Here is a 576716-nt window from a genome sequence, read left to right as displayed (position 1 = left end):
TGTTCCCATTGATTATAAGTTAAAACATTTCTAGGGTTTGCAGATTTATGCAAGTAATGATGGCCAAAATGATTAAAACAATACCTTTCTTCATAATTTGCTGAACCTTCTAAGTATTCATGTTTTGTACATTTTGCTGATATTTCATCATGTTATTAACAGTCTCAAAGTCCCAATCATCAGAAAATGTGCTTGGTGAGACGAAATCACTCAAGGAAACCTTAAATTGATGAGGAATGTTTAGCAGCTCAACAGGGCAATAAATCTCCTATTCAATTGTATCCCATGCTATTCCACCATATAGTGGGACTGCTGTGATGTTCACCGATGACAGGTCTCATTGTTCACGATGAGATGGTTTGTGTGGCTTCAGGAGCAAGTTGATGTTCTTGCTTGCTGTGTCCATTTTAATGTGTTTTCCATCTATCAGCTTTCCCAAACTTAACACAAGAATGAGCCATAGCAGGAGACAAAGTACACCTAAGACAATCCAAAGTCCAACCCAAGATGAAAACAGATATGTATTTGTAAGCTCTTGACCAAGTTCCTTTACTTTTTCCTTGAAAGATTTCTTTGCTGGAGTAGTTTCGGGTTCACTGGGATCCTCAGAAAAGTTATTGAAATTGATAAAATAGCCAGAAGCAGTTCTGTCAATTGTTGGTATTGCATCCGGATTCTTTGAAATCGCTGGAGTTGCTTATTCCCTTGACATGTTTGTATAGTCATATGCTACATCATTGTAGACGGAAGTTTCTTGACGAACTGTTATTTGGGTTTCAAGCGGCACAAGTTCCATAGCTTTGTTGCATAGTCCTTCTTTTCTCACTGCAGGTTTATCAAAGGTGATAAGTCTTTCAGTTTGAACCTCTTGGATTGTAGCAAGATTTGGTCGTCTGCTACATCTTGGGAGTCCACTGGGCTTACTACTTATTATTGGTCACATGGTGTGGTTTTACCAGGTCAATTGACACAGACCGATGAACTTTTTTCTAGCAAGGGGCGGCAGTAGTACTGTTCTTGATCCGTGGGTTGCTAGTACAGGTACTGGTTTTCTGTAAGAAGGCCCAAAGTCCTTCTTGTCCGCTATTTTCTCCCTGACCAGATCCCCAATCTTTGGAATCCAGACAGGTCTTGTTGGGACAGGTGGTTTTTCTTCAGTGGTCATTTGTTTTTCGCAGTTATTGCTTAGACTTCTTCTTGTTTCATTTAAGTCCTGTAAAACAGCCAAACAATCTTTGATATCAAAGGGGTTTTGTTCCACCACTGAAGTGTGACGATCGAGATCTTCAACCATCATTCTAGTACCAAAAATGATTTCATATGGAGTGATTCCACCCAGAGAATTTCTTGGCAGGTTATTAAGACTACGTTGAACATTTATTAGATGTTTGACCCACCCATCACCCAAAACTAATACCCTAGCTGTTATAGATTGCTTTATGTCACGGTTTTTTCTCTCCACAACCGAATTTCCCTCAGGATGGAATGGACTCAAAAATCGCAATGCAATGCCCAAGCTGGCCATGGCCTCATTGTAAGCCCCAGAGTTAAACGCAGGACCCTGGTCAGAATGTAGCGTGCCGATTGCGTGTGTGCCGATAAACACTCGCAAATCTTTTATAACAGTTCGAGCTTCAGCTGAGCGCTGAGGCCTCATCCAAATGAATCTTGTCCTAGTAGTTGTGGGACTGCATGCGTCCATGGTGATGTCTGCGTGTAGAAAGCCTAATGCTGTCTAACAATGGTGTCTGTACAGGGCCGGCTACACTGTAGTCAGGTATCTGGTGGTGTTCAAAGCTATGATCTCTGTAGCAGACATCACAATTAATTCCAAATTCACAAATGTGGAGACTCATCCCTGGCCACCAGTACATCTTTGCTAGTTCTACTAGCGATTTTGAGATCCCTTGATGTGTCAGACCCTCTCCCATATGTGCTTCAAAAATGAGAGCACCTATCCTATCCCCCACTCCAGGGATTCAAGCAAAAGGAACAGAGTTTGCATCAATTAGGTATGCATACTCGAGTGGATAATTTAGAGGTAATGGGGTCTTGCTGCCTTTGCTCGTGGCAATGACAGCGAGCATGGTTTCACTGACTGTTGTTTTCGAACGATTGATTGTAGCTACGGAAGCCATTTGCACAGCTGCCTTCACGGCTTCATCAGCCAATGAATTCCCTTTAACGTGAACGCCATCACGCTGATGGCTCAGTGTATGAATCACGTGAGTCTTTTTTAGTTCTTTCTATAAAAGACCTACTTGTTGCCAAAGCATTTTATGCTTGATTGTGCCACCTTTTGCATCTTTAAAACCATTTTGAATCCAGGTCTGCAGATATTCATTGTAATTCCGGACGCAGTTATACGAATCTCCCACTATGAGTGTGGGGAATTCACGATCGGTATTTTCAAGCGCCATCTTGAATGCCAGTAGTTCAGCTATACAGTCTCCGAGAGATTGAGTTTTTGTGACCATAGGTCTGAATTTACAATTGTGCCATCGACCTTTAACAATCGCGCACGCAGCACTGTAGTCTTCTTTACCCCCAATTGCGGGATGTGCTGATCCGTCTGTCGGGATCTAGCCCCATGCGCCTGCCCGAACAACAACACCATCCGTCTGTAATTGGCGCGGAACTACGTTACCCAGAATTCCCGGCGGGAATTCCGGGATATCCTTTGGCCAGCCAGGAAGTCCGGTGTCAGTAATTCTTCCTGGATCCGGAGGCGGCGGCTGCTCCTCGGATCGGCGCTTCACCAGAGGCTTCTGGTGTTCCTGTTTATCTGGTATTTGCGGAGCCATTTTGTTTTGCTTCTCGCTAGCGTGCTGCTGGCATGTTAAAAACTTGTTGTGACCTTGTGTGATTTCCGATCCCGAAATCACGGAGACGGCTATTCTTTGGAGTCTCGCCTCGCGGCTGCGAGGTAATTTTTGGGGATCATGAGCGCTGAGCTCTATTGAATCTAAGGCTACTGGATTGTGAGTAATTGGTGGGAATCAGAACTGCAAGTGGCGGAGTGCAGGGGGGGATTGTTGGACCTCCGCACTGCCGTCACAAACCGATGGTACAAGGTTCATTCATAGGGAGAGTTGTGACAAGACAATTACCAAAGCGGAGTGTGGTAGTAAAGGAACTACGCACTGCCGTGTTTGGATTAATTTCAAGGGTACATTTAACTGTGAACGTTAACACTTGTGGAACATTTACCAGAGCGGAGTGTGGTAGTGAAGGAACTACACACTGCCGTGTTTGGGTATTCTTGAAAGTGCAATGAACATAAGAACTGCGAGAAGTTTCATTTATCATATAGGCACAGGAAGTGCCTTTCATTATACTTTTTTGGAATCATTTATAAAATCCTTTGTTACCTCAGTGGGGTAGGTGTAAGTCAGCTTATAGGCTTTTTACACTTCTCAATCAGGCTTGTTGGTAATACCTTTCTTTCTTTTGATCAGGAAGGAAGACGGGAGACACAGCAAAAGGGTGGTGTAGAGTCAATCGTTTACAGGTGAATGCATGTGCGAATGGTATTAGTCAGAGCTAATGAGAGTAGGATTGAGCAGTGTGTTAACCTGTGTATTTTTGTCTTCCAGTTTCTTTATCCCTGCTGCCCCTTCCTTCTTCTCTTTATTCTTTCTGGGTTTTTTCCCCTTTGGGGGTTTTTCCCTCGCCGTATCGTCTGAGCACCCTGTGTTTATACTTCAGGGTGTTTGGTTGGTCCGGAGGTGGAGCATTGTTGCTGCTCGTGGATCCTGCGGAGTGCTATACCTGACAGAATTACTGACCCAAGAAATACACTCTGCCTGGTTCACGTGTAGTAGCAATGGCGTCCATGGAGGATGTGTTACAAGCTTTGGTTCTGGTGCAGCAGGAGCTGGCCTCCTCCAAGGCTGAGACAGCAGCCTTGCGGGAGAAGGTGGAGCGATTGAGTGGTAACCCGTTCAATGCTTCCGCTTCGACTTCTAATGTTCAGGTTACGGTACCCCCTCCCATTCCTTTGGCTACTCCTGAACGGTTTTCAGGGGATCCTCGTAAGGTGCATGTGTTTATGACCCAGGTTCTCATGCATTTTTCTTGTAAACCATCATCATTTCCAACAAACCATTCAAGAGTAGCCTTTTTGATTTCATATTTGATAGGGGATGCAGCTGACTGGGTGGTACCCTTGGTAAAACGGGATGATGCTATTCTGTCCAATTGGTCAGAGTTTAAGAAAGAATTTGAGAGTGTCTTTGACCGGAGAGCAACTACTTTTAGTGCTGATCGAGAACTGTTGACATTGAGGCAAGGCAGGGGCGAATTAACAACATACCTGACTGCCTTCAATAGGCTTGCGGCCGAAGCAGCATGGCCAGAGGAGAAAAAATTGTCTTTATTCTATCAGGGGCTACACGATGATTTAAAGGATGTAGTAGCACAGGTGGATCCACAGCCTACTTCCTTTGTGGACATGGTAAACCTGGTGTTGAGGTTGGATAGTAGGCTTACGGATAGAGGTAGTAACAGGCGACGGTGGGAAAGAGGAGCGTATTTCGGAGAAAGAAACCCAAGGAAAGTCTCCGGGAGTACGGACAACACGTCTGAACCAATGGAGATAGGGGCTCTCAGAGCACCTTTGACTAGAGAAGAGAGAGAAGCCAGAAGGGTACAGGGCTTGTGCATGTACTGTGGGAAGAAGGGGCATTACGTCCGAGAATGTCCTTCTAAACCCAAGTCATCAGGAACTTTTGGTAGGTTTAAGAAGGTTGCTGTATCTAAAACCGTATCAGAAAGCGAGCAGAAGGAAGACCACACAGCGGGGGTAGATGGGGAACAGACATGGAAACTTACCTCCCTGTCCTCTTTGGGTGATGAGGAAACAGAGCCTCACTTGGTGGTGGTGATGACGTTAGAATACGAGTTAGAAAGAAGTCCGGTAATGGTGATGGTGGATTCCGGGGCGACCGGTAACTTTGTAGACGAAGGTTTGGTAAGACGTCTAGAATTGCCTCGTGTTTCTAGGGAGACGCCGGAGGAAGTGTTGGCCGTTGATGGGCAGCCATTAACCTCTGGTCGGATAACGGAGAAGACTGGTGATTTGGGGTTATCGATGGTGGTACAAGGGTGTGTGCATTCTGAGGTGTTATCATTAAATATCATAGATGCTCCTCAGTACGAAATAATTTTGGGCATGCCTTGGTTGCATAAACATAACCCTGTGGTGGATTGGCAATCAAAGACTATTCAGTTTGAACCAGAGACATGTAATGACCACTTAACTCCTTGTATGTCTGCTAATGTCACTGTGTTAGCCACCCCGTTTTTGGCTGCTACGGCTGCGGAAAAAGACGTCAAACTACCGGTGGTATACGCTTCTTACAGTGATGTATTCAGTGAGGTAAAAGCAGAAGCTCTGCCCCCTCACCGGGAATATGACTGTCGAATCGATTTAGTGGAGGGGGCGTCGTTACCATCCTGTCGAGTGTATGCTTTGTCTGTGCCAGAGACCTCCCATCTAAAGGAGTACATTGAACATTATTCTCGCTTGGGGTTTATTCCACCCTCTCGCTCTCCCGCAGCTTCCCCTCTTTTTTTTATATCAAAAGCCAATGAGGACTTAAGAGCCTGTGTGGACTACAGGGTGTTGAATAAGAACACCATTCGTAATCGATACCCTCTTCCACTCATTTCGGTTTTGCTCGATCAGGTGAGAGAGGCCAGGATTTACACCCAGTTAGATTTACGTGGGGCATATCACCTGGTCAGAGTAAGAGAAGGGGATGAGTGGAAGACGGCATTCAAGACATGGTTTGGTCTGTATGAATACCTAGTGATGCCCTTTGGGCTGTGTAATGCCCCTGCAGCATTTCAGTTTTTTATAAACGATGTGCTAAAGGAATATGTGGATCAATTCGTGGTGATGTATATAGATGATATTCTGATATACTCTCAGGACATTTCATGCCACACGAATCATGTCTGTAAGGTTTTGGATAAACTGAGAGAACATCATCTATATGTTAAGCTGAGTAAATGTGAGTTCGGGGTGCGAGAGGTGGAGTTTTTGGGTGTGAATCTTAGTCCTAAAGGACTACAGATGTCCGAGAGGAAGGTACAGGCAGTGAAGGATTGGCCAGCCCCTAAGAACGTGAAGGAGGTACAGAGCTTCTTGGGGTTTGCCAACTATTATCGCAGGTTCATCATGCAATTCTCCCAAACCGCTGTCCCTATCACCAGGTTGTTACGGAAAGGGAGGTCATTTGAGTGGACAGCGGAAGCTGATCAGGCTTTTCAGGCATTGAAAAAGGCATTTACTACCGCTCCTGTATTGGCCCATCCCGTTTTGGAACACCCGTTTATAGTTGAGGCAGACGCTTCGGATGAAGCAATTGGGGCAATCCTGTCTCAGAGGGATGTACACACTGGTCAGCTTCATCCTGTGGCCTACCTTTCAAAAAAACTGAGTTCGGCTGAGGCTAACTATTCGATTGCAGAAAAGGAACTCTTGGCGATAAAAAAGGCTTTCCAGGAGTGGAGGCCGTATCTGTGGGGGGCAAGTCAGGCAGTAACAGTATATACTGATCACAGGAATCTCCAGTATATGTCCTCCGCTAGGCACCTTACACAAAGGCAGATGCGGTGGATGCTGTTTTTTTCCGAATACAATTTTGTAGTAACATTTCGTCCTGGTTCGGAGAACAGGAAAGCGGATGCCCTTTCTAGACAGGGGATTTCCATCAAACAAAGTGCAGAGGAACAGTCAATACTCCCTTCCACGAAGGTGGTTTGTGTGATCAGAGCCGAGAAGTTTCTGGAGGACATCAAGGACTCTAGGTCTCAGGAATGTTGGGTCCGTTGGGCTTCTGCCAAATCAGATAGGAATATTAGGCAGGGTTTACCCTTCTGCGGAGAGCGTTTGTTTCTGCCTATTGCAGAGATTAGAAAGAAGGCATTCAGTTGGTGTCATGAAGCTCCTGCGTCTGGACATCCAGGGATCACAAAGACTGTGGAATTGCTTAGGAGGCATTTCTGGTGGGAAACGCTGGTGAAAGACACTACTCAATGGGTGGGTAGATGTGAAGTATGTGCTAGAAGCAAGGGGGAAACAACTAAAAAGAAAGGTTTGTTAATGCCCATGCCCACGCCTGATCGCCCATGGTCGAACATTAGCTTGGACTTCATCACGGGCCTCCCGAAAGATCAGGGAAACACCGCAGCACTGGTGGTCGTGGACAACTTAACGAAAATGGGTCATTTTGTACCTTGTGTAAACCTCCCTACAGCTAGTCAAACAGCGCAGATAATGGCTTCACAAATCTTTCGATTGCATGGCATTCCGAAAGTTATAGTGTCCGATAGGGGGCCTCAGTTCATTGCTAGGTTCTGGAAAGTGTGGTGCCGTGCATTGGGCATTGAATCAGCTTTGTCTACTAGCTTCCATCCGCAAACGGATGGACAGACAGAACGCCTGAATCAGACACTAAAGAAGTATTTGCGTTGTTACGCGAAGGAGGCTCATGGATCGTGGGTGGAACTATTGTGGATGGCGGAGATGGCGTACAACAACGCTTGGCATAGCTCCATAGGTATGTCTCCGTTCAAAGCAAACTACGGGTATAATGTACGGACTCTGCCGATACATATTCCGGAGGAACTAGATGACCAACCCACGGTGAAGGAGAGGGTACTAACATTAAGAAACATACACAGAGCAGTGCAAGAACATCTGATGAAGGCCAAGGAAACGTACAAACGATGGGAGGACAGACATAGGGTACCTGGTCCTCGGTTCGAGGTAGGAGACAAGGTGTGGCTGTCAACCAAATATATCCGTTTCAAACTCCGGAGCATATTTCATCCGCGGTACATAGGGCCATATCCTGTGGTGCGTCGCATCAATCCTGTGGCGTACAAGTTGAAGTTGCCTAACACGTTAAGAATCCACCCGGTGTTTCATGTACAGTTGCTGAAGAAGGCTCTTACCACACGCAGAACAGCGCCTCCTGTGCTGGCCAAGGATGGGAACCTGGAGTATGAGGTGAGGTCCATCGAAGACTCCAAGTTCCACAGGGGTGTGTTGTGGTATCTGGTCTCATGGAAGGGCTATGGGGCAGAGGAAGATTCATGGGAGCCAGTGCACAATATCCATGCTCCCAGGGTTGTGCGATCATTCCATGTCAGGTTTCCCGCAAAGCCTGGGCCTAGGAGGCGCTTGGGGGGAGGACGTACTGTCGGGATCTAGCCCCATGCGCCTGCCCGAACAACAACACCATCCGTCTGTAATTGGCGCGGAACTACATTACCCAGAATTCCCGGCGGGAATTCCGGGATATCCTTTGACCAGCCAGGAAGTCCGGTGTCAGTAATTCTTCCTGGATCCGGAGGCGGCGGCTGCTCCTCGGATCGGCGCTTCACCAGAGGCTTCTGGTGTTCCTGTTTATCTGGTATTTGCGGAGCCGTTTTGTTTTGCTTCTCGCTAGCGTGCTGCTGGCATGTTAAAAACTTGTTGTGACCTTGTGTGATTTCCGATCCCGAAATCACGGAGACGGCTATTCTTTGGAGTCTCGCCTCGCGGCTGCGAGGTAATTTTTGGGGATCATGAGCGCTGAGCTCTATTGAATCTAAGGCTACTGGATTGTGAGTAATTGGTGGGAATCAGAACTGCAAGTGGCGGAGTGCAGGGGGGATTGTTGGACCTCCGCACTGCCGTCACGAACCGATGGTACAAGGTTCATTCATAGGGAGAGTTGTGACAAGACAATTACCAAAGCGGAGTGTGGTAGTAAAGGAACTACGCACTGCCGTGTTTGGATTAATTTCAAGGGTGCATTTAACTGTGAACGTTAACACTTGTGGAACATTTACCAGAGCGGAGTGTGGTAGTGAAGGAACTACACACTGCCGTGTTTGGGTATTCTTGAAAGTGCAATGAACATAAGAACTGCGAGAAGTTTCATTTATCATATAGGCACAGGAAGTGCCTTTCATTATACTTTTTTGGAATCATTTATAAAATCCTTTGTTACCTCAGTGGGGTAGGTGTAAGTCAGCTTATAGGCTTTTTACACTTCTCAATCAGGCTTGTTGGTAATACCTTTCTTTCTTTTGATCAGGAAGGAAGACGGGAGACACAGCAAAAGGGTGGTGTAGAGTCAATCGTTTACAGGTGAATGCATGTGCGAATGGTATTAGTCAGAGCTAATGAGAGTAGGATTGAGCAGTGTATTAACCTGTGTATTTTTGTCTTCCAGTTTCTTTATCCCTGCTGCCCCTTCCTTCTTCTCTTTATTCTTTCTGTTTTTTTTCCCCTTTGGGGGTTTTTCCCTCGCCGTATCGTCTGAGCACCCTGTGTTTATACTTCAGGGTGTTTGGTCGGTCCGGAGGTGGAGCATTGTTGCTGCTCGTGGATCCTGCGGAGTGCTATACCTGACACCGTCTGTATATATTATAAAGCCGTAATGTTCTAGAGGTAGAATTTCAGTAGGCAGAGGACGTTCTTGTTCGTATTGGAGAAATTCTTGTGTCTTCAAGTAAGGGTCACAAACGTATTCAACGTCTGTTGTAGCAAGATAATTAACCCATTGTATCCATCTTGGATGTAGAGATTTTGCATTTGGAATGCTTGCCTTCATCACTGCCTCTAAGGCAGGTACAGGTGTAACAACTTTAATGCGTTTACCCTGTGCTAGGGCTCTCTCTTTTGCTACAGCAGTCTGGACCGCTGTCAAACTTTTTTCTGTTGAAGTCAATTTAATTTCAGCTCGTGTGTACAAGTGTGATTTGTAAGCTATTGGTACCTTTTCACCTTCTTTAAAGGTTAGGTATGTGAATCTGCATCTCTCTGGGATGATTCGGATGACAAGGTTGCGTACATTGTCGCATGTTTGTAACTGTGTTGTTGCCAACATGTCTGTTTGTACTGAATGCAAAATTTCTGTGTGTTTTTGAGTCTAATTAGTTGGTTTCAAATCAGGTTTGATTAGTTCGTAGAGAGGTTTAACCCTTTCTGCGTAATTCAGAATGTAAGTTCTTTCTAGAATTGACTGTAAGTTTTTCAGCGTTTTTGGTGTTTGGAGCAGCGCATATATTTCTAAAAATTTTGCTGCCACGCGTTTGCCTTCACTTGAAAGTTTGTATCTCAAGAATAGGATGTTGAGCTGGGCAATTCTGGACTTTTTAAAGTTGAATCTATATCCTTCTGAGGCGAACCCAAGTATTGTGGTGTTCATCTTGTTCAAGTGCCTGTCCAAATCGTTATCTGTAAGGTAGATGTCATTGACATAGGATAATGCCTCATCATCATACATTTGTAGTAACACTGCTATTCTGGCTGAAAATAATCCAGGACTGCTCTTAAATCCCTGGGGGAGATGACAGAAGTGTTCTGGTGCAATGTTTTGATAGAAGAAACCATTTGAAATATCTAAAGTAGTTTTATATTTCTTCCGAACTATATTATTCATCAGTGCTGCACTGTGTGAATTTTGTACTGCAAAAGTTTTGCAACAAGAGTTTAAATGTCTGTACTCCAAAACTAAACGATATGTTTCATCTGGTTTGGAGACAGGAAACAAAGGATTGTTCATTGATGAGGTGCTTGTTTCAATCACCCCTTGGTATTCAAGTTGATCTACCACTCGCTGGCTTGTTTTTTATTTGATCCATTTCACAGGGAAGCAACTGTTGCTTTTTTGGCTTTGCAATACGATTTTGTTCAAATAAAGTGGATTTATGATTTTGTAATGGAGCATGTGGAAGTCTGGGAATGCGTATATTCTTAGGCAAAAAGCCCTGACTGAATGAGCACTCCCCGAGACTCGACAGATGGTTAGAAATGAGCCTTCCAGTATGAAATAATGCAGCAGTGAGATGCTCTCTTTAACTACCTGAGAACTTTAAAAAGGCCTCAGTGTGTAAAGTACTTAGCCTTGCTGTTTTTAATTTTCGTGTAGAATCACAGCCACCACATTAGTACAACACCCTAAACAGTAAAAAGAATTGTGCCGTACCTTTGCACTGGGGCAGTGCGCAAACTGGAATATGCATGCAGTTGAGGTGCGGATTACCACCATGTGTAGGACTTGGCAGACGTTTACCTACCACCATGCCTCTACAGTTGGCTAAGCAGCCATGTGACTACATTGGGAAGGATTTGGACAGGGTCCTAGATAAACGGACCCAAGCTATCCCATGGTCAACAAGTCTCTGAGGGGCTGCACTGCTTTCATTTCATGTTTGACATGGGCACTATGAGCTAGCGTTAAGCTCTAGGCCCAAGTCAGCGCGGGTTTTTAATTCTGCCTTGAAGCATTGGTTCTGCTAAAGCCCATCGTCGATGATAATGAGCTTTTTGTGGTGCTCTGCTAGTCCTAGGAGCAGACAACCTTGTGTTCTCAATGGTGTCCAGGGGTGCCTGCATATACGCAGGCACTTCAGACAGCTTGCACCCTGCTGTCCACTTTCACAATTCGTTGCGTGAGCGCAGTGAGCGGCAAGAGGTGTCTCTGCTGTCCTACGGTACTCCAGGAGTGGAGAGCGGTCTCTGCTCTGTAAGACAGGCGAGAGTGCCCTGATCTGTGTCTATGGTGGCGCGGGAGTGGCGTGATATGTATGCTGTAGCAAGGTAGTCTGGTAGGAAGCATTGAGTCCTTTCTGTGGAGGCAGCAGGAAGTGTCTCTGCAGGCATGGAAAAGTGCGCACCTACTGTTGTGTGGGGGCTGGCAGTGTCTCTAATGGAGCAGGCAGGTAGGGAGTTCCCACTGGTTGAGACAGCAGGAAGTGGCAGAGTTTTCTCCGCAGGGATGAAGTAGTGTGCACCTACTGTTGTGTGACGGCTGGAGGTGTCTCTGTGATGGAGAAGGCAGGTAGTGAGTGCCTACTGCTGAGATGGCAGGAAGTGGCAGAGGGGTGTCTCTTCAGGCATGGCGTTGTGCGCACCTACTGTTGTGTGAGGGCAGGAGGTGTCTCTGTGATGGAGTAGGCAGGTAGTGAGTGCCTACTGTTGAGACAGCAGGAAGTGGCAGAGGGGTGTCTCCGCAGGGATGGAGTAGTGCACACCTACTGTTGTGTGAACTCTGGAGGTGTCTCTGATGGAGTAGGCAGGTAGTGAGTGCCTACTGTTGAGACGGCAGGAAGTGGCAGAGTTTTCTCTGCAGGGATGGAGTAGTGCGCACTGCACCTACTGTTGTGTAAACTCAGGAGGTGTCTCTGATGGAGTAGGCAGGTAGTGAAAGCCTACTGTTCAGGCGGCAGGAAGTGGCAGAGTTTTCTCTGCAGGGATGTAGTAGTGCGCACCTACTGTTGTGTAAACTCGGGAGGTGTCTCTGATGGAGTAGACAGGTAGTGAGTGCCTACTGTTGACAGCTGGGAAGGTTGGTACAGGGCCAGGGAGAGCCGTCGGGTCAGGCATTGCATCTAGTTTCCCTGTCCCCACCCTTCTGGCACAAGCTGCCCTTGCCCGTGTCCTCAGGGTGCCGCAGCTGCCACGGTGTGCTCTGCTAACCTCTTCCTTTCCGCATTGTCACTTCCTGGACTGACCAGATTTCTGCAGTCTGAGGCTCATCGTTCAGCGAAGTGCCCTGGCCTTGGGGTGGGGGTGGGCGGGGGCGCAGCAGCCCCTGAAGGTGTCAGTCCGGCCATGCGCCCATCGCCGTGGGCTGGGGGGGGCCGTTGGCCTGATCGAGTTCTAGAAGAGGGCACCCCAAGGTACAACAGCGCCTGATTAATCAGATGGCGAGATAGCTTGGTTGGGTGCTTGCTGCTGACATCTATAGAGTCTGCAGCTGGGGTGGAGGGCGCACCTTTTTTCCTCCGGAGGTCGTTTATTTATTTTATTAATTTATTTAATGCATTTTTATAAAGCGCAGACTTTACCCGAAGGTGTCAGAGCACTGTACAATAGTACCAGTTACATTACATGAGAGAACGGTTACAGGAATGGAACAAAACAAAAGTAGCAGGCCATTGAATCAAAATGACGCAGGCAAAAGGAACACAATCTCAAACACAGCAAGAACAGAATGTACGAACAAAATATGAATATACATGACAAATTTACAATGACTAAAGAGCTTCCTGGCGAAAAATAGCAGGCCATAGAATCAAAACAATGCAGGCAAAAGGACACAATATCAAACGCAGCTAGCACAGAACGTACAAACCTAAATATAAATATATATGACAAATTTACATTGACTACAGAACTTCCTGGTGGGGTCAAAGAAGGAGGGAATTAGTTCTGAAAGTGTCTTTGGAATAGAAGAGATTTGAGGTCCGCTTTGAAGATCTGGATGGAGGTGATGGCACGGAGCGAAGGAGGAAGAGAGTTCCAGATTCTCACTGCATTACCTGAGAACGATTGTGCCATCAATTTTCCCCTTTTGAAGGAGGGGGGCTCAAGAAGGAACTTTTCCGCATTCCGAGAAGGTCTTGAGCCTCCGGACAATTTCAGTTTATTTGCCAGATAGCGAGGGGAGGAAGAGTGCAAAGCTTTGTGGGTGATGCACGCCGATTTGTAGATAGCTCTAGCATCGATGGGAAGCCATCGTAGAGAAGACAGGATAGGAGTGATGTGGTCACTTTGTTTGGACCCTGAAATGAAGCGAGCTGCTGAATGGAGGACGGATTTGAGGGGGGAGAGGTGAGATTTGGGAAGGCCAGTCAGACGAGAATTACAATAATCCAGTCTAGAGAGAACTAGCGATTGGACCAAGGTTTTAGGTCATTCTAGGGGAAGAACCGACGAATCGCCCATAGAAGGAGCAGCTGATAATGTGCGCTCTTGGCAATGGAATTGATGTGTGAGATTAGGTTGAGTCTTTTGTCAAGAATGACACCTAAGGATTTAGCGCAGTCCACAATGATGGGTTTACTGTTGGGTAAATTCAACCGATCCATCCAGGATTAAACAGGATGCGGGGAGAGAGAGCTAGATAAGAGGAGGAATTCCGTTTTGAAGGGATTGAGAATGAGTTGGTGAACTAACATCCAGTTGCGAATAGAGTTGAGAGTAGAGTTGAGTAGTTAGAGATCATGAGGGGAAGACACCTTGAGGTAGATTTGGGTGTCATGCGCATAGAGATGGTAGAGGATTCCAGATTTGCTTGGGAGGTTCCCTAATGGTTCCAGATAGAGATTAAACAGAGTGGGAGCAAGGATAGAACCTTGAAAGACGCCTTGACCAACCACCAGTGGAGACAAAAGACTGTTGCAATCTTGATCATTTGTGATCTGTCCGAGAGGAAAGAGGCAAACCATTTGAGTACAGTGCCTTCCTCGCCCATTCTCTGTTGAGGAATGTTAAGGAGGGTGTTCCGATTAACAGTGTAAAAATCTGCAGAGAGGTCAAGAAGAATCAGAAGGCACGATTCCCCCAAATCGAGAATATGCAGCGCATCACTGATGACTCGCAGCAGGGCTGTTTCAGTGCTGCAATTTTGAATAAAGCCCGACTGGAACATGTCGAGGAGATTATTGTCCATAATGTGTTGGGAACGTTGTTTTGCAATGCATTTTTCTGTGATCTTTGAAAGAAAAGGAAGATTGGTGATGGGGAGAAAGTTATTGAGGTCACTTGCATCTGCAGAGGATTTTTTACAGAAGGGGGTAACCTGTCCTGTTTTGAGGACAACTGGGAGGGATCCTTGACTGAGGAAGAGATTGACTATCCTGGTCCAGTAGGAGAGGGTGTTAGTATAGAAATAAATGGCAATGCCACTGGGTAGGGGGTCAGAAGAATGGTTGGAGGGTTTGGTTTCGCGGACGCATTTGAGGGGATCATCCTCCGAGATGGCGGCAAAGTTCTGCCAAGTGACTAAGGATTTTCGCTCCTCAATTTGGGTGGGGTGGGTGACCTGTTCCACAGAGATTTTACCTTTTGATCATAGAATAAAGCGAACTCAGTTGCTTTTAGTAGAGTTCAGACATTCATAGCACCGCTCAATGCTCTTCCAGACCCTGCCTTCTATGTTCCTGCCTCTGAGGCTTGTCTAGTCTCTGACCTTCTCTTGGCCTATCTGGCCAGCATCTGCGCGGCGACCATTGATGTATGCTTTGGGGGGGTTGGTGTTTCACTCTTGCTCGCAGCCTGGCAGTCACGTGGGAAGACAGTTTCCTGGAATGGGTTGTGCTTCCAGCCTTGTGGTTAGCCTTTGAAGTGATGACATGGCTGCCTCGAGATGCCCAACTCCAGGGCTGTGCTCTTCCCCCTTAGCATCTGTTCTCCCCTCTAGCTAGCCCCGCAGAGCAGCGTGTTTGGATATATGGCAGTGGAGTCAAACATAAGTCCCGACTCCCCTCGCCTAACCAAGATGTTGCTGCGTTGTGGGAAAAGCTGGTCGCCTTCCAGATCGGGAACAAAAGGAGCGTGACAGTTAACACTAACATCTTGGGTGTGACCCTCAGATATGTGGCAGTTACTGAGCACGAGTCGTGTGGGTGTGTTTGTCAGCTTTCTGGAGTGTTTTCGGAATGTACCCGGTTTACTGCTGTGTCGGTAAATAAATCAGGGTATGTCTGAGACAGGGGACAAAACGCAAGGTGGAGCTGGAAGTAATGGGGTTAAAAGGGCTCTTTTCTCACAGCAGGATTCTGTATATAGAAGTCTACTTTTATTTCCAACATCAACACATTGACTGCCTTGCTAATGTACCAGTAGTAACATTGAGCCTCTGTGCACTTCATTTACCACACACAAAGATGATGGAACGGAATGTTGAACATTGTGAAACATTCAACACCTGTCGCAGATCTGGGTTTAATCCAACGTTATTTTGCTCGCCACGCCATTCCAGTTTGAACCCAGCCATATGCAAATAAGCCTTGACCCTGTTCCTCATGGGAACAGTCCAGCCCGAACTGCCAGGCCAGGTCCTCCCTGGACAGGAAAACAAGCATCCGGAACCGGTCTTGGAGCCCCATCCAGGGTGGGTTCTTCAGACAGCCCAATGGGGCTATTCCCTCCTCTTTGGGGCTATTCCCTCCCCTTTGAGACTACCCCCTCCCTCCATGCCTCCAACCTATGACCTGCTAAAGGAAGATCACCTGACTTTGTCTCAGGAGGAAGTCATGACTCTAGTGGCTAAGGAAGCCATAGAGAGGGTTCCGGCGCCAGAAGTAGGCTGTGGTTCCGGGTACTTTATGGTCCTGGAAAAAGGCCTGTGACCTAGTCTGGATCTCCGAGCTCTCGACTACTTCCTTAACAAGCATTTGCAATGCAATAGGTCTCGCATTTATGCAAGTTTGAGCTATTGACATTGCAAGTAACAATGCCTTTTATATTTGTTTTCGTCATTGAAACATAAATAAAAGGCATTGTCATTTACAATGCCAATAGCTCAAACTTGCGTGAATGCGAGACATATTGCATTGCAAATGCTTATTCTAATTTTACTTCTAGCCATGCTGCATAGCCATTCTGATCTACAACATGGATAAAAGACATTGGCATAGGTGAAACCAATTTGTTTTACTCACAGAAGGGTCAAGTTCAAAAGGCTTAAAGACCACCGACTTAATGTCACTGCTTGTGAAGCAAAGCTGTGCTTTCCTGCCCAATATGACAGTAATTGGTATTTATTGTGTACAGACAGCTACTCATCGCAATATTTACTTTTTTTTTACATAATTGACAAAATTCAGACAATGGTGTCTGCATTCCTATTTTTGTCCAAACATGAGCGATCACCTCTTCCACTAGAAAAGAACTGCCTCAACGTGAATGGCACGAAGAATGACAAGCAGGCCATTATGAACCCAAGATCCCATGCATGGAATACACCACATTGCAGTGCGGCAAAAGACACACTTATTGACGTAATAAAAATAAAGGAGGCAAGTATTAGATTAGGGAGGTTAGAATGCAATACAGGGCTGTGTTAAGAACTAGGCCTCTACTACTAGAGATCTAAAGGTAATCTGGCAGACAATGAGCCAAGATGGTGGGAACTTGGTCAAACCCTTGGAGGCGTCTATACAGCACAGTGAGTTGGTAGCTGCTTTTGAAAAACTGTATTACCTTTCATTACAGCTCGTTCAAGAACAAACCCCCAATCAATATATAGCTGTCCAAATTTTAGAGTCGCCAGCATCCCCAGTTTCCCCTACCCTTGCTGCTTCAGCAGCAGTGGTCTCTTCGCAGAAGCAGGATAAGGCTCTTGGGCTCAGCAAGATTCCATCTGATCTTTTTAGATCTCATCCATATATATGGCTGCCCAATTTTAATATTGTTTCCAACACAATCGCAGCTGATGCCGCGATGTGGGTAACATGAAAGGAAGCTGGGATTGTTCCAGTCTTCAAAAAAGGAAGACCCAATTGTCCAAGTAACTATCGCCCTACTAGTCTGCTAGACAACTTGAAAAAGATTTTCCGCAAGTAGGTCTTAGGGAAGCTATTGAAGTGGATTCATGAGAACAAGATTCTCATCAGCTTGCATGCTCAATTCAGACTTAAAAACAATGCGTAGATCAGGTCTTTCACTTCTTGACTGTGGGTGGAAGACAGTCGGCACTGGGGGATGGGGGCTTGGGGGGGTTAATTTCTGTTGCTTATATTGATTTTCGAGCAGCTTTTGATTTTGTCCCAAGAGGGGAATTATGGGAGGTACTTTCTGGTTTGGGAATTCCTAGTAGTCTGGTCAATATTATTATGCCCTGCCATCAGAGGCATTATGAACAGTCTTGCTGAGGTCACGGTAAATTGACTGAGAAAATTGCTATTGAAAAAGGAGTGCACCAGGGTTGTGCTTTGGCCCCAACTCTTTTTCTTTCATACATTAATATTTCTGTAGAGGTTTTGACGTACTGTGCACATGATCCCTCAATTTTAGCTAGCCAAAGGGTTCCGGTCTTTTTTTTGTAGATGATACTCTCCTTTCCAAGACACAGTTTAGTCTACAAGCCCTTGTTTATAGATATATAACCTGTTCTGTGAGCCATACAGACTCAATATTGACGCCCTTAAGGCAAGAAGATGATCTATCACAAGGGGAGAAAGGTCAGAGAAGCTATCAGTCTGGGATGGGATGTTCTGGAGAAGGTTAAGGAATTTGAGTACTTAGGGATTTACTTGTCGGATTCCGAATCATGGACCCTCAGATTTCCTTGACCTCTTTTTTGATTAACCATCGGGCTTTGGGCATCCTTAGATTTGCTACGGGCCCCTTGGTATCCAATCCTTCCAGCGATCAAAATATATAAGGCACAATTTGGGAATGATGCTTTGTATGGATCAGAGTTATGGGCCCATTGACCTATGTCTCCCCTAGGGATTGGTGAGAATAATAAGTGCCCTTTTGTGTATGGGGAGCTGCACCCCTTTAGTTCCTCTGAGGCTAGATCTCAAGACCATCCCAGAGATGGCTAGATGAAGGCCAATACTCTATTGGCTACATATATGGTGGTTTGAGGAGCTATGACCATATAGAGATGGGCTTATAGATACCTTGAGCTTCATAGCACTCAGAAGATCCAGTGGCAGGTCTATGTCAAAGAGTTTATATTTTGTACTTGTCAATTAACTATTATGTTCAATCAGTTGAATAAAGAAAGAATAGCATGAACATATTGACAAATTAGAAGTGCTCGAATAAATTGAAAGCAAAGTATTGGAGATGAGGAAAATCTTAATGTTATATTAATATAAAGGTTGATATATGATAGCGGTCCTAATATGGCTGATATAGTAGAGATAAACTCATGGCTTCACCCAGTGTTGTTAACTTTGGATATAAGTTACAAGGTTTTTACTCCCAGCGTCTGGCATGAATGCATCTTATGATCCTGAACACATTACTTCAGTTCCATAAACATCCTTTGACACTTCGCTAAAAGGGACAGTCAGTAGAAGCAAGGTGTTAATAGAGGCATGCAAAAAAATGGTGTGAGCATATACTGAGGAAGAAGGGCATTCTGAGTTTGTTCTGTCTGTCCTGCTTAGGCAGCAGTGCTTTCCTTCTTGCAGGGTTGGGGTTACCAGTTAGCTATGGAACAGGCCAAAAAAACAACAGTGGGGGTGGAAGGGAATTTACAACATGAACAACAGACGGGTTGGAGGGAGGATTTGCCATCACAGACAATGGAGTTCTGAAGGGTTGAAAGTAACACAGAGAACGGGGGCTGGGAAGGAGTTAACGCATCATAGATAACAGGACAAGAGAGGAGGTCAAAGCAGCTCAGAGAACATAGATGGGAGAGGAGTAAAAGCAACATGGACAATGAGGGTGGAGGTTCAATAAAGGCAACACGTCCGTAGGGAGTGGGTAAAAGCAACACAGACAACGGGGTGGGAGGGTGTACAAAGCAACAGATGTAACAGGGGTGGGAGCGGCAAAGAGCAACACCAACAACAGGCAAGCAATGGTGGGAGAAGAAAACAAGCATTTGCAATGCAATATGTCTTGCATTACTAAAAGTTTGAGCTATTGGCGTTGCTAACAATAATGTAACAACAATAGCTCAAACATTTAGTAATGTGAGACCTATGCAAATGCTCTTTTTCTCTCGCAGTTTTATATAGCGAAGGTATGAGAAAGCGCTACGGAGCAAGCCGGCAGTAAACGACAGAGACCAGTTAAACCTAAAAAAATGTAAAACCACCTTCTTTAAAAAAAAAAATTAAATAAAATCCCAATAACCTAGGAAGGAAAAAGGGAGCAACGGATGAAAGGGTGGATGAGTGAAGTCTGGTAGAGTGAGGAGCAATGAGGAGTGGGCACAGGAGTAACAGAGAAGAAAGAAATGTTAATATACTCAAAAGAAGTATATAGCGCAAACTCGACCTGAAGGTATCAGAGCACTACGGAGCGGACCTGCAGTAAACGGCAGCCACCAGGTAAACCTTACAAAATTGTAAAACAAGCTTTTTAGGTTGCAGCACGGGTACGAGGCTTGATTTGTGTAGACTGACTGACTGACTGAAGGTACTTATAGAGCGCACTTATGCCGAGGCGTCTTTGTCACTGGGTAAAGGATCAAGGCACACAGCTAACTCTAGCCTTTCAGGAAAAGCCTGGTCTTAATAGCTTTCCTAAAAATGGTCCAAGACGGCTGGAGTCGAAGCGAGACAGGAAGAGAGTTCCATAGCTTAGCTGCTAAGAAGGAGAAACGTTTTCCACCCCATGTAGTTCGCTTTATCAGTGGAGGAAGAACCAACCCAGAATCCAGTGATTTTAGGCAGCGTGAAGGGACATACCGGGGAAGAGTCGTTGTGTGTCTTTCGCCCCGCCTCCATAGAGTGCTTTGTGCACCAGGCATAATGTAGGAGCTTGTGGTCTTCCTCTGTGTTTTGTTAAAGATATGGTCACTGTTTCCCCAGGCATGTTCACACCGGTTGAAGGGGGCCTTCAAGGACTCACAGCTCAGACACGGGAGGCACTGAACCACAGTGACTAAAATCCCAGTGTGGGTTCGAGATGTATGCTGTGGACCTGTGGTGTAATTGACCTTCTGCTTGTTGTGTGTGTATCCTCACTTGCATCAGACTTGTTCGCAGTCTTTAGTTAGCTAGCCTGGGAATCCATCCTTAACCTCTTAAGCGCTGCTGACGGCCAACGGTCGTCACGAGCGCTACCTCCCCAGTGCTGCGCACGACCATTGGACGTCCATTCAGCACTAGTTCCAATGGAAAGCGCAGCACTGGGGAGGGATATTTGCGAAGCAGCTAAGGTGTTAAAGCTCGGCTACTTAGAGGCTGCTTTGGTTGGTGACACTACAGACGAAGTCCTGAGGTGCAGATGTCACATTTGTTTGTGTAAAAACAAGGTTTCAATGTTGTTTTTGTTTGATGTGGGAACCTAAATTTGGTTCCCGATTGTCGAGTCACTTCTCGTGCTGGAAGAGGAGCATCTGTGCCCCTTCTTCTCCTCCCCTTCTTGCCCAAAACAATTGGAATGCTCCAGGTAAGATGCTCCTCTCCCAATAGGAAGGCTTCTGATTCTCACTCCTCCCTGACAGGTAGGCTATCTGATTTGCTTGTGTTGCATGCCTAGCCCTGGTGATGCGGATGGAGTCTGCGGTTGCTGGCAGCCGCCAGCCAAGACGCTGTTGTGCCCTCCTCACCTCTCGTGAGCCACAGACCCAGGTAGGAAGGGAGGGTGAATGCGCCATTTGTTGATGATGCCATATAAAAACATGTTCCAGTCTGAACATGTGTGAACTGTGCATGAGTTTTTTAGTGTACGTATGTATGTATGTATGAAAGGTTCTGGTCTCCAAAGCTCATATTCTTCACTGTCTTAGCATTTTTTGGTCACCAGATAGAGGATCTTAGCAGACAGCTCAAACCTTCTCTATGATTAGGGTTTAAAAGTGAAATAAAGCATGGCGCCTGTGTTCATAAACATTAAATGCATGGCAACCCGTGAAGAGGCCGACCTGGTAATAAAAAAGTAATAATAATGACAGCGGGTGCCATGTTACAACATGAAGCATGGTGCCTCTGCATATTTAGCTTATACGCATGGCGACATATAAAGCATGTGCCATGGTTTTTGCAAAAATAAATGAATGGAGGAGTCTCAAAACGAAAGAGATACAGACCTACAGCGTAAGTAAACTGTCATTGGTCGTTGCCGGTTGCCATAAAACTGAAATGGTGTATCTGAGCGCCAGCCAATAATGAGCCTGGAAAACAAAGCAACACCGGAGTGAACCAATGACAAGCGGCAGGAGAGATTACACTCCGGGTACTGTTTACTACAGGTCTTGAAGGCAGCGCATGCGTGCAGCCCATGCTCGACCTAAAGAAATAAAAGTATCACAATCCTAATGCAAGCAGCAGCAGAAAAACACCAATCAAAGGTGCTACCCAATTAGAATATATTAAGGGGATTGATTCAGTTCAGGAACTCAGAGGCTAGAATCTATAACACTAGTTTGACCACAACAATACCTCTGACACCATAGATAGCACTTTTTCTTTTTGCCACAGTGGTCCTTTTTATTGACTCTGGGCTGTTACACATTTGATTTTTTCATTCTTTATATTTCTTTTATATATTGGTATCCACATTCATTTCAATGAACTTTTTCATCTACTCTCCTTTTTGCAAATCATATATTCCTGTACAAAATACATTTAACATCTATATACACAATACATTGACTATACACCATACACATGTACAACGTAAATACAACTAATTAGATTGTTATGCACATTGTCATTTGTTGATTAAATCATCATTCATTGATTAAATCGAAGGAGCGTTAATTTCCTCCACTCAGTCCTACTTATACTGTCAAAGTTAACAGACTGGGGTCCTAGCCTTCTTTGGCCCTCAGTTGGGTGATTATTAGTGGATTGGAGAACTTTATGCCCTTAGATTACCCTTTATGAGAACTACTGGATAGCAGAATTAAATTCCCAGTAGAGCATAATTGCACAAAGTAACAATCTCCGACACTATTTAGGACTCGAAACATAGACCCAACTGAGGGCCAAAGAGGGTTAGGACCCCAGTCAGTTAACTTTGACAGTATAAGTAGGACTGAGTGGAGGAAATTAACGCTCCTTGGATTTAATCAATCCTAGCAAATAAGTCAAACATGAACCCGTGAGTGATCACGCATGTTTTTTTATTACCTTCTTTATCACCCAGGTAAAAAGTAAAGACTCACGACAACAGGTACGCTAATGATTTTCGTCTGAGAAATTTAACCGACATGTTATTGTTGTCGAGCCATAAGAAATCATGAGTAAATACCGATTACATAGGTTTTACATTACAGCGCATACGCCGATCGACTTTAACGGAGTAGCGGTAAGACCAGAAAACAATGGCAATTGATACCCCCTAGGCATAGTAGCAGGAACACATAAATTTAATTTATACATACATTTATTACAGATCTCAGACGCTGACCGAGCAATCTTATGAGGTATGAGTCAACATTAGCACATTCTAACCACAAGAGCACCCATGTGCGTTTATGATTAGAACTTTGGTTTTTATTATCTTTTTCTTCTTTTTTAGTGATAGCCCCTGAGGAAGGCACACTAGTGCCGAAATGCATTGGGCATGCGATCAAGATGTGTATTGGACTAGAAATGTGGTTGTGGATTATTCACAGTAAATGTGATCAACTTAGAAAATATGTAAAATTATTATGATGAAAAAATGTTTGTTGAACAACATGTGACGTACAACATGAATTACATTGAAAAAAAGAAAAAATAAACCAATGAAAAGGATTTGATATATTTGTTGTTTACATTGATAAAAATATTAGGTGTGGTATATCACCAAAAGAACAGGGCGAGACTGGACTGACACCACTGTTGGTCTATACTTCCATGATTCAAAGGAGTGACGCCCCTTATCAGTCTCAGCACCATTAGAATAGGAGGAACTGTAGGTTCATATTCTACTGTTGGCACACATTCACAAATTCTGGAATTACAAGCCAAAAAGGGTAGGAACACTTTACTGATCAATCATTACAATAACACATTTGATCCTACCAGCACCCTGGTTGTGGACGAACTGGAAGCCTTCTTAAATAAAATCTGTAATAAATCCCACACATCTTACGACATCATATGGGGAGGGGACTTCAACATCAGAACGTGCCCGCACTCTCAAACCCCAATTTGTGGGTTTGATGGGGATTCGGGGGAGTATTTAGCACATTTTCAACACTCCCCATATGGGACTTCCCTTAATGGTCTTCTGTTAAAATTTGATTTAGTTATTCACCAACCAGCTCTTGATAATATGGGCAATATTGTTCCAACGTTCAAAGGGAGGGATACTGAGTCGGTTATTGACCATTTGTTGATTTCAACCCTTTTGGTGCCATTCTGTACAGTGCCAATAATTAAGGACTATTGTCTGAGCGATCATAATGCCCTAACTATGTCTATTCTTATCTGGGGCCCCAGAATTACGCCTACAGGCAGGGTTGTTGACAATATTGTTCCAAGTAGGCCTAATGGAACCCGGATAAAGTGGTGTACAGAAAAATCAGAAAAACTACATAGTACAGCTGTGGTAGGTGGTTCCAGACAGATATTTCGCTGTCTGGAAGTCAATGCCCTCCCTATGGGTATTATAGCGGATTTTGAGGATCTAGGCACTATTATTAATAGAATTTTTACTAACAATAAGATCAATTCTAGACGGGATAAGGTTGGCTGGTTCGACCAAGCCTGTACAACAGCGCTAAAAACCCTTAAGCAAGCACTGTCCAATCTCCCAAGAGACAGGGAAGTGATTAAAACCATGCGGTCCAATTATAACATAGTACTTAAACGCAGGAAAAACGAACTCCGGGAACAAGCCTGGGACAATCTGGATTGTGCTGCAGCTCTCCGGGACTGTAAATTGTTTTGGAGTACTATTAATGCCCCATTCCTCCAGAAAGAAGATTTCCCAGTACTTACCGCATTAGTAAGCGAAGATAGCTGGGTCCAATATTTTTCAGGAATTTTTGACCCACCTGATGAGTCTTATGATAAAATCTGTATGAATCCCCAGCTGACCCCGCAGCCTTTGGGAATCACCATCCGAGAAGTAGTCACGGCAATTAATTCTAGTAAAGGAGGTAAAGCCCCGGGACCTGACGGGGTCCCGATTGATCTATACAAACATGATCTGGCCCTTTGGAGCCCCCTATTGACCCAGGTCTTTAATGCTGCCACTGATTTCTCCACCCCGGCAACCTGGAGTGAATCCGTTATTATCCCGATTTATAAGAAGGGAGATAGAGGGGAGGCCAAAAACTACCGTCCCATCTCCCTTTTAGACTCCTCCCTTAAAATCATGAGCCGGGTACTACTACTACGCCTGGAGGAGTGGGCGACCGATAACAATATCCTGGCACAATCCCAATATGGCTTTAGAAAGGGTTTGGGGAAAATTGACCAGTGCATCAACCTCAACCTTTTAATAGGTAAATATACTAAGGTCAAATCAGGCTCCTTATTTCTTTGTTTTGCGGACCTCTCTAGTGCCTTCGACCTGGTGAATCATTCCCTGCTGTGGACAACCCTTCTTGATATGGGAGCACCCTCAGCTATTATCCATTTCTTAGCTAGGTTATATTCCAACCTTACCACACAGATTCGATATGGACCAGCAGGAGAGTGTACGAGAAAGATTATGGTAAAATCAGGCATTAGGCAGGGGTGCGTATTGGCCCCCTTGCTTTTTTCCCTTTTTATTAATTCTATGGAACAAGAATTAAAACAGGTCCAAGCAGATGCACCACTAGCAGGTGGCCTACCAATTCCAGTGTTGTTACATGCGGACGACACTGTTTTATTATCTAGAACCCCAATCGGCCTCCAGCGGCTAATGAACTGTTTTTATGATTTTATTCAGGGCAAGAAACTCAAAATTAACAACTCTAAAACATTCATAATGGTCTGTGGCAAAAAGGTGAATCACCCTAAGTCTTTCTATTTTAAAGATAACAGAATTGAGGTTGTAGATAACTTCTGTTATCTGGGCATTACTTTTAACAGTCGGGGCTCATGGACACCTGAACAAACTAACATAAAAGCCAGGATGGGGAAGGCTACACTAGGTGTCTTCCGATTTGCCAATAAACTGGGCAGCCGACGGATTCCAGCAATGTTAAATATTTATAGACACATATGTTCATCAATAGCACTTTATGGTTCAGGGGTATGGGGGTACGGGTCTAACAAAGACTTGCAAATTCTGGAAAATTTGTTTCTGAAACGGCTACTTTGTTTACCCTCATCGGCATCTAACTACCTGGTCCACGAGGAACTAAGGTTGGACCATATAGCCGATTTAATCGAATTGAGACCTCTCCTGGTATGGAGGTCTATTTGGCTGAAGGACGAAACAAGTTTCACAAAGAGCATTATCAAAGATTGTTTGTTTTTGGATAATTTCAAGAATATACCATGGATAAAGTATGTGACCACTACTTTTAAAGAACTCTTTGATTTGGATGTACGCCAAGATCCCGAGATTGTAACTACTTTATCCAAAAAGGTGGTGAAAGAAGAATTTATGAGGGTAAAATTTGTTAAACGGAAAGCAGATACAAGTAACTACTCAACCCATGCTTTCTATTCCTCCAATGCAAACCAGGGTCCTGGTTTGCCTACCTATCTTAAAATAATTTACAGGCAATCTCACCAATTCGTCCTATCCAGATTTAGACTTGGTATTGTCCACAACCTTGTGGCCTTTCCAAAAATGAAAAATTATCCAACATCTGCTTGTCCATGTGATGGACTAACCAAACAAAGTACCCTTCATTTTATGTTAATTTGCCCCCTTTATAAAGCCCTACGTATTGTCTATCTGAAACCGTTATTTAAAAAATATTCTGTGTCTTCTACTTCAAACACCATGAAATTGTTATTTTCGCTTGCTAGCCCGGATCTGTGTTTTTTTATCGCAACCTTTATCCTGAAATCTGTTGCTGCAAGAAAAAGTATGGTTTTTTAGCTATTTTTCTGTTTTTTTATTGCTTGACTTCTGTATGCCCTGAAAACAACCCATGATGATATGTACTTTCCCTGTGTAATGTTACATGTACGATTTTATCTGTGTACTTTTATGACGTTTTTTTAAACTGTCGAATAAAGTTTATAAACTGAAACTGAATAGGAGGATTAACATAAGACAAACAGGAGTGCTCCCCGCGAACCCCTCATATTCTTTAGGAACTGGACATTTCCTCAGGTCTCTGGCCTCCTCCCTTTGCAATACCATGCTCACGCTGCCTGAAAATTTCACAATGATTAAGCAGCATTCTCTAACGGGTGGCCCCATTTTAGCCACCAAGTTCGCACTTTGGTGTGGGCCCCTATGCCTAGGATACATGCCTCTCTAGTTGTGTAGCACTCCCTCCTAGTCTTGTTCTCATTGTGTGACTAGACTGCCCGGCAGAATGGCTCTACGAAAGGGCATTTCCACAACATCTGTAGAAAAGCAGTATTGTCTGCTTCACAGTGTGCTATGCCACTCAGATATAATTTACTCATGGTGCTTGGGGTCATGTAGGCCTGTGCAACTGTTTATATTAAATGTACTGCAGTAGATCGTTTCTAGATTATCTTGTGGGATATTCTAATGTTTGGTCCCACTCTTTGTCTTGTAGTAGTCTATCAAGATCTTTTTCCCATTTGTCTTTCATCCTACTCAGGATGGCTCCTCTAAGGTCTAGCAATGCCCTGTATATATAGGTAACAAGTATCTATCCACCGCCCATGAGAAATAGTACTTGCAAATACCTATAAGTCTGTGGTTCTGTGGTTCTGTGGTTCTGTATCTGTAATGTCCGATAGCTTGCTCGAAGCTGCCGCTATAGGACTATATCGCTGGGGAGCCCCAATGCATCAGCTAGAGCATCAAATGGCATTAGTGTCCTATTTGTAGTGCTCATTTTTTCAACTCCTTGTCATTCCAGAACTCGGCACGGCCAACAATGTACTTAATGGGATGTTGGGCACATAGGGCCCTGGCCCTGGGCCCTGGAGGCACTATATTGCGCACCAGTGGCAACTTTGAGGCACAAATGGAGACATGGTAGAGGTGTGTGTGGCCTGGAAGGAAGCCCAAGATACTCACTTGGAGTTACCATTTGGCTGCTCCACTGCTTACAACCTGGTAAGGTTTCTCCTTGCTAGCCATCTGGCAGTCCACTGTGCTCAAGCCTCAGGGTAGTGCAGCTCAAAGTCAAGGTCCCCCATGCCTCTGCATATAGCCTTTCCTTTTTAGGTTTTGCCTGTCGAAAGCTGCGCAGCAGCGTTTTGCGCAGGCGAAATTTTTTGTTTTACAGTATGTGGGCTTTGTCCCGCCTCTGTCTTCCATTGGCTAGCTCCATAAATGGAGGCTAGCCATTGAAAGAGAGAGGCGTCCGTCATTCTGCGAGGCGACTCGTGGGCGTTCCGGCAATTTTTTCTCATCCAGACCTTTTTAGCACGTCATTGCGGCGGTGGGCGGATTTCTTTTTTTTTTTACCGTGCTGTTTTCGTCTTTTTGGAAGTGCCTTTAGCTGGAGTGGTCGGCGAGATTTAAGTTGCCAGGAAGTACTTTGTATTTGCTATCAGGTAAGCAAATTTTCTTTTAGCCCCGTCTTGTAATTTTCTTTTAACCCCGTCTTATGTTTTCTCCATGTTTGATTTACGGCTCGTAATTTTGTTTTAACCCCGTCTCATGTCCTCTCCATCTCCATGTTTGTTTTATGTCTGTCCGTCTCTTGTTGCTGTTGTCTCTGTTTTCCGTCAATGGAATGCATCCAGCGGCATGTTTATTGGTTAAGTCTTTGCGTGTGTTAAGCAGAGGGCGGGGTCATTGCTTCCCCTCTAATGCACCCCTGAGTGTGCGGAGGAGCGAGGCAGGGTCCGGCTTTGTTTACAGTGAACCCGGGCCCTGCTCTGATAACAGGATTACTCATTGCTTTCTTTTTGGGTGTTGGGGGGGGGGGGGGGGGGGTGAATGATGCAGTCGGCCCGGGACAACCCCCTGACGTCCTTCCCCGGGCCGCGATGTGATTGGCTGCCGGCCTGGGACACCCCCGTGACGTCATTCCCCGGGCCACGCTGTGATTGGCTGCCGGCCCGGGACCTGACTTGTATACATATGCTATCTCCGACTTAAACCCGACCCTCAATGCTGACGGTGCATTGTAAAGTGTAAACTATGTAGCCAGGGATCCAGGAGGCTCAGGCATATACCGTTAGTAAGCTCTATCCCCAACACTGCTGATGCATTGTAAACTGTAAACAATAGATTTGGGGATCCCGAAGACTTTGGTTATGTGATATGTAAAGGCTGCCCACCGCGCCACCAGCACATTCGAAAGTGTTAACAGCCCAGCGTGTGAGCTGGAGGGTTCAAGTATATGCTGTTAGTATAGTGTATATAATGTTAATGTTAATGTTATGGGTGTCTTATTTAGCGCTCGGCTACTCCAAGGAGTGTCCCGGCGCTTTTTAACCCACAGCAGACTACAGAGGGGAGGCAGAAAAAAAGAGAAGAAACAAGCAGATATCGTAGTGACGTTATCAGCACACCTTTTGTTAACAATCCACCAGATGCACACAAGGCAGGGGTGTATGGAGCTGAACCAGTCCAGTGGCTGACTGAGCTGTAGGAGTGAAAGCATAGGGTCTCCCTACGCCTAAGAAGGAGGAACAAGCTATCATTGTACATGAGCTCTCGGAGGCAATCCTATGGCGTCTGTCCATGTTACTGAGTGGAGTGAGATGGGCCAAAGGCTGCTGTCGGTCGGATACCTATCAGCCGCCGTGTAGCCCTCGCCCTAGGAGCATTACTTGAGGCTGAGACGGCAAACACTAACAAGTTTGATGGAAAACCGCAAAACCCTGTTGAGTTTCCAACGTCCACCACATACGCGGTCCAATGCACATATTTGCGTTTAGCTGGAATTACATTGCTTTGTTTCTTTCCTACACAACATCCATCATTCCCACAAGAACCACAGGTTTTACACAACGACTTAAGTCCTCGTGTAAATTTGAACTTTTCAGAGATTTCATTTTCACCATCCGTTTGCGAGCGTAAATGAACTCGCGCACCTTTACCTTGGGACCGTCCAGTTCCTGTGAATGTTGTGGGGAGCGTTGCTGAGGCAGCAAATATCTGCTTTCACAACCCCCACAGGATATTTCTGCTCAAACCTCCATGACGTTGAGAGAAAGCGACGCACAGGGCCTAAGAAAGACATCAAATCAGGCATGCTGGCAAGAGCCCAATAGGAGTCATATATAAGAGATTATCCGTCAGTAATAAACATGACACTGAAGCCTATTTTACATAAAATAAGGCCCTGCTGCAAGTTTGTGCTCGCCATTAGGAAGTGGTAGTCTCACCCCCAGAGTCTACAAACATTTAGAATGGATATTTTGATGGAAGCAAGGGCTGCTCTATTTCTGTTCGATGACACCGGGTTTTACACTTGCTGCGGCTACAACCCTGGGGTGCCAGTGGTATTACCGTGAAAGTCACGCAAAACAGGTTAGGCTTTGAAAACAGTCACTGTGACAGCCTCAAATGTCAAACCCCAGGCGGGACAAGGTGTGGAACCACACCCCCACAGAGATGCTGGTGCCACACCTCTATAGCAGGACTGCCTTCTTTCCGTCATTAGGGGCATCGTATCCAGTCCTCATCCTTTATGTCATCACCTAATGCATTATGGGTTTTGTAGTCTTGCTTCCATTTAACTAATTAGACTAAAACACCTGAAAACCATGACTGCTCCAGTGTGTGTGTGTGTGTATGTGACTGCTCCAGAGTGTGTGTGTTTGTGTGTGACTGCTCATGTGTGTGTGTGTGACTGCTCCAGAGTGTATGTGGGACTGACCCAATGTGTGTGTGTGTGTGTGTGTATGTGACTGCTCCAGTGTGTGTGTGTGTATGACTGCTCCAGTGTGTGTGTGTGTGTGTGTGACTGCTCCAGAGAGTGTGTGTGTGTGTGTGACTGCTCCAGTGTGTGTGTCTGTGTGACTGCTCCAGTGTGTGTGTGTGTGTGTGTGTATGTGACTGCTCCAGAATGTGTGCATGTGTGACTGCTCCAGTGTGTGTGTGTGTATGTGACTGATCCCGAGAGTGTGTGTGTGACTGCTCCAGTGTGTGTGTATGTGACTGCTCCAGAGTGTGTGCATGTGTGAATGCTCCAGTGTGGGTGTGCATGTGATTGCTCCAGAGTGTGTGTGTGTGTGTGTGACTGACTGCTCCAGGGTGTGTGTGTATGTGACTTCTCCAGGGTGTGTGTGTATGTGACTGCTCCAGAGTGTTTGTGTATGTGACTGCTCCAGAGTGTGTGTGTGTGTGTATGTGACTGCTCCAGTGTGTGTGTGTGTATGTGACTGCTCCAGAATGTGTTTGTGTGTGTGACTGCTCCAGTGTGTGTGTGTGTGACTGCTCCAGTGGGTGTGTGCATGTGACTGCTCTGGGTGTGTGTGTGTGTGGGGCTCTGGGTGTGTGTGTGTGGCTCTGGGTGTGTGTGGCTGGCTCTGGGTGTGTGTGGCTGGCTCTGGGTGTGTGTGGCTGGCTCTGGGTGTGTGTGTGTGGCTCTGGGTGTGTGTGTGTGTGGTAGTAATTGCTGTCTGCTGAGCTCGTCCGTAGGGTACAATAGGTCTCACATTTGCGAGAGATTAAGCTATTGGCAATGTAAATGACAATGCCATTTATTTATCTGTTTTCAAAACCAACACATAAATACAAATGTTGTCATTTACAATGCCAATAGCTCTAACTTTTCCAAAGGCGAAACCGTTGCATTGTAAATGCTTGTTTTGGTTCCCAGTGCCATTCTGCAATGTTTCCGATCCCGGTATTAAGTCCAGCAGGAGACTATCAAAATCCCGGAAATGTCATCTAAAAATGACTATATGTATGTTTACAAAGAAGTACAGGAAGAGGTGTAGGTAATCATGTTGTGATGGTATGTTACGGAGTCCTCCAGCAGGCTACCTGGGGCTTACAGAGCTAATAGAAGCGGGTAGAGGATAATGTTGTATTGGTAAGTGACAGAGTCCTCCAGGAGTATACCCGGGGCTTACGGACCAAATTGAATGCCCCACATTGCCTTCCAAAATGTTGGTTTCATTGCAATATAATATATCTGTTCTGCAAGGTATTTAAAGGTAGTGTTCTCCCACCATATGATTTCTCCTGATCCACTCACAGTTTTCGGCATGGCCTCACAGCCAAGTGGGAAGAAACAAGATTTCCTCCATTTGGATTTCAACCCAGACAATCTCTCAAAGTCATCTAGAGCTTTTGTGATGGATTGGAGATCAGCTCCCACATTTCGTATACACAGCAGGAAATCACCTGAATAAAAGAAGACAGTATTGTGTGTCTCACACTCCAGGATCCCCCATTCCTCTCTATTGACCTTGAGTTGTGCTGCAAAGGGGTGCATGGTCAGTGAGATGAGGAGGGAGGAGATGGGGTAACTCTGCTTTGTTCCCTGTTTGATAGGAAATTGTGGCAATGTTTTGATGTGTAGAGTGTACTTATCCATTCCAAACCTTATGTCCTAATGTCCTAGTCCACCTTTGGAAGCACCATGTGCAGAAATGATCAACTTGGTGAGTCCAACTCCTTTTTCATGTCAGTTGCCAATACCCCTGCTCAGTCCATTCATTGGAGGGCAACTCCATACTATTAAATAGGTGCTGGATGTTCTGCAACGTAATATGACCAGGGATGAAACCGTTTTGGTCACTGGTCACAAATATTGCCTCTGTGGGATGATGTTGGGACCCTCAGTTGTCCTTTATACTGATCAGCCATTGTTCTTTTTACTTTATTGGTGGGTTCAGGGAGGGGGGCAGTGCCAGGCATAGAGGGGGAGGAACTCATGGTGGTGGTGAGCAAGCAGGTGACTCAACTGCTTCCCCTCCTCTTTATTTGAGGTTGCTGGGACTACCGAGATGTTGGAGAAGTGTGGCTCAGGGGTTAGAGGCGGCAGACCCGGAAGCTGAGATCGGCCCTGGACCAGGGTTCAATTCCCCGCCTCGGCGGGTCTTGGGCTAAAAATTCCACGGACTCGATAATTCTCGCTCCGGTGCCTTCTCGACTCACGGGTTCACACTCTGCGACTCTGGGCAATAGCTTGCTTAATCTCCACAACGGCCCCTCGCGGCGGGATGCCTGGCTTTCACCTTGTGGATACCCTGCCGGGGTCATCTCACAGGGGAATACCAGGACGGGTTCCCTAAGCAAGCGCCGGGAAACCCACTGCGGGTAGCTGTGCGCTATATAAGCTCAAATACATTTACATTTACATGTTGTTACCTGGGGCAGAGGTGGGGGCCTGAAGTCCATCGGTGCAGTCCCACCACCACTCTTTCCCCCGGTGGTGCCCTCCAACAGTTGGCCTGGACTAAAGGAGACACCACCACCTTGGACTGCTGTGCACGCTCCAGGCCTCACTGCTCGTCGTTGTGAGGCATGCTGTGGGGGTCTTATGCAGCTCTGTCTGGTCTCCTGCAGTCAGTGATGGGGGTCTTTACTCTGGAAGGGCAGAGTATTGCTATGAATGCTGATGTCGCCTGGGCTGAAGGTGGAACTCATGTAGCAGCAGCTGCCATGTTGTGCGGCCAGGCTATGCCACCCCTCTGAATGAAGCCTTTCATATCCTTTGCTTCAGTCAGTATCCATAACTGATACGATAGTAGTTACGGTAGGACAGGGAACCAGCTTCTGCATGCAGAGGGCATGCTTAGATGCTGGAAGAAGTCAAGTTTGGGCAATACAGGGCATGTTCAATGCCATTTCCTCATAACATATGGAGAGTCCTGTTTTACCATTATGTTTAGCCAGCCTTTTTTCGACCAGTGATTCAAGAGGACCAAGAGGGGGAAGGCAATACGAGACAGAAATCCCATGGAAGAAGCCAGCAGAGCACCAAATGGCTAGAAGAGCTGAGTCTCTTATTAGGGGGCATGGCCAGGACAACCAAGACCAATACTTTGCCCAATAGAAACTAAGAAAGGAAAAAGATATGGAACCTTAGGAAATGTCTGTCAATGGAAAACAATGGTGGTCTGCCTGAGAGAGGTGCTTCAATTCACAGAGCTATAAAAACCTTAGTCTTCCTCTCAATAAGGAAGAAGGCTGAAATAACGGAGATTCAGTTAAATTCATTTGCTGTCGTTAGATTCAACTGACTAGCTACGGCAGTTGGAGACGAACATTCCAACCAGGACGGGAGAGGGAAAGAATAGAAAGAGGTGTGTTTGTAAGGGCAACCCATTGTGGGAAAGGAAAGGAAAGAAAAAAGGATATAACTTGAATTGGCAAAATACAACAAAGGCCATGATTTCCAGCAGATGGTCTGAAATGCTGATTTTTCCTTTTCTCAGGCAAATGAGAAACAGGGTTGAGAGTGGAGGTGAAAGGGTTCTCTGGGGAGTGGGATAGGTTGACAGGCGCAGAGAAGGCCATTTCTAATGGGTGCTCCAATTGCTGCCCTTCTCCTTCCTGTGGAACTCTATGTTAATCAGCGGTGTGTCATAAATGAGCACCACATAGGGCCTGGGTACACTTGCTGATCTTTACAGAGGTGGAGATTTCGATGCTGGAAAACAGAGCTCACCAGGGGCTCTGGAGGAAGTCCTGGTGCTGGAGGATCAGTTGGAACATTCTCAGCAGTCTCTGATCTATCTATCGCTGCATTACCAGCATGTTGTACACTGCTCTGACTTTGCTCTGCATTCAAACAGGTGAAGGTAAAGATATCAGAGGCACATTTTCTGAAACATTATACAACCTTCTTAACTAGATTCTTACTCCATTTGAGAAAGAATTACTTGTAGAGCTGCATGTATCAGATTGTTGGGCCTGATGCTATGATGCAGGACTTCTGATTGCCATTATAACATAATGGGGTAACTCAAGGAAATGTCCACGTACCTGGGTATTGATTGTATAGAAAACAGTTGGTCCTAGACTAATTTACCATACAATTAGAATGTCCTATATTCTTAATTCTAAAAACTCATTAAAGATCTGATTAGCTGCCCCAGAGGCATTAAGGCCCCCTTTCACGCTACACTTAGAGTGAAAGGAGAGCATGCAATGGGTGTTGCGGTGGGTGTTCTGCTGTAACACCCATTGATTTTGATGCTGCCCCCTATTTACAAGGGTGGCGTAAATAGGAGGCAGTGCTAAAATTGAGACCAGGGAAAACCTGGTCTTAACATTGCGAAACGAAGAGAAATGCTTGATTTCTCTTTGTTTTTGCTGTTTCTATGTGTGCGGCATTGTGCAGCAGACATAGAAACAGCAAATCGCTATGAATGATTGTTCATGTGCACATAAACAATCATTTAAATAATGACGATTTGCAACTTCTATGTGTGCTGCACAATGCAGCACACATACAGCGCATACCTGTATTTTAAGAATGGCGGAGCTTGGTGTTAGCAACTTTTGCTTCCCGCCACGCTATGCCGTTCTATTGTAAACATGTCCCAAACTTTCTTAGGATATGCTGCTTCTCATGTAACCTTATGTGACCTTTGCTCTCTATTCATACTGTTAAATACTGTTCTGGTTTTGGTGTTTCTGAAGGTGACTGCATTGTCCTTGATATCAGTATTTTGGATATCTGGTTAAGCATTGCCTTATAGTTGATGTATGTATACTTTTACTCTCTATTTCTTTTTCCCCTTTTAAAGAACTGTGCACTTCTCTTAGTTTATAAGCTCTTTGTTTTCCTGCAGTTTATTTATTGGCTTCTATTTTCTGATGTATTTTTCAGTAACATTAAAGGGAGTCAATAAACATTTTTTATGTCATGAGACATTTTGCCCTACTGATATTTTGAGCATTGGTCCTGCAGGGATACTGATTAGCTCTGGTGTTAGGAACCCGTTCACTGCAGGTTAAGTTGTAAGCAGTTTCATTTATTTCATGTGATCATTACAACAGGTAAAGAGCGGTGCCATCTTGCTCCTAGAATTACAACTGCTCCCAGCCAACTGTTGCACTGAGAATACCCCCAACGTTCTAGTTCTCTCTTCACATTCTTCCCCAATTTGACATTCTATTCCCAAACAACCACACACCTTCCCCACAAATAACATTAACAAAAAATAATAACAAAGGTAAAATGAAATGCAGATGAATGCTCATTGGTCAGCTAAATAGAATTTTGAGAATTTTGAGAAATGTGACATTGAATTTTAGAATGAAATTGAAAAAGATTCAGAGTGATTTATGTGAGAAAAATATTATTGAACCCATCCGGTAGTAATTTCACTCAAGTCCAATGGGCATTTGAGACTAGGGAGATTATTTACCAGCCCCTTGCGCCACTGGTACATCACTTTTTCCCAAATTAAAAGTGACGCAAGGGGCTCGTAAATAAGATCCTATGTGTGGACCTAGGATGTCCTAATGAAGCCATTTATGTGGATGCATTTCCATTACCTGATCTACAGTAATTTGTGTAATCCTTTGGACAGGCTACAGTGTTTACAACATTTGATCTGGCCAGTGCGTACCACCAAATTGAATTGGATAATGACTCAAGGCATTGTTATGTGCTCACATTAGGCCCAGGCAAGAACACCATTTTTTATGCTCATGTTTGAAGTTGACATTTTTCTTGAATGTTGACACTTGATAAACATTTGTTGGCGTGCCAGTATGGGATAATGGGAGAGGAGTATTTTGCTGACACTATTGATGTCGCTCCAGGTCAGAATTCCAGCATAGCTGGATCCGGTTTACCTTCGGAGAAGAATGGTTCCCAGCTCTACACCAAGACAGGCTTCCAGATGAAACATACCCATATATAACTAGGGTGTTAGATCACTCTAAGGTATTCTGGCAGATTCACCCACCCCAGGCACACTCGGATAGTGAGCACTAGTTAGCAGACTAACTACAACTATTCTCATATGCAAGCATATAATCTATGTAACAGCACAATGGCTGAACTGTTCATTTTCCTTACCATTCTTTTGATGAAGATCACTCTGTTTTGTTTCCTTCTATTGATAATTACAATGCACGTATTTTACACAATAATCTTATTGCGTCAATAAACATTTTAAATGCCAATTCAAGTATTCCTTGTGTCTTGCTTTGAGCATACATGAGTTACCCAACAAAAGGTGGTTAGATTTGTTTCCGCAACTTGGTTGGGGACTCAGGGTTGTCATGGTCTGAGGATGCAAATACCAACTGTTACCTTGCTAGTTTAGGGGTACATTCATTGAACTGTGAGCTAGCCAGGACTAAAGCCAACATATCCCGATTGTTTGAGAGGAATCAGTCTCGTACAGTTTGGACGTTTATTTAATCCAAAAACGCACAGTTTTACTGAGAAAGTATGAACCGTACAACAGCATTGCACTGCATTCCTAACACCAGAGGAAATGTTTCAGTATGAGTGGATGCTGCATAGTCTTGTAAGAGCTTGTTCTGTCTTCCAGAGTGAAATGTCTAGGAGTTTGCAGGACGCAGCAGGAGCAAATGTATTTCAGGATGAGATTTAAATATTTAGGATGGACAAAAGTGAGCATGATGGGAACCTGAGAAAATAATTATCTGCTCCTATGCGAAATGGCTCAACAGTGAAAGAGGTACATTTTAATTTTGGAAAACATCAGGTAGAATACCTGGGTCATGTTAAATTGGAAAAAGGTATCCATCGAAACATTATCCATGTAGAGGCCATTGTCAATGCTCTGGTGCCGAAATGTAAAAAACAATTGATGTTATTCCTAGACATGACAGAATTTATATTCTCGTTTTCTGGATAATTATGCTATCAAGGTGGAGAACGTATCGTCATTATTGAAAACAAATGTTAAATTTTGATTGGTGTGATGTGGAACAGGCTGAAAATGTTATTGTAATCAAGAACAGAATATTACATGCACCAAGTTTGCAATAGTTTGTGATGGGGTAGATTGTATATTATGAGTAGATGCTAGTGGATATGATACTGGTGCAGTTTTTACTCCGAGGAAGAATGGCACTGAATGGATTGTTGTGTATAAGAGAGTTTATTGACACAAGGGTAAAGGAATTACCCACTGATTGAAAAGGAGGTACTGGTGGACACAATGGCTGTGGAACAGTTCATACTGTATGTATGGGGAATAAAATTGACATTTTGTACTGACCACAAACGTTTGGAAAATATCTTGAACCTGGGGCGTGGGGGAACCTCACTCTACGGTTAGCATGTTTAGCTTCAAAATTACAAATATACCGTTATGATAATCTATACATTCTGGGCAAGGATAGTTGTGTTGCGGATGGTTTATCATGTCTACCATTAAAAGCAGACAATAGTTGTGTAATCGATGAGAGTGAATGTGATGTGGCTTTCACTTATGATGATGTTCTGTGTGACACAGGCCTGAAGGCGGAATGTGGTCTGGAGTTAATAGGAGATGGAGAAGGATTGGGTATTGTTGGCTATCAAAAAATATATTTTGGAAGGATGGCCCTCTGAGCGTGGGTTGCAAGGTGAGTGCAGTTCGTTATGGAAGGTCAATGATGAATTATCTGTCTGTAATTCTATTATTTTGAGCGGAGATACAAGTGTTCCTCCAAATGGGGTATAGGAAAGTATTATCTAACTGGGCCATGAAGGACATGAGGGATGTCAATCACTAGAAAAGAAATATTTGTTTGCCAGGGCTGGATTCTATGGTGGATCGATGAGTGAGGGGTTGAAGTGCTTGTCGCTCAAGTGACAAAGTGGTTAAATATGTAGTCGTAACTTTACAAACTGTAGAAATGTCAGATGGAGCGTGGCGGAAATTAGCTATTGATTTCGTGGGACCTTTTGACACATTGCCGTCCAAGGAAGTGCATGCTATTGTGCTCCTCATTGATTGCTATTCCTAATGGTAGGCAGTACAAATGGTTGGTAAAGTCACCACTGAATTGGTCATTGATTTCCAGGAAGAGGTTTTTTCTAGAGAAGGTACTCTTGGAACATTAGTTTCGGATAACGATGTACAGCTCACATCAAATACGATGCAGTCATTTTTTAAGGCAAGTGGCATCAACCATGAGAGGATGTCTTTGTATCATCCCGAAGGTGATGGCTAGGTTGAGTGCTTCAATTGAGTCATTAAGGAGGCTATTCAATTGGCAGTAAAGTCTGGATTACCCTGGACGAAGGATCTTCAAAGTCTGTTGCCATCCTGTAGGGTTAGTCCTCATTTGGTGACTGTCAGGATACCATTTGAGTTGTTCGGGGAAGGAATTGAATCTTCTTGGTTTCATTTTCATCAATAATTGTTCTCTCAACACTTGACCATACAACATATGCTCAAATGCACACGTCACAGCCAGCCCTTTCAAAGCTGCTATGACCTGATCTATTATTTCTTCTTCCTTGTGTACTCTAGAATAACATTTGAAACGTTCTATTACCACATTTATCTTCCTACCATATCTTTCATGCAGTAACTTAACAGCACATTAGTAGACAATCGCATCTCCACCATTCTCTAAGGGAAGTAAATTCTTGGACTCCCTTAATTCTATGGTGCCTAACCTGTGCTTGAGCAAAGACAATAATTACTCTGCAGTCCACTCTACATCCTCCAGAACATCAAAATATGCTTCAAGGGGGGCGTGGCCAGGCAAGATGCCGACCGGACCTAATCCGTCTCGGCTCCCGGTCCGCGTGCGCCTTGAGCTCTATTCTCAGCGGCTACAGACATCTGGCACCGCCGTGAGTGAAGGCTTCAGCGTGGGAAGGTGTGGGGCACCCACGGATGCTGCTTATATGCCATGAGTGGCGTTAGGGGTGCCCGGATTGCTCTGCCGCTGCGGGGAAGAGTCGGGTGCCGAGCAAAATGGTGGCGCGGCCTGCGATAGAGAGAGTGCTGCCCTATTGCCTGGTGGCGTGTGAAAGAAGTCGCCCCATCAAGGAAATCCGCCATCACTCAGGTAGCGTCTGCCATGGGGCCTTAATAAGGGCAGAAGCGCTGTCCACGGGGCGATCACACGCTGTAACTTCCCCCTCTGCCTGACCCTAAGATGGTGGCCGCATTTCCCCAGAGGGCGGTCAATTTGGTCTTCCCTGCTTCCAGCCCTGGCGCAATTCGATATCTCCATGTCGATTGGCTCCTCTAACACTTGACTATCCCTGCATACCCTGTCACCTCGCTCAGGAGCTTATGGACGACGTCTCTGCTTCATCGCTGCCACCCGTGCCAGCTGCAGTGCCCGCTGATCCCAGTTGCACGCATTGGGGGTGAGCCCACCCAGCTAACGGTCGGCAGTCATTAGGGGGCCCTGCGCTCCCCCTTGTGGATCCATTCTTACCTGAGGGCGCTTTGGATGGGTGAGCGGCCCTGCTGGGCTTCTTCTATGTGCAAGACAGTATTGGTTTATGGGACCTCTCACTGCAGAGATCCTCGTCACCCATATCTGGACAACAGGGATATTCAAACCGGTGGTGGACTCTATTCCGGCTTCGGAGCGCGATTCTCCCTCGATGAATGCAGCAGCTTCCTCATGACGGCCGGCAGAGGCCGTATTGCTCGCGCCACTCTTGAAGTATCCACTCAGCTTTGGGAGTTCCAGCCTTATGCCGTCTAAGAAATCAACGAGCAAGCCAGCGAATAATCTCTCAATTTTTTTCTGCACCGCAGACAAACGTCCGGCCCTCCGGGATGCCGCCAATGCATCGACAATGGCTCTCACAAAGACTGACCTCTTGACTATGCTCAAGGACTTCAAATCTGAATTCTGTAATGATATTAGCCAGAATATCAAATCTTCTACAGACCAGTTACGGTCGACCCTGTCAGATTGCTTGGCCTCTCTTCAACAAGACGTTGACTCCGTGGCTACGAGAATCGTCGACCTCGAAACACAACATCAGGAGCAGGCTCAACGCTCTACTGAGTTTCGAGAGCATGTACGCTCTCTCAAGGACCAGTTAGTGCAAGTGCAATTCAAGGCAGAGGATCTCGAGAACAGGGCACAGAGAGAGAACCTACGCATAAGGGACCTGGAGGAAGGCGCAGAGGGACCAGACCTGGAGGCCTTCCTGGTAGGTTTGTTTTCGGAGATCCTAGCCCCACAGGCTCTTAAAATAAAGTTGGACAGGGCCCACCGAGTGGGAACGCTACAACATGGAGAGAAGAAAAAAACCACAGGATGTCCTCGCAAAGTTTAATTCCTTTGAAGTCAAAGAAGCGGTTATGCAGGCGGCGAAGGCAAAAGACTCTGTATCGTTTCAGGGCCATTCCTGCGCCATGTTTCCGGATGTGTCACCATCCACATTGCACGATGACAACTGCTCAGGCCGGTCACCACTAAACTGCGCAAAGAAAAAATTAGGTATAGATGGATTTATCCATTTGGGCTGTTCTTTGAATACCAGAATAAAAGGCGGCATATCTCTGCTTTGCAGGAAGGCATAGCATTCCCGGGGCTCCCCTCCGACGAGGACACTTCTCTGCCAGATAAAAATGGAGACTCTTCCCGAAGCCCTACAAAGGCGTCAGCATGAAGCGCTGGATCATGCAGAGGGTGGCGATGAACACTGGGGATCTGACCTGAGTTGGATGTTTTTCAGAACTTCTTTGTAATGGCCATGGTGCATGTTGTCTTTGGTAGCAGGTGGGAACACGCGCCAGACTCTGGATTGCTTTTGCCTTGGGCCTGCTCCGGAATTGACTATTAACTCAGAGGACTTCATGTGTAAGGCCACTGTTGCTCTCTATTTTCTGGTAGTGGGTCCTTCCTGCTGTGAGAGTCTAATACAGGCTTAAGGTATATTGCGGGCCTCCTGAGCTGAGTTTAGAATTTCTTCATCCATGCTCTATTTTATTTGTTGTACCTATTTTGAGGTCGCCTTTTGGCCGGAGTGGCCTCTCGGGGCCTTTCAAGTTGCCGCACAGAGCTGCTTTGGACTTAGCTTTCGCACTGGGGCGGGCGTGGACCAGGCCCTTGGTCCTGTTGTCCCCCCCCCCCCCCCCCCCCGGTTCCTGTAGGGTCTCTTAACCCTGCGATGGGACTGATAGTAATGTCTTGTATTGGTTACCTGGTTGTGTTTGTTCATCTTTTTTTTAGGGGTTGAGGGGTGGGTGTGAGAGGGTTATGGTAGCAGCGTTTTAACAAATGTGTACGTGAACATGTATGACTATTTGGATGATGCAACTGGAGGGAGAGGCTGTTCTCTATTGTTGGGGGAGGTGGGGAGGGGCTGGGAATATCATGGTGGCAGCTCTTTCATGTTTAGGGCACCCCAATTAGTGAGTTGTGCAACCCCTTCTCACTCCACTGAGGGAGGCAGGACGAATCCGTTGGGTCTCGTACGCACAGACGGCCTGCTGGATCGGATGCGGCTCCTATTGCACTGTTACATTCCTCCACTACTATAATGATACTTACCATAGGAACTTGGAATGTCAAAGGGCTTAACGCCCCTCAGAAAGGCCAGAAGATCTGGAAATACATCACTGATCATCACCTCGATGTAGTAGCCCTCCAAGAAACTCACCACGCTAGATCCAAGGACACACAGCTTCGTCACAAACAGTACCCCTTGAACTATAAGTCTTCCGCCTTAACGAAACACAGGGGGGTTGCACTGTTGTTCCACCCCTCCTCTAAATTCCAACCCCTAGATGTGCAACAGGATAGGAATGGATACTGGGTGATGGTCAAGTGTCAGCTGCGGGGGAGGCTCAGTACTTTCGTAGCGGTCTATGCCCCCAACATGGGACTGGCGACTTTCTTAGGCACTTTTCTGGGGAAACTATTGGATTTTGCCGAAGGGCAAATGATTCTCTTGGGAGACTTTAACTTAATATGGAGTAAAGACTTAAACACCACCCATTCGCAATGCGCATGCACTGGTTCCTTCACAACAGCCACGCAACAGTGCTCTCACGACATGGGCCTCCTTGATTCTTGGCGCACCCTGTACCCCTCTTTTTGTGACTTTACATTTTATTCTCATGTGCACCGAACTTACTCACGATTGGATTACATTTTTATCAGCCACTCACTTCTGGGCTACATATAAAGGGGTCCCAGTTGCGAAATATATTTGCATTAAGGAAATTAGCAAAATTAAACCAATAGAGCTCTAATCTTTAGAGGGATGTTGTTTATTCACATCATCAAACCTACATAAATTATGCATACATGTATACAAATTTTCAAATATTTACATGCCCAAAGAAAGGCAAAGGTGAGGGGGGTACAGGGAGGGGTAATTATGTGCTTGGTGAGGGTGAGGGTAGTGTAAAAAGATTAAGTCACATGACCTATTTAAAGGCAGCAGCAGCGCGTCACCAGTACGTGAGGCAGCCTTACGCGCTGGTGACGTGCTGCGGCTGCGATTTGCTAGCTGTGATTTGAAAACTCGGCAGCTATGCAGCATTTGTGTTTGCAAGGTCTTTTTTTCTCTTTTTCGGATCCAGGTGAAAAGGCAGAAGAAGCAGCAGCAGCAGGGCAGGTGAGGGGTGAAGGGGTGTAAATAAGCCCGCCACCGCGTCTGCCTGCTGTGAGGACCCCTCCTATTGGCTCCATGGCGAGAGCCACCGGGTCAATAGAAGGGTTCAGATTTCGCAGGCAGTTTTGTAAAATTCGCTGCATTTTTAGAAAACTGCAGATTTTGCGATTTTTTTGCAAATCGCGAAATCCTGGAGGGTCTTTCTATGCTATAAAAGAAATGATCTCTAAATAATTCTTCCTCTCCTTTCTCATTGTCGGATAGGCTGACATTATGCATTATCCTTTAATAAGCAACTCACACAGCCGCACTACATCATAAAGGATAAGTTCTAGAATAAACAGTGTACAAAGGATGTAACTAGGATATGATCTGCCTCTTTTAAAAGCGGCTCGCCAGCAGATAAGTCACTACTTCTTATCTCTCCTTACTTTAGATTGATTTGATTTATATTTCTGTACATTTATACTTCCTGAGCGTTTCTTAATATTATTATGCTGTTTGCTATGCCTTTTTACCCATTTCTTTGTCCTGTGACGCCTTAATTCTTATTTTTCTACTGCTGATATTGCTTTATGCGTCTTTGCCTTGACCCCGATGTTCCCTCATACCTATTTCCAATGCCCGATGTTCCCTCGTGGGTGGTGCTGGTTCGATCCCACTCCAACCCCCCTCCCTTGGACTTCCAATTTTCGGTTGTCCTTACCTTTCTAATCTCCCTGCGCGACCGCGCTCCGTCTTCCTAAACGTCCCTCTCTTTCAGCGCTTTCCAAAACGCGCTTCGCTTCAATTACGCTTTGACTCAATCGCTTCACAAATGTGCTTTACTTCGATGCCCTTACAAATGCGCTTCGCTTTATTTTGAAGGAAAGGCCATTAGCAACGCTCGCATTGCGTGCCCCCTTCCCTAAGCCACTTTCCTCTTCTCCGACGGCTGAGCTCGAGCGCTCCTCGTATCCTGACAGTTGCTCTGCTTCAGCCGTCGGAGACACCCTGCTACGCTACGCTCATTAACTGTTCTTGCTAATTAATTAGACAAACTAACTATCGATATTACTAAGATATTTTGAATTCTATTATTAATTCCCTACTGGTCCTATTATTACTAAAAACTCACCCCAGGCTCCCTATATCCTATTATTACTAAAAAATCACCCCAGACTCCCTATAATCTACCTACCCTACCCCATATAAAAAAAAAAAAACCTACCCTTTACATTTTGAACTTATCAAAAAAAAAAAAAAAGGAGGAGAAAGAGAGTTGGACTATTAACAGAGGAAAGGTCTTATTACTTACCTCATTAATACCATTTAGTTTCCCCTTATTTCTTCTACACCATGTCTGACATGGATTCTGAGGATGCCATGGCAAGCTCACCTGCACCTATTGCTAATTCTTTAAAAAAATTCCTTCAACAGGAGATTAAATCCTGTATGATGTCCTCTCTCAAAGAAGTCATGCTCTCTAAAAGACCGTGTGATTCCCAAGACCCCCCCCTTATTCACGGCAAGAGACCCAGAAAGACTAAAAATTGTGAAAGCACTACCGGCCCAAGCGCCTCTCTTTGTATGGGAGGTCCTAGCACCTCAACTTGGATGGGGGGCCACCGCGCCCCACTTGAACCTGATGTCCCTCGGGACACTCCCTTGACAGGTGCCCATGGCGGCACAAATGTGTACGGTGTCCCTCGCGACACACCTTGGAATAGTGCTAATCCAAAAAAGAACTCTGGTTTTGACTCCTCCTCCTCCTCCTTTGACGACAACTCCTCAAAAGACCCCTCCGACGAATTTGTCTTTGACCTGGACGAAGTCCAGCAAGACTTCAATTCTCAACCTGATCCCGAACCAAGTTCTAAAAATACTATTTTGAACCCTATTGGAGAAGAAATGTTCTCTCCCTTAAACATCTCTCACCCTAATAGCTCAAAATGGTTCCCCCAAGAACATGTCTCCCAATTTGTCACACGTTGGTTGAGAAACCTATTGGATAGAAACACTAGAAATACAATGAGGTCTGAATCCCCCAGACCTACCATTGAGGAGAGGGTCTGTCAAACCCCGAACCTAGATCCAGACCTTATCAAATTCCTCTTTAAATTGGGGCGAGACCCTAGAAAAGGACTGAAGAGAGCCCTTAAAGGCTGCCAAGACCGTCTTTTAGATGTCCTAGGACCACTGGTTAGAATTTTAGATATGGCCGAACAATCCCATCTCTCCTCTACCCCCTTGAACGTCGACCTCGTTCGAGGATGGAGCCAAAGAGCCATTGTTCTCCTTGGCAATGCTAACGCCAGTTTAAATATTGAAAGAAGAAGGTCCATTTTAAACAAAATCAACCCTAAACTAGGGGACATGGCAGAAAAAGAACCCTCCCAAAACCCTAAAGGCCTTCTTTTCGGAGAAGATATAATTAAAGAGATCGGTAAATACGTCTCTACCTTTACTGCTCTCGACAGGGCTCAAAACAACCTGAGACGAGTCTTTAACACAAACCTTTTTGGTCAGGCCGGCAGAAGGGGTCGCTCTTCCGGCCGAGGAAATCAACGACCCTATTCATCTTTCAGGGGATCTGGAAGAGGCTTCTATCCCCCTAGACAACCCTTCTTTCCCCAAAGAGGAAGGGGTCCAAGAAACCGTGGTTCCAGAGGTCGCGGTGCTCCCAACACCTCAAACTCTACCAGTAAGTACTACTCCTCTTTCTTCTTTCCCTCCCATTGTAGGGGGCAGACTAAAACAATTTTATCATGTTTGGAATTCAATCACCCAAGATCCATGGGTTCTAGAAACTGTCTTGGGTTTCAAGATAGACTTTTTACAGATCCCCTTCCAATCACACTTACCCCAACCCTTTTTCCTTTCACAAGATCAGGAAAAGATCGTGGAGGAAGAAATTATTTCTATGCTCAAAAAGGGCGCTATAGTGGAGGTTCCCTGGTCCGATGCAAGATTCATAAGCACTCTTTTTCTTGTTCAGAAAAAGGACAAAGGGTGGAGACCGGTAATAAATCTTCGAGAAGTCAACAAATTTCTGGTCTATCGTCACTTCAAAATGGAAGGTATCCACCTTCTAAGAGATCTCCTTCTCGAAGGAGATTGGTTGGTCAAGTTAGACCTGAAGGATGCCTACTTCACCATCCCAATGTACAAAAAACATCAAGCTTTCCTTCAATTCGCTTGGAAAGAACGTCTTTACCAATTCCAAGCTCTTCCCTTCGGCCTCTCTTCTGCCCCTTGGTGTTTTACCAAGATCATGAAGTGTATCGTTACAATTCTAAGAGAAAGGGGTATCCGTCTCATCATCTACCTCGACGATATCCTTATCTTGTCCCAATCCCATTCAGACCTCCTAAGAGATCTGAATACTTCAATGAACTTAATAGAGAGTCTAGGATTCATCATCAACAAAGAGAAATCCATTCTCTCTCCCTGTAAGACCATAGATTTCCTTGGCTTCACTCTGGACACTGTCAAATGTCTTCTCCTTCTTCCTACCAAGAAGATTGCCAAGTTCCGGAAAGAGATCAGATCCGTCTTGAAACAAGAGTCTTTGACACTCCGCGAACTAGCCAGACTCCTCGGACTTCTTTCTTCTTCCATCCAGGCCATTTTTCCTGGTCCTCTGAATTACCGCGCGCTTCAGCGAATAAAGAGAAAAGCCCTCAATTCAGGTCTATGGTATGGAGATCTTATCTCTCTAGACCCAGATGCCAGAGCAGAGCTCTTTTGGTGGCTCGAAAACTTAGACGCCTGGAATGGCAAAGCTATCTTTGGCTCTTCCCCAGATTTTGTCCTAGAATCAGACGCCAGTCTTCATGGCTGGGGTGCACGCTTGGAAGACCAGAACACCGGTGGGGTTTGGACCCTGACGGAATCTTCTCAACACATAAACTTTCTGGAATTGACAGCTGGCTTATACGCTCTTATGAGCTTCAAACACTCCATCCAAGGGAGGTCTGTTGTTCTGAAAATGGACAACATTTCTGCTGTTGCCTATATCAATCGCCTTTGAGGAACGAAATCTGCAGATCTCTCCAATCTTGCCAGGAAACTTTGGATGTTCTGTCTAGAACACAAAATTTCCCTCAGGGCGGAATATCTTCCAGGGAAGTCAAACATTTCTGCAGACTGGAATTCAAGATTCCTTGTAGATTTTTCAGACTGGAAACTCGATGTGAACGTCTTCAATTCCCTTTTCCACTTTTGGGGTCCTATAGACGTGACATTCATATACTAGGAGTACAGAGGGATTTACAGGACCAGGTCGCCCTCCACTCAAGCAATCAAAAAGACAAAGTGACCTAGTCCACAAGGCAATCGTTTAATGTATATCTGTGGGTATGCGTGGATATGTCTAAAGATCCTTCCACTACACCTTTAAGTTTAACAATAGGTGTATTGCTCCAGATACTTGCCAGTAAGAAATAAAAGTAGCCAATCTCTGATACATCTAACTTTAGACAACACAGGACATACATTCACAAGAGAGACGACACTTGAAAAAATGTGTGAGTCGCTAGAAGACACCTCACGGGCGCACCACCATTGGGGCCCCTGGTTGGTACTCACCAGGGTGGCCCTGTTCTCATCATTGGTGTCAACTAGCTTAACGGAAACGTGACCGACTCCCAAAAGGAAAAAACAGTGAATGGTGCAGTGAACACAAACTTATATGTGACAAGGACTGACAACGTTCAACATATAACAAAACACATACTGAGCGCACACGAGTAAGGACCTCTTTATTTGTATTCTCCTGTCCGCTAACAGTAAACACATATATAAAACAAAGAGAGAAGCGAATACTCCCTATCGATTCGCTTACAACTCGCTGCCGACATGTTTCATTGCCATGGTCAATATTCAGGCAATTTCTTCAGGGCAAAGATGTTTTTTTTTAAAAAACACTGCCAGCAAAGTACTGTGGTTTATGTGCTGTAAATCAAAGAAAGAAAGCACGTGTAAGAAGCTGACTGTGTTTGCACTGTGTGCTTTATATCATTGTCAACCATCCACACTGCGGGGATATAAATTACCTGGCTATAGCATCGACTTTCATACCATTACAATCATCAAATTTCAATTTTGAAAAAGTCGCGGACCCACTCCCACTCGGTAAGTGCAGTCTGTCCTCCCGTAAAAATGTATCTATTCAAAACAAAAGGAAACAGCCCGCGCAGGCGGACATTAAGAAAAGCTAGTTTAGTCTCACCGGCTGCTCCGTTTCCAAAGGTTTCAAGTGTTGCAAAAGTAAAGTAAATACCACTGGCAAAGGACTCATCGGCGTCTCCTCATCACCGGATCGCCGAGTGTTTGGGGCGTGTCATATTTATTTTCAGTCACCCAGTTCTCATTCGCTCTCCGTGTCACGTGATTAGGCTCAGACCCGGCTAAATCTAAAGCGAGCGCCTGATTGGTTATGGCGCTCGCTTGCCGTGGTATCACAGTTCTGATTGGCTATAGCCGTTAAAGGGTTCCGTGTGGATTAGAAAGTGCAAATAAACACGGACATAATATTGTTTAAGATAGCATGATTTTAAATGGCATGGTTTAGAAGGGGGGCGTGCCGGTGTTGTAGAACAGCTCAGTTCAAAACTAACTAATGGATTAGTTAGTACAAATAAACACGGACATAATATTATTTTAGATAGCATGATTTAAAGGGGGCGCGCCGATGTTGTGGTGCAGGGGCTAGATAGAACTGCTCATATCCTAATATTATATCCCATGTTTATACCAAGAACTCTATGCAGTTAATAAAAAGTTTAATGGAGGTTAATGGTCATTGCCCAAAATTGGGCAAGTACTCATTTAGGATGCTCCATTCAAATTATTATATCTCATGTAATCAATTAATGCAAATGAATAAAGACCAATGGTCATGGCCCTTAGTGAGGTGGTATGTATAATTCTCTTATTTATATTATCGTGGTGGGTGACAATTACTATCAATAAAGATGTGGTTTTATTTACAACAGCTCAACCCCCCTGTGATGGAATAGGTGTATCTAACTTACAAGATGATTTTCATTTTATCCACATGTTTGACCATAGAAAACTGTGCCAAGGAACACCTATAACTGTGTATCAGGGGTTCTGCTCAACGCAGTTTGTTCCATTCCAACAATTCATTTAGCCCCTGTTGTTCACTCCGCTCTTGATATATCCAGCGTGCCTCTTTTGTCAACAGGCGTTTTTCCATGGTTTGCGCTTCACCTACCACTCTTTCCAACACCACCCAGGAAAATGCATGCTTGTTGCGATGGCAATGCTGCACTAGTTTAGTAGTCAATTTACCTTGTCGTATGGTACTGAGGTGTTCCTGAATACGGAGCTTAATCTTACGTGTTGTAAGTCCAATGTATTCCAGGCCGCATTCACAGCTCAATCTGTACACAACATTTACAGTGTTACAGTTACTGAAATGATTTAATGACCATATCTTCCCAGATTTAAGGCGATCCGGTGATGAGGAGACGCCGATGAGTCCTTTGCCAGTGGTATTTACTTTACTTTTGCAACACTTGAAACCTTTGGAAACGGAGCAGCCGGTGAGACTAAACTAGCTTTTCTTAATGTCCGCCTGCGCGGGCTGTTTCCTTTTGTTTTGAATAGATACATTTTTACGGGATGACAGACTGCACTTACCGAGTGGGAGTGGGTCCGCGACTTTTTCAAAATTGAAATTTGATGATTGTAATGGTATGAAAGTCGATGCTATAGCCAGGTAATTTATATCCCCGCAGTGTGGATGGTTGACAATGATATAAAGCACACAGTGCAAACACAGTCAGCTTCTTACACGTGCTTTCTTTCTTTGATTTACAGCACATAAACCACAGTACTTTGCTGGCAGTGTTTTTTTAAAAAAAACATCTTTGCCCTGAAGAAATTGCCTGAATATTGACCATGGCAATGAAACATGTCGGCAGCGAGTTGTAAGCGAATCGATAGGGAGTATTCGCTTCTCTCTTTGTTTTATATATGTGTTTACTGTTAGCGGACAGGAGAATACAAATAAAGAGGTCCTTACTCGTGTGCGCTCAGTATGTGTTTTGTTATATGTTGAACGTTGTCAGTCCTTGTCACATATAAGTTTGTGTTCACTGCACCATTCACTGTTTTTTCCTTTTGGGAGTCGGTCACGTTTCCGTTAAGCTAGTTGACACCAATGATGAGAACAGGGCCACCCTGGTGAGTACCAACCAGGGGCCCCAATGGTGGTGCGCCCGTGAGGTGTCTTCTAGCGACTCACACATTTTTTCAAGTGTCGTCTCTCTTGTGAATGTATGTCCTGTGTTGTCTAAAGTTAGATGTATCAGAGATTGGCTACTTTTATTTCTTACTGGCAAGTATCTGGAGCAATACACCTATTGTTAAACTTAAAGGTGTAGTGGAAGGATCTTTAGACATATCCACGCATACCCACAGATATACATTAAACGATTGCCTTGTGGACTAGGTCACTTTGTCTTTTTGATTGCTTGAGTGGAGGGCGACCTGGTCCTGTAAATCCCTCTGTACTCCTAGTATATGAATGTGACGTGTACGGCATATTAGCCGTGAGAGTTTCCAACGTAGCCGGTTATATACACTCTGATTTTTATCTTTATTTGTGCTGTTATTTCACTGATATTTGCTGTGTATTGCACCCCACTTTCCTGTGGAATGGATAAAAATTGCCTGGCTTTCACAGATGCGCAAATTGCAGCGATTCTAGCAGGTCCTTCCCTCTTTAGCGATAACCCACTAAAAGGGACTAATAAAGTAAGAGAGGAATGGGAGAAACTCAGTAATCTAAAAAAGAAACATATAAGGATTGCTTTACATGGAGCTCTTATGTCAGAGTACTACCAGGCAGGTGCTTCCCCCGCTAGCTTAATAGTCAGAATTGAGCCTCGCATCTTTTTGGATGATAAAAAATTCCGCTGTGATTGGAGTTACATCGCCAACAAGTGTACAAGGGACTGGTTAATCCTCATAATTAGTACAGCTCAGCGACTAAGTGAGGAGGTATTAAAAGAAATAGCTGAATTAGAGGAAACCATTAGCCGGGACAGTAGTTTTACTGATGCCAAGGAACATCTAGAGAAGATCAATATAGAGTTGGATGAGTATAAGGAATACATGGTGACGCAGAAAACAAGAGGTTTACAACGTAACCTCCAACGGCACACACACGAGTGGGCTTTCCCCTATACCACCGATACATACTATCAATCCAATCAAGAACAACAGCCACAGACTAGTGGTAACAGAAGCGGTAAGACAACCCGTTTCCAACAACGCAAAAGAACACCTGCCAACTGGTCTTTTGCTAACACTTCAAGCGAAGAGGACCCGGAACCAGGCCCTAGCACCAGTAGAGTGAGATTCAATCAACCTGAACCAACCAACACTGACTTAAGCACCTTATTGAGGAATTTTTTAGAACAGGGCCAAGCATCCAACAAAGGACCGGGCTTCCCACAACAACAAGGAAGAGGGAGAGGACGCGGGAATCGCCAACAACCACAATGGCAAACCTCGTCACCACGACTGACGCGGAGCAAGGGGAAGAAACCGGTGTAAATAGCATTGTAATAAATCTTTCCAACCACCAACTGACGGCTGGAGAAGAGAAGGTGTTAAATAAAGGCCTTGGCTTTGTGCCTACACCAAACCATGATGCTTTCAGATGTCGAACTGAGTTCCATGAAACAATGCGCAAAATAAAACTTAAAAAGTTTTTTGCGAAACAAATATCAGAAGAAAGTAAGGGTTACAATTCAAACTTAAGAAAACCCTCATCATTCTGCCCTCCAACTGCATCCATTGGCCCCGAAACAGCAGTTTTTGAAGCTAAAGTTCTGGAAGAGATCACAGCCATAGAGGATAAAAACAAGTCTATGGGCTTCAAGAATATGACGAGAGAAGACTGGGATTCCATCAAGTCCCTTCAGAACAACGAGAAAATAATCATCAAAAGCGCCGACAAGGGCGGCGCAATTGTAATCCTAAATATAGATGATTATGAAGCCGAAGTACGAAGATTGTTGGATGTGAGAGCTAACTACCAACCCCTAGCCAGAGATCCAACACCTGAATTAAGAGATACCATCACTCAACTAGTCGCCAACGCGAAGGAGAAGAAATGGATAAATGCTAAAGAGGCTGAGTTTCTCATTAACACCAACCCAAGGACCCCTGCTTTTTACATTCTCCCCAAGATACATAAGCCTGCCAGGCCTCCCCCTGGCAGGCCTATTGTATCAGGTATCCAATCTATATTGGAACCTTTGTCCCAGTTTGCAGACTATTACCTCCGCGAATCAGTCATAACTCAAAATTCATATGTAAAGGACACGACCGACATCTTGAATACCCTGGACCTCATGTCATTCAACCCATCCACTGAATACATCGTGACCATAGACATTGAGTCTTTATACTCATGTATCCCTCAAGAAGCAGCCTTGGTAGCAGTAGCGAAAGCATTGAACAAACAAGAATGGTTCTACGATGCCCCTCAGAGCTTCATCCTGCAATGCGTCGAGCTGGCGCTTACACGGAACTACTTCTGTTATAAAAACGATCTCTTTTTACAAGTGACGGGAACATCTATGGGAGCGACAATGGCACCCAGTGTAGCATGTATCTACGTAGGTCAGTTTGAGGAGCACGTCATTGAATCAGATAACAACCCTTTCAAACACCATCTACGTTTATGGAAACGTTATATTGATGACGTGCTCCTCATCTGGTCTGGTGAAGAAGACTTACTTGTCGAATTTCTTGATTGGCTAAACACTCAGGATAGGAGCCTCAGGTTTACTTGGAAGTACCATCATACAAGTGCAGTCTATCTCGATCTAGACATTGAAGCTAAAGATGGAAAAATTACCACCAGCGTACATCAAAAACCAACCGACCGGAATTCGCTACTAGCCTACCATTCATACCACCCAAGGGCCTTGAGGGACAACCTTCCGGTGGGCCAGTTTATGCGGTACAGAAGAAATTGTTCATCCACGGAAGTATACAAAGAACAAGCCAAAGACCTTAGCAGTAGACTAAAAGCACGAAATTATCCAAACAAAGTTATCCATCAAGCAAATAAGAGGGCCTTGAATACACCACGTACAGCCCTTTTGGAATCACAAACAAAAGAAAAATCAGAATGTCTACCCGTGGTCATGACCTATGACCCGTTGGCCTCCAAAATTCGGCAAGCCATTAGAAAACACTGGCATATTCTGTCCACACAAGAGCATAAAATGCCATTACCACGGTTTGCGTTCCGTAGAGCCCAGAATCTCAAGGACAAATTAGTCCATACAAGAATGGTAGAGAGAACACCAACTGAAAGAACCACTGTACCGAATGGCCACTACCCTTGTGGGGGTTGCTCAGTCTGCCATCTTACCGAAAAATGCACCACTGTCACCCTTAAATCTGGGAAGATATGGTCATTAAATCATTTCAGTAACTGTAACACTGTAAATGTTGTGTACAGATTGAGCTGTGAATGCGGCCTGGAATACATTGGACTTACAACACGTAAGATTAAGCTCCGTATTCAGGAACACCTCAGTACCATACGACAAGGTAAATTGACTACTAAACTAGTGCAGCATTGCCATCGCAACAAGCATGCATTTTCCTGGGTGGTGTTGGAAAGAGTGGTAGGTGAAGCGCAAACCATGGAAAAACGCCTGTTGACAAAAGAGGCACGCTGGATATATCAAGAGCGGAGTGAACAACAGGGGCTAAATGAATTGTTGGAATGGAACAAACTGCGTTGAGCAGAACCCCTGATACACAGTTATAGGTGTTCCTTGGCACAGTTTTCTATGGTCAAACATGTGGATAAAATGAAAATCATCTTGTAAGTTAGATACACCTATTCCATCACAGGGGGGTTGAGCTGTTGTAAATAAAACCACATCTTTATTGATAGTAATTGTCACCCACCACGATAATATAAATAAGAGAATTATACATACCACCTCACTAAGGGCCATGACCATTGGTCTTTATTCATTTGCATTAATTGATTACATGAGATATAATAATTTGAATGGAGCATCCTAAATGAGTACTTGCCCAATTTTGGGCAATGACCATTAACCTCCATTAAACTTTTTATTAACTGCATAGAGTTCTTGGTATAAACATGGGATATAATATTAGGATATGAGCAGTTCTATCTAGCCCCTGCACCACAACATCGGCGCGCCCCCTTTAAATCATGCTATCTAAAATAATATTATGTCCGTGTTTATTTGTACTAACTAATCCATTAGTTAGTTTTGAACTGAGCTGTTCTACAACACCGGCACGCCCCCCTTCTAAACCATGCCATTTAAAATCATGCTATCTAAAACAATATTATGTCCGTGTTTATTTGCACTTTCTAATCCACACGGAACCCTTTAACGGCTATAGCCAATCAGAACTGTGATACCACGGCAAGCGAGCGCCATAACCAATCAGGCGCTCGCTTTAGATTTAGCCGGGTCTGAGCCTAATCACGTGACACGGAGAGCGAATGAGAACTGGGTGACTGAAAATAAATATGACACGCCCCAAACACTCGGCGATCCGGTGATGAGGAGACGCCGATGAGTCCTTTGCCAGTGGTATTTACTTTACTTTTGCAACACTTGAAACCTTTGGAAACGGAGCAGCCGGTGAGACTAAACTAGCTTTTCTTAATGTCCGCCTGCGCGGGCTGTTTCCTTTTGTTTTGAATAGATACATTTTTACGGGAGGACAGACTGCACTTACCGAGTGGGAGTGGGTCCGCGACTTTTTCAAAATTGAAATTTGATGATTGTAATGGTATGAAAGTCGATGCTATAGCCAGGTAATTTATATCCCCGCAGTGTGGATGGTTGACAATGATATAAAGCACACAGTGCAAACACAGTCAGCTTCTTACACGTGCTTTCTTTCTTTGATTTACAGCACATAAACCACAGTACTTTGCTGGCAGTGTTTTTTTAAAAAAAACATCTTTGCCCTGAAGAAATTGCCTGAATATTGACCATGGCAATGAAACATGTCGGCAGCGAGTTGTAAGCGAATCGATAGGGAGTATTCGCTTCTCTCTTTGTTTTATATATGTGTTTACTGTTAGCGGACAGGAGAATACAAATAAAGAGGTCCTTACTCGTGTGCGCTCAGTATGTGTTTTGTTATATGTTGAACGTTGTCAGTCCTTGTCACATATAAGTTTGTGTTCACTGCACCATTCACTGTTTTTTCCTTTTGGGAGTCGGTCACGTTTCCGTTAAGCTAGTTGACACCAATGATGAGAACAGGGCCACCCTGGTGAGTACCAACCAGGGGCCCCAATGGTGGTGCGCCCGTGAGGTGTCTTCTAGCGACTCACACATTTTTTCAAGTGTCGTCTCTCTTGTGAATGTATGTCCTGTGTTGTCTAAAGTTAGATGTATCAGAGATTGGCTACTTTTATTTCTTACTGGCAAGTATCTGGAGCAATACACCTATTGTTAAACTTAAAGGTGTAGTGGAAGGATCTTTAGACATATCCACGCATACCCACAGATATACATTAAACGATTGCCTTGTGGACTAGGTCACTTTGTCTTTTTGGTCCTATAGACGTGGACTTATTTGCCAGCAGGCTTACCTTCCAACTTCCCAACTATTTCAGTTGGATGCCGGACCCGGGCGCACTCGCTGTGAACGCCTTTCTCCAACCATGGTCTCACTTCCTGGGTTATGCCTTTCCCCCTTTCGCCATGATTCAGAGGGTCCTCCAGAAAGTCAGATTAGAACAATGCCTTCTGATCCTAATTACTCCCTTTTGGCCGTCCCAAGCTTGGTTCCCGACAGCCCTGGAACTAGCATGCGACATTCCCTTTCTGATCCCAGCCTCTCCAGGCCTGGTCTCAAACGCAGACGGGGAAGATCATCGTCTTATTCTTGAGGGGAATTTGAACCTTCTTGCTTGGAAAGTGTCAGGCAATCTAACGAATTGTATGGACTTTCGTCAACAGCTCTCTCTCTTCTCGGAGAATCTTGGGCACCAGGAACACACCTCAGGTATAACAACATTTGGAAGAAATGGTTTCATTGGTGCCTGGAAAGGAATCTCGATCCCGTGGAGACTCCTGTCGTCAATATCGTGAATTTTCTGGTCGAACAATTTGATAGAGGTCTTTCTTATCGCTCTATTAATTGCTTTAGATCCGCAATCTCCGCGGGCCATTCCCCCATCAACGGTAAATCGGTAGGTAAAAATCCTATTATTTGTAGAGTCCTCAAGGGTATAAGATTGAGGAGACCTCCTAAACCTAAGTATCAGACCCTTTGGGATGTTAAATGTATTTTAGACCTTTTTTGTGCTTGGCCTGATAACTCTTCCCTTAATAGAAAATTTCTCTCCTTCAAACTCGCCACTCTTTTTGCCTAGTTTCCTGTAGAAGAGTTTCTGACATCAAAAGCTTAGACATTTCTAATAGATGTTATGATATATCTGGTGTCAAATTTGAGTTAATCAGAAGGACGAAAACCATGTCAGATTTTATCTTTTATCCTCGTTTTGACACCTTCCCTAAACTTTGTGTTGTTGCTTGTATGAAAGAGTATGATTCTAGAATGTCTCTCCTACGTCCTAACGATGCAAATCAACTTTTAGTTTCTTTTGTGAAACCTTTTAAACCTGTCTCTTCCACTTCTATAGCTAGATGGGTTAAGTCTACCATGAGTCTTGCTGGTATTGACCTCTCTAAATTCCAAGCACACTCTATCAGAGGAGCTATGGCCAGTAAATTCTTCTGGTCAGGTGGTAAGTTGGATGATATTTTGAAAGCTGCTGACTGGTCAAATGCTAACACCTTTGCTCGTCATTACTGCAAGCCTATCGAGCATATGTCTGATGTGATGTTGTCCTTCGGGGCTACGAACATGCATAATGTAGCCTCCGGTCTTGTAATGAAATTGCGATTCTCCTATTAACATGACCAGAGAATCTGGATTTCATTAAAGACACGGAGGCTGACATTATCCCTCCCTCCTCTCTTTTACAACTTTGATATGTCTTTATGAAATTATCTACTGCTTCAATTGCTGTTAATCTCTTATTATACCCATGTTATAATTGTTTTTGAGATTTTATAGCTCTATAGGCTCTTGATTCTTAATCATCTCTTTCTTTCAGGCAATTCTATTTGACTGGATTTCCATTGAGGAGCTTTCCATTAAGATATTGGAGATACTGGAGTTCCTTCCTCGATGTTTCTTCTTGATTCTCTCCGTTTGTGAAGTCCTTCCTGCTGCTGCGATTCTTTTAAAAGAGGCAGATCATATCCTAGTTACATCCTTTGTACACTGTTTGTTCTAGAACTTATCCTTTATGATGTAGTGCGGCTGTGTGAGTTGCTTATTAAAGTATAATGCATAATGTCAGCCTCCGTGTCTTTAATGAAATCCAGATTCTCTGGTCATGTTAATAGGAGAATCGCAATTTCCATATGTGTTGCCCAATTGTACTTTTATTTACACACTATTGATGTCAGGTTGAATGAGTGGTATGGTATGAGTATGTTGTGTTTTATGCATGAGTGTGCTGGGGTATAGTAGTTATATTGTATTGATTTGTCTTAATATTTGCATTTTGTATTTTTGTGTCAAAAACTTTTTTGAATTAAAACTTCATTTTATAATTTTGTGATTTGTGAATCTAATATGTTTACAAATGAATTTCTTGCTTTTTTTAAAAATGAAAAATAATGAATAACAAAATAAATATAAAAAAATAAATAATAATGTTTATCTAAATATCACTGCTACTTCTAAGTTATTTCACTATTGAAAGGAAAAGCTTTCCTCTTGTGGGGCGGACATAAGCCATAGGCTATTCTCAAAAGAAATATAGGTCAGCTAGAGGTTTTCATACAGTTTTTGCCTGTTACATTCCCCCTCCTCTTGGACCTGAAATTAAACTAGCGGGGACCTTTTTTGTCTTGATCGATTCGTGTAAGGTAGAACCAGAGCAAAGTTCTACAGTGTTTTCTTGATACTGTACTGTGTAGTTCTGGTGATCAACAGGCTAGTTGTCTACTACTTCTTTCATTTTATTTATTAAAATGACTTATTTATTCAGAGCCATTCAAATTTTTGTGTATTTATTCACATTGTTGTTTTGAGTTGCATGTAATTCGAATATGGCTAGCATACAACCTTCCCAGTGTTTTCTTGCTGAAACTGGTGAACCTACAAACAGTGGCTTGATATGTTTGAAGCATATTTTTGTCAAACTTATTTTTATTTGAGATTTTGGCAGAGAACAACAGAATACGGTACCATCGCATTTTCCACACAAATACTATTGAACATTGGGTACAGAAATTGATGATGTGATGTGGCAAGCAAATCTCTGGAGACATACCCTGGCTCAACCAAATTGGAATGCACAATGAAAGGTAACAGCTTCTTAAAGAATAGGCACATGGGTTCCTGCATAGAGTGGTACATAAGTGTAAAAAAGTCCCATCCAACGTTATGGTAGCTATCTCTGAGAACTTCCTGCGTTGAGGGAATTATACAGAAGGTACCAAAGCGGAGTACAATGGCTCCTAACCAAGGAGCACTAGGTCCAGTAGTAAACAACCAACCCTACCCCCCCCTCCCAGAACATGGTGGCGGCCAAAAAATTAAAAAAAGGAAAAGAAAAAAGTACATGTTATAGACTGCTTGACAGAGTGCAGATCACAACTGGAAAAGATGAAGCACCCTAATGGAGGATGGGCAGACGGCTGATGGGAGACCTTGGCAGAGGAATGTGACCAGCGGTCCTCACTTGAATTCAAAGTTTTTAAAATCGTCCCTAAAAATGTTTGACATCCTCTCCAGACTAAGGAGCTTCCATGATCTGGAGTGCCAGAGGGAAATTGCTGGGGCTTCCTTTCGTTTCCACGCCGCTGCCAATGTAATCTTCGCAGCCCCTATACATAGCCACATGATCTTTTTGTCCGCCCTTGTCTGGTGTTCTAAGGAAGGGTCCCGAAGCCCCAACAGAACCTCGGTCATATTAATGGGGATAGGATAACCAAGCATGTCTTTAATGTGAGCAAGCATTTCTTCCCAGAAGAGCCGTATGTGTGGGCAGTCCCACCAGATATGCTGGAAATTTCCCAGGAGACCACACCCACTCCAACACCTGTCAGAGGACCCAGGAAAGATGCGACAGAGTTTGGAAGGGTAAAGGTACCAGTCCATCATAGTCTTGAGGTGCGCTTCCCTGAGTTCGACAGAGTGGTTGAACTTCATAATGTCAGACCATAGATGGGACCATTCCTCATCCGTAATATCCCGCTGAAGCAGATCCTCCCACATTGAGAGGTAACATGGACGAGGAGCGAGTGTGGTGGTAAGGAGAAATTTATATGTAAAGGAGATCATGCCCTTCATGGAGTTTGCCTTGGTAAGAAAGGCTTCGAATTTTGTTAAAGGGCGCGTAGCCGCATTCCGAATGTGTGGCGTGAGGGCCCAATGTAAGAGCTGAGAGTGATGGTACCTCTCTGAGTTCTGTAGGTTATACTCCCTCTTACAGGCATCAAAAGTAAGGGGGTCGTAGTTGTGAAAGAGGTGTGTGAGGGCCAGGCAACCCTCCTCCCGCCAGGCATCAAATGACCCTGACTGTAGTCCCGGAGGGAATGCAGGATTAAATTGCAAAGGTGTAAATGGGGAAGGAAAAGAAGTCCATCTCTTATCGCCCATCACAGAGTCCCAAACCCTGAGTGTTGTGCGAGTAGGAGTGCTAATATAAGTGTTCTTAGGCCTATCACACTTGGGGCGCCACACTAAGTCCCAAATGGTTCAACCGGTCACACTACGATCCATATGCAGCCAATGTTTATCGGACTCATAATTTCTCAATTCAGTAAGCACTTGCAAATAGGCCGCCTTATAGTCCAAGTGAATGTCTGGGAGTCCGACTCCCCCCTCTTCTCTGGGACGGCGAAGTATCGTAAAAGAGAAGCGTGCCCGTCTCCCCTGCCATATGAATTTCAAGATCAAGGCCTTAACACGTTGGAAGAAGTCTCTCTCCATTTTGATAGGTAAGGCCTGAAAAAGGTCGAGGAGTTTAGGCAGGAGGGCCATTTTTATAGCATGGATACGACCCAACCATGACAAGAAGAGGGGCTTCCACTTGTGGAGCTCCGTTTGGATATGACCCAGTATAGGAGGAAAATTGGCAACGTAGAGACCTCCCACTTTGGCCTGATCTGAATGCCCAGGTATTGAATGGAAGAAGTGGTCTACTGGAGGGCCGTAAGGGGTCGAAGGGCCTGCATTTCTGCAGAAGAGAGCGTGAGATTGAAGATAAAAGATTTACCTAAGTTTACTTTGAAGCGTGCTACTGCTTCAAATTTAGCCAGTTCTGTTTGTAAAGGGGGAGCGAAGTCGCCGGGTCCGTAAGGGATAACAAAACATCGTCAGCAAATGGGGACATTTTATTTTGCTCCCCAGTGAAAGGAATCCCCTGAATTGCAGGGTTTGCTCTGATCACCACAGCTAGGAGTTCAATGCTAAGGGCAAAAACTAAGGGAGAGAGGGGGCAACCCTGTCCGGTGCCCCTGGAGTGGGAGAATGTGGCTGATTGAGTTCCATTGACCAGGACCCGAGATCGAGGTAGAAGATAGTTTGCCCGAATCATAGTGAGGAACCTAGGGGCAAAGCCAAACACCGACAAGGTATGGAACAGGAACTCCCAGTCCACCCTGTCGAAAGCCTTCTCCACGTCTAACCCCACCAGGACCGCTGGGATCCGGAACTTGTGGGCCTTCTCGACAAGGTGGACAATCCAGTGAGTGTTATCGTGAGTTTGGCGCCCCTTGATTAAACCGGATTGATCCAGATGTATGAAGTCGGGCATGAGGTCATTTAACCGCTTGGCAAGGATGGAAGAGTATAGCTTCGCATCGAGGTTGAGGAGTGCGATCGGCCTGTAAGAGGAGCCAGCCTCAGGGTCCTTCCCCGGTTTGGGAATGACAGGAATGACTGCTTACCAGAAGGAACTAGAAGTGGAACCCTCCTCCGCCATCTTGTTGAAGTGTCGCGTAAGATGAGGGATAATATCTGGGGCAAAGGTCTTATAAAACAGGGCTGTAAACCCATCAGGGCCAGGAGCTTTATGTAGCTTAAGTGCCTTGATTGCCATATTAACATCGTCACACGTGATGGGCGCTGTAAGAAGCTCATTCCACTCCGGGGAGACCTGTGGGACCAGAAAGATTGTAAATATGCTCTTTGGGCCTCAGAATCTAAAAGGTCACCAGAGTATAACGTTTTATAAAATGATCCAAAGAGTTCCGCTTTAGTCTCATCTTTATGGGTAAGGTCACCCTGTGGCCCCCGGATCCCCCAAATGTATTCCCACACCAGTTTATCCTTGAGTTGCCGAGCGAGGTGTTTGTCAAACTTGTTGCCCTGGGGATAAAACAAGTGGCGCAATTGCAATAGTGTGCGATCCGCTCTATTATTATTAATGGCTCGGAGTTTACCCCTTAGTGCAGTAAGATTGCCTAGGGTCTGTCTCGTGGGATTTAATTTATGGGCTTGTTCCACGGAAGCCAATTCCAACTCTAGACTGTCTCTCTCCTTAGCACGTTGTGAATTTAATGCAGAATTAAGAGAGATGCACTTCCCCCGGCATCCCAGGTGGTAAATTCCGAGGTGTCATCTGGATTATTGATATCAAAGAATTCGGTGATGGCCTCCCTTAGTTTAGTGCAGGAGTCCTTATCACGGGCAAGAGCAGATGGAAAGTACCACCTGGGAGAGGTAGAGTTGTTGACCCTCCAGGACAGGGAGATCGCTAGGAGGCTATGGTCAGAAATATAGAGGGGAAATATTTTGGCTATCCAGTCCTTGCTTTCATGTAGTGTTTAGATTTGCACGCGTTCTTCGCACCACATGTCTTTCAGTTTCACTTTTATCTAGTCCACCCCGCCCACCCAGTCACTCTCCAGGTCCCTGGCATCAGGATGGGCTGCAGCTGCTCTTGGGCTTCCGCCCTGCAGAGACTGTGGACGTTGGCGGTCGTTGAGCAAGAACCTTAAGCCCACAGGTAAATTTTGTTTAGTCGCCTGTGTTTCCTCGTAGCCACTGCATGTGCTTTCCAGCAGGCACATTATCCCTCTGCGCTACTTTATGAGCAGACAGAACTGACACTACCCACAATTCCGATCTCTCACCAGTAGTAACAATCAGCTGAGTTGTGTTGACATTGTTGAACACATCGCCCCCACCAAAGCCAGCACCAGGTGCAGCTGCACCAGTCGCATGTCCCTAAAGCCGATTCTGGGTTTAAGCACATACTGTACACTCTGCGCACAGCGACCCTCGCAGCACCAGGTACTAAACCCCTTGCTGCTTCCAAACAAAGGGGCATCACTAGTAGTCATATCTCGTAGAAGTGGGCGAGCCTCTGAAGCCTGAGCCAGGCTCGAGCTTAAAGCCCGGCTCTGGCTCAGCTCGAGGGCCTCTTAAAACCTCGAGCCCATAACGAGCCGAGCTTTATTGCGGCTGTTGTCTCCATCCCTGTACCTGGGATGTGGTGTTACAGCCCGATCTGCGGTTTTAGGAACTCGGGAACCAGGTTCCAATCTCAGTTTTGGCTCAAACTCTTGTGATTCTGGGCAAATTCCCTAATTTCCTGATGCCTTGAACAATGCACGTGACCTTGTGCGATGTCCTGTACCAGCCCCCCCGTCCTGTCCCCCCCCCATCCTGTCCCAGGCCCCGCCCGTCCTGTCCCAGCAGCTTGAGCTACAGCAGCAATTGCAGGCCCTTGTTCTGATTATAAATACCTTGTTTTATTTAGTTGGATTCCGCTCCAAGCAGGCCGAGGTTCTGTTTTTCCCCACATGAAAGTTGTTCTCAAGTGAAAATGCAATAAAATCTTTAGCTGTGGGTGATGGTGTTTCTCACTGAAAGTATATTCATCTCATATGCTTCAGTCTCAAAAAAGCCACACTTCTTTTATATTGGTTTCTTCTCAAATAAACACCATGTTCCTCTATACTATATATATTTCAAGAACATTAGACAACAATGTGATAATGTTTGTATAAAATTGCCTTTGTCAATGTAATATGAAGTGAGAACCATACATAATTGAAAGTTTACTTAAAGCCATGCAAATTGCTATTAAAATCTGGCAAGTTTTGTAGTGAATTGCACACATTGTTGGTTATATTAAATCTATGTTACTGTTCTGTGAACAAGTTAAAAGGGTTGTTTCGTTACAGCAAAACTGTTGTATGTTTTCACTTGAGCTACTCTGACATTACAAGGTGATTCAAGACTGTAAATTAACTAAATATACATAGCTTCATGTTGTTAAATAACTCAAAAACAAAGATATCTGTGTTTGTTGTAGGAAAAGCTGCCAAATAAAATGCCGCAAAATTGCAGCTAAATTTCCATATTTGTGCCACTAAATTTCCATATTTGTGCCGCTAAATTTGCTAATTCATGCCACTATATCCTGGGGGGTCTATGATAAATTACTGCAGTGTATGAAAATCACTATCATTTCATTGGTGCTTGCGAACATCACAACTATTTATTTTCCTATATGTTTCACTGCGCGGATTCCCAAGGGAGAATGGTCTACCTTACACGAATTTCATCCAGTGTTTGTGCAGTCAGTATGCACCCCTTCAAGTTATAATTGGGCACCACACCAAATGATACGGCAGAACCCCGATTGCCCTATTCCCCCGGCACTAATTAAGTTTAGGAACTGAATGTCATATGCCCACTGTGGAAATATATCCAAAGGACTCTAACTCACAGGAGGAACCGTTGACGCTCAGTTGCTTAGCGATACACATGAAGCTGACAGATGTATGTGTGTTGCTGAGTAATAACACACAACAGCCAGGAAGTGTCATTAATACTCAGTTGCCAAGCGACGGTGGGTGGTTCAGATGCCTAGTGACGGTGGCGATTGAGGTCTAGTCCGCTGCGTTACAAGCCTTCAGGCCGCAAACTCCTCCTCAGCTGCGCAAGACACTGAGTTTCCTAGCGACCATGGGTTGGGTGGGTGCCGGGCTGTAGTGTCACAAATCTCCAGGCATCAATCTCCTCCTCCACTGTGCAACAGCAACATTGGGCTGCTCACAGCACTGGACCGCTACGACACAGGACTCCAGGCCCGCAAAACTCCTCCATCACGCCACTTCTGCCACTGCAATTCACCAAGATCACTGCAGGATGGCGAAGAACTTCAGCTGCACTAGTGCAATACAGGATGCTCACACTCAATCGAATCCAGTCTAATCAGTCATAGATCTTCTACCTCTGCCGACACTACTCTTCCTCCCAGCCTCGCCACCAGAGTTAAGAACGGGTTCCCAGCAAATAAGCTGTAAGCCGTTTCCTTTATTTTACGAGATAATAACAACAGGTAAAGAGCGGTGCCTGCTTGCTCCTAGTAATACAACTGTTGCACTGAGAATCCCACAAATATCCTAAGTCTCTCTCCACATTCTCCCCCACACTGGACATTGTATTCCCAACTTACCACGACTGTTCTGGTCTTTTCTCCTTTTACAATTCTCTATGGCTACCATAAAATTGGATTTAAGGTCCTTCCTCTTTGTGTGAATATCTCTTTACTGCAGCTTTCCAGTGCTGGACATATTTGTTGTTTCTCTGACTGGGTACACCGGCCCTCTCCACACCTTCCCCAGTATAGATCAGCTAATGATGTTTATACAGCCTTTTCCTCTGTCCACCCATGCTTCGAGCCAGGGGATTGTTTCATTCTCTCTTTCGGTACTCACCATGACCCCTTGACAGTTGAATTTACATGGAGATTATGGGACCTTGACCTATACTCAGAATGCAAAATGAAAAATGCACTTTTTTAAGAGAAGGATCATTCAGAAAAAGGAAATCCAGCAAAAAGAATGTAAGATTGGAATCCCAATGAATATGCAGAAGAGGCTGATAGATAATTAATAAAATGTGTTCGTCATAAAGATAAGACAATTGTCTCCATAAAAGAATGAAAACGCTCAAAGATGCACTACATAAGAGGTTAATGCACCACATGTACTATATGAGGAAAAAAGAAGTACGTACATTTATACTTTTATATTTTAATTGTAATTGTTTTTGGCCCTGTGGAGGACTGTTGAATAAGAAGTAAAGCCGAAACTTTGGTAAGAATGTCGACATCTTGAATGCCCATGTAACAAATATGAAGATATGTGGTTACATTGATGAATATCATCATGTAAAGCGGTATTATTTAAATTATATACAATTGACAAAACGTGTGATTTTCATCAACAAGGCAAAGGCTTCAGAGAGTATGACTGTAGCTCATTTATTGTTTGCCTATGAAGAATACACTGAATACTGTGTGTGTTTCTTCTTTAGAAATGTCTAGTTTACAATGTAGAGGCAGCCTCTATGAAATAACAAAGAGGACAGTATATTAAAGAAATCTCTATTCAAATCACTATATATATATGTGTGACTTTTGTAAACTAAAGTGTCAGACTGATAGTTTTAATTAAAGACGGAAAGTTCATTTTTGATCATAAATGGATAGCTAAATCTACTGAAAAGATGAAATATAAGGGAAGGTCTATCAATACGCAGTCAGACATTGTCCAAAAAGATCAACCTGGAACAAAAAAAATAATTTATTTGCCAACATACGTATTAGCTCAAACTTGAAGTATAGCTCTTATTTTATTTATGCATTTTGAATAAAAACTTCACAGAAAGGACTTGATGACCAGCTAGTAAAGTACACATGTTCCCGCCTTCATAACTCCAAATGTCAGGTTTGGCACTGCAACCAAAAAGAACAAAAGAAAAATAGTTTAGCAATCGTACTCAATAAATACATCCACCGGCAATGTGCGGAGCGAAAAGAGCTCGGAAACGGGCACGTGAAGCTGCATTGTTGCTTTGATGTCATAATGATACGGCTGAGTTGTTTTCAGTGTGCTCTGTAAATCATTCCTCTCTGGGGCACTCTGCCCACGCACCCGAGGTGCACAATCTCACACCAGGCGTCACGTGATGAAATTACAGCTTCGCCTTTCTGCTACCCCTAATCCCTATATCACTGGCACGCGCCCCTCTGGGATAAGCACCGCTCACGTTCCTCCCTTCATGTTCCTTTTTTTCCCTGTTTGGAAAAGGTCAAGAGTGATGACTGAGGTCTCAAACTGCTAAAAGGCTCCCTAGACTTATCTCAACGTCACGGAGGAGGGATTACCGTAATTCTCCGGATAAAAGCCTTTGTTATCCCGTTCTTGGTAAACTGCATTTAGCACAGAATGTACCTATTATAAAGAAGCAAAGCTAAGGCGTGCATCAAGTCCCACTGCCCTAGCTGTGCAGTACAATACAGGCTGTGCTGCGCGCGCTGTACACTAAGTACCTTCTTCATATGTCGAGCCGCTGCGCGCTTTTTTTTATTATTTCGAGATTTCAGTTTACATCCTTCGTTTCGATTTCTACTGAGTTTTGGATTAAAAAAAGATAAAACGATGAACCTAATGATAAGAAAGCAAAATGTACTTCTTGACAATTACTTGATCGTCGTTTGTTTTACCACATTGACCGGGTTGTTTCAAAGCAATCACTTTTGCTGGAGGCACTGTTTTTGCTGAAATCCAATCCCAGAAGTGTGTTTCTGTTGAAGCCCTGGGTATTGGCCTTTGGCTGAGAAGGCAAAGTTGATTAAAAAACACCCACTCCCCGTGACTTGTGCCACTGCAATGCATGTAATGTGTACGGCAGACTCTTAGCAGAGGCACCAATCAGGGCACCTGAGACTATCACCATATAGAGAAAAGGGGACGAAACGTCCCTTCTTTCCTATCCTTAATATGCCAAGACAAATTTCCAACCACTGACTAGGGCGAGAAGTCGCACTGCTTAGCGTTATGTCCAATAACGCCCACCAGTGCCTGAAAGGGTTGTATGATAGAAGCATACATGGTTGAACAACGTGTGCCTCTACCACGCAGCCCAAACCACGAATACGTCTTAACCACTTGGCTGCTAGGCGTTTCCCCCCCCTGTGCTGGAAAATGCCATTTTAGTGGCACCATGACGAGCTCAGCTCGTCATCAGCACACGACACCCGTGGGTGATGACGAGCTGAGCTCGTCATCAGCATCGAAGGGGTTAACCACGCATTCCTTTACCATGCATGTCTTTACCACGCATGCCTATACAATGCAGTTTTGTGGTATAGGCATGAATGGTACAGGGGTATGTGTGGCTAGGGTCACCACTTCCATGACCCCCCACCATCTGACAGCCCCCCACCCCACGCTGTTCCTAAAACCCTGCCCCTTTATTAACACTACCCCAACCCCCTGACTCCTGCTCTGACTCTACCCATTCCCCTCCCCCTGCCCTAAGGCCTAAAACCCTGCCCCTTTTACTTTCACTACCCCCCACCCCTGTGCAATCTCTTAAAGTACCCCAACACCTTCCACTGCTCTGAAACCTACCCCAACTCCCTAGCATTAAAAACTACCCCGACTACCCATTCCCCTCCCACAGCCCAAGGCCTAAAACCCTCCCCTTTACTTAAACTATCCTAACTCCCATGCTGTCCCGTAAACTACCCCAACCCCTTCTACTGCCCTGAAACCCACCCAACCCCCAGCCCTAAAAACTAACCCGACTACCCATTCCCATTTCCCTTTGACTGCCCTAAGGCCTAAAACATGTCCCCTTTACTTATACTACCCGCCTACCCCACCCTGTCCCTTAAACTACTCCAACTCCTTCCACTGCCCTGAAACCTACCCCAACCCCCAGCCCTAAAAACGACCCCAACTACCTATTCCCCTCCCACTGCCCTAAGGCCTAAAACCCTGCCCCTTGACTTACACTACCTTGCCCCCCACCCCTGTGCTGTCCCTTAAACTACCCCAACCCCTTCCACTGCCCTAAAACCTACCCCGACTCCCCACCCCTCTCACCTCACCGCGGTGGCCTCCTGCTTCCGTCTTCACCATCTTCCGTCTAGCCAGCAGCTAGACCGCACACTGCCTTAACCATGCATATACATGGTTTAGGCATATGCGTGGTTAACCTCTTATGTGCTGCGTCGGGGCGTTGGCCGACGGCAGCACTACCTCCCCAGTGCTGCGCACGTCCATTGGACGTCCATTCAGCACTAGTTCCAATGGACAGCGCAGCACTGGGGAGGGATATTTGCGCCGCATCTAAGGTGTTAAGGCAAGCGTGGTTGTGCTTGCGTAGTCGGAACACGCATGGTTAAGACCGCAATGTTCAGACGGTTCCCCCTGCTCCCTGAATAAATCTTAGAATAAGGATGCGCACATTGCCAGGTATGGAGCCTGATTTTCAAGGTATGTTCAAGGAGCCACCCATTTTTGCATATACAAGGCATGCGAATATCAAAGAAATCTTAACTAAGGAACCAATTGAAGAAATGGAAGCTAAAGGCACCTGAGCATGCCTGAACTGCAGCAACTGCAATAATGTTATCAAAGGTAATGTGGTCACACATCCTATGAAAGGTTGTGATATTAAGTTAAAAGTGAATGCTACTTGTGTCTCAGCCAACCTAATCTACTTGGTGAAATGCCCATGTGGAAAGATTTATATTGGTAAAACCGAAAGAAAAATAAAAGTTCGTATCAACGAACACAAATCCAACATAAGAACGAGTAACGAAAAATCGAACATTGCTTTACACTTCATGGAACACAAACATAACATCTCTCAATTGAAATTCATGGTAATTGAGATTATTAAAAAAAAGTGAAGGCAGAGACAATAACAAATACCTGTTGCAACGCGAGATCGCATGGACTTACAAATTGCAGTCAATGAAGCCCTTCGGGCTTAATGATCGGATGGAATTCAGTTGCTTTATTTAAACTCTCCTCGAGTGGTCCACTGATACTGTACCTCTTTATATTGTGGCTTAGATTGAACATTATGCATACATTTACCCTCTCATGTTTACTTGTTAGACACTGTTTACACATTTAATCATGGCCGCTATGCCTGTTTCACCACTTGTAGTCCGCCTTTTATGTTTACACTTTATGTTCCCCTCACGTGACCCGAGTAGGCGGTGCCACTTTTTCGTTTCACCTTTTTACCGGTTACTAACTAATGCGGCTCATTCGAAGCATTTGACACCACTGGCGCGGACGCCCGAGATTAAGCATGCTTATATCCTGAATCGAAGTAAGTCTGTTTTTTTCACCGTTAGTAACACTTTTGTACCGCTCGTGATATTTTTAGCATCTCTCTATGAACTCCATGGTCCCCTCACATGACCCGTGTAGGCGGTGCCACCTTTTTTTTTCACTCTTTTACTGGTTTACTATCTAATGCGGCTCATTCGAAGCACTTGTCACCATTGGCGCGGACGCCTGAGATCACCCATGTACACATCCTGAATTGAAGTAAATCCGGTTTGTTCACCGTTCGTGACACTTTTTTATCGCTTGTGATAGATTTAGCGTCTCCCTATCTCGACGACATTCGAGACCAACCAGGCTGCATGTCACCTTCACTAACCACACTTGATTATTCACGTAAAACGCTACCCCCGTTTTTTCCTTCTGATTAATTTGAGTGATTGCTCTCACGATTGTTCCCCACACGCTGGTTACCAGCACAATATTGCATGGATTAAGTACTAAACATTGGGTTTGATGTCATAATGTATTTTATTATGATTTTATTATGATCATATGACTAGCATGATTTTTGACTGCTATATCCTTATGTTTCAGCGCTCCTTGATAAAGGGCAAGGTTGCCCGAAATGCATTGGAGTATTCAGAAATGCGTATCATGAAATAATGATTTCTAATGATGAACTATGTTCAAAGCATATAAAGATTGATATGAATTGGAATATCATGAAGAATACAAATACAATTCTGGAATAATAAAACACATAAAACTTAAAGAAACCTTTTGAAGAGTCTTCTTATAGAGAACCCATGGCGTGCCCTTCTTAGGGATGCTCTCACATTTTGTGTTTGCACATCTTACTACATTCACAGTCCAGCCAGCAATGACAACAACAAATACAGCTCAAGTTCAAAACACAACACTAAAATTACACCACAAACGTTACACTCAGTAATGGGTAAAATGCCCGGAAAATGTGAACAAATGCCATCCTGGGTAGCTCAGAAAATAACACAGCTAGAAGCAGTATTTCCAAATACTAGCCTCTACGAAAAACACAGAATACTAACAATCTGCTTTTGTCCTTGGGTATCACACCACAGTTAGAGGATTGTACCTTGTGGGGTACAGTTTTCGCTGCCATATATACCAGAACTCATGGCATCCTGTCTTTAACAGTGGTCCCAGAAGTTTTAAGACAAATACAAAATGAGTACGGAGAAGAACCTGCTCTAAACTTAGGGATGAAGTTACTAGGTAACTATGCCCATGTATCAGCAATACAGCAATACTACTAGCAAATATTAAAGGGGAAGCAGCATCAGTGGACATCCACCAACACCTAAGGGAGTTCAGTCCTTTACAACAGGAGTAGGAACTACCCAAAATAATTGAAACTGCGTATGCAGAATTAGGCAGAAACAGTTTGGGTGGAAAAATGCTAAAACCACAACTCATGGGTAGTCCTGAGAAAGAGACTTTGAAGCATATACCTACCGCTTCTAAAAAGAAGTGGGACAAAAATAAAAAACAAAATATTAAAGAAAACTGATCTCAATCCAGAGGTGGATCTCCTTCACAGGAGCCCTCTGAAAGGAGGTAGAACCTTAGAAATAGGGATAACATTAGGATACTGATACACGTTCCTCTCGTTCCTTTCAGGGTTCAACGAAAAACTCAGAGAGGGAAGGACGGTCAGACAGACAAGAAGAGCGTACAAAGTTCAGAGACAAGCAGAACGCTCAAGACTATACCTCCAAAAAGAAGATAAAGCCAAACCAAAACCACAGTTCAAAAAGAAGAAGGTTGCAGGTCTAAAGATCAGATATGCCCAGAATTCTGAAGAGACGACTACTGAATGGGGAATGGGCTCTGACGATGCTAGACAGTACAGCAGAAGAAACAATGGCTCGCCAGAACCTGATGGAATTTCTGGTGCCAGTGTACTGGAATGATTATATTGAAAAGAGGAAGGTTGCAGGTCTAAAGATCAGATATGCCCAGAATTCTGAAGAGACAACTACTGAACGGGGAATGGGCTCTGACAATGCTAGACAGTACGGCAGAAGTAACAATGGCTCGCCAGAACCTGATGGAATTTCTGGTGACAGTGGACTTGAATGATTATATCACAGTGGACACACCTGATACTAGGGTAAGTGTCCCACATAAATTGTATGAAATAACATTCCAAATGGAGGGGGACAAATGTAGGACAGTTAGTGGTCTCTTTTGGGAGAACATGGCGTTTGGCTGAGACATTTTGTTAGCTGAACAAGATTGGCCATTAGCATTCGTCATGGATTGCCCTAGGGGAGAAACGGTTATTCTACCAGCATTTTCTGACCACGTTCCAAAAAACCTAAGTGCCCAAACTCCTGCATTATACAAAAAAACATGTAGGTTGGGATAAGGATTCAACTTAGCACATTATTCCACTAAAAACACTTCAACTGCACAAAGGCAGTACCCTATAAAGCAAGAAGCTAAAAAACTGGTCAGGGAGATCTTAGAACAACTTCAATATCACGGGGTGATTGAAGCTTGCTCCTCTCAAATGAATAACTCATATCGTTTAGTCTTAGATGACAGATGTTAGACCTGACACCCTTGGCGTGGTTTTTCCCCCATCTTTTTGCCTCTGCCTCCTGTATTTTTGATGCTGTGCTGGATTTCGTTTTTGCTGGTTTAGATGCTTTGGACACTCTGCTACTGCTGTTCAGTGCCAGAGTGTAAGTGCTCCCTATGTAAATTGTCATATTGATTGGGTATACCTGATTGGCATATTTGTTTCACCATGAAGTCCCTGGTAAAGTGCACTGTGTGTGCCAGGGCTGGTGATGACAGATGCTACTAGTGGGCCTGCAGCGCAGATTGCGCCACCCACATAAGTAGCCCTAAAATGGAGTCTCAGGCCTGCCAGCGCAGTGCCTGTGTGCAGTCAGTGGACTGCCATGTCCACCTGGCCAGTGTCCCCACTGGCTGGGCCTAACCCTTCCCTGTCTGTGCACATCAGTCACCCCTATGGAAGACTCAAGGTACCCCCCTGGGCAGGGTGCAGTGTATGGGTAAGGTAGAGCATGTACTAGTGCAGGTAACATGCTCTGGTAGTGAGCAGCAGCCATTTTGTGTGCTCACTGCTGCAAGGTTATCTTGCTCCATAGATTAACATGGGGGAGGCTGGTCCCAATGGATACCAGCCTATATTCCCATAGGAACAAGATGGGACATAAGTGATTGATATCCCTGAACTCAGAATGTAATAACACATCTTTTAGGAAAGGTTGTTTTTAAATTCTGTGTTTGAGAATAGTACTTTTAGAAAGTGGTTGTTCTCTTGTCTAACCTTTCTGTGTGCCTGGGACTGTTTGTGGATTGACTGTCTGGTTTGAGGGTGACAGGGGCTGCAGAGCCCCCAGGAGGTTGTCTGAGTCAGCCCGTGGATGAAAGGCAGCATCTGCTGCCAAGGAAGTGGGAGGAGATAGCACCTGGGAGTGACTAGGGATGTGCCTGCCTGACCACAATGCTGGCTCCACCTCCCGCTGGGCGACTGTCACCTCTGTCCCTGATACTGAAAGAAAGAAGGAAGCCAGGAAACCCCCAGTGCCCCAGCAACACCCAGAACTGTTTTAGACCGGGCTCAGGGCCCACTTGCACAAAGACTTCAAAGAACTTCAAAGACTTTTTGTGGTATAAGAGAAGGACCCCTGACAACAGAAAATCAGATTCTACAATCAAGAGGAACCTCTGCTGGAAGAAGGACTGCTGAAGAACTGAAGGAAGATTGCCTTGCTGTGTGCTCAAAGGGCTGACCTGTTCTGCTGACCAACTGAAGCTGAGGAGAAGAGGGACTTTGCTGTGTGCTGTGCCCCTGCTTACTTGAACTTAAAAGACTTTGCTGTGTGCTGTGTCTTCAACTGAATCTCCAAGGGCCTGAGAAGAGCTGGACTCCTGTTCATGGAACCCAGGGTTAAAAGGTTCCTAAAGAATCCCCAAGACGCTGTGCAGATCATGCTGTTTTGACCTGGAGCATGCTTGGTGATCAACTGCTGAGCGTGAGTAGGGATCGGTGTGCTCATCGGCACATTCCCAGCGAGGGTCGGAGGTCCGTGGTACCTCCCCTCGTGAATTCTGCTCTAGAGCGGTTGTGTGGCCGAGAGGGCGGTCTTGCTGTGACCTGCGCCCCCAAGAATCATCTGCAGGCTGTTCACCGCCGCTGCCCGGGGCCAGAAAACCCCTTTTAAGATTGCTGTCCTGATCGGAGCTGCGGGCCGAAGATCGAAGCCGCCGCCCTCCCATTGGTCGAAGGAGCCGAGCCCCCTCACTGATGCCGCGACGGGATTGGCCCGTGCGCCGCAGCGTCATAGCTGTTGCCGAGTTGTGATTGGCTGTCCCGAAGCGCGTCATTACAGGACTGTCCCGGGAGCCGCACTGCCATTGCCTGACTCCCAGGCGTGTGTGGAGGCTCGCCTGAAGTGCCGCGACAGGATTGGCTGGCGGGACCGGGACCTGTGAGAAGACCGACCCGACCTCGCTGAGGGATTCCCGTGGGAGTGATCTCTGCCCCCTGGCCTGTGTCCCTGCGCCGGAGCGCCGAGTCAGCTCCCCGCCGCTCCCCGAGGACCGGAGAGCGGGCGGCGGGCTTCCGGGGCCGGCCGGGGCAGAAAGGAAGTCGGAAGTGCTGGCGCAAAGGCACTAAATCAACAGCGAGGCGGTGCCGATCAGCACTGAAGTGTCCCTGGACCACGCGGTGAGGCGCGCTTGCAGCGCTTGGGGCCCATAGAATTGAAGGGCTAATTCTTTTAGTGAATCACTTGCGGGCATTACTTGGGCAGTCATTTAAAGAGCTGATGACGCAATGAGTCAGTATTACTAGTTTTTAATACAGATTTACAAGAGACTTGAGACTATTTTTATTAAGAGACTTCCTACATTACATGCGACCATTAAGATTAAGTGCAACATTTGCCTGAAGAAGTAATTAACGTATGTTGTTGATTTTTACTGCTACAAACTAGATAAAGATATATTTTTATAAATATACTTAACTGTGTGGTCTCAGTTTGTGGTGGATGGGGGATCATTGTTCGTGTTGAGTGCAACTATTATACACATTGCCTTGGGGATAAGCCTGCCTGCTCGCGCCAAGCTACCTAGAGGGAGAGCAGGGGTTATCTACTGTGTGTATTCCTTCACCCTGACTAGAAGCAAGGGTCCCTACTTGGTCTAAGGTACTTACCTCTGCCAATTAGAGACCCCCAGATCTAGCAACAGACATTTAAACATTTGCACGTTTTCAGTTCAAAATGCACACAGCGCCGCATTAATGGATAACATTGTGTAGAAAAAATACAAAACAACAATAGATATCTCAAATGGATTCTTTTGCCAAAATATAGCACATGAGTGCAGATATTTGGCAGCATTTTCAGCGCTAGGGTCACAGCGGCAATTTTGTTGACTCCCCCAGGGGTATGAGACCAGCCCAGTGTTGTTTTCAGCCATAGTAACTGAATTACTTCAAAATCTGGATGAAGAGGCATTGTCATATCTGGATGATATGTATTTAACGGACGATGACCTGGAGGAACTCTTGAACAGAGTAAACACCATAATTTTGGGATTCACCTCTGAGGGTTGCAAATTCAACTTTAGCCTCTTCCGTGCTCATGACGGCCAAAGGCCATCCTAAGTCACGGTGGGTGTGTGCGCACAAGGGCCGGGGGCCGTCCAAGGCACGCCCAAGATTGGAATGTCCCAGCACAGCGGCAGAATTTACGCTGCAGCGAAGAGGTTAAGAAATAAAAAATAGCCCACCTTAAAGTCCTTTTTCTAGGATATGAGCTTTCAAGTTAAGGGAAAAACCTGGCAGCTAACTTTTTAGAAAAGTGTTCGCTGCTCCAACCTCCAAAATCATAAAAAAAAACGTACAATCAATCCTGGGATTCCTTAATTTTGGCAGAACATACATTTTGCATTACGCAGAAAGAGTAAAACCTTTCTACAATTTAATAAAACCTGACTTCTCAGTTAGCCAATGGACACAGGAACACACAGATACACTTCATTCCTTACAAGCTGACATGATAGCTTCAAAACACTTACAGACACGCGTAAATGTACGCATCCTGGTGATCCAGATAGTTGTGGGTCAAACAGGGTACACCTATCGAACAAGTATAATGAAGGTGAAACAGTACCAATTGCATATAAATATCATTTGTACACAAATGCTGAGATGCGTTTCACATCTACAGAAAAAAATCTAACAGCAATACAGAATGCTGTAGTTAGAGAAAGAGCTCTGGCTCAAGGGAAACGTATAATAGTCATGACCCCAGTTCCAGCTTTAGAGGCTGCAACAAAGGCAAGCATTCCCAACGCTAAAGCCTTACATCCAAGATGGATACAATGGGCTAATTCTCTCACTGCAACAGATGTAGACTACAGGTACGATCCAAATTAAAAAACACAAGCATTTCTGCAATACGAACAAGAATATCCCCTACCAAATAAAATAATGCCTCTAGATCAGTACGAATACATTATTTATACTGACGGTTCTGCGCAACCAGCCAAAGGGAGTAAACAGCAATACAGAGCCGCGTGTGTTATCGTTAAAGGACGTATGCAGGATTGGAAAGTTTCATCCGAATTGCACAAAAACACAGTCTATTAAAGTCTGCATGGCGCAGCTGGTAGAACTAAAAGCACTAATACTGGCTCTGGTAAATATGGATCGAGAATTCCCCACACTAATCATGTGCGATATTTACATCACTGGGGACAGAATGGAATTAAAGATGCAAAAGGTGGCACAATTAAGTTCAAAATACCTTGGGAACAGGTAGTGGAGTTGAAAAACGAACTACCAAGCGCTCACGTGATACAAACATTAAGTCATCAATGGGAAGGGAATTCATTGGCCGAGGAGGCAGCGAAGGTGGTTGTACGCACAGCTTCCATAGCTGCAATCACTCATTTAAAAATGAGAATAGATGGGGAAATATTGGTTGCAATTACTGCCGCACACAATAATTCAGCAGTACAGAAAAAGTTTCTATTCAAGTACTCCTACAAGTTAGATGCAAACAATGTTCCATTTGCTCAGATTCCTGGAGTGGGGGATTGAGTAATACTATACATGGATCGAAGGTTAGGATTAATTCTAGCAGCACACGAGGGTATAGGTTCTGCACATGCAGGAGTTTCTGCTATGGTTTCTCTGTTAAAACAACGCTACTGGTGGCTAGGACTAAGAAAGCAGAATAAAGACTACGTCTTGAAATGCAATATTAGTCAGCAGATGAAAGGCTCCACCGTTACACGTCCAGTGCAGACACCATTACTAATATCAGACAAACCACTCCAATGTGTTTTTTGGACCACTGCAACCCCTTACACTCTGATGGGGCTTACAACTATATCATGGTTGCAGTGGATTTCTGCCCCAGCGCTCGGCTGACGCTCAAACTGTTATAAAAGATTTGGGAGTCTTTATAGGGACATACGCAATCAGCACACTTCATTCTGACCATGGCCCCACATTTAGCTCTAGGGCTTACAAGGGAGCATTGTGGTGCTCCTCTCTGTACCATCCAGAGGGAAATTTGGTTGTGGAGAGGAAAAATTGGGATTTAAAGCAGTCTTTAATAGCTAGGGTATTAGGCTCGGGTGGCAATTGAGTAAAACATTCGTATGGAGTCCAAAGGGTGGTAAATAATCAGCCAAGAAGCTCTCTAGGGGGGCACTCCTTATGAGGTCCTATTTGTGATGAGTATGTGGGTACATACTCTTGATTGTGAAGGGACAGTGGCGGATAATAAACCTTTTGACATCCATAAACATTTGGCTGTTTTATAGAACCTGAATGAAACCAGGGAACAACAGAGTAATGTCAATATAAAGAAGAAAGCCACTGGGGAAGCAAAAAGTGTCACGGCAAGACCTGTCTGGATCTCTAAAGTTGGGGATCTGGTCAGAGAGAAAATAGCAGACATAAAATAATTTGGGCCATCATACAGAAAACCTGTACCTGTCCTGGCAGTTGAAGAAACAAGAACTGTACTTCTGCCACCTCTTGCCGGTAAAAAGAAGAAAATATTTGTCTCAATTGACCTAATCAAACCACACTATGTGGCCGATACTGATTAGTAGGCCACGTGGACTTCGAAGTAACAGACACCCTCCATTCACAACTATACAAGAAGTTCAAACAGAAAGACTCATCTTGTTTGAAGGATCACCTACACAGAACGAAGGACTAAGCAACAATTCAATGGAACTTGTTCCCTTGAAACCGAAGTACAAAAGAAGAACTCAACTGAGACACAAATTTCAATTCGACCAAACACGGATATCTACGTCAACATGCCCCAACAAAAGCAAGCTACAGTTTCCACAAAACCTGGGGAACTACTGAGAATTGATCGAACTGCATCTGGCTATTTCATTAACTTTGACACCTTCTCATTAGATCCAAGGGAAAGTGAAACGACGCCAGCCCAAAAAACCTGTCTACAGAGATTTAAAGACTTTCTGATCTTTCTTAAAAGGACTTACCTGGTATCACCTTAGGTGGAACTTCGGGTATCTACAGGAATACTTTTCTTTCTTTTCTGGATAGGCTTAGTAATTGTTTTAAGTCTGCTTATTAATGGAACTTATCTTCAAGAAAGTTCTGCGGCACAAAAAGGGAATGTGACCCTGAAACCACAACTGTAATCACATCATGAAAGAAGAGACATGTTATCAGTTAACATTACAGCAGTTCCTATACCTGATGGTATAGTATGGGACAAGGTTGATTTCGATATATTTGGCCCGACTAAACTTTTAAAAATACCACATTTATTTAAATATCATTGAGTGTTATTATTCCCTCCAGTACATTTTCCGATGATTGGGATTACGAAACATTAAATAATATGTTACCTGATTGAGAGAAATCTGCTGCTTTTCCAATAATGAAATGTTAGAAGACACATCAGACTTTGAGAAAATGTATTGCTATCAACATTATGGTCATCACGTTCTGCATAAATCTACTAACCCTAGGAATGTTTTCACATATCACCAATGGGAACATTGCCCGACACTACCTCATATTAATATAAGGTTTCACCTACACCGGCACAGAAAAATATGTTGACAAACACCTAACAAATCTCTTCTGCTTCTTTTATTACACAGTTGTCTGAACAAGAGTTCGACCTATGGAAAGACACTATCAGGCGCATGCATCAAGAAATGCTTTTGCGAGTCCTTAATTGCAATTATTAAGGAATCGCAATTAAGGACTCTCAAAAGCCTACAGGAATCGCTATTGGAATAGCGATCCCTAAACATTCCTTAATTGCGACTTGCAAATTGTGAGTCGCAAAAAAAGGAATGCCTTAACATTCATTCCTATGAGGCATACAGGCCCATAGGGATGAATGGGAGATTGCATACGCAGTTTGCGAGCACCAATAGGTACTCACAATTTGCGCATGCAATTTCAAGGGTGCAAGGGTGTCCAAAGGACACTGTTGCACCCCTGAAATTGCTCTGTGCACACATGTTGCGCACACACATGCCCCAAGGGCTTGTGTGTGTGTAAACAACAACTTTGAAAGTACACTATAGAGCGTTTTTCTAAGTTTGTGCAAATTTCTATTAAGTTCAACTTCATGGTAATTTGCATCCCCTAGTAGCGAAATCGCTATTTTAAAGTGGTTCTTGCATTGCATTTAAGGAATTACAAATTGGGATTCCTTAAATGCAATCGCGATTTGAGAAATCGCAATTAATTGTGAATTCTCAAATTGCGAGTGGCTTGAACCTTGATGCATGGCAAATGCCCTTTTTGCAGGCGCAAACTGCCAAATATTGTGAATCTCACTGTTTGCGCTCGCAAAAATGCTTGATGCACGTGCCTGTCTAGACTTAAAATCTGTCTGGGGTACAAGAGACTGGCAGGTCCAGGGAACAGAGGCACTATTTAGAGCATGTCGTATTCCTCAACAAATAATGTTCTTGAATGGAACAGTGCAACAAACAACTTGTCTTGGGTTGGCCAAGAATAAAGATCTGAATACACCTCGGGTGCCAGCACCATCACACACTGAGGATAATGTAAAATCATAAGCAGTATTACACTAGATGACATCCTGCAAAGCAATAGGTAAGATCCCTATTGAAGGAATGGTTGGTTAGGCCCATAGACACCAATAACAGTCAAGAAAGATTTTTTATCAGGTCCTAGGATACCACGACATAAACGTTTCATATATGCTGTCTATAATGAAATATGGAAAATTTCTCAACAAGAGGCAGCGGAGGCTGTGGCTAGCGAGCCATGTGAACGGACGGGCGCCGCTAGAGCTCCGGCGCTGATCGGGGCAAAGTACCCTCGGAGCCCCCCGGGGGGGACAGCACGGATTACAGGAAAGCTGCTGACACCTCCTGGCACCCTCGGACCCGGCCGATTGGTACGGCGGAATTCCAAAACTGCTTACCACGGTGAGGCCTACTGCGAGAGAGCGAGGGCAGCAGCCGGGGACCACAGTGGAAGGCTGGGTCGGCCGCCCTGTGGCTGGCGGTGCCGGAAGTGCCCTGAAGATCAATCCCGGAATGGTTGTGTGCCGTCGGAAGACACGGCTCGAGCCGGAGACTTGCGGTGGTGGAATCGCTGCTGCTGCACACGGACGGCGAGAACAGCGGGAGCTGACGAAATCTCCGAGGGAGGAGGAACATCGTAGACGTGTGGAGGGACCTGATCGCGATCGGGGCGGCCCAGAGGCACCGAACGTGACACGCGGACGAGACCCGAATGGAGACCTGAGGCGGTGCCACGAATAACGCTGAAATCAGAGAAGCTCTATCCTGCTCATCCTAGGAGCCTGAGACGGTTGAAGATCCTGCCGCGGTGGGCCTTGGCACTCCGAAGAGGGACGACCGCCAGAAGAGACTGGCACTGGTACCGAGTGGGCAGAGGGAGATGCCAGGAGAGCTCCCAAAAGTATACGAACCGGGAGGCCTCCTGCGACATATACGCGGCAGTAAACAAGAGGCCCGGTACGCCACCCTTCCTTCCTGGATTTACTAGCCCGCTGGGAGCCGAGCATCTCGCCTATACCTGCACTCTGGACTGACGAGTGAGAACCTTCCCGCAGGAATTACCCGAAGGAGGGCTCAGGGGGTTACGGGACAGCTGCTGACAGCTCCTGGCACCCTCGGACCGGCCGCTTGGTGCGTTGATGCCCAAAACTACTATACAGCCGGGACCCACGGTGGAAGGCTGGGCCGGCCGCCCTGTAGCTGGCGGCACCGGAAATGCCCGGAAGATCAATCCCGGAACGGTGGGGTGCCACCGGTAGTCACAGATCAAGCCGGACATTTGCGAAGGTAGGATCGCTGCCGCTGCACACGGACGGTGAGAGCAGCGGGAGCTGAAGAAGTCTCCAACGGGGACGACACAACGTAGGCTGCGTGGAGGGACCTGATCACGATTGGAGCGGCCAGGAGGCACCGATCGTGACACGCGAACGAGACCCGAATGGAGACCTGAGAGAGTGCCACGGATAACGCTGAAATCAAAGAAGTGCTATCCCCCACACCCTCGGGTCGGGGCCTGAGGCGAAATCACCGGAAGCCCTTCATGGGGCGCGTGGGAGCCTGAGACGGCTGAGGATCCTGAAGCGGTGAGCCTTGGCACTCCAGTGTGGGACGACCACCGGAAGGAACTAGACATTGGTACCGAGTGGGCAGAGGGAGACGCCGGGAGAGCTCTCACAAGTGCGGGACCTGGGAGACCTCCTGCAACGCATCGAACCCCGTGGGCAATATAAACGCGACATTAGACAAGAGGCCTGATACGCCATCCTTCCTACCTGGATTGACTAGTCCGCCGGGAACCAAGCACCCCACCTATACCTGAACTCTGGACTGACAAGTGAGAACCTTCCCATAGGAACTACCCGACGGAGGGCCCAGGGGGTAGGTCGTGAAGCCGAGGAGCATTAGAAACCATGGTCCGCAAAGGCGCGAAGATGGCAGATGGCTTAGGGGTCCCAACAACCACAGCACGTATTATATCACCCACGGATGAGGAGGAAACGCTGACGTTGCCTCCCATACTGGGACAAACAGATGGACAACACATAGATAAACTGGACATTATATTGCAGGAAATAAGGGATCCTAGGGTGGTGCTAGAACAGCAGATGGGCACCCTGACGACGAACCTGTCTCTACTAAATGCGGACCACAGCAAGTTAGCGGACAGAGTAAAAGACCAAGGACTGACCATTGGCGAGATCACACCAACCGTGGCGGAGCACACTGTCTCCATCCAACAACTTCGGACACAGGTTACCTCTCTCATGGACCGGGTAGAGGATGCGGAAGGGCGTAATCGCCGTAATAACATCCGCGTGATAGGCCTTCCAGAACGCTGTGAGGGGGCCCGGGCTGCGGATTTCATGGAGCAATGGTTCAGAGACCATGTCGCTGAGGATGGCCTATCTCCACATTTCTGCGTGGAAAGAGCGCACAGGATCCCGACGGGCAGACCCAGTCCTGGCCGGCCCCCACGCCCTCTCATAGTGAGAATCCTAAACTATTGCGACAGAGATGTCCTACTGCAGAAAGCACGGGAGAAGTCCCTTATTCAGTATGACAACCACAAAATCTCCCTCTATCCGGATTACACCAACATGGTCCAAAAACAGCGCTCATCTTATCTGGATGTGAAGAAAAGATTGCAAAAAGCCAACCTCAAATATGCATTGCTTTTTCCAGCACATCTGAAAATCATACATGACAAGAAAACACACTTCTTCGAAAGTCCCTCGGATGTCGAGGAATGGCTGGAAGTAATGGACTTAGAGGGAAGTCAAAAGGCCTCACAGGAGCCGAATCAAACACTACACAGATCAGACGGACCGGGGAGTCCCTCAGACCGCGACGTGGTGGGCGACGACGAGGCCCTTCACGGGAACAACAAAAGGAGACACAGATGGACGCTCCGGCGGTAGTGGGCACCTTCACAGAAGACCCCAGGAAAATAACAACGGACTCAGAAGACAGTACGATCCATTCTGACTCGGACAATAGCGTGGTGCTGTTCCCTACTGTCACGCCCCCCACTGCAGATGATGTGATGGACAACTGCGTGAAGCGAGATCTGCCCGGAAGTCGCTGATTCGCCTGCAAACCGTATTGTATCTCTTATTTCTTGATTCCACTGCATAGTAGTATTGATGTTGGGCCGGGAGGAGGAGGAAGGTGGGTGCTTCCCCAGCGGACACTGACAATTCCTAGATTTGTATACCTTGGTCAACACAGTCACATTTGGTGCGGCAATCTCCCCCTCCGACATGTACATGGGGATTGCGTGCATTGCAGTAGTTTTCCTTTACGCATTGGTGACATTGCCCCTATGGACAGCTTGCCGTAGAGCCAGCGAGGCCCGATTAAAGGAACAACAAGAACTGGCATGGTGCTCAGCCACCCCCCTGATGGCGAATGCACTGGACTTACCACTATTGTGAGACTTGTTTTATTGTTGGGCACAGTTCTGTTTTTCTGCTGCGCCGTAACTGTTTTCTTCTATGAAGGGAGTTGGGGGGATGTCTCCTGGAGGCTAGTACAAAGGGACCAGGTCTGCGGGCTCTGGCAGCTGCAAAATACATATATACCCGATTATGGCTGACACGGTAGGAACATATAGATTTACAACATGGAATGTGCGGGGTCTAGGGGCTTTACATAAAAGACATAGAATACACTCTTTCCTCATACGACACCACACACAGATCGCCTTTCTCCAAGAGTCACACCTTACGGCATCAGAAGCCACGAAAATGACGAAAAAATGGAGAGGCACGATTTACTCTACTTCTTACTCCGCCTTCTCCAGGGGAGCGACAATCTGGATTAGACATGGTACACCTTTCTCGGGGGAGGCGCAGCGGGTAGATGAGCAGGGCCGTTATATATTAGTGAAGGGCACATTAGATGGTACACCAGTGGTGCTTGGCTGTATCTATGCACCGAACTTTGACCAGGATAGGTTCTTACAGAGAGTGGGTCTGGCACTGGCAGACTGGGCGGGCGTACCCTGGATATTAGGAGGGGACTGGAACATGATCCCAGATCTGAACCGGGACAGATCACATCCCCGCTGCAAATAGCAGGAGAGTCTCGTCTCACAGAAAACTTTGAAACATGGGTGGCGGAACTTGAGCGACATTTGGCGTGCACTTCACCCCAAGGCCAAGGAGTACTCTCATTACTCACATATGCATATGCTCCACACTAGGCTTGACAGGTTCTTGTGCACCGACTCGCTAGTCCCGAGGGTAGAAAATCCAGAATATTTAGCAAAAACCTTCTCTGATCATAGACCCCTCACGTTTACCCTACGGTGGGGCAGGGTCCCGACTCCGGGTTCTACTTGGCGACTAAACCCGACTCTGTTAGAGGACGGCCCATTTAAAGCCTCCCTGTCTGAGACGTTGGATAAATACTTTGTAGAGAATTGGGATACTGCTTCCACGAATCTGGTGGTGTTGGACGCCATGAAGGTAGTGGTGCGCGGCGCAGCAATTGGACAACTGGTGGGAACCCGACAGGAAATACACCAGAAACTCCGAGATATAGAGGGCAGGTTGAAAACGCTGGAACAAGAGGTGAGTGTTGATCCTGCAAAGAAGAAAGATCTACGGAAAGAGAATATAGAACATGCTGATACCCTCGAGACGCTGCGAGTCATAGACTACAAAGAATACCTCCGTCGGCAACACGTGGACGCAGACAGGTCGGGTGCACTACTGGCCCGCCTGATACGGGAGCACCCAGAGGTTCCGATGATCACTAGCATACTGATGCGCGAGGGGCACATAGTCCATACACAAGCTGAGATCAACAGGGCATTTTGTGACCACCTGACTGCTTTGTACGCCCAACCTGCGCGGGTGGATCCAGATCACATTGCTGGTTTTTTGGCCGACCTCCCATTCCCAACACTGATCGCTGATGCCCAGAGGGACTTAGAAGGCCCCATCACACAACACGAAATACGGGTAGCTATCAAGTCCCTGAATCGCAACAAAATGCCTGGGATGGACGGGCTCCAGGTGGAGTTTTACGCGGCTTACCCTGACATCCTGGTGCCTATACTGGAAAAAGTGTATCGGATGGCGCTAGAGGAGGGCCATCTGTCTGACTCCACGATGCAAGCACTGGTAGTCTCGCTACCAAATCCCGGTAGAGATCGCATGGATATGTCCGACTATAGACCCCTATCAATGCTTTCTACAGAATATAAAATACTGAGCAAGGCGATAGCCCTGAGACTACAGACATATCTGCCTACCCTTATACATAGGGACCAATGCGGCTTCCTCCCGGGCAGAAGTACCTCTATGAATATACGGAGACTACACGCCCTCATGGCAATCACCCCACAGGACCTACCTAGTATAGCCTTGGATCTGAGACAAGCGTTTGATTCACTGTCCTGGCACTTTATGTTCCTAACCCTGGAGAGGTTTGGGCTACCCGCCTCCCTCATAGCGTGGATTAGATTGTTATATACTGCACCCACGGCAAGGGCGCGCACGGAGCGGCATGTGTCCGATAGATACACTGTACACCGTGGCACTAGGCAGGGCTGTCCCTTGTCCCCATTGCTTTTTGTACTTGCCCTAGAACCCCTAGCCATAGCCCTACGAACTAAAGTGGAACTGAGGCGAATTCCAAGTAATGGCATACACCACCTGATTTCGATCTATGTGGACATTTCATTGTAACCTCCGGAATCTGGAAGCAGACCATACGTCTATTTATGAGATCTTTGACTGCTTCACAGATATCTCAAGCCTGGCCATAAACCCCACTAAGTCGATTAAATTATTCTACTTCCGCGATATCCCAAGCCCGGGTCCCATACCCTTTGGAGCCCACCTTATTCCGGTGGAACCCGCTACATTCAAATACTTGGGGATCCAAGTATATAGACAGCAGGAGGATCAGATAGAAGGAAACGTTAAACGAGCTATCACATGACTCTGCGCGTCTGTAGGGTTTTGGTCGACGCTACCCCTATCTGTTATGGGCAGGATTGCGATCTCCAAAATGGTAATGCTTCCTCGCCTGTTATACTTCTTTGTTAACCTCCCTGTAATATTAACGCAATCAATCTTCGACACGCTTAACTCACTCCTAATCACCTTAATATGGGGAGTTGGGAGGAGACGGATAGGACTCCGTAAGCTGCAGCTGAGAACCAAGGATGGTGGGCTGGGAGCCCCGGATTTTAAAGGATACTATTATGCCAGCCAACTTCAGTGGCTCTCTTACTGGACGACAGGACGGAACCTACACGAAAAAGACTACACGACGGAGAGACTAGGGAGAGGAGAATTGCATTCCTTGCTCCTCCCGCAGAGTCGCATTCCCGTGAATAGCCACCCCCTCCTTCATACGGCTCTAACGTGTTGGCGGAGAGCCTTAGCATACACAAAATTGACCGGACCATACGCGGCGAATATACCCTTGTTAGATATTACGACACCCCAAGGTAGACTTACGACCAGAGTGTTGAGCCCCTGGCAGGAGGTCGGGGTGGTGGTGGTAGTAGGAGACTTTTTTGGAGGAGACAATCTCCTTGATCACAAGGCTTTCATGCAGGCAACTGGCGCCCCTCCCCGACTGTACTTATTACATGCCACCGTTACGCACTACATCCAGCGCAACTGGGCACCACAACGCCTTCAACCCCCCCAAGATGAATTAGTCCACTTGCTATACTATATGGAAGAGGGAGGGCATCTGGTGAGATGGCTGTACACAGGGGTCAGAGCACACGCGGCGATTCCACTCACTGCGCTTATGCACACCTGGGCTCAGGATGTGCCTAGGGACTTCACGGAGAAGGAATGGCGCACAGTACTAGAACACCCTGGGCGAGTATCGCACAATGTCAAGTTTAGATTTATTCAAATGATGGTTTAACACAGGGCATACCTGACTCCAAGGCGACTACATAGGATGTTCCCAGACTCCCCCCACAGATGTCCACGTTGTGGTGAGGATGAAGCCGAATTCCTCCACATGATCTGGTCGTGTGCGCGACTTCGAGAGTATTGGTCGGGAGTGTGCCGGACATTACGGACGGTAACGCACCTGCCGGTGCCGGAGGAGGCTTTGCCTTGCCTGCTGGGGTTGTGCAGATGACCTAAGACAACAAAAGTCCAATTAAAACTACTGGACTTAGCGCTCTTATTAGCACTTAGAGCAATAACGATGAGGTGGAAATCCCCCAGATCACTGGAAACACACCTGTGGCAGGCGGAGGTGCTTAAGTGGGGGAGGGCGGAAGGGGCGGCACTCAGGAGAGAAGAAGCGAGGGGCCACCGAAAATTCCCAATTGCTCAAGACTGGGAGTCGATGCTCATAGAACTGGAGGACATTGACCTTGCCCCGGTGCCGGGACACGGATCGCAGAGCTGAGGGGGAGGACAGGGAATGTCTTGATGGAACAGGGAGATTCTAGTTGCCCTAACCCCACAAAAGGACCCAGCAAACACTGGAAACCACAGGAGCCAAGAGGGAACAAATGCAGATGTATGAGAATGTCAGTCTGCCAGGAGACACGGGGTAGAGGGAGGGGCTCGCATGAGGGAGGGAGGAAGTGGGAGGGAGGGATAAAGGTTGTTCGATTATATTGTTATCTTCCACACAGCGAACGATTACAAAGACAATTAGTAGGAACGGAGTACGAAATTCCTGTCAATTATAAAGGGGGCATAACTATGGGAAGAGAAGATATCATGACAAGGTAGAATAGATAAAATGCCAGCTGATGTACCGGGAAGACAACTGTACTGTAATGTTTGGTCAAAGAGGCTGCGAATAAAGTTTGTTAAAAAAAAAACAAGAGGCAGCGGAAAGATTACGAGAAATCGATCATCTAAATCTAGAGGAAGCTCTATCAGTGGTCGATAATGCGTTCACAACCTTAACATCCAGGATATATTTACTCAGCAACATTGTATCTTCTGCTATCGATGTCCTAGAACAAGACTTGTCCATACTACAACAAGGGCAATCGCAATTGCGTTCTATTATGTTATTAAGCCGGACGCTGCAATCTGTGCGAGCAGGCTATGTGCCATGGCGCTTTTAAAAACAGCATATCTCTGTTTTCCTCGTACAATCTGACAGAGTACATGGTTTCCACGGTCCTGAGGGATGAAGGTTGTCATGTTCTGAGGTTGCCAGAAACTATCCTTTCCTTGGTAAGAGGAGATTATAGTGGCACTGTGAGCTAGCTGAAACAGAAAGGCTAACATACCCGGTGGGAGTGATCATCTGACACCAATCCTACGGTGTATGTTGTGTAAACGAGCAGATCTTGTATATTTTCTATACGAACTACACTACACCATGAGGTACAGAGTCAAGACTGATTTGCATATGTCTGGGTCTGAACTGGGGTGGCGAAGTGAGCTAAAGAACAGTGATGGATTCAACCCAGATCTGTGACTGGGGGTGATTGTCTGAAATGTTTCAGTGCTCCATCCATCATCTCCTTGTGTTTGCTTGTTCGCCCTTAGTTGGCAGGGTATTCCCAGACTTGGGTCCTTTGCTCACTTTGCCAATGTAATCAAGCTCGACCGGGCTGATGAGGGGTTTTACCCCAAACCCAGTCACAGGATGCTTGTTTCCAGTCTGGGGAGAACCTGGCCTGACCGTTCGGGCTGGACTGTTCCCATGAGTAACAGGGTCAAGAATGATATGCATATGGCTGGGTCTAAACCGGGGTGGCAAAGTGAGCTAAAGACCGATGATGGATTCACCCCAGATCGGTGACTGAGGTTGAGTGTCTCAAAAGTTTCAGTGTTCCGTCCATCATCTCCTTGTGTTTGCTTTGTTTGCCCTTAATTGGCAGTGTATGCCCAGACGTGGGTCCCTTTCTCACTTTGCCACTTGTTTGAAGCTAGCATGGCTGATGAGGGATGTTACCCCAAAACCGATCCCAGGATGCTTGTTTCTGGTCCAGGGAGGATCTGTCTGGCAGTGCGAGCTGGACTGTTCCCATGATATCCAAAAAACGGTCCTAGGATTCTTGATTCCGGTCCAGGGAGGACATGGCTTGGAAGTTCAGTCTGGACTGTTACCATGAGGCACTGGGTCAAGTCTGTTTTGCATATGGTCATGTCTGAACTGGGGTGGCATGGTGAGCAAAATAACGATGGATTAAACCCATATCTGTGACTGGGGGTGAATGTTTTGCCAATGTGCAACATTCCGTCTATCATCTTGTGCGCTTTGCTGTTCGCCCTATGTGGGAAGGGTATGCTAGACGTGGGTCCCATGCTCACTACGCCACTGGAGTCAAGTTTTCCTGGCTGATGACGGCTGATGACCAGAAACCGGTCCTAGGATGCTTGATTCCCGTCCAGGGAGGACATGTCTTGGCAGTCGGGCTGAACTGTTCCCATGAGGCACAGGGTCAAATCTGATTTGCATATGGCCATGTCTGAACTGGGGTGGCGTGGTGAGAAAAATAACGATGGATTAAACCCAGATCTGTGACTGGGGGTGAATGTTTTGCCAATGTGCAACATTCCGTCCTTCATATTGTGTGTTTTGCTGTTCGCCCTATGTGGGAAGGGTATGCCCAGACAAGGGTCCCGTGCTCACTACGCCACTGGAGTCAAGCTACCCTGGCTGATGACGGCTGATAGCCAGACACCGTTCCTAGGATGCTTGATTCCGGTCCAGGGAGGACATAGCTTGGCAGTTCGGGCTGGACTGTTGCCATGTCTGAACTGGGGTAGCGTGGTGAGCAAAATATTAAAGGATTAAACCCAGATCTGTGTCTGGGGTGAATGTTTTGCCAATGTGCAACATTCCGTCCATCATCTTGTGTGTTTTGCTGTTCGCCCTATGTGGGAAGGGTATGCCCAGACGTGGGTCCCATGCTCTCTACGCCACTGGAGTCAAGCTACCCTGGCTGATGATGGCTGATAGCCAGAAACCAGTCTTAGGATGCTTGATTCCGGTCCAGGGAGAACATGGCTTGGCAGTTCGGGCTGGACTGTTAACATGAGGCACGGGGTCAAGTCTGATTTGCATATGGCCATGTCTGAACTGGGGTGGCGTGGTGAGCAAAATAACAATGGATTTATTTATTTATTTATTTTGAAAGTTTTATATAGCGCGAACAAGATCTTCGCAGATATCAGAGCGCGGCAGCCAATTCAGGGATTTGAAGTCAGGGGAAATGTGTGAGTGTTTTTTTGATCCAGTGATAAGTCTCGCTGTGGCGTTTAGAGAGGCTCTGATGGGTGCCGTAGTGGCATCTTCCCATCACTAGTGAATCCCCCCTCCTACTTCCAGCATATCTTGTTTTATATAGAGCAAAGTCTTGGGGCAATTTACATGAGCACCAGTTACGTTACATCAGGACATGCCTGACGGGGATGATCTAAAGCCCGGTGGCAGAGGGCTGAGGGCTTCGCGCTGAGCGTGGGGATTTCATTTCTGCTTTTTAAAAAAGACTATTTTACTCGTGCTGCTGACTGCTAGCAGCCTCGCTTCACTGCTCTTGCTATCACCGGCCCGCTGATTACAAGCGGGGACCGGCTACCTGTGTATTTTTAAAATTCTTACGTCGTCTACCCCGCCCTCCTGACCCCTCCCCCTACCTGTGCTCGTCCATTTAGCCTGCGTTCTCCCCCTCGCGCGCTGTCTAAAGCCCGGTGGCAGAGGGCTGAGGGCTTCGCGCTGAGCGTGGGGATTTCATTTCTGCTTTTAAAAAAAGACTATTTTACTCGTGCTGCTGACTGCTAGCAGCCTCGCTTCACTGCTCTTGCTATCACCGGCCCGCTGATTACAAGCGGGGACCGGCTACCTGTGTATTTTTAAAATTCTTACGTCGTCTACCCCGCCCTCCTGACCCCTCCCCCTACGTGCCACCACCTACATAGCCGTCCACTATGTGTCAGCGCAACGGACGAGCGCAGCGGGCGCGACGTAGACGCGCCGGAGTTGCGCCAGAGGTAAGCCCGTCTGCGCCCGTCCGCGGCAGACCGGGGCTAGGGGCCACTACCTCTGGCTCTCGCTTCCAGTATTCGGCCGCGACATTGCTCCGACTGCGGGGTCATTGGTCCCTTGATCCCTGCACAATTCAGCAGATTGCTTTGCGGGGCTGTAACTCTCGCTGTCACGCCTGTCCATCTGGCTGCCCGCCCCCTCATGTGTCATCGCCCTCTCCCGCCCCACTCATTTCCGGTGATTCTTATCCCTCCTCATTATCCATCATACTACTCAACACTAGATCTGCGGTCAAACATCACATTGAGCTTTTCACTCTTTTAGATACGGTTAAACCTGACCTTCTACTGCTTACAGAAACATGGTTTACTGAAGCCTCCCTCCCTTCCCTTTTGGCTACCCTTCCTTCGACTTATTATGCCATCCGCGCCGATCGCCCTGGCGGGAAAACGGGTGGAGGCGTTGCTCTTATTGCCCGCTCAGATCTCCTGTTTCATGGTCTTCCTCCCCCCCCCCTGGCCGGAATCGACTATTTGGTGGTCCGCTCTTCCTCCCTTTCCCCCCACCTAGCTATAGTGCTTGTTTATCGCCCTCCTCAATTGACTCCCTCTTTTCTCCCGGCCTTTCAAGACTTACTTGGCACCCTGTCGGTCAACTATGCCTCGGTATTAGTCCTTGGGGATTTTAATTATTGGCCTTCGGACCCTAAGGAGTGTGTGTCATCCAAGGAATTTTCAGAAACCCTTCTTTCCCTTAACTTTGTTTCTTTTGTCCACTCTCCTACTCACATTCACGGGCACATCCTCGACCAGGTCTGGTCTCTTAACTGCACCCTCTCCTCGCTGGTTGTTGCCCCCTGTACCTGGTCCGATCACTTCATCATTTCATTCTCCTTTAATCTTTTAGTAACTAAGTCCCCTGTGCACATTAAAAACTCTTGGGCCCGCAACTGGGGCAAGGTCGACCTGCCCGAGCTTTCGGCCACACTCCTGGCCTCTCTTCCCCCCATATCGGGACTCGATTCCGCAGCCCAAGCCTCAGCCATTGACTCGTGGCTCACGGAGGGAAGCGATCGTCTAGCTCCCCTCCGGCGTACCTCGATTAGGCGCCCTAAAGACGCCAATCGGTGGTTTAACACCGAGCTGAAGGAATTGAAGCTCACCGTCCGAAGGGCTGAACGCAAGTGGAGACTGGATTATTCCTCGAATACCAGGACCCACTACGTTCACCTCCTGGGGACCTATAAACAAAAAATCATTGAGGCCAAGAAAGCGTACTTCTCGGCGAAAATCTTAGCGGCCGAGAACCAACCTAAGGAGATTTTTACCATCACTCATGATTTGGCGTTCTCGGACCGGACCACACTTAAGCCCCCCCCCTCCCAGAAACTCTGCGATTCATTGAATCGGTATTTTGTCGACAAAATCGCGACAATTAAATCTAATATCCCTCCCCCTTCTCCCTCTTATGTTGATCCCACTCTTCACCCGTCCCCAGCCACTTTCAATTCCTTTCCTCCACTCTCCGAGGAACTTTTCCTGTCCCTCCTCCCGAAAATCAAGTCCGGCTCCCCATCTGACATATGTCCGGCTCATATTCTACGGCAGATTTACACGGTCTGCCCGTCGCCTCCCCTGGGCTTCCTTAACGATTCGCTAGCCCGTGGGGTTGTTACTCCATCGTTAAAAGCCGCTTCCATTGTTCCCATCCTGAAGAAGCCGGGAGCTGACCCCTCTGTGATGGCTAACTATCGCCCCATCTCCCTTCTCCCTTTCTTGGCGAAGGTGCAGGAGCGGCATGTGACATCTGCACTCAGCGCCTTCGCCGAGGAGAATGGGAGGCTGGCCCCTTGCCAGGCGGGTTTTCGGCCAAGGCACTCGACTGAGTCAGTGGTGGTGTCAGTATCAGACACCCTCAGAGAGGGCATGGACTCCGGTAGACCTCAGGCGCTGGTCCTTCTTGACTTGTCCGCCGCCTTTGACACGGTGGACCATTCCATCCTGCTCTCCCGTGTCAGGGCGGCGGGCATAGGAGGATCAGCCCTCATCTGGCTCTCGTCCTTTCTGAGGGACCGGACCCAGGCAGTCCATCTTGGGGAGTTTTCAGCTACCCCCTGCCAGGTCCAGTGCGGTGTTCCCCAGGGTTCCTTGCTCTCTCCTTTACTTTTTAATCTTTACATTGCTCCGCTTATCTTTTCTTTACAGCACCTGGAGGTCTCGGTATTTAATTATGCCGATGACCTCCAGCTTATCTTTAATCTCTCTTCCACACCTGATTCTATCTCTAATTTCCAATCTACTCTATCTTTCATCAGGGACTGGATGAACCTCAACCACCTGAAACTCAATCCCGATAAAACGGAACTTGTGGTGACGGGTGGTTGTTCCAGTCCCTGGAATTCACTTTTCTGGCCCCCCTCGTTTGGTCCTTCTCCTACCCCGGTTTCCTCTGTTAAGACCCTTGGTATTAAGCTCAATAATCAACTCACTATGCACTCCCAGATTGGTTCTGTGGTTTCTTCCTGCTTTCTCACTCTTCGCACTATTCGTTCTATCTCTCGCTTCTTCTCCTTTCCGGCACTCAAGTTAATTATGTCCGCACTGGTCCTGTCCCGCCTGGACTACGGGAACATTCTGTACAATGGCATCCCTCAGTACAGCCTCCGTAAATTGCAATTAGTGCAAAACCAGGCTGCTCGTCTTGCCTTTGGTCTCCCTAAATTCCATCACTCCTCCCCCCTCCTAAGAACTCTTCACTGGCTTCCGGTGCGGGAACGTGCCTTGTTTAAACTAGGCTGCATGGTGTTCCAGGCCAGGACTGGCCTGGCCCCCCCTGTTCATATCATCGGCCATCAAGGCTTATGTCCCTGGCAGAGACCTCCGTTCCTCCACCCAACTTCTCCTAGCGGTGCCCCGCTATCGGAGAAAGAAACAGGGTGGCTCTAAATTTTCCACTCTTGCCCCCTTGTTTTGGAACTCGCTCCCTTTTTACCTTAGGTCCCTCACTGATTATTCCGCCTTCCGTAAAGCTTTGAAGACCTTTTTATTTCCTCAGGCTCTTCCCTAGGTTATTGTTTAGCTTTCAACCACTGCTTCAGTGACTGTCCCCGCTCAGTGGGTTGTTCCCCTACGCTAGCGCCAAGAAACCGTCTAGGTGTATGTTGCGCTTAATAAATATTTTAAACTTAAACTTAAACTTAAACTTAAACATGTTCATTAAACCCAGATCTGTGACTAGGGGTGAATGTCTTGGCAATGTGCAACTTTCCGTCCATCATCTTGTGTGTTTAGCTGTTCGCCCTATGTGGGAAAGGTATGCCCAGACGTGGTTCCCGTGCTAACTACGCCGCTGGAGTCAAGCTATCCTGGCTGAAGACGGCTGGTATCCAGAAACCTGTCCTAGGATGCTTGATTCCGGTCCAGGGAGGACATGGCTTGGCAGTTCGGGCTGGACTGTTCCCATGAGGCACAGTGTCAAGTCTGATTTGCATATGTCCATGTCTGAACTGGGGTGGCGAGGTGAGCAAAATAACGATGGATTAAACCCAGATCTGTGAATGGGGTGAATGTTTTGCCAATGTGCAACATTCCGTCGATCATCTTGTGTTTTTTGCGGGACTGTTCCCATGAGGCACAGGGTCAAGACTGATTTGCATATGGCTGGGGCTGAATTGGGGTGGCAAAGTGAGCTAAAGAACGATGATGGATTAAACCCAGATCTGTGACTGGGGTGAGTGTCTGAAAAGTTTCAGTGCTCCGTCCATCATCTTGTACTTGCCAAGTGCAACCACTTGTTAGGCCCAATCCTTCCATTTCCTTACATGTAAGGCACCCCTTAGGTATTCCCAAGGTACTCCCATGGGCAGGGTGCAGTGATTGTGAAAGGTAGGACAAGTACTAATGTGTGTGACATGTTCTGATAGTAAAATATGGTATATTTCATTCTGTCTGTCCCTTAGGCTTATCATTGAGGTTGCACTGTACCATTTTTACTTAGGGTAACTTGCAATAGGGACAAGATAGAAAAATGGAGTATGAACTCTTTGAACTCAGAATTTATTAACGCACCTTTTGGTGAAGGTGGTTTTTAAATCCTATGTTTTGAAATACCACTTTTAGAAAGTGGGCATTTTCTTACTTTACCATTCTGTGTGCTCCTGGCTATTTGTGTATTCAGAGTCTGGCATGTGAGTGATAGGAGCTGAGTTGTACATTCACTCGAGGGGGTTGAGGTATACCCTGCCTTGCCTGGGTGACTCATCGCAGGCCTGAATAGACCTGGTCTGCATTTGGAGTGGTGGGAGGAGTTGTGATTACACCTGAATAGGCTGTGTCTCCTATTGCACAATTCTCTCTCCATCCCCTGTCCCCCCATGCTCCAGGGAGTACATTGCCGGTTTGGACTGGGTTCAGAGACTCTTGCCGCAAAGAGAACAAAGACATTTTGGGGTATAAGTATTACACCTAAAACCCCAGGACTTTTGTTTGCTTCAAGGAACAAGTGGACCCTGCCAAGAAGAAGAGATGAAGAGGTGTGAGGAGGAGTATCACCCCTTTGCTGTGTGCTGTGTGGGGTTGGCCGGCAGTTGCTGCTGCAGTGTATGGTGGGGGAAAAGGACTTACTCTTTTTGCCTTGATGTGGTATCCTGCTTGTGAAGAATCTCCAAGGGCTTGTGTGTGCTGACCTCCTGTTTTGGAAGCTTCAGGGATATCAGAACATCCCCATGCATTCTGCCACTATCACTAGTTTAACCCCTTGGGCGCGGCCGCGATTCTGCGCCTGTGTGGCGTTTTTCAAAGTGGGCGGGTTCATGACGGCCCTCAGCCGTCATCAGCACACGCCCACCGTATTGCATGATGGCTGGGGGAACTTCATCAGCATCGAAGGGGTTAAGAAGAATGTTGTAATGACAAATGAGTAGTCCCCAAAGAGTAAATTCTCAGTCCTGTTGTGATATTACCATCTCTCCTGATCTGACTGGATCCCTTAACCATGAACCTTCCCTTCTCTATGCTACCAGCAACCCTCTAAAATGCACAATAATCTATGGTGCACTACATAACACCGTTACCATTGAAAATAGAGAAATTTTGATGATGGAAGGCACATTTAAATCCACCCTCTATTCATTCACACAAATTTACATTATTCATTCTAGCATAAATATCCCACTGTCCCATGAAATTACAGTTTACTACCTATCAATTTCTACTCACCTTAATATTCAGGTTCTGCAGGAGTGAAAAGGATCAGTCCAATCATCTGTTGGTTAAGCCTTACGACGTGGATAGTACTAAATGAGTGCTGGAGATTAACCCCCAGGAGAAAGGGGGCTGTGGGATAGAGAGAGATAGAAAGATTAGATGCCTTGATTGTTTGACCTAAGACTCTAGACAGCGATGCTGGGGGCTCTTCTCTAAATCCGTCGGATTCACAGACTATCAGATAGCTCGCTGTCTACCTTCGCTCAGGATTAATACCACTGGATAAAACTACAAAGTATGATGAGAAACAATTTGATTTGATTTTTGCATTTATGTAGCACACGAATGCTTTGCAGAGTCTAGGTGCTTATACCAGCAAGTTCAGTAAGGTGCCGATGGAACTTTAGATGAACATGTTAATTGGCAAAGAGCCAGATTTTTAGCGATTTCCTTAAAGGTAACAGTGTAAGGCTGTTCTTTATGCAAGCTGGAAGCGAGTTCCATGTTTTGTCCGTCCCTAACACAAAGCTTCTTCCACCCCATTGAGTTCTCTTGATCCGGGGAGTTTGTAGGAGTTTGCTATGAGCAGATCTTAGACTTCTGGAAGGTGTGTACCGGTTCAGGTGTTTCTGCAGGAATTGAGGACCGGTGCCGTGCAATGCCTTAAAAGCTAGGCATTGGGATTTAAACTTAATCCTCTTTTCCACTGGGAGCCAATGCAGAGTTCTGAAACAGTGGAGAACTGGCTGCGACCTAAGGATATCCAGCAGTAGTCTATCTGCCGCACTTTTTGAGGTGCTGTAGCATCTGCAGAAACTGTGATTGGATGCCCTTGTACAAAGCATTACTTTAGTCTAATCTGGACAGGGCTAATGCTGTTACAAGTGTTTTCAGGGAGTTGGGCGGGATACAGGGGTGGACTCTCCGGATCATTTTTAAGATAAAAAAATAGTTGAGGTGAGTGTATTGATCTGATTCAGTTTGTCATCGAAAATTAAACCTACGTTTTTCACCTTCTGCACTGGAACAGGAAAGTCTCCCAAACTGGAGGGCCACCAGAGAGGTGACCTGAAGGAGGTTTCAATACCTAACAGAAAGACCTACTTTTTCCCGCCGGTAATTTTAGGCAATTGGACATCATCCACTGGTTTAACTGTGTCATGCGGCTGTTAAAACAATCTGCTGTCTCTTCGACATTGTTTGACACTGACACCACTAACTGGATGTCGTCAGCATATGATACCACTGAGAAGCCGTGCCATCTGATGATTGTAGCTAGCGGGGTCACATAAATATTAAAAAGTGTAAGGCTCAAGGACAAACCGTGTGGCACCCCGCAGGGAATTTTAAATTGCTCAGATGAGAAGGCTCTAGACTCTTCTGATTGAATCTTGTCAGAGAGAAATTATGTCAACAGCTTGAGGGCTGTGCCTCTAATTCCCAGCTCAGATAGCCTGTTGGATAATATTTCATGGTTCACTGTGCCAAAGGCCGCCAATAGATTTAACAAAATCAAGGCAGTCTTACCCCCAGCGTCCAATATAGCTCTTTATTATTTTGCTGCAATGACCAGAGCTGTCTCAGTGCTGTGCCCCTCCCAGAACCCGTATTGTGAGGCACCTAGAAGGTCTGTGGAGGAGTTAAATGCTGTGACCTGTGCACTTAGTACTTTTGCTAGCAATTTGGCCGGGAATGGTAGTCTAGAGATAGGTCTGTAGCTGCTAGGATTGGCTGGATCGAGGTTGTTTTTTTTTTAGGAGTGGCAGAATGGATATTGTTTTCCAAGCATCAATGAAAGTACCTAAGCAGATTATCTCCTTGTATACAATGGCTAGTTGTTCAGTGATAACATCAGGTCCCAGGTGCAGTAATTAAGGAGAACGGGGGTCAGATTGAGCCCCTGATTTGGACGTTTTTACCATCTGGATAATCTGCTCTATGGGAGGGGGGAGAAGGACGTAAACAGATTGGGTGGGAAAGGCGATGTAACTGGTAGAGATTTCCCAAAGGGCACTCTCTACCTTGCACAGTGGGGCAGATTTGCAAGCCCCTTGTGTCATTTTTGCGCCGCCTTTGCGTCACCTTTTGTGACGCAGCAACAGCGTAAAATGCGGCCTATTTACAACGTGACATATCTAGGGAGATGCTTCAGGTTGTAAAGCCATGCGACACATTATACCTGCGTCAGGTGTAAATATATGCAGGGTAGGCATTCCAACGCAAAAAAAAGTCTTGTAGAAGTGTCGCAGTGAAATCTACAAGATTTCACTGCGCCACTATTAGGACGCTACTGCGTCAAATTCTTATTGCCCGCTTGGTGCAGGCATAAGGAGTGATGCAGCACAATGAGGATAGGCCTCCCCCTGCATTGCTGGAGTTGCATTGTGCTTTCTACACAACTCCAGCAATGCGTGACGTTTGCGTCAGCAGATGCATCAGCATTTCTGAAGCATCTGTCAATCCTTGCTCCATGGTGCGCTGTATTGTAAATACGGCGTATCCATAGTGGCTCAAGGGTTTCTCAGGGTGGGGTAGGGAAAGTCATGCATCTTTACAGATGCGTCACATTCTTGTAAATCTGCCCCGCAATCTTTAGTCTATAGCACTAACCCTTAAAGTGAATACGAAGACTCTATCGGAGCATAGAGACAGTAATAAGGACTCCTTTGCTAGTGTCCCACTAGATACTTTCTCCTGCGAATAAGCAATTCATTCTTTGTTTTAATAATGTCCTTAACTAGGTATAGTGCACTGACCTTACTTCTTCTCGTTGTTCAAAAAAGGTATAGTAATCTTTTTTTCTGTTTTCACTATTCTTCTTTTGCAGGTGATGGCAGTGGGAGCCGGCCAAGTCACTGAGGTTCAAGGAGCATTGAGTCAAGATCTGTAGAAACAGACTCCAAGTCAAATTTAGCTGGTAAGTGTTTGCAGGAACCATGAAACTGGGTACATGGTCCTCTCTCAAAAGATCGTGAAAGCCAAGAAATGGCTTGCGGAAGTGGGCACGGTATTATATGCCTCTCCCTAAGATGGCCACCAAATCTCTTGAGCATGCGAGATCTCTTAAGGTCTTGAGACTCGCTTTTAAAATGTGGAGTAAAGGTGGCCATGAGGTTGTGGGCAGGAAGGAGGCCACATTTGAGTCATACTTTCCCATCAGGCAACACTCGGATTAAAGAGAACTCCTTGTGTGTGGATATGCACCTTGTGAAAGAGCAAAATGCAGTCACTGTTAACCTGAGGCTTAAGTAGGCTGACCCACTGCACCCAATGCTGTATGTTGTAATGAGAAGAAGAGAAATGGAAATTACACACCAACAGATCAGAAGATGAAGAGAGGTGGCTGTAAGTCCTTTTAGATAAATATAACATACATATTATTTAGTAAAATCAAAAGGTCTTGCCGAACTCCAGACCTAAAAATTACAATTACGCTCAGTGAAATGAATAAAAAACTGAAATGATAATATGTTATTATAAATTGTTTATTAATTTCATTAAAAAAAGTAAGTCTTTTTTGTATTTAGAATTTTCAAATATTTTTATTTTATTGCAAATATTTTTAGACATAACATGTATGTCTGTATAACACTTAAAGTAAATATGTGTCATTGATTAATGTGCAAGTAGAAATTATTTATAATTCATTTAATTTTTTTATTTGTTATTTCAAATTCATTTTTATTCTTTAAATTTAATGTAATAATATTTTTTTAATTATAAATTACTATAAAAGAATTTCAAGTAATACATGAGTATTAATACACTGCCCTACCTGTTATACCTAGATCTCCTACATCCTACTCCTAAAACCTTCAATTGCAAATTTTAAAATAATATGAATTCATTATTAAATGATTATAAGATCGGTTTAAATTAGATTAAATATGTATTATTCAGGTATTTTAATTAATACCTGAGTAGTGCTACACCTAGACACCCTTTACCACTATAACCCTAATATGCCGCTCCTAAAACTTTCAAATGCATATTTTAAAATATTATGCATTAATATTTACAAATTATAAAAGCTTTTTAAATTAGAATATTTCATACTTAAGTATTTTATTAAATACCTGAGCATTCATAAACTTCCCCACCCATTGTCCCTTTATCCCTATAATCCCACTCCTGAAAATCTTTAATTGTATATTTTAAAATAATATAAATTAATAATTTAATAATGATAAAATCAATTCAAATTAGATCATATATTTAATACTCAGGCATGTTATTTGATACCTAAATATCAATACACTTCCGCCATAGTAAATTAAACAGTTAAATGTTGTAATAAATTAAATACATTTTAATTACTTTTTTTAAATTACCAAACACTTACCTATTTTTGCCATTATGCATGGTAAAGACATATGTGGTAAAGGCATGCATGGCAAAGGCATGCATGGTACAGACTGTGTGATAAAGGCAAGTCATATTAAAGACTGGGTAGTAAAGGCTATTTCTAGGCCTGGGTTTTGCTCAGTAGAATTCAGCAGCGTGACAAAAAACTCTGTGAGATTCCGGGAAACTCTGCTGCAAGCAGGCAGAAGTGCTCGTCCGCTGTTCACGCTGCTTTTTTACTTGTGAGTAGGATGATTTGCGATTCCGCACTAAAAAATCTGCACGAATGGCACCAAGGGGCCTGCATGGGCTAGGCCATTTTGTTTTACCTTCTTTTCTGTTCCTGTGCTGGGCCTGATTTTCTATTCAACTAAAATCTTTACAATCTTCCCCCAACCCTCTCATCCACCCCTCATTACCTTTATTTTATTTGTGTGTATCCCTATGTTTGCGTATTTAAAATGTTGTCTTTTTGATACCTTTTTTAATTTTTCATTTTGCTTCCTTAGTTCTTCCTTTCTTCTATGAATTTCTTCCTTTTCCTATTTTTTTCTTTTTTTTCCTCCCAGTGCCATGGCAGAGCAGGGTGAGACAGGGAGCGGCAGCGCCACGGTGCCTGCTAGCTGCCCCTCTTGCAGTTGCCGGTCGCACCAAGGGGTGCCGCCTGTGCCATTTTTTCAAAGGCGGAGGAGGGCACACTTGTTTTTTATGTGCAGCACCCCCCCTTGAAGCTGGCAGCGGGCCAGGGAACGGGTATGCCCCGCAGGAGCGTCGGCTGTTCTGAGGGAGGGTGCGTTGGTGTGTGCACCAGAACAGCAGGGTCCAGTGCTCCCAACAGCAGTTGATGCACTATATCCTCGACAGGGAGCAGGACCTGCTCAACCTGTTGGGCATCGAGGTTGTGGGTGTCCGGATCTGCTCCACGGAATTCGGTTGTTGCTCACAAGGGTCCACCTCCAAATGTCACAAAACCTCTTGTATAAACACACAGAGGCTTTGAGCCATTAGGCGAGGGATAAAAAAGAACCGGGAAGGGTAAGGGAAGGGTCAGCTGGGAAAGGGATATACCTGCAACGACAAGAACATATATATCTATTAATACTCAAACAGCAACAGTCTACTCTCATTAGGTCTCACTAGCATGAACCATAGGTACCTTATGGTATGGAAGAAACCAGCCTTGGCAAAACACCGCAAACACCTCTTGACACTCAATGTACCTACAGGAACACAAACATAGGTCAAAGAGCAGTTACACCCGCAGAACACTTATACCACCTGATTCATCCCCCTTGCACCTAACATACCATGACAAAATGCCAGAGGGATGTAAACTGGAATCTGGTAGGTAAGGCAACACATATACTGAATAGAACAAGAACCAAAGTTCCCTTGGTATGCAGGCATTTTATATTGGCATTTAATCCACTCAGCTCCTTATTTGTAGAAACGGTAGTGCGTGGGAAGCAAGAACCACATCACTCCGCTCTACTCGTCATAAGGATAATAACAAATGGCAAAAGTCCCCAGCATTTAGTTACCATAGTCAGCGTCACTGCTGTGAAAGAAGCAAGAAAACCTCCTTGCATAAACAGTCCGAAAACAAGGAAAAAAGCAGGTTCCTTTGTTGAGCGCACAATAGCGTGTGGTTAATATTCACCACTGCGCTCCGCGAACCAACAGTCCTCTAAGCAAATAAACAGATCTCCCCGTAGTTAACAGCACTATGATCGAGGAGATAAACGGCAACGTGTGGCTGTTAACCACCGCGCTCCGCTTCTCTAGAAAGTGAGCAAATACGGCAAGGCAGACGGCCCGCTCGTGTCTGCTGAGTCTCAAAAGCACACGTCCCGATCCTACCTGGACCGCTTGTCTCTAGGAATCCATCACGGCAAGGAAAACGCCAACCCACGAACTGCAGGCCCAGCGTCTCAGGGCGGCGTCTGGAACAACCGGAACCAACCAAGAATTACACGCAACAGGATGCGTGTGGGAGTCGTACAAGTACTCCCCTTTACCGGGAATTCTGGGAAATGTAGTCCGGGCTCCCGTTTCCGGCTACGAAGATCGCGGATCAAACGCTGGCACCTCGAGTGTCCAGCAATGCAGGCGCAACCTGTAAGGTCCTGACAGTGGGGCTCAGTGAGTAATTTATGTGTTGTGTTCTCAAATGCTCATGTTTTTATTCAAATAGCATGCTGCTCGCACTCATATTGAAGTATGTCATTTTTATGTTACGAATATTATGTGGTCCAGTTTGAGCTAGACAGGTGCTCAGGGCTACCTAATTGTACTCGTCGGCGCTCACTCAGGCTGATTATTTAAGAAGGCATGCAGACTCCTCTGTCCTGTCACTAAGATAGTGAGAGCAGTAATATTAGTGAGTAGGGGTTCTTTTTGCCTTACTTTATGTAACTCGTACAATCCCAAGGAATCTCCCAGTGATGTGTAATATGAATCTTTGCATTGAAAAAAGGGAGACTGAGTTCGCCCATCAAAGAGGGTTGATAACGAGATGAGAAGCAAAGATCATTTGTTGCAGTGCATTAGTAGTTCCAAATGTAGTTTAGGTTTAGGAAATTTGAAATAGAGCTTAGGTTTAGGAAATTAGGAATAGGTCAACTCAATACTAGTACTAGTACTAAAGGCGATCTGATTGAGAAAAGTAAATGTTACCACCTTTGCATTTGCCTGTCTAAATATTTTTGCTGAGATTAACTGTACCACTAATTTATTTTTTTAATTTTTATTTCTGACATCAGCATCCAAGGACATGAAGAGGGCTTTGGAGGTGGGTCATGGAGCTGTGGGTGCCACCAGCAGTACCGGGGCAGGTGGAAGTACCACCACCAGCAACATGGCCACGGTTGACAAATCTGATTGCTTCAGTAAGTCCCGCTGTTAATATTATTATTATTTCCTTAACTTTTACCTCTCCCCATTTTTAATAATTTTTCCTTTTTTTATTATGCCTGTTTCCTTTCTTTTAACTCTTCTTCGTTCTAACTAACGTTTATTAAATTCTTATCCCTGCATTATCCTAGTTTTTTTCTATATTTCATGTTCCTGTAGCTGTCTTCCTCCTGTCTGTACTAGTCTGTAGCTTTTTTCTGCTTTGCTTGTAATCGTTCCCTTTCCCCTTATATATAAATTGTGGACTGTTACTGTAAGACTAAAAGAAAAGATTTTAGGACAGGTAGTCTACTGTGAAAATTGCATGTCAAAGTAAGCTATTCTAATCATGTTTGTTAAGAAGGCTTTCTTTTTCCTCTTCAGGCTCAAATAGTAAAACAAGAGAGTGGCCATGGTTGTCCCCCCCACCCCCCAATGTTATGTTCTTTGCATTAACATTCATTTATACAGTAGTTTCCCAGCAGATTTGTTGACCGTGCAGCATGGCTGGAAAGTAGCATAAGGACGGTTTCATTGCATTTGATAACCAAGACCATATGTCATTCATTGACCAATTATTCCACCCCTTCATTTCTTCCACTTCAATGACTCAGAGTCATCATAGCTGTAACCCTCCATTACGAAAATTGTTTGGTTGGCTTGACTATCTGGCTTTACTAACATTGTGAACCAGAAAATGCCCAAGAAATATTTTTGATAGAAGGAACTGCTAACCCAACTGTAGTGAATGTATTGCGATTGTATTTTGTTAAAAAATATAATATGGGGAGGCATCTAAAATTAGTATATTTTTTCTAGCCACACAGACCACAAGTGCTGGGGCCAGCAGCAGCACCAGTGCAGCAGACTTGGCGGCGGTTTGGAGGAGGAGTCCCAGCGGCAGCAGGGATGAGCAATGGTACATCACATTGCTTGCTTATTGACAATTACTAGTATACTCACTGCAAGGGCGTTGTGAACCCCCTGCTTTAGCACATACAGGGGGGATTGAGTTCTTGATACCTTCCTCTATCTGCAACTTAGCATAAAAATGCTCATAATGAATGCTAAAAATAATGGGTTGATGGAAAAAGGAAAGAAGGATGGAAGATTAAAAGAAAGGATAGGTGAAATGGTATATGAGTGAAAGGATGAGTAGGTGAAAGGATGTGTGCATTGGCGCTAGGATACATGGGTGGGTGAAAGGATGGATGAGTGATAGGATGCTCAGGTGGGTTAAAGGATAGGTGGGTGGGTAAATTTATGGATTGGTGAAAGCAAAGGATGGTTAGAAGGGTGGATAGGTGTATGGATGGATGGATGGTTGGATGGATGGAAGGGTGGATGGTTAGATGTATGGATATATGGATGGATGGATGTGTGGATGGATTGGAATGGGCAAAGACTGAATGAGAGAATATAAAGCTTAAATGGTGGTTATCAAAGGGTGAAGAGAACAATAAAAGGGTGATTGGATAACTGCTTGGAACATGGGAGCTCTGCTGGAGAAGGGCATGCTCACCTACTTCACATGCTTGGGTTTATCAGAACTGTGATTCAAAATGGGGGGTATTTCAATTTTCTGTCTATTCCCTTAACTCACTGTATGTGTTAAGCAAGGCAGATATGTATCCCATCAATCATCATTCATCACCTCCCTGTCCATGGCATTTTGTCACTCATGAGCTCCCAGAGGATGAGAACAGCAGCAGAGAGATGGGGAGGTCTGTAGATATGCAGGTTCTGAAGGCAAGTGATTTGTATTACAAATCGCATGACTTATATGTAGGCCGTATAGGAGGTCTTCCGTGCAGGCAGTCAAAGGGATAGGTCGGCACCAGTCGCATTTTCAGATTTCTTCCAATGGTTGAATTGCTGGCTGACATTCCGCCTATAGTGCGTTTCAAAATCGCCGGTGGTCCTCGAGTAAGCATGTTCCATTAGCAATGGAAGTTTACCACATTGGTTGTCACCATAGGCGGACACAATCAGTGAGCCGCACTGTCACCATAAAAAGTCAAAGCCTTTGTCTGGGTCCGCCTTAGTTCAGGACCGTCTACAGCGACCGTTGAATTACGGTTCGGTCGGTGAAAATATACTTGCCAATGTTGTAGTTTTGGACTCCACCATGGCTGGATGCAAAATATTGTGTGTTGAAGAAGCATCACAATGATTCCCCAACACTCCCAAAACAAAGTCATCTTGAGATGAGCCTTATATACTCATTGGCAGACTAAACGAGCATAAAAGCACAACTGTCAGTAAGCAGCCCATGTCCATTGACAGGTAAAAATACACCACAGAACATTGTTGAAAGCCACTATCACCCAATGTGCAATCTGCATGATGTTCAGGTGTGGAGGGGGGTGTTTAATTTACATAATGCAACATTCACTTAGGGCTGAAACACTCAAATTTCAAGCACCTGAATTCAGGATCCATCAGACTGCCCATCACCTTCCGCCTTCCAGCAGTAGTGGGGGAACTATTCAAAGTGAACCCCAGGGTGCTAGGTGCATGTCACTCACTTACATCCTACCTAGGAAGGCTGCCTGTCGGTGGGGGCTCCTAGCAGGTTCTCAACACATGCCTCTCACCTAAGGCTCAGCCCCTCTTTTGCTCCCCGTGTTCCCTGCGAAAGAAAGCTGAGATATATGTATTTAATTCTCTGCTCCGGTGTGTGGTGGTGTTTTCCTTATCTTTGCTTCTAGGCAAAACCAGAGCTCGACTCAGCAGCCTCCGTGACTCAACAAGCCTCTGTGACTCAGCCACCCCATGACTCAGCAGCCTCCATGCCTCAACAAGCCTCCATGACTCAGCAACCTCCATGACTCATCAGCCTGGCAAAAGTATTTGTTGAGCTTCACCACAACACTGCTGAGATTGTTTCCTTTAGTTGCTGCAAACCCCCAACTCCCCCTCAAGCAAAACCAAGTACCAAGTCTATTAACTCTTGAGTACCTGAATTTATCCGCGAGGGAAAAAGGGAAGCGGAAGTGGAATGAGAAACAAAGAGAGAAACACAGGAGCTCTTCTGATCCCACGTTGTTTCTCAGAAAGTGTGCCGGGCCTTCATAAACTGTGGTGTGAAATATGACATTGATCAAAACACTTGGTTGTCCCTTAATCTTTGCCTTAATCAAGAATTATTCATTAAGCATACCTTATTATTTCCAGCCCTGGCTTACACTTCAACAACAATTATAAACTCTTCCTGTCTTGAAAAGCCTTTAAAACAAATGAACATTCATGACACTTTGTTCCTAAAATCTGTTATGCAAGCCTTAATGAGTTAGTACATTAGTAATAACTTTCAACTGTTGTCAACTCAGCAAACCTGAATTGTTGTTGTTATTTTCTGAATTGGGGTTCTGATCTGGAAAATAAATGAAACACAACAAGAAAAATGCACTGCACCCTTAAGATATCAAACTGCTTGAATTATCTTGCTTTTGACAATGCTTATTGTTGTTAATGCACAACATTGATTATTATCGAGCTATAATTACATTCCTTCAAGTTCTTAACGCTTAATGTCTTTACAGTAATCTAAAATCGACTTTCAAGAAATGTGTCCAAGTCCTCGATCGTTTTTTCAAAAGCCTCAAATGTCTAGCTTACTTTCTCAACAAGAAATAACCTCTTTCAAGGAAAGCAGTACTGAAACGAATGTGCTCCTGTATTTTCTCACAGGAGCTGAGGGGTTAAGTCAACCTTACTTGGGTTCCGAGACGGAGGTGACGCACTGAATTGTAGAGAGGAAATCGGCAGGCGGAAATGGAGTGCTCGGAGAGCAGGGACTGCCTTCGGAGAACCACCGGGAAAGGCAGGAGCCGAAAACGCCATCTGGAGTCTTCGGGGAGTCAGGCAAGCTGCCGGGAAGGGAGCGGGAAGCAGAGAACTGTTCCGAGAGGGAGGCAGAGTTCAGGATACCAGCTGCGATCAAGACGCCAATTTGCAGGACCTTCCAAGACGCTCGCAGTGAAGCTCTGGTGAAGCGAAGCGTCTTCTCGAATACCGAGCAACCCTTTATACCAGTTGGTATGCAAAGGAGCACCTGCTGCACCTGCTGCACGTGCAGAGCCCCTGACTGTTTACACGTGTTAGAAACCAACGTGTCCCTTGAACTTTCCAATGGTTTCTTTAAGCAGCATCAAAAAGCATTGGTAAAAGCAAACACAAATACAATAGGAATCTCTGAATTTCAAGTTATTTATAAAACGATGCACATTTACTAGTTCTACGTTCTTATTCCAATTATAGTCTTGATCAACTCAGACTCTCTAATGAATAACTTGGACCCCTATTAAATGTTAACCTTTAACAGTTCTCCCCCCCAAAGGTCGCCTAATTGGTCTGGGTTTTTCTGGATTCAAAGCATGGAATCTTCTAATCAAACGTGCAGCATGAATATTAGCTTCTGGTTCCCAAGATCTTTCACTTGAATCATAACCCTGCCAATCAATCAAGTAGTATAATTTCCCCTTGATTCTTTTAGCATCCAGTATTTTGTGTACTTCATATTCCAAATGGTCTCCTATCACGATTGGTGGAGGGGGTTTATCCACTCTAGTGGAAGGGTTAAAGGGTTTTAAAAGAGAAACGTGAAACACTGGGTGTATAGTATATTCATCTGGAAGCTGTAATTTTACAGAAACAGGATTTAATACTTTTTCTGCGGGGAAAGGCCCAATGAACCGGGGTTTCAACTTTCTGGGTCCCTCTAATTGGATATTTTTTGTCGAGAGCCAAACTTGATCTCCCTGCTTATAGGCCGGGCTAGGAAATCTATGTTTATCAGCGTTCTCTTTCATTTTACACTTGCTTCTAGCCAAATTTTTCTTAACTTGTTCCTGAATACGTTGTAACTTAGCTAACCTTTCAGCTACTGCTGGCATGTCTTGTTCTATGTTAGGGATTATTTCTGGCAAAGAACGCGGATGTTGACCTGTCATGAAGAAGAAAGGTGAACAGCCTAAAGCAGTGTGCAGAGTGTTATTATAAGAGAATTCTGCTAAAGGTAAAGTTTCATCCCAATTTGATGATACAGTATTAATCAAAAATCGCAGACTCTGTTCTATATGCTGATTGACTCGTTCTGTTTGTCCATCCGTTTGAGGATGGAAGGCTGACGAAAGACCTAGTTCTATTCCTAAATAGTTACTGAGTTTTTTCCAAAATTTAGATACAAATTGAGGTCCCCTGTCTGAAATTATTTTATCTGGTAAACCATGAAGTTTCACTATTTGTTGTAAAAATATCTGACTAAATTCTTCTGCAGAAGGGAGTTTACGTGATGGAATAAAATGTCCCATTTTTGATAACAGATCCACAACTACCAAGATTGCAGTAAAACCATTAGAGTTAGGCAAGTCTGTGATAAAATCAAGACTAATAGTATGCCAGGGATATGGTGGTATGGTCATTGGTTGAAGATATCCCCTCGGAGCAGTGTGTGAAGATTTTTGACGAGAACAGACTGGACATGTATCAACGTATTGTTGCACATCAAGTGACATATTTTTCCACCAAAAATGTCTCTGACAAAGTTCCAGGGTTTTATTAATTCCTGGATGTGCAGCAATTCCTAAATCATGATTCCATTTAATTATTAATTTACGTAATTCCTTATCTGGAAGAAACAATTTTTTCTTATGAAAGAATAAATCATTGTCTATGGAATTGTGTTTTTGAGATAACCATTCTTTTTGATCGAGTAATCGTACTTTATCCTTTAAAAGTTTCCAAAAAGGTATCAGATGAAATTTCTGCACAGACTTTATCCATAGGAATTATGCTCTGTGAATTTTTGACTGAATCTTTTTGTTTATCACATACTAGTCTGGAAAGAGTATCTGAAAGCAATTGCTTTTCCCCAGGACGATAAGTGATTATAAAATCAAATTTACTGAAGAATTGTAACCATCTCATCTGCCTTGGAGTGAAAGCCTTCACTGTGGAATAGAATTGCAAGTTTTTGTGATCTGAATAAATTGTCACAGTGTGTTTTGCTCCTAAAAGATAGTGTCTCCATTCTTGTAAGACTGCCTTAACAGCTAGCAACTCTCTTTCAGCAATAGTATAGTTTTGCACAGCTGGCAGTAGTTTTCTCGAATAAAAGGCAATTGGATGTAAATGGCCTGTCTGGTTATCTTTTTGCATTAAAACTCCCCTGATTGCTGTTTGAGAAGCATCAGCTTCAACAAGGAAGGGTTTGTCAGGATCTGGATGAGCCAAGATGGGAGCTGAGGTAAAAGTTATTTTTAAAATTAGAAAGGCTTCTTCAGCTTCTGGAGTCCAAGAGAAGAGTTTTCCTTTTTTTAACAGAGAAGTGATTGGTACCACTATTTCAGAAAATTTTGCAATAAATCATCTGTAGAAATTTGCAAATCCTAAGATGCGTTGAACATCCTTAACCGATTTTGGTGATGGCCAATTAAGAATTGCTTCTACCTTTTTTGGGTCCATTGTGATACCCTCTGGAGATAACCAGTATCCCAGAAATTCCACCTCAGAGGAATTAAACACACACTTCTCCAGTTTAACACCTTGGCTGCTATGGCTTTTCCCCTCCTGTGCTGATATTGCTTGAATACTATGGTTTCATGACGAGCTCAGCTCGTCATAAGCACAGCTCAACTGTGCCTCATGACGAGCTGAGCTCGTCATGAGCATCGAAGGGGTTAACATACAGAGCGTTGTCTCTGAGTTTTTTCAACACTAGTCGTACATGTTCTGTATGTTCTTCTTGATTTTTTGAGTAAATTAAGATGTCGTCAATATGTACAATGACGGAGATGTATAATAGTTCATGCAACACTTCGTTAATGAAATACTGAAACGCTGCAGGAGCGTTACATAAACCAAAGGTCATTACTGTATACTCAAAAAGCCCGAACTTGGTGCGAAAAGCGGTTTTCCACTCGTCGCCCTCTTTTACGCGAATAAGGTGATAAGCACCGCATAAATCAATTTAGTGTATATACTTGAACCTTTCACTTGGTTTAGAAGTACCGGGATCAATGGCAGAGGGTATCGATTTTTGATGGTTGCTTTATTAATTGCGCGATAATCGATGCACGCGCGCAAATCACCAGTCTTCTTCGCAACGAAGAAAAGAGGCGACGAGACTGGGGAAGTAGAATGTCTTATGAAGCCTAGTTCCAATAACTCATCCAGGTATTTCCACAAATACTGGTTCTCTGGTTCTGTTAATGCATATATTCTGCTGCATGGTAGTTTTGCCCCTGGGACCAGATCAATCCTACAGTCATAAATTCTATGAGGCGGAAGTGTTGTTGCCTTTACTGGATCAAATACATCATTAAAATCCTGATACTCAACTGGTAATTTAGGATTTGAGGTCGTTAAAGCAGCACAACATAATGGCCTGATAGGGTCTTGAGTATCTTGAAAACAGTGTAATCTACAGTGAGCAGAATCTAAAGTCACTGTTCGTTTTATCCAATCTATTTTAGGATTATGGAATTCCAACCATGGAATGCCAAGGATTACTCCAAAGGATGGAGTATCAATCAAGTCGAACACGACATACTCGGAGTGACCATTTTCAGCAACAAATAATAATGGTGTAGTGTTAAACCTAATCAGTCCTGAAGACAAGGCCGACCCATCTACTTCCCTTACTTGTTCTGGTTCTTTTTTGGGTATCTGAGGTAACTGCAGAGATCTAGCTAAGGTTATGTCAAAGAAATTCCCTGTAGCCCCTGAATCAATTAACACCGGAATACTGTGTCTTTGTTGAGTGGTCAAGATAAGTAGTAATCTTACAGTAAAATGTTTAGGAACTCTAGTTGTTGCACAAGGTGCATATTGTGGGACCTGATGTAATAGTGTTCTCAAAGAATCGGCCTCAACATTCTTTGAGATGGTTAGTTTTCCGATTCACAATCTGTCTCAACCACTAAAACCTGCTTTTTAACTGGTTTAATCGGACAGTCCTTTGCAAAGTGACCTGCTTTACCACAATATAAACAAAGATTTCCTTTCCTACGCCTTTCTTTTTCCTCATTTGACAAAGGGCCTTTAATTCCACCAATTTGCATAGGCTCTACGGGAGAGGATGTATTATCTATTTCCTTTCTTTCTGATTTGAAATGAAGATTCTTGATATCGTGCTTAGATCTTTCTCCTTTACGCTCTCCTAATCTGTGATCCAATTTAACTACAAACTCCTGAAAATCGTTAAAATCATTTGACAACTCAACTATATGGGCAAGTGAATCTTTAATCTCATCTTTCAAACCTCTGTAAAAAAGTGAAATTCTTTTGTCAACAGGCCAGTGAGTCTCGGCAAGTAACCTATTAAAGGTTGTGATATAAGTCACTAAATCTTTTGATCCCTGACGGGGATTTAGTAACTCATTATCTGACGCTTGAAGAAAAACATGCTTAGCAAACAAATTAGTCATAGCTGCTTTAAAATTGTTCAAGTTATGCAGAAGAGGATCATTATTATCCACGAGAGGCATGGCCCAATCTGCAGCCACACCACCCAGATAGGAAATAATAAAGGAAACCTTAGCTGTATCATTAACAAAAACCTGTGGTTTACACAAGAAATGAAGCTGACATTGGCTCATAAAGGTTGCAAATCTGTGTGAGTCTCCAGTGAATCGTTCAGGATTTGCCAAGGGAACTGGGGTGGGAGTTACCACTGTTAATTGTACTGGCTGATCAGTATCTGAAGATGATTGCATTCGGGATGTCTGAGAACCAAACATTGTTGCGCCGAACTTAGGTGCTGCTAAAACAAGGCGACGCCCCTCATCTGAAGAATCTCTCCAAGTAGTAAAAACAGATTTTGTTTTATCTAAGTCTAGACGTAACAGTTGGTTCTCAGAACGCAATTCCTGCTTTTCGGAATTCAACCTCTGCACTAACTGGGTCAATTGTTCTACATCCATGTCTGAAATCCTTCTTGGTTTGCAACAATCAAAGGAAACAGTTTGGGGCTTCGCTTTCTGTTGAGCTTCACCACAACACTGCTGAGATTGTTTCCTTTAGTTGCTGCAAACCCCCAACTCCCCCTCGAACAAAACCAAGTACCAAGGATATTAACTCTTGAGTACCTGAATTTATCCGCGAGGGAAAAAGGGAAAGGGGAAGTGGAATGAGAAACAAAGAGAGAAACACAGGAGCTCTTCTGATCCCGCGTTGTTTCTCAGAAAGTGTGCCGGGCCTTCATAAACTGTGGTGTGAAATATGACATTGATCAAAACACTTGGTTGTCCCTTAATCTTTGCCTTAATCAAGAATTATTCATTAAACATACCTTATTATTTCCAGCCCTGGCTTACACTTCAACAACAATTATAAACTCTTCCTGTCTTGAAAAGCCTTTAAAACAAATGAACATTCATGACACTGTGTTCCTAAAATCTGTTATGCAAGCCTTAATGAGTTAGTACATTAGTAATAACTTTCAACTGTTGTCAACTCGGCATACCTGAATTTTTGTTGTTATTTTCTGAATTGGGGTTCTGATCTGGAAAATAAATGAAACACAACAAGAAAAATGCACTGCACCCTTAAGATATCAAACTGCTTGAATTATCTTGCTTTTGACAATGCTTATTGTTGTTAATGCACAACATTGATTATTATCGAGCAATAATTACATTCCTTCAAGTTCTTAACGCTTAATGTCTTTACAGTAATCTAAAATCGACTTTCAAGAAATGTGTCCTAGTCCTCGTTCGTTTTTTCAAAAGCCCCAAATGTCTAGCTTACTTTCTCACCAAGAAATAACCTCTTTCAATGAAAGCAGTACTGAAACGAATGTGTTCCTGTATTTTCTCACAGGAGCTGAGGGGTTAAGTCAACCTTACTTGGGTTCCGAGGCGGAGGTGACGCACTGAATTGTAGAGAGGAAATCGGCAGGTGGAAATGGAGTGCTCGGAGAGCAGGGACTACCTTCGGAGAACCACCGGGAAAGGCAGGAGCCGAAAACGCCGTCCGGAGTCTTCGGTGAGTCAGGTAAGCTGCCGGGAAGGGAGCGGGAAGCAGAGAACTGTTCCGAGAGGGAGGCAGAGTTCAGGATACCAGCTGCGATCAAGACGCCAATTTGCAGGACCTTCCAAGACGCTCGCGGTGAAGCTCTGGTAAAGCGAAGCGTCTTCTCGAATACCGAGCAACCCTTTATACCAGTTGGTATGCAAAGGAGCACCTGCTGCACGCGCAGAGCCCCTGACTGTTTACACGTGTTAGAAACCAACGTGTCCCTTGAACTTTCCAATGGTTTCTTTAAGCAGCATCAAAAAGCATTGGTAAAAGCAAACACAAATACAATAGGAATCTCTGCATTTCAAGTTATTTATAAAACGATGCATATTTACTAGTTCCACGTTCTTATTCCAATTATAGTCTTGATCAACTCAGACTCTCTAATGAATAACTTGGACCCCTATTAAATGTTAACCTTTAACAGTATTTAACTCTCACCCAGCGTCATCTTCAGTGCTTCGCATTGAGTTTCCTGTTGAAGATCCTGCAGCATGACGGCTCTTCTCTACAGGTGCTGTTCGGACGAGTCCTGTTCCATCCTTGCTGCTGCTACTGGCACATATGTCTAACTCCTTTTTGGGCTACATTTAACTCCTGTGATCAGTGGAATTCCATTGTTTTGACTCCCGGTTCATTTCTTGTTATCCGGGAGATCTTGGGTAACTGCGCACAAGACTCTTCGCAGAAGGAGACTTCCTGTCTTTGTTTCCTATATCACAGTTCCCTCTTGTTCCCACTGAGCTTAATTTACACTACTTTCCTGGATTTTGGTCATTTCCTCCTCATATCATTTATGTAATTTCTGCATAGTTCATGCTGATAGAAGTGTATATTATTATTGCAGTGTTTATTGTTATCCTGTTATGTCTCTGTTTTTTCTCACTGAAAGAAGGTCTTGGTAACGCTCTCAAGCCTTGGTCATACTTCAACTGAAGGATACAGATTATGTCTTATCTCATTGAAATAAGAATGTATGGTGTGCCTATGTGTAATATTTTTTGGCTCAATATTGTGTGAGTGTGTATTTATCTTTGGCGCCATATGGTGTGAGTGCAGTTCTGATTTATTCTAATCATTCTAAAAAACCTCTTTTATTCTGACCCAATCCAGAAGTTTATGCATGATATATGTCATTGATTATTTGTGTTCCTATTGATGTCTTTTAATACTGCTGCAGGAGCTGGTCTCCATACTCATTCCTAGCTTTAGGACAGATGTCCCAGATTGTTCTGTGACCCAGAGTTTGCTTCTCCACCGGCACAAACGTGCACCAGTTGTTTCTTTCTTTATTTTAGCTTTTTGTTTTAACTATTTATTTTAGTTTATTGTTTGTTCCCAAATCCCCTTTCCTTGAGATTATTGGGTGAACACTGGTGTCTCTGGTTCAGTGTTCGTCGGATGATTTCTGGGGATTGTTGGGGTCAAGGTGCCCCTGCGAGTCCAGCAGAGAGAAGAACGTGTTCCAACGTTGATCTTCCCAGATTGGTTTTTGATAGAATGCAAAGCCCCTAAAATATATATATATATATATATATATATGAACAGAAACAATCTTCAAAAACACCACACTTCTGTGGAACGAAGACACGGACCCAAGGTTGCAATCAAGGAGATTTTATTTCAAACCTCTCCGGTTATATATATATATATATATATATATATATATATATATATCTGCAATACCTCGCAGACTTTCACCGTTCCTAGGCGAAAAAACAAGGCAAGGACCACTTCTTGTAGTTTTCTGCAGTGTTTATTTACCCCAACAGCTAGTCATGACGCGTTTCGGCCGTCCCTGCGGCCTTGGTCACATATATATATATATATGCATATATATATATATATGCCACGAACTTCGCCAAATCCCCCAAGTCAGACTCCAAAGGAAATAACGAAACCGGACCCAAGTATATATATATATATATATATATATATATATATATATATATATATATATATATATATATATATATATATATCAAGTATCTCCGAATCCCTTTGCAGCGCCCAGCCGGAACACAGCCAAAGAAACGAATACAGACTCCAATTTTGCGTGGATCTAGCAGGTCTTTATTTCAATTTCAAGTTGTCAGACACGTTTCGAATACCTCCGTATTCTTTCTCAATTGACAAACAAATAGTCTGCTTTTTATTTTTATACTTTTTAGAAGTGATGCTTTCACCTATTCCCAGTGCAAGAAAATAGAAGAAATACTACATGCAAGTGCATGCTGGGTATTGTAGTTTCAACACCCCCAACTTTACCAATTCAATTGTATAGTATGTTTTTTGAAAAAAAACCATTATAACTGCATGAATGCCAGTTCATTGGTAAAGGAGTACAATGCCATGCGCAATTATGTTCATATTTTAGTCCGGTGCATATATGCTATATAATTTAGGTCACATTTGTATATACTTTCAACGATTTTCATGAAAATACCATAATATACAAAAATATATATCTCTCATTATAAAAATATATATATAAATAAATATGTATATTATATACAATATAAAAATAGAAATATGCTCTAAAATTATTGGTACTTCAACAATCGGTTATACAAGTCTGTCGGAATAAATTCCAAAATTTTCTACGGACCTGAGCTCATTTATGCAATGGAACAGTGCAACATTGGTACTATGTGCAAAAAATGCAAGTTGGGTGCCGATGGTGCATTTATAGCAGCATGTAAGTATATCTTCAAATAAAGTGCTCAAAGGGATATTTTCCTTATACCATAATATTCGTACTCTTTTGTATAAGGAAGAAAACTTCATATTTAATTGGGTTTTATATATTTTTTTAAACAATTATAAGATAAAAATAATTTATACTTATAATGTGAAAGACTAAAACCAAAATTTGAATTGAGATAAATGGAAAAGACACTGGGGTCACAGTATAGTTTTCGGAATTTAAACACAGGAAACAAAGGTTTGAAAATACTATGTCGGGAACATCCTAACCCAATGAAGGGCTTCTTTAGAGGAAATGGTGAAGGTCCTCCGTATTGTTCAGACCGTTAGGCTGTCTACTATCTAATTCAATAATGAATTTCGATTCCAGCTGTCTAAGGCGCTTTTCTCTATTGCCACCACGCGGATTGTCAGTCACCGCTCCGATGACAAAATACATTAAATCCGCTAGGTTGTTTTGGTGGACTGCCTTAAAGTGTCTTGAGACAGGATACGTGCTATCGTTGTTTACGATAGCACGTAAGTGTTGCAGAATTCTGACGTGTACTTGCTGCTTGGTACTGCCCACATTACGGAGCCCACAAGTACACGTCAGAATGTAGACTGCATATTCAGTTTTGCAGTCATGACATCCCTGAATATTGAATTCCCTCGGGCTGTATGGCTGAGATACCCGCCACCCCCTCTCAACACAATCCCCCAAGGATGGGAAGACGGAAACGGTTCTGAACTTGTGGAAGGCGGGAGGGAGTTACCCTCCCGGCCGTATTTATTAAAAATATGAAACAAGGGGGGGCGTGGCCAAGATGGCGGGGAGAGCGGACGCTTCCTCCCGTAGCTCCTCCGGCCCAGCTCAGCTCGAGCCCCGATTCCTGCGCTTCTCTCCCCCCGCGGCTGCACTGCGGGCGAGAGACCTGTGCCGGAGCTCTTGGGGCACATTTTGATACCACTTTGCCTTCTGTCGCCCCGGGGGAAGTCCCCGAAAAGTTTGTTCAACGCTCGATTCGAGGATTGGAGCCTGGATCGCCCCGAAGAGAAGGGCCTGGAGGCGGAGCGTAGTGCGGCGCTGTCCGCGCGCCTCGGCTGGGCCGAGTGCTGAAAGCTGGGGATCACGAGGGAACGGACTCGACGGACTCCGTGGAGCGCGGAGGCTTCCTGGCCGGCGGCCTGGTGGCCGGAGTCATCGCTGGACGACAGACCCCAGACCCGCGTCGGCGATCTACCCCCCTGCCATGGGTGTCGGTGTGTGACGCCTTGCGGACCCCGAGCCTGAAGCGAGGGACGTTGGAGTTTGTGCGGTGCCGAGCCGGGCGTACTAGCTGGTGAAGCTGAGGGACACTGGTTTCGCACTTTCCCGACCCGTGGCTGTTTGAGGGTCGCCCATAGACTTGCTGGCCTGGGCTGCCCCCCTAGGTTCCGCCCTCCCGCCATCTTGTCGTTGAGGAGCTGGTACTGGTGACCCTCGCCCGCGCCCTTGTCATACGGGCGCTCGGTTCATCTTGGTGCCTATGCATCTGCCGCCCTCCCTGGAAGCATGCGGCTGAGGGCCTCCGACCTGAACCTTGATTATCGCCCTGACTGGCTCGATAGTCGTCTCGCCCCGGCCCGTGCCGCCATTTTGTCGCCTGTGACGCACTCCCCTTGTCCTCGGCGAGGTCTTCACATCTGGTGCCCACGCGCGGCTGAGTACATTTGCAGCGGCCAGCTCTAGGCTTCACCCACCGCGGAGGCCAGGATGGCTGGGAGACGAGGCGCGGCACGGGGAGATCGCACTCTGCCGGATATGCTCGGCAGGGCCCAGCAACTGCGAGACAGGGCGCAGCCGTCCCCGGGGTCCTCCAGGGCCTCAACAGACACCGCCGGAGGCGAACCACCGGTCACGAGGTCCTTCATGGAGGACTTATTCAGCTCCCTCAAGGAGGAATTCCAGACTCTCAAGACCGAGGTGGCCGGAGAGGTCCGTGAAGTGCGTAGGGAAATCGAAGGCCTGGGTGAGCGGGTCGACACTGTTGTGGCTGGACGTCCACTTGACTGGTTTCTACAGACTCGCCCACTTGGGCTAGACTGAGACAATGGGGTGTTTTTTCTTGTTTTTGGTTTTGGCTGGTTGCCATGGGTTGGTTTTGGGGGGGTTCAAGAGCTGGTTTGGTGTTGGGGGGGTCCCGTCCGAAATTGTCCGCACACATGCGAAGCCGATTCTGGCCTTCCCTGCGCCCCTGCCCCGCGCGCCCCCTCCGCTGATCCCTCGCTTGCTGCATAGCGCTTTACTTCCCTGGGAGCGATGCCGTCCCTGAAAGTAGTGACCCTTAACGTTAAGGGTCTGAATAATCCTGTGAAGCGTAGGGCGATCCTCTCCCTGCTAGAAGGGTCGCAGGCGGATATCTGCCTCCTGCAGGAAACCCATTTACTCTCTAAAGATTGCCATAGGTTGCGCTCTGCCAAGTTCCCCACGCAACTCTTTTCCTCGGCTGCGACTAAGACTGCGGGGGTAGCCATTCTTCTAGCCAGCTCCTTTAGGGGTGAGGTGTTGTATAAACATGCCGAGCAGAAGGGGAGGCTTCTGGTGTATCGCATGCGTCTGGGGGGTGTTGCCTTCACGGTTGGCTCCGTGTACAGCCCAAATGACCACCAGGATCGCTTCCTGGAATCTGTGTTGGTAGACGTTACTGCCTCGCCCGATCGCCATGTCATTCTGGGGGGAGACCTGAACATGGTCTTCGACTCCACTTTGGATAGGTCTGCCCAGCGCTTTCCGCAGACGGGGGAGCTTTCTAGAGCGGTTCAGGACCAGATTGCAGAGATGGATCTGCATGACCTCTGGCGCACCATGCACCCCGCCGATAGGGACTACTCATATTTCTCCCACGCACACCGCACTTATTCGCGGTTGGACTACCTCTTGGTGAGCGGACCGCTTTGCTCGGCCGCCACGGCGGCTGACATCGGGGTTTTGTCCCTGTCCGACCATGCGCCGGTTTCCGGAATATTCGCTTGGCCGGCGGCCCCCCCCTCTAGAGGGATGTGGCGGCTTCGGGACACGCTTCTCCATAAGAAATCGGTGGTGAAGCGAGTGGAGGAGGTCATTCAGGAGTACCTGACCCACAATAGCAACTCCGACACGTCCCTAGCAACGCAGTGGGCGGCTTTGAAAGCGGTCGTCAGAGGGGAGTTTATCTCCATTTCCTCGGCGGAGAACAAGGAGCGGCAACGTAAGAGGGAGGAACTGACGGCGCAGGTCAGGGAACTTGAACAGGTTCACCGCCGGACGGGCGCTCCTCGAGTTTGGAGGCAGCTGAAGGCGGCACGGAAACTCCTCTCTGCGTTGGACCTGGACCGGGCGGAGTATGCGGCGTTGCGCTTGAAACATGCCTTTTACACCGGCGGGGACAGATGCGGTAAGCTCCTGGCCCACCGGCTCAGGGCTGCGCGGCAGCGCAACTTGGTAAAGGAGCTAGTGGGAGCGGACGGGGTCCCGATTTCCGGTGACGCAGAGGTGGCGGATTCCTTCCGTGCCTTCTACGAGGCGCTGTACGCTGCAGAGCCCTCCCCATCGGGAGAGGCTGAGGCCTATCTGGAATCAGTATCCCTCCCAGTCCTGGATCCCGCCCAGGCGGACCACCTAGAGAGGAGCATTCATGTGGAGGAGGTCATCTCCGCTATTGCACGGTTGAAGCACGGCAAGGCCCCGGGCCCGGATGGCTATACGGCCTTGTTTTACAAGACCTTCTGTTCCACTGTCGCGCCTCTCCTGGCTCGCTTATTCAATTCCTTCTCTGAACCGGGAGCCATCCCACCGGACCTCCTCTCGGCGACTGTGTCGGTTATTCCGAAACCGGGGAAGGACCGGGCTCTGTGCGGCTCGTATCGGACCATCTCACTTCTAAACGTGGACCTCAAGCTTTACACGGGGATCTTGGCGGCCAGATTGGGTCTGCACCTACCAGGTCTGGTGGAGGCGGACCAGGCCGGTTTTGTGCCCGGTAGGCAAATGGTCGACAACACCAAGAGGGTGACGCACGTGCTTGAAAAGGCCTCACGCGTCCCGGGGGAGCGGATGCTGCTATCGGTCGACGCGGAGAAGGCCTTTGATAGGGTTCATTGGCCGTACCTCGAGCTGGTTCTCGGGAAACTGGGGATCGGCGAGAAGTTCCGCACTATGGTCTTTAATTGTTATAGGAGGCCGTCGGCATCGGTGCGTGTCAACGGACACAGCTCCTGCAGCTTTGCCATTGAGCGCGGCACGAGACAGGGCTGCCCCCTCTCGCCGCTCCTGTTTGCCCTCTATATGGAGCCGTTTGCCCAGAGGATTCGCGATAACCCGGATGCCATTGGGGTGAAGATGGGGCAATACACCCATACTGTCAGCTTATATGCGGACGATGTCTTGCTGACCCTGGATGACCCCAAGCGGTCGCTCCCTGCCTGCGTCCAGGAACTGAACTCCTTTGCCCGCGTGGCGGGCTTCAAAATGAACATGTCGAAATCGGCTGCCCTGGATGTTTCACTCTCTGTCGACACTAGGCGGGACCTTCAGCGCCTTTTTCCTCTGCAATGGTCCTCCTCCACGGTGCCTTACCTGGGGATTTTGCTTGCACCCTCCCTACCTGTAATGGTCACTGCCAACTATTCCTCCCTGGGCAAAAAGATCAAGGAGTAACTCAGCCGATGTAACAAAGGCCTGCTCTCGTGGCTGGGCCGTATCGCAGCGGTGAAGATGACAATACTGCCTCAGATCCTGTATCTTTTTCGCGCTCTACCTTTACAGCCCCCTGTGGGTTGGATACGGCAGGCGCAGGCTGACATCTCCCGCTTTGTGTGGCAAGGCCGTAAGCCTCGGATGAAACGGGTCCTCTCCATGCTTGCCCCGGAGGCGGGGGGTCTCGGTGTCCCGGACCTCCGGAAGTACTTTCAGGCGGCGCAACTTCGATATTTGGTGGAGTGGAGCCGGTGGGAGTCGGACAAGCACTGGCTCTTTCAGGACCAGGCAGTTGCGGGCCGTACCCTCCAGGAGGTCCCGTTCCTGCGGCGCACTCACCGCCCGCCTAATCTCTACGCCTCCTTTATCACCCGGGTTCCGCTGCGAGTGTGGGACGCGGTGTGTGAGCTTCGTGAGCTCACCACTTTTCCATCACCGTTTACTCCCATCGCTGGCAATCCAGACTTCACTCCGGGTCTGGAACCGGGAGCCTTTTCCCACTGGGTGAGCGCGGGTTGTAGGGCGCTTTTCCAGATCTACGGGCCGGAGGGTGTGCTCCCCTTCCAACAGCTCCGTCAGGAGTTTGGCCTAACGGAGGGGGACAGACTGCGTTATATGCAAGTCCGCCACTGGGCTCTTCAACCCCCAGTGCGCGATGTCGCTGCCCGTTCGATTACGCCCTATGAGCGGTGGCTGGTAACCCGGACCTCGGATGCCAAGCTTATCACCGACTTGTATAAGTTTCTCCAACCCCCGCCGTTTCATTACCATAACCCTGGGAGGGAGCGCTGGCACAGGGAATTGGGCAGGACCTTGAGCCACAAGGAATGGGACAGGATCGCGTATCGGGCGAGGCACTCGGCGTACCACACTGGGCTGACGGAGACCTTTACTAAGGTGTCCACCTATTGGTATTACACCCCGGAGAGGCTCTACGAGATGCGCAAAATCGGGGATAAAGGTTGCTGGCGCGGCTGCGGACAGGAAGGCACCCTCACGCACATTCTCTGGGAGTGCCCGGTGCTGTCGGCCTATTGGAAGGAGGTCTTGGATGAGGTGGATAGGCATTTTGAGATCGAGCTCCCGCGCTTCCCTGCGTATGTCTTGCTAGGCCTCCCCAATGACCTGATGTACCTGCTGAAGTCCCGCAGGGGTAGACAGATTGCGATTGCGCTAGGCTCAGCGGTTCAAAACATCCTTGTACTCTGGCGTACCCCTACTGCCCCCTCTATCACTGGCTGGCTGCACCGGCTCTGGCAGGTACTGGGTATGGAGAAGATGTCGCTAACAGTAGCTGGGAATGTAGACCAGTTTGAAGAGCTCTGGCACCCCTTTTTAGCACTGCTGTCCACGGAATTTCGCGAGCTCACGTGTCCACGGTACCTGCGACTCCTTAGGCTGACGCCACCTGCGGCTCCGACGGAGTAAATGTGGCGGGATCGGGGGTTTGGGCTGGGGTGGGGGGCGGGGTTATATGCTTCTAAATGCTGACTTTCGGACGGGGATGTTGGGGTATTGTTTTCTTCCTTTTTCTCCTTGCTTTTCTTTCTTATACTTTTCCGGGGACGGAGGGTTGGAGGGATGGTGTGTTTTTTCACTGTGTTGCGGAACGCTACTCCAGCTCGGCCTTGCTCGGGGAATGGGGGTCTACTGGAGGGTCATTCGCACTGCCTTATTGCCTTATGACTTATGCCCTGTTACCCTCCGGGGCTGCCTGCCTCCCTACTTTCCTTCTGGAGCGCTGCAACGTTTCGCGTTTTGTACTGTATGTTCGCTTGACCTCCTATTCCCTTCCCCATGTTTTTTGTACCTTAATAAAATACTTTAAACCTAAAAATATGAAACAAAATTAAAACGTTAAAATAACAGTTTCATATCATGTACAATTTCATTTACACATTACGATGTTCTTGGCTGACCTTAACACATCTCTAATACAAAGGTTCTCCTAGCCAAAACTAAACATCCTGCAAATGCATTACTCAAACTTTGAAATTGTACATCCTAACATTACGGGCCAACGGCAAGGTCGTAACCGGTGTCAGATCCCCAATACCAGAACTCCCCCCTCACTTGTGAGGGGCGGTCGCACAGTGGACTGTACCTCTGTGCCAACTTCCAATTTCCCTTGTCTTAGCGGGGGCCCCCTGTTAGCTTGACGCCATCTTTAGTGGTCGTCCGAGGACTCGTGTGAGGTGTCTAGAAGGTAGCGTAGACCCCCCTCCCACCCCACACAACTTACCACATCTGCCGTCGCAGATGTCCTGGCCCCGGGAAATTCCCAGGAGGCGCCCTAGCCCCTCCTCCCCAGGGAGGGGCCTATGGCCGCCTTCCCTTTCGGCGTCCCCATCCTTAGAGGGGACCGCCTCCCCGTTTGAGGGGCCAATGGCCGCCTCCCCCCGGGCGCTCCCATCCATAATGGGTGACGCCCTACCTCTAGGGATCTTCTAATTCCTGCTCACCGATCATGACCTTACCGCCCGACCAAAATAAATACGACAATCTAAGACTAAAAGTGGAGAAAACCAATATATACTTAAGCAAATCAAAGTATAATCTCTACCAGGTATCCAGCGCAACTACTCTGCTGAATAGAACATGCTGAAAATGAAAAAATTATCAACTTTATTACACACCAAATTACCAACTTTATTCAAAACAACCTGCAAGAAAACAATATCACGACACTCGACTTTATTCCAACAAATCGCTGTCATCAAGGGCTGGTGGGTGGGTCAAAAATGGCTCTTCGTTCCGTCTCGAGCTCACGTGCAACGGGGAGGTGCAGCTTCAGAGCACAGGAACAAGAGGATGCTTCCTTGGCTTGTCGCTCCTTTTATCCTTCTTCGGGCGGGCGTGAACCCACCTCCAATCCGCCTCCAGGGCGTGGCTAGTGGTGTTGGTGTCTAGGACAACCCCCTCTTGGGCGGGAAAAGGCGCGCCCCGGCTACGCCGCTTCGGGCATACCAGCCGAGACTCGCCTCCCGCCCAAAATGGCTTCCCGGGGGGATCGGGGTACTCCACCATACGTTCGGGGGGACCGAGTGGTCACCCCTTTCCATATGGCTGAGATACCCGCCACCCCCTCTCAACACAATCCCCCAAGGATGGGAAGACGGAAACAGTTCTGAACTTGTGGAAGGCGGGAGGGAGTTACCCTCCCGGCCGTATTTATTAAAAATATGAAACAAAATTAAAACGTTAAAATAACAGTTTCATATCATGTACAATTTCATTTACACATTACGATGTTCTTGGCTGACCTTAACACATCTCTAATACAAAGGTTCTCCTAGCCGATACTAAACATCCTGCAAATGCATTACTCAAACTTTGAAATTGTACATCCTAACATTACGGGCCAACGGCAAGGTCGTAACCGGTGTCAGATCCCCAATACCAGAACTCCCCCCTCACTTGTGAGGGGTGGTCGCACAGTGGACTGTACCTCTGTGCCAACTTCCAATTTCCCTTGTCTTAGCGGGGGCCCCCTCTTAGCTCGACGCCATCTTTAGTGGTCGTCCGAGGACTCGTGTGAGGTGTCTAGAAGGTAGCGTAGACCCCTCTCCCACCCCACACAACTTACCACATCTGCCGTCGCAGATGTCCTGGCCCCGGGAAATTCCCAGGAGGGGCCCTAGCCCCTCCTCCCCAGGGAGGGGCCTATGGCCGCCTTCCCTTTCGGCGTCCCCATCCTTAGAGGGGACCGCCTCCCCGTTTGAGGGGCCAATGGCCGCCTCCCCCCGGGCGCTCCCATCCATAATGGGTGACGCCCTACCTCTAGGGATCTTCTAATTCCTGCTCACCGATCATGACCTTACCGCCACAGGCCGGATAGTTGACCAGCTATCCGGACCCCCCACAAAAACTCCTACTTAAAGGTCATGGCTGCAAACTCTTTAACCAAGCTACGAAGTCTCCTATGAGTAAAGAATTCCCCACCCGGGACAAATGAACTCCATCCTCTAGATACATATAGTCCCCCCTGATACACCCATGCGGAATAGAATGCAATGTACTTGTACGGAACAATCTACCAAGTTTGTTATTCACCTTCTTCACTGAATGATTTACAGCAGCCACAGAAATAGCCCCCCGCCACACCTTTCGTGGAATCATATGGGACCATGCAATCGTGCACCCTGGAACCCTTCTCGCCAACCAACTCACTGTGGATAGTATCAACTCGAGAAGTACTCGTCTACCAGTGGTCACCAAATCATTGCCCCCAAGATGCACTATGATTACAGCTGGCGGTGACCTTGTCCGCCCTAACAAACCCTCCATAAAACTTTGAAACTGGTCAATACAGAGCCCGCCCCTTCCGTAGAAGGTCACCCTGTACCCGTATTCCCCAGCCATGTGAATCATGTCACCTGCTTTGAATACGTCTGCGGCACGCCTCACGTATGAGTGGCCCACGACCCACACCACTCTTTCCTCAGCCGGTGATCTTTGACCGCTGGTTCCTAGGTGTCGGGTCGACTGCACAGTCCGCCCAGCCTCGTAAGCTCGCGACACTGTAAACCAAACAAAAACAAGAAGCGTGAGTGCAAGACAAAGGCTTCACAACATGTGCAACCGCACATACCTTTTATAACAATTCGAGGACCAACGCCCCAACTGCTTCACTTTTTCCACACTCAGACCCCTGGCTGTAGCCTCTGTAGCAGCCCCTATCCGGAAGGAATGGGTCCCAAACTCGCACGGGTTCAAGCCCGCCGCTGCGATTGCCATCGTTAGCACCCGCTGGAACTGAAACCTAGTCAGTGGGGTGGCGTCGGCGTGCCTCAGCAAGCTTCCCCCCCATGATGCCGCCCTCTGCGCCAAATATTCCTCAACGCATGCAACCGGGCACATGGGAGAACCTGGAATCCGCTGAACCCCTACACTGTCCCCGATCGCTTTCTGATCGGTCTTGGACCTGGCAAATGAGACTATCATTGTCTCCCCCTTAATTTGAATGTGCTCACGGCACAGACCTCCCCCCGTATCCTGCTTGTTCCTTGCCACCAGCTCGCTCACCCGCATAGCCCCATGAAATGCTAATGCAAAAGTGGCCCGGAATAGCACTGTCTCTGATTGAGATGAACATGTCGCAGGGAGTACGGACAGTAACAGGGCCAACCTTTTAAGACCTATCGGGTGTCTTTCATCCACTCTGCAACCCTCACGGCGTTGCCACCCACGCAGCGCCTTCTGCACCAAGAAAGACGCCGTGGGATCCTGTATGCCATGGGCCCGTGCCATGAAAGAAATGGCGGCCCGGTGCCTATTGGCCGTAGCCACTGACTTGCCTGCCTGATGTAATGATAACAAGAAGTTCAGGACATACTCTTCTTGGCCCCAAAGCTCTCCCCTAGCTGAACCCAAAAAGGACAAATAAGAACGGAACGCCCCTTCATAAGCCTTCCTTGTCCTGTGTGCTAGACTCTCTCCCACGAGGTCTTGTAGTCCGGGGCACCGAGAGACCAGAGAACTTCGGGAAATGGTGCTGCCACCGGGTCCGCTGAGGGCAGAAAACCCCAGAAGGCCTGCATACGGGAACGAGAAAGCGCATATGCTGCCTGATTTAACACCCCTGGCACATGTCTTGCCCTAAAGTGGACGTTTAGTCTCATACACAGCAGGACAATTTCCTTCAACAGTCTCAAGATCCATTTGCAGCGTGCTGCCTGACTATTGATACACTCAACCACGGTCATATTGTCAGACCAGAACACCACAGAGCGATCACGAAACTCCTCAGGCCATGTTTTCAAGGCCACCAGAATAGGGAACAGTTCGAGAAACCCAATGTTACCTGTCAGCCCACTCTCGTGCCACCATGTCGGCCAGGTTTGTGCTGACCAATGATTACCCAAGATGGCACCAAAACCCACACTCCCTGCCGAGTCAGTCCACAACCCCAGCTCCACGGAGGAGACCGCTGGTTAGGTCCACACGACACGACCGTTGAAATCCGCCAGGAATGCCAACCATATCCGCATGTCCTGCCGGACCTCTACCGAGAGCCTTGTGCGGTGGTGCCCTTCTTTAAGGCCGACCATGGCTTGAGCAATAGAGCGGGAAAAGGGGCGAGCCATCGGTATTACTCTAAGGGCAAAATTCAGCTGACCCACAGCCTGCTGCAACTGATGCAAATTTACCTTCGTCTCACTAACACATGTTTCAAGCGATGCCTCAAACTTCGTTACCTTTTCTTTAGGCAAACGGAAGCACCCTTCTTCGGAGTCGAGCTCTATTCCAAGAAACTCGAGCGAAGTAGCCGGGCCCACTGTCTTACCTGGTGCCAATGGCACACCAAAGCGAGCCATGAGATCACAAAATACATTCAAAGCCTGTACACATTCTATGCCCCCGGCTGCCCCCAGAAATAGAAAATCATCAAGATAATGCATAACATGTGTAAACCCTGTTGTTCTTGTGAACGCCCATTGCAAAAAGCTACAGAACTTTTCAAAATACGCACAAGAGATGGAGCAACCCATTGGCATACATTTATCCATGTAGTAGCGTCCTTGAAACATGAAACCAAGGAGACGCTGATCGTTGGGGTGTACCGGGAGCAACCGGAACGCCGACTCAATGTCCGATTTGGCCATCAGCGCTCCGGGCCCCAGGCGATTCAACATGGCGACAGCCTCATCAAAAGATGCGTACCGCACCGAACAAACTCCCGGGTCAATCGCATCGTTCACCGAAAGACCCTTGGAGCTGACAAATTATGTATCAACCTGAATTCCCCAGGGTCCTTTTTGGGGACCACTCCCAGAGGCGAACAACAAAAATTAGCAACAGGCGGCATGTCATATGGGCCGGCAACCCGACCTCGGGTCACCTCCTTCCCAATCTTTGCTTGTACCGCTGCCGTATTCTGCAGAACCGACAGTTGGTTCCTACATTGCGCTTTACCCTGAAAATCCCCCGCCGGGATGCGGAAACCATATGAAAAACCATCTCGCAACACCCCAGCGGAGATATGATCCGGATATTCGTTCAGCCAAGGAATCATTGCCATAATATCAATCGGGGTAGGGAGAGGCGCCCCTCGGACTATTTCAGACCTGTTTGGCGCCCCCCCTACTTCCCGGATCACCATTTTTGGCTCTGCACATGGTCTCGGGGTGCGAGGACTGCCCGCACCCAGCACATTCATGCCTAAACCTGCAAGCTCCCTGCGGCCTAGTACATTTGCCTCTGTTAAAGCTCCAGCAGACCCCTTTTTTACCTGAGTTGCCATTATTCCTTGTGTGCTGATCATTGCTTGATCCTGCCCGAAAGGGCGCCCCAGAGGAATGGCGAGAAGACTCGACCATATTCCCCCCTAAAGATGGCGACTTCGCCGTGCCTGACTTCTCCATTCTCTGGCAGGAAATGGAGTCGAAACAATCCCACGTCAGGGATGAGTCGTGCTCCTTGGACTTACGAAATATGCTATCGTAATAAAACCATTGATTGCCACCATATGTTCCATAAAATTCCATGATACGTGTCTGACACACGGCTAATCCCACCAACAAATCGGGCCTACGTTCCCCCATAATTGCAATGAACATTCCAAACGCTCTGCCCCAATTGTCGATCGATTCCTCAACTCTAAAAGTGGCCATCTTGGCGCGCCATACACTAGGATGCAGAAACTCCTTTTGATTTTTAACATGTTCAATCTCATAGTGATCGGTCAACAAGGAAAACATGTTCACGTATTTATCAGCCCATATCCTTTCTTTTACCTCAATCGGGATATGCTGAACAACTTTTTCCCTCCTTGAAGGTACCGATCCCTCCCCCGCAATCGGCAATGGCTGCTTACCTGAACCGGCCACTGTGACCGTAGTTCCTGCCAAACCAACGCCCGATACTGGTTGTTCCACGGGAGCCTGCGGGGAAACAAAAGGAGACGGTGCCTTCGCAGCATCTTTCGATTGCCGCAACTGCTTCATTATTGCCCTGGCTTCCCCAGCCGTGGCCCCCTCGTTCTCTTTGCCTAACCATGCCGCCAACTGGGCAGCCAGCTCAGGAGGCATATCCTCCCCGTTCACTGGAGTGACTACCACAGGGATCGGTTGGCCCACATCTGGGACCGGAGTCGGGGCCTCGATCGGGGTGACCGGGGGCGCGGGGGGTGCTTGGGGAACCGGGGCCTCCCCCCCGACGCTCCCTTCTTGGCCCTTCTACCTCTCCCGCTAGGGACCACTCCCGGCAATGCTGGGCCGATGACTCTCTTAGGCCCCCCCACACCATTCATTACCGCCATCTGCTTCTTCATATCCGCCATGTCTTTCATCAGCATACGAAGCATCTGATCGGTCCCGATCCTCTTTCCGACCTTCTTGCTAGGCATCGTCCGCTTATACTCCTCAAAAGATCCTAGGCAGGAAGCTCCGAACTCACTGAAAGAAGAAACACGCGGTTAAATTCTCAAAAATGGCTCTTCGTTCCGTCTCGAGCTCACGTGCAACGGGAAGGTGCAGCTTCAGAGCACAGGAACAAGAGGATGCTTCCTTGGCTTGTCGCTCCTTTTATCCTTCTTCGGGCGGGCGTGAACCCACCTCCAATCCGCCTCCAGGGCGTGGCTAGTGGTGTTGGTGTCTAGGACAACCCGCTCTTGGGCGGGAAAAGGCGCGCCCCGGCTACGCCGCTTCGGGCATACCAGCCGAGACTCGCCTCCCGCCCAAAATGGCTTCCCGGGGGGATCGGGGTACTCCACCATACCTTCGGGGGGACCGAGTGGTCGCCCCTTTCCAAAAGGAGTGGTATATTTTTTGGTGGTTACACCAAATTTGCATGCCCGACAGGATGAGCACTTGAAAAAACCTTGTTTTTCTGGTAGCCAATGAGTGCTCTTCTTTTTGATATTGAGATCAGGGACGCTTTTGGCTATTTTATTTCTCATTGAAATGCCTCTCCGAAAGGTTAGTGTAGGCTTTTGAGGCAATTCAGGTGTTATGACTGCGTCTGTCTGCACTATCGCCCAATTTCGGTTAATTATTGATCGAATTTGGCGATGCTGGTTGTTATAGGTAAGAATCAGCCTGGGTGTATTTGGGGTGTCCTCACTTTCCTGCAAGATTTTTTCCTCTGTTGTTGGTAGTAGTGATTCCCTGGGTCTACTATTGGCTTTGTCCAAAGCCCTTTGTAGAATTTTAGCCGTGTAGCCTCTCCTACGGAATCTTTCCACTGCCTCTCGCATGCATATGGTTTGTTGTTTCTCATCACTACATAGGCGTTTTATTCTGAGAAGCTCACCATAGGGAATGCTATCAATTAGGTGTTTAGGATGGGCACTGGAGGCATGTAACGTGGAGTTACCGGCTGTTGTTTTTCTATGTAGTGTTGTTTTTAGTTCACCATTTTCTACATAGACCTTAGTGTCCAAAAATTCAACCTCATTAACACTTATGGTTGAAGTGAAGTTTAGATTCATTTTTTTCACATTGATGTCATGTAAAAAGGTATTTGCACTTTCATCATCCCCTTTCCACAACACAAAGACGTTGTCTATAAAACGTAACCAAATTATAATGTTGTTACCATATTTTGACAACAAATCTACTTTGACATGTAGCACTGAGATATCCATTCACTCACCAATACACTCATGCACAGTCAACCGCCCATACAGCTGTTTCCACATGCACTTTTGAACCCATACATATAGTGAATCAACTACTCACACATCTATGTACAGAGTCACACACCTCCCAGCCACCCATACACACACACTCAGTTTCCCATACAAATACTTGGACAACCAATCAATAGCCCATACAGTTACTCATATAGCTACTGATCAACACATGCAGCAGTTTGTAGAACAACAGATATAATGATGCACAAATTAAGACAGTTTAGTCACTAACCCATGCACTCAGTAAGACACATTTAATCATTCTCTCATACAGTCAGTCATGCACCTACTAAATCCTTCTTCCAGACACTTATACATCCACTCATTCTTCAATATGTAAGACATATTTTAACTTTACAGAAACATACAGTCACTGGATGTTGTCATCAGTGATGTCATCAGTGATGTCATTTGAGATGTCATCAGTGATGTCATCAGTGATGTCATTTGAGATGTCATCAGTGATGTCATTTGAGATGTCATCAGTGATGTCATCAGTGATGTCACTAACCATGTCATGAATGATGTAATATGTGACATCATCAGCAGTGGATTGCGGGTGCGCGATATATAGTTAGTGCAACTAACTATATATGAAATTTCAATGGTTTTGTGTGAGTAAAATAAGGTTTTGAAAAGGCTAATCCCTAACTATATATGGTCTATAACCAATGGTTTTTTCAGTGAATATATATATATATATATATATATATATATATATATATACATATATATATATATAATTGTTGTTTCCTGTCCCATCCAGACAGCATGGCGTCCTGTTCTTTTGACATTTCTGCTCTTAATGACACCTTGAGTGATCTCCCAACGACGGGTAGTGTTGGCGCGATTGGAGAACCAAACCTTGCGGTCACATGTAATAGGGATGTCCCAAAGGTTTGATTGAGTACAGAATAGGGGAGCTGACTCTGGATCTCAAACTTATACCTCTCACTTACAGGCTTGTCAACAAATAGCGGTTCCTTTGGCACCCTCTGAGCGCTATCAAGGGGATCCTCAGAAATGACAGTTTTCTTACACAATGTAAATGACATTTTTTATGTTGACCGGCTGTGTTTCCAACACCCAAGTCTAGAGTAGCCTTCATTCTCTCATATCTATCTGGGGATGCGGCAGCCTGGTCCACAACCCTTGTGGACAATGATGACCCTGTGTTATATTCCTTTGAGTGCTTTGAGCAGGATCTCAGGCACATTTTCGACCGACGAACCTCCACACAGACAGTAGACAACGAACTACTGGATCTACACCATGGGAATAGAGATATCCTTGCTTACGTCGCACAATTTAACAGACTGGTGGTAGAGGCCTACTGGCCGGAACACAAAAAAGGAGCATAATTCTCTGGAGGATTGAGTGATGAACTCAAAGATATGCTGGCTCAGGTGGTCGACCGCCCTGGAGACTGCGATGTGCTCATAAACCTGGTTCTTCAATTAGACCATCAGTTGGCGGAACGAAGAGGGGTGAAGAAACGTGCCGAGAACAGAGTACCCTCACCTTTGCCCCGTACTGACTCCTGAATATTCCACAAAGCGATAATGGATAGCAGAGAACCCATGCAGATCGGGTCAGTTGGACCTCCCGTTTCCAAGACTGAAAAGGGGAAAAGACGGCGCAACAACCTTTGTCTGTATTGTGGCCTAAGTGGTCACTTTGTGAAAGACTGCACCAAGAAACCTAAGAAAGATTGGAGAACACAAAACTTCTGAAAGGGTAATGTGGCCAACACCAACGAGATTGCCACCAGCCATGTCAATTTGAATGTATGCTTATCTGGTCCCAATTCCAGTGGGTGCTACTCATGATCTATTCAGGGGCCACAGGAAACTTCTGTGATTGGGGATTTGCTCGCACTCACCGAATGCCTTTTACAAGAAAAAACATCATCGAACAAGTCTGTGCTGTTGACGGTTTCCCGTTATCCACTGGGCCTCTTTCTCAGGGCACTATCTCCCTGGTCATGGAAACACTCACAGGGCATAAAGAACAGTGCCAATTGGATTTAATAGACGCCCCTCAGTATGGTGTTATATTAGGCATCAAACAATGTTATCCCGAGCACTCTTTAAAGTATATTCATCTGGTTTTAGAAATATATACAGGTAGGTGCCCTCGTCGTCGCACGTAGCCTGAACGTGCCTTTGCTAAACAATCAAGTGTTGAGGTTAGAATCACTAGCCTCTAGACTGGGCGCCAAATTCACAACGAAAACAACGTTTTCTCTTTGAAGATCATGAGTATTTATTCAGTTCATCAGTATTTTGAATGACTTCATCTCTGCAACATTATATTGTCTTGCTTGCCAACATAATCATCTTCTTATGTCGCACTGTAATTAGTACAATAATCCACTTAATGATAACACCCAATGCATTTCGGGTCGAACAAAACCATGACCCTTCGTCAGGGGTCTGTGAATGGAAATCAAACAGGACCAAATTAGTCACCCTCAATCATAAACAGCTGTTCAATGCTCTATGTCATAATCTCACAGGCAACGGCTCGGAAAAGGAAGAAGAAAAGAAAGAAAGAAAGAAGTCGTGCTGATTAGAAAGTTTCCAAAACACCAACAGCAAAAAGTATCACGACGCGCTATTAGGTTGAAAATAAATTAATGAGCAGAAGAGTGCTCCACCGTCATGGTAAGTGAACCCGGTATAACGCTAACTTCCCACCCAAATGTATTGCTAGCCAATATCACCCGAGCCGACAAGAAAACAACTTACGAGCATTCGCGCGCATTCGCGCTTCCGTGGATTCCGAAGTTTTCAACATGCTAGCTACAACAGTTCTAATAGGAAGAAAGCTAAGTCACATGACCGCGACCTCAACCAATGGTGTTGTGGTACCACGGTCATGTGAGACGGGTACTGTGGCTTCAAAACACGTTACGCATGGGAATCAAATCTCACGTAATAACAAAACAATAACAATGCAAAAAACCTAATTTTGGCGGCACATTACGGGATGCATGTAAAGGCAGATAATACAAGAGCATTGATACACAATATGCAATAATAAAAATAAATGTAAAAAGAACACGACATGTCGTTATTTTACCAAAGTTACTAGGGAACAGGATTTGCAAAAGTCAATGCGGTGGATAAGCTTATTATAAAACCCACGCATGTTCAATACGATCATTCAAACCCACGGGATGGGTAGAATTGAGTTTTTTGATCCAATAGAACTCCGCTTTCAGTCTTTGTTTTATAGGATCCACGTCAGGACGCTGATGGATTGCCTCGATCACCATAAACTTTAACTGTGATATTTGATGGTTCATCTCTTTCCAATGGCACGCCACTGATGACTTTAGATTGTTGAGTCTAATGTTACTTTTGTGCTCCGTGATACGGACTTTCAATTTGCGTTCAGTTTGCCCAATGTATATCTTGCCACAAGGGCACTTAATTAAGTAAACACAATTCGCAGTGTCACAATTGCTTAAATGTTGTAGTTCAATAGAAAAACCTTTGGTGGGATGCATCAATGTTTTGCTACAAATGACGTTATTACAATGGGTGCAGTTAAAACATTTAGACATTCCTTTCCATACTTTCTTCTCCTTGATAGGAGTGTTGAGCAATTCTTTAAGATTTTTCGATCTTTGGTAGGCAAACGTGATGTGTTCATTGTATAAATCTTTCAAGTCAGGTTCCAATTGTACCAAATGCCAATGCTTGTTAATTGTCCTTTTGATCTTTTCTGAATCCGATGAGTATTTTAATACGCCTACAGTTTTTTGTGCAGTTTGTTTGATTTTGGGTGACAATAAATCAATCCTCTTAGTTTTATCTGCTTTCATCATGGCTTGTTGAAGAATATCATCCGGATATCCCCTCTGTTTATACTTGACAGTTTGTTGCGAAATAGATTTTTTGGCTTGCTCTTCATCTGATGTAATTCTCTTGAGTCGTATATATTGTGATACAGGCAAATGTTTTTTCAGTGGCTCAGGGTGAAAACTCTGAAAAAGAAGACACGAGTTTCTATCAGTCGGCTTCTGAAACACTTTCGTGCTTATTTCATGGTTGCATATGGTGATTTGCACATCAAGAAATGATATGGTGTCTTTGGAAATAGTATGTGTGAATTTGATCCTTTCATTTTGACAGTTGAGCATCTTGATATTGTCTTCCAATTTTTCTCTCGATCCACACCAGATCAGAAAAATGTCATCAATGAATCGCTTAAACATGGTGAGACCTTCTACCCATGTTTGATTCTCCAGGATGTGGTCCATTTCGAATTTTTGCATAAAAATATTAGCATATGAGGGGGCCCCCCAAAAGCCCATCGATGTGCCATTGGATTGATTAAAAAATTGTCCGTTCCATTCGAAATAGCTGTGATACAATGCATACTGCATTAATTCCAATATCAAAATTCTTTGATGTTCCTCAAGGCCACTATGCAATAAGCTCCATTCGAGTGCTTCAATACCTTCCCTATACGGGATGGAAGTATACAATGCAACAACGTCAATGGTGCATAACCAATACGTCTCTAACGAGAGGTTGTAGGAATTTATCTACAAATATACCTACTGGTTCCGAGATAGATCCATTCAGACCCATCGTCTCGGCCTGTGGATCTATCTCGGAACCAGTAGGTAAATTTGTAGATAAATTCCTACAACCTCTCGTCCAAAAAAGCGAGACATACATCAAGGACACGACTGCTTTTTTGAACATGTTAGACAAGGTAAATTTGTTGCAAGGAGAGACGTATTGGAAAATGGCACATTTTGTTTCTGAGCAGCCCTTGAAAATTTGGGGGGGTTTCGTCAAGGGGGGGCCGAGAAAAAAGGGGGGTCCCAAAACGCGTTTTTCCCATGTTAATTTCCATAGGGCGGTTGGCCTCACTTTTAGCTCGAACGGCTGAATGGATTTGCACGAAACTTGGCAAAATTGTAGGGACTGTTAGCCCGATGTGCCTTTGCTAGGTCTCAATATATGTGCTTCAGTGGATTTTGAGAAATTAACGTTCAAAAAAAGATATATATCTGTAACAGCGCTCCGGGCTGCGCTCCGGTTCGCGTACTTTTCGCGAAACTGAACTTTGCGATGCGAAGCTGATTGGCTTTCCGGTGTCTGTCAACATTCTAAACAGTCCGGAGCGGCCGCCATCTTATCTCTCGGTAGGATCGAGAGAGAAGAAGAGGTGAAAAACGAAGGGGGAATTTAATGAAAGGGGGCAAGGTAGACCCCTCTTGACCCCCTAGGAATGATGTTGGGGTTATTAAAGGGTCCCGTGGGGAAAATAAAAAAAAAATGATTTTTCACGGTAGAAGCGCTTCCCGGGCCGCGAACTGGGCCGCAAACTGGTAGCGAAACGGGAATTCGCCATTTTGTGTTTCGTTTTAATTAAATTACTAGGTATAAGGGGGTGCGGGAGACGTATCCTGATCCCTTATGTTTTCTGAGGGTGGCTGAGGAGGCTCATATATGTTGATACATGTCTTCCAGCGGCAGTGCGTGAGCGTTTTTTTTTTTTTGCTGCGTGACGTCTGTTAACGTTCGATTCGATGGAAATCAGGAAGTGTTGACCGCCAATTTGTCACTGCGATAAAATATTTTGTTATAAATGAATCCTTATTGATAAACATTGTCTGCGCCATCTTGCCTTTTTTCCAATGCCACAATTTTGTCGTGCACGGCAGCCATTTTAGATGCCTTGACCAGACCCACTCTCTGCACGCCGTCGATTCTCAGCACGGCTCCCCACCCTCGCAAGCATCTCCCCCACGCACTGGTCACCCCCGCTCTCTCTCTCATGCATGGGCCATAAACTTCCCCCCATCTGCGCTGCTCTTCCCTGAGACTCACACCCTGTGCCCGCCCGACACCTCCCTTTCACCCTATTCACTACCGCACCCTCTGACACTCCTCTTCCTCTGTGTCCGATTGTCCAGTCCGGTCCCAGGCTATCACCTAGCCCTGCGGATGTAGTTTATGGCCCCAGCTGTAGAGAGTCCAGACATGCCAACCCTCCCGATTCAGGCGTGAGACTACCGATTTCAGTGCTAGTCTCCCGCCTCCCGATTCCTGCAAGCAAAAACCCGATTCCTCGGGGGTTTCAGCTGACAGGGCTTGGTATTGTGTTACGTGCTAATTCTTCCAGGAAACGTCAGAGGGCCGATGCAGGGGCTCTAGAAGGGGTGATAAACCATTTAAGCCTTATTAACAAGCGCATGGTCTTTTAAAGATCTGTGAAGTAGTCGGGGCGGCGGTGTGTGTGTGCCCTCTTTCAGGAGCGGGTGGGGGGGGGGGCACTGCCAGCAACTTGCCAGGCCAGGCAGTGTTCAACACTTGCATCACCCTTTCTCTGCCTGCTATTGCGCTCCATGCTTCGGAAAGGTAAGAAAAAGAACGTGCATTTGAGTTTGAAATGTCCGATCCTGTAGCAGCACACTTCCAAAGCCCACACACGACAATAACCCGATTCAAGGCCCCATTCACCCGATTTTTTAAAAATATATAGCACTCCAACAAAGTAGTAGGATTATAAAACTTTATTAACTTATAAATATATAGAACGCAACAAAAACTGTAAATACATTTAAACATTTTTGGGAAAAAAGAAGCAACAATGGTCAGTAGCTGTCTTTTGTGCGAATAGTCCCAAGGCAGCACAACGTGCTGAGTTCTGGACGGCACCCAGGTGATGTTACCTGGGTGCCGCACTGGTTTTTGGTATCCTACAATGCAGCTCAGAAAAACAGCGTGGGGCGCCCCGGGGGGTGCGCGGGGAGGCCTCGTCAGTAGCGGTCTGTTGTGCGAATAGTCCCAAGGCAGCAGAACGCGCTGAGATGTGGATGGCACCCAGGTGATGTCCAGTAAACTGCCGCACTGGTTTTGGTATTCTACAATGCTGCTCCGAAAAACGGCGTGGGGCGCCCCGGGGGGGGGGGGGGGGGGGGCGTGGGGGAGGCGGCGTGAACGGGCCTCCCCAGGTGGAGGCTCGTCTGCTGTACTGGGGCGCCCCTTTACCGTTTCAGTTGCCATTCCGCCCGCTTTTGCTACACTGTGCCTCATTCTCCATTCAGCTGTTTATCGCCCGCTCTTGCGGCTACAGCGTCTCGCTCACCATGTAGTTGAGTTGCGCCCACTCTTGCAGTGCAGCGATAGGCGGCTGCCACAGGACTCTTAAAATGGCGGACGGCTCTTCGGATTTGGGCCTGGTCCACTAAAATGGCCCTGGGACACCTTGGAACTCGGACGCTTGCCTGCTAGGGCTTGGGCTCCATTCTCGAAAGCGTCCCCTCAGCCGTGAAGATTCTACAAAAGTCTTGGGGGCCCTCGACTCCTGCAGGCTTCCGGTGGGGAGCGGCTGCCATGATTGCTCGCGGAATGACCACGAAGGCAGCCACGAGATGGTGGTGCTTTCATGCTGACGCCAGCTTCAGTCTGAAACATCCAGAAACAAGGTGGGGCTTTCATCGTTTGGGGAAAAAAAATGTTCTAAACCAATGAAAAGTGTTATTTTTAGGTCATATGACCAAGCCTTCCATCATTAGGAAACCAAAAGTAAAATGAACCAATGAAAAGTTTTATAAACAAGTCACATGACCTGTTATGCGGCATAGGGCTACAAAAAGCGTAGAAAATCCGTTGGCACGTGAGGCGGCGTCAGTAGCGGACCGATGTGCGAATAGGCCGAAGGCAGCACAACGCGCCGAGATCCGGATGGCACCGAGTTGGTGTCCAGCAAGTTGCTGCACTGGTGTGGCTATCCTACAATGCTGCGCCGAAAGTCGGCGTGGGGCGCCCCGTTGGCCTGTGAGGTCGCGTCAGTCAGTGGGGGCTGTGCGTCTCCCCCAAGATGGAGGCTCCTCGGCTGCAGTGGGGCGCCCCTTAGCGTTTCACTTGCCATCCAACTGAGTTGCGTCCGCACTTGCGGCTACAGTAGGCCGAAGGCAGCACAGCGCGCCGAGATCCGGATGGCACCGAGGTGGTGTCCAGCAAGTTGCCGCACTGGTGTGGCCATCCTCCAATGCTGCGCCGAAAGACGGCGTGTCCAGCTGAGTTCCGGTCACTCTTGCGGTACAGTGACTCGAACGCGCCGAGATCCGGATGGCACCAAGGTTGTGTCCAGCAAGTTGCCGCACTGGTGTGGCCATCCTACAATGCTGCGCCGAAAGTCGGCGTGGGGTGCCCCGTTGGCTTATGAGGTGATGTCAGTAGTGGACCGATGTGTGAATAGGTCGGAACCAGCACAAGGCGCCAAGATCCGGATGGCAAGTCCTGGATGTTGAGTGCCATAGTTGAGAGTTCTGAGCAGTGTTTGTAACACTGTCTGAAGCTTATTTGCACCTGCTGCAGCTTCACTATTGCCCTGGTGTGGCCAAAGATCGCCCATGACATAGGCGGCCGGCTCCCGAGGTCCGGCGGAATTTTTTTCCTTTTCCTTTCTGCATCTTGTCCCACAATCCGTTTGACCTGAAGACACAACCAGGTCCCTGAATGTGTGCAGGGGGACGTTATTGATTGAATCAAAATGGCGGCTTCACACAAAGCTGACTCAAGCGTTGCTGTTGATGCTATACAGACAAAAATTAGTTTTCAGTTTGTACATTCTTCAGGATTTTTTTTTCCATCCAAGGCTGATTGAGAGTTTGTAGAACAATGGCTTCAGATTTTCAACATACTACTCTTCAACATTCTTCCTAAATGTAACAATGTGAGACTCACTAGGAGAACGGCTGTTTATCTTTCCTTTCAAAATGCTGCCAACAATATTTTCTGAATGGAAGACACCATCTTGTAGCATAAAGGGCCGAAAGGGGTTCTGGTCTGGCCGATGGTTGGTGGAGACATTTTGACTATATCTTGGACCTGCCCGGCCTCGCCCAAAATGGCGCCGGTATAAATGGGACTCGTAACTCCTTGTTTTGTACTGATTGAACAACCTTGATATTACGAGATATGAATGCAGTTTTGATGCTCATGGCGGGCGGGGACGAGAATTGATTGAATATTTTGACATCCCTATTGATATTAAGTTCTGATGTGTTATTGATTACTGTACTATTGAAAGTTCGAATTAACGTCACCCATGGTACTTGCCCGCAAATGTATATCTAGATAATTTTTTTGTAAGTGGCCCTGTCGTATTTTAATGACAAAATGTACGTCCACCGATTCCGCAACTGTTAGACACCTTAGTTCTTGCAACCTAATGGCCCGCTCGTTACGTTCCTCTACAATGTAAATGTCTCCTCATCATATACGAGTTCAGTTTGCTCCGTGGCCGGCCCACGTGGTTATAGGCCCGTATTTGTATACTGACATTTTCTCAATAAAGGTTTTTAAAACAAAACATGGTAGTAGTATTTACATTGGTAAAGTTTTTACTTTTAGTCACTGTTTTCGAATCAGTAAAAGGCAAGTGAAATAAAGCAGTCCAATTACATGACGGATAAAAGGTATAATACGTAGGAACGCAGTAAAGATAAATGGTCAAGGGCAGTTGTGTTTTCCACTCCTGCAACATAAAGTGATCGATAAGAATCTGATAATCAGGCGTATCGGCGACTAAGACAGCAGGCCGAGCCTCTTTTACTCAACGGCTCCGTCATGGGACGAAGAAACGCCCTTTTTCTCGAAAAAGGAATATATTTTACTTGCAGGACAGTTGTAAATTTTCCGGGAAAGTACATTAGCCTGGAACATTATAACATATATGTTTTAAAAAAAATAATGTTCGAAACCAATAAAAAGCGTAATTTTTAGGTCATATGACCAAGCTTTTCATCATTAAAATAACAAAAGTAAAATGAACCAATGAAAAGTTTTATTAACAAGTCACATGACCTGTTATGCTTACGTTACGCGCTGCGCGCCGCGCCCCGGATCGCTTCCGGGAAGCTCCGCTTCGCGCATCGGAGCACTTCCGGGTGCGCTAACGCGGCGTGTCATATAACGCATTACGCGACAACGTAGGTCAAGAATATAGTCAAAATGTCTCCACCAACCAGCGTTCGGAACACAACCCCTTTCAGCAGTCCAAAAAGTCCTGTTAAATGACAACAGAGGGGACAGGCAACAAGAACCATCAGTTAAAGAGGGGAGGGCAAGTTCTTCTCTACCGGGTCATGCTGGGGCGCTACCGGAACTGATCGAAGTGGTAGTCTACAGTGTTTCTGGATGTTTCAGACTGAAGCTGGCGTCAGCATGAGAGCACCACCATCTCGTAGCTCCGTCGTGGCCATTCCACGAGCAATCATGGCAGCCGCTCCCCACCAGAAGCCTGCGGGAGTCGGGGGCCCCCAAGACTTTTGTAGAATCTTCACGGCTAAGGGGACGCTTTCGAGAATGGGACCCAAGCCCTATCAGGCAAGCGTCCGAGTTCCAAGGTGTCCCAGGGCCATTTTAGTGGACCACGCCCAAATCTGAAGAGCCGGCCGCCATTTTGAGAGTCCTGTGGCAGCCGCCTATCGTTGCATCGCAAGAGCGGGAGCAACTCAACTACATGGTGAGCGAGACGCTGTAGTCGCAAGAGCGGGCGGTAAACAGCTGAATGGCGGAAGAGGCACAGTGTAGCAAAAGCGGGCGGAATGGCAACTAAAACGGTAAAGGGGCGCCCCACTACAGCGTGTCTTCAGGTCAAACGGATTGTGGGACAAGGTCCAGAATAGAAGAGTCATCAAAAGGCAAAAAGTTCCGCCGGACCCCGGGAGCCGGCCGCCTATGTCGGGGGCGATCTCAGGCTACACCAGTGCATAAGACTTGGGGAGGGGGTCGGAGCTACGCGTCTTCTCCGAGTCCGTGCCATCACACCGCCCCTCGGGGGCCTCCGTCAAGCGGTTTAGGGAGGTACCACATCACATTGTTTTCCAATGCAGTAAGGTCCACAAACAGCCCCCACTTACTTTGAGAATAGTGAAGCTGCAGCAGGTGCAAATAAGCTTCAGACAGTGTTACAAGCGCTGCTCAGAACTCTGAAGCAACTCAGGGACCAAAACCATGAACGTACTTTCACGTATGAAAATCTTACTTGGGGAGGGGGCAGGAGCCAAGCGCCCCCTCCCAGTCCGCACCACCACACTGTATGTTTTTAAATCTGAAGCCATCGTTCTACAAACTCAACCAACCTTGGATGAAAAAAACTAGAAGAATGTACAAACTGAAAACCAGTTTTGGTCTGCATAGCATCAGCAACAACGCTTGCTATCAGAGTGCATGAGTTTCATGCTCGATCGATTGAGCTAGCCGGATCGGGCAACAAAAAGTATAAAATAGTTATGTAAATAGTTATTTAATAAAATGTTTTACCCTGTTACTTTGCTGGTGTGTTGTATATATTTTTATTATTTGCATAGGGTTTGTCGTTATTTTGGGCGGGGTGGGTGACGGAGCCGAGCTGTCTTGCAGTCCTCATGGTGTGGAGCTCAGTTCATCTCACTATTTTCGTATTTCTCATGAAGGGTTGTTCCTAATGTTTCTATTTTAGCGAGGTCAAAAAGAGATCCAATTAGTGGCCTACTGATTTTGCTCGATTACTTTTATTTTTTTACATGATTTTTCACGATTTTTCACTATCTGCAAAGACTAAACAGAGTATTGCGACTTTGTGCTTGTTTGTAAATAGAGAATGAACCAAAGAGAATCAATTGTAAAACAGTAAATGCTTGGATAACAATCAATCAAATGGAGAGACAAGCAGGCACGACAGATTACAACGGGGGTAAAGGCCTGCGTTAACTACCCTTCACTATCTGCAAAGAGAGAGTACTACTAAGAGAAAAGAGGGGAGGGGGGGGCAGCGTTCAAAGCACATCAGCGTGCATAAACACGAAAAAGTTTTTACCTATCACGTACTTGACATTTGACAGCTTTTGATATTTGCTATTAAAAAACCATTGAAATTCACAGAAAAAACCATAGGTTTTAGGCCATATATAGTTAGGAATTTGCATTTACAAAACCTTATTTTACTCACACAAAACCATTGAAATTTCATATATAGTTAGTTGCACTAACTATATATCGCGCACCCGCAATCCACTGCTGATGATGTCACATATTACATCATTCATGACATGGTTAGTGACATCACTGATGACATCACTGATGACATCTCAAATGACATCACTGATGACATCTCAAATGACATCACTGATGACATCACTGATGACATCTCAAATGACATCACTGATAAAATCACTGATAACATCTCATTTGACATTACTGATCACATCACTGATGATATCATTCATGTGATATTACCATGAACCTCTTCAGACTCTAATATAACCTTAGATACAATCAGTGTAAACAGACAGTCACAGACTGTCACTCATCCATGGAGTTACTCACACACCTAGTCAGTTATGCAAAAAATCAATCACACCTCCATTTTCTCAACTATACAGTTATACACACCTTACTTATTCAAACATATACTAACACATATTTACTCTCTTATACAATCCCTGATACATGTTCACAATGATCCATACAGCCACTCACACATTCACTGGCTCTTATGCACAGTTATTTATATATGTCAACTCTCACATGTACTGTGTTTTACATATGTACTTACTTTGACATGTAGCACTGAGATATCCATTCACTCACCAATACACTCATGCACAGTCAACCGCCCATACAGCTGTTTCCACATGCACTTTTGAACCCATACATATAGTGAATCAACTACTCACACATCTATGTACAGAGTCACACACCTCCCAGCCACCCATACACACACACTCAGTTTCCCATACAAATACTTGGACAACCAATCAATAACCCATACAGTTACTCATATAGCTACTGATCAACACATGCAGCAGTTTGTAGAACAACAGATATAATGATGCACAAATTAAGACAGTTTAGTCACTAACCCATGCACTCAGTAAGACACATTTAATCATTCTCTCATACAGTCAGTCATGCACCTACTAAATCCTTCTTCCAGACACTTATACATCCACTCATTCTTCAATATGTAAGACATATTTTAACTTTACAGAAACATACAGTCACTGGATGTTGTCATCAGTGATGTCATTTGAGATGTCATCAGTGATGTCATCAGTGATGTCATTTGAGATGTCATCAGTGATGTCATTTGAGATGTCATCAGTGATGTCATCAGTGATGTCACTAACCATGTCATGAATGATGTAATATGTGACATCATCAGCAGTGGATTGCGGGTGCGCGATATATAGTTAGTGCAACTAACTATATATGAAATTTCAATGGTTTTGTGTGAGTAAAATAAGGTTTTGAAAAGGCTAATCCCTAACTATATATGGTCTATAACCAATGGTTTTTTCAGTGAATATATATATATATATACATATGTATATATATATATATATATATATATATATATATATATATATATATATATATATATACATATATATATATATAATTGTTGTTTCCTGTCCCATCCAGACAGCATGGCGTCCTGTTCTTTTGACATTTCTGCTCTTAATGACACCTTGAGTGATCTCCCAATGACGGGTAGTGTTGGCGCGATTGGAGAACCAAACCTTGCGGTCAAATGTAATAGGGATGTCCCAAAGGTTTGATTGAGTACAGAATAGGGGAGCTGACTCTGGATCTCAAACTTATACCTCTCACTTACAGGCTTGTCAACAAATAGCGGTTCCTTTGGCACCCTCTGAGCGCTATCAAGGGGATCCTCAGAAATGACAGTTTTCTTACACAATGTAAATGACATTTTTTATGTTGACCGGCTGTGTTTCCAACACCCAAGTCTAGAGTAGCCTTCATTCTCTCATATCTATCTGGGGATGCGGCCGCCTGGTCCACAACCCTTGTGGACAATGATGACCCTGTGTTATATTCCTTTGAGCGCTTTGAGCAGGATCTCAGGCACATTTTCGACCGACGAACCTCCACACAGACAGTAGACAACGAACTACTGGATCTACACCATGGGAATAGAGATATCCTTGCTTACCTCGCACAATTTAACAGACTGGTGGTAGAGGCCTACTGGCCGGAACACAAAAAAGGAGCATAATTCTCTAGAGGATTGAGTGATGAACTCAAAGATATGCTGGCTCAGGTGGTCGACCGCCCTGGAGACTGCGATGTGCTCATAAACCTGGTTCTTCAATTAGACCATCAGTTGGCGGAACGAAGAGGGGTGAAGAAACGTGCCGAGAACAGAGTACCCCCACCTTTGCCCCGTACTGACTCCTGACTATTCCACAAAGCGATAATGGATAGCAGAGAACCCATGCAGATCGGGTCAGTTGGACCTCCCGTTTCCAAGACCGAAAAGGGGAAAAGACGGCGCAACAACCTTTGTCTGTATTGTGGCCTAAGTGGTCACTTTGTGAAAGACTGCACCAAGAAACCTAAGAAAGATTGGAGAACACAAAACGTCTGAAAGGGTAATGTGGCCAACACCAACGAGATTGCCACCAGCCATGTCAATTTGAATGTATGCTTATCTGGTCCCAATTCCAGTGGGTGCTACTCATGATCTATTCAGGGGCCACAGGAAACTTCTGTGATTGGGGATTTGCTCGCACTCACCGAATGCCTTTTACAAGAAAAAACATCATCGAACAAGTCTGTGCTGTTGACGGTTTCCCGTTATCCACTGGGCCTCTTTCTCAGGGCACTATCTCCCTGGTCATGGAAACACTCACAGGGCATAAAGAACAGTGCCAATTGGATTTAATAGACGCCCCTCAGTATGGTGTTATATTAGGCATCAAACAATGTTATCCCGAGCACTCTTTAAAGTATATTCATCTGGTTTTAGAAATATATATAGGTAGGTGCCCTCGTCGTCGCACGTAGCCTGAACGTGCCTTTGCTAAACAATCAAGTGTTGAGGTTAGAATCACTAGCCTCTAGACTGGGCGCCAAATTCACAACGAAAACAACGTTTTCTCTTTGAAGATCATGAGTATTTACTCAGTTCATCAGTATTTTGAATCACTTCATCTCTGCAACATTATATTGTCTTGCTTGCCAACATAATCATCTTCTTATGTCGCACTGTAATTAGTACAATAATCCACTTAATGATAACATCCAATGCATTTCGGGTCGAACAAAACCATGACCCTTCGTCAGGGGTCTGTGAATGGAAATCAAACAGGACCAAATTAGTCACCCTCAATCTTAAACAGCTGTTCAATGCTCTAGGTCATAATCTCACAGGCAACGGCTCGGAAAAGGAAGAAGAAAAGAAAGAAAGAAAGAAGTCGTGCTGATTAGAAAGTTTCCAAAACACCAACAGCAAAAAGTATCACGACGCGCCATTAGGTTGAATTAAATTAATGAGCAGAAGAGTGCTCCACCGTCATGGTAAGTGAACCCGGTATAACGCTAACTTCCCACCCAAATGTATTGCTAGCCAATATCACACGAGCCGACAAGAAAACACCTTACGAGCATTCGCACGCATTCGCGCTTCCGTGGATTCTGAAGTTTTCAACATGCTAGCTACAACAGTTTTAATAGGAAGAAAGCTAAGTCACATGACCGCGACCGCAACCAATGGTGTTGTGGTACCACGGTCATGTGAGACGGGTACTGTGGCTTCAAAACACGTTACGCATGGGAATCAAATCTCACGTAATAACAAAACAATAACAATGCAAAAAACCTAATTTTGGCGGCACATTACGGGATGCATGTAAAGGCAGATAATACAAGAGCATTGATACACAATATGCAATAATAAAAATAAATGTAAAAAGAACACGACATGTCGTTATTTTACCAAAGTTACTAGGGAACAGGATTTGCAAAAGTCAATGCGGTGGATAAGCTTATTATAAAACCCACGCATGTTCAATACGATCATTCAAACCCACGGGATGGGTAGAATTGAGTTTTTTGATCCAATAGAACTCCGCTTTCAGTCTTTGTTTTATAGGATCCACGTCAGGACGCTGATGGATTGCCTCGATCACCATAAACTTTAACTGTGATATTTGATGGTTCATCTCTTTCCAATGGCACGCCACTGATGACTTTAGATTGTTGAGTCTAATGTTACTTTTGTGCTCCGTGATACGAACTTTCAATTTGCGTTCAGTTTGCCCAATGTATATCTTGCCACAAGGGCACTTAATTAAGTAAACACAATTCGCAGTGTCACAATTGCTTAAATGTTGTAGTTCAATAGAAAAACCTTTGGTGGGATGCATCAATGTTTTGCTACAAATGACGTTATTACAATGGGTGCAGTTAAAACATTTAGACATTCCTTTCCATACTTTCTTCTCCTTGATAGGAGTGTTGAGCAATTCTTTAAGATTTTTCGATCTTTGGTAGGCAAACGTGAAGCGTTCATTGTATAAATCTTTCAAGTCAGGTTCCGATTGTACCAAATGCCAATGCTTGTTAATTGTTCTTTTGATCTTTTCTGAATCCGATGAGTATTTTAATACGCATACAGTTTTTTGTGCAGTTTGTTTGATTTTGGGTGACAATAAATCAATCCTCTTAGTTTTATCTGCTTTCATCATGGCTTGTTGAAGAATATCATCCGGATATCCCCTCTGTTTATACTTGACAGTTTGTTGCGAAATAGATTTTTTGGCTTGCTCTTCATCTGATGTAATTCTCTTGAGTCGTATGTATTGTGATACAGGCAAATGTTTTTTCAGTGGCTCAGGGTGAAAACTCTGAAAAAGAAGACACGAGTTTCTATCAGTCGGCTTCTGAAACACTTTTGTGCTTATTTCATGGTTGCATATGGTGATTTGCACATCAAGAAATGATATGGTGTCTTTGGAGATAGTATGTGTGAATTTGATCCTTTCATTTTGACAGTTGAGCATCTTGATATTGTCTTCCAATTTTCTCTCGATCCACACCAGATCACAAAAATGTCATCAATGAACCGCTTAAACATGGTGAGACCTTCTACCCATGTTTGATTCTCCAGGATGTGGTCCATTTCGAATTTTTGCATAAAAATATTAGCATATGAGGGGGCCCCCCCAAAGCCCATCGATGTGCCATTGGATTGATTAAAAAATTGTCCGTTCCATTCGAAATAGCTGTGATACAATGCATACTGCATTAATTCCAATATCAAAATTCTTTGATGTTCCTCAAGGCCACTATGCAATAAGCTCCATTCGAGTGCTTCAATACCTTCCCTATGCGGGATGGAAGACTACAATGCAACAACGTCAATGGTGCATAACCAATACGTCTCTAACGAGAGGTTGTAGGAATTTATCTACAAATTTACCTACTGGTTCCGAGATAGATCCATTCAGACCCATCGTCTCGGCCTGTGGATCTATCTCGGAACCAGTAGGTAAATTTGTAGATAAATTCCTACAACCTCTCGTCCAAAAAAGCGAGACATACATCAAGGACACGACTGCTTTTTTGAACATGTTAGACAAGGTAAATTTGTTGCAAGGAGAGACGTATTGGTTATGCACCATTGACGTCGTTGCATTGTATACTTCCATCCCGCATAGGGAAGGTATTGAAGCACTCGAATGGAGCTTATTGCATAGTGACCTTGAGGAACATCAAAGAATTTTGATATTGCAATTAATGCAGTATGCATTGTATCACAGCTATTTCGAATGGAACGGACAATTTTTTAATCAATCCAATGGCACATCGATGGGCTTTGGGGGGGCCCCCTCATATGCTAATATTTTTATGCAAAAATTCGAAATGGACCACATCCTGGAGAATCAAACATGGGTAGAAGGTCTCACCATGTTTAAGCGGTTCATTGATGACATTTTTGTGATCTGGTGTGGATCGAGAGAAAAATTGGAAGACAATATCAAGATGCTCAACTGTCAAAATGAAAGGATCAAATTCACACATACTATCTCCAAAGACACCACATCATTTCTTGATGTGCAAATCACCATATGCAACCATGAAATAAGCACGAAAGTGTTTCAGAAGCCGACTGATAGAAACTCGTGTCTTCTTTTTCAGAGTTTTCACCCTGAGCCACTGAAAAAACATTTGCCTGTATCACAATACATACGACTCAAGAGAATTACATCAGATGAAGAGCAAGCCAAAAAATCTATTTCACAACAAGCTGTCAAGTATAAACAGAGGGGATATCCGGATGATATTCTTCAACAAGCCATGATGAAAGCAGATAAAACTAAGAGGATTGATTTATTGTCACCCAAAATCAAACAAACTGCACAAAAAACTGTATGCGTATTAAAATACTCATCGGATTCAGAAAAGATCAAAAGAACAATTAACAAGCATTGGCATTTGGTACAATCGGAACCTGACTTGAAAGATTTATACAATGAACGCATCACGTTTGCCTACCAAAGATCGAAAAATCTTAAAGAATTGCTCAACACTCCTATCAAGGAGTAATAACAAATGATGTAATAACGTCATTTGTAGCAAAACATTGATGCATCCCACCAAAGGTTTTTCTATTGAACTACAACATTCAAGCAATTGTGACACTGCGAATTGTGTTTACTTAATTAAGTGCCCTTGTGGCAAGATATACATTGGGCAAACTGAACGCAAATTGAAAGTCCGTATCACGGAGCACAAAAGTAACATTAGACTCAACAATCTAAAGTCATCAGTGGCGTGCCATTGGAAAGAGATGAACCATCAAATATCACAGTTAACGTTTATGGTCATCGAGGCAATCCATCAGCGTCCTGACGTGGATCCTATAAAACAAAGACTGAAAGCGGAGTTCTATTGGATCAAAAAACTCAATTCTACCCATCCCGTGGGTTTGAATGATCGTATTGAACATGCGTGGGTTTTATAATAAGCTTATCCACCGCATTGACTTTTGCAAATCCTGTTCCCAAGTAACTTTGGTAAAATAACGACATGTTGTGTTCTTTTTACATTTATTTTTATTATTGCATATTGTGTATCAATGCTCTTGTATTATCTGCCTTTACATGCATCCCGTAATGTGCCGCCAAAATTAGGTTTTTTGCATTGTTATTGTTTTGTTATTACGTGAGATTTGATTCCCATGCGTAACGTGTTTTGAAGCCACAGTACCCGTCTCACATGACCGTGGTACCACAACACCATTGGTTGCGGTCGCTATCATGTGACTTAGCTTTCTTCCTATTAGAACTGTTGTAGCTAGCATGTTGAAAACTTCAGAATCCACGGAAGCGCGAATGCGTGCGAATGCTCGTAAGTTGTTTTCTTGTCGGCTCGTGTGATATTGGCTAGCAATACATTTGGGTGGGAAGTTAGCGTTATACCGGGTTCACTTACCATGACGGTGGAGCACTCTTCTGCTCATTAATTTAATTCAACCTAATTGCGCGTCGTGATACTTTTTGCTGTTGGTGTTTTGGAAACTTTCTTATCAGCACGACTTCTTTCTTTTCTTCTTCCTTTTATTTATTTATTTATTATTTATTTAGAAGTTTTCTATAGCGCTAACAAGACCCGAAGGTAGCAGAGCGCTTTACAGTAAAGGCATGAAAAGGTGGACAAAAAGACAAGTAACAAATAAAGGTGATCATCAAATGACAGTTCGTACAGTAGGACTTCTTGGCAATAGGGTACTGAGTTCTCACATAGTTCTGGGGGTGGATGTTGATCCTAGTTACCCAGGACCTAGGGAACGGATGAGGAACAAGGATTTGAGTTGGCTCTTGAATTCCGCATAGGACGGTATGGTTCTGATATGCGGGGGGATAGAGTTCCATATTTTGGGGGCATTTCCTGAGAAGGAGCAGTCCGCAGTTTTCTTCTTTCTGGTTTTTGGTAGGATGAGCAGCAGGGAGTTAGAGCTTCTCAGGATTGTACTTTGGCCAGCTTTTGTGAGTTTGTTAGCCAGGTATTCTGGCTTTCCGGTGTGAAGGGCCTTGTGGGTTAGACAGGCCGTTCTGAAGGTGCTACGCATATCCATCGGGAGCCATTCAAGTTCTTTGAGTGCAGGGGAGATGTGGTCGGATTTTTTGCATCCTGTGATCATTCTTGCTGCCGCATGCAATGTTGTTTTTAATGGGGCCAGGTGTGATTTGGGGATGCCTGTTAGGATTGAGTTCCCATAGTCCAGTCTAGATAAAACTAGTGATTGCGTGGCTAGTTTGAGGTCCTTGTTGGGAATGAAAGGTTTGATTTTGTTCAGCAGTCTGAGGTTAAAGAATGCGCTTTTTGCCGAGTTCTTAATGTGGTTTGTCAAGGTTAGTTTGGGGTCTAAGGTGAAGCCCAGAGATTTTACGGAATCAGCTAGCGTGAGAGAACCTTTAAGAGCATCGATCGACTTCAGCCACTCGATGATTTGAGGGTTGTCTTCTTTGTTTGAGATGAGAAGAGTTTCGGTCTTGTCGGGATTGAGTTTCAGGTGGTTCTTTGTCAGCCAATCTTGAACATCATTTAAGACGGCGTTTACTCGGTGGATGTCGTTAATAGAAGAGGTTTCCAGGTAGATCTGTGTGTCATCCGCGTAGAGGTGGAAGTGGATATTGGCATTCCTGAGTAGTTTGGCGAGCGGTTCCATATAGATGTTGAAGAGCTGAGGAGAAAGTACTGATCCTTGGGGGACACCCCTGTTGACTTGCTGGGATTCGGAGGTGAAATTCTTCATTTTTATTATTTGCGAGCGGTTGTGTAGAAAGGAGGAAAACCAATCGAGAACTACCTCGCCGAGGCCAGCTCTTACTTGCAGAGTCTTGATGAGGAGCCTATGGTCCACCGTGTCGAAAGCTGCGGATAAATCAAGGAGTATGAGGAGGCAGCATTTGTCAGCGTCAAGGGAGCCGTGAATATCGTCTATGATGTTCAGCATCGCGGTTTCTGTGCTGCGGCCTTGTCTGAAGCCGGATTGGAGGGGGTCTAGGAGATTGATGTTATCCAGATGATGAGTCAATTGCAGGAGAACGCATCGTTCCAGTGTTTTGGCAAGTAGAGGGAGGTTAGATATCGGTCTGAAATTGTTCAAGTCAGTAGAGTCAAGACCGGGTTTTTTCAGCAAAGGGGTGACTTGTCCCATTTTTAGACAGTCGGGGACCACTCCGCTTTGTAGGGAGCTGTTTATGATTTTGCCCCAGATAGGTGCTAAGGTGAGTTTCATTTTTTTGATTAGTGAGGTGGGAATGGGATCTGAGATGTGAGCTGATGGTTTGGAGGTCGAGATCAGCGAGATTATCTCAGTTTCCTGCACGTGGCGAAAGCTTAGCCAACGGAGGGGGGAGGAGCCGGAAGGTAGGGCCTGAGGGATGGCCGCGTTGTCCTTCGGGAGGTGTGAGTTGTTGATGTCTAGAGATAATTCGATTTTTAGGACTTTGTCGTTGAAGAAGGTGGCGAAGTTATCGCATAGTTCTTTGGACTCCTGCAGGGGTGAGGGTAGAGGCTTGGATGTTTGACGTCTGATAATGTTGTAAAGCTCCTTAGGTCTGTTTTTGGAATTGGCTAGTGCCTCTCGGAAGAAGCTGGATTTCTTGTTTTTGATGTGGTTGTTGTATTTCCTGCGTGCTGTTTTTAGTTGCAAGCGAAGGATGGCTGTTGGGTTGTTTCTCCACTTTCTTTCTTTGGCTCTCAAGGATCTTCTTTCTGCGTTGAGGTCCGCATTGAACCAGGTTCTAGAAGGGGTGGCACGGCTTCTTTTGAGCTTTAGTGGAGCTAGATTATCGAGAATGGAGACTAGCTCGGAGTTGTAGTGGTCGATGAGATCATTGGTCGAGAGGTGCAGAGAGTTGTCTGGAAGAAGTGAACTTAGTTGGCCTTCTAGAATGTCTTGGGGTACTTGGGAGAGGTTTCTTGACCATTTGGGGTGGTCTTGGGGAGGTTTGAGCGGGATGATGGGATGATTGATGTGAAATAGGATCATATGATGATCTGACCAGTCAACAGGTAGTATGTGGTTGACCGTGATTGAGTTCTTTTGTGCGATGATGGCGTCCAATGTGGCTCCTTTGTAGTGCGTCTCCTCAGTGCAATGTTGAGTGAGGTTGTTGTCGGCGAGGAGGCTGGATAGCGATTTGATTAGAGGGTTGTGGATTTCGTTCCATCGGAGATTCAGGTCACCAAGAATTATGTTGTTGGAATCACCGAGGGCGACTTGTGCAATCAGGTTGGATAGTTGATCTCCAAACTCGTTGTTTCTGCCAGGGGGGTGATAGAGTAGATGACACAGTAGAGAGTCGTTGTCTTTGGTTTTGATGACAGCGGATAGATATTCGAATGAGTTGTACTCGAAGGAGGAGGTTTCTGTGATGCTCCAGCTGTCCTTGTGGATGATAGCAACCCCACCTCCTCGTTGATCAATCCTGTCTTTGGAGATGAGGGAGAAACCAGGAGGTACCAGCATGTCAAGGCAGGGAGGAGATGTCTTGTTTAGCCAGGTCTCCGTGAGGAACGCAACGTCAATGTCATGTGTGAGGATAGCTTCGGCTAGGTCCGTTGCATGTAGTGAGGCCGATCTGCAGTTGATTAGGAGGCAGTTGGTGATTTTCTCCTGATTGCTGGTGGTTTTGTCTTTAGCCTCTCTAGGTATAGCGGTGAGGACTGGTAATCTCTGTCGTTTGAAGGTGGGTAGGTCTTTCCGGTAGCTCGTGATTACTTGGATTTTAGATTTAGGTGAAACTGAGATGGTAGGGTCGTAGGAAGTGGCTAGTAAGGCTGCTTCTCTGTCTGACATAGGAGCTTCTGATCTGCGCGGTCTGGAGGTCCGGTGTTTTGAGCCTGCTGGGGAGTGGGAAGAGATAGTGGTCGGGGGCCTGGTGCATGGGGCTCTGGAGTGTTCGAATTTTTTGGGACTGGAGACAGGGTCCTTGGGATATGGATCGATCGGGTGGGCATTGAGGGCTACTGTGGGCCCCTGGGTGGTGTTGGTGTTGGCGTTGGCGGGGAGGGGGGTTCGGAGAGGGGGTTTGTGGGGTTTGCAGGTTATACCGAGGTTAAGAAGGATTTCTATTAAGCCTTGGGTGATAGTGTCGACCTGGTTTTCAAGAGCTGTGAGCCGTTTTGTTATGGAGTCAATGGGGGGGTTGTGAGCAGCTGTGGAGGGGCCGAGCGTGTTATAGTTAGAGAGGGTGGGTTGAGAGATAGGGATCGGGATAGTGGGAGGGGGGGGTTTGGGGAGAGGGCTAGGGGGGGGGTTAGACATGGGAGAGATAGGGAGAGGAACAGGGGGAGGATTGGACAGGGGAGGTTTAAGAGTAGGGGGGAGACTAGAGGGGAGGCTCGTTGGCTGGGGACTGCCTGTTGGCAAGAGGGGGATTGTCCTAGGCGGTGGTCGGTGTTTGTGGCTGGGGGGGGTGAGATGGTTAGAGGGCGGGGTAGGGGGTGAGGGTTGGGATTCCTGTTGGAGGTGGATGGGTGGGCGAGGGGGATGAGATGTGGTGGGCGGGGGGGGAGCCTGGCGGGCTGTGAGTGGATCGAGAAGGGGCGTGTCGAGGTCTTCTCTGTGTGCTGAGAGAGTGGTCGGTGAGGGTGAAGAGGCGAGGTGTGGAGGGGTAGGGAGGGCTGCCTTGAGAGAGGGAAATAAGGAGTCAAAAACTTCCAGGTTATCATTGTTGGCTTGTATGAGGACTGTGCCGTTGGTGAAGATAGTCACGGTAGTATAACCTCTGCCAGCTGATCTGAACGGAAGAATCGCAGTTAGTTTGCAGCTGTGAGGAGTGGAGGTGGTTTTGGCGATGAGCATCCGCGTTCTGATCGTGGAGATCCAGTATTCGGGTCTTTCGGTGTGAAATATTAGATCCATCTTCATCGGTCCTAAGGAGGTCGAGTGGTAGATGTCAGTGATTAGGGTTTCTTTGTGTTTGCAGATGAGTTTCTGTTTGAAGGTGCGCCGAAGCTTTGTAGAGAGAAGGGGGGGGTAGATGATGGTGAAGGCGTTCCGACTGTGAGGTTTGAGGTGGGCAGGGGGGGCTGGAGAAGGTGGAGGAGGCTGGTCCCGGGCCATCATGGGGATGGAGAGGGGGTGGGTGGTAGCCTGATTGAGTTGCGATGAGGGGCTTGGCGCTATATGGGCCCAGGGTGGCGAACCGTGGGGTACCAGTGGAGCGAAGAGTAGAGCGAAGAGGGTGAGGCTCCAGGCCTAGGAGGGGGGTCTTAAAGCCCGGGTGATTCTGCTTAGGAGTTTGTGGGTAGCCAGGCTCTAATTGGCAGTTGGACCTTTGTGAGCTAGCACCATGGGACTGGTGTATGGTGGAGACTCTGCTCAGGAGAGGATATGCAAACTGCCTCCCGGGCAAGCACTTCAACAGTCGGAACAGTGCAGGGTCTAGTCTGACGCCGTTCTATGGTTGCTGTAAGTGGGCTCTACCAGCCCTGATCTTTCTGATAGAGCTGCACCCTGTCTGGCGTAGAGGTAGGCTTTAAGTCACAGGACCTCCATGGCTAGTTAGGGGAAAGGTGGTTGTATTTAAAGGGAGAAGGACGTTCCGTTGCCCCCCTGTTTTTTTCCCCGCACGAGTTTAGCAGTCAGTAACTCACAGCGAGGTCAGGCAATGTCCTCCTTGGTCGCCATTTTGAGGTCAGGCACGGAGTCGGCGGCGATGGGGAGCAAAGGGAGCCGGTGAAGAGACTTCTCCTAACAGAAAGGTAGTTAAGGCTGAAGTTTTTGCACCCCCGAAATGGCCGGTACCTTGTCAGGTGGAAGCGGTGGCTCCGGTGGAGGTTCCAGTCAGGCGGCGTCTGCTTTGTCCGCCATTTTGAAGACAGGCGTGGGGTTTGCAAGTGGAGGGGAGCAAGCAGCTTCAAAGAAAGGATTATTTGCTTTAATGTTGCTGGTCTGGGCTGTAACTAGGCGCCCACATAGCCGTTTGTGCGTTTGCGGGGTGAAGAAAGTGGCTCCGGTGGGGGCTACAGTCAGGCGATGTCCTTTTCGGCCGCCATTTTAGAGACAGGCGCGGGGAATAAGCAGTGCCGAGAGTCACCGGGACTAATAGCTTTTTAGTAATGATGGTCTGGGCTGAAACTTGGCGCCCGTGACCTAGCTGGGCAGTCCGTGACCTTGCAGGGTGAAGAAGGCGGCTCCGGTGGGGGCTCCGGTCAGGCGGTGTCCTTTTTGGCCGCCATTTTGGAGACAGGCGCGGGGTTTAGCAGTGCCGGGAGTCACGGAGCTCCGGTGGAGAGATAGATATCTTCCGCGAATTGAGCCTGCTTGAGGAGATTCGTGGTTCCTGGTGGTGGCGCTGATGGTGGAATGCTGGATCCGGTCGGTGGTCTGCAGCAAGCGGGTGAGTGTCCTGGGGTCGCGAGGAAGGCAGAGGGGCGCCGATCACCGGAGAGCGAGATCAGGCGGCGGGACTCTGCTTTCCTAGGCGGGACAGGCTGCACTTATCCATCTTGAGCTTCGGTCGCGTTCCAGGTGTAGGGCAGCGCTAAGGGGGGGCTCTCTTTATGATATTTCCAGTGCAGCCAGGAGCTCGGTTTCGGAGCTCACTACCCCTGCGGCCATCTTGTTCGGGTATTGATGTATATGAAGCCGTTGCCTGTGAGATTATGACATAGAGCATTGAACAGCTGTTTATGATTGAGGGTGACTAATTCGGTCCTGTTTGATTTCCATTCACAGACCCCTGACGAAGGGTCATGGTTTTGTTCGACCCGAAATGCATTGGGTGTTATCATTAAGTGGATTATTGTACTAATTACAGTGCAACATAAGAAGATGATTATGTTGGCAAGCAAGACAATATAATGTTGCAGTTATATTAGGCATCCCATGGCTGGTAAAACATAACCCCATCATAGACTGGTGTAATCGAACATCACCTTTCTGTCCGAGTACTGCTCTAAGTCACCTCCACTCTCCCAGACCAGTTAGAAAAACTGTGGAAAAAAAGGTTCGCCTTCAATTGATGACTTTGATGCTGAGACAGTATTTAAAAGCAGATATAATCCCTGTGGGTCTCCAAGTACGCAACATCCCGGGGATATTCACTGACAATCCCAAATATATTCACAACATTAGTAATATTGGCACGGCATTGGCACGTGTTAGGTATTGAAATTGCTACTGAGACCTTAACAGCCCTCGCAATTGAAATTGACACCATTGAGAAAAAACTGCAAGACACCAATCCGGTCCCTGATGTCAAAACCCTACTTGACAAAGTGCTGAAAACCATAAATGAATTTTACAGGACTGAACAAAATAAAAAAAAACAATAAAGTGAAAAGAGATATTAAATCTTATCACATTGAAACCACATACCCCTATCTTCAAAAAGATATCTATACCAACAGGTCATATTCCAACCCCCGTAATAGCAGGCCTTGGGGACGCTTCAACCAACGTCAAACCTTAGTAGATTTTTCGGATTCTTCCATTGACTCCTCTGATAATTCTGACTCTTTGGAAAACCCAGGCCCCTCGGGTAGAAACCAAGGCCCAAGCAAAAGTAATTTTTTAACCAGAGGCCAACCCGAGACACCAGCACGCGGCAGAGTTGGTACAATCCCCCTGGAGAGCGGCGAACCCGCCAGAAATGTTATCAATGGTAAAACAATCCTCTGCCCACCAATCGAATTCACAGGTTATTCCTATTTTTAATCTGTCCAAACATAATCTTTCTGATTCAGAAAGATCCCTCCTCAGAAATGGTTTGTCCTTTGTCCCGACTATACCCACCAACTTCCTTGAGTTGCATACTGAAATTCTTCAGTTCTTTCGCAGGGTAAGATTAGAGGCTTTTTTTCAAACTAATCCTTCACCCATGGCCATTTCTAATACACCCTTCAGACCTCCATCCAAATTCTCCCCTACAGCGGGTCTGGTCCCACCCGAAGTCATCACGTTTGAAAAAATGGTTAGTAAGGACCTCGCTCCCCTTAAGGAAACCAAAAAGTACATTCGATACAATTTGGCCTTGGAAGAAAAGAAAGCTATTAAAACCCGGAAATCGGTCGACACACTCATTATCAAGAGCGCCGTCCAAAGGAGGCAGGATCGTCCTCCAAGACAAGGACACCTACTCAAGTGAAATCTTACGTCAGTTGGGGAACACTGGTCATTACATGAGATTACCTACTAACCCAACCAAAGAATTACAAGGTCTCATCTCTAAGATAACCACAGAGGCCTTGGAATCTGGCTTCATTAGCCAAAATGAATTCTCCTTTCTAAATGTTAAATCTGCAAGAACACCCGTGATATATTCCCTCCCTAAGATCCACAAAAGTGTCACTAATCCCCCTGGAAGACCCATAGTGTCTGGCTGTGGCTCCATCTTGGAACCCTTGGGACACTTTGTTAATTTCTTCATTAAAGATTTTGTTCCTATCACCCAATGCTATGTGAGAGATAGCATGGCGATGGTCAACCTCATTGAAGAACTCCCGTTTACTGAAGATAATCAATTGTTATGTACTCTTGACGTCAAATCATTGTACACAAATATCCCTCAGGTTGAGGCTATGCTAGTGATACAAAGCACTTTAGACTCAAGACCGAGACCCCACAGAGTACCCACCTTTTTTATCTTGCATCTCCTCGAATTGTGTCTTACTAGAAACTTTTTTATGTTTGACCAACAATTCTACCAGCAAGTAAAGGGCATGTCAATGGGCGCTATTTTTGCTCCTAACTTAGCCATATTGTTTTTGGACCACATTGAGAAGCATACCATACTCTCCATTACCAACCCATTTTCATCTGCCATCTCCATTTGGAAAATGTATATTGATGATATTTTTCTCATTTGGGATCAAGACCAGAACACTCTCCAGCAATTTATTCACTGGCTCAACAACAACTGTTCCGGGTTGACATTTACCAGCACTACTGATCGTTCCTCTATTTCCTTCCTTGACTTAACTATTTATCAGTTTGACGGTTGCCTACATACCAAGCTTTATGGCAAACCCACTGAGGGCCTCACTCTCCTCAGTTATTCAAGCAACCACCCCAGAGCTCTAGGGGATTCTCTACCTTACTCCCAATTTTTGAGAATTAGGAGGAATTGTTTTGCAAAAGAGGACTACTTTAGGGAAGCTTCTGTACTAAACAATAAACTCAAAGACAGAGGGTACCTAATAAAATAGTCCGTAGGGATTCCAAAAGAGCTTGGTATTGCCCAAGGGAGGTCCTTCTCAGCCCCAAGCAAAAAGACCCTAGTACCAAGATTGCTTGTGTAACAACATTCTCCCCGGAATCGAACCCTTTGAGGAAGTCCATTCTGAAACATTGGCCCCTACTCAATGTTGGAAACCTTAAAATTGAGCGTCCCATTTTTTCATTTCGAAAAAGCTCCAATCTCAAGGATCACCTGGTGAGGGCAGCACTCCCAAGCCCCACACAACGCCTAACACTAGACGCACACTGGAATCAGACAACTCTTTTGGGGCACGCTAAATGTGGTTCATGTAATGTCTGCAAGTACACAATGGAAGGTAAATCCTTCATAATTAACAATCTACAGATTACTTCTCAGTCTTTCAGCAATTGTAATACCAGCGATGTTATTTATTTGATTCAATGCCCATGTCCATGTATCTATGTTGGCCAGACCAAGCAAAAAATAAAGACCAGGATTGGACAACACCGGAGCCGGATACGCTGCAAAACACCCAATGCCCCTCTGGTTGACCACTACCAACAAAAAAGCCATTCGGAAAATGATTTTCAATGGACAGTTTTGAAAGTCTTGAAGTTACCTCCTCGTGGTGGCGACATGTCATCGCTACTCAACAAAGAGGAACTCAAAATGATCCTATTGCTGGACAGTATTAAGAACAGTCTTAACCGAAATGAAGATTGGACCTCTCTTCTTTAAACAATGTTACTGTTGAATGTAATATGGCTGCCTAATTTCGAAACTTTTTCCCTATTCCGCTGTACCAATTTTTTAATTCTTTGAATGGTTTCTGTATATATCGCTTGGTCTTTATAAATATATGGTTCTAATTGTTTTTAAACACATATGTCCTATGGTGGTGGGTCCTTCTTAACTATCTTCCTTCCCTATCTACACCGTTCCAATATGGCCACCAATGCTGGCTATACTATCCACAGTGGAACTCAAGAGATACTACCACCCTTCACCCATTCCTAGGTTGCTGCATTGCAACTACCTCACTGGTTCCTATAAATTTACACCGGTTCTCCCCTTATATCGGTCACTGTCCCGGGCGGGTAGAGCTCTCCAGTTCCTTGCCACCACTAAGATGGCCGCCGAAATTGCCATGCACATCACGTGCATTCCTACCTCGGCCACTCACAAGATGGCGCCCACCCCGCACGGTTTTAAAAGTACCGGAATTACTCCCGTTCGGCTCCTTCACAGCGCCATCGAGCCGTAAGGACACCACGATGTCCCATCCAGGACACTAAGGTAAGGCCTCGCCTAGGTTCCTTCAAATTTTCCCCTTGTTACCCTAATGCTGGACGCGTTCGTGCCAGCTGCCTTACTTAGCACTTATTTAATTTTCTAGGTACCAGGCAACCCGACGAATCACCAATTGGTCAATTCACTGGAACTCGGGCTCCGTTCTTAATTGTGAGCAATCGCTCATCGCACAAGAACTAAATCACCTGGTAAGGCTCCTTCCTCTTGCTCGCCCCAGCCTCTAATAAGGCATTCTAACCCTGATTCACCTTTCTCACCCGGTTCTTAGATTGAACTCCACTTGGTTGCCGCCTTAAATACTGCAACCTACTACGAAGAGCTGATGCCTCGCACCCTTGTGCGCCTTCATTCCTCTACAGGTAAAAGGCCACTCCACCCCAGTTCACTGATTAACTCGCAATACCGACCATGCCCTCTGACTATTTTCCACTGTATCTTCCTTAGGCACCAAACCTTGCCTCCGTCCCATTACATCGTATCTTGACCTATTCCACTTACAGAGCCTTACAAGGTGAGTTCCCCTCACCTTACAACCAACCCCAGGAAATTAATCTACGTCCCCCTGCCTCACCAAAACTCCCATCCACTTCCAAAATCGCATACTCCTACTTGGTTGATGGAATGTGTGACACGCATAAATCCACGCACTGATGGAAGGTTTCACGTTAAGTATGGCATGGAGAGCAGCACTGTAATACTGTGTATGCCATAGGGCTAAATCCTGTCCTTTGTTTCACTTGCTTCCCTTCTTCACAGGCTTTGCAAGTTCAGGCAATCTATTTGAGTCCTGGTGATGATCCTTCATTGTACATAGGATAGAAACGTCGTCGACTGTTTATGTAGTGACGAATAAATTGTCATTTAAATGTGTAAACTACATGAGGCTAGCTAGTTTAATTTTTTATCTTTCACTAACGCCTCCTTCTTGAATTGTTTGCAAACCCCTCTCCCTTTTCCCTTGTTTTGTCAATTATGTTTTATATACTGGATACAGGACTGTATCCCACTGTGTAATTGTTCGCTTTATACCTTCTCTTAAATTTTGAACATTGATTAAATCAGTGTCTGGCTGGACACTTGCTTACTTATAGTACAGATTGGTGTCTATAATTGCATCTTTTTCATTAATTGTTTATATTAAAGACAACTGTTGCTTTCTATATACTATACCCCAGGTCCTTGATTACCTAAAGGGTTCCCTTGTTTTTTAAAACTCTAAGTTTTGTATAGTTCATGTTCCTGCACTCCGTACCACCACCTCTTTATCATCTTAAAAGCAATTATTCGCCACAACCCTTACTGGTCTGCCAAATGAATATCAAGACTTTGCCGATGTTTTTGATTAACAAAAAGCATAAACTCTTCCCCGGCATTGGGAATTTGACTGTCAAATCGATCTAGAACTAGGGGTGCGGGTTCCTTGTAGCCTTATTTATACCTTAACAGAAAAGAACAACTTCTTAAAAATACACCTAGACAAATATCTGGCTAATGGATGTATCCGCCAATCTAAATCACCGGCCTCCTCTCCTCGTTTCTTCATCCCTTAGAAGGAAGGGGACCTCCATTCTTGCATCGACTATCGAGCCTTACCAAGGTGACCATTATGAACGGGTACCCCCTACCACTCATCGCCTCCATGATGGATCAAGTACAATCCGCCACCATCTTCACTAAAATGGATTTATGTGGTGCATATCATCTGGTATGGATGAGAAAAGGTGACGAGTGGACGACGGCCTTTTGCACCTAGGTCGGGCTTTTTGAGTACCAGATGATGCAATTTGGTCTATACAACACCCCAGCTGCCTTTCAGCACTTGGTGAACAGCGTTCTACAAGAGTTTTTGGATATTTTTGTACTAGTCTATATTGATGACATTTTGTCCTTTTCACACTCCCTTTCCGAACATATTGAACATGTGTGAAAAGTATTACAGGCATTACGCAAAAACCAACTATACACCAATATTGAAAAATGTGCCTTTCATGACTCTACAGTGCACCTTTTGGGGATTTATTATTTCACCTGAAGGTTTGGCTATGGACTCCCCCAAGGTACAAGCCGTCCTCCAATGGCCAGAACCCATTTGTGTGAAAGATATCCAACGCATTCTTGGCTTGACCAATTTCTATCTGCGCTTCATCACAGACTTCTCAAAAGTGTTTGGACACATCACCACTCTCCTTCCTAAAGGTCAAAAATACTGGTGGAGCCCAGAAGCAGAGCAGGCTTTTCAACATCTCAAAGAGGCCTAAACGTCTGCACCTAATCTTTTGCACCCTAACTCAAACCAACCCTTTTATCTAGAAACTGAAACCTCGAATATTGCTCTGGGTGCTATATTATCTCAAAGACACCCAGACACAGGGCAGCTCCACCCAGTGGCTTTTTTTTCCCAAAAACGTGCGAGGCTGAAAAGAATTATACCATCTTCGATAAAGAACTATTGGCTGTCAAGGCCGCTTTTCAGGAGTGGATACATTATCTCATGGGCACAAAACATCCAGTCACTGTGCACAAGAACTCACAATTCTTAAAATCATTTAAAACGCTCATGCCCCGGCAATTTCACTGTTCGTTGTTTTTCGCAGATTTCTACTTCATGATCAGATTTTGACCGGAGCGAAAGAACGGTACTGCTGACCCTCTTTCCCGACCAACTCTAGATGCGGAACAACCGAATGAACCTCCTTTTTTATTGGATAAAACAAACTTTGTGGACAACATCAACATCACAGATGGTTCATGGTTAGAATATATACAACAAGTCTCTGCTCAGTTCGATCAAGAAAAATGGATAAAGGAACACCCCGACAGAGATGTGGTAGAGGGTATATTACAACATCAAAAACACTTGTTTCTACCCACACCAGATCTTCAACATGAAGCCTTGAGTTGGTGTCATGACTCTCCACTTTCTGGTCATCATGGAATCACGAAAACACTTGAATTACTGCAAAGGGATTATTGGTGGCCGAACATGCGTTGTTTGCCATCAGTAGGTGAAAACATGCGACACTTGCCCTCGAACTAAATAAGAACGACGAATACCTTTGGGTTGCTTAATCCTCTTTCAAAACCACCATCACCCTGGCATTCAGTATCTTTAGATTTAATAGTTGATCTACCTCGAGAGCAAGGATTTACATTGATCGTGGTGGTAATCAACATGTTAACTAAAATGTGTCATTGCTTCCCAACTAAAGGGATACCTGATGCCTCCCACCTAGCTAATCTGTTTTACAACACACAGTATATATTCACAAGAACGTGTGATAACTACTGCAAAAGTAGCGTACCACAACTTTCAGCATCGCAGCCTATCGCAGGAAAATAACCCTGTGTCAACAAGGAATTCACAACGTGGCGGTAGCATGTGATAAACACAAGATAACATGGCAAGTGTCCGCGTGAAAATCAACGCCACGCTGCAAAAATGCGATACACGAACGCAAAAAAACATGCGATAAGGCCAACCACGGTAAAAAAAAGTAGCGAAAACCAGCCACAGGCCTGCAAATCCCAAGCATCTGGCGGGACAATGCACCATAAGAACCACAAAAAAAATACACCAGAAACAAGCAAAAGCACGTAGCAACATGGATGCACCTTGACCCAGCGCAGAGGCAAACTCGAACCCCACAACCCCCAGAGACTACCAGCAAGGAACAACGGGTTCAGGGAAGGCCAAGGAGAAGAGGGTTAGGAAGACGGGGTGCAGACCACAGGAAAAGAAGACCAGCCTCACGGAGGTGACAGAACACTACCAGCAACTGACCCACTACAGACCACCTGGATTGCAGTCAGAGTGCAGAGGAGGCCAATCCAGGAGGCCAATAGGCACCGGCATGACATGAGTACCTAAACCAGGCACCAACCCGCTGCCAACAGGAAGGCAGCAATGGCGACAGGAGGTGGCAGTCCAGCATCAGCGGAGAAGCTGGTGGAAACCCAGGCCACAGTCATCAGTGTGGACATGGTGCAAGGAGTAGGGAGTAAGGACACAGCTCGAGAGGACCTGACATAACCTCAACAGGGAGTGCAACGAACAGGGCCTGGGGTGACAGGGGGAGATGGACACAATGGCCTACATGCACAACGAGGTGTAGCACATGGCACAATCACCCAGGATCATGTCCCAGATCCCTTGGCACACTGCAGCACACACACACAGCACGAACAGCACACCCACATTGACGACAACATGGAACAACACGCATAGCCAACACTGCAGAACAGAGGGCACAACTGGCTCAGCTCATGCACAGAAACATGCCTACCAGATCTGACAGAGCCGGAAACTGTGAAATGGAAATGTACGCGTATGACCTCACATCCGTGTCAACACAAAGTCAACATGCACCACCCCTTCACATCGCAGAGGGCACACCACACCTTCATCAGAGCACAGACTACATCACATCAGTGATGCCCGAGAGGACCACCACACCATCGACACCGGTGCCCTACAACAGCCCATGGATATCTCACGCAACCCCCCACCAGGCCCCAGCCAGCGAAGCTAATCCGTAGGGAACACCGAGCTCCAACAGACCACACAGCAGGAAGAACCCACAAGCACAGCTGGCTCACGACACTTCACCAACCCACACATGGCACCCCAATGCCATGTGTCAGCATGCCAACTGGAGGTGGTCCAACAGGTGTGGGTGGGGACCGAACCCGTGGAATGCAAACCAGGACACATATGTAGTTGTCTATCACCTTTCAGGGCCCACCCACACCCCACTAAGGAGATCCACACTGCCATAGAGAAACATGCAGATGCACATTCCCAGTACAGAACCACGCGCAGAGGTGCTCAAATAGCAGTCACACACCCATGTTGTCTATGCGTACGATGGCTACGGCCACTCCCCTTACGAATTGAGTGTGTGACGACAAAGCTACATGTCCAAGCTCCAACCCGCTGCCTGCGGTGACATTTCTGCATCCGATGTACACAGCACAATGAAATGTCGTAGGGCCCAGGGTCCTCATGCACACAAGACCACAGGGACAAATGCAGATATCATGTTGAACTGGCTACAGGCACATGCGCCCAGCCCCTTTATTGGCAGGGCCACATGTAGAGTGACGCCTTTGCTGGATGTGTGTGGGGTGAGTGTAAGCCATTCGGCACGGAATGTCTGGTGCAGGAAAACACTTGAACATTGGACACCAGTTCAACGGAAACAGAAAACACATGCACAACAGAGTCAACTGTTGAGCAACATGGAGTGAGACGGAGAAAGTCCAGAGGACAGCCAACATGCAAACAGAAGTGTCCGTGAGTGGCAGTGCACTGGGGTTGGGACACTAGAGATGAGCGCGCGCATGTGAAGAAAAAGTCTTGGATTGTGTTCTTTCGATATGTTCCTGATGCAGATGCAGTGGGGTGTGTTAGACCTGCATCATCTTCACCATAAATGTCTCAGGGCCCCCACACTGTTTGAGGTGACATAGCTGCGCAACCGCTCCACAGTACAAAACACAATCAGCAACAGACAATGGATTGCGGTGCACTGAGTCAGTGGCACCTGGAATGCTGAGCAGGGTATGTGGCCGATGATGGCATCCACGACAGGTCTGAGCCACTCCATAAGTCTGTCAGGACCACCATTTCAACTCTTGCAGATGGCGGTTGGAGGTGATCCTTGAGGTGGTGGTGTGTGCCTCCTATGGTGGTGCGACATCCGGGCCGGTCTTGACTCGCTTTGGTGTGTGAGCCTTGGTGAGACACATTTGGGCCCGGAGGCTGCATGCAGTGCAAGGCCACAGAGAAATGGCTTTGATAACCACAAGGCCTATTCTTCAGGGGCCATCCAATGTCTCCGGAGAAGGGGTCCTGAACCTGAGCAGCACAGAGTTAGTGGGCCCCGGATGGACTGCAGCACGCACAGGCACCCAGCCACGGGACGGTGACTTGCGGTGCAGGCAGATGGGCCATGCGTCCCGAGCGGGTCACCATCAATGTCCGAGGTGCCGAGAGCAGTGTAGGCCGGAGGCAGCAGTCAACACGGGCCATTCACCAAGTGTTGCCAGCATAGGTTGGTGGCCCCACCTGCCTGCATAGTTCAGGTACAGTGGCACCACGTGTTCCGTCACCTCCATGACTGTGACCAGGCTTTCGTCCGGCCTGAGCGTCATCTTCCTCTTACTCCTCTCCATACAACCACTGGTGTGGGCTTCACCATTCGTGATTCACAACTAGGTGCTGGATGTGAGACCTACTGCTCCGCAGGGTAGTCCTGGTCCCTCATCCACGTGTCTTCGGCAGGTGTTGAACAGGGTTTGTGGCAGCACATGTCGCTGGCTGGCGCTGAACACGGTTTGTGGTTTCACATGTCTCCGGCTGGCATTTAACAGGGTTTGTGGCAGCACGTGTCACCGGCTGGCGTTGAACAGGGTTATTGGCACCACGTGACGCAAGATGCCCATATGGAACTACGCCTCACTGATCGGGGGTGTGCTGCTGTGGCCGCTGGCATGGATTTGGGATCACTGCCATTAAGGAGCCAGGACACAGTTTCACATATGGGTCCTACTGAGCTACAGAGGACACCGGTGGAATAGGTGAATGAGGAATGAGTAATGTGGGCCAGCGTCGGGGGGCCAGCAATGGTCTGAGAGGCTGGCAGGGTCGCGGACCTCGGGCTTGGAGCTTACACCGGCACGTGGTGGGCCCTCCAAGACACACGCCGGTGTTTGCTGCCGATCAGTGTGGCTTGGCTGCGCAGGGTCGGGCCTGATCGGTTTGTGGTCCAGAAGACACACAGGATCGCAGATAACTCTGCTATCGAGGACGTCGTCGGCCTCGTGGCGGGATGGGAGGCACCACCCTGGCAGAGACATTGTGCTTTCCAGAAGAGGACAATCATCGACTATTGAGCCTTAACCCAGGTGACCATTATGAACGGGTACCCCCTACCATTCATCGCCTCCATGATGGATCAAGTACAATCCACCACCATCTTCACCAAAATGGATTTATGTGGTGCATATCATCTGGTACGGATGAGAAAAGGTGACGAGTGGAAGACGGCCTTTTGCACCTAGGTCGGGCTTTTTGAGTACCAGATGATGCAATTTGGTCTATGCAACACCCCAGCCGCCTTTCAGCACTTGGTGAACAGCTTTCTACAAGAGTTTTTGAATATTTTTGTACTAGTCTATATTGATGACATTTTGTCCTTTTCACACTCCCTTTCCAAACATATTGAACATGTGTGAAAAGTATTACAGGCATTACGCAAAAACCAACTATACACCAATATTGAAAAATGTGCCTTTCATGACTGACACTACAATGCACCTTTTGGGGATTTGTTATTTCACCTGAAGGTTTGGCTATGGACTCCCCCAAGGTACAAGCCGTCCTCCAATGGCCAGCACCCAGTTGCGTGAAAGATATCCAACGCTTTCTTGGCTTGACCAATTTCTATCTGCGCTTCATCACAGACTTCTCAAAAGTGTTTGGACACATCACCATTCTCCTTCGTAAAGGTCAAAAATACTGGTGGAGCCCAGAAGCAGAGCAGGCTTTTCAACATCTCAAAGAGGCCTATACGTCTGCACCTAATCTTTTGCACCCTAACTCAAACCAACCCTTTTATCTAGAAACCGAAGCCTCGAATATTGCTCTGGGTGCTATATTATCTCAAAGACACCCAGACACAGGGCAGCTCCACCCAGTGGCTTTTTTCTCCCGAAAACGTGCGAGGCTGAAAAGAATTATACCATCTTCGATAAAGAACTATTGGCTGTCAAGGCCGCTTTTCAGGAGTGGATACATTATCTTATGGGCACAAAACATCCAGTCACTGTGCACAAGAACTCAGAGTTCTTAAACTCATTTAAAGCGCTGATGCCCCGGCAATTTCGCTGTTCGTTGTTTTTCGCAGATTTCTACTTCATGATCAGATTTTGACCGGAGCGAAAGAACAGTACTGCTGACCCTCTTTCCCGACCAACTCTAGATGCGGAACAACCGAATGAACCTCCTTTTTTATTGGATAAAACAAACTTTGTGGACAACATCAACATCACAGATAGTTCATGGTTAGAATATATACAACAAGCCTCTGCTCAGTTCGATCAAGAAAAATGGATAAAGGAACACCCTGACAGAGATGTGGTAGAGGGTATATTACAACATCAAAAACACTTGTTTCTACCCACACCAGCTCTTCAACATGAAGCCTTGGGGTGGTGTCATGATTCTCCACTTTCTGGTCATCATGGAATCACGAAAACACTTGAATTACTGCAAAGGGATTATTGGTGGCCGAACATGCGTTGTTTGCCATCAGTATGTGAAAACATGCGACACTTGCCCCGAACTAAATCAGAACGACGAATACCTTTGGGTTGCTTAATCCTCTGTCAACACCACCATCACCCTGGCATTCAGTATCTATAGATTTAATAGTTGATCTACCTCGAGAGCAAGGATTTACATTGATCGTGGTGGTAATCAACATGTTAACTAAAATGTGTCATTGCTTCCCAACTAAAGGGATACCTGATGCCTCCCACCTAGCTAATCTGTTTTACAACACACAGTATATATTCACAAGAACGTGTGATAACTACTGCAAAAGTAGCGTAACACAACTTTCAGCATCACAGCCTATCGCAGGAAAATAACCCTGTGTCAACAAGGAATTCACAATGTGGCAGTAGCATGTGATAAACACCAGATAACATGGCAAGTGTCCGCCTGAAAATCAACGCCACGCTGCAAAAATGCGATACACGAACGCGGAAAAACATGCGATAAGGCCAACCGCGGTAAAAAAAGTAGCAAAAACCAGCCACAGGCCTGCAAATCCCAAGCATCTGGCGGGACAATGCACCATAAAAACCACAAAAAAATACACAAAAAACAAGCAAAAGCACGTAACAACATGGATGCACCTTGACCCAGCGCAGAGGCCAACTCGAACCCCACAACCGCCAGAGACTACCAGCAAGGAACAACGGGGTCAGGGAAGGCAAAGGAGAAGAGTGATAGGAAGACGGAGTGCAGACCACAGGAAAACAAGACCAGCCTCACGGAGGTGACAGAACACTACCAGCAACTGACCCACTACAGACCACCTGGATTGCAGTCGGAGTGCCGAGGAGGCCAATCCAGGAGGCCAATAGGCACCGGCATGACGTGATTACCTAAACCAGGCACCAACCCGCTGCCAACAGGAAGGCAGCAATGGCGACAGGAGGTGGCAGTCCAGCATCAGCAGAGGAGCTGGTGGAAACCCAGGCCACAGTCATCAGTGTGGACATGGTGCAAGGAGTAGGGAGTATGGACACAGCTCGAGAGGACCTGACATAACCTCAACAGGGAGTGCAACGAACAGGGCCTGGGGTGACAGGGGGAGATGGGCACAATGGCCTACATGCACAATGAGGTGTAGCACATGGCACACCCACAATCACCCAGGATCATGTCCCAGATCCCCTGGCACACTGCAGCACACACACATAGCACGAACAGCACACCCACATTGACGACAACATGGAACAACACGCATAGCCAACACTGCAGAACAGAGGGCATAACTGGCTCTGCTCATGCATAGAAACATGCCTACCACATCTGATAGAGCCGGAAACTGTGAAATGGAAATGTACGCGTATGACCTCACATCCGTGTCAACACAAAGTCAACATGCACCACCCCTTCACATCGCAGAGGGCACACCACACCTTCATCAGAGCACAGACTACATCACATCAGTGATGCCCGAGAGGACCACCACACCATCGACACCGGTGCCCTACAACAGCCCATGGATATCTCACGCAACCCCCCACCAGGCCCCAGCCAGCGAAGCTAATCCGGGGGGAACACCGAGCCTCCAACAGACTACACAGCAGGAAGAACCCACAAGCACAGCTGGTTTATGACACTTCACCAACCCACACATGGCACCCCAATGCCATGTGTCAGCATGCCAACTGGACGTGGTCCAACAGGTGTGGGTGGGGGACGAACCCATGGAATGCAAACCAGGACACATATGTAGTTGTCTATCACCTTTCAGGGCCCACCCACACCCCACTAAGGAGATCCACACTGCCATAGAGAAACATGCAGATGCACATTCACAGTACAGAACCACGCGCAGGGGTGCTCAAATAGCAGTCACACACCCATGTTGTCTATGCGTACGATGGCTACGGCCACTCCCCTTACGAATTGAGTGTGTGACGACAAAGCTACATGTCCAAGCACCAACCCGCTGCCTTCGGTGACATGTCTGCATCCGATGTACACAGCACAATGAAATGTCGTAGGGCCCAGGGTCCTCATATTCACAAGACCACAGGGACAAATGCAGATATCATGTTGAACTGGCTACAGGCACATGCGCCCAGCCCCTTTATTGGCAGGGCCACATGTAGAGTGACGCCTTTGCTGGATGTGTGTGGGGTGAGTGTAAGCCATTCGGCATGGAATGTCTGGTGCTGGCAAACACTTGAACATTGGACACCAGTTCAACGGAAACAGAAAACACATGCACAACAGAGTCAACTGTTGAGCAACATGGAGTGAGACGGAGAAAGTCCAGAGGACAGCCAACATGCAAACAGAAGTGTCCGTGAGAGCCAGTGCACTGGGGTTGGGACACTAGAGATGAGCGAACTCATGTGAAGAAAAAGTCTTGGATTGTGTCCCTTTCGGTATGTTCCTGATGCAGATGCAGTGGGGTGTGCTAGACCTGCATCATCATCACCATAAATGTCTTAGGGCCCCCACACTGTTTGAGGTGACATAGCTGCTCAACCGCTCCACAGCACAAAACACAATCAGCAACAGACAATGGCTTGCGGTGCACTGAGTCAGTGGCACCTGGAATGCTGAGCAGGGTATCAGGCCGATGATGGCATCCACGACTGGTCTGAGCCACTCCATAAGTCTGTCAGGACCACCATTTCAACTCTTGCAGATGGCTGTTGGAGGTGATCCTTGAGGTGGTGGTGTGTGCCTCCTATGGTGATGCGACATCCGGGCCGTTCTGGACTCGCTTTGGTGTGTGAGCCTTGGTGAGACACATTTGGGCCCGGAGGCTGCATGCAGTGCAAGGCCACAGAGAAATGACTTTGATGACCACAAGGCCTATTCTTCAGGGGCCATCCAATGTCTCCGGAGAAGGGGTCCTGAACCTGAGCAGCACAGAGTTAGTGGGCCCCGGATGGACTGCAGCATGCACAGGCACCCAGCCACGGGACGGTGACTTGCGGTGCAGGCAGATGGGCCATGCGTCCCGAGCGGGTCACCATCAATGTCCGAGGTGCCGAGAACAGTGTAGGCCGGAGGCAGCAGTCAACATGGGCCATTCACTGAGTGTTGCCAGCATAGGTTGGTGGCCCCACCTGCCTGCATAGTTCAGGTACAGTGGCACCACGTGTTCGGTCACCTCCATGACTGTGACCAGGCTTTCGTCCGGCCTGAGCGTCATCTTCCTCTTACTCCTCTCCATACAACCACTGGTGTGGGCTTTGCCATTCGTGATTCACAACTAGGTGCTGGATGTGAGACTTACTGCTCGACAGGGTAGTCCTGGTCCCTCATCCACGTGTCTCCGGCTGGTGTTGAGCAGGGTTTGTGGCAGCACATGTCGCTGGCTGGCGCTGAACACGGTTTGTGGTTTCACATGTCTCCGGCTGGCTTTTAACAGGGTTTGTGGCAGCACGTGTCACTGGCTGGCGTTGAACAGGGTTATTGGCACCACGTGACGCAAGATGCCCATATGGTACTATGCCTCACTGATCGGGGGTCTGCTGCTGTGGCCGCTGGCATGGATTTGGGATCACTGCCATTCAGGAGCCAGGACACAGCTTCACATGTGGGTCCTACTGCGCCACAGAGGACACCTGTGGAATAGGTGAATGAGGAATGAGTAATGTGGGCGAGCGTCGGGGGGCCAGCAATGGTCTGAGAGGCTGGCAAGGTCACCGACCTCGGGCTTGGTGCTTACACCGGCACGTGGTGGGCCCTCCTAGACACACGCCGGGGTTTGCTGCCGCTCAGTGTGGCTTGGCTGCGCAGGGTCGGGCCTGATCGGTTTGTGGTCCAGAAGACACACAGGATCTCAGATAACTCCGCTATCGAGGACGTCGTCGACCTCGTGGCGGGATGGGAGGCACCACCCTGGCAGAGACATTGTGCTTTCCAGAAGAGGACAACGTCCAGGGCTGCATGCTTTTTATTCACACTCCCACGCTGGCCTGGCATACGCCGAGCCATCCCACTTTGCTCACGCTTACAGGTGGCGTAACAGGCAACATTTCCGTGAGGACTCCCACGGGGGGGGGGAACTGGGTTGCATCTACTGTCCACTACACTCCATACACCAGAGGTGTATGATGCCGTGGATATGGGTGTGTTCTGCATACTGCGGTCTGTTCCGCACATCGCCGCCACTCTTGGCATTGTGTACTTTCCCAATCATGGTTCTACTGCATCGTTCACACATGTCTGGTTGCCACCTCTTCTCACATTCAGCTATTGTGTGGCTGAGGTGCCATACCGTTGATTGGTCTCGTTCACGGCTTGCCCATGTTACCATTATAGGTTGTTCTATCATGTCTGGTGGGTGGGCATGTTGTTGTGCATGTTGGTTGTGATTTTGTGACGTGTGCATTGCCAGAGTTGTGGGTTGCATGGTTGTGGAGTTGAGGTGAGTGGGGTGTTAATTTGGCAATTGCCAAGGGCCAGTGCATTTCCCTAGGTGCCATTTGCAGCATTTTTGTCAGATAAAAATAATATATCAAAGATTATCAGACCCGAGCACTCACTCATCCGATTGAACTCTATCGATTTTACCAGCTGCATGCTTTCTTACAACTTATAAGACACTGGTCCAGGGAGCTATGATGTTGAAATACTGTTAATCTGCAAGAAGTTATCTGATACTACTGCAAGCATAGACTGAAGGACTTTAACTCCAGATGACCACTAGGACTAAAATGTCTCTCTCCAGGGTCGGTAGCATTAGCCTCTTAGGCTCCCTGAGGAACAGTTTGGGAAACAGACCTGCTGAGGGACCCTGCAGGATTAACAAGAGGTGTTGGGGGGTGTGACAGGGAGGATATTCTGCTCCCTGGCTGTGGCTTGGATGTGGAAGATGCCCTAAAGCATGAGAGAGCCTCAGGGGCGGGTAGAGGCAGTGGACAGGTCTAGAGCAGGAACCCCTGAAATTAGGCTCCCCCCCAAAAAAAACCTTTAGAGGTGGCCACGAGGCCTCAAGAAAAGGCAACTGGTGGCTAGGGCTGGTAGCCACCAGGAGCAGAACAAGCCCCAGGGATCTAGGTCTAGGATCTAGGGATAAAGCTCGGTTCCCTGGTGGGACTGAAAGTGAAGGGAGCGGGCAGGACTAATCCCCCAGGGGACAACTCAACGGTTCATTTTTTTCTTACATTTCCTTTGGGGTGGGGGTGTTCATGGGGCCCCATCTCCATGGGTACCCGATCTCCCAGGACTAAAGAAGCCAATAGCAAGGTGCATTGTCTGCCCTCCCTCATGCCTGTGCCGGGGAACTGGGCACGCCAGCCTCTAATTTCCCTCCCATGTTCCAGGTGTGGAAGGGTAGTACACCAGAAAAACTGAACCCCCTCGGTGGGAGCTGAACAACAGATGTGCTGGCTCCGGTGCACCTGCATGCATGGAGCTGGCTGGGGCAGAGCAGGAGGGGGCTCCACACCATGTGGCAGAACCTGGGTGTCTGGTGGGCACAGGCACCCTGGATTTAAAAAAATATATTATAAAAAGAGAAAAGAAAAATATTATGTAATGGAGGGCCACGTAGAAGAGTAACTTTGACCTTTCATGCAATAGTCTAGCCTCAGGGCACGAAGCACCCAATAAGCCCCAGCAAGTGCAAGAAAATGTGCCTACTTTCTCCATGGTGCCCCAAACTAGGGCAGGAGCACCACCAATGTTGATTTTAGGGGGTACACGGTTGCAAGAGTATTAGCAGCCTCCCTTCTCTCAAGAGTGTCTCTCAAGATTGTTCCTTAAAAAGTCATCCTACTTCTCCCAGGGGGTGACATTCATGCCTTTGGGAGAGGTTTTCCTAGTTATGAATCTATCCAAGCCTGTGCTTTTGCAGATGGGCTCGAGAGAGCAGCCATCTCTATTAGTGAGTCCTGGAGCTGAAGTAGCATCTTGTTATAGTGGAAATAGTACTCCATGACACATGGATGCATATTGTTTTGTTGAATGTTGATGTTTGACTAGGCAAGGTTTTGTATTTTAATTAATGGTATTCAAAGTTGGCACAATCCCCAATGGTTGCCTTGGTGTCGCAATTATAATAATCTTTCATGTTTAATTAATGTGGTGGCACCCTACAATTCCAGTAGGGCTGGTTTATTGATACCAACCCCCTGACAAAGCCAATAGGCCTGCATTATTGAAAAATATACCCCTTATACTGTGATAGTGTGTCTAATATAGGTGGGGTTGTTGAGATCATAGGATCCAGGGCACGCTAGAGGTGTGACATGATATAAGGGTGTTATCTAAAGTATTTCCTTCTACCTACTTTTTTAAACCTGTTATTTAATGCTTAGAATTTAGTGGTGTGTATGTCATGAATCTAACTTTCATTTTCAAAACGAAAGCCCCTGACTGAACAATAGTTATTTAGTGTTGTTATAGCGTATAACCAAGCTGGAGTTACTAACCCCATCATCTCCCCTGAGTAGGTCTTCGACTGCTCTGCATTTGCTACCCTTCTTGTGAAAGGTTGGGAACGTAGAGAAAAACACTTGAAAAGCAACGTTTAGGAAGAAGTCAATACCGTGATATCCTTATAAACACCTGAATGCACAAAAACTGAAGAAGCATTCATGTAGGACTATTTATGTAATTTACCACTATTTTTGATTTGTCCTCTCTTGTATAAACACTTTAATTCATTATTTTGGTATCTTTTGTATAATGTTTTGATTTTTTTTACGGTGTTTGTGCAAAAGGCAGCCTTGGATGGCATAAGCATCTGTTAAATAAATTAAAATGTAAATACCCTGAGAGAGTCAAAAGCTGCATGGGGTATTTGGTTCCTAGTAAAAAGGCATTTGCAGGCTTTTATTGCTTGAATAGGGCTCGCATCCTTCACAACTAATAACTCAATTCTGTTGCAGGTGAATATCACACATATCGGTCAGTCCTCTTCAACTATTGGTCTGTTCAAGTGTAATTCACATGTTGTTTCTACTCACCACAGCTTACAGCAATGGGCAGTGAGTCAGCCTATTGGTTTTCTTCACTGTAAATGGCGATTTTCTTTTTTCTTGCTCGTGTACACATTCACTTATAAAATAGTCCAATCTAGTGTCAGGAGTAGTAGTCCCATCTCTGCTTCAATTTCATTTATTTTTTAAATACATTTTTGGGATGGGACAATTATTGACCTATGTTTTTGAAAGCATACGCACACCTCCTTCAGACAGTGAAATTTGTATTTTTATTACTGTTACTGGTGAAAGTGGCAGTTTGCTAAGACCAGGCTTACTGATTTTACCAATGCTTGTTCTCTTCACTTAACTGGGCAATGTTTTTTGGCGTACTGAAGTAAATAATCAAAAGCCGAAACCATTCGACTTAGAAAACGTATACATAAAGGTTGTACTCTCATGAACCCACTGGACTGGCCTGCTTCTTAATGAAAAGCGGCTTGGTTTTTAATGTCTAAATAATGTAGCTTATTTTTACATCCACAAATTGCTTTTACTGATTCAGATTACAGTTTACAGAGGTACAGTCAAGCTCAAGACAGTTAACCCGCACGTCAGATAGAGAAAATGACTTTCACTGAGCTGCAGGGCACATCTTCATAATTAAGTGGATCTACAACATGAATGAAGTTTCATTTATGCCCTTTCTGTACCAATGTGCAGGTAAATCTTGAATTTCTTTGCTGAATCCCCATCCCTAACTATGCTGATGAGTGTGTTTTTTCATTTAAGTAAGGATGAGTCCTTGAAAACCTAATCGTATTTCTTTCCTCCTGACTACATTAATCTACACCAGTGAAACTTAATCATAAGAGCTTTAAGATGTTTTAGAAATCAGAGAAGGAGCCGATTACAGAAATGGCAAAGAAAGGCGCATACCAGATGTCACAGGGATTACAAATGCATTAAGGAGAAGGGAACCTTTATTTTAAGATGCTTGATTTAATTACCATTCTTAGTGGTTGGAAATGGTCGTTCTGCGCACCGCAATTCAGGTCAGAGGCCTCGGATCCTATTACTTTGAAAGTTCAAGTAAGTCTTTGCAGCCGCATCCGACCTCGTGTCATGGCACAGATCTTTCTGCTGTAAACAGGGTCTAAGTGCAGTATCCAGCGTGGAATGTCCATACTGGGCTGAAATACATTTTCATTTAACAGACCAGCCTTTCAATAAACACGGGGCAGATCACTCACGCACTTTATACCGAGTTTCCACCACATCACTAGAACTCTTGAGCAGCACAGTATTAACTCACAATTTACAGGATACAATCTTTGCGGGCCCGATTCTCAGAATGAACTTAAGACTCAGTCCTAAACTTACTACTATTTTGGTATTCACAGAATGCACTTACTACTTTTGGCATTCACAGAATGCACTTACTACTTTTGGTACTCACAGAATGAACTTACTACTTTTGGTATTCACAGAAGTTAGGATTTTGTCTTAAGTCTGTCTTAAGTCGGTCTTAAGTCTGTCTTAAGTTTGTCTTAAGTCTGTCTTAAGTCTGTCTTAAGACAAACTTAAGACAAAATCCTAACTTCTGTGAATACCAAAAGTAGTAAGTTCATTCTGTGAATGCCAAAAGTAGTAAGCTCATTCTATGAATGCCAAAAGTAGTAAGTGCATTCTGTGAATACCAAAATAGTAGTAAGTTTAGGATTGAGTCTTAAGTTCATTCTGTGAATCGGGCCCTGCGTGTTTTACTCACCTATCACGTGCCTTTTGAGTGCTGTGGCGTGCCGTGCAGTGTCACAGCATTACCCTCTGTCTAACGAGGAGTAGGGAAGGCATTTTGTCTATATAAAATATAACCTTAAAATATTTGTTTCTCATTCTTGTAATAAGATATTCTCGTTTGGCACGTCAGGTAGGACTCACCTGAGCACACTAGTGTTTTTCCTAATACATTTTCATTTCACCTCACTAAGAATCCAGGCATATAGTCCTCCAGGAGGTAATTAGGGATTCCTGGCCCCGATGAATGCCCCAGACCTGTATGAGCTTCTATTGTGGGCAGAAACATGCTGGCCTAGCATTTGTGGTGGTGTGAGCCATTGCCCTCAAACTACAGCCCCACCAGTTTTTAATCTACTGTCTTTCTCATCATGTTTTTTAATAAGGAGTTTAGACCAATGACCTCTGATATAACTTTTTCTAATGAACCCATCAAGCCTACGGCCTTTATCACATGCTTAGCATCATAACCAACTTAGGCAAACTGTATTATGCATAGGCTTTTTCACGAGGCAACCATTTGTATATAGTCATACAACTCTAAGTATGAGCAAAACAATATATATCACTTCCTAATTGGCTTATTAAGCATTCTCAAAGTTCAAGTCTTCTACCCCAAGTATTTGTCTCAGGCAGTAACCAACACCAAAACCCTTGGCTACTTTGCTAATCTGTAAGATTCCCTGTAATAAAATACCAGACTATAAACTTTAACACATTGAACTGACAATCCACCCTTAAAGGCCTAGTGGCTGTCACATATGATTTTTACAACAAGTCATGCTATTTGCCTTTGCCATAACTTTTCATAATGAACAGATGAAACTAAAGAGACCAACTCAGTCCTGCTGTAATGAGTATATGCTTTCCCAGTGCAATTTAAGTACTCATTTTCTGTAAATTTACATAATTTCTGTCCAATCAAAGGCAGTAGTTAGGGTAACCAACATTTGGATGGAGCCGCAGTCTCTCTTTTTGTAGCACTCCTGAAAGCTCTTTTGTTCTGTTGATCATATAAGGTATGTGGACAGCTGCGCTGTCAATCCAGACCTAAAAGGGAGTTGAAGTTCACAGTTTTAAATATGATTTTTTTCTAAGGTATTTTTATGGATTTTCAACACACACAAACCCCCACATATTAGGCATATAATCGATAGGGGCACAGTTTTCGGTACATTGCATGAGTAGTTACTGTCCGATCTCGAGCTCGTATTCACGTTCTTAATCATTATCACAGTAAACTTCACAACCTACTCGCCTTCCATCAATATCTACAACATTACAGACAGTTAGCAACATCCCGTAACAGAATAAAATCCTAGCTTGGTGTCCCCGTATTTGCTTGCCTCCCCATCCCCAACCTCCACTAACTCCTGCCACTGGTGTGATCTACATAGCCTTAACAACGATCTTCAACTCTCTTCTTGTGCTAGGGTGTGTAGTTCTCCTATCTTACTTGGGCTGCCCTCTGATCACGCCATCTCCAATCCCACTCACTTTCCCCCACAGCCAGCTCATTCCTATCCATACACTGTGTGCTCCAGTAATTTCCTGGTGAGCTTCCAAAGAGTCAGTGTCCGAGTCCGGCTCTGCCGACTTCAGTAATACCACCAGGGCTTCCCATGCCTGTGCAGTTCCCAACGCTTTTTCATTAATCGCTCTTCTGGCCTGTTGGAAACTTACCATACTCTCACTGACCACCCAGGCCGTAAATTCCACCCTCCACCGCTCCACGCTAGGGCCCTGCTTAGATTTCCACTGCCTTGTTAGTTTTCGTTTAGCTAATATTAACCCCAAGTCAATGAATTTGCTTGTGACCTTATTTCACGCTGTATGCGAAAACCAGTGCAGGATACATGCTCCAATGTCGGGCTCTATCTGCCTATCTGTCACTCCACACATAACTTCAACCACCTACTCCCAGTATGTGGCAATCTGCGGGCAACTCCATACCATATGTTGAAAGTCTGCTGCGCTCAAGTGACATCTAGGGCAACACGCTGAGTCCACATTAAAATATTTGTTTATCTGCTCTGGGGTTAGGTACGCCCTATGTATAATATAGAAATGAATAAGCTGGAATCTAGCATTCCGGGTGCCCTCCCACACCCTCTCCACTATTCTAGCCCAAGTCGTTTCCGGAATATCTTTGCCAGGTCCACCTCCCATTTTCCTCATAATGGATTCAGTGGTTGCAGTCCTTCCTCCATCAGTCGCCTGTACAAGCACGTTATTGCCTTTACCGTCCCCGCTGCCATCACAACATATTGACATGGCTGGGCCGTACGCGGCTCCAGTAACCCTTCCCTCCCCAGTGTTTCTGTATCGCAGATACCAGAGCAGCTTGCAGCAAAAAGTCACCCTTGGGCAAACCATATCTATCCTGCAGCACCTGAAAAAGCAAGAGGGCACCCTCTCCATACAGGTCCTTAACTATCTGCAACCCTAGGTTCTCCCACTCAGCCAGCGCAGACCAGTCTCCCCCATGTGGGAGCATGTGGGAGGGCCGTGCACATCCCCAGAGGTATGTCCAGAGCGTATGGGCGAGGGACACCCCCACTGCGCCTGCTTCTATTCCAACACGCTCTCAGCGCCTTCTCTTCATATGTCAATGAATCGGCTCGCAGCCGCTGGCCAAGAACAATCAAGGATAGGACATGCCACAGAACTCCTGAACTCCTGAGCTTCCGCCTGTGGTGAGCTGAGCTGCCAAATAGTGCAATTCAAAGTCCGGGCCCGCCCATCCTAACTCTGCTTTAGGCCTCATCATCGTGTTCAATGCCACCCGACGCCTACCGCTCCCCCACAGAAATCCCCCCACCATAGATCGAACCGTCCTAAACACCAAACCTGGGATCCAAATCGGCAGCGTCCTGAAATAACACAGCAATCTACGCAGGGCAACCATTTTCAGAAGCGCTACTCTTCCTGCCACTGACAGTGGCAAAGTTCTCCAAAATGCCATGCTCCCTTTAATCCCCATCACTGCTCTGTTCACATTTCCCTCCAAAATATCTGCCTGCTCATGATAGATGTTAGTACCCAAGGTTGGTAGGCAGCTAGGTTCACATCTTATTCCGTCCAGCCTAGCTGGGACACATGGAACAGGCAAGTCTTCTCCCAATTCGCGTACAGCCCCGAAGCCTCCCCAAACTTCTGCAATGGCGCCGTCGCTCCCGTCAAGACCTCGCGTGGGGAAGCTAAAAACAGCAGCAGATCATCTGCATAAACCGATATGTAATGCACGTCACCTCGCATCTCCAGCCCAGTATAATGCCTCCCCGATCTAGCTCGCACCACCAGCTGTTCTATCGCCATCGTGAAAAGCAGTGGCGACAGCGAATAACCTTGTCTCGGCCCACGTTCCACTGAGCAGGAAGACGACACCGTATCCCCTGTCCTTACCCGAGCCGTCGCTGAGTTGTATAGTATTTGAGTCCATCTCACAAACGCCTCCCCCAAACCCAGCCTACGCATAACCTGGAAGAGAAATGGCCATTCCAGACTATCGAAGGCCTTCTCTGTGTCCACTGACAGAATCAAGGCTGACAATGCCGGAACATAACAGTCCTCCAAAATCCGTAGCAGCTGTCTCACATTAATAGACGTGCTACGCTTAGGTATAAAACCCGACTGACCCCTATGCACTAACTTCAACATGTATGGGAGCAGGCGGGATGCTAGGAATCTACTCAGGATTTTGTAGTCAGTTGTCAACATTGAGAGTTAGCGATATGCCTTCGTATTCGTCGCTTCCCTACCTGGTTTCAAGAGGGGGATGATAATAGCCTCCCTAGTGGTCTCGGGCAGCTTCCTTGCTTTATGCACTTCCTGATATATTGCTTGTAAGCGTGGTGCTAAACAATCTGCATATCTGGAATAAAATTCTATTGGGAGACCGTCCACCCCAGGCGTCTTGTTACAAGCCATATGCTTAATATCGTCCTGATCTCTCCCACCGTGATCTCACTCCGTAGCAGGTCTCCCTGCTCCTTACTCAAGTTCGGCAAGGCCACCTCCTCCAAATATTCCCCTATGCCATCGGCACCCTGGGTCAGGTGGCAACTGTTGAGCCCAGTATAATACTCTATGTACAGGCTGTTTATCCTTGATTGCGTGCTCACCATCTCCCCTGTGGGGGCTACCAGATCCAATATCGGTGCACCTTTGGGAATCGGGTTGGCCAGCCATGCCAACAAGGCATTCAATTTGTCCCATCTGCATGAGTTCTCGCTCTGTAGCTCCTATAATGAAAGGAGTGCAGTCTCTCCACCTGCCTTGCCACTTCCTCTCTAGCTTCCGAGACCTCAGTCTGCACCCCTGGATTCCCAGGCCTGTCCCTCTCCACGTCCCGCAGCCAGACTTCCGCCTTCTCCAGGTCAGTCAACATCGTTTTCCTTACTCCCGTCATCTTGCTAATACCTAAACCCTGGACCACATTCTTAAACGCATCCCACTCATTTACTGCAGACGCCGCCATCCCCTCATTCTCCTCAAAGTATTGGTCAATACCCGTCCCTAACTCCGCACAAAAGACCGGATCTTCCATCGCCTCCAGTTGGAGCCGCCAGGTCGGTATGACCGCTCTCTCTTGGCTCCATCGTAATCGCATTAGTAATGGGCTGCGGTCCGAAATCATCCATCCCAGATATTCGCTGCCTATCACCTTGGATTGGACATCAGGGGTGCATAGTATAGCATCTAATCGCACATGCAAGTCGTGGAGGCCAGAGTAATAAGAGTAATCTCTCTCCTCCAGGTGTTGGGCACGTCACGCGTCAGCCAGCCCCCAATTAGTTTGCCATGCACTTCTAGCCTTGGACATCCTATGCACCGGAGCACTAGACAGTGGAGGATGTGACCTGTCTCTCTCCACATCCGCTATTGAGTTAATATTTCCCCCCCCATTATCGTCGCATTAGTTAAGTATGGCGCTAGGCTCCCCGATAAACTCTCAAAAAATTAGGGTTGGTCCACATTGGGGGCATACACACTACACAATGTTACATCCACTCCATTTAGCCGCCGTATCACCGCTATAAACCTCCTCCTGGGTCAACCAATTGCCGCACCGGCTGAAAAGGGACTCCTGCTCTAACCCACATCAAGGCTCCCCTGGCAAAAGCTGAGTAAGTTGTGTAAAATAATTGCCCCCTATATCTCTTTTTCAGAGCCACTCCCTCAGACTGGTTAATATGTCTTTCTTGAAATAGCACTACATGCACCCCCCGTCGTATCAAATAGGCATGCACCTTGTGACGCCTTTGCATAGTGTGAAGCCCCCTCACATTCCAGGTAATACGTTTCAAATCACGTAAAGTCCCCATTTGTCAAACACTTCCCCCCTCGCACCCACCCCTCATCTAAGAGCACACAGGTGATACTAACTCCCCCCAACATCTCCCCTCCAGAACAGGTGCTACAACATTAGAATCCATCCAAACTATTGCTCAAGTGCCCCCACAAAGCCCCTAGGGAGCTACATCCACACAAACTTAAGGGAGGTAAACCCTAGGCTCAGAGAGTCGGCCACCTAGTTAACCGCCACCCTGCGCACCCCCCCCCCTTTAATGTGCAACTAGCCCCCTCCGGGGCCGCATAGCAGCGAGACCTCCTCCACACGTATTCCACGGCCCCCATCTATCCCCGGCCTTCAATAGTCAAGTCCCAGCCAACCAGGTCTATAGCTAGCCCCACCACACATCCTGCCCCTCGTTTATTGCACTACTGATGCCCAGCCACATTCTACATCACCCATCTACGATCTCATCTGCTGTCACATGAGGTAGTTTCAGGCTTCCGGCATCCTATTGTTAATTGTCCTCTTCCAGGAACCCTCCTTCCGATTCCGCCCCTGCTGGAGATGCCTCCCATTCCTCTCGAGAGGTGGCTGCGACGGCCTGCAAAGCGGCCGTTCGCTCTTTCTCCGTCTGTGTCTCTGTCGGTTTCTGGGCCGCTGGTTGCTGTCGCCGGTTGCGACTCAGTCTGCGCAGTCGGGGTCCCTCTGTGCCTGCAGTCAAGCCACGCCCTACTTCTCCAATACACGTTCTATACATCTCCAGCCAGTGTCAGGCCTCCTCAGGGCTGTCATGAAAGGACATCTTCCCATCCACAATTATCCTCAAGTGCGCTGGAAACAGCAGAGAGTATTGAATGCCCTTGTCCTGAAGTGCCCTCTTGACTTCCACAAACGATACCCTGCGGCGCTGGACCTCTAGTATATAATCCAGAAACAGTGTCACATTACTGTTAACCACTGTGCATGGGCCCGCATCCTAGCCTTGTTCAACAGGAGACCTCTATCCTTGTAATGGAGCAACCTAGCCACCACCGGCCATGGTGGCCTACCAGGAGCCAGTGGCCTGGTTGACACTCTGTGGGCTCTCTCCAGAGTGAAGAAGGACGATAGACCTTCCAGCACGACGGTCCCATTTTGCCACTCCTCCAAATAGTCCACCATGCTGGGTCCTTTGCTCAGCAACACAGGGTTATTTAGTTCTCAGAGAAAAACAAGGCGCTCTGCCTAAAGTATATGCAAGGAATGTGTAATTTAACAAAAGTTCCGTGGTGCAACTGGCGAGCGGAAAAAACCCTCTGACCGCTCAACAGTGTGTTTGTCAACAAACACACAAATAGCTAATATAAAAAATGCCTATGTACACACTCGTAAGGGTCATTTACATTTGTAACAGTAAACATCAAAAGCACAATTGTTGAAACAAAGACAGCAATATTAATCAGATTCCTTCACACTAGGTATCCATAGATTTCAAGGTTTTAATCGTTCCACAACCAGCCGACACGTGTTTCGTTGCGTTAAGAACAGATTGTTCGCGGCGACTCAGGGCTGGGAAAGATACAAACATATATACACTAGAATATATGACATATACAGATAATCAATGTATAGCAATTACATACCATCTATTTTGATTCCTTTGTGCTACACAGAATGCCTCATTGTCACCCAGTGAAATGACACGTCTCTATGTGGTGCACGCGCTATTTAGGTCAAAGAAACGCCCCAGACTAATATCTGGTCCCGCATACCTAAATGCCATTGTTGGAAAACATTGCTAAGGTGGTAAATAAGAATCATTAGTGCATCTGTACAAAGCACTCCATATTATATGTGCTGAGTGAAACAGGATGGGTGATGCAAATCATGTCTGTGATCAGTGTCTCAAACCACATGTGCTTCCATGTGCCGGGAAACAAAAGTATATAACACAAGCCATACCCTGCTAATACAGAATAAACCAATTTTGAGGTCTATTGAAAGATACACACAAACAAACGGTGGACAAGGGAAAAACCTTTTAGTATACTGAGCACAATGGTTCCTGCCAAAATACTACGTCTCGTGTGGTTAGAAACTGTGAAGATTAAAAAATATGAAAGGGCTCACCGCTCCACCGGTGATACTTTCGAAACCGTTCTTAGCCAGTTAGTAACGTCTAGATTTGTTATAATAAAAACTACAGAAAAAAAGGGGAAAGCGAATCATACACATTGAGGGTGAGTAATCCCCCCCCCCGGGGTCTGAGAACCTATTCTTCTACCCATAAAGATCCTTATAATCAGAATCATAACCAACCCGGTGTGTGTATATCCTCCGGGCTTTATGACAGAGTAGAGACTACGTGGATTAGTAGTTCCAGTGCTGCTGAAGGTAAGTGGCATTCTAGAAAGGGATATCATAGGTCTAATCAGGAATATTCTGGAGTCATCAAAACCCCAAATTCATGTGGTAAAAGAACTCACATTGTAAAAATGCAGTGTAAGCCGCGTCCTGTCTCCCGGTTCACCGTGTTCCGTGTATCGGACACGTGACCGGAAGGCTGTAACCAGGCAATATCCTGAGTCCAGGATCTCCACGCCCCCAATTCCAAAGCTAGAGCGCTACCTCCAATATGCAATCAAGTGAATCAGTGTTCTAGTCCTGTCTCGTCAATAATGGAGACCGCTGCTCAAATCGCTTCGACCTATAATCAATCGAAAAATTTACCCATAATCTGGAAAAAAATGTAGAAAGAAACGTAAAAGGTTTTTCCCTTGTCCACCGTTTGTTTGTGTGTATTTTTTCAATAGACTTCAAAATTAGTTTATTCTGTACTAGCAAGGTATGGCTTGTGTTATATGCTTTTGTTTCCCGGCACATGGGAGCACGTGTGGTCTGAGACACTTGTAGTGAAGAGGGCCAAACGTAGGTTTGATTGAAACAGCTTTTATTCCAGGAATGACAACTTAACATCCACAGGTGGCATAAAGCAGTTAACACCAGAGCAACCCACAGCAGAAAGAAATCCTGACACTCAGGATTCTAGAAGACATCATAAGTTCTAAACATGACATCAAATAGGAATACAACACACCTCCCACCGAAAAACAAAAAAAAAAAAACGATAAGCCCTAAAAGAAAAGGAAAAGAAAAGAAAGCACTTCAGCGTTGCCAGGCGCAATGAAGGTTCTTTCGTGTTGCCTGGATGCAGCGGGTGCAGGTACAGCGGGTGCAGAGGTTCTACGCAGTTTAAAGGATGCGTTTAACGGAACCTAAGACTCGGTATGTAGAATATTTTCCAAATGGTGTAATAAGTAAAGAAAACTCACGGCTACCTCGTCGGAAATGGCAAGTTCAAGGTTGAATAATAAGAACGTCGGTAGAATTAATTCAAAGGCAGTTTCCGTGATTTTCAGCAGAAAAGTGAGCGTTGTCATCCACAATGTCCTTCTTGAAGTAGGAGTAGCTGTAGTTACCCAGTCGTCGCCAGAAATTATGTAGTGAAGAGGGCCAAACGTAGGTTTGATTGAAACAGCTTTTATTCCAGGAATGACAACTTAACATCCACAGGTGGCATAAAGCAGTTAACATCAAATAGGAATACAACAACACTGATCACAGACATGATTTGCATCACCCATCCCGTTTCACCGTGCACATATAATATGGAGTGCTTTGTACTAATGATTCTTATATACCACCTTAGCAATGTTTTCCAACAATGGCATTTAGGCATGCGGAACCAGATATTAGTCTGGGACGGTTTTTTGACCTAAGTAGCGCGTGCACCACATAGAGACGTGTTGTTTCACTGGGTGACAACCAGGCATTCTGTGTAGCACAAAGGAATCAAAATAGATGCTATGTAATTGCTATACATTGATTATCTGTATATGTCATATATTCTAGTGTATATATGTTTGTATCTTTCCCAGCCCTGAGGAGTCGCGAACAATCTGTTCTTAACGCGACGAAACACGTGTCGGCTGGTTGTGGAATGATTAAAACCTTGAAATCTAAGGATACCTAGTGTGAAGGAATCTGATTAATATTGCTGTCTTTGTTTCAACAATTGTGCTTTTGATGTTTACTGTTATGAATGTAAATGACCATTACGAGTGTGTGCGTCGGCATTTTTTGTATATGCTGGGTCCTTCCACCCCTTCATGAAGACCAACCACCCGAATGTCGTTTCTTCGTTTCCTCCCTTTGGCATCCTCTGTGCTCCGCTCCAGGGTCTGCAGCCTTTTTTGAAAATCTGTCATCTGTGCTGCCATCGATTTCTGAGCCGGTTCCATGACTTCTATGGCTGTCTCCGTTTGCTTCACCCTATCAGTCAGTTTGGCGTGGTCCTGTCTGAGCAGTCCTAGGCCCTGTGTCACATTCGCAATGTCCAGTTGCAATGCCTCCCTGGTGTTTGTTATGGCTTTTAGTATTTGGTCAACCTGTTGCTGGAGCATTCCCTCCGGACGTTGCTGCGACCCCTCTTGCACCTCCATGACCGTTGTGTCTTCATCCTGCTCAGCTGGCACTCCCGCTTGCTTCCCTCTCAGCTTCCCCATGTTTCCTCTGGCCTCAAGAGCTAGCAAACCGTTGGGTTATCCGCTACGAATCACCTCCTCTCAGCGGTTCCCCAATGTTCTTCCTCGCCTTGGCCAGCCTAGCTGCATCCCCTGCGTCGCTCTTCACCCTCCTGCAGAGCACACACCTTTTCAGGGGCATCCTCCAAACCCGGTCAGGCCTTGCCACTCCATAGTCTCAGCTCTCCTGTTGGCCCTCTCTCCAGCAGGGCGTCAATACTCTATTCTATCAGCAGGGCCCAATCCAGGCCTGCAGCCGCCGGCTGCAGCGCCTCCCCAGTTGTCTTATTCCACAGTCCTCCCGCTTCAAGGGTCAGCGAGACCAGGCCACCTCTTCACCTCAGAGCCTACTCTTGCCAGGCCCATAGTAAATCCACTTATCTGCACCCCCTGTGCAAATGTTCCATGTGCCACTTCTGTCAGCCCTGCCTGTATTCCAGTAGCACCGTCCTAATCACCACTTGCTGAGGTCACACATCAGCGGCTCCTCACGGGTGTGCTCTTGTCCGCTCGTATCCTCTTCGCCCTGCAGAGCCTCGCCAGCCAGCTAGGTGTCTTCCTTTCCTTAGTCCACCAGGCGCATCCCCGCCAATTGTTGACCACTCGAGGGGGGGGGGGGATCAATATGTTCCACCGCTGCCACTCAATCGCCAGTCCCCTCTAGCCGCGCTGCCACCCCCAACTGCACCTGTGCCTTCCTTGGGGATTCTCCGCTCCATAATCAATCTGCAAAATCAGGCAATTTGCCTACCTCATCATTTCCACTGTGAGCCTGACGCCCTGACTCAGCCCTCCTCCGTGTCTCTCATGCCCGCTTCTTTGTGTGCTTGCGACCCCAGGGCTCCATTTCCCATCTGGCCTTGCTGAGCACCATTATCCACTTCAGCAGTGGCGGCCAGCCTCTGTCTCGCTGCTCCGGGTGTCCAGCAACATCCAGGTATATCCACTGCACAGGTAGCTGGCCACTCCTGCCAGCAGCTTCGAGTTCCTGCCCTGCCGCTAGCTCCAACTCGTGGCTTCAATAAATCAACTACCTCCTCACCAGCTGTCCCCCTCGCTTCAAGTGCCACCACAGTCTGTCCTGGCAGCTGGCGCTGCCTCGGCAGCCCCCTCGCCGCAACCCAATCGCCGGCGGGGACGATCCGCCCAAACAGTGCTACTGCGTACCTCAAGATCCTCCAGGAGGCTGTTGTTCCTGCCCACGGGGGTGAGGGGACCGCCAACCACTGTGTACGCCCCGCTTCGAGTAGTGCCGCAGTACAATCCTCCTCCGTATAACCCCGATAGGAGTCCCAGTCTCTCAGCTGCTATTCAGACCCCAAGATCCGCTCGCGGCTTCAGCTCACCGCTGCTGTGAGTTCCGTCGGGTTGCTGCTGCCGCCATTTTGCCTATTCACATCTGCTGGAGTCTCTGATATACCAGGCATTTAAGGGGCTTTAATCCCTCATTTCCTGCATCAGTGATCGACCCCGGCCCTCGCGAGTGACGTTCTCCTCGCCTTTGGTCCTGGTTAGCCCCTGCAGGTCGTGCCACACTCACATTCATCAGGTTTACGGAGCTGCTTACCGCTATCTTGGGTCCACGACTCCGCTCCCCCTCCAGTAGGCCGTTCTCCCGGCCACTTCGCTCCAAAAGTCACCTTCTTGGTGGCTGTCGGCTCTAGGCTCTTGCTACCTTCGCCCCATGGGCTCGGGGGCCTTTTACTACATCTCGATACAGAATAAAAGATGGGGTCGGCGCGGCACTCTATGCTCACGCGTCTGCTCTCATCCGCCTCGTGGCCACCCCCTCCCACAGTTTTGAGTATGATAAGGGCAGATGTTTCATGAACTTGCTTCTGAGGTTACTAAAAGTATACATTTCTCAAAATGTCTTTCGTAACTTCTTAAACAGGTTAAAATTAGGGGTGGGCAGAACTCACATAGTTTCGTTCTGCGGAATTCCGTGGAGTTGCATAAAAATTCTGGAAGGTTCCGTGGAGTTCCGCAACTTGCGGAAAATATGCATGTTGCACTGCAATTTAGTGCCAGTAATGTGAACAGTGCTGAAAAAGCAGCTCAAATTTCACCATGTGAAGCGCAACAGCGGCGGCCATTCAAGTTAATTTTGCTGCCACTTGAGTAGACAATCTACTCAAGGGACAGCTAATCTACTCGAGAAGCAGCCCTCTGACAAAGACAACCAGCCTCTGCTCTGGTTAGAAAATTGCTCTAGGGGACAAGAAACCGCACCCGAGTTCACAATTCTGGAGCCTCGCAGGAAAACCTTGGCCACATAGTGATTGGTGGAATTTGGCCAGAATGCCACGTTACAAAAGTAACCCCTAGTTAAAGTGTCCATTTATTAAGTGTCTCTGTATGTTACAATATCACAAGATTATTTTAGCCTGTGAGAAAAGCTGTGCCTCCTCTCACAATACTCTGCCCTCCTTGTCAGAGGAAAACAATGGGGCATATTACCAACAACTGGCGATAATTTTTGTCTCTAACTTGTTTAGAGACAAAAATTATCGCCGCACAGCGGCGATTTTTATCGCAGATAAACCTTGCTATTAGCAAGGTTTATCGCAAATGCGATAAAAAACGGCCGCAATGCATGAATATCGCTGAAAAGTCAGCGATATTCATGCATTATCGAGCAAATGCTCTTAGCCATGTTATCCACCTCCCATTGGATAACATGGCTAAGAACTGCTCTGGGCAGGTGTTAGCTTTTGGAGATATTCGAGCTTAGCGCGAATATCTCCAAAGGTTGGTAATAGGAGATAGCGATGTTAGGGACTGTTTCCAGCCGCTAACATCTTGGCACGCCCACTTTGCATATCATTAGTGATAAATATCACTGACACTGACATGGTCGCTATCTCCTATTAGCTGTCACTAACTGGTGTTAGCGACAGCTTGGTAATAGGGAGATAATTTTATCTCCGCTTTCTTGGCTTTTAAAGCCAAAAAAGCGGAGATAAACCCCCTTGATAATATGCCCCACAATGTTCTTCCATTCATACATAATTTGAAAATATTGTGCAATATAATATTTCGCCAGGCTGCTATATTGCTCTGACCCCTCCAACCAACAACAAGCTAGAAACAGCAATTTAAAATCTACTGCTTGCTGGTCCCAATGTTCCTAATATATAATATCTGTCAGACATTGCGTGAGTTCCACATAATACAAGTACATTTTCAACGCCTCTGCTTTAGAAATTGAAATGGGGCACTGCTTGCTGCCTCATATAAATCCTTAGCTAATTGCATCTCTATTCTCCAATTACTCTGGTGAGGGTATTAAGAGAATATCTGATCCTTATGCATTTAATGCATGAAACACTAAGCTCTTCTGCAGCAATGAAGTGTAATTATTTCTACATTTTAATTTTATTACACTGTTGGACTTTGAAATTAATCTAAACACGAATGTTTCAGATATCTGGAGATAAATTACTTGGACCATATATTTTTTGTTTGCCACCAGTTAAATAATTACAGGAAAGTTACATTTAAAGTTATATTCAGAGGTATCCATGCACTAATTTTGATGATCAAGAGTAGAATCTAGACTTGTCTGGAAGGAAGGGAATCTAGAAAGGCTATGAATGTGTGTTTATTGTAGTTGCATTACAAGGGCCTCGGTGGCAAACCGGTGTAATAGTGACGTCCTTCTTACAGTACAGGACCGGAAATTAACAATGATACCGAACATAGATTTGAAAGAAAGAGACTTACATCAAAAGACGATGGTAAATCAAATATTTGGACATATACTTCCAATTGCAAGGGCCGATGAAGAGGAACTGCAATTGGACGTTAAGATTGTGAAATGTATTTATTTGTATTTATCATCGCTTATAGATAGGGTAACCTGGTGCTATGGTACAGGTGTCTAGCTAAGTGTGGAAATACTGTGCCCCCTGCCAGGAGAAGATTAGCAGGATGCCAAAGGGCATGCTCGCGGATAGAGTCAGGTTTTTATCCTTTTTCTGAACTGCAGGATATTATCTATTTGTCTAATATCAGGAAATATAGGCCATCACTTGCTAAATGTTTGCATCTCTATGATCATAATAACTATAATGTTTATTTTTTTGCATTAGGATTTAAGGAACGTGACCTTTCATGATAATGTCTGTAATTACTTTTCTTTTCTACCATTGTACATCGTTGAACCTGTATTGAATATCTAATTTTCCTGGTATGAATGTTAAGGATAAAAATACAAAAAAAGGAAAATAATCCTTGACAATGTATTGCACTGGAGATGAATCTTGTCAGCATCAGGCCGTTTCCAACAATACATAAAAGCGTCGGCAGACCTACAGCAACAAGCAGCAATTTCAGCCATGACGAAGGAAATATGAGATATGTACTGTCAGAAATACGGATTTATTTGTTTTCTTTTCTGTAAAGTGCAACACTCATCTCGAAGGAATATCACGGCACTGTGGCAAGTCATGTAAAATAGGCGGAAGTACTGTTCAAGGCAGAAATAGAATAAACGTTATTTTGGAAAGAACCAAGTTTTGAGCTTCTTTCTGAATCCCAGAGAGTCATACGTGCAGGAGATCCAGAGGCAGTAAATTCCAGAGTGCTTCGGACTGATACTGGACTTCCATCTTGGTGCATCAAGTATTCTCCTGTGGGGTTAAATACGCCCTACAGATCGTTCAAGCACTTTAGTTATGGTGGGATGTGTGCAATGATGGCAAATGTGCAATAAGAGGATAACTAGGTACAACATATTCGGGTTGGTTCAACCACTTTATTAGGCTGGGATGTGTGCAATTATGGCAAATGTGCCATTTTAACCAAAGGTTTAATTAGGGACCACAGATTCAGGTCGGTTCAACCCGGTTATTAGGGTGGGCTATGTGCAATTATGGGAGGAACTTTACAATTTTAACCAAAAGGTCAACTAGGCCCAACAGATTCTGGTCGGTTCAACCACTTTATTAGGGTGGGATGTGTGCAATTATGGGAACTGTAGAGTTTTAACCAAAAGTTTAACTAGAGACCACAGATTCTGGTCGGTTTAACCACTTTATTAGGCTGGGATGTGTGCAATTATGGCAAATGTGCAATTTTAACCAAAGGTTTAATTAGGGACCACAGATTCAGGTCGGTTCAACAAGGTTATTAGGGTGGGCTGTGTGCAATTATGGGAACTTTACAATTTTAACCAAAAGGTTAACTAGGCCCAACAGATTCTGGTCGGTTCAACCACTTTATTACGGTGGGATGTATGCAATTATGGGAACTGTAGAGTTTTAACCAAAAGTTTAACTAGAGACCACAGATTCTGGTCGGTTCAGGCACTTGATTACGGTGGGTTGAGTGCAATAATGGGAATTGTGCAATTTTAATGGAAGGTCCTATTATTGAACAGGGTTGTATGTTCGTCAAAATACAATGCCTGGGAATCGTTTTGCACTATTTAAATCAACACGAGTTGTTCCAATAAGCCTAAATGAACAGAAAGACAGGCACCAAGAGAAATATGGGCACTGGACCTTCATCAAAGTGCACTAGGTTAGAACACAGCTCCTGGGCGGTCTATGCACGTTGTCAGGGTGGGTCATGACAAATAAGGGGAATTGGGCAGTTTTAACCAAAGGTTTCATAAGTTGGCATGCCTTTTTATTGGCGAACCCAGTTTCAGGACTTCTAAAAATAGGCCTGGACACTTCTTAGCATCATTTGCATGATATGAAATGGTGTTATAAAGGAAATGCGCAAACAATTATTTAAAGACTGTGGATGGAGGGTTTTTAACTGTTATGACTCGCTAGGGGCCTTGGGGAGTGCATACTTTGAGGTAATGATGTAAATTAATTGAACAGTTCTAATAAATTTGAATTTTGCACTGGGGAAGGGTGGTGCAAATCTTGTCAGATGTGCAGGTACAACAAAATATGGTGTATAGCATCCTTGACTCTGTGATTACTATGACAGGGTAAATGTCCAGAAGAACCAACTATATAATTGTCGCTTAACAAATTAGATATATACTCACAGACGTCGGAGCTGAGAGCACAAAATATTGTTCATAAGTCACTGAATATGCCACCAGCGAGCAACGGCTTTAACTGAGCTGACACCAATTTGAATATGGTTGTGCCCCGCTACCCCTATTTGGGTAGCAACCACTAGAGGGAACCATGGAAGCAGGGTTCATTGGCTTCCACTTCTACCTGGGCCTGGAGGTGTTTCTTGTGCTCAATAACAGAGAAAGTGTCCTGACTGGCATGTGTACAAATTCATTGGCGGCTCGCACATGTAACGCTGTGGGGCGGCAAAGCGGAGGTGAGGCTGGGTGGAGGGTAGTGGAGTGTGACATACGACAGGAAAGTGGAGAGTAAAGAATTAAATAAAAGCACTTACTTTGCGCTCGCAGCATCGCATCGTCCAGCCCGCCCCTGCCCGGCCCCCACAGCGTTACCTGTACGAGCCGCCACTGTACAAATGAAGAATACTGAAAGGTGGGTCCTTGCCTTCATCCACCTGTCTGTGCTCTCTACTTTGGCATAAGGTGTCCTCAGCACGGTCCCACATACTTCAAGCGCCTCACAATCATTGTGGTTCTGAAAATTCTGAACCTATGTTTTAAATATCATGATTCTGTTATGAATTTGGTATCACTGAACCGCAAATGACGAATGCGGTATGCATTAGTGTTTTCATCATGTTACACCAATGGATTCACTGTGCATTTGAAGGTTCTGTTTGAACCCTTGGGTTTCATCTTGTGAATAGCAGCCATTTTGTGCATTGCCCTTACAGTAGGCTCTCACCATGGGAGAACAAGTATTTAAGGACATAACCTTAGCATGGGTTTGTGCTGACTTCTGCATGACCTGACGAAAGCTGACTCTGTTGCTTGAGGCTAACCTTGCCAAGTCAGTTCCTTCCCTCTTGCTGATCAAGATTATAGATCAGAGCACAGGACAATGTAAAGACTTACTACACACAAGCATGCCTATCTTACTTCCATCTGTTTCTGCCTCCATGAGCTATTTATGACATGGGCTGTGTTCTTAATGTTTTGGGTTTATCCGGCCTTGTCAGCTAGAGAATGTACGCATTATGTGGACATTGTTTATGGCCTGGACTTATCTTGAAAGTGGGTTTGTCATCATACAGTGCTTTGTGTGCACGTCCTGGGAGTGACCAACAATAATTTACTTCAAAGAAAGAATGTGTGCCTAGGGCATAATAAATTGTATAAAAGGTCTGTGCGGAGACCAATCAGGCAGACTACCTCATTCAGTTGCTTTAGGTGTGACTGGGCGACGTAGCCTCACAATTAATCGTAATATAGATGTCATTATATTTCAGATTCTCTGTTGATTTCTTTGCTGCTTCTGAATGGACTACTTATTGGTAAGACCCCTGAGAAGGAGTATGAGGATTTTTTATCTTTTTAAAATGGCGCAACCAACTGTGGGCCTCATCAAAAAGTGACTATCTGGAGGAGTAATCTTGTCAGAGGACAGAAATCTACTGGGGAAGGCAAAACAGAAATCTACTAAAAGAGGTACTCTGTGCACGGAGGTTCTGGGGGATTCTCTGTCTTTGCGGCCCAGTATATTTTTGATTTTTCTGACTTAAAATCTCCAAAAGATGTCACCCATGACTGAGGAACCTTTTGGCGTAAGTTTTTTTTTTTAAAAAAAGACTGTAAGTGCAGTTAGAACTTGGCAGTTAGAATTTGGACAACTATTTGTTTGGTATAGCTTTGATAGATTTGTATAGGTTTGTATATGCGAATTGCAATTTGTGTAGGCAGGTAATGGGATTTTTCTCCATCTGCTTTAGTTGAAGTATAAGTGGGTCGCTCCCAGTCCTTTGTTTTTGCTTGGTTTGTATTTGAGGATTGCAATTTTCAATAACCAAGGGTTTTGTATATTTACAAGTGTATCGATAGAGATAGCCCCTTGAAGTTTGAAGCTAGATTAGTGAGCCATGAGATGCCTGATCTTAGCAAATTTGAAGATTTGTGTTGGCCAACTTTGTATACGTTTGGATTAGCCGGTTAAATAGGTTAGGTTTACAAAACATATTTCTTCCTTGGTGATTTTGTATCCCCAGGGAATTAAAATATGACATGATACAAAACAAGGATCCTTTGCTCTGTGCAATTTTATGAATGGAGATGCAGAACGATTTTTGGTGTTCTGCCAGCTACAGCTCTTTTGGGCTGTTTCTGCAGTCTTTTGGAACACTATTGAGAAATGTTTCTTGTAAATATGACTTACAGCTACTTGGTTTAAGTACAGTCTGGACTGTCCTGTTTTCGTCTTGAGTGTTGATTTGTGGGTTTAAATGTGTGTTTAAATGTTTATGTGGTTTTTCTCATTAGTGTAACTTCGGTATTTGTACATAGCGTCCGCACAATTTATGTAAGCGCTGTATTGTGTGTCCTGAATGTTTCAACACTTCTGTCTATGTCTGAAATAAGTTCAATGTGTGTGTGTGGGTCACATTCAATGGATATAAATAAGGCCCCAGACAAAAACGAAATTACCTATTTTTTGCAAAAATAAATACATTTACAGCATTTTTCCTTAGATGCACTGTGTTAGATGTTCACAGGCAAACCTTTCAGCTGCGGTATATTTGATTGGAATGTTCATTCAGCTAGCACTTTTTCAGTTAAACACGGGCGTAATTTTGCATAACAGTCCTTTTTAAATGTGGCTCAAAAATGTGACGCAGGATTGTGACGCGTTTTAAGTTAGGCATATGCGCTTAGGTTTGTGAGTTAATGCATCTAAATAATAGGCAAGGGATGCAGCGGGCTCTTATATGTAGAACAATCAGAATTAAGGGATAATTGGTTTTTTTTTAGAAGACAAAAAAATTATTAATTATGAAAAATAATTATTAAAAATAAGTGCTACAAAAATCGTTTTTTAATATTTACAAAGCTTAACACTCATACTATGACCTCCTAGCATTAAAATGTGATTTAAGTTATGTTGCATCACTAAAATGACAAGTATTCGTGTGTATAATTTGCCCTTGGCATAGGCGCAAGCAAGCTCATTTTTATAAAGTATAAGTTATTATTTTCAAATGCCTGACTCATGGGTTATGTAATAGACATTCTAGTAATGCATATTATGCAAGAAAATTGTAGGATATTCATTTTTTAATGCCCAAAATGTGAAAGTCGATTTTGAGTAAAATCACTGTTTAAACAGCATTTTGCTTTCATTCACAGTACTTTTTAAAGTGTCTCAGGCTTAAGCAAATGTATGCATTAGGGTTTTGCTATATATTTGCAGGTGGTGCCTTCTTATGGTTCAGTGGGTTAATGTGCCAGTACACAGGCTTGTTTTAATATCAGGGTTGAAGGTTCTAGCTTCAGCTAGGCCTATGGAAAATTTGTTCATTTCAGACTGATGAAGTGTGTGCCATAGGATTGCAACAAGCATTTACTCTAAAAAACTGGTCTGTGTGTCTTTAGGTTTTGAGAAACATTAACAGTAAATGTAGTTTCATGATCTGGGAATAGAGATAATTTTGGCGCCTAAAAAAAAAGAGAAATTATTTTTCAAAATAGAGCGAATTATTGCAGGTTAGGTAGAGCCTACTGGCTTTGTCAGCTTCAATGTGGCAGAGGCCGGGGGCCAGAAGAATTTGCAGAGAGGCTGGCTCGAGTGCGCTGCTGAGATGTTATCTTTTTAGTTTCCTGTAAACAATGGAGAAGGCTGTCATGTTGACATTTGTGACCCTTTAATTAGGACTTTGCCTCTGAGGAATGCAGAATGACTTGGTGAACGGGCCTCTAGAGGTGGGGTTTCTGGTTTCTGGTTTCTCCATGAAAACATCAATAAAATGAAAGAACGTAATTTAAAAGGGAAAATAAATAGGGGTTTCTCTGAAGGTCCCAAACATGTGTTAAATAATTTTCAGAACTGATACATTTGTGTCTCCACGCTAAGAAAAACAATGTTTGCTAGCTGCGTTTATTTTACAGAAAATGAAGTGTTGCATTAAGTCTTAGATAAAAGTGTGCTCATTAGGTATTATTTTTCAGTGCACATCATAGGTGCCACATTCATATGGAGTATCAGTGTAACAATTTCTTTTGGAACGGTAAAAATAAGATAGCTTGATGTTGCGAGGTGAACTGACAAGAGAGGAACAGTTAAGTAATAAAAAGTTATTTTTGTGTATGTTACAATGTTTTTTGTGTTGTGTATTTTTCTGCTTCTGCCAACAGATTATTCATGGATTGTTCTAAGGCAGACAAGACACGTGAGTTTGGTTAATTGAAAAGAGATGTGTTTTTGCGTAATTTCTTTGAAAGAAAAATGTTCATGTTCTCGTTTGGTTATTTGGCCCTGTCATGAAATATTTTAATTAGACATGTATGTTAGAAGAGAGACAGTGAAGTTATATTTGACAGTAGATTCCAACTGCGTTGTGCTCACTGTCAAAAGGAGAGTATGGAGTTTGGACCTGACAAACTTTAGGCAGGCCCAAATATTGCATTTTGGGCTGCAGGTTTCCATGGCGCTGTGTGTCATCGCTTGTCCACACATGTTTGTTTTTGTCTGTGCTGTTTTATCGGATGGCTTGACATGTGCATTTTTTTGTATGTTTTGTTTTATGTTGTTACTATTACATGTTCTCCAGTGTTGTGAAGGGGTCCGTATGACGATACGTATAGTTGCACAATAGTTGGACGAATTTGATATAATGATAAATTTCACAGATATGGTTTTCATACTGTGAGGAAGACAGGCAGCATTTTTACCAGTGCATGCCTAAATTTGGCTATAATGATATTGAAGAAAACAAAAAAGATATACAGGTTCAAAGTGTATCACTTGATGTTAGTCACTTACTGCACATTCCCTTAAAGGAATAGGCAGCCCTAAATTGTTATGTATCCTTGATTGGACCTAAGGATGGAATTATAGATCTGTGACTCAAGGTGACCTAATTTCTATATTGCATTACTTAATCATGTTTTGTTTCCCAAATAGCATAAGTTAGGATTACCGTATATGGTGTAGTTGCCAGCGGTAGAATTAGAATTTGTGTAACTTTGGTCTTTTGTGTATTCCCCGTACTCTTGGTGCTGTGTCACATGCCTGAGGCACCTAAGCAAACTCTTGTTCTTCCTATAGATTTTTCTTTTGTTGCTTCTCCCCTGACCAATGTTGCATTATGCTTAGTTATTAGGGATTTTAGTTGTGTCCTACTTCCATTTCCCCTTCTCCATATTTCTTTCACCAGTCAGCCCATTTATTATGGGTGTATTGTTTATGTGCACACTTCTAGACTGTAGTAATGTATCAGGGACCCCCCATGTTATGTAAAATGTTTTTTTCAGACTGACTGTCAGGGTAGTGATAGGCTGGTTAACTGACCCAGTATTATAGTAAGACAAGTTTTCCATCTCAATAGGAGATACCTTAAGTTTACCCTTTTGAACATGACGAATTTTCAATGTCTATTTTTAAAATTTTTCAGTTCTCTTTTGTTCCTGCTGCTTTAATTTTTTGTGGGATCCGATGTGTTCTAAACATGCAAATACCAGGACTTTCTAGTGCTTGTCCTTTGTCTGCACATTTGATCATTAGCCTTTGTATTGCATAGTGCACCTGATGCACATTTTTTAAAGGGACTTTTCTTCATGTCCTTGATAATCTGTATTATGTCATTTCTCTATTTTGAGATGTTCTAAGATAAGGAATTTAGGAACACCTAGGCTTAATAATTGAGGGAAAATATGTATTTACCCCATTAGGCAATGCCACTGTGTGAGGACACCCATTTAGGTTCCTATGACGTATTGCCACTCCCTTGCAGATTGCAGGCCACCTGTTTGCAGTCCCCTTGTTAAAACACATGAACTGTTTTTTGTGCTTGATTTGAGGGAAACCAACAATTGTGTTACATTTCCTACATCACTAGGTTCTGCTGGATCTTCCAGAGTCAAAGGAAGAGTGATTCCCTGCAGACCTGTGATCAAGACTAAGCCCACTCCCCATCAGTGACCGCTACAGATGAATGACAGATTTCTTGGCTCTACAATTCCTGCAACAAGAAAGTCGCGAAGCTGGACAGCGATCATCAGCGTGAACTCAGCGGTACCTCCAAGCAACGCATTTGCTTCAACAAAAGGCGTTGCAGAAAAAAGGAGAAGCTGGTTCTTTGTTTGCCACAGAATGAGAGCTTCTGTGTGTTTGAGCTTTGTACCTGTTATGTGCTGGAAACCTCTGTCAGTGTACAGTCCTTTGAGCTCTTGGCCCGAGTTTTGTCCATACACACACATCTTTTGCTTTGCTCCAGCGGAAAGGCAGTGCACCCAAGGATTCACGTTTGGAAAAAGGCACTACATTCTGGCGTCCATGGGAAAGCAGCTTGAGCGTCCTCTGACACTAAATGATGAGTGTTGGAGTCTGAAAGTGCTGCTGATCTTGCTGGGTCGTTTCTCAGTAGTGCTTGGATCTGCACGAGATGCTTTGTGCCCTTGATCAATGAAGAGCACATCATTTGTAGTGTCTGCCACAAAGAAGAGACACTGGTGCATTGTTTTGAGACATTGAGACTTTCGAGTGAGCTGTGAGTATTTGCCAGGAGGGTACTCCAACTAAACAGTACTTTTTTGCATGAAAAGGCCTGAATTGAAGAGGCCCAATGAAGAAAACCATGGAAGCGGATTTGTAGGCCAAGAACTATGACTATGGACAAATATTTGGTTTTCCTTTTTGATTGTGCAGCTCTCTCATCTAGGATAGTTGCTCATTTTTGATTTTTGAACCGCCATCCGGTTCTGCTGCTAGGGTCGCGGTTGCCACAGTCTTTGGAGTGCAGCTGGACACGGTTAGGTCGACAGTTCTGGTTGGTCTAAGGGAGTTACCCTGGACTGAACAGAAGGACTCATTAGCAGAATCAATCTCCCACCGCGGGCAGCAATTTAGAGGATGGAGTTTCCCAAGATAGAGAGACCTGCCAGACCAACGAACTTTGAAATCAGATTATGCACTGTGATGGCGAAAAAAAACAATTTTTAATAATATGCATTTTTTATGTGTAGTATAATGATGTTTTTAATAGGCTATGCTTTATTCACCTTTCAAGTTTCATTTACACATGACACTCAGCCCACACCTCCTCCTACTGTTTCCCCACACTCCTTTCAACCTCTACCTGAACACGAGTCTGCCAGAAGGTTAGAATTTGTAAATAATTCATTCATTCAGCTTTTACATCAACACCAGTTAGTGATGAATATAGACCTGGACTCAGATTAGCATGAGTATAGGTTATTGCCTATGTAAGGGCAAAAGGATGGTCTGTGGTTCTGAAAATTCTGAACCTGTATTTTAAATATCATGATTCTGTTATGAATTTGGTATCAGCGAACCGCAAATGATGAATGCGGTATGCACGAGTGTTTTCATCATGTTACACCAATGGATTCACTGTGTATTTGAAGGTTCTGTTTGAACCCTTGGGTTTCATCTTGTGAATAGCAGCCATTTTGTGCATTGCCCTTACAGTAGGCTCTCACCATGGGAGAACAAGTATTTAAGGACATAACCTTAGCATGGGTTTGTGCTGACTTCTGCATGACCTGACGAAAGCTGACTCTGTTGCTTGAGGCTAACCTTGCCAAGTCAGTTCCTTCCCTCTTGCTGATCAAGATTATAGATCAGAGCACAGGACAATGTAAAGACTTACTACACACAAGCATGCCTATCTTACTTCCATCTGTTTCTGCCTCCATGAGCTATTTATGACATGGGCTGTGTTCTTAATGTTTTGGGTTTATCCGGCCTTGTCAGCTAGAGAATGTACGCATTATGTGGACATTGTTTATGGCCTGGACTTATCTTGAAAGTGGGTTTGTCATCATACAGTGCTTTGTGTGCACGTCCTGGGAGTGACCAACAATAATTTACTTCAAAGAAAGAATGTGTGCCTAGGGCATAATAAATTGTATAAAAGGTCTGTGCGGAGACCAATCAGGCAGACTACCTCATTCAGTTGCTTTAGGTGTGACTGGGCGACGTAGCCTCACAATTAATCGTAATATAGATGTCATCATATTTCAGATTCTCTGTTGATTTCTTTGCTGCTTCTGAATGGACTACTTATTGTTAAGACCCCTGAGAAGGAGTATGAGGATTTTTAGGTTTTTCACCATGCAGTATGGAGTGCCTTCAAAAGTGGCCGCTTAGTAGCTGGAGCCTTACTTTCACTATCCGGTGGTGGGTGCTGCTGTGTTCCTCAGCACTGCGATTAAGGCACTGCTTCTAAAACGAATATTTCCTTGAATAGAAGCTAACCATGCTTCTCTTCTCCTGACACCCGATGCCAGGGAGGAACCACAGCGTCACAGTAGGCAGAAGTGAGGACAGGCAGTAGTGCAAGAGGTGGTATTGAAGATGCATAAATCAGTGGGCCCCGGAAAACCTTGTAAATGAAATGAATGAAATACTACCTTAAGGTGTCTAGGCACTACAGCTCTGGAGATAAATCATAATCCATCGAAGATGAAATGAAATAAAATGAAATTAAATGAAAAGGTGATTTGTATAGCGCGGATGCTGCCCGAGAGCGTCCAAGCACTGAGTAGAGGGCAAAGTACTCGGGGGGGGGTGCTTAGTTTCTGAAAAGGAAGGTTTGCGGAATGAGGAGAAGATCTGATTGGATCTTAGAGAGGGGGAAAGGGAGTTTCAAAGCTTGGAAGCGTTGAGCTCGAAGGACCTGCCTCCTGCCCTAGATCTTTTGATTCGGGGAACTGTGGCAAGGCAGGCGTTTGATGATCGGAGTTGTTTGCCGGGGCGGTATGGGGTGAGAAGGGGGTGGTTGATCTGGGGGCCAACTCTGTAGAAGGCTTGGTGGGAGATACAGAGGGTCTTGAATTTTATTCTTTCCCTGACAGGGAGCCAGTGGAGAGATCGAATCCCTGCCTTGACTGATTCTCTGCGGGGTATCTGTAGTAGTGTCCTGGCTGCACAATTCTGGGTCCGTTGAAGTTTTTCTAATACATATTCTGGTGCTCCTAGGTAGAGGGCATTGTTGAAATCAAGCCAAGATTGAATGAGGCCCTGAATGACGATTTGTTTGGCTTCGAGGGGTAGGATAGGGAGGATTTTTTTCAGCATCCGGATTAGTCCGAAGCAAGTTGCTGAGGTCTTGGTTGCCTCAGTATTAAGAGTCAGGGATTTATCAAGCCAGACTCCTAAGCTCTTGATGTCCTCCTTTGGAGATGGGGGTGGGCCCAAGCTGGGGGGCCATAGCTGGGCAATGGTGGTTGGGGAGGGGGGCCGAGGAGCAGGATCTCGGTTTTGTCCCCATTCAGTTTTAAAGAGGATGCCGTCATCCAGCTTTTTATCTCTTCCATGCAGGATGCCATGTTGACTTGTGGGAGCTCGCTGTTCTTCTGTGCCAGGGAGACCACGAGCTGGGTATCGTCCGCATATGATATGTTCTTGATACCATATTGACGAACGATCCCAGCCAGCGGTCTCATGTAGACATTAAACAGCGTGGGGCTCAGGGAGGAGCCCTGTGGCACCCCGCAGCTCAGTGGTTTGCTGGTGGAGCAGGAGTCGCCATGGAAGACCTGGAAGGTTCTTCCACTCAGGAAGGATCTTAACCATGCAAGAGCATTTCCAGAGACTCCAAGATCGAATAGTCGATGCAATAGAGTTTTGTGGCATACCATGTCGAACGCGGCGCTGAAGTCAAGGAGGACCACTGCCACTGATCCCCCTCGATCCAGGATCTTTCTTGATTCTTCTACCACGGCTAGGAGAGCTGTTTCCGTGCCATGTTTTGGGCGGAATCCTGTTTGGGTGACATCCAATAGGAGATTTTCTTCGAGGTGTTTGGTTAGGTGGTGATTAACATGCTTTTCCAGTATTTTACTTGCCCAGGGTTACATAGAAATGGGACGATAGTTGTTGGAGTCGTTCACGTTAAGGTTGGGCTTTTTTAAAAGTGCTTTCCCCATGGCCTTTTTCCAAATGGGGGGTACGATTCCTTTTTCCAAGGAGCAGTTCAGTAGCTCTAAAAGGGTGGGGAGAATTGTTTGGCTAGCCATGTTCATCGTGAGGGGGTGTGCTGGGTCAAAGGGAGAGCCAGATTTTATTTGTAGTGCAAGGGTTTGAAGCACTTCCAGGTAAAACGGTGGGATGTCCCTCATGTTTGCTAGACGCAGAGGTGTAGTATCTGTTGAGAGCTGAGGCTCATTGATGTTTGGGTCGGGTGCGGAGGTGGTGAAGGAGGAGTATATTTTGTTGATTTTTTTGGTGGAAGAAATCGGCTAGATCATTGCATCGGCCGATAGGGTTATCGGCTGGCACTAAAGGGGTGGAGATTTTGGAGAGGGTTTTGACGATTTGGTAGATTTCTTTGGGCTTGGATCTGGCGGAAATGATTTTTTCATTGTAGAAGGTGGATTGGGCTTCAGTGATCCCAAGTTTGTATGCCTTTATGGCTTCCTTGTATCTGGCTTTGTCAGTGGTGGTGTATTCAAGGCGCCATTTCCTTTCCATCCTTCTACACTGACGTTTAAGTTCCCTCAGTTCTTCTGAGTACCAAGGAGCAGTTTCCTGGGCTCTTTTTAGTACTGTTTTCCTGATGGGAAGAACGGTGTCAAGTGAATCCTCGATACACTCATTAAAGATCCCACTATCCAGTAGGGGATCCTGAGTAAATGAGGGCTTTGTGGCCGTTAGTTGGTTGTCCCATTGCTCTAGAGGGAGTTTTGACCAGTTCCTCTTTGTGCGTGAGGAGGGGATTTTAGGAGTGTGTTTGTGGGTGGACCAGGTGAGTGGGATGAGAAAGTGGTCTGTCCACGGGAGTTGAGTGATGGACCCTACTAAGAGGTTGGGACAGTTACTGAAAACAGGGTCTAGCAGATGACCTTTGTTGTGGGTGGGGTTTTTAATTAGTTGCTCCAGCTGGATGGCGGCTAGGCTTGAGACTAGCCCATTAGTAGTGTTGTCAGACCGGTGCAGGGGGGCGTGGCCTCGCGTTTGTGGGCGTGGCCTGTGGGCTTTCGGCTCAATGGCGGCAGTTCTATCTCCACCCCGTAGCAGCATTCAGGAGTATAATGTCTCTTACTGATGTCTGGCGTCAGCGCGTCTTTTGTAGCAGTGCAGGGGGCGTGGCCTCACGTTTGTGGGCATGGCCTGCAGGCTTTCGGTGCAATGGCGGCAGTTCTCCCTCCACCCCGTGGCAGCGTTCAGATCGGCTGCTCGGGACTGAGGAGATCGGTGAAAAAGGGGGGGAGTGCTCAGGAGGAGAGGTAAGTTTTAAAAATAAACACACAAGTATTTAAAAGCAATTTTTCAAAATCGCGCTATTCTGCGTGCTCCCGGCTTCCGCCTCAGGAGTAGAATGTCAATGTGAATGGCAGAGTCCTTAGTTTTAACCCCTTCCAGGCTCATGACGAGCTGGGCTCGTCATGAAGCAGGGCGCTCACACGCTCATGCCGAGCCCAGCTCGTCATGATAAGGGGGATTTTCGATTTCTCAGCACAGCAGGGGAAAATGCTGAGCAGCCAAGGAGTTAACCTACTGAAAAGCCAAGTTTTGAGAGCTTTTCGGAAGAACAACTCAGTTTTTTGTTTAAGCTATGAAGGCATTGAATTCAAATGCTTGGCGGTACAGGTGATAACGCTGCTGCCGCCCCTATTTTGATCTTTTAAATTCAGGGACCACTAGGTTTAGAACGGATGATGATCCGAGAGGGCTCTGTTACAGGAAAATGTGTATATTTTCATAGTTAGCTTCTTTAAATAGCTATTTGAACTAATGAGTGGGGGCACATTTCCTTAGAAATTAATATTTGTTAATATTATCATTGTATGGTATGCATCATTTAGTTTTACTAATAAATTATGAAACAAGCTAATCCCCTAAATAAGCGAGAGAAAACTCCAAAGCTGTCACAGAGGTATACCTAAACACTTGTTTAAATTGAACTATGAGGTGGCAATGGAAACAATGCAATCCTAACAACAGGTTTTCTGCTCAACCAGGTAACAGGCAAGCATGGGTATGATATGTAAACCCCAAACAAACCCTTTATTTTTGGTAATACTGCACAGCTCGTTGTGCCTCCAAAGCCTTTCCACTTCCATTGCTTTATTTCCAGCTACAATTACACAGAGGCAAGACAGTGGGATGATAACAAATTCATCTGGAACATATTGCCTAATTAAGGACCATCCTCAAAGTTATTCTTGATTATGTTATCAGCTTAAACAATGACTGCTATTTCCATTAGAAGTGAATGCAACTGTTGCAGTAATTACTAACACATCCTGGGATGTCATTAGTATTACACGCAGCCGTGGTTTTGTACGTGATAAATCTTAAGCTACATAGAAGATAAATACATGTCATTACAACGAAATGATGTGTTTTTTTTAATTCAGACAAGCTGCTTCTTCTCAGCGCCGATGTGAATGTGATGGAATACAGGCTGTTCAGAGAATCAATTATTCTTTTTAATGTGTATCTCATTGTGGTTTATGGCGATATGATGACGTAGGGCATCTATTAAAACAATAAACTCTGAAAAATGTCTATCTTTTACAGAATTGAGCCGCAATTTGATAAGGTCAAATTTAACACATAGGCAGGAGCAATACACAGTTTTATAGATATACTAATAGAAAAGTACGAACTGTTGTTATGATTGCTAGCTGCTGCATCTAATTATGTTTAGAAAGATACTTGTTGACGGTCCGATATAGTAGTCACATCATGAGAGTGTCTCATTTGGACCAGTGACACAGGCGAGGTGTCATGAAGGGTCCAGTGGAATGGGATATCCAATGTAAATTGGCAGCTGTCTAATTCTGCCTCTCTCTCGGTTCCCCGGTGGGGGAGCTGCAACTATTGCTAGTAGCATCATTTTTCACATTATCATTCATTTGTAAAAGATTCATGTCCGTGTGTCTCTTTCCGCCATGATGTTCATGAATTTTCATTTCCTCATACATTTGAGAGTGGCTCACAAGCTAAAAAATGTTTTTAGGAATTTGTTAGAAATTGTAAGGCAACATCTCTCACAATACGTGCAGAAATAGCAATTTAAACATTTGAATTTAAAAATGAAAAACATTCAGGAGACAGTCCTTATATGAGCTCTTAAGAGATAGTGCCCAATTTAGGAATTAGGATGTCACTGCACATGGATGCACCTTCATGCTGCAGAATAATCTCAAAACATCAGAAATTGAGCATAAAAGGGTTAACTTTGAGCACGAAAATTTGAATACTAGCAGCCCGTCCTGACGTTGTCCGGGTATGAATTGCTGCTGACCAGTAGTATATTGTTTTGTAGGATTTCGTTTTGATAGCATTTCTTATCTGTGACAGGCCTGTGAAACGCTCCTATTCACAATGCACTGCTGATGCACTTAAGACGTTCAGTAGTGTGTGAATTCGAGTTTCCCTACTTTATTTTTCCTTGCAATATTATATAGCGCAAACTCGACAACATGGCATGAGCACAATTTACATTACAGAAGAATACATGCATTTGTGGTAGGCACGGGGAGACAAAGCGATTTGCCTGGAATCACAGGATGTTGAGCGGATGCCGAGATTCGAACGTAGCTCTCCAGCTCTAAAGTTCGCAATTCTAGTACTTGTGGCGGGAGGTGTGTCTAAAAGTGTATGTTGGTGCTGGCCTTCAATGAGAGAGACCTGTGCATTTTTCAAATGGGTGGTGAAAAAATATGAGTATGTTGCTGGAGATGTGGGCCGCCGTGCCACCAATGTACTTACTCGGGGAGGGTAAACACCCATTATTGCGCAACTTTCTTTCCGCATACCATCACTCCGCATACTTTCATTGCGAAAGTACCATGACTCCGCAATGCCATTATAACGCATGGCATTACATTTTGTATGCTTTTACCACGCATGCATTTACAACGAAATTTGTTGTAAATGCATGAATGGTAAAAGCATGTTTTTTTTAATGATTGGATAAGGTAAGTATGGCTATAGGGGTATATGTTTTGGGGTATTGAGGTATATGTTTTGGTGTGTTTGGGTATTTTAAGGGTTCAGATATAGTTTTGGGTTATGGGGTACAGGGGTCGTTTTAGGATTCAGGGCTAGGTTTGGGTTTTGGGGTATAGGGGTATTTTTAAGGTTCAGGGGTGGGTTTGGGTTTTGGGGTACAGGGCTATTTTAAGGGTTCATGGCTAGGTTTGGGTTTTGGGGTACAGGGGTATTTTTAGGGTTCAGGGGTAGGTTTGGATTTTGGGGTACAGGTGTATTTTAGGGTTCAGGGGTAGGTTTGGGTTTTGGGGTACAGTGTTATTTTTAGGGTTCAGGGCTAGGTTTGGGTTTGGGGTACAGGGGTATTTTTAGGGTTCAAGGGTAGGTTTGGGTTTTGGGGTACAGGGGTATTTAAGGGTTCAGGACTAGGTTTGGGTTGTGGGGTACAGTGGTATTTTTAGGGTTCAGGGCTAGGTTTGGGTTTTGGGGTACAGTGGTATTTTTAGGGTTATGGGGTAGGTTTGGGTTTTGAGGTACAGGGGTATTTATAGGGATCAGGGCTAGGTTTGGGTTTTGGGGTACAGGGGTATTTTTAGGTTTTAGGGATAGGTTTGTATTTTTGGGGTACAGGGTATATTTATAGGGTTAAGATGGGTTAGTGTTTAAGGGTGTTGGGGTATTTTAAGGAGTAAGGGTGGGTTATGATAATGGGGTGCAGGGGTATTTAAAGGGAGCAGGGTGGGATTATCACACGATATGAGACATGGCATGAAGGGCGGAATGTACCACACGCCCCCAGCGTTTGTCACGCCCCCAGCACATGCCCACGGCACAACGCAGACACACCCACAAGGGACTACTTTGCTGGCACGGTTCTTTTACCTTTTAAATTTATATGGTGGGCGTCTGCATAGCCTATGTCCTTCTGCTGCAACTGCCCTTTCCAATGCTGTATTGGGTGTTGTGATTGGTGCTGTGGTTCCTGAGATTACCCGCCTCAAAGGTTTGGTCTCTCTCTTTATTATATACTAGCAGCCCGTCCAGATGTTGTCCGGGAGCAAAAGGCTGCTTCAGGACCTCCGCCCGCCCCGCAGAAGAGTTGTCTGTGCAAGTCCTGGCCCTGTTCAAATGAATTGGCCCACTTGTGTTATTTTTTTTAATTCGTATGTATTGTTATCCGCGTTTTATGTTATCCGCAAGATGTGAGGAAAGTGTTGTGTCACCTGTTTAATGTTTTTTTTTCTTTCGAAGGCTCTTTCCATGTGTTTGTTTTTGTATCCCTTCAAAGAAGTTTCCCTTTCGTTTTGTCAATTGTGTGGTGAAGTCCTGGCAGTGCTCGAGTGATTATGGGCAGTTGTGTTATTTTCGTTATTCAAATGTCTTATTGTAAGCGTTTTATCTTGTCCGCAAGATGTAAGGAAAGTCTTGTGAATGCGCAGTTGATTCCGTTTCTCCGTTAAAAAATGTCGGCTTTTTTTTCGTGTTTACCCCACTGTGACGTCGTTGGTCAATGGCCAATGGTTAAAGACTTTTTTTTTTTGGTAAGCCGAAGTCGTGTGTGTGTTTTCTTTAGTGCGTTGTGATTGGTGTAGTGTGCGATTAATCCTGCCCCCTGTGTGGCGTCATTTGACACTCCTCGTCGATGGAAGGCCCGCCCGGTTTTTAATGCGAAGGCGTCAATGTTGTCTGGGTAACTGCAACGAATGTGTGTATATTTCTTATAGCGCGCACCTCTGCTGTTTTTGTATATTGGTGTTACCGCGCTGTATGTGTGAATTTAAATTCATTGAAAGCGCATTTTCCACTGTATGTTTTGGGATTTGCAAATGTTTGTTAGAAATTCATTGAAAGCGCATTTCCGCTCTATGTCTGCATATTGTGCGTTCTAAATTCAGTGAAAGCGCATTTCCGCTCTATGTGTGCATATGTAAGTGTGTTGTGAAGTCGCTTGGCCTATGTTTGTTATTTGCACTTGGCACGGCCCTGTAAACGCCCACATTTGTTGTTTGAGACGCCCACGGCCACGACCACGCCCCCAAGGGACTACTTTACCACTTTTGGCATTTTTGCTTTTTTAATGCATATGGTCTACATATCTATAGCCTATGTCCTTCTGCCACATCTCCCCTTTCAAATGGTGTATTGGGTGTAGTGATTGGTGCATTACTTTTGTAGTTTACCTGGCTCAAAGGTTTGTGTTCTCTCTTTATAATAGTAGTATAGAAGGATAGATAGACTAGCGTCATTTAAATTGAACCACCATTAAGCATACATTTATGCATTTGATCTTTGTAAAGTTACTAATTTCACGAGATTCACTAAAAATTTCAGTCAAGTCAATAGATTCTCTAAAAATTGTACTTTTACTTGCATACCTTAAGTAATGCAATGGCAGATTCTTCAGCACACAGCCATGTTCAAGAAGCAAAGGAACTTTTAATGTATTTCTCTTTTTACTTCCATAATATTTTCCTAATTTCTTCTCTCATAATTCCATGAAATAGGACCTTTACGATGAGTTTACATCTCATTAAGGCTAAGTAAGCTCAATATACAAGAAGTTACAGTACAATACAATACTATCTTCTGGGGATGTATAATGTGTGTAAAAAAGAAAAAAAAAGCATTTGGGGGTGTGGGTTGGATTGTAATGAAGAGAGCTGCCTGAATCCAGAGCTCCGCTACACCCAGGGACAAAGCGAGACAAAAAAGCGATCCCAGACAAAAGTAGAGCTGAATCAACCAACGAGGAAGCAATCGGAGCATACAGAGATCGGAAAGAACGTCTCCTCAACAGATAAAAAAAGAACAGCAAGGCCATTATTGTGAAAAGGAAAAAAGGGGAACCCCGAAGATTAACAGAAACCCAAAATGGCGACTGCTGTCTGAAAGAATGCCCCAAGAATAGAAGGCGATCTAACGAGGTGAATAGTCAAAGAGCGGCTGCTGATACGACACCGGAGAGGAATCAAGAAGGTCGGAGCAAAAAAAACCCCACCCCGTGAGGCATTCCGCCCTGCAAGCTATCACGAAGAGTCTCCGAGCCCCCACCAAAAACGAAAGTGAAGGCAATACAGGAAGCGGCCATCTTGTCGGGGGCGGAGCTAGAGTAAACAACAACGGGAGCACCAAGAGACACAGTCGCGCAAACTGCAGAGTGCTGTAACACCGCTGCAGAGGTCTGAGTGCGACTCCACTAACCCGGTAGGTCACAACGCTCGCTCCGTCTCTGCCCTGTCATCCGTCATCCATTGGCCAAAACCTCCGAAACCTCACCAAAAACAAAACTGAAGGCAACACTGGGAGCCGCCATCTTGCGGGAGGGGGGGGAAGCGTGTAGCGGGACAACAGCGGGGACACAAAAAAACAAACAAGAGAACTGCAGAGAGCCGTAACGCCGCTGCGGAGGTCAGAGGCCTGAGCGCTACACCACCAACCCAGTAAGACACAGCGCTCGCTCCGTCCCTCCCCCGTCACCCATCAGCCAAAACCTCCGGAACCCCACTAAAATCAAAACTGAAGGCAACACTGGGAGCCGCCATCTTGCGGGGGCGGAGAAAGCGGGACAACAGCGGGGGCACAAAGAAACATACGAGCGAACTGCAGAGAGCCTCAACACCGCTGCGGCTGTCAGAGGTCTGAGCGCAACACCACCAACCTGGTAAGACTTCAGAGGCACCAAATGAGGCAGCCATCTTGAGGGGGGCAACTATAACTTCCCCGGACAAGGTGAGCATAGCAGGAAAGCTGACCTACCAAAAGGCACACAAAGAATCAAGCTAGTGGGGGATGCGAACAAGCAAAGAGAAAGAAACCAAAAGGGAAACCATAAGCACCAAAAGAAGGCTGCCATTTTGCTCCACATCGATAGTGACGATAGCGGGGAGAACGCTATCGCGCGCGACAACAACAATTAGAGAGAGGGCGGCAGACCACGCGAGATAAGACCCATTTAAAGTACAGAACGCAAACAACAAAACGAACAGCAACGCTAAGGAGAATCCGAAGGCAGCACAAGGGGGGCCGCCATTTTGCAGGAATTTATACAAACTACGTCTAGTGCAAGGAAGAAAAACGGAAAGGAGGGCCAACTAGAGGAAAGACCCTCTTTTTAAAGACACAACACAAGTGTGAGAAAAGAATTGGCAAAATTGAAAGGTTCGCGAAGGGCTTGGCAAAAGTGAATAAAAGGCCCAGAAACTAAGGAGGGACACGAGAGACCGCCATCGTGTCGGCTCGCTACACTAAGACACCCCCTGAAGAGCCGAAAATCACACCAAGAGTTATAAAGCACAATCCCCTCCTAATAGCCACAAAACATAGTCTCTACCGTGAGACCGACAAGCCACACACTGCATCACAGAAAAAGCCTGCAACTCTCCTAGACCAACAGAGCAAAAGCAGGAGATTTGGGCTTCTCCAGGCAAGAGGAGGGCTATCCACAATGGCTGGCAATCAAACACCAAAAAAAAAAAAAACAGAAGGGCATGCGGAATCCCCATCAAACAAAAACCAGATATAAACAGCACATTGGACAGCATCCTTAATAAACTGGCGGACGTCCACGGCCTTGCAAAAACAACCAAACTAACAACAGACGCAATCCAACTCGAACTAGCCGCGGTGAGAGCAGACATTCACACCGCTAACAACAGGCTAGAAGAGGTGGAACAGCGTGTGTATAGAAGACAAGGCTCTCCACTCAAGCAAAGTAATCGGCACCATAGCGTGTGCGACCACAGCCCTTCAAAAGCAGGCCACAGAGTTTGAGGACCGGAGCAGAAGAGAAAACATAAAGATACTAGGAATACCGGAGGGGGAAGAAGATAAAGCAGGATCGTGCGTAACACTCATACAAGATCTTATACCCAAACTAACGAAACTTAAATTTGAGAGCCCCTTCGAACTAGACAGAGCTTACAGAGTGCCAGCCTTCACACCATCGAACAGGTCGGGTCCAAGACCAATAATCTGCAAACCTCTATGATCATACCACACGGATGCCATCTTTGGGGTTGCGAGAAAGAACCCAAATTTACAATGGAACGGCAAGAAAATAATCCTAACACAGGACTACTCGAAGTCAACTGTGGACATAAGAAAAGGCTTTTTAGCACATAGGGACAAACTTAGGCAAAAAGCATTCTGTTCTCCTTTGTGGGCCCCACTAAATTTAGGATTAGCAGCAACAGGAGGTCACACACATTTGAAGTCCCAATGGAACTGTCAAGACACCTGCAAGGGCCTGCCCCACAAGAGTTGGAGATCACAGCAACGACTTCAAGCAAAAGAAGTGCCTCACCAGAACTAGCGCCTGAATAAGCAGTAAGATTCTCCAAGATAGACCTCAGAGGAAATAATGACGAAGGAACGAGCATATAGCTAAAAAACTGGCAACAATAAAATAGGATGTAATCTACCTCATACACCAACCTAAACAGCGCTAACAACATACTACCTCGGCTATAATGACAAGACTACCTCATCCATAACGACAAGACTATGATATGATGACAAGTCGTCAGTACACGGATGCAGTAGGTCCCAGCAAGCACAGATGAAACAACCAAAGGCGACCATCGACAGCAGCAATATCCTTTATATGCACAGGGGCAGAATGACATTTTTATTGACTCTTAAAAAATACTCGTAACCAAGGGATAATTTCCTAGTGCGTGACGACTCATCATTGCAAATGAAATATCTCTGGGTGAAGGCGGGGATCTTGCTGTTGCATGTCTTCAGCACACTGTTACAGAGAAGGGGGAAAGAGGAAGGAGGGGTGAAGGGGAGAGTGTTGTAAGACCAGTTGTCATGTCTGTCTAGTCTGTCCTGTCCATTGTCCCGTCTGTCTAGTCTGTCTCGTCCATTTGTATTGTCGCACATGCAGAGGCCCTTAACCCAACACCAGGTAGACCGGTCCACCTGATAGTGCCAATACAACAATTGATCCTGCCCAACCTGATAGGACTGCGTCCCACCAGCTGCTGTAGCCACCAATCCCAGGCAGCCCATCAAACAAAGTATCACAAGGGGAGGTTTGAGAGTAATATAACGAAATACATAGAACACAATGACACTCAACTATAACACACCCCCACCACAGGGAGGTAGCAACACCCTGCAGACAGACCTGAAGATAGTGTTGCTCAATGTGAAGGGGCTAAACCACCCAATTAAAAGGAAAAAGGTACTAGATTACCTAGCGAAAATGAAAGGAGATGTCATATTACTACAAGAGACAAAACTATCCAGGGAGAAAGCTAACAATTTAAGAGCAAAGTGGATAGGACAAGTAGCCTGCTCACCAGCTGAGGGCAAGAGGAAAGGTGTCATCATGCTGATTAATAGAAATTCTAAGATATCCATTGTTAAGGAACAGCACGATAAGGAAGGGAGACTGCTAATAGCACACCTGAAAAGAGGAGAAGACATTATAGTCATAGTTAACACATATGTGCCAAACAATGATGACACAGAGTTCTGGGAGAAAGTAGAGAAAAGGCTGGAGCCAACCGACCCTAACCATATGCTAGTACTGGCTGGAGACTTCAACCTGGCACTTGACTACGCCCTAGACAGACAGTCTACAACTCTAGCCAAACCCCCAGCCTCACACAATACCCTGAAAAACATATGCAACAGATTCAACCTGAAGGACCCATGGAGGCTCCAACACCCTGACACCAGGGACTACACATTCTACTCCTACCCGCACAACTTCTACAGCAGGATCGATTACATCCTCATTAAGGGTGGGCGTAGTTCGCGAAGTAGCGCTACGCGAAGTGCACTTCGCACTACGCAAACTTCACGTAGCACTACGCAAGCTGCGTAGTAGCATGTTCGCACTGTGCAAGATGAGTTTTCAATGATTGCACAGTGCGGACAAGCATCCGGCACTGTGCAATCTTTGAAAACGGCATCTTGCACAGTGCGAGCTGTATTTCTGCTGCTCGAGTAGATTATTACTCGAGCTGCAGCTTTCTCAACGCGAACTGGTAGTTTCTCATTGAGAGCGGTCGCGAGCATGCACAACCACTCACAATGAGAAACCTTACCTCCCCGCGTTGAGAATCTCGCCGGGATGTCATTTTGCTTGCTCGCGGTCGCGAACATGACGTTCAGGACCGCGAACAAGCAAAAAATGAGCGCTGCACTATGCTACGCTGCACTACGCGTGTTCGCACTCTGCTACGTGCAGCTCGCGTAGTGCGAAGTTGCGCAAACTTCGCAAACTCCGCAAGCGTAGCGTAGTGCTTCGCCCAGGGTTAATCCTCATCTCAGGCTCACACATACATCTAACAGAGCACACGGAAATTGCGGCAAGAACAATCTCCGACCACTCATGCATTACCCTAAAACTAGCAGGCCGGCACAAAGAACACCCCACCCGTAAATGGCTCTTCAATAACATAGTAATGGCAAAACAAGAGGACAAAGCGACAATAGAGCAGGCTACAAGAGGCCCCAAAAACCAAAGAATGGACGGAAGATCTTTCAATGTTCTTAGACGACAAAATCACAAAAATATGTCAACCATTCAATACAGAAAATACACCTCTCCAACACCTTGACAAAGAGCTACACATGAACCAAGATGTCTATTCCTCTAACTGGTCCACTTTTGAATTGTTAAACGATGAAAAAATCCTACGTCTAGGACATAAAATTAAATCTGGATCTCCTTGCGACCACCTAACATCCAAACTATTTACAACCCTTGCTCCAGTGTTGGTCCATCCCCTCTCTTGCCTCCTAAACACATCCCTGATAGAAGCGGAATTCCCTCAAATCTGGAAAGCGGCTAGAGTAAAACCACTACTAAAAAAGCCCGGTGCGGATGCAAACACCTTTTCAAACTATCGCCCCATCTCCTTGCTACCCTTTTCAGGGAAAGTGCTGGAGGCATTCGTAAATGAGCAGCTGATAAGCTATCTCGAGAGGAACAATCTACTCGACACCTCACAGTCAGGTTTCCGTGCTGCACATAGCACGGAGACAGCCCTGATCGAGGTGACCGACAACATCAGAGGTGCCCTTGACAAACGCCAGTCATGCATTCTGGTACTTTTAGACTTATCGGCTGCCTTTGACACCATCTCCCATCATATCTTAGTCAGACGACTGTGGGAGTATGGTGTCAAAGGGCAGGTTTTAAAGTGGTTCATTAGCTATCTGTCAAATTGAACCATCACACTGCAAACAGATGAAACTTTAGCCAGCACACGGCCAGTTACTAGGGGTGTGCCACAAGGCTCTATCCTTAGCCCTTCGCTTTTTAATGTTTATATGGCCCCACTGGGCAATCTCATTAGGGCACATGGATTTGACGTGTTAGCATATGCGGATGACACGCAAATACTTGTTACCCTTGGCCATGATACCAAAAAACGTTTTAAAAAGTGCTTGATAGAGGTTAAAAATTGGATGAGTCTGAACCACCTACAACTAAATGGTGCAAAATCTGAAATAATGACTTTCGGTCAAGCCAGTGTACACTGGACTCAGGACTGGTGGCCCCCGGAAATGGGGGAATGTCCGGTCCCAAAAGAATCTGTCCGCAATCTTGGAATCCACATGGATAATAAATTATCCATGAAGGACCATGTGAACCACACTGTTGGAACCTGTTTTGGAATCATGCCAAGCCTTTTCAGAGCTTTCAAATGGATACCAAAAGAAGCACGCAAAGTTCTAGTTCAGGGCCTCATAATAAATAGGTTAGATTATTGCAATTCCATCCTGCTTGCCATAAATGAGTGCCATATAAAGAGACTACGAGTTGTTCAAAACACTGCTGCTCGTCTGATTTTGGGACTTCCAAAACGATCCCCTTCCCTTCCAAGCCTAAAAAATCTACACTGGCTCCCCATAAAAAAAAAGAGTCATTTTTAAAACCATGTGTCTGGTTCACAAACATATGCACGGCACTGGACCTAAATACTGGAACCAAAAATTGACTTGGTACCAGCCCGGACGAGAACTGAGATCTAGCTCTAAGTTCCAACTCACGTCATCTAGAGTACAAACAGTCAGAAATGGGGGACGTGCTTTTTCCCATATGGCACCTCTCCTATGGAACAAACTTCCTCTGAATATCCGTGCAACGATCGAGCACATGAGTTTCCGAAAGTTGTTGAAAACATGGCTTTTTAGCTAGGTCTTGCTTTTCACATGATCTCTCACCTTTTTCTCTGGGATTGTCCGCATGCGCCATGAGACTCCCTCACGGGATGTGATATGTTCTGCGCAATACAAATATCCAGACTAGACTAGACTAGACTATAAAGAACTACATAGCAGATAACAACACACCGAATATAGATCCTAAAACACTGTTGGACGCACTCAAAGCAAAAGTGAGGGGGACATTAATGGAAACCAAAGCCAGAAGAGATAAGGAAACAAAGCACCAGCTAGACCAATTAGAGAAAGAAATCAAACAACTAGAAATAAAACACATTAAGGATACCACAAACCCCAACTCACTGCTAGAGATCACAAGTAAAAAATACGAGTTCAACAGAATCCTGAGCGAACGAGTAGGCTTATGGATAAACAAATACAAGCAAAGTAACCTCTGTGAGGTCAATGAAGCAGGGAAAATACTAGCATCATACCTCAAGCATAAACAAAAGCAACACTCCATTTCATCGATCAGAGACGCAAATGGTATCGCACACACCCAACACAAAGGCATACTGTGTTCGTTCAGAGACTTCTACCAAGAACTATACAAGGAATACACAACCCTAGACCAGAATGGTTGCAGTGCCTACCTGGGCAAATTAAAGCTGCCCAAAATAAACACAGAGGAGTCGCATTCTCTGGGACAGGAAATTAAAGCTAGTGAGATTGCTCAGGCTGTCACTTCACTGAAAGACAACAAAGCTCCAGGGCCAGACGGCTACACAGCAGCCTTATATAAGGTATTCCAAAATAACCTAATCCAAATTATGAAGAAAGTTTTCAACCATTGCGAGAAGGAGGGGGAAGTAACGGAAACCATGACAGAAGCAAACATCATAGTCATCCCCAAAGAGGGCAAGGACTCACAGCACCCCCATAACTACTGACCCACACTCATCATTATAGACTGTAAGATATACGCCAAAATCCTAGTCACTAGGCTAAACAATCTGATCCCAAAACTGATTGAGTGACCGCTGCGCCTCTCACCAGGCCGGGTCACCCCCTTGCTCCTCCTGCCGCCTCCTGCTCCTGCCAGCCAGCCTTGCTCCTGCCAGCCAGCCTTGCCGCATTTTTTCCGCCGCCGACGCCCACCTGGTCCCCTGAGCGGCCCAGCCACAGCAGAGCCGCCCGCTCGCCAGTTTGCCGCCGCTGCTCGCCACAGGCCCCGCCCACCACCGGCCCATTGGCCGAGCCGCTCCCGCCAACCAGCTGACCCGCCCTTACGTCCCCCTTCTTATGACGCCCCCAGAGCGACCGCGCAGCGGACGCGTGCAGCGGGAGCGCCGACTGAGCTCCGAAGGTGCGCCAAAGGTAAGCCCGCCTGCGCCCGTCCGCGCCTAGACCGCGCCCAGTGCCAGGACCCCTGGCCCTCGGAGACCCCAGCCCACCCGCCGGACGTACAACGCCGCCACCCTCAACACACCGGCCGAATCCCGGGATGCTACCGAGCCACCCCGAGACGCACCCACTGACCCTTCTGCTGCAACTCCTGCAAGTTCACCTGCATCCGGACCTGCACTACTCCAGCACCGACCAAGACCAAGCCGAGCAACAGCAGCAGCCACCTGAAATGCATCCTGCTCAACACCCGCTCCGTCCACAAACACGCCGTCGAGCTCTGGAACCTGCTCGACACAACTTCACCAGACGTCGCCTTCCTCACGGAAACCTGGATGAACGCCTCTTCAGCGCCCGACATCGCCATCGCCATCCCAGACGGCTACAAGATCATCCGAAGAGACCGCATCAACCAGACCGGAGGAGGCATCGCCATCATCCACAGGAACACCATCCGCATCACGACCAACACCGACGACACCCTCGCACCCGCCGAGCACCTGCACTTCCAGGTCCACATCAACCCCAAGACCACCCTCAGAGGCACCCTCATCTACAGACCCCCGGGACCACGCACACAATTCTGCGAAGACATCGCCAACTTCATCAGCCCGCACGCCATCCTCTCCGCTGACTACATCCTCCTCGGGGACCTCAACTTCCACCTGGAGAACAACAACGACCGCGACACCACCACCCTGGTGGACAACCTCGCCAACCTCGGTCTCAAGCAGCTGGTGACCACCCCCACCCACTACGCTGGACACACACTCGACCCCGTGTTCTCATCCAGCAAGGACATCGCCTTCAGCCACGCCACCAGACTCCACTGGACGGACCACAGCTGCGTCCACTTCAGCTTCAGAAGGACCACGATCCACCACCACCAGCAACAGGTTGCACGCAGAAGCTGGAACAAGATCACAGCCGACCAGCTCGCGACCTCCCTGAGCATGAACCCTCCCACCAGCGCAACGAACCCAAGCCAGGCGGCCACCAACCTCGCGAAGTGGATCAGCAACTGCGCAGACGACCTCGCCCCTCTGAAGACCCCGCCTAGCAGACCTGGTAGCAAGAAAGCCCCATGGTTCACCGACGAACTCAAGAGCTCCAAGAAGAACTGCCGAGCCCTCGAGAAAACCTGGCGCAGAGACCCAACATAGGACAACATGACTGCCCTCAAGCTCGCCACCCGAAAACACCACCAACTCATCCACGCCACCAAGAAACCGCATTCAAGGAACGACTCGACAACAACGCACACAACAGCAAGGAACTCTTCAACATCGTTAAAGAGCTCTCCAACCCCAACACCGGAAACAACGACATCACCCCTTCGCAAGACCTCTGCAACTCCCTCGCCTCCTACTTCCACAACAAGATCGCGGACATACACAACAGCTTCAGCACTCAACCGACGCTCGCCACGACCAAACCACCGCCCCCCACCACCACCCTCCGCACCTGGACCCCGATCAGCACCGAAGACACCGTCCGCACAATGAACTCCATCCACTCCGGATCTCCTACTGACCCCTGCCCTCACCACGTCTTCAACAAGGCCGACGCTGTCATCGCACCCCACCTGCGGGACATCATCAACACCTCCTTCGACACCGCTACCTTCCCAGAGAGCTGGAAGCACGCCGAACTCAGCGCTCTACTAAAGAAGCCATCAGCCGACCCCACCGACCTCAAGAACTACCGCCCCATCTCGCTGCTCCCGTTTCCTGCAAAAGTCATCGAGAAGACCATCAACAAGCAGCTGGCCGCCTTCCTCGAGACGAACGGATCCCTCGACCTCTCGCAGTCTGGCTTCCGGGCCAACCACAGCACCGAGACCGCCCTGATCGCAGCCACCGATGACATCCGAGCACTGCTTGACAACGGAGAAACAGCAGCCCTCATCCTCCTAGACCTCTCCGCGGCCTTCGACACTGTCTGCCACCGAACACTAGTGCAGCAACTCAGTAACGTCGGAATTCAAGAGAAGGCACTGGAGTGGATCATCTCCTTCCTCGCCGGAAGGACACAGAGAGTCCGCCTCCCCCCGTTCAGATCTGAAGCCACCGAAGTCATCTGCGGCGTCCCTCAAGGCTCCTCGCTCAGTCCAACCCTCTTCAACATCTACATGAGCCCCCTCTCAGACATCGCACGCCAGCACAACCTCCACATCATCTCCTACGCCGACGACACCCAGCTGATTCTCTCCCTCACCAACGACCCCGCCAGAGCCAACCTTCACGAAGGGATGAAAGAGGTAGCCGAATGGATGAAGAACAGCCGCCTGAAGCTGAACTCGGACAAGACGGAAGTCCTCATCCTGGGATCCTCACCCTCCGCCTGGGACGACTCCTGGTGGCCCCCCGCCCTAGGCAGCACACCCAAACCAACAGACCACGCACGCAACCTGGGCTTCATCCTGGACTCCTCCCTCTCCATGACCAGACAAGTCAACGCCGTCCCCTCGTCGTGCTTCAACATCCTGCGCATGCTACGTAAGATCTTCCAGTGGATCCCCACCGAGACCAGGAAGATGGTCACCCAGGCCCTCGTCACCAGCCGTCTCGACTACGGCAACTCCCTCTACGCCGGAACCACCGCCAAACTCCAGAAGAGACTCCAGCGGATCCAGAACGCCTCAGCACGACTCATCCTGGACATCCCCCGTTGCAGCCACATCTCCGGACACCTGAGAGACCTGCACTGGCTCCCGGTCAACAAGAGAATCACCTTCCGACTCCTCACCCACGCACACAAAGCCCTACACAACCAAGGCCCAGGATACCTCAACAGCCGCCTCAACTTCTACGCTCCCAAACGCCAGCTTCGATCGACCGGCCACGCCCTCGCCGCCGTCCCCCGCATCCGAAGAGCCACCACAGGGGGGCGGTCCTTCTCCTACCTCGCCGCCAAGACATGGAACTTGCTCCCGACACACCTCCGCCTGACCCAGGACCACCTCGCCTTCAGGAAGCAACTCAAGACCTGGCTGTTCGAGCAGTAGCGAACCCCCCTCCCCTAGCGCCTTGAGACCCTCTGGGTGAGTAGTGCGCTATATAAATGCATTGATTGATTGATTGATTGATTTATTAAGAGCACACAAGTAAGCTATCTAAAAACACGCATGTCCCATGACAACACCAGGCTCCTCTGCCATGTGATCAAACACTCAAACAAATCTGATAAGCCAGCGGTAGCAATAACGTTAGACGCAGAGAAAGCCTTTGACAGAGTGTCCTGGAAGTTCCTGGAGCAATGCATGTAAACATACAACCTGGGAGAAAAGTTCATAAGGAAGGTAATGGCACTATATAAATCCCCCAAGGCGCAGATAGCAATTAATGGATCTACATCACAACAGCTTAACCTACAGCGGGGTACAAGACAAGGATGCCCATTAACCCCGACACTGTTCCTTTTAGCCCTCGAACCCTTAATCACAGACATCATGGCCAATAGTAAAATGAAGGGAGTATCCATCAACAATACCACAGCCAAACTAGCGGCTTACGCGGACGACATACTGATAGTAACTGAAGACCCAGAAACATCCATCACAGCACTCATGGACAGCATAAATGCATACTCAACCTACAAGGGATACAAGCTAAACAGGGAAAAATCTGAGTGCATGCCGCTTAACATGCAAACAACCAAGGTGGTGATAGCCGCCTCGGGACTAGCGTGGCAACCCGGTTTTTGTAAAATACCTAGGGGTCCATTTCGGGAAAAACCTAAGATCCACTCTAGAACACAACGAGAAACTAACCTTGGGGAAAATTAAAACACTCCTGAAATCCTGGTCACCCAAATTCATAACGTGGTGGCGGAGAATAGACACCATAAAGATGATGATAACCCCTCTAGTGAACTACCTGGCAAGTATGCTCCCCCTCACACTCACAGATGATTTCTATGGCAAGGTAGACCAAGCAATAAATAAATTCATATGGCGCAACAAAAAAACAGAATAAGTCTACCGAAACTAAGGCTAGCTAAGAAACTAGGTGGACTAAACGTAGCAGTCTTTAGTACATTTCAGACAGACTTCATAGCAAGACAAGGTATATACTGGATACTGCCTGATCGGAAATACACACCGACGTGGCTCTCCATCGAGAAGGCCATTCTAAACAACACCAGCCCCTTGACTCTCCTCACTGCGAACAAACAAGCACTGTTGAACAACTCCACACTCAAAAACACAAGACAGGCGCTTCTCAAGGTAGACAGCCAACTTGAGCACAGTGTCACAAACTCGCGCTGGGAATCCCTATGGGCGAACCACAGGATCAAATACAGAGGGAAAACAATAGACTTAGAATTGTGGAAACAATTAGGGTTCTCCTTCCCGGCACACCTAGAAGATGAAGATGGGAAACTCCTCACCTATAACAACCTAAAAGCACAGTACAATCTCAGCCACATAGAATTCTACAACTTCCTGATAATGAAAACAGCAGTGTCAAAGGCTAAACTAGCAAAACACATACCCACGATCGTGCAATATATGGAGAACCTAAACAAGGTTGGTCACCAGGTGTCGCACTTACACAAACTCCTCCGCCCTAGCACCTCAAAACTCAACAGTAAGAGCACCAAATATTGGGAAGCCCAGCTAGACATCAATCTCACAGAGCAAGAGACCGAACCCTCTGGGCGTCCCCGTCTAAAAACATGAACTCCCAAATACTAGCGCAAACAAAATTCTGGTTACTGCACCGCATATACTGGACCCCAGCGCGCCTAGGGACGCTGGGACTCAGAGAAACTGATCACTGTTGAAACTGCGATTCAGAAAAGGGAGACCTGGCGCACCTCATTTTCGACTGCCCAAAGGTTAGAAAGTTCTGGAAGGAAGTCTTCACATTTGCAAACAGAGCCATAGGGTGCACACTAAAAGCTGAATTTGCCACAATCACCACAGCACTCGTGGGTGGAGACGCAATCACCAAACAGGACAGAAGCCTCCTAGATTTCCTCCTAACATCGGCATCCAAAACAGTGCTCGCCAACTGGAAAGATACATCCAAGGCCACGTTCAAAGGATGGATGAACTGGGTAACATTCCTCAGAGGTGCAGTCAATACAGCACTTAGATACGCCCCATGGAAGAATACCAATAGAGAGATGTGGAAAACTCTAGACAAGTTTCTTGACCAATACGAACCCCTCTGATAGAAGGAAGGGCAAGACAAAGCAAAGTCTAACAGAGCACTAGGATGGTCTCCTGCAATACCCACGCTAACATCTGCATGTTCTATGTTATGTTTAGAAACACTGGCGAAGAGTACTGACTAGAAATCACCCCAATGTCTTTGTGTTAAATGTTTATAAACAGCGGGGCAGCCGTTCATCAATCAGCATCGCAGTGAAAGACCCAGTCGAACATGTCCGCAAACTGGTCTTTTATGTTATTTGTGCCTTATATTGTATTATAAAATACCAATAAAAATATAAAAAAATAAAAAAAACATTTCGAAAAATTGTGAATACCCTTTAAGGTACTACCCTCATTACCATAATCAACACTACCTAATAAATTTGTTGGTATTAAAATATACAAATGTGATTTTGTAAATTGCTGCCACATATCCAAGCATGCGTGACCTTACCTGCAATGTCGGAGGCCCAGGACTGTGAAGAAGGATTTGAGGCTCATTTGTCTACTCTGAGTTCTCACACGTTGCAACCATCTCCAATGAATGAGTAGCTCAATCTACAATGCATACCAGGTACCAAGTTGGGCTTACCTCAGTGGAGTTTGATGAGACTCCTGAATAACAAATCTTTGGCTGAAAGATCTGTGTAATCGAAGAATCTGGTCTGTTCTGAGCAAAAATTGCCATGAAAGAAATAACTCGAGGTATGACACAACAGGACACAACAGAGGGAAAGAAAGAGGGGTGGTAGGGATCAACAAGATGGAGGAGCAGGTACAAGACAAAGTTGCAAAGATGGAACGTTCTTTACTGAGACTTCAAAGTTAAAGGTTCTTACTTCCACTAGGTCATTCTCATTCGAAAGTTGGAGAATCACTTCCGTTCTTCCATGGGAGAATGGGACAATTTTTAAATATTTAATTAGATTCACATTTGTATAATGATAATTCTTTGCATGTGGATCAAGTGATTTAAACGGCGTCTCTATAGAGGGCAGCAGCATGGTTCTTGGTGTGTACCTGCAAACCTGATCTTGCGTCCCACCATATTAAGGCACTCTCCAGGCTACAAGTCCAGACATGGGTGCATTAAAATATTTTCGCTTGGTACACGGGTTGCTGTTTGGCCAGACTCCTGTTTTTCTAAAGATAAATTAACATGCTACTGTCCTCAAGACATTTAAGATCTGCTAGCTAGACTGAACATGTAAGCTACCTCCCTTCACCTGTGGAAGCACAAAAGGTGTAGATTCTTGTCTACAATGGTGTCGGCTTGGTGGTGATCACCTTGGTTTTAGGAGAACGTGCAGGTTACTCCTACTTTCAGCAGCAAGAAGCGTTAGGGTGGGCGCATGCAGAAAGGAACAGAGCAGACAATACTGGTCAAGATGATGTGAACTCACAACATTTACTAATTATAATACAATTTAAAACAAAAGGTATTTCTTAATTCACATATTGAAAATTTAGAAATGTTTTAGCATGATGTCCGGTCTGATGACCAGTGGCATTGATGAACGCTCTGTAGATCTGTGATTCAAAATATATACAAAATGTTTCTTTGAGAGATATTATAGGCTTTGAAACTGTAACAGATGTTAATATCTTAATGAGCATTCCATAAAAGAGCATGCAGAGATCGCAGAACCTACCTAACGAATTTCAGAGCAAGTCAAGCTTCACGGAACGGCACACAATTTTCAATCAGGCTGAGAATTTTATAATCCAGTTTTAATTTTGCCTACATTGTTGTAGGGTTCTGCTGGACACGTTCTTGTGTCTCAGCAGGCACCATCTTTACCAGTCACTCCTTTGAAGGCTGGCTATACACCCAACCCTAGAAAAATAAGGAGGCCCCTTTCTGGGTTTATCTGGGTCCAGAGGGAAAGAGGAGAAAAAACAGAGAATGTACCACAGTACACACAATGAGCTATCCTATGTGGTCAGACTCACAAAACTTCTAAGGAAGAAGTGTCATGCATATTAGGCATATTTACATAATATCTTTATGCTAGTTACGGGAGAGGCAAGTAGTACTGGTATTACTAAAAGAACCGAGTTTATACAAGGCCAACACAATTTTTACAATGTAGACAAAAAGGCTGTTGTCAAGAGTTTTGGTTAAAAAGCATATTTAAATTATTATTTCATACAACTGTGCAGACAGTTTGGTATTTTAATACATTAAAAACATGAATGAATACAAATCACATTAAATTGACAATCAATACAAAATTTATAAAATATGTAAAACAAAAATCAAGGAAACAAGTGTCGACGCGGCGTTTCGGCTTTTTTCAAATACAAACACCTTCTTCAGGACAGATTCTCGAAATTAAAACCAAAAATTTCTTAGACTCAGTAGTATACTGGAGTTTGTACTGCCTCAGGATCCCTTTGTGGATATATGGATCTGCGGGCAATTAGTATTTGTTGTTGATACGTTATCAAGTGACTTAAAAAGAATTTATGAAGGTGTACACACTGTCCAGGGGAGCCACCGGTTTGGGGGAAATACTTCTTAATTGTATTTCAATAGTGGGGTAATTGAATCGCTGAAACCGTAGACCTTCTTCTGCTGCATCTACTGGCACATGAAAACTTGGGGGTTGACCTCCCGTATTTATACAAATTCAGTCCCACTATTTTACAAAATAATCAGCCTCCCTGCTCCTCTCCGGGCAGTGTCACCGGTTCGTCTTTTCGTTATGGAAAAGTAGAATTTTCCATAACGAAAAGACGAACCAGTGACGCTTGTCCGGAGAGGAGCAGGGAGACCGATTATTTTGTAAAAGAGTGGGACTGAATTTGTATAAATACGGGAGGTCAACCCCCAAGTTTTCATGTGCCAGTAGACGCAGCAGAAGAAGGTCTACGGTTTCAGCGATTCACTTACCCCACTAATGAAATACAATTGAGAAGTATTTCCCCCAAACCGGTTGCTCCCCTGGACAGTGTGTACACCTTCATAAATTCTTTTTAAGTCACTTGATAACATATCAACAACGAGTACTAATTGCCCGCAGATCCATATATCCACAAAGGGATCCTGAGGCAGTACAAACTCCAGTATACTACGGAGTCTAAGAAATTTTTGGTTTTAAGTTCGAGAATCTGTCCTGAAGAAGGTGTTTGTATTTGAAAAAAGCCGAAACGCCGCGTCGACACTTGTTTCCTTGATTCTTGTTTTACATATTTTATAAATTTTGTATTGATTGTCAATTTAATGTGATTTGTATTCATTCATGTTTTTAATGTATTAAAATACCAAACTGTCTGCACAGTTGTATGAAATAATAATATACATATGCTTTTTAACCAAAACTCTTGACAACAGCCTTTTTGTCTACATTGTAAAAATGGTGTTGGCCTTGTATAAACTCGGTACTTTTAGTAATACCAGTACTACTTGCCTCTCCCGTAACTAGCATGACGATATTATGTAAATATGCCTAAAATTCATGACACTTCTTCCTTAGAAGTACTGTGAGTCTGACCACATAGGATAGCTCATTGTGTGTACTGTGGGACATTCTCTGTTTTTTCTCTATACATCCAACCCCACACCCATCCAACACACCAACACAGACATCACAAGTGACGTGGGCCTGTTAATAAAAGGGCCCAGGTGCACGTGCTCCTGGGCAGTTCTATGTACCATACACACTGTCTGTGTCACTATTTACTAAGTATTTGGGCCTAGGGCCACAACTTTACTATTGTGAGGCCTGACTCCATGCCGGATTTCCCAGCTCAAGTCTTTCCCAGCCCAGCCATGCAGGTGCAACTCGGATATGGCCACAAGACTTGCAGATGTCTTTGATCCTGGGACGTGGACTTATCATTTAGTTTTAGGATGTTCCAAGTTTTCTAAATACGCCTCACCCTCCTCTCAGTTTGCACATCTCTTACAAATGCAGTCCTCTGAATTGCACACACTGGACATCTGTAATGATAGTTTTTTGACAGGATTTGAAGCACAGCGTTATCTTATCATCCACAATTTGAAGCTCTCCAAGCTCGTTAGCAGGACAGTATTTCCACTCAAAACAGCAAAACACTCAACACTGGTGAGACAAAGGTGCACTGGTGAGATGAAGGTGAGACGAAGGTGAGACGAAGGTGCACTTGTGAGGCGAAGGTGAGACGAAGGTGCACTGGTGAGACGAAGGTGATCTCGGGAGCAGCATCTTCCTTTTAAAATGTTTATTTGTATTTTGAGAACAAGCTGTACAAAACTCGGAGCAATGTTTTCACATCTCGATTTACAATATCTGTGATAAAAAAAAACTCATCTTAGATAATAGATTCAATTTAGAGAGAACACAAGCTGAAATTACGGATCCAATCCTCCCGGTTCTGTTAACATTTTCTAATAGTTTTGGCTGTACCCATCGCTACTAGAGTAAAAGAATTGACAATCAGGAGTGAAAGCATTGGTTAGCAACAATTCAGTGAGTTTATTTTTCTTTTCATTGTCATTGACAAGAGCCTCACAAAGTACCTCTTGTATGATGCATTCGAAATTGTACATTGCTGCATTTGTATTAGAAGCAACATGGTACACACTGCATCCAGCGTGTGGCCGCCCCTCTGAATCAATCACATATATTCACCTCAATCTGATGACTATGTGAGAGTTCGTCCCTGTGCCTGATGCAAACATGGCCGTCGCTGTGCAAGGACTTCCTGAACCTCCATCTTGGACTTGTTGTCTATTTTCTCGTACTCCTATAGTTTTAACTCCCAATTCTTCTTCACTATATATCTCTGTCTGTCCCAAAGCTAGCTGCAAAGACCAATGCACAAAACTCCACTTACCTTCTGAGAAAGGAGAGGTTGCAACCTTGGCTGCGCTAGCCAACCGACAAACAATAACAAACACTGGTTAATACCACAGAAGAAAGCAAATAGTGAAAAGTGCAAAATAGACTGCCTCTCCTTGTGCTGTGAAGAATGCCATCCTGTGCACACAACTCCCAGCATCCCACTCTGAAAGTGTCCCAGATATGCAGGGCTTTGAAAGGGAAGGTGGAAAATGGGCTCACAAATGGTGGAAGGAGGGGTGCTGTCAATGGGAACAGAGAACATTGCCATAGTACTCCCTGGCACTGAAAGGAACTACTTTGTGTGTGGATGTGCTCCTTCTTAAAGAGAGAGGGGTAAAAGTGCCTTCAAGGGACTTTATTCAATCTATGTTTGGTAGTTAGAATTATTTTGTAAAGAACCAATAAATCGTCCTTATAGTGAATTAATCCAAATTAATCAATTTGTATTATCAACATATAACATATAGACTAAGACACAAGGTGTATACGAAAAAAATGTTTTTATCAAATAGTTCATTGAAGAAAATCAGTTTCATATACAGATAATTAAGCAAATAAGATTTTAGGACTGTGGGTACACATGAAAATAAATTACTCAGTGACTCAACAGAACCTAAAAGACACCTATCCCAAAACACATTTGAATAAAACAAAAGAGAGGGATGAGGTGTATTGTCGACGTTTCGGTTTCTTAGCAGTTATTTGATGAAACCATCCTCAGGACTGTTATTGATTCAGATCTGTATAGAAATATTGTAGTCTGTAAGTCAAAAAATATTTACAGTTACAATATAGTACTGGCTATATTCGTTACACCCTGGTGACAAAACAATAACATTAGACTATGGTGACAAAAGACAACATCAGAATTAAAATAACATACATGTGAGCATAGACATTCATATTCCTGAATTCAGTCTAGATGTATACATCTAGACTGAATTCAGGAATATGAATCCTATGCTCACATGTATGTTATTTTAATTCTGATGTTGTCTTTTGTCACCATAGTCTAATGTTATTGTTTTGTCACCAGGGTGTAACGAATATAGCCAGTGAATCAATAACAGTCCTGAGGATGGTTTCATCAAATAACTGCTAAGAAACCGAAACGTCGACAATACACCTCATCCCTCTCTTTTGTTTTATTCAAATGTGTTTTGGGATATGTGTCTTTTAGGTTCTGTTGAGTCACTGAGTAATTTATTTTCATGTGTACCCACAGTCCTAAAATCTTATTTGCTTAATTATCTGTATATGAAACTGATTTTCTTCAATGAACTATTTGATAAAATCATTTTTTTCGTATACACCTTGTGTCTTTGTCTATATGTTATATGTTGATAATACAAATTGATTAATTTGGATTAATTCACTATAAGGACGATTTATTGGTTCTTTACAAAATAATTCTAACTACCAAACATAGATTGAATAAAGTCCCTTGAAGGCACTTTTACCCCTCTACCTTCATTACCCAAGCCCTCAAGGGTATTCCGGGTTGCTCACTTCCTTAACTCCTTCTTAAAGAGAAGCATGCAATAACTCACAGTGAAGTCGAAGTGTGGCTCAGGGGTTAGAGGCGGCAGACCCGGAAACTGAGATCGGTCCTGGACCAGGGTTCAATTTCCCGCCTCGGCGGGTCTTGGGCTCAAAAATTCCACGAATTCGATCATTCTCGTTCCGGTGCCTACTCGACTCACGGGTTCACACTCTGCGACTCTGGGCAATAGCTTGCTTAATCTCCACTACGGCCCCTCGCGGCGGGATACCTGGCTTTCACCTTGTGGATACCCTGCTGGGGTTATCTCACAGGGAAATACCAGGACGGGTTCCCAAGGCAAGCGCCTTGATGCCTTCGGGTGATACGTGCGCTATATAAATCGCAATACATACAAGTCAACCAATTGCTGTAGTAGGTTGACACGTTGCTCCTTGAGGCATGCTGGAGCGGGTGGAGGAAAAATATGAAATTACACATTCACAGACTAATGGAGGAAGTCTGGCAGTAAAAACTTATAGGCAACTATGATATGTGCATCATTTTAGTAATATTAAAAGTTCTTTGCTAATATAGACCTAAAAAAAGCCAATCGGTTTGACAGTGGCTGCCAGCCTCTTGCTTTTGAGAAAGGAGGCAAGAAAGCACCAAAAAAAAGCAGACAACAAAGAATGAAGGAAAAATGAAACAAACAAAAAAGGAAAAAAAAAGAAAGAAGGAAGGAATGGAAGGATGGAGAGAGGAGAGGAGGGATGAAGCGAAAAAAGGAGGAAGGAAAGAGAGAAAGATAGACAGAGGATTGCAATGATCGGTAAAGCAAACTCCAGAGCTTATATTCTACGTTTGTGTGAGCTGCTGTTTGTATTATAGTTGTCCTTCAAAAGGCTGTATTCTCTATAACTTTTTCAGACTGGTCCCATAGTTGGGGCACAGTTGCATGTAGTCTGAGGCTTTGTCTGGACAAAGTGCAGTGTTGGATGAATTAGAACCATCTAAAGCACAATGGTTTCAAAACAGAGATCCTAGGTCTTCTTATACCCATGACACCACTTCCATTTACCTTTTGTCCGAATAGCCGAAGACCTTCTCCTTCATTGATGCCAACAGTTAAGAGTCTGGGTGTTAAAATTGATGTTGCACTCACTCTTTCAGATCAAATATAACTGTGCCTAAAGCCTGTCTATATCAACTATGTTCTCTAAAAATGAATGCTCTATTTACTTAACCTCAAAAGATCACAATTTTGAATACATTTGTGTCATCTGACCTAGATTACTGTAATTGTATCCACCTGGGTTTACCAGTATATCTCATTAGGAAATTGCAACTGATTCAGAACTTTGCAGCAAGATTGGCCACAGGTGTACAACACAGCTTTCATATGCCACTTGTGTTGGCAAAACTACCTTGGATGCCAGTAAGGGAGAGACTTGTGTTTTTGTCACCCTGGGTTGGTTCTCCTCAAATTCTCTCCATTTTTTAATTCACATTTTAATACTAAGACGCCATCAGTTTACAACCGTTGCCCAACAACTCATTTGTATCTTTCTATCCCTTCCCCTCCTTGTGCTTTTTCCTCATATGTATTCTACCTACTTGCTCCCACGATTTCACATTCACTCGTTATTTGTTCTGCACATATTTTGTCTTTTCTCTTCTGAATGCACATCTGCCAGCTTTGGTCTCATAAAGCTTAAGTGATATATTGCTGTCCGTGCAGTTCACTTTTGTAGCATTCTGTTAGTATTTGTTTTGCACAGTGCTGTCAAAACAAAGAAGTGATAGCTAAACCAGTTGTCAGATGTATAGACTTGTTTCATTGGTGGGAAAGTTAAATATCCTAGGTTAAATCTTGACTTAGGTAATGATATCAAAGGACTTAATGAGCTTTGGAGGATCCCACCTAATTTAAAAAGAAAAAAACAGATGATTCTCAAATATTTAATTAAGGTTTTTAGAATTCTGAAAATGTAAGAATACTTAATAGAATGAGGACACATGGATGAAGAATGAGAAGTGGGAATTGAGATATGAAAGTTGGGGAATAAAAAGTGAGGGATGGTGAGTGAAGCTGGAGGAATGCTAAATGAGGGTAACATGTGAGGATCAGAAGTGAGTGAAGAGCAGTGAGGAGCAGCGCAGAGGGATGAGCAGTGATGGATGAGGCATGATGGCAATGAAGTTGGAGATGACCAATGAGGGGTGAAGGTCAAAGCGTGAGGGTTGAGGGATGAGCCGTGGTGGATGAGAAATCAGAGATGTGGAACGAGGGATAAAAAATTAGGAGGGAGGGAAGTGCGAGGGTTGAGGAATTAGCAGTGAGGGTGCCTTAAAATGGATGCTTATCAGGGGGTATATGTCATTTCTGCATCTCACTCCTTGTGCGTTTGCTGGGTGACCCAGCAGACTGGCCCATCTCCCCTCTCTCACCAGCTAGAGCTCTCCAGTGCAGACAGGCCGGGTTAGAAGCATCACACAGTCGCCTCTTTACCTAGGCTGTGTTTGCACTGCAGATATGCAGACGTGCAGCAAAGGCAAGTGCCCCGCTCAGCATAGACCCCGAGTGCGGTAGTGGAGCGGTCTGTGCTGCATTCATTACGCCCCGTTCCATCTTTATGAATAATTCCTGTTGGTGAACGCTAGGCTGACGGATAACGGCGCACACGGGTGAAAGGCGGCCTCTGCCTTCATTTCAGGCGCGCCCCCTTCGCATGCCGACGGGCTAATCTCTCCACCTCACTGTGCCTCGGCTATTCTTTTATAAACTCAGGGAGCTACAGCGGGGCCGGCGGCGCACCTGCCGCCGAACAATGAGGTATTCACTCAAAGAAGTTATCTTTCGCTGCAGATGGCATCCGACAAGAAATGTTTTTAAACAAATGAATAATTGCCATTGTGAGTAATGTTTATATCGCTGCTCACCTTCGGGGCTGACAGGGCTGTCTAAGAGGCCTCCATCCATCAGCAGGGCCACGGCGAATCGTGCATTATGAAGCTGGTAATGAGAAAACGTCTCGTTAATGGGATGGAAATGGACCACTTACAGATGAAATGAGGACAGACAGAGCCGGGGGCGGGAGGGCAGCTGCAGGCTCTGTTCCTGCTGCAGAATCCTCATCAGGGCGAGGAGGAGGAGGATGGACGTGTGACTTTGAGAAGACACAATGGAGGGGCTCTAAGGAGGGATGCACAAGGCATGACAGTGAGCTTGGCAGGGAGGTGACACGGGGTTTAAAGAAGACATGACCAAGGGCTCGGTGTCACTTTCAAAGCGCTGCCTGAGAAATAGCATTCGTTGATAAATACAGAATACAATTATAAAGATGTCGCTTTTCATTGATTCAGGAAGATAGTCTTTTGGTGTGACCAACTCACATTATTGCAGACAGACATTTGCATTATATTTACTCAAATTAACACCTTAATTTCAATAGCATTCATTTTTTAGGTTACATCTGCACAGCGACTTACATCCCACCTCCTCTCTTTCCTGATTGGTTCCTGTGCATGCCACTTACCTTATCTCCATTTCTTTTGGCTGTAGCATATTTTCCTGTATTTACAATGTTTGTTCCTTGTCTGCTTCTCGTATCAGTTTCCCGCTGCTGAAATTCTGTTATCAGCTTTGGTGGAACTATATTTTCATAAAGTTTTGCCTTTTACTCTTGCAGCATATATATATATATATAACAATTTATCACCCGAAGAGATTAAGTGATTTGCATAGAATCACAGGATGTTGCGTGGAGCAGAGACTCGAACTGGGATCCCCTGCTCTCAAGTCAGCAGCTCTGGCAGCTGCATCACATCCTCCCCACTCCTGTGTTGTCAGGGAGCTCTTTCCTTCTCCCGGATGATGATTTATTTAAACAGCTCTTTATTCTTTATATAGGCAGAACCAATGCATTACCAGTGCTTATTTAACTAGAAGGTATACGTAAGTTAAATTAAGAGTTGTCCTCAGATAATCAAGACTGTCATAACTGTTAATTCTCTTGAGCTCAATATTTTATTCCAACATTATAAGACATTTTTCTTACTCAATGCCTTCATCTAAAGTGACTACATTGCAGATGCACCACAAGTGGCACGTCTCAGTCTCAAGCCTGGATAACAAAATCCTGCTCAGAAACCTGAGATGAGCTATTTACTCCCCGCAGACTAAGAGAGACTTTTTCTACTAGCAGATCCCGACTCACTTATGGGGCCGGTGTTAGTAGTGTTAGAAGCAGTGTGGTCTACCAGGGAAAGATCTGGTCCCCCTGGACTATTGTGGAACAGTCACATGCCAAAGATTTTAGCATTCATTGGTTCCAATAAGCCACTGAGGTCAAGAAACAGAGGCCTGCGGACATACATGAGGGAGGCACTTAACAGTCCTCTCACAGGAAATATACCTTGATTAGAGAGATCGAAGTGCAAAGAAGTGCATCTACGATCAACTGTGTGATCATTCGTGTATGGGGGTGCTCAATGCAAAATGGGTACATATTTTTAACTATGTGCACAGAGTATATTTGTACCCAGTGTAAACTGCCTTTCCCAAGCAGATGGCAAGAGAGACCTAGGAGAGTCCAGAAGCGGGCACATCCCTTGGTGAACAGGGGATGCTCCTCCTTCTATGTGTAACTGCCTCAACTGGACACGCCCCTAACCACATCCCCAGACACAAATACTGTCCATGATCTGTTTGCGTGCACGTAACTTATATTGCAATATTGTAGCTTAGGCTCCGGAGCCAAGCTGTCTTTTACAATATTGTCCAAACAGCATACTCATTAATACTAGATCTTTTGGCAGCGTATGGCTTGGTGTACAACAACATTCAATTGCTAGAAATACAAAAAATAGATGAACACATCATGCACAGCCATCACTCTGGAGTTGCTCCTTCCTGCAAAGCTGCACCAAAGCAAATTGGGGCACTTTCAGTCTAAAGTCTAGTGGTTTATTGGTGGAATGCCAAGTGGATCCGTGATCTCCCCTTAGCTCTTGTGTGCATCCATGCAACCATTGGCTGACTTCATCGATAGATGCATGCTATTCTACCAAATATATGCCAACAACAATCTGATCTGTTTCTAGTTGGAGAAAGAATTTAGTAATTAATCAGCACTATCCAAATAATTAGCATATGTTTGGGAGGGAATGAGAGGAAGATTTCGATTCTACAACCACAAGAATGTGTAATTAGTAATACCAGGAAACTTTGTTTTGGAGCCTACATTAGGATGTCAGGAATCTGCCCCCTTACAGAAAGGTGCCATATCTAATTCACCACTCACTTTCTGTCTGCAAGTCAACATAGCATCAAGGTCATCCACTTACAATTACCCATGCTCACCCAAAGACCATTCACACAAGCACACCAACATGGTAGACATATTCCCTGCCATCCGTCTCTCATCCTCGCCACCTAACAATGATTCTCTTTCTGCCCCCCCTATTGCTGCCAGTTACCCATCTATTATTCGACTCTTTCCCCAGTCATCATCCCATGGTTCAACCCTCTGCATATTTCCCAGGTCTGCCTGTCCCTCCTCACAACGCTTCAATATTTCTGTCCCATTTCTACTCTCACTTTACCTTCTACGGTCCGTGCCCTATTCGCCACTAGCCAATGGCTCACCTCTGCCACCCATTCCCTCTCCTCACATCCATGTTCAAGTCTCTTTATCCCTCTTCAAAAGTTTACATGTTTGGCTGAGCCTGCCCCGACCTACCCATGTCCCTACTACCTAAGACAGACTCTGGGCCCACCACATATGTGGCATGTAGTACCGGTTGCCTATACAAAGAGAAATATATTTGAAGGTGAATGCAATTTGAAGGTAAATTGCTGGATCCCATGAGCCACTCCAGAATCGCAATATAAAAAAATGTATTTTAAATTCCAGGATACATTTAACAGGAGACACATTTAACAAGCCCCAGTGGCCATCAATCTATATGTTTCAGTCATGATAGGAGAGTTTTGGACTTGGCTCATCATATGTTCGACTGGATTCGAACGCCTTGTAACTATGTTATATTCCTTCACACGATTGTCAAGCGATCTGAAGTAACTTAATTAAAGTTATTTAGTTAATAAAAAATGGACTCATTAGATGGCCTTGATACATTCTCCTTAATACTCCATCATTAGTACCCTGTGTTCGAACACCCACTCGCTTTTCCTCATTGGCTATAAACATGATACCTAAACTGGGTACCTGGAGTAGCACGTTGATAGTTTGCAGTGCCTTAAAAATCACTAACAAACAATATAATATAAAAATGTTGAACCAAATTCATAAAGTTGTGTTTTTAATACTAGTGTGTGTGTGTGTTTTCAGGGTGGAACGAGAACATAGAACATTGTCATTAATTAAGCGACACATTTCTGGACATCAACAAAAGTTGTATGCTTTAGCACTTAGCCTGAATCCTATGTAAATAAAGGTATGCAGCCATAACTCACAGCAGTAATAGACAAAAGTCCACGAATGCTGGGATTACTGACTGCTGTGTGAATCAGTCACTCGCCATGGGTATACGTCACATATTATAATGCACTTTCAGGTCCTACGACTCAGGAGTGATGTGGTGTGGTTTAACACAAGCAGCTTTCAGTTCAAATGAAAAGTAATCTCCCAAGCAATGCTCTTGTAGGCAAGGACTGTCACTGCTCATTCTGTCAGTGGACGTAGCAGTAAAGGTCATCTCAGGACGCCACACTGCCTTCTTATGTTCTGGATGTGGGTGGATGAACAACTTCAAATGAAATGGATTTGCATCCCGAATTACAACAGGTATTTGTTCTAATTGAATAATCTAACACCCCAGCAGACAATACCTATGAACACCGCATTAATGTGATTTAGTTTGTACCCTTGTGGCATTACAAATAGTTTTGTTATGATAAAGTACATATTCCAATTTTCTTACACATCCATATTCTCACAAATAATTATGTTCCATGTATGACCTTGGTTTAACCTACACAAGGCATGCACATTCAAGATTATAACAATCCAGGTCAAATTTGTTTCGAATTGCATATACCATTGGCAGAAAGAGACAATATTTGAGAAATTTGAAATACAGTTCTTCATAAGAAAAATTAAAAAAGGGTACCATAATTTGACAAATAGTCATGTACCTGTTTCTCAGCATTGCTTGAAGTAAAAAGAGATGTTATTAACCTGTGCATTCTGCATTTAAGGTCGTTTGTGGCATGAAACATACTTCTCTACGTCACATTAAACTTTTGGAAACTAAGACAATATCACTTAGTAGTGAATGCTATAGTTAAGTATCAGCATTTGTAATCGTTTCTTAGACAAATTGCTACATTGTTGTGATTGTGCTCATGTCTAGAAAAGCATTTTGAATTTTGACTAGATCATTGCTTTTCTTCTCTAGTAAATCTGAATTTGTCTCAACAGTGAAACATATGTTCACGTGCCAGACAATGTGAACTGCTCCATTGCGGTACAGTTTTCCACTTATGTGTGGAAACTTTGCATTGATATTCTTCAAACATTTAAACTAAAAACTGGTATAAAATCAAGACTAAGCACTCGTCATGGTGCAAATTTATTTTGTAAAGTTGTTATTGGAGTAAATGTCAATACAAAATTGGTGCAGTCCTAATGATCAGATTCTTCCTATATAAGATTACTAAGCGGTGAATGGTTTCACAAAGCAAAAGCATAATTGACTACACAAACAAATCACCTCTAACTACAAACCAGGCGCGGCGAGCAAAGGTAAGAGCGGTGGGACAGGACTGGGTCGGTGGGGGGGGGTGGGAAGTCGACATATGATGGGAAAGGTAAAATTAAATGTAAAAAAAATAAAACAACTAGCCTTGTGTCAACTTCCCCCACCCCGCCCCACCGCTCTTCCTTGTGATAGGTAAATTAAATAAATTTTTAAAAAATACACTTACCTTGTGCTCACTACATCGCAGAGTATCTGGTTTTATTTATTTTCGTATTTAATTTTACCTATCTCGTCGTCTGTCGACTTCCCCTCACCTTGCCCTGCCCCACTACTCTTACCTGTGTTGGCTGTGCCTGCTACAAACTACAAACCGTTCTATGCACCTGATTAGAACGTATTTGCAAAAAAGTAATCTGCAGTCTTAAATAACACAATCCTGATACATAGAAACAGGATCTGAAGAGATTTACATCCACACTTGAAATTTAATATTGCAGAAAACAGAAGAAAGGAAAGTGACTCAAAATCACATCTTGTGCGTTGACAGAACCACTTTGCATCCATTTCCACCAATGCACATAAAGAAGTAAGCATACGGCTTAACAAGTTTATAATAGTGTTTTCTGGTAGGGAAAAACAATAAAAAGACCTATATTTGAGAGAGGCGATGTGAACTTTATTTCTCCAGATGGAAAAATAATTTCCCTAAGAAGGAAAGAAAATATGCCTTTCAATAGCAAACTACTTTTCACTCTGGGGAATTGTCTGTGCTGCAGATTGTCTCAAGTCTAAGCAGACATACTCCTGAAAAGCTACACCTTTTAATATTTCCATGACTTCTAATGATTTCCGTGCAGCCCTTAAAAGTAGGAAATCTACTCGAATTATTATGGCAATACTACAAAGAGTTATTGCTGTCTTTTTATAAACGTTTCATAAAGCGTTCGTTCCCCTCTCCTGATCTGTGTGGTCTGACGTCCAATACCTCTGAGTTTTGGCATTTTCTGCAAGGGGATATTATTCAATGCAAGTTTGTCAGTTCGAAAGCCAAATCTCTCCAAAATAGTTGCCAGAGTGGGGTTAATTCAGTTATGGTATTACGCTGTAACACAGATCAAACATTTTCAGTTTGCCAACATTGAAAAAAGACAACGCAAAACAGCTCTACTATTCAGGTCAATGAAAATGAGCTCAAACTCCTATACACCAGGTAGCATATTTCAGAATAAAAAAATATCTAACATCTTTATGTTCCTTTTCTACTGCAGAATTAACATGTCCTCAGTAGACAAAGTTAGGAAAGGATTCCCTGAGAAATGTCCATGTTTTTGCTTTTTGTGTACACTTATGGGTAGAATGCTGACAGCGAAAACGAGGCTGATTAAATTGAACAGATTCGATTGATTTTGGTTGGATTTAAATGTTATATACTCAAAATATCGAGTTTTTAATATTGATTTACATTAATATCGAATTAAAAATATAGAATGGACACAATATCGAATGGACAGAATATAGACTACAAAAATATCGAATAGAATAGCAGTAATATCGAATTCAAAATATAGAATGGACAAAACATCGAATGGACAGAATATAGACAACAAAAATATAGAATGGACAGAATATAGACAACAAAAATATTGAATGGACAGAATATAGACAGCAAAAATATCGAATTTGAGGTAAGTAAATTAATATTATTTTTTTAAATAATAACCAATTTTTAAAGTGTTTTTTATGTTAGTATATGTGTGAAAAGTGTATATTTATTTTATAATTTATTTTAATTAATTAATTTTATGGTATTTAATTTTTGCGTGGGTTGTGGGTTTATAGGGAAATAGGGTGGGGAGTAATTTAATTATAATTAATTATGTTAATTTATTTATTGGTATTTAGTTTGAATTAGTTGTTAATTATTAATTGCTAATTAATTAAAATATAATTGGTAATTAATTTTAATTAATTGATCATTATGTTAATTTTATTAATTTATTTTCTGCAGCGGGTTGTGGGTTTATAGGGGAATAGAGTGGGAAGTAATTTAATTATAATTAATTACATTTTTTAAATTTATTTATTGGTATTTATTTTGAATTAAGTGATATTTACATTTCTAATTAGTAATTAATAAAAATATAAGTGGAAATTAATTTTAATTAATTGATTAATTGATAATTATGTCAATTGTATTAATTTATTTTCTGTAGCAGGTTGTGGGTTTATAGGGGAATAGGGTGGGAAGTAATTTAATTATAATTAATAAACAAAAAATAAATATTTATTGGTATTTATTTTGAATTACTTGATATTAACATTTTTAATTGGTAATTAAATAAAATATAATTGTTAATTTTAATTAATTGATTAATTGATAATTATGTTAATTTTATTAATTTATTTTCTGTTGCGGGTTTGTAGGGGAATAGGGTAGGAAGTAATTTAATTGTAATTAATTACATATTTTAATTTATTGTTTTTGTTTTGTTGTAATTTTTAATTGTTAATTAATTGGTAATTTGTATTAATAGGTAATTATTTTTAATAATTTTTATTTGTATTTTTAATTGATTAATTATTACATTATATAAAATTGTTAATTACTTTTAATTCATTTGTAATTGGTATTAATATTTAAAGTATTTACTTTCCCTACTGTTGCACTCTCTAGAGTGTGAATAGTAATTTTTACCCCTACTCTATCCAACGCTTTCCCTACTGTTGCACTCACTGGAGTGGGAATGGTAATTTTTACTCCTACGCTATCCAACACTTTCCCTACTGTTGCACTCTGTGGAGTGGGAATAGTAATTTTTACTACTACGCTATCCAACGCTTTCCCTACTGTTGTACTCTCTGGAGTGGGAATAGTAATTTTTAACCTCCCGCTATCCAACGCTTTCCCTACTGTTGCACTCACTGGAGTGGGAATAGTAATTTTTACCTCTACGCTATCCAACGCTTTCCCTACTGTTGCACTCTCTGGAGTGGGAATAGTAATTTTTACCCTCCCGCTATCCAATGCTTTCCCTACTGTTGCACTCATTGGAGTGGGAATAGTAAATTTTATGCCTACGCTATGCAACGCTTTCCCTACTGTTGCACTCTCTGGAGTGGGAATAGTAATTTTTACCCCTACGCTATCCAATGCTTTCCCTACTGTTGCACTCACTGGAGTAGGAATAGTAATTTTTACCCCTAAGCTATCCAACGCTTTCCCTACTGTTGCACTCACTGGAGTGGGAATAGTCATTTTTACTGCTAGGCTATCCAATGTTTTCTCTACTGTTGCACTCACTGGAGTGGTAATAGTAAATTTAACCCTTTCGCTATCCTACGGTAAAAATATTGTATATTTTTATTCAATATGTTTATGTATATATATATATATATATATATATATATATATATATGTATATATATATATATATATATATATATATATATATATTCGCTTCAAGAAACACCAAGGTATTGATGAAAAACGGGACACCCAGAGCTGCAGTGTTCAAAGTTTTATTCGGCAGATGAAAAAAGTTTCACGACGCGTTTCGCCATTACGGCTTGGTCACGCCGTAATGGCGAAACGCGTCGTGAAACTTTTTTCATCTGCCGAATAAATCTTTGAACACTGCAGCTCTGGGTGTCCCGTTTTTCATCAATACCTTGGTGTTTCTTGAAGCGAATTGATTCAGCCAGCTGGTGGCTGCAACGGGACCGCCTGTGCCGGCTCCTCCCTTGACCAGCGGTGGTGGAGAGAATATATATATATATATATATATATATATATATATATATATGTATTAAAAACTTTTTTTAAGTTTAATTAATTATTAATTTTAAGGTTAAGTATTTTAAGTATGTTTAAGTTAATTATATTTATTATTTCATTAATTTTCAATTACTTTTAAGACATTTAAAAAATTCGATATATTGAGTAACTATATTTTTTACAACAATATTTTTGATTCAATATTTTTCTACTTACCTATGCTATTTATGGGCATGATTCCACAGTACTTCATAAAGTTTATATGAAGGGTTTGCTTCGACAGCAGAATCACTGTAGTAACCAAAGTAGAACTGGACACAGTAACTTTCTCTATGCACCATCTCTAAGTCGTGCTACACGCTCCTGGAAGATACTTGGGCCAGTGCGTCTATGCTTATCTTTTCAGTAAAACACAACCTTGCATCTCCCCTGTACATCATCACACACGCAAGGTGAACAGATCGAGGTCAAAACTATTTCGCTCATCAAATTGCCAGAGTAAACTCATGATTGCCCCGGGTCTGCAGCACTGTACTGATCTTTGTTGAGGGAAGGACCTAGGACCTCCACCCTTAATTATTTTCTGCTGTGGTAAACTGTTCCCTTGCCCAATAATATTTATGTGAAGGTGCTTCTATTCGGTTTCTGTGACAGAGGACATAAATATCACACTACAATACCCCCTACTCGATGCTCAGTCCCCCAGTTACATTCTCACTCTCCAGCAAAGTGAAACCTACTGAGCACTGAACCACACTGCACCAATACATATTATTTGAGACCTTAGCAGATTAAAATGGACTATAATGTTGTCATAGGAGTCTAAAATGGATTAAACAGACTTTCAGTGCATTGTCCGTAAAACGTTTGGGGCTGTCGGTTTAACAGGACTCACTTGATTATTTACCAAGGCGATGCTTTTACTGGAAGTTCTCATTCCAGTTCAAATTGTTTTGCTCATTCCAGCCACAGGAATTAAATGCTCAAAATACATCCACCTTCCAGTGTCAGAATCTTTCAAAGACGCTCATTAGGTTTGTCATCTGCATTTCAAAAAGGTTTTGAGATTTTCGATAAACTTACCATTTCTGCTTGAGAGCAGGGCGTCAGGAAGAATTCGTAAAGGTTCAGGAAATAACCTTCAAGTTGTCCTATCAGCAGAAGTAATATAACTCCATCTGCAAACTACAGAAAGCCAATAGATTAGGCAGGTTACTGTAGTGATGGTAAGGATGAAGTAAGCAAGCAGCAACTGGTTTATTTGAGCACCAACTTTGTACTCCCTCTACTTGAGTTCCGGTCTTCCAATGCCCCCCAGAGTTCCCTCTTATAACACCTCCAATGGCTCACACTTAGAACATTAGCACTAGGGCGCGAGCTGAGGTACAGAGTAAACTTCACATTTCTCCCACTTGATCAACAAATAGCGTCATTGGTGCAGTAGGAATAAACAATTATGAACAATAAGAACGGTTCATGAATTGTGAAAAAAGAGTCTTCAATATGGAAAGAAAACAAATAACTAAAACAATTCAACATGAAACTGCTATCCCAAAACAAAGTCTTTGAATCGCTCAGATAATACAGTTCTACCATATCCTGCAATGCTTGCAAGTTGCAAATCATTTCCCTGTTGGGTGTCCCTTCTTGAGTTGTTCCCATCAGGATCACATTCAGGAGCCACCATATTCTCTTTCTCTCGGATGGTATCCTCAACTTGATCATTGCAAGAGTCAGTTACATCCTCTAACTAAAACCAAGTGTTACTGGTATTAGATTCCAGTTCTCTCTCTTCCTTCCAATCAAGTACTTTGAAACATCTGGACATTTTACTAACATGCCACACCTTTCTATTACCAAATTTAGCAAAGAATTGCGTAAAGTGTAAGGGGTTGGTAAACTTACTGTGCCCCTTTTTCATTTGGTTGTCATTTTGACACATATCCAACCACCCGAATCAAGGGTCACTTCTTTGACTCCATTTTTCCGATCATAATTTTCCTTATAGAATTCCTCTCTACACACAGACACTTGGTGCAGAGTGCTACAAGGTGGAGAAAGGGGTCTATCGCGGGTTATTCCCTCCATTAATGGACTAAAACAGGGTTGTATTTTGGCCCCAATACTCTTCTCCCTGTCTATTGCTGACCTCCCAGCTTTGCTTTCATCCTGTGATGGCATAGCCCCGGTAGTGGGGGGATCTTCTATTTCCTGCCTGCTATATGCAGACAATATCCTTATCCTAGACTTAACTCCTAAGGGTTTGGCCAATCGTCTGCAGGCTTTACATCTTTTTGCAGAGGCCCACTATATGAGGATAAATGCCACAAAAAACAAAATTATGTGTATCACAGGGAATAAAAAATCTAAATCAGAGAATTTTGGTTGGTCAGTTGGAGGCCAGAAATTGGAGGTGGTCAAGACATATACCTTTTTAGGAAAAATGATTTCTGCTAATCTGAGTGAGAAGCCTCATATTGATAACAATTCCCGTTAAGCCCTATCCCAAGGCAAAAGTTTGAGCACCCTCTACTCCGCCACAGGGAGAAGACATTTTGCTTGCCTATTGGAGGTCTTTAGGGCAAAAATTCCATCAACCCTCTTATATGGAATAGAATTGGTTGATTTAAAGCACTGGGGCTTTTTACAGACGATTGAAGGAAAATTGTTAAGGTCTATGACTACTCTTAATTCTGCCTGCTCTGTGTCCTCCTGCAGACTTGAATTCGGCCTCCGCAGTTGTTGGGCGCAGGGCCTGTCAGCCTTAGTTCGATGGGTTGCCAGTTTGGCAAGAGGAGAGATGGGGTCCTTGAGATCCCTTATTAAGGGGGAATTATTGGGTAATTAAAAAGAGTACTCTCAAATTGTTAAGAACTTTAGAAAGGCTGTGGCACTTCTTGAATTGGAAGAGAGTTCCCTTTTCACGATCTCTCCTACCCAGCTAAAATCTCTTTTGAAACGTGCTTCATGGGAACTTTGCTTTACGTTGGACAAGAAGTCTATAAAAGTAAAGAGGGGAGGTGATCTCCTTATTAATACATACTCAATGAAGCTTGTTCAACCCTATGTTGCCTGGAACTTACCACATGGTGTTCGGAGATTCTGGTTCCTCTTAAGGCAGGACTTGTTGCCTTTAAACATCCTTTTGGCAAAATGGTATGGGTCTGCTCCTACTTGTAATTTCTGCAATATGTCTACCCAGGATCGTTCTCACGTTTTGTTTATATGTCCTGCATTGCGTACACTTCGATTGAAGTGGTTAAGACCAATATGCTTACAACTGGGTATTCTTAATGTGAATTCTTTCTTACAGGCCTTGTATTTTCCTCCAAATGAAATGTTTTGCTTCAATATTTTTAACTTTTTTAAAGGTTTTTTAGCCATTTTTTGATGAAATGTGGAGATCTGTATTGTTGATTATCTGGTTTAGTGGAAAATGTTGTAGCTGTCGTTTTTATTTGGAGAATGTGTATTTGTACCTATGTATCGTGTTTTATGTGGACCTCTTCGGAGTGCCAAAACATAATAAAATAAATTGAAATTATAGAATTCCTGTATTTTCCTTATGTTCTCCTTCACCAAGGAGAGAGATCTGTTCCCTGATCTCCAGATAACCGGACAGCATTTTCTTTGGTGAAAGGTGTCCTATCCTTCATAATTCTGAATGGACTGAACCCATTCACTGCGGGAGTGATTCTATATGTCCAAAAACAGTTTCCACGATTTCTTCTCCCTATTTGTCCCACTACAGATTGCCATTAGCACCTTACCCATTATGAGTCTGTTGAAAAGCTCCACACAGTCCATTCCATGCACGGTGATGAAGTGGAGTATTTTGGGGCATTTTATCCGATTTCTACTCAGAAAATATTTCACATCACTGGAAATGAACTGTAGTTCATTATCTTTCAGTAGTGTTTTAGGAATTTGTTCTATGGTAAACACTTTCTGTTGAAAGATATGATTGCCTGCAGATCAATTCTTGTTAGACCACTTGGAAAATAAGTCCAAATGATCAATAACATATTTTGGTATCCCTTTCGGATCAGGAATAGGACCTAAGATATAAATTGATAGATCTTTCCAAACACCCTCTGGACATTTCATGCAACCTAGAGGCGGTTTAAACATTACTTGAGATTTTCTAGCACTTGCACACTGCACACAATTCCTAACATATTTCTCCCCCTCTAAACCAATACCAGGCCACCAATATGACCCTTTTCTTCGACTTGATGAGTGCTGGGTGACCTTCATGCATGATGTTCAATATTTTCTGTTTTAAGGTGCATGGAAGAACTACCACCTCACCTGCTAACATTGGTGAATAATTACATTCTCACTTCATAAAATTTCTTGCAGTTTTTATCCAATGTACTTTTGTAAGGCCATCCAATATTGATATTGTTTTTAATGTTGCACAAACCCTGATCAGCGCAATATTTTCTTTCCCAATCATGTACCACAATGACAAATTCTTCATTACCATCATGCACTAAAGCCACATTGTACATATCCCATTCACTCAGAATGAACTTGTTGGAACTGGCACTTTCTGGTGGGCTAGGCAGTACCCCAGCCAGGGAGAACCTACTGCTCCCATCAGTTGGGGATGATTAAACACACTGCATAACCTGCACTCATAGTGGAGTAGCCTGTCACTGAGCAGTCAGGCTTACCACAGAGGCAATGTGAAAACAATTGATACAGCACTCACTCACGATAAATAACTTCAGCATCACAAAAAAGACTTGGGCATAAATCACATTTGGAATTACGACTAGGCTTAACTGTGTTCAAATTACATCAGTAATATGCGACTTTGGACAGATCTTAATCTACACCCCCCAGAACCATTTTACGGTGCAACACATAGTCCAACCCAGACACACCATAGCAATTCTTCTAATTCAGTATCACAACATTAAAGGGTGCACCACTTGGGAGGGCACTGTGCTTCGGGTGTCACAGGTAGACTGTGTGGGTCCCTATTTGGAGATCTTTGATGTCTGTGAGATCCCTGAGACAACAGGAGGCAAACTCAACAGGCCCATGGAGAGCACACTTTTGGGTACTACACAGCAGCAAGTCGAATGCCCAGGCCAGTCACTATTCATGAAGGGCGTATGGTCCCTTTCAATGGCAGAATCCTCCTTGCCAGAGTCCTCTGGCAATGTGCACTACATAGTCCATGTTCTCCGGTCCTACGCCCCCATAAGCGTATCTCACCCTGCTGAAGTATGGCACCAGTAGTTACACTGGAGTGTGCCCTTGAAGTTGAGGATGGATCCCTTTGAACCAAAGTTGTCGCCCATAAATTTAATTCCTGACTGCCATGAGGCCTTGGAATGCCGTTTTTAATTTTTAGTGGGGCCACGATCTGGATCTCGTGGTCAAGTGTCAAAGCCTCCTCCTACAGTCTCGGCAGGCCCGCAAGTGGCAGAAGTCTGTCATTACAATTAAATGTCCTGCGTTTTATAGCTGTAGCTGGGGAATGCCCAGATGTGCTCTCTCAACCTCCAATGTAGACTGGAGCCATGCAGCAAGGCACACAAAGCACCAAAATGCCCACTTTCTAGTAATGGCATTTCTGCCTGAATTACAACAAAGCCACCTTTACCACTGGCAAGGGGTTGTCGCTGCAAATCCAATTATATGAAACATCATGAGGCTGTTCCACTGCTGTCCACTATTGCAGTCTAAAGTGATCTCAACCATTACCCCATGTTCGCCTGTGGGAAGAGGAAACCTCATAGGCAGTGAAAACACACATGAGTATTCCTCACTACCTGGGCAGGGGACATATATCTGTACCTGTCATGCCTTTCACCTTCCACTCACTTCGCTCCTTAAGACGTACTTTCAGAGTACTCAAGTGGATGTTAAAGGTCCTCTCAGTATGGATGGTGACTTAAACGGGCCAGTCACATTAAATGAGCAATTGCACACAATAGCCTGCAATGGCAGCCCGGACACGTCTTTAAGAGCACCATCGGTGCTAATCACACACCAGCATGCAATGGCAGACTACACAAATATTTAAGAGTAGCACTTGTGCAAGGGTGCGTACAAGCCTGCAATGGCAGGCCAGACAAGTCCTTAAGAGAAACATCGGTGTAAAGCACAGACCAGCCTGCAATGGCAGGCTGGACACAATTTTAAGTGCACCATTGGTGCAAGTGACCTCAACGTAGGTCTTAAAACATAGCAGGTGCAAGCGTGCACCCTCCTGCTGGCCATGGCAGAGCTGTCTGACTGACCTTTTAGAAACCTCAGGTGAGCACCCCTTCCTAACGTGTGTAGGAAGAGCATGCACACTTTCACACTGCACTTACAGTGGGAAAATGCCCCGGCCCTAAAGCTTTAGCTTTGGATCCCTGGCTTTGGATCCCTGGCACAATTAGTCCTATTGTGTCTAACTCACTATTACATCTAAATCTCCTCACGAGCCCCCCTGCTGCCCCCCCCGCCGCTATTCAAAGCTGTCCTCCTCGGCCTTATGCCGCTGCGCCTACCCACTCCCTTCTGCCTGCTCCCCACACGCCGTTCCATAATACCACTGCCACGCTTCTCAACACCAGATCTGTCGTTAGCCATCACCACGAGCTACACGATTATCTTGACACCCATAACCCGGATCTCCTGTTTTTAACAGAGACCTGGCTCAAGGCAGACTCCCTTCCCAACGTCTTAGCCGCACTCCCCCCCTCTTACTCCATCATTCGGCAGATCGCCCGGAGGGCAGGAGAGGCGGCGGAGTAGCCCTGATAACACATACTGACTCCCACTTTCAAATACTCCCCTCTCCTCCCATCCCTGAGGTAGACTGCCTAATAATTCGTGCTAGCTCCTACTCGACTCCCCTTACTGCTGTTCTCATTTATCGACCCCCTCACGCAACTTCCAATTTTGTTTCTTGCCTTCAAGACATCCTCGCCACACTGGTTATCAACAACTCTTCAGTGTTGGTGTTGGGCGATTTTAATTTTTGGCCTAACGATCCCGCCGAAACCCCCCTTTCTAAAGAATTTACCAGTCTCATGACCAGTCTTAATTTTTGTCCCCTCGTTCACAGCCCCACCCATGTCCATGGCCACTTGCTTGACCAAGTTTGGACCCTAAACATCCCTACTACCTCTCCTGTTATCTCCCCCTGCTCCTGGTCGGACCATTTTTCAATCTCCTTCTCCCTCGCGTTAGCCCCAGCACCTAAACCTCCTCTTCCAAAAAATACCTGGGCTAGAAAATGGGGTAAGGCAGACATACCATCCTTTTGCTTATCCCTGGCTAACTCCTGCCCTGACCTCTCGGGCCTCGCCGCCCCAGACCAGCTGACTACCATCGATGGCTGGCTGACTCGGGCAGGCGACGACTTTGCTCCCCTGAGACGAATCACGGTGAAGCGTGCCCATGCTGCCAATCGCTGGTTCACCTCCGACCTTAAGGAGAAGAAATCAGCCGCACGCAGAGCAGAGCGCGTATGGAGAAGAGAATACTGTCCCGCCAAAAAAACCATCTACCTCTCTGTGCTCAAAGTATACAAACAAAGCATACTTGATGCCAAGACCCTGTTTTACTCAAACAGGATACTAGCAGCTGAATCTCAATCTAAAGAGATTTTTGCTACAGTACATGAGCTTGCCTCATCTAACAGAGCCACGGCCTCGATCCCCCCTTCTCAACCGCTTTGCGACTCCCTCAACGACTTCTTCGTTGACAAGGTCGCAACGATCAAGGCTAATATCTCTCCCCCTTCCCCTGCTTTCATCAACCCCTCCCCCCCTGTCATCACTTCCAAACTCACTTCCTTCCCCCTCTTGACCACAGCAACACTTCTTCCCCTGCTCCAAAAGGTAAAATCAGGTTCTCCCCTAGACTTCGCCCCTGCTCGTATTTTGCGAGAAGTCTTCTTACACTGTCCTACCCCTCCCCTTACACTTTTAAATGACTCACTCAAATCCGGAGTTGTCCCTCCTGCCCACAAATTTGCGGCAGTCATTCCTATCCTAAAAAAACCCGGTGCCGACCCTTCATCCCCTTCCAATTACCGTCCCATCTCCCTTCTACCCTACTTGGCCAAGGTCTTAGAGACCCACGCAACCAGCACCCTGAGTACCTACGTGGAAGCCAACCACTGCCTCTCCCCCCGGCAGGCGGGCTTTCGCCCCCTCCATTCGACGGAGAAGGTAGTGATCTCAGTGATGGACAGCCTACGCGAGGGCATTGATACCAACGTCCCCCAGGCCCTCATTCTTTTAGACCTATCCGCCGCATTTGACACGGTGGACCACTCCATCCTCCTCACCCGTGTCAAGGCGGCGGGCATAGAGGGCCTGGCCCTCGCTTGGCTCAAGTCCTTCCTGAGTGACAGGGCTCAGGCAGTCCACCTTGCTGGTTTCACTGCTGCCTCTCGTAGGGTTGTATGTGGAGTTCCCCAAGGTTCCTCCCTTTCCCCTCTTTTGTTTAATTTATACATCTACCCCCTCATTTTTATGTTACAGCAGCTCGAGGTCACGGTGTTCAACTACGCCGATGACCTCCAGCTAATTTTTAACCTTTCCCACCCCTCCTCCTCCGCCTCAAACGTCCAATCCGTCATGTTGTTTATCCAAGATTGGATGAACTGCAACCACCTCAAACTCAACCCGGACAAGACGGAGTTAGTCTTGACCAGAGGTGGTTGCAGTCCCTGGTCCCCCTCTCACTGGCCCTCCTCACTTGGTGCTCCCCCGCTCCCAGTTCCCAAGGTCAAGACCCTCGGCATTTTTCTGGATCCCTCACTATCCGTTCTTTCCCAGGTCAATTCAGTTGTTTCCTCCTGTTTCTTTTCCCTTCGAATCATTAGGAAGATTTCTCGTTTTTTTTCTTTACCCGCCCTAAAAATTATTGTGATGGCCATGGTGCTCTCGCGCCTCGATTACGGGAACATCATTTACAACGGCGCTCCAGCTTACGCCATTGGCCGTCTGCAGCTAGTGCAGAATCAGGCTGCTCGTCTGATTCATGGCCTGCCTAAATACCATCGAGCCACCCCCCTATTGCAGGCCTTGCACTGGCTGCCAGTGAAAGAGCGTGCCCTGTTTAAGCTTGGCTGCACCACTTTCCAAGCTAAAATGGGCACTGCCCCGGAATTTATCTGTTCTGCCATCACCCCCTACATACCTGGTCGAGAGCTTAGGTCCACTCATCAGGCTCTGTTAACCATCCCCCGCTTCAGCAAGAAAAAGACTGGCGGTACGAAATTCGCAGTGCTTGCTCCTGTGTTTTGGAACTCCCTTCCCTTGGAACTCCGTATGTCATCTTCTTATATTGAGTTCCGGAAGGGTCTCAAAACTTACCTTTTTTCTCGAGCTTATAATGCTTAAATCCCCCTCTGCTCCTGCTTGCCTCTCACAATTCAACAGCGCCAAGAAACCGTATGGTAAAAGTGCGCTATAGAAATGCTTTTAAATTCAAATTTAACACAGGAACCAGCCAACCCCAGGAAGTGTCCCATCGGAGGAGCCAACCTCATGTGTGGGGAAAATCCAGATGGGGGTTCATCTCTACCTGGGCAGTACACACTCCGATGTATCTACCCAGCCACTCACCTAACGCAGTTTGGTAGCAGGGGTGGCTATAGAGTGAGACCGGACACTCTGAGTATGAGACATTTTTGACAGGCTATTCAGGTGTGTGGCACAGTCAGTGAGGTATCCCCCCTTGTAGCCAGTGTCGCACCCACCCTGGGTATGTTGTAAACCTTTTTACAGGGCACTCACAAGTACAACACAACCCAATCAAGGAAGCACCCTATACTGACATGTGCAGGAAGGCGAATGCACTTTCCCACTGCAGTACAGTGGGAAAGTCCAAGAGTCCTAAGGTTCGGAAAAAAGAGTTGGCAAAAACCAGGAGGGCAAAAAGCAAAAGGTTTTAGGGAAATTCCTCTAAGAAGGGTCATGTCCAACGGTACTCCTCAATGGGTAGCGGTGAACTACTTAAAAAACATCAGCCACTTAGTTACGTATGCCTGGAAAATATTCAACATAATTAAAATCAAATAACCTTAGTTGCATCTTGGCGATTGGGGTGGTGCTCTAAAGGTGCCTGAGGGAGTTTAAAACCTAATCAAGGGTGTATGCAAGGTAAACTTTGAACCCCATACATATTGTTGAAACTTCTTCATGGCCCATATACTGCCCAACATCTTTCTCGATCTATTTTTCCTTCGTAGAAGTGAGGAAGCAAGACACAGAAGACAAGGTGTATTCATGTCAATCTTTAGCGACTTGGGAAAAGACTGTTCCTAACTCCATTCCACTTGCATCAGTAGTGGTCACGGAATGGGTGTTAGGGTTCACACCTTGTACAGGAACAGCTTGACAAATGTTACTCTTCATACTCTGAAATTCTTGCTGGAGGTTATGATGTCAAACACATTCGAATTCATTGAGTCAAGGTCTCAACCCATAGGCTTTGCTTGCAAAGTTATTAATAAACCTTTGAATAAAACTCAGTTAAACCTAAAAAAGCATTTCACTTTGTCTTTGCAAGTAGGTGGTGGCGTGTTCCTTGTACAATCGTTAAAATCTTTTTTATGTGGTATGCCTGGTTCACTAACTACATGGCAAATATATGTCACAGGCTTTACAGCAAAAGTACACTTTGTAAATTAAACAATCGAACCATTTTCACTCAGGATTCCCAGCACTTTCCTAATGATTGGTCATGTTCAACCTTGTTCCTGCCCATTTTTAGAAAGTCCGCCTGAAAAAAGAACTCTTTTGAAATGGTTGACTGATTTGTGCATCAATATGAAAAGGGTAATAAAAGCAGTATAATTCCTGCTTCACAGATAGAGGGGTACCTTGTCATAGGCCAACGCTAGATCACAGGCAGAAAACTATGTAACACCTTTGGTCTGCACTAGCTCATCTTAGGAAGTTGAAATTTATCTGCAACAATGTTTCTATTTACATCTCACAGATTAAAGCATGATCTTATTTGGTCACTTGCCTTGTGTGCAACGACTAAAGGAGCCAAACATTCGGTACACTTAATAGACTCAATTATTCGTTTTCCCACCAATTTAAATTCCATTATTAACCTCTTCCATGACCCTAATGGATATGTTCTTCAATTTATGAAACACAGGTTTAGCATCACTTTTTAACACAACCCTATGAGTGAAACCTTTAAACTTCCCACACCTCTGGAAATGCACTTTGCATGATCTTCCCTACCTTACATACCTCACCATGTATGGATAATACCTATTCTTTACTACTAGGGTTTAAGGAAATTGCCAGCGCTCTCTGAACAATCCACCCCTGTTAAAGGAAGAAATGGCTTGTGGTGCAAAACTAAATGTCTGAGCTGCTGCACACATAAGACAATGTTGGCAGTGGTTTAGAAAATAATGGTACAACAATTGGATGAGAGTTCTCAGCTCTAGATGCAAAACAAATGTGAAGGTGACTATACAATTCATGGAAGAAATGAAAATAACTACATACACAAGTACTTGAAAACATAACTTTAAAAAAAGACAATGTGTACTAAAAGAATGTGTACTAAAAGAAATCCTACTTCTCTCCATGCTAGTTCTCTGTGGTTTTCCAGTTGAACAATTACTACTGGTAGGAAATGTAATGCGACCAGGATGGCTGCAATGTGAGATCACAGGTTCTGACTTGTACATCCGAATTACAGCTTCCATGATTGAGTTAAAGCAACCGAGATGCATGCAACGCAGGGTCATGTTACGTGAACTGTATGTGGAGTTGCAGCTGTATGTAAATGCAGTAAATGCATTTGAAGATGGGGGCGCATACCCCAACAGCTGTAACACAAGCTCCGTCAACTGTTGGTATACATGCTCACATTGTATCCCAAATGCCTGGTTCCGCTTTTAGATACACTAAGCCCCTTCACCAATAATTGGTTAGATAGTGGTGACAGAGCAAAGGAGAGTCCACGCTCCTAGCACAGACTTCAAGTCCTTAACAGCAACAAAATGGCACCAGAGAAGTTGAGCATCAGTCGAACGACGATGTAAGAAACCAGCAGCCACACCAGGTCACCAGTTCTTAAATCATCAGTTAAGAACAAGAAATACCTACTCATCAATGTTATCTAATTCCTGACATTTGATGGCACCAGACATCACAAACCTCACAAAAGCCAGCACAATTATTGTTCTGCAGATTCAAAAGGAATATTGTAGTTAATGCACAGCTCATGTAAGACTTGTGGTCTGGCAATATTTAAAGATGTTGCAATGCAATATAAAGGTTATACAAATGAGGGTACCTGTGTGTCGAGATCTGTCACCGTGATTCCTAAATTCGCCAGATGTTTGTTGACAAACAGTACTATTGCCTAAAGAGGAAGAGAAGAACATGCATGCCCCATTAGTAAATAGTTTAGAAACTTTTCTCATTAAAATGTGCTCTAAATCCACTGTTGACAAAGAAGAAGTTATGGCCTGTGGTACTGATCACTGAACTAGTCAGTACCACCACTCCATGGCCCAAACCAGCATTGTGGGCCTATGCCAAGAGTGAGGGCAATATACAGTAACTAGAATTGTTGACTCATTCCATGGTCAATAACAGGAGCCGCCTGTGAATGTTACACATAATCACACACCACTGAAGGTAAACCTAAGCATTTGTACAATTCTTTATGCCATCATACAACTACTACCTTAGTAGTTGCTATGGAGCAAAAAAGGATTGATATACATTACTTCAAAAACATTGATTATAACAAATTAGTTTTACAACTCTAATCCAAAGTAGAAACTGCCACCTAAGGACAAAGCACTATGTTATGACATCTCACACACTGTGTGCTGCTTTGAATCTATAAATGCTGAGAGAATCATAATAAAATGGCAATGCTTTGCACACACTGCTTTTCTTGTTCTGGATACTGCTTCCTTATCCTAACTTTAAACTGTACTGGTACTTTGTGGAAAACTAAAAATGTGTATGTTAGAGAAAAGTCGGGAAAAACGCATTTCTACATTTTTCTCATAAGGGCTGCACTATAATTGACCTGAAATAAAAAAGAGTCAATATCACAGCACAGGTATTACTCTAGAAGAATGTGTTATCAGAACACAATTAGGGCCTCTGTCATTATTAGGGCTCTTTGGTTGAGTATAACGATGGACTGGGAAGTGGCCCCCAAGGAATTACCAATGGCTCAGATTTATTTAAGAATTCCATCCCTCACTTTTTTGTACACTTTAGTATGACACTCTAAGTTGGACGTCTATGCCCAGACATGGGTCCTGGGCACACTAAGCCATTGCAACCAAGCTATGCCTGATTGATTAGCTATAATAAGGGCTGAACCAATCTTGGGTTGCTTGTGTTTCAGTTCAGGAAGGGCCAAGACTGGCAGTTTGGCTGGACTGTTCCAATTGGAGAAGGGTCAAGACTGATTTGTCTATGGCTGGCATAGTTTGCAAACTAATGATGGACTGGAATGCAGCACGAGTAAATACCATTGTCTGAGATTACTTAAAGTATTTCATCTATCCCGTCCTCCTATGCTTCTGGGTTCTTCCTCAGCAGCACCCTACATGTTCTTCACAGCAGACCACTTTTCTTGCCTGTAGTCCCCAGGTACCTAGGCCATGTGATTAGTTATGTGCAATCACAGTACAATAGAGTCCACAGCACCTTTTCTGAGGCTCAGAAGCAGGACCAGTTCAACAGACGTTCTATGTGCCCTCCTTCAGTTCCACTCTTTAGTGGTTTGTGGTGTTCGAAACACCAACCTTGAGGAGAGGGCCCAAAGTACAGAGTACAAATCGAGGTCTGGTGTACCTCCACACACCTGACACTTGTTAATTAACAATGCTTATCCTTCCTAAGTACCTTCCAGGCTGCCTTTGCAGTGGTGTAAAAAAGTAGGTCAAAATGTGGGGCACATGTGTAACATTTTGGTGCCTCATCATCTCTCCATCATTTACGGACACTTAAGGAGGAAGCTCACTGACTGGTCACCACTGTGGAGCATTCTTGGCATAATTGAAAACTGCAGCTCAATCCAAAGTCAGAGCACATCCCTCTCCAAAATAACTTCTATCCAGCAAGGCCAGCCCCTTCCATCTAAACTTCTTTCAAATGGCCTAATGCAGAGAATCAGCTCATTCCAAAACCTGGGCCATTCCACTGCAAATTCCTAGGAGCATCCCCTTTCTCAAGTACCACAAAGATGATGCCTATTGAGATTCTCTCTCCCTTCTTCTAGCAGTAGCCTCTTCACCTCGCTGTAATGCACCTAATATTTACCAAGGCTTTTGATGTGCCAGCTGGTACAGCACAATCATTAATGCATCCCGATCAAAGAGAAAATTCCATTAAAAGCTGGCTCCAAGAAATATGCTCTTTGATTAACTATCTTACTGGAGCAAGCTATGCCACAAATGACCTCCTGTCTGAATTCTGGACCACTGAAATTATGGACAAGGCATCACTCTCAAATTTGTACCACGACCAATTGAACGTTAAGGTTAAAACAAACTGCACAAGTGAAAAATACAGTACACGTTATTAAACGTCTGTCTATGAGCAGTGGTGTTTTTACTTTAAGTCTCCAGTGATATTATAACTATCAGACCACCGTTCAGAGGGCCACGGTGGCAAGCAGGAGCAACTGGACCCAACTGTGGATTTCACAGCCTTTTACTCCCAATGTCCCAGGGCCTGACCTACTATGGATAAAGAGTACTGGGCCAAGTAGTCCATTAGCACTTGGCTCTCAGTGGTAGCGTGATTCAAGCAGTTCAAGGCTTCCCAGGGGAGATGTAGACACAGGAAGTTGAACTCAGGCTCACAACTCAAAATATGTTCAGCAGCAACAATAAATGGTTGTATAGTCAAATACTTGCTTTCGTGAAAAAAGGAGCATTTATATTTGACCACAAGGTAAAATAGGAATTCACAAACAACACACACAGTTCCCTAAAGTCTAGAATTTCATAGGGGGATCCCAGAGTCTTACGCCCCTCAAGCTGCAGGTAGTGGTTAATCCCCATTCTCTATAAATGACATTCAGGTTCAGCCCCACTGAGTCTGAGTTTTAAGAATCCCACTCTGATTCGTATTAAGTCAAAGTGTTCCAGGGCCACAGCGCTTTATGGCAGGCAAGTCCACTGGGCTGTCTGGCCAATAAATCAGTGTCACCCACACGAGCAGGACCTGCACGGCTGGAGTCTCCAAGAGCATCCCCTTTGCGGGTGCTAACAGTGCAGCAACTGTCTCCGGTGAGTTCCTCATGTACAGCCCTGCAGGAGCAGCGGTCTGTATCCTTGACTTCCTTCCACACGGTCCTGCGAAGAAAGTAGAATGAGGGGTCTTTGACCCTATTCCAATGCTAATGTTGCGTTGGATCCTCCCTATAGGTAGTGGGGGTGGGATTTAAAGCTTATGATGCTGATCCTCAGTCGAGGCTTGGGGCTGCACTGGTGTCCACAGTGGTCTCTTCCTCTCGACAATGACCTTAACCAGAGCACACTCCTTGCCTTTTTTCAGTGGCTCCACCTAGCATCACCATCCTCACTCTACACATGGCCTGCGACCCAACCAGAACTGCAGAAATTTTCATAGTGGCTCCACCTGGCATATGGGGTAACATACTTCACTCCACACACTGGCTCCGGCCTGATCGGCATGGCAGCAATCTACCAGCGGCCCCTCCTAGAATAAAGGGTCATCGACTTCGCTCCACACCAGGGCTATGACCTGACCAGCACAGCATCAATCTTCATGACAGCCTCACCTGGCAAACAGGGTCCCTGACATTAACCTACACAAGGGCCATGACCTGATTGGTGCATCAGCCATCTCTCACACCTCGTTACTGGGGAGTTCAATGACAATACTGAACAAGCCAAAGACCTCTGAACACCTCAAAAAGATTTGTCATTAATGGCAATAATGTGTCTTTTAATCTAGCAGATAAAACTAGTTTTGGTGTTAACTTTGTTGTCCATTATATGTAGGTCTGACAAATATCAAGTGTGTTCCTGTGTGAAAATGTATCAATTGCCAGGATCACCTACTGGGCTTCGCTCCCTTCAACACTCTCCTCTTCCTCACAGGGCATATTGGTCTTGGCAAGCAGGCAGGAACTGGTGCTCCAGGCTCCCAGGACAGGTGATCTTGGATCCCTGGGTGATGTCCCCTCACTCAACAGGGAGAATGCCAGGAACTGGCCCACAGTCCTATTGATAGGTAGAAGTGAGCCCCAGTGATCTCTCTGTGAATTAAAGAGCACCATTTTAAATACATGGAAAGTCCTGGCTCTCTCTTCCGCCAGTCTGTCTCACCCAGTTAAAAGAAATGCAGCCATCTACACCTCTGTCTGGGAGATCCTCTTAAGCCTCATAATCCTCCGTTAGGCCCGGGCATCCCTAAATGAAACCCAGAATCTTTCAGGTCTTGTACCATTCACAGGCACACATACACACAGCACATGCACATTACACCATGCCCTGCATCATCCCTGTATTGTACTATTCACAGGCACACATTCTCATAGTACAGGTATATAACATACACAAACACTGTGCAGCACTACACACCAATCTAATGTAAGCCTAAGGGTGAGATTAGCACACAGCAGTGGAACTTTAAATGAGTGACAATGCAGGCCTCACTCCAGTGACAGAGATAAAGCAACCATTTTCGCTCTCTCTCACTCATGACTACATTTATGCTGCATACCGCCTGGCAAAGGCAGCACCCTTTCACGCCTATGAGTGTAGCGCTTGGGCATCCCTCCCATTCCAAAAAAACTATAATCCATGAGACAGGCCTATGGCATAAGGTGCACACACACAATCTGTGTTAGCCCATGACAGTAAATATCAGTACCAGAGATCCCGGCATCATCGCTCTTGGGGCACTCTGGGCAGGGGTAAAAGTCCATTACCAAGCGAGGGGCTTTTCTGTCCCAACAATAATAATTTGGATGGGATTCCGTCTGCCACAGTACTTCCTGGCTGAGTCAGACAGTCTTCCTCAATTAACCTTTGCGTGTATACATGTGTGTGCACATTTCTCTCACAGAGTGCTCATTGTCCTTTACCCTTCCTTTAGACATGTGACCATAAACACATTTCTTGCCTCATCTATACAAGAAGTACTCTTGCTGCTGCTAAATAGAAGACAGAAAATGGTGAATTCTAGTATATAATTTTGGAGACACATCATGTGTGTTGAAGACGTCCTGCTGTGTAAGGTTCGAATCATGTTGACTGAGCTCATGTTTTATTCACAATTGTCAAGATGAACATAAGGAACAACCTTTTTGATTACACAAAAACAGTGGTCCATGGATATTTGACTAATTAGTCTGATTTTTGTATAAAAGATACTTGATTTTTGTTCTATTCAGATTGGATTGGATATATATGAAAAGCTTCTCCCACACTTTTGAGATATTTGTCTGTAATTTGAGATTTTCTGTGAAGGGGTTAGCCCTGGGAGTGGAGCACTCATTTTTTTGGAAGGACTAAGAGTGCAGTGGTATATAGCACAGCCGCCAATAGAACTGAGCTTTTTCTTTTTACCCCAGCTATTTTAAGCAGCTAACCCAATTTCAAATGGTGGTATTAACATGTTCTCATTAGTTGAGAGGGGTGGAAGTCTAATTTAAATAATAAACGCAGTCTTTGTTAGGGTAAACCACAAAAAAACACAGTGTCAGGGTGCAACACTAAATAAAATTGTGCTTAACTCTCATGTAGCTTGGCACAAAAGAAGTCAGACTTAACTTAAAGGCAATGTGTTAAGAATGTATGCAGCACCCTAACCGTAATAAAGTGAAAAAAACATGCAAGAAAAATCTCATACCAATTTAGGAAAATAGAGTAAAATGTAATGAATAAAATTACCACAAATAGCAAAAATCCAATCAGTAGAAACAGAGTTATGAGTTTTAAAAGTACCACTCGCTGGCATCTGGTCGCATTGCACCAGGTCAAAGTCACAAGATTGAATAAATAAAGAGCCTTGTATGTTCTAGTATCTAGTATTGTGAAATTGCACATGCTTTAGGCACTTTCTAGCTGTAGAAGAGAAGGCATTGTGGTAAGAACAGCTAGTGCCTTGACGTACTGAAAATACTTAACAAGCATTGGTAAATGTATTCGGTTTTGCCTATGTGATTAATAATAAGCTGCTTTTTGTTGTAAGTTGTCGCTTGCTGAGCCGTTGTACAATATAAGTTACAGAAAGTCTGTTAAAGTGCTATTACTTGTTTACGTACAAAAGAGCAGTATATTGTGCTCCTACTAGTGGTATAGTACGGGTAAGTGGCATAAACATTTGAAAAATTTAATGAAAGAGGTAAATAATATAATTAATTGATGCAATATTATGTCTTTCGAGGAGTTCTAACAACTTTTAGGCCAGATGCCACTGCATCTGCTGCACCATTCAAATCATGGCCCTAGTACCTGCTAGTTAACTGTACTTGTAACTGTCTGTTTAATAGTATTGTTAGCAATATTCTGCTTTTGGTTGGGTCCCAGGAGCTTTTGGTCCCGTGCCACTGCACTTGCTGCACCATTTAAATCAAGCCCATTTTAATTGCAAGATAACTGAAATTGTGCCTGCCTGTATAGTATTAATATAGTATTAAAGTGGATTGGATGCTTGGGGTGATATCTCCTCTGCGCTCCCAGAACTATCGGTAACCCAGATAACTCCCTCTAGTGCACATGATATGCATGAAATAGACTCTAATGCACCATTGGATGGCGTTGAGGTCAAAAGCTTTAACCCCTTCCATGCTCATGACGAGCTCAGCTCGTCATGAGGCACAGTGGAGCTGTGCTGATGACGAGCTGAGCTCGTCATGAACAATGGAGTTCACCATAGATCAGCACAGGAGGGGAAAATGCACAGCAGCGATGTGGTTAATTCAACTGACTACGGGGACTAATTTTTCTCATTACCGGACAGGTCAGATGGCTCTAATCTAACATAGGACCTCTCTAATGATAGGGATTCTAAGAGTTCTGAGAGCACAACTTCGGCCGGAGACAAGCCCCCTAGCACACATAAACGGCAAGTCAAAAGAAGGAAAAGCAAAAATGACTCTGCCATCACCAACAGACCCACAACCGCAGCACCAACAGCTCAGTGAGCTTCGGACTACTCAGCAACGCAACAGGTGTATGAAGCGAAGAGACAAAATGCCGAACAAATTAGTGTGGCTTTAGAGACCCCTACAATGGATGCAATATATAAGATCTTGAAACAAGTGCAAGGCGAAGTCAGGGCTGAGACTCGGATAGCTCACCAAACCGCCAAGAAAAATCAGGGAGTGTCCGTTTATTTAACAATGCCGCATGGATATGGCCAAAAGGATGTCAACAATTGAAGCCCGGACTGTGGTTATTGAGGAGTCTGTTGATGCTTTGCTGAGAGTGGATGGTCACGATGCCCAGCTGGTAGAAGTTTAATGGAAGCTTGAGGATTTTGAAAACCGCCAGCGGCAGAACAACCTGCGGATTCTAGGGTTACCAGAGAATGCTGAAGGTAATGACGTGAGACCCTTTATCGTCAGGGTGCTTAGAGGTGCCTTTCCGGAGCTCTCTAATTGGAATCTTGAGGTGGAAGTACAACAGGCACACCGATTTCCTCTGGTTCTAGGGAAGGCGGGACATGGCGGTCAAGACGAGAAGCAGTGAGCGAAATTAGTTTTTTGTGCAAATTTTCTGTTGCACCAGGCTATTTTTGAAAAAGCGCAGCCTGATGCTAGCTGCTTCTTTGACGGCTACTCATTCTTTGTAAGACCTGATTTTTGTCACGCAACGGTCGATAGGACATGGAACCTAAGCCAGATGTTCTCTCTGTTGCAAGAGGCAGGGTGTCAGGTGTTTTAGCTTAACCCAGCAAGGCTGAAAGTCATCTTTAATGGCAGAACCCGGTCTTTTACATCAGGGATAAAAGCCCAAGGATTCCGGAGCGAGATTCGCCATGGCCGGAAGGACCCCAAAGAAGGAAACAATGGTTGAAGATGTGACTAGAGATATAACAGAAAACATGCAGCCAATCTGGCATATCTACGGGCTGTGTGAATTCCAGATTGGGATTTGTGACCTGAATTCAGGGATATTGTATTAGATTGATAAAAAATTTCTTTTTACTGGTGGGGGCTTTTTTCCTCAGTTATTTTTTCTGCTTTTTCTTCTCTGCTTTCTCGCTAAAAACCTTTTGTGGATATGCCCATTTGCAGCCCCTTTTCTTATATTTCTGTTTCACTTTCTCTCTCCGGAGTAGGATTGGGATGGCTGTGGGTACCTTAGCAGGAGTCATCATCAGGGTCTTTGCGGACCCGCTGCTCCATTTAAGGGATGCAGTCGGGAGCGGGTGGGTGGGGCAAGCAGACAAAGTTCATGGTAAGTGCTGGTTGAAATCAAGGATTCTGGGTGTTTTCTTTATTTCTCTGTTTTTTGGTGCACCAGCTTGGTGAGAGAGTTCGGTCAAGGGCTATTGTTGACTTTTTCTCAGATACTTGGATTAAATGAATAAAATTCCCATTGCTTCCATTAATACATGTGGACTCAATAATAGCCGATAGAGACAAAGGGTTGCTTTTGACATTAGAATGTTAAAAATCGATATAGTATTTCTTCAAGAAACCGATATTGAGAAATCCGGGAGACACTTAATGGGTTTGGTTTTTAGTTGATATGTAGCACTACGCAGGGAACCCACACCAAGGGGGTTGCAATTCTCTCTAAAAAGGGCATCTGTGAATTTCCCCATGTTTGCGCTGATGCTTTGGGCCGCTGGTTTATCATAGAGTGCCACTTTAGTTTAGATTCATTTACATTATGCTCTATTTACTGTCCTGTTTTAGATGATACAGCATTGTTAACATGCCTGAATAGTGAGCTGGCTTCTTGGCCTTTACCTCTTATAGTCTGCGGGGATTTCACATTAATCTACCCTGCATTGCAGCTGGATCCAGGGCCAGGAATGATGCCTGTAGAAAACCTAAAGTATTTAATGCACTTGTCGATTTACAAAATAGTCCTTGGCTGACTGACGAGTGGAAGGAGACGATCAAGGCTGATCCTGGCTATCCATACTTCTCAACTCTGGAATTACAGATGACTCAGCCCCCGAAAGTCAGGCAACATGGTCATTTGAAAGGGCTCTCTTGTTAAATCCTCAATATGTGAGACACATCCAGGCTTGGATCCCCCAATTTTTTCTAGATAATCAAAGTAGTGCTAACATTAGTGTTGTCTGGGATACATTCAAAGCGTGTCTCTCGGGGAGACTGAGATTCAGTACTGAGCATCAAAAACAAGAGAAAACGGTAGTGGAGGGATTGTACTCTGACTTGAACAACACAGAATTAAAATTGTTTGATGAAATCTACTCTGGCGATGAGAATAATATGGCCCTTATTGAGTTGGCAAACACCAGAGCTAGAATTTCAGATATCTCGGTCAAAAAAGCTACAGATACGTATCTGGCCTGGCGAGAGAAAGCGTATGAATACAACAAAAAAGTAGGCCAAAATCTCGCGTTTAGGGCTAGAGTAATAATTGTGGGTGAACAAATCCGAGAGATAAGAGACCCATTGCTTTGGGAGAAAACAGACCCAGCTGGAAAAAGGGCCGCATTTCAGCGGTTTTACGAGCAATTATATTCTGAGGCCAGGGAAGCTCCTAACAACATGGAGGGATATCTCTGCTTCTTGCGAGATGATCCTCGAAGAATCCGATAGACAGGGAATTTATCAACCTATCTTAGAAGAAGAGGTAGAAGCAGCGATCGAGAGTTAAAATTCTGGAATTGCCACTGGTATGGACTTCATCCCCAGAGAAGTCTATAAAATATTCTCCGGGGCACTTAAAGGCCACTTAGTGGAATTGATGCAAGAAGTTCAGAAAGGGTATACACTTCCCCGGATTGCAGGGCGACAGCAAGGATTGCAGTCTTTTTAAAAAAGATTAAGCCAGCTAAAGAACTAGGCTCATTTCACCCTACTACACTTATTAACTACAAATCCAAGATTTATTCAAAAATTCAAAAAACAAAGACCATGGTGATTGAAAGGAACTTTCATGACCTACTGGTGATAAGAATACTCCAAGTAACTGAATTTCATTACTATATTATTATCTAAGTTATATGGGCCGTGTATGTTAGGGGCCATGCCAGTTCTACCATAATAATAAGAATAAGAGGTGTTGGCGGCCATATTGTGTATGTGGAGTATACTGTTAAGCCAGTTTCTGACAGTAATTGTAACATGTTTCTTATAGTTCGACAAAACTATTTGATATGGTGGGAATGGAAACAGATATGTGATTATTTTAACATGATTCTGTAATTTTTATAAGGGATACTTGCGAGACAGATTTGTCTATTATGAAGGATATGTGTAATATTTAAGGTCCATGTTGGTGATACTCGTATATAAGCTGGGAGAAGTTGCTGGTGACCATACTGGGCAAGGTATTTACAGCAAATACTTAATTCAAATAAATAAAAAATGTCTTTGTCTCAAATTGGAAAATCACTATAGGTCTAAATAGGAGTTAGATGCTATAATGACAATTAAATATAGATAACCTCTGAGTATAGGGAGCTACAGATCGATGTTACTGTTCCCTATATAAAGGAAAACTAAGATGGTGCCTGTTTACCACGCCATCCGGAATTATGCATGGAGTACTCTCCACACTAAGAGGTATGTTGAAATGAGTTGGATCGCAATGGCGATCTGACGTGTGTTAAGGCTGAAAATATTTGAACGGAGTGATGTCGAGCTTAAAGTTACAGCTTTGAGGGATACGTTAGTACTAAATGGCTCATGGTATCGTTACAGTAATACTGTGGTGCTACCTAGGAGGCTGTTCGCCTATAGCTCATTCGACTCGATGATAAAGATTAATAATGCTGAAAAATGTCATGAGTGATGGTCTGGTCTGACCAGCGTGTGTCACCATAACTCAAGTTGAGTTATTTTAGATGTTCTGAAAGGCTAGTCGGTGTTTAGGACAAATATTTATCGCTTGTATGCTGAACAATACGTGGTTTTGGTCCTCACTGGGAAAGAAGGTAGAAAATAATTGAGGTGAGAACTCTTTCTTTATAAATGGAATTGAATACTCTCTCCAGCAGTTATGGGTGATCCAATATTCACATGACATTTTATATCTGTTGTTTAGGAAAAATTGAAGAATTGAAATATTAAGTGGACTTGAGAAGGAGAGCCCGATCATCAATAAATCAATATATAAATAGAATGTGCAGTCACTATTGGGATGGCACAGGTGTATATCCTATAAATACATAGTTGTCCTGGTTTGCATGAAATTAAAAGAAAACAGGTAAATAAGAAAACTAGATAAAAAGCTTTCTTTTCACCAAAATGTTTGATCTATGTTAACAGATTTGGTTCCTCTTTTCTGCATGTAATACCTTTCCTGTAAAAGGCACTTTGAGTTTTATCCTATTATTTATGATGTCCTTCTTTCGGATATGAAATGCGATCTGAATCATTTAATGTATCGCTACAGGACTCATATTCACTAGAGTGTTTGGTGAAGAAATGATAAAAGTTACGAATAGGATCTTATATGTTTTTATTTATTTTTATTTTTTTTACTTACAATCCTGATGAAGTCAGTAATGTAAGAACATTGCGATCTGACGAAACACCTGTTGGCTATATCTGAAGGCTATATTTGAAGATGAGAACTTGTGAAACGGAAGAATTCTGAAGCAATAAATCAAATTGGAACTAAGAAAAACTGGACATATTGTATTTTCATACTTGTTGGTGCTCAGGAACTGTTCTTAACTCTTTTAATCTATATATAACTCCTGGGGAGATAGCTAAATGGGGGGCGGAATTAAAGGGACAGGGTGCTCTAGGTGTAAAGAGGCTGCTGTGGACTTAGTTCACATGCTGCCCTACGCTAAGGAATTTGAGAGTGGAGATTAATGATTTTTTGGTTGGAAAATTGGGGTTCACTATTTCTTTAACCTCCCAATGGATTTTGTTGGGGGTGGGTATGAAATTCCTGGATCTAATGTTCAGCAATTTATGTTTGTGTCTATGGCTGCTTATCGGATCTGCTTAACCACAGCCTGGTTAGATCCTTATCCCCAGGTGTTTCAGCAATCATATGCTCGCTTATTAGCAACTTTTCATTTGGAAAGGCTATCTATTCCCGCAAAAACAAGAAGACAGGGGAAAAAATGATAAGAGTATGGTCTCCCCTACGTAATGTGTGAACTATCTGAAATTTTTTTTTGTGGCTCTTTGGGTACGGGTATGGTATTTAAGAAATTTGGTGCACATTTATGTATTTTTCTTTGTATCTCTTTATTTAAAATTGGTTTCACGTAATTGAATGGATGAAATTAATTATGTATAGGGAAAATGTCTGCTTGGGGGGGGGTTGGGAGGTGGTTTATTAGTATTAAGTGCAAAAATCAATAAAAATATATATATTGTTTTAAAACACAGATATATCCAACACAATGTTTAGAAAAATAGAGAATATATTAATAAATAAAACACTACCAAACCAATAAAAATCCAATCAGGTAAACCAAAGATATTGAATCTCAAAGTTTTAAGGTAAAATAGTGCCAAAAAATACCACAGCGCCAACAAAGGATATTTGTTAGTGCCAGACCAGGACAAAGTCATAAGTTCCGGCCGACAGTGATAGAAAGCAGGCCGGCTACAGGGACCAGGTTAGGCCCGCTGAACAAAGTACCTTAAAATCTAGTTGTGGAGAGTTGTATGGATCAGAGGCGCAGAAGCTGTGCGCAGTTGAAGCGATGCTTCAGTTCTTAGATGCAGCGAGGCTGCTGTGTGAGGTCCTGTTGCGTTGTCATCAAGGTTCCCGTCGACAGGACATGCAATGCATGCAATGCAAAGTCAAGACATTGAGGAAGCAGCATGTAACTGGTGATGCTTTGGTTCCGAAGAGCTGCGATGTGGAGGCAGGCTTCCCTCGATGTGGGATGAGAGGACTCGAGTCGGTAATGCACCTTTGGTGATGCATCGATTCCGAGGACTGCAAGGTTGATGCGGACCTTCTGCAATGTATCCTATCCATGCAGCAGCAGCGTTGCAACGGTTCTGCTCGAAGATGTGCCATTCAGCAGATGAGATACAATGGTGCGGCTCTAGGATTCGTCGCTCAGCAAAGGAGATGCATCGGTCCAGCTGGTAAGCACCTTAGGCCCACTTACAAGGGTCCAGGACGGAGGTGGCACCACTTGGCAGAGAAGACTCACAGATGGCAGATTCCAGGTTTAGATGCAAGGTTGTGTGAAGCTTGTTGTCCCTGAGGTCTCAGCTCAGGAGGCAACCCAACTAGCCCTTGGAGTCACTCTGTGGAAAGGGTTCAAAAGATGCAGGTTCAGTCTTTCTCACCCAGGCAAGTGGGCAGCAAGCAGCAAGTCAGCACAGCAAAGCAGAAGCCCAGCAGAGCAGCAGTCCAGCAAAGTGAAAGTCCTTTCAGCAGCACAGCAGTACTTCTTCCTGGCAGAGTATCCGTAGGACCAGAAGTGCACTGAAGTGGTGGTGTCTGAGGTCTAGTAGTTATACCCAGTGCGCATTTAAAGTGTGGGCGACTTCAAAGAGTGCACAGATGTCCTCCATTCCTGCCCTGTCTCCAGACTACAGGGGGTTATGCAGCCCTGTGTGTGGGGCCTGGACACACCCTATTCAGGTGCAAGTGGGACTGTGACCTGCTCCTCCCACCCATCCTGCCACGATGCCCCATCGAATCACGCCTAGCTCCTATAGAGTGGGCGGCTGTCTGGGTGGGAAACACATAACCCAACTGCCAACTACGCTCAGTCATGTGAACAGAGACAGCCTGCAGACACCAAATGGCCAAGGGAAGAAAATTCGCACTTTCTAAACGTGGCTTTTTTACAGAATTGCAATTTAAAATCCGACTTCACCATAAAATAGGATTCCAAAGACACCAAACTTAATCCAGTTTTAATCTTCCCATTTGGAAATTATACTGTAAAATGTAATTAGGAAACCCCAATGTTATCCTTTTACAGTAATTAAATGAAGGGAAATTGTTAGGGGACACCACGCCAAGGATGCTAGGCCTAACAGATTCCCTTGGCGTTTTTTACATTTATTGTTCAGTGTTTTTGCCAGCAGTGTTAAGGACTTGAATATAGGGCCTGATGGGGACCCGTTTCAATGTCCAGTTTTAATTACTACCGAGTCGGAGACCCTGCTGTACCCAGCCCACTTATGCCCATGCTATCAGTTTGAGCTATTGTTCGGTATTACGATTAAATTGTCCTGCTTTGTGCAATAGGTGGAGGTTAGCAAAAGCCCTTCAAAAATAGAATATACAATAAATTATAAAAGGAGCACTGCTGTTGTTCAGAAGAGGCGGGAGAGCTAGATTATCTGCACCTTGCTCATAGCGCTATGCAGGTGCTCTAATTAGCTTCCTCATGTACCATGTCACTGTACAAACTGCATTAATTTAGCAACTCTCTGCCAGTTGCATAGCACCTCCGACAGCATGGTTATAGTATAATGAGAGTATCATGCATTTAACTACTGTTTGCCTGTCTGTCTCCATATACTGGGATAAATAGTCAACCTCTTCCCATCCTGTTTTCAAGAAAGACTTGGCTACTTAGGCAGACAGCAGTGACTTATAGTTGGCGGCAGACATGGTGCCCGCACATAGCACATTAGGAATGTTTCTGTAAACGGGGCTATTTCAGGACACTTTTCACATGGCTCGGTATTAATGCTACTACACTGTGTTACCAGATCCGCGTTGAATAGTAATATACAGAGAGAAATATAATTTGGGCACAACTTTAGTATTACCTCGCAGAGGGCATTTTGCAGATAGCATTATGTGAATGGCAACATATTAAAAGTGCTTATATGTAATACTCTGCATTACTAACTCTCCCCATCCTGCCTCCCTGCTTTTCTTGGTTTTCCCTAACCTTTCTACTTAGCTCGACCCAGTTCATCACACGTGTTCTTATGCAAAGCACACTGATCCACTTGTATGAGGAGAGCAGCATAACACTGCACTGTAGCTTCACGCTTACTGCACTTCATAACAAGGCGCTGAAGGAAAATAAACTAAAACAATATGGAAGAAATTAGAGAGACATTTTACTGGCACCTGCAAGACTGATAACTGAAAAAATATATAATGTAATTTTTTTGGGTATTTTTAGAAGCTTGGTATCTTTTGGTTAATGCTGATTGCGAAATGCAATTTCTTCGATCCAGCAAAATTCTTAAGCCCACTGACATTCGAGTAGTTAGTTTTGCTAGTGCAGGTTTTTGTCGGAGTGCATTTCTTTTTAGGTATGGGTATGTAAATAGCGCCAGATGCCTCACCAGTCCGATGCAAAAAAAAATTAAAAAATACATACATGCATATTATATGGGTGGACTTTGGGACAGCCCTTTTTATTCATTTGTGTGTTCACCAGACATTGCCTTTGCCCTGCACAGCATAAATAATGCTTCCAGTTTTCTGTTGTTAATGAGTTTTACAGATAAATACAGACAGAAAATCTGTTTCCTGTCTGTATTTATTTTTTAAAAGCAGAAACATGCAGAAAATTGTGTTTCTTGTGAGTGGCTTTCCTTGTTGTCATAAGTAGATAGACACCACTGGGATTTAAAAATAGGATGTAATTCCCTTAAATACAGGAATATGTGAACATATATTTGTATATAATGTTAATATTTATCTGTCGGTGTAGTGTTTTGTTCGATTTGGCTGCTTAATTTCCTAATACGCCACAAGCATCAAAGTATGAGCGTATGTTTATCAGTTAAGTAAATGTGAAAATATACCATTTTACGACTCCATTTACTCTCAAAACATAAATAAATATGAATAAATGTATATGTATAAATAACAATACATTGGCCCAAAAAAATATGGATAAAGGCAGTTGGAAATGTTGAAAAGAAATACCATAAAACCGGGAGAAATACGCCTAAAATATAGGGCAATGGATCAGCCCTATTCAGCCACTGACTTTTAGGCACTGTGAATAACAGCAAATCACATGTTCATTGAAAAAGAAGTGCTTTTGGGTGAAAGGGCCGGTGGGCAAATACTTTCCTTTGCCAATGCTTTTTTTCTTTCCATTCTTTATGCTTTTCTTATTTTTTTCAGTCACCTCTATGTGTTTAAACTGTGCCTTCAGTTCTATGCATACCTGCCTACTGGGTAGACCTATACAGATTAAAATGAATATTTTGTTTCATTTAAACTTTCGTCCAACCCTACAGGAGAGACATGTTTCCTTTTTTTCTTCTTCATTCCATTGCATGTGCTGGCCAAACAAAACAAAAAAACAATAACCTTCAATCAGCTGACCAAGATCCATTGGCTTTGCAAATACTTGTTTACATACGAATGCAGGTGTTATAAATCTTTGCAGAATTCTCTCTGAAATTTGACGTTACCATTGAATGGCTTTAGATACTGTTTCTGAAGAGGTCAATGCAATCTGATTTACAATAGACCCTCACACAATACAAACCCATTTCACCTTTTCATTTTCATCCTCCTCTACTTTTATCAGAATCATCATTTTATTGAGCAGTGAAATGTCACTCCAACACAAGGGAGCACAAAAATCAAATACAGAAAAAGGAGAGTCCAAAAGAGCAAATTCTCCTACCTCGAGACTGAGCAGAATACCTTTGTGTGTTGGGGCTTATTCTAAAAAAAACATTGACAATGCCAAAAGGTTTGGTATTAATGTGATGCACCCTGCACTCACACAGGCACACCCCACAACCTGCAGGGGAATCGTTTTTGGAACTTGCCTTTTGGGGAGCCTGGGTGGAGAATTGCCCTTTTGCCTGCTGGGGTCGCCGCCTGCCTGCCTCCCGCTGCCCGCTCCCATTTCCATCTGGGTAAGCGCCGGCCGCCGCGAGGAGTGCAGGACAGGGGACTGCAATCCCCAGCAGCACACAGGAACCACCTGACCACACCACAGCGCCAGGAGGCGAATAAAACTAACGTCAGTCCTGCAGAGCGGGGGGATCGTTTTTGGAACTTGCCTGTTGGGGAGCCCGGGTGGAGAATTGCCCTTTCGCCTGCTGGGGTCGCCGCCTGCCTGCCTCCCGCTGCCCGCTCCCATTTCCATCTGGGGAAGCGTCGGCCGCCGCGAGGAGTGCAGGACAGGGGACTGCACTCCCCAGCAGCCCACGGGAACCACCTGACCACACCACAGCGCCAGGAGGCGCAAAAAACTAACGTCAGTCCTGCAGAGCGAGGGAATCATTTTTAGAACTTGCCTGTTGGGGAGCCCGGGTGGAGGATTGCCCTTTCGCCTGCTGGGGTCTCCGCCTGCCTGCCTCCCGCTGCCCGCTCCCATTTCCATCTGGGGAAGCGCCGGCCGCCGCGAGGAGTGCAGGACAGGGGACTGCAATCCCCAGCAGCCCACGGGAACCACCTGACCACACCACAGCGCCAGGAGGCGCATAAAACTAACGTCAGTCCTCCCTCGTGGGACACGAGCGGGACGCCGGGCTAAAGCCTGGGCAAATGGCGGGCCCTCTGTGGCCCTCAGAGAGCTGAGGAGGACGGGACGGGCCACACCCCTTGGCTTTTCAAGAGGAGGTAAAGCTACTGATTGACTTTTTGTACTGGACAGTAGCACTTGCTTAATAAACTTTATTAATTTTATTACATCCAACCCATACTATGACCCGCAATGGGGTTGCCACTAAAATAGCCCTTTGGTCGGAATCTTGCCCCAGGATGCGAGTCAGGCACACAAATAGTACATTTTTACCTACGCGCAAAGATGTTGAAAAAAATAATTCCGACCAGCTTATAGACAGCCCAACTAGTAATCAATCCTCTTCACAAATAACCAGTACAGTGTGTAGCCTCTCATTGTTGGAGGAATTAAATAGTCTGTGTAAGACTAGGTATGCCCCAGCAGGATTACCCTGGCCACCAAATAACATTAACCCGTTAGCTCCTAACGAGAGTGTGCTGGAACCCTTCTCCATCTTCACAAAAGCCAATACCCAAAGTATAGTACCCGTTCGGGCTACATCTGCCAAAAAGAAGCATGACAGGGATAAATATAATGGGAGTCAATCTAAAATACAAAAACTACAAAATGGGTCCCCAAGTCCAACTTTGCCTCTTACCAATTCCCCCCCCAACTCCAGAGGCGGCTAATAAATTAGACGACCTAGTACCCACTTACCAGATGGCTTTATTGTCTATGATCGAACAACTGATCAAATCTATTATATACCCCCTGATTGACAAAATTAACACATTGGGGGATAGACTGACAGGGATTGAGGAAACAATCAAACTTAATTTGTTACCTTCTACCAATGCTACAATATCTAATCATCCCTTGTCAACTGCTCCCCCTAATGTGCCTAAACCAACCACACAAAACAAAGTTGCCCAAACCCAAGTATTAGGTCCCACTTCTTTGCCCTCAAATGTTCCTAAAGCCCCTCTTAAACCCACCATAGCGCACAATATTGTTTCCAGAGTAGAGCGCAATAGGGTTTCTCGAATTCATCTACCTCCAGAGGCCGCTCCATTTGTGTGCGTCCTCTCGGGAGTCCCGCAACTCAAACAGGGAAAATCAGAGAGACAACATGACTTGTTAAATAAGGTCAAGTTTTGGCTATCAAAAAATAGCCCCCTGCCCCATGATCTTGACGGCAGGATTATGAGCGTGAGGAGAGTGGGCTGGCTAGGTCCCCTCCCAAAAGACATCACTGGTGACTTGGTACTAATAAGATTTAGGAGTAGACATATTGTTCCATACCTCCAAACTTGGCCACCCAAAGAAGGTGATGGCCCCATATCTACCTGGGATCTACACGATTTCTACCCAAGCACCTCATATATCCCAGCTCCCAAACCAACGGCTGAGGATAATACCAGGCTGGGTAGAGGAGTTTGGGTACCGCATTGCTGTAGTATCCCCGCGCTTAATAGATTTGACTTACCGCATAATAGTCTTAAGTACTGCAACCCCTATCAACTTTCTTTCTGATGTAATGGAAGAACTGTTAACACGAATCCTGTAAAGTATGTTATTACCAAGATAGTTATATTCACAGGGTGAGCACATGTTTTTAACTTTCAATCTGCAGATAATTTGTGACTTCATATGTATGTTTCTTTTTAATCATGATTGTATTTTTAACTACGCTTTTATGATTTTAAACAACAATCGAATAAAGCAATCTGAACTGAACTGAACCTGCAGTCACCAAGGCATATCACTGAACCTGAGCTCACCCAGATACACCTTTCAAATGCACTCACGCAAGGACAACTGACTCTGTTCTCATGCAAACATATGCTTCCCATCCCCTCAAAGATACTCATCTCATCCTTGACTCGAATAGGCTCTGGTCTCACCCTGCACTCACACGACCACATCACTCACATAGACCTAGTCCTCTCACACAAGCACGATGCTCACCCACTCTGCACTCACAAAGGGAGACTGCTCAACCACCCTGAATTCACACAGGCACACTGCTTACCCTCTGTTAGAAATGGGATCTCTAGTTGGAAGTGGCTTGCACTCTGTCCAATTAGGTACCCTCACTCTGAGTCAACATAGCTCAGATAACCCCCGCATACCTCCTTGATAGATTGGCACGAGCAGTCAGGCTTATCTCAGAGGCAATGTGCAACGCATTTGTATGCACACACAGTAACACAGAGAAAACACCACAAAACGACTCCACACTTTACTTTACTTTACTTTGTGTACTTATAGAGCGCAAGCGAATCATCCCCGAAGGGATCTCTCGGTGCTGTGCAGGAAAGGTGCGGAGGACACAGCCAACTAGAACAGCCATGTTTTCAACAATTTTTTGAACCTGGGCAATTCATTACAGGCCCTAATATTTGCTGGTAGTTTGTTCCAATGACTAGGGGCTAGATGACAAAAGGCTCTACCATCCAGTCTTACCCTCTGTATCCTCTGGGAACTCAGAAGATTAGCATTACTAGATCTCAGTTGTCAGGGCGGTAGATATCGCCTGAGGTTATTGCTCAGACAAACAGGTCCTTTCCCCTGTAATGATTTAAAGACGACAACAAGTGTCTTAAAAATGGCTCGCTTCTTCACCGGGAGCCAGTGAAGCTGCTTCAGTAAGGGGGCAGACGGCATCCGTGCTGGCTTATTTAAGGCCAGGCGGGCTGCAGTGTTCTGCACCACCTGTAGGCGCATTAGTAGGTCCTTTCTGGCCCCCACCAGCAATGCGTTGCCGTAGTCCAGCCGACTCACCACGAGTGACTGGACAAGAGTCTTCCTTAACGACAGAGGAATCCAGGGGAAGATTTTTCTTAGCATCCTCATAGTGCCGAAGCACAAACCGGATACTGTCTTGACCTGTTCCACCATAGATAGTTGGGCATCTATCCTAACACCCAGATTCTTGGCCCAGCTCCTGGGTGGAGGGGCCTCCCCTAACTCGGATGGCCACCACTCGGGGGACCAGATTGTCTCCGCTTTCCCAAAAAGCTGGATTTCAGTTTTTGCAGAGTTCAGTTGCAAATAGTTCCACCTCATCCAGACAGCAATACTAGACATGCAGCTTCTGAATTTCCCTTGGGTTGCCATGATGTCCTCCTCAATGGGAACAATTAGCTGTGTGTCATCCGCATATGAGATGGTTTTAAACCTATAACTTCTGATGATATCTGCCAAAGGTGTCACATAGGCATTAAAGAGGGTCGGGCTCAACACTGAGCCCTGCGGAACACCCCTGTCTACCACTGCTGTCTGGGATACAAAATGACCCCATCTGGATACTTTGTGTCCGTCCCGATAGAAAGCTCTGAATCCAATCAAGAGCTTTACCCCTCACCCCGATCCCCGTCAGTCTGTCCAGCAATATCCGATGGGAGATGGTATCAAAAGCTGCTGACAGATCAAGGAGGACAAGGATCACTGGAGTCCCTCCATCAAGTGACATTCTGATAGAGTCTGTCACTTCCAGCAGTGCAGCTTCCGTGCTGTGTGATGCACGGAAACCGGATTGAGAGGGGTCTAAAAGATGGTTATGTTCCAGATACGGGACAGCTGTTGGTTTACCAGGGTTTCCAGAACCTTCGCACAACAAGGAAGGAGTAAAATGGGTCTATAGTTCTGTGGTTCCGAAGGGTCCGCCATTGCCTTCTTTAGGAGGGGCTTGACCCGTGCATTTTTCCACAAATCTGGGAATGTGTATGTCTCCAGTGAAATGTTACAAATGTTGGAGAATGCATCACACACGAGTTTGAATCAGTAGCTAATATTTCTCTGAATCAAACAAGACCAAAATGACAAAGATCCAACATACAAAAGGAAAAATCTGAAGGGAAAGACATTCGACGCTTTGTGATAGACCTGTTTGCGGATGCCTTTCAGGATCTCACTGGATGGGACTGGGATAAGGAGATTATAAGAGCTCATCGGTTCCCATTCAACCAAAAGACTGATCAGGAAGGCAGGAACAAATATCCAAGAGCTATCCTCATCTGTGTGCAGAATTATCTTCTCCGTGAGATTCTGTATGACTTGGCAAGACCTTCGAAACCCAGAAAAGGGTTGGGGCATGAATTTTTTGTGAGACCAGATTTTTGTGCTGCAACTGTTCAACAACGTTGGAGATTAAAACAGTTGATGGCGCCAATGCAAGCTAAGGGGGGTCAAACCTTCTTACTTAACCCTGCTAAACTCAAAGTTGTGCATAAAGGAAGAACTATATTTTTTGTATCAGAGATGAAAGCTCAACAATACCTAGAGACTATGTAGTAGTAAAATTCTATAGGAACAAGCTATGTTCAATTGGTTATGATCTAGCTACCCCGAATAGGTAGATCCTCTTAGCAGTGTTGGGCTTAGTTGCTTCTTTCGTTTTTTTTTTTCTCCTTACTGCATTTTCTTTGGCTATTTTTTTTTTTTTCTTCTCTAGGAGGGTCAGATCCGGGGGGGGCTCACAGCTGATACTCACATTCCATCAATGAGGGCACTAGCCCTTACGCTTCTGGTGGGGGGGTGGTGTGGGAAGGGAGGGGTGGGGGGGAACAACGGGGTGGGAGGGTGGGAAGATTTCTTCTTTTTGGGGTGCAAGGTTATACAGTTGGAACGTTTAGGTGACTTTTGTGCAAGGCGTAGTTTTGGCAGATATCGAATTTTGGCAGGGGATGCTTATTTGTGTATGTTCAGCTTAGTTTACTCAAATACACTTTATAATGGCTAAATTATCAATATATTCCATTAACATATGTGGTTTAAATGATAAAAGAAAAAGAGGGATATTTGCCCAGATGTTATCAACTATGCGGGTGGATGTAGTTTGCATTCAAGAGACCCATATCGCTTGGCTCAATAGAGGGACCCTAAAAGATCTTGGGTTGGAAGTGGTAGGATGCACTCGCCAAGGCTCCAATACACGTGGGGTTGCAATACTTAAGAGACGTGAAATAGGCGAAGTTAAAAGAGTTAAAGAGGATCCAACTGGACGGTGGGTAATTGCAGAACTTAAAGTTGGAGGTTTGTTAGTTACTATATGCTCCTTGTATGGAGCTATATTGGACGATGCAGGTGCATTGGACTTTTTAAATATAGAGCTGGCACAATGGTCACCCAATATTATTTTTTGTGGAGACTTTAATCTGCACTTGGAAGAAAATTTTGACATTAATAGTAGGGCTTCGTACAAGGGGAGGAAGAAGAAGGTATTTTTAGCACTTAAAGGGATCATCGAAGAGTATAGGCTAATTGATGTAGGGCATGAGAAGCGAGGAAACATATTTGGGTATACTTTTTTTTCTGCACCACATCAAAGATTTTTTAGATTAGACTACTTTTTTGTTTATAAAGGACTATACGACGATCCAGCACAAATTGAATTTGAGGTTCTCCCAAAAGTCATTTCAGACCACAATCCTCTAATAATTAAGCTTGCCCTAAATATGGCTAATACTATACGCGCATGGTCCTTTGACCGCAAATTACTTTATGACCCTGGCTATGTTGAGTGTATGAACGTTTGGATCCCTGAATTTTTTCATAATAATAAAGATACTACATCATCAGAAATAGTTTGGGATACTTTCAAATGTGGGGTTCGGGGTGAAACACTCAGTTACTCTTTGAGTAAACTAAAAGAGACACGAAACCAGGTAATTTCTGAACTTAAAAATCTTAGAGCTTTAGAAATTAAACTTATGCAACTATGTAAGCAGGGGTTACCTACGGAAAATACTACAAAGGAATTGGTAACTCTAAAAAATACAATTTACCAACGACATGCTACGAAACTTGCTCAACAGATCTCTGCATATAGGACAGAACTATATGAAGTGGGTGAAAATTCAGGCAAAATTTTGGCAAAGAGGGCAAGGCAGAAGGCAGCTTATGCTTGTATCAATAAAATAGATAATCATTTAGGGATAACAGTTAGCAGAGCTGAAGACATTCTGGGAGTTTTTAGAGATTTTTATTCTCAGTTGTATACGGACGAAGCTCGTCCTGAGTGCTCAGACCAGATTAATCAATTTGTTAATCCAGTATTGAATACTATCCTTTCTATTGAAGAGAAGGAGAAACTTGATTCGCCATTTACTTGGGAGGAGATAGAACTCTCTTTAATGTCCCTAGCCACAGGAAAAGCTGCAGGACCCGACGCCATTCCCCTAGAATTTTACAAACACTTCAGGAATGTATTAAAAACAGAATTATTAGAGTTATGTTTAAATGCACAGCAAGGTAACTCCCCACAATCGTGGCATGATTCTATTATTACGGTGTTCCTTAAAAAAGGTAAACCTCCTTTATCGCCTTCTTCTTTTCGCCCCATTTCACTTATAAACTCTGACAGTAAAATCTTTTCTAAAATCCTAGCGGGTAGACTTTCCAATATCTCTCTCAGGCATCCTTGTATATAGACCACCTGGTAGGATGTTTGATTTTAGCTCCAGCCTCATGGAGGTCACTGCTCACCAAGCTATTAGGAAAAAGAGTTTCTTTGTGCTTGGTGACATGAACGCTCATTTCAACGATCCACTGGATATGGAAGCGAAGGATATTTGCTCCAATCTCCGCTCCCTACAGCTTGATCTTATCAATCAGGACCCTACGCATAGATTAGGGAACCTTTTAGACCCCATTTTTGGTTACCGTTCTGGGGTACAACCTCTCACTCCGATCCCGGTCCCCTGGTCTGATCACTTTGTGATTCCGTTCCTGATTCAGATTGCAGAGGCGGGGTCTAGGAGAGATTCTGAGCAGAGGTATCAGCGACGGAAATGGAAAGGCTTTTCGCAGTCTACCTTCAGTGAACTAATTACAGTAGGTGGTCCATTAGGAGGAGTTGACTGTGAAGTGGCCCATCATGAGCTACATAATCGCATTTTAGTTGCACTTGATAAAACGGCCCCCATGCGTAATGAGAGAAGCACGAAGATTGGGAGGAAAACTACCCCTTGGTACACTCCGGAACTTCAACTTGCGAAATCTGCCTGCAAGAAGCTGGAACGAGAGTGGCGAGTCAGCTTCTGCCCGGGGATTAAAACAGACTATAAGAAAATGCAAAAAGAGTACTATAAGGCTATAAGGGTCTCCAAAGCCACACACTATAAAAATCGCATTGCGGAGGCTGAAAATTCCTCGAAGGAACTTTTTAAAATTTTCAAAGAGATATCTGTAATCTCGAACAATAGTGTGCCTTCCGCTGATTCAGTGGAAACCTGCAACAACATTGCTCAATACTTTGCAGGTAAAATTACGGACATCTATGCCACTTTTACGGGTAATCTGACTAATGGCCCTGATTTCGGCAGTAGTTGGGAGGTGGGTTTATTAGATTCAGAATTACCCAGCTTTCAGGTCCCTGCTGCGGAAACACTAGTCACTGTATGTAAGAAGGTTAAATCAGGCTCCCCCCGTGATCCGGCCCCCCCCAAAATACTCAATGCCAGTCTGGATGTGCTAGAGCCTCTGTTCAGACATGTTATCCAACTGTCTTTCTCCTCGGCCACCCTTCCAGGAGACTGGAAGGAAGCCATAGTTTTGCCGATAAAAAAGAAATCTAGTGTAAGCCAGGATATACTGGAAAATCTCCGTCCAATCTCCCTTTTACCTTACTTGGCGAAAGTGACGGAAAAACTGGTAAACACTCAGCTTATGGAGTACTTAGAGTCAAACAATATGTTTCATAGCTCTCAGTCCGGCTTTCGAAAGAACTATTCCACTGAGACTGCCCTGCTGAGAGCAACCGAAACTTTACGGATCGGAGCTGATGAGGGTAACACTATGGCACTTATCATGCTAGACCTCAGCGCCGCATTTGACACTGTGGCACATTCCACCCTGCTACGGTGTCTGAGCAGCGCTGGGGTTACCAAGGCAGCATGGGGATGGCTCAAGGACTTTCTCTCTGACCGTAGTTTCCAGGTTCAGAGAGGTATGTTCCTCTCCAACAGCGTTGCCTTAGAACAGGGGGTGCCTCAGGGCTCTGCCCTGAGTCCCACCCTGTTCAACCTGTATATGGCTCCATTGGCAGCTGTAGTTCAGTCATACGGCATAGATTTAGTATCTTATGCCGATGACACGCAGCTGCTCATCTCCCTGTCACAGTCACCCAAGTTAGCAGCAGCCAATTTTAAAACCTGCATGCAGGAGCTTGCTGGCTGGATGAATCAACACTGCCTGAAGCTCAATGGGGCTAAAACTGAGGTGCTAGTGATAGGGGGAGATGGGGCGAGCTGGACTCAGGAATGGTGGCCGCCTTGCCTTGGCTCTCTGCCCATCCCGTGCAGTGAGGCCAAGAACTTGGGGGTCTGGGTTGATCCTAAACTCTCTTTTGAGAGTCATGTTGACAAATTGGTGGGGAAATGCTTTGGGGTTATGAAGACCCTAAACCGCACTCTGGACCTATTGCCACTTGAGGCCAGACGCATTATGATCCAAGCTCTGGTCACTTCTCGTGTTGACTACGCGAATGTGCTGTTATTAGGAACTACGGAGAAGAACCTGAGAAGACTGCAAGTGCTGCAAAATACGGCGGCCCGTTTAGTCCTCAGACTCCCCAAAAGAACAGCATCCAAGCCTACTTTGGCTGTCCTTCACTGGCTTCCTATAAAGAAAAGAATCCTCTTTAAAGCCCTCCTCTTTTGTTATAGGATAACTTCTGCAAAAGCGCCAGGGTATTTGAAGGACTTGGTTATCCCCTATCTACCCCAAAGAGCACTTCGCTCTGTGGGCATGGGTCTCCTTACAGTTCCTCGTGTAAGAAGGGCCAGGATGGGAGGCCGCTCCTTTCGGGTGCTGGCAGCCACCCAGTGGAACAGCCTTCCAGCTGTGATCAGAGTAGCCAAAACTGAAACTATGTTCCGGAAACTTTTAAAAACACATCTGTTTGCCCTCTAGGGATGGATGCTTCTGCCTTCTTGACTCTCGCTCCACAGCGCGGGGATACGCCATGATGGCGTCACCAGGCGCTTTAGAAACCCCTTTATTATTATTAATATTATTTCCCCTTTAGTCTCTAAATACCAACACGGGTTTATCCCAGCTAGAGACACCGCTGATCATATTCACCGGGTGATTTCTTTCTTGGATTGGTCCCAAGCAACTCGGTCTAATATTGGATTAGTATTTTTAGATGCTGAAAAAGCTTTTGACCGGGTTGCTTGGGACTATCTTTGGGATATTTTGCTTAGGAAGGGACTAGGGCAGGGGATTGTTAAAGCCTTGCGAACTTTATATATTACCCCTAAAGCATATATTCGAATTAATGGACAATTATCTTCTCCCTTATTAATTTCTAGAGGTACCCGTCAAGGATGTCCGTGTTCTCCTTTACTTTTTGCTTTTTATATTGATCCTTTAATTAATCGTTTTTTTTTGGAAACGAATATTAAACCCATATATTTAGCCAATACTAATTACCGAGTCCTTGCTTACGCCGATGACATCGTGATTTCTACTACAGATGTTCAAAGAGCTATACCCATTATTGATCAAATTGCCAAACAATTTGGATACTTTTCAGGCTACAAACTCAATTTAGATAAGACCCAAGTTTTGTGTGCTGGAGAAAACCTACCTGCTAATATTCCCACTTCTTCTGAAGTCATTTATTTAGGTATTAAAATCTCGCTACCTATAGAAAAAATTCCAGAGCGTAACTTAAACCCTATTATTGCCCAAATTAACACCCTATTACAGCGTCTTGACCATCTGCGATTGTCTCTCTTCGGCCGTTCTAACATTTTAAAAATGCTGGTCCTACCGAAGGTTCTATATTTATTTCGCACAATTCCTCTGGATTTCTCATTACACTCTCTTAAAATTTTAGAAAGAACCACATTTCGTTTTCTTTGGGGCTATAAACGCCATAGAAAAGCAGCTAAAAAATGATTCTTAGTAAGGAATGTGGCGGTTGGAATGTACCGTATTTTCTGTTTTATTACTTTTCTGCTGTTTTACAATATATTGGTCCTCTCATTTTGGGTGATAGAATTGAACTTGCGGAATGTCAGACCCCATCAATTTATCAATTGCTTTTGGGTGAGAAAGTTAAGGGCAGCTTCTTGAGAATAGTAGAACCTAGCTACTATAAAAAAACTAAATATAAGACTTTGAAATCTGCTTTTGGAATCTGGCAGAAAATTCGAAAACATATTAAACTAACGAAATTAAATTTCTATACTCCTCTTATATCAACTGAGTTATTCCCAGAAGTTTTTTTTGATTTAATTATGCACAGGTGGCAGCAGAAAGGAATAAAGCACGTGGGGGACTTATTTTGTAATGGGCAAATGATCTCGTTTCAGGAATTAATAACCAATTTTTCCGTGGGTAGAAATGATTTCTTTAAATACTTACAACTTCGCAGTTTTCTACAGGGCCATCCTCTTATGCCACCGATAAAAAATTCTTTATTAGAGCTTTTACAAAAGAAACCTCGAATTGGCCCTATATATTTAAGTTTAATGCAGGAATTTGGTGATGATCTAGGCCAATGCCAGACTAAATGGTCCAATAGTTTAGGTATAGCAAATGTCGATGTCTTATTGTCAATTAGAATGGCTGCAGAATGTCTCATAACCGGGATGATGAAATCCCAACACTTTATGTGTATCCACAACCTTTATTATACTCCCAAAAAAGTAGTTAAATGGAGTACGATGGCAGGTACGAAATGTAACCGATGCGGACTGTATGCAGCTGATGAATTACATATGTTTTTCCTTTGTCCTAAGTTATCATTATTGTTTCAAGAAATTGAAATTTTTTTATTTACTATTTTGAAATGTAACATAAAGATCACTAATGAATTAGTACTGCTAGGTATAGATCATACTGTAACTTGGCCTAGACCAATCTCTTATTTTCTTTTTCTGTGTATGGCTGCAATTAGATCTTGTATCACCAAAGAGTGGATTAGCCAGGATTCACCTACGTTTTTTATGTGGAAGGAAAAAATATTATTTATGTTTAATATGGAATCGGCTATCTACAAGCTCAAGGGGGTTAAAAAAAGAACCATGGGACAAAAAATATGGGCACCAATTGCTGATTGGATTTAATTTAAATCTATGTACTCTACAGTTGCTATTCTAATTTTGTTTTCTGCCAAAATTTTGCCATATAACTTGCTTTTCTTTTTTTTCTTGGAAATAATTTGCCTTTTTTTTTTACATGTTCTATTTCTGTCTATGTTGCTTAGTATAACGTCCTGCTGTATTTCCTTGCAATAAAACAATAAAATTTATTTAAAAAAAAAATAAAAAAAAAGTCAAAATATGAGTCCGTAGAAATCAATGGATGCATTAGTTTGAGCACAAAGTACCATAGATGCGTCAAAAATCAAAGATGGTGCAAGGCGCAGGGGAGGTGAGGCACAGGAAAAGCAAAGCTATATGTTGGTTCATTACTACACAAGGGAGGTGATGCGTTGGTTTCCTACAGGCAGGGGAGGTGATGCGTTGGTTTCTTACTGCTAGACAGGGGAGGTGACGCATTGGTTTCTTACTGACAGGGGAGGTGATGCGTTAGTTCCTTACTGGAAGGGGAGGTGATGCGTCAGTTTCCGGACATGTGGCCTCGGTTCCTTACTTCGGTACGGTGTCAATGAAGAGTTGGCATAGAAGGACGATGCGTCGAAAATCCAGATGTGCTGCGTCGATGCAATAACGGCAAAGCATTCACGGCATCGATTTCCCAGCCGCGATGCAGGCACTGCACCGATTTCCCAGTCGTGAAGCAGGTGCCAAGTTGGAGCTGGTACCACGGATGTCGGTGACACAATTCTCGGGACTCCTGCTGCAGCGATTTTTTTGTCATGCTGCAACGGCGAGCTGGTGCCTGCGGTCAAATCCGTGGTTAATGCTTCTAGTGGGAACCACGCTTTCGGGGCAGGCAGCGTCGATCTGTTGCAGCTATGCATCGGGAAAAAAAGCGCTGGTAGTTGAAAAGTGGATCGTCTTCTTAAGATCACGTTATTTCACTTCCAAGGGCCTAGGGACTGGATTTGGCACCACTTGGCAAGTCAAGACTCTCAGCAGAAAAGCCCAGGCACTGGTAGGTGACGTCTTTGATTGCCTTGAGACTTAACAGCAGGCAAGCATGAACAAACCCTTGGAGAACCTTGAAAGCAGAATACAGAAAGCAAAGTCCAGTCCTTTCACTCCCAGGTTAGAAGCAGCAAGCAGCAGGCCAGCAAAACATAGCAACATGCAGAGTGTCAGTCCCTCTTAGAGCATCCAGTTCTTCTTCTTTACAGAATGTCCTCAGTCGAGAAGTGTTTTGATTTTGGGGAGTCAGATGTCCGATACGTATACCCCTTTCTGCATTTGAAGCAGGCAAACTTCAAAGGAAAGTCTTTGTAGTGCACAAGACCCTGCTTCTCCCTGACCTGGCTCCAGACACACTGCAGGGGGCGGAGATGGCTTTGTGTGAGGACAGCCCTATTCAGGTGTCAGTGACAACTCCTCTCACGACCCTAGCTCAGGAAGGCCAATCAGCCTGGTGATGGCCCATCAGGATATGTAAGGCACACTTCAGTTCCCTTTGTGGGACTGTCTAGAGTGGACGCACATTAGCCCAACTGTCAGCCAACCCAAACGTGGATTCTAGAGCAAGGCAGAGGCACAGAATGGTTAAGCAAAAAAATGCACACTTTCAAAAACTGCCATTTTTAAACACGCAATTTAAAAACGAACTTCATCAAAATATATATTATTAAATTATGAGTTCAGAGTCCCCCAATCTCCATCTGCTCCCAATGGGAAATTATACTTAAAAGATATTTCAAGACAATACCCATGTTACCCTATGGGAGAGAGAGTCCTTACAATAGTGAAAAACTAAATTGGCAGTATTTCACTATTAGGACATGTAAAACACATCAGTACATGTCCTATCTTTTAAATACACTGCACCCTGCCAATGGAGCTGTCTTGGGCCTACCTTAGGGATGACGTACATTTAGTAAAAGGGAAGGTTTGGACCTGGCAAGTGGGTGCACTTGCTAGGTCGAAATGGCAATTTAAAACTGCACACACGGACACTGCAGTGGCAGGTCTGAGACATGTTTGGTGGTCTACTCATGTGGGTGACACATTCTGTGCTGCAGGCCCATTAGTAGCATTTGATTTACAGGCCCCAGGCACCTTACTAGGGCCTTACTAATAAATCAAATATGCCAATCATGTATAAAGTAAGCACCAATATAATTTAGACAGAGAGCATATGAACTTTAGCTCTGGTTAGAAGTAATAAAGTTCCCAGAGACCTAATGCCAACAAAAAAAATTGGAAAAAATAGGAGAAAGAAGGCAAAAAGTTTGGGCATAACCATGCAAAAATGGCCAGGTCCAACACCCACCCTGAACCCAAAAAGGCACAACTCAACCAATACTCATACACAACCCTCTTTTGCACTGACACAGCTTATCCTGTACTTCCACAGACAATACTCACATGGAACGAATACAGGCGCATCACTCACCCTCAAATCACACAGTATACAGATTCGGCCTGTGTTTATTATGCCGCTGACATTTTGCCGCATACACTGCACCACTTAAATAACCTGCACTGGAGTTGTAGATGGTGAAATGCCTTTGGGCTCAGTGGGAAGGCAGCAGGTGCAGAAGAGGACACTCCACAGTAAAGAATTAAAAGTAAACAGCAGCTGTCCAGAGTGTGTCAGTGTTTGTCCTGTGGAGAAATGTCTGCAAATCAGTCAAAAGTTATTCTATCCTCAGAGACTGGCACTGTTCTTGCCAGAGAAGTTTTATGACATGGGCACAATGGGCTCTGGGCCCAGGCCCTCCGCCTTTCAAGGCTCCCCCTGGATAGGATGTTGTGACAGTCCTAGTCTGAATATAGAAGTTTTACATAACCAGTTTGTTTGCTTACTTTATTTGTTTTAGCCAGCCAGCTCAGGCTGTCCACCGATACCGCTCTTCTACCTGATAGAGAGTGATGGTCAAACGTAAATACCTTATTAGATTCTGGTTAGATTCAGGGGGAATTTAACATTTTAAAGTGTATAAGTCCATCCCGCTTGCACCAGTTTTGGTCTTTATGCAGTCTATAGTACCCTTACTGTGCATTAGAGACTGGCATTGTGTGCTAACTTTGTGAATGCATCACATTTTTTCGAGCTGTTGCCGGACAAGTACGATCACACCCTATTACCACCAGACTCTGAATACCAGTCCAATGCAGCAGAGGCAGTGTAGTAAATAAAAGCACCCATTAGCACTGAATGTTTAAATGGAGATGACAGACAAACTATACCACACATTATGGGTAGGAGGATTTGGCAAGCCACTAGTCATTCTGTTTTCCTGGTACAGTCCAGCTGAATACTGCTTTCACTGAGGCAGAGCCCCGGGGCAGGCCAAGAGATTTAGGCCACATGTCACTGTCCATGTGGAGCCTCTGCAGGGCCAGTGTAACCACAGCATAGTGCTAACTAACTCAGAATCCCTATTCCTCATTCCCTATTCCTCATACAGCAGAGACCGGAGTGTATTAAACAAACAAGCATTGGAATTTCGTTGTGTGCACTGCATCCCTAAATACAATGCAGTGCACGCAACGAAATTCGTTTGATTTATTTATATGTTTACTTACCAGTAAACGTCCATTATCCGTAGATTACTACTCCCCACACTGCCCCTCCCCCTCCCCACGTCACCGCCCCGGCAGGTACTCCCCTACCGACCGTGGCTGAGTTGGGGATGTCAGGATTGAGCTGAAAATGTATAATACTTTGAGAGTTGTTGAGAGCAGGGGTCCCAGATTAGGTTTGGCCTGGAAACCCCAAAATCCTTAAGATGTCCCAGGTCCCTACAAGTACAGAGTCATACTTGCTCACCCTGGCTAAAACTGAACTCACACAAAAACATACAAAGTCACTTACTCAGATATTCACACAGACACACAGGGGAAGCAGAGATAAAAACAGAAAACTATGGTCAGCATGATGGGAGTCTGGTAGGTCCCCAGAGGTGGAGAAATGCAGCTTTGTGAAGGAGTCGTAGCAGCGGAAGAGGATAGGAAAAACGAGGGCAGTACAAAAAGAGCCACAGAGGTGGAGAAGGGTGGCCCTGAAAAGGAGCAGAGGACAACGGGAGAGGAAGGGTACAAAAGGAGCAACTGATTGTCACTCTCCAACGTCTCTTGCATCTGATTCTTGATTTGCTTCTGCAGCACCAGCTGAAAAGTGATGAGTGCGAGTCTCAATCCCTTTAACTTGCAGAAAACCCTTCCACCAGCCCCTACTTGATAGTGTGGGGCACAAACATAAAACAAAGACTAAGGCAATGGCAACAGGCACGGCACAGACCTAAAGAAAGGACGAGCTCCTGCCCTTATGATGTATTGTCACTTTATTGAAGCAGCTGTGTCATTTTATTTGGATTTTAAAGCCATCTTAGGTGAGGGGAATCCTCTCAAAAGCCAATAGGAGTGTAACAAGTACTCTTTTCTGGTAGCAGCAAATACCTTCAGGCCAATCAAATGTTGTAGGAAAGAGAATCAATATGAGGATTGAGTCAAAGACCCTTTGTAGAGCTTCCTATCACATATAGTTCAAGTTCAAGTTTAGCATTTGTATAGCGCACTTCTCACCCAGAGGGTCTCAAGGCGCTTGAGGGAAGGGGGTATTTTATTTGTCGAATATCCAAGTTTTTAGTTGTTTTCTGAAGGAGAGGTGGTTCTGTGTGAGGCGGAGGTGGGTGGGGAGAGAATTCCAGGTTTTGGCCGCTAAGTAGGAGAAGGATCTTCCCCCCATGGTGGATCTATGGATGCGTGGAATTGTGGCGAGGGCTTGATTGGACGATCGTAGTTGGCGGGTGGGGGTGTAAAAGGACAGGCGCGTGTTGAGGCATTCGGGTCCTAGGTCGTAGAGGGCTTTGTGTGCGTGGGTGAGGAGACGGAACGTTATTCTCTTATTGACGGGGAGCCAGTGGAGGTCTTTCAGGTGACCGGAAATAGGAGCTTGGCGGGGGATGTCAAGTATGAGTCTGGCTGAGGCGTTTTGGATGCGTTGGAGTTTTTTCTGTAGTTTGGCTGTGGTTCCGGCGTAAAGGGTGTTTCCGTAGTCCAGTCGGCTTGTGACCAGTGCGTGGGTGACCGTCTTTATTGTTTCGGTGGGGATCCAATGGAAGATTTTTTTGAGCATACGTAGGATGTTGAAGCATGATGATGAGACGGCGTTGACTTGTCTGGTCATCGAGAGGGAGGAGTCCAGGATGAAGCCCAGGTTACGTGCGTGGTCCGTTGGTATGGGTGCGGTTCCCAGGGCCGGTGGCCACCATGAGTCATTCCAGGCGGAGGGGGATGAACCTAAGATGAGGACTTCCGTTTTGTCCGAGTTCAGTTTTAAACGGCTGTTCTTCATCCACTCGGCTACTTCTTTCATCCCTTCGTGTAGGTTGGTTTTGGCGGTGTTTGGGTCTTTGGTGAGGGAGAGGATCAGCTGGGTGTCGTCTGCGTAGGAGATAATGTTGAGATTGTGTTGGCGCGCGATGGATGCGAGGGGGCTCATGTATACGTTGAAGAGGGTGGGACTGAGTGATGATGCTTGTGGTACGCCGCAGAGGACTTCGGTGGCCTCTGATCTAAAAGGGGGGAGGCGGACTCTCTGGGTTCTTCCGGCGAGGAACGAGATGATCCAGTCCAATGCTTTTCCTTGTATTCCGATGTTGCTGAGGCGTTGTATAAGGGTGCTATGACAGACTGTATCGAAGGCTGCGGAGAGGTCAAGTAGGATGAGGGCAGCTGTTTCTCCGTTGTCCAGTAGTGTTCGAATGTCGTCTGTTGCTGCGATGAGGGCGGTCTCGGTGCTGTGTTTGGCTCTGAAGCCGGACTGTGAAGGGTCGAGGGATTTGTTGGATTCGAGGAAGGCGGCGAGCTGACTGTTGACGGCTTTCTCACTGACTTTGGCAGGGAAAGGGAGGAGCAAGATGGGGCGGTAGTTCTTAAGTTCAGTGGGGTCTGCTGTGGGTTTCTTCAGAAAGGCGCTGAGTTCAGCATGTTTCCAGCTTTCCGGGAAGGTAGCGGAGTTGAGGGAGCAGTTGATGACGTCTCGGAGATGGGGTGTGATAATGGAGTCTGCTTTGAAAATGTGGTGGGGACATGGGTCGGTTGGCGATCCTGAGTGGATGGAGTTCATCAGGCGGATGGTGTCTTCAGTGGTGATTGGGTTCCATGCGCAAAGGTTGTTGGAGGGGGGTTTTAGTTCGGAGGTGGGTGGGGTGGACTGGTCTCCGGACTGGTTTTCAAAGCTGTTATGTATGTCAGCGATTTTGTTGTGGAAGAATGAGGCTAGTGAGTCGCAGAGGTCTTGGGAGGGAGTGATGTCGTTGGTGCCGGCGGTGGGGTTGGTAAATTCTTTGACGATGTTGAATAGTTCCTTGCTGTTGTGGGTGTTGTTGTCCAGTCGATCCTTGAATGCTGATTTCTTGGTGGATTGGATCAGCTGGTGGTGTTTGCGGGTGGCGTTCTTGAAGGTGGCCAGGTTGTCAGTGGTTGGGTTTTTTCTCCAGGCTTTCTCGAGGGTGCAACAGAACTTCTTGGATTTCTTAAGGTCATCGTTAAACCAGGGGGCTTTTTTGCTACCTTGCTTGATTTGATGTTTTTTCAAGGGTGCTAGTTCGTCAGCGCTGTGGGTGATCCATTGTGTGAGGTTGGTGGCTGCATGGTTTGGGTCCGATGATTTTGCAGGAAGGTTTTGGTGAAGCGATGTGAAGAGTTGGTCGGTGGTAATTTTGTTCCAGTTTCTGCGGGGGATTGGTTGTGGGTGGTTGTGGGTCGTAGTCTTATTGTAGTTGAAGTGAACGCAGCTGTGGTCTGTCCAATGGAGAGCTGTGGTGTGATTGAAGGAGATGTGCTTGCTGGAGGTGAAGATTGGGTCGAGCGTGTGCCCGGCATAGTGGGTGGGGGTGTTAACAAGTTGTTTGAGTCCGAGATTGGCGAGGTTGTCAAGAAGGGTGGTGGTGTTGCTGTCGTTGTTCTTTTCCAGGTGGAAGTTGAGGTCTCCCAGTAGAATGTAGTCCTCGGAGGGGAGGAAGTGTGGGCTGATGAAGTCAGTGATGTCTTCGCTGAATTGTGTGCGGGGTCCTGGTGGCCTGTAGATGAGGGTGCCTCTGAGTGTGGTCTTGGGGTCGGTGTGGATCTGGAAGTGAAGGTGTTCGGCAGCTGCGAGGTTATCGTCGGAACTGGTCGTGATGCGGATGGTGTTCTTATGGACGATGGCGATGCCTCCTCCTGTTTGGTTGATGCGGTCCTTTCGGATGATCTTGTAGCCGTCCGGGATGGCTATGGCGATGTCGGGTGCTGATGAGGCGTTCATCCAGGTTTCTGTAAGAAAGGCGACGTCCGGCGATGTGGTGTCGAGTAGGTTCCAAAGGTCAATGGCATGTCTGTGGACCGAGCGGGTGTTGAGCAGGATGCACTTCAGGTGGTTAGTGTTGGAGCTCTCTTTGGAGTTTGTGGATTTGGTGTGGGTCTTGATGCAGTTGAACTTGCAGGAGTGGCAGGTGAAGGGTCCATGGGTGTGTCCTGGGGCGGCTTGGTGGCAGTTTGTTGGTCCGCCGGGGTTAAGGGCTGAGAGGGTTGCGGCGTCGTACGTTATGCGGGTGGGGTGGATTTTGCAGGGGCCAGGAGGTTTGGCGCTGGGCGTGGTCCAGGCGCGGATGGGCTTAGACGGGCTTACCTTTGGCGCACCTTCGGCGCGCATGGGGCGCGTCCGCAGCGCGTGACCGCTGCGCGTAAGCTCCTCTGACATAAGTGGATAGTGGGGGGGGGCGGAGCGAGGGAGGAGCAGCTGGGAGGCGGGAGCGGGGTGGAGAGGCTGGCTACGAGGCACAACAACAAAGAACTAAAATGGCAGCAGGCCAGAGGCTAAACAGGACGAGATTGGGGCACAACTCAGCAAAAACGCTATGAATGGGCAGTGGCACCGGCACAATATTCAGAGCAGGCAAAACGAGCAATGCACAGTGGGGCAAAAATTATCAAGCAACGGTCTGGCAGTATAGCGCTACGATAACAGCAGATCGGTAATATACACTTTAAACAAACAGTGCCAACAAATGCGCAATAGTTGGAGATTAGCAGTCTGGCAGTAAGCGCTATGATACCAAGTGGAAAATCAGGGAGCAGCGTGGGGATCGACCGCTTCTGAGGGGCTCAGGACGGTCACAGCGCAATAGGTGGAGGGTAGAGCCTAATCTTTCTGTGGGAGGGAGGAGCAGCTGGGAGGCGGGAGCGGGGTGGAGAGGCTGGCTACGAGGCACAACAACAAACAACTAAAATGGCAGCAGGCCAGAGGCTAAACAGGACGAGATTGGGGCACAACTCAGCAAAAACGCTATGAAAGGGCAGTGGCACCGGCACAATATTCAGAGCAGGCAAAATGAGCAATACACAGTGGGGCCCTGCTCTTCGCAGAAGAGGTCGCTCCAAACGCTGCTCCCTGCTGCTCCCTGCACCGCCAGACTGATAAGTGCATTACCTGCCTTGCTCGCTTGAACCGAAATAATTGTGTTTATTGCCGACAGATCGTAGCGCTAGACTGCTTTGCCTTGGATTTCCATTTTCATTAATTTATTACTGTTTGCGCTAGACGGCTTCGCATTGTTCCACATTAGCATATCACTGCTGATAAATTACCCGTAGCGCTTGTCTGCCAAGGTGCGCTTCAATTATAACAAATTTCTCTGCTGCCTGTAAATTCGTGCCTGATTGTGCCAGCGCCATTACCGTCAGCGTAGCGCTATTCACGTGCATTCAGCCCCAACCCTGAGACTAGAATCCTTGCGGCCATTTTAATTGTATTTGTTGTTGTTGTTTAGCTTCCCTGACCTGAGCCCCACCCCGCTCCCGCCTCCCAGCTGACCCCCCCCTCGCCCCTCCCCCTCCCACTTTCCACATATGACTGATGCCTTTTCGCGCAGCGTTCACGCGCAGCGGTCGCGCCCCATTCGCGCCGAAGGTGCGCCAAAGGTAAGCCCGTCTGCGCCCGTCCGCACCTGGACCGCGCCCAGCGCCAGACCCCCTGGTCCCCGTCACTCCCAACCCACTAGAACCACCTATGATGCCGCTTCCCTCCTCACCCTCAACACCGGACGCTCACCACTATGCTGCGAAGCTACCCCAGGACGTACCCACGGCCCATTCGCCTGCCTCTCCTGCAAGTTCAACTGCTTCAGGACCCTCACCAAACCCACTTCCTCCTCACACATCTCCGAACCCAATCGCCTGAAATGCATCCTACTGAACACCCGCTCGGTCCACAGACATGCAACAGAACTCTGGGACCTAATCGACACTGCGTCACCTGACATCGCCTTCCTTACTGAAACATGGATGAACGCATCCTCTGCTCCCGACATCGCCATAGCCATACCGGACACTTACAAGATTATTCGAAAAGACCGCACCAATCAAACTGGAGGAGGCATCGCCATCGTCCACAGAAACACCATCAAAATTACAACCAGCTCCGACGACAATCTTGCAACCGCCGAACATCTCCACTTTCAGATCCACACCGACCCCAGGACCACCCTTAGAGGCACCCTCATTTACAGGCCTCCAGGCACCCGCACTCAATTCAGCGACGATATCACAGACTTCGTCACCCCGCACGCCCTCGCCTCCGAGAACTACATTCTTCTAGGAGACCTCAACTACCACCTTGAAAACTCACTCGACAGCAACACCACCACCCTTCTGGACAACCTGGCCAATCTCGGACTCAAACAACTTGTTGACACCCCCACTCACACAGCCGGACACACGCTCGACCCTATCTTCACCTCCAGCAAGTACATCTCCTTCGATCGCACTACAGCCCTCCACTGGACGGATCACAGCTGTGTTCACTTCAACTACATAACCACCTTGACCCACAACCGCCCACAACCCATTCCCCGGAGAAACTGGAACAAAATCACCACCGACCAACTCCTCACATCACTCAACCATAACCCTCCCACCCTCTCAATGGACCCAGAACAAGCGGCCACCAACCTCAGGCAATGGATTACCCACAGTGCGGAAGAATTAGCACCCCTGAAAAAGCACCAGCTGAAATCAACCAGCAAAAAGCTATGCCGCACCATGGAGAAGATTTGGAGAAAAAACCCAACCTCAGACAACATGGCCTCCCTTAAGACAGCCACCCGCAAACACCACCAACTGATCCGATCCGCCAAGAAATCAGCATTCAAGGACCGTCTCAACAACAATTCTCATAACAGCAAGGAACTCTTCAAAATCGTTAAAGAATTCACTAACCCCACCGCAGCATCCAACGACATCACTCCCTCCCAAGACCTCTGTGACGCGCTATCCTCCTTCTTCTACAACAAAATTGCCGACATCCACAACAGCTTCAAGAATACTCCCAGTGATCAACCCGCCCCACCCCCTTCAGACCCCACTCCTCCAACCAACAACCTCAGTGCCTGGAACCCAATCACCACTGAAGACACCATTCGCCTCATGAACTCAATCCACTCTGGCTCGCCTTCTGACCCCTGTCCCCACCACATCTTCAACAAAGCTGACTCCATCATCGCACCCCAACTCTGCGACGTCATCAACTGCTCTTTCAACTCTGCCACCTTCCCAGAAATCTGGAAACACGCCGAACTCAGCGCTCTTCTGAAAAAACCCACAGCAGACCCCTCAGAACTGAAAAACTACCGACCAATATCCCTCCTCCCTTTCCCGGCCAAAGTCATCGAGAAAGCCGTCAACAGCCAGCTCGCCGCCTTCCTTGAATCCAACAACTCCCTTGATTCTTCTCAATCCGGATTTCGAGCCAAACACAGCACCGAAACCGCCCTCATTGCAGCGACCGACGACATCCGAGCACTCCTGGACAATGGAGAAACAGTGGCCCTCATCCTACTCGACCTCTCCGCCGATTTCGACACAGTCTGCCACAGCACCCTTATACAACGCCTCAGCAACATCGGCATACAAGGAAAAGCCTTGGACTGGATCATCTCGTTCCTAGCTGGAAGAACCCAGAGAGTCCGACTTCCCCCATTCTACTCAAAGGCCACCGAAGTCATCTGCGGCGTACCACAAGGATCCTCACTCAGTCCCACTCTATTCAACGTCTACATGAGTCCTCTCGCCTCTATCGCGCGTCAACACAACCTCAACATCATCTCTTACGCCGACGACACCCAGCTAATCCTTTCCCTCACCAAAGACCCCAACACCGCCAAAACCAATCTTCACGAAGGCATGAAAGAAGTAGCCGAATGGATGAAACAGAGCCGCCTAAACTCAACTCAGACAAAACGGAGGTGCTCATCCTAGGATCCTCCCCCTCAGCTTGGGACGACTCTTGGTGGCCTTCCGCTCTGGGCACAGCACCCACACCCACAGACCATGCACGTAACCTTGGCTTCATTCTAGACTCCACCCTCTCAATGTCCAGACAAGTCAACGCCGTCTCATCCTCCTGCTTCAACGTCCTTCGCATTCTCAAAAAGATCTTCCGCTGGATCCCTCTCGAGACAAGAAAGACTGTTACCCATGCACTGGTCACGAGTCGTCTGGATTATGGCAACACACTTTACGCCGGAATTACAACAAAATTACAGAAAAAACTCCAGCGCATCCAAAATGCATCAGCAAGACTCATATTAGACATCCCGCGCCAAGATCACATCACCGGACACCTAAAAGACCTCCACTGGCTTCCCGTCAACAAAAGAATCACTTTCCGCCTCCTCACCCACGCACACAAGGCCCTTCATAATCTAGAAACCGAATGCCTCAACAATCGATTGTCCTTCTACAAACCCACCCGCCAACTAAGATCATCCAATCTAGCCCTCGCCGCAGTCCCGCGCATCCGAAAATCCACCATGGGCGGCAGATCGTTCTCCTTCCTGGCTGCCAAGACCTGGAACTCACTCCCCACCCACCTCCGCCTTACACAGAACCACACCTACTTCAGAAAAGAACTGAAAACCTGGATATTCGACAAATAATGAACCCCTCCCTCTAGCGCCTTGAGACCCTCTGGGTGAGCAGTGCGCTATACAAATGCCTGAACTTGAACTTGAACTTGAACTATCAAGCAACGGTCTGGCAGTATAGCGCTACGATAACAGCAGATCGGTAATATACACTTTAAACAAACAGTGTTCAAGCCAAACTGAAAAAGACTGGACTACTCAAACTGCACCCATACATGCATGATGGAACTCCATTTTTTGAAACACAATTATCATACTGCTATAATAACATCCACAAACGCTGCTAGCAGGGCGCACTATCACAGTACTTTGAAGTTGTCAGGATGCAGTGACTATACAAGGGTCCTAAATTCATAAATAAATACATTCAAGAACAACAGCCAGAGAATACATTCCAAAATTACACCTACAAGAAATCTTGGAAGGATCAAGAAACAACTAAAGGGGGGGCGTGGCTTGCGCCCGACGAGGACGGCGGCTCTCATGTGAGCGCTCCAGGTCGCCGAGGGACTTCGCTACCTTCTTCCGACTCCCGACGCCTGCAAACGCCACATTCCTTAGTCGGACACCAGAGACAGCACCGGGCTCCTAAATGCGGCAGCACCCGAGCGGCGGAACGTCCGCTATCTTCGACTTCTCGCCGGACGCGGCTCCCTGATAGCCGCGACCGCCATTTTGAATCACCTCAGCACCCGCTACGGAGCATCCGCTCGCGGGACATGCCTGTCAAACGAGGAGCCTCCCTTCACGCCGACTGCTCCTGATGAACTTCTATCTTCAGGTTAGCTCCCTTGCTGAATGTCTCTAGAGAAAGCTGCTTTTTCGTGACTTTTCCTCGCATTCTGCTATATCATCACATCGGCGGCCATTTTGCGCAATTCAGCCTTCCTCACGCAACCTACATGCAAGCGCAGCTTCTGCATACTCTCCAATGTTAGCGCTGTAACCTATTGCGCTTCTCTGCATATATCCACTTGCAATTGGTGGCACTCCCCTACAATAAGCTGGCGCGTTTGCCTCTACGTGTACAGCTTTATTACACATTGTTCCTCGCCTGAGGAGCTTATTATGTCATATACTGTGCCAATTATCAGCATTTCATTGTTATGTTGATTTTTTTTTTTTTCTTGCCTTACTCATTCGTGGGTCGCTTCCTCCAGTTAAATACATGAAGGCTGTTCTAAATATCTTCTGACTCTTGGGCACTCCTACTTCAAACAGACAGCCGCTCCTCCTCTCTCTTTTCATTTTCTGGAGCCTGTGTACCTTGCCTCACTTAAGTGTTCCTGACCAGACTCTGAGACATCCACGGGTGCGCATTGATTACTACTGGACTTTCTTCCCTTCAAACACCATCTCTCTTGTATGGAACGAAGGACAACCTCTCGAACTCTCAAGACTCCACGTCGTATTTTTATCAAAAACTCGAAAGTCTTCTCAGCATTGGCGCACCTTGAGGCCTCCCAAGCGCTCGCCACCCAGATGTCTCAGTCTAACACAGAACGGCCTACCCAACCCCCAGGGAAAGTGACCACGAAACGCCTCAAAAAAGACCCTCCATCACCGACTGGATCCACATCGGCTGTCTCCATGGAGTTGTTATTAGAAGAGATCAGTGCCCTCAAGCCATTTATGGAAGAGACTAATTCTAAATTGCAAGTTCTTACTGATAATTGGTCTCAGATGGATGCTAGGGTGACTACCGTAGAACATTCTCTCACATCTCTTCAGGAGTCATCCTCCAAGGTGACACACATGCAGTCTCAGATTTCCTCTCTCCAAAAACAAGTCGAAGAATTGGAGAACCGAAACAGACGCAATAACCTTCGTCTCTACGGCCTGGCGGAGAATTGTGAAGGGACTGACCCCATTGCCTTTTTCAAATCATTTTTACCCAAGCTTCTTCATCTACCTGAAGGTACAATGCTTAACATCCAGCGTGCACATAGGCTAGGTCGCTTACCTTCTACTCCCTCCCCCTCTTCACGGCCAAGAGGTGTCATCATGTACTTTTTAGAATATACTGATCTACTCAAAGTCATCTCAGCGGCCCGTGCATCACCTCGTCTTCAATGGTCAGGCTCCAATCTCTTCTTCGCGCAGGACTACGCCAAGGCCACAGCCAGTCGCCGCAAGGCCTTCCTGGACATGCGACCAGAACTTCGTGCCATTGGAGCCAGATACGGCCTCATTCATCCTTGTCTGTTTCGAGTGACTTACAACAACAAGACAACGACTTACGAGGATCCTGTTCGTCTCCGAAGCTTCTTGAACGCAACACAAGCATCTGACATGGACTTCTCCAGTTCCTCGTCAGCTTTCCCTCCATGATTTCTGCATGATGTAGCTTCGATGCTCTAACTAACCTATATGTTTTTTACTTGTTGTAGACTGCGCTGTTGCTTGTTTCCCTTTGCTAGGTTTCCTAGCGACTTCCATTTCTGTGTTCCTTTCCTTGCTCCTCCCCATTTCTCATGCATCCCCGTTGGATGATCACGCCATGATCCCTGCGTGGCGCAGCATTGAAGTTTCAGTACTATGCATGCTTATCATGCACTGTTGAATGTTTTATTGTTTGTTTTTGTTGCGTTTTCAGCGACCCTAATTTTCCTGCTCTTCCCCTCACTCTTCATTATTTTTCTTGTATTCCTGTTCGTTAGTTAGTATTGCTTACTACTATTTCTTCGCACACCTTTTTGTCATCCATCATTGTTTTGCTCTTATCTTCTTTCATTCCTCTCATGCATTTTTGTTTTTCCTCCCTTATTCTTGCAGGTTTTACAATACGTATGGCATCTTTCCCCCGACCTGTTGGTTCGCTTGCATTGGACGCTTGCTTCCTCTGCCTGGCGCTCCCCCCTCATCCATTTCCTCGCGTATCCTTCCCCTGGTGATCAACCCTCCCCATCTCTACCCTTCGTAAGTATGTTTTCCTTCTCCTCCCGGATGTTCACTTTCCTTCTTCTATCTTCTTCACTTTTAAGTTTCCCAATTTCCTTTGTTTCACAGGTGTCTCTCCCTTTTGCCTTTCGAATACTCTTCTATTACCGTCTTCTTCCTATCATTCTAACTATTTCTTGGACTACCTTCTCATCTTTTCCACTTTGTTCGCTTCTATCTTCCTTTTCCTCATCCTCTTTCCTCTTTCCCCATCCTTTTACTCAATGTTATACTGCACTGACTTTCATCGACTTTTTTATTCTCCTTGGCTCTTTTACTACTCTGGGTCCTCTTCGCACCTCCTTTTCTTCCTCTATCCTCTTCCTCTTCTCTGATATTATATGTCTCTGAAGGTAATTACATGGAATGTTAAGGGCGTCAACTCCCCTATCAAACGACAAAGAATTTTATCTCATCTTTCACGTTTGAATGTGGACATTGCTTTTTTACAAGAAACCCATTTATCTGCTGAAGAATCTGTCAAATTGAAGAGAAGTTGGGTGGGTGATGTTTATTATTCTCCTGGGGATGGTAAACGTGATGGTGTTGCAATTTTATGTCACAAAGCTCTTGCTCATTCCCTGCTTGCCCAAGAATCCGATGCTGAAGGCCGATGGATATATACCAAACTTTCCATCAAGAATGTTCCAATTTCTCTCCTAAATGTTTATGCCCCTACCACTGGTGATCCCACTTTCTGGCACTCATTCTCCCAGCACATCACCAGATTCATTGATGATAATTTTATACTAGCAAGAGATTGCAATCAGCCCCTAGATCCCTTTCTTGATAGGAACTCCAAGGCACACTTCATCCCTAACAAATCTCATAAATCCTTCTCTCAAGCTATTTCCCAACACAAGCTCACTGATGCTTGGCGTCTATGCAACCCAGAACTCCAGGAATTTACCTTCTATTCTCCATGTCACCATTCCCATTCCCAAATTGATTACATTTTTGTTACCCACAATATTGCCCAAACTCTCACTCATGCAGAAATTGGTCCAATTTTACTCTCTGACCATGCCCCCACATTAGTTCAATTGGACATCTTACCCAAATCAATAGGCCCTAAACGCTGGCGTTTCAACAATTCTCTCCTCCTAGACCCTAAATTTACTACCTCCTTCACTTCCTTCTCCCATGAATTTTTCTCCCTAAATGACAACTCCCCTGTCCCCAAACACACCATTTGGGATGCCTTTAAAGCGGCAGCACGAGATTTTATCATTGGCTTTGTTGCTAAAAAACGTAGAGCTGCTCGCGATTTTACCAAGGCTATCCTTCTGGATATTAAGAAATTGGAGCATTCTTATTTCACTTCCCGCTCACAGCAAACTCTAACTGCCCTGGTTAGCGCTAAGATGAAATTTAATAAAAAATCTACTGACGATGCATCCCTGTACTTATTAAAATCTAGTGCCAAGTTCTATGGAGGCAAAAATAAGGCTGGCAAGATCTTAGCCAATTATCTCAAGGTGAAACACAACAAATTAAATATTGAATCAATCTACGACGCCGATTCGAATCTCAAACACACGGACGCAGACATTCTTACTGAATTCTCTACCTTTTATAAGACCTTATACTCTTCTGAAACTCAACCTTCTTCCCACTCTCTGGACACATTTTTCTCCTCCATTCAAAAACCATCCCACTTTCCACTTGACCTCTCTCACCTAGAACTTGATATATCCCAACAAGAACTGCTCAAAGCGCTTCAAACCCTCCAAAAAGACAAGGCCCCTGGGCCGGACGGCTTCACAGTAGAATTTTTTCTCCACTTTTCAAAGCTCCTCATTCCCAGACTCCATTCCCTTATTGGTACCTTACTTTCCTTGGGTTCTTCCTCAGGCTCTTTTTCAGATGCCCATATTTGCCTCATACCCAAGGAGGGGAAGGATCCTCAACACTGCAAAAACTACAGGCCAATCTCTTTGGTCAATATTGACTATAAAATTTTTGCAAAGTCTCTTGCGGCACGTCTTGACCTTCTTCTTCCAGACCTCTTGGGTGAGGAACAGTCGGGCTTTGTCAAGGGTCGTTTTATAACTGATAACACCAGACTCCTCTTCAACATTCTTTCTAAATCTCGGCTTTTACCCCATCCCCTTGCGGCCATTGCCCTGGATGCCGAAAAGGCGTTTGATAGGGTCGAATGGACTTATCTATTTCACACCCTCCGTTGGTTTGGTTTCGGTCCTGTTTTTATATCCTTAATTTCACTACTCTATTCTAACCCACGCGCAGCGGTTTGTGCCAACGGTCACATATCTTCCTTTTTTGATTTAAAAAGAGGTGTTCGCCAAGGCTGTCCCTTATCTCCCTTTCTCTTTAATCTGGCCTTAGAACCCTTCCTCTCCAAGCTCCGTCAAAACCCCTCCATCCACGGTTTCCAACTGTCAGACTCCCACATCAAACTAGCCGCTTATGCGGATGACATTTTACTATTTGTCTCCAACCCCTCCGTTTCCATTCCTGCTTTTCTCACTGAAGTCCATGCTTATTCCCAAATATCTGGCTATAAACTCAATAATGATAAATGTGAGATCCTCCCCTTGACTAAATTCACATTCAAACCCGATTTTGCCGCCTCTAATTTCACATGGAAACCCTCCAATATCAAGTACCTTGGAATGCATGTCACCCCCACCATCCCAGATACCGTTTCCCTGTGCATGTCCAAATGCATTCAAAAATTAACGGATCTCACATCCAAGTGGCATCCCCTTTACCTATCCTGGTGGGGCCGCCTTGACACTATTAAAATGATGTTGTCTCCCATTGTTCTCTATACCCTCTCCAATATTCCGGTCCCTGTCCCCTCCAAATTTTTCAAAAAGATCAACTCCATTCTAATGTCCTTTCTTTGGAATAAAAAGAAGTCACGAATGTCTCTAGCACGTCTGATTCGTCCTAAATCAGAAGGTGGGGCTAACTTTCCTGACTTCCCAGCCTACCACAAGGCGTTTCAGTTGAGACAAGCTTCTTTTTGGCTACAAGACCCTGACACCCCATGTCCTCTATGGACCAAATTTGAACGCCTCCTTCTTTCTCCCTTCTCCTTTGCTGAGTACCTTTCCTTCTCTCGCAAACCCACTTCTATCTCTACTCCGATTCATAAGTTTACCACTAAATTACTCCTCTCTTCCACGCACTCACCTCCTACTACCATTGCTGATTTTCTTTCCTCCCCCATATGGCATAACACTTCCTTACTCATCCGTAATAGACCCTTTTTTTGGAAAACTTGGCATACTCGAGGTCTGCAGTGGATCTCCCAACTATTTTCTCACTCCTCTTTCTTATCTTTTGACACCCTCCGCTCCCTCTATGATTTACCTACTTCCTTTGCACGCAAATACCAATTGCTTAAAAATACCGTCCTAACGAAATACAATGACCTCTCTCAGCCCTGCCCTCCTCCTGCTCCATCCACCCCCACTACCGCACTTCATTCCTTCTTACGCACTACACCAAAAGCTACTGCTATTTACAAATACCTTCACGCTGGTGAGACTCTGAGACCTAAATCTAAAGTAGAAGAATCTTGGGAGCATGATTTGTCTGTCTCCTGGCCTGTTTCCTTCTGGGACAAAATCTGGACCAAACTCCGCAAATCTTCTAGAGCAGCAACCCTTACTCAGACTTTGTTTTTTATTTACAATAGACTCCTCTTCACTCCTTCTGACCTTCACAAACGCTTTCCTAACACTCCCCACACATGCTGGTCTTGTTCGTCACCACAAGCCAATTTATTTCATATGTTATTTTTATGCACTCATGTTCGTGATTTTTGGCTACAGGTTTGGGCTCAAATTAATTTAATTTTCCACACTTCTATCCCTTTTTCTCACACACATGTTTTTATGGGTAGTCTCTCTCCTTGTTGGGATGACGTTGATCTAAGACCTCAGATTGCTGATCTATTACTTGCCGCTGCCTTCCAACAAATAACGGTCAACTGGAAAGACTTCTCCAAAATTTCCTTCAAAGCGTGGTGGTTTAATGTATGCCATAACCATAGACTTGATACTGCCCATGTTTTCCCGGCATGTATGGCTACAAAACGCATGGACTTATGGACTCCCGTCACACTTTATCTGGACTCATGTAGTAAACGCTTGTTTCACCCTCCGCCTCCACAACAGGAAGTTCCTAAACCTCCTTAATTGCCCGATACATTCCACTTATCCTCCATTGTACCAACTTTATTTATTACTTTCCAATGTTCTCATGCTTTTCATATTTTATGCTTCCCGTATTTTTTTTCTTTGCCTTTTTCCTTTTTCTCATCTTGTACCCAGATTTCTTTTATTATAATGCTTGCATTTGTATGATTGTATTATTCTGCTCAGATTCTTTACTTTGATATCATGTTGTACTTTGTTTTGACACCTGGTATTCTCTCTTATTACTATCAATAAAAAAAAATCTTGAACTTAAAAACAACTAAAGCCAGAACGTTTATCATTGCATACATGAAAAACAGCTTTCTTGGAGATAAGAAACCTAACACAAAGCAACATAATAATAAAGAAATATTTTTACTATTACACTTGGGGGGGGGGGGGCTTGTGGGAGAAAATGAAAAAAAAAGTTGTTCTCATTTAACAATGCTATTTTTTATAGTCTTAAGCCTTATTTCTTAAATAAAAGTTTCTCTTACTTAGAAAAATATGACTGGAAAAGATAGAGTAAAGGACCTGGAAATCATGTCATGGAACGTGAATGGGTTGAGGCTCCCCCTAAGAAGAAAAGGGGTATTAGAATATTTGAGACTAACTAAATGTAAGATCTTTCTTATTCAAGAATCCCATCTACTTAAAGAAGAATGGTCAACAATCTTGAAAAATCAGAGATGGATTGAGCATTATATTTGCACAACCCAACCTTGTACAACAAAGGGGGTAGCCATTCTGATTAAGAAAACAGCATCGGCCATGCTGGGTGAGTGCATAGTTGATCCACTGGGGAGGTGGGTGGTTGCTAAATTAAAAATGAATGGAGCCACAGACGCAGTGGGCAACCCTGGGAAATATGATGGCTAAAAGAGACATAGCGCAGTTGTGGGGTTCCCAGAGGCGACCCACGGTCGAGGCTTGGATGGACAACATGGATTGGTGCATGTTTAGGGAAAAAACGGTCTATGTGGCACGGGGGTGACCCAGGAAATGGGGTAAGATATGGGGTCATTGGAACACTTACCGGGGAGTTTTTTGCACTCCTCCTCTTATGGATGTCCCTGAAGCTCCACTTCCTCCCTGACCTGCCATTCCTCGTAATGTAACATATATAATTGGTTTTGAACTCGTTTCTCCCCTGCCCCCATCCCTTAATATGATTTGAACACCTTATGGTATGGTATTTTTTATTCCTCTTTCCGCATTCAGACTGATATCCTATTGTACTGTGTTCATTGCCTTGTTTGTTTTTATTTTCAATAAAAAGATTTACCAACAAAAAAAATAATAATAAAATTAATTAATGGAGCCTTGATGACTTTTGCAAGTTATTATGGGCCGAATGTGGATGACCCGGCACCTTTATACACCTTACTTCTTCACTTACCTGAAGGTAATGATTCTATAATACTAGGAGGTGATTTTAATTTGGTCTTAGATCCGAGCAAGGATACCACTTCACACAGAGTAGCTTGTAATACACAAAATATGAGAACAGCCACTAGACAATTAATGTCAGATATAGGGCTAATAGATATATGGAGAGAGATGGCTAGTAAGTCTAAAATATATGGTGGAAAATTCACGTTTCATAATAAAAAATGTAGACATCGTTCAAGAATTGATTTATTTTTAATAAGCGCAGTAATGAGCAGAAGCACCATCCAAGTCAGCCATGTTCCTGAACATTTGTCAGATCACTCGGCCGTTATTTTAAAAATAACTATGAATAACGTTCAAACACCACGGAGATGGACCATTAATCGAGCTCTACTATTAGAAGAAAATATAATCGAAAAATTAAAAACAGAAATTAAAGAGTTTTTTTTATATAAATATTAACTCAACCTCAATTCAAACAGTATGGGACACTTTCAAGGCCTTCTTAAGGGGCTCATTAATGGCTATATCATGCTCACAGGCGAGGAAAATACAAGAGGAGACAAAAAAATTGGAAAATGAGATTTGCAGACTACAAGGAAACTCGAAAAAGGAACCAGGAAATTTAAATATCTTAAAAAACCTAACTGCTGCAAAACACAAACTTACTGACCATTTAGAAATTATAATTAAAAAGAAATGGGACACCAGTAAATTGGCGCATCATGAGTACGGGGAAGGGTGTAGCAAGCTTCTCGCTTGGAAAACAAAATCTGATCAAACAAGAAATTGGATAAGAGATCTTAGATCTGCAAACTCTGGAATTGTAATCTCAGATGAAGTTGAAATTGAGGAGTCTTTTGTCCAATTTTTTAAAACTGTATAGATATTTGATGAACATCTTATGGATGAATTTTTATCAGACCTGACCCTCCCCTCGCTGCAACATAAAGAAAAAGAACAAATAAATTGTCCCATTAATATGGAAGAAGTCACTCAAGTGATTACATCTTTAAAAAAAGGAAAAGCAGCTGGACCTGACTCCATTCGAATGAAATTTATAGTATATTTAAAGAAGAACTGACACCTGTTCTTTTACAGTTATTTAATTCTTCATTCGTAGAGGGCCACATCCCCCCCCACATCATGGGAAGAAGCAACTATCTCAATCCTTTTAAAACCAAATAAAAATCCACGACTATGTGAGTCCTATAGGCCTATTTCTTTATTAAATTGTGCCCATAAGATCTACACACAGATTATCACCAAAGGTCTGGATAAAGTGATGGGTTCGTTAATACACGTAGATCAAAAGGGGTTCATGAAAGAGAGACAGCTTAGTGAATTAGTTCAAGATCTCATTGGAGCTATGGATATGGCCCAGACATATAAAATCCCATTGGCAGTAATGACATTTGATGCTGCCAAGGCTTTTGACCAGGTTAATTGGACATTCCTGTTTAAAGTTATAAAGTGTTTTGATCTGGGCGAAACATGTTTGGCAGCGATTAAAGCTATCTATAATAACCCCTCAGCAAGAATCCTGGTCAATGGGAAACTAACAATTTCAATACAAATTAGAAGAGGAACTAGACAAGGCTGCCCCCTTTTCCCGTTACTTTTTAATATTTATATCGAGCCACTGGCCTGTAAACTAAGAACGTGTCAAAACATTACTCCTTTTGAATGTAACGGATGGGAAAAAAAGATCGGGCTATATGCCGATGATCTTGTTATTTTTACTGGTGATCTGGAAACATCATACACAGGTATCTGGGCAGAGATAGAACATTTTGGAAAGGCCTCAGGGTACCTTCTTAATTAACAAAAGACAGAATTAATTAAATGGAATATGGATTTTGAAAGTAGCTATACTAAAAAAGAAATTAGATATCTGGGGATTTAGATAGTCCAAAATATTGATAAAATAGCGCAGGTTAACTTTGAGAAAATAACAAAGGAAGTGAGATCACAATTACAAACGTGAGGAACATTACCGCTTTCATTTTTAGGCAAATCAAACTTAATAAAGATGTCAATTCTTCCTAAATATACCTTCTTATTTAATATCATCCCCTTAGAATTCCCAAAAGCTTTGTTTTTAGAAAGTGCAGGGTATCTTTTCGAGTTTTATTTGGGGAAATAAGAACCCGAGAATAGCCTTAAAAAATTCAGAAAAAGAAAAGAATATGGAGGAATCGCAACCCCTGACCTGTAGCTACATTTATGTGCATTCCAACTAAAACATTTCCGACACCTAATGACGGAAAGCTATATGTTTTCCCCCCTCTATAAAGCTCTAACTTTTGAATTCACCAATCAAGCTGGGCATTTTCTTTTAAAATTTGGCCATCCAAAATTCTTTAAAAAGGTCAAATTAAAGATTTTGTTATCTGCAATAAAACTCTGGTCCCAGGTGAGAAGAGTCTTAAAAATTCCATATTACAATGATATTACTCCAATATGGGATTCTCCTGGGACGCCGATATGCTTACAAGATGCCCTTGCAGTTCCTTTGAGGATTCTATAATGATCCCTTATTCACTTTTGTGATCCCCCACCCATTTTACTTTTGACTTTAATTGATTAATGTATATGTATTTCAGCCCTAATGTGCTTCTGACCAGACTGACCACCCTTCCCTAGATTGCAGATCACACTAGTTAGTGCTTGTAAGGTCTGTTTGTAAAAACAGGGAGAGGCCATTTTATGAACAGTGATCATAAAATATTGAGTTGAAGATTTTGAGTTGCAGAAATACCGAGTTTTTAATATCACAGAGAAATATCATGTACAAAAATACAATTGACAAAAATTCCGATTTGTAAGGTAACAAATATTGTTTTTTAAGTTACTTTATGTGTTTAATATTTTTCATTTCATTTCAATAAAACTTTATTTCAGCAATGTACCATAAAAGTATACAAAAGCACATAAAACAATGGCAATGGATGACAATTTCAATTGATTATAGCAAAAATAATTTCCAGAGCATTTTCCAGATGGACACAATTAGGCAAAATTCATACAAATAAGAGAGCCCCTTTTAAAAAAGAAAACAATAAAAACATTGATAAAAACAGTAAAAAATGTATGCAGACAGTATTAATCCTAATAGCTGCCAATCAATACTCAAGCTTCAGCGATTAAAAATCTGTGCTTGTGCCACATTGCTACCAGAAATTGCGAGACAGCAAATACAATGCGTCTAGTTGTGTCTGATTTTAGCACTCTGAAAGCATGCATGCGTTGCAGTAAACCCACATTTTTACACAGAGGTGTGTGCCAGTACTTCCTGGGCTTGTGGTACGCTGGACAAAAGAAGAGAACATGCAGATCAGTTTCAGTGACACTATTGCAACCAGGACAATTTTTCAAAGCAGGAAATGACCACCTACTAGTAAAGGCTCGCAAAGGTAGAACACCATGTCTCCACTGTACATACAGTTTTTTTGCTAATAGGGGATATATGTCATCCAAAAATCACTCAAAGTGATAAAAATCGTTGCCCAGTAGGAAAGATGCAGTTAGAGGGCCAACTTGGAGATTGCACAATGCAGCATTAAGTTTGTCAGCACAAAATATTGTCGTGAGTTGGGTACGTGAGATCGTTTTACAGCCCCATTCATTCTTTATACAAATGAGCCAGGGAATTTTCCCTGCACTCGAAAAGGTCAATATTTCTTTGAGTTCCTGTCTATAATTTGACAACTCCAGTGTTAAGAGGTTTTAGCGCTAGCTCTTCATCAATTGGTCTGACCCCCAGGTCAAGCCTTAGAGGAAGAAGTGGAGTACTAGATGGTAGTGCTAGCAACTGTCTTAGAAATTTATTTTCTGTCTTGGTAATTTTGGTCCTACAAGAATGTGCCCATAGTTCGCCGCCATACATAATCGCACCCCTGGCTTGTGATTTGTAGACCTCCAACGGTAGTCCAATAGGTTTAATAGTGGACTTGTTGGATAGCTTAAGAATTCCGCCTGAAAGTTGGGCCAGTTTTAATTGTGACTTTATTTGCTGGGGGCCCCACGTCAAGTTCTAATTAATGGTGACCCCCCCAGGTAGTCAAAAGTAGATACCCTTTCAAGTCTTGTTGTTCCTAGACTTGGGTTTGGCCGTGTGGTTACGGGGGGATTAAAGATCTGAAATTTGTTTTTAAGAGAATTGATCTCCAGTCCCCTGCCGCTACAGAATTCTTCAAAGCCATCCAATGTGCGCTGTATGCCCATTGGGGACTTAGACAGCAAGAGGGTGTCCTCTGCGAACATAATTGCAGGGACCCTGTTACCAGCCAGCTTCGGAGCATCGTTGTTCTGTACTCCATTAAGGTGCGCAATTACCCCGTTGACATAGAGGCAAAACAGGGTAGGTGCAAGCACGCAGCCCTGCCTTACCCCCCTGCCAACAGGAAATCGAGATGTCAGTGCACCATTTTTCCCACATTTTTCCTACATCTAACTTGGGCGAAGTTCGTCTCATGTAGCCTCATCAGGACGGACAGAATATGTGCCGGGATACCCAGTTCGAAAAGCACATCCAGAGTTTCCCACGGGGAATTAGATCTAAGCTAAAGCAAAGGTCGACGAATACCATATAGAGGCTGCCACCCTCTATTCTCACCGTTTTCCAAAACAAGAGTAATCAACGAAAGATTTGGTCCAGGGTGGAGGTATTCTTCCTAAACCCTGCTTCATACGGGCTAAGAATTGTGTGCTCCTCTATCAAGTCCTGTAGCCGGTCCAAAATGAGTCTGGCGAAGATCTTCTGGGGGACATCAATAAGGCTGGTGGGTCTGTAGTTGGATGGAAGCAGAGGGGAGCCCTTTGTGAAAATGGGGACAATCCCTGCGCCCAGCCAAGTACAGGGCACCCTCATGCTTTTCAGGACCGCATTAAAGAGGATCTGGAAGTATGGACCCCAGATTTTTGGCTTCTGCTTCAAGAGGTCACCCAGGAATTTGTCCAGGCCTGGGGCTTTACCTGTGGCCAGTTTGGAGATAGCATTACAAACTTCTGCCATCGTAAACTGGATCACCTCAGAATGTGGAATGGAAGCTGGCTGAAAAGATGTATTTTCAAGGTCGACTGGGAGGCCCTCAATGGAATACAAAGCCCGGTAGTGGCCTTCCCAGGCTTCCGCTGCTACGTTAGGTTCGATGGCTACTTTCGACTCGCCGCAGCCATTGTTGATTATGGACCAGAATTTCCAGGAATCTTTGGTTTCTAGTGCACAAGATAGACTGGACCACTTGCCGTGGTCCCACTCTTCCTTCGCACATTTGGTAAGACATTTGTAGTGTGCTCTCCTAGCTTTAATTACAGTTCTGTTATTATTTTTTATGGCCAGTGATAGCTCTGATTTGGCCTTCCTACAAGCTGCATTATACCACGAACATTGTGGGACCCTTTTTGCCTTCTTGGACACCCGAGAATTGAGTACCTATGCCAGGTTGGATACTAGATCCACATGGAGAGCCTCCATCTTGGTTAAATAATCAGGGGGCAGTGGTTGGGTAGTTAGCACAGCAACCTCTAAAAACATGGTCGTTATCAGGCTATATAATTTTCCTAGTTGTTCTGGGCGTTCTATTAATTTGTGCCATCTTACTCTACGTCTATCATTAGACAGGGTAAGCCTACCATCGGTTTCCCCGGTAGCTGAAGTGCCGCTCCTGCTAATATTGAGTGGGCCCAGTTCTAAAATTAGGGCGTTATGATCACTCTCGGCTCTTGTGGTGACAGTAAAATCTATAACCTTTGGCCATAACCGTGTTTCAGCCAGGATATATTCAAGACGGGACATTTGTCCAGGTTTATTAAAAGTACATTTGGCTGGAGTGTCGGAGGGGGTGCGGCCATTACATGCTCGTAAGGAGTGATTTAAGGTTAAGGCCATGATCTGTATGGCAAGCGGAGACCATGTCCTGGGGGATGGGGTCTGGATTGGCGGTATAGACCAATGGTCATCCTCTGCCATTAGAACATCTGCCTTCAAACCCTCTAGTGGCTCAAAGTGGCAATTCAGATCGGCCCCCACCAGAAGGTGAGTGTCGGTCGGAATTGTTAAAATAAAATGGGACAAGTCCTCGACGGTACTGGACTCGCTAGCTATACTTACAGGGCGAGAGTAGACGTTAACTAGGGCAAGCTTAAAAGCATTGGGCCATGCGAGGACCACACATTGTATGTCTTTGGAATGGGTGTTTAATGGCTTAACAGTACAGCCCAAATGAGAACCCACCCAGATAGCAAGACCTCCTGACGGGCGGCCTCTCCCTCCCCATACAGCCGGCACGTAAAATGAAGCAAAGCCTACGCGGTGTTGCTCCGTTCGAGCCCAGGTCTCTTGGAAGAGGCACATGTCATTTTCGTCCACAAAGGATCCTCATTCGGGGCAGGTCAGTTTATTGGGCAAACCTGCAATATTCCACGATAATATTTTAAGTGTGTCTGTCCTTTGGTCCGGGTCCCTACACTTGAGTGGCTCCGTGTTACCCCCATCACTGCACTTAAGTGGCTCTGTGTTACCTCCATCAGTTAAACTCAATTTAGATAATAAAGGGTGCAGGGGTTATCTTCTACCGGTGTATCTACTACAGGGTCCTTGATTCTACCAGTGGGTAGTGGGCTGTTGCTTTGGGTAGCTGGAATCAGTGTATTCACGATACTTCTTCCAGCAATCATTACCCCTATAGTGCTTGAAAATTTTCCTTTTATTTCCTTTCCTCAATTAACCCTTGCTTTCTCCAGGACTGCCCCAATTGTAACCCCTTGGTTGGGTTGCAGTCAATCCACCATATCCAGGCAGCTGTATCTGTTTTGTAGGCGAGTAGCCAAGGGTGCAAGAGGTTCTCCAAACCTGCCCTTATTTTTCCCACCCCCTGTTGAAGGCCCAGCTCAATTCCAGACTTGTCGACGCAAGGGACCAGGAGGATAAAAGTAAGACAAAGGGAGAGACTGTATGACTGACACAGAACTGGACTGCGTCCACTCACAGATGTGGGACACAGTCCGCGTGTCCCTAAAATTTACCAAAACACAGTCTCCCGTGAGATTCTTTACCCTGTGTCCCACCCATGACACCCTGCGCACAAGCAAAATTTCACTGCTTATATGCGACGGGAGTGGTCTATTTTTATTGAGCCAATCTGTAACTTTGTTTTTTAAAGATAAGTGGGATTCCTCACTATCATGAATCTGTTCAGGTACCCCAGCTAGAACCACTATGTACGGGCTGGATTCAGGGGTTAGATCAATTCTAATAGGGCGTGTTTTGCCGCTTCGCTGTTGATGTATGGATGATTTGTTGTCCTACATAGCTGTGGTTTGGTTTTGAGGATGCTATTCCAGGCCATGAATGACAGCATTCCCTATCTGTACTGGTTTGGCCGCTATCAAACACCCCACCCCAGGCACACTTTTGTCTACTACAACAGACTTGGCTACGCCCCCAGTGTTTAAATCAAGTGGGGTTGGTTAAGCCTCACCGAGATCGACTGAGCATAGGGTTGCGTAGCTCTATTATGGATTTATGTTTCTCACAAGCGCTTAGAGACCATTGGTGATTTGGCACTATATAAATGGCAATAACGTAACATATTATGTACTAGGGACTTATAGGGCAGGTTTTGCCAATCATAGGGGTATCTTACCCGCTAGTGTACCTTGATGTGTGTGTGTTTTAACTGTGTTTTCACCATAGCACTGGCCCTGGGCCTGGTTAAGCAGAGCCTAGGGGCAGTCCGAGTCAGTTCTCACCTGTACCCGTATGCAAAAAATGGGGTGCCCAGGGCACAGGATAACTTTGCAACAGCGATATATAAATCTACAAATTACTATAAATGACAGCTCCAATTTCTTCTTAATTTCTTCCCCAAGTCAAGAGAATTCCCCAAGTCAACAGAATTCTGCGGAGTTACAAAAAAACTCCATCAGATTCCCTGGAATTCTAAGTAGATGTTCTACTTGAGCTGCAGCTTTTTGACCACGAATGGTCATGAACGCCCACATTGGAGAAATGTTCCTGGATGCCCTCCTAGCAACCGAAAATCGTGATGTGACCTCGTATCTCGTTTGCCCTTGCCAACTTACAGTTTTTTGAGCCACGCATGGGAAAAAACACTGCCACGCGGCAGTTGGTGTAATTTGCCCAGACCTCCGCAATGGACAAAATTCCACCAACTCTGCCTACGGAGCGGACTAGGTCGCCCACCCCTGATTGTATCTGCCCAATACTATATGTTAAAGATCAGTGAACTCTAAAATTAAAAAAATAAAATAAAATAGGAAATATTATTCAAACTGTAGGGTACTCATTTTATTTCAAAAACGTTTAACTAGCGCTGAAACAAGCTCCAGCCTCTCCAGTGAGGACTCACCTGACACCGCATGCACTCAGAACATTAATTGTGCAATGATTTTAAAAGGGCAGCATGTCAACTGTTCAGGGGCCATTGCACTGCGGATATCTTTTAAACATTGATTTTGTGGCACACTAAACTGGCTAATTGTTGTCATAAGCATATAATATTGTACGACACACAATGTCTTGTATAAGTACTTGCAACATTAATGCATTGTAAACAAGCATTATATCAATATTCAGTTGCTCAGCCATCTCCTTCTCAGTGGTACAAATTGTCATGTATTTGATGTCTACAGCAGTTTCAGGCACATCATTAGGCCCAGTATGAGGTCCCAAGCATTTTGCCCTGAGGTCAATCCTTGCATTGTACAATTTTTGTTACCGGCCACGATGTACAGCTCTTAACATTTCAATTCTACAGCTGTGGCTTACAGGCATTAGACTAGACCAAGATCTTTTTGAACCGTCAGGACAATAACAAGCAAATAAGATGTTTGACAGCTAGTATATCCCGCTCAGTGTATTCCAAAGTGCAATTCTATTACTGGCTAGTGTGAATTGCTCTGTCGGTCAGCTGTAATGAGGGTGCCTCTCATACTGAATTAAGGTAAAGTGATGGCCGTACAATTCAAGTAAGGATAACTTGAGCGAATATGTCATGTCCATGACATTATACCACCTTTACAATTGGCCAGAATGAGCTGTATGTCAGAATATATTTGACAAATATATCACCTGATATAAATATTAAGTATTGAAAGTATATTCTCAGTGGGTGTAGATTTTATGTTAATATCTCAATTAGGGTGGTGTTTTGTAAACAATATTAAGGATACTATTTTCTGAGGGGATATTTAATTCATGATTTTCTCACATGATACACTGAGTGCAGGTGGGGTTACTTCCTGCAATGTAATTTGGTCAAAGGGGATGTGATGCGGCTCCCTGTGATGCCATCAAAGGTTGAAGGGTGTGTGACGTCGCTTCTGCTAACCCCTGAAATTTGGAGAATTGACCTCCATTTTTATTTTTCGTTTTATAGAGCACGAACTCGACCTGAAGGTATCAGAGTGCTTTACATGAGCACCAGTTGCGTTACAGAGGGATGCATTCATTTTTGGTAGGCACAGAGAGATTAAGTGATTTGCCCAGAATCACAGAATGTTGAGCATCAATGCCGAGACTCGAACTGGGTTCCACATCTTCGAGGGTGACCACTCTAGCCGTTAGGCCACATCCTTAAAGAACACTTACAAATAGAAGTGTCTGCCATCTTGACTTGGGGAAGAAATTAAGAAGAAATTGGAGCTGTCATTTATAGTACTTTGTAGATTTATATATCGCTGTTGCAAAGTTATCCTGTGCCCTGGGCACCCCATTTTTTGCATACGGGTACAGGTGAGAACTGACTCGGACTGCCCCTAGGCTCTGCTTAACGAGGCCCAGGGCCAGTGCTATGGTGAAAACACAGTTAAAACACACACACTTCAAGGTACACTAGCGGGTAAGATACCCCTATGATTGGCAAAACCTGCCCTATAAGTCCCTAGTACATAATATGTTACGTTATTGCCATTTATATAGTGCCCAATCACCAATGGTCTCTAAGCACTTGTGAGAAACATAAACCCATAATAGAGCTACGCAACCCTATGCTCAGTCGATCTGGGTGAGGCTTAACCAAAAGCCTGAATAAACAAAAAAGGAATTAGTTTCCTCCTTAAGGGGAGAAGGGAAACTTTCCTTTGCAAGCTCTCTGGTAGCTTGTTCCAAAGCCGAGGTATCATCACGGAAAAAGCTTGACCCGCCCAATAGGGTTGGGGGATTAAAACTACCTTTAAGTCCATAGTATATAATAGGACATGGCTGTTTAGAGGCCATCAGCCCTTTCTGCACGTGCATGTGTGCACTGCTGAGAACCTGAGGGCATTTTAAAAGCAGCCCTGTGTTGCAGGACTGATTTCAAATGCAACTTGTTCCCAAACTCGACTTTGGTGAGTGGGGCATTTAAAAAATTGATAACATACAATATTGTGGCATATGAGTTACCCCTAAGATCTCCGCTAGGTGTCAGAGGGGTAGCGGGTCAGTTACTTATAAGGAGGGCCCTTATAAAACATTTTTTATATGCCCTGGGAATAGAGAAATTGCACATTTCTCTTCCCCTCTTGTAGCAAAGTCCTTCCCAAAATTGACCTTTGTGCTTGGGTCACTGTGGTGTGATGATCTACATTATTTTTGCATATTCAGAACTAATGAAGTCTCACCTAGATGTCCCAGGGCTGGGGGTGGAGGGTCCGGTAGCAGTTAGCAGGGCCCTTATAAAAGATGTTTTATAGGCCCTATGGTAGGAAAAATTGGGCATTTGATGTTCCCTTTTGTAGATCCACAGCCACATAGGTTAACATTGCAATAGTTTATGAACTCATACCGAAAAATATCATTCAAGGACTTAGGAGAACAGTATTGATAAATTCAACAATATTGGAGGAAAGCTATGGAAATGAGCCATATTGGATGTTGTTTTAGCTAGTTCTTGCTCCTCTGCTGATATTTTAGCCAAATTGAAATTGTGAAGAATAGTGCTCTCTGGAGACCATTGTGCCACACTTTGGAGGAAGTGGTCATGGGCTGGGGTATTGACCTGCACCTCAATTTAAAGGAGTGCCCCCCTGCTTGACCCTAGAGAGCAATGACTAATTATCTGAGAGGGTCAGAGCCTTTCAGATCTGCTACTTGAGACTAAGCTATGCTGGAAGTTTGATTTGCACCAACCAGGTCCTCCACTCTGACTGACTGTGCCTGCTGCACAATCTGGAACTACAGCCCTGTGGACCGAACTGGCTTTAAGAGTAATGAAGAGTGGACTCCTTGAAAGCTACACCAGGACCATCACCGCCAGGAATTCCCATTCTGGAGTGCTTTCAGTGGATTTGTGAGGGTGTTGTCCAAGTGGATTGTGGGAAATGAAGTCCCAAACTTTCAAGGACCATCTTGGAGATTCCTGACCCTTGGATTGTCTTTTGGACACTGTGGAACCCCCAGAGGAATTAATTTCAGGAAGAAGTTTGGAGATGTTTGTAGCAACTTTGGAAAATAGCTCCTTAAGTGGACTGACTCACCCTGGAGAGCCAAGCCCGTGACCCTCAACCGCGAGCCAGCCTGTCTTTCTGGTTTGCCCTGCTGAAAAGCTTCGGAGGTCCGACTTCCAGAGTTTGAACGGAAGCTCCCTGGAAAGCAAGCCGGTGAACCCTCACTGAACCTGGCTTGGTGAAGAGCATCGAGGGACCCCGGGAGAAAAAGCTCCAGAAACGTTTCTAAGTCAGAAGGTAAAAACGTAACCAGCTTCACCACGAGAGTCAAGGCACCCACCTTCAACAGCGACCTGACCTCAATCCATGGTTCGCCCTGCTGAAAATCTCCAAAGGTCCGGCTTCCAGAGTTTGACCGAGTCCTCCCAGTAAAGCAAGCCGGCGAACCCTCACCGAACCTGGCTTGGTGAAGAGCATCGAGGGACACGGCAGGAAAAGCTCCAGAAATGTTTGTAAGTTCTAAGTTAAAAACTTGACCAGCTTCACCACGAGAGTCAAGCCGCCCACCTTCAACAGCGATCTGGCCTGGATACTTGGTTCACCCTGCTGAAAAGCTCCAGGGGTCCGACTTCAAGAGTTTCACCAGAACTCGCAGAAAGTGAAGCCGGCAACCCCTCACCGAACCCGCACTGGTGAAGAGCCATGAGGGACCCCGGCAGTAAACGCTCCAGAAAAGTTTCTAAATCAGAAGGTAAAAACTTTCAACTAGGCTTACCATGAAGGGTAGACGCACAGGGCTCATTTGCGGTCAGCCTGACACTTTGAATTTGTTCAAGTCTATCCCGACCAGATATCCCAAAGATGCTATAGGATTCTATGTGCTGGATCATGCTAAATCTTTTAAAAAATCATATCTCAGGTTCCCTACATTGGATTTTTTTTCATTTTGCTGTCATTTTAAAGATACAAATATTGCCTATTTTTATAAAGTTGTATTTTTATTGTGTGTTGTGTACTAATTATTTACTAAATTGGTGTTTTTAAATGCTTTACATACCTGCCTATGAAGTTAATCCTGCCTGCTCACAGCCAAGCTTCCAAGAGCTGAGCATGGGAATAATTCTCTGAGACCTATCCTGAGCCCTAGACTGTGTTAGCAGCCTTAAGGACAGTGGTAGATGCATATTTAACACTACCAATAATCCACTTTCCTACAAGCGCGGCTGAGGGTATAGAGGCACTGTCCATGGGCATGGGGGAGAGTAAGTGATTTGCCCAGAATCACAGGATGTTGAGCCAAAGCCAAGACTTGAGCCCGGATCCACAGCTCCCAAGTCCACAGCTCTGGCCACCGTGCGACATCCTCTCTCAGAGCACAACCGAATCTCTGACACGTTGTCTATGTTAAACTGTGTAAAGGTGAGTGCAGCTGTTCCTGGGCAAGCTCAGTATACGGACACATAAGGATGAATAAAAAGGTACCTCACTAGGAATAGAGATTTTCCATATTAAGTGACATGCTGGGTACCACTAGCATTTTTGATCTTTAATTATTTTCTAAATCTCTAGAGCAGGAAGAAAAGTAAAACTGGAAAACTGGAATGAACATGCCCACTGAGGTTAAAAAAAAAAGAACTAATATCAGCGGGTTTTGTGCCTGACAGGTATTGAAGTCCAAAATTCCAAGAAGCGGGTATTGGCTCAGAACTGTGTTTACTGTGCTTTTTCTGAAATACACAGCGGATCCAGAGAAACCAGTGGATGATCCTGAGAAATAATAGTCTGCCTGTTTGAGAGCCCAGTGCAATACCTTGTGTAGTCAAAGTGACCTGTCTAATAATTTATGCATATGTAACTGTCTAATAAAGTGTGTACTGCGCTTACTTTTGTGAGTATTTAGGAAGAACACAGGTGAAGGGGAAGCCACTTGGGTCCTCATGTAGCCTAGGCTACTGAGTTATTTTAGACAGCGTAAGTCAGGTAGAGCAAGCTAGGTAGTCCGCGCTGGACTGGTTATGCACTATATGCTGGGACACAAGGTTTGTTATGACATCACATTTATTAACAGTATAAACTGAGTATATAGCATCATTTTTGTAATAGTTCTGGTGCTCACACAAAATGTGAAAGTGTGTGAAGTGAGGGGTGTTTGTGACATTAAAATTTACAACACATTGACAACAGCAATATTAATAAGCAAAACTCCACTTTAATTTGTTGCAGTGATGGAGTTTTGGTTGTAAAGGTCGACGATCGAGATCATCATCACGACGGGAGAATTGTGAGAAGGAAGAATCTAGTACAAGGAAAACCAGAAATCAACCAATGGTCCCGAGGTGAACTATTAAAACCACAATTTAATGTAAAGGAACCACGTCTGGGAGCCAGTTACTGGTAACTAGATACTGAATAAAATCTTTAAGAAATAGCAAGGGGTACTTGCTATTTAGAGGACAGGTAAAGAGCTAAATGAGAATAGAGTCAGGCTATGTCTACATGCAAGTTACTGTTTGCTATTTCATGAAAATAGCAAGGGCTTTTGAATTAAGTCATTTGAAAAGCTACTTAGAGGACAGGTAGAGATTTGGAGAGATGAAGGAAGATAGAATAGGCCATGCCTACACACTGTTTACTATTTGGTTAATTAAAACATTAGAGAGAATTAGGAGAGTTAAGCCATGTCTATACGTGGAAGTAGCGCAGAAAAGGGAGTGACGGTAACTACTCTGTGAAAGTATTCACTATTTAGTTAACAGTAACTGGCTCCCAGACGTGGTTCCTTTACATTAAATGGTGGTTTTAATTGTTCACCTAGGGGCCATTGGTTGATTTCTGGTTTTTCTTTTAATAGATTCTTCCTTCTCACACTTCTCCCGTCCTGATGATGATCTCACCTTCACGAGATCGCAACGCCATCAACCTTTACACCTAAAACTCCATTATTGCAACTAATTAAATTGGAGTTTTTTTTAATTAATATTGCTGTTGTCAATGTGATGTAAACTTTAATGTCACAAACACCCATTACCTCACGCACTTTCACATTTTGTGTGAGCACCAGAACTATTACTAAAATTATGTTATGATACTCTGTTTATGCTGTTAATAAATGAGATGCCATACCAAACCTTGTGTCCCAGCATATAGTGCATAACCAGTCCCATGCGGACTGCCGTAGCTTGCTCTACCTGACTTAAGCTGTCTCAAATAACTCAGTAGCCTAAGCTACATGAGGACCCAAGTGGCCTCCCCTTGACTTGTGTTCTTCCTAAATACATAACCACCCCTGGTCAGACTACTAGGGCTCCCTTGTTCTTTGAAACATATGCTTTTGTGAGTATGCGCAGTCCTTGCAAGGAGTGGCTATGCCATTTCTTTTAGATAAAATAGCCATAAAATATACGGGAATTCTGCAGAAAATGCATTGCTGTTTTAAAAAAAGCAGACTTCATTCTAATGCAAGGTTCCTGCATGCAAAAACAAATGCTAAATGGCATAAATTATCATGGTAGGAGGGCCAGAATTAAACGTTTTAGCTTATTGTCTTAATAACCCTCTTAAAAACATAACGGAATGTGTGCCCACCATGTTTTTTCTTGCCTTACATGAGACCGGACAGTACGAAATGGAACTCATATCCAACAATTTCCCAAAGACGTTCATAGGTCTGCCTCTGTGAGGTCTCCACGGATGGTTGTTGCATAGGATTAGCCAGAACACCTATAAAGTCTTTGTTGATTATTTTCCCTATTCCCCAATTCTGGTAGGATGACGTATTGTAGATAAAATTTCGAAATATCCTAAAAAGTGTATAAGATCAAACAAATAACCCATGGAATTCCTGACGCACTGTATGTATGTTAATGCAAGACTAGACAACAATTCATAGAGTTTTTGATAGGAAGGCTCTTTTATCGAACAGTCTCATTTCCTTGACCCCCATCAGGTGGGTTTGCGGCCTTTTCATGCAACAGAGGCAGTTATCCTGACTGTACTAGATGAACTAAGGAAAGAGGCAGACAAGGGCACCACTCAGGCAATGGTGCTTCTCAATCTCTCTGCTGCCTTCGACACTGTCGACCATGAGCTTCTGATGGACCGAGTCAGGGACGCAGGGATCTAGGGTCTGGCCCTTAAGGGTCTGGCCTCAAGTCTTTTTTGGATGACCACTCCCAATCTGTAGGTCTCTCCCAATTCACTGCCTCTAAAATCAAATTGACATGTGGAGTGCTGCACGGGTTCTTCCCTGTCTCCGGACCTTTTCAATCTGTACTCATTTCCGTTAATTAAATCTTTAGGTCAAAGGAAGGTATACACCTTCAACTATGCTGACGATCTTCAATTGATCCTTACCATTGATAAGTCTGCCATCTCCATCGTTAATTCAACAACAACCATGACACATACAAGTAGCTGGATGAACAGCAATCACCTAGAATTAAGCCCAGACAAAACAGAACTGATCTTAATTGGGGGGGCTAAACCACTGGAATTAGAACTTTGACCGACTGAGCTGGGAAATCCACCCTTACCCTCGAGATCTACAAAAAGCCTTGTACATGAAATCCCAGATTTGGATAGCCGATTTCTCACTCCTGAAGCCCTTACTCAGGCTGTTTTACCCTTAGTCATTTCTCATATTGACTACGCTAACTCACTTCACTTTGGCCTAAGGGCATATCTATCAAAAAGACTGCAACTGGTACAAAACCAAGCCGCAAGATTAATTTATCATTAGACGAGATGGCATTAGGTCACCCCCGTTAATGAAGAAGTTACATTAGCTCCCTGTAGTCGAACGTAGTGCTTTCAAATTGAAATGCCTCATCTTTAAAGCTCTCCATGGCAATTGCCCAGAATTTGTATCTACTCGGGTTCAGAGATACAGCCCCACTCGGGATCTTTGGTCTTCCCACCTTAACCTCTTGGCTACTCCCTTCTTTAAACACAAGAAATTAGGGGGACTAAGATTTGCTGTCCTGAGGCCTCACATTTGGGAACATCGGATACACAGCATCCTTTCCTCAAATTAAGAAATGTTTAAAAACCTGGTTATTCCGCTAGGCCTATGAATGAATGCAGCAGTGCTCCCTAGACCCTAGCGCCGAGAAACCATGTGGTACTTATGGGGAACTCTCAAGGCAAATTTTGACAAAATTGGAGTAAACTCCTGGCAGGTATTATGCCCCACCACTTTAAAGGATCATCAACTTCCACTGATAGAGGTGAGCCCTTTTAGGTTGATAATACACTTGTATGGTAATCTCTCTTATTTCTAAGAACGTATAAAGGATGTTACCAAGGTGACCCCTTAGGTTATTGACAGGATGGTAATTGAAAGAAGGGATAAACAATGAGTGGGAGAGTATGTGTAAATCCTAGCAGCATAAAATCAGGCATGCCTCTGTAAAGTGCAGGTCCATCTTTACCCATTCACACCTCAACAATGTACAGGGACTTGGTTTGACAGATAGAGCAGGCACATGCACAATAGAGCTTAAGGTAGATCAATTAAACCTCTGCAAAGGAGTGAAGACGACTCTGAGGATGCATGGTGTTCATAATGTTAGAAAGTGGGTTTCTTGTAGGCAGAGGTATCCACCTGTCCAAGCGGGACCCACATTCCTAATCAGGGTAAGTCAGATACACAAAAAACAATGGTGACAGAGTGCACACCTTCTTTTCCATGTTACAGCCTCCATTCAAGGATTAACATGGACTACTGTTTTAAAACAGAATGCGGATCAACATCAGTTGGATTTATGGTTATATTGGAATGATGTGATGTTTTATCTTTGTACGAACAACATATTGCAGTCAGTTACAACTTAATGCTAGATGTGACGAACGTTAACAAAGAACATTTATGGGTGGGCGGTGAATTCTTTAATTTAACTTCCAGGCACAGGTTTTTTACATATACATTTTTAAATAATGTCAAAGTAAGGGTACAACATGTGACCCTGCAGGGTGAATACAGTCAGCATCAGTAGTTTCACAACAACATCAGTGCATTGTGGGTTTTGTATTTTTATCACTGAAGGGGTGGGACTTGTTAAAAACAGGAGGATCTGAGAATACAACACAGGTGTTTATAATTGAAGGAGAGGGTTGAACACTCAGTATGTGGTTTGAAATGAGAAGAGGCAGTCATTGAAACACTCGAGGTATGGGCTTGTGTAACTTATTTTGCAATGAGGGATTTGAGGGATAGATAAGGGAGCTTTTATATTGTTTGATGGGATTATTTTGAAGGTATTTTGGGGATCATTTGACAATAAGCACGTAAGAAAATAGGGGGATATCAATTATTATGAATTCTGCGGGCAAAACATCGATCACGGGGTGAACTTTAGTCTTAAGCATTTACTGTTGATATGTTGTGCATAGGATGTTAAATATGATGAATACGAACCATTTCAAGATGTAGCCTAATAATTGTGTTTTTAAATTTGTAGTTTAACCCCTGACGAAGTGCCATGAGAGGCACGAAATGCATTGGGTGAAAAAGATTGAATCAAGGAGAATCTATGTAGCATTCCATGCTATAGAATAAGGCTCGTCAAGGCATGTCTAAAGCGTTAAGGATTTTATGTTAACATAGTGCGTCCCACATGTGACTGAATAAACCATGATCAAAGTTATACATGGAAAGATTAAATGGAAATAAAACAACACTGATAAATTGGATTAACGTCTGGCATCGTTGTTATGCATCTACCGCTGTGCGTCCGGAGTGGGGTGCAAACCCGCCCCCACGTGCTCCAGTGATTTTAAGTCAGATACACACCATAAATTAACCTGTGCGCATTCTCTAGTAGCTTGTCAAAGAGGAGTCACTATTAACTTAAGAGGCAATGTGTAAAGTACTTGTGCAGTACTAGAAACAATAAAAAGCAGTGAAAACACCACACAAAAAGATAACACAATTGGTTAGAAAAATAAAGATCAATATCATGTAACAAACAAGACCAAAACGACAAAAATCCAACAATTATAACCCGCATTGTGAAGTCTCCGTTCCTCGCAACAGCGGCAAGGCGTTGAAAGAGATGTGTCGGTTCCAAGCCACGGAACAATGGTGATGCATGGATTTTGGCACATTCAGCACATAACACCGACTTCCCAAGGCCCAGGACTGTAATGGTACCATTTGGCAAAACAAGACTCTCAGATAGCAGAGTCCAGGTACAGATGGGTTGGAAGCCTTTGATGTCCCTAAGACTTCAAACAGGATGCAAACCAGCAAGCCCTTGGAGTTATTTCGGTTCTGGGTTGCAGAGATACGGGTCCAGGAGGGGCATGCCCAGACGTGTCTCCCCTGTTCACTGTGCCACTGGATTCAAGCTAGCCAGGCTGATGAGGGGTAATACCCCGAAGTCCCAGGATGCTTGTTTCCGGTCCAGGGAGGACCTGGCTTGGCAGTTCGGGCTAGCCTGTTCCCACAAGGAACAGGGTCAAGACTGATTTGCATATGGGTGGGCCTAAACTGGGGTGACATGATGAGTAAAAGAACAATCAATTTAACCCAGATCTCTTGACTGGGAGTGAATATATGTTTCATTCAGCAGTCTGCCCATCATTTGTTTGCGTAGCACTTTTCACCCTAAATGGAATGGGCATACCCAGACGTATCTCCCTTGTTCACTGTGCCACTGGAATCAAGCTAGCCAGGCTGATGAGGGGTAATACCCCAAAACCGGTCCCAGGAGGCTTGTTTCCAGCCCAGGGAGGATCTGGCTTGGCAGTTCGGGCTGGACTGTTCCCACAGGGAACAGGGTCAAGACTGATATACATATGGCTGGATCTAAACTGGGGTTGCATGGTGAGCAAAATAACAATGGATTTAACCCAGATCTCTTGACTGTGGGTGGATGTATGATTCATTCAGCATTCCGTCCATCATTCGTTTGTGTAGCAACGTTCTAAAAGTGGCATTTTCAGAACTGCAATTTAAAATCCAACTTCACCACAAGTTGTGATTTTAAATTATGATTGCAGAGACACTAAACTTGGGGGTATTATCGCATCCCAATTGGAAATTGCACTCATATGATGCAATAAGGTAATCCCAATGTTAACCCATGGGAGAGCTAGTCCCTGCAGCAGTGAAAAACAAATTTAAGAGCTTTTACTGCTAGGATAAGTACAAAATAAAAGTACATATCCTGCTTTTTTAGGTCGAGCATTCGGGACCTCTGGTATATACTTTAGTATATACTTATATGTGTATGTACTTTGTGGGCTCTGGAGATCAGCTCTAGGACTTGTCTGCTTCCACTTAGGGACTTTGTTTTCTGTTCAACTGCCTCTTTTTAACTGTCTTGATAGAAAACGACCAGTAGAGGTCAGTAAAATACCAGAATTGCTTTCTGCTTGTTAAACTGCCTCTATTGTACGGTCTTGATAGAAAACGACCAGTAGAGGTCAGTGAAATACCAGAATTTCTTTCTGCTTAGGGGCTTTCTTTTTTAAATTTTTCTGGAAACTTCCTCTATTTAACTTTCTTGATAGAAAAATGGCAAGCAGAAGTCAGTAAAACTCCAGAATCACTGTAGCTTTCTCTAGATTCCAGCCCATAGAAATTGTGCTCCAGGAACACCCCTAGACAATGATATTTCTTTCAAATCTTGTATTTTCAATGATATGACCATCAACGACCCTGATTTTATATTAAAAACAAGATTTGGACTATACCATTTCCCGCTGATAGGCAATATTTCTCTCCATGTGTTCCCATACCTGGAGTGTCACGCAGTTTGGTGCTTACTTTCCCTCCATGATAAAGAACAGTAGATGTTTCAGCGCCCAGGCTATTGTGCTGCATTCCTAATTACATATAAGGTCCCAAAGGCGAGACTGATTGCATTGCAAATGCTTGTAAATATACGGCACCCTACCCTTGAGCTGTCCAGAGCCTACCTTAGGTATTAAAAAAAGACGTTTTGGGCCCGGCAGTAGGGTTAACTTGCCAGGTTGACATGGCAGTTTATAAATGAATCAACACACAGACTCTACAGTAGCAGGCCGAGCCATGTTTAAAAGGCTATTTAAGTGGGTAGCACATTCAGTGCTGCAGTCCCACTAATAGCATTTAATGTTCCTGCCCTGGACACATGCAGTGCACTTTGCAAGGGGTGTATAAGAAAATTAAATTGGGGATAAACCAATGTTACCATGCTTAGAGCAGAGAGCACATGCACTTTAGCACTGGTTAGCAATGGTAAAGTGCCCCGTGTCCTAAAACCTGCAAAGACAAATTCAGCAAAAAAGGGGAGGAGGGGAGGAGGAAGGCAAAGGGTTTCGGGGTGACCGGCAGTAAGGGTCATTTCCAACACATAGTTTTGCAATGAGGGGAGATTTATAGATTTGATAAAGGAGAGATGCAGAGAAAGTAATCAAGTATAAAATAATTAAGGAATTGGTTGGACTCAAAGAAGACCGGATCTAGTTTGACTGGTGGCTCCAATCTTAACTCATAAATTTTGATACTGCTTTGAATTAGGAAACCCACATCTCTGTGAGACAATAGGAAATCAATTTGTACATTTTCAAAGTTTCTCCGATGTCATTACCTGCTTTACTGCATTCACTTTGTCTGGTGCCAGCTTAAATAGTTCATCAAAGGCATCTGCTCCTATGATAAAAAGCAATCGTTTTTAACAGTTAACCTGTAATCTTCATTTACATATGTCATAAAGTGGGAGGCACTAACCTGTACTTCTGAAATGGGCCAATTTGCTGCATTAATGTTATAACCAGGGAACCAAGGACAAAATCAATTATTAAATAATTTGAATATAACAGCCTGCTAAATCTTCCTAACTTGGTCATTTGAGTCGATACCCTTGTGCTTATTTGTATGTTGCTCAATGGTCAGTAACAAATTGAATCGTAACTAAAAAGTGCTTTATTCTTTTGAAAACGCAATGATGAATTTTGAAATTCTTATTACATATGTACGTTTTACTATACTTGTTTGCTATTTTACAGTTCATAATTTACAGGATATTACAAGTACTAGATGACCATACGTTTTAATTACCATTGGTTAAATAATAAAGGCCTCATTATGAGTGTCCAATGTTTTATCGTGCTAAGTCTACCCCACTGAAGTTCCTGAAAATGAGCGTTAAGTCTTCAAGGTGGAGTTAACTGGGATTACAGGTAGAACCATGAGATTCTCCTGAGAAATGAGTAGTTATGGGGTTAACTCTGACTCCACCAGTAGTCACATATTTTGCCTCCGAGTTTCACCAGGAGATTAAGGTTGGTTTTAAACACCAAACCCCCTGGTTGAAACATAACACATATACAGTGTTCTTGAGGCTCTTGTAATTCAAAGAAGGTAGATTACTGCCTTTACCAGACCTATTGGATTTAAGAGTCTTCTCAAATTGTGCGATGTAGGTAGATTTACTTGCATGTATGCAGATCACTGTTGTAAGTGGACAGAGGAAATGTGTGCATGTTTCCATCCACCCACTTGCTAGAGTCAAAACCAATTTAAAAATGGCTTGCAAGGAACACAACTACACCTAATTGATAAGGATAATCAATATCAATTGAAAGGATTAACTAGCATCATGAGACAGTTGTGGTACAAGCATCATGGCTGGAGCGGTAGCCCAATAGATTACAATGACTAGGTACAATTTATTTTGGGAAACGATGTCACCCGTACACCAGTACTGCCCTATCTCATCATATCAAGTTACCTATTGTACCTTTGTCATTGCACCACCCCTTCTCACCATGATTACTATATCATCTAGATATCGAACCAGCCCTTATAAACCAAGACACAATGCTGTTCCAGGACAGTGTTGATATATCTCACCAGACTAAAACCACTACTAATGAGCAGTAGCAGCACTGCTCGCCATTACTTTTCTGCAAGAGTACTGACACTTCCAGCAGTGCTGCTTCACTTTTAATGGAGAGTACATGCACCATCATGCTTTATTAGCAAGCAGATATTTTGCTACTCAGTAATTGGAACCGAGGTGCTAGGACACTGATGAGAAATAGCAGTCCCCACCACTAACTTCCCAAAGACCCATGGCAAAGACCTCACACTCCACAGTAATTCTCCATCACTACTTGTTTAAATTCTAAGATTGGACGCCTGCTAACATTGTTGATTCTACATAGGCACTTTTTTGGCCAAGCACAAATATTTGTCATACTTACTCGATGGGGAATTCGGTTGACATTCTTCTCTGAAGACAAAAAGAGACATTTGTTAGAGAGCTTCTATAAGACTTTCCTCTCATTAGAAAAGACCTGCACACCTACTCAACGCAAAATAACTGTGAATCGATTCCTTAGAGATGGGGTAACCAATATCTGGTGTATATATTACAATATGTGACATGCATTCCACAATCTACAAACTCTAATGTCTGAAGGGGTTTGGGAAAGCCCACAACTGGGTTTCGTGATTACCGTGAGATGAGACAATAAACAACTCAATGTAGATACAAGATGCCCAGTGAAGGATCTAAAGAGGGCAACAGATGCACAAGGTACATTTAGAATGATTTTCCGATTGTCAAATGGTCTGCCAAAGGGTTTGGGACTAGTCATGTTGTTGTCCGGACAGAGGTGGGACTTGTCGGAAACTAATTATGATGGGAATCAGCAGGTGTCAGGGGAAATATTCCAGCTTGATTCCAAATTCTAGCGGTCAAAAAAGGTGCAAAAGCTATCGGAATGAGAAACAAGGAGGTAGAAAAGGCACTAATTTGGTTGATGCAGCCTGTAAATGTCAGGAGAAGGGACATTAGCGTCGAAATGTGCCATATAAATTTCAGGAGGTCATGTAGGAAAAGCAAGAACCACAATGCTGCTCCCTTATGCTCTTCACCGCTAAGGTAGTATTAGGTGAAATATGACTGTTGAACTAGGTAATCACAGAAAAAATGGATGTTTTCAACTGCTAATGGAAGGTAGTCCTGCTCTGGCACAGTGCATCAGAGCAGAATGCTCCAGGAGAGCAGTGCAGGATGGCCCTGGAGAGTAATGAGAGGGAAGCAATGGTTGCAGGGAATAAGAATGCTATTTAGCATGGGCTAGTGTTGCATCCATGGATTCCAAAGTGGCATGAAGAGTCTGAACGCTTGGCTGCAGGTCCCCAAATAACGCCTGGGTATCATGTTGTAGCCAATCAAGTATAATAGAAAAATAGGCAAATTCACTGAGGCTTAAGTAGGGGCAATTCCATGGACCAGAAAAATACTAAAACCTTCCATGAGGTCTTTAGACACAAGCTGAAGGCCTAACATTCCTTTAGTTACCATAAGTGGAAGAAGCATCTTCGCGATGGAGAACTTCATAGATTGTTTCAAATCTAGACCAGGAACCAGTGAGATGGAGAAGCGGAAGAAATAATGTGCCCATAACATGTTTAGCTCACTGGCATCCTTTAGAGAAAGACGAGAGTCGGTTTTAAGGGTTGGATTAACCCAGCTGACCACAATAACCTCACCCATTATGATAAGGAAATCCTGTTTTCCCACGAATTTGGGAAATGGTCCTACGGAATAACTTTCCAAATAATTAAACTATTATCAATGGCCCATCAAACTATCAATATCCTCGTGTCTAAGGAAATATTCAAGGAAAGTTTCATGATATTTAATTTAGGGTATAATGCACGATACAGGGCCGAACAGTTACTCAAAAGGAACCACTGTTTCAGTTCCTTAAAGCAGGAGGCGGGTTGGCTAATTCAGCAAAGGAAATTATTAAACCAGTGTTCAATCTGGTGTCCTGGCGGGTATTAGTAACAGTGTGAGTGTGTGTAGCATTAGCTTCTGAAAGATATGTTCACGTGGATATTAATTTTCTCAGTTGAAATCAGAGGTTTACAATTTCTTACATAATAAAAAAAAATCTCACAGCTTCTCAGAGGTTATTCTGGGACACGGCATGTTTGCCTGGCTCAGATGTCATGGTTGACTAACCTTTGTCTAAACACACTCGGGTACTCCGCCATCCAAAGCGAACTGCAGAGATGTTGACTGACACTTCATGCCACCGAGGGATGCCGCCTAACAATTTTAGCAGGAAAATAAAGTACACAAGTGACCAACATTGGGCCACAGCTGCACAGACTGACACCTTGTGCGAATGCGCGACAAGAATAGAAGGGACTGGGACATGCGAGAATAAAGGCAACCAGCGAAGCATCGGGTAATTTCGGTGCCTTTTTAAGGTCTGGCAGTAACAAAGCTTCTGTTTTTACAAATGTTTTATAAATATAAATGTACATATGCATACATAGAAGGGCTTTCAGTCAGCTCTCTTCATCTATTGGTCTGTTGGAGTGTCATTCACATTTTGCCTCCAGCCCAACCACAGCATACCGCATGAGGCAATGGGTTCGGCCACTTCAGCCATTGGCTCTCTCCACTGTGTCGCCATGATTGGGCTGAGGTTCAAAGAGGGAAGAACCTGTTCATCAAAATTGCTTTGACCTCCCTCTTGAATGTAAAAACTGATGAGTTTGTACAAATATCAGGTGAAGGGGAGTCCAAAATTCTGGTGACCAATCCGAAGGAATGCTAGTGAGTGGCTGCCTTCAGAAAAGGTGAGTGTGAAAAATTGAGTTATTGGCTGAGAGGGGTGGAATCCCACCTCAGGCAAAACCCATGATCATTGTCCGGGTGAACCAAAAAAGTAATTAAACTAGCCTTAACCCTCTGGTAGCTTGGCACCAAGCAGTCCGGCTTAATTCAGAGGCAATGTGTAAATTATTAATTAAGCACACAAAAATAATGAAAGGGAAACACAACATAAGAAAAATCCCAAACCAATTTAGAAAAATAGAGTACTTTTTAATAAATAGAATGACAGCAAAATGAAAAAAATTAAATCCGTAGAATCGTAGATATTAAATGTTAAAGTTTTAAGTAAATATAGCGTCCTTGAAGCATCCATCTCGGTCATCTGGACAGGCTAGACTGGTGGAGAGTCACAAGTATAGGCCATCTCTGATTGGGGGAGGTTTGGATAGGGGGACCAAGTTAGTCCTGTTGAAAAAGTTACCTTCTCAAAGTCCGGCACAAAGAGATCAGTTAGCAGTGGAGGAGGCTGCAAGGGGCAGGGAGAGCATCCAGAAATGGTCATCGCTGTAGCGTGAAGAGCAGGCAGGGTAGGGCAGGCTATCATTTCTGTAGCCCAAGATCCAGTCAGGTTTCACAAAAGGTCGCTTAGTACTGGCAGTCACGGCGGGCTATCATTGCGGTAGCACGAAGTGCAGATCTTCTGTTGCCGGTCGTCGCCTGGTGGTCGCTGTGGCACGCGTTTTCACTGGAGCTTCACTTTGGTGGTTATTATGCGCAGCAGCATTTCAGCATAGGAGGGCCCATTTGCAGTCGAAAAGAGCCCAAATTTTAAGATTTCACCTTTTCTTCTTGGGAAGGGCTCAGATTGATGCCAGCCCAAGAACCAGGACATGGGAGGCACATCTTGGTGATCAGGAACGCAATCTAGCAGAGGCCAGCAGGGCTCAGGCAAGTTCAGTTGCAGGTCCAGTGCAGCATGCTTGCGGGGCAGTCACAGAGAGGCCACTAGAGCTTGTATGTTCCTGTAGCTCACACAGGAGGTCACCCAACTGACCATTAAAGGCAATCAGGTTATCCTTGGATAAAGATAAGAAGATCCTGTATTCCTTCTCAGACAGTAAGGCAGTCCTAAGGCAAGAGAGCAGTCCTCTAGCAGCAGGGCAGTCCTTCTTCTGTAATGTACCACGATCCAGGAGTGTTTGGATGAGTGACTCTGGAGGTACACTATTTATACTTTGGTGCCAGCCTTTGCATGGGGAGATTCTCTGTACTACCCCTGATTTGGTTCTGGAAAGGTCTTCCTCTGTCAAGGTTCCAAACTGTCAGGGGAGAAAAAGGACAGGGCAGCCTTGGTTTCAGATTTCTTTGTGTGTGCAGAAGGCAACACTCTTTGAAATGAAAGTGGGGCTATCCTGCCCACACCTAGCCCCTTTGTGCCACTGTCTGGGAGGAATACACAAACCCCAACAGCAGTTCCATTCAAAGTCATATGGCCCAGGACACTGACAGATGGCACAAACGGTTAGGACCAGAAAACAGCAACTTTCTAAAAGTGGTATTTTTAGAACTGTGACTTAAAATCAGACTTTGCCATTAAAAGGGATTTTAAATTACAGTTCATTTTAGTCTAACCAGCATATCCTTATCAGTTCCCAGCCTAAAGTTAGCACTTATTAAATGTAATAAAGTAACTCAGTGCTAGCCAATGAGGGGGATAGGCCTTACAATATGGAAAAACAGTAGCAGTTTTCACTATCAGGACATACAATATTAGAGTACATGTCCTACTTTTTAAATACCATGTACCCTGCCCTATGGGCTTTTAGGTCCTACCTTATGGGTGACCTGTAAGTATTAAAAAGGAAGGGTTAGGCCTGGCAAAAGCTTTATTTTTCCAGGTTGAAATGGCAATTTAAAACTGCACTACAGGCTGCAATGGCAGGACGGAAGACACGTTTTAAAGGGCTACTTTACTGGATGGCACAATGAGTGCTGCAGGTCCACTAGTAGCATTTCATTTACAGGCCTTGGATACCTGTAGTACTGTAGTACCAAATACTAGTGACTTACAAGTAAATTAAATGTGGCTAACCGGTATAAGCCTATTTTAATATGTTTTAGGGAGCGGGCACAAGCACACAGGCACTGGTGCACAGAGCACTAAAGCCAACAAAAACAAATACCACAAACAGTAGGGATGAAGGCAAATGTTTGGGGGAACACCATGCCAAGGATGCCAAGTCTAACAAAGAGACAACACACTAGATATTTAGGGCTACCAAAGCGTAATGTTTAGGAGTCAGACAGGCTACCTTGAGCATGCTTCTGGCTTTGATAGGAAGCCACTGGAGTGATAAGAGGGAATAATGTGATTGGAGCATTTAGCGATAGTTACTAAATTCGCTGTAGCATTAAGTGTTGCCTTCAGAGGCACAAGGCAACATTTTGGCATTCCATTTAGAGTAGCAATTCTACCAGTCTGGATAAGACTAGGGAATGCTCCACATTCTTGAAATCTGGTAGAGATGTGAACTGTTTGACCTTCTTGAGGAGATTGGGTTAGAATAGAGCACTAAATGTAGATATGGGCTTGCATGTTCACATTTGTGTCACATGTTTTTCCCTGGGGGTAAAGTAGATTTGATGATTACATGTTTGCATTTGAGGATGTCCAAGTGCTTGAGACACTCCTATAAGGAGAGGCACTGTAAAGGGGAAACATGAGGAGAAATTTTGGAAATTTGCCAGAACATTGTTATAATGGATAATGTCATCCTGGAAGGATATTTTTAGGTACAGCTTAGTATCATCCATGTTCATTTGGTACGCAAGATTAAAGCGCTGAAAACATCAGGAAAGAGTTCCATGTAGAGAATAACCCCTTCCATGCGGTCGCGATTCTGCACCTGTGCGGCAGAATCGTGAGTGGGCGGATTTATGACGGCCCCCAGCCGTCATCAGCACACGAGCACCGTAGTGCATGACGGCTGGGGGCCATCATCAGCATGGAAGGGGTTAAAGAGTGCGGGAAAGAGGGAGCCTTGTGGGACTCTTCTAACCTAAACAAGGGTGGGTTAGATAGGGAGTCCTCCAGTTTAATTAGTTGTGAGTGGTTATTAAGTTAAGAGACAAACCAAATGAGGACATTTCCTGCAGCTTTCAAACTGAACTTTAGCATCTTCAGCAGTGTGCCATGGCTGACAGTGTAAAAAGCTAAAAATAGATCAGAGAATAAGAAGCGAGGAATTGTTTTAGTCCAGAATTTTGTGAGCATTATCCATGATGTACAGAAGGCGGTTTCTGTACCTCAGCCTGTTCTAAAACTGGGTTGGACATTGTAAAGCATATCGACTTTTTCAATGTGTTGACATAGAGGGCACATTTTACCAGACTTTCACTAGGAAAGGCAGGCTAGTCGCTGGATTAAAGTTGTTTAGATATGCCGGGTCAGCGTCTGGTTTCTTCAGTCAAGCTGTCACTCTCCACTTTTTAGGCAGTCCGAGACAGTGCATTGGTTAAGAGATGCATTGACAATCTTGGTCCAAAGAGGGAAAAATGAGGTGAATGAGATCTTAGATGAGTGAAGAGGGAACAGGTTCTACAAACAGTGACATGGGTTTTAGTGATGCTACAGCAGTCAGAATATCTACTACTAGAGGTGGGGCATTGTTTCTGTCTTTTAAGATGCAGTGGAGCTACTTCATCCATGATGCTGATCAACACAAAGTTATAGTGCGAGGGTAGCGCTTGTACATTCTGCATCTCATCAGAAAGTATGAGGTCTGTAAGGCTTAATGACGACAGTTAATTCCAGTTTATATGTTAAGTGTCTCCTATCAAGCGCTTGCATCTGGCACCTTGGCCTTCTGTAACCTGTCGATGCACAGTGAAGTTGAAGAGGATTAGATGTTGACCAGACCAGTCAATCGGTAGGATGTATTTTATGCACAATGATCCCTTTTTGGATATAATGAGGCTGAGGGCTGCCCCTTTCAGGTGGCTTGGGCCTGCACAGACTCGCAAGGACTTATAATTAGTGGGGAAATCTCATTGAATGGAAGTTTTCCAGTTACCATCATCATTCCAGTGGAGTAGAAGCCCCCATAGAAGCAGAAGATATTTAGGGAGTTTTAGTGGAGGACTGCATCCCCACCTCCTGGTCGATCCTCATGGTCAAGTCAGTTAAAGATGAAATTATGGGGTACTAAAATATCTGTCAGCGGGGAAAAGGAGGGGTTGCGAGAAATTTCAGTCAGAAAGGCAATGTGAGATTGTTCCCTCTAGCAATGTCTGCAGCATGTTTAGCCACTGATCTGCAATTGTGAAGCATGCATTTAAGGATATACGAAGGTTACTGGGAAGAAGGCATGTGATATGGGATCAAAAGGATCATAATAAGCTTCGCTGGGTTACGGCCCAGGGCATTTAGGCATGGTCTATGCAAATCAGTGACATTAATGACCTGTATGTCGTATATTGGATCCTGACCAGTCATAGAGGCATCCGAGTTGGATTGTAGAAGGGAGTGAATTTCCATCTGTGGATGACAGCTGGGAAATCTCTTGGGTCATTGTTGTTAAATGCTGGTATAGAGAACCAATGCTGAGTGGAGATTGTTTAGCTGGGATGAGAATACACTGTGCTCCAGTAGTATATATGTGTAACACATGAAGAGTTTGGTCTCATTGAGATTTTCTAGTATGGATTTCACCTCCTTGCCTAGCCTATCCAATATTTTTTTCCTAGGGAGCATAGAAGGGGTGTGGGAGGATAATGGAAGAAGACAGATGGTGTGTGACACTCACTGGGATGTCAGGAGTTGCTTGAATCACCTGGTAAGCAGCCAGATAAGGAGTGCAAGGATATGCCTCTTTTTGCAGGAATATCCCCATGCTCCCTGATCCCAGCTCCTGTTGACGATCTGGCCGAGACTACAGAGCTGTAACTGCATTAATTTAATTAATTCCGCCTTGCATTGTGCTTATTTATTTTCACTCCGCCTCGCGCTGCATTTATTTAATTAATTCCGCCTTGCATTGTGCTTATCTATTTTCACTCCGCCTCGCGCTGCTTTTATTTAATTAATTCCGCCTTGCATTGTGCTTATCTATTTTCACTCCGCCTCGCGCTGATATTATTTAATTAATTCCGCCTAGCATTGTGCTTATCTATTTTCACTCCGCCTCGCGCTGCTTTTATTTAATTAATTCCGCCTTGCATTGTGTTTGTTTGTTGATTTCAGCCTCGCGCTGCTTTTATTTAATTAATTCCGCCTTGCATTGTGTTTGTTTGTTGATTTCAGCCTCGCGCTGTGTTGGTTTAATAAGTTTTTCCTTTAGCCCCCGGTGCCCTGTGACCCTCCATCTTGTTGTGTGTCCCCTGGCCCGCCCCTCCTCCCTGCTACCGCCTCCCAGCTGCTGCCCCTCCCACCCACGAACAGAGTGCTCCCTACCTCCTCTGACGCGCTGTGATCACCTGGACCTCCTCCAGCACGGTCGCTCCCCCCATGCTCCCTGATCCCAGCTCCTGTTGACGATCTGGCCGAGACTACAGAGCTGTAACTGCATTTATTTAATTAATTCCGCCTTGCATTGTGCTTATCTATTTTCACTCCGCCTCGCGCTGCTTTTATTTAATGAATTCCGCCTTGCATTGTGCTTATCTATTTTCACTCCGCCTCGCGCTGATATTATTTAATTAATTCCGCCTAGCATTGTGCTTATCTATTTTCACTCCGCCTCGCGCTGATATTATTTAATTAATTCCGCCTAGCATTGTGCTTATCTATTTTCACTCCGCCTCGCGCTGCTTTTATTTAATTAATTCCGCCTTGCATTGTGTTTGTTTGTTGATTTCAGCCTCGCGCTGTGTTGGTTTAATACGTTTTTCCTTTAGCCCCCGGTGCCCTGTGACCCTCCATCTTGTTGTGTGTCCCCTGGCCCGCCCCTCCTCCCTGCTACCGCCTCCCAGCTGCTGCCCCTCCCACGCTCCGCCCCCTCCACCATCCATTTATGGCCAATGCCCCCACACGCAGCGTCCACGCGCTACGGCCTCGCCGAAGGTGCGCCAAAGGTAAGCCCGTCTACGCCCGTACACGCCCGTCTACGCCCGTCTACGCCCGTCTACGCCCGTCCGCGCCTGGACCGCGCCCAGCGCCAGACCCCCTGCCCCTCGCGCTGCCCAGCCACCCCGCATTACCTACGATGCCGCCGCCCTCCTAGCCCTTAACTCCGGTCGCGCCCCCACTTGCGTCCAAGCCGCTCCTGGACACACCCATGGACCTTTCTCCTGCTTCTCCTGCAGATTCAGCGGCACCGACAACATCTCCGCCACGACCACACCACAGATCCCCGACCCCAACCACCTACAATGCATCCTCCTCAACACCCGCTCGGTCCACAGACACGCCATTGACCTATGGAATCTACTAGACACCGTCTCTCCAGACGTCGCCTTCCTAACAGAAACATGGATGAACGCTTCCTCCGCCCCTGACATCGCCATCGCTATCCCTGATGACTATAAGATCACACGCAAGGACCGCACCGACCATACAGGAGGAGGAATCGCCATCGTCCATAAGAAATCCATCCGCATTTCCACCAGCTCCGACGCCAACCTCGCTAACTCCGAACACCTTCACTTCCAGATCCACATCGATCCCAAGACAACTCTTAGAGGCACCCTCCTCTACAGACCACCAGGACCCCGCGCAAAATTCAGTGAAGACATCACGGACTTCATCACCCCACACGCGCTCCCCTCCAAAGACTACATCCTTCTGGGAGACCTCAACTTCCACCTTGAAAAGATCAACGACCGCAACACCGCCACCCTCTTAGACAACCTCGCCAACCTCGGACTTAAACAACTGGTCACTTCCCCCACCCACATCGCAGGTCACACACTTGACCCCATCTTCACCTCCAGCAACCATGTCTCCTTCAGCCACACTACGGATCTCCTCTGGACTGACCACAGCTGCGTTCACTTCACCTACAACAAGCCAAAACCCATCATCCACCTCCAACCAACTCTACAAAGAAACTGGAACAAAATCACCACGGATCAGATCTCCACATCGCTCCTTCTAACGTCCCCAGCCCTCTCTTCTAACGCCAACGAAGCCGCCTCCAACCTCACCCTTTGGCTATCCAACACCGCTGACACCTTAGCACCACTGAAAAAACGTCAACACAAACTTGGAAACAAGAAGGCCTCATGGTTCAACGATGATCTCAAGAAGTCCAAGAAACTGTGCCGCTCCCTTGAAAAGGCCTGGAAAAAAGACCCATCCGCCAGCAACAAGGACACCTTCAAAAGCGCCACCCGTACTCACCACCAACTAATCCGAAAAGCCAAGAAAACAGCATTCAAGGACCGACTTGACAACAACGCCCACAACAGCAAGGAACTTTTCAACATCGTCAAGGAATTTTCCAACCCCTCAGCCAACTCCAACGACATCACCCCCTCTCAAACCCTCTGCGACTCCCTAGCCTCTTTTTTCCACAACAAGATTGCTGACATCCACAACAGCTTTGACAACCATTCCGGAAGCCAACCCACCCTACCATCTGCTGACCATCTTCCCCCCGTAAACACCCTTAACGCCTGGAACCCAATCTCCACTGAGGACACCACCCGCCTGATGAATTCCATCCACTCTGGATCCCCCACAGACCCATGTCCTCACTACATCTTCAACAAAGCAGACTCCGTCATAGCTCCGCACCTCCGAGACGTCATCAACTGCTCCTTCAACTCCGCTACCTTCCCAGAAGACTGGAAACACGCTGAACTCACCGCCCTTCTGAAAAAACCAACAGCAGACCCCACCGAACTCAAAAACTACCGCCCCATCTCGCTTCTTCCATTCCCGGCCAAAGTCATCGAGAAAGCCGTCAACAACCAGCTCGCCGCCTTCCTCGAAGCCAACAAATCACTCGACCCCTCACAATCTGGCTTCCGAGCCAAACACAGCACTGAGACCGCCCTCATCGCAGCAACAGACGTCATTCGAACACTACTGGACAACGGAGACACAGTCGCCCTCATCCTCCTCGACCTTTCTGCAGCCTTCGACACAGTCTGCCACAGCACCCTTCTACAACGCCTCAGAAACATCGGAATCCAAGGAAAAGCACTGGATTGGATCACCTCGTTCCTCACCGGAAGAACCCAGAGAGTCCGCCTCCCACCATTCAAGTCAGAGGCCACTGAAGTCATCTGCGGTGTACCTCAAGGATCCTCACTCAGTCCCACCCTCTTCAACGTATACATGAGCCCCCTCGCAGCCATCGCCCGCCAACACAACCTCAACATCATCTCTTACGCGGATGACACTCAACTGATCCTTTCTCTCACCAAGGACCCCAGCACCGCCAAAACTAACTTACACGAAGGAATGAAAGAAGTCGCCGAATGGATGAAACAAAGCCGTCTGAAACTGAACTCAGACAAAACAGAAGTCCTCATCTTAGGTACATCCCCCTCTGCATGGGACGACTCCTGGTGGCCGGAAGCCCTCGGAAAAGCACCCATCCCGACAGACCACGCACGGAACCTTGGCGTCATCCTGGATTCTTCACTCTCAATGAACAGACAAGTCAGCGCCGTATCCTCTTCCTGCTTTAACATTCTTCGCATGCTCAGAAAAACATTTCGCTGGATCCCCTCCGAAACAAGGAAAACAGTCACCCACGCTCTAGTCACGAGCCGACTGGACTACGGAAACACCCTCTACGCAGGTACCACCGCTAAACTCCAGAAGAAACTACAACGAATCCAAAACGCCTCAGCCAGGCTTATATTAGACATCCCACGCAACGAACACATCTCTGGTCACCTCAAAGACCTCCACTGGCTACCCGTCAATAAGAGGATCACTTTCCGACTGCTCACCCACGCACACAAATCACTCTACGACATCGGACCAGATTGCCTCAACTCCCGACTGTCCTTCTACACCCCCTCCCGCCAACTTCGCTCTTCCAGCCAAGCCAAGCCACTGTACCTCGCATCAACAAGACCACCATGGGAGGCAGATCCTTCTCATTCCTGGCTGCTAAAACATGGAACTCACTTCCCGCTTACCTTCGCCTCACCCAGAATCACCTAGCATTCAGAAAGCAGCTTAAAACGTGGATATTTGACAAATAATCCTCCTCCCCTTCCTAAGCGCCTTGAAACCCTCTGGGTATGTAGTGCGCTATACAAATCTCTTGACTTGACTTGACTTGACACTGAGGCTTGCTAGACAGACCTTAGTAATTGTGCTCTAACCCTTCAAAGGTATATGTTTGATTGGTTCACCAACGATTGGCCCTAGTATATGGTACTAGAGTACCCAGGGCTCGTAAGGTAAAGTTACCTTGTGGACTGCAGCACTTATTGTGCCATCATGAGTCAAAGCAAGACTCCCATCCTGCCATTGCTGGCTGAGCAGTTTTCAAACTGCTAACTCAACTTTACCATTTAAAGTAATGAAAAGTCCAGACATTTATTACAATACAAATGTGAACCCTCAGGCAGGTCTATCAAGCCCTAAGGTAGTGTGCTGTATATTAAAAAGTGGGACTTGTTTTCACCTGACCTAACAATAAAAAAAAACCTAATTGTTATTCTTGTTGTAATAAGCCTAGTGGTCCCATTGGCGACGACAGGGTTTAAAGCGGACAACTCAGCTGTGTTCACTTCTGAAGGAGACTACTAAAGTTGGTACTTCACGGTATCAAAAGAATCATTACATTAAGCCTGCCTGGATGACTAAGACAAAATTGAATGTAAAATGGCAAACTTTAGAATGTTGCTACTATATTGCTCCAGCTTTCCAGTGACCGCTTACGGCTGCTGGCCATAAGACAGCCTTCTGCCCTCCTGGTGAGATGAGTGAATGATTCTCAGGAAGGGACACAAAGGGTCTGCTGTTGGAAGAGGTGTGACTTCTCCCTGGCAGGAAGGCCAAACGGAGTGTGAGCCCAAAAGGCAAGCTGCACAGGGGAAGGGCAAATGGTGGACACTCACTAGAGGGGCTGCGCTTTGCTCTAGCAGACAGATTGGTCTCAAGGACTGAAAGAGGGAAACAGTTACCAAACCAGTTTTCTCTAGGTGGTCTCTTAGGTAGACATACCTCTAGGGTGGGCTAACAAGTTTGATTCGTAGAAGGAGGGGCTCTACCATCTTGGGAGTGGGCTGAATATTTAATTCTGGGATAGTTAGATGCCACACATTGCAGCAATATCGAAAAGAACAAATGATGGACGGAATGGTGAACACTGTCAAACTCTCACTCCAGTTTAGAGATCTGGGCCTAAATATATTGTTCTTTTGCTCAGTCATTCCAGTTTGGACCCAGCCATATGTAAATCAGTCTTGACCCTGCTCCCCAGGGGAACAGTTCAGCTCGAACTGCCAGGCCAGGTCCTCCCTGGATTGGAAAAAAGCATCCTAGACCAGTTTCGGGTTATCACCCCTCATCAGCCATAATAGCTTGACTCTGGTGGCATAGTGAGCACGGGACCCACGTCTGGGCATACCCATCCCAATTAGGGCAAAAATTCTGAAAAAATAAATGATGGACAGATTATTGAACAATGTTAAATACTCGCCCCCAAGTACACATTACAGGAATACATAAGCAGGTGGGAGACAGGAAGACATAACCAGGTGGGAGAGAACCTGGTAACCAATTGGCTAGTAGTCACTGCATCCCCCCAAGTTCAGGGACCCAAACCTCAGATAATCTCTGCACTGGACCCCTGTGGCTAAGTTATTTCATCATGCTCCTGGACCAAGGGGTGGCCTCGGGAAGACACCCATCAAGAGATCAGCAACCTCAGCATTCTTCAACATCTTTACCATCATGTCTCCCTTGCATCAGGACAACTCCTTTAATGTCGCAGGGGGTTCACTCATAGAAACAGGAACTGGACTGGAGAGTGCTTTGACTGTGAGGCAACTGTACTGCCATGCCTCATTGGCCTCTGGGACTTGCTCCCTGCCAGAGTCAGTCACCCAGACGCGGCCAAAGTAGTTGTATTCAAGTTTATAAAAGTTTTTCAAGTAACCGCTAGAGTTGCCAATGCTCGTTTGTGATATATTATGTACTTAATAATTTATATTTCCAGAACCCTCTACTGTTTTTTGTTCATTCTGGTATCTAACAATTCATACAAATAAGAGCTAATTTTATAAATTGGTGTTGGGTTTTCTTTGCACTGTGTTTCTTTCATATTCACCTGTTTTAGAACTTCAAAATGCTTTGCACTTGTTCTATTCACAAAGCTTGACTGCTCGAAGCCACAACAACCATTGGTTGAGCTAAGGTTTTGCAAAGGTGCCTCACTGGATGTTTGTGAGTTTATTAGGCAGTGAGTTTACACAACCACACTATATATTATTATCATACAGGTCTGTTATAGCGTTTGGCTTCCCTACCAGAGTTTCCCAGCACTTTAATAAACAATAAACAGCTTTAATCTCAAGGGGGAACAATGACAACTCTGGGCCCAGCTGATGTCACTGAGGGAAAAGCTGTATCAGTGTGTGGCACAGTTAAGAGCATGTGGGCTGGTACAACCACAGGAGCTTGAGAAGGAGTGGGGAGGGAGAATGGCGCTTTTTGCTGTATAAGGATCGCCCATGTGGAAAAGGTGCGCAAATGGAGGCTAGGGCATAGAGCAGAGGAAAAAGATATTTCCAGAGAGGGACTAGGATGTGGGGGACCCGATACAGGTATATTCCAGGTGGGATCTGTCCCGTAAGGAGGGTAGAGGATGCCATATAGAGTTGTATAAGGAGTGATCAAATGGCAAGAAGAGTCCGGGTATCGGAGAGGAGAGGGCACTGTGATTAAGGACATTTGTGGTAAGATAGAAGGATCAGGGTGGGTCAGATGAGGCAAACAAGAGGGAAGTTCAGGAATTAAATTTGCCATGGGAGAACAAAAGGGGGTTTCTGGTGACAGCACTCTAAGAGTGAAGCTGGAGGGCTACAGGGTACTCCAGAGAGACAGTGAATCAAGGATTCCCAAAGAGGGTTGAGAATGGGATAAAACTCTGAAAGGGATAGGGGAAAGCAAGTGGGAAATTTACTGTTGAACATCCAACCACAGGTGAAAGATGCTGGTGTAGAAAGCAGTGAGTAACTCAGCAGGCTGTGAAGGGTCTAACATAAAGTGTGGCTGTGAAGGATTGAGTAGAAAAGGGGGATGATTTAGGGATCTATCTTGGCAGTCATAAAGGTCATCAAGGTGAAGAAGTGATGATCGAAAATCTCTAAATTAAGGTCCGATGTTTGGATCAGAATATCTCTGTTCCTGTAGATTGAGATAAATACCTCAGCTCTGAAGAAGGGTCAGGATATTATGGAAAGTTTGAGTCCATGTCGTAATTTAATAGAGTTTGATGCATGAAAATATATATTCAGAGGTGCTCTCCAACAAGCAGAGCAGTGAATGAAGAAGACAAGGTCTCAATGAAGGCTCCTTTTTTCATACAGAAGTAGAGATCAGAGATGGCAGTCTAAGGGAGAACTTTTGAGAGCGTGTGCTTTAAGTTCTTTGCTGCCTTCTTGGAGAGGCTGGACAGATAGTTGATTTTGAAGGAGTTTGGGCAGCTCACAAAAGCCTTATGTTAGGAGTGGGTTCTTCTGGGTTGTCATGATTGAGTTGAAAAAGGTATTGTTCTATGGTTCAACTAGAGAGCATGGGAAAATTCATGCGTCTGTACTATTTATCCAGGGGAGAGAATTGTAAGGCAGTGTTTGAAAGGCTATTTGACTTTTCGTCTCAGGGGCGCTGGCTCATGTTTTTGAGTATAGGCTTTGTAAGTGGCTAAGGCCAGTGTGCCAATTAATTGGTCATATTTTAATACTTTCATTTGAAGTGCACTGTGTGAAGCGTTATTTGCGGACCTCCTTCTACGGTTTATGATAGTATTTTTTCTTTGGTCGTTTTTTTCTTAGTTCTTCTATCTATGATGATTCTTTATTTTGTTATGTTGTACTTCTCCTAAGAGGAGAAGTAATTCTTCCCTTTTAATGGACCCTGCAAGATAGAAGTCCTTCTTCTATGTCCTTTGTATATCACCTTTACCCTGGCGGTAGTACCAGACTACAGGGATTTTAAGTCTTTCTTCTGTGTTGTTGCTCGACTAGCTGCACAACATATGAAAGGAGGGTGTGGTTGCAATTAAGCGTGAGTGCAAAATCCGTTCCGCTTGCGGATTTTCGGTAAATCCGCAATCCGCGAACTCCCGCGAATTTACCGAAAATCCACGAATCCGCGAGCGGCGGATTCGGGGGGCAAAAGTTCAAGCCTTCAAGCTTGAAGTTGTTGTTGTAACTATTTTAGGATGGCGCCGGCAAGCTGCCAGCGCCATCCTAAAATAGTTACAAAGTTAGCTGCAACAGGAAGCACAGGAAGCACTAATAGATAAAATAAAGCAGGTGCTCGAGCACCTGCTTTATTTTATCTATTAGTGAAGCTAATTTAGTAACTATTTTAGGATGGCGCTGGTAGCTTGCCGGCGCCATCCTAAAATAGTTACAGGAATATGATGGATGGACAGGTCACTCAAGGGACCCCTGCGCACATCGGTGTGATTGCATAGTAACACACACATGGTCGCTGGAACTAGTTGAACCTCAAATTCAGTGGCTCATTCATCAGCCCAAAAACAATCGTGAGCGTCGTCTAGGCTGGGCAGGTGTGCCTTCTTCCCAAATCTACCGTCGAAAATCAGCTGTGATGCTGGATAGAGGCCTTTGTATCCTTGAGTTTCACGAGCGCAATCCTCGTGCTGTTCCTGTGACCAGGAGCTTCTTTCTCTTCATCTGCTGCTCTGATCGGTCTCTGACCATTTATACACACAAGAGGCACTTGAACTCACACAGATGACCCGCCCCATTAAAAAAATCCACAAAATCTGCGAATCTGCAAATTCGCGGATTTTGCGGATCCCCGAATCCGCAAATCTGCAAATTCGCGGATCGTGGATCCGCGAAATCCGCCCACCCCTAGTTGCAATGAAGGAATAAAAGGAAAGGCTGGGGTCATGCCCCAACTACAGGGGGGGAGGGGATGTAGGTTTGCCCCGGGAGGCCCTCTGTCTGTGGCAAACCCCCTCCTATTTCCTGAAACCTGCAATGCAAAAGATCTCCACTGCACCGGGTTCGATCCTGTTGTTTCTTATTGGCTCATGTTGATCATTCTAGAATGCTTTTCTGGTATGGAACAAGATGGTTCTAGAATGAAGAGCAAAAGCTGACGTTGGGAGATGGCTGTCATTTGGAGAAGCAGCTTACCTGTTAGCCGTTGCCCCTTATAATTTATGTTTATAAATAAACTGAAGTGTTTTACTCATGCACCGTTTATTTCATTTCATTTAAGACATCTAGATTGGCAACGAGTGGGTTTGAACGGAAGCAGGGTAACGGTTGCAGCATAAGTCGCAGTGCTTCAGTTGTGGGGGAAACGGTCAAGCTATTTCTTTATTGAGACAGATTGTGCAGAATTCCAAGTTGGCACTTGGTTGGGCACTTATTCGTAAAAGTGTCATATGAAGAGACGTCATCAGCCACAGAAACAGGATGTGTTACAGTGGCCATTTTGGATTGGGGGAAAGTCCAATTCCACTGCTATCAACTGTAGAAACAAAACATACTATGTTAGCAGCCATTTTTGATTGGGGAACATTTTCTACAAGATTTAATGACTCAGTGCTATTATTACACTACTTGTAACATGTTGTAATAGCAAGACAATTCAGTCATTTGGAGAAGCAGTTTACCTGTTAGCTGTTGCCACTTATATTTTATGCTTAAGTGTTTTACTGAAGCACTGTTCCGCGTTTTCATCTTCGACTGCTAGAGATCTCTCAAGAGATATCATGACTAGCTGTGCAGAGGCCTCTAGTTTGCCAAGGAGTCGCTGCAGGAAAAGCAGGGTAGGATCGTTACCCTGTGTCCCAATGCCACACGTTGCCTAGCAAAGGGAATTAGTCTCATGTCAAGTGAGCCAATGTACAATACAAGACTCATCTGTGGCAGGGCAGGCCTTCAACGTCGATGAAAAAGGTCCTATCTCCTATGAACCTCACTGATTCAGATTACAATCAAGCCCAAATCAGAGCTCCAGTGAGTTTGCAGGGCAGGGTAGTCTGCTTATGGCCCTAAGCTGCTTTGTGAGCATGTGCTGGGAGTGCTTTCTAGTCTGGGAGCCTGGTGTTCTCGTAAGTTTTTAGAGGACAAAGGCTGGACTACAGGCTCAGCCATGGGCAATATATATGTAGGACCTCTATGGATGTGGGCCACCATTTGTCCTGATTAAGTCACGCTGTGTAGTAAAGGTATGCAGCCACTGTATTTTCCATGTTCTGGGGTGGATGACAGGAGCAAGGCCAGGATATTCACGGACAGTAATCCTAGGCCACAGGTGCTTGATACAGAACTCAAGCTGTGGACCACGGTCTATTAAAGTGTCATTCACATTTTGTTTCCACCCATGAACGTATACTGTGTGGGCTAAAGGCCATTAGCTATACTGTGACAGTATTTTTCCTGATCACATGTGCACATCCACCTTAAAAATGATGCACTTCAATACCAAGAGCTGTGGATGAAGCTAGTGGGCCAAGACGTGGGATGGTTCATTTTATACTTTTTTGTTAGTATAAGCTCACCATTTTTAAATTTTGAATCTTTTAATTTCCATCGCATATTCTTGAAAAATAAATAAAGTAATAAAAACCCTACCCACCAGCCTGCAGGTCTTGTCAATGCATTTTTAAAGCAATCTATTGAATCTGGACTTACCTGCACTGAGTCACATATTCCACTACTTTCTCTGTTTTTATTCCTTTTTTGGTGGGCTATGGAAAGAAAAATACAAAAAAACCTTTTTAGAATATGTAGTAGTGCCAGCACAAGCAGTTAACAACAGTCATTATGGCTGCTACATTCACGGGCCTATTTATAACAATTTTTGTGCAACAGAATTCAAGTTAGGTGGGCAAGCAACTCAGTGGGCATAATTCTCAGGTGCTGCTACACATAACCATTGTCTGAAGACCTTTAAAACATGAGATGCAATTATGTGCCACCTAAATCTACCAGTATGTCAAATTTTCTGCAGTACTAAGATTAGGGGTTGGGCGTACTCAAGGCAGAGAAAAATATATACATTGGGAGGTCCAGCAACACAAAGATAGTCATAATTTGCTGGTTATTCACATTCATAATTTAGTAGTAATCTACATAATTTCCCACTCCATTTCAAAGTGGAGCGTTATCTTAAAAGAACTTTCTAACTTACTGGGCTTGAATCAGCCCAACTATGTTTAGACAAGAATGAGGAGCCTAGGAAGAGCCTGGTCTTTATTAATGCCTGATTTCAAGTGCCCTCCATTGAGCACCTTGTTAAATACTAATATTACTGGGTGCAATGTTTGCCCAAGTGCGCCATTCCACGTTTTCTCCTCAGAATGAGGAATACCATGCACAACCAGAGTTAGTGCAACTGTTTTGCATATACTTTGCCTCTTTTTGAGCAGTTTTTCGGTTTCACATTGTGTCAGATGTTTTCTGGTACAATGTGAAAGGTAAATAATTCAGATATTTATTAAATATTGAGAAAGTAAATGCGGGCTGTATGATGAGTTGGAAAGAGACTGCTGGAAAGTGATGCAGGTTCAAAGTATTTATGTTTTGTACAATATGCACAGAAAAAGGTTTTTGATCTAATATATAAAGGACAAAGCATATTGCAAATCACCAAAGAGTTCCATAACCATGTAAGGGAAGGTGGCCGAAGGCAGAGTTCCTTTATAAGGTTATGGAACTCTGAGGTGACTTGCAGTAGCCTTATCATGAACGATAGGGGGTAATTTATCCCATATAATACATGGTCACAACATCGTCCTGAAGAGCTCAGAAGCGGTCGCTCCCTTTACCCTGCTGCCTGCTCCTGCCTGGTATCGTTGCTCAGTGCCGCATTGCTGTGTGATTTGCCTTTGCCTTTTAATAATTATTTAACTCACTACTCTGGCTAACGCTGCAGCGCGAGGGATATTTACTAGTTCTGGGACATTTCGAAAGCCTCTGGGGGACTGCTGACACGGCGCTCACTGTTACACAGAAAGGAAAACTTTGAGGGCATTGTTTGCACGGCGCTCGATTTTCTCACGCTAATTGACATAGCGCGACCCTACTGCTAGCACAGACAGTCACCTGAGCCCCAGCCTACCTCCAGTTGCGTTTCTCCCCACGCTGCCGCCATCTTACACGTGTTGTTGTTTGTTGTTGGTGCCTCAGAGCCTGACCCCCACAGCCCGCCCCGCCTCCCTGCTGACCCTCCCTCCCACAGACTATACTGCCTGCCCTGACCCCGCTTGCGCCGTGACCGTCCTGAAGAGCTCAGAAGCGGTCGCTCCCTTTACCCTGCTGCCTGCTTCTGCCTGGTATCGTTGCTCAGTGCCGCATTGCTGTGTGATTTGCCTTTGCCTTTTAATAATTATTTAACTCACTACTCTGGCTAACGCTGCAGCGCGAGGGATATTTACTAGTTCTGGGACATTTCTAAAGCCTCTGGGGGACTGCTGACACGGCGCTCACTATTAGACAGAAAGGAAAACTTTGAGGGCATTGTTTGCATGGCGCTCGATTTTCTCACGCTAATTGATATAGCGCGACCCTACTGCTAGCACAGACAGTCACCTGAGCCCCAGCCTACCTCCAGTTGCGTTTCTCCCCACGCTGCCGCCATCTTACGCGTGTTGTTGTTTGTTGTTGGTGCCTCAGAGCCTGACCCCCACAGCCCGCCCCGCTTCCCTGCTGACCCTCCCTCGCCCCTCCCCCTCCTCCAACCATATATGACAGTAGCATTCTCGCACAGCGGTCACGCGCACCGGTCGCGCCCCAGTTGCGCCGAAGGTGCGCCAAAGGTAAGCCCGTCTACGCCCGTCCGCGCCTGGACCGCGCCCAGCGCCAGTCCCCCTGGTTCCCGTAATGCCCAGCCCACTCGCATCACTTACCCACCACCCTCCTAGCCCTTAACCCCGGCCGTTCCCCCAACTGCGTCCAAGCCGCTCCTGGACACACCCATGGACCCTTCTCTTGCAACACCTGCAAGTTCGACGGCACCAAAACCAACTCCTCATCCACCAACACCAAACAGAGACCTGACACCAACCACCTAAAATGCATCCTGCTCAACACCCGCTCGGTCCACAGACACGCCATCGACCTCTGGAATCTACTAGACACCATCTCTCCGGAAGTCGCCTTCCTAACAGAAACATGGATGAATGCCTCTTCAGCCCCAGACATCACCATTGCCATCCAGGAAGGATACAAGATCATCCGTAAGGACCGCATCAAGAAAACAGGAGGAGGCATCGCTATCGTCCATAAGAACTCCATCCGCATCTCAACCAGCTCAGACGTCAACCTTGCCAGCGCCAAAAACCTCCATTTCCAGATCCACACCGACCCCAAGACCACACTCAGAGGCACCCTCCTCTACCGGCCCCCAGGACCCCGTGCACAATTCAGTGACGACATCATTGACTTTATCACCCCACACGCCCTCCCCTCCGAGGACTACATTCTATTGGGAGACCTCAATTTTCACCTGGAAAAGAGCAATGACAGCAGCGCCACCACCCTTCTGGACAATCTCGCTGAGCTCGGACTCAAACAACTTGTCACTACCCCCACCCACATTGCAGGTCACACACTCGACCCCATCTTCACCTCCAGCAAACATGTCTCATTCAGTCACACCACAGCTCTTCATTGGACGGACTACAGATGCGTTCACTTTATCTACAATAAGACCACAATCCACAACCATCCTCAACCCACCCTGCGAAGAAATTGGAACAAAATCACCATCGACCAGATCTCCTCATCGCTTCTTCAAAACCCCCCTGCCCACTCCTCAAACCCCGACCAAGCAGCCATTAACCACACCCAATGGCTATCCAACAGCGCAGACATCCTAGCACCGTTGAAAAAACGTCAAATCAAACTAGGCTGCAAAAACGCCTCCTGGTTCAACGATGATCTTAAGAAATCTTAAGAAATCGAAAAAACTCTGTCGCTCCCTCGAGAAGACCTGGAAAAAAGACCCAAACACCAGCACCAGGGACGCCTTCAAAAACGCCACCCGCATACACCACCAACTAATCCGTTCTGCCAAGAAAGCCACATTCAAAGACCGACTAGACAACAACGCCCACAACAGCAAGGAATTATTCAACATCGTCAAAGAATTTACAAACCCATCAGCCAACTCCAACGACATCACCCCCTCCCAAGCCCTTTGCGACTCCCTAGCTTCCTTCATCCACAACAAAATCGCAGACATCCACAACAGCTTCGACAACCGACCCGGAGATCAACCCACCCAACCTTCTGCAGAACCTTCACCTACCGCCCCATCTCGCTTCTTCCATTCCCGGCCAAAGTCATCGAGAAAGCTGTCAACAACCAGCTCGCCGCCTTCCTCGAAACCAACAAATCCCTCGACTCCTCACAGTCCGGATTCCGAGCCAAACACAGCACTGAGACCGCACTCATCGCTGCAACAGACGACATTCGAACTCTACTGGACAACGGAGACACAGTCGCCCTCATCCTCCTCGACTTCTCCGCTGCCTTTGACACAGTCTGTCATAGCGCCCTTCTACAGCGCCTCAGAAACGTCGGAATCCAAGGAAAAGCACTGGAATGGATCACCTCGTTCCTTACCGGAAGAACCCAGAGAGTCCGCCTCCCACCATTCAAGTCAGAGGCTACTGAAGTCATTTGTGGCGTGCCACAAGGATCTTCACTCAGCCCCACCCTCTTCAACGTATACATGAGCCCCCTTGCGGCCATCGCTCGCCAACACAACCTCAACATCATCTCCTACGCTGACGACACTCAACTGATCCTCTCACTCACCAAAGACCCTAACACCGCCAAAACCAACTTACACGAAGGAATGAAAGAAGTAGCCGAGTGGATGAAGCACAGCCGTCTGAAACTGAACTCAGCAAAACAGAAGTCCTCATCTTAGGCACCTCCCCCTCCGCCTGGGATGACTCTTGGTGGCCAGAGGCCCTTGGAAAAGCACCCATCCCGACAGACCATGCACGGAACCTGGGCGTCATCCTGGACTCCTCACTCTCGATGACCAGACAAGTCAACGCCGTTTCATCATCTTGCTTCAACATTCTTCGCATGCTCAAAAAAACATTTCGCTGGATCCCCACCGAAACTAGAAAAACGGTCACCCACGCACTGGTCACGAGCCGCCTGGACTACGGAAACACCCTATATGCCGGTACCACCGCAAAACTCCAGAAAAAACTCCAACGCATCCAGAACGCTTCAGCCAGGCTCATGCTAGACATCCCGCGTAAAGAACACATCTCTGGTCACCTGAAAAACCTGCACTGGCTCCCCGTAAATAAGAGGATTACTTTCCACCTCCTAACCCACGCACACAAAGCACTTTACGAACTTGGACCCGAATGCCTCAACACACGACTATCCTTCTACACCCCCTCCCGTCAGCTACGATCCTCCAACCTAGCCCTTGCCACTGTACCTCGCATCAACAAAACCACCATGGGAGGTAGATCCTTCTCCTACCTGGCAGCTAAAACTTGGAACTCTCTTCCCACTCACCTTCGCCTTACTCAGAACCACCTAGCATTCAGAAAGCAACTTAAAACTTGGATATTCGACAAGTAATTCCCCACCCTTCCTCAAGCGCCTTGAGACCCTATGGGTATGTAGCGCGCTATATAAATCTATTGACTTGACTTGACTTGACCTTTCCCAAAAACTACTTAAAACCTTGGTGCGTAGCTCTTCCATATGAAAGAGAGAGCATGTTTGCAAACATGAAGAATAAAAATAAAACTTATGGAGCTAAATTAAATACACCAAAAATCTGTTCAATATTTGTTGCAAACAGATATTAGAAACAGTTCAATACAAGTCAGTTAAAAAAATGCAATAGTTCAGAATGTGTAGAAACATGGAGGAAGATTCTAGCTTTTCACTATACAAGGAGAGCAAAAAAACAAACATTATCTCTCTACCTGTCATTGTAAGTTATTAAACAGAGCAGAAGAAAAAAAAGCAGCGTTCGATTTTCTTGCTTTAAACAGCAACTTCTATAATTCTTCATGATCAGACCTGTCTTTCACCTCAGCTGCTGGCTCCGGCAGCAGGCATTGTGATGTTAGAACTCAACTGTAATAACTTATAATAGTCACGTTCTTTTTTATTTCCAATAATTTTTTTATTGAGGTATTTACAAGGTACAGTATACAGGTATAATGTCATGGTCTCCCAGGGAGGGAAAAGCAGTTGAACAGCTATTTATGTGCCGGTAAGGTTACATACGGCTTTTGGAGGAGCGTGCGTGTTGCATTCGTATGTCATATGCGACGTTGTCCGTGGTTCGGGGATTCGCCCCTAGGAGACTGGAAGGAAAGGTAGAAAAGGGAGAAAAGAAAGGGAGTGAGAGATGGAGGTTCACTAGTGCGCGTTAAAAAGTGTCCTTGGTCAGGCTACCTTGCCTGTGTGGTGAAGATTGTGTGCCACTTGGGTGCTGGTCTAGGGGGACTTGTGTGAGGATAGGTAGTTGTCCAGGGTTAGCCACATTTCTGCATTCGTGAGGGTCGTTGTCGTTTGGTTTGCTGTTATGGTGTCCGCTCCCCGTAGGACGGCGATCCAGTTGAACCATATCTTAATAGGAATAAGAGACAGTGATGTGTGCTGGAACTGTAACAAACATAAAGGGGACCTGGCACACCTAATATTCCTCTGCCCGAAGGTCAAGAAGTTCTGGAGCCGAATAGGAGATTTCATAAACAACGCCCTAGGACTCAATACAGCTGGACTTCCACACTATAGCCACAGCTTTTATGTCACCGGCAATAGAATCCAAGGTGGACAAAGAACTAATCGGCCTCCTACTCACCGCAGCGATCAAAACTATCCTAAAAAACTGGATAATAGTCAAGTTCTGATGTTCTTTCTTTATAATTCTTTACTGAGTTTAACAAGCAGTGCTTTAAATGGTCTGGTACTCTCAAGTTCTGAGTACCGGCACTTCTTATTTATTTCCCTCTTAGTACCGACATTTCTCCACTGCCAAGGAGAATACTGATACTCAAGACATTTGTTGCCTTTAAGGTGCGGCCGTGCAGCTCCACTTTCATTTCCACGCACTTCTTTATGAGGAGCCAGCATGCTCCTAAAATACAATAAGATCTGTGAGACAGGGAAAAGACAGACTTGCAGTGTCTGTGCATTGCATTCTTGCCATTGTGCTGCCTGAAAGAAGGCTCTTTTCCTCACTGCACTACTGCCACATCTGCCTTTTGAAGGGTCTTCAGGCGAGGCTTCAACAATCGTGTTGAATGGAGGGACTGAATAGGGCTAAATGAGCAGCGGGGCGGGATGCCCTTTTGTCATCTTTCACAGTTTGTAGATGATCTGTGCAGAAAGGCCTCCGGTATGCACCTTTGTTTTCACTGTAAATTATGAGGTGTTGCAGCCTAGAGGGTGTCTTGCCCAATTAAGAAACACGTTTTCCGATTTGGGCTTCAAATAAACAGGAACAGCACCATTTATTGGATAGATACCATCAACAGAGAGGACCAAGAAATTATGACCATCATTTTAGCCTTTGTGCTAAAAGACCAGGGTTACACTTTAAATACCCCTGCTGAAGTGGAGGGTCTCCTGTGCTGTACTCCTGACGGAGAGGCAGACACACAAACAAGAAACAAACCTTCTCGCCAGCGTGCAGACTGCCAGCCCCCAAAAGAAACATAGATCTGTGCAGTTGGTTAAACCTTAAATGTAAAGGCTGCTTGGGAGCCAGTAGAGGTGACGTTAATTGATGGAAGCACTTTAAACTTTCAAAGACAAATATATATTTTTTTAAAAGGTATTGTAGGTAACCCTGGGCAAAGCGCTACGCTACGCTTGCCTAGTTTGCGAAGTTTGCGCTACTTCACGAATTGCACGTACCACAGTGCAAACACGCCTAGCGTAGTGCAGCGGTCATTATTTGCTTGCTCGCGGTCCTGAACGTCAAGTTGGCGACTGCAAGCAAGCAAAATGACATCCCAGCAAGACTGTTTCCTCGTTCACGATTGGCAACATCAAGTTGCCGATTGCGAGCGTGGAAAATAAACCTCCCCGCAAAATTCTCAACGTGGGGAGGTCAGGTTTCTCATTGTGAGTGGGTGGGTATGCTCGCGACGGCTCGCGATGAGAAACTACAAGTCCGCCTTGAGAAAGCTGGCGCTCAAGTAAAAATTGACTCGAGTGGCAGTAAATGACATCTCACACTGTGCAGGATGCCGTTTTCACTGATTACACAGTGCAGATAAGCATCAGGCACTGTGCAATCATCATAAACCGCGCACTACGCAGTTCACGTAGTGCTACGCGTAGCTCGCGTAGTGCGAAGTACACTTTGTTGAACTATGCGTAGCGCTAGTTTGCGAACTACGCCCAGGCTTAATTGTAGGGGGTGTTGCAAGCTGAGCTGTGGAGCACCTGCTTTTAATACACAGTTGTAAAACTGTTTAACTAGGTGCAATCTCCATATTACATAAATGTGCACTTTGATTTTTTTTTTCTGACATTTTATGGAAGCTTATCGTATACTGTGTGCAATGCAAATTAAAATAATAACTTACACATTCCCAATGCCTTGTGTGACGAACAGGGATCTCCAAGCACTAAACATACATGAGTAACTATTGTATGCTGAACCAAACACAATTCAGTTCTGTGGACTTTTGGTTGCACACACATATCTGCAGTGATCAAATTAACAAACAAAGGTTTCATAACATAAAATAGTGCATTTCTCACTGATTTTTTTAATTTGCTCCTACTTTTCATTTAAGGTGTGCATTATTTTATATGCATTTACTGGATAGTGAAAGATCAAAAAAGAGTCACAGAATGATGGGATTGAGAAAAAGAAGGTAATCTAGTCAGATGTTTAATTGCACTATGTGTGACCATAAAACCAGTATTCAAATTATGGCTCACCTTCATGACTAAATTGCGAGATTTAAGTAAAATCAAGTTGCTTCATGTATTTAGTTGACTTGATAGTGACATTTAGGAGCACATTCGAATAATTCAGTTCAAGCTGGATCCTGTGTAAAAATCTCACTTGTATATGCTTCAATAGTGAGTAATGTTCATTCCTCCATAAAAATAATATTGGTCATGACATAAGGGACATCTGAAAATTCGAACGATTTGTTCATGGCTTTGTCAGGAGGGAGGGTTAATAAATGTTTTAAAGTTCATGTTTAGAAACTTCCAAATCAATGCAATGTTGTGATCTAATATACTAAATTGAAAAACTTTCATGTGTTTAAGAAAAACTCACTACACGTTAAAGTCTTTTTTTATATTTGTTTGTTGTGTAATTTGTATCCCAAATATTTTGAAGGTACTTCGTGCACTTAGGGAAGACCCAGGCTACTGGTGCAGGATTGGCTCGACTGTAGAGACATCTTAAGACATGGACAGAGTAGGCAAATGCCAGGGGCTAAACATTCCAAGGGGCTGTCTGCCCTTCCCACCCTTCACAAACATTACCAAGGGACCTTCGCACTGTCAGAGTTTGAAAGGGTGGGAGGGTGCTGCTTATTCAACCACTTGACAGTGCCTCTTCTGTTTCTGACCTCTCTGCTGAGACTACTCTCCAGGTATGTAATACTTTCCCATACGCTTGGAGGGCTGATCTGATTTTAGTAATTGTCCCGCCTTGTTCTTCTCTTTCTTATTTATCAATAACCTTTTGAATCAGTTGCTGCAGATCTCCTATCTGATCTTGACTTCATCCTGCTGTTTAATTCTCTCTCTGGTGGTCGAGCTCCCAGTCTAGAAATAAATATAGAGTCTCTGACGCACACTCTAATGGAGTAGTTGGGTCTTCTTGGTTCTGTGAGACTACAGACAAGTTGTATGTACCCCACATCTTTATACGATCTGTTTTGCCTCATTATTTAGGTTTGGTGTCTAGTGGAGGGTCATGGGAGCCAGATGTGTTTGTTCAACTTGCCTAAACTAGCAGAAGGTAAAAAAGTCACCTACCTTAATGTTTCCTAAATTGTTTGCCATGCATGTTGAAATATTTAGAAACATAATCAAAATGTTGCTGCTGCTTTCTCATCAAGAAAGATTGGGTATATTTGGGTAGGAGTGGTGATGCATTTGACACTGTGCTCAAGGGTATCAATTTATTATTGAACAAGGATATTATGGGAGGTGACCAGTAGTGCTCGGTGTCCTTGCGCATCACCATGCCTCAGCCCTCCTGCCCTCTGGCTCGGAGGTGACCTGCAGTGCTCGGTCTCCTCGCGCATCACCAGGCCTCAGGCCTCCCGGCCTCAGGCTCCGAGGTGACCTGCAGTGCTCGGTCTCCTCGTGCATCACCAGGCCGTCCTCAGCCCTCCTGCCCACCGGCTCTGAGGTGACATTCAGTCCATGGTCTCCTCACGCATCACCAGGCCTCAGTCCTCCCGCCCTCAGATTCCGAGGTGACCTGCAGTGCAAGGTCTCCTCACGCATCACCAGGCGGTCCTCAGTCCTCCGGCTCCGAGGTGACCTGCAGTGCAAGGTCTCTTCGCTCATCACCAGGCCTCAGCCCCGCCCGCCCTCTGGCTCTGAGGTGACCTCCAGTGCTCGATTTCCCTGCACATTACCTGGACTTAGCCCTCTGGCTCTGAGGTGACCTCCAGTGCTCTGTCTCCTCACGCATCACCAGGCCTCAGCCGCCCCAACAACGGCTCTGAGGTGACCTGCAGTGCTCCGTCTCCTCACGCATCACCAGGCGGCCCTCAGCCCTCCGGCTCAGAGGTGACCTCCAGTGCTCGATTTCCCTGCACATTACCTGGCCTTAGCCCTCTGGCTCTGAGGTGACCTGCAGTGCTCCGTCTCCTCACGCATCACCAGGCGGCCCTCAGCCCTCCGGCTCAGAGGTGACCTCCAGTGCTCGATTTCCCTGCACATTACCTGGCCTTAGCCCTCTGGCTCTGAGGTGACCTGCAGTGCTCCGTCTCCTCACGCATCACCAGGCGGCCCTCAGCCCTCCGGCTCAGAGGTGACCTCCAGTGCTCGATTTCCCTGCACATTACCTGGCCTTAGCCCTCTGGCTCTGAGGTGACCTGCAGTGCTCCGTCTCCTCACGCATCACCAGGCGGCCCTGAGTCAGCCCTCCTGCTCTGAGGTGAACTGCAGTGCTTGGTCTCCCCGCATATCACCAGGCCTCAGCCCCCCGATCCTCATCTCCGAGGTGACCTGCAGTGCTCTGTCTCCTCGTGCATCACCAGGCCGCCCTCAGCCCCGCTCGCCCTCCGGCTCTGAGGTGACCTCCAGTGCTCGGTCTCCTCACGCATCACCAGGCGGTCCTCAGTCCTCCAGCTCCAAGGTGGCCTGCAGTGCAAGGTCTCCTCGCTCATCACGAGGCCTCCGCCCCGCCCGCCCTCCGGCTCCAGTGCTCGGTCTCCTCGCATATCACCAGGCCTCAGCACTCCCAATCTTGGCTCCGAGGTGACCTGCAGTGTCAGGTCTCCTCGAGGATCACCAGGCCGCCCTCAGCCCTCCCGCTCTCTGCCTCTGCCCCGCCTGCCCTCCGGCTCAGATGCTCGCTCTCCTCGCGCATCACCAGGCCTCAGGCTCCGAGGTGACCTCAGCGCGGTCCATCAAACTGAAATGAAACAATTAGCAGTTTGACTGAACCGTCCGCGTGTCGGTTCCCGGTGCTGCCTGCCTTCTAATTAGCTCTTGGGTAGCAAAGTTCAGCATCGCGCAGATTTTCCATAATTAAATATGAAGATAAAAGCACTCACCTCAACTATGACCACCTCCACGGAGACGTTGGCAGGAAGAGGCAGGCGGGGCTGGAAGTGCCTGGCTATCGCAACCAGAAGATGTAAGGTGGCCAAGAGGTCCTTGCTCAAAATCACTAATTTTAAAGAAAGCGAGAGGGAGAAATAGCATGAAATATATTTAATAAAAGGTGACATTTTCTTAATGACATTCCTTCTTCGGCGCTATGGAGTAATATCAACATTATCCAGACACGTGCCTCGCTGTGGGAGAAGGTGACATTTAAGCAAAATGAATTCCTGGAGCCACTAATGTTCCAGTGTAAATACTGCTGCATGCGAGTTTAATGCATGCTCTCTGACCAACTGCGAGGGGATGAACATAAACACTAAAACATGCAGTGGTATTTCGAACTGTAAACCAAATATATTGTAATTAATTCATATTCTTAAATAACCTGGCTAAAAAAGGCATTGTTTTTATAAACACTTGTAGGTGTCTTACCGTGTGAGTGTGTGTGTGTGTGTGTGTGGGTGTGTGTGTGTGTGTGTAACGTCATGCTGTGAGATCAGTACATTAAAACAACATAATAGAATCTCAACATTTTGTAAACAACAAGATTCGGTTAAGAGTTAGTAGTCGTTAGTGATTGTTTTCAAAATTACATCATAACAAGACATGCATACACATCCTGAGGCTGTTGCAGAGATATCAGGCCTAGTTTACAATTTCTGTAGCCAGTTTGCTTTAGCATTGGACACTAATAACTCACTCTAGCTTCTTTAGAAAATGAACATAGTAATACATATTGTAATGCGCTTTGGCTAGCTAGGACATCACGAGGACAGGGGGAACGCCTCTAGACCATTTGCCCAATTTAGGAAAAGCAACCCGAAAATGTATTTTATAGACATGGAAGCTGATCAACCAATACCTATGTTCAGAATTTGTGACAGTTGACAGATAAAACTGCATACGTTAAAGGCAGAGAGTGCTTCACATTAGTAATTTTGGCCGCTTCTATCTGGGATTACTTGGTTAATGTATTCAGATAAAAGGCATTCCTGTCCTTCTTAGTAACTGTATTAGTAGTCTCAGGGTTACAAAAACCTCTGGCTTCCCTAGTTTTCCAGAAGTTTTTTTATATAAGTTAGGCTAGCCAGGGGATGTGCTGAGCAAAATCAAGGGATACGCATGCCCACCAGCACTAATCGGTTAACCATAAATAAGTGGCTATGACCTAATAAAGTCAGTTAATTAGCAAATGCCAAATCTATGAGAGCTAAACATTTGAGAAGCTGCTTGACACAGCTCACTCCTAAAAGCAATTATCCACTGTGTGTAGACTCACACAGTCTACATACCCCTGTAGCTCTTTGATGAATCCAGTTCCCAAGTGTATGCAGAGATAAGAAAATGCCTGTTTTTTCCCCAATAAGCATGCCAAGTATGTCTTTGTAGGCCGTAAAGAGTGAGACTTGAAAAAGTTCTTGCTCAGGTTTGTTTGTAAATTCAGCTCATCCATGTATAATGGGGAAGACATCTCACAAATTTTGGAGACCTTTGGCAGTCCAGGAAATTAAAACTGCATCATCTGCATAGAGCAAAAAAATGGAGAAATGGGTTTCTACTCTAACGCCTTAACAGTTGCCGACGGGAACACAGAACGGGTTAAGCATTGCTTGTCCTTCATCCAGCAAATATATTTCAAAACCATTGAAATATATGTTAAATAGAAGAAGGGATAAAACACACCCTTTTATAACTCCCCTTCCTATATTAAAGGAATGTGTACAGTCACTGTTCTGACCGAATCTCACTCAGGCAGACGCACTGCAAAAAAGTTGGCACAAAAAAGACAATAGCTAACTATTATACACTGACCCGATGGCACACGTGGTAGCTAATGGACATATCTCGCACACGTTCCCGCTGGGGAGGGGCACACGGCAGGGTTGTCCTTTGTCACCCCTGCTGTTCGCTATCTCCTTGGAACCCCTCGCGACCCTCATAAGGACCTCGCCTCTCCTCAAGGGCATATCATGGAGTGGGGGATGGGAGGAACGACTGTCTTTATATGCAGACAATATGTTGATTTATCTAACAGACCCCGAATGCGGAGTGCCGGCTTTATTGCACATTTGTGACACACACGGCAGCATTTCCGGCTATACGCTGAATTGGAATAAGTCGGAACTGTATGTTTTGCAGGGGCAGGCCCCGAACCTTGGCGAGGCGTGCCCACTAACGATAGTGGGCTCGTCGTTTAAGTATCTGGGCATTCATGTCACTAGGAATCCAACGGAATTCACGGATAAGAATCTGAAGCCTCACTTGGATAGACTTAAACGAGATGTTACGTTCTGGTCGGGTCTTCCGTTAACACTTCTGGGTAGAGCTGCACTCTATAAAATGATGGCGTTGCCACGTTTTTTGTATGTCCTCGAAAATACACCCTATCCTGTAGCCCCTAGGTTTTTCCAGAAAGTGGCAGCGCTGGTTTCCAACCTTTTATGGGGGAACCTCCCTGCACGCATTGCACAATCCAAGTTGCACAGAGGCTGGTACGACGGTGGTATTGCATTACCTAACTTAAGACTGTACTACTGGGCAGCACACCTTAAGCCGATCAACCAGTGGATTCACGCACCTCAAGCCGAGCCAGCGTTCCAGTCTGACAGGGCACAATTGGGCACGAACAGCCTGTTGGGTCTATTATATGATCACCGTAAAGTTCGTGCCTTGCTGGGGCCTACTAGACTGACAGTACAGTTGTGGCATACAGCAACAGCAGCGCTGGGTTGGAAAGGGAAGATCACCAAAATGACCCCGCTGTGGGATTCTCGGATATTGGGCAACATGAGGAACAGCAAGGGTTTTACACACTGGGATACTATAGGGATTTCCACGGTGGGTGATCTCTGGGAGAGGAACGGGGTGATACCCTTTACCCGGCTAAAAGAATTATACGACCTTGGTGACAGAGAACTTTACAGGTACATCCAAATACAACATGCATTGCTCGCAGCCCTGCCCCCCGACACAACGCTGCCCGAGTCCTCGCCATTGGAAGACCGCCTCCTTACTGATTGTATGATGGAAAGGGCAACATCACTCACATACCGCAAACTGCTCAATAACTTCCCAGATCCGACACTCCTGTTAAAGGCAAAATGGGAGGGTGACACTAGCGTAATGGACGAACATGAGTGGAATGAGGCACTTGGGACCCCTAAGGAAGTGGGCATCTCGGCCCGACTGCGGCTAGTACAACTCAAGATACTACACAGGGTTTACTACACTAGGACCATGTTACACCGCATCCATAGGATACCACATCCTTACTGCCTTCGTGGGTGTGGGGAGGAAGGAACATTTTTTCACACCATATGGGAATGCCCCAAGATTCGGGAATACTGGAAACAGATACTCCGCACAATCTTGCAAACGTTGGACCTGTCGCTGTTGCCTGACCCACGGAGGTGCTTGTTAAACATATGGGAGCCTACTGACCTCTCCAGATATGAACAGCTCTGGGTCACGGTAGGATTAATGGTGGCAAAATGAGACATCGCACAGCGCTGGGTTGCGGCAGAAATGCCGACCAAGTCACAATGGTGTCTAAATATGGACAGGGTGATGGTAACCGAAAGGGCAGTATATTCTAACCGGGCCTGCCCAGGGAAATGGAATAAGGTTTGGACGAAATGGAATGTGTACAGGGGGGAAATTTGTGACCCCTTGCTGGAAGATGATCAAGATGTCTACGACGAGTAAATGGATGAGGGGTAAAGCTAAGTGAGATGTGTGAGGAGAAGAGAAGCCAAGGATACTATACGGGATCTCCTATTTGAATTGTTACGTGGGAAGCAGGGGGTGGATGTAAGGGTAAGATTGGTGGGGAACGATCGAGTAAATGGGTATGAGACCAGAGTAGGCCTCTCCCAAGAGGTACTTGTAACTCAGACTGTGTTGATTCATGCAAGATCGTAATACTATTCCTAACGTTTGAAGTTGAAAGTTGTTCTTTTCAAAAAAAGTAAAATCAAAAACCTCATCCAGCGTCGATACAGATATCTGGGATGCACTTTTCTTTCGCAGCGACCTTATTTGGATTTATACAGAGACTGATGGTTTAATGACTATTTTGAAATGCTGCATTTTGAATCACGAACGGTGTTAGCGGCCGGCCCACTGGGTTGTAGGCTTTCCGCTGTGTACTATACAATGTGCAATAAAGGTTTAAAAAAAATAAATAAATAAAAATAAAAATAAAAATAAAAAAAAGATAATAGCTAAGGGTCCCTCTATCTCCTTTCTTAACATTATTGTCCAGAGCTTTCTGTGGGACATGCATTCAAACGCACTGGACAAATCCATAAAGGCCAGAGGGAGTATACCTTGTTTGGACATGGAATATTTACCATTGAGTAGGTGGAGATTCAAATATTGCTCGACAGTGCCTAAAACCTTTTAAAATCTAAATTGATATCTGACAGAGCATTTTCTGTTCAACCCAGAACTTCAATCTGGCCAAGTGAATACACCCAATAATGTTCACCACTGAGATAAAGAGTGATATTGGGTGGTAGTATTTCAGCCCGTCTCTATTTCCCTTCCAAAGAATTTGGGTAATTATTGCCTCTGACTATGCGCTAGGGGGTCAGGATTTAGCCATGGAGTTAAAAAAAACATTAATCAATAATGGAGGTCATAGATCGATATTAAATATCAAGAGGGACATCGACTAGGCCACGGGTCTTACCGGTAGGAGTTTTTAATAAGGCTAAACTAACCTCCTCTAGATTAAAGAATAGGGACTGAATAGAAGTTTAGTAATTACCAAGGTCACCTGGACATTAGCCTGACCTTACTCTATGTACAGACAATAGAAGGCCACTTTTCATAGGTAATAATATTTCATCCTTATTAGATAAGTCAAAGTCACCCTTACTTACAATGTCACAAATAGATCTGTATGGGGCCTTAGGGGGAGCCAGATCATGCTTAGGTAAGCAAGCAAATAGCCATGTTGACCAATGGCATGACTTCAAAGCAATTTCCCTTTTCTGGGGTCACATTACATAGCATTGCTCCAGAAGAGGCAATTTAACACCAGTGCTTGCAACAATAGACCAGAGCAAAAAAATTTAACTTTTGCAAGTGCACTTACCAAAGTTTTGTTTTCGCAAACATCTATCACTGGACAATTGCTCTGTACCCACACAGGTTTATGTAATCTGGCTCATGGCTTCAAGCTCAATATGTAGCAGTGCGTATATTTAACACCATCATATTAACATAAAGGCATGATTCTGGTTCTAGTAACTGTAGAACTATTTATACCATTACTATACTATTTTTTTATCAATGAGCATGTTACGCTCTAAAGAAATATCAACAGTACACACTTTGGAAAATATTTTTTTTACCGGAAACGTTCTTCTAAGTTTCACACCTGTTACCATTTTTAGCAGTTTTAAAAAGCACAAACCTGGCTCAAACACATTTGATTTATTTACAAGAGAACCAAAGTATGTTACACATTGGGGTTTTTAGGTATGGGGAGATTAAGTGATTTTCCCAGAATCCCTGCATGATGAGTCAAGGCGCAAATTCAAACTTGGTACCCCAGTTTCAAAGTTGGTAACTTTAGCCATTAGGCCACATCTCCTCCCCCACCACAATCTTCCTTTTTTCTCTGTGCAAATTACTGGCAAATTAATTCACAAATTCAAATTATAGCTAACGGGTATTACATTTTGTGTGATATGGTCGATTCACACATGTTGAAAAAGTCACACATCTACTGCTCAAGCTTTTCTCCTACTTTGGAAGTAAATTCAGAGGTTTATGGAATTCATAGGGAATCCACACATTAAATATCTAGGAATAATCTTATTGGTTAAAATGTACTTGTGTAATTTTCAATTAGAACAATCTGCACAGGTACATCCTTTGGAAATGTATCTACTGGCAAGTGATGTCTCCCTGAGAAGACACCCCTTCCAGTAAACATCCATGAAATATGGGAGATTCACTTGTATTTCCCACCCAGAAAATCACTTTCTTTTATAGGATTATCTATACGTTTCTAGTATAGAAAACTACTTCTAAAATATTTGTCAATACCCACAAACCTGAGTTTTTAGATATCCAGCATGTTTTCAGGGCACTTTCTTCAATTGAATGCCCTCCTAACTATTATTATTCAAATTATTTGAAAATGGATGTGGAATTTACTATCACAAATTGTATTTGTGGACTCTGGTTGCTCTAAAACGTTTGTGAATTAGGTATTTGGAAAGCAGGGAAAGTTGGTGCTCGAAGCCCGAGTTGAAAAGTTCGAAAATCTACTTGAGTAGCAGAAAGAAGCAGCACCCTCTGGCGCACTCTGTGGGACGTTCACACTGATTTTACAGCATGGAACAAGCTCCTGGTGCTAAAAGTCAGTGCAACATGCCAAAATTCTGCTGCTTGAAGAATTCCATGTAATCTTGGGGAGTTTTTAAGCAACTCTGCGAGTTCCATAACCCTTTACAATTGATGCCAAAGAAATCATACAAGCAATTAAAATTATTCTTAAATTGGAAAGTCCGACCTTCAATCTTAGCAAACATGATAAAATACCTGGGCGTCTGGTTCTCAAATAATCTATCAGAATCAGCCTCTTTTAATGAACTGAAACCTCAAGACAAAATCAAGGACTTACTATCCTCCTGGTCCCCGGAGTTTATCTTGAGGTTGTTGAGACTAGAGATTTTGAGAATGATGATTATACCCCTTGTGAACTTTCTGTCCATTATTCTTCCAATATGATTATCTCAATCCTTCTTTAATACAGTTAACAAACTACCCTCCATCCTCCTTTGTGCTAAAAAGAAACCCAGATTGGGCCTAAATAAGCTCAGACTGCCATGCTCAATAGAAGGGTGTTGTCTCCCCAACTAGTATTACTACCAAACAGCCTTTCTTATCACACAAGGCACCAGGTGGTTTATCACTAATACCACTACTACAGTCCCAGGGCATTTGGTTAAACTCAACCTCATTTCACCATATTCGCTGCTTGCGACGCTGACAATGCCTTCCCCTAGTGTTACATCACTCCAACTGTATCTTTCTTGATAGAATCCGTGCTCTCAGGATGATTGATAAACTTTTGTCCCCTACTCTAAATACATCTACGGCCTTTCTCTGTGGAACAACCCTAAAACAGCAGCTACTATTTCAGCCGCAGTTGGTCACATTTGGGTGAAAGTAGGCATCAATCTAGTATCCGACCTACTCATTGAGGACCTCCCTCTTACCTTTGCTTCACTAGAAGAGAAATACTCTTTATCCAATGTGGATTTCTAAAATGTTTTTAAAAAATGAAGGTGACCCACTAATCCCTTCAGGTGTTTGTCGGTTTGGTCAGCAATCTAGTAGAGGTGGCCACCTAGCATTACAAATCTACAAATTATTACACAAGTCACCCCTACCCCACCCATCCAGAAACGTTGGTCTAAGCATCTTCAAACCTCAAATACCTCTCCCATTGCGGCCTATACCTGGCCCAAAATATCCAACAATCTTCTAAAAGATAAATTGATCCCTCAGACACGGTTCTATGTTGGACATATCTTATATTGGGCACCATCTAGACTGTTCAAATTGAAATTGATCGACTCTGATCTCTGCTGGTCCTGTAAAGAAGCAGCTGGTAACCCTGAACAAGTTTTTGGCATTCAAGTACCTATTGTCATATTGGTCAAAGGTTCATAGGCCGCTCACACAACTGTTTTCCTCTAACCTTGACTCCTGTAATGTTGGGCCTGCATACACTCAACACCCCACACCCCCCATTGGACTTACCTGATAAAGATCTGACTTTATTGGCTCTATTGGACCAATTAGTGACGGTGGACATCAAGGTCATCTTATTAGAACGGAAAGCGCTAAATAATGTTTCTTCTCACATATTTATTTATTTATTTTAAAATCTTTATTTCGGCATAATAGCCATAAAAGACACATATGTATACATACATAAAACAAAGAACAGTCAATTACGCACATCAGTTCATAAAAGATTTCTTGTGTGTTTTTAAAAAAAAAAAAAAGATGCAATAGTCAAAATTCATCAGTCTCCTTATAACATGGTTCATTTAACATAATTCATTTAGCATAATTCATTTGGCAGCAGGAGTGGAATAAAAAAAAGGACCTCCTTAATGTATCTGACCCGATTTCTCAGAGCATTTGACCCAATTTCTTTCGTATAAAAAACACTGAATGAAGGAATCTGCTGATACTGAATACAATGAACTGGGCAGTATTTGTTTTAACAATCCTATATGCTGTAAGGCAATTTCTAGTTCCTAGGAGAACACACATAGGTTTTAGCCATTGTTTCCGGGCTTTCGAGTACGCTTTGCATACAAACAGCATGTGGACTTCGTTCTCCATGCAGGAAGCTAAACACATAGGACATCTTCTATTACTGTCAATTATACATGCCCCATTTTTCTTTGACCAGCGTTCTAAATTAGAGTTTAACATAAGATTCCCATATCTAAATTTCAGGTAGAGGGTCTTAGCAGCAGGGGGCTCAATTTCATCCAGAAATAATTCAAAACAGGGTTCGCCTTTGAACAATAGAAAGTCTTTGGTTAAGGTCCCAATTCTACTCTCATGTACAAACCTATTGTTCATAAAGGACCAAAAAGCTCTCTTCACCATGGTTTTAGCAAAGGGTGGTAAGTTCTCAGGGTGTTCCCATAGTGAGTACAGACCCAGTATTCTAAACCATTTTTGGATATGCCCAAACCATAGGATAGAGTTAAAAGAGTCGAGGTTTAATACCTCTAAAAGGCTGTTCCTGTAGTCTAGTAATTCTGGAGTGGACCAAATTCTAATCCAGAACATTAGAGGTCTTATAATTGTAAGGTAATCAGTTCGTTTAAAATTTAAATCAAATTGGAGGGGAATTAAGGGGGTGCTAGTGGGGACCCTTACGATTGATCTCATAAATTTGTTATCCAATCCTTGAAAGCTCTCTCTGGCCCAAGGACCCCATATTTCGGCCCCGTATAGGGTAGCAGATTGGATCTTAAATTTAAAGAGTTCAAGAACAGGTGTTACACTCTTGCTTGTACTAGCATTCAGTTTGCTCATTATAGGTTTAACATTTTGAGCATATGACACCTTACTTTTCTCAATTTGGGCCTTCCATGTTAACTTTGAGTCGAGCACCACCCCCAAATAAGAAAAGTTATCAACAACTCCAAGAGTTTGTCCATTCAGGGTCAATATCCCTCTATCCGGTCTGCTAGGATTTAAAGCCATACATTTGGTTTTGTTAATATTGATTTCTAAGCCTTTTTTTTCACAGTAGCTACTAAAGGAGTTTAAGAGTACCTGGAGGCCCTTCTTAGTCTGGGATATTAAGATGGTATCATCCGCGAAGAGCAACGCAGGTACTCTCTCTCCATTTAGCTGGGGTGAATCGTTGTTACAGGCATTCAGATATTCTGGGACATCATTAACAAATATAGAAAATAAGGTGGGGGCCAGGACACATCCTTGACGGACGCCGCGCTCGATTGGAATATCGCGCGACAGTTCGCCATTTGGGCCCCATCTAATGTTGGCATGGTTTCTAGCATGTAGCTCAATTATCTGTGTTAAGAGACTCTCTGGCAACCCGGCTTTGTTTAAGGAACTCCAGAGCAACTTTCTAGGAACAAGATCAAATGCAGCTCTAAGGTCAACAAACGCTACATACAGGTGACCCTTCCTAATATGTACGTACTTCCAGTAAATACAACAGAATCTGAAGACCTGGTCCAATGTACTGGTCTTGGACCTAAAGCCAGCCTGAAATTTCGAAAGTATTGGTGATTCCTCCAGCCAATCATTTATTCGGTATAATAAATGCTTGGCATAGAGTTTTTGCAGGGTGTCCATTAGACTAATGGGTCTATAATTAGAGGGAACAGATCTGTTACCTTTTTTAAAAATTAATACAACTTCTGCTGCACGCCAACTTTCAGGAAATGAACAATCTTTTGACAGAACATTAAATAAACGGTTTATGTAGGGAGCCCAGACTTCAATCGCATGTTTATAAAGGTCACCAGGTATTTTATCCGGACCGGGGGCTTTACTGTTTTTTAGTTCATTAATTGCCTTCTTTGTCTCTTCCAATGTAAAGTCAAGGCATTCAGGCGGTGGGGGTAACCATGGGTCCTCTCCAGTAACACTATCATATTGTTTATACAGAGATGTAAAGTGTTTTACCCATGTTAATTCGTCCAAAAATGTATCCTTCACTATTCTTCCTGCATGCCCCCCATTTGCAACCAACCTCCAAAAGCCAACATTGTCATTTGTTTTGGCAGCAGCCAACATATCTGCCCAAAGCTGCTCTTCCCATTCCTTTTTAGATTCTTTTAAGACGTGCTTGTGTTCTTCCCTTGCGAGTTTAACATCCATCTTGGAGCCCTCTTTGATAGCTGTTCGGAGCTTCCTTTTAGCCATCCTACACGAGCGATTATACCAGAGCTTCCCATGGCATCCCATCCTTGCATTTTGCCGATGTTTCCTTGGCATTTTGGTCATGTAGGTTTTAAGTTTATCAAAAAAGACTTTGTGCAGTTCTACAAAATGTTCATAGTTCTCAGTTAGGAAGGGTTGGCCAGCTATGGGTCCAAAGATCGAGTCAAAAAGAGAATAGATTGCTGCTAAAGTTGTGCCATCAGATAGCAAATGCGGCCATTTTAAAGCACGTCTATTGTTATTAATGTGTACAGTTTCACATGATTCACCAACAGCTTCCCCATTCGGTATATCACTGAACATATGTGCATCAATATGGAGTTCCAGGGGATAATGATCACTCTCATCCCTGGTTACTACTCTAAAATCCAACATAAAGTGCCAGATGCTTAGTGAAACAAGAATAAAATCAAGCCTACTTTCTGATTTCGCAAAGGTTGGCTGTTTAGTTAGGTCAGACGGAAGGCGGCCATTGCATGCTCTCAAACCATGATCAACTGTTAGCCTCAGTAGTTGGACTGCTAGATAAGCATGAGCGAATTTTGCAGATCTCGCGTTCGCGAATTTTGCGGATTTGCGGATTCGCAATCCGCAAAATCCGCGAATTCCCGCGAATTTGCAGATTTTTTTTTTTTTGTGTTCGCCCGTGTTTCTGCCAGTTCGCGAGGGTTTTGTACACTTTCGCAAATTGCGAACTTACCTGTCGGGTCGCAAGTTTCGCGAACTCTTTGTTTCTACGTGTCCAGCCTGTTTGGGACACTCTTCTTCATCACTGCCACTCTCTGTCACCACTGCCACTCTCTGACTACTCATGCCACCCTCTGGCCCACCCATGCCACCCTCTGTTTCATCACCACACCCTCTGGTTGTCCAGTGTACATTATTTTCGGCAAAGCAAAGCACACCTTCCCTGCCTCAAGTGACCTGAATTAATTTGGGGCTGATTCATGTGTCACAGAATATTTTTTTAGCTGGCACCTGCTTCCTTAGTGCGCCCTGATTAGTGATCTTTTGCACTTGCTAAGTGCTTTCATTGTTGCAAAATTAGTTACAACACCTGCCCTGCCCCAACTGACAATAATGAATTAGGGGCTGATTAATGGATTTTAACTTCCAGCCTGGCTCCTGCTTGTCTCCCTTAGCTGTAATTCAGGACCTTTGTGGCATATGTGTAACTATTCTGAGGTTCAGAGCAGGGTCACATACTAGTTTCAACTGGCAACTGAACTCTGGAGGGGCCCCTCAGGAAGCACTCCAGGAAATGGCTACTAATGATGAGCCTGAACTTTTGAACCTGGTAAGTAGTTACTTTCAGTTTTGCTAAGATCGTATTTCTGCAATTTTGCACTTATTCGCGGGGCGCGAACTCACGCGAACAGTGCGAGCAGTGCGAGCAAAATCCGCTGCTCGCGGATTTGCGGATTTTGCGGGAAATTCGCAAATCTCGCGGATTGCGGATTTCCCGAAAATCCGCAAAATCCGCGAGCGGAACGGATTTTCCGCCCACGCCTACTGCTAGAGTGGTACACTTGATGTTTTTAGGGGTTTCGAGCTGGGGAATGTTATAGGCGTGATCCTCATCCTCGAGAACTTCCGTGATCCCAAGAATCGGTTCGAAATTGCAGTTCAAGTCACCTCCCAGAATCACTGGGACATCACCGACCACCGTTTTCAAAAAGGAATCCAAAGTTTCCAAGGTAGGTGAGGCCCTAGAACGACCTATGGGTCTATTATAGACGTTGATAATGTAATATTCACACCCCTTTACAGTAACGATCTTTAGGGCTAGTATGTCAGGGGTTCCTGTATCTATATATTCAACCCTTATAGTTAATGTGATTTTGATCCATATGATCAATCCCCCAGATGGCCTACCCCTCTCGGACTGTGTAGCCACATTACCAAAGGTTTTAAAACCCATCCTGTGCGGAATGTCCATAGCCCAAGTTTCCTGCAGTAGGCAAAAATCACCAGAGTCAACATAATCTGCCCAATCAGGGTCCTTCAAGTTTTTGCTTACTCCAGCAATATTCCAGGATAGAAAATGCAGTTGTGGAATTGGCACATTATCAGGAAGGTCGCACTTAGCAGTAGGCACTACTAAGGCCGACAAGGGAACAATTTGGTTCCCTGCATTTATTATCACAACCCCTACTGCACAATTAAGGTTTTCACCAGGGCAATCTTTAGGCGTGTTAGGGCATACTGGGTTACCTTCAGGATTGCTTTGCTTGTATAAAGTGCTATTTCCTCGACTGGAATGAGCATGCCCCACGCCCAATGTACAATAAAGATCATAAAGCATGGGGATGCAGTTTGGTATCATCTCAAGTCAGTCAACTGCATCTAGGCAGCTGAACCTATTGAAAGTGGGAATTCCAGACCACATATTTTGCTCGGTTTGTCTGGCCAGATTTGGTACATAGCCATGGTACAGATTTGGAGTGTTCCAACCAGAACCATACTTGGGAGCCCTCGGAGGAGGATAAAAGAATGAAAGGGGTCTAGCTATAATAGGAGATGTGTCACCATACGATTTCCATGCACAAATCTGGTCCGCACTGTGGGGTTCCTCAAATGAGATGACTATACAGTCACCCGGAATTGACTTTGTCATTTGTCCAACCCATGGTACCCTGCGTACCATCAGAATGTTGCTTTTCATGTGATTTGGAATCGGTTTATTTGAATTTAACCAATAAATCACCTTGTTTTTTAATGAAGCAAAATTCTCTTCATTTTGATTTTGTAGTTCGGGGACACCAGTGAGGACAATGACAAATGGACTAGCATCAGGAGGCAGGTCAATATATCCTCCCCTAAAGTTGTTATAGGGATGAGCTGACTGGTGGTTGTGTGAGTCTATTCTATTAACTTGGGATCTATCAGTCATGGATTTGTTAGGGCCCTGGGTATTATTACTCTTGGGGGGTCCAGTTGTTGGCAAAGACTTCTGCGAAACAGAAGATTTAGGAGCTGGAGGATTAGTGGCAGCCACATTAACTGGCTGCAATTTCTTACATTGGGCAGCAACAGACGGCTGTGATTTATTAGTTATATTTGCCGGTGGCACGTTCAGGGGTGTGGTAATAGGTGCTGTTTGGGTACTAACTTTCGAGTTAGAGTTTTTGTTTTTAACTACCCCTTCTTTTTGTTGTAGCACACTAAATGGGTTGATATTTGAAGATACCACAGGTGCCAAAGTTGGAGCATGTATGGAAGGATCATTGCCATTAAGGCTTAGGCTTGCTAACGTTATGACCCTCTTCTCTACCTCAAGTAATTGGTTTTCAATACCAGCTAACCTAACTTCTAATGGCCTGAGAAGAGCTTTAAGCGTTTCCCAGACTATTTTCAAGAACTCTTCCCTATCCCCTTGTGTGGAGTACCTGGATGTAGAGATATTCTCACCCTCTTCTACTATATGATCCACTCTTTGTACCGGGTTAGATGGCTCTATATTGTCTAAGTTACATAGATTATTGGAGGGCATATATTCAGTCCCAGTGGTAGGGATGACAATAGACTGTTGGGGAGCCCCCCTAGGAGACTTTGATTTGATGCTACCTTAGCCTTTTTTCTGGCATAGACGGATAGGTTTTTACGTTTACGTTTCTGTTTGGGTGGTGACTTGACAGTTTCTCGGGTATCGCTCAGACCAGCTCCCCCCAGCGCCTTAACCCCCACATTAGCCTCAATCAGTGGCTCAGAGGGTAGAATATTTTCTGATGCTACACTATCAAGTAAACCTGGGCTGCCTACTTCTAAGTTGACAGTAGAAGCTAACTCATCATGAGTAGAATGTACTTCAGCCAAGGTGATAATAGGTACAGGGCCAGTAGCGCGCTCAGGGGTTTTGGAAGTTGCAATATGACCTAGTGAGGATTTCTTTTTCAATGCCAGTTCAATTGACAATTTTCTTGCGGACTCTAACTCTAGGGAGACTCTGTGCTGGAGCTTAGTAATCTCATTATCGATAGAAAGGCTAGTCCTTGTAATAAAATCGTCCAGAGTACCTGTAGCCTTTTTGCCATTTTTTGTGGTCTTACTTCGTGTAGCACGAACGGACATATTTGAAGTGGTAGGTGTAGCCTTTATCAGATGAGAATTTTACTAGAGTATAGGACGAGGCACAGCCAAGGGGGGTGGCCCGGTCCGGTCTTGCTCGGTCTGTAACGGCCTGAAACGGCCCTGTCTTTGCACCGTCTTCGCCCAGGCTGCGTCCCGCGCTGCGGGAGTAGGATGTTGTTATGTAGGAGGCGAAAAGGGCGGGGGGCGGGCCAGCAGGGAGAGCGGACCGGAAGCTCTCCGTCGGTCTTGCAGGGACTTCTGGGAAATGAAGTCCCCGCACGCTCGCAGCCCCGCTGGTTCCTCGCGCCCCTCACCGCCTTGCCGCCTGGGTCCTGAGATGCTCCTCCAAAATGCTGCCTCCACCAGCGCCCACCGACGAAGCGGCACCCGCGAAGCAGGTGCGGCAAGTAGTGGGCTGGTAGACCGGTACGCTGCTAGGCTGATGGGCTGGTGCGTCAATGAAGCCAGGAACCTCCGTTTGTAAAGGTAAAAGTCCCGCAGAGTGGAAAGGCAGGAACAGTTTTATCAGCCTGTGATGGGCGGGGGGCGGGCCAGCAGGGAGAGCGGACCGGAAGCTCTCCGTCGGTCTTGCAGGGACTTCTGGGAAATGAAGTCCCCGCACACTCGCAGCCCCGCTGGTTCCTCGCGCCCCTTACCGCCTTGCCGCCTGGGTCCTGAGATGCTCCTTCAAAATGCTGCCTCCACCAGCGCCCACCGACGAAGCGGCACCCGCGAAGCGTGTGCGGCAAGAAGTGGGCTGGTAGACCGGTACGCTGCTAGGCTGATGGGCTGGTGCGTCAATGAAGCCAGGAACCTCCGTTTGTAAAGGTAAAAGTCCCGCAGAGTGGAAAGGCAGGAACAGTTTTATCAGCCTGTGATGGGCGGGGGGCGGGCCAGCAGGGAGAGCGGACCGGAAGCTCTCCGTCGGTCTTGCAGGGACTTCTGGGAAATGAAGTCCCCGCACGCTCGCAGCCCCGCTGGTTCCTCGCGCCCCTTACCGCCTTGCCGCCTGGGTCCTGAGATGCTCCTCCAAAATGCTGCCTCCACCAGCGCCCACAGACGAAGCGGCACCCGCAAAGCGGGTGCGGCAAGAAGTGGGCTGGTAGACCGGTACGCTGCTAGGCTGATGGGCTGGTGCGTCAATGAAGCCAGGAACCTCCGTTTGTAAAGGTAAAAGTCCCGCAGAGTGGAAAGGCAGGAACAGTTTTATCAGCCTGTGATGGGCGGGGGGCGGGCCAGCTATGAGAGCGGACCGGAAGCTCTCTGTCGGTCTTGCAGGGACTTCTGGGAAATGAAGTCCCCGCACGCTCTCAGCCCCGCTGGTTCCTCGCGCCCCTTACCGCCTTGCCGCCTGGGTCCTGAGATGCTCCTCCAAAATGCTGCCTCCACCAGCGCCCACCGACGAAGCGGCACCCGCAAAGCTGGTGCGGCAAGAAGTGGGCTGATAGACCGGTACGCTGCTAGGCTGATGGGCTGGTGCGTCAATGAAGCCAGGAACCTCCGTTTGTAAAGGTAAAAGTCCCGCAGAGTGGAAAGGCAGGAACAGTTTTATCAGCCTGTGATGGGTGGGGGGCGGGCCAGCAGGGAGAGCGGACCGGAAGCTCTCCGTCGGTCTTGCAGGGACTTCTGGGAAATGAAGTCCCCGCACGCTCGCAGCCCCGCTGGTTTCTCGCGCCCCTTACCGCCTTGCCAGCCTGGGTCCTGAGATGCTCCTCCAAAATGCTGCCTCCACCAGCGCCCACCGACGAAGCGGCACCCGCGAAGCGGGTGCGGCAAGAAGTGGGCTGGTAGACCGGTACGCTGCTAGGCTGATGGGCTGGTGCGTCAATGAAGCCAGGAACCTCCGTTTGTAAAGGTAAAAGTCCCGCAGAGTGGAAAGGCAGGAACAGTTTTATCAGCCTGTGATGGGCGGGGGGCGGGCCAGCAGGGAGAGCGGACCGGAAGCTCTCCGTCGGTCTTGCAGGGACTTCTGGGAAATGAAGTCCCCGCACGCTCGCAGCCCCGCTGGTTCCTCGCGCCCCTTACCGCCTTGCCGCCTGGGTCCTGAGATGCTCCTCCAAAATGCTGCCTCCACCAGCGCCCACCGACGAAGCGGCACCCGCGAAGCGGGTGCGGCAAGAAGTGGGCTGGTAGACCGGTACGCTGCTAGGCTGATGGGCTGGTGCGTCAATGAAGCCAGGAACCTCCGTTTGTAAAGGTAAAAGTCCCATATGGTGGGCATTGGTCATTTATCTCAGAAGCACACATAAAAACTTGACTCTCTCATCCAGAAACACTGTCCCTACCCAATCAATTTGGCGCACAATTGATAGATTCATGTCCACCATCTAACAGCCTTTTATCTCTCTACTCGCCTCCCTTACACACAGGCTGGCTTATTCTCTCCCACCATGCTATTTGTCTCATCCCACCGTTTACCTCTCCCCATGCTTTTTCTTGTGTCCTAAGGCTGCCATAGTGTCTGATTATATTAGCTTTTAGGATTCAGTACTATCCCCACTGTTGCGCACAATACTATTACATGTTACTATAACATTATGTTATTATGTGCTTATTACGATGTTTTTCACCAAATGACATATAGCGGATCTTGTTCATTTTCTTCCCCATATGTCCTGACATATAAAGATAATAACAGATATATCACCTGTTTCACTCGTACTATGTTGGGCCTCAGATATGTACACTATATATGCCTACTGTTTCCTATATTGTTAAAAAAATTAATACAATATTTGGGACACAAAAAAAACCAATGGACGAAGCTCCCTACCAAATACCCTCTCTCTGGAAGCATATTATGTATGGGTTGTTTGGAAAACATTTTAGTCTAGAGAGAAGTCCTAGAAAGGCTGCAAATGACTAAATTCCATTGCACGGAAGTCGATCGATCAGGGGGGAAAATTATTCGCCTGTTTCGTGGATTTCCGTACAGCTTTCGATCTGGTGGACCGGGTGCAGCTGTGGTCATCACTGGTTGGCTATGAAATACAGGGTGAACTGCTAGCCCTAATCCAAGAACTGCATACAGAAAACTGGGCACAGATAATCCTGGATAAGGAGGGAGGATTGACGAAGAGAATCCCAATTGGCAACGGTTTAAGGCATGGTTGTGTACTTGCCCCCCTACTATTCTCTCTGTTCTTAGCAGACCTGCCTCAAAAGCTGAGAGAGGTTAGAGGGGCAAACCCAAAACTGGGAGGAAACCAGATATCATGCCTCCTCTACGCTGATGATCTGGTAATCATTGATCAGACGGAGATTGGGCTCCAAAGAAAATTAAATCGATTCAAAGAATGCTGTACTACCAAAAAACTAGTAGTAAATATGGAGAAAACAAAAATTGTTTGTTTTGGTAGGAGAAAAACAAAGTTCTCTTGGTACCTGGGCACAGTATTACTTGAGAGGGTAGCTGACTATAGATATATGGGAATGTGGTTTTCTGGTACCCTGAAATGGCATACTCATTTACAAGCACTAAAAATGAGGGCATTGGCTTCCGTGAAAGGTTTAAAAAGATTCAACAATACATACGGAGAAATGTCGGACAGACTGGTCCTGAAAGCCTATCAAGCAATGGTGCCCCCTCAATTCTTGTATGGAGCCGAAGTTATTTACTTAAGCAGTAAGACCTCCTGGGATAGAGAGGAAGGAAATATATTAAAACGCCTATTTGTACTGCCCAAATCTTCTATGGTACAGGCGGTCAGACTTGAGTTGGGAATTACCTTGTGGGCGATAACCGCCTGTATGGCCCTTGTACGATTCTGGCAGCGATTGGGAACAGATGAGCTCCTCAAAGTCTCTCAGTGGGCCAAAGAGGAAATTACAAAGAGCGACCTACCCTGGGCAAAAGAGGCTACAGCATCAAGAAGGAATGCATACAGGGTGCTCGATCTGAAGGTCTGCCCGCTACAAGATCATATAACAATAGGAAAGAGAGAACTAAGGCTCCAAGGCATCGATATGTCCCGCACTTATGACCGGGAGTACCTCTCACAAAAAAGCTCAGTAGCCCACATGACATCTGCCTGGGAGCTTGACCAACACTTTCCGTATGTGGACCGGCTACCAAGTCATAACTTAAGGCGGGAAGTCCTAAAAATGAGAATCGGAATAAACCCATGTTACGCGAATAATGGAGCCCGAAATCAAATGATAAGTTGTAATGGGATCTGCACTTGCACTGTCGGCACTACCTGTAATATTATACACATTTTATTAGATTGTATGTGGTTTTTAGATTTACGAAAGGAGATTTTACGTTGGATTTTTAACAATTATAATATTACAAATAGGATGCAAGCTGCTAAATTGTTGATGGAAATGGAGAACTAAGATATAGCCTGTGCCTTGGGGAAATATATGAAAAAAGTTATGGTATTCCTCAGATGCAGCGAATAAGATCTAATAATATAAGTCCTTGACATCAAATAAATGTGAAACAATTAGTGATCAAAATAGTGCTGTATGATTAAGAAGATGGTGTATAGATATGAATTAAGTGTTTCATTTAAATTAATTGTGATAGCATTCCGGTTTTAAAAATGATAGTTAAAGTATACGTATATTAAGATGTAATATATTTATCGTTACCGCCGTGCTATGTTTTTACTGTTGTTTTTATTTTCCCTGTTTTAGTAAGATAAGAGGTAAATTGTACTTTTATGGTTGTAACAAACCAAATAAAGTTTGTTTTGACTGACTGACTGACTAAATAAGTAGTAATTTTTCAGACAGCAGTGTATCCCAAAAAGTCGCATTCTATTTTCTTTTTCCCTGAATTTTCCTGGATTCGTATGTCCATTCCAATTTCATACAGCCTAAAAATTATTTCCTCTGATGGCTGTTTAACCAAGTGGGGTACGACATTCTTGTGTCTCGAAAATCTGAGGTTTGCTAAGCCTTCTTCACTGATGAGGAATAGCAAAACAGCACATATGGTATTGATAGAAACAAATAGCTTATACATATCGCTTGTGACATGGAGAAAACAGCCAGTAATGTAAAGCTCTTTCTTTTGATATAAATTTATTGGTGATGCTTAAAAACAATGGTTTTGAAACCCTCTAGTGAAATACTACCGTGTTTGTACATACGTTCAACGCTCCACTTGAGCTGACTCGCCGCCAGCTGTAGGTGCTCGGAGACCGCCTCCAGAATCACTCCAAGCTTATGCTTCTGGCTGCTGGTGGACAATGCGATCTCGTCCACATCCAGTTTGACAGGTGTATACTTTTCTGCCACAGAAAACAACACTTATAAATCTCAGCGTAGACATTTAGGATCAGCTGTGTCTTGGTACATGAAGGACTCTAAACTAACCCCCTAATGAGAAACTGGAAGAAGACATTGAGCACTTGCTAAGCTTCCAAACTCTTTTGCAACATGCAATACCTCTAGGAAATTTGATTACTTTCTGGAATCTGTGAAGCAGTGTGAGAAAACAACCATTCAGTCAGTCTCCAGGGCTGCACCAGGACCTTGGAATGGTCACGGCAGTTGTCAATCTTCCAACATTACAAAACATTATAGAGAGGAGCACTTCAAATTATTAGTCCCACTCAAATCCATTTAGACTTTCCTTGCCCACTGGAGCCTCACACCTTTAATCCATGTCCTCCTCTCTTTGTTATACTCTTCACCGTACTTTGTAGGTGATTAAAATATAATCTACGGAAAGCAATATAAATATATGTATATATAATATAAATATTATATACAAATTTATTCATACACGTTTTAAGTCAACAAGGTCAAATGTTCGTTTATGCCCTGATGTATGAAGGAATGTTCTTCGCTTAAGACAGTCTTGCCAGGAAAGATGGGTGCGATTCATGAAGGGTTTTTGAAAACTTAAGACAGTCTCAGGACACACAATTTGGGTCTGTTTTGCATAGTTTTCCCCCTTGCCGAAGAGAGTTTTAATGAAGGACAGGTTTTTGGTAAAATGAAAGCCATCTTTCCTGGCTTTACGGAGTCTTTTGAATGTCTTCTGTCAGAACAAATCTTTGCAAATCACGTCCTTAGTTTTTCCATGACCAGGAATGCTTTTTATTTAAACTACGCATAGTTTAAACTAAAGGATTCTATTTCTGGTTGGAATAATCCTTGAAGGGTGACTGCTGCATGATGCTTAGTTGTAATCATGCATGTTCTAATTCTGGTCTAATAAAAGAAAAAAGATTCCTCCTTTGTGGATGACACATCTACCAAGGCACCAAAGCGCATTGAAATATGGGTTGCAATTCACACAATGGGCCTGTGTCCCTCTCACATATCCTCAACAAAGTAAATGTTTCTGCTCAACCTGACACTAGATAGGGCAGTTGAAGGGTAACTACCTAGGTGGGGCGCATTGATGAAGAAGTTGTGCAACAGGGGGCATTGATGCCCAAACAATATTTTATTTTAATGACAGACACATTAGTGAGTCATATAATAAGATATATTTCGAATCATGATAAGCCCGTCTGCGCCCGTCAGCGCCAGCTCAGTGCCCAGTGCCAGGACCCCTGGTCATGTAAACCTAAATATACACGCAAGGAGGGTTTACAGCCGCGATCAACTTATGAGCCTTAAGGGAGTGAATCAAGTTGACTGCCGACGCATTATCCCAGGTAACGATAAGCCTGTCAATCTAAAGGTCTGTGGAGTCTGCCGTCTTAGTTTACCGGACATCTTGCGGACACCAATTAAGGCCCTAACCGTTCCCCATAACGTCAAACAGTATGCAGAAGATGATATTATTAACTGTATCCTATTTAATGCCAGATCTCTGGTTAAACACAGCATTGACTGTGCTGACCTGATTTTAGAGAGAAGGGCAAAAATTGTATTTATCACAGAGACCTAGACGGACGCGGCTTCAGGTCCGGACTTGGTCAAAGCTACACCTACAGGTTACTGTTGTCGTGTTCAAGACAGAACAGGTCAAAGAGGGGGCGGGATCGCCATTATTTATCATTCCTCGCTCCAAGGCACATTTCAGACAGTGACCTCACAGTCGTCTGAAGCACTGGGGTTTAAGTTTTCCATCTCCAACCATTGCACCTTCCAAGGCTGCCTCCTATATAGGCCACCAGGCTCCAAAAACAAATTCTTAAATGAGGTAGGCACCTATCTGGAAGCAGCTCTCTGCGTGAAGTCTTTCACCATGCTAGGCGATTTTAATTTTCATCTAGAGGAAGACTCAGACCCTGATACTGCATCCCTAGCCGACGCAATGCTCGCGGCTGGATTGATTCAGGTGGTAAATGGAGCCACACACGTCAAGGGACATACCCTGGACGGTATTTTCACAAATAATCCAGATCTCCATTTCAGCCATGTAGAGCCTTTAGCCTGGTCGGATCACTCAGTAGTCCTTTTCAAAATCCAACCGCTTGAGCCCAACAGAGCCAAAAAAAACAGAAAGCCGGCCAAGCTCTGTAGGCTCTGGAAGGATTTGGATGGCAAAGCATTGGAGGACTACTTGTTAGCCTCCACTTTCTTGCCACCTACAGATATAAATGAAGCAGCTGAAAGCTATACAAATTGGTTAGATCAAGCCTGTACCTCCCTAGTCCAGTCCAAACTCTGCCGCCCAACGCGTATAATACCTTCTGCCCCTTGGTTCACCGAGGAACTACGCGATTATAAGGTGTCATGTAAAAAATTAGAGCGCCAATGGCGCACAAAATATTCAAAGGCAGACAAAATGATACTTAATGCCAGACTTAAGACATACAAAGGAATGATTAAAAAGGCAAAAAGCGTTTATTTTTGCGCAAAAATTGAGATCGCGAAGAATTCCTCTCAAGAACTTTTTAAAACTGTGACTAATCTAAGTACTTTGAAATCAGTCACTATTCCCCCTAGTCTGGAGCTATGCGAGACTCTTGCAAAATTTTTCTTGGGAAAGGTAGAGCAAATATTTACCGCCCTGGAACATCAAGTGAGGCTCACTCTCAGTGAGAGAACCCATAAGCTCATGCAAAAGAACTCACAGTCCCCGGAATTCGTGGAGTTCAGCCCAGTAAAAGTAGAAGAAACTATAAAGTTATTACTAAAAACTAAATCAGGCTCACCCCACGATCCCTGTCCAGCTGCTGTGGCCCAACTTGCAGCCACTCCCATCTCAGTCATGCTGACTGAAGTTTTTAACAGGATGTTTAAAGGAGGAGAATATCCACTGTGTTGGAAGCAGGTCTCCATCGCACCTTTGCTTAAAAAAGCTACTTTAGACATCTCAGATCCCAATAGCTACCGGCCCATAGCTAGACTCCCATTGCCGGCCAAGCTTATTGAGAGGGCCATGAATGCTCAGCTCTGTGACTTCCTCAGATCCTCTCGGGGGCTTGACATGGCGCAACATGGATTTAGGGAGGGCCACAGCACTGAGACTGCCCTCATTAAGTCCACGGAAGAAATTAGGAAGGTGATGGATGTGGGCGGACGGGCGGTCCTGGTGCTTCTCGACCTGTCCGCGGCCTTCGATACGGTCCACCATAGTATTTTGGTGGACCGCCTTGAGGGCTGCGGAGTACGGGGAGTTGCGCTGAGCTTGCTGAAATCTTTCCTCTCGGACAGAGTTCAGGTGGTTGCCCTGGGAGATTTTGAATCCACTCCTTTCACACTCCCAGGAGGGGTTCCTCAGGGCTCCTCCCTGAGCCCCACCCTCTTTAATATATACATCTCCTCCCTCGCCCCGGTGATTCGGTCATTTGGCTTTGAACTTACATCTTATGCAGATGATACACAAATTGTGGTATCTCTGCTCCCGGGTCGAGAGGAGGGAACAGCAGCAAGATTTCAGGACTGTATGACCGCAGTAAGCTCATGGATGGCTAGGAATTGCCTTAAATTGAACTCCTCGAAGACAGAGGTTCTTCTCTTTGGCAATGAGACCAACTTATGGACCCCCAACTGGTGGCCTCAAGAAATGGGAGATCCTCCCATACCTGCCACGACAGTAAAAAATCTAGGGATACTCATTGACAATCAACTTACTTTTAAGGCACAAGTCAATGCCCTCTCATCCTCGGTCCACTGGATAATAAAAACAATAAGGAAAATTCTCCCCTTCCTCTCCAGTAGCAGCAGGAAAACTGTCGTGACAGCATTAGTGCTGTCACGCCTCGATTACTGCAATAGTCTGTATCTACAAGCACAGCAAGGGATCTTGAACAAGCTACAGACGCTGCAAAATGCTGCTGTCCGCTTAATTACAGGTCTACCCAAGTTTGCCTCCGTCTCTGGGGAACTGAGCAAATTGCACTGGCTCCCAGTACGGAAACGTATGATGTTCAAAGCACTGTGCATAGTGTTCAAGGCAGTGAATGGACTAGGTCCGTCTTTCCTTCAACAACACTTCCAGCTGTACAAGCCAGGTCGACATTTAAGATCATCCAATAAATGGCTTGTCAAGACTGATCGTATCAGGAAAGCTCGATGGGGAGGTCGCAGTTTTATCTCCGGAGCAGCTGGTATCTGGAATAAAATGCCCCTCCCCCTAAAACAAAGCACTGACCTAATGACATTTAGGAAGAACATTAAAACATGGCTTTTCAATCTATAGGGACTAACATCGCATGGAGAAAGCACATCATTTCAGCGCCAGGACACCTGCCCGGTAACAGTGCGCTTAATAAATGGTAAAAATAAATAAATAAATAAGATGACTGTGCCAAGGTTGATGTCAATTGTTAATAGGATGCAAGAAGGACAAGACGATAACGCCATCCCATGTCTAACATCTTGATGAGCAAGTTACAAGGTGCATGAAAGGCCCATGATTATCCATCCCGCTGAAAGTTGCCACCTTGATGGGAGAATTGTGTGACAGGATGATGACTGATCCAGACGGCATGGTCTGGCACACTAGATGACTTGGGGAGGGTCGCGCAAAAGGTTCTAAGAATGGTTCCTGATGATGTGGTTTGAAGCTTTCATAAGAGAGCCTTAGATTAGGATGGATGACTGACACCTGACGGTAGGACCATCCCATATGTGCCTCCTATTTGACAGTCATATACTACAATGCATAAATGTCCTATACCAATATTGCCCTGCCAAGTCCGATCTTGCGCAGTAAAGCAAACCGATAATACTGATTAGGCAGCAAATGAGGCATCTTACGAAGGAGATGATGAAGGACTAGTCCATCAAAAATATCTTCCTCCAAACTTCGTACAACGATGTGTTCTTCCTTCAGCTCTGCATTGATCCAGTCAATCAGGAACTGTGAGTAGGAAGAAAGCAGACGGCGTTAGCAGTGTTAGTAGTGCAGTTTGCACCGAAGGTGGGTTTTAATTCTAGCATTATGTGGTCAGATCCTCTTGTTATTTAACTGTTCAAACCTGGTTTACATGCATTTTATCGAAAGAGTATGAAGACTTACAACAACACTCTATCGAGAAACATAAATTCAGATTTTCAGTGGTTCTTTTGCAATGGAAAAAAACAAAGTTTTTGTTATGTTGACTTGGTTTGTCTTCAAAGTGTCCGAGACATGAGAAACAATATGGTATAAAATGCGTGCATTAAATCAAGGTACCTGGAAATGAAGTGGTGAAAATCAAATGCGATCACTGGTAAGCCCTCCCCCCACCCTCCCCCCGGCACAGGTGTAATTGCGGGGTAAATTATATATGGCAGATTCGTCAGGCCTGGCACACATCTCTGTGGGCCTGGACCTGGGTATGGCCTGAACAAGTCACTGCCACATTATGGCAACCCTCCCTGACTGGATAGAAATGCATTCCATAAGTGTGTTGTTGCCCCCTTCTGCACAGAACCCACATTCACGGGGCCATGCCTACTGGTCGGTCACTATGTCCTAATGAGTACCTGTGCTAAGACCAGAGGCTAAGTGTAATAGCAGAGATTTTGGCAGTTGCCCTGCTGCTTGGATCTTCTCCAAGGATCAGAACCAAGGGCATGAAATCAAAGACTTCACCACCCTGGGGCACGAGGGTGAGGGCACTGACTCAATGATACCTTCTTGTCACGCTCACCGGGTTCCCCTGATGATGTGTGCAAAAAGAAGACCATCCATCCTTTTGGTAGGACATTTCCTCTCTTCTTGGTAGGGATGACTCTACTAGTGTATGCTCTGTAATGTGACAAGTGCCAGTAGATCTGAAATTCCCTCATCTGCATGCGGAAAGATACCATGCAAATGAGGGAACCAACTTATTTTTTTTTTAATGCACGTAGAGGATATTGCACGACAAGGCATTATCGAAATCCCACTTTTGTAATTTTACAGTGTACCAGTGAAGCATAGGTGGTGCTAAAATCAATGAGACTGCTGTATTTACACCAATTTGCATGCTAATGAGTGGTACATAAAACATCTCACGGCATCACAGAGACCTGCAGAGTGAATGACGAGGTAAGTTTATCACATTCTCTTGACATAGAATAAAGAATAACCCATCTCCCAATAGCTGTCTCATCCAATAGCCAAATTGACAGTTGCCCAGGGATCTCAATTGACTCATCTCAAATCCTAGGCCTGCATTAACATTCTTTCTGGCAAAAAACGCGCACCTATAATCCACCTCTTTCACTGGCACGCCGAAACTTTGGAATTTGCTTCAATGTTCATTATGCCTGGCTCTAATCTTAAATCATTTGGGCACGGTTTACTACATATACAGCCATCACATTTATGCTGCGATTATTTTCCATTTACGTTGGCCTCTATTGATCTTTTTGAGATATAAGCTTAAAACATTGATTTTTCAGAAATATCGAGTTAATACAGTTGTAAGAAATTGGGTTACTGGCTGAGGAAGGGTGACACCCTACTCAAGCAGCAACCATAATCCTTGTCAGGGTGGAGTCACAAGCAAACCCCAAATAAACCTGTCCACAACCCTCTGGTTGCTTGTCACCGAGCAGTTGGCCTTAACTTTGAAGCAATGTGTAAAGTATTTATGCAGCACCTCAAACAGTAATAAAGTGAAATCACAACTCAAGAGACATCACACACTAATGTAGAAACAAAGTATGTTTTAATAAATAAAACATGACAAAAATGCAATCAGTGGAAACATAGATATGCAGTTTTAAAGATTTCAGTGAATATAGTGACAAAGAGCACCAATCGCTAACTGTGGATATTTGATCAAACTAGACCAGGAGAAAGAACCAAGTTTACGCTGAACCTGATGGGCGAGCTACAGGGTCCCACTTAGGTCTGCTGAACACAGTACCTTAATCCTGGTTGCGAAGAGATGCGGAGTCCCGCACAAAGGATATGTCATGCAGCAGAGGAGGTGTAAGGGAGTGCAGCAGTGGTTCTGGCTAGTTGTAACAGGTGATTCCCTTGTGAGGAGATGTGCCACACAGCTGTGGGTCAGATGAGCTATGATGAGCGATGAAGAGTCCTTGCATCAGGAAACTCCACGCAGCAGCAGAGATGCATAGGTTCTGCTGGTGGTTTCACCACATGGCAGAGGAGATACGTCAGTTCTGATGGGCTGGTAGAGCACCTTCAGGCCCAATTGAAAGGGTCCAGGACTGGTATGACACCACTTGGCAGAGCGGGACTCACAATTGGCAGGGTTCAGGTACAGGTTACATGAGACTAGCCTTTGGAATCACTCTGGTTGCCCTGGGTACAATTTGCAGGTCCATTCCTTCTCGCCCAGGCAGGAGGGAAGCAATCTAGCACAGAAGCGGTCCAACAGGGCAGCAGTACAGCAGAGTGGCAGTCCATACAGCAGCACAGCAGACCACTTCCTGGCAGTCTTCCACAGGTTCGAAAGAAGTGTACTGAAGAGTTGGTGTCCAAGGCCCATTTATTTATTCTTGGTGCCTTCTTTAAGGTAGTAGAAGATTATAGAGAATTCAATTTGAAATGCTCAGGTTTCCTGTCTCCCTTGCTTTAGCCCCAGACTAACTACAGGGGGTATGAAATAATTTGTGTGAAGGCAAAACACAGCCTATTCAAATGTAAGTGGGGCTGTGCCCAGCTCCGCTCCCCACATCCTGCCAGTGATTACCCATCCAGGCACACCTATGCTCTCTATTGTGTGTGACTGTCTGGGAGGAATACACAAAGTCTAACTGCCAAGTAGGCCCAGTCAAGTGTGGGGAGACGAGATGCACTACGACACAGGGTGCATCTCATCTCCATGACCGAGCGCACACCCAGGTTTTACCACATGTGACATGACCTAGCGTTCACCCTGATGTGCTTCACCTGCTTGCACCACCACCCTTGCTTTCCTCCCTGTTAGATAGTGCTTGCGCTCACTCGCATCCTTGTTTCCAACAGAAACAGCACACACCGGCCCTTACCACGGTGGCCCGTGCAGCTCGGACTACCACCTGCAGCTCTGTTTCCTCACCAGGGAACGTAGACTTATGGTATGTACATATATGTTCATGCATACAAGATGCCCTCGTTACTACTTAGTCTCTGTTGAGTGCAGCATTTGTGGGAGGACCAACCTTGTTTTCAGGATAGGGCTGCACCTGACCAGTCACTCGCATCCTTACCAACTCATGCTCCCATCCACAGTGCATCCTGTAGGTAGTAGTTTTTTACCTCCTAGCCAGAATTACTCCATGCCAGCACCAAAGGTGGTCCCGGCACCATTATGCACCTTGGGGCTTCACACCATTGTGTCTTCTTTGTTGTATTTGCCTGCATCACCGCAGGGACCTCTTTTATACATATTTTTTCAGCTCCTCAGATTGTACATCCGTCTCTGTTAGGCACTGGTTTTTAATTTTTGATGTTTGGAAGTCATGAAACGTCATTACAGACTTTTATTATTGGAGTACTATTGTGCACATTGTGATTTTGTGGCTCTACAGCCCAGGATGTCTTCTCATAAGTGCTTAGGCATCATGATGTTGTCGCAATAAATTTATCCTACTACCCCTGAACCCTTCAGTCCCCCCTTCTAGTTCACAGACCCCTCTACCAGGTATCGCTGCTATCCAATCACGTTTCCCCCCCTTTACTCATGTCCCCCTCCACATCACTGTTCCATTTCCGTACTCACCTCTGTGTCACGATAATCCTGTATTACACACGTGTATATGCCTATTGGTGCACATTTTTATGTGTTTTCTTTATAACTTACAATCCTGAAGAAGTTCATTTTCATGAACAAAACGCGTTGGCTGGCAATTTTTTGAAAATAAAGGATTATTCAAGACTTTAATATCATAAGACTAATTGACTAATTGACTACCACTTGTCTCAATACCGAGCGGCGCACCACTCCAAAAGTTTGACTTCTTCAGTTGTCTGCACAGCAGTTGCCACTCAACGACGGCAAGTGCTGGAATAGTTTTGTGCACACTCAACCAGATTGACTATTTGCAATACATAACAAGAGAACACCACAGGAAAGTGCGGTCACTGTGTCCGCCGTTGTTTGGAACTATAATCTATATTCAAGAGCAGGCTAAAGATAACGCTAGGCTGCATACCTCTCTTTAAAAAAGCCATTAATAAAACAAAATCAATGAACCCTGTGCGGGTTTTGTGTTTTTCCCAGATTCTAGACTTTTTGCAACATATGTGTTCAGATTAATTCAGAACCACTGCCAGTATTATTTCATGTTATTTTCTAAGATGGTTAAAATAGACTATATTACAAAAATAGAAAACAAAGAAAAGGATGTGCAAAGAGACCATTCTTACCAGTCACTTACTGGGGGGGAAGAAGCAAGATCACACTGAGCCAATGGCAAGATTACTTAAAATAGTCTTTGGGCAACCCAATGCCAGGCTAGTCTTTTCCCCAGTTCTAGATTGTGTGCAATGAAGCTCACGTCACCCCATTGTGAAGTACAGCCGTGAACGCAGGGAGGAAGGTCCGAAAACAGACAACTGTGGCTACTTTCACAATGACTGGCACTGCAAACCCTGTCTTTTGAAGAGGAAGAGGTTGCAGTGCTACATAATGGAATCAAGGGGGGCAGCAAGAGGAACACCAGATGACTGCCTTCCACATCCCAGTGCCTGCAGCTGCACGGTAGTACTGGTACATCAGGTTCAGCTTGCTCTTTGAAAATGCTCAATATCTGCCCTCAGCAGGGTAAACTATTGCATACATTGTAAAAGACAGAATAAATGATGGACCCTTCCTAGAGTCAGCACCTGACTAGCTTCCCCCCCCCGTAAAGTTCCTTAACCCTTAAATTAATCAAGGGGGTTGTGTGCACACTGAATGGCACCCATCATCACCGTGCCTATTCCCTAGGGAATTTTAATTCAAATCAAACAACCACAAAGGTGCACCACAAAACATGAAACAATAAGTGCAAATGGTGTTTAAGCACAATGAGGAGATATTTCTCAAAGATGTTGAAGTTCTTCTTTTAATCTTTATTTTCAATAAGCAGTAAAACACATACAGCCGACGCGTTTCGTCCCAAGCTGGGACTTCTTCAGGGCTGTCGGTAAAAAATATATATACATACAATCAGTTTCTATGTACAAAGATCAACTTTCAATCTAAGAACATTTACAACAACAAAACATTTTAAAAGCATTGCCACGATAGACGTGGAGCTTATGCATACATTTGATGTTGAGGCGTTAGCCCACAGACAATCTATCAGCAGGGGAATACAAATAGGCCTAGGGGTATGTACAAGTGTATAAACATTATTTACAGTTAAAATAAACATTATTGACATTTATAGGGTATGCACATACAGCATGCGATTTCATCAAACAGGAGACAAATATGTACAGACGGCATGCAGTGTGTGCAAGGCCTATGTGTCTGACCATGACACAAAGAAAGGTTTAGACTGAGAGAAAGATACATATGTTTACGGAGAGCACAGAAAGAAACAAACAACCCCTTTAGGGGTTAGGCTACTTCCATATTGGAAGCTTAGTGTTGTTAATTGTAACTGAAGCAGGCTCGAAACTATAGTAATAGAAGGAGACCAAGAAGATTTATGATCCCACTAAGCCTAGCATGGAATACCAGTGTTACATAGAGCCCAATACTCATTTTACCTTTCAATTTATGGGATGTCGCTTATGGGGAAAAGTGTGAAAGGAATCGGGGTCCAAAGGTCATCTTCCCGGCTACTGTAATCCTGTAATGTATTGGTTCATTCAAATGTTGAATTTGCAAGCATGGACCTTAACGGGGACATGAAAATGAAAAGATATATATGTAACCATCCAGAAATATGTCACTGTATTGTGGACAGCAAAGTTGGCAGTACTTAATAAGAATTGCAGCAGGTGGCAGAGGGCATTAGGCTCCCCATCAAAAAAGTTTAATTTTTCTTGAGTAATGACTACTTACTATAAGCATGCTAATGGGCAACGAAGGTAATGTTATCTCGGAGTTCCTCGGTGGTGTAGAAAATCTTGCCACCTTGTTAGTATGGATGTCTCAGACCGTCTACTGGAAGACATGAAAAGTGGAAAGCAGGCTTATACCCTATGCGAGGACATGTTGAATTAGAGAGCGAAGAGATTAAAAAGCAGCTTGGCCAAGGAACAAAAACAGGAAATCCAAGGTACGGATTATTAATTACCTGAGTCAAATATAGAACTGGTGGTGGACTGAAGGTCCTATTAGTCCAAGGGAGGAGGGTGTAGGCACTGTGTTCCAGTAGGCCTGTTAATTGAGAAGTACTGTTTTATAGTCGGGTATGATCAATAGAACTAGAAAAACACATTTCTGCATGGATTTACATAGTTAATTGTGACCATTGTGAACATGGTCAAGAATATTCTGTCCCAGGTTGTGAGTCCAAATGCAAGTACCATATTTCGAAAAGTTAGTAATTAGCAGGCTATTTATATTTACCAAATCAAGGTCTTTAAAAGGAAGAACATTTCCAAGGTGTAAGGGGACCTATAATTAGAATACAGAGCCCCTTAACTAGGATGCTGTGATGAACAATAATAGCCATAGTCTTGACCAAGGAATAAGCCTAGTGTGTAAGTAATCCAGAAAAGGACCTAAGCTGGGGACCAATATTATGTATGAAACTACCAGAGGGGATGTGCCGGTTGTAGGTAGGCATTCAAACTCACCGTTCTAGGTAAAGCGGCCGGCGCCCATCCACAGCCCTCGTCCCGACGAAACACCCGCAGCGACGTCGTGTTCAAATGTTGTGAGCCCATCCTGTTCATTATATAGCAGGAGTAATTAAGTTAAGGGTCTGCACCCGTTAAAACTCCCGCCAACGCGTTTAAGCAGAAGCGCTGATCATTGGCAAAGCGCGATACCGACTTGTGTGAGAGAGACGGCCATCTTAGAATGTCTAAGGGGTGCCTTTGTATATACAACCCTCAATGCCCCGTGCCCAATATGCTGTGTATATTCCGTCCTCCGTAATGCCCAGCAGAGCTGGTTATTTACTGTGTATATCCATGAGTTTTATAACAGCATTAGCGTAAAAGGCCGATTAACGAAAATAAATGGACCGGACAATGGATACGATCGCCCGTATTGCTAAGTCGTCGGTTTGTTTAAGCAAAAAATATGAAAACCTGATTTATAGTGAATGGAGAGTATGGGCATATAATGCGAGAGTAACATCTATTGTATTGCGCGATCTCTATCTATATGAGAGTGGCGGCCATCTTGGAATGTCTAGGGGGAGTGTGTCTTTAAGCATGAGTTTAAGCTTGGAGCCCGATAAGATATGGGTATTCATCCTACGCAATGCCCCGAGTGCCTGGCTAACTAATGTAATCAGTCATGAGTATTGTAGACACTATAACGTGTGAGAACGACAAAAAAGGATTAATAAAGTAAAATCCAAATACGGTCACACGTACTTCTGAACTAACGGTTAGTTTAAGACAGAGGACCGAAACCTAATTTTTAATAACTTAAAGAGCAAGGACATATTATAAAAGGGTGACATCTAATGTAGTGCAATATATGGAAAATCCGGCGTAAAGGTGGCGGCCATCTTTGCCAGTGTATCCGCTTGAAAGATGGGAGTTGGGTAATACTGTGGGAGTTATAATGTCGGGCTATTGTAGAACCCTGAGGAGAAGCATACGTACGTGTGTTGTAAAAGACTCCTTGGACCAATTTGGGTGTCGGATTGTGTGCATCTAATCCGAATGTGTTAATTAAACTCTTAAGTCTGCTTAGCTTGCGGCCCTAAGGGTCGAGTAAATGAGGAGTGTCTAATTTATGTAAAAGTCACGTGATTACGGACCACAGGGTGCAGAAGGAAAGAAGAGTGAGAAAATGATGTGCAACAGTATGCGAGTCCTTATGGGCGCCTGCAATAGTATGCGAAAGTAACACAAAGTGATGTACAACAGTATTTGTTATTCGGTATTTACAAATATACTTCCGGAAGGGAAAGGGATATATACAAAATCCCTATTTACAAGTGAACAGACCATTGTTATTGTCAAGTTATAGAGACGTGTCATCCTGAATATGCTTAAGAGCATGAATAAAGACGTAATCTGAGTGGTGAACCAGAGCAGAACAGAGAGCGATCAGTTTGGGCGGGTTAAACCAGGAAATAATGTAACTCATCCTCGGTATTAAGGCCGAGTTCTATACATCGTAGTCTGCATATCCAGCCCGCCTCCCGTTGTCTTAATGCTAGTTCTCTATTTCCTCCCCTTGGGTGGATAGGTTGGTGATCAATGCCCATGAACCACATGTTGTCTGTGTCTTTATGGTATTCCTGCATATGAAAGGTCATGGGATATCTCATGTCACCATTACGTCTTGCACGGACATGTTCTTGGATGCGGATCTTTAAAGCTCTCTTGGTACTACCAACATAGATCTTATTACAGCCGCACCCCAAGATATAAACAACGTATTTGGTATTGCAGTTGATCAAGTGATCTATTGTATAGGTTTTGTTGGTGTTGAAACGGAATTCCTTGGTTCTATTTATACCCAGCGCACACATGTTGCACTCGCTGCATGTGAAGAAGCCTTTGGCGGGAGTAGTTAGCCAGTTGGTCCGCTTTTTGGATTCTATATAGCTGGGGCAGAGGATATTACGGAGGTTTCTTCCTCTCCTATAGCATATTTTGGGTGTCCTGGTAATCGAGTCCTGAAGACTCGGTATATCCGCAATCAAATGCCAATGTTTTCTTAAGATGTTAAAAATTCTGCTGCTTTGATCAGAGTACTGTGTGTTAAATGAGAGGGGTCTGCTAGTATCTGATGGCCTATTTTTGGTTGCCAAGGTGCTTGATCTTGATATATTTTGGACTTTTTTGTTAGCTTTGTCAAGGGTCTTTCTGGGATAGCCCCTTTCAAGGAACCGTTTTTCCGTTTCCTGTATATTATGTTGAAAAGAATCCTCCGTGCTGCAATTGCGGCGCATCCGGATCATTTCCCCATAAGGGATATTCTCGATAACATGTCGGGGATGTGCGCTCTCATAATGTAAAATGCTGTTGCAGGCTGTCGCCTTGCGATGAGTGCAGCTTTGGATCCTATTGTTCTCTACAAAAAGTTTCACATCCAGAAAGTCAATTGCTTTCTGATTGTGTGTCATCCTGAAGCGAACATTGAAAGGATTGTCATTGAGGTAGCCAAAGTAATCCAAAAGATCCGGGGTAGGTCCATCCCAGATCATGATCACATCATCGATGTACCTACCCCAGAAAATTATGTTGTTCATCCATGCGGCTGCGTGGCGACCCCATGCATGCTCCCGCTCAAACCAGCCCATGAAAAGGCCGGCGTAAGCGGGAGCAAATTTGGAACCCATGGCAGTCCCTTGTGTTTGATGGTACCATGTCGAATCATGTAGAAAGTAGTTTTTTGATAGTATAATTTCTGTCATCTCCAGAAGGACACCATTGTGTAACATGTGGTCTGCTGAACGCTTGTCCAGAAAGGTTTCCAGGGCCCTTATTCCAAATTCCTTTTTGATACAGGTGTAAAGCCCAACTACATCGAGGGTAACCAAGTGTAGGGTGTCTGTCCAGGAGAAGCCCTCCAGTTTGCCCAGTATGTCTTTAGTGTCCCTCAAATAGGCAGGAAGATTTTGTACCATAGGCTGGATGAAAGTGTCCACATACTCAGATAGTCGTTCCGTGGGAGAGTTGACTCCGGAAATAATGGGGCGGCCAGGTGGGAAGGGGAAGGGGCCTCCCTTGTGAATTTTGGGGAGTATATAAATACAAGGATAGGAGGGGGTTGTTACTGTGAGGTATTGGCACTCCTCAATGCTAAGTAAGCCTATCTCACGCCATTCTGTTAGCCTCATGTTTATATAGGATGTGAGAGCTTCAATCGGGTTATAACGGGTTATAACCTAGTCTGGTGTAACAGGTGGAATCAGAGAGCTGACGGGAAATTTCATTCATGTAATCTTCCTTGTTCATAATGATTATGTTTCCCCCTTTATCCGCCTCTCGGATAACAATTTTTTCATCCGACTGGAGTCTTTTTAAAGCTTCAGACTCTGTCCGTGTGAGATTATATTTGGACGGGGGAGCACGTTTAGGATTTTCAAGCATTTGGTGGAAGGAATGGCTAACTTTTTCAGCGCTTCTGCTTAAACGCGTTGGCGGGAGTTTTAACGGGTGCAGACCCTTAACTTAATTACTCCTGCTATATAATGAACAGGATGGGCTCACAACATTTGAACACGACGTCGCTGTGGGTGTTTCGTCGGGACGAGGGCTGTGGATGGGCGCCGGCCGCTTTACCTAGAACGGTGAGTTTGAATGCCTACCTACAACCGGCACATCCCCTTGTGGAATTTTAGTTTGCGATCTGAACATCATCTGCGCCAGCTTGTCACCTATGTACTACACGCACGGCAGCCATTTTAGATATCATGGTCTCCCTGTCCACGATCGATCGCCAGCGCGCCCCTCTGACCCAGCAAGCATCCTCCGCGCACCCTGGCTCCCCCTCCCTCCTCCTTATGAGCATGACCCTTCTGCATGACCCTGTCCTTGGGAGTCACGCCAGCGCCTGACCAACACCTCCTCTCCTCCCATGAATGCCCCTCTGTTGATAAACCTCCCCTCTGCGCTGGATTGTTCACGCGGCATGAATACCACTCCATTGATGGCCCCTCACCCCATGTCCGACTGTCCACACAGGTCCGAGGCCACTGCGTAAGCCGGGAGATATCATTTACTGCCCCTTATTGTATGAGGTCGCTCTCCTTCAAAGGACCCTCTATTGATCCAGGCCTCCCCACCCCCTGTGATATGATCAGGCGCACACATCCTAAGACTCGACGGAACACTCAGCTGCGTGATGACCCCCTCCTCTTATCAGCAAGGTTGAGGACCTCTATTGTGAAGGTATATGGGGGTGGGATTAACACGAGGATTACGGGGATGTCTTTTTCTTGCTTTACAAAGTTCTTATTGTAATAAAGGAAGGTCACATGCCATAAACCAGTGTATAAGAGGCCAGGCCTCCGAGAGGCTGTTAGAGCACCTCGAGACGATACCTTGTTGTCTGATCTGATGTGTTCTGCTCCGTCGGAATAAACTTCTGTTTCCTGCCTTCTGGTCTCCGGCGCCTGCCTCATTGCTTGATAAACTTGAATGGTACAAGGGCGGTTAGCGCCGGGCAAATCTTGAGAAAGGTCCTAGCCTTACCTTTTTCCACAATTGGCGTCCCAAAGCGTGGGGCCCATCAGCGACACGTGGATCCAGTGGGAGAGGTCCCGATGACAGAGTGATCGACTGCAACGATCGGGAAGAGCTCATGTCCGATAGACCCTCGTCTGACAGCCGATCATCCGACCTTCACTAGTTCTGAACAGACCTCTCTCGAGTGATCTACGGTCCTGACTGGGAACCATCAGGAGTGCCGCGAACATCACGAAGGAGAGAGGACGATCGGGCGCTGGATCCAGAGGACAGGAAACCGTCCATGCGGTCCGGGTAAGGTCGTGTAAACACGACGAATTGAGGAAAATTGTTTGTTTGGATAATACTAGTATTACGCTTTGTTGAAACCTCTGGAGATTCGCTGTCTGCAAACGGGGAAAAACAAACAGGCTCTCTCTTTGCAAACAGTGAAGGATAGGTAACGCAGACTTTTGTCCCCATTGTAATCCGTCGTGCCTATCTTCCTCCCCCACTGTTTCCCGAACTATCGTTCGTGGATTATTGTCTGGAGATTCTTTGTCTGCAAACAGGGAAGAACAAGGTCTCTCTTTGCAGGTAGAGAAAGAGTGGGTAACGATAACTTTTCGTGCCCACTTATTCTCCCCACTGAATTGTTTTGAATGACCGATTGTTCGGTATTGGTTCGTTTGAGGTATTCACCGCCGGCAAACAACGGAGAATAGAAATATTCTGTCTAGTCTTTGCCCGCCGTGATAAGATAGGTAGTGCAGACTTTTGTCCCCGGTGTAAACCGTCATGCCTATCTTCTCCCCACTTGTTGGTAGCCTGTTTAGCCCGGACCGCTTATTAGAGATGAACCATCCAGCTCCACTGGAGGGCACCCCTAATAAGGACATGTTCACTAAGTATGGACTAGTCGCTATAGCTTACACTAGACTATGGCATAAATACACGAAAAAGAACCCTGAAAGTCAGTGGCCACTGACAGGTTCCTTTAGTGAAAATAAAATAAAAACATTAGAAATAGCGCTCCAGAAGAATAAGACCACGCCCACTATGCTCGACAGTATCGGCATGTGGCGCAAAGAAACGGAACAACGAAAGAAAAGAGAAGAAGCAAAAATAGGGAAAGAATTACGAAAGGCAGCCCACCTAGCCACAAAGCAACTAGAAGAGGAAATAAAAGAAAGAAAGGAAGCTACACAAAACCAAGAATCAGGGTCGACAGGCCAATGTCCTGTTAGGACCCCCTCTGCACTCTACCCTGAACTACCCTCCAAACAACGGGCAAACGATGAGTTACTGTTAGGTCCCCCAATCATCTACATGCCCCCTCCATATGCTCCCAGCCAACAAACCCTGCAAGCCCCGAGAGTGAGTGAAAGTGACCCTAGTGCTAGTGCACCGGCCCTCACGGCCTCCGCACCAACCATATTAACAACTTTGTCAGACGACCCCGAGGCTAGCAAACAATCATCAGCCAGGTTAAGTAGGTTGAGCAAAGATGAGCGGGATGGGATCAACGAAATAGCAAAGACATTGGTAGAACGAAGGGAGAGCGAAGAATACACAATGAGCATATATAATTCACATGCCGACAGCCACAGACGGCATTTCATTTTGCGATTCAGCTACCACACCCTGAACGCGTATGAAGATAGGTATCAGAGTAAGGGTCCCGCTAAACTAACAACACTGTATAGGAAGATTGATGTTGGAGATGGGACTGAACGTGAGGCGACGGAGCTCTTCATGCAAATGCTTGAGGTCTTCCGCCACCTCGCGGAACAGAAACCAGAAGCCAAGGTTACGGTCCCTGAAACAACCTCGGCAGAGGTAGCCAATACTATGATGCCTATCAGAGAAGCGGCTCCTTACTGGATCCCGCCACGGGGCCAGGGAACGAGCGATGATATTAATAGTGAAAATGCAAAGGGGAGGGTTGTGTACAATTGGGTTTACCAACCATGGGACCGACAAGACATCCTAACCTTTAAGCAAACCCTGCCCGACTTAAGAAAGAACCCGACGGCATTTTATACCGAATTAGGCACAGCCTTGGGTTCGACAATAATGACTTTAGCAGATATTGACTTGTTCTTTGGGTTATGCCTGCCAGCTGATGTGTGGAAGCAAATCCGGAAGGTTGACCACACGGATCTGTTTGGACATACCTGGGACCAACTCGGTAAACTAGATAGACAGCGAGAGCCGGGGAGTAAACCAGTGAAGGACATACTGGAACTCCCAGACAAACTGGTCCAGAAGTTAAAAACCCTGGTCCCGGAAAGAAAAGTAGACTGGTCGATAGTCACGGCCTGTCGACAGAAACCCCAGGAAGATGTGTCGGAATACTTCTCCCGATTTGAGACAGTGTTCTCCGACTATAGTGGCCAAGACATGACCACCGCAACCGGACAGCACCTGTTTGTGCAAAATTATGTAAAGGGACTAACACAAGAAGTCTCCCAAAAACTGCAGACGAGTGAGAGTAGTTGGGGGGCCTCCAAACCCGCAGCTATCCTTCAGATGGCTCAGTATTACGAGCACCAAAAGAATGAGAATGATAGGGCGTCCGAGAAAAAGAAGAAAGATTTAAAGGAAAGGGTAATGATAGCCCAGATACAGGGTATAGCGCTAGGACGAGAACACCAAAGGGGGAACTACCAATCAACCACCCCCAGAGATCTACCTCCTAAAGATCACACCCCAACACCCCACACTGGACGTAGAGACGTTAGCAATGACCAATGCGCCTTCTGCAAAGGGCTCGGCCATTGGAAATTCCAGTGTCCGGTTCTGCTAGAAATGAATAGAAATAGGGATTCCAGGGATGTGGCAGGTGGTCCGAGGAATAGAGTACAGGGACGAGGGCACACCAACGACACCAACAATGACAGATCAGGAAGACTGAACACATTTGACCGTCCCCGACAGAACCAATATCAGCTGTCTGAAGGTGAAAATGCCCCCAACTTTGCATAGGACTGCCAGGGGCAAGGGAGGGATCCAGTCAAGCTCTGTGTTGACCAGCAAGGTCCTTATGTCACCGCTAAGGTCTTGGGTACAGAGTCTCCATTCTTGGTAGACACTGGGGCGACACGTAGTGTGTTATCAAAACGACTGATTCCAAGGGCACCCTTGTCTGGCTCACACATAACGTCGATAGGTTTCGATGGGACGCCCTCCATTAACCCCCTGTCCGTACCTATTTCCTTTGACCTAGAAAACAACACTACTAACGCGACATTTCTACTCTCCTCCAACTCCCCTGACGCCATTATGGGTATTGACTTACTGAAACATTTTCGAGCTACCATTAGGTGTTCCCCAGATGGAATACGAGTCATCCTGTACGACAACCCAGACATGCCCAGACCCCGTCCCCCACGACACATGTGCTCCATAACTGACGCTGACATGTCCTTGCTTGACACCCTGCCTCCGTACCTGTGGGCCAAGAATGACTCTGATGTGGGGCGAATGATGATTGATCCTATTCACATAACTGTACGACAGGTCGCTATGCTCCCGAAACTCCCGCAATATCGGATATCGCCAGAGGGTGAGAAGGCACTGGTAGCGATCATTCAGTCTCTGGTAGATGCAGGAGTGGTTGAAGAGGTGGTTAGCAACGTCTGCAACAGCCCAATCCTACCTATTGTTAAGAAGCAAGGTGAAGGAGATGAGAAAGCGTACCGCTTCATCATCGACTTGCGAGAGATTAACAAAGTGGTTGTACCCCAATATCCTGTGGTCTCTGATATCACCACCATTCTGACCCTCATCCCGTCCACTGCCACCACCTTCACTGTTATCGACCTTAAGAACGCGTTTTTCTCTATCCCCATTCATCCAGACAGCCGTTATCTCTTCGGCTTCACCTTAAAATCCCGTTCGTACCGATTTTGTAGAGCTCCCCAGGGGTACACTGAAAGTCCCAGCATTTACAGCCAGGCCCTCAAAAGACAGCTGGATGCCTTCCAGCTACCAGAGGGAGTGGTGTTGATCCAATATGTTGATGATATCCTTTTGGCGGCCGACACCACCCCGCTTGCAACGACAGCCACCGTCCAACTCCTACACTTTCTTGCAGAGAATGGCCATAAAGTCTCCAAAAAGAAGTTACAGTTCTGTCAGCCACAGGTGACTTACCTAGGCCATCTTCTGTCCAAAGAAGGGAGGAAACTTACACCCGACCGAATCCAAACCATCCTAGATACCCCCATCCCGAAAACACAAAAGCAGGTCCGCTCTTTGGTTGGCCTAACCTCTTTTTGCAGACAGTGGTTGCCTAATTACAGCCTCATTGTGAAACCATTACTTGCCCTACTGACCAAAGATGTCCCCTCCCCGCTTCCTTGGACCACTGAGTGTCAAGCCTCCTTTAAGGAATTACGGGATGCACTCTGCTCAGCGCCCGTCCTCGGAACGCCGGATTACTCCAAACCCTTCTCCCTCTTCACCCACGAAAGGGAGGGATGCGCATTGTCTGTCCTAACTCAATCAATTGGTCCTAAGCAGCGCCCTTGTGCCTACTTCTCCGCCACTCTTGACCCTGTAGCCAGAGCTTTGCCTGCCTGCCTTCGAGCAGTAGCCGCCGCTGCTGTCTCTATCCGTCAGAGCGAGGGAATTGTACTTTCCAACTCTGTCTCAGTGCTAGTACCCCATGCAGTCGACACCCTCTTGAACCAGACCAAAACCCAGCACCTGACTAGCGCACGACTGACAGGGTACGAGTTGACTCTGCTTGCACCCCACATCACACTAAAGAGATGCACGACTTTGAATCCTGCCACATTGTTACCCCTGCCTGAAAATGACCCCGACATTCCTCCCATCCACGACTGTGTGACCCTCACGGACGAACAAACTAGGAGTAGGGTTGACCTCCGAGACACTGCTTTTACTGACCCCGATGGAGAGCTATGGGTGGACGGTTCATGCATCAAACTCTCAGATGGCACCACTTCAGCTGCCTATGCAGTAACAACAGCCCGAACAGTAGTTGAGACAGCCTGCATCACACAACGATCTGCCCAGGCAGCAGAGCTGATAGCCCTCACCCGAGCATGCATCATAGCCGAAGGGACCACCACGAACGTATATACGGACAGCCAGTATGCCTTCGGAGTGGTCCACCATTTTGGGCTCCTGTGGAGGGAGAGGGGATTCCTGACGTCCCACGGCACCCCGATCCTCCACGGAGATCTAGTCTCCGCTCTGATTGAAGCAGTTCTCCTCCCCAAACGATTAGCGGTGATAAAATGTCAGGCACACAAAAGGGTGACAGACTTAGTTGGACAAGGGAATGCATTGGCCGACATCACTGCACGAACCACAGCCGAGAATAGGACGGTGACACGCATGTACATGACCAGGTCACAAGCAGAAACATGGAGTGACACAAGGATAATGATCAGAGACATACAATCGGCCAGCACCCCTCACGAGCTGACTAAGTGGGCAAGGGTGGGTTTGAAGGATGAGGAGGGCTGTTGGCGAACGAAGGATGCAAGCAAATGGTTGCTGCCCGACTCATATCTGATTCCCATACTGACAATGGCTCACTCCCCCGCACACATAGGATCTGCACCCATGATCGAACTCATTTCCAAAGTCTGGCATAACGACAAAATCCCTGACTCAGCCAGACGTCTAGTTCAGCAGTGCCTTATCTGCCTGCAACACAACCCCGGGAAAGGAACTGTAGTGCCCCGGGGAGGGTTTGGGACCCCCAATCACCCCTTTGAGGTCCTTCAGATGGATTACATCCAACTAGAGAGATGCCAAAACCTGAAGTATGTACTAGTCATTGTATGTGCCTTCAGTAAATGGGTAGAAGCCTATCCAACCCGTGACAACACTGCCATGACTACTGCCAAAGTACTACTGAAAGAATTCTTCCCGCGCTATGGCCTTTGCCGAATTTTATGGAGCGACAATGGCCCCCACTTCATAGCTGAGGTTATCCAACTAATCCTAAAGGGGTTGGGGGTGAAGCAACGATTCCATGCGGTCTTCCACCCCCAATCCGCCGGTCTAGTGGAACGCCATAATGCCACACTGAAGCTGAAACTGGCAAAAATAGTGGCCACCACTGGACTTAACTGGCCAGATGCCCTCCCACTGGCTTTGTTATCAATGCGCTCCACTCCCACCAAGCACCATTTGACCCCCTACGAGGTCGTGTTCGGGCGGCCAATGAATCTCTGGACTGCTCCCAAACCGACCTCCATTCATGACGTCCCGGACGTCCTACTGTCTGATTATTTGTGCAAGTTAACTAAAACGTTGTCTGTCATCCATCAACAGGTGCAGCAGGCCATCCCCGATGCTTCCAGGGGCCCCGGCCACGACATCCAACCGGGAGATTTCGTATTGATACGAAATTTCCAGCGAACCAAGAGTCTGGAACCTCGGTGGACGGGCCCCTGGCAAGTGCTGATCACCACCCGAACGGCACTCCGAGTGGAGGGGAAGAAGCACTGGCTGCACGCGCATCATTGTCGAAAGGTCTCTGCAAACCTGACCACGACAGAAAACGTCAGCACCCAAGAAGAGCTCCTGAGCAAGGACCGACCGATATTGGACTGTTATCCCGATACTGAGGCACTCGAACTTGCAAAATTCTCTGATCCCACTGTGCCATCCAGAGAAGGGTATTTCCTGCGTCGAAATGAGGGAATCTCAGAACGGTGACCTACACACAATCAAGGGTTGCCGGGAGAGAAGCTAAACGAAGTCTGTGGTTCTGCCCACTACCGAGCCCCTTGAAGGTGATGGAAGCGCCAGATAGGAAGATGATGGAAGCGCCAGATAAGAAGATGATGGAAGCAACAGGAAATACCCAGTATAGAAATCCAAAGACTGACAACCTGCACAAATCAAAGACAATTGCACTCTTCATTGTCTTCCTCTTCTGCCTCCTCCTCATGACCTCCTTCTGGATTCTGGAGGAAAGCACACCGGCTCATGAGACATTGCTACCTACTGCACAGCCAACACCCCTGAAAGAGCATCACCTAATCTCTCTGTCGCCTCAGCTCCGAGAAAGGCGCAGGGAATTCTGGAACAATTCCTTCGTGCAACTGTTGCACCAACACAACCTTGCTGCAAATGCTACGAACTGTTGGATCTGCGGGTTGCTCCCGCATGCCACTGGACACTCCATCCCCTTCATCCCTTCACCCTTCTCAGTTCACGGCTCTTGCCTCGCCTGGTTGATCCTCATGCAAGAGAGCCACAGGGACAACGCCACCTCCAGCCGGACAGTGTCACACTTCTACTCTGGGTTCTGGCTGAACAAAACAGGAAAGACCCCAGCTGCCCTGTGTCCTGCGCTCGCAGGCGCCACCTTCATCAAAGACATTCCAGCCAAAGAACGAGTCGAAGTACAGGTGCTCCACAATCCGGCCAGAACCACCTTCACTCATCTGCAAAAACAAACTACCGCCACTCTAACTGTGGCCCTGTCTGTTATCAATGTCACAGGTCTCGTGTGTCTCGAAGGCCAGGGAACGCAGCTGGTGAGTTACAGCGCCTGCCGAATCACCAGAACATTGGACTCAGCTGAACCCCTTCTTTTGTTGCTTCTCCGAATATGTACTTTGTGTGTGGCACCAAGGCTTACACCTGGCTCCCGAGAGGTTGGAAGGGCACCTGTTATATTGCCTTCGTTCTTCCACCCACATATGTAGCCCCTGCCAACCACCACCGGCAGAGGCGTGCGGACGACCTTGGACAAGCCGACTCCACCGGAGCACAGTTCCTGGATGCAGCAAAGGGACTTGTTCCCCTGTGGGGCCCAATGGCAAACAGCCGTGCTATCCGACACCTGACCCAGGCAGTAGAAACAACGATCAACATCACGGCTGGCATCCTCGCCAACAACACCGCGGAGCTTCAGGCGGTCCGCCTCGTGACCCTTCAAAATCGTCTTGTCTTAGACGTGGTCCTAGCCGACCGAGGAGGAGCATGCCGCATCATCGGATCCAGCTGCTGCACCTACGTGCCAGACAACTCGCCTTCAGTCTACAAAGCCATCGAACACCTCCACAGACTTTCCTCGGAGGTTCACCAAGAACAGGAAGGATGGTCGCTTGGGAGCTGGTTTTGGGACACTTTGAAAAATTGGGGTTGGAAGTTGTTTTCCTTCGTGCTGGTACCTGTTGTGATATTATGTGGGTGTTGCCTAGGTATCCAATGTCTGCCACCTTTGTTCGGCCTTGTTTCTAACTGTATGTGCCCAAAGACTTTGGACTTCCGAAATGAGCACATGAGCCCCCTCTATGAAGTAGAAATACGTGGCCTTATGGGGATAAATTCAAACTGACAAGTTGGCGAGACATGTTAAAAGGGAGGACTGTGGAATTTTAGTTTGCGATCTGAACATCATCTGCGCCAGCTTGTCACCTATGTACTACACGCACGGCAGCCATTTTAGATATCATGGTCTCCCTGTCCACGATCGATCGCCAGCGCGCCCCTCTGACCCAGCAAGCATCCTCCGCGCACCCTGGCTCCCCCTCCCTCCTCCTTATGAGCATGACCCTTCTGCATGACCCTGTCCTTGGGAGTCACGCCAGCGCCTGACCAACACCTCCTCTCCTCCCATGAATGCCCCTCTGTTGATAAACCTCCCCTCTGCGCGGGATTGTTCACGCGGCATGAATACCACTCCATTGATGGCCCCTCACCCCATGTCCGACTGTCCACACAGGTCCGAGGCCACTGCTTAAGCCGGGAGATATCATTTACTGCCCCTTATTGTATGAGGTCGCTCTCCTTCAAAGGACCCTCTATTGATCCAGGCCTCCCCACCCCCTGTGATATGATCAGGCGCACACATCCTAAGACTCGACGGAACACTCAGCTGCGTGATGACCCCCTCCTCTTATCAGCAAGGTTGAGGACCTCTATTGTGAAGGTATATGGGGGTGGGATTAACACGAGGATTACGGGGATGTCTTTTTCTTGCTTTACAAAGTTCTTATTGTAATAAAGGAAGGTCACATGCCATAAACCAGTGTATAAGAGGCCAGGCCTCCGAGAGGCTGTTAGAGCACCTCGAGACGATACCTTGTTGTCTGATCTGATGTGTTCTGCTCCGTCGGAATAAACTTCTGTTTCCTGCCTTCTGGTCTCCGGCGCCTGCCTCATTGCTTGGTAAACTTGAATGGTACAAGGGCGGTTAGCGCCCGGCAAATCTTGAGAAAGGTCCTAGCCTTACCTTTTTCCACACCCTCTGGTAGTTTCATACATAATATTGGTCCCCAGCTTAGGTCCTTTTCTGGATTACTTACACACTAGGCTTATTCCTTGGTCAAGACTATGGCTATTATTGTTCATCACAGCATCCTAGTTAAGGGGCTCTGTATTCTAATTATAGGTCCCCTTACACCTTGGAAATTTTCTTCCTTTTAAAGACCTTGATTTGGTAAATATAAATAGCCTGCTAATTACTAACTTTTCGAAATATGGTACTTGCATTTGGACTCACAACCTGGGACAGAATATTCTTGACCATGTTCACAATGGTCACACTTAACTATGTAAATCCATGCAGAAATGTGTTTTTCTAGTTCTATTGATCATACCCGACTATAAAACAGTACTTCTCAATTAACAGGCCTACTGGAACACAGTGCCTACACCCTCCTCCCTTGGACTAATAGGACCTTCAGTCCACCACCAGTTCTATATTTGACTCAGGTAATTAATAATCCGTACCTTGGATTTCCTGTTTTTGTTCCTTGGCCAAGTTGCTTTTTAATCTCTTCGCTCTCTAATTCAACATGTCCTCGCATAGGGTATAAGCCTGCTTTCCACTTTTCATGTCTTCCAGTAGACGGTCTGAGACATCCATACTAACAAGGTGGCAAGATTTTCTACACCACCGAGGAACTCCGAGATAACATTACCTTCGTTGCCCATTAGCATGCTTATAGTAAGTAGTCATTACTCAAGAAAAATTAAACTTTTTTGATGGGGAGCCTAATGCCCCCTGCCACCTGCTGCAATTCTTATTAAGTACTGCCAACTTTGCTGTCCACAATACAGTGACATATTTCTGGATGGTTACATATATATCTTTTCATTTTCATGTCCCCGTTAAGGTCCATGCTTGCAAATTCAACATTTGAATGAACCAATACATTACAGGATTACAGTAGCCGGGAAGATGACCTTTGGACCCCGATTCCTTTCACACTTTTCCCCATAAGCGACATCCCATAAATTGAAAGGTAAAATGAGTATTGGGCTCTATGTAACACTGGTATTCCATGCTAGGCTTAGTGGGATCATAAATCTTCTTGGTCTCCTTCTATTACTATAGTTTCGAGCCTGCTTCAGTTACAATTAACAACACTAAGCTTCCAATATGGAAGTAGCCTAACCCCTAAAGGGGTTGTTTGTTTCTTGCTGTGCTCTCCGTAAACATATGTATCTTTCTCTCAGTCTAAACCTTTCTTTGTGTCATGGTCAGACACATAGGCCTTGCACACACCGCATGCCGTCTGTACATATTTGTCTCCTGTTTGATGAAATCGCATGCTGTATGTGCATACCCTATAAATGTCAATAATGTTTATTTTAACTGTAAATAATGTTTATACACTTGTACATACCCCTAGGCCTATTTGTATTCCCCTGCTGATAGATTGTCTGTGGGCTAACGCCTCAACATCAAATGTATGCATAAGCTCCACGTCTATCGTAGCAATGCTTTTAAAATGTTTTGTTGTTGTAAATGTTCTTAGATTGAAAGTTGATCTTTGTACATAGAAACTGATTGTATGTATAAATGTTTTTTACCGACAGCCCTGAAGAAGTCCCAGCTTGGGATGAAACGCGTCGGCTGTATGTGTTTTACTGCTTATTGAAAATAAAGATTAAAAGAAGAACTTCAACATCTTTGAGAAATATCTCCTCATTGTGCTTAAACACCATTTGCACTTATTGTTTCATGTTTTGTGGTGCACCTTTGCGGTTGTTTGATATTGCATACATTGTGCCCACGTGAACATTTGGTGAGCCTCAATATATTACCATGCATGGAGGGGGTAAATCCCCTATGATACTACATTTCCATTGCAGCTTAAAACGGTGCTTAATGAGGGCACTGCAATTTTGTAATTGTCAATTCAGAATTGCAATGCACATATGTGCAATGCAAATAGAATGTTACATTAATAAAACCGAAAACATTTCTGCACTAGCTTTGAAAATACAAAGTCATTTTGTGCATGATGACATTAGTATTATAAATGGGGGTGTAAAGACAGCTTTTGGGCTTTAGCTACTGTGTATTACAAACACACACATCAGTTGATAATTCTGTTTTTGGAAGTAAACTTAACCAGGCAGCCTCTGGCTGAAAAAACATAGTTCTCTCTCTCGTTGTCTACAGGGCTAGTATAGCAAAACAGGAGACACTGTAAGTGATTCAGTATAATGCGCTATATCAGTCAAAGTAAACAAGCAAAGCCAAGGCACATTGACTCAACTGTCTGTAGGGAGGTACTGACCAAGGCCAGTATACTTCATCACAGTCTGGCCTAGGATGGCTCCGATTGGCTTCAATCCTTGTGCCCAATCTTATGCTTCAAAGGAGCTTCTTTCTGTAAGAACTCCTTGGTCAAAATAAGGAAATTCAGGATATATGAAGCTGGGCAGCACCTTCTCGCTCATCCTGTCATTTCCCATTAAGCTAAGTGATTTCTCACTTCCCAGTCTCCCAGAGGATTCCTTACGACACACAAATAATGATGCTGGCTCGTGTAACCCGGCATGATTTCAGGCAAAGCAATGGATTTCTCGCTTAAGGACACCCAAGGGACAGTAGGCTTTGTTTGGAAGGCTAGAAATAATCTGCTCCACAATGAGAGTGAACACAGAGTTTGACTGAAAGTCATGTTGTGTGTGTGAAAATATATATATATATATATATATATATATATATATATATATATATATATATATATATATATATATATATATATATATATATATTCACTGGAAAAAAATAAAGGTTACAGTGACGTTATAGTTAGGCTGGCATTTCACTCATAAAAAAAAACAGAGAAATTCATCAGTTATAGTTAGCTGAGCTAACTATACTCACTCCCCCGCAATGCACTGCTTATGACCTCACATATTAAATCACTCATGACATGGTCAGTGACATCACTGATGACATCTAAAATGAGCCCATAGAGATATTAATGTTTAGGTCAATGATGTATCTTGATTCTAGCCCTCTAAGATCTTTTTGCTGTTTCCTCCTCTGATCCTCCTTGTTATGTCTATAGCAAAACATTTCAAGTCCCTGACATTGCCGTTATGTATTTACCAAAAGTGGCGGGCCACCGGGTATGTCTTATCTCTATTTTTTTTTTGCACTCATGTGTTGGAATTTATGGACTTGCAAAATGGTAGTTTCCACTTATTAAAATATACAGGGACAGTTCAAGACATATAAAATATATTCGCTCCTACAGTGGTAAGTCCCTTTTATCCTTTTAGGGGAGCTGCGAAGAAGGGAATCAAATTCAGTATGATTTATTCTATACTGGCTCGCTTTGCATCTACCACCTTTCTTAAAACCAAAGGTTCCGTCTAGCAATTATCCCTTGCACACCATCTCCAGACTGCTCTGCACTAGGTCATCCTTCATGGTTTTAGCTCTACTAAAAGTGACTCCTGGATTACAAGGGCTGGTTTGTCTATCAAAGGAATCATTCCTGATTATGTGCCAGTATTTTTGTATTTTTTTCCAAATTGCAACTTGGTCTTTACTGTACATTGCTACAAGTATATAAATTTGTTTTATGATTGGCTTAATATTTTTTTCTCTTGAATAGCAGATTCCCATTTCCTTTCTAATTATCTTTAGTTCTGGCATCTACATTGTTTTCATAACTGTATCTTCTTTCTCTAAATCTTTCGGCTGAATCTTCTTGGGTTTTGTCTGCTTGCTCTTTCTCACTACAGTTTCACCTAACACGCAAACTTTCCTCATATGGTATACTTCTGTTTAGTGTAATAGGGTGAAAACTGGCAGCGTCGAGGACTAGGGCCCACCTACATCAAAGCAAAAACCGGTCGCAAACGGGCAGATTCTCAGAATCTGCCCCTTTGTGACCGGTATTTTTGCATTTGGGATGCATCATCCCAAATGCACAAATCGCAATTTAAGTAATTTCTACATTACGATTACTTAAATTGTGATTGCATTTAAGGAATCTCAAATTGAGATTCCTTAAATGCAATGCATTAAAGTAAAAAAAGTAGTGATTTCGCTAATAGGGGGAGTAAATTACCATGACGTTGAACTTCATGGTAATTTGCAGAAACTTTGAAACATACACTAAAGTGCACTTTTCAAAGTTTCATTTTACACACACACCTGCCCTTGGGGTATATGTGTGTGTGCAAGATGTACTCATATGCAGATTTCAGGAGTGCAACAGGGTGTCCTTTTGACACCCTTAAAATTGCATTCTCAATTTGCGATTCTCTAATTGAGAATCGCAAATTGAGAATGTCTTCCCATTCATTCCTATGGGCCTCTAGGCCATAGGAATGAATGGGGAGGTATTCCTTAATTGCGACTCGCAATTTGCGAGATGCAATTAAGGAATGTTTAGAAAAGCGCTATTTTTTAAGCGATTTCTACATGCATAGCCTTTTGCTATTCCTTATTAGCGAATCCTTGTTTTTCGCTAATAAGGAATCGCAATTGGCATTGTTGACGCATGTGCCAGTATATTACCTGCTGTGGGTTTCCTATACAATTTGCTCTTTAGCCTCATATACAAACTTGCCTAGCTGGGGACAAAGCAGGTGCCCATCGCTGTACTACTTTTTTGTTTACGCAATCTATTGTACAATAAAATCAGTGTCATGAAATGGTTGTAATACAATGGTTTAGAAAAATTCTCCGACATGTGCGGCTAATATCCAGAAATTTCTAAAGATTGTGAGGCATCACAAGTTATTAAATAATGTAGAAGGTATGGGAGTTCCACCTAGGGGTAGTTTATCTCATATTGGCGTTGGACATATTTTTTTAAGGCTGTATGCCAGAATGCCCATCTCAGGAATGTGTCTAGTGTAATTACTAAACTACAGAGATTTGTCAATGTGGAGCTGCTGGTGACACAATTCAAGCAGGCAGAGTCTGATTCGGGGGCCTAATGGAGGGCTTTAAATGGCACCTGAAAAAATCGGCACAAACGGACCCACTGGAGGGTTAAATTAGGCTTGAAACAAACTACAAGGACCAGTGTGCTTTGAGAACAACTCGGAACTAAAATGCACACCGGAGGCTAATTAGAAATAAATAAAGCACTCACACCCCTTGACAGCAAGCAATGCAACTTACCGAATGCGCAGCGATGGCCTCTGATGAAAGAGACTGTGACTCAGAAACGCGTCAGGCCAAGGGTGCAAAAAACGGAATCGGAAGCTGCCTGCTTTTATGAAATAAAGATGTTTCTTTACCTGCAGCATGTGTGCGGCCTCAAGCTTTCAGGCAACTTGGAAGAATATATATATATATATATATATATATATATATATATATATATATATATATATATATATATATATATATATATATATATATATATATATATGAAAAAAAACATAGGTTTCAGGGACGTTATAGGTAGTTGGACATTTCACTTGTACAACACTAGAGAAATTCCGCCGTTATATTTAGTTCGGCTAACTATAACTCATGCCCCGCAATGCACTGCTGATGACGTCACACTTTACATCATTCATGAAATGGCCAGTGACATCACTGATGACATCTCAAATGACATCACTGATGACATCATCCAGTGGCTGTGAGTTTCTTTAAAGTTTAAATATGTATTATATATATACCAAGGTGTACTGAAGAATGAGTATGTGTATAAGTGTCTGGATAGAGGATTTAGTAGGTGCGTGACTGACTGTTTAAGTGAGTGATTACATGTGTCTTACCAAATGCATGGGTTAGTGACTAAACTGTGTGAATGTCTTATCAGTCTGTCTGTTGTTGTATAAGCTTCTGTATAGGTTGTCAGTAGCTACATGAGTGTATATGGGTTATTGATTGGTTTCTTATGTATTTGTATGGGTGCCAGAGTATGTGTGTGGGTGGGAGGTGTGTGACTCTGTGCATAGATGTTTGAGTGGTTGATTCACTGGGTGTATGGGTTCAAGAGTGCATGTGGAAATAGCTAATAGCTGTATAAGTGGGTGAATGTGTGTATGGGTGTGTTGGTGAGTGAATGAAGGTCTCAGTGGTACATATCCAAGCAACTACATATGTAAAAGGCAGTGTATGCGAAATTTGGAGTATATAAATGACTATACGTCAGAGATTGTGAGAGTGGCTGTATGAAGGAGTGTGTACTTGTATCAGTGATTGTATAAGAGAGTAAGTCTGCATTTTATTCTGTTTGAATAAGTGATGTGGTGTGTATAACTGTCTAGGTCAGTAAATGGAAGTGTGATTGTTTCTTTGCATGACTGACTAGGTGTGTGAGTAACTCTGGATGAGTTATGGTGTGTGTGTCTATATAGGTGTATGACTGCATATGATAGTCTTGTATTAATGAGTGACTGCATGTATGAGTGATTATATGGCTGAATGAGTGGATGTGTGTGTAGACCTAGCAATTAGTGAGTGTGTATGTAGTAATTGATATTGGTGTGTCCATGGTTTTGAAAATGGTAGTCTGCATTTTGCAGTGGGTGTATCAAAGGTTATATTAGAGTGTGAGGAGGTGCATCAGATTTTCACGTGGATGAAGACATCAGTGATGTCATTTGAGATGTCATCAATGCTGTTATCAGTGATGTCGCTGACCATGTCATGAATGATGTAATATTTGATGTCATCAGCAGTGCATTGCGAGGGCACGAGTTATAGTTAGCTAAACTAACTATAACAGCAGAATTTCTCTGGTTTTGTACGAGTGAAATGTCCAACTAACTATAATGTCCCTGAAACCTATGGTTTTTTCAGTCAATTTCTAAGGTTTTTTAAATGCTAATTTCTAACTATAACGTCCCTGAAATCTATGTTTTTTTCAGTGAATTTCAAAGGTTTTTTAAATGCTAATTTCTAACTATAACATCCTTATTAATTCCCATTGAATCCTGAAGGTTCCTGGTGGCCAATTAGCCCACCAGGTACCTCCAGTAAGAGCCACAGAGCTGCATTGCAGAGAGGTGTTCCTTGGCCACCCCTCTTTTTACACCACTATGCAAACGCGGCTTCTGGTGCACTTCTGGTGGGACGATGAGGTCCTCTCGTGTCCTGAGGACACGAGAGGACGCATTGCCTTTCTGCAACGCAGCCACAGGGCTGCGTTGCAGAAAGGTGTAAAAAGAGGCATTGCCTCAGACCACCTCTGCAACGCAGCACTGTGGTGCTTACTGTAGATACCTGGTGGGCTAGTTGGCCCCCAGGGACCCTCAGGATTTAAGGGGAATTAATTCCCCAACTTACAACGCGCCAGGGGGCACATTTGCACAGTGCTGCAGGGAGGAGGCAGGGCCTCCGGCAACTTGCCGGTTCCTTTTTCTTTTTAAATTCACTGTTATGGGAGGGGGGCTGCAGGTCCCCCCTTTCGTGGGCCACTTTTGGCCCCAGGGACCCCATTTCCCGGGGGTGGACAGCCTTTTAAAAAAATTCATATATATATATATATATATTCTGGAGGGGGACCGTGTGGCCCCCTCCAGAGGCCAATTATGGCCCGGGACCCCCGGTGTCAGCCTTTCTGTGTATTTTTTTATTTTTATTTAATTAACGGGGAGGGGGGCCATGTGGCGACCCTCCCAGGGCACTTCTGGCACCAGGGAATCCATCCCCCGGGGCCTGGCCACTATGTTGGGGACCATGGGGGGAGCCCCAATGCCCCCAGGGTCCCACCGGCTCCCCGCCTCCTGTGGGAGCCGGCATTGCTTTTCCATACGGGAAGCTGCTAACATGCAGCTCCCCAAGTGGAAAAGCAATCTGCTTTGGATTTTGGAAGCGAGATCATTTGAAATCAGAGTGCCCCTGGGTGGTGGTGGTCCCCGGGGCAGTGTGGAGGGGCTCGAGCTCCCCCACACTAGTTATTAACCCGGACTTGATCATATCACCTACTGGCGACCGCCAGTAGAGACATATATATATATATATATATACACATATTCAGAAAAACTCCTGACCGCCAAATGCTAGGCGGGCAAAATGCAGGTGCGGACCTCTTCAAACCTCCTTTAAATCACAGACCACCACACAGGATCAAAGGTGCGAGCAGTGTAGCTTATTTGTTTAAGCATAGTGAGACAAGTGTCTTTCCTTAATGATATATATATATATATATATATAAATATATATATATATATATATATTTCGAACCAGTACTCCTTCCACTTCCACCAGAGAACCCCCGGCGGCGAAGAGAGAGACACGAACCACTTCTGATTTCAGGCAAGATGTTTTAATTAACCAAACAGCAGTCGACAGATGACGCGTTTCGGGCTCAGGCGCCCTTGTTCACATTCCTCCCAATCCTGCCTTCGAAAAAACAGGCTGACACTTGCTGGGGTTTGCCAAACAGAAATTTATTACCACCGATGCTCTGTTGCCGCTCTTCGCAATGTTCAAAGTTCAGCGCCTGGCAGACGCGTTTCGGCGTGTGCCTTCCTCAGTGCCAGGTTGTTGCTGAGTGTGTCTGGGTGAGCCATTCCGCGGGGCTACTGATTTTGATACCACACGGGGGTTCCCATTGGCTGAGACACGTTGTTGTAGAGAGCGGACAGGGAAAGTTCCTCCAGTTCGTATATGTCGCCACCATCTCAGTCAAGAGCCCTCGCGTACAGTGCATCACATCCCGCTGCAAGGAACAAACAAAACAGTCAGACTCAGGTACAGTGACCCTTCTGTCCACATGATAATGCTTTTGTTGCAATGCTTGCTCCTTCAGGTGTAGCGGGAAAACAGGGTGGAATTCATCTTCGCCGGGCATTCCCTTAAGCAGGCAATCTGCTCCCTCTCCCCAGTACCTCCAACACACCACAGGCTGGGGGGGCGCCGCGTTTTGCCTTCTAAGCACTACAAGTCAAAGTTTTGCCGGTTTTACACGGTGCTCCAGATCAAGGGGCGTGTCAGTCAAACGGAGCCGACCTCCGCTTCCACAATACTCCTCCCAATCCTGCCTTCGAAAAAACAGGCTGACACTTGCTGGGGTTTGCCAAACAGAAATTTATTACCACCGATGCTCTGATATATGTATCAAACACACAAGAATACCCATTTGAAAACGCCCACACAGGAAGGTTAACTCCATCTTTATTCAGGAACTCTGGAAAGAGTGCGGAGCGCCTCAGTTTAACAAGCAGCCTGACGCGTTTCGAATGCAGTTCATTCTTGTTCACAGGCCATTAACTGACTGTACCCAGCAGCTGCGTTGCTCTTCATGTCTGCATTGGAACTGAAAGTCCCGCCCATTGGGCGTTAACAGCCCAGTGCTTCTGGTAGTTGCAGTTTATTGAAGACAACGATCCATCTCAAGTGAGCGCCGTGGGTGTGAGGCAGGTAAGTAGTATTACCCCAGTGGGTTTGCAAACAGGGGCGCAGACGTAAACTCCCAATTTTTAACAGTCCTGAATCGAGGTCTTTCCTGTTCGTCTTGCGCAACCTGGGTTGGTTACACAGCATTGATCCGCCACAGCAGAGGGGCATCTTCGCGACCGGGCCGGCCGCCTTTATATCAAACACACAAGAATACCCATTTGAAAATGCCCACACAGGAAGGTTAACTCCATCTTTATTCATGAACTCTGGAAAGAGTGCGGAGCGCCTCAGTTTAACAAGCAGCCTGACGCGTTTCGAATGCAGTTCATTCTTGTTCACAGGCCATTAACTGACTGTACCCAGCAGCTGCGTTGCTCTTCACGTCTGCATTGGAACTGAAAGTCCCGCCCATTGGGCGTTAACAGCCCAGTGCTTCTGGTAGTTGCAGTTTATTGAAGACAACTGATAGAATTCACTTTTCGATGCCCTAATTACCCTATGATGACGTGCGAGTTAGCATCATATGACTAACTAATGCAGTTCGTATATGCACTTATGCTGAATTCATATTCTTACTTATTGCTTATATTCAAATGTATGCGTGACCATATTAGTTTCTTAGCTTAGCCTGTGTGCCACCATTTTGTGTAACTCTCTGTGCCTGCGGGCTCTGCTCGCTCATGCCCCTCCCGCAGGAATACAGAAATATACTAAGGCAGCAGTTTTTGTTTCTCGGCTCACTGTGACCGAAACTAACGCTTCTCGTTATCTGTAATGTTCTCATGCCCAGAGACGCCGAAGCCTAGCTCCATGGCCTTGAGCAGAGATAATAATGTATCCCTTGCAGGTGCAGATGCCTGCTGTATGAGAGCATTGTCCACTGGTCTGAGGCTCGGTAATTTTCCACAAGGGGCGCACCCCATTTACTGTATTGCATTATAATGTATTGCTGTGATGCAGAGAGTCAGTCCTCTCGTTCGCACTCCTAGGAGTGAGGTCGGACAGGGCCCTCTCATATGAGTGTTGTTTGGCCTAATAAAGACTTTTGTTTATACTTCTCCACTGTCCGGCTGACTTCCTATATAGTGACTATAGGTGAGTGCGGTAAGTCACTCGGGTGGATTTGAGCCACGCTTATCAGATGGCGCCCGAATAGGGAGCCCGCGATAAGGATCTTTCTCACCCGTAAGTGGGTAGCAGAAGACCGGGGACCCGCTGGTCGGCACGGTGGGCCCGGGATCCCATTTGATGCCGAGCTTGGTTCTCGCAGCGCTGCCCCACCCTGCTGATCGGGAGAGGTCCCGGTTCGGATCTTACGCCGGGGTCCAGAAGGCGGAACTTGAAGCTGACCGTGTTGGTCCTGGCAGCCGGAGGTGGAGAACGGTAGAGGTCGGTGCCGCCTACGGAAGGTGAGTGGTCCACCTGTGATTGCTGCAAGAACGGGAGTGTTCCGAGAGACTAGAGTGTCTCCGATGGTTTGAGGAGCCGGTGTGCTCCTGGGGCTAGTGTGCTCCGGGGAACTCAGAGTACGAGTTGGTGCTCTGACAGACTTGACGGGGTTGGGGACGTATTTCGAGGTAATTGTTTGTAGCGATCCGACCGAATGGTACTGTGGTGAAGGCGTGGCTCATTGTGGGTAGACTCTGGTGCGCTTACCCTGAACTCCTAGTGTGGTGATTCAGTGAAGGTGTGATCCGGGTTTCCCGCGGTAAAGTGCGCAGCGATCCATAGTGCCGCACGGGTGGCGGATCTGTTCCCCGTCCTCAGAACAGTTAGCGTACTGTTCGGTCTGCGGTAGAGTCCAGGTTCCCCAGGACTTGGTCGACGGGCCTTGTCCCATTTGGTAACACGTGTTTGGAGATATTGTATATGTGTACGTGGTTCTCTGATGTCCGTCTATATGTTTGTGTGTGAATGAACTTGAGTTGTGATTCAAGATAAAGTAAAGATGCCGTGTTTTAGCAAGTTACGATGTTTTGGATGTTGTTGTCGACCCTCAGATACTAGACTGGCCGAGAGCCAACCTGCACCCCCTGAAGGGACACCGAGTTTTGATATGTATGTTAAACATGGACTGGTCCCGATTTTGTTTGGTACTTTGTGGCATCGGTACACTGCTGATAATGTGGATTTACAATGGCCTTTGACGGGTTCTTTTGATGAAGCTAAATTGGATTATTTGCAAGACAAACTGTTTGCTAGGCGTAGCCGCCAGAGTATGTTTGACTCTTTGCGAGTATGGCAGAAAGAGGCCAGGAAACGTAAGATGCGAGAGGAGAAAGAGGAGTATAAAAAGTCCACCCAGACTATGGCGCAGAAAGCGAAGGAACAGGTGGGGAATGAGAATGCACTACGCATGGAGCGCGCAGATAGACTTTGTAGGTTGAAGGAAAATAAAAGTTACGTAGTGAGAGAGGACGACCCAGACGAGATGGAGGACATTTTGAATGCCCGACCCCCTCCCCCTTATGCCCCGCAGCCCTTGTACCCCTCCTTGCCACTTGCGGCCCCTAGTAGTGCCATTCCAGGTCCTTCAGCGAGTGCCCCCCAACAATCCCTGCCCTCGACACCCCTCGTTTCTCTACTCCAGACCACTTCACCTGCCCCCTCACCATTTTCTTTAGCACTCCCTACTGTTTCAGCTAGTACCACCCCCAGTCAGGAGATGCTAACACCGAGTCGCGGCGCAGGTAGTGGATTGTTTTCACAGGTACGGAAGCTGCTTACACGTTCTACGGTTGGTTTAGATGAAAAAAGTATGGTGGCTAATCAGGCATGCCAATGGGCCAGGAATAATATTTATTCGTTCGAAGATATTTGGTCCACCATGAAAGATTTTGAGCCCTTGATGCAGCAGCACGCTTTGTGGCACATGTCTAATGTATTGATACCGCTATGGGAGCAGGGGTATGGAGGCGTGGCTCCGGCGGTTTTACGCGATATACAGGCTGGGGCGTACAGAACGAACACGGGGGTGAAGGAAGTGATGAGTAGTCTGCGCGCGCTATTGCAATACAGGAATGAATTGCCCTCTGTCGGTACACCCCACTTCCCAGGTCTGCACCCAATGCGAGAGGTGCACCCTATTTTTCATCCTGAGGTCCCCGAGTTGTTAGACCCAGTCACGAGGGCTGTTACAAGGAACAGAATTGATGCGCATTTTCAGGAGCAATGGGTGTATACGCCATGGAAGAGAAGTGAGGTGTTGTCATTGAAGGCTCAGCTGCCGGATTCCAGAAAGAATCCGACCGCCTATTACAAAGAGCTTACGGAAGCGGCGTCTTCTACGGTGATGACGTTAGCCGATGTTGAATTGTTTTTCGGGCTTTTGGTCCCGGTTGATGTGTGGCGGCAGGTGAAAGGTACGGATCATAGGGAGGAACTGGGAGGTACATGGCAGGAGTTACAGGACTGGGACAAGGAGCGTAAGCCAGGAGAGAAGCCGAAGGCTGAAATATTAGCTTTACCGGGGTGCATAATAAAGTATATGCACTCCCTCATTCCCCCGAAAAAGGTGGATTGGGACAAGTTGACGGCTTGCAAGCAGAAAAATGATGAGGCGGTCTCAGATTTCTTTACGAGGTTTGAGGAAACGTTCATGGATTTTAGTGGACAGGATGTGTCACAGGATGGAGGGTTACGACTCTTTGTTAACAGGTTTGTCACAAATTTATTGCCTGAAATATCAGCTAGACTGCAAGCGTCGGAGAGCACGTGGACGACGTCCTCTCCTTCGGGAATACTAAGTATGGCGCAATATTACGAGCACAGGGAAAATGAGAACAAGGACAAGCAGGAGAAGAAGGCTAAGGATTTGAAGACGAGAGTTTTGTTGCAGCAAGTGGCTAGAGGCAGAGGAAGAGGTGCGGCGCTGAGTCGCGGAGGTGGTTTTGGGAGAGGTGAGAGTAGGGAAAGGCTGGGACCGAACCAGTGCGCCAAGTGTAAGCAGGAAGGGCATTGGTGGCGAGACTGCCCGCTGCTCCAGTCAGGTACTGGTCCAGGAAGGGGACGAGGACGAGGTAGTGGTGATTTTGGGAGACAGGCTGCGCGATCAGAAGGAGGCGGGAGACCGGGAGGCAATTACTTTGACAACGGGACAGATAGACAACAGTCACAGAGGAGCGGGGGCCAGTATTACAACGATGATTACTCGGTGGACGATTTGACAGGGTTTTCCCACAACTAGGACAGCGTAGGACAGAGCATGGGACCGGTACTTATGGAAGTTGATCAGAGGGGACCTTATGTCGAAGCCGACTTACTAGGGTCTCAACAGAAATTTCTAGTGGATACGGGTGCAATGAAAAGTTCAGTGGCTCGTTCTCGGGTCCCAGGGGCGGCTCTGTCTGGCAAGAATAACATATCCGTGGGTTTCGCAGGGACTCCGGTGATTAGCCCCATTTCTAAACCTCTCACGTTAACGATTGGTCCTTTTACTGTTGATTCACCGTTTTTATTGACATCAAATTGTGGAGAAAATTTGTTGGGTTTAGATTTATTGAAGAGATTACATGCCACCATTTATTGTTCTCCGGATGGCGTGTACCTTACTCTAGGCCCGAATGTTGCCCGCCCACTACAGTGCTTTTCAAAAGACGACCCGCTGCCGCCCGAGTTCCGAGGCATACCCGACAGCTTATGGGCTGTCAGTGATAATGATGTAGGGAAAATGGATATTGCCCCGGTGTCAATAAGAGTGAAGGTGGGAGCCAAATTGCCCAGAATTCCGCAATACAGAATACCCAGGGAGGGTGAGAAGGCCTTGTTACAAATAATTCAAGATTTAATACAGTCTGGAGTAGTGGAAGAGACTGATTCGAATATATGTAACAGTCCTATTTTGCCTATACTTAAAAGACGGTCACCTGATGCTACTGATAATACTCCTGATGTTTATAGATTTGTGATTGATTTGCGGCAAGTAAATAGAGTAGTGGAGCCACAGTATCCGGTGGTCTCGGACATCACTACAATATTGACTATGATTCCACCTTCGGCCAAATATTTCTCTGTCCTAGATTTGAAAAATGCTTTCTTCAGTATCCCAGTACATGAGGAAAGCCGTTATCTCTTCGGATTCTCATTGGCTGGCCGAAGCTTCCGCTTCAAAAGAATTCCTCAGGGGTACACTGAGAGTCCGAGTATATACAGTCAGGCTCTAAAGGCACAATTGGATGACCTGGAACTTCCACCTGGCAACGTCATGTTGCAATATGTGGATGATATCCTAATAGCATCGGATGATGAGCAGGGTTGTCGGGATGCTACTGTAAAATTGTTACACCATTTGGCAAAAAGGGGGCATAAAGTGCCCCTTCCGAAATTTCAATACTGTCGAACGGAGGTCACCTACCTCGGTCACCTCCTTTCGAAAGTGGGGAGGAGATTGACGCCGGAGCGCATAAAAGCGATCACTAACATGCAAATACCTAACACGCAGCGAGAGGTGCGCGCGTTTCTAGGCATAACATCGTATTGTCGTCAGTGGATACCTAACTATGCGTTACTAACAAAACCCCTATTGTATCTGACTACCAAAGAAGTGCGCGAACCCCTACCCTGGACCCCCGCATGTCAGGAAGCGTTTGAGTCACTAAAAACGTCTTTGTGTTCTGCACCAGTTCTTGGAACACCTGATTACCAGAAGCCTTTTGTTCTTTACGTGCATGAGGCGGAAGGTTGCGCGTTGTCTGTCTTAACTCAGTGTTTTGGGGGGAAGCAGAGACCGTGTGCATACTTCTCAACAGCAGTTTCAACAACCAACCAACGCACACCACGACCGACCTGCCACCCCCCCCCACCACCACCCTCCACGCCTGGACCCCGATCAGCACAGAAGACACCATCCGCACGATGAACTCCATCCACTCCGGATCACCAACCGACCCCTGCCCTCACCACGTCTTCAACAAGGCCGACGCTGTCATCGCACCCCACCTGCGAGACATCATCAACACATCCTTCGACACCGCCATCTTCCCCGAAAGCTGGAAACACGCCGAACTCAGCGCTCTACTCAAGAAACCAACAGCGGACCCCACCGACCTCAAGAACTACCGCCCCATCTCGCTTCTCCCGTTTCCAGCCAAAGTCATCGAGAAGACCGTCAACAAGCAGATGGCCGCCTTCCTCGAGACGAACGGATCCCTCGACCCCTCACAGTCCGGCTTCCGAGCCAACCACAGCACCGAGACCGCCCTCATCGCCGCCACCGATGACATCCGAGCCCTGATGGACAAAGGAGAAACAGCGGCCCTCATCCTCCTAGACCTCTCCGCGGCATTCGACACGGTCTGCCACCGCACCCTAATACGGCGCCTCAGCAACGTCGGAATCCAGGACAAGGCGCTGGAATGGATCATCTCCTTCCTCGACGGAAGAACACAGCGAGTCCGCCTACCACCGTACAAGTCAGAGGCCTCCGAAGTCATCTGCGGCGTCCCCCAAGGATCATCACTGAGCCCCACCCTCTTCAACGTCTACATGAGCCCCCTCGCGGCCATCGTACGCAAACACCACCTCAACATCATCTCATACGCCGACGACACCCAGCTGATCCTCTCCCTGACCAACAACCCCGCCGCCGCCAGAGCCAACCTGCACGAAGGGATGAAAGAGGTAGCCGAGTGGATGACGACCAGCCGCCTGAAACTGAACTCGGACAAGACGGAGGTCCTCATCCTGGGCTCTTCACCCTCCGCCTGGGACGACTCCTGGTGGCCTCCCGCCCTGGGCACCGCACCCAAACCGACAGACCATGCACGAAACCTGGGCTTCATCCTGGACTCCTCCCTCTCCATGACCAGGCAAGTCAACAGCGTCTCCTCGGCGTGCTTCAACATTCTACGCATGCTACGGAAGATCTTCTGGTGGATCCCCTCAGAGACCAGGAAGACCGTCACCCAGGCCCTCGTCACCAGCCGGCTGGACTACGGCAACGCCCTCTACGCCGGGACCACCGCCAAGCTCCAGAAGAGACTCCAGCGGATCCAAAACGCCTCAGCCAGACTCATCCTCGACATCCCACGATCCAGCCACATCTCCGGACATCTGAGAGACCTTCACTGGCTTCCCATCAACAAGAGAATCACCTTCCGCCTCCTCACCCACGCACACAAAGCCCTACACGACCAAGGCCCGAGCTACCTCAACGGCCGAGTCAACTTCTACGCTCCCAAACGCCACCTCCGATCTGCCAACCACGCCCTCGCCGCCGTCCCCCGCATCCGAAGAGCGACTACAGGAGGAAGGTCCTTCTCCTACCTGGCCGCCAAGACCTGGAACTCCCTCCCGTCCGACCTGCGCCTGACCCAAGACCACCTCTCCTTCAGGAAGAAGCTGAAGACCTGGCTGTTCGAGCAGTAGCGGCACCCCCCCTCCCCAGCGCCTTGAGACCCTACGGGTATGTAGCGCGCTTTATAAGTGTCACTGATTGATTGATTGATTGATTCTCTGCAATGCTCGATAATGTGGCAAGAGCACTGCCGAGCTGTCTGAGAGCCACGGCGGCTGCTGCTGTCTCCATAAGGCAATCGGCAGGGCTCGTGCTGGGATCAGATCTCACAGTAATGGTACCGCATGCTGTGGACATTTTACTGAACAGGACACAGACGCAGCATTTAACAAGCGCTCGTCTGACGGGTTACGAGATGACTCTTTTTGCACCCCATGTAACAATTAAAAGGTGCGCCACATTGAACCTCGCCACCTTGTTACCTATCCCCACAGATACTGACACAAATGATGATGACATACATGACTGTCTGTATAGGACTGAGGAGGAGACAAAGGGGAGGGTGGATCTGACAGACAGGCCCATGGAAGAACCAGACGGGGAACTGTATGTCGATGGATCCTGTTTTAAATTACCAGACGGTACATCGACAGCAGCATATGCAATAACAACATTACAGTCGGTGGTAGAGACTTCTAGAATACCTTACAATTCTGCTCAGGCTGCCGAGATTATTGCCTTACTGAGAGCATGTGAGTTGAGTGAGGGGTTGGATGTGAACATTTACACCGATAGCCAATACGCCTTTGGCGTGGCTCATAATTATGGGCGACTTTGGGCAGAACGGGGATTTCTGACGTCTCACGGACAACGAATACAACATGGTCCACTGATATTACGACTGCTAACGGCACTGACATTACCCAAAAGATTGGCTGTGATAAAATGTAGCGCACCCAAGACAATAGTGGACGATGTCGGGCGAGGCAACGCTTTTGCCGATGAGACAGCAAAAGAGACTGCTAGAGAAAAATTACCACGCATGTTTGTGGCAGGACCAGCACGATGGGTCCCAGATGTTCATATGTTCGCAGACACGGTACAGAGTGTCAAGAACATACAAAGCAAAGCGACGGATGAGGAATTGAGAGCATGGAAGGATGGGCAGGGACGACTGGATGCGGATGAATGTTGGACAGATGTGACAGACAAGAGACGATGGATGTTACCGAATGCGTATGTCCTTCCAGTAGTGACGATGGCACACGGGCCTGCCCATGTGAGTGCCAAGGGCATTTGCAAATTGTTAGACCCGGTGTGGAGCAATAAAAATATCTCTAAGATGGCCACCAATTTGGTTCGTCGGTGTATGGTGTGTTTGAGACACAATCCTGGAAAGGGTACCCCTGTCCCAACTGGAAATTTTGCACCCCCCTCTTTCCCTTTTGAGGTGATTCAGATGGATTACATCGAAATGGAAAGAGTCAATAACTTGAAGTACGTCCTTGTAGTCGTATGTGCTTTTAGTAGGTGGGTGGAGGCGTTCCCAACGAAAGACTGTACGGCCATGTCTACTGCGAAAATGCTGATAAAGGAGTATTTCTCCCGCTTCGGATTACCTAGGGTGATCTGGAGTGATAATGGCACGTTCTTTAATGCAGAATTAGTGAAACAAATTAGTAAAGGTCTGCACATATCGCAGAAATTTCATTCAGCCTTACACCCTCAGGCAGCAGGACTCGTGGAGCGGTTTAATGGCACGCTCAAGCTCAAGATGGCCAAAATATGTGAGAGCACAGGTCTCCGTTGGCCAGATGCACTTCCCTTAGCTTTGCTTTCCACGAGAGTCACTGTAAATGCAAAAATGGGCGTTTCTCCACATGAAGTGGTATTCGGCCGCCCGGCCAATATCTGGGGAGTGCCTAGGCCTAAATGCTTTACTGAAATACCTTACCCTTTGTTGACAGATTATCTGTATGCTTTGACTAAAGATCTTCGTTCTATTCATCAGCAGGTAGCAGACACTCTGAAGCCGTTGCCAGAGGGGCCTGGACACACCATCCACCCGGGGGACTGGGTCGTCGTCCGAAGATATCAGCGAAAGTCTTGTTTGGAACCGAGGTGGTCAGAGCCTCGCCAGGTGCTCCTCACTACGCGCACGGCGCTTCGGATTGACGGCAGAAAAGCGTGGACCCATGCCTCTCATGTGAAGAGGGTCCCGCTCCCGTTGCCCTATGATCAATGGGTACAAGATGGCATCGCTGACCAGGAGTCTGAACATATCCCGAGGTATGTTCCTTTCTCGGATGCTTCACTGATTGGAGAAGAGCGAAGCGGAATTGAGAATACTGTGAGCTCTACCACTCCTTTTGTTGCTAGCAAAGAGATATCGGAAAGTTCAGCATCTGCCACTGATACACCTGCTTTGTTTTCTGACCCCGAAGTGCCAGGGAGCACTCGCTATAATTTGCGGCCCCGAAGAAAATAAGTAACAGTGCTGGAATATGATGGACTAAATACTGGAAGAAGGGCTTAGTGGACATTCTGAAAAAGAAGATTTAGTGGTAGGGATGGACTTGTAAGAGCCCTGGTGTTTAGCCGAAGATTGTGTTCTTTGAGACTATAGAGTGGCGCGGGGCCCGAATTAAGTGCTTCCCTTGTTTCAAATTGTTGAACAGCGACGTTGGAGTAGGTATGGACGGTAAAAGCCTGCCTGTGAGGCTTTGAAGGACACAGGGAGAAGATCCCTTTTAAGGGTTGAAGAACCCCTCTGGCCGGTTGAGGATTGTCTGGGACTATTTTTTTAGTAACAGTGTGATTTTTATTTTTTTTGATTTTTGATAATTTTGAACGATTATTCGAAATGTACCCCTTTGGGCGGCCCATTCCTGATGAGGAGCAGCCTTTTGCAGCTCCCCCGAGACGTGAGCCTGATTCCCCCTGGTTGGCCCTTCCCCGAAAGGGTAAAATAATAGTCATCATAATTGTTTTAATTGCCTTTCTGGTGACTCTTGGAATACTGTTTTTCCTAGATAAACATTATCCCGTTCATACATTTGCACCCACACCTACTGCTGTTCCGGAACACAAAATGATAACTGTCGATTATGGTGAGAGAATGATACGTAAAAATGATCAAGACAATGTTTTTATTAAGACTTTGCATCATGCACATGCCACTACCAACATGACAGATTGCTGGGTTTGTGGGCTTTTGCCTTCTGCTGCTTATAAGAAAGATAGATTCCTTGCTCTTCCTTTGACTCCGGTAAATAGTTGTGTGGGATGGTACACCCTTATAGGTCTTGTTAAATATTTCCAACAGTCAGATTCCTTGACTCCACGGCTGCAGAATAGGGGATGGACAATGACAATGCGAGTACGCCCTTTGCCTTCAGCTTCCCTTGGACGAATATATACTGACGGGCGTTTTGACCAGACATTTATAGAGACGTGTGAGAAAAGGTTGGGTCGATTCTTGACACCTAATGATACTGATCGACTTAGGGATAGTTTCATGAAATTGAACGCCACTTTGTCTTATAGGCATCCCCCCAAGAGTAACGACAGCTCCAAGTCTTTGATACCCCTGGCTGTGGTGGGTCCTCCTCCATTTTTCTGTATAGAGGGAAGGGGTCCCATAAAGGTTGGAAATAGCTCTTGTAATGTGACTGCTTCAATACGCCTGCCCGTTAGCCCCTCTTTGATTGCCCCACCTAGTGTCTATTTTGTTTGCGGTGAAAATGGGTACTTATGGTTGCCCGAGGGTTGGGGTGGGGTGTGCTACCTGGCTTATATGATTCCTCCCGTGTATGTGGCTCCCTCTGATTATCACAGAACTCATCGACGATTCCCCAGTCCCCAGGAGCAGCCGCAAGAGCAGCGTAAAAGGAGGGAACTTCAGGTAGATGACGTTGATCAGACGGATACTTCGTATCAACAATGGACTGACTTTTCTAAGGGTTTGCTTCCTTTCTGGGGCCCTATATTCAACAGTAGAGCTATTAGACGACTATCCAGGGTAATGGAAAAGGTGGTTCTGATTGAGGCTGACATTACGACTAACATATCTGTTGAAGTTCAGGCTATGAGATTATTTACGATCCAGAATAGGATGGTCCTTGACGTCATACTAGCTGATAGGGGCGGGGCCTGTCGCGTCATCGGGACATCTTGCTGTGTTTATATCCCAGACTCCGCCCCGACTGTTAACTTGGCAGTACAAAAATTGCATAGATTAGCGGCTGAACTGCACCAAGACAATGGGACATGGTCTCTACAAGGGTGGCTCTGGGGTGCCTTTTCTTCTTGGGGATGGAAAATATTGATGGGTTTAGTTGGAGTGGTGAGTGTAATTCTGTCCTGCTGCCTTTGCATATATTGCCTCCCTCCATGTTGTTCAATGTGTGCTGCAAATATACGTCCGAAAAAGAAGTTACAGGGTCAATATGCCACTTCTATGATTACTGAAATTCCTGCTGATGCAAGTTGGTTAATGTTTATTGCAGAAGATGTTCTAGACTGAAGAAAAAAAGAGTCCTGCCCCTAGAATGGATGTCGGCACTACCTTTATGCAAATAAATGAGGCTATAGTTAGCCAATGATGCTAAAAGGAGGGTCTGATAGAATTCACTTTTCGATGCCCTAATTACCCTATGATGACGTGCGAGTTAGCATCATATGACTAACTAATGCAGTTCGTATATGCACTTATGCTGAATTCATATTCTTACTTATTGCTTATATTCAAATGTATGCGTGACCATATTAGTTTCTTAGCTTAGCCTGTGTGCCACCATTTTGTGTAACTCTCTGTGCCTGCGGGCTCTGCTCGCTCATGCCCCTCCCGCAGGAATACAGAAATATACTAAGGCAGCAGTTTTCGTTTCTCGGCTCACTGTGACCAAAACTAACGCTTCTCGTTATCTGTAATGTTCTCATGCCCAGAGACGCCGAAGCCTAGCTCCATGGCCTTGAGCAGAGATAATAATGTATCCCTTGCAGGTGCAGATGCCTGCTGTATGAGAGCATTGTCCACTGGTCTGAGGCTCGGTAATTTTCCACAAGGGGCATACCCCATTTACTGTATTGCATTATAATGTATTGCTGTGATGCAGAGAGTCAGTCCTCTCGTTCGCACTCCTAGGAGTGAGGTCGGACAGGGCCCTCTCATATGAGTGTTGTTTGGCCTAATAAAGACTTTTGTTTATACTTCTCCACTGTCCGGCTGACTTCCTATATAGTGACTATAGGTGAGTGCGGTAAGTCACTCGGGTGGATTTGAGCCACGCTTATCACAACGATCCATCTCAAGTGAGCGCCGTGGGTGTGAGGCAGGTAAGTAGTATTACCCCAGTGGGTTTGCAAACAGGGGCGCAGACGTAAACTCCCAATTTTTTAACAGTCCTGAATCATGGTCTTTCCTGTTCGTCTTGCGCAACCTGGGTTGGTTACACAGCATTGATCCGCCACAGCAGAGGGGCACCTTCGCGACCGGGCCGGCCGCCTTTATATCAAACACACAAGAATACCCATTTGAAAATGCCCACACAGGAAGGTTAACTCCATGTTTATTCAGGAACTCTGGAAAGAGTGCGGAGCGCATCAGTTTAACAATTACGGCCTGCCTGGTCGTGGAAAGTGCCCTCTGCATGTGTGCGGATCCTGGTGACAATGAAGGACGTGTCATCGTAAGGACTGGTGGATTTCCAATGAAGGCTGTGATATGTGCACGAGGGTGTGTAAATCTCCGGAGTTCAGCCCACTGTGGATGTTAATTTTTTTGCCAGATATGCGAGCAACACGGAAACCCACATGGGTAATACAAACGAACTCCAAATACCAGAAGGCTTTGAAGGCCCATTGGGGGCGGGACTGCTATTCATTTAAACGGAAGGTTCGTGTTAATCTGTGCTGCGAGACTTTGGCTGTGCCTGTGATCAAGGGCGTTGTCCGCCCAAAACGCGTAAGGCTGTAACTTTTGTTTTTGGCTCCGAAGTTTGCGCACTCTCTGCACCTTAATTAAAGGAAGAAATCATATCTGCCTGTGTGGCTCTTTCCGTAGGGGCAACTCTTTGTGTATGGAATATATATATATACACCAGAAGCAGGGAACTCTGGGTAGTTCCAAAGTTTAGGTGGAGAGCACCTCCTGTATAGAGCACCCTACAACACCAGCAACACTCTGAATCTGCTCACCTCAAATGTCTATTTTTTAGCAAAGTTTTTAAGCATAGTATTAGCACAGTGCCAATGACACAGGGCTAGAAAGGGACAACATTTTTGCCTTTTCGACAGCAACGTCTTCAAGCACAGGATTAGCACAGTGCGATCCACTCTGACCTGCAAAATGAAAAAAGCCTGGGACAAATGTAATAAAAAAAGGGGAAGGAACATAGTCCATGGGCCCTATTAGGCCCTGGGGATATCCATCCCTCGGGCCAAGTACTTAATAAAGGGTGAGGGACACACTGCCTCCCTCCCATAGTCTAATTATGCCCCCTGGACTCCATCCCCTGGGAACAAAATGTAAATAAATGGGGAAGTGGTAGCGCGCCCTCCATCCCTAAGCCTTCGTAGGACCAATGGAATTAATCCCCTGGGGCTGTGCCTTATGTAAAATGGGTTGGGGCCACACTCAATCAGCAGTGACACACTATGAACAACGCAAATGGAACTCCTCTCAAGGTTATATAAAAATACCTTTTGTATTATCAATAAATCACAGTAGATCACAATCATATACATTACAGTGCCACCAGGCACTTGTCAGGACTTCACAGGGATTACATAAGTCACTTGGCCAATCAGGCCACTGTCATAAATATTACATTTATGGTCACCAGTAACTACTGGCCAGATTGTACTATGCAAACACAACATCCACAGTTCACCACAACCTCACAATATAGTCTGGGCATGAACAGAAGGCAAGTACAGCGAGGGTAGAAACACTGTTTCAGACCCAGAGCGCACCAGCGGTCTTATGACAGATTACACTGTCCTTAGTCTTCCCCCCATAAAGGATCCTGGGCCACTTGCCCACCTACCCCAAAGAATGCCGTACTTTCTGGGCACTCCAATGCATCCAGGAATTGGGGGGAGGACCTCTGTGGAGACTTCACCCTGCCGTATTCCCAATATGTATCCCCTAGGTATGTCACAGCTGGGGGTGGGGCGCACCACCCCAGGCAGCATGGAGACTTTGCGGGGTCCCCCTGCTTCAAATGGGGGTAAACAAAACTCCCAGGGGGCTGCGATTGTGCGTTGCAGTTGCCAATCCCCCTGTACCAAATGTTCCCTCTACTTTTTTTCTTCTGTGTGCTGCAGTAATGGTTATGTGCACCAGGAACCAGACCACACGTGTGGGTGCAACGCCAAATATCGCTCCAAACTTATACTCAAAAATTGAAAAGACGGTGCATTTCCACACAGACAGTGCCACATTAAGGGCCTTAAGGCAGGTTTGCAATTTGGATACACACGCCATGACATGAATTGGTTACACAGGCAAGTAAACTTCAGGTTTAGAAAAGAACATGACTCCAATGGTGGTACCATCATAAGATTTTACTGCTGTAGGTGTAACGTTACTCGTTGTATTATATATCTGGATGCAGAGACAGAAAGAAGCAACAAATTACCAATCGGGCAGCACACTAGGCTAAGCAGAGATTTCTAACTTATGTGTTACCTAAAAGAAATGCAGCAAGTCCATAAGCACGATATGTAAAGCGTGATGGTGCTCAGACCTGTCCAGGCCTCCCGCTCTGTCAAGGGGCACAGGAGCAAAATTATTGGCCACGCTGGCAAATTATTTCCAAGCAGCCCAGGATGGCCGACTCAAGTCCACTGGGTAAGGGAGAGTGCACTGCTGCATCATGTAGTCAGGAGACAGCGGTGAGAGGGCCAGTCATCACCAGTGGGGAGTCACAATGTCAAGGAGAAGAAACAAATGAACTACAGAGCGAACACAGTAAGTATAACCACCAGGCACTGTCATTCACAGTATACCAGTCACAATCAAATTGATGTAATTTTAGGAAAGCGCATGATATTCTTTCTTTGGAAGTTCCCAGCTGCCTATTGAGGAACATCAAAGCCGTAAGCCATACACAGGGTACAGTAGTACGCCCGAATTGCTATATCAGCTGTAAACTTTAGAACATTAATTGGTGAATTATCTGGTGTGTATTGTAGCACCAAATGTGAATGTTTAGCTGAATACATCCACCTTTGACAGAATTACTGAATAGCGTGATTCACAGTAAGAACTGAGCTACAACTATGAACAAAGTGGTGGGCAAATCAAACATTGTTTTTCTTATTGCGGTACTGGCTGCAGGCACACAGAGAGAGTGTGGGATTTTTGTCATATACTCCACTTGGGGGCTCAGTGGCAAAGTACTCTGTGCGTGCTTACCAGACTTCACAGTGTTGTCAGTGTTAGTGACTGAGACTGTGAGAAGTTGGCCTGCTATATGCTGTCCACTAATTAAAGTGATTCAGAAAAGGGGGTGGTGATGGACAGAGCATCTGAATTAAACAGAATACTACTACCCAGTCAGCAGATCCGGGCTTAATCCATCACAGTTTTTTAGCTCACTGCACCATCCCAGCTCAGAACCTGGCTACATGCAAATTAGTCTGTCTCTGGCCCAGTGTATCATGGGGACAGGGCAGACCAAACTACCAAGCCAATTCTTTTACTGGAAAGGAAACAAGCTTCCGGAGACCGGTTTCTGGCACTACAGCCGACTTCGGCCCGGCTTGCTTGAATCCTGATGGTGCAGTGAGCAAGGGACTCACATACCCTTCCGCGCTAGTGGTGGACAAAACGATTCAGAAAAGGGGGTGGTGATGGACAGAGCATCTGAATTAAACAGAATACTACTACCCAGTCAGCAAATCAGGGCTTAATCCATCACCGTTTTTTAGCTCACTGCACCATCCCAGCTCAGAACCTGGCTACATGCAAATTAGTCTGTCCCTGGCCCAGTGCATCATGGGGACAGGGCAGACCAAACTACCAAGCCAATTCTTTTACTAGAAAGGAAACAAGCTTCCGGGGACCGGTTTCTGGCATTACAGCCGTCTTCGGCCCGGCTTGAATCACTAATTAAAGTGGGCACCTTGCACCAGTCCAAACAACCCTTATGGTGATTCAAGAGGTCATAGATAACCTTAGAAAGCTATCCAAGTGGTAGATGTGGAGAGCAACCTTCAGGCTTAGTCAAGAAGAAATGTTAACAGCTTGTTTTACCAGAATGCGAACTTACAGTATTGGTTAAATGTAAGGAGAACCACAGAGTAGTCATAAAAATATGTATTTATTAATATAAAACTATCTAGTATGACAGTATTTCCTACAAAGAGATAATCACAAAGCACACAATACTTAAGTGCAGAGATGACAGTAAATAGCACAAATGCACAGTGGGCCCGGGCGGGGGACCAAACAATATACTTAGAAAGTAGTTTTAGAACCACGATTCGAGTCAAGACAGTGTCAAAAGGACGTAGAATCGCTAGGATCCCAAGGCACCACCCAAGGTGAGTAAGTAGGGACCCCACGGAGGACTGGTGCAGTGTGAGAACACAATCGGATGCTTCATACAATTCTATGGTCAAGCGACCCTTGACCCTGTTTCCAGGCAGCTTGCTCCCCATGCCGCCCAGCACCACCTGTCTGCGCCTGTGTCTCTGACCAACTGCTGCTGAGTTCGAGTCAGGTCTGTTCTTCTGCCAGAGTCTCATTGAATTGTGCCTTGTAATTTGTGCCTTGTAATTGTGCCCTGTAATTTCTGTTTTATTCTCTGCTGGTTGCCTTGTTATTTTGCTGCCTGTTGCTTGTCGCCTTTAGCCCTTGCCTTTGCCTGTGCTTGTTTTTGCTTCCCTCGCCGATCCCGCTTCCCGTCGCTGCGCCCCTGCGGCCTCACCCCCGCTCCCATTCGTTAGTACCCCCTCCGAGCTGCTCCTCCCCCCCACCTCCCCTTCTTATGGCGGCCGCTGCGGGGCACTGAGAGCGACCTTTGACCCCGTTTTCAGGCAGGTCACTCCCCACGCCACGCCGCTCCACCTGTCTGCTCCCCTGTCTCTGACCAGTTGCTGCTGAGTTCGAGTCAGGTCTGTTCTTCTGTCTGAATTGTGCTTTGTAATTGTGCCTTGTAATTTGTGCCTTGTAATTGTGCCCTGTAATTTCTGTTTTGTTCTCTGCTTGTTGCCTTGCTATTTTGCTGCCTGTTGCTTGTCGCCTATGCCCCTCACCTTTGCCTGTGCTTGTTTTTGCCTCCCTCGCCAGTCCAGCTTCCCGCCGTTGCGTCCCCTGCGTCCCCGCCCCCGCTCCCATTCGTCAGTTCCTCCCTCCCAGCTGCTCCTCCCTCCCACCTCCCCTTCTTATGGTGGCCGCTGGCATGCTGAAGGCACGCCTAAGGCAAGCCCGTCTGCGCCCGTCCGTGCCTAGACCTCGCCCAGCGCTAGAAACCCTAGTCCACGCGGTCGCAACGACAACCAACTGAGCTACGATGCCAGCACCCTCCTCGCACTTGACACCGGCCGAGAACACACCTGCTACCGGGTCACCCTGAAGCACACCCAAGGACCCTTCTCCTGCGGAGCTGCAGCTTCACCAGCATCCGGCCAGCCAAACCGCCAACCAAGATACCCAACTACCTCAACTGCATCCTCTTCAACACAAGCTCTGCCCGCAAACACGCCGTCGAACTCTGAGACCTTTTCGACTCCAACACCCCGGATTTTGCCTTCGTGAAAGAGACCTGGTTGAACCCCCCCTCAGCACCCGACATTGCCACAGCCTTCCCGGAAGGCTACGAGATCACCGCAGAGACCGTACCAATAGAGTAGGAGGAGGAATCGCCATCGTCCACAGGAACACTCTCAGAGTCTCGACCAACACCTACTACACCCTCAGCACCGCTGCACACATGCACTTCCAAATTCACACCGACCCCAACACCACCCTCAGAGGAACTCTCGTCTACAGACCACCCAGACCCCGACCGCAGTTCAGCGACTCCATTGCCGACTTCATCAGCACGCACGCCCTCGCCTCCACGGACTACATCCTCCTCGGGGACCTGAACTTCCACCTCGAGAACAACAATGACGCCAACTCCACATCCCTGATCGCCAACCTCGCCAACCTCGGACCCAGACAGCTCGTGACAACACCCACCCACGCCGCCGGCCACATGCTCGGCCCCATCTTCACCGCAAGCCTCCATGTCTCCTTCAACCACACCACCGAACCCGATTGGACAGACCACCACTGCATCCACTTCACCTTCAGGAAGCCCACCACGCACCACCGCACTCAACAAAGGCCTTGACGCTGCTGGAGCAAAGTCACCGAAGACCAGCTAACCACCACCCTCACCCGGAACCCGCCCGCCAACTCCACTGATCCCGACACCGCCACCCTTAACGTCAGACAATGGATCGACCACTGCACCAACACCCTCGCCCCGCTCAAATCACCTCTAACAGCCACACCAGCAAGAAAGTCACCTGGTTCATCGAAGACCTCCAGGCCTCCAAACGAACATGACGGAAATTGGAGAAGAACTGGCTCTGAAAACGATCACGGGAGAGCTACACAGCCCACAAGAACGCCACCCGGAGACACCATCAACTCATCAGAGCCGCCAAGAGTGCCTCTTTCATGGACTGCCTAGATAGCAATGCACACAACAGCAAGGAGCTCTTCAACATCGTGAAGGAACTCTCCAACCCCAGCTCCAACACCAACGATATCCCCCCTTCGCAAGACCTGTGCGACTCACTGGCCACCTTCTTCCACTGCAAGATCGCCGACATCTACGACAGCTTCAGCGCCATGATCACCTCGACAATCACCACCCCCACGACCACCACCCGCACCAACCACTTGCTATCCTGGACCAGCGTCAACAACGAGGACACCAACAAGATCATGAACACCATTCATTCCAGATAACCATTAGAGCCATGCCCTCACAACATCTTCAACAAAGCCAGCACAGCCATTGCACCCCATCTCCGGAGAATAATCAACATCTCCTTCGAGACAGCAACCTTCCTGGAGAGCTGGAAGCACCCCGAGATCAACGCCTTACTCAAGAAACCCAAGGCGGACCCCAAGGACCTCAAGAACTTCCGACCCAATTCCTTGCTTCCGTTCCCGGCGAAGGTCATCGAGAAAATCACCAACAAACAACTGACCCGCTACCTCGAGGAGAACAACATCCTGGACCCACACTAGTCAGGTTTCCGCAGCAACCAAAGCACCAAAACCCCCCTCATCGCCGCCACGATTGACATCAGGACCCTGCTTGACAACAGAGAAACAGCGGCCCTCATCCTCCTAGACCTGTCAGCCGCCTTTGACGCGGTCTGCCACAACACACTACGAACACGCCTACACGACGCCGGAATCCAAGAGAAGGCCCTGGACTTGACCACATTGTTCCTCTCCGGCTGGACTCAGAGTGTCTGCCTCCCCCCTTCCGCTCCAAGGCCACCAAGATCATCTGCGGCGTACCCCAGGGCTCTTCCCTCAGCCCGACGCTGTTCAACATCTACATGGCTCCACTCGCCACGTTGCCCGACAGCACAACCTCAACATCATCTCCTTCGCCGACGACACCCAGCTGATCATCTCCCTCACTAAAGACCCTCACACAGCCAAAACCAACCTCCATGAAGGAATGAAGGACGTCGCTGAATGAATTAAGAACAGCCGACTGAAGCTTAACTCAGACAAGACGGAGGTCCTCATCCTCGGCCCTAACCCCTCAGCCTGGGAAGACTCCTGGTGGCTGACAACACTGGGAACAGCAGCGACACCCACCGACCACGCACACAACCTAGGGGTCATCCTCGATGCCTCTCTATCCATGACTAAGCAGGTCAACGTCGTCTCCTCATCTTGCTTCAACACCCTCCGAATGCTCCGCAGGATCTTCAAGTGGATCCCCACCGAAAAGAGAAAAACAGTCACCCAGGCCCTCATCACCAGCAGGTTGGACTACGGAAATGCCCTCTATGCAGGAACGTCGGCCAAGTTCCTGAGATGGCTGCAACGCATCCAGAATGCCAAGCACGCCTGATCCTCAACATCCCCCGCCACAGCCACATCACCCCCCACCTGAGAGACCTACACTGGCTCCCCGTCAACAAGAGGGTAACCTTCAAGCTGATCCTTCACGCACACAAAGCTCTCCACAACACCGGCCCCTCATACCTCAACAGACGACTCAGCTTCTACACCCCCACCAGCCAGCTCCGCCCCGCCAGCCACGCCCTCGCCACAGTCCCTCGCATCCGAAGAACGACCGCCGGTGGCAGATCCTTCTCCCACCTCGCCGCCAAGAGGTGGAACACCCTCCGCACCAAACTACGGCAGACCCAAGACTTACTGGGCTTCAGAAGACTCCTCAAGACCTGGCTCTTCGATCAGTAGCAGCACCCCTTCTCTACCCCCAGCTCCTTAAGACCCTAACGGGTATGTAGTGTGCTTTATAAGTGTCTTGATTGATTGATTGATGGGAAAGTCGCGGTTGAAGTTTTAGAGTTTAAGGATTCTTCCATAGTGGACTTCGATAAAACCCCGTGGAAGACCTGTGGATACAGAGGTGCCCAAGTTACGTATCCCAGGGAAGCCGGGTGCATAGGTCTGAAGTGGTCTGAAGTGGTGTCGGAAACCGCTGTGAAACCCAATGGAGGACTTCGATGAAGATCTGCTGCTGGAAGGAAGAAAAGGGGCCGTTGGAATCCAAATGTGGATTCTTGTCGAAGAGTACCTGAAAGCAGAGGTGACAGAGTCTAGACGAATGCCCACCAATGGCGGGTGCTTCAGGCGCGTGGATGGAGTCCTGGACTCTACAGCTACGGGGACCAGGAGATGTCGAAGACAACCAGGAGCCGGATACAAGCTGTCCCACAAAGGATGTCGAGTGCTGAGGGGTCGGTAAACAGGGAAGCACCAGCAAGTCATGGCAACAGCAACCCACGGAGAAGGTCAAGGATGTGTACGGCTCAGACCAGCAAGGTCCAGGAGACTCACTAAACACAGGGGAGTCAGGGCAAGCCTGGAGCAACCAGGGGAGGCCAAGAAAAGAAAAGTCGACTTGACCCTCAAATGGACCCACAGGCCAGAGGCACAGGAATCGTGAGAGGACCTCGAGCAATTTCAACAAACAGCCCCATGGAGCACTCCGTGCGAGGAGGTCAAATTTCTTGGTAGGAAATGGTGCCAGAGGTTGGGGCTAATCTGAGCCTAATGCACTTGTTCGGGAAATGGCAACAAGCTTATGCACTTTCAAATGTATGCAGTGCACAGGGGTTAAGGTATTGCAGCCCCCAGAAGGGATTCTGACCTCTAGCTTGGTGAAAGGGCAGCTCGGGTCTCAAGGGTCATAGAAATGTGTTGCTGAACCCTTCAGGGTGCATAGGAGCTCAGGGTCAGGAGACTAGACAGCAGTGTTGCGGTGCCTGCAAATGCAGGGGAGTGACTCTTTTAATCCAAGGGAAATATCTTTGGTTGTCCTTGATGCTCCACAGGTCCTGCATGGATCCTGTTGGAGTACGGGCACAGACAATGATTCAGACTGAGAGGGAGACGAAGTCGGGCTCAAACGCAGTCCAGAGTATCCAGATGGTCGAGGTTCAGAGGATTCTGGTTCAGAATCTTGTTTACATTAAATCTAAGGTTCTACAGCCAGGTAGGCCCCTAGGAACCCACAAAAGAGGGTTGGCAAGATTCAGGGGACCCTCCCAGGGGAGGTTCTGGACAGTGGGGAGGTTACTCCCATGTTTTTTGTCTAGTTTCATGCCAGAGCGGGAGCCAACAGCTGGTTTGAACTGGACTACGCACAGGGACACCAAATGTGCTCCTCATGCAGACTTTCAGTCGCTTTCAAGTTCAATCACCCAGCCTAATACACTAAAGACTGCCTGGGAGGTGGTCACAACTCCCTCTGACAGGATGCCTATTGTTCTTCCTTCCCCTGCTTGAGCTTAGCTCAGCAGCAGGAGGGCAGAAATGTGTTTCTGGTTGGCAATATCCATTTTGTGCTGTCTGGGACTAGAAGGTTGTTAACGGGAACACCAGGGACCCACAAAGCCAGCTTCCGAGGGGTGGAATCATACCCCCCACACTGGTTACCTGTGTGGGGGTATGATCAGCCATTTTAGAGTTGGTCATCACGAGGTCGCGAAATGCCCCTCTATATGTCGTGTATGTCTGCTTCACTGACAACCAAGGAGAATGGACTTCATAGGCTGCAGGGGTGTTCTGCTCATGCAGTGGCACCCTTTAACTTAGAACCAAGCACCCTGCCCTAATGATTGTAAAAGCCTGCTAAAAGGGTTACTTATAGGTTTTGAGTGCAGCAACCCTTAGATATAGTAAACCTATATTTCCATTCCATTACTTTATTTCGGTCCCATGGACCGTAAAAGTACATAAACAGATAGAAAATTACAACAATACAAGTTTCTAAGGTCGTGGTAACTTGTTTAAGAAAGTCCAACAAACACGCCACATAAGCGTTAAAAAAGTGGTACAGCAAAACAATAGGGGCATGAGTGTCGTACTTTAGGTCTCTAAATACCTCTGCACAATGTACAAAACCTACATTCCTGCACCAGCGCTGTCTAGGTAGTTTATAACCAGGACAGAAAAAAAAGACATGTAACTCCGTCTCTCTTCCTTGTAGTTACAAGCAGGGCACCCTCCAAATTGAGTTTTGGACAATTTATCTGGAAAGGCGCAGAGCAGTAGAGTCCCAAATCTAAACTGTGTATATAATTCGTTGCCAGGGTTGGTTGTATGTCATCCAGGAAGGGTTCTATAATGTACCCATCCTTGATTTTTAATTAACCAACTGTAAAATGACTGGAGACGAGCTTTCCTGGATGTCGGCAAGTTTGTGCCTCCTATAAGATTTCACCAATTCTGGCCGGGAAAGTAAAGGGCATGATTCTTCAGGGTTGCTCCATAAGCCTGCTTTGCCCAACAGACATCCTTTATGTATACAAACAAGGTATTTTACTAATACTAATACCCAGAAAACTCAATAGCTCTTTAAGCTCAGACCAATAAACAGCCAGTTCGGGGGTCACCCACAATCTTCACCAGAAAGTTATGGATCTAAGGCTGATCTCTTCTCCTATGGGCCTAATGCCCAGATCCAGGCATAGAGTGGGGAGGGGAGTACTAGTGAGAGGCCTAACAACTGCCTCATGAAGTTGTTCACTACCTTAATTAGCTAGCTAGCGGTACAATGCCCCCATATTTCTTCCCCGTATAAAGTAGCACCACTGGCTTGTACTTTATAGATCTCAGCTATAGGGTTGGCAGGTCTGTGGATGGAAGTTCTATATATTTTTGAAATTCCTCCTACAGGCTGCGCAAGCTTAAAGCTTGCTTTGGCCATTTGCGGCCCCCACTCCAGGTTTTCAGTCAGGGTGACACCTAAATGGTCAAAAAATGACACTCTTGCAATCATGGTGACATTCAAATAGGGGTTAGAGATGGACTTGGCAGGATTGAAGACCATAAATGTGGTCTTCTGTGTATTAATCTCCAACCCCCTAGTACTGCGAAGACAGCAAAGCTATCAAGAATTCGCTTGATTCCCATAGGCGATTTGAAAAGTAAAAGAGTGTCATCAGCAAACATCATAGCTGGGACCTTACTACATGCTAACTTGGGAGCATCATTGTCCTTCACCTTGCTGAGTTGGTCAACTAGTGAGTTGATAAATAAACAGAATAGAGGAGGAGTGAGCAAGCACCCCTGCTGTACCCCTATATTAACCAGAAAGTGGGGGGTTAATTCACCACATTGTCCATACCTCACTTGCTATATTCGTCTCAATGGCTATCTTCCCTTCACTGGTACCTGTACTAACTATAGTCCAAAAGGCATTTATATATTTGCTGGATAAGACAGATATAAGAGCCTCCCATCTGTCCAATTCCCAGTTTGTTTTTGCTTACTGGATACTGTCTTTATACAGCACCCGATTCAGTTTGGTTTGATGCTTATCCTTCGCTTTAAGGACATTTAGGAGAGACCGTTTAGCCTTACGGCATTTAGCATTAAACCAAGATTGTTTGGGCCATCTTTTCACCCTGTGAGGTACCACTGGATAGAATACATCTGCCAGATTAGCTGTTAATTCTGCATGCAGTTTTGCAACTCTCTCTGTGGTCGGTGAAAGTGTCTGTAAGTGTGGCTTCCCACATTTCAAGTGCAATCGGAATTACTGATTGGTATACTGTGGCCATTTTATCAGGTGACTGTTGTATTTTTCCCACCTTATTCTCCTTCTGTTATTTGAAAGTATTAATCTGCTGCCTTGGGGTGTATGGGTGGCCCTACAATTAGAGTAACCCAGATTAGGCATCTCCAATTCAAAGGTCAAGGCATAATGGACGCTGTCATGCCACATCAGGACAGCGAAATCACAAACCCTTTGCCATAACCTGGTCTCTCCTAAAATGTAATCCAACAGAGATGATTGACCTAATCTGTTGAATGTTAACTTCCCGCTTTTGTGTGGCCATGGCACGCTTCTAGGGAGTGAGTTAACGTAAAAGAATTAATCTGAAGTGCAAGCGGAGACCAGGCTTTAATTTGTTTGAATTTGTGGATCTGGGATTAGCCACTCCAGGTCCTACTCACTCGGAATGGTATTTACTTGGATTAACGAGGGGTTCAAATTGGCAGTTGAAATCACCCCCTACAATCAACCATGTGCATGCATCAACTGTAGGAAGAAAGAGGCTCAATTGGTCTAATATTGCAGATTCCTGACTAAGACTAACAGTCCGGGAGTAAACATTAATAAAGGTTTTTTTATTTTTGAGGAGAAGGAGAGTACTACACACTGAATGTCATTGGATGGGGTAGTCAACTGTTCGGCTCTGCAACCCAAATATGAGCCGACCTAAATGGTTAAACCCCCAGATGGTCTACCCCTTCCCCTGAATTTGAAGGGACATTAAATGAGACAAAACCCATCCTCAGAGGGTCTTCTCGTGCCCAGGTTTCCTGGAACATGCATACATCGTATTTGTCCACAAAGATTACCCAGTCTGGGTAGGACAATTTGTTTTTGAGTCCAGCAACGTTCCAGGATAAAACCCTCATAATTTTACCTTGGGTGCTCTTTATAGGGAGAAAGACCTGTACAATGCAGTTGTTACACCATGGTATGTTTACATTGCGGGCGTTACAACACTACTACTGTTACGTAGGCTGGAGTTGGAATAGTAAATCATACTATTCTTAAGTCCAGCGCCCTCCAGCGCAAGTCGTTGTAATGGCTTGCGTTGTAACGAACGCGATGTAAAGTACCGCGTTGTGAATGTATGTGTTGTAACATCATACATTCTCTTTATAGAGATACACTCAGACATGATGGCATTATGAGTTTGAGTAACCCTCTTTTGGGCAGTAGGATGGTTATCTACTGGCCTCACAAACGTGCCTTCTCTTGTTTTTTTACTCAGATGAACAGGTAATCGGGCTGAGGGTGTTCCTAGCGATTGTACCCCTGCTCCCTCTGGATCAATGGTCTAGGATGTTTCTGGTTGGTGGTCCTTACATACATGTTGCCCTTAACCCAGGACATATTATGTGGGTGAGGTATTCCGTACTATGGTCTTCCAGTTCTATTGCTGACTTACGTATCCCTGGGCTAGAGTTGAAGTTGCTATTTGTCAATCTACCTCTTCCAAGACCCCAAATCTATTGTTTACTGGTATAATAAATAGCAGGGGTCTGGGAGGGGCATCCCAACTGCCCATAGTTGGATTACTTAGTGGCCATCTGCATGCTTCTAGAATGATGTGGGCCTAGATGGCTTTTGGTATTGAGGATAAAAAATGTCCAGTGCAAATGCCTAATTCCTGTGAGTGGCTCCTGGTGGCAGGTATTCTGGTTGAGTAGGCTATAGGCGATTTGGGGATTTTTTTTAACCCCTGGCGTAGTGGGCGTAGCGGGGCTAAGCGGAGGGCCACTCAAAGGAACTCCGTGGAGAAATGCGAATGAGCGGGCGCGCGCGCATGCTCAGTTTTTCCAGAGAACGCGAAGAAGAGGAGGAGGGCAGCGCGGGACGCCGCAGCTTAGGTAAGGTGTTTTTATTTACCTGAAAGTCATTTTATTTAACTTGTAAGCAATTGTTAATAGGGCGGGTGGGAGGCGAGGGCTGGCTACCTCCGCTCTGCCGCGGAGTGTGAAGAGATTTGCCTACTCCGCGTTCTCCGGGGAACGGGGAGTAGGCAAATCTCCGCACACTCTGTGGGCGGAGTGAAGGTCTCCGCCCGGGGTTAATTTTTTTCAAGGTTATAACTCCACAGTCCCCTTGTATTGATTTTTGTTTGTTCCCACCCAGCCAACTCTAAGGACCATCAGGATTTCCCGTGTCCTGTCATAAAACTGCCTATGCCTCGCTAGCCATAACAGGCATTTGTTCCTAAGATCCAACTGCGTTTCTCTCTGATTACTTTAAATTGTGGGTATACCTGTCAACATAATTATGTACGGAGAAGAGGCAAGGGGTAAATGTATGGTCGGTGGATTCACTGGTTCAGGCCTACCAGCAATGCATTTGTCCCAGTAATGTCATCAGTGATGTCACTGACCATGTCACTAGTGATGTAATATGTGACGTCATCAGCAGAGCATTGGGGGGGCGTGAGTTATAGTTAGCTGAACTAACTATAATGGGGGAATTTCTATGGTTTTGTGTGAGTGAAATGTCCAACTAACTATAACTTTCCCTAAAACCTATGGTTTTTTCTGTGAATTTCTAAGGTTTTTAAATGCTAATTTCTAACTATTACGTGCCTAAAACCTATGTTTTTTTCAGTGAATTTCAAAGGTTTCTTAAATGCGAATTTCTAACTATTACGTGCCTGAATCCTATGGGTTTTTAAAGCGTATTTCAAAGATTTTTTAAATGCTAGTTTCTAACTATGCCTACAGAGGTAGGACATGTGAAGAAAGAAGAAAAAACGCACAGAAAGAAGCAAAAGAAATGCAGAAACAAGCAACAGAAGTACACAAAGACGAAGAAAAGTGCAGGAAGAAGCAAGACATGTGCAGAAAGAACCAACAGAGGAGCGGAAAGAGGCCTTGTTGCAAAATCAACCTGTGCCCCCAACTTTTTCAGACGGGTACTGGTGGTAACTGACTGACTAACCAGGCCTAGAGCCAGTACTATGCTAAAAGACACTTAGAATACAGTGAAAACACCTACCTACACTAGGGAACACTATGCGTTGGGGTACCCTTGTGATTAGCATGACCTCCTCTGTAAGGCCCTAGTACATAATAGGGCAGGGGAATAAAACTACCTCTTAAAATGCGCTACAGGTGCCCCCTTGAAACCTGATGGTTTCTGCTGGTCCAACTGGCCAACCAGGTACCTCCAGTAAGCACCACAGAGCTGCGTCGCAGAGAGGTGTAAAAAGGGGTGTGGCCTGGCCCACCTCTGCAACGCAGCGCAGTGGCACTTACCAGAAGCACCTGGTGGACTAGTTGGCTCTCAGGGGCCCTCAGGATTGAAAGGGAATTCATTCCCCAACGTTAAACACGCCACAGGGCGTGTTTGCACACATGTCACCTCAGGCCCGCTCCCTCCCTTCACCACTGTGCAAACGCGCCCGTGGTGCTTTTTAAGTTGGGAGATTAAGTCCCCTTTAATCCTGAGGGTCCCTGGGGTCCAAACAGCTCACGGGGTACCACCAGTAAGCGCCACAGAGCTGCGTTGCAGAGAGATGTAAAAAAGGGCGTGGCCTGGACCACCTCTCTGCAACGCAGGCCTGTGGCGCTTACTGGAGATACCTGGTGGGCTAGTTGGCCTCCAGGGGCCCTCAGGATTGAAGGGGACCTAATTCCCCAATTTACAATGCGCCACAGGGCGTGCTGGCATACCTCACCTCAGGCCCCACCCCCTCCCTTTACCAATGTGCAAACGGGCCCCTGGCACGTTCTAAGTTGGGAGATTAAGTCCCCTTGAATCCTTAGAGTCCCTGGGGTCTAACTAGCCTACCATGTACCTCCAGTAGGCACTACAGAGCTGTGTTGCAGAGAGGTGTATAAAGGGGCATGGCCTGGACCACCTCTCTGCAACGCAGCCCTGTGGCGCTTACTGGAGGTACCTGGTGGGCTAGTTGGCCCCCAGGGACCCCCAGTATTGAAGGGGAATTAATTCCACATTGTAAAACGGGCGCGTTTGCAGTGTGTTGCTAGGAGGGGGCGGGGCCTCGGCCCAATCTCCATGGGTTTTTTTTTTTTAGAAGGGGGGCTGTGTGGGCCCCTTCTTTTTACTTTTTTGGGCCCCTGGGGACCCCATCCCCCGGGGCCTCACCCCCATTTAAAATAAAATAAAAAATTGAACGGGAACGGGCATTGTGGTCCAATTCCAGCCCCGGGGACCCCATCCCCGGGGCATGGCCACATAAATATTATTTTTTATTATGGAGAGGTGCTGCTTGGCCCCCCTCCTGAGGCCTCTATTGGCCCTGGGGACTCCATCCCCCGGGACCAACCTTTATTTGTTTTACTTTTTTAATACATTTTAGGGGGAGGGAGGCCACGTGGCCCCCCTCCCGGGCCACTTCTAGCCCCCGGGACTGGCCCTCTCCATTGGGGATCGTGGGGGGAGCCCCAATGCCCCCACAGTCCCTCCGGCTCCCCCCGTTCTGCGGGAGCCGGCATTGCTTTTCCACATGGGGAGCTGCTAACATGCAGCTCCCCTTGTGGAAAAGTAATCTATTTTGCTTCATTGAAGTGAGAGTAGGTTTCCCTACTCTCGCTTCAATGAAGCAAAGCAGTTTGCAATGACAGGGCGGGAGCGGCAAGGCTCCCGCCCTGTCATTGCAAACAGCAGTGTCCCGGGAGTGGGCACCCCAGGACACTGCAGGAGCCGGTCCTGGAAGGTGGCTGTCCCCATGGCCATCAAGGGCTCGAGGAGGGGGCCCTCCTCCCACCTATTGCACAGCCCCGGGGAGGTGGTGGTCCCCAGGGCTTGGGGTCCGTTACGGACCCCGTAATTTGAATATAAGTGCCCAGGGCGTGTGGGGGAGCTCGAGCCCCCCGACACAGGTGTATATTTATATAGCCTCGGGGTGGCGGTCCCTGGGGCAGTAGGGGGCTGTGTGCCCCTGCAATTATAATTAATAAAAGCTCCGGGGTGGCAGTCCCCGGGACTTGGGGGGGCCTTATACCCCCATACATTAAAAATAAGAAGCCCCAGGGGTGGCGGTCCCCAGGGCTGCGGGGGGGACGGGTGCCCCCGCAAATATTTATGGAAAGCTAATAAATATTTAGTGAATGCCCCTGGGACTTGGGCCACCCAGGGACTAAAGAATAATGAAGCGCTTCGTTTTTCTTTAAATTTTCAGCCAAAATTCGCGCTGGGTGCGTGAATATCGCTGATAATCATTTTTTTAATGCTTTTTTGGGCCCTGGGGGTCCTTGTGGGACCCCCTGAGCAGGCCGAGGCACAAGATGGCTGCCAACACTTCCTGGTTTGAAGTGTTGACGAATATATGATCAAATCCTGCATTCTTTTTCTCCGCGTTGTGATTCCGCATACCATTACTCCGCAAGTCATAACTATGACTTGCGGAGGCGGGGGTGCTGGAAGTGTCTATTTTATTACCCGGTGGCAGGTTTGGATAAAATGTTGATTTTAGTTTCAGACCACTTTCACTCGCTCCTTCTATCGGTTGTAATTCTTCTAATGCCATTAAAGCTTGTTCCTCTTGGGAAAGAGTTGTTGTACCCATTGTTATTAATGCTTTTAAGCCATCTGTATCGTCTGCAAATAGTTAACTTGTTGTTTTCTTGGTGGTGGTTTGATTTTTGCTCATCAGTTTTTCTGCAAAGATCTATGCAGAAAAACTGATGAGCAAAAATAAAACCATCACTATTTGCAGAAGACGCAGATGGCTTAAAAGCTTCCGTAGATTACAAATATTGTAAACATCTTTATTATTATATTTTACACTTAATCACACAGAGCACTGGTAAATTGTTTCAACTGTTTAATTTGAGAAATGTACAGGATATGTAAAGCTTTTTAAAAGTTAAAAACTACACGAACCACAATGCACTTGAATATAGACAGGAAGTAACTGTGTGCCAGTAACGATAAAAGAAGTCTGTTTTCTGGGCTCTGTATCCTGTGATCAAGCCTTGTGATAAGGCGAAACGCAATGGGCTTGGCGAGCTTCTGTAAATAAAGCTGCTTTAACTTTCTGGAAAATACAAGTGCGTGCGTTTCTATTACTCTAATCTAACGATTAGACCTTGCTCATGGACACCGGCTTGACCCTGCCGAAAAAAACGCACCGCGCAAATTTGGAGCGCCAGCGTCAATAAGGGATATATGGAGCACTACAATGGAGGTGCTCACAGCGTGGGGCTCTGTTCAAGGATTGAGAGCAGCTCTCTGGGGGCTCATGCAGAGCCTGGATTCGCATTCATTCAAGAGCCATCCATCCGTGGGGAAATTCAGCACTTCACCTCCCAGACTGCAACACATTCTCATATAGAGTTGTCAATCTATGACATACGATAGCGCATAAAGGAAGGTGAAGCTGGCACATGCGCTCTTTGACATCGTCAACTCACACCTAACAAAGGTTTGTGGGGAAAAGCAGAGCAGAGTTTGTGTGCGGCTCAATTAGTTGGACAGACCCCATTGAGCAGTATATATATATATATATATATATATATATATTACCTACTGGCGATAGCCAGTAGGTATATATAGTTAGGATTTTTTTCCTATGGGACTTTTGAAAATTCTATGTCTAATAACTTTGGCGTTTGTGGACGGAATCGGCTGAAATTTTCAGGAAAATGGCACATTTTGTTTCTGAGCAGCTCCTGAAAATTTGGGGGGGGTTCGTCAAGGGGGGGCCGAGAAAAAAGGGGGGTCCCAAAACGCGTTTTTCCCATGTTAATTTCCATAGGGCGGTTGGACTCACTTTTAGCCCGAACGGCTGAATGGATTTCCACGAAACTTGGCAAAATTGTAGGGACTGTTAGCCCGATGTGCCTTTGCTAGGTCTCAATATATGTGCTTCAGTGGATTTTGAGAAATTAACGTTTAAATCAAGATATATATCTGTAACAGCGCTCCGGGCAGCGCTCCGGTTCGCGAACTTTTCGCGTATCGGAACTTTGCAAAGCGAAGCTGATTGGCTCTCCGGTGTCTGTCAACATTCTAAACAGTCCGGTGCGGCCGCCATCTTGTCTCTCGGTAGGATCGAGAGACAAGAGGAGGCCAAAACAAAGGGGGAAATGAAGGAAAGGGGGCAAGGTAGACCCCTCCTGACCCCCTGGGATTGATGAGGGGGATATTATAGAGCCACGCCGGGCCCAAAAAAAAAAAAAAAAAAATCCGATTTTTTCGCCGTAGAGACGCGTCTTGGTTCGCGAACCGGGCAGCTAACCGGGCAGCTAACCGGGAAGCTAACCGTCAGTGTAACCCAAAAAAAAAAAAAATCCGATTTTTTCGCCGTAGAGACGCGTCTTGGTTCGCGAACCGGGCAGCTAACCGGGCAGCTAACCGGGAAGCTAACCGGCAGTGTAACCCAAAAAAAAAAATCCGATTTTTTCGCCGTAGAGACGCGTCTTGGTACGCGAACCGGGCAGCTAACCGGGCAGCTAACCGGGAAGCTAACCGGCAGTGTAACGGGAGTCTGAGGAGTAGCTGATTGGCTGTCAATATTGTAAACAGTCCGGAGCGGCCGCCATCTTGTCTCTCGGTAGGATCGAGAGACAAGAGGAGGCCAAAACAAAGGGGGAAATGAAGGAAAGAGGGCAAGGTAGACCCCTTCTGACCCCCTAGGATTTATGAGGGGGATATTATAAAACCACGTGGGGCCAAAAAAAAACAAACAAAAAAATCCGATTTTTTCGCCGTAGAGACGCGTCTTGGTACGCGAACTGGGCAGCTAACCGGGCAGCTACCGGGAAGCTAATCGGCAGTGTAATGGGAGTCTGAGGAGAAGCTGATTGGCTGTTATCATTGTAAACAGTCTGGAGCGGCCGCCATCTTGTCTCTCTGTGGGATCGAGAGACAAGAGGTGGAAAAAAAAAGGTGTAAATGAATGAAAGGGGTAAGGCAGACCCCTCCTGAACCCCTAGGATTGATGAGGGGGCTATTAAAGTTCCCTGGGGGGTGAAAAAAAAAAATTGCGATTTTCGCGGTAAAGGTGCTTCCTGGTACGTTAACCGGGCAGCTAACCGGCAGCGTAACGGGAGTCCGACATATTGTGTTTTTTGAACGTTTGTGATATGTGCACGTGTGGATTTTGTCTAATTAAGGTTAAAAAATATATATATATCTTTAAGCGTGTTCTGGCGCGCTTACGTTTTGGGTTTGGTTTGCGCTGCAGAGACGATACGTCACGGTTATGCGATGCATCATGAGGCGTCTCACGGGCTACGTGATACGTCACTTAATAAAGAATATATTTTACAGCTATAGATATTAGCTTTTAAAAAACCAATGAAATTCACAGAAAAAACCATAGGTTATAGACCATATATAGTTAGGAATTTGCATTTACAAAACCTTGAAAATTCACTGAAAAAACCATAGGTTATAGACCATATATAGTTAGGGATTAGCATTTAAAAAACCTTATTTTATTTGCACAAAACCATTGAAATTCCATATATAGTTAGTTGCACTAACTATATATCGCGGACCCGCAATCCACTGCTAATGATGTCACATATTACATCATTCATGACATGGTCAGTGACATCACTGATGACATCACTGATGACATCTCAAATGACATCACTGATGACATCACTGATGACAACACCCAGTGACTGTATGTTTCTGTAAAGTTAAAATATGTCTTACATATTGAAGAATGAGTGGATGTATAAGTGTCTGGATGAAGGATTTAGTAGGTGCATGACTGACTGTATGAGAGAATGATTAAATGTGTCTCACTGAGTGCATGGGTTAGTGATTAAAGTGTCTTAATTTGGCAATCAATATTTATGTTCTTCTGTAAACTGCTGCATGTTTAAATCAGTAGCTATATCAGTAACTATATGGGTTATTGAATGGTTGCCCAAGTATTTGTATGGGAGACTGAGTGTGTGTGTGGGTGGCTGGGAGGTGTATAACTCTGTGCATAGATGTGTGAGCGGTTGATTCCCTAGGTGTATGGGTTCAAAAGTGCATGTAGAAACAGCTGTATGGACAGTTGACTGTGTGCATGAGTATATTGGTGAGTGAATGGATATCTCAGTTCTACATGTCAAAGTAAGTACATATGTAAAGCACACTCCATGTGAGAGTTGACATATATAAATAACTGAACATAAGAGTCAGTGAATGTGAGAGTGGCTGTATGAATCATTGTGAACTTGTATCAAGGATTGTATAAGAGAGTAAATATGTGTTAGTATATGTTTGAATAAGTAAGGTGTGTATAACTGTATAGTTAAGGAAATGGAGATGTGATTGATTCTTTGCATGACTGAATAGGTGTGTGAGTAACTCCATGGATGTGTGACAGTCTGTGAGTGCCTGTTTACACTGAGTGTATCAAAGGTTATATTAGAGTCTGAAGATGTATTATCACATAAATGATATCATCAGTGATGTAATCAGTAATGTCAAATGAGATGTCAGTGATGTCATCAGTGATGTCATTTGAGATGTCATCAGTGATGTCATCAGTGATGTCATTTGAGATGTCATCAGTGATGTCATCAGTGATGTCACTGACCATGTCATGAATGATGTAATATGTGACATCATTAGCAGTGGATTGCGGGTCCGCGATATATAGTTAGTGCAACTAACTATATATGGAATTTCAATGGTTTTGTGCAAATAAAATAAGGTTTTTTAAATGCTAATCCCTAACTATATATGGTCTATAACCTATGGTTTTTTCAGTGAATTTTCAAGGTTTTGTAAATGCAAATTCCTAACTATATATGGTCTATAACCTATGGTTTTTTCTGTGAATATATATATATATATATATATATATATATATATATATATTTTTTTTTTTCTCCAATCCTGTCGTTTACATTAGTAAACAGGCGCTGACTCCGTGGGGTCTTATCTCAGAAACAAGTTTATTTTCTTAAGTCTTTAGTTGACGCGTTTCGACGGATACAGACCGTCTTGCTCACAACACAGAATAACATTACGTGAGTACCTTTAAACATGTCAAGTGCTCATTGGCTCATGTGGCGGCTTCTTAGTAGTCATAGCAACTAGTTTTCCACAGTCACGGAAAAGTTACAACCGTTCATTATAATAAAGCGCGCTGTCAATTACATTATTTATCTGCTAATTAAGTAAAAAGCACATTTATTTTAAGCTACATTTTTACGACAATTATAGTAGCATTGTCACAATCATTTACAATTTCATCTGCCAATTCAGTATTTACAATCATTTGTAGCTGCCACCTTTGAATTCAAGATGGCTCAGCGCGAATTTTGTATCATCATTGCTAAAGTTAATTTAATAAGTATGTACATAATTATTCTTATGTTTAGTTCTGTACATGGATACCTCTTTCAACATAGGGTTTGCACAATTATTACTGCAATATTTTTAGTGTTTTGTTTTTCGGGTGCTGGTTTAAGGGTCTAGAGCCCGTTTAACCATACTTGCTAATATTTAAGATCCTCCTTATCTGGGGATGTTCTTTAATATGGCCCATGTGGGCTATTAGAAGATTATCCAAATGCAGTGTTAAACCCAACAGAATTAATTTACTCAATGTACAGTTGCTCTACTAGATATTCTCCATTGTTGCAATGATTAGTCGGCTTTGACTATATAAAACCACCAATAAAAAATTGTGAATGTGTTTTGATTCTTATGTGTTACTTGACATATATCAAATTACGTGTTACTAATTTTTACATATTCTCTTGCGAAAGAGTGGGTTGGGATTACTCAGAAGTTTCTTTACATTATTTGAGATGGGCTTATTATAAGTGTACACTTAGTGCTTCATCGGCATTCAGTCCCTGTGGGGCCTTAGTGTCCAAGAGAATAATATATTGTGACTCAAGTCTCCGGAGGGCTAGTTGTCTATTCCCCCCTCTGATGTTTTTCTTCACATGGTCGATAACGAAGTATTTGATATTCTCCGCTTTTCCCCCATGTTTGGAATTGATATGCCTCGCCACTGGATATGAGGGGTCATTATTTTTTATAGCCCTTAGATGTTGTAACACCCTCACGTGGGCAGGATGTATTGTGCTGCCTACGTATCTTTTGTTGCAACTACATTGCAGGACGTAGACTGCAAAGTCTGTCTTGCATGTGTAGTTTGCACGTATTTCCAGTGGTTTCTTCCTGTATGGAACGTCAACTGTAGTGACATTTACTCCATACTGGCATGCCTTGCATTTTGTGCATTTATAAAAGCCATTCTTCGTTTTCAGCCATGGTGACTCTTTTTTCTTTAAGACTGGGGCATTCTCTACTAGTTCTTCCTTCATGCCTTTAGTTTTTCTAAAAGTGAGTTGGGGAATTTTGTTACAACTTGTCCCTATCACTGGGTCATTTCTGACTATGGGCCAGTGTCTGTAAATGATGTTTCTTAATTGCTTTTGATAGGCATTATACCCTGTGATTAGGTGTGGGGTCCCTGTATTTTGTTTTGACCTTGGAGTATCTGTTTTGGAGGAGAATAATAAATCCTTTCTGTCCTTTAGATCACATTTTTGTTCTGCTGTTTTTAGTATGTGTTCTGAGTAACCTCTAAGCCGCAATCTGCTAAACAGATTTTTCTTAGAATTTCTGTAGCTTGTGTTTGTGCTGCAGTTTCTCCTCATTCTTAGACACTCGGCGTAGGGGATGCTTTCAATTAAATTTGGGGGATGAAAACTGGAGGCATGCAGGATGGTATTTCCTGAGGTGGGTTTGCGATAGGTGTTAGTCTGAATTTTACCTTCTGCCACAGATAATTCCAGATCTAAGAAATGTATCTTGTTTTTACTGGTTTCACAGGTAAATTTGAGGTTCAGACTATTCTGGTTGAGTTGTTCTGCAAACTCCCTTGCACTTTCCTCACTTCCCTTCCAAATAGTAAAAATTTCATCAATGTAGCGACTATAGTGTGCCACATTTTGTGACATTTCTGCAGTGTGTGTCTTCATGAGTACTTGCTCCTCCCACCAGCCCATATGCAAATTAGCATAGCTGGGGGCGAAGCAAGTACCCATGGCAGTCCCCTGTGTTTGTCTATAGAGCAGTTTGTTAAAGGTAAAGGTGTTATTTTCCAAACATCACTCGGTCATTTGGAGCAGCATCTGCGTGTGTTGGTACAGATCAATGCTTCTGCTACCTAAATAATGCTTGATAGCATTCAAACCATCCCTATGCCTTATACTTGTATAGAGGCTTTGTACATCCAAAGTCATAAAAACAAAGTCTGGTTCCCATTTTATATCAAAGATCTTTCTCAAAAAATCACCACTGTCTCTTGTATAAGATGGTAGAGTTTTTACATAAGGTTGTAGGAAAGAGTCCACAAATCGACTTGTATTTTCAAATAATCCTCCTATGGCGGAAATTATAGGTCTTCCTGGAGGACAAGCTGGATTTTTGTGTACCTTAGGGATGAGGTACAGGTTCGGAGTTACTGGATAGTTATTTTTTTAAAAATCAAATTCATTCTTAGAAATTGTTCCAGCACTTTTCCAGTCATATAGACTCCTATGAAACCTTTCTTGTATATTGAAGATGTTTGTCTCACTGATCCTTTGATAACATTCTCTATCGGATAACTGAAGTAAAGCTTCTGAGTTATACATATCAAGAGGCCAAAGGACCACATTCCCTCCTTTGTCGGACCAACATACAACCACATCACTCCTTTCTTTGATTTTAGCCATAACCCTTTCATATGCTGATCTCTCATTTGCATGTGCTTTGAAAAAGTCATTACTACTTGTCCACAATAAGGATTTTAGATCACGTATGACTTTGTCTGAAAAGATATCGATGCAGTCTTTGGGCATGATAGGGCAGAATGTGGATCTCGGTTTAAATTGCGTTCTAGATGTGCCTGCAATATAAACTCCAGCATACTCTGCCGCTTCTTGAGTGTTCATCATGCCACTGTGTTCATCATAATCCAGATCCGCCATTTCTCTGATAATTGTCATATCGTCAATTTGCCAATTTGTGTCTTCCATTTGCTCTTTTTCACTGTTGTTTGTCTCTTTGTAATTAAAGAAATGTTTTTTCAATTTCAGTTTTCGTATGGACTGATGTAAGTCTATCCTAGTTTGAGTGTAGTTAAAATTGGTACGTTTGCAAAAGGATAATCCTAATGATAAAGTTTCTTCTTCTATGCTTGTTAAGGCCAGATTAGTTAGATTTATGACTGTGTTTTTGTCTTTTTCTTCTTCCGTTTGTGTGGCCATTATCGTTTGTAATTCCTTCTGTAGTTTTGTTTCTTTGTATTGTCTTTTTGCTGTCTTACATTTCCCCCCACCTCCTGTTTTTTCATTTCCTGCTTTTTGAGAGGTTGTGTTGTTTTTGCTGGAGTTTTGTTGAGCTCGCCGTGGTCTCAGAGTTCTCAATCTCTCCTCTCGTAAAAAAACAAATTCATCAGCGGGGGTTGGTACTGTTAGACATTGGGCTGTCGCTGTCGATGTGCCGGGATCTGATTCTGCTCCCGAACTTACTTCGGACTCTTCAGGTGTTATGCTGTCTTGTACATTTGAGGTAGGTAATTTTCTTTGTCTGATTCCATCATATTTCCTCGCAAATGTATATATGCGTCCTTTCATGTAATCTGCGCGGTCCCTTTGGAATTTTTCAGCTTTCCTATCTTTTATCGTTTGCTCGTACTTGCTCACACGTGTTTGAATCTCAGTCATCTGTTTTGTTATATAGTCTTGGTCTTCTTGTTTATCAAGTTCATCTGCAACATTGGCTAATTGCGCCAAAAGTTTTTCTCTATCTGTTGCAGCATACTTTACTAATATCTCCAACATATTTTTTGATGATTGGGCGTTATTATTTGCCCACTCCTCTAACATCCTCGGGTCAGGGTTGTCATACGTTGGTGCAAGAAGAATTCTTAGGCCTCTCGGTACTCTGTTTACCTCCAAGTACCTTTGCAACGAAGTACACTCCCACCACTTTGAAATTTCCTGTTTTCTGAATTTTTCATATTCTCTAAGCAGTGTCTTAACATCAGATTCCTTAGATGTTACTTTATTCTTTCCACCGCCCTCTGCAATGTTTGTATCTTTATCAATGTCTTCAAAGATGTCACGTGCCGCTTCTATGCGCTCCCTTTCCCACTCTTCTGCCATCTTACACTTATAGTTATAGAATATTAAGTCGTTTCTGACACCCACTGTCCCTTGGGTCTTGCTTCCAAGCTCCTCAGTGGACTACCTCTCCCAGATGCCACCTGGTCGGATACGCTATACGCTGACACCAGCACTCGCAGGCTTACCTGGATTCGTAGATGCCCTCCGGCACACAAAGGATCCTGCTCGCCGTGTCCGTGCCGGACGTCCTCGTGCTTCTACCCGATGCGTTCTGGCTTGGGGGGGCACTTCACATTCCTCGTTCCGAAGATCCTCCAAAACAGCTCTGCCCGACTGTGAAATGCTCCAAAACGAGGTGGGTCAGCGTGCGGGATTCCGGCACGTCCCGTAATATTTTTCTCCAATCCTGTCGTTTACATTAGTAAACAGGCGCTGACTCCGTGGGGTCTTATCTCAGAAACAAGTTTATTTTCTTAAGTGTTTAGTTGACGCGTTTCGACGGATACAGACCGTCTTGCTCACAACACAGAATAACATTACGTGAGTACCTTTAAACATGTCAAGTGCTCATTGGCTCATGTGGCGGCTTCTTAGTAGTCATAGCAACTAGTTTTCCACAGTCACGGAAAAGTTACAACCGTTCATTATAATAAAGCGCGCTGTCAATTACATTATTTATCTGCTAATTAAGTGAAAAGCACATTTATTTTAAGCTACATTTTTACGACAATTATAGTAGCATTGTCACAATCATTTACAATTTCATCTGCCAATTCAGTATTTACAATCATTTGTAGCTGCCACCTTTGAATTCAAGATGGCTCAGCGCGAATTTTGTATCACCATTGCTAAAGTTAATTTAATAAGTATGTACATAATTATTCTTATGTTTAGTTCTGTACTTGGATACCTCTTTCAACATAGGGTTTGCACAATTATTACTGCAATATTTTTAGTGTTTTGTTTTTTGGGTGCTGGTTTAAGGGTCTAGTGCCCGTTTAACCATACTTGCTAATATTTAAGATCCTCCTTATCTTGGGATGTTCTTATATATATATATATATATATATTACCTACTGGCGATAGCCAGTAGGTATATGTAGTTAGGATTTTTTCTCTATGGAACTTTTGAAAATTCTATGCCTAATAACTTTGGCGTTTGTGGACGGAATTGGCTGAAATTTTCAGGAAAATAGCACATTTTGTTTCTGAGCAGCTCCTGGAAATTTGGGGGGGGTTCGTCAAGGGGGGGCCGAGAAAAAAGGGGGGTCCCAAAACGCGTTTTTCCCATGTTAATTTCCATAGGGCGGTTGGCCTCACTTTTAGCCCGAACAGCTGAATGGATTTCCACGAAACTTGGCAAAATTGTAGGGACTGTTAGCCCGATGTGCCTTTGCTAGGTCTCAATATATGTGCTTCAGTGGATTTTGAGAAATTAACGTTTAAAACAAGATATATATCTGTAACAGCGCTCCGGGTAGCGCTCCGGTTAGCGAACTTTTCGCGTATCGGAACTTTGCGAAGCGAAGCTGATTGGCTCTCCGGTGTCTGTCAACATTCTAAACAGTCCGGAGCGGCCGCCATCTTGTCTCTCGGTAGGATCGAGAGACAAGAGGAGGCCAAAACAAAGGGGGAAATGAAGGAAAGGGGGCAATGTAGACCCCTTCTGACCCCCTAGGATTGATGAGGGGAATATTATAGAGCCAAGCAGGGCCCCAAAAAAAAAAAAAAAAATCCGATTTTTTCGCCGTAGAGACGCGTCTTGGTAAGCGAACCGGGCAGCTAACCGGGCAGCTAACCGGGAAGCTAACCGGCAGTGTAACGGGAGTCTGAGGAGTAGCTGATTGGCTGTCAACATTGTAAACAGTCCGGAGCGGCCGCCATCTTGTCTCTCGGTAGGATCGAGAGACAAGAGGAGACCAAAACAAAGGGGGAAATGAAGGAAAGAGGGCAAGGTAGACCCCTTCTGACCCCATAGGATTGATGAGGGGGATATTATAAAGACACGCGGGGCCAAAAAAAAAAAATCCGATTTTTTCGCCGTAGAGACGCGACTTGGTACGCGAACCGGGCAGCTAACCGGACAGCTAACCGGGAAGCTAACCGGCAGTGTAACGGGAGTCTGAGGAGTAGCTGATTGGCTGTCAACATTGTAAACAGTTCGGAGCGGCCGCCATCTTGTCTCTCGGTAGGATCGAGAGACAAGAGGTGGAAAAAAAAAAGGTGTAAGTGAATAAAAGTGGTAAGGCAGACCCCTCCTGAACCCCTAGGATTGATGAGTGGGCTATTAAAGTTCCCTGCGGGGCAAAAGAAAAAAAAATTGCGATTTTTCGCGGTAAAGGTGCTTCCTGGTACGTTAACCGGGCAACTAACCGGGCAGCTAACCGGCAGCGTAACGAGAGTCCGACATATTGTGTTTTTTGAACGTTTGTGATATGTGCAGGTGTGGATTTTGTCTAATTAAGGTTAAAAAAATATATATATATCTTTATGCGTGTTCTGGGGCGCTTACGTTTTGGGTTTGGTTTGCGCTGCAGAGACGATACGTCACGGTTATGCGATGCATCATGAGGCGTCTCACGGGCTACGTGATACGTCACTTAATAAAAAATATATTTTACAGCTATAGATATTAGCTTTTAAAAAACCAATGAAATTCACAGAAAAAACCATAGGTTATAGACCATATATAGTTAGGAATTTGCATTTACAAAACCTTGAAAATTCACTGAAAAAACCATAGGTTATAGACCATATATAGTTAGGGATTAGCATTTAAAAAACCTTATTTTATTTGCACAAAACCATTGAAATTCCATATATAGTTAGTTGCACTAACTATATATCGCAGACCCGCAATCCACTGCTAATGATGTCACATATTACATCATTCATGACATGGTCAGTGACATCACTGATGACATCACTGATGACATCTCAAATGACATCACTGATGACATCTCAAATGACATCACTGATGACATCACTGACATCTCATTTGTTTTTACTGATTACATCACTGATGATATCATTTATGTGATAATACATCTTCAGACTCTAATATAACCTTAGATACACTCAGTGTAAACAGGCACTCACAGACTGTCACACATCCATGGAGTTACTCACACACCTAGTCAGTCATGCAAAGAATCAATCACATCTCCATTTCCTCAACTATACAGTTATACACACCTTACTTATTCAAACATATAGTAACACATATTTACTCTCTTATACAATCCTTGATACAAGTTCACAATGATTCATACAGCCACTCACACATTCACTGGCTCTTATGTTCAGTTATTTATATATGTCAACTCTCACATGGAGTGTGTTTTACATATGTACTTACTTTGACATGTAGCACTGAGATATCCATTCACTCACCAATATACTCATGCACACAGTCAACTGTCCATACAGCTGTTTCTACATGCACTTTTGAACCCATACACCTAGGGAATCAACTGCTCACACATCTATGCACAGAGTTATACACCTCCCAGCCACCCACACACATACTCAGTCTCCCATACAAATACTTGGGCAACCATTCAATAACCCATATAGTTACTGATATAGCTACTGATTTAAACATGCAGCAGTTTACAGAACAACATAAATAATGATTGCCAAATTAAGACACTTTAATCACTAACCCATACACTCAGTGAGACACATTTAATCATTCTCTCATACAGTCAGTCATGCACCTACTAAATCCTTCATCCAGACACTTATACATCCACTCATTCTTCAATATGTAAGACATATTTTAACTTTACAGAAACATACAGTCACTGGGTGTTGTCATCAGTGATGTCATCAGTGATGTCATTTGAGATGTCATCAGTGATGTCATCAGTGATGTCACTGACCATGTCATGAATGATGTAATATGTGACATCATTAGCAGTGGATTGTGGGTCCGCGATATATAGTTAGTGCAACTAACTATATATGGAATTTCAATGGTTTTGTGCAAATAAAATAAGGTTTTTTAAATGCTAATCCCTAACTATATATGGTCTATAACCTATGGTTTTTTCAGTGAATTTTCAAGGTTTTGTAAATGCAAATTCCTAACTATATATGGTCTATAACCTATGGTTTTTTCTGTGAATATATATATACATATATACATATATATATGTACATACATATACATATATACATATATATATATATATACATATATATATACATATACATATACATATATTTATACATATATATACATATATATATATATATACATATATATACATATATATACATATATATACATATATACATACGTATATATACATATATATATACATATGTATATACATATATATACACATATATATACATATATATATACACATATATATATATATATACATATATATATATACATATATACACATATATATATGTGTTACGCGATTTAACTCCCGACAAGCCTATCATCACATTTAGGCGCGCGTTCAGTATGCGCAGTAAATTATCACGATCCAGCCCAGAACTACCCAGAATGGATCAGTGGTTTGGGAGAAAGGGCTTTCACAAATGTTCCTCCTGTCGGGCATGCAAGTTTGGACAAAATACCACTCACTATCGCACTCCGTTCACTGATACCGATTTTTCCATCCAAGGCAATTACAACTGCCGTACGGAGTTTGCGGTATATGTCCTAACTTGCACGTGCGGCCTACGTTATGTGGGCAGCACCGGTGCACAGGTGCATGTTAGGATACTGCAGCACCTCAGAGCCATAGTCAACCATGATGGGGCATATCCAGTGGCGCGTCATTTTAACAGCAGGCACAATAGGGATTTGTCATGTCTAACCTATTATGTCATTGACGCCGTGGACCCCTCAGACGAGGAGGTGACCGTGAAAAACTACTGCGCCGGTTGGAAACCCAATATATCATCAAGCTCGACAGCAAACAACCAAATGGGTTGAATGCAACAGAGGATTTGCATAACTTTCTGTAGGGGTGCACATTTTTCACAGACACTCTGCATGATGATGTACATAGTGGACAGAACGTGAGCACAAGAAATAGAATTGTATATAGCGTGTAAATATATGAAATCCTGCATAACAGCACCTATTTTTAGGTATCCTGTAGTCCGTTCTCTTAAAAGGTCTGGTTGTTTCAGTCTTCTGGACAGCACAGTTTTTTTTAAACAAACACTTGGAACTTTCTTTCTTTTTTGGTGATTTCTTTGACACTGGTTATTCATTCAAGCACTCTTATTTTTTTGGATACACAACCCTTTGATGTAAATAGTTCCTATATAATCATGATTTTGGACATATGAATAATGTATAGATGTGCATATACTGTGTCGTATATAGGAAATTGGGATTATATTTTGTTTACAATTGCATAGTACACCTAGGTGCTGTTTTGGTGTTTTAAGTCAATATGTGTGATGGTTATAACAACAAATTATAGTGCACTGCTGTGATTTAAATGAATCATTATATATTGCTATGACACATTTTCTTATGAAGTTGCATGTATTTCATACTGCATTCGTGCACATTATTATTTTCTGGTTGATCCTAGAATAATGTTTTTTTTCCGCATTCATGCGGTCATTCCTGAATCCGTAGACAAAATGTTACGGTTTAAACAAACAACTTGCACAAAACAAATACTGCAAACCAATGCGATTAACAACAAGCATTTATGCTGATTATGTTTCCTAGTCAACTTTCATAATGAAATATCTACGCATTCATGCGGTTATTTTAAATATCCAGTCAAAATGCCACTGCATATTTAATTATATGTACAAAGTGACCCATGTAAATATATTAATAGACCAACACAAATGTCTTTACTTTGTATTGCAACATTGTTATACCAACATGGCGCTACAATGCACTGTGCCTTTAATTAGGCTTTGTTGTTTTAAATGTTTTACCATGTGACTCACGTTTGGAGGTGGGACCCGGATGGGTGTGTCTTCACTGCAAATGATATAAAAAAAGTTTCCACTTTGTGCAATGTGGTGTGTGAACAAGACTACGTCAGTAGTCGAAACGTTGCATTTTGGAAGGCACAAGAACTAAATAAAACATCTTGCCTGGAAAGCGTGGGGTCTGTCTCTTCTCTCGCCGCTGTGCAGTGGAGGTTTGAAGATTTGTGCTGACATATATATATATGTATACATATATATATATACATATATATATACATATATATATGTATACATATATATATATATATATATATATATATATATATATATATACACACATATATATATATATATACACATATATACATGTATATATATTCATCACAAATGCCCCAGCTTTGAGAGGTCACACGCATTGCTCAGCCCTCCGGCTCTGTTTCAAGCAGCCCGCTTTCCAGCTCCCCAATTTGTTAAATGGGCCAACGCGTTTCACGGCATCCTCGCCGCTTCTTCATGGGCGCGGCGACAAAGCATTAACCTCTCTCCTGATTTGTTCTCACTATTTATTTACATGCTCGCATTTGATTGGCGATGACTTTTACAAACATTACCATGATGCATGTTGGACCTTAGAGTCCGTTCAGGAGTCAGTCAGTGCTTTGTTCATGTTTCCGCAATGTTTTAATCCTTTAAGTAAGGTAAGAAGCTTTCCGGCAGGTTTCATCAGTGCATATGAGCAAAGTGCTATTTGTTACTGATAAGTTCATCACAACTCGCATCACCCAGCAGGCTCTCCATTCGTTACCTGCTGGGGACGGTGCTCCTCTCCACAGCAGGACGGCCGCGCAGTTTATTCATCACAAATGCCCCAGCTTTGAGAGGTCACACGCATTGCTCAGCCCTCCGGCTCTGTTTCAAGCAGCCCGCTTTCCAGCTCCCCAATTTGTTAAATGGTACAACGCATTTCACGGCATCCTCGCCGCTTCTTCATGGGCGCGGCGACAAAGCATTAACCTCTCTCCTGATTTGTTCTCACTATTTATTTACATGCTCGCATTTGATTGGCGATGACTTTCACAAACATTACCATGATGCATGTTGGACCTTAGAGTCCGCTCAGGAGTCAGTCAGTGCTTTGTTCATGTTTCCGCAATGTTTTAATCCTTTAAGTAAGGTAAGAAGCTTTCCGGCAGGTTTCATCAATGCATATGAGCAAAGTGCTATTTGTTACTGATAAGTTCATCACAACTCGCATCACCCAGCAGGCTCTCCATTCGTAAAAAAAAAAAATATATATATATATATATATATACACACATATATATATATATACATATATATATATATATACACACACATATATATACATATATATATATATATACATATATATATACATATATACATCCAAAATTTACCGTCTTTAGTCGTTCAATGACAGAGAGTCGAGGCCCCGTTCAGCTTTGTTTAAGTGCTTTTTTTCGGCAACAACAACACCCAACGCGTTTCGCAGCCTTCGCCGCTTTCTCACGAGTGATCGGTTGTGTTATTTCAATAAAGTTATATACAATAACAAAAACAGAAACTTAGTCATGTGACTCATTTTGTGAATCATTTGAAAGTGAAAACATACTCTCTCATTTAGAAATCTCTTTTTGACGTTTTGCATTCGGTCACATAATACCAGTGTTTACTTAACATAATAGCAAAACATTTCCGGGTATTTAAATTAAATTAAATTAAATTAAAGTTGGGAACGATCGTGTTAACTCATGCACAACGAACTACTAATCCCACAATTCATTGTCTATTTGGCCAAAGTGTGTGTGTGTTCAACGGTGTGTCCTCACTGACATAACGCCTCAGTGGACATAGTGAGGAAACGAGTATGGGTTACACCCGTATGAAGGGTGTGCGAGAAATTTAGAACTATATAACTACGGTGGGAAATGAACTGATCACATTAGCCCACTGAGGCGTTATGTCAGCGAGGTATAAATGCCGGCAAGCGGTCTGGGTGAACAATACACTGAATGATAAAAATCAGAAATGCGTGAATGACCGCGTTTAATGTCAATGCGAGTAATTGACTTGAATAACACACTGAATGAAGCAATTCAGAATGTGAATGTACCGTTGAACACACACTTTGGCCAAATAGACAATGAATTGTGGGATTAGTAGTTCGTTGTGCATGAGTTAACACGATCGTTCCCAACTTTAATTTAATTTAATTTAAATACCCGGAAATGTTTTACTATCATGTTAAGTAAACACTGGTATTATGTGACCGAATGCAAAACGTCAAAAAGAGATTTCTAAATGAGAGAGTATGTTTTCACTTTCAAATGATTCACAAAATGAGTCACATGACTAAGTTTCTGTTTTTGTTATTGTATATAACTTTATTGAATTAACACAACCGATCACTCGTGAGAAAGCGGCGAAGGCTGCGAAACACGTTGGGTGTTGTTGTTGCCGAATAAAAGCACTTAAACAAAGCTGAACGGGGCCTCGACTCTCTGTCATTGAACGACTAAAGACGGTAAATTTTGGATTTAACGGGGCGAGGCGAAACCCCGTCGAGGCCCGCCATTAGCTAAGAGGCGCAGGCACGAACTTCGCCAAGCTTTTGGAATACATATATACATACATATATATATACATATATATATATATACATATATATATATATATATATATATATATATATATATATATATATATATATATATATATATATATACATACATATATATATATATATATTACCTACTGGCGGTCGCCAGTAGGTATATATAGTTAGGATTTTTTCCTATGGGATTTTTGAAAATTCTATGTCGAATAACTTTGGCGTTTGTGGACGGAATTGGCTGAAAATTTCAGGAAAATGGCACATTTTGTTTCTGAGCAGCCCCTGAAAATTTGGGGGGGTTTCGTCAAGGGGGGCCGAGAAAAAAAGGGGGGTCCCAAAACGCGTTTTTAACATTGAGTTTTCCATAGGGCGGTTGGACTCACTTTTAGCTCGAACGGCTGAATGGATTTACACAAAACTTGAAAAATTGTAGATATGGTTTGCCCAACGTGTCTTTGCTATGTCTCAATATATGTGCTCCAGAGGATTTTGAGAAATTAACGTTTTAAAAAACAGATATATCTGTGACAGCGCTCCGGTTAGCGCTCCGGTTCGCGTACCTGACGCGTAATGGAACTTCGCGAAGCGAAGCTGATTGGCTCTCCGGTGTCTGTCAACATTCTAAACAGTCCGGAGCGGCCGCCATCTTGTGTCTCGGTAGGATCGAGACACAAGAGGTGGCAAAAACAAAGGGGGAAATGAGCATAAGGGGGCAGAGTACATCCTCCCTGACTCCCTAGGTTTGATGAGGGGGCTTTAAAAGGGCCTCGCTGGGTTAAAAAAAAAAAATTTGTATATTTTTTTTTTGCGGGGGGGAGCGCTCGGTACGCGCACCGGGAAGCGGTCCGGGAAGCGTAATATTGGGAAAATAGGATGAAAGAATGTTCAAATATTGTATGTTTATTGATTGTTATTTTTGTTTTTTTTTATTTATTTTATTTAAGTACCAACATGTAGGTGCCAATGCAGAGTCTAAAAATAAAAATACATTGTTTCCTTTGTAGATATCTTGCAGGTTGTTTCAGAAGTTATTGAGGTATATGGAATTCATAGCGTAGTCTGTCAGGAAAGCAGAAACACAATGGAGGCAGGACATGATAAAGAGATGTTAAATACACATTGGAGATGATATAGTGGAAGAAAGGAAGTAACTATGAGCAAACTTAAAGTTGCACAGTATATTTAAGGTCTGATTTTACATTAAAATCAATTTGCTACTAGTTTAAAAAATACATATAAAAATGAATAATGTCTCAAACAATTTTTGAATTATTATATATAAATTTATTTTTCTGATTTATTTTCAAAATTAAAAAGAACTTCTAATAATTCTTGGTCAGATTTTGTCTCATTTTCAATTAAGAAATCCACCGCTTCAACGTTCTATGTCCATTGATTCATCAAAGAATTCTGAATCATTTTCTGTGTCTTGGTTGCATACTGCAACAATTTCCACAATATTTTTCTGCTCTCCTTCCATCTCTATGCTGTAAAATGAATTTTAAAAAAATATATCACTACAGATAGGGCACTGTTGAGTTTAAGTACAGACAGGTAGTTTGGTTTTTTAAACAGTGATTTTTTCGTTGGGCAGTGTATGGTATCAAACTGGAAGTAGAAATATCAAAACATTTATGTGATAAAGTCTAAGTCAATTCTTAATTATACAAGACAAGTCTAACGCCATCCATAACTAAAACAGAGAAGTCTATTTTATTCTATAAGTATTACAGAGGGATAGTATATAACTATCAGAAAATGTTTTCCTAATTAACTTACAGTACAGAAAATACTTCAGTTTTTAAAATAACATCTTACCTTTCAAATAGAAGTTTGTTATCAGTTGAAATGTACTTGATATGTACTTCAAGAAGTAGTAGTCAAAATGGCTGTGTTTCTCTCTCTTTCTTTATATATATTCAGGTACATAACCAATCAAATGTCATGAAATAATAGAAGATATTGAAAGTAGCATTTTGATTGGTTGTCAATTCTAACACTTCATAAGTGTTTTGGTTAGGTAATTTACCTCAGGATATTTAATCAGGCTTACAGCATAATTTTCACAATGAAATTCCATCAAATTTGGGGAAATGGTAGGGACTGCTATGTAGTAGGGGCTATTGTATATTTGATGAAAGTGTCTGTAGTGGTTTTTTCTGTAAATTAATTTCCCACCTTTTTTTAGCGAGCGCTTACCGGTGCGCTCCCCGGTACGCGAACCGGCAGCATTACGGGAGTCCTCCATTTTGAGTATTGGTAGAATTGAGACACAAAATGGAGGACAAACAATGTTCGGAATGGGTAGAAGGGGGCACGGTAGACACTTTGTGACCCTCTAGGTTTTCGGAGGGCGGATTAGGATGCTGATACATGCAAAAATAAAGAAAAACATTTTTTTTTTAATTTCGCGGGGGGAGCGCCCGGTACGCGCACCAGTAAGCGAAGCGGGGAGCGTACTTTGGAGAAAAAAAAAAAGAATACATTTTACAGCTTTTGATATTTGCTATTAAAAAACCATTGAAATTCACTGAAAAAACCATAGGTTATAGACCATATATAGTTAGGAATTAGCATTTACAAAACCTTGAAAATTCACTGAAAAAACCATAGGTTATAGACCATATATAGTTAGGGATTAGCATTTTCAAAACCTTATTTTACTCGCACATAACCATTGAAATTCGCATATATAGTTAGATGCACTAACTATATATCGCGCACCCGCAATCCACTGCTGATGATGTCACATATTACATCATTCATGACATGCTCAGTGACATCACTGATGACATCACTGATGACAACATCCAGTGACTGTATGTTTCTGTAAAGTTAAAATATGTCTTACATATTGAAGAATGAGTGGATGTATAAGTGTCTGGATGAAGGATTTAGTAGGTGCATGACTGACTGTATGAGTGAGTGATTAAATGTGTCTCTCTGAGTGCATGGGTTAGTGACTACACTGTCTTAATTTGTGCATCATTATTTCTGTTGTTCTGTAAACTGCTGCATCTGTTGATCAGTAGCTATATGAGTAACTATATGGGTTATTGATTGGTTGCCCAAGTATTTGTATGGGAGACTGAGTGTGTGTGTGGGTGGCTGGGAGGTGTATGACTGTGCATAGATGTGTGAGCAGTTGATTCACTAGATGTATGGGTTCAAAAGTGCATGTGGAAACAGCTGTATGGGCGGTTGACTGTGTGCATGAGTGTATTGGTGAGTGAATGGATATCTCAGTGCTACATGTCAAAGTAAGTACATATGTAAAACACAGTACATGTGAGAGTTGACATATATAAATAACTGTGCATAAGAGCCAGTGAATGTGTGAGTGGCTGTATGGATCATTGTGAACTTGTATCAGGGATTGTATAAGAGAGTAAATATGTGTTAGTATATGTTTGAATATGTAAGGTGTGTATAACTGTATAGTTGAGGAAATGGAGGTGTGATTGATTCTTTGCATGACTGACTAGGTGTGTGAGTACCTCCATGGATGAGTGACAGTCTGAGTGTCTGTTTACACTGAGTGTATCTAAGGTTATATTAGAGTCTGAAGAGGTTCATTGTATTATCACATGAATTATGTCATCAGTGATGTGCTCAGTAATGTCAAATGAGATGTCATCAGGGATGTCATCAGTGATGTCATCAGTGATGTCACTGAGCATGTCATGAATGATGTAATATGTGACATCATCAGCAGTGGATTGCGGGTGCGCGATATATAGTTAGTGCATCTAACTATATATGCGAATTTTAATGGTTTTGTGCGAGTAAAATAAGGTTTTGAAAATGCTAATCCCTAACTATATATGGTCTATAACCTATGTTGTTTTCAGTGAATTTTCAAGGTTCTGTAAATGCTAATTCCTAACTATATATGGTCTATAACCTATGGTTTTTTCAGTGTATATATATATATATATATATATATATATATATATATATATATATATATATATATATATATATGCACTTCACAGTCCTGTTCCGCTGCCTCAAACCAGGACCAAGATCCAATCTGCCACAACGGATACCACAGGTACAAACCACTCCACAGCGCAAGGGTGAAATATCAACAAGGTTTATTCACACGGATTCGCCAGCATGACGCGTTTCGGTCACTCCACGGTGACCTTGATCACATGACGAACAAAACCAATGAAAATGTATATAAAGGGTTACCAATCAACAAGTAGGGCGGGAAAAATGATTGAGACTGAAAAAACACTTAATGCATATCATCCAGGAGTAAAAAACAGACCACAAAATGGAAATAAACATGCCTGAATATTTACATTCTATAAACTGATCTCAATATTCATATATACAATCTATGTACAATGGGTCAATTTACAATACTATTATGTATTCATTGCTATACAATATATACACGTAAAACCATCAAAATTGCTGTTTCCTGATATTAACAAACCCTGAACAGATTCTACGTTCCATTTGTTTGAAAAATCAGATGATGATGCGCAATCGTATTTATTATTCATTATTCATTATGCGCTCTACCCGCTCACAAACCCAAGTCGATTGGCGTGTAAGACCCCTAACGTGACCACCTAGTGTGAAAAAAGGGGGGAGGGAAAAGGGAAAAAATCAAGGTGTAATCTGAACCAACCTGAGATTCAGATAATTAATCAAAACATGTGATTGTTATGTGACTTGATTATAATATAAATAACACACTGGTCAAAAATTATAAGAATGGGGAGATACTCATGCTTCACCATGTTATACCCTATTAGGAGGTTTACATGTGCAAGAGTTAATGTAACTATTCACCCTAGTCCACAACATTAAACGTGACTCAAGTGCTTTGCAAATGGGTACCCCACAAAAATAAATACCATAATATATGAACAATCTCAATCAATAGAGATAACATTAAGACATAGTGCCTTAAGGGTACCAAAACATAATAGACTGGACATTCCTATTCAGCTGGTACACACAAAATTCGAGATGGAATCAATCAAATGTATCTAAATTACAATCAATGATGTGCCTGATGGAAGGTGTATACACAAGAGAGGGGAAATGATCTATCGGTAGGGGATAAGACACTCAGACAGCGATAAAGTGCGAAGATAATGATATTATCCTATGCACAATGAAAAAAGTGAACAATGGACTGATCACATTTTTTACATACTCAGTATAACTAAGCTTTTCTTCCCAGAGATAGAAGTAGCTGATGAATGGACAAATGGAGGGACTAAATATTACATAAAATATAATCAGCAAGGCTAAGTCTTCTGCCATGATATTATAAAAAGCAGTGAAGGTCCTCCCCCGTATTCAGTCCATTTGGGATCCTTGTGTCCAATAGTAAGATGTACCTGCTTTCCAACTGTCTGAGAGATTTCTCCCTATTACCCCCTCTGATGCTTTTGGGGACTCCATCAATTATGAAATAGCTGAGGTGACTTACATTTTTCTGGTGTACTAGGCCAAAATGACGAGCCACAGGATATTTGTCATCTGCATTTACTATGGCCCTGAAATGCTGGAGTATTCGATTGAAGGCCTGTAGTTTAGTGCTCCCAACGTACCTGAGCCCACAAGTACATTGGAGCACATAAACTACAAACTCGGACCGGCATGTATAATGCCCCCTGATGGAAATGGGGGAAGCATCAAATGCAGTTTTGTACTCCTTAGTGGAGACTCCAAACTTGCAGGCCCTACAAGATATACACCTATAAAAGCCTGACTTATCAAATAGACCCTCCTTTTTGGGGATAACCTCTGGGCTAGATCTTACCAAGGCATCCCGCATCGAGGGTGCCCTCCTGAAAGTTAAAATTGGCTCTTCAGGTAATAAGGGTGCTATCGTGATGTCAGTTTTCAATAGGGGCCAATGTTTTCTGAGAATGCCTCTCAATTTTTTCTCCTCACTATTGAAAGTGGTGATCAATCCCAATCTCTCAGGGACCTCAGATGCTCCTTCCTGTCTAGTTCTGATGGCTGTGGTTGTTTTAAGATATTCTGCTCGATTGAGCTCATTGGCCTTACTGAGGGCCGTGGAGTCATAGCCTCTGGCCAAGAATCTGTGGAATGATTCTCCTTGGCACTTTATCAAGTCCTCCTCAGAGCTACAAATCCTGCGAATACGCAGGAATTCCCCATACGGGATGCTTTTCACGAGGTGACCTGGGTGCGCACTACCAGCGTGCAAAATAGAATTGCCCGCTGTAGGCTTTCTATGGAGCCTGGTCTGGAGTCCCCCGTTCTGGACATAGATTTCAACGTCCAGAAATTGAATTTTTTCCTTACTAATTTGTGATGTAAATTTCAGGTTGAGCTGGTTCTTATTAATCTCTCTAACAAATTCAGTTGCTGACTCCACAGACCCCCTCCACACCAAACAAACATCGTCAATAAAGCGCCAAAAATGCGATATTCTATCCTGAAATTTGGCCTCCAGAGACACCCTGAGGACATGTTCCTCCCACCACCCTACATGAAGGCATGCATAAGTGGGGGAAAAACATGCCCCCATGGCCACTCCTCTTAGCTGCTGATATACTTCTTTGTTATACAGGAAGTAATTGTTATTTAAACAGAGTTCTAACATCTTCAGCAGCATGTTACTATGTTGGGTAAGGGCAATATATATATATATATATATATATATATATATATATATATATATATATATATATATATATATATATATATATATATATATATACAGTCACCTCCTCCAATGACGAGAGTGAGGAGGCCACACCAGTGGAAACAGCATTTATTCCTTGAGCTACAGGTAAGGAAAGTCTGCATCACCCGCCATTGGGCGAATGCATTTCGGCTTCTCGCAGCCTTCGTCAGCGCCACGGGTGAAAGTTAATCAGATGGTGGCAAAGCTCCCAGATGTAATATCCCACCCCATCTAATTAATTGAGCACTGCTCCACCCATAAAGATTATGTCCTATCGCAGATGTCCTTGGCTAGTCGCTATGTGCACCATGACTACCAATCCCAGGATGCAATGTTTTTGAAGTCTTGCCTGGTTAGTGCTGCGCAGGGTGGAAGAGTGTTGTTGTTGGTAAGGGATCCTTACAGTCTGCTGTCTCAGGAATATAGGAATATATATATATATATATATATATATATATATATATATATATATATATATATATATATATATATATATATATATATATCACCACAAACTCCAACTGTTGCTGCTTATCCTTCGCAGGATGCACACAGAGAGCACAGACCACCAAGCAGATTTTAAATGCTTTTTAGTTTATTTGCATAGTAAGCAACAAACAAACGCTGGCAGCCATGACACGTTTCGTCCCTGCCTCGGGGACTTGATCATATATGATATATGATTCCTAGATTAACGTACACCGACTTCTAATCCAAATTAATGCTGCCAATCTCGGAGTTTGTTTCAATCACCTAAATACCCTGGCATGGTGCTGCATTTTTAGATCTTAATCAAGTTAAGTTACATTTTATACCAGCGAAATATAATTTAGACGACCTATTTTGGCAAAATAATAACAGATGTGGTGATTGCATGAAGTATTATATATGCCACTATATTTTCAAATTAATGACAGTGTTCACACAAAACCATCCAAAAACCTGTATTTACTTACCCTAAGTTATAGAAGCACAGGCAGTCGTTCATTTATACCTGTGGGTCCATTTGTTGCAGAATTACATTTTCCCCTTCCTGCATATGACAGCCCAGTAGGACGCTTTGTCAATTGAAAAATAGACTTAGTGGAAAAACGAGTGCCGAGAATGAATGAGCGCTGAAGGCTGGTGCTATGGCCTGACGCAGCGGGAGTCCTTCATCAAGCTTGACACATCTGAGATGTCCCTGCAGTTAGTCTGGTTATTCCGTTCCAGTCCCCCAGCTAGCAGATCCTCCTTGTTGCTTAGCAGGGAGAGGAGTAAAAGCCAATAAGGAGTCTATAAGGTGGTTATAAAATGATCTCCATTGGATGGATTGAAACTTCTTATTGCCGCTCGCACCTTCATTCGTTGGTATATGTTTGGGGGACTAGCCAGTGATGTAGCTAGATTTACTTCCACCTGGGGCGGACCCTAAGTTTGCTGCCCAGTGCAAGTAATAGCAGCAGTAGAGGGGGATGGCGACCAACGGAGGACTTGTTCTCGGGGGGTGGTGGTAGTCAACAGACACTACTTGCTCACCTCCGCCCGCAAAAACAGTGCCGTCCGGGCCTCATTAGGATGGTCTTGTTCTTAGAGTTATGAGTAGAGGTCTGTAGGTTGTCCCGATAAGCCATTCTAGTGTGCTAACCCAGCTCCTTGATGCGATTGCTGCAATTATCCCATTTTTTACTAGTTGGAGTAAAGGACAAAGTGGTAAGACAGTTGTAGTAATTTACAGATCCCCAGGACCAGACAGCAGGAAGTGAAAACATGTTATGCACATGTAAACATGCACAGAATGCTATGGTCTACACCTGTGTTCAGGTGCAATCCATCTTCATAATATGGCTCCATGGTATCTTGCTATCTGGAACATCTGGCAGGTTTAGCAAGTGAAGTGCTCTTCCACTTTATAATGTACTTGCTAAGGCTAACTTTTGACCTCTACCAGAGCAGACCATGCTCGTCTTGGACGATCTTGAATTTTTCAAGCAGAGATAATGTTCCCAAGTGCAAGAAAGGTGATTTTGTCTTGTTCACTCCCTTTTGGCGTGATTTATGGTTAGATTTTCTGAGCCCCCTGGGATGTGGGTATAACCTAAGTTTTTGGAGAAAAGAAAAATATGGGTCTCTCAAGCCCCCTCCTATGACCTCTACGTGTTGGAAAAGGGAATGTTTAGAGAATGGTAGGCTGCCCAGAGAAATATGTGAGGGAAGTAGGGACCTTCCACAAGGTGACTCCAACCCAGTACACACACAAGGGACAATTATCGTAATTAGGATTAGTTATGCCTTAATCCACAGTAGAAAATATGCACCTTTGGTATGAGTGCACCCCTCGCAAGCTAATAATACCAGGGTTGCCAAAACAAACACCACAATAGTTCTGTCTCAGCAGCTGCTGAGCCAGACAGCACTGCCATGCATACCTTTGCAGACCTATGTGTTTGGCCCTAAGAGGGTTCTTTGGCAGAAGAGTCTCCCAGCATGCAGAATAATCACCCCTACTTCTTCACTGAGTGAAGGTTATATCCCAGTTCTGGATAAATACCTAGGTTTCTTAGTAATAAGGGTATTGCAACTCTTTCTGAGGAAACACTTGTTGGGCAGTGTCTCTTGGTAACTCATTGCTGGGCAAGGTGGCATGGCAACCAACATGGCAGAGAGTATTCGTGTGGAGGCAAGGCTGGGATGCAAAGTATAGAACGGTCTACAGTCTCAGAAATGGTATCACATAACATTATATCAACTACAACTAATACATAAACCCCAATTGGCCTACCCGTAAGATATGATTTGTTCTCATAGAGTAGGTGAGCATACCACACAGTATGGGTTAGTAAGCAAGACATATGGGTTATGTCATGCGTGACCCCTTGTGCTGTATCACAGGAGGCAGAACCATGCCACAAGCTGCTCGACTGGTTTATGTCCTGTGGCCTAGAACATTTCCATGCTAATATATGTCAATGTCATCCTCAGATGGTGACAGGTAGTACAATGCATCATAGACAACCACTGTTAGATGATTAGGAGAGCTAAGAAAGCCTATTGGCCTAACAATGGGTTCAGGGTCTCTGAGCATGTCTGCTCTGACTAATAAAGAAGCAATGTGAAATGAGCCTGCATGTGGTTTTGAGACAGACTGTCATTGATCGAATTGCCTAGGGGCGGGATGAGTTTAGCCCTCCAACATGGCTTGCTCAAATATTAAATGAAAAGAAAGACGTTTGCCAAAATTGTGCTTTAATCTTTCCCCGATGTGAGGCTTGTGCTGGATGAAGACACTACGTTACCTAAACAAAAGTACTTTTGATTGTGTACATACAAATGCAGCTCCCTGACGGGGAGCCTCCAGCTAATAATTTTGCTGACCTTCTTGTGCTGTGTGGTGTGTCTGCTGGAGGCATGGTAAACAAAATGACTGTCTGCACTAAAAAAGAGCTTAGATTGTTTTTAATATCATAAGTGCACAGCTCAGCACATTGCTTAGAACTTGCAGTCACTGAGGTCATGAAAAACAGTGGCAATACATATCATTTCTGATAAACTGTTTTCTGTATGCAGCACCTCTCCAAACAAATGGTTGCAGATAAGAGAATGTGCAGAAGGTCTTGAGATTCAGCTTTGTGGACTCAGAAGAGTCTTAGATACCTAGTGTGTTACATCAAGCTTTAGAACAAAGAAGGCCAAGTAACAATTTAAGCTGCCCTATTCACACCAGCTGATAATGTTTCATGTGACAGCTGAATGACACTGACTGACATTCTTATAAATAGGCCTAAATTGGTGGGTATTGTCTGTCCTGTTTGTCACTAATCTATGAATGTACAATATTCTTCAAGAGTTATCAGTTTTTATTTATTAATTAATATTGTCACTAATCAACGTTTGCATGATGCTCTTCAAGAGGTATTAAAGCAGTTTCCTTGAGTTGCAGAAGCTTAACATCAGAACTAAGGATGCTTATCCTTCTATATTCCAAAAATAGCAGTGTCACTCATATCTGTCGCTTACAACATGGTCTCACTCGCCATACTGCCTACCAGGATGAAGAAGATGGTCACTGGGGGAACTGAGCTATATTGGTTAGGATATTTCCTCAGCGGATGATCACAAGCCATCTCCCTGGCTTCATCTTGCTGCACCTATTAACCAGTCACTTGTGGTGTTCCCAAGCTACCATAACTCCGTCATCCCTTTTTTAAAAGTTATGTCGCCTCTCTGGCAAACGGTGTGGCAAGTTTTGATCTGTAATGTTGTATATATGCTGATGACACATATCTACAGTCAAATATTCCCTTTCAGAAGCGCATAAATGATCATAAATACTTGTCTGGTAGCATAAGACACTTGGAAGCAGAACAACTCACTGAGTGTATACACCGAAAAGAGTGAAGTAGTCGTTTTGGGAAAATCAAATGTTTGGTCCTCTAGTTGGTGGCTGAGCCCTTTAGGCACACTTCCTGTTCCAACTGTGTCAGATCGTAAACTGGGATACTTTTTTTTTTACTTTACTCATTCTTTTAGATCTCACATCCTTAAACTATCAACGTATTTTTTATGCTGAAATTATTGAAGAAAGTACCCCCTTATTAAACTTTTACTCAAGAAAAAATAATTTTCAGTCACTAATATTCAGCAGACTTAATTATTGTAACTGACTATACACAGGCCTGTCGATCACAATAGTCCAGAATCTTCACCTTACACAACATGCTGCTGGGGGCGTGGCTTGGACGCCGATCGGGATGGCGGCGTGAGCTTGCAGCTCCGCGCAGGGTCCCGCTAATTCTCCTGAAATCAGCACCCGGAGCGACCCCTGGTCGGTGTGACTGGCCTACGAAGAGTTGGGGAGCCACTGGGGAGCGGCGGAAAGCACTTTGGGGTTCGCTGGCCCCGTGGGGACCTCGTAAGACGACGGCCGAGGTGTTGCCTGGAGTGTGAAGAAAATGGCGGCGGCGCGGGTCGATGGCCTCGGAAACCGAAACTGATCGGAATTGGCGTCGACTGGCGGGGTGGCCCGCTTCTACGAGATCGGAGTTGTGGGAGCTGTAGATGCGGTCCTGAAGGCGGGGAGTTTGGTGCCCAGCAGCTGATCGGGGTATTGGGGGCGACGCTCGTCTCTACTCCTTCTCCCCCCTCCCGCTCCCCCCGGATCTGGTGGCAGTGAAGTGGACGGTGCTGGTCCTTCTGATCCTTGGAGTTGCGGGCATTGTGGTGGCACTCTGTCGCGATCATTGCTGAGACGCACGTCCCACTGGACAGTGGTTGTTGGGACCTGGGAAAGGCCTTCCGCCCGTGTAGAGTCGACGGAGCAACCTAAGATGGCGGCTGCAGGGGGAGCGACCACCACGGAGCAGGACCAGGAGGACGTGGCCGCACTATCCCAGGTTGGCGAGGCCCCCCGCCGATGATGGACCAGGAACAGAGGCTAAATCGGCGCTTGGATGCCATACTGGACGCTATCACCTCGACCAAGGAGGCATTGCAGCAGGACATTGCGCAGGTCGCTACGGACCTGGGGCTCCTGCGAGCGGATCATGCCAAGTTAGCGGATAAGGTAAAGGACCATGAACAGCTATTATTGGACTTGAAACTGGCGGTGGTGACCGCGGAACACAAGATAACGGACATCCTGACCCGGCTGGACATGTTGGAACGACGGGCGGAGGATGCCGAAAGCCGCAACAGAAGGAACAACGTGCGGGTCGTAGGCCTGCCGGAACGAATTGAGGGGGAGGATGCGGTGGCCTACATGGAGGAATGGTTCCGGACTGTGGTGGCACCGGAGGGACTTACTTCCTTCTTTACATTGGAGCGAGCTCACAGGGTGTCGGCTCGCCCGCCAGCGCTTGGCCGCCCCCCCGACCGATGGTGGTGAGGCTCCTTCATTATAAGGACCGGGACCTCCTCATCCAGAGAGCTCGGGCTTCGGGCCCATATGAGGTGGAAAACAGCAGGGTCACGATCTTCCCGGACTACACACAGGCGGTCCAGAAGAATAGGGCATCATTTCTGGCAGTGAAAAAGGAACTGAGGGAGGAGGGCATCCAGTACTTCTTGCTCTTCCCGGCCAAGCTGCGGATCATCCTGGATGGGGCCACACACTTTTTTCAGACCCCGGATGAAGCATGGCTGTGGCTGGAATCGTACCGAGCTGGCACGGACAGGAGTCACAAAAGTCGGCGAGATCGGCCTAAACCACCTCAGGTCCGGCAGTCCCAAAGGATCCGCTCCCGCAATAGGCGTCAGCGAGAGAAACGGGAGGCCCAAATGGCTGCAGACAAGAGAGAGGCGCTTGCAGCAACGGCGGCCATTACGAGATCGCAGCCGGAGAGTGAACTGGCAGCGACAGACTCTGGCGACGACGGCGGCAGGACCGGAGAGGAACTTTCGGAGGCGGAGAGCTCGAAGGGGCCGGTGGTCACCCCCCAGACATCTGATGAGATTTTTCATGGCTGATTCTTCATTGGGACTTGGACACGGTTTTTGGTAGGGTGGCATCCTGTGGGAGCTGGGTGGGTCGCCGGGAAGGGTGCCGCGTTGGCATGGCGGGATGGAGAGCGCGGGGCGCGGGCTCCGCTTGCCGGGGTCGGCGATAACTCACCCCCCCAGGGCCCTTAAGGCCTTCTGTGGTGGCGACCACAGGTTAGTCGGATGTGTGTTTGGTTTAAGGTTTGGATCGGGGCTGACACCAGGTTTGTGGGCTCTGTCCTGGGGAGTGGGGTTCGGGGAGTTTTCTTTTCAATAGTTTGTTTCGGGAGGGGCAACTGCTATGGTGTGGGTATTGACTGGCTGCATTTGAACTGGATCGCTCTATGCTGGTATGGGGACGTTACCTAACTTGAAATGCCTGACGTGGAATGTCCGAGGGCTGCGAACTATGGTCAAACGTCACAAAGTGCATGCGTATTTGGTGAGGAGGGGGGTTCAGGTTGCCATGTTGCAGGAAACTCATTTAACGGAGCAGGAATGCACCGCACTACAGAAGAGATGGCGGGGTCAGGTTTTTGGCACCACTTACTCAGCGTTTGCTAGAGGGGTACTGATATGGGTGAGAGCAGGGATACTGTTTCAGGTGCTGAATCAATTGGTGGATCCCGAGGGCAGATACGTGGCGGTGGAGGGGAGGTTATATGGTCGGGATGTGGTTCTCAGCTGTGTGTATGCTCCAAATGTTGATCAGGCCCGCTTTTTCGATGGTTTATCTGGGTCCTTGGCCTCCTTCCTAGCGGGTCCTGTGATACTGGGGGGGACTTTAATTCGATCACGGATGTGGCCTTGGACAGATCTCACCCTCCCCTTGTTGACTCCCCGGTACGTAAGCTGGCCATGCATAGGAAGGATTGGCAAGATAGGTGGGGGCTGTTGGATGTATGGCGGGAACAACACAGGGATGTTAGGGACTACTCCTTTTTCTCGGCACTCCATGATCTACATGTTAGAATTGATTCGGTACTGTGTGGCGGGTCCCTGGCCCCATTGGTCTCTCATACGGAGTATCTGGCCAGAACCATCTCGGATCACAATCCTCTGCTGGTGCATGTCCAATGGCAGCGGGAGCGTACCGCGATTCCAACATGGCGGCTCCGGCCCGACACGCTGGAGGACTTGGTGTTCAGTGATGCAGTCCAACAGGGCATTGATCAGTATTTTAGTGAGAATGAGGGTACAGCTACGAGCAGGTCCACTGAATGGGATGCGATGAAAGTGGTGGTGAGAGGTGTATGTTTGGGTAGGTTTTCGAATGCTCGATTGTCGGTGCTGAATGCGCTTGCCAGTACGGAGGAGAAACTGAGGGAACTGGAGCGGCGTAGGCCGGACCGACCGGAATTGCAGGCCCGGTTGCTGGAGGCAAAGGTGGTGGTGGCCACCGAAACGGAACGGTTACGGAGCTATGACTACAGACAATACGCCATTAGAGCGCACGCCGAAAGGGATAAGGTGGGTACGCTCCTGGCCAGGCTTGCTAATCCTGAACTTAGAGGCTGCCCGGTCCTAAGCATCAAAAATGCACTGGGGGAAACGGTGTATTCCCAATCGGCGGTGTTGGAGTGATTTCGGGCCTATTATGCGGAGCTGTACGAGAGTCAGTTGGGAGTAGAGGCCCACGTAATCGCGGCGTATCTGGAGTCAAGGCAGCTTCCAGTCCTTGACGATGACGATGCAAAAGACTTCACGCTGGCCGAGATCAGGACGGCCATTAAGCACATGGCGAGGAATAAAACGCCTGGTGTGGATGGCCTACCGATAGAGTTCTACCAGAAGTACGTTGATAGTTTGGCGCCCAGACTGCTGGAGGTGTATACGGAGGCTTACAGGTTGGGGGGTCTGCCCGGATCAATGAGGGAAGCACTGATAGTGCCGTTGCTAAAACCCGGCAGGGAAGCGACTGATGTGAGGTCCTACAGGCCATTGTCCATGCTGACGGTGGACTACAAGATATTATTGAGCCGGATCTTGGCCACCAGGTTGGCCCCACACATGACTGGCCTGGTGCATAGGGACCAGGCGGGGTTTATCCCCACGAGGAGCACGGCGTTAAATATTCGTCGCCTGGTTGGGATACTGGATGGTACAGTGGATACGGACGGTGCCCAGGCGGTGTTGTCTGTAGACATTGAGAAGGCTTTTGATAGTTTGGAATGGGTCTATCTGGATGAAGTGCTAGTGAGGTTTGGTATTGGTGAAGGGTTCCGCAGGTGGACGAAGGTACTGTATTCCTCGGCAACGGCGCGAGTACGCCTGGGCAATTTGGTATTCGCGGCTTATCCAGTTGGTAGGGGAACGCGACAGGGGTGCTCCCTTTCCCCTCTTTTGTTCGCACTGGCGAAGGAACCCTTGGCGGTGCATGCCAGGTCGGGAGACGGGTATGCAGGGTTTGTAAGTGGTGGGCAGCTGCACCACATCTCACTGTACGCGGATGACCTGCTGCTGTATATGGAGGACACGGAACGGGCTCTGGAAGGGGCAGTGGAAATGCTGTCTGAGTTTGGCCGGCTGTCGGGCCTCAGAGTTAACTGGGCGAAGACCTGTGTCTTCCCGCTTCGAGCGGACGCGCCCTGCCCCGCACGTGACATGTGGGTGGTCTGGGAGCCATCTTGCTTTACTTATTTGGGAGTCCGTATCTACCACGAGGCCGCGGACCTATTAGAGGGCAATATTGGACGGTGCGTGCGGGCGCTGAGAGGTTGTATGTCCTTTTGGGCATCCCTTCCCCTGACGGTGTTAGGTAGGATTGCTCTGTTGAAAATGGTAGCGCTTCCGCGACTCCTGTATTATTTTCGAACGCTGCCCATTTGGATTCCTCAGAGGATCTTTAGGGACTTGCGGACGATGGTTATTGACTTCCTTTGGGGGCATGGACGCCGTAGAGTGGCACTGAACACGTTGCTTCGCCCCAAGATTGAGGGGGGGATGGCCGTCCCTGACTTTGAGCTGTATTACTTGGCGGCGCAGCTTCAGGTTCTTACACAGCATGTGGCTAGGGTGTTCAGAGGGCCGGAGTGCGACCGGGAGCTGGGGATACAGCGCCACGTCCTGGCCTATATCATTATGCAGCAGAAACTGGAGTTGCGAGGCCTCACTCTGGAGGAGCGGACGCTCAGGTTATGCTGGCTGAGGAGTCTGAGGAGGGCGAAGGCGACCCGACCGTATGCACCGGAGATACCGATAGGCATGTTGACAGCACTGCCGCATGGGGGCGATTGGTCCCCACTATCGGAATGGGAGGAGTCGGGACTGCAAGTGGTAGGGGACCTGTACGTTGATGGGACCTTGGTGCCCTTCGGGGAACTACAGGAACAGTTTGGGGTGCCGGAGGGGAGCTTCCTCTTGCATGCGGCCGTGGTGGCGGCCGTTCAGAAGCACTGGAGAGGGGGGCTCATTGAGCCGGACACGACTATGGCATGCCAGTACGTGGTGATGGCCGCTGGCACCTTTACGGCGGTGACCTGCCTCCATAATAGGATGCTGCATGAGGGGCTGGAACCGCTCCTGGGGCTGAAAGCGAAATGGGAGGCGAGCATAGATAGGCCCATTCCGGACACGGTGTGGAGCCATATTCTTAAGCGTACGTGGAAGGGCACGAGGAACGCGCGCTTCCAGCAGGTGCATTTCTTTGTGTTGCATAGGGCCTATTTGACTCCGGAGAAGATCAAACGGTACTTCCAGGTGCAGGAAGCGCGGTGTCCGAGGTGCTTGGCGTCGGAGGCGGATATGGATCACCTGTTCTGGGGCTGTCCGAAATTGGAGGCTTACTGGGCGGAGGTAGGGGAACTTCTCAATGCAGTGACCGACAGGGAGGTGGAGTTTGATATGGCGGCGTGCTTGTTGCTCTGGTTCCCACACACCAAACACACTAAGGTGACAAGTAAGTTTATTGACCTAGGGCTGATACTGGCGCAGAGAGAGATTACCTGGCACTGGAAGTCCAAGGAGGGGCCGTCTGTGAGGAGGTGGACGAATGACTTGCTGAGGTGGTCCGAGTGCGAGAGTGTGCTCCGAATGAGGCAGGCTGTCAAGCTTGATAATGAAAAGAACTTAGAATCAGCGCGTGCATGGGAATTGATAGTGCAGGCTCTGCGTGATTCATTGGTGGAGGATGAGGACTGAATGGATAGGACCCGAGGACACTGCGAGGCTTACGAGTGCGGAGGTAACAGCGGATCTGTAGCGGGACCCATGCAAGAGTCAGGAACATGGCACACACCATTAGCGGTTGCTGGGGGGGTGCGACTAGGGGTTGTTTAGGGGCTGTTGAGGGGTGGGCTAGGAGCCGGGAGGCAGATTGGATACGGCAGCGATTCTGGATTGGGACTGCTTACTGGGTCTGTGGAGCGTGGGTAGATAGCGGGAGGCGGCAGGGGCGCATGGGACGGACATGATGAGGCCCTCGTAGGGAACGGGGAACGGGATTGCAGCGACTCCGTAGCACTGGAATGTTAGACTAGGATGGCTGATGTTGGGGATAGGTTAGGGGTTGGGGGGGTAAAATGCAGATACGTAAAGAGATTTCGACCATTGTCCCTCAGGGACGCTCACCATGATGTCTTGCTACTAACTGGGACGCTGTGCCGCCCGGCCTCCGGGATGCGGGCTGAATGGCTGTGTATAATCTACGCTCTTACGATTGATGCGGGGGGACACCATGAGTGTACTGGTTGAGCAATTGTATGCAATGGTTTCTAATTCTGCAATAAAAACAAATTAAAAAAAAAAACACAACATGCTGCTGCCTGGCTGACCTATAATGGCCCAACCTTTTCACGTGAAACTCCACTGCTTCGGTCTTAACACCGGTTACCAGTTTATAAACGTGCCACTCTCAAAGCTCTCTGTATTTGTCAAGGCATCGATCATGACTCAACCCAAATCCTATAGAACAACTCTGTTCTGTTCAGTTCCTGGCAAATCGACACAAAATCTTGTCTCCCAATGTCTGCTCAGTCATCATCCCTCATTTAAAAACTCCCGAACAGGATGTCTGGCCTTCTCTGTAACCATTGCCTCCTCTTGGTGCAATTTTCCTCTCAGTTCTGTGTCTTGGGGTTTCTGCTGTGTTCTTGGTCACAAACTTGCTACCATGGCCTGGACGCTTACTGGGAAACCGCTTTGCGCTTTATAAAACCTATTATATTGTATTGTCAATTGCCGGTCTGAACCAAACCAATTTTTATTTTGCAAACTCCTAAAAACATATCTTTTCACCTTATAAGATGATTTATTTCATAGTAATTATTGTTTCTTACAGCACCAGGACACATGAGGATAAGGACGCTCTTTACAAATACATTAACGTAACATAAAAATGCACAAGTGAGGCTTTGATTTCATATTGGAACTCTTGAAATTAAAGACAAAGGACCTCTTCACATATCCCAGTCCATGCCTTCCCCCGAACCGAGCAATGACATTTCTGGACTATTTAATGAGTGCCATTTTGGAGTACATTTTTAGAGTGCATGGCTATTCAGTAACAGAAAGTGAAAATCGGGTTGTAAAACTCATTATTCTAAAAACCATGTTTTTAAAAATGTTCTCAGGGGTGCCCTTTGAACTCTCCTTTGAGAAATGCAGGGTTGCTCATTACTCTTTGAATAAGGGCATTTTACATTCAAAGAGCGGGTGGTTCACAAGTTGGAAGTTGGCATATTCAGAAGTGAATATGAGCAACGCCAATGGGGAAGTGTGGAGCGGCCTCCTATAAAAACAATTTGAGCATTTGCCCTTTTGGATCTACAAATTAAGCACAGGGCATTTGGGCTTATCTGTCATTACCTGCTGCATAGTATTTGGGATTTTCCCAAGACAGGTATTGGTAGGACCATTCATTGTTGTCTCTAATTCTCTCTAACTTATATATGTCATTTCTTCCCCCTCCTTTGCCTTGCCCTCTTGGTGTGTCTCCAAAAGCCCTCTTAAAACATTCTAGAGAAGACGGTTTATAGTCTGAGCCAATGTCGAAGGGTTCACACCATCACTACTGCCTTCTTTCATGTTGGAATCAAACACATTTCTTACCAGAACCTGTTCATCTTTTTAGGTCGAGCCTAGGCAGCACTAAAGCTGTCTCTTCGAGACATGTTGGTATTCACTTTGTAGACTTTCAGCCCAACCATTGCCTTCTAATTTGTTACTTCAACTGTCCTTCAAAAAGGCTTGCTTGCTAGTGGGTAACCCTTCCCCTTTGTCCCTCTTTTATGTGTTTTGTTTCCTCCTAATTAGTACCAATTATTTGTATCTTTACGCTTTGCTGTCAGTCCTTGCACATGGCCCACACCCATCATGCGTAAGTTGCTTACCCCCCAAATTGCTTGTTTTAGTAAAGTTCAGGCATTTGAGAACAGAAGGGGCCAAGACATGCCGCCCAAGTCACATGACACCACGCACTGGGCATAGACACATCATGGCAACAGGACCCCCACCCCACAACATAGCATGCATCCCGCAAATAACACACTAGACACCAGTGTTAGATTGGGAAGAAACTGCTGCAGGTTTATTACATACAACGTTATGTAATCATAGTGGGTTATCTTACGGGCGATCCAAGGGCAGGCCGCATTCTCGCCACCTGCCCGCCTGATGAGCCAGGCAGCACCGTGGCGAACCACCATGTGCTGCCCCTTATGGTAAACATTATACTCACGTCCCTTGCGGGCGTAGCTAGGCAAACCCCCGGTTGCACAGGCCCACAACTGCCCGAAGGACTAATGGGGCGCCGACACGTGTTCCCGGAACCTCCCATGAGGCCCCAGGTCTTAGGCTCTGGCACCCCTATGCGCCCGCTGAGGTACTGTGCTGCACCTCTCTGCTTCCGGATCACCCTGTAACTCCGCCACAGCCCGGCCGGCGGCAACCGTCGCCGCCCAGGCCCTATGTGTCTAGGGGGCCGCCCTCCTGATGGCCACTGCGTGGCCCGGGCAGCCGCATTCTGGTGAAGTGCGGTACGCTAGGCTCGTACTGCTGCTCTGCGTGCGCTTCCAATGCTCAGCCCGAAGCGTTTTTCATCTGTAGTTTCTCCCACCACCCTATGACCCACCAAATTTAACGAGGTTCACACTCTGCTTGTTGTGTTCTTGGAAGTAAAATGTCAACAAAGGCAACCTCTACGCCTTAGTGGCAAGTTTTGCTCAAACATGCCCACTGTTAGAGCTGATAAGTGGAACAGTAATTAAACCACCGATCGAGTCACACGCTGTGAGAAAGACCCCTGGTTTCCCAGCTACAAGAGGTCTGTGGGATTCTAGTTGAGTACAAAATGATTGCTGCACAGATAAACCTGAACAATTAGTGTGCACCTCCTCACAAAGTGCTGGTTATGTCCCACTCCCTTATCTGCAAGATTTACATTTTTCAACATTTCTCGCATTTGTGATGAACCCACTATACTAGAAATCTTAACACTTAGAAACACTAGTAAGACAGACTTGGAGAAAAAAGTGCTGGAGAGGTTAATTGCTTCTTTCTGCTGTACCCGATTGCTCTTGATTGCATGCACTCCATTGCATTTGCATGCCTCAAAGGAACCTGGTATTTTCTGCGATGTTTTCCTAAGACTCTTCCAAAGTTACTACGCATATCTATTTGTGCCAGTTGTTACGTCGCATGCCAGGCAAACGTTTGTGTGAACTACTCGAGGAAGCAGAAGAGCCACAGAACTGTGTTTTAGAATCTTTACATTTTCAGGTGTTTGAAGATTGGTACATGTTGTCCAAGAGCTGCAGCAGAGTAAAGGCATCACATCAATCAAGCCGGATTGGATTGTAACATCCCAGCACATATCAAGTAATATTTTGGGAGCAATATTGGTTTTCCTGTTTCTTGGCCTCGATTTCTGAGGAAATTCATCTGTAGTTTACCATTCCTTGTTTCATGTTGGCTGTTGGCTATGAGGGAATCGCTCGACTTGAGGAAACATACTTTTGTTAACCCCTTGCCTGCTGATGACGGAACTGCTCCGTCATCAGCTGCGGTTCCGCTGTGCTGATGACGGAGCGGTTCCGTCATGGCCCGCTCGGAGCGCCTGCGCGGCGCAAATTCCGCACCTGCACTGAGCGTTCCATTGAGCGGGGCGGGCCATGACGGAACCGCTCCGTCATAAGCACAGCGCAACCGACGCTGGTGACGGAGCGGTTCCGTCACCAGCATGCGGCCGCCGCGCCCCCTTAGCACTGCGGCGGAATAGCTGCCGCAGTGAAGGGGTTAATAAAAAAAAAATTGTCACGGACTAAAACAAAGAATAAACTTACCTAATAGACCTCAGCGACTGAATTGAATATTTATTGCTTAAAATGTATGGTCTCCTTTTCCATGTTGATCACTGACCGCTTGTGTACGATTACATATCTAACAGCTGTTTTCCTTAATATTCATATATTTCAATGGTTAATGAATGGGTGTGCGTACTCTTGCAAAAATCTTTTCTGTGTTCAAAGAGCTTGCTTTATCGATTGGGAAGTTCTCATAGCGGCTTGCATCATCTTGAGATGAATACCCCTTTATGTCTTCCAGGTCACTCGGTGCAAACACAGCAGCGATAGCTTTTGCACTAGCTGCAGCACAGACTATCCCTCAATATTGCAGTTTAGGCCATGCAAAAACACATATCCAGGACTTTAAGACAGTGACTTAGGCCCCCTTCAGGCTCTTTGTTCATGTCCTTAAGTTTAACAGATAAAACATTGATCAATAACTCAACAAATGACTGTAAAAAGGCCTAAGGTAGTGATGCAGTGCCTATTTCATTTCATGTGTACTTCATTCTGCATAACCTAAGTGTGTTTGCTTTTGCTAGGTATTGGGTTTCAAAGTTTTTTCAATGCAACATATAGCGCACTTTGTTCAATGAATCAATTCGGTGTCCAGGTGAGTACAAGTTAAGTGCTGTTGTTTAGGACAGGGCACAATTTAGGGTGATAAAGCAGAGGCTGAAGGCAGTGCAAGTTTCTCATAATGGAAGTTACTCCGATTTATAAAGGTGTGACCACTACATGCATATCCAATGCTTGGCTTCTCTGCAGAGTGCATATTGTGGAAAGGAGGGTAGTGTGTAACAGAGTGAGAGAAGAAAGTGGTGCCACTGTATGACACTCCCCTCTGTGCCATTCTACTCTGTCACTCTTTGCCGCTCCACAGCACTCTAATCCCCTCTATAACATTCCACTCTCCTACCAGGGGCGTAACACAGGACCCCGCAACCTACGCGGTGTGGGGGGGCCCCAAGCTCCAAGAGGCCCCCTTGGCCCTGCACTCTGGCCAGAGAGCTCATGATTGAGCCCGGAGGGGGCCCCTCTACATACCGTGCAGGTAGGCCCCCTCAGTTTTTGTTACGCCAGTGTCTCCTACACTACTACACTATGTCACTCCACTGTAGCCCACACTAAGCTCAAACATTCTACTCCACTCAATGCAACGCCCTCTATGCAACTCCACTGAGAGCTGCAACACTACACACCCCTCAATGCCACACTAAAACACTCTACTCCACTCAACTCTACGCACTTCCACTATATGACACTCTACTCCCCCCACAACACTACACACCACTCCATACCACTCAGCTCTACTCTATAGCACTCGACTCCATAACAGTCTACTCTACTCTACCCTACGACATTCCACTCCATGCCCCTTCACCCCACTAACTTTAAGTCATACTAAACAGCAGACAGACTAATATACAACATGGCTAAAACATATTAGAAACACCAAAAGGCGAGACCTAGTAGCTATGCCAATGCTTGTTTACAACAAACAGAAACTTCAAGAGGAAAACACTGCTTCCTTACAGCTGCTGTAAGATGAAGACCAGTCTAGAAAAAGATGCAAGTCACCGGGCCACGGGCTACTAAAATAATTAAGGATGCACTTTTATAAAAAGTAAAGGCCGTCGACTGCCCTCTTGCCTGCACTGGGTTCTCATTTAACCTGTGAGGCCCGCGCATGAGTGAAAGGCTGTCTCTGTTTAAAGGAATTAGGTATCTATGGAGATTCAGCAGATATCCAAGAGCAAGAGTCATGACATAGAGGACACACAGGACAAGGTAATCTGTGGCGATAAGGACCACAGGAGATGGCTTAGCATCAGCCGGAGGTATGCAAGTGCAAATTCATCCCACTTCTCCAAGGATGCATCATGGCCACTAGCCTCATATAATGCCTTTTATTTTGGTACCAGGACCTTATTTTTGGCCTAGTCCGAACCTGCTTTTATCTCAGCACTTTGAGGCTTTCATAAAGTTAAGACCGTACAAAAACTCTCAAATACATTTAAAAACATGTACCGAGCAGGATTCAAATCTCAGTGGAGCACGTGTCTTAGGGAAGATTAAAAATCTTCCTTCCACAAACACACCTGTAGAATGTGAAGGGGCAGAGCCACTTACAAGCTATTCGAGCACCCAATTTGGGCAGTCCTGACAAGTTTATCCTGTCGGAGTGGCCTTTCCAGAGCCGCGAGGGCAGCCGTCTTTATGAGATCGACTCTCAATGTTCCTTCAGCAGGGCTGTTTTCCTTCCTCCCTTTATCATCATCTCATAAGCGACCCCACATAGTGTGCAAGACTCCTTTTAAGATAAGATACGCTACAAAAACCAGTAATTCTCTCTTGCTGCTTTAAAGTGTTTCAGGTGTCCAGTTTATAAAGATACTTTGGCACAGCTTAGCTATTCAGTCAGTCAGTCAGTCAAAATGGCTTTATTTCAATATAAAAAATATCTTAAAAAGCATACAGCATAAAAACATTGTTAAAAACACATTGTTAAAAAGAGAACCTTCCCACACGTATAATGAGTTGAGAAACCCACAGTATGCATCAATAGCACAATCCTAACTGCATTACGGTGGGGTAATAGATTAACTAAGACGGTCTGTATATACAGACCTTAATTAAACAATTTGGCGAAGCCAGTTTGACCTTATGCGCCAAGCCAATCCTAAGAACTTGGCTATGGCACATACATATAACGAACGAGTGTCCGTCTGTAAAATTCTTAGGGCAACACAGCACTGCCTGGTGCCCAAAACCAGGCACACAGGTTTGATCCACCGTCCACGAGGTGTCTTGTAGGCAGGGCATTCGAAGAGCATATGAGGAATGGATTCAGGCCTGGAGGGACAAAAGGGACAAGAGGAAACAGTTTGGTATGGTGGTTTCCACCGGGAAGTGAACTCCCTTACCGGGAGCATGCCAGTTCTAAATTTAAAATAGAGGGCTCTGTCCCAAGGGGTTGTGATAATATCCAAGTAGATCTCGCGCAGTGGGACATTTTTAATCAACAAAAAAGACCTGGATGATCTGCACAAGTTGGTGTTGCTGTTCCTTTTGGCCGTAATCCAGGACCAATAAAGTTTTTTAAGTTCTAGCTTTGGAGGGGCAGTCCGCTGGTGCCAAGCCTCTCCCAGCCCTAAGTTCAACAATAGAGATTTAATGTCTCTAAGCCATTTCACTTTCGCCCAGCTTGGGGAATCTACGATTTCTCGCAAGCCCTCCGCATAGCTACTAAGTTCCTTCACCCTCCAAATGCGAGCCCATAGGAGGAGGGGGCGGAGCCTCGCGTGATCTTCTATAGAGCGACAACCCATGTCCAATTGGAGGGGAATGATAGGAGTGGAAGCTTGGAGATACATGAGGTTTCTGAGGAAAGTGTTTTCGGAAATGGTCAGCTGTCCCATATTCAATGCACCCCAGAGCTCCGCACCATAAAGCGCAGCGCTGACGCCTCTGGCATTGTAAATCTCAAGCACCGTCGCTATTGGCTTCATTGTCGAGGCTCTCTGCTCCTTCAACAAAGCCCCCGTTACCCTTTTGTGGCTCAGGAGCATTTTATTCAGATGGCTGTCCCAGCTCATTGAGTCCACAAGTCGATTACCCAAGTAATCAAACTCCCTCGTTCTCTCTAAGGGGACAGTGCCCAAAGAGGGAGGTGTACCAAGTTTTTTTGGGGGGTTCAAGATGAGGTATTTAGTTTTATCAGTATTGATCTTGAGACCCCTGAATGCACAGAATTGCTCAAAGCTGGTTAACAGGCGCTGGAGACCCACAGGAGATTTCGAGAGTAACAGGGTGTCGTCCGCAAATAGGAGTGTGGGTACTAGCCGCCCTGCCAAACGGGGAGCGTCAGCCGGAGATGACAAAAGGTGATCGACTACCCCGTTTACATAGAGTTAGAAGAGGGTGGGGGCCAGTACACACCCCTGGCGGACACCTCTGTTAACCTCAATGCGGCCTGTCTTTTGCCCCTGGGTCCCCCAGCGCACTTGCACATAGTTGGATTCATGGAGCCTCATAATCAGGGACAACAGATATTCGGGCATTCCCAATTCTAATAAAACCCTCCACAATTGATTCCGGGGCACAAGATCAAAAGCGGTTCGGAGATCGATGAATGCTAGATATAAGCTGCCTTTCCCCAACAGTAGAACTTTCCAGTATATCATGAGTAGTCGCAATGACTGCTCGATTGTTCCAGTTCCTACCCTAAAACCGGCTTGAAAGTCAGATAAGATATTGTTATCTTCAACCCAGTCTAAAACCCGACCCAGCACAACCTTACCAGCCACTTTTTGGGAAGAGTCAATTAGACTAATAGGCCGGTAGTTGGCTGGGTCGTCCCGGCTGCCTTTTTTTATAGATCGGAACAAACTCGGCGCCCATCCATGAATCCGGTAGGGCAGCGCCCTCAGCGGATGCATTGAGCAGGGAGGCAATCATAGTTACCCACTCCTTGGGATTCATGCGGAGCAGGTCCTCTGGCAAGCCGTCAGGTCCAGCAGCTTTTCGTGGCACAAGACTGTTCACTACATTCTCAACTTCTTTTGGGGTGAAGATAGTGCCCACACCAAGTAAAGGGCCAAAATCGATTGGCGAGAGGGCAAAGTCCCCCTCCTCCTCCGCTGCTACATTGTACAAATTAGAGAAATTACTGTACCAGGCTGCCTCAGGGATATCACAAGTGAAGAGGGTATCAATGGGTCTGTGTTTCTCCCTGATGAGATTCCAGAAACCTCTGGAGTTCCTATCCCCACTGGCTACTTTTAACTCATTCCAAAAGATGTTCTCCCAGTCCTTTTTTGCAGAAATTAGGGCAGCCTTATAGAGTTTGCGCTTGGATGAGACCTCGGCCCCGTCCCCGCGTTTGACTGCCATAATGACTGCTCTCTTTCCTGTCCGACATGCAGGAGTATACCAGCCCAATTTCTTTTTTGGGTGAACTTGCCCATGTGCCCTTCTCTGGTTGCTCGTTACAGTGAACATGTCCCCAATGGACCTTACGGTCTCACAAAATAAGGAAGAGATATCCTCAGGACACAGTTAGGACTTAGCTATTGTAAAGGCACAGCACACGCTCGTCATTAGAGACAGTATCAAGTTAAAAGCAATGTCGCTTGCTTTCTCACAAAACAACAAAAAGACCCTTTTGTGAAGTACATTCTAAAAGTGTGGTGGTTCGGATGATAGATTTGATGGCTTCCCTTTGATGTGCTACGCCTAAGGCAACGAATAAAAGGATACACAAGATGCGTGGCTGAGGGCAGACAGGCATGCAAGCTTAATCTATCCAGCGCTCTCATCCTCTACGAGATTGGAAAAAAAGAGCAAACACAGCATTACCCCAGCTCACCTTGAACGCGTGCGGTGTACTGGCAACTACTAGAACTTGGCAGTTACAAAGGAAGAAAACGTGGACAAACACAAAACCCAAAGCTGGAAAGGTGGGGTCAGAAAGAGGGGAAAATTAAAGAAATACTGAGAAAAAAAAAGAATGAAAGAAAGAAATATTAAATGAGAAAGAAAGGAGGTAAAATCGAGAAAATTACCCAAAAAGGATGAAACGTTCAAAGAAAAGATGAAAAGTAAAGGAAATAAAGTGAGCCTAGAAGGAAAGTGGGGTGGAAAGAAGCAAAAAACAATCGAGCAACCGATGGCTAGGCTCAATCCTCACTTTTATAAATAGAATCAAATGTTATTACTGTCAGATGCAGTCAAATCTAGTCTTTGTAATACTGAAAATTCTATCTTTAGTGGTATTAAGAAAAAATAATTCTCAGGCGTGACAAGTGCAAAGAATCTTAATTTCACAATTGATTTAATATCTATTTTAAGAATAAATTAAACTGTTACAATCAAAATTACGGTATTACTACTACAGGGTTTGGGAAAAGGTGATTATGTTAACTGATTAATCTGGCAATGTGTCTATAAAATTAGTGGAAGCTATTTTTATAAACAAGTCATGCAGAAGTTTTTGTTTACAGCTTAATAAACTAACAACAGAAAAAGAAACAAAAAGAAACAAGCATAGTAGGAAGGAAGGGAGGAGAAATAAAGGCTACGAAGATAAGATAAAAATGGCAAAAGCAATTCCACAAAGGAAGGACAGGGAATGAGGTAGAGGGAGAATAAATTGAGGGAGAGAGAATGAATAATGAAGTGAGAAGGAAGGAGAAAGGAGGGAGAAGGTAAGCAGTGTAAGAGAAAGTGAAGTTGAAAGTAAGAATAATAAGATAGACAAGAAAGAGGGAAACTGGAAGGTGGGAAATAAGCAAAGATGGTAAGAAATAACTCAAGGAAGATGAAGAAAGGAAATCTTTATTTGATAGATAGGTAGAGTTGTTGCATAACACTTGTTAAGGTGTATAGAAGCACATCAGATAATATAAACAGTTTTTCAAAAGATAGTCTGAATTCCGAAATGAACACAGCATCAGGGGATATGCTATCATCTTTTATGGATTGCATACACTTTAATCGATAGTTCTAGGATTGGCTCTAGCAATGCCACAAAGTGACTTTCATATGTCACAGCCTAATCGAAGCAATATACTTTGTGTTGCAAAAATTGTATCACTGAAAATATCAGAAACAAAAATATTGAGTGGACAGAATATTTTGTCAACAATATCAAGGATTAAAATATCGAGAAGGTAAGTGAAAATAGATCATTATAGATTTACTGCCCTTAACTCCATGTCTACATGCTTTAACGATATATATTTCATCAAGGTACATATATCTGGAGATATAAATAGTAAAATGTTGCCTATCTATAGAAAGTTACAGTCTCAATATTTTTGCACTCAATAGTCTTGATACAATATTTAGTTCACACAATTTTTTTCTCCAGTATTTTGTCTAAATACCCCAAAAAGATACTATTAGATTTGCAACTGGTAGATTTGTCAGTGCCACACTACAGTTATGGAGTATTGCCTCATCAAAGCATTTGAGAAATCAGCTGTTTTCATTGGCTCAGGACAAACAGAAAGTGAGATATGTCTTACTTAAGTCGTTTCAGTCAGGCAGTACATTACATGGCTAATTTTGGCAAGTCATCTATCACAAGCACCTTCAGTGCCTAGGAGCCTTGATTCAAAAGTAAACACTGGCCAGGAAAACGCTCATGGAGCAGGATCTCGTGAAGCCACTTTTGTTAGAATGGCGGTACAGAAAAAGTAGAGAAACAAACAAGTAAACGTTTCAAATTCTTAGTAGTGTTTATATTTGTCCTTCCTGCTATCTAGACACAAAATGGCCCCCTGTCATATGTGACACTGTTGTCTGTTTTTTATTTTGGTTTTATCTTAGACCATTAAATTCTGCTGATTGTAGTTTTGATTTCATCATCCTGTGTGTTGGAAATGGGGTCTCTAGGTGGCAATGGTTTGCAACCTGTCCAAGTAGGGACCTTCACTCTAGTCAGGATAAGGAAATCACACAGCTAAGATAACTCCTGCACACCCCCTTGGAAGCTTAGCACAAGCAGTCAGGCTTATTTCAGATGTAATGTGTAAAGCATTTGAACTCACACACACAGTAACACAGTGAAAACACTACAAAAGGAGCCCACACCAGTTTAGAAAAATAGGCAACATTTATCTGAATAAAATAAGACCAAGGTAAAAATAATCCAAAATACACAAGTTGAGATATAACTCTTCAAAGATTAAGCAAGTTTAGTCCATAGGTATCACTGGATGCCTTTCTTTTAGCATAAATTACATTGGATGTGTCAAAAATCAACGGCAAAGCAGGCATAGGGGAGATGAGGCACTAGAAAAGAAAAGCGTCTGTTCCTTACTACCACGGGAGGTGACGCATCAGTTCCTTACTGCTAGGCAGGGGAGGTGATGTGTGGGATCCTTACTGTCAGGGGAGGTGATGCGTTGATTCCTTACTGAAGGGGAGGTGATGCGTCGATCTCTGGCCATGCGGCCTCAGTTCCTCACTGCGGTACAATGTGAATAAAGAGTCTGCGTCGAGCGCTGATGTGTCGAAAATGTAGATGCGCTGTGTTGATGCAACAGCAGCTCGCAGGTGCTATGTCTATGTAAGCAGGTGCTGGGTCGATTCTTCAGCAGCGAAGCAGGTTCTGTGTCAGGTGGAGAGAGAGCCACGGATGTTGATGACGCTGCTGCAATTTTTCAGACGCAGAGCAGGTGCTGCATCGAGAAAACAGGTGCTGAGAGTTGATGCATGGATTTTCTCACCAGGTTACACTTCCAAGAGCCCAGGAACTGAATTTGGCACCACTTGGCAAGTCAGGGCTCTCAGCAGAAGAGCCCAGGCACTAGTAGGTGAAGTCTTTGATGGCCCTGAAACTTCTTAACTGGAGGCAAGCATGCACAAGCCCATGGAGAACATTGAAAGCAATATGTACAAAGCAAAGTCCCATACTTTCATTTCCAGGACAGAAGCAGCAATCAGAGGGCAAGCACAACAAGCAACAGCCAGAATGACAGTCTACTCTACAGCATCCAGCTCTTCCTCCTGGCAGAATGTCCTCAGTCCAGAAGTGTTATGATTTTGGGGTGTCAGAGGTCCAATACGTAAACCCCTTTCTGCTTTTGATATAGGGAAACTACAAAGGAAAGTCTTTGTAATGCACAATACCCTGCATTTCCCTCACCTGTTTCTAGACACACTACAAGGGGTGGAGACAGCTTTGTGTGAGGACAGGCACAGCACTATTCAGGTATCAGTGACAACTCCTCACACCACTCCAGCTCAGGAAGGCCCATCAGCCTGGTGATGGCCCATCAGGATATGCAAGGCACACCTTAGCTTCTTTGTGTGACTGTCTAGATTGAATGCACAAGAGCCAAACTGTACGGCAACATCAGACATGTATTCTACAGACAGCCAGAGCAACAGAATGGTTAAGCAGAAAAATATCCATTTTCTAAAAGTGCCATTTTGCCCAACATGCAATTAAAAAACAAACCACCAAAAGTTGTGTTTTTAAATTGTGAATTGAGAGACCCAAACTCCAACTCTCATTCTGCTCCCAATAGTAAATTTCACTTAAAAACTTATTTCAAGGCAATATCCATTTTACCCTTTGGGAGAGAGAGTCCTTGCAATGGTGAAAAATTAAATTAGCAGTATTTCACTATTAGGACATGTAAAAACACAACAGTACGTGTCCTACTTTTTAAATACACTGCACCCTACCCGTGAGGCTTCCTTAGGCCTACTTAAGGGGTGGCTTACACGAAGTAATAGGGAAAGTTTGGTACTGGCAAGCAGGTGAACTTGCCAAGTCGAAATTACAGTTTAAAACTGCACACAGACACTGGATTGGCAGATCTGAGACATGTTTGCAGGGCTACTTGAGTGGGTGGCACAATTAGTACTGCAGGCCCATTAGTAGCATTTGATTTACAGGCCCTGGGCACACCTGGTGCCCTTTGCTATGGACTTACCAGTAAACCAAATATGCAAAATCATGGATAAACCAATCAACAATACAATTTACACAGGGAGCACTTGCACTTTAGCACTGGTCAGCAGTGGTAAAGTGCCCAGAGTCCTAAAACCAGCAAAAACGAAACACAGCACACAGTCAAAAGACTGGCGGTCTGAAGAAAAAAGACAGGGGAAATCACACCAAAAGATGCCAGGTCTAATACTATGTACATGATTAAATAGCCCATGACTGCTTGAAGGTGTCATACATGGCATGAGGACATTTGAAGCGGTGTATAGATGGGCTGTATATGAGTTGTGCACGTCAATGTCGGTGCCAATTTGTGTCATTTGTATACATGAATACCTGTTTAAAACAGTTTGCCTAAAATATAGCATGAATAATCAGTAGCTTACATGACTCAAAATAATTTAAAAAGTAGTTGAAAATAATAATCCATATTCGTCCTGAAAGCGTGGCATAGAGACCCGATCATATGGCAAAAGATTTTCTTTATATACTGATATTTGTAGGCCTGCATTTCTAATGCAAAAAAGGTTGCAAGCCCCAGAATTTGAAGACAAAAATACAGGACTGGATGAGTTGCTCACACTTGAGATGGGACGGCTCGAGAACATCTGCCCTACTACTACACATTGTGGCCCTCTATACATCACTATGGCACCACAAGGAACACAGTGCTTTGTGGCTGATCTATGTATCACCATGTTCTCCCGTGGTGCAGAACATGCAGTACTCTTGCACAGCTCCCAGTGCACCTCTAAAGCACCTCACCAGGTAGACCCTTACAGTACATCTCTAGAGTTCGTCAAAAACACATAAACCTCTGTCCTAAATTTTAAACATAACACAGATTTGACTTTTTCTGAGGGAGTGAGAGAGAGAGTGTGTGTGTGTGGAGGGGTGAGAGAGAATGTTTGCAGACTTTAAAAATGACGCTTAAAGTAGTGTTATGGTTTCTGATGCTGGAACATTTCAGTGATTTTCAGGTTCTGCATTATAACCATAACTTTACGTAACCATTGTTTAGGAATTTCTGAGATTTTAAGCCACAGAATTTTTTTTTTAAAACAATGTATAAACCTTTTGCCATAACAACAAACATACATATCAATGTATCCCGTCAAAACGGCGCAATCAATAGACATTATCTCACAACAAAACAACTTAAAAACAACCGGTCAGTGCTTGAAGTGAGTCACAATAGAATAATTTACCATTTTTGCATTCATAGAACAACTTGGTTCCAAGTACCTATTTTTCATCACCATGGAGTATATTGCGCATGACGAAGCCACAAACCCTTAGCAACTTTGAGATGGATATGCATGCCATTTCGTATGATATGGAGTCAGTAGGAGGGGCCGCGTATGGTCTCGTTTACAGCAGCCCTAATACGAAACCATGGCAGCATTGGCTCCCGGAAGTCCTTCGGTCTAGAGGTGGTAGGCATTTGCTCCCAAAATAATGACAATTGTGTGTGGCAGTAAATAATGTCTTGTAGCCAGTTGTTTACTGATAGAGCAATTGTGGAGCCCCAATGTATAGCTACTCTGCGCTTTGCCATCAAGAGGAGAATAACAAGCAGACAGCGATCTTTTGCTTGAGCGTCTTCAACGTACCCCAGTATGCCTATCAGAGGACTGGGCTCGATCGTAATACCCAGAATGACTCCCACTGTGGCAAAAACCACAAGCCCGTATGTCGCTACAATGGGGCAAGTCCAAACCAGGTGCAGAAAGGTCATGGAACCAGCTCCACATTTCCAACAGTTGGAGTCCGATCGGAGCCCCATCCGGACCAACTGCACAGGGGTGCGATAAAATCTATGCAAGTATCTAACATTAATTAGCCTTAATTTGTGGTTGTGGGATAGCATACGGAGCTGGCTGCAACAGTATTTCCATTGTTCAATGTCGACTGGGGAACATAGGTCCTCGTTCCAACTAGCAAGTGCTTTGGCCATGACCACTGGATAGTAAGTCTGCATACAGTTATAGATGTGTTGGGAAGTGCAAGTTAATATTTGCTCAAGCACGAGCACTGTGGGTGGAGAGTTGGGGAATGTCTTGTATCTCTGTTTGCATGCAGCCCATATTCTATGATATAGGAGTAGGTCAGCGAAGTGTGATCCGGCCCCCTTTGCCTCAACCAGTACAGAGCCAATAGTACGCTCCGGAAACAAATCTGCAAAGGTATGGAGACATAGTCTGTGTGCCCTAGTCACCGCATCCTTGTCTCCCAAGGGAGGAATATGTGGATGTAAGGCCAGTTTTATGGATGGCGAGTAGAGGTCCTCAAGGTTGGCTCTTCTACCCCCAAGCTCTCCCTCCAGCGCAGTGATTCTACTCTATCTATCTCAGCAGTTGGTCTCTTGTATTTGTGATATACCGCCACTGAGAGAGGAGCAGGAGCCACCCTGTCCAACTCCACCGCGACATGGGGATGGAATGGCACCGGGTATATCCAGAAGTGCAAGTACTGGGCCTGTGCACAATAAGCATATAGCTGAAGATCTGGAGCCCCCAGACCTCTCTGTGACAGCGGGAGAATCAACAACTCCCATGAGATGCAAGCCTGTTTGCTTGCTCACACCAACGATGTCATCAAGGACCGCAAAGTATCGAAAAAGGCTTTGGGTACAATGAGGGGTAAATTAACAAACAGATATAAACATTTTGGCAGAACAACCATCTTGGCAATGGCAACTCTGCCAACCAGGGAAAGCGGCAATCGTGCCCAGGTTTATACCTTACTTTCCAGCCAGGCTGTAGCTGTCCCATAGTTAGCTGCCCATAACTCCTGCAGATCACTGGAGAGCCAAATGCCCAGATAGCGGACCGGGACCTGCACCCAATCAAGAGGGAATTCCATTGGAAATGGAGTAGTGCCCTTAGTGAGAGGAAATAGAACCGACTTGGACCAGTTTATTTGTATATCTGAAAGTCCACCAAATCGGAGCAGCCCCCGCAGCACCGGGTCTAAAGTCACCTCTGGGCTGTTTACAAATAGGGTAATATCGTCGGCATACAGTGATATAATGATCCCCCTGGAGGTGAACCCCAGTCCCCTAGCAGCACGGTGCTGTCTAAGTCTCTCAGCCAGAGGCTCCATGGAGATGGCAAACAAAAAAGGGGACAGGGGGCACGTGTGATTGCAAATGGGGCAGATATTACACCATTAAGGCGGAGCCTAGCAGTTGGATGAGTATATAGCAATTTTTTGGGTTACTAGATAAAGGACTAAAACCCAGCCAGATCAGGAGATTGAAAAGGAAGGACCACTCCGGAGAATCGAAAGACTTGGTCGCATCTAAGAGCGCCACCAGTGCCTTATAGCTAGGATCCAGGTAATGCAAGACCGTAAAAAAGGTTCGGAGATTATGGGCAATAGACTTCCCGGGTATAAAACCAGATTTATCGGGGAGTGCAATTAGAGGTAATTGGGGTTATTGCCGAGACGCCAGGAGCTTTGCATAGATCTTGGTGTCCGTATTGATCAATGACAGAGGCCTATAACAGCCCAATTCACTGGGGGACTTACCCAGTGTGAGTAGTTTGAGGATTATGCTCACGGGCTCTCATTGCGGTGGGGTCTCCTGTCTCTAGTGTCAACTGATATAACAATTGCAGATGGGGCACCAACTGCTCAGCGTAACTTTTATAGAATGATGTTATCGGAGCCAGGAGCCTTCCCAGAGAGTAGGCCTTTTATGACCTGAATAATGTCCTCCCTCATGAACGGCTCATCTAAATAGGTTCTGTGCGCCCTGCCCAGCCAGAGCAACTCCAGAGAGTCGAGATAACGCTGGATATCATCCAGTAATGCGCCCGAGGGGGAAGTGTACATAGGGGAATACAAGTTTGTAAACTGCTCCATTATGCCCGAGTACCCCTTACCCTCCCCACATTGGCAACCTGTATTTCATTAATGTGTATGTCCCTGCTAGGTGGACGCAGGAGATTGGCAAGTGTCCTACCTTGCCTGTCCCCTTCTCCATATTTCTTACCTTGGGAATATTTCCCTAAAAAATTGATCTCCCTCTGCGCCTCCTCCTCAAACTCCGAGATCTTATCCCTGATGTCACCCAACAACCTGGAGTCTTCAAATTTAAAGTATTCCAACTCGAGGTCTCTAATGTCTACCTCAAACCTACTCAGAGAGCCTTGTTTAGATTTCAGCTCCCTGGCCTGCCTAGCTATGCACTACCCACGTATCGCCACTTTGAAGGCCTCCCACAATGTAGCTTGCGACTGGACCGATCCCATATTGGTCTCGAAATAATCATGTCTCCCCTGATTTATTCTCGAAACACCATGTCAGTAAGGGCATTCGTGGGTAACTGCCAACTAAACATACGTCTGGGGCCATTTGGCATGTCTAACCAAAGAAGAACAGGTGCATGACCTGAAAGTGTTTTGGGTAAGTGTTGCACCCCTGTGGTCCAGGCAGTGACATCACAAGTTACCAACCAAAAATTGAAGCGTTACCAGGCACTGTGCTGAGTTGTGATACAGGTGCCCTCAAGTTTATCTGGGTGCCACATCCTCCAAATGTCTACTAGGTTACCCGCTTGGTCGATATTGTAAAGTGCTATATTTGCTTTGGGATGTAGCCTCTGACCTCCATCTCTGTGGTCTAAATCGTCGTTCATGAGGGCATTGAAGTCCCCCCCAAATCAAACTGTCATAGCCCACAGTGGTGACCCGGTCCCACAGCTTTTGGAAGAAATCGGGCGAGTCCAGATTCAGGCCATAGACTGCCACTAATGTAACAGCAATAGTTCCCAGCCTCCCGCTAAAATTATGTACCTGTCCTCAGGGTCAGTAATTGACTCAATAGTGGACCAACCAACACCCATTTTGATCAATATCAACACCCCCCGGGCATTGTTAGAGTACATGGAGGAGTAGATCGGATCCCAATGATTGCAAGGAAATTTGACCTTGGAAGTAGTATTTAAGTGCGTTTCCTAGAGTAAGCAAACGTCTATGCCGTGCCTTCCCAAATACAAGTGGAGTAGTCTGGTCTTGTGGAAATTGTTCAGCCCCCTTATATTCCAGGTAAGAATATTTAAGGAGATCATGTGAGCACTAATGTATGTATTGTAGCAGTAAGATAGTTAGTGGGAACACAGGAGTTACCCTTATGTCTAATCCTAACTGGGTCCGATAAGTTCCAGTGTGTACATGCACCAGATCCTGAATACAATACTTCAACTGTGTTTAAGGTAAGGAGCAATGCAAAACAGCATCTTCTCACAGCACTGACCTTTAAAATAATGTGAACTAACCCAACACCCCTCCACTCACACCAACACTCCAATCAGGTTGTGCATAAGTCCCACCCACTAGAAACACCCTCAAAGACGATCCCACGACTCTTCCGTGAAGGTCAGATACAGGAGATCTCCCTGGGGGCATGGTTTACCCAGCATATACCCCTCCCAAGCGACAGGGTGGCCTCAATAAGATGAGATTGCCCAGAACCTTAACGTTCAGAGGGCCGGCGGTAATATATTAGCTTGTGTATACAGGACAAACAGTAAGCATCTTAAAAAAAGGAAATGCATTATGCAAAGACAGAACATATTTGGTATCAGCAATTACACATTTCAGGCCAACAGAACTATTCTTTATCACTTAGTCTGGCGTCTAACTGGGATGCTGTAGCTCCTTTCCTTTGGTTCTTCTTTTCCCCCCCTACATGTTTAGCAAATTTCAGTGCGGATTTAATGTCTGTGAAATTGTGTGTCCTACCATTCAGTGACACCTTCAATTTGGCAGGATATAATAGATCATATGGAATTTCTGCCTGCCTGAGAACATGTTTAACCAGCAAAAACTTGCGCCTGCCCGCCTTGACCATTGGGGTAAAGTCTGGGTAAATGGAAATAGTGTTACCCTTACAATCAATAGACCCTCTGTCTCTGGTGAGTTTTAGAATAGTGTCCCTGTCTCTGTAATTTAGTATATGCGCCAGTATGGGTCTGGGTGTTGAACCCACAGGAGGCCGAGGACCAAGCATGCAGTGAGCACTCTCCACGATGAACATTGCGGACAGCGTGAGACCAAATAGGTCGCGCAGCAGCTCTTCCACAAATGTTTCCATTTTGTCTATGGCTGTCATCTCGGGAACGCCCATAATTCAAAGGTTGTACCTTCTGGACCTGGCTTCCAAGTCGTCATTCTTGGCGTGTATCACATTCAAAAGCCTTTCTATTTGGAGCAGCTGTTCTTTAGTGTCTATTTGAAAATCATGCAGTTTTGTAGAGTGGTTGTCAAGCTGGTCGAGCCATGTCTCTTGGGGGTCAACCGGCTTTTTCACCTGATCCAGCTATGTGGTGAGAATGCCTAATTTAGTATCTATAGTTTTCAAACTAGACTTCATGTCAAGAAGTAGAGTCCGAAGATCGTCCCCGCCCCCCAAGGCACCAGATTCAGAATCTGTGTCACCCTCATTTTCAGTATGCCTGGTTAGACCCTTGTTCTCAAATTGCAGTTTGGTTTGCTTTGTGTCAGATTTACCCATCTTGACTGACCTTTGGCAGACAGCAGAGGAAGGAACAAGTCCAATGTGATTTAAGTGTTGAGTATGGTCAACGACCTGTGGGCAGACATGCATTAACTACCAGTTTAGCCAGCGACGTCTGATTTAAGAGATGTGGGGGGGGGGAAGTCTACTCCCAGTCAGCGACAGAGTAATGAAGGTGAACAATGGAGAGCTGCACCGTTAATTACTGACCAAGGTACTCTACCTCCCAACCATGGATTGCGCCACCACAGCTCCAAAGCGACAGGCGCAAACTTGAAGTCAACTGTGCTCCCTCACGTCATCAGATACTTCAGTGGAATATGACACACTTTGGAAATGCAGGACAGGCTGGACGCGGCAGCCCCACCTGAACTCGGTCTACCGGGGGAGGAGCGCACCACAGTCTCAGACTCACGCACCTTGACAACTGACACAAGGTATATCCCGCTGTTGATATAAGCCCAAAGCAGTCACACAGCCAGCAGGTTAGGCAGCATACCGTTTGTTTCTGTCTGGAGATGAGTTAACACACTCCTACCAGTAAAGCTCACAGTATTTCAGCCATCTCCTCTTCGTCAAGAGCGTCAATGGTCTATCCCAGTTCCCGCTGAGGATCAGACCAGACCAGGGCGGTGAGCACACAACCCCTAGGCCCAGGGGGCACAGGCAGAGCCACTCACAGCATGAGTGGCTTCTATAAACGAGGGAGATCTCCATGCTCGCCCGCCTCATAAGCAGCAGGTCACCACAAGCCGCTGTCACGTGCAAGACTCCTCTGCTCAGTGCGATCAACAGAAGGATCGGGAGCACATAAAACAAATCTCCCTGTAGGCCTGAGCCTGGAGTCAGCAGCACTGCCCAATGTACGTCTGGTCTACAGGACTATGCGCGTGAGAGTCACACTCAGCTCCAGGCGGCGCAGAGGCAGCCCTCAACTCAAAATGGCAGGTCCTCTTTTCATGGGTACTCACTCGGTCCACACACAGCTCCAACAGAGAGGCACCGCAGGGGGACAGTCGTGCTCCTCAAGAGCACACCAGCGGCCAAGCTACCTATTTCAGGGCCAAGCTCCTCCAAGCGCACATTGAATGCTCGCACCCGGGAACTGGAGTGCCGGGAACACAGACACTGTCCTCTACGACCGGCTGAACACGGTGAGTGGGAGTTCCATAGTGTTCAGCGATGCTGTGCCGGGCTGTGGTGCAGGGACTCTGCCAGAGGAGCCACTCCGCAGGCCTTCTGTTTATGTCAGCCACCTGTTGCGTCTCGTAGCCGCGGCCCTCGTATAGACACCAGACCATCTATTATCATCGCTACTGGGCAGAAATCGTCAGTAGTGGGACTCTTCAGAGCGCATTACTGTCCGCTACCATCTCCGGTGGTTCAGAGTCGTGGTTGGCTCCAGGCTATGCAGGATTATGCAGGATGTTCTTTGCAGCCGGTAGAGCCCTCTTAATGAGCGGCCATCTTGCTGCTCGCTTAGCCACGCTCCCTTAGTAATGGACATTTTGATGTCTTTTGAGCATGGGTGATGATGACTTATATCAGACACCGCATCCATCCCCGAACAAGATGAATTGGCTGCACACAGCTTTCAGCCATACGCAACAACCGATTGCTGCTGCACCAAGCCCACTCACAGGTACCTCCCACCAAGCCCAAAGACTATATACCATTTGACCAGGCAGAGTGACCTCTGAATGCATGACCTGTACCAGGCCTTTCCTACAAGAACTAGCTGTGGACCACTGTGTGCAGCGGCCTTTTGGCACAGGGCCTGGTCATCCCGCCGGGAAACCCTCAGGGTAGCTGTTGCGCCATATAAATGCAATAAATAAAATCAGTCAAGCCCTAATGCCAATTACATTTCCCCAGAGCAGACTGTACACAGTCTTCGGGCCCCATTTAAAAAAAAAACTTTTACATATGGCCATGACCACTGGAATTATACGGCATGGGAGCATCAAATTATGCTAGAAAGTGCTATATAACCTTCGCAAATAAAAATAAACTAAAAACAGTTTTTTCCTGATCGCTGAGACCTGTGCAACATTGCTGATGACCGGTGGAGCTGCTTGACAGCTAATGAGGCCATTGGCCTTGGTTTCCCCCTTGACTGTCACCTACCGAGCCGGACATTAGACATTGTTCCTCCTCCTCTCCCCACTATTACTCCGTCCTCCCTTCCCCCTACAAAATATTGAATCATTGTTTATGTGCACTGTACCTTACTATGCTCTTGTATCTGATGTAATTTGTAACGCAACAATCCTAAACGTAAAGCGCTCTGATACCCCCTTGGGTCAAGTTTGCGCTATATAAAACTTTATTAAAAAATAATAATAATAAATAAATAAATAATACATTACTTACAAACTCCTTTGCCTCTGAATTTTTTGTTATTAATTCGACTCCAGAATCCACCCCTGCAAAAGTTTAGGACTCCTTTAAAGCTGCAGCGAGAGGCTTTATAATTAATTTTGTTTCACGTAAGATAAAACATCTTGACAAACACAGTACTCACTTCTCACGAAAATTAAACAATTGGAATATGCTTATTATCGCTCAAATACTGACTCTTCTTTACAGAAGCTTCTCAAAGCCAAAATTTACTTTTAATCGACTTTCTACAGAAGCCGCTTCCTCCTATCTTTTGAAAACTAGTTCTCGCTATTATGGAAGTCAAAATAAGATGGGGAAGTTATTAGCAAACTACTTAAAAATAAAACATGATCGCAATAAAATAGATTTGTTGCAAAGCTCTAACGGTTCTCCACTTTTTAAGGATGAGGACATTTTAAACGAATTTGTTTCCTTTCATAAGCTGCTATATTCTCCTGAATCTTTGCCAACTCAATCAGATTTATCTTCTTATTTCCAATCTCTCACTCCACCCCTTTCTACTGATATTGACTTTGACTCCCTAGAAATTGACATTTCTCTTGCTAAAATCACTTGTGCTGTATCTGTATTACGCTGTGGTAACTCCTCTAGTCCTGATGGGTTCACAGTTGAATTTTATGAACACTTTTCTAAACTCCTTCTCCCACATCATCTCCTTCTGTTTAACTCCTTCTTTTCCCTTGGTTCATCGCAAGGTACTTTCCAAGAAGCTCTGATCTGTTTACTCCCAAAACCCAAAAAAGATCCTCTCTATGCAAAAACTATCGCCCTATCTCCTTAGTTATTCCGGGTTACAAAATCTTTGCGAAACTATTAGCTTTCAGAATTGACCCTATGCTTCCTGACCTTATTGTCCCAGAACAATCGGGTTTTGTTAAAGGTTGTCTAGCTTCGATAATTCCAGTGTCTTTTTTAATGTTCTCACTAAAGCCTCTTCTTTAAATTATCCTCCTGCTACTATAGCCTTGGACGCCAAGAAGGCATTCAATAGAATTGTTTGGGACTTTGTTTTCTGCGTTAAAATGGATTGGCTTTCCCCCAAAATTGATCTCCCTATGGTATTCCGTTCCCCAAAGCATCTATTTTTCTTAATGGTAATATCTTGCGATATTTCTCGCTTTCTAGGGGGTCAGACAGGGATGTCCCCTTTCACCCTTACTGTTTATAGTGGCTTTAGAACCTTTTCTAATCAAAATTAGACAAGATACACAAATCTCTGGGTTTCAACTAGGTCCTCAACAAGTTAAAATGTCTGTTGATGATATTCTTTTATATTGTTCTAACCTGGATATCTCCCTCCCTTCTTTCTTGCATCAGGTTGATCTTTTTTCTGATTTGTCTAGTTACCGCCTTAACCGAGATAAATGTGAAGTTTTGCCTCCTAATGTCTTATGTCTCAAACACGCTTTTCATCATACAGGCTTTTCCTGGCAACCTTCAAAGATAAAGTACTTAGGCTGATGGTTCTCCTCTACTATCTAGGAAACTTTAAAATTGAATGTTAATTACATTATTAAAACATTAAATAATTCCATTACCCGGTGGCATCCTCTTTTTCGTTCCTGGTGGGGTTGATTAGACTCTATCAAGATGATGCTCTCTCCTTTAACTCTTTATGTTCTTCCCATGATTCCTGTACATATTCCCGGACATTGCTTTAAAAAATTGATTAACTTTTAATAACATCCCTATTGAACAACAAACTCCCCCTTTAGCCTTGTCCATGCTAAAGAAAGATCAACACCATGGTGGTCTTAGGTTCCCTGATTTTAAATCTTATCACTATGCTTTTTCCCTTAAACAAGCTTCTTGCTAGATTCCCCCTACTATTTCTACATATTCCCCGGTGTGGTTAACCATAGAACATTGTTTTGTCACTCCTTTTGACTTTCAAGAAATCCTTACTTTTACTCACAATTTTTCTTCTTTGCGCCCTTCTGTCATCGCTCATACTTGTAAACTTCTAACTCCTCTTCTACCCTCTTCCTATCCTTCTAAGACTTCTTTATTTCAACAACCCATTTGGCACAATAAATCTTTACGAATGAAACACTGCTCTATTTATTGGAAATCTTGGCGTTCTAAGGGTCTGATTTGGATTTTCCAACTCTTAGAGAATCGGGCCCCCTTATCTTTCCCCACTCTTCAAGCAAATTCTCCCTTCCTACTGCTTTTAAAGTTCAATATAATCTTTTGCTTCCCTCTCTCAACCAATATCTCTTCCTTCTTCCTCCTATCGCTGACCCTTCTTTACCATGTTCTACAATTTTTGCCCTTTTAGACTCTTACCCCTCAGCATCTTCCATCTATAAGTGTTTGCTATCAAATTCTGAGCGGCAACTAACAAGGACTGAGTTGGCATGGGAACAGGATCTCTTGCGGTGTTGGTCGGCCTCCACTTGGGACAGGTTGTGGCTCAAGATTCCTAAACCTTCACGGGCTGCTAATACCACTCAAACACTCAATTTCATTTATCATCTTCTCTTGCTTTCCCCTGCGAAACTAGCTTCTTTTTCCTCTAATACCCCATCTACTTGTTTGTCATGCAACTGCCCTTCTGCTACTTTAAAACACATGTTATTCGGCTGCCAACCTATTTCCCTATTTTGACACTCTGTCTGGTCACAAATAAATAAGGTTTTTAAAGTTCATGTTCCCTTTTCTTTACCTAACATCTTCCTAGGTTCGCTCTCACTTCAATAGCCCCAATCACCTTCTTATTTTCAGTTGATAGATTTATTCATAGCTATTGCCTTCCACTTAATTACTTCAAATTGGAAACATTCTGATAAAGTCATAGTTAAAGCTTGGTGGAATGCTGTTATCTTTCATCATAGACTCGACACTAACAATGTTACTCCCATTTCCCTTGCAATTAAAAGAGAATTGCTATGGCTTCCTCTTACTACATATTTATCTTGGTTTGCTTCTCAGAAAATCTCCACTGTGAATGTTGTTAATGCATCAGATGGTGTTCGGAAACCTCCATGATAGTACCCCGTTGTACTTCTATAGTTTTTCATGGTTTAATTTTATTGTATTTTTTTCTGCATATTTATTCTGCTTACATTGTTTAATTACAAATCCTCTTTGTCACTTTTTATATTATAATGTTGTATCATCCCCATCCTTCCCATCCTCCCCTTCCCTCCTTACCCCTCCTTATTTATGACTTGTTTATTTTAACCAGTATTTCTTTTTACCCTTCATACACCTTTTGATATTAACTGCTTATCTCTAATGTTATAATTGTATTGTTCCTTTGCATCTGGTTTTCAATAAACTCAAAAAAAATTTAAAAACCTTACTTGGAGGAAGGCTCTCTTCCTGAAATTCAGATCGGGCCATACATCTGACTTTCAGCAGTACCCGTTGAGGATGTGGGTGGAGCCAATACAGGAAGTTGGTGGAGCCAGTGGAGGGTGTGGAGGGGGTGGGGGGGAGTGGGAGTGGTCTCTAAGGTATGCATGGGCAAATTCATCCTACTTCTTCAAGGATGCATCAGGGCCACTAGCCTCATATAATGCCTTTTATTTTGGTACCAGGGCCTTATTTTTGACCTAGCCCGACCCTGCTCTTATCTCAGCACTTTGAGGCTTTCATAAAGTTAAGAGCGTAAAAAAACTCTCAAATACATTTAAAAACATGTACCGAGCAGGATTCAAATCTCAGTGGAGCCCGAGTCTTAGGGAAGATGAAAAACCTTCCTTCCACAAACACACCTGTAGAATGTGAAGGGGCAGAGCCACTTACAAGCTATTCGAGCACCCAATTAAGGTAGTCCTGACAAGTTTATCCTGTCGGAGTGGCCTTTCCAGAGCCGCGGGGGCAGCCGTCTTTATGAGATCGACTCTCAATGTTCCTTCAGCAGGGCTGTTTTCCTTTCTCCCTTTATCATCATCTCATAAGCGACCCCAAATAGTGTGCAAGACTCCTTTTAAGATAAGATACGCTACAAAAACCAGGAATTCTCTCTTGCTGCTTCAAAGTGTTTCAGGTGTCCAGTTTATAAAGATACTTTGGCACAGCTTAGCTATTGTAAAGGCACAGCACACGCTCGTCATTAGAGACAGAATCAAGTTAAAAGCAATGTCGCTTGCTTTCTCACAAAACAACAATAAGACCCTTTTGTGAAGTACATTCTAAAAATGTGGTGGTTCTGATGATAGATTTGATGGCTTCACTTTGATGTGCTACGCCTAAGGCAACGAATAAAAGGATACACAAGATGCGTGGCTGAGGGCAGACAGGCATGCAAGCTTAATCTATCCAGCGCTCTCATCCTCTGCGAGATTGGAAAAAAAGAGCAAACACAGCATTACCCCAGCTCACCTTGAACGCGTACTGGCAACTACTAGAACTTGACAGTTACAAAGAAAGAGGGTGGATAAGGAAGGAAGAAAACACAAAACCCAAAGCTGTAAAGGTGAGGTCAGAAAGAGAGGGAAAATGAGGAAATCCTGAAGAAAAAAAAACATAATGAAAGAAAGAAATGTTAAAAGAGAAATAAAGGATGTAAAATCGAGAAAATTAGCAAAAAATGATGAAACGCTCAAAGAAAAGAAGAAAAATGAAGGAAAATAAAGTGGGCATGGATGAAAAGTGGGGTGGAAAGAAACAAAGAGAACAATCGAGCAACCGATGGCCAGGCTTAATACTCCCTTTTATAAATGGAATCAAATGTTATTAATGTCATATGCAGTCATATCTAGTCTTTCAAATACTGAAAACTCTATCTTTAGTTGTATTATGAAAAATGTAATCTCAGACATGGCTATTGCAAAGAATCTTCATTTCACAATTGATTTAATATCTATTTTAAGAATAAATTAAACTGTTACAATAAAAATTACGCTATTACTACTGAAGTGTTTAGGAAGAGGTGACTATGTTAACTGATTAAGCTGGGAATGTGTCTATAAAATTAGTGGAAGGTACAAACATTTGTAAACAGCTTAATAAACTAACAACAGAAAAATAAACAAAAAGAAAAATCAGTATAGTAGAATGGAAGGGAGGAGAAATAAACGATATGAAGATAACTTATTACTACTACAGAGTTTGGGAAAAGGTGACTATGTTAACTGATTAATCTGGGAATGGGTCTATAAAATTAGTGGAAGGTATTTTTATAAACAAGTCATGCAGAAGTTTTTTGGTTACAGCTTAATAAACTAACAACAGAACAATAAACAAAAAGAAATAAGCATGGTAGGAAGGGAGGGAAGAGAAATAACGGCTATGAAGAGAAGATAAAAATGGCAAAGGCCATTCCACAAAGGAAGGAGAAAAAATGAGGGCAAGGGAGAATAAATCGAAGGAGAGAGAACGAATGATGACGTGGGAAGGAAGGAGGGAGAAGGCAGTGTAAGAGAAAGTTAAGTTGAAAGTAAGGATAATAATAAGATAGACAAGAAAGAGGGAAAATGGAAGGTGGAAAATAAGTAAAGATGGTAAGAAAGAACTCAAGGAAGATGAAGAAAGGAAATCTTTATGTGATAGATGGATAGATTTGTCACATATCACTTGTTAAGCTATATAGAAACTTATCAGTTAGTGTAAACAATTTTTCAAAAGATAGTCTGAATTCAGAAATGAACACAGGATCAGGGGATATGTTATCATCTTTTATGGATTACATATACTTTAATCAATAGTTCTTAGGCTTGGCTCTCTCAATGCGACAAAGAGACTTTCACCTGTCAAAGCCTAATAGAAGTCATATACTTTCTGTTGTCAAAAAGGTTTCACTGACAAAATATCAGAAACAAAAATATTGAGTAGACAGAATATTGTGTCAAAAACATCTAGGACCAAAATATTGAGAAGTTAAGTGCAAATATGTAAGTATAGATTTACTATTCTTAACTCCACATCTACATAACCTGAAGATATATATCGTCAAGGTACATATAAGTGGAGTTATATATAGTAAAACGTTGCTTACCTGTTGAAAGTTACCTTCATGATGTTTTTGCCCTCAATATTCTTGACACAATATTTTGTTCACATAATATTTTTATTCAGTATTTTGTCTAAATATTAAAAAATAAACTATTACCTTTGCAACTGGTAGATCTGTCAGTGCCACGCTAAAGTTATGGAGTATTGCCTCTTCAAAGCATTTGAGAAATCAGCTGTTTGCATTGGCTCAGCACAAACAGAAAATGAGATATGTCTTACTTAAGTCGTTTGAGTCAGGCAGTACAATGCATGGCTCATTTCAGAGAGTCATCTATCACAAGCACCTTCAGTGCTGATGAGCCTTGATTCAAAAGTGAACACTGGCCAGGAAAACGCTAATGGAACAGGATCTTGTGAAGCCACTTTTGTTAGAATGGCATTACAGAAAAGGTAGAATAACAAAACTAAGTAAACTTTTTTTTTAATCCAGAGAAAAGTTGTGCTTTTTGTTTGTCTTTCCATCTAATTAGATACAAAGTGGCCCCCTGTCATATGTGACACTGTTGTGCATTGTTTATTTTGTTTTTTATCATAGACCATTGTATTCTGCAACTTGTAGTTTTGATTTCATCATCATATATGTTAGAAATGGGGTCTCTAGTTGGCAATGGTTTGCAGCCTGTCCAAGTAGGGACCCTCACTCTAGTCAGGATAAGAAAGTCGCACAGCTAAGATAACTCCTGGTCACTCCCTTCGTAGCTTAGCATGAGCAGTCAGGCTTATCTCAGATGCAATGTGTAAAGCATTTGTACTCACACACACAATAACACAGTGATAACACTAAAAAAGGAGTACACGCCAGTTTAGAAGAATAGGCAATATTTATCTGAATAAAACAAGACCAAAACTAAAATAATGCAACATGCACAAGTTAAGATGTTACTCTTCAAAGATTATTTAAGTTTAGTCCATAGAAATCATCGGATGCAGTTCTTTTAGCACAAAGTAACTTGGATGCGTAAAAAATCAAAAGCGAAGCAGACGCAGGGGAGGAGAGGCGCCGTTAAAGCAAAGCGTCTGTTCCTTATTCTACAGGGGAGGTTATGCATTGGTTCCTTACGGCCAGAGGACATGATGCATCAGTTTCTTTCTGCTATGCAGGGGAGGTGATGCACTGGTTAATTACTGTCAGGGGAGGTGAAAAGGCTGCATCAAAAATTCATATGGCCGGGATACCCATCACCCCCTCCCAACACGATCCCCAAGAATGGGAAGACGGAAACAATTCTTGAGCTTTTGGAAGGCGGGAGGGAGTTACCCTCCCGGCCGTATTTATCAAAATATGAAACAAAATTAAAACATTAAAATAACAGTTTCATATCATGTACAATTTCATTTACACATTACGATGTTTATTGGCTAACCTTAACATATCTCTAATACAAAGGTTCTCCTAGCCGATTCTAAAACATCCTGTAAATGCATTTCTCAAAATTCAAATTGTACATCCTAACATTACGGGCCAACGGCAAGGTCGTAACCGGTGTCAGATCCCTAATACCAGATCTCCCCCCCTTACTTGTGAGGGGCGGGCGCACAGAGGACTGTACCTCTGTGCCAACTTCCAATTTCCCTTGTCTTAACGGGGGCCCCATATTTACTCGACGCCATCTTGGTGGTCGTCCGAGGACTCGTGTGAGGTGTCTAGAAGGTAGCGTAGACCCCCCTCCCACCCCACACTGCTTACCACATCCGCCGTCGCGGATGTCCTGGCCCCGGGAAATTCCCAGGAGGGGCCTGTAGCCCCTCCTCCCCAGGGAGGGGCCTTGACCGCCTTCCCTTTCGGCGGCCCCATCCTTAGAGGGTACCGCCTCCCCGTGTGAGGGGCCAATGGCCGCCTCCCCCCGGGCGCTCCCATCCATAATGGGTGGCGCCCCACCTCTAGGGATCTTCCAATTACTGCTCACCGATCATGACCTTACCGCCCGACCAAAAATAAATACAACAGTTTTTTAACCTAATGAGGCGGAATAAACAGTTATAATGGACATTTTAACATAAACTTCAAACTATACAATCGCTGCTCTTTCAATTCAGCTGCAATACTTCGCCTAAAAACAGTAACCATTTTATTGTCACATTAAAAACAATCCAAACTTTATTTGAAACAACCTGAAAAGAGATAAAATCCTCGTTAATCCACTTTATTGCAATACAGATCGCTGTCATCAGGGGCTGGTGGGTGGGTCAAAATTGGCTCCTTGTTCCGTCTCGGGCTCACGTGCAACGAGGGGGTGCAGCTTCCAAGCACGGGAACAAGAGGATGCTTCCTTGGATTGTTGCTCCTTTAATTCTTCCTCGGGAGGGCGTGGACCCTCCTCCAACCGCCTACGGGGCGTGTCCAACGGTGTAGGTGTCTAGGACAACCCCTCTTGGGCGGGAAAAGGCGCGCCCCGGCTACGCCACTTCGGGCATACCAGCCGAGACACGCCTCCCGCCCAAAATGGTTTCCCGGGGGGATCGGGGCACCCGACCATACGTTCGGGGGGACCGAGTGGTCGCCCCTTTCCATATGGACGGGATACCCATCACCCCCTCCCAACACGATCCCCAAGAATGGGAAGACGGAAACAATTCTTGAGCTTTTGGAAGGCGGGAGGGAGTTACCCTCCCGGCCGTATTTATTAAAATATGAAACAAAATTAAAACATTAAAATAACAGTTTCATATCATGTACAATTTCATTTACACATTACGATGTTTATTGGCTAACCTTAACATATCTCTAATACAAAGGTTCTCCTAGCCGATTCTAAAACATCCTGTAAATGCATTTCTCAAAATTCAAATTGTACATCCTAACATTACGGGCCAACGGCAAGGTCGTAACCGGTGTCAGATCCCTAATACCAGATCTCCCCCCCTTACTTGTGAGGGGCGGGCGCACAGAGGACTGTACCTCTGTGCCAACTTCCAATTTCCCTTGTCTTAACGGGGGCCCCATATTTACTCGACGCCATCTTGGTGGTCGTCCGAGGACTCGTGTGAGGTGTCTAGAAGGTAGCGTAGACCCCCCTCCCACCCCACACTGCTTTCCACATCGGCCGTCGCGGATGTCCTGGCCCCGGGAAATTCCCAGGAGGGGCCCGTAGCCCCTCCTCCCCAGAGAGGGGCCTTGACCGCCTTCCCTTTCGGCGGCCCCATCCTTAGAGGGTACCGCCTCCCCGTGTGAGGGGCCAATGGCCGCCTCCCCCCGGGCGCTCCCATCCATAATGGGTGGCGCCCCACCTCTAGGGATCTTCCAATTACTGCTCACCGATCATGACCTTACCGCCACAGGCCGGATAGTTGACCGGCTATCCGGACCCCCCACAAAACTCCTACTAAAGGTCATGGCTACACAAACTTATTAACCAAGCTATGATGTCACCTATGAGTAAGACATTTCCCTCCCGGGACAAGTGGACCCCGTCTTCCAGATACATATGGTCCCCCCTGATACATCCATGTGGAACACAATGCAAATTTCTTGTACGAAACAACCTACCCAGTTTGTTATTAACCTTCTTTACTGATTGATTCAATGCTGACACAGAGAGGGCCCCCCGCCACACCTTCCGAGGAATCATGTATGACCATGCAATCGTGCACCCCGGAACCCTTCTCGCCAACCAACTTACTGAGGATAAGATTAACTCGAGCAGTACTCGTCGACCAATGGTCACCAAATCATTGCCCCCAGAATGCACTATGATTACAGACGGCGGTGACCTTGTCCGCCCCAACAGTCCCTCCATAAAACCTTGAAACTGGTCAATACAGAGCCCGCCCCTTCCGTGGAAGGTCACCCTGTACCCGTATTCCCCAGCCACGTGAATCATGTCACCTGCTTTGAATACGTCCGCGGCGCGCCTCACGTATGAGTGGCCAACGACCCACACCACTCTTCCCTCAGCCGGTGATCTTTGACCGCTGGTCCCCAGGTGTCGGGTCAACTGCACAGTCTGCCCCGCAAAGCCTGCTCGCGAAACTGAAAACCAAACAGAAGACAAGAAGCGTGAGTGCATGACATAAGCTTCACAACATGTGCAATCGCACATACCTTTTATAACAATTTGAGGACCAACGCCCCAACTGTTTCACCTTTTCAACACTCAGACCCCTGGCTGTAGCCTCTGTAGCAGCCCCTATCCGGAAGGAATGGTTCCCAAAATCGCTCGGGTCCAAGCCCGCTGCCGCGATTGTCATTGTTAACACCCGCTGAAACTGAAATCTAGTCAGTGGGGTGGCGTCGGTGTGCCTCAGCAAGCTCCCCCCCCATGATGCCGCCCTCTGCGCTAAATACTCCTTCACGCATTTTACCGGGCACATGGGAGACCCCGGGATCTGCTGGATCACCACACTGTCCCCGATGGCTCCCTGGTCGGTCGTGGACCTGGCCATTGTGACTATCATTGTGTCACCCCTTATCTGAATGTGTTCTCGACACAGACCTCCCCCCGTATCCTGCTTATTCCTTGCTACCTGTTCGCTTACCCGCATAGCCCCATGGAATGCTAATGCAAAAGCGGCCCGGAACAGCACTGTCTCTGATTGAGATGAACATGTCGCAGGGAGTACGGACATTAACAGGGACAACCTTTCTAGACCTATTGGGTGCCTCTCATCCACTCTACGACCCTCAAGGCGTTGCCACCCACGCAGAGCCTTCCTTACGAGAAAGGACGATGTGGGGTCCTGGATGCCATGAGCCTGCGCAATGAAGGCAATGGCGGCCATGTGCCTATTGGCTGTTGCCAGTGATCGGCCTGCCTGATGTAGTGATACCAGAAATTTCAGGACATACTCCTCCTGCCCCCAATGCTCCCCCCTAGCTGAACCCAAAAATTCCCAATAGGAACGGAACGCCCCTTCATATGCCTTCCTTGTCCTGGGTGCTAGACTCTCTCCCACGAGGTTTTGTAATCCGGGGCACAGAGAAACCAGAGAGCTTCGGCAAATGGTGCCGCCACCAAGTCCGCTGAGGGCAGAAAACCCCGGAAGGCCTGCATGTGGGAACGAAAGAGCGCATCAGCCGACTGGTTCAGTACCCCAGGCACGTGTCTTGCCCTAAAGTGGACGTTTAGTTTCATACATAGCAGGACAATTTCTTTCAGCAATCTCAAAATCCATTTGCAGCGTGCTGCCTGGTTCTTGATACATTCAACAACGGTCATATTATCAGACCAGAACACCCAGTGCGATCACGAAACCCTCCTGGCCATGTTTTCAATGCCACCAGAATGGGGAACAGCTCAAACCCAATGTTACCTGTGAGCCCACTATCGTGCCACCACGCCGGCCACGTTCGTGCCGACCATTGATTACCAAAGATGGCGCCAAAGCCCACACTCCCTGCCGAGTCGGTCCACAACCCCAGCTCTTCGGAGGAAGCTGGCGGTTTGTTCCACACAACGCGACCGTTGGAATCCGCCAGAAATGCCAGCCATATGCACATATCCTGGCGAACCTCTGCTGACAGTCGTGTGCGGTGGTGCCCTTCCTTGAGGCCCACCATGGCTTGTGCGATAGAGCGGGAAAAGGGGCGTGCCATCGGTATCACTCTAAGGGCAAAGTTAAGCTGACCCACAGCTTGTTGCAAATGATGGAGAGTTACTTTTTTCTCGCCGAGGCACATTTCAAGTGAGGCTTTAAATTTCATTACCTTCTCCTTGGGCAAACGGAAGCACCCCTCTACAGAATCGAGCTCAATTCCCAGAAACTCAAGTGAAGTATATGGCCCTACCGTCTTGCCCGGCGCAAGTGGCACGCCAAAACGTTTCATGAGATTACAGAATTCCCTCAAAGCCTGTGCACATTCCGTGTCCCCAGCTGCCCCCAGAAACAGAAAATCATCAAGGTAATGCATAACCTGCGTAAAGCCCGTGGCTCTGGTGAACGCCCACTGCAAAAAAGTACTGAACTTCTCAAAATAATTTACAAAAAGGGGGTGGTGATGAACAGAGTGTCTGAGTTAAACAGACCACTCTTACCCAGTCCAAAGATCAGGGCTTGATCCATCACCGTTATTTATCTCACTGCCCCATCCCAGCTCAGAATCTGGCTATATGCAAATCAGTCTGTCCCTGGCCCAGTGCATCATGGGAACAGGGCAGACTAAACTACCAAGCCAATTCTTCACCAGAAAGGAGACAAGCTACCGGGGACCGGTTTCTGGCATTTCAGCCTTCTTCGGCCCGGCTTGCTTGAATCCTGATGGAGCAGTGAGAAAGGGACTCATGTCTGAGTATACCCTGCCACACATATAGTGGCCAAAAACGATTTACAAAAAGGGGGTGGTGATGAACAGAGTGTCTGAGTTAAACAGACCACTCTTACCCAGTCCAAAGATCAGGGCTTGATCCATCACCGTTATTTATCTCACTGCCCCATCCCAGCTCAGAACCTGGCTATATGCAAATCAGTCTGTCCCTGGCCCAGTGCATCACGGGAACAGGGCAGACTAAACTACCAAGCCAATTCTTCACCAGAAAGGAGACAAGCTACCGGGGACCGGTTTCTGGCATTTCAGCCTTCTTCGGCCCGGCTTGCTTGAATCCTGATGGAGCAGTGAGAAAGGGACTCATGTCTGAGTATACCCTGCCACACATATAGTGGCCAAAAACGATTTACAAAAAGGGGGTGGTGATGAACAGAGTGTCTGAGTTAAACAGACCACTCTTACCCAGTCCAAAGATCAGGGCTTGATCCATCACCGTTATTTATCTCACTGCCCCATCCCAGCTCAGAACCTGGCTATATGCAAATCAGTCTGTCCCTGGCCCAGTGCATCATGGGAACAGGGCAGACTAAACTACCAAGCCAATTCTTCACCAGAAAGGAGACAAGCTACCGGGGACCGGTTTCTGGCATTTCAGCCTTCTTCGGCCCGGCTTGCTTGAATCCTGATGGAGCAGTGAGAAAGGGACTCATGTCTGAGTATAACCTGCCACACATATAGTGGCCAAAAACGATTTACAAAAAGGGGGTGGTGATGAACAGAGTGTCTGAGTTAAACAGACCACTCTTACCCAGTCCAAAGATCAGGGCTTGATCCATCACCATTATTTATCTCACTGCCCCATCCCAGCTCAGAACCTGGCTATATGCAAATCAGTCTGTCCCTGGCCCAGTGCATCATGGGAACAGGGCAGACTAAACTACCAATCCAATTCTTCACCAGAAAGGAGACAAGCTACCGGGGACCGGTTTCTGGCATTTCAGCCTTCTTCAGCCCGGCTTGCTTGAATCCTGATGGAGCAGTGAGAAAGGGACTCATGTCTGAGTATACCCTGCCACACATATAGTGGCCAAAAACGATTTACAAAAAGGGGGTGGTGATGAACAGAGTGTCTGAGTTAAACAGACCACTCTTACCCAGTCCAAAGATCAGGGCTTGATCCATCACCGTTATTTATCTCACTGCCCCATCCCAGCTCAGAACCTGGCTATATGCAAATCAGTCTGTCCCTGGCCCAGTGCATCATGGGAACAGGGCAGACTAAACTACCAACCCAATTCTTCACCAGAAAGGAGACAAGCTACCGGGGACCGGTTTCTGGCATTTCAGCCTTCTTCGGCCCGGCTTGCTTGAATCCTGATGGAGCAGTGAGAAAGGGACTCATGTCTGAGTATACCCTGCCACACATATAGTGGCCAAAAACGATTTACAAAAAGGGGGTGGTGAGCTTGTTTCCTTCCCAGTGTAAGAATTGGCTTTTGTAGTTTGGTTTGCCCTGTTCCCATCATGCACTGGGACAGAAACAGACTAATTTGCATACAGCCAGGTTCTGAAACTGGGATGGTGCAGTGAGCTAAAAAACGGTGTTGGATCTAGCCCTGATCTCTTGACTGGGTGAGAGCTTTCTGCTTAATTCAGAGACTCTGTCCCTCACCACCCCTTGTTGTAAATATTTTTGTCCACCCTAAGCGTGGAAGGGTATTCTCAGATGTGAGACCCTTGCTCATTGCACCATCAGGATTCAAGCAAACCGGGCCGAAGACGGCTGTAATGCCAGAAACCGGTCCCCGGGAGCTTGTTTCCTTCCCAGTGTAAGAATTGGCTTTTGTAGTTTGGTTTGCCCTGTTCCCATCATGCACTGGGACAGGAACAGACTAATTTGCATACAGCCAGGTTCTGAAACTGGGATGGTGCAGTGAGCTAAAAAACGGTGTTGGATCTAGCCCTGATCTCTTGACTGGGTGAGAGCTTTCTGCTTAATTCAGAGACTCTGTCCCTCACCACCCCTTGTTGTGAACTTCTCAAAATACGCACAAGAGATGGAGCAACCCATCGGCATACATTTATCCATATAGTAGCGTCCTTGAAACACAAAACCTAAGAGACGCTGATCGTGTGGGTGTACCGGGAGCAACCGGAACGCTGACTCGATATCTGATTTAGTCATCAGCGCCCCGGGCCCCAGGCGATTCAACATGGCGACGGCCTCATCAAAGGATGCGTACCGCACCATACAAACTCCCGGGTCAATCGCATCGTTCACCGAAAGACCCATAGGAGCCGACAAATTATGGATTAATCGAAACTCACCTGGGTCCTTCTTGGGGACTACTCCCAACGGTGAACAAACAAAATTAACAACAGGCGGATTCACATACGGTCCCGCAACCCGACCTCGGGTCACCTCCTTTGCAATCTTTGCCTGTACCACCGCTGTATTTTGTTGGACAGATAGTTGATTTTTACACTGTGCTTCCCCCCGAAAATCCCCCGCCGGGATGTGGAAACCATATGAGAAACCATCTCGCAACACCCCAGCGGAGACATGATCAGGGTATTCGCTCAGCCAAGGGATCAATGCCATGATGTCAACGGGAGTAGGTAACGCTGCCCCTCGGTCGATGTTAGACCTGTTTGGCTCCTCCTCTACCTCCTGTCTCACCATTCTTGGCTCTGCACAAACTCTCGGGGTGTGAAGACTGTCCGCACCCCGCACACTCATGCCTGAACTTGCATGTCCCTTGTGGCCTAGTGCATTTGCCTCCGTTAAAGCTCCAACAGACCCCTTTTTTACCTGAGTTCCCATTATTCTTTGTGTGCTGATCCCCGTTGGTGCCTGCCCGAAAGGGCGCCGCCGAATAATGGCGGGAAGGCTCTGTCCCATTCCCGCCAAAAGAAGACGACTTCGCCGTGCTCCGCATACCCTGCTTCTGCCATGAAATGGAGTCGAAACAATCCCACGTCAGGGATGAGTCGTGCTCCTTGGCCTTACGAAATTTGTTATCATAACACATCCATTGATTGCCTTCATATGATTCATAAAATTCCATAATACGTGTTTGATAACAGGCTAATTCCGACAACAGTTCAGGCCTACGTTCCCCCATGATTGCAGTGAACATTCCAAAGGCCCTGGCCCAATTAGAGATCGTTTCATCTACTCTGAAACCCGCCATTTTTGCACGCCATACATGTAACAACTCCTGATTTTTAACGTGCTCTATCTCATAGTGATCGGTCAACAGAGAAAACATATTCACATATTTATCAGCCCAGATCCTTTCTTTCACATCCATCGGGATATGCTGCACCACCCTTTCCCTCCTTGAGGGTAACGATCCCATCCCCGCCATTGGCAACGGCTGCTTACCCGAACCGGTAGCTGTATCTGTTGTTGCTGCCATTCCAACGCTCGCCGCCGGCCTTTCCGAGGGAACCTGCGGGGGAACAAGAGGACAAGGTGCCTTCGCAGCATCTCTCGATTGCCGCAACTGCTTCATTATTAACCTGGCCTCTTCGGCCGTGTCCCCTGATGCCCCACCACTCTCATTGTTCTTGCCCAACCATGTCGCCAACTGGGCGGCCAGTTCAGGAGGCATATCCCCCTCGCTAACGGGTGTAACTACCACAGGGATCGGCTGTCCCGCGTTCGGGATCGGAACTGGGGCCTCCACCGGACTGACCGGGCTCGCTGGAGGGGACTCGGGCACCGGGGCCTCCTCTCCTGCCGCCCTATTCCTGGCCCTTTTACCTCTCCCGGCAGGGACTACTCCCGGCAATGCTGGTCCGATGACTTTCTTCGGTCTACCCGTGCCATTCATTGCCGCCATCTGCTTCTTCATGTTCGCCATGTCCTTCACCAGCATGTGAAGCATTTGTTCGGTCCCCAACTTCTTTCCGACCTTCTTGCCAGGCTTCGTTCACGGATATTTGATTCAAGGTCCTGGATCCAAAGCTTCGGACTCACTGAAAGAGAAACACAAAAGATTACACGTTCTCAAAATTGGCTCCTCGTTCCGTCTCGGGCTCACGTGCAACGAGGGGGTGCATCTTCCAAGCACGGGAACAAGAGGATGCTTCCTTCGATTGTTGCTCCTTTTATTCTTCCTCGGGAGGGCGTGGACCCTCCTCCAACCGCCTACGGGGCATGTCCAACGGTGTAGGTGTCTAGGATAACCCCTCTTGGGCGGGAAAAGGCGTGCCCCGGCTACGCCACTTCGGGCATACCAGCCGAGACACGCCTCCCGCCCAAAATGGTTTCCCGGGGGGATCGGGGCACCCGACCATACATTCGGGGGGACCGAGTGGTCGCCCCTTTCCATATGCTCTGTGTCAGAGTGACGGTGGCGATGCAGGTGCTGCGCTGATTTCACAGCTGCGAAGCAGGTGCTGGTCGATTCTTCAGTGGCGTAGCATCAGAGTGGGTGCCACGGACAGTGGTGACACTGTGCTAGGGTCTCCTGCAATGGAGATTTTTCAGCTGCAAAGCAGGTGCTGCGTCAAGAAAACAAGTGCTGAGAGTCGGTGTGTGGATTTTCTCACTAGGTTACACTCCCAAGGGCCCAGGAACTGGATTTGGCACCACCTGGCAAGTCAGGGCTCTCAGCAGAAGATCCCAGGCACTGGTAGGTGAAGTGTTTGATGGCCCTGTAACTTCTTAACAGGAGGCCAGCATGCACAAGGTCTTGGAGAGACTTGGAAGCAGTATGTAGAAAGCAAAGTCCAGTTTCACTCCCAGGCCTGAAGCAGCATTCAGCAGCCCAGCACAAAAAAGCAACAGACAGAATGGCAGTCTCTCCTGCAGCATCCAGCTCTTCCTCCTGGTAGAATGTGCTCAGTCCAGAAGTGTTCCTAATTTATGGTGTCAGAGGTCCTATACACTATACCCATTTTTGTTTGAAAAAAGCAAACTTCAAAGGAAAGTCTTTGTAGTAAACAAGACCCCACATTTCCCTGACCTGGCTCCAGACACACTGCAGTGGGGTGGAGGCAGCTTTGTGTGAGGACAGACACAGCCCTATTCAGGTGTCAGTGACAACTTCTCCCACCACTCTAGCTCAAGACGGACCATCAGCCTGGTGATGGCTCATCAGGATATACAAGGCACACCCCAGCTCCCTTTGTGTGACTGTCTAGAGTGAATACACAAGAGTCCAACTGTCAGGCAACACCGAACATGTATTCCACAGACAGGCAGAGCAACAGAATAGTTAAGGAAAATAATGCCCATTTTCTAAAGTTGCCATTTTAAACACGCAATGTATGTATTTTTAAAATTGTGAGTTCAGAGACCCCAAACTTCAAAACTCTATATGCTTCCAATAGGAAAATACACTTAAAAGATATTTCAAGGCAATAACCATGTTACCCTATGTGGGAGATATTCCTTTCGATGGTGGGATATGAAATTATCAGTATTTCACTATTAGGACATGTAAAACGCAAAAGTACATGTCCTACCTTTTAAATACACTGCACCCTACCAATGGGCTGCCTTGGGCCTACTCAAGGGGGGACTTACATGAAAATACAGGGAAGGATTGGACCTTCAAGTAGGTGAACTTGCCAGGTAGAAATGACAGTTTAAAACAGCACACAGGCTCTGCAGTGGCAGGTCTGAGACATGATTGCAGGGTTACTCAAGTGGGTGGCACAATTAGTACTCCAGGCTCACTAGTACCATTTGATTTACAGGCCCGGGGCATGCCTGGTGTACTGTACTATGGACTTACTAGTAAATCAAATATGCCAATCATGGATAAACCAGTCACCAATACAACTTACACAGAGAGCACTTGCACTTAGCACTGGTCAGCAGTGGTAAGGTGCTCAGAGTCCTAAAACCAGCAAAAACAAAACACAGTACACAGCCAAAAACAGTAAGTTAGAAGCAAAAAGACTGGGGAAATCACACCAAAAGTTGCCAGGTCTTACACTATGTACTTGCTTAAAAATCCCAGCACGTTGCTGGCTAAAAGTCCAGGACTGCTTGAAGGTGTCACACATGGCATGAGGGGTGTGTAGATGGGATGTATATGAGTTGTGCAGATCAGTGTGGGTGCCAACCACACGAGGGCATCTGGAACAGCTTACTGTTTGGAAGAAGGGACTGACTGCACTGGGGGATTTATATGAGGATAACACTTTGCTTCCCTTCGCTACAGTGCAGGAACAATACAACTTATCTTGCTGCAATTTTCTGCTCCATTCAGCACTCATTGCGGCCATTCAAAAACACTGGAGAGAGGGATTGCTTGAACCACAGTTATAAATGGCCTGCCAATATGTAGTATCAGCAGCGGGAACCTTTAAAGCAGTCGCCTGCCTTTATAGGCGCATGACCCAAGAAGCACTGACTCTGTTAATGACATTACGAAAAAATGGGAGGGGGACCTGGGTGATGAGATTCCTGAGCAAAAGTGGGCTTAACTAGTCGAACGGGCATGGAAAAGTACTAGAAATGCCCGCATTCAACTGATGCATTTTTATATCCCCCTCAGGGCATACCTTACCCCAGCCAAAATCAATAAATATTTTGGTACTACTTCGGCAATGTGCCTGCATTGTAACACGGAGGGAGCAGATTTTCGCCATAGGATGTTTGATTGTCCCCCAGCTGGAGAATTATTGGGAAGACGTAGTAACACCACTAAATGAAATCACTGATAGAGATGTAGAACCCAATATAGGCCCCTGCCTGCTGCACTGGTTCCCCCAAACATCAAAGAATAAAGTCATTAGCAAGTTTTTGGACTTGGGCCTTCTTCTAGCTAAAAGAGACATTACAGCACATTGGAAGTCAAAGAAGGGCCCAGGTGTTCAGAGATGGAAGACTGAGTTACTCATATGGGTGGAAAGTGAGGGAACAGTTAGATTACAGCTAGCTAAATGCGCAAATAGCGAGAAAGCTCTGGAGGCAGCGACAGCTTGGGAAACCTTAGTAGTTTTGCTGAAAATTCCGGACACTGACCTGGATGAGGACCCTGTAGCAGTCGCATCTGCTGATTCGACCTGATTAATGCCTAACCTATAGCTTGATGCATATGCCCTCTGCTGTCACACATTCCCCTGCTTCTGACACAGAGGTATTTCCCTGCGGTTCGGTAGATAACTTTTAATGTAATTACCTGCAATAAATATAGATGTTGATATAACCATTGTTAAGTGTGACACGCCGGGGAGGGATAAGAGGGAGGGTGGGAGTATTTTTAATTGTGAGACAGGGATATTTACTATGTTCTCCTTTACGAACAATTGGATGCTGCTACTTCACTTGTTTATCAATGATTTTGTTTACATCTGATATCATTGTAATGTAGAGTGGACCACTGTATATGTCTGTTAAGACTATGTCACTTGTTACTAGGCACGGCATGCCAAGATTTCCTTAAATGAACACCTGCTTGCCTATATATTCTGCTGATGATTGTATTGTTATGTTTTGAAGAAACTTTTTTTTACAATTGTTTTTAAAAAATGTATCTGTGTGGGTGCCATTTGTACCATCTGTGTACATGAATGCCTGTTCAAAACAGGTAGCTTAAACTATAGCACTAATCATCAATAGGTTACATGACTCAAAATAATTCGAAAAACTGTTGAAAATTTTACTCATCTTCATCCCAAAAAGCGTGGCATAGAGACCTGATCATAAGACAAAAGATTTTCTTTATATTTTGATATTTGTAACCTGCATTTCAAATGCAAAAAAGTATCCAAGCCCCAGAATACAAAGAAAAAAATACAGGAGTGGATGAGCTGCTCATACTTGAGATGGGACTGCTTGAGAACCTCTGCCCAACTACTACACATTGAGGTGTGTATCTATTGTGCACCAATGCAAGGCCTACTATACATCACTTATGGCACCACAAGGAACACAGTGCTGTGTTGCTGACCTGTTAGAAATTGGGTTTCTGGCTGGCTAGGGCTTGCCCTAAGCCAGGAAGAAACCACCACTCTAGTCAGGGTAAAGGAGTTGCACGCTGAAGATAACCCCTGCTCACCCCCTTGGTAGCTTGGCACGAGCAGTCAGGCTTATCCCAGAGGCAATGTCTAAAGCTTTTGTGGAACACACACACAGAAGCAACACACTAGGCACACTACAAAAGAGACTCCACACAAGGCTATATAAAAAATAGCCTTTGTATTATCCAAAACACATTAGAATCATAATCACACAATATACACTGTGCCAACTGGCACTAGGCAATAATTTACAGGGGATTATATACATGACAGAGCCAATCAGGCCACTGTCAAAACCATCACAAAGCACAAGTAGTAAAAGTAAAACACAACCAGTAACTACTGGCAAAATACCGTACTCAGCATTAGCAACATAAACGCATTATGTCTGCATCACATTAGGCATAAAACACGTTCTGCATAAGCATGAACACATAATGCAAGCTCACATTAATAATGCACCACAGTACCCTAACACAGTGCATTCATCCTCTTTGCGCTCCCACCAGAACACAAAATGACCAAACATGACCCCAGGCCAACTGGCCTTTCTCTGGGGTCCAATGCCCTTTGTCCCAAATGTCAGGGCGTAAAGCTAGGACCTTCCACTGGCCCTTTGGCTGCCTTGGCAACAAGAACAATAAGCGTAATGTACTGGAGGGCGGGGTGCACCTCACCCCTCCTCTTCACCTAAAAGAAATGGCCCCACGTAGCAGCTGCCCGCACTCTTGCAGTGTAGCTGAGAGAATTGGGCCTGGCACCACTGTGCCTCTCAGGTCCCACTCAGGTAACCAAAGTGGCCCCCAAATTTGCCAAGAAAAGAAATGCTACCCCGTGGCAGCTGCCCGCGCTGCAGCTGTGAAAGCAGCACTGGCACTAACTGGGCCTCCTATGTCCCACTCACCTGGACTCAGGGAACCAAATTGCCCCCAATGCTGTGTGAGTCTCTGCTGTGAGAGTCTCCTTTACCGGGACTCTCCTGGTGCCACTCACAGTACCACCAATGCGCTGACTTCAGCCTCCCTCACCGGGGCTGTTCAGGTGCCACTCCCGGCACCGACAATGCTTTGTGGAGCCCCCCCTCATGGGGCTCCTCTGGCTAACGACTCTGCGGGCCTCTGGATGCACCAACGGTGCTACTCCCCTGGCCCTCTGCTCATCGGATGGAGTCTGGGTCGTCGCATGGCTGCTCGCCAGCCCTGGGTAGGTTCCCGCCTGGCTTCTGCTCACGGGATGGAGGCCACAAGGCTCAGATTCTTCTCCCATGTGTGAGGCTCCCACCGGCATAGGGGGGCCCGCCCGCTCCGCTGACACAGAGGATTCTTGCATGCTGAGAAATTGCCACGCAGCAACCTGACATCTTGTGAAGGGTGTCCAAGACAGGGTCCTTCCCTCCAACCCATCAAGTAATGGGGTTGGATGGTCCCTTGGGGGAGTTTTGGCTCTACACGTACACAAACTCTATGTACACTTAGAGTAGGGTTTGCATAGTTGGAGTATGCTAGATTACTGTCTTGTTTATATGCCTGCATATATACACTGTTTTATCACCATGGTATACCTATATCTAATATTTGTGCTTTTGGTGCTTATAACCATGTTTATCTGATTCTGTCTACTAATCATTGCAGTACACATATTGTATGCAAGCACTTTTGTTGGATAGGAGAGCAGAGAGACGGGACGGTAGATCTTTGATTCAGCTGGGTTGGTGGATGGTTTTTTGAGGAGGGGCCTCACTTCATTGTGTTTCCAGTCCTCAGGGAAGGAGGCTGTGTTGATGGAGGTGTTCAGGACCTACCTGAGCTCATCGTCAATCGTCTTGCTTCCAAGGTTGAAAACGTGCTGGGGTTAGGGATCCGAGGGTGCTCCAGAGTGCAGGGAGTTCAAGATAGAAATAGTGTCTTGCGCGGTGAGGAAGTCCTGGCGGGTGAGTAGGTGTTTGAGCTTCGTGTTCATGGGTGTGAGCTGGTTGGTGCTGTTGGCAGAGGAGGGTTGGCATTCAAAATTGTCATAGATGGCAGCGATCTTGTCATGGAAAAAGTCAGCATGGTTGTTGCACAGTTTGTGGGAGGGTGTAATGTCATTCTCGATGGCTGAGGTATTGGTGAACTCCTTCACAATGGTAAAGAGTTCCTTGCTGTGTTTTGCGCGGACCCCAATGCGGTCTGCTAAGGTGTTCTTCTTTGTTCCTTTCAGAGGCAGTGGTACTGGTTGAGAGTGATCCCGGGGACGGTGCGGTCTTCATCTTTTTGCTGATGCGTCATTCCATTCTAGTTGCCGGCAGTTGCAATTGGTGGAGTGCAGTTCCTTGGTGAACCAGTATGCTCTTTTAATTTGTCCTTTGACCTTGGTTGTCTTGGCAGTGGCGATGGTGTTGATGCATTCTGTGATCCACTGGGAGAATTGTTTTTTTGCTGCTTGTTCTGGTTCGTGTATGTAGAGTCTGGGAGGTGGGAGCAGAGAGCGTTGTTGCACTGGTCTTCTGATACCTTTTTCAAGTGCACGTAGATATGGAGGGCATGGTGTCAGAGTAGGTGGGCCCTGAGATGGTGAAGTGGATACTGTAGTAGTCGGAACAGGTGAGTTGTGCCGTGTGGTTGTACCGGACTGTCACTGGAGGTGAAGATGGGGGTCAAGAGTGTGTCCAGTGATGTGGGTACGGTCGGTGACAAGCTGCTTGAGGCCAATGTTGCTCATGCTCTCCAGGGGGTTGGGGGTATTGGCATCCCTAGGGTCATTGAGGTGGAAGTTGAGGTACCCTCAGCAGACGTAGTGCTTTGAGTTGAATGTGAGCGGGTGATGAGGTTTGAAATGGGGCTGCAGAAGCTGGGACATGGTCCTGGTGGTCTGTAGGAAAGGGTACTTCTGATGATGCTTTTTCTGTCTGTTTGGAGTTGGAAGTTGAGGTGGTCCATTACCGGGGTCAGGTCATCGGGAAATGTTGTACAGCTAATGGTGTCCACGTAGATGATGGCTCTTCCACCTCCATGTTTGTTGGTCTGGTCCCCGTGTGTTATCTTGCAGCCTTCGGGGATGGCAATGGGAATGTCTGGAGCAGAGGCAGGTTTAGCCAGGTTTCTGTGAGGAAGAGGATATCCGAAATGAGGGATGAGATTGTGTCCCAGATCTCAATGTTGTATTTACTGAGTGATCATTTGTTGAGTAGGGTGCACTGGAGTTGTGCCGTGGTGGTCTTGGTCGATGTGCCTGAAGCTGTGAGCAGTCAGATCTTCAGGAGGAAGTAGGCGGCTAAGGCAGTGGTAGCGGGGGGAGCGGCACACAAGACTAAGTGTGTAGGCATTTATATTGCGCACTGCTACCCGTAGGCGTCCTGGCGCTTCGACCGCCGCGAAACCCTTCCTGGCTTCCCTGAGAGATGGTCCCTTAATGGGTATCTCCAGGGTGAGACCAGGCATCCCCGGCGGTCTGGGGGGCCGTTAGTGAAGATGAGGCAAGCTAATGCCCAGAGTTGCCGAGTGTGATCGCTGATCAGAGTGGGCACCGAGGCAAGAGAATTATCGAGTCCGCTGACCCTGGTCCAGAAACCTGCCGCGCCGGGAATCGAACCCTGGTCCCGGGCCGTCCTCTGCTCTCGGGTCTGCCGCCTCTAACCAGTGAGCCACACTACTTCACACTAAGAGTTCAGTGGCCTCCATAAGTAGTCCTGGGAGGTGCAGGCAGGGAGAGAGGTGGGATGGCAGGGAGCCTGGACCTGCGGGCATCTGAAAATGGTGGGAGCGGGCGTGGGCGGGGCTACAGCTGATCGGATGCCAACAACTACTGAGAGTTGCAAAGTAACCAAGATGGCAAAATAAAAACCCAGAAAAGGCTCAAGTAGAAACCCAATATGCCGGCGTACAAGGCAAGTGGTCACCCTACAGTAGGACCAAACCAGTGACCTGAGGGCTCTGAGCAGTCATACCTTCAGGCAGTTGAGGCAGCAGGGGGAGCGGCACACATGACCAAGCGGTCAGGGGCCACTCCACTCTATACCACTTCACTCTACTCCACTCTACTCCACTCCACTCTGCTCCACTCTACACCCCTCCACTTGGCACCCCTCCACTCCACTCTTCAACACAATACTTTACTCTACTCTGTAGCAAATTGTTTATCTTATAATGCAAATGCCAATCCGTGACAGTGTTTTACGTAGGTGGAGTTAAATTATGCGAATTATAAGGGTTGGGCAGATTGGGCGGAGCTTTGGGACAGTGGGTAAGGTAAATTTTAAAGTAAGTAATTGAAAGCTGTGCTGCAAATTGTCCCAGAAAATACTTTTCAAATGTTGGCAACTATGTATTTGCACTCGCTTTGCAGAGGGCTAGGTTAGGGAGGAGGACTGGAAAGTTAGGGTGGTATGGGGGGGCCGTTAGGGCCAGAGAGGGAGCTCCTCAGGTTGTGTCCCTCTCCCCTCAAAGAAGAGGAGGGGCATACATTAGTCTGTTATTCTCCTTTTCTTGCCAGAGGCACAGTTCACACTATATAAAACTACAAAAAAATGAACGTTTCTTGAGACACTGAAACACAAGGACACAAACGAATACGTCATTCGGGGTATGGAGGCCCTACCGTTGTCAGTTCTTGCAGCTTAGGGTCCTTCAGGGAGCTGGTCTGGATATACCGCCTCTTTTCACCTAGGAGTGGGGGAAAAATCTGCGTTCAGTATGGGCTTCAGTGACGTTGCTACGGTATCGACAACAAACATGTTGAGTTGCACGCGATGCCTCCCGTTCGACAAACAGAGATCGATACTGAGCAATTACTGACCAGCATGTAATTAATTATCTTTTCAGGGTCTGGCCCGAGACGGCAGAATAGACATTTCGAAAGAACGAACAAAGAGTTTGAATCTATTGCTGGCTGGTTCGTGAAAGCCTGTTGTAAAGATTACGCTTAATTGCAGACAGGAGAATTGCTTCCATTAAAAGCAAGAGAGAGGCAGGAAAATTACTGCGTGCGCCAGAAGTGGCCAAGAATTGGGCCTAAAGCAGAAAAACAAGCAAGGTGTCATGTCCCGCTGTCCTCACCTGGGGTGGTGGTGGTACAGTCCAGCGACGGCTGGTCGTCGGAAGCAGAGTGTTTAAAAGCATTCAGGTAATCAGGGTCCATTGTGACTCTCTGGAAGGACATTCAAGAAGTGTTTGTTACTTCACAGCACACGTGTAGAGCTTATTTCAGTTTAATGCGTTTATAGCGCTGCTGCGCCACGAGGCACTGGAGAACCACGTGTCGCGAAGAAACACAATAAACCTGTGATACAATAAACGTATGATACACACTTTCCGTTGTGGAATAAATGAATAGCAGGATGAATTTATAGCAGAAATTAACTACACAGTAAACTGTTGACAGGTTGAACTTTTTTATTCAGGAATAGATTAAAAGGTGCGTTTTTTTCCATTTTCCACATAGGGAATAGTTTTCAAGTAGTCTTTAGTGTCATTACATCACCCTCCTCCCCCCTTCCCAGCCATTTTAGCATCCTGAGTAGGGGGGGCGGGGGGAGGAAGGGGGGGTCAACCAGTACCGCGTAACATGAAACTTTTAAGTTGGTGTTTTACTGTGAGACCAGGCCTCCAAGAAGATCCTAAATACAAACTCTTACGCGGAAGTAAGGGGGGGGGGGGGGGTAGGGGGGTTGGAGGGAGGATTTGTGGTTTGAGCAGAAATAAAGATGAAGGTAAGATGGATGGCTCGAGAGATAAAAGGATTGGTAGGAAAGGATGGATGATGGATAAAAGAGGAAGGCAGGCAAAAGACAAGGAAGAAAGGGGAGAAGAATGGATAATAAGATGGATGGGTGTCTGGATGGAGAAAGTACAAACGAGGATAAAACGCAAGATGGCAAAAGACAAAGAATGACGGAAAGCAGGAAGGACAAAACACAAGAAAGGAAGGAAATACAAGAATTTCCTGAGGAGGAGCGCGATCTGCTACACAACTTTCGGGTTGGATTTCCTTACCCATTCACTCAGAGCTATTTGGGACATGGAGGGGTAATTTATTTTCCTGGCTACTATCTTTTTTAAGTCCATAAAAAGAAACAGACTTAAACGTTTGTTTACAGAGACGCATAAAACCGGACTGTAGAAAAGTGAAATGCCTTTCTATCCCTCCTATTTTTTATAACTATTCCATAGCACGCAGATCCTAACATTTTCTCCACGTTTTACTTTGCCTGCTTAGTTCCGTTACCCGTTAGATTTAGGCCTATTTCTAAATTTATTGTATTTATTTTCAACGGATCTAAGCCTGTAGTATTGAGCGTCACTTATATACACCTAAGATATAGTTGCAACCAAGTTTTAATTGAAATGAAGCACATCAACTGGTTCACATGCAGCTCACAGGTCCAGAATAAATATGACGTATATTTGCGAAATAAAATCTTGTGCATAGGAGCATTTATAGTATTTACATGCAAATTGAATATGTGGCAGTCCTGCTTCCTTATAGGGCAGTTCTTCATGGCACATGCCCAATAAAAAAAAAAACAATTCGGATTGATTTAGGCAGGACAGCATACATGTGTAACACCAGGCATTAAGTCCATGTAGTGTTTTTCTCTGGAGGCCGTGTTTTCTGAACTCGCCCCTTTTGCATACAACTGTATTTTTACTAGTCTCTCCCACTCCAGTCTCACGGGCGGCCTGTTGCTCTAGGAAGCGGTTTACATAGAACCCACGCTTCTCTTGAACGGTTAATCCCTCAGTGGTTTGGCTGCCTTTCCTCATATCCGGAGAACGCTGCTTTCCTCCACAGCTTGTGTTGCAATTACCAAACGTCTCTTCAGGAGATCCTGGGCTTAAACTACTCACTGTTTATGTAGCTGCGTCTGTGTCCCTGATCTGCCTGTATTCTTCTGGAGATTGTATCCACTGCACTGAGACACACAACACGAGGCGAGCCATTACTAATAGAGGGTGGGAACCCAAGTCCAACCTTTTTAGTGGAGAGAGACAGAGGTGCAGAGATAGAGAGAGGCAGTCAGCTGCGTGTCTGGTGGCCCACTGTAATCAGAACACACTGAGTCAATAAAAGTGGCTCAGAACCAGGGTCGGATAAGGATCACAATTTGGCCCGGGCACTGCCAAAAAAAGTGGCCCACATTCGCAGGGCGAGCACTTTCATGAAGCACCATTTGGTTACTCTCAGAGGTCTTATTTGTAGAGAAATGTTTGGTAAATTAAGTGTTTTAAAGCTTACAGAGCCAGTAACATTGGTAAAGACTAGGACAATTGCGGCCGGCATTAATCAGCGGGGTGTCGGGGGGAGGTTCGGGAGGGGGATAATACATAAAAAAACCTACCTTTCGCCGGGTCCTACATTTTCCTGCTCTCCTGCCTCTGGCAGGAACAGGAAACAGGCAGCCTCCCTCCCCTAAGCCAATCACAACGCTGCAATGGCAGCATTGTGATTGGTTGGGACACTGACCAGCCAGGCCCTATGGGGAGGCAATTTTCTCCATGTAGGCTGCCGGCAGCCTACATGGAGAAAAGATAGAGTGTGTATGACTGGTTTGGTTAGCCCCAGAGGGCCAACCAGTCAGCGTCCTCAGCAGTGGGTAAGCCACTCCTCCCCTGCCCTAGACCAGACCAGCCACGCCCCAACCAAACCTTTCTGCTTTGTCGCAGTGCGAGAAGCAGAAACCTAAAATTGTAGTTTTACCATTTTATTTTTCTGCTTCTCGCACTGCGAGAAACCAGTGAGGCGACGCTCCTCCGCCCTAATGGAGGAGCTGCCCCTGGACTAGGAGCACTGCAGATCTCAAAACTGAATACTTACCTGCAGTCTTAATGCTCCGCACAATGTAGTTAGATACTCTTTCCTACCCCATCTATGTCCTTGACTCTGATCATCACATAAATCAGAAATCTATTGCAAACTCAAGGGGAAAGGGTTAGACAGCAATCCCTGGGAATAGAACAAGTAATAACAAAAGTAAGAGGAAGAGCAGCTCTGAACCTCTGGCTTGGAGAATTGAACCTCTAATGACAAACAGTAAAGAAATATTAATTTTGCATATCAGCCGTAAAAACATTTTGCAAGACACTCAAAAGAAATTAAATCTAGCTCCCTCACTAATTTTGCACTTTTCCCTGAACATAAGTACCTTATGACGCCTTGTCCTACCTCTCCTCTTTCTTTGTGTGCCCTACTCTAGTTAGTCAGTTATCCCCAGTTCTGCTGGGTAGTACCAACCGGGGGAGGGGTAAAAAGAGGAGTGTGAATAGAGAGGTAAAGAGATGGTATAATGAGAGAGGTGAAGTAAAACTAGAAGTCCGGCAGTGATAGGTGTGATTGGTAGAGACATAAGGTAAAGACAGAAAGATCAGATAGTCAGGAGAAAAGGAACATAGCTATAGAAAGAGGAAGAAGTAGGTAGATAATGTGTAAGTGATATAGGTAATACTTTGTGGTCATGCAAACCGAACCTTCTTCACATTTCCAAAGAGAATATGAATCAAATGCCACACATAATTCAGAAGAAGTAATAAACAACCACTGTTCTCAGAATCATGGTTCAAGTGACCTGCAGACAGCTAGTGACATTGGTTTAAATATTCAGTCTATGTAACAATCCCTCACAATTCTTCACATCCCCCTCCATGTGAAAGACGCATGCTGTAGCACCAAATCGGAAGCACGTTCTGTGGGCCACATGCATGATAACAAAATACAATCAACCAGAAAAAGTTGTGCAATACCAAATGGCCCTTCTCTTGCAGGCAGTATAGAGCCACATGTTTAGTCATAACAGGGCCTAAGCCCTCAAAAATACTGAGGCAGTTATCTTACAGAAAATCTCCTCTATGTTTGGCAATAATGATGAAAAACATAGAAAATCAGCGTTAGATTTGGGGTTCTCTAGTTGGCACAGGTAGGTACTTGTGACAAATAGGGACCCTTGCCTCTAGTCAGGATAAGGGGATTACACTCCCAAAATAACCCCTGCTCACCCCCTTGGTAGCTTGGCATGAGCAGACAGGCTTATCTCAGAGGCGGTGTGTTAAGCATTTGTGACCACATACAGTAACCCAGTGACAACACTACAAATGGACACCACACAGGTTTTATATAAAAAATAAGTATACTTTATATAGAGTTACCACAAGACCATAAACGACAAAAATACACAATACTGTTACTTTAAGATGGTAGATTAAGCTTAGTTCAGTTCAGTTCTTAAGATGCGACACTTTGCATCAATGTACCTTACGATGCGTTGCGCTTCCACAACAAGCAATGTTGCAGCAATGGAAATGCGGTGAAGTTCGGGTGCAAAGAAATAAAGATGATGCTCTGTCCTTGATGCGACATGCTTCCCGATGATGCAGCGACATTTGCGGCGACGTCGATCCTCTTCCCCGGTGATGCGGAATACTTCACAAGATGCGAGCCGCGACCTGCCCTGCGACAAGCTTCCCAGCGATGCGGCGGCGTCTGCGACGACGTCGATCCTCTCTGCTGGTGATGCAAGTTGCTTCTACAATGATGGGAGCCGCGACAGGACCTGCGGCACTCTTCCCGGTGATGCGGCGGCCTCTGCGGCGACGCCGATCCTCTTCTCCGGTGATGAGCCTCGACAGGCCCTGCGACATGCTTCTCAGAGATGCGGCGGCGACTGCGGCGATGTCGGTCCTTCTCTCTTGCGTCACTCTTCCCGGTGATGCATCGGCGTCTGCGGCGACGTTGAATCTCTTCTCCGGTGATGCGGGGCGCTTCGTGTTGTGAAGACACACTTCTCAGTCTTGTAAAAAAAAAAAATCCAGTATTTGTAAAGCGCACAGATACCCATGGGTGTCCTGGTGCTGGGGGCCGTTGGGAAGATTAAGGGAGCTATTGCCCAGAGTCACATGGTGCTGGGCAGACTCCTGCCGCCGGTGCCGGATATCGAACCGTGATCCCCAGTTGCCCTGGCCGCTGCGCCACACCTCCTCCACCTTAGTCTTGAGTCGTGCGTCCAGCTCCTTGCGACACGCAAATCCCCCACAAAGTCCAGCACAGCTGCAGGCAATTCAGGAAGATTTTTAGGAAGCTGGTGGGTGAAGTCTGTTGTCCCGGAGACTTCTACAGGAGGCCAGCTCTTTTCCAGGCCCTTGGAGATCCTTCACAAGTTGAAAGTAAAGCACGCAAAGTTATTTCTCCTTTCTTTAGCAGTCAGGCAACCACTGCAGGCCAATACCCCAAGCAGCACTTCAGCTTAGGGATAGTCTCTCCTTAGTTTCCTCAGGTTCCTTTCCTCAGCAAGTTTCTTCTTGTAGTCCAAAGTGATCTAAATTCTTGGGATCAGGGTCCCAATATTTATACCCAAAATCCATTGTTCTCTGAGGAGAGAGGGGCCTTTGCCTAGTCCAAACCAGTTCTGAAGACTATTCCTTTCCTTTCACAGTGCAGGGCAGGCACATCAGATGCTCCACAGGAGGTGGAGCCAGCATTCTGGAAGGCAAGTACAGTCCTGGAGCACTTTGTTGACAGGACTCCTTCCCTTCTTTCAGTGTGCAGGGCAGAGACATCAGCCAGTATTGTGGAAGGCACGCCAGTCCTATTAAAGGTTCAGGTGCAACTCCTCCCTCCCATCTAGAAGCAGATCTCTCTATTCACCACTTAGCTGACTCATCCTGTCTCTTGGAATCCCCCAGCTCTATCACTCACAAATCCAGACAAAGGAATACACAACCTAGCAGAGGCAGGCTCAAAAGGTTAGGCAAGCAAACACCTACTTTCTAAAAGTGGTATTTGCAAACACAGAATGTTAAAACCAACTTCACTAAAATATGCATTTTATCATTCTGAATTCAGGCATACTAAACTCGAATTTCTACCATGTTCTCTGAGACAGTTAGGATTATAAACATGTAATAATCTAACAGCCCATTCCGGCCTATGGGGAACAGGTAGCCTTGCAATAGTGAAAAACGAAAATGGCTGTAATTCACTATTAGGACATGCCACACACATCAGGGTTTGTCCTACCTTATACTTACAATGCACCCTGCCCTTGGGCCTACCATAGGAGTGACTGATATGAAGAAAAGGGAAGGTTTAGGGACTGGCAAGTGGGTGCACTTGCCCAGTCAGCAGGACAGTACCAGACTGCACGCAGGCTCTGCAATGGCAGACCTTAGACACATTTTTCATTTTGCTTCTGTGGGTGGCACAACCAGTTCTGCAAGCCCACTAGCAGCATTTGGATTTACATGCCCTGGGAACACTGACAAGTAAACCAAATAGCCAAACATGGAACCACTGATTAATAGATCAATTTACAATTGGGAGCACTTGCACTTTGGCACTGGATAGCAGTGGCACCGTGCCCAAAGCATCTAACACCAGCAAAAATACATGAGGCAACAGCAAAAATGGAAGGGAGGCCCACACCAATGGTGCCAGGTCTAACAATCAGCAAAAAACACATAACCTCAACATTCTAGAGAAGGCAATCCTGCTGCACAGAGAAAGACGTGTCAAGTTTGCAAATTTTGCTAAGGCCCCTAGCAGGGCCTAGCTTTGTATGAGGCTCAAATACTTCTCTTTTGAGAAAACACAAAGTCTTAAAAATATCCTGAAATCAGCACACACACATTACCACATTCCTCCCTTTGACCTAAAACAGAGACCAGTCAGAATGACCTACAGATTACAGCCAAAAACGAACCAAAATTTACTAATTAATATTCCCGGCATGTGGAGAAATAATTCCCTTGTCTGCATTTTGAATGAGGCCTTTACACTAGAGATACACGTTTGACTGTCCCACAAATTAATCAGTTTAATTGTGCAAACAATTGGTTAAAAAAATCCATAAAAATGGATCCTACCTGTTCCTTCTTGCTACAGAGGAAGTGATCGGCTAGCAACACACAGCATTTCAGTAGAGATTATGGGCAGACCTATTGCACAGAGCCTGGTGCAGACTTTTCTGGATGTGGTGGGACTGCAATTGAGGAACACTAGATGTGGCGTTCAGTACTGCTTTACTCAGTAAAGTAAATTGAAGTAAAGTAAAGGAAATTGGGGGAGAACAGTCACGGGCTGAGGCTCGTGGGGTCCAAAAGCATGGAGCCTGTCCAGTCTGAAAAAGAAGGTTTGTGGGTCATATGGTTGAGTGAAGCACTAGCTAGTGACATGCCTTTGTGCTTACAGTAGAGGAATTTTTTTGCTGAGAGTGCATTGTACTTGTGATAGTCGCCTAGGATCTTCTAATACTGGCAGAGGTACAGTGGTGAGCAGAGGCAGCCTGAGAGGCAAAGGAGCTACACAATTGCATGCAGTTAAGCAGCCTTCCTTTTATGACAATGCCCCTTGAGTGGGGCTCATAAACGCTGATGCTTATACTCCTGAAGTGCGGTTGAACATTGCGCAAACATTACTCAGCCTTGCAGGGAGGGTGTTGACAAGTTGCTGCGAAAGAGGCGAACCAATGTCTGGAGGCACTTACCCACAACAGCATGGAGTGAGACCATGGTGAAAGAGAACAGCACTAAATCTGCAGACACAATACCGCTGATCCCAAGGAACACTGATGTCGGCGATGACGAACTTGATGAAATGAACATTACACAATCATATTGGAAAAATTTGATGAACTTTTACTAGTTGTGCTGGACATAAAATCCTCACTAGAACCCAAAACTGAGAAGTTAGTGATTGATATGAGTCTCTTATGTGAGGACCACAAGAAACTAAGAGATTAAGTAAACACTGTGAAATCCATCAGATCAGTGATGTGACCAATGCTGACTGACGCAGATTAGGGAACTACAGGAGCAAGTCAGATTTTTGTGGGAGAAGATAATGACATGGAAGGTCATTCATGCAGCAACAACATAAGGGTGGTAGCCCTGCTGAAGTGTGTAGATGGCCCAAGTATGGCATTATTCATTGAAGACTGGGTTACCAAAACAGCGCATTCTTTTTTGGTTGAAAATGTTCATAGGGTTCCAGGTACACCCTCAGGTCCAGGAGTCCCTTCATGACCCGTTGTGGCTTGTGTGTCCAACTATTGAGATAGAGGTAGCAAACTGCAAATTGCCCGAACCAAGGAACCCTGGCAGGTGACAAAATTGTAAGGTGATGATCTCCCAGAATACACACTGGCGTTTCAGGATAAATGAGAATCCTGTCTGGACTTAAAATAGCAACTCCAGCAGCTCAATATCAATTATGCTTTCAGGTTCCAACTGAGAGAGCGCAAACTGACCTAAATGTATGAGTACACCACACTTACACGTAGTAAGCACAAGTCATGAAGAGAAATGCCATGAGTGCTGATAGTATCTACATTTATATTCTGAAATGTGTAGTTAATATAGAGATTTAAGTAGAAGTGGAACTAATGAAAAAATGTGTGAACTATATGACTTTAGTAGACGTGATTATTCCTGAATCCATGTTGTGTAGCTGCTAAAATTGTAAGATGGCATACGGTTAAACGTAGAACGAGGTAGGCCTCAGGGCCAGAGCTAGAAGGGAGGGGGAAGGTGGTTCAATTTCACAACATGGATTGCACTAATGTTTTAGTAATAACGTTAATAGGCCATGATTTATAGATGTGTTTACCGAATAATAGAATAAGAGTACTAACATGCTATTAATTAAAGAAGAAGTTGAATGCTATAATCATTATGAGGAATGTTGTAGGCCTAAAATGTTTAAACATTGATTTACACATACTGGTCTGGGCCGGGAAATGTTGCAAACCTTTGTTGGAAGTCTATGAGAATTGGGATCTTGGCTGCAGATGTCTGTCTGCAAGAGAAAAGGGGGTATCCAATTATAAGTAATATGAATAGAGGTTTGTTCGGGAGACGGCCCAGACATGGAGGAGGGTTCCGGAATGTTTAAGGGGTATCAGTGGGCCGGAGAAGAGTCTGAGAAGCAAGGTCGACTCTAACCACAAGGCCTCATCATGGAAAAAGCCAGAAGCTACACCACGTGAGGGGCGTCACACAAGGGGCGTCCCAAATGATGTTGTGTTCTTTTGTATTAGGGACAGCACCCCTGGGTGGAGTTAGAGCAGAAGCCTGAGGACCCCTTAGAGAGTGGATGGGTAGGCAGAGAGGGGTCATGACTGGAGAACTATAGGTTTTCACCAAGAGACTGAGAGTGGGTGACTTTCTTTAGGGGTCATTCACTGCTGACACCTTAGGTTAGGTTGAGACCTGGTTAAGTAGGGATACCATCTAGAGCAGGGTAGGGACAGCCTAACTTGTGTTTTTCCCTCCAACTTAAATGACGGAGAGATCGCAGTATGTGTCAATGCTGATAGCTTTATTATTCTTAGAACTCGTGCTTGTAGTTTCCGTTGCTCGTCTGAGGGCTTTCAGAGAGCACATGTATGTCGTTGGGCCCGTGTATTTTGTGAATCTCATCTTGAGATGCCTGTACCTACAACTTATCTTAACCTTATAATAAACCTTTGAAAGCTAGAAGTTGTTTGTGATCTTTTGGAGCAGAGTCCTTTATTGGGTGAACTAACTTGGTAAGAGATGCACTTTCTTCCCTCAATGACAGGCAATAAAGGTTCAGTCGACCAGATCGGGGTTTTAGATCAATAGTGATAAGGTATCGATCAAAATCTCGCCCTTCCAGTTGGTAGCAGAGGATGGTTGCCTTCTTGAGGAAGGTGATCTAGGCCAGGTTAGATTACCCCAAGGCCCCTAGAGATCGATGATCGGAAGAACCGCCCGCCGACGAAGGTCCGGATGACGTGAGACGGAAAAGCAGCAGTATCGGTCGAGAGTGAGTATAAAGGGTCATGCGTGCTAGATTGCGGTGTTTTTGTGTTGTATCTATGTTGTAATGTCTGGCGGAGTTGAATGCCTGTAGAGAGACTGTGAGACAGGTTGTGAGCGCGCACAACCGGTGGAAATCTTAAGTTCAAGGAGAGCTTAAGTGGTTCGGGTGTGCCGGACAGCCAGAGTAATTGTCAACTAGTGTGAAGGGGGGTCACGAGGTACCACTGATCACCCGAAGGACCGAGATAGGGGGAACGTAAGAGTGAGTGTGTGAGTAACGGACGCTGGTCGGAAGTTACTGTGTGTGTAAAAACCTATCAGAGAGACGATAGACATCTCGTCAGTTGTGTTGACAATTACAGACAGACTGTGGACGTACAGTCGAGGGAAGTGACCGCTTGGTCGGAAGTAGTCATTTTCGGGGTATGAATGGGACGCATGCATGACCGCGAGAAGAGCTGAGAAAGGAGGGGTGCTGCTGCGAAGCGGAGACTAGTGACGTCAGAGAGTGCCGCGCTGGGATTGGCCGGCCGGTGAAAGACCGCGCTGCGATAGGCCAGCTAGCACAGCCGCGCTAGGATTGGTGGATTGTCATCAGGAAGTAAACAGAGTATTCAAGCTGGAAATTGTGCGCATAATTATGAAGTGTTTTAAATGGTTAAGAGCGCTGTTTAAAAGAGAGAGGCGGGGATCGTATGAAGGGGAAAAAGCCCCGCCGGAGGGTACGCCGGCTCGTTATATGGGGACACATGTTGGGCTGCATACGATTCTGTGGATCTCAGAGTGGAGTAAGATTACAGACGGAAATGAGGAACTGACGTTCCCGAAGTACGGGACGTTCAGATTAGAGGTGTTACACAGATTAAAAGCAATTATGACCGCAACGAGACCCTTGCCTAGACCGACCCAGTTTGAAGCCCTTAATGCATGGATTAGGGCAGCGCACGAAAAGAACATGAACAGACGACAAGAAAGGGTGAAACGTTCGGTAAGGGCAGTACAATATGCCAAGTGGGATGCGGATGCTAAAAGATGGAGGGTGCATAACATGGAAGTAAATAAATTGTATCCAGTGTTAGAGATGCCCGGGAACAAAAGCCCCCTAGAAGAAGATGACGAGAGCGAGACAGAGGACAGCCTGATAAACAGATTATTGACAGACAGGCCACCCCCGTATAACAGAGCAGGGGGAGATGTCAAGAATGGAGAGAAAGGGGGGGGCAATGCAGGAGAGCATGGGCCGCTTCCCAGTCCCGATTGGGATCCCACTGCAAAGAAAGAACTGTCCCAGCCTAGCCAGGTGCAGCAGGTAGTCGGGAGGTTTGTGGTGCAAAGGGCGCCAGAGACGGAGTGTGCCACATCCTACGCATTACCCGAGGCACTACAGGTACCTGTTACCATAGGTCCTATAGTATCGATATATGACCCAGAGAGGGCTAGAGGGGAGGAACGGGTACGGAGGGACAGAGAAAGAGCAGAGATGGCAAGGAGGAATGATACGATCAACTCCCCAAGTCAGTTGCCGATACCAAGAGAGTGGAGCACCCCAGTACACACAGCAGGAGATCCGGGGGGCCATAGATGGCCAGAGGATATGAGGGGATCAGGACGGAAATCCTTTCAGGAGTTAAATGAGTACATGAAGAAGTGGGATGAGGCAGTTGAGGCTCACAAGAGCATCATAGCTGCGGAAGCTGAAAGGGAAAGTCAGGACAGCAGAGCCCGGACTCACTGCGGGGCTGAAGAGAGTAGCCCGGAGTGGGACGGAAGGGAAAAGGATAGGAGGGGAGTCACCCATTGGGCCCGGAGTGGAGGTAGATCAGACCTGGAAAACGGGGGCCCAGGAAGCGGGGGGTGTCTCGCCCAATACGTAGTGATGAAGACAGGAGGGCTCGGGAGTACAGAGACAGCTTTAAGTGTATCCACTGTGTGCCCGGCAACAGAGAACAGAATGAGAGTTGCGAGAGGTCGTACCACAGTCCCTGTGATGACGGACATGAGCGCAGTCCAGGGAATATGGGGAACCAGGAAGGATCGTATCGGATACTGAGTGATACTAGGCCGAGAGAGAACGGAGACCGAAGGGAGAATAGCAGAGAGTCCTACTGTGAAAAGAGAGGAGAGAATGGACAAATTAAGATAGGGGGTAACAGGCCCGTGTTCCATCACCTTCCAAGATCGGATGGCCGAGCATGGGACCTGGAGAGATGGGAGCAAGAGAGAACACTCCCCAACTCTCCCGAACCCAAACGTAGGGCCCGGAGTTGGGATGGGAGAGAAACCTGTGAACCTCCCTCGAAGGAGTTATTGCGAGCAGAGATAAAAGCCAAAAGACTCGATGTCTCCAGCTTAAGGTCAGATCTGGATGACATGGTAGACGGTACCCTGCCCTTAGAAAGAATGGACTTGTATGAGCAGGATGAAATTCTGTTCATGGCAAAAGATGTAACTCGAAAGGCGAGGGCAATCCATGAGAAATTGGTAGAACTAGCAGGCAAATATATGGTGGACCTGTCAAGAACCAAAGCATTACAGGGCAACCACAGGCTACATTACTCAGACCGAGACCTAGATGAGAGGAGAACCATCGGATTGAAAACACATATAAGGGAGCTGATCACTGGAATAAGGACATGGAGGGCACTGGATAAGTGGGAAGAGAGGTGGTCCAAGAAAGGGACCGTCAGGAGAAGCACACTTGGTATGACACCAGGAGGACAGCAGGGAGTAGAGGCATACCCTTTGAGGGAAGTCGCAAATGGGACCTATGTCCACGTCCCTTGGAGTAGGGGAGATTTAGCTGCCTTTACCACCTCCTTCCCCAAACTGCGGGAAAACCCAGTGGAGTGGTACAAGCAAGTTGAGAGATTCGTAAAAATCTCAAAGGTCCTATGGATAGATTTGAACACGCTGTTTGACATTGTAGTGCCAGGAGATTTGTGGACCGCATGCAAGGTTAGCGCTGAGTGGCCCACCACAGAGCCCGAGAGAGATGCTAAGACCAATGGGCCGTCCGAGAGTGTGATGGCAAAATTCGAGAGAGTAATGACCTGGCTAAAAGATAAAGTGCCAATGCAAGACATAGATTGGGTCAAAATTGACCGAACAAGACAGGAACCCAAAGAGACGGTTCACGAACACTATGAGAGGTTGCTGAAGGCGTTTAAACAGTATAGCGGTCTGGATGTAATGGATCCAAAGGACATAGGGCAATTTGTGTCCAAGTTCGTCTTGGGCCTGAGACCGGATATTAGTTTAATGATACAGCAACACTTGATTTGTTGGCAAAATAAACCCCTAGACGAAATACTGAGGTATGCCAGGTACTGCTGTGATGAGATAGACTCCAAGGCAAAGAAACTAAAGGAGAAACTGATGGTGGTACAGATGCAGGCAGCAGGGAAGGGGGGACAGCAGCAACAGCAACCAGGAACAGGTACTGGAGGAAAGAAACAGTACAGTCAGAACAAGGGCAATGAGGAGAACTCCACCTTTAGACCCAGGATAGATATAGCTGCCTTAAAGAAAACAACTAGGTGCCACCAGTGTAACGAGGTGGGGCATTGGAAACGCGAGTGTCCCTATAATGTTGAGATAGGAGACCAAGAGGTAGAAGAGGAAGAGACCCAGAGTGCGCCTACAAGAGGGGTAACGCAATACCAGGGAAAGGTGCTCAAAGGGGGGGGCCCACCTCCCCGAGCTCAGTTCCCGCAGCCACCCAGAGTAGGGACTATGGGTAAGACCTATAGACAGATGCCACTGTTTGTCGGGGGAGAGGAATGCTATTATGTGGACCCACTAACTGGACAGAGAGTGGAAAGGGAAAACTGCACCCTCGGGGCAGTTTTAGAAGTAGACCAAAGGGGACCCTATGTTGAGGCCGAAGTGGCAGGGTTCCCCACGACATTTCTAGTGGACACAGGAGCCACTCGATCCACGATCAGATCAGCCGCAGTTCCAGGCCTGCCCATGTCTGGAGAGACCATACAAGTGGTGGGGGTCGCTAACAGGAGAATGACCAGTCCTCTGACTAAACCCGTGCAGGTGAAAATAGGGAAGTACAGCGATGAGCACCAGTTTGTTGTTTGCGATTCTAGTCCTGTATGTCTGCTAGGAAGAGACCTTTTGTGCAAACTAAATTGCACCATATACTGCACACCACAAGGAGTGGAGGTATTGACTAATGACGACGATGCTGACTTTAAAGTCGCAAATTCCAGGATATGTGTGGAGTTGTATCCCACTCTGACAGTAGATGAGCTCCCCTGGGATCTGAGAGAGACAGTAGCTCCAGAAGTGTGGGATTTCACTGGGGAAGAGATTGGGTTGGTGAAAGGGGTGGACCCAGTGAAAATAGTAGTGAAACCGCATGCTGAGTTTCCAAGAACACCTCAATATAAATTGACTCCAGAAACGATTGCAGGCATAAAACCCGTGATCGAGTCCATGATTAAGCAGGGAATACTGAAGGAAATCGTGGGTAGTCCATGTAACTCCCCGATTATGGGTTTGCAGAAACCAAATGGGAAATTCCGGATAGTGCAGGACCTCAGAAAGATTAATAACATAGTCGTTTCGTGTTGTCCAGTGGTACCGAATCCATCAGTGATACTGTTTCAGATACCGTTCCAAGCAGAATGGTTCACTGTAATTGATCTTTGCCAGGCTTTCTTTTCGATCCCTTTGGACGAAGAGAGCCATTTTCTTTTCGCATTTAAGCTGGAAGGTCGCGTCCTAACATGGTGTCGTATTCCTCAGGGGTATACAGAGAGCCCATCGATCTTCAACCAGCTTCTAAAGAAAAATCTTGAAAGTCTAGTGCTGCCCCAGAGGTCAGTTCTGGTCCAGTACATAGACGACCTCCTTGTGGCGTCAGAAACAGAGGAAGCTTGCAGGGAAGACTCTATTGCTTTGTTAAATCACCTAGCTGAGAATGGGCACAAGGTGTCCCCGGGAAAATTGCAGTACTGCCTGACAGAGGTGCAGTACTTGGGACACAGAATTGAGAAAGGTAAACGAAAAGTGTCACCAGACAGGATAGAGGCCATCATGAAGATGAATGCGCCTAAAACACAGAGAGAAGTCAGGATGTTCCTAGGGATGGTGGGATATTGCCGACAGTGGATTGCAAACTTTTCACTGAAAGCAAAGCCCTTGCAAAAACTGACGCACAAGGAGGTGAGTGATCCGGTACCATGGGACAAGGACTGTTTGATGGCGTTCCTACAGCTGAGAGAGGACCTATGTCGTGCTCCGGCTTTGGGAATGCCAGATTACGATAAACCATTCTTGCTTTATTGTTGTGAGAGAGAGGGTTGCGCGCTGTCTGTGTTGGTCCAAATTCATGGGAATGCCCGTAGACCAGTCGCTTACTTCTCGGCTACGTTAGATCCAGTAGCCGCAGCGTTGCCCGGATGTCTCAAATCCGTTGCCGCAACAGGTGTCAGCATTGAAAGATGTGAGAACATTGTCATGGGGCACCCGTTAGAGGTGCATGTGCCCCACTCTGTTGAATTGTTAATGACCAGGACTAAAACCCAGCATCTGACCAACAGCAGGCTCACGCGCTATGAGCAAGTTATTCTTGCTGCAGAGAACGTGACCCTCAGGAGATGCTCTGTTTTAAATCCTGCCACCTTGATGCCACTCCCAAACGATATTGAAGATGATGATGAATGTACAGACCATGACTGCCTCGATGTGACTGAACTATGCACCAAACCAAGACCCGACATCGTAGATGAGCCACTGACTGACCCAGACGAAATTTTCTTTGTTGATGGCTCATGTGTAAGAGACGAAGTTGGGCAGTTGAGAGCAGCTTACGCTGTTTGTACAATTACTGGAGTTGTGGAAGCTGGATGCCTGGAAGGAGTACACTCCGCACAGGTAGCCGAGATCATTGCCCTGACGCGTGCCTGCCTGGCAAGCAACCAAATCCGAGTCACCATATACACCGACAGCCAATATGGTTACGGGGTAGTTCATGATTACGGGCAGTTGTGGTCTCAAAGAGGTTTCATGACCTCTTCAGGCTCTCCCATTCGCAATGGAGAGTTTGTGCGCCTGTTGTTAGAGGCGTTGCAATGTCCAGCAGGTATCGCAGTTGTGAAGTGCACCGCACATACCAGAAATATGGACTTCGTGTCACAAGGCAATAGATATGCCGACGAAGTCGAGCGGTATTGCGCGGAACAGGGGTACTCTTTCACAGAGGTGGAAGTGGGTGGAATAAATGTAAGAACTGAATTAGCCATGATATTAGAAACTGTTGATACTTGGGACGAACTGAAAAGCATGCAAGAAAATGCTCCTGATTTTGAAAAAGAAATGTGGGAAAAGGCAGGATGTGTGGTGGGTGAGGCCCATTTCTGGGTCTCACCAGATGGCAGAGCAGTGTTGCCCAATGAGATGGTGAGCCCAATGGCCAGACAAATACATGGTCCCGTCCACTTAGGAAGAGACGCTATGCTGAGAGTGTTTAGACAGACCTGGTACAACCCTAAGTTCAGAGTAGCAGCCGAAGCAGTGTGCCAGCGTTGTGTGACTTGTCAGCAGTTGAATGTAGGAAAAAAGACACCAGTTGCACTGAGCCACATTGGGAGGTCAGGAGGTCCATTCAATCGAATGCAGATAGATTTTATTGAAATGCCAAGGTGCCACCGCCTCCGCTATGTCTTGGTGGTTGTTTGCGTATTCTCCAGGTGGGTTGAGGCATACCCTACACGTAGGTGCGACACCCTCACAGTAGCCAAGTTACTGCTTAGGGAGCTTATTCCGCGCTTCGGGGTGCCGGCCTCTTTGGAATCAGATAGGGGAACGCATTTCAACAGCTCACTTGTGAAAATGATTTGTGCGGCTTTGAACATAGATCAGAAATTGCATTGCAGTTATCGACGGGAGGCCTCAGGAATTGTGGAACAGATAAATGGCACCATTAAGGCCAGAATTGCGAAAGTGTGTTCATCAACATCCTTGAGTTGGCCTGACGCTTTGCCATTGGTTCTTATGAGCCTCCGTAGTACCCCAGATAGGAGAACGGGGTTGTCTCCCCATGAGGTGTTGATGGGGAGAGCAATGAGGTTGCCTTCTGTCCCAACTGCTGCGCTGATTAACATCACAGATGATATGATCCTGGACTATTGTAAGGGGCTGTCTGACGCCATTCATTCTGTGTCCCTTCAGGTGCAGGCTGCCGAGGTTCCATCGTGCCAGGGCCCGTGTCATGACCTGTTTCCTGGAGACTGGGTCCTGGTGAAAAAACACGTGAGAAGAAGCTGCCTGGATGTTCGTTGGCGTGGGCCCTTCCAGATCATCCTGATCACGAACACGGCGGTGAAAGTGGGAGGCCTGCCCAACTGGATCCACGCGTCGCATACGCGGAGGGTTCCAGCACCTCTGGAAGAAACAGCTCCTCTCTCGGATAGACGTCCAGCTGCGGACCGAGAAGCCATAGAGAGGGCCAGCCAAGCTGTAGAGGTGCCAGCGGAAGCAGGGAACGAGTCTGACCAAGCTGAGGACGGTCAGTACAACAGCGAAACAGACGACGCTACGGAAGGAGAAAGTAGCTGGGAGTACGAGTCAGACACTGACAGGTCTGACAGAGAGCGTGAACCGGCAAGAAGGAGAAGGAGTCGAAGGGTACGTGGAGAAGCTGATTGGCCACAAAGAAGAAGCTCTAGTCTGAGGTCAACTCCAGAGAGAACCCTTCCTCCAATATCAGAGGACTCAGACCCAGAAGAAGGTGCTCAGGGCGCTGAAGCACCGGACTTGAGGAGGTCAAGAAGAGTGCATGTGCCTAGCAGAAGATATTCCACCCCTGAGTGGACATATCTGGCGACAAATGTCTTTGAAACCGGAGACAGGGAGGATCCGAGCGGTGGTGGTGTCCAGTTCTGAGCCCATCGTCACAGTGGAAATACGACTGTTAGTACCCGGTGTCGAACAAGAAGGGTCACTGACATTCATGCTCCCCAGACCTCCCCGCCTCAGCAAGTTAAAGCACATGTTTCTCACAGAATTGCAATTCCCCGATTTTGGTACAAAGATAACAGCCCAAGAAGAGCACAATCTTCATATGGAAATATTGAACTTTGCTGTCGAAGCTGCAGGCAATCGCCTGATAGTAGATGCTTAAAAAGACTTTGTAAATAAGCGAGAAGAAAAGAAGATTACCTAGCGCCCAGGAAGCAGAGAATCGTAGGGACTTTCCCTTGAGTTGATGGAGAAGGGCTAGGGTTGTCTGTATTGAACTATAAAGAACTTTTGCGAAGAAGGTTGTCAGCTTCCAGTTGTGTGGTTCTAAAGACAAAAGGGAGTAAAAGAGACTGTAAAGGAACGAAAAGAAAAAAACTTTGTGCTGAGTTACGAGAGAGCCACACTGTCTGACGAAATGGAGGCCGGCACCCAGAACCGCAGAGCGAAATGTATAATAGGTACACTAATAGTAGGAGTGATAATATTAATAGCTTTAGTGGTAACTGTCTCTTATGTAGAGGGACGGGAGGAGGAGGCAAAGGTAACTGATGTGAAATCTGTAGAGGCGCTTACACCCACCGTTGCTGGTGAGAAAGGGGAAAACACACAAGAAAAAGCGTTATTAGCTGCAGAAGCCCGCAGGTTACATGTAGATGAGTCCCAAGGTGACTTTAGGTCAAATGCTTATGCTAAACTTTTATATGAATACGTGGATGCCATGGAGGTTAAGGACTGTTATGTTTGCATGCAGTTGCCGGCGTCTGTAGATGAAGGCATTCGATATCATCACCTCCCGCTGACATATGGCATTACATGTAGCTTGTTGCTTAGTATATTTTATGGGAGAGATAGTTTTGAATACTATTTCTCCAATTACGATGCAGTATTACCAGAAGTCCCAAATTATAAACAAATGAACAAATGGGACTACTGGAAGAGTGAAGACAGGTTGGCAAAGTTTTTCATTCCTTGGATTACCTTAGATACTTCACATGCCCGTAGAAATAACCTGACATGCAAGGTGTCAGAAGTCGAGAAGAAGTTCATAGGGCAGGTGGATGATCGAAATAGGAGACAAAAGATTTTGAAAAAATCAGGACAATGGAAAACAGATTGGACCGAGGAAGAGAAGGCACACAAGAGAAAGGGTAGTAGTGGTCCAATAGCTTTAGATAGAACGCAGAGAGGAAAGTTATGTCTTCATAGAGCCAAAACGTATTATGAAAATGTATACGTGGGAGAAGTTAGCTGTGAACATGCTTTCAATCTAGAGTACTATACCAAGGACTTCCTGAAGGGAATGCAAGTGATTCCAAATGTGTATTTTGTGTGTGGAAGAAATGCCTACGTGAGACTACCTGACAACTGGTATGGATCATGTTACTTGGCCATTATCTTCCCTAAAATATATCATGCCCAAGACTTAGAGATCATCGAGGGCAAGACATCATCGAGGGGAAGGAGAGATGTAGGAGATGCAGAAATGGTCGGAGATGTCTTTGGAGCTGTGTTCCCTCTTTTGGGACTAATCCTTAATGATGTTAAAATTAGACGACTGGCAACAGTCGTAGACAGGTTGTCTGCCAGCACTGCTCAGTCCTTAATGCTGGTAGAAGGAGAGATGCAATCGATAAGGGCTATGGTTCTCCAGAACCGTCTTGCATTAGACGTCCTATTAGCAAAAGAGGGCGGAGTCTGTAAGGCTTTGAAGGTCCAAGAATGTTGCACTTACATTCCAGACAATTCAAAGCCCCTTGAGAAAGTTATTAGGAACATAACTAATATTCACAAGGAGATCGAAGACCTGAGTAGAGAAAATGTCTGGGAAAAGGTGGGCCATGGAATGAGTGAAGCTGGAAGTTGGCTCACCACCTTAGGCAAAAGCTTTGTGTGGTCTATCCTAAAACCTATCATCATAATATTGATCTGTGGGATCGTGTTGTGGGGATTGGTGAGGGTATTCAAATGGTACAGAGCAAGAAGGTCAGAGAGGGCCCAGAGAGAACAGCTGCAGAGATTGGCTGCCATACAAGACAGTCAGTACAGGAGTCTGAGGGCTCTGGAAACGCAGAAACGAGTTATGCTAGCAATCACTGCAGTTTAAATGTTAATGATGACCCCGAGGGGTCATCAAAGGGGGGAACTGAGTGAGCGCAAACTGACCTAAATGTATGAGTACACCACACTTACACGTAGTAAGCACAAGTCATGAAGAGAAATGCCATGAGTGCTGATAGTATCTACATTTATATTCTGAAATGTGTAGTTAATATAGAGATTTAAGTAGAAGTGGAACTAATGAAAAAATGTGTGAACTATATGACTTTAGTAGACGTGATTATTCCTGAATCCATGTTGTGTAGCTGCTAAAATTGTAAGATGGCATACGGTTAAACGTAGAACGAGGTAGGCCTCAGGGCCAGAGCTAGAAGGGAGGGGGAAGGTGGTTCAATTTCACAACATGGATTGCACTAATGTTTTAGTAATAACGTTAATAGGCCATGATTTATAGATGTGTTTACCGAATAATAGAATAAGAGTACTAACATGCTATTAATTAAAGAAGAAGTTGAATGCTATAATCATTATGAGGAATGTTGTAGGCCTAAAATGTTTAAACATTGATTTACACATACTGGTCTGGGCCGGGAAATGTTGCAAACCTTTGTTGGAAATCTATGAGAATTGGGATCTTGGCTGCAGATGTCTGTCTGCAAGAGAAAAGGGGGTATCCAATTATAAGTAATATGAATAGAGGTTTGTTCGGGAGACGGCCCAGACATGGAGGAGGGTTCCGGAATGTTTAAGGGGTATCAGCGGGCCGGAGAAGAGTCTGAGAAGCAAGGTCGACTCTAACCACAAGGCCTCATCATGGAAAAAGCCAGAAGCTACACCATGTGAGGGGCGTCACACGAGGGGCGTCCCAAATGATGTTGTGTTCTTTTGTATTAGGGACAGCACCCCTGGGTGGAGTTAGAGCAGAAGCCTGAGGACCCCTTAGAGAGTGGATGGGTAGGCAGAGAGGGGTCATGACTGGAGAACTATAGGTTTTCACCAAGAGACTGAGAGTGGGTGACTTTCTTTGGGGGTCATTCACTGCTGACACCTTAGGTTAGGTTGAGACCTGGTTAAGTAGGGATACCATCTAGAGCAGGGTAGGGACAGCCTAACTTGTGTTTTTCCCTCCAACTTAAATGACGGAGAGATCGCAGTATGTGTCAATGCTGATAGCTTTATTATTCTTAGAACTCGTGCTTGTAGTTTCCGTTGCTCGTCTGAGGGCTTTCAGAGAGCACATGTATGTAGTTGGGCCCGTGTATTTTGTGAATCTCATCTTGAGATGCCTGTACCTACAACTTATCTTAACCTTATAATAAACCTTTGAAAGCTAGAAGTTGTTTGTGATCTTTTGGAGCAGAGTCCTTTATTGGGTGAACTAACTTGGTAAGAGATGCACTTTCTTCCCTCAATGACAGGCAATAAAGGTTCAGTCGACCAGATCGGGGTTTTAGATCAATAGTGATAAGGTATCGATCAAAATCTCGCCCTTCCACCAGAAAGGCTTGGAGTTCTAGATGGGGTAAAGACAGTTTTTACAACACCTGCATGGCTTGGCGGTGGCTGGAGGGCACGGATGAGCTGACCCCGCTGGAGACTGGAGACATGGTTAGGGACTGGACCACTACAGTGAACAGGCAGCAGCCTCCTGAAAGACTGCAAAGTAAACCGACTAATGAGCAGGCAGCAAAAGAGAGCGCATTGATTATGGCAGAAATGGAACGGACATGAGCCCCGGATTGGAGGGCCTGGGATCGGGCCCCAGGACACCACTGGTACCTGACCATGATGGGATTGAAGAGGCTGTACTGGAACTGAAAGTAGGACCTGATCTCACTCCACTTACTGCTGTGCTCGGTCTTTAGAAGTGGATGGACATACGTAAATATCCCTTCTTGTTGGTTTCTTGTGTAATTGAGCTATCTGAGGATCATTTGGGCATATGATGCTTGTTGTATGATGTATGTTTAGGCCCTTTCCCACTAGAGGGAATGGCAACATTGATATTAGAATGGGGACACACAATGGTGCACTCGTCAACATACAAGTAAGCTGCTAACTATCAGGTCTAAAAGTAGAAGTTTCACCGCACATGTTCAACATGCATTATGTTTGGCTGAGTGAGTTTTGGAACTTGGCCTGGGGGTGGGAGAAGAGGGGGTTATTTCATTATAAGACAGGGCAGCTGATCAAGCACATGTCTAAGCGGAGGGGGGGCTCAAATCATCGCAACTCTGGAATCATGCTATGATGATGACAGGCCTGTTCTGGTCCGACAAGAACTGTAGCAAGGTGGCTGAAGAGAAATATCACATTTTTACCTGGAATATGCAAAGCATGGCCACCCACATAAAACATTATAAGATTTATACTGATCTGAAGAGCTGTCACATACACTGGATCTACAGGACACTCAGTGGGTAGCTGGAGGGCTAAAGAAGAGGTGGTGGGGTAGGATGAATGGAACCAAATATTCAGGGTCCACAAGGAGGGAACTTCTTTGGGTTGCAAGAGGGATGCCATTCACAGTCCAAGACTCTATAACCAACCCAGGCGTAGGTATGAGATGGTGGAGGCCGAACTTGAAGGAGAGCCCCTCACACTGATTGTAGTTTAAGCTACGAATGCTACTCAGTCTACTTTTATGTCCATGTCGACACTTGCTCTCCTTCAGAATGCACAAGGTCCAGTTATGTGATGTAGAGATTTTATCTGTGTTACAGATTTGGAAATGGGCAGCTCTACCCAATCAGTAATGGGAGCCTAATCCTTCACTAACACCCTCACATTACACCAGTGGACACATAACCAATATGTGAAAGGCAATGCAGCCTGAGGCAAAGGAATACTTTCACTACTCAGGGAGATTCATATAGCCTTTTGATACAGCGGAAGCTCAGGATGAAATATAAAAAGAGGAGCTTGATAGATTGTGTCACTTGGATTTTAAGGAGTACACTGTGCGACAACATGCAGCCGGTACCAAGCCAAGGAGGTGGCTTGTGTGGCTGCTCAGATCGGATACCCCTAGGGTTTCGATATGTGTCATACATACACAAGAGGGGACTCCGATTAATACGCAGGTGGAGATAAATAGATATTTGAAACATTGTATATAGGAGCGTATGAGGCTCCACTGAGTGTTGACTGTGAATCCATCACAGGATATTTAGGCCATAGATATTCTAGAGCAGGAAGAGCTGGGTCCCCTGTGACGTTAGAGGGGATTCGCTAGCCATCGCACAGATAGCATGGAGGAAAAACCCCGAAACAGATGGCTTTCCAAATAAATGTTATGCAATAGACAAAGCCAGTTTAACAGAACCCCTTTTACAAGTGTTTATGACGGCCTAAAACAGGGGCATGCCTGCCTCAATGCGAGAGGCGTTAATAGTGGTTTTTCTGAAACCTGGACGAGATCCGTCAAATGTTAGCTCATTTTGTCCCGATCCCTCTTGAATCTAGATTCTGGGGGTAGATTTACCATTGTTTCACGCAGCGCACTGTTGCAGCCACAAATGCAGCGCTATGTGAAAAGGAGAGAGGAGGACAGCGCCCTATTTGCTAAAATAAGGCACTCTCCTCCCCTCTCACTAGCGCCGACGCTGAAATCAGCAGCCCTTTGCCACAGAGATACCTTAGCGCCATGGTACAAGGGTGTCTCCGTGTGTTAAGCATAGGTTTTGTACTGGAAGCCCTTCCAGTACAAATACTATGCAAAGGCTCACTTTAACCATTTTCCCACTTTGTGTATGTGCTGTAAAGTGTAGCAGCATGCAAAGTCAGAAAAGGAAGGAGAAATGAAAGCTTTTCTCCTTCCTTGCGCCTACTTGAAAAGGACGCAGTTTTCTTAAGCTAAACCCAATCTACTTTATTTAGTAAATTGGGTTTAGTGTGGTAAACCTTGGGTGATACGTAGGTAGTATTTGTAGATTGAATAGGTCCGGTGCAAACAGGTCAGGGGAACAAACCCAGCAGAAAACAGCCCCTGCTAAGATAGAGAACGTGTCCACTATCAAACAAATGCAAAGAATGTCCTGTGCACACGTATATATTAAATTCGGTTCTCAAGTGAGAGCTCAAAGTACTTAGTAAGCGTTCAATATATGATGTCAGAGTCCAGCATTGTAGAGTATATATATTTAATGGTTCAGTATTGATTAGTACATACAAGAGAAAATAGCCGACACGTGTTTCGCCACACCGTGTGGGGGTTGTGACTCTTCAGGGCTGTGTGAGAAGAGTAGGCATCTTGTGTGTGTAGCGGCAGGCCAGCATGAAATGGACCAGGGTCTGGCAACGCAAATGGAAATGCCAGGTCGAGGAGCCTGTGAGTGGTCGGTGATGAAAAGCAAGCCTCTGGACGGGTATGTCCGAAATGGCGTGGTATGACGGGTATGTCCGAACCCGTGGGTGGTTGCATGGGAATGCCCATGCACCACCCTTGGTACGCACCCATGACGCACAGTAATGCAAAGCAGGGCCATGCGCTGCTTCGCATTATTTTTCCGTTATTTCCAGCACTAAATAAGTTTAGTGCTGGAAAGTAAATTGGGAAAAAAAGATTTTTTTGAGCTAATTTGTGACACTTTGTGATGCAAACATGGCACAAAATCTTAGTAAATCTCCCGCGAATATTATAGAGAAGACACTGGAAAATCGCGCCCTTAGTACAGGCTGTGGTACATCTGAACCAGAATGGTTTTAATCTGTGTAGGAATACATTTATCAATTTATAGAAGTTGTTTCAGATCATGGACTGGGCTAGACTCAGAGGTACGCAGCACTGGGTGGGTTCTGGATATTGAAAAAGCATTTGATACGCTGAGCTGGCCTTTCCTTTTAGCTGTATTATGTAGGATGAGGATAGGCCCTGTGAGCTGGGAGTCACTATTGTATATAAAATCGATGGCACATGACTGCATGGGAACAATTATCTCTGATCCTATACACATCAAGAGAGGAACTACACAGGGTTGCCATTTGTCAACTATCATTTTCACATTACCTATAAAACCATTGGACTGCCTGCTGCCACTTAGGGGCACCGAAAGCGGGATAATAATTGAGCGAATAATGCATATTATCTCGCTCTCTGCGGACGATGCTTTAAAATACTTTTGACCTGATGATAATTGCTAATTCAATACTGAACGATTATGCTGAGCTATCAGGCCTCAAAAGTATTTAGAATAAATTATGTTTGTTCCCTTTGCTGAGAGTCCCAGGAGACCATATTGGAATGCTTCCAGTTTCTCAACTGCAGTGGCAATTGAACAATATAAATGATCTGGTCCCTGTATGTCACGACGAGGCACATCTATTCAAGGGTAACTTAGGGAAACTGCTATCCTCAATGCAGCAGTTCCTTCAGTCTTTGAATGAGCTTCCTCTGTCACCTATAAGTTGAGTGCAATTTTGAAAATGCTGGTTTCACCTAGGCTATTGTACTTGTTTTGCAGCAATAACTATAGTACTAAAAAAGATGCTATTTAAGGATCTGCAGTTGATACTTTCATCCTTGATTTAGGGAGCAGATAGACATAGGGTGGTTCTTCCAAAATTGTATGCCCTAATGAGAGAGAGCAGACGTCAGGCGCCTACTTATGAATTATATTACAGGGTGGCTAAACTGCAGTGGCTAATGGGCTGGCTGGCTGTGGACTGGAACATGCAGACATGATGGCTGATTCAATGGTCATGGAGAGTTGGATTACCCCTTGAGCACAGCACTAGGTGTGGCATGAAATTATATGCTCCTGATATTGGCTGTATGGTGTTCAAAGAACTATGTTTGTACACAACCAAGGTCAAGCTCGTCTGCGTCCAAGTTGCCCATATAGTCCCAACCAAAGAGGCGAGTTTGGAGGTATGGGGCAATCTGGTCAATAAATGGCATTTGAAAATCTAAGAGAAATGTGTGATCTGGGCAATTCCTACTGTACATGGCCTTATCTCAAGTAATGAAACAAATGTGGGACTCTGCTCAGGAAGTGCCCTTCCCTACCCCAGCGCTAACTGTAGTGTTGACTTATGGTCATCAGAGGAAGTCTATTACCTGCTTATATTCAGGCACTGTTGTAACAGCCAGACATCATCCTTGAGGTACTCAAATAATGGTGGGAAGTTGCACCGGGGAAGGAGATATCTCCTGCCAACTGATGGAAGGTCCTATGATTCATGAAAGTGATGTCCATCAATATGAAACAGCGATACACAAAATCTAATTTTATTCATCACATTTACTGCACCCAAAATGCACAGGACAAAGGTGAGGGGTTGTTAGAAATGGGATCTCTGGCTGGCCAAGGCTCGCGCCAAAGTCAGTCAGAGACAACCACTCTAAGTCAGGGCAAGGGAGTTACACGCCAAGATAACCCCTGCTCACCCCCTTGGTAACGTGACACGAGCAGTAAGGCTAAACTCGGAGGCTATGTAGGTTAAGTGCTTGCGCGCGCACGCAGCAACAACACCCAAGGCCCACCACAAAGGAAACTCAACACAAGGTTATATATAAAAACATATTTAAACAACAAGATCCACCTCTAAAAAGGTTTTCCTGTGAGCCAAGATATGACAGGCATACACAGTATTTCTTAAAATACCCCTCACACATCAAAAGGTCCCTTGGTGTCATGCTTCATCATCGGGGTCTTTCCGCCCTGCTGCGGGACAGGGCGTGCTACGACTAGCGACTACGCTGGAGCACTCAGATATTGTAAGTGCTATGTGAGGTGTATTGTTGTGAGTGTAATACGTTGGAGACAATGCCCCATGAGCCAATCAGGAATGAGGGGTAAATGAAACTTCCATTCAACCTCGAGTTCTCCTCGCATCCTCCCTCGTCCGCGGCTTCCTTGATCATCACAGAAGCCGCGGACGAGGGGCATTGTCTCCAACTTATTTCAGCCCACGAATCAGTAATACTTTTAGGGCTCCAATACCTGTAAATTAATCGCATACCACATAAGTATAAAAATATCCGTTTTACCTGTATATACACATAACACCCTTTGATGGCAACATTAGTGAGTGATAGAGGGATCTGACCCCGTCCTGACGAAGAGGCAGGCAGCCTCGTAACATGTTGACACCATCAGGAGAACAAGCTCATTGACAAGCTGTGTTTTTCTCTGCCACACCAATTTTTAACAATACCAGCCTGAGTAATAAAGATTTTTTTGTTTTCAAAAGGCCAGGTATTCTTTTAACCTCACTTTTCCTATCACTTTTTGACCCTACTTACACTCACAACAATACACCTCACATAGCACTTACAATATATGAGTGCTCCAGCGTAGTCGCTAGTCGTAGCACGCCCCGTCCCGCAGCGGGGCGGGAAGACCCCGATGATGAAGCATGACACCAAGGGACCTTTTGGTGTGTGAGGGGTATTTTAACAAATCCTGTGTATGCCTGTCATATCTTGACTCACAGGAAAACCTTTTTAGAGGTGGATCTTGTTGTTTAAATATACCATTGACTGGAGGAGGGTGTATCCACCCCAGCGCTTTTAAAGCACTACCTCTTCACTCCCTATTTTGATTTTTGCTTACTATATATAAAAATAGCCTTTGTATTGTACCAAACACATTAGATAAAAACACACACTTACAATGTGCCAACAGGCACGGGCAGAATTTACAGGGGATATATGTACAGGCCAGGGCCACATGGACCACTGTCAGGAATAGGCACCTTTAGCACTAGAATACTTCTTAGAATTAGCACTTAGAACATAGAATATAAAATCACTGTAGCACAAAATAGACCATAGAACACACAACCAGTAATCACTGGTAACAGGTAAGTACCACCTATGCAACCCTAACCACCTTAGGAGAATATTACGCAGGGAACCTGGACCTCCCTAGCAACACCTGTACTAGGAAGAACAGCCACCTAAGTATCACAATACATTTAGAGGTGTAGGCATGAGGACATTACACATGATGCATCACAACATTCAGAGGTGTAGGGAAGAAAACACATGATGCATAAACATACATTCAGCGGTGTAGCAAATAACAATTGCGGAGAAATCACATAAGCCAGCAACTTGTTACTGTCCCCAGGCCAACTGACCTCTCTGGGGCTAGGACGCCCTGTGTCCCAAATGTCAGGGCAGGCAGCCAAAGAAGAAATGCACCAGGCCTACACGTAGCAGCTGCCCACTAAGTGCTGGGCAGCTGTAGAACCAATGGGGCCAACGTTGGAGCCTCATGGGCTCAAGAAACAACACTGCAGGGTGGAAGCCTCGGGGCTCTGAAGAAACAATTGTGATGCCCTGGAGCCTCTCAGGGCTCGTAAACAAATATGCTGCCAAGAGCCTCTGCGGCTCGAATTACTAATGCCCCTGAGCTTCTCTGGGCTCTAAAACAAATCTTGCCCCGTCGTTGGAGTCCCTCAGGGACTTCTGAGGAAATGTTGCCCATGGTGGCGGGGGGGGGGGGGGGGGCGGCCCGCTGCCAACTGGGGCCACTCTACCTCCAAAAAACTGGCCCCGAACGCTGATAGCACAACTGGGGGGGTGGGGAGGGGCGGTCACCGGTAACGTGCCCCGACGCCCTCCCTCTCCCCACAGAAACACAACGGGCCCCACTCACCAGAGGTTGCTGGGCTGGACTCCGTCTCCCTCGGTCCGGTCGGCAGGGCAGCTGTGCGGGCTCTCCTCTCTGCACGGGAGCCCCGCCTGCCTTGTCTGTTTCCCGGTTCCTTCGCCGGCCGGGACTCCTACTCGGTGTGGAGGCGGGGCAGGCATGGGAAGGTGCCTCGCGCCCCTCCCTCTGTAGGGACAGGCTGCCGGCTCCTCCGCTGGTCCGGGGCTTCAGGGCTTCTTCTCTTTGCCGAGCAGGAGCGCGTGGTGGCCTCCCGTCCGATTCCTTGCCTGGCCTACTGTACTGCCAGGTCGTGGCTGTGGGACCCAATCGCAGCGCAGCCCTGGGATGTGGAGGCGGGCACTTCTGGGTCGCACTAGGCAGCGGCCCGGCAACGTTTCCAACATTCCCGGGCTGCGGCGGTTATTCTCCCGGGCAAACAAGGGGTAGGCTCCCTCTCCAATTTAAGCATAGAGCGAAGTGCCATGAGCGGCACAAATGCAAGGTGGGCACTCGCTAGGGGGCACAAAACAACAGATGAGCAGGGTGGGCACCCGCGCATCAATCTGCGCAAGAGGGGGAATCCCTCTCCCTCCCCAGCAGTGCAACACTGCAGAGAGCCCCCCCCACCCCCGAACAAATCTGGCACTCCCAGGCGCCGCAAGGAGAAACAAAGCGCTCCCAAGTGCTATAGGGCAAAGTTTCAGTAAACAGAAGTCTTTTTGGATGTGGGGGGGGCAAGGCTGGGCCCAGAACCAGCTAACAGGGTCCTCCTATGCAGGGAGGCAATCCCCAGTGGCGGTCCTTCTGGCACCCAGCAGAAGCAGCCCCCCTCAGCAAAAGGATTCAGGAAGAAAACATTTTGTAAGGGGACACAGCCCCTTCTTATACTAGAAAATCCTTTGTCTCAGGGTGCAGGGTGGGGGAAAAACCAGTCGCAGCTGGTTTTGGAGCACTTTGTTTTCCTCAGCCACCCTTTTCTTTCACTGGCCAGGCTAGGGACATTAGACGCACCACAGGGGGCGGAGCCAGCATTGTGTGGGGAAAGCCTAGCCCTAATCAGGTCCCAGGTGTACTCCTCCCTCACATCACTCATGCTAATCTCAACACTCACCACCGGGGCAGACCCATCATGACTCATGGAGCCAGGCTCACCAGCCAGATCCAGCCAATCACAAGCCAGACACAAATTACACAAACAGGCCAACTTCTAGAAGTGGCACTTCCAAACTAGACACAGTCACGCCGCATACATCATTGAAGCATTTAATCACACGAGTCCGCACATACCTAACTCGAGCCTGCACTCCCCACACAACAGGAACTACCAGGGACACATACATACCCCATGCATTCCTATGGGAGGGCAGGCCAATGTCACCGCCACTGTTCCCAAGAAGCCGCGCGGCCGCGCGCGCACTTCTCTACCCCGGAGCGCGCGCAGTCCCATGTGTGGAGCGCGCACAGAGGGCATATCCCGTGAGAGTATTCGCACCGCCGCCGCTTTTAAAAGGCACACGGTGCAAAAAGTGGGCATTTCCAGGAGGTAGGAGACGACGGCGATAGGGGCGAAGGTAAGTGTTTCCATGTGGCCCCTTGTGTTATGTATTTTCCTGAAGCACCTGTATTGTTTTGATAGTAATGCGAGGCTGCGGGGGAGATGGAGTGCTTTTATTTAAGAATCCATGTTAATTGCAGCCCCTTCACGAGCGCGATTAACATGGATATTTAAATAAAAGCACTCCATCTCCACCGCAGCCTCGCGTTACTATCAGAACAATACAGGTGCTTCAGGAAAATACATAACACAAGGGGCCACATGGAAACACTTACCTCCGCTGCTTTCGCCGCCGTCTCCTGCCGTGGGGCCAGTAAACCTGAATGAGACATAAATGGAAGTCTGCCCCTGAATCAGGATTACAAGTAGATGAAAAATAATACACATTTTCACATTGCCAGGTAGAACTGAGCAGTTTGTGCGGAGAAAACGCTATATTCCTTGTTTGACATCGGACAAAAGCATCTGGTATCACTTATCCCAGTTTAGTTCTCGTTCTGAGACTGCACCCTGCAGTATCTGTTTTTTCCATTTGCAGTATTAAACATCAAATAACCAGGCACTCGGATGAGGCCCAAAATGTTTAAAAGCTACTGCTGCAAATGAATTGTAATTGATACCCGAGAAATAAATATGCTTCAGGAAGAAGATCACAAATTCAAAGGCGTTCACAGAAGCATGGACACAATTTTTCAATTTTTATTCTCCAGACTACCACTTCTGTTATGAAAAATTCACCGCCTCTGGTGGTGCGCTTTATTTAATTATTTTCACACATGAATTAGTCAGTAAACCACTAAAAAGAAATTCCATATTAATTATTTGCCTTCTAGATTTTGTGCTTTTTTCCACACATCATACTTTTTAGAAAATAACTTGTGCACTACCAGAGGCAACTCGGACACAAATTGCTGCTACATGAATTTAAAATTTAAAAAAGCACAGAAAATATCTAAAAAATGTCAAAGCACAAAAAATCAAGAAAGTGAAGATGGAACTTGCTTACATTAAATTGTGTACCTTGTGAATGCTTTAGTACATTTGTCAGGAGCTATCTTTGCACTGTTTCTGCTTTGCCCCGTATGTGTTTTGTTCTCAAAAGCTTTTTGAAGGAAGTGGGACACCGCAATTCGGTGGCTGGCTGCTAATGTATATATAGACAAGCATTTGCAATGCAATAGGTCTCGCATTATGAAAGTTTGAGCTATTGGTCTTGTAAATGACAATTTTTTAATTATGTGTTGGTTTTGAAAATAGCTAAATTAATAGCTTTGTCATTTACAATGCCAATAGTTATAACTTTCGCAAATGTGACACCTCTAGCATTTGTAATGCAACATGTTTTGTATTTACGTGACTTAGATGTATTGATATTACAAATAACAAAGGCTTTTAATTTTTTTAAAATAATTAATACTTAAATAAAAGTGATTGTAATTTATAATGGCAATAGCTTAAACTTTTGTAAATAACTTTTGTGAAGATTATGTTCAGTGTATTTTATTGTGATGAAAATCCAAGAACACAAGTGAAATATTAACATCTTTTTTGTGACCTTTGTAATAAAGCTTGAAACATTGAGAGAAAATATTTGAACCAGTTGTTGTTGAATGGTTGCACAGATTGATGCTGTGATGGCGCGGAGTGATGTTGTGGTGCCCCCGAGTAATGTTGTGGTGCCCCTGAGTGATGTTGTGGTGCCCCTGAGTGATGCTGTGGTGCCCCTGAGTGATGCTGTGGTGCCCCTGAGTGATGCTGTGGAGGCCCTGAGTGATGCTGTGGAGGCCCTGAGTGATGCTGTGGAGGCCCTGAATGATGCTCTGGAGGCCCTAAATGATGCTGTGGAGGCCCTGAGTGAGGCGGTGGAGGCACTAAGTGATGCTGTGGAGGCCCTGAGTGATGCTGTGGAGGCCCTGAGGGATGCTGTGGAGGCCCTGAGGGATGCTGTGGAGGCCCTGAGGGATGCTGGGGAGGCCCTGAGGGATGCTGGGGAGGCCCTGAGGGATGCTGGGGAGGCCCTGAGGGATGCTGTGGAGGCGCTGAGGGATGCTGTGGATGCCCTGAGTGATGCTGTGGAGGCCCTGAGTGATGCTGGGGAGGCCCTGAGTGATGCTGGGGTGGCGCTGAGTGATGCATGCTGGGGTGGCGCTGAGTGATGCTGGGGTGGCGCTGAGTGATGCTGGGGTAGCGCTGAGTGATGCTGGGGTAGCTCTGAGTGATGCTGGGGTAGCGCTGAGTGATGATGGGGTAGCGCTGAGTGATGCTGGGGTAGCTCTGAGTGATGCTGGGGTAGCGCTGAGTGATGATGGGGTAGCGCTGAGTGATGCTGGTGAACCGTTTCCTTATGTAATACACACACACATATATACACACACATACATACGCACAAAGTAGAAGGCCAAGGGGGCTCACCTGTGTGATCTACTGGCCCATGACAATGTTTGTGTCAGAGCTACACATCATGAAGTGTATGTGTCGTGACGTCAAGAAGATGCACCATTCAGAAGACTAGCAAGCATCATACATGCACACACCTACTGAATGACATGGCGGACATCTTTTTTTTCTTTCTAATTTAAGATGACAAATGCAACTTGGATATAAAAAGAATTCACTTGTGCCCACCAATTACAACTATATATATATATATATCCAACTTTGCAAGAACCCAAATTCGAAGAAAGCAACTCGAAGTCAATCTTTTCACGTTTTAATGGCAATCTGCAGACAGAAACAGAGCGGAAAGTCACATCAAATGTTCCACGCCAGACGCGTTTCAAGAGTCACCATACTCTCTTCCTCAGTGGCGTTGTGTCGTGACTACATCTGAGCGCTGTGATAACAGTTCAATTTAAGCCGCCTGTCGACCAAGGCGTGGCCAGCAGCACGGCCTTCTGGATGTGGTAGTCCATAGATTAATCCCCAGTGGGAGCGCTCTAGAAATAGAAAATTAAAACACATTTCAATCCCAAGTGGGTGGATGCTTGAGACCGTCTGTTAACTGTCTTGTTTAATCGTTGCCATAGTGAGCTGAGACAAGCGCTACCTTGCACAAGCGCCTGCTCAACCTCGCTCCACTTTGCAGGCACCCGGTGGGGAGCATGTAGGGACCCGCCTTTCAGCGGTGGGCTTTCTTCACCGACCGGGAACAGCCGGTAAAACATCAAACTTTGCAAGAACCCAAATTCGAAGAAAGCAACTCGAAGTCAATCTTTTCACGTTTTAATGGCAATCTGCAGACAGAAACAGAGCGGAAAGTCACATCAAATGTTCCACGCCAGACGCGTTTCAAGAGTCACCATACTCTCTTCCTCAGTGGCGTTGTGTCGTGACTACATCTGAGCGCTGTGATAACAGTTCAATTTAAGCCGCCTGTCGACCAAGGCGTGGCCAGCAGCACGGCCTTCTGGATGTGGTAGTCCATAGATTAATCCCCAGTGGGAGCGCTCTAGAAATAGAAAATTAAAACACATTTCAATCCCAGACGGTCTCAAGCATCTACCCACTTGGGATTGAAATGTGTTTTAATTTTCTATTTCTAGAGCGCTCCCACTGGGGATTAATCTATGGACTACCACATCCAGAAGGCCGTGCTGCTGGCCACGCCTTGGTCGACAGGCGGCTTAATTTGAACTGTTATCACAGCGCTCAGATGTAGTCACGACACAACGCCACTGAGGAAGAGAGTATGGTGACTCTTGAAACGCGTCTGGCGTGGAACATTTGATGTGACTTTCCGCTCTGTTTCTGTCTGCAGATTGCCATTAAAACGTGAAAAGATTGACTTCGAGTTGCTTTCTTCGAATTTGGGTTCTTGCAAAGTTGGATATATATATATATATATATATATATATATATATATATATATATATATATATATATATATATATATATATATATATATATTATCGAGAGGTGGAATAAACATCAAAGGAGGGGGTGAAGAGAGCAGGTTGGAGAGGATATGGCGAGAGTTAGGGCAAAATGATTGAAAAGGAAAAGATAGAAGGGAGCAAGGCTTAATATGCGGGCGAGGTAAAGAATCGAAAGGAAAAACAGTATGTGATGGAATGGCGAAGTGGAGGCAGAAAGCAACAAAGAGCATTGGGGCGTGCAGCTGGCTGGGAGGAGAAGCACACACACACAAAACCTAGAATATGTGCACACTCATGGAATTCTAAAAGACGAAAAAGAGCAGTTCCGTAAGTGTGAGCAGTGGAAGGATACAATCCAATCAAACAATCATAAGGCCCATAAAGAGGCTAGCCTCCAGGGTAGGAACATACAAGAAGATAAAGGCAAGGCATTAAATAAGAGGCAAGCGAATGAGAGTAGCAATATAGTCAACAAATGGCAAGAAGCAGTGGACTCTATGCCATCTGTAAGTTTCTGGTACGGTCCACAAGAGGCTGTGGTCTACGAACAGCTAGAGGCTATCTGGTAGGCGACACCTAAAAATTTTAAAAAAACGAGGGTACATAATACTAGAAAAGTTTGGTTATTTCACGTGCCAGGTAAGCCTTACATCAGAATTATAGACATCTCTGATCAACACAACAACACTAGTTGTGACATGACCATGTAATGTAACAACATAGAAGACAGGAAAAAAGACCATGTTAAAATTAATTGCATACAAAATGTTGTGGCCTTGAAAAAGTCCTGATAATTGGTAGAACAAAATGTCTGTCAACTGTATTCTCTATGGGGAGAGCTAAACTGGCTGTGAAGTGAAAAGAATCCCAGCGTTGCTTGCCCGGGAATGCAGGAAGCACTGCCTCAATAATGTTCTCTATGATCTGGCTTACATAGCTTAAAGCAGTATTAGTGGTACTTAGAACGTTGTGTGCTAATCCACTGCTGCCTTGCAACAATTCAGATAGCTTTTAGACTGGTATTTTATTTTTCTGTGAACACCATCAGTTTTTCTCTGACTTTAGGTGCGTCTTGCTAAGGAGGTAACAAGTAATAATACCCAAAGTCTTATTTAGTTTCTGAGCAACGAATAAAATAACTGCACATGTATTTATTCTACTTAGTTAAAGTTATTGGATCACGGAAATGAGGTACAACAGCATATAATATGGAAATACTATTAAGATTAAAGCCAGGTTGGTGTAAAATGTTCTGCAGATAAATGTCAAAAAAGTGATAAATATGATGTGCACAAGTTATTTTGTTCTGTGTCGGGAAAATAAACTGTGCAACCATAAGATGCAACACAATTAGAGAATTACTCCCGAGTCAGCATTCCGTTCTAAAAGAGGACATTAGGGTCAAAATGTCACCTCTCACACCAGCCTTCATTCTGCAAAAACAAATATAGTAAAGCAGATGGTTCACTTCGTTAAAAATCCCAAATGTTAATCGTGGCACTGGTGGTGAACATAACATACTTTGAAAGAGGAACTCTAGCAAGATGTGCTACATTGAAATTGTAGCTCTGTATTTGAGTACTTGATGTCACAGTCCCTATATACAGAAAAACGTAATGCGGGGGAAATGTGTTTATGGCACCGGTCCTAACTAGTCTGTCAGATGCGGTCAATCAGTCAGGGCTTCAAGCTCCGCTGTGCACTTGACACCCAGGGCTACAGGTTTATTGGCATGTATTATTTATACATTTCTATTTCAATATACCCATATTTATTTTGTGAATAAAATCGGCATGCAACAGGTTTATTTACAAATTAATGTACAAATATACCCGTGCGCATGGAAGCCTGAAGGGTTTCGGCCGTAAGAAACAATACCTTATAATCACTCATGTGCAAAACACCTGGATAACAAGAGGTGCTAATGCTACCCGCTATGCATAGCGGAAGTCAGGCAGCCTTCATTGGGACGTGGGCGGGGCCTACAAAGAAACAGGAAGGAACTGCCGGGAGAACGTCCTGGAACCCTGCACGGTGAATGCTGGCTGCCAAGGGACACGCGGAAAGAGCCCGGTGAGTGGGGGGGGGTGTGTGCGCGTGTGTCTGTGTGTGTGTCTGTGCGTGTGTCTGTCTGTGTGCGCGTGTGTCTGTTTAAGGGGGTGCGTGTGTGTATGCAGTGTGTGTGTGTGCCTGTGTGTGTGTGTGTGCATGCGTGTGGCTGTGTATGTGTGCATGCGTGATTGTGGCTGTTTGTGTGTGTGTGTGTGTGTGTTTGCGCACTTCAGGGAATCTGAGGCAGGAGAAGGGCATGGCGCAGGCCTGGACGTGCGCGTCCACAGACACCAATTGCCGTGCGTGCCCGACCCCTGTCTCAGATTTCCAGGAGACGGGCGACATTAGTTGTCGAGCTGGACGCAATGCTTCGCATTGCTTTTCTCCAGCTCAACTAACAAAAAGGGCCAAGGGGGAGATTTCGAAACCAGCGGGTATCAGGTCCCCACAACATGATTTAGAAACACAATAAAATACCCGGGTCTAAAATGATACATAAATGCGAAAAACGAACTCAGGAGTCTTTAAAATTGTATTTTTAAGGACGAGAACCCTCATCCACCAAAGGTGGCATGCTTCGTCATAGGGTCCCTCCTCACACCACCTTTTTGTAGGACCATATGTGACACAATAATGTAGGTGAATGATGCTGTGTGTATGAAAATAAAAGAATAGTTAATTAAAATAAAACTAAATACCCCACAGGCATTCTGCTCTATTCTTGTCTGTTGGGTGTTAGTATTAAAACCATGCAGAAGTGATTGCACTGGGAGGAAAAATTATTTTGTTGATATGGTCAACATGTTTCTGCCCCTCAATTGCCCTAACCTTAGGTGTAGGCGAATTCATTAGGACTTAGCAATACAACACTTCTGTGAAAGTAAAGGGAAAAAAATAGCATCTCATTAGGTGGTCACAAATGCTTTCTAGACGAGCCACTTCCACTGGACCCGCAAAAGTCAGGTCTTGACATTAGCCCTGGCAGGGTACTCAATGTCCTCACTGTAGCTCGCCCAGTGCATATATATTGTATAGGCTCTCAACATTTCCCCACCCAATGAACAGTGCTCCAGGTAAGAATATTTAGTAAAAATCTTATGATTGTACCACCGTTGGAGTCTTGTGCTTTTCTAAACCTGAAGTGTATTTGCCTGTGTAATCAATTCATGGTTGCAGCGCACAGAGACCCTCCACTGCCGCACACAGAGGAAAAAAATTAGAGGGAACATTGGTCACCACACGCACTCAGGGTGCGCACGCACTTTCCACTGGGACACAGTGAAAGTGCGCAGAAGCCAAAAATCACTACCACTAGGTCACCATGAAAAGCAAAATGTTCAGGGGTGAACCTGCCAGAAGGGCCAAGTCCAACAGGGGTGCTTCTATTGCATGTCCAGGATGTGGTGAAACAGTGGCAGATTTCTATAACCTGGTGTAGAAGTCCAGTAATACTGAAATTCTGGGAGGAAATGCTTGGATTTACAGTGGAATTGACCAATACCCTCCTCCCTCACAACCCCTTACTGTGCCTCCTGGATGTGAGACAAACTATGGAAAAAACACCTATTGGTCTGTGAGCTTAGCCTTGGTTGTAGCAGACTAACATTCAAATGGTACAATATGAAGAGTTTGCTTAATTGCTGGTATTGCTTAATGTAAGCTAAAACGACAACATTTGTGTTGCTGGTTGCAGGTGGGTCCCACCAGCACTCATTTTGGGGCGCTTACTTTTTCTTAACAAACTTTGACCCAGAGCAGGAGAGAGAAGAACACAAAAGGGGAATAGGGGTAGATAAAGATGGAAAAACAGTGGCAGAGTGAGAAAGCAGATATAAAAAAAAGAACCTGCAAAGTGAGATAAGTAGGCAGGGAGTGTCCGGTGGTGGATAATGGAGACAGAAGGTTGAATCAGGACTACAAAGCCTTTGTACTCAGCACCCCGACCATCAAAAGCACAGGCTGCAGGCTTCTCGACAAAAACAATGGGCACTGGCTCTTATTCTTTTACAAGTAAAACAACGTGAAGGTGTCCTTCTTATTTGCTGCCCTAGAGGATGGATGGTATTCTGTTCAGGCTATGGTAGCCTCTTCTTCTGCTAACGATTACCAACACATGGACACCACAGCCATAATCTCCACTCATTGGCCACCCAGTACTAATAACACTACCAGCTTTGTACTGATCTCAAGTCAAAATCCCATTTGAAAGACATTTAATGGATTGCTATTTACAGCAAATGCTTGCATTAATGTGATTGGAGCATGCAGTGGAGTAACGAATGCGGGGAATGAGATTTTGATATCAATTTATGATTATGATAAATTTAATAAAGAATCCCATTCATCTGTTTTGGACCGCTCGTATCTGTCATTGAGGAAAAGACCACCCCCGCATTGGTTAGACAAACCCCATTAACTGACGCCACTCTGAAGAACCACTTACAACTGATAAAGTTTTAAGAGTTTTATATAAAGTTAATTTTGAATGCGATACAATCCACTCAGGATAAAATCTCAAAGTATACAAAATACAAAATCAGTTACAATATCAGCCGCTTAAGCTTCGGTGTGAAGTGGTTCCTTCTGCGTCATCTGCAGTAAGATAAAAAATATCATCAAGTTAATCTGTCCCTACTCTATGCTACGTGACAACCCTACTTCGCAAGTTTCTTCCCTAAAAAGGTGTCAGCAGTTTGACTTCCAAAGAAGTTCAAACTCTCTTTAGCCTCTAAAGGAAATCTTAAGTTTCAGAAGCAGTACCCTATCTGCCTACCCATCCGCTCTCTAAGGGTCCTCGGCCTACTGCTCCCTTGCGCTCTGATGTCTAAGCGCATCTGCTCAAGGCATCTACCCTTCGCCCTTGCTCTGAGCAATTCGTCTCGCTGTTCCTAATCTCCCAATTGCTACCTCCTCCCCGGGGTGCTGTCCCTAAAATACACAATCACAGTGTGGGTGGAACGCCCCTTGACGCCCACCACGGACTTTCCCCGATGATGTCAACTTCCTGCTTCTTCCATTGGTCCACTCCTTGCGTCGTTCGTTAAGTTGACCTTTTTCTTAGATGTCATCTTCATCATCTCATCGTCGACTTTTATTGATCCTTTCAGATCGAGTATCATATGAATTTAGACAAGGCTTTAACTCTATGTCTCTTAACTTGACCCTGCTAGGTCCTGTGAATGGTCTTGTCAAAACATAGTCCACATTCAAAGTGTCTCTCCTCACGTTCAAGCAATAAGCTCCGTCCGGCATTGTCACCTTAAATCTAACAAGTGCTAGACTTCTTGGCTCTCACGTCCACATCAAGCTATTTACGACTTTTACAAGCCCTCTAAATTACATACATTTGACTATGCTCCTGCGAACTCTTGACCAGTTAGGTTACAAACACAAATGACCTAAACTCTTCCAGCATTCCTACAGAAACCCTCTACACAGTATAACCTTTGGCATACATTTATATACTCGTACTTTAGCAAATTGACTTAGTTATACTTGAATATATTTCACATCGGATATATACTACATAGAATACGATTGCGTAGAGTATAACTTATGCACTCTCCTTGGTTACATCGTCATGTAAGTTCCTTATACATTCATCCACGTTTCTCCGTTTAAAGTTACACAAGTACACAAATTCTACTGTGCACGTTCTATATTTCCTAAGCATTTCTACATTACCCATCATGTATACGGGCCTTCTAAATCTAATGCATTTTAACATGTAAATACATTTACATTTCCTATACCATGTTATCTCATTTGTTGGCTTTTATGTTATAATCGCCAACTTAACATTACGATATGCGTTTCATTCCTATGTTTATGACATATACGTCTAGATATGGTTACGATATACTTTGCATTCAAATTGCGCTCTCTCAGTTCCCCCCTTTGATGACTTTTAGGAGTCATCACTAAAAGCAATTTGAATACATCACTTATACCGAACTAGTTACATCAGTTCCTCTTTTTATCGATTCAAGTGTTCTCAGACTTTTATACTGTTGATCTTGTAGAACAGCTAGTCTCCTTTCTTGGTCTCTCATCGATCTTTGTAACTGGTTCGACCTATACCACTTATACAATTTTACTAATCCTAATAATGTAATTATACAAATTAATACTATTAATACAGGCTTTAAAATATACCAAACTATACTTTTGCCTAGATTAGCAAACCAACTTCCAACCTTTCCCACTCCATTTCCTACTTTTTCCCAAACATTTACTTTTGATAAATCTTCAATTTCTTGATGAATCTGTGTAATGTTCTGTATGACTTTCTCAAGTGGTTTTGAATTATGAGGAATATAAGTACAACATTCCTGAACTTTCAAAGCTTTACAAACTCCGCCTTCTTTTGCTAATATCACATCTAAAGCAAGTCTGTTCTGTAAAACCATTGCTCTAATCGACTGCATCTCACCCTCTACTAACATTAATGATCTTGCAGTACTAGCAGACAATCTATCTACGACTGTCGCTAATCTTCTAATCTTAACATCGTTAAGAATCAAACCTAACAATGGAAACATCGCTCCAAATACATCTCCTACTACTTCTGCATCTCCTACTTCCCTTTTCGTTCTCCTCGAAGCCTTTCCTTCTATGATCGCTAAATCCTTTGCATGATATATTTTGGGGAAGACAATTGCCAAGTAACACGAACCATACCAATTGTCAGGCAGTTTTACATAGGCATTTCTCCCACATACAAAATACACATTCGGAATAGCTTGCATTCCTTTCATAAAATCTTTCGTGTAGTACTCTAGTTTAAAAGAGTGCTCGCAACTAACTTCACCTACAAATTCACTCTCATAATACGTTTTGCTTCGAGCTAAACATAACTTTCCTTTCTGCGTTCTATCCAAGGCTATTGGACCATTGCTACCTTTCTTTTTATGTGCCTTCTCTTCTTCTGTCCAATCTATTTTCCATTGTCCTGACATTTTTAGAATCTTCTGCCGTCTGCATCGGTCATCTACTTGTGCTATAAACCTTTTCTCTACTTCTGATACTTTGCAAGTCAGATTATTTCTACGTGCATATGATGTATCTAATGTGTCCCAAGGAAGAAAGAATTTAGCTAGTCTATCCTCCTTTTTGTAGTAGTCCCACTTATTCATCTGCTTATAATTCGGAACTTCAGGCAGTACCGAATCATAATTTGAAAAGTAGTACTCAAATCCTTCTCTACCATAAAATATACTAAGCAGTAAACTACATGTTATCCCATAAGTCAATGGGAGATGGTGATATCTAATGCCTTCGTCTACAGAAGCCGGCAATTGCATACAAACGTAGCAATCTTTGGCCTCCATGGCATCGATATATTCGTACAATAATTTAGCATATGCATTTGACCTAAAGTTTCCCTGTGACTCATCTATGTGTAATCTACGAGCTTCATCTGTAAGTAAAGCCTTTTCACGTATAACATTGCTCTCCTCCTTCTTTCCCACGAGAGCAGGTTTCAAAGTCGTTACAATTTTTACATTTGCTATTCTTTTATCATTCTCAGGTCCTGTCATGTAAGATATCGTTACTACTATGATTATGAGAAATATCACTATTGCTATCAGTGTACCTACTATACATCTAGCTTTTCTGTTTGGGTTGCCGTTCTCCATGTTATCAAAACAGCGTACCTCGTTCTCTAGCGAAAATTCTCTTTCCAGTCTTTGGTTGCTTGTTTGCTTTCACAGTCTTTAAAGTGCTTTTTATCAACAGGTATCTTTTTACCACAATGTCTTTTTCTCTTCTTAGCCGCAGACAACCCTAACCCTTCTCCGTCCTCTAAATGTAATCCCTATTTTTATTCTTCTTTCCACTCGGTGCTAGGTTATCTTCTTCTTTATAATATACGTACAAAAGTCTTTATGCATCAACAATTATTTTCGGACCTGCAGCTTTCACAACAATAATCAATAGTTCAAAGCGAATAACTTTTTCTTCTTCTTCTGTCATTTGCTGACCAGCTGTTGGAAACTGTAATCTTTTTAGCACTAGATCTTGAATTTTACTCAAACGTGGGGGTATGGGAAGTGTGAAAGTCAGTAACCCCTCAGTCTCGAGTCCAGGCGCCAACATCCATATCTCCACTGCCACAAATGGATCGAGATCGATTATTTTCACGCCCTTCACTCTCCCAGATTTCTGTCCCCAATACATCTGCTAGATAAGTCCACTCTGGGGTGGCGTACCTTCTGCAGGGCACGCGTACCCTTCTCGATCTTCGTGGACTCTCAGTTCCTGAGTCTGTCGTTTCTTCCTCCTGATCCGATTCTTCAGCGATCGGGGCAAGAGTTCTTTCCTTTTTCCTTTCCGAACTTGGCCTTTTCCTTCTCTCCGGCCAACTAGCTTCGTTGCTTTCCGTCTTTCCGCTCCTTGTTCCAGGACCCGTCTCTTGGTCACTCTCAATTTGCTCGATATCTGTGTCGGACTCCCAATTACTTTCTTCTCCTGAGGCGACTTCGGTCCCACTAGTGTCCTGACCTTCGTCGCCCTGATCCAACACAGTTTCAGCTTCTTCGATCACCTCCACAGCTTGGCTTTCCCCCTCTATGGCTTCTCCGCTTCCCGGCGGATTCTCATCCGAGAGAGGAGCTGTGTCTTCTGGAGGTGTTGGCACTCTTCGGGTGTGTGAGGCATGTATCCAGTTTGGCAGACCTCGACACTTCACTGCGGTATTCGTTACAAGTATGACTTGAAACGGTCCTCGCCAACGCACGTCTAAGCAGTTCTTCCTGACATGCTTCTTCACCAGGACCCAGTCTCCTGGACTCAGGTCGTGGCACAAATCTTGTACTGATGGAACCTCTGCAGCCTGGACCTGGAGGGACACAGAATTAACGGCATCAGATAGTCCCTTGCAGTAGTCCAAGATCAAATCGTCTGTGATGTTCACTAGCGCTGCAGTCGGAACCGATGGCAATCTCATAGCTCTCCCCATTAGCACTTCATGTGGAGAGAGGCCTGTTCTTCTATCAGGTGTGCTACGTATGCTCATAAGAACTACTGGAAGTGCGTCTGGCCAACTCAGGGATGTCGATGAACAAACTTTAGCCAGTCTGGACTTGATAGTACTGTTAATTTGCTCTACAATCCCTGAAGCTTCTGGTCGGTAGCTGCAGTGTAACTTCTGATCGATATTCAAAGCTGAACACAGCATCTTCACCACTTCGCTATTAAAATGAGTTCCTCTGTCCGATTCCAAAGAGGATGGCACCCCAAACCTCGGTATCAACTCTCTCAGTAACAATTTTGCTACTGTAAGTGTATCGCACCTACGTGTAGGGTAAGCCTCAACCCATCTAGAAAATATACAGACAATCACTAAAACGTATCTGAGTCTGTTGCATGGAGGCATTTCTATGAAGTCAATCTGCATCCTATTGAAAGGCCCCCCAGACCTCCCAATGTGACTCAATGTAACTGGTGTTCTCTTACCCACATTTAGTTGCTGACAGATCGTACATCGCTGACACACTGCTTCTGCCGCTACTCTAAACTTGGGATTGAACCACGTTTGTCTGAATACTCTCACCATAGCATCTCTTCCTATGTGTGCTGATCCATGCAATTTCCTTGCCATTGGACTAATGAGTTCATTTGGTAAAACTGCCCTTCCATCGGCAGAAACCCAGAAATTCATCTCACTTTTTTCGCACCCTGCTGTTTCCCAGCCCTTTTTCTCATCATCTGGTGCATTTTCCTGTACAGCTCTCAATTCATCCCATGTATCCACAGTGTCTAACAACATGGTCAATTCAGTTCTTTCCTGGATTCCCCCCACTTTTGCATCAGTGTGAGAATATCCCTGCTCTGCGCAGTAACGCGCTACTTCATCTGCGTATTTGTTTCCTAGTGATACAAAATCCATATTTTTTGTATGTGCTACACATTTGACCACAGCTATGGCCATAGGTTTTTGCAAAGCCTCTAACAGTAGTTTCACGAATTCTCCGTTCCTAATAGGAGAACCCGAGGAGGTCATGTAACCTCTTTGAGACCATAACTGCCCGTAATCATGAACTACGCCGAAACCATACTGGCTATCGGTGTATATAGTGACTCGAAGTCTGTCGCCTGCTAGGCAAGCACGAGTCAAAGCCACAATTTCAGCTACCTGTGCGGAGTGTACTCCTTCCAGGCAAGCGGCTTCTATAACTCTGGTAATCGTGCATACTGCATAAGCTGCTCTCAGCTGACCGACATCGTTTCTTACGCATGAACCATCAACGAAGAAAATTTCGTCTGGGTCTGTCAATGGCTCATCTACGATATCAGGTCTCGGTTTGGTACATAGTTCAGTCACATCGAGGCAGTCATGCTCTGTACAATTTTCATTGTCCACTTCGTTCGGAAGTGGCATCAAGGTTGCAGGATTCAAGACAGAGCATCTCTTTAGGGTCACATTCTCGGCAGCCAGTATGACCTGCTCGTAGCGTGTGAGCCTGCTATTCGTCAGATGCTGAGTCTTAGTCCTGGTCATTAACAGTTCTACAGAATGTGGTACATACACTTCTAACTGATGTCCCATAACTACGCTTTCAGATCGTTCAATGCTGACACCCGTTGCAGCTACGGATTTGAGACATCCGGGCAACGCTGCGGCTACTGGATCTAATGTAGCCGAAAAGTACGCCACTGGCCTGCGCGCATCTCCATGGACCTGTGCTAATACCGCTAAAGCGCATCCCTCTCTCTCGCAGCAGTAAAGCAAAAAAGGTTTAGTGTAATCTGGCATTCCTAAAGCCGGGGCACGGCATAAGTCCTCCCTCAGCTGCAAAAACGCCATCAAACAATCTTTGTCCCATGGTACCGGATCACTTACTCCTTTGTGCGTCAGTTGTAATAACGGTTTAGCCTTCAGTGAAAAGTTTGCTATCCACTGTCGACAATAACCGACCATGCCTAGAAACATCCTGACTTCTCTTTGTGTCGTAGGCGCGTTCATTTTCATAATCGCCTCTATTCTGTCTGGAGACACCTTCCGCTTTCCCTTTTCAATCCTGTGGCCCAAGTATTGCACCTCAGTCTTACAATATTGCAACTTACTTGGAGACACCTTGTGTCCGTTCTCGGCCAAGTGATTTAACAAGGTGATGGCATCTTCTCTGCAAGCTTCCTCAGTTTCTGACGCAACTAGGAGGTCGTCTATGTACTGGACCAGAACTGAACTCTTGGGCAGTACTAGACTCTCAAGATTTCGTTTCAATAACTGGTTAAAGATCGATGGGCTCTCTGTATACCCCTGAGGGATACGACACCATGTTAAAACGCGATCTTCCAGCTTGAAAGCGAAAAGATACTGGCTCTCTTCGTCTAACGGTATCGAAAAGAAAGCCTGGCACAAATCTATCACGGTAAACCATTCAGCTTGGAACGGTATCTGAAATAATATCACTGATGGATTCGGTACCACTGGACAACATGAGACAACAATGTTATTAATTTTTCGAAGATCCTGCACTATCCTGTACTTTCCACTAGGTTTCTGCAAACCCATGATCGGGGAGTTACATGGACTACCCACGATCTCCTTCAGTATTCCCTGCTTAATCATGGATTCGATCACAGGCTTGATCCCTGCAATCGTCTCTGGCGTTAGCTTATACTGTGGTGTTCTTGGATACTCAGCATGGGGTCCTACCAAGATTTTTACCGGTTCCACTCCTTTGATCAATCCTATTTCTTCCCCAGTAAAATCCCATACCTCAGCTGAGACTTTCTCTCTCAAGTCTTGTGGAAGCTCCTCCACTGTTAAGGTAGGATAAAGTTCCACACACTCCTTTGAGTTTACGACTTTAAAATCAGCGTCCTCATCATTGGTCTGCACTTCTACCCCCTCAGGTGTGCAATGTATCGTGCAATTCAGTTTGCACAGCAAATCTCTCCCTAATAAGCACACAGGACTAGAATCGCAGATCACAAACTGATGTTCGTCACTGTAATTCCCTATCCTTACTGACACTGGTTCGGTCAAGGGATTTGTCATCCTTTTGTTCGCGACTCCTACCACCTGAACCGTTTCTCCTGATATTGGCAGACCCGGGACTACCGCCGATCTCAACGTGGATCGAGTGGCCCCCGTATCCACCAAAAAGGTTGTAGGACATCCCGCTATTTCAGCCTCTACGTATGGTCCTCTCTGATCTACCTCCAAGGCGGCTCCTAGAGTACAATCTTCCTCCCTACTCGCCCGCTGCCCTGTAAGAGGATCGACGTAGTAGCATTCCTCTCCTCCTACAAACAATGGCATCTGTCTGTAGGTTTTCCCTCCGTTTGAGATGCGAGGTGGTTGAGGAAACGGGGCTCGAGGAGTCTGAGTCCCCCCTTTGACAAACTTGCCCTTCGGGACTGTGGCTCCCTTAACCACGTTGTTCTGAACCTCTTCCTCCTCCTGCTCTAATTCTCCTGACTCAACATTGTAAGGACACTCGCGTCGCCAGTGTCCCACCTCATTACACTGATGGCATCTTGTTGTCTTTTTCAGTGTCGCGATATCCATTCTCGGTCTCGGTCTTTCTTCCTCGTCTCTGCTCTGATTATTCTGTTTCTTTGCTTGCGTCCCTGTTCCCTGTTGCCGCTGTTTATCCTTTCCAGCAGCTTGCATTTGCACTAGCATTAACTTTTCTTTAAGCTTCTTTGCCTTAGAGTCTATCTCGTCACTACAGTACCTTGCATACCTCAGAATTTCATCCAAAGGCTTGTTCTGCCAACAGATCAGATGCTGCTGGATCATTAGACATATTTCTGGTCTTAATCCGAGGACAAACTTCGAAACAAACTGTCCTATGTCCTTGGGATCCATCACATCTAACCCGCTGTACTGCTTGAATGCTTTCAGTAATCTCTCATAGAACTCATGAACTGTCTCTTTCGGCTCCTGAGTAGTTCGATCTATCTTTACCCAGTCTATGTCTTGCACCGGCACTTTCTCTTTTAGCCATGTTATTACTCTCTCGTATTTTTCCATGACTCTGACTGATGGACCATTCGTCCGGGTATCTCTCGGAGGCTCGCAAGTAGGCCATTCAACACTGAGCTTGCACGCCGTCCACAAATCTCCGGGTACTACGATATCGAACAGTGTGTTCAAATCGATCCACAGTACCTTCGAGATCTTCACAAATCTCTCTACCTGCTTATACCACTCGACGGGATTATCTCTAAGCTTTGGGAAGGAATTGGTGAATGCCGCCAAATCCCCCCTACTCCAGGGCACATGAACGTAGCTTCCATTCGCGATTTCTCGCAAAGGGAAGGCTTCCATTCGCATCAAGCCTGTGTCCTGGGACTCCTCAAGCACACTCCGTCTGACAGAGCCCTTTCTGGACCATCTTTCCTCCCATCTATCTAGATCTCTCCATATTCTGATACTTACGATCAATTCCCTTATGTGTACTTTCAGCGCGATCGTTCTGCGATCATCCAAATCCTGATCCGTGCAAGTTAGCCTATGGTTACTCTGTAAAGCCTTAGTTCGTGACAGGTCTACCATGTACCTGTTTGCCAAATTAGATAAGTTCTCATGAGCTGACCTCGCTCTTCGAGTAATATCTTTGGATAGGAACAGTATCTCATCTGGTGTATACGAGGCTAATCTCTCTAATGGCACTGTACCATCAATCAATTCATCCAGATCTGCCTTCAAACTCATTACGTCAAGCCGTTTTGCTTTTATTTCCGCTTTCAGCATTTCAGTTCTATGTTCTTCTCTCATATCTCTCTCACCTCCACTATGCGCCCTACGCCTGAGCACAGGTGAGTTATGAGGAGTCTTCCCCTCTTCTCTTCGTTCCCACCCCTCTAGATCCCAAGCCTTTCCATCTTTGCGCGGGGTATGGTGGAACAATGCTCCGTCCCCCAAGCCTATGTTCCGATTTTTAGGCTCGGTTTCTCCGGATGTGAGATAGGATCCACCGTTCTGTTCTAACCCATTATAACTTGCTTGTTGTCTGGTGTCGCTTAATAATATGAAAGGCCCTCGCCGGTCTTCCGTGTTCCCGTGATCTCTTTCGTGATCACCGGATGCATGGCGAGACGTTTCGCGACTCCCTAGGTTCTCATGACTCCGACCACTATCCCCGGATGCATGTCGAGACGCTTCGCGACTCTCCATGTTTCCGTGACTCCAATGTCTCACATTCTCACCTGGGGCATGGTGTGTGCACCTGAAGGTATTCCGGTACTCCTGTGTCCTATGTTCCCCTTCACTGAAGGTGACGCGAGGCACTTCGCCACACCCTGCACTTCTGTCTTCGCACATTAGCCTATTGCTGTTATCAGTAGGATAAGTATCTCTTCTGCTTTCTTGACTTCCTCTCTCCCACTCGGGGCTGCTTTCACCAGCTCCACAATGAGAGAGAATCCTGTTGTCCTGCTCTCTCCACTCGGATCCCGTTTCTAAACTTTTATTCCGAGCCTCTTCGGCAGCGTCCCATTCTCTCAGGTATTCCCTTAATTCCTTATGGGTTTTTGGTTTAGGACCCCTCAAATCCATTGGTCCTCTTCGACCTCCCTGTTCTACCCTGGGACCCGTTGCGGAATCTAATGGGGTACTCCGACTTATTGGTGCTCGTATTTGCCTGTGGGAATTCATTGTGGCATTCCTATTCTCCTCTTCTGCTCTTTCATTGTCCCATCGTGCCTGTTCCTCCTGCTGGACCCCTTCCGGGTTGTAGATTGACACAATAGGGCCTATGGTGACCGGGACCTGCAAAGCGTCCGGCATTTGGTATGACCTAGCGCATTGCGTCTCCGGCACCTTCTGGACCACAAATCTTCCCACTACTCTCTGTTCAGAACTAGTTTGGGGTATTTCCTCAGTCTTATTAGCGTCCCACTCTGTTACCGGGATCGACTTATACTCCCCCCACCTAGCTCCGTCCGTTTGCGGTAATATGGGACTCGCAAGTTCCCCACTGTATGGAGGTGGTCTGTCTGTCAATAGCCTCTCTATCAGATCCTCCTCCGACTCGCTTTCCTCATCTTCCTGTTCTAGAGGTTTCCTTTCTCCCGTAGCCTCTATCATGGTGAACAGTTTGTCCGCTTCTATCTTCTGCACCCTCCATTTCTTAGCTTCCTCGTCCCATTTAGCATCCTGCACCGCCTTTACCGATCTTCTCACTCTTTCTTGGCGCCTCTTTACGCCCCTTTCGTGTGCTGTTCTAAACCACACACCAAGAGCTTCAAATTGTGTTGGCCTCGGTAGAGGTCTCATTGAAAGCATCGTCGCCTTCAGTTGGTTCAACACTTCTAATTTAAACGTTCCAAATCTTGGAAACGCCAGTTCTTTTTGCCCTTCAGTTAGCCTGTGCCACTCGGAAATCCATAATATCGAGTGTAAGCCTACATTTACTGCCATATGATATGCTGGTGTGCCTTCTGGTGGAGCTTCTTCTCCGGCATATAAATTTCTCCTTTTCTTTTTAAAGATTTTTCCTAAACCCTTAAAACACTTCATTTTGATAACGTACGATATTTCTTACTTATTTGCGTCTTGATAACAACCACCAATCCCTGTGCGACTCTCGCTAATCAGCCTATCCCAGCACGGTTCTACGCCAACCGACCAATCTCAGCGCGGCTCTATGCTGACGTCACTTCTATTTTCTTCAGCAGCTTCCCTCGTTTCTCAACTCGTTTCACGATTTCATATGCGTTTCCATTCATACACTGAAAAATGACTACTTCCGTCCAAGCGATCACTTTTCTCTGACTGTACGGCCACAGTCTAACTGTAATTGCTACCTCAACTGGCACAGCGTCTTTCCTCTTATGGTCAGACACTTGCCTCAACTGATAGGTTACTTACACACAGTAAACGTACGACCAGCGTCCGCTACTCATTCACTCACACATACGCTCCCCCTATCATCGGTCTGTCGGGAAATCAATGGTACCTCATGACCCCCTTTCAATGGTAGACAAATTACTCTGGGTGTTCGATACACCCGAACCACTTAAGTCCTCTGGACATAAGATTTCATCCGGTTGCGCGCGCTCACAACCTTCCCCCAATCACACTACAGGCATTCAACTCCGCTTGACATTACAACACAGGAACAACATAAAACACCGCAATCTTACAACGCATGACCCTTATACTCACTCTCGACCGATTCTGCTGCTTTTCTCTTGACGCACCATCAGCACCGTCTTCGGCTGCGATTCTTCTTCTGGTCGACGATGACTAGGGACCTTGGGGTAAACTAACCTGGCCTAGGTCGTCTTCCTCAAGAAGATAACCATCATTATTCTGCTACCAACTGCGGGGAATGAGATTTTGATATCAATTTATGATTATGATAAATTTAATAAAGAATCCCATTCATCTGTTTTGGACCGCTCGTATCTGTCATTGAGGAAAAGACCACCCCCGCATTGGTTAGACAAACCCCATTAACTGACGCCACTCTGAAGAACCACTTACAACTGATAAAGTTTTAAGAGTTTTATATAAAGTTAATTTTGAATGCGATACAATCCACTCAGGATAAAATCTCAAAGTATACAAAATACAAAATCAGTTACAATATCAGCCGCTTAAGCTTCGGTGTGAAGTGGTTCCTTCTGCGTCATCTGCAGTAAGATAAAAAATATCATCAAGTTAATCTGTCCCTACTCTATGCTACGTGACAACCCTACTTCGCAAGTTTCTTCCCTAAAAAGGTGTCAGCAGTTTGACTTCCAAAGAAGTTCAAACTCTCTTTAGCCTCTAAAGGAAATCTTAAGTTTCAGAAGCAGTACCCTATCTGCCTACCCATCCGCTCTCTAAGGGTCCTCGGCCTACTGCTCCCTTGCGCTCTGATGTCTAAGCGCATCTGCTCAAGGCATCTACCCTTCGCCCTTGCTCTGAGCAATTCGTCTCGCTGTTCCTAATCTCCCAATTGCTACCTCCTCCCCGGGGTGCTGTCCCTAAAATACACAATCACAGTGTGGGTGGAACGCCCCTTGACGCCCACCACGGACTTTCCCCGATGATGTCAACTTCCTGCTTCTTCCATTGGTCCACTCCTTGCGTCGTTCGTTAAGTTGACCTTTTTCTTAGATGTCATCTTCATCATCTCATCGTCGACTTTTATTGATCCTTTCAGATCGAGTATCATATGAATTTAGACAAGGCTTTAACTCTATGTCTCTTAACTTGACCCTGCTAGGTCCTGTGAATGGTCTTGTCAAAACATAGTCCACATTCAAAGTGTCTCTCCTCACGTTCAAGCAATAAGCTCCGTCCGGCATTGTCACCTTAAATCTAACAAGTGCTAGACTTCTTGGCTCTCACGTCCACATCAAGCTATTTACGACTTTTACAAGCCCTCTAAATTACATACATTTGACTATGCTCCTGCGAACTCTTGACCAGTTAGGTTACAAACACAAATGACCTAAACTCTTCCAGCATTCCTACAGAAACCCTCTACACAGTATAACCTTTGGCATACATTTATATACTCGTACTTCAGCAAATTGACTTAGTTATACTTGAATATATTTCACATCGGATATATACTACATAGAATACGATTGCGTAGAGTATAACTTATGCACTCTCCTTGGTTACATCGTCATGTAAGTTCCTTATACATTCATCCACGTTTCTCCGTTTAAAGTTACACAAGTACACGAATTCTACTGTGCACGTTCTATATTTCCTAAGCATTTCTACATTACCCATCATGTATACGGGCCTTCTAAATCTAATGCATTTTAACATGTAAATACATTTACATTTCCTATACCATGTTATCTCATTCGTTGGCTTTTATGTTATAATCGCCAACTTAACATTACGATATGCGTTTCATTCCTACGTTTATGACATATACGTCTAGATATGGTTACGATATACTTTGCATTCAAATTGCGCTCTCTCACGAACGTTGAGAGGGCCCCCCTGCAAGGTACACGGAGGGGCCCACTTTAGATTTAATCCGGAGCTCTCAGGCCCGAGTAGTGTGCTGAGGTGGCTCCTTGCAGCTTGGGGGCGGCCGCACAACAGGGGACTGTGTTACGTTCCCTGAGCCCGCCCCTCCATTATGGAGGCTGATCCCTCGTTCTAAGAGTCACAGTCGGATAGGTTGAGAAAAGTGCGAGGACACCTAGGAGGATGAGTCTCCCCTGCCCTCACTCGCCTGCCATGCTATAAAGAGAGTCACGTGACCGTTCCTGGACAAGAGGTTGCCTCACAGTGTAGATTAGAAGATGCCTCAGAATGGGAAGCCACTAAAAGATATGCCAGAACTTACAATAAATACTTTGTTCTACAAGTTCATAAGTGTGAGACAATCCACTGGGGTCCTGTGTCCTTGAAGAAGCACGGAAGAGCCAGAAGCTACACGTGGCTCGGACACGTCATGATGAGGAACATTTACAGGCCTGTAAGGGAGGAAAAGGCACCGTGTGACCTCGACGAGCAGGAAGCTGCCCCTAGGGCGGCTGACCACCCGCTACCTAGAATCGCTCTTCCTCAGAGAAAAGTGTAGAACCGAATCTGGGAGCAGTCCTGCTTTTAGCCCATGGGTGCCGCTAAGAAGCACCAGTTCTTGCCCAGAGGCCTGGTGCCTCCAACCCCAGATCAAACAGTGGCTCTAGGACTCGTTTTAGAGTAATGTAAATGTAAATGTAGAGTATTTATGTAGCGCACTTCTACCCGGAGGCCTCGTAGCGCTGTATTCATACCGCTGTGGAACCCATCCTGGCTTTTCCTGTGAAATGTCCACTCCTGGGCAACCCCAAGGTGAAGCCAGGCATCCCAGCGCTGTTGGGGTCGTTGTGGAGATTAAGCAAGCTATTGCCCAGAGTCACAGAGTGGGACTCATGATTAGACTAGGCACCGAGGCGAGAATAATGGAATTCACTGTTTGCAGCCTGGCTGACCAGAGCGGTGCACAGACCGGATGCCGTTGTCATAGCAACAAGCGCATTTCCTCTAAATTAGCTGTATGCATATTTATTTTACAAGAAAGTAAAAAAAATATTTCACCAATGAAGTTCCCAACAAAACACAAGGGTGCGCTTATATGTAACGTGGCGCCAAGAGGGAGGCCGCAGAGCCAGACAGCGTCCAGTTTGGTTGTATAATGCGGACCGGGCTATCCTGGGAGTCTGCAACTGCTGTTCTGCTGTTCTGCAGTTCTGCACCACATCCCCCGAGCAGGGCACAGGGCCTCTCTACATACATGGCATAGTGCGTAGTGCAATGATTGTCAAGGCCACCGAGCGCAGGACCAACCAATGGTAGCCCGGTCCGGGCGGGCTGTGTGTGTGTCACGCATCCAGACTAGTCCCTCCTGGCACACACTCCTGCCCACAGTTGTACTGCAGAGGCCTTTCCTCCTGGACTCTGCAGACGCTGAGCGACAGCCGCATCTGCTGACAGCACGCGGGGCAGCGGGAGGACAGGAGGCAAAAGAGGGACAGGATCCACCTTCCCAGGCACTGTGGAAGCTGCATATGCCCTCCCCCCCACAGCAGCAGCAGCTCGAGCCTGAGGACCCGCCCTCTAGTCGTTTGCCTAGCAGGGCCGGCTCTAGGCTCATGGCGGCCCTGGGCAGGGAGCGTAGGTAGGGGGCCCAGATGAGGGGGTCCGGGCGGGGCGGAGCGCGCAGGCCAGTAAAGAGGGGAGGGGGTCAGGGAGTTTAGAAGTGGAACAGAGCCAGAGGCCGCCAAATCCCTGCCAGGGGCCACCACGCAAATATGTATCCATCCTCAGAGGATTAATATATTAAGGATATATATTGGCGTGGTGGCCCCTGGGGTTTGGTGGCCCTGTGCAGGTGCACAGCTTGCACATGCCTAGAGCCGGCCCTGTGCCTAGTTGTGCTGCACTGGGCACAAACTGCTATGTCCTGAAAGTGCGGAGCACCAAACTAGTCACAGAGTCTTGCCTTAGGTCCCCTCAAGGCATCCATGGAACTCTATCAGGGGCTGTGCAGACGAAGCGCTGGGATGAGGGGGACCGCTAAAGCTTGGGGCCAACTCTGCACTGCAGGGGTTGCGGGGGCCTGTGTTACGCCCCTGTGAACATGGTTCAGCAGCTTTGCTGGCAACTCTGAAATTTGGATCTAGCGTAGCTGTGTAATCACAGCTTTGTTTAAATCTTGAGGCATACTAGTAGGTATGGAATAACTTACCATTTTACAGAAGTTGCTTTGAATCATTTAGGCGACTTCATTAAATAAAGTAGTTGAGCTCTGATCTAATGGAGACCCAGTCAATCAAATGTTTTTCATAAGTTTGTTCCTTGGAAGGAAGACCTCACTTGCACTAAAGTATGAGGGTGCTGCTAAAGACAGTTGAAAAAGGACATGGCCAGTCAGTGAGAGGTGTGTTATGCTCTTCATTTAATTCGAAAATATGACTATCATACAAGTAAATAGAAAGATCATTAGAAGTGGTGAGATTTGCCGAACCTGAGGTGTGCGAATCTCTGAAACTATGAGCAAGGAAGCCAAAAGTAGACATCGGTTGGCTGTCCAAAGGTCTCTGGTAGATCTAGAACAGTGGTTCTTAACCTGTGGTCCGGACACCTACTCTGGGGTCAGCAACTGGTTAGAAAATTAACTCCTATTAACAGATTAATAAAGTGTATATAAATAAAGAAGCAGAATGTAAAATTGAAAATGTTTAAATGTTATGTAAATATGAAGGAATTTAAAATTGAAGGCTAAAAGTTGCTATCCTCATATTAATTGGAATTTAGGAAAGCTCAAACCTTCCCATTAAAACATTGTTTTTTATTAGTTTGTCAATTAAAACACATTTCATTATTTGTGCATTTGTTTGATGAATGCTTCTTTCTGGGGGGGTTTTATGTGGTTCAGATCATCGAAATTACTTAGGCTGGGGTCTCCGGCTTCAAATAATGGGTGGGAGGTTCCCTGGATTCTAATAATGATTTAGTGGCAATCTCTGGATTCCAAAAGTAATTATTTGGGGTCCACAGAAGTCAAGAAGTTAAGAACCACTGATCTAGATCGTTGCAACAGATATGTGGAAGAGAAAAGAGGCCACCCTCTGCCTCCTCGTGCCAGCTTCCATGCTGTGCCAAGCTCGACTCTCTTCCAAATGGCAGCTCGCTAAATTACTCTGTGCCCAATGTGCACAAAACAACCAATCAATAAAATCTCCATATGCATGAAATTACTAATAGAAGACGAGTCAACATTCAGTAGACTCTAGTAATACATTGGTCAGTAATCAATCTGAAAATAAGGAACATTTAATGTAATTTTATTTGCATTTTCGAAAGCTCCTTGTATGTTTTCCCAACAGGAGCAGCTCTACTAAAACTCTTTAGATAAAGAAAGTATGAACTTTGGTATTTTAGATATAACAGAACCCGCACTAGCAAAGCCAATATAGGTCTGGTTTTGGCAAGAGTGCATTTTTTTTAACGTGCAATGTGCACATCACCCTGGAAAACAAATACAAAAATATGAAAGTGACTTGTCACACCGCAGCCCCTGGCGCTGAAGCGCACTCTTTTTCAATTAGTTGTGTGAGCATAAACAGGAAAATGATGTCACTCACAGTGCAAAACAGCCAATGGATGTAGGGGACTGACCCAATACCCCCTGCCGTGGTGAGGGAAGCTGATTGTGAATACCATTTTCTTCTAAGTAAGCAATGAAAGGTCTTCATGTCTCCCTCTATATCTCCCAATTAGCGTCTCCATCAAGATAATTGAACTGCAAAATAGTAATCAGGGAAATACATTTCCTGCAAAGCCTGTTTGAACTGCACAAGCCATAAAGAAATATTGATGGTTAAACGAAGTATGTGTGAACTGAGATGCAAGAAGGTACAACAGTGCAGCAGGGAGCAATTAGACAAAGCTTTTCATTTAATAATTGACATGTTAATGTGCAGGACTATTCAATATTTCCAGTGTGGTGTCCTGCAGTGTATTACTGTTCAGTGTGTGTATTTATAAACGTTAAAGTTGTTTCCTTCTTTGACTATTAGACGGCAAGTACACAACATAAATAAATGTGACTTTTTGTGACCCTGAGCACGCTCCAAGTAACAACAAAACACGAAGAATGGCGTCGGCAGTTGTGCTGTGCTATGTGCGTGCAGGAAAGAGCGCAGGGGCACAAAGGACCTGCCCACCTCGAATTGTTGCCAAGATTCCGTGTATGGAGGGAGGGAGTGACTTTTTGAGTGGTGCATTTTCATATCCACATATGAAACCACTACAGAATCCAAGGTTGAAACTCAGCGTAGGTTTTGGCGCGTTTTTAAAGCGACACAATGACCAGTTGGAAGGCCCTGCCACACTTACCTCAGGACGCTTCCGTTTTAACCGTCTTACGTACTGTAGATTCCCCGATCACAAATGAAGGCAGAACAGCGTTTTCTCAAAATGTCTTCAAGTGACAGAAGTGAAGAAAAGAAACTTCTTTCTGCGACACTGAGGAAAATGTGTAGCATGGGGAAATTCAAAAACGAAACCATCAAAAATGTGAAAAAACGGGGTTGCTGCAAACAATTTAAATAGAGTTCTCAGTTCCTCATGAGCTGAGGCGCTTCAGAAGTAGGTTGGGTGGAAGCCACCGCAGTGACGTTGTTTGTGGTTTATGCTAATGTCACCCACTTTCCTGTACCAAAAAAACAATCCCCAATGCAATTAATACAAACAGAAGCCTGTGGAGGCACTGCACCAAGAGCATTGTCAAGATGAACTTCAAAGCAGTTTGTGACAGATTTAGGCCATTTAACAGAAAATACTTCCCTAAATGTATGCAGTTTTCATAGCATGTACTGCGTTATGTGCACATTAGCCCTTACTTGTAGTGAAACATAGCCCAGAGACTTATTTATAAGCACATACGGTGTTGTGTGATAGCAGGAAAAGTGGTGAGCACAGGCCTCAAGCCACCTCTGGTATGTTGGTGCCTAGTCCATTTAGGGCTCAGCCCATGGCGGAACATCGTGACTCGTTGCTGTGGCGAGGAAGATGGGGCCATTTCCTACTTCTAAGTAAATTGGAGTCAGTTCATTAAACTTCAGTAAATTGGAGTCAGTTCATTAAACTTCAGTAAAGTGGAGTCAGTTCATTAATATGAGAACATCATGAGCTGGGGACCCATAAAGGCTCCATCCGGATCTGGTGGCTTAGTAGACTGATGCATCCACTGTAGGGGTCTGTGTTCACCCTCATGGTCACAGGATCAAATCCCAGCAGATCCGCTCAGCCTTTCATCATTCTGAGGTCGATAAAATGAGTGCCATTGAGCTGGGTAACAATAAACACCTGTTATTCAGTGCCAAGATACCCTTGAATGAATGTGCTCTTTACAAATACAAGTTATGCTAAGCAGCTTCTCACCATGGAGGACCCAACTCCAATGAATTGGGGCAGACTGAAATCTGTCCTGCAGCAAGGTTTACAAGACTTGATCCAGCTGGCTTGCAAGTTAACTGGGTGCTAGACCATAACCAGAACAGCCTCTTAAAGAGGGTCACACTGGCCGTAGTGGGCACCAGGCATTTTCCTGGTGGGCCGGTTTTGCAGCAGTGCTGATATATCGGCCCCCTGTAAGAAAAGCGGGAGTGGTGCTTTTTGCCAGCACACCGCCCCTGAAAGGTACAGGTAGCAGGGAGAAAGGCCAAACTTAAATTTACAAGTCCTGGGAGATGAGCAGTCTGTGTATTCTACAAATGTTCCCATTCCTGCCAATTAGGCTGGTGAAGAGTTTACTCGAGAAAGGGCTCTTGGGAAGAGCATTTCTTTGCTGCACCCCTGAGCACTTTTTGGGGACCACTTTCTACAAAAAAAGATGGTTAGACACATGCTTCCCGAACCTTCTCT

General features: G+C 45.4%; 1 protein-coding gene across 1 annotated transcript; it reads right to left on the bottom strand.

Annotated features, from left to right (window-relative positions):
- Positions 1 to 222891: 222891 nt before the first annotated feature.
- PARVG (parvin gamma) lies at positions 222892 to 575391 on the bottom strand. Its single transcript, XM_086952730.1, has 14 exons — positions 575187 to 575391; positions 519051 to 519141; positions 518593 to 518657; positions 376935 to 377037; positions 371915 to 372055; positions 352223 to 352338; positions 341145 to 341200; positions 322951 to 322979; positions 321333 to 321394; positions 251591 to 251659; positions 240380 to 240481; positions 230737 to 230809; positions 225052 to 225758; positions 222892 to 223321 (listed from the first exon to the last, which is right to left on the bottom strand). Exons 2-13 carry the CDS (start codon positions 519130 to 519132, stop codon positions 225691 to 225693), a joined length of 966 nt encoding a protein of 321 aa, XP_086808856.1. The 5' UTR covers positions 519133 to 519141; positions 575187 to 575391; the 3' UTR covers positions 222892 to 223321; positions 225052 to 225690.
- Between the last annotated feature and the right edge of the window lie 1325 nt (positions 575392 to 576716).

Source organism: Lissotriton vulgaris, chromosome 1_2, assembly GCF_964263255.1.
Source record: "Lissotriton vulgaris chromosome 1_2, aLisVul1.2, whole genome shotgun sequence".
NCBI lineage: Eukaryota > Metazoa > Chordata > Amphibia > Caudata > Salamandridae > Lissotriton > Lissotriton vulgaris.
Note: the sequence above shows the minus strand (reverse complement) of the source record. Positions and strands in the feature narration are given on the sequence as shown.

Excerpts from the sequence above, each read along its gene's own strand:
- PARVG (XM_086952730.1), bottom strand. The coding sequence starts at position 519,132 with ATGGACCCTGATTACCTGAATGCTTTTAAACACTCTGCTTCCGACGAC. Across the intron at positions 518,658-519,050 it reads CTGTACCACCACCACCCCAG|GTGAAAAGAGGCGGTATATC; the intron begins GTGAGGACAGCG and ends CCCCACTCCTAG. Across the intron at positions 322,980-341,144 it reads GAATATGTGACTCAGTGCAG|AGAAGAATGTCAACCGAATT; the intron begins GTAAGTCCAGAT and ends TTTTGTCTTCAG.